At 38.4% G+C, this 565,881-nt stretch overlaps 6 protein-coding genes across 10 annotated transcripts; 4 read left to right on the top strand and 2 right to left on the bottom strand.

Annotated features, from left to right (window-relative positions):
• Positions 1-7,638: 7,638 nt before the first annotated feature.
• Positions 7,639-48,706, top strand: LOC106864348 (protein ELYS). The gene is made up of 36 exons (XM_088161344.1): positions 7,639-7,676; positions 12,509-12,635; positions 13,803-14,056; positions 17,335-17,515; positions 18,290-18,497; positions 19,329-19,445; positions 20,169-20,253; positions 24,551-24,701; positions 25,395-25,527; positions 25,614-25,795; positions 26,241-26,302; positions 27,133-27,261; positions 29,287-29,377; positions 29,466-29,555; positions 29,750-29,890; positions 30,637-30,741; positions 30,862-30,955; positions 31,256-31,379; positions 31,487-31,543; positions 32,571-32,717; positions 33,452-33,639; positions 33,809-33,953; positions 34,051-34,182; positions 34,724-34,871; positions 34,957-35,107; positions 35,653-35,760; positions 36,231-36,426; positions 37,305-37,499; positions 38,704-39,133; positions 39,637-39,736; positions 40,640-40,746; positions 41,910-42,070; positions 43,103-44,894; positions 45,524-45,657; positions 46,095-46,201; positions 46,692-48,706. The coding sequence occupies exons 2-36, from the start codon at positions 12,515-12,517 to the stop codon at positions 46,879-46,881; spliced, it is 6,756 nt and encodes a 2,251-aa protein (XP_088017470.1). The 5' UTR covers positions 7,639-7,676; positions 12,509-12,514; the 3' UTR covers positions 46,882-48,706.
• Positions 48,707-52,687: 3,981 nt separating this feature from the next.
• Positions 52,688-71,571, top strand: LOC106864347 (protein ELYS-like). Its single transcript, XM_088161345.1, has 24 exons — positions 52,688-52,810; positions 53,870-54,123; positions 55,619-55,799; positions 56,590-56,797; positions 57,916-58,029; positions 58,702-58,786; positions 60,210-60,360; positions 62,026-62,158; positions 62,245-62,426; positions 62,874-62,935; positions 63,662-63,790; positions 65,099-65,189; positions 65,278-65,367; positions 65,562-65,702; positions 66,466-66,570; positions 66,691-66,784; positions 67,084-67,207; positions 67,315-67,371; positions 68,399-68,545; positions 69,289-69,476; positions 69,646-69,790; positions 69,888-70,019; positions 71,187-71,334; positions 71,420-71,571. Exons 1-24 carry the CDS (start codon positions 52,690-52,692, stop codon positions 71,569-71,571), a joined length of 3,234 nt encoding a protein of 1,077 aa, XP_088017471.1. The 5' UTR covers positions 52,688-52,689.
• Positions 71,572-73,926: 2,355 nt separating this feature from the next.
• On the bottom strand, positions 73,927-84,489 carry SCCPDH (saccharopine dehydrogenase (putative)). The gene is made up of 12 exons (XM_014878123.2): positions 84,216-84,489; positions 83,945-84,057; positions 83,055-83,135; positions 82,483-82,612; positions 80,824-80,873; positions 79,255-79,385; positions 78,568-78,685; positions 77,398-77,517; positions 77,230-77,286; positions 76,181-76,292; positions 75,314-75,395; positions 73,927-74,870 (listed from the first exon to the last, which is right to left on the bottom strand). The coding sequence occupies exons 1-12, from the start codon at positions 84,427-84,429 to the stop codon at positions 74,765-74,767; spliced, it is 1,314 nt and encodes a 437-aa protein (XP_014733609.2). The 5' UTR covers positions 84,430-84,489; the 3' UTR covers positions 73,927-74,764.
• Positions 84,490-108,509: 24,020 nt separating this feature from the next.
• CNST (consortin, connexin sorting protein) lies at positions 108,510-157,608 on the bottom strand. Of its 5 annotated transcripts, XM_088161343.1 has the most exons (14): positions 157,453-157,564; positions 155,662-155,758; positions 153,383-153,404; positions 143,306-143,740; positions 136,582-136,787; positions 133,659-133,689; positions 131,057-131,143; positions 130,497-130,611; positions 128,025-128,046; positions 127,755-127,851; positions 122,540-122,776; positions 121,908-122,413; positions 114,341-114,476; positions 108,510-112,834 (listed from the first exon to the last, which is right to left on the bottom strand). In XM_088161343.1, the coding sequence occupies exons 2-14, from the start codon at positions 155,662-155,664 to the stop codon at positions 112,629-112,631; spliced, it is 2,103 nt and encodes a 700-aa protein (XP_088017469.1). In that variant the 5' UTR covers positions 155,665-155,758; positions 157,453-157,564; the 3' UTR covers positions 108,510-112,628. The 5 variants fall into 5 exon arrangements, with proteins under 5 accessions (XP_088017469.1, XP_088017466.1, XP_014733599.2 ...); XM_088161340.1 differs by having other exon boundaries at positions 121,908-122,776; positions 157,453-157,568; XM_014878113.2 differs by lacking the exon at positions 153,383-153,404 and having other exon boundaries at positions 121,908-122,776; positions 157,453-157,608.
• Positions 157,609-157,637: 29 nt separating this feature from the next.
• On the top strand, positions 157,638-167,897 carry TFB2M (transcription factor B2, mitochondrial). Its single transcript, XM_014878114.2, has 8 exons — positions 157,638-158,003; positions 158,837-158,925; positions 159,609-159,762; positions 160,169-160,317; positions 161,900-161,989; positions 164,223-164,285; positions 165,509-165,660; positions 166,975-167,897. Exons 1-8 carry the CDS (start codon positions 157,703-157,705, stop codon positions 167,159-167,161), a joined length of 1,185 nt encoding a protein of 394 aa, XP_014733600.1. The 5' UTR covers positions 157,638-157,702; the 3' UTR covers positions 167,162-167,897.
• A 5,156-nt stretch (positions 167,898-173,053) lies between these two features.
• On the top strand, positions 173,054-561,619 carry SMYD3 (SET and MYND domain containing 3). Its single transcript, XM_014878069.2, has 12 exons — positions 173,054-173,449; positions 217,484-217,547; positions 224,388-224,495; positions 225,586-225,643; positions 229,880-230,016; positions 478,482-478,549; positions 480,979-481,081; positions 487,567-487,677; positions 507,284-507,371; positions 510,611-510,785; positions 549,649-549,757; positions 555,170-561,619. The coding sequence occupies exons 1-12, from the start codon at positions 173,286-173,288 to the stop codon at positions 555,269-555,271; spliced, it is 1,287 nt and encodes a 428-aa protein (XP_014733555.2). The 5' UTR covers positions 173,054-173,285; the 3' UTR covers positions 555,272-561,619.
• Positions 561,620-565,881: the final 4,262 nt, after the last annotated feature.

Genomic DNA, 565,881 nt, shown 5'->3' with positions numbered 1-565,881 from the left:
CCCTAACCATAACCCTAACCCAACTAACCATAACCCTAACCCTAACCCTAACCCTAACCCTAGCCCAAATAACCCTAACCCTAACCCTAACCCTGACCCTAAACCTAACCCTAAACCAAATAACCCTAACCCTAACCCTAAACCAACTAGCCATAACACTAACCATAAGCCTAACCTTTACCAAAATAACCCTAACCATAACCCTAACCCAACTAACCATAACCCTAACCCTAACCCTAACCCTAACCCTAGCCCAAATAACCCTAACCCTAACCCTGACCCTAAACCTAACCCTAAACCAAATAACCCTAACCATAACCCTAAACCAACTAGCCCTAACACTAACCATAAGCCTAACCTTTACCAAAATAACCCTAACCATAACCCTAACCCAACTAACCATAACCCTAACCCTAACCCTAACCCTAACCCTAACCCTAACCCTAACCCTAGCCCAAATAACCCTAACCCTAACCCTAACCCTGACCCTAAACCTAACCCTAAACCAAATAACCCTAACCATAACCCTAAACCAACTAGCCCTAACACTAACCATAAGCCTAACCTTTACCAAAATAACCCTAACCATAACCCTAACCCAACTAACCCTAACCCTAACCCTAACCCTAACCCTAACCCTAACCCTAACCCTAGCCCAAATAACCCTAACCCTAACCCTGACCCTAAACCTAACCCTAAACCAAATAACCATAACCCTAACCCTAAACCAACTAGCCCTAACACTAACCATAAGCCTAACCTTTACCAAAATAACCCTAACCATAACCCAAACCCAACTAACCATAACCCTAACCCTAACCCTAACTCTAACCATAACCCTAACCCTAGCCCAAATAACCCTAACCCTAACCCTAACCCTGACCCTAAACCTAACCCTAAACCAAATAACCCTACCCCTAACCCTAAACCAACTAGCCATAACACTAACCATAAGCCTAACCTTTACCAAAATAACCCTAACCATAACCCTAACCCAACTAACCATAACCCTAACCCTAACCCTAACCCTAACCCTAGCCCAAATAACCCTAACACTAACCCTAACCCTGACCCTAAACCTAACCCTAAACCAAATAACCCTAACCCTAACCCTAAACCAACTAGCCCTAACACTAACCCTAAGCCTAACCTTTACCAAAATAACCCTAACCATAACCCAAACCCAACTAACCATAACCCTAACCCTAACCCTAACCCTAACCATAACCCTAACCCTAACCCTAACCCTAGCCCAAATAACCCTAACCCTAACCCTAACCCTGACCCTAAACCTAACCCTAAACCAAATAACCATAACCCTAACCCTAAACCAACTAGCCCTAACACTAACCATAAGCCTAACCTTTACCAAAATAACCCTAACCATAACCCAAACCCAAATAACCCTAAACCTAACCCTAACCCTAACCCTAACCTTAACCCTAACCCTAACCCTAAAACTAGCCCAAATAACCCTAACACTAACCCTAACCCAAATAACCCTAACGCAAATAAACCCAACCCTAACCATAACGCAACTAAAAATAACCCTAACAGAAATAGCACTAACACTAACCCAAATAACTATAAACCTAACCCTAACCCCAGCCCAAATAACCCTAACCCTAACGCAAATAATCCTAACCCTAACCATAACGCAACTAAACATAACCCTAACAGGAATAGCCCTAACTCTAACCCAAATAACCATAACCCTAAACCTAACCGAACTAACTCTAACTCTAACCCTAACCCTAACCCTAACCCTAGCCCAAATAACTCTAATCCTAATCCAAATAACCCTAACGCAAATAAACCTAACCCTAACCATAACGCAACTAACCATAACCCTAACAGGAATAGCCCAAACTCTAACCCAAATAACCATAACCCTAACCCTAACCGAAATAACTCTAACCCTAACACAAACCCTAACCCTAACCCTAACCCTAACCCTAACCCTAACCCTAACCCTAGCCCAAATAACCCTAACCTTAACCCTAACCCTAACCCTAGCACTAATAACCCTAACCCAAATCCAAATAACCCTAACCCTAACGCAAATAAACCTAACCCTAACCATAACGCAACTAACCATAACCCTAACAGGAATAGCCCTAACTCTAACCCAAATAACCATAACCCTAAACCTAACCGAACTAACTCTAACTCTAACCCTAACCCTAACCCTAACCCTAGCCCAAATAACCCTAACCCAAACCCTAACCTAAATAACCCTAGCCCTATAGCAAATAAACCCAACACTAACCATAACGCAAGTAACCATAAGCCTAACAGAAATAGCACAAGCACTAACCCAAATAACCCAAACCCTAACCCTAACCATAGCCCAAATAAGCCTAACCCTAACCCAAATCCAAATAACCCTAACCTTAACCATAACGCAATTAACTTAACCCTAACAGGAATAGCCCTAACACTAACCCAAATAACCATAACCCTAACCCTAACCGAAATAACTATAACCCTAACGAAAACCCTAACCCTAACCCTAACCCTAACCCTAGCCCAAATAACCCTAACCCTTAACCCTAACCCTAACCCTAGTACTAATAACCCTAACCCAAATCCAAATAACCCTAACCCTAATGCAAATAAACCTAACCCTAACCATAACGCAACTAACCATAACCCTAACAGGAATAGCCCAAACTCTAACCCAAATAACCATAACCCTAAACCTAACCGAACTAACTCTAACCCTAACACAAACCCTAACCCTCACCCTAACCCTAACCCTAACCCTCACCCTAACCCTAACCCTAGCCCAAATAACCCTAACCCAAACCCTAACCTAAATAACCCTAGCCCTATAGCAAATAAACCCAACACTAACCAAATCGCAACTAACCATAAGCCTAACAGAAATAGCACAAACACTAACCCAAATAACCATATCCCTAACCCTAACCATAGCCCAAATAAGCCTAACCCTAACCCAAGTCCAAATAACCCTAACCTTAACCATAACGCAATTAACTTAACCCTAACAGGAATAGCCCTAACACTAACCCAAATAACCATAACCCTAAGCCTAACCGAACTAACTCTAACCCTAACAAAACCCTAACCCTAACCCTGAACTTAACCCTAACCCTAACCCTAACCCTAGCCCAAATAACCCAAACCCTAACCCAAATCCAAATAACCCTAACCCTAACCCTAACCCTAACCCTAGCCCAAATAACCCTAACCCTAACCCAAATAACCCTAACCATAATGCAACTAACCATAACCCTAACAGAAATACACTAACCCAAATAACCATAAACCCTAACCCTAACCATAGCCCAAATAAGCCGAACCCTAACCCAAATCCAAATAACCCTAACCTTAACCATAACGCAATTAACTTAACCATAACAGGAATAGCCCTAACAGCAACCCAAATAACCATAAACCTCACCCTAACCCTAGCCCAAATAATCCTAACCCTAACCCTAACCTAAATAACCCTAGCCCTAACGCAAATAAACCCAACCCTAACCATAACGCAACTAACCATAAGCCTAACATAAATAGCACAAACACTAACCCAAATAACCATATCCCTAACCCTAACCATAGCCCAAATAAGCCTAACCCTAACCCAAATCCAAATAACCCTAACCTTAACCATAACGCAACTAACCATAACCCTAACAGGAATTGCCCTAACACTAACCCAAATAACCATAACCCGAACCCTAACCGAACTAATCCTAACCCTAACACTAACCCTAACCCTAACCCTAAACCTAACCCTAACCCTAGCCCAAATAACCCTAACCCTAGCCCAAATAACCGTAACCCTACCGCAAATAAACCCAACCGTAACCATAACGCAACTAACCATAACCCTAACAGGAATAGCCCTAACACTAACCCAAATAACCATACCCCTAACCCTAACCGAACTAACTCTGACCCTAATACAAACCCTAACCCTAACCCTAACCCTAGCCCAAATAACCCTAACCCTAACCCAAATAACCCTAACCCTAACGCAAATAAACCCAACCCTAACCATAACGCACTAACCATAACCCTAACATAAATAGCAATAACACTAACCCAAATAACCATAACCCTAACCCTAACCCTAGCCCAAATAACATTAAGAACATTAGCTTTCTAATACAGCTTGTTCATCAGGTTTTCAACAGTCTTAACTGCATGAAACCTGATGACATCTGGTACAAGAAGCAGCCTAATTTTTCCAGCTCAGTTGAACACTTTTCATTTGCATACACTTTGCATACATTTTCAGCTGCAGCACCCTCCCTCTTCGATGCATTTTCCTTCCTGCTTCCTTCTCTATTTGCACAACATCTCACTGCTTTCTTCCTGTGCTTTGACTTTGCAATCCCCTCATCTCAAACCCATTTCCACTTATCTCTCTCCCAGTCTTTGCTGGTGCCACAGGCACAGAGTTCTCTTCTTTGGTTTTGTCATCCTGCTCCTTTTCTTGTTGCTGGTTCCACTTTCTCTCATCTCCTTAATTGCCTTACGCTCATTTTACCTTGTTAATTGCTCACTATTCTCTGGCTCTTTATCATTTCAATAAATGCACCTATTAATGCTCTTACTGTTTACCAGCCACCAACTGCTCCATCATTCCCCTCCTCAGCTGCACATGGGAGAGAAAATACAATGAAAGCTCGTGGGTCGAGATAAGGACAGGGAGAGATCACTCACCAGTCACTGTCATGGGCAAAACAGACTCAATTCAGCGAAAAGACGTTTAATTTATTTAAAATTATATCAGAGTGAGACAATGAGAAATAAAAGCTAAATATTAAAGCACCTTGCCCTCACCCCTCCAATCTTCCTGGGTTCAATTTCAGTCCTGATTTTCTCTGCCTTCTCCCCTTTCTGCAGCACAGAGGGATGAGGAACGGGGCTTGCAGCCACTTAATCACATTGTCTCTGCTGCTCCTTCCTCCTCAAGGGAAGGACATTTCATTGCTCCCCCACTCCAGTGTGGATTCTCTCCCAGAGGAAATAGTCCTCCACAAGCTTCTCCAATGTGAATCCTTCCCATTGGCTGCAGTGCTTCATGAACTGCTCCAGCGTGGGTCCCTTTCCAAGGGAAAGTCCTTCAGGAACAGGCTGCTCCAGCTCTCTCCTTCATCTCCCATCACTGTCAGGCACTTGCCACAAGTCAGCTCTCCCTGAGAGGTTATTCTCTCTGTCGTTCGAAGCTCTACCCTCCCCTTTCCCTTCCCTCCTTCGACCACCATGTCTTTTGGAGACTCCTCTTTATCTCACTCTCCAGACCTTAGAATGAGTAGTATAAAATTGTGTTCTTGTCCTCTTTCTCTTCTATTCCTTACCTCCATGTAATCCCTATCACAAACATAAATTCACATGCCAAGCAACTTAAAAATCCAGTGCTCTATTCAGATGAATCTCTAAAGGAGAGATCAACCCAATCAAAAGTAAAAGAGCACAACATAGATGTCTCTACCTACAATGCCATCTAGGCTCCCATTACAGCTAATCCTATAGGAGGTATCTAAAGCCAGTCAGGACAGGAACTCAGGAAAAAGCAGTTTCCTTTCCCCACGTAAAAATGGAGTCCAGCTGAATGGACTGGTGACTGTACCATAGACACTTAAAACTGGGCAAGATGAGTCATAGACCCTTTTTTCTAAACACATCCTTGCCCAGCTCCCTTGATGCCTGCTCACATAAGCCTTGCTGTCGTTCGAAGCTCAAGCTTGGCTAAACCAGCCCATCTCATCCCATGGCTCCTCAGCTGCTGTTTAGGCCAATGTTCACATATGCACAGAGGGGACAGCTTTGGTCCAGACTGCTCCTTGTGTCCTTATTCAGATCACACCCAAACCTAGCAAGCATTGTTCTACAAATAATTCCTGACATTAAGCCCTTCTGTCTCCATGCATGGAGCTAAGGCTCCTATCCACTTTGAATTGTGCTTACTGCTAAAGCACTTGTCCTTCTCTTAATAAATGCAGCCCTGTTCTGCACATAATCACTTGACATGTCTTTGAAAAGGATATGCTCGTCCTCTGGCGCTGCCATGCCTATCTTTGCATTCCTCCCTTAGCTCCCTACTCTCTGTCACATCAGATGAGAGCTGTTTGTCCTCACTTTCAAGCCCTTCCGTAGTCCACCCCAGATCTGTCTCTCTCACACACAGCCTCTCACACGTGAGAGTCAGCTCTGCCATCACCCATCAGCTGGTGACCAGGGCCAGGCTTCCTTCTTTGCAGGCAAATACTGTCTCACTGACACCCCGTGACTTGTGCACAGCCTCCCCCTAAGGTCAGGGGCTGAGCTGGCCTGTGCAATCTTCTTGCTTGCCATGGCTGGCTCCTTCTCCATGACCTGTGCTCTTGTTTGATGCAAATTAATACTTCTAAAATGGCAACAGCAGCCACCAAGTCACAAAAACGATTTGTGTGATAATATAAAGAATGACGAATCAACATTAAGTGGCATAGCTGTAATTTAGAGATAATGTATGCTGGGAGAAATTAAATGTCTTCGTTACCCCTTTGATGATTCTGCCACTTCTTAGAAGCATTGCAAATTTCATAGAATCATAGAATGGCATGTGTTGGAAGGAACTTACTATTTGTTTATTAATACCTGAAAATATTTTTTTAAAGTCAAAGAATGTTTTGACCACATTACAATATATACACTGAAAAGAGTAGCATTAGACTTGCCCTTTTGACTTCATGCTTACTTTTCCTCCTTTCAGTGACTAACAGTGTAACATCAAATTTATATTAATTTGTTGGGCTTTTACATATAATTTCTTATTAAAAATAAAAAGAAATCTGTAGCTAAATAGCCTACCCCTTTAAATCCTTTTAGATGGGTGATCTAATGACTGGCATTCCCGTACCTGAAGGGAACCTACAAGAAAGATGGACAGGGACTTTTTACAAGAGCATGTAGTGACAGGAGAAGGAGGAATGGATTCAAACTAAAAGAGTGTAGGTTTAGATTAGATAGTCTTTTACTGTGAGGGCGATGAGGCCCTGAAACAGGTTGCCCAGAGAAGCTGTGGATGCTCCATTCCTGGAAGAGTTCAAGGCCAGGCTGAAAAGGGCTTTAAGCAACCTGTTGAAGGTGTCCCTGCCCGTGGCCGGGGGTTGGAACTCGATGATCTTTACGGTCCCTTCCAACCCAAGCCATTCTGTGATTCCATGAAATCCAGACAGAGGCGGGGGGAGGGAGAAGTGGGTGAGCGGCTCCAGCGATGAGACGGACACAGGTAGGCAGAGCCAGCTTTCTCCCTGCCGGGGTTCCCCCTTGGCGGGGCAGGGGAGCAGAGACATCCCCACGAGGGGCAGGGTGGTGGCCAGGAACGGGCTCTGCACGGTGCTGCTCCTGCTGGCCCAGGAACTACAGCTCCCGGCGTGCCCCGCGAGAGATGGGGGGGGGGGGGGGGGGGGGGGGAAGAGGGAGCGAGAGAGAGAGAGAGAGAGAGGGAGAGAGCGCGCGGGGGAGGGGGCGGGAGCGGAAGCGACTGCCGCGCGGCATGCCGGGATCCGTAGTCCGAAGGCCGCCACCGCCAGCGCCCGGGGCCGTGTCCCGCGCATTTGAAAATTCCCGCGGAGGTTCGCTGCGGGTCTCGCGAGAACTCCACCCGCCCCCCCATCCCGTCCCGCCCCCCGCGCGGCGGGTGAGCGAGCGAGGTGGGTGCGCGGGCGCGCGGGGCCAGGCTGGGCCGGGCTGGGCCGTGCCGTTGTCGCCGCTGCGGGAGGGAGATGCCACCGGCACCGGCACGTACCGGGAGCGCGGGGTCGGCTGGGCTGGGGGCAGCGGCGCGGACAGGAGGAGGCGGCCGAGGTGGCGGCAACGGCGACCCTCGCCCGCCCATCTACCTTCGTTCCTCCCTTTCTTCCTTTGCCCCTGTACCAGCGGGTACCGGGCGCTCCCGAACCGCGTAGGCCGGCACCGCCGCTGGCGCAGCGCGGGCCCGCGGGGGCCTCGGGCGGGCCCGGCTGCCCGTCCCTTATGTAAGTGACCCCCCGGCTGCGGCGCCGTGTCCGCCACACGTGCCCCGGCCCCCGGCGGCGGGAGAGGCCCGGGCGGCGCGGCCTGGGCAGCGCACATGGGAGGCTCCGCAGCCGGGAGGCTCCGTCAGGCTGGGGGGCGTGGGAGATGCGGCTGCTGCAGCCAGGAGCTTTCCCTCCTGCCCGGCCACCCGCGCACGCCCTCTGTTCTCGCCCCTTCGGTCGTGTTTTTGGAAGGTTTTTCTTTACTTTTTTGTAATTCCGCCTCCCCCTCCCCCGCCGTGCTTCGGGGTTGTATTCCATGAGGAGGCGGGAAATGCGCTCCGTGCGTAGAGCGGCGATTGCGGGATGAGGGATGGGTGCAGTGGGGAGGCCCCAGCTTTAGAGGAATCCAGTGCGATTTGTGGCCGTCTCTGGGTCTTTGCACGAAGCAAAACATCGCGAAGCAAAGTTGCTGCTGGCTTAAACAAAAGTGCTCGGTGTCTTAATAAACTGCGAGTCCAGGTCTGGAGCTTCTACCAAAGAATGGTTGGTGTCAATCTTTCAGGTCCAGTGATTACTTCCTGATCGTGTCTGGGGAAATTGGAGAAAATTGAGGGACGTGATTGTGTCGGGATAGCTGCATCCCGTTTGGGATGTAGGGCTGAGCGTGGCCATGCAGGTGCCTTTGCAGGGCCCGTTGGTCTGGCTGGTTGTGTCAGCCTTGACTGGCAGCTGCCCCATGTGTTTGGACACTCAGCTCTGGATCCTGGGTAGGACAGCTCCTCATTCACGTGCTGCCTCAGCTCTCCTTCCTGCATCGATTTGCCTGGGATTAGCTTTTTCAAGCTTAATCAAGCTTCTATTAATTTTACGTCTTCTGCCTAGTATGGTGTCAGATACAGTTTTGGATAAACAGTGGTGACAGGCCTTTCCTGGTGTGATGCTGTTTTACTGGTGTGGTGGAGAGAACAGAATCCTTAAACTGGCAAGAGAGAGTCACCCTGTTGTATGGGTTGCAGGTGTTTCTGCAGTTCTTGTCAGGTTGCTGGTTGTAGAAGCCTGTTGGAGAATTAAATGTTCCAAATCTGTCTGGGCAGCCTCCTTTAGGTGATGGCTTCAGCAATGCGTTTAGAAGAGGTGACTGCTTGTGATTCTGGCAGGTCTTTCTCTTCGATATGATTCTGGAATTTGTGCTGGGAAGGGCCAGTGGTGGTTTGGCATACCACTGTGGTATGCTGGAAATGTCTTCCAAAATGGAGTAGTAGAACAAAGGAACAAATACGGAGATGAGAGATGGCTGCAAGGTCCTTCTTTTGATGTCAGGGAAGTCAGCATGTCCTGTGAAATCTAGTCTTCAGCTGTGACTGACCATATTTTTGGCTTTTTCTTCAGTGAGCCCATTACGTTGTTGGCCTTTTTAACTGATTTTTATGTAATACCATCAGTCAAAACTGACATCTCAGAACTCTGACTTGGCTGTATGTAATTCTTCTTGAACATGAAATGTCTCTTTCTTTTCCCTCCTTCCCTCTCCTCCCTCCCAAGCTTTTTAATCCAAAAATCCATGACATTTCTGTCTTTGGAAATAGTTCATGGTGTTTAAAAGTTTAAGTTCCTAGGGTGAAGAAGAATGGTCATTTTGACAACTTGCACACACTGCATTGCTATAGGATACAGCTGGGAGGTTGAATTCTGGTTTATTCCTGAAAATGGAGTAAGCATGTGACATTTTACCCTAATCTGATTTCTAACAAGCAGAAATAAGAATGTGATTGTAGTTACTGTTTCAAAGAGAGCAGAAGTGCAGTTGCTGTTGGATAGATCTCTTAAAGGAGAGGCTTCATGCCTTTAATGTAGATCTAAGTATTTTCCCTCTGTTTTGACTTCCTAGCAATTCTTGTTTTAAATTAGCAAAATGATGCAAGGAGAACATCCTTATAGAGAGGTCGCTATGTATTGTTCATACTTTGTTATAAAGTTTATCAACCTTATTCCATGCCTGATTTCTAAAAAAAATTAAAATAGGTGTTTAAAATGGTCATTGCCTTTCTGGAGGAAACTTGAACATGCCTGATGCTCTAGTATTTTCATTTTCTACAAAAATGGTTCAGTTCTTGGAATTCTACTTACTTGATGGTTCCTACTGGTGTCTGTGGACTGATAAGCACGTTTTTAAACTCAAATCTTCCCAGTAGAGGATGCTTACATTTGATTTCCAGTTTGGCCACACAAGTTCTGTGCTCTTGGCCCAGCAGGTAGGTAGTGTCCCAGGCAGGGTCGGTCAGGGTGACTCATGGAGGGCATGCAGCTGAGAAGTTTCCTTGCATGCTCTTACCTGCCCTACTGCAATATATTTGTTCACTCTTTTCTTAAAACTGTCTTGCTATTATTGTGGTGTATGATATTAATGATCATATACTTACCACACAGACATCTCCATGCTTATTTACAAAAAAATACCGGTTTTAATTCACTACAGTAATTCGAATTTTGTGCTCTTTTCTAAAATTCCTTAATATATGTTGTCAGTCAGTGCTTTGTCAGGCTGGAGAAATGGACTGACAGAAACTTTGCGTAGTTTAATAAGGGGAAGTGCCAAGTCCTGCACTGAGGAGGAGCCACCCCAGGCACCAGTGTGTGCAGAGGCCTGCCCAGCTGGAAAGCAGCTTGACAGAAAAGTCGGCATGAGCCATCACTGTGCCCCTGCAGCAAAGAAGGCTGATGGCATCCTGCCTGGGCTGCATGAGGAAGAACCTTTGCTAGCAGGTGAAGTGAGGTGATCCTTCCCCTCGTACAGCAGCTGGAATGCTGTGTCAGGTCCAGGCTCACCAGACTCTCAAGATGAGAGATGGAGGTACTGGAGAGAGTGCAGCGACGTGCCACAAAGATGGTTGGTTAGAGGAGATTGGAGCTGCTCTTCTCTGAGAAAAGGCTGGGAGACTGGGTCTGTTCAGCCTGGAGAAGAGAAGGCTCAGGGATTCTCATCAATGCACATAAATACCTGAAAGGAGGGTGGAAAGCAGATGGAGCCAGGAACATTCCAGTGGTGCCAAGTTACAGGAGCACAAGCACACACTGGAACATATCAAAGATGCTATTCATCAATCAGGTGTGTCTGAATTAGTATTTGGTGTTAAGTATTCCTCCTAAAATGTATCCACTAAATTGCAATTAAATTAAGCAAGAATGCTGGTCAAATTGTGGGGCCTTTTACTCTCTGAAGCCCCTGGATACAGTGCAGAAGTTGTCACTTGAAACTGATGTCAGGTACCAAAAGAGAAGCTCAGCACAACTACTGCAAATAAGTTGTCCCACTTGGAACCTGATCTGTGCTTGTAGTAAATGCTGGCAGCGTGGTCAGGCTGGCAGGCTGCAGTACTGGCTTTGCCATCAGCAACATTTTGGTCAAAATGTTGACTTGTGCTTAGTGCAGGACCCTGACTTAGCCTTCCTGTGCTTTGTGCGCTCATTGTTGTCCTGCTGGCATCAGATAAAGGAACACAACCCTGCACTAGTGACCTAGTGTATAGTATCTTGAGATTTCATGAAGAAAGCAGTTCTGTTTGAGCAAGACAATTGAATTTATCTTGTCTGTCAGAGGCCTTTTCTATAAGGCAGATGATTTGCAAAACATAGATACTTAAAGTAATTTGTATTTCCATGCATATGGATTATCTCATATTTAGCCATGTGTTTAATCCTCTAAATAAGTCCAGCTCTTCAATTTTTTTCACCAAAAAAACAACCAAAAAAACCTGAAATGTGAAGTCTTGTGGAGCACCTGTATGAGCATGAAACTGCCTGAGAGTTAAGAAATTTTTTTTCTCTAATACTGCAGGGATGAGATTAAAAAAGCAGTAGGAAGGAAGGGATTGGAATTAGAAATATAAGGATTTCTGCAGAGAAAAAAACCTGCATTTTGAAGTGCTGTGTTACATTCTCCTTTTAAGTGTGTGGAAAAATACTTCTAATTGATGAGCTGTGAAAGTCAGAATTGCTTGAAAGTATTAACAGTATGTTTTCTGGAATAATTTGAGGTTGAATTTGTCAAGAACTTTGTATTCCTGAATGTCAAAAATAAGCATGCAAAAAAGAAACAAGACACGGCTGATCTGTGACATCTACTAGAAGACAACTTAGATCAAATAATGTATTAAATCAAAGGAAAGGACAGAGTTATACCTCCTACTGAGAAGCTTTTTAAAATATGATTTTTTTGAGATCACATCTTGCGTACTTGTATGAATAATCTTGAACTTGGTGTGTTTTTCTCTTCCCTGTTATTTATCTTGTCCATCCATCTGTGTCACTTTTTGTTGGGGATCTTGTTGGCATCAGAAAATCTCAAGATTCTCCTTTTGCTCTGCTGTGAGATGAAGAACTGTCCCAGGTGCCATTTCTTTTAAGCAAAAAAGAAAGCTACAAATGATGTATGGGAGATTGGCCACCACATACTGAAGAAGCTTGCATCAGTCTCAAAGATTTTTATGGCTGACATGAGTCTTTTTGCCTTTTGTTTTTATTTACAGTGAAGAATGCGAGACCTAACAGCTCAGGTAACGAGCAGTCTGCTGCAGTTTCCAGAGGTGACTGTTGAGGCACTTGGGGAAGATGAGATCACCCTAGACTCTGTGTTGTGTGGAAAGTTTTCTGGAGGTGAGCATTTTCCTTTAAATTTGGATTTGGTGTAAAGTTGTTATCGCCTGAAGCACAGGGTCATATCATCAGGTTGGTTCTATTAGGTAAAATGTATCAGCTTCTGATAGTGCTAACAGGTTAATTTAATAATCAGAAATGCTAAGTATTGGAAGTGCAACAGCCTGCTCCAGTCCTGTGCTGTTTAAATAATATAGCTGACCATGCTCCATCCAGTTTTGAATGAAATAGAAAGCAATTTTTAAAGAAGAAATAGTGTTGTTTCAGTATATATTTCTTTTTACCAGCTCAAGCTCTATGTCCATCATAACATCCCATGCAGGAATAGCTACAGAGACACAATATGCTCCTTTTTCTTCCCTAGTCTAAATAAAAAAGGGAAAGAGGACAGCTCTGTTAAGCACTGCCCATATATTTCCAAGGTATTTAATAGGATGCAGATGAGGACTCAGTGAGAGTCGCTGACAGCAGCTAAGCAAATTAGGCAGTTGGCTTTCTAGGTGATCTGCAGGTAGAGCTGGACACCTGTCTGCATGTCTGGGCTTCTGTTAAGACTTGCTAGAATCTTATCTACCTGACTTTACGTGCAGAAATGGAGCTAATCCTTCCTTTGAGCTTGAAGGAACGAGTGTTAAATTCTTCAGTGAAACAACACTTGTTAAATTCTTTCTGGGATCAGCAGGTGTCACAATTGAAATTTATGCATGCAGTGCCCATTTTAAGATAATTTCCTGTCCAAATCTCTGCCCAGAGTAGCCATGTGTCAAGCAAAATTCTTAACAGGAAATGAATTGGTTTAGATGGTCAGTGTTTGAAGTATGCTCTGAGGCTTGTATTCCTGCACGTATTCAGGTGTTTTCTAGCAAAAGCAAGCCAAGTCTGGTGTACAGGCTAGAGCTCAGTCTATCGTAACCTTTTTGCCAATCAGTCAACGTTCCTGAGTGCAGGAATGACAAGTACAAATGCAAAAGAATGGGGTTATTAATTTTCAGATGTATTGGTTGAGGATGTCAATGGGTGATGTAAAGCAGTTGTCCAGATGTGGGTAGGTTTGCCTTCCTCCATCCCTTTGGTGCATTTGAGGGAAAGGCACAGTGCCAGTTGCATTGCTGCTGTTTGAGTTCTTGTGCTGGGGATGTGCTCAGTGCTGTTTCTTTCCCCTCGCAGGCAGAAGTGGCCTGGCGTGGCTGGCGTGTGGCCCCCAGCTGGAGGTGGTGAACTCGGTGACAGGAGAGCGGCTCTCTGCCTATCGCTTCAGCGGAGTGAACGAGCAGCCTCCCACTGTTCGTGTGGTGAAGGAGTTCTCTTGGCAGAAGAGGACTGGACTCCTGGTTGGGTTGGAGGAGGCAGAGGGAAGTGTTCTCTGTCTGTACGATCTTGGGACCTCAAGAGTGGTTAAAGCAGTTGTTCTTCCAGGAAGGGTATGTATCTTTTTGGGGAAATGAAGATTTGGGGGTGTTTGGTGCTCCATATTCCTGTTTCAAGAAAAGTTCTTGTGCCTCTCTTTGTACGAATTACCCTTTTTATATTGTATTAACATATTGTCAGTTCAGATTATCCAGTCAAGAGAGCCTTGATGTAAAATCTTGGACTTAGCAGTAGCATTATATTTTGAGTTTACTGAAAGTAAAAAAAATATTGTAGACCACATAGTGGTATAATTCTTCACTTTGAACAAAAAATGGCATTGAAAACCTTTTATTTTTTCAGAGCAAAAAAGAAAACTACTTAAGGTGTCTCTATTATACTTTTTCTAAATGGCTAATTTCTGTCAGAAATACTGACCTTAAAGTATCTCAGACTCTCATCGTTGTGCTGTTAATGATTTTGACACGTTCCCAATCAATCTCAGACTATGAAGCAGGTGACTTGGGAACAGAACAGATTTTTCTGTTAACTTAGAATTGGAAAAAAGATTTTAGTAGGTTATCTGTCAGATTGTTGGCAGATTTACTTTCAGTCTGCAGTCCTTTCCTTGTTGAATATAGTTTGTGTAGATGGGATACAGTGGTGTAATGTCGATAATTTTTTCTGCCTTCTGTAACCCTTGAACTCAAATGATTTAGTGTCCTTGTGTCTCGTTTATGTAATGGAAACAAGAATCACATTAAGTTAGCAGAACATCAAGATTGACTGTGTTTTTATTGTCTTAGAATGTGCAACAAATAAATACTTGCTTATGTCAACTTTCCCTTTATTTGGTTTGACTTGCTAGAGTACTGGTGGAAGTGTTGTTAGTAGTAGTATTAAGCATTTGTGTTGTGATAAGTTCTAAAGATACGAGTCTGAATCAGTGTTCCAGTGTGTTGTTTTGCTATCTGCTCGAGTTGTAGATGGAAAGTCAGGCTTTGTGCTAGCATGAGCATATAATCAATAAGTGAATTATGTTTTGGTAAGAGCTGTTGGTGTGTTACATTTTATTTCTTCTATCTAAGTAAGCTTGGAAAAGCTAAGGTTAAGAAGTAAGGATTATGTTTCATGTCGAATCTGTAGTTGCGGAAGTGTTTTGAAATAGAAGCTAGTTCCAACAATCAGACGCATTAGAGAGTTGTCCTATACCACAAAAACTGGTTCAGGAGCAAAGATGATGAAGCCCTGCAGGAAAGAGTTGGCTATTGTGGGATGAAGGGTAGGAATTTTGAAATAAAGCCAAAGCTGCTCTGAAAGTTTTGCTCTTAGGTCCTGAAAGCTCTTGATTACAAGTATGTTTGGTCTGTTGCTTTCGTTTTGCTTTCTATGTCTTTGGTGTTGCTTTACTTAAGTCAGCATAGTCAGGACACAGGTATTGCTAATTGGACTGTTAACTTTCAGGCTGTGAGTGGGAGTAAGGGTAAGCAAAAACACGTAGATAAAACTTGCACTTGGCTGCTGTCCATGTTTTGAATTCTTTAGGAAACTTATTTGCTTATCATGTAATGTATAGTTTAGGGGGGGTTGATCTGCATTAATGTTACTCTGATTTTCAGATTGATTATTTTTAAAGATAAAATGTGGATCTTTTCTTAACATCACTTTCTGCAGTTTTGTCATTACTCTTTATTCTTTAATGAGCACAGTGTTTTCAGGACTATTTTCTCAATGGGTATAACTTCTGTGGACAGCTAAGTTGTACAGTTTAACTTGGAGCAGCTCTGCTCCAAGGTGTCAAGTTGCTAGTGTATTAATACAGGGTGTTTATTGTGACTGTGTGACTGCTTTTTAGTGTAACAGTGGATGTTGAGTCATTCAGAGAATAAAGAAATTAGTGAAAAAACCCAAACTCGGGAGCTTAGAAATAATTTTGGCATAGTGTCCTTGCATATGTCTGTGATTGTCTCTCAATGCCCTCTTGATATATGTGTGAAATGCAGCAGGAGACTTGAAGTGTTTATGAGTACGGTTTGAATTGGATTTTGAATTAAAAAAACCTGAATTACAGTGAATTGGTTTAAAACAGTTGCTTGTTTCAGAACTGTTGCCTGGTATTTTCCCAAATTTTCCTGGTTTGTATGAGGCAGGAGGGCAGCATTCAGATTCAGTGAGCTGAGAAAAGTTTTCTTTGTTCTTTCCCAGAATGAGTTGGCAAAGCAGTGGGAAAATAGGAAAAAGCAGTGCATAGCATAGTGGAAAAACATGTAATTTCAGGAGCTTCTACATGGAAAATTGAAGTAACCAGGCAATATTTTTGGAAGACTAGTAAAGATTCATTTGGAGCCAGTTGTTCAATGAAAAACATACCGTGAAAAGAAGTTAGAAGCAGCACTTGAGCCTTGGCTAATTGCAGAGCAAGATATCTTCTGTACTTCCTCGTCACAGTCACCAACACTTGGAATGCAAGAATCTGAGTAATCAAAATACTTTTATTAGTCTTCTGAGCAATAGAGAAGATTAAAAATTTAATTTGAATCATAGGAATTCTGAAAGAGAATCCAGTTTCCCAAATAACTATAAATACTTCTAAGCTTGGAGTTCTTGTGACCAAGGCAAAAGGTGGATTGTATAGCAGGTGGCCAAGCAGTGCAATCATAAGCAAGTGCTTGATACAGGAGAGGAGAAAACTTCAGGAGGTCTATGAGTTTGGATATTTCCCCCACTTCTAGGGGTAAATAACTTACATAAAAAGATGGAGTGCCTTGTGACACTCGCTTCTTTGCTTTGTTTTCAGACAAACTTTTGTTGTTGATGTAAAGCTGTCTGTTTTCATGGTGCTGCATTTGTAAGAGGCCAGAAGATCGCCCCTGTTCTTGTGTTATCCAGCTTCAGTGCAGGAGCCGTGGTGTGCTTGTGTCTCTGCTAGAGCAGGCAGTCTTGTCCTGGGTGTACTGTGGGTGCTGAAGGGTCTGTCTTCACCTGGGCCTGAGATCGCGGGGACTGCTTGGCCTGTCAGGGAGCAGGGAGAGCTCCTGCCTCAGGCTGAGCAAGTTCTTGTTTGGTCTCTTGCTGTTGCTTTAGGCTGCCTTTTACAGTTTACTTTTCCATGTGTAACAGTGGTGGTGTGCATTTAAAATTTTTGTTGGATATTATCAGTCAAAGCGAGGACCAGTGTAGATTTTAGTAAGCCAGCGTCTCCCTCCAGCCCTTTGTAGGAATGTTTCATGCCCATGGGAATCTTACCCTGTATTTCCTTTCCTGTTTCTGACGTGCTAATGCTGGTTTCCCTTCTGAGGATTACTCTTGAGCCTGTCAAAGAGCTGTGATGTTAACCTGCAGCTCCCTGCAGGTGACTGCCATCGAACCCATCAGCAATGACGGCGGAGCCAGCGTGAGCACCCGGCACCTGCATCAGAGTCTGCGATGGCTCTTTGGAGTGGCAGCAGTGGCCACAGATGTTGGCCACGTCCTTCTGGTTGACCTTTGTTTGGATGATTTGTCTTGCAGTCAGAATGAAGTAGAAGCATCGGGTAAGCTGCAGTTTTTAAACTCAAATTTAGAAGTAAGGGAATGTATTTCTTTCCAAAAACCGTCTTGTATCCCAGCGAGGACCCCAGTGTGCTGACGGGCCACTGACATTTCTGACGTTGCTGATTGCAGATGACATCGTATGGTCCTGAACTGATCCAAAAATGGGAGTGGCTTAGTACTCCTCCTGATGTTAAGAAGGTGTCTTAACTGCCAATGTCTCTTTGTCCCTGTGATTCTTAGAGCGGGATGAAGGAATTTTTCAATTTGAGTCAGAGCAGCTGTGTGATAGGAAGTTGTGTCAGAGGTACCGTAATTCTTGGGAGTGATCTCCTGTTTCCATTAGTGACTTGGGGCAAGTTTTAGGCTTGTGTTTTAAAATAAATCTGGCTTATCAAAAGTCCTGCATTTGGGTGAATGAATACTGCAATTTGTATTTTCAGGTTGCATACACTGTTGTGGGTGTTGTAAGAGTGGCTTCAGGAGTTTGTGTCCCTTCAAGTAGCTTCATCACGAAGCCCAATAAAGGAATTTAACTACAGTGGTTACAGTTGTACCCTGTTTTGAAATAGGAGTGAGAATACCTGTCCCATTGGGGAATCCTTTTGTTCTCTGAATGGGTGCAGAAACAGAAATAGCAAAGAAGGTGTTGCAGAAATGGGTGTTTTGCCTGGCACAGTAGAATTAGATTATACATGCTGTATAATCACATCAATTTAAAATGGAACTGAAGTGGCATAATACATTAATTTCTTGCCTGCTTTTTTTGTGTGTAGATCTAGAAGTTGTCACTAGAATTCCTGCTGAAGTTCCACAAAGAAGAGAAGCTGTGATGAGGGAAGGGAGGCATCTCTGTTTTCAATTACGAAGTCCTTCAGGAACAGCAGTATCAACCCTGTGCTACATAAGCAGAAGCAACCAGCTCGTTGTGGGTTTTTCTGATGGCTACCTGTCACTATGGAATATGAAAACTTTGAAGAGGGAGTAAGTAGTCACTTCCACTTGGTTGCACTTGGAGGTACAGAGCTCTCAGTATTTTGCTACAGGAAGTCACGCAGTAGGGATGTGGTAGAGCTGATTTTTATAAGTCAGTTTATTCTGTCCAGTAGTATTTTGTGAACCCAGGCAATGTGTGTGTTTCCTTGAAAGATTTTAGAAAGGTTCAGAACCAGTTACTGCAATTATGGAATCCATTGGAAGGCTTCACTGTGTGAATAATATGATTTTGGTGATAATACTCTTTAAAGTGTCCATGATGGATCTAGTGAGACATGATAATTCAGTAGCTAATCTGTGCCTGCCAACATATTCTTCCCTACATTTCAGCCTTGATGGAAATAGGTGGCTGACTCATTCCCAGATAAGGATGCATGTGTGAATGAAAGTTTATGTGGAAGACTTGGTGATCAGAGCAAGGGATACATAAATTTATAAGCAATAGTGAAATTTAGAGGTGATTTGAAATCTGCCTCGTGAAACATATGACCACATTCAGATAGGTGTTACTTAAGGAACTCTACAGTGCTTCACCAGAAACTACATGTGTTATGGATGCATAAATAGACAGTGGGTGCATAATTAGATGTCAAGAAAAGATTGGGAAGGTGCAACTCAAGTTCAGAAGTTGGGAAGACAAATACTTAAGAAGTATTGGCTTGTCAGTCATCAGTTGTATTAGATGAAGCTATTAACATCGCTACTTCGAGGATAAGCATGCAAGCTGCTTTTTTTCCCAGAAGGTGCTTCTACCCTTCTACAAACAGCCAGAGCCAGCAGGCTCTCCTTTTTTTCTATATTTTTCTTTTAAACCTGTAGGCATCACTCCCAGCTTGAAGGAGGAAGGATTCCTGTCTATGCAGTTACTTTTCAAGAGCCTGAGAATGATCCCCGCAATTGTTGCTATTTGTGGGCTGTTCAGTCTACACAACAAAGGTGAGTAAAATCTTGCCATCCTGTCACTGGTTTCTTTTTTTAAATATTCACATTTGGTTGATATCTATGTATTTATTTTGTTTATTTAATTGTACAAGAGATGAAAAGTGTTAAGCTCTTAAGCTTACAGTGCATTTTTTTTCAGGATTTTACACTTGCCAGAAGGGGTTGACTCTTTCCTACCTTATGAAAGAAGGGAAAGGAAACAGTGGCTATATTTTTGTGCTTGCAGTTGTCAATGCTTTCCCTTGTTTCTTGATGACTGCTTCAAGATTTGTTTGGTATTCCCACCGTGATATTCAGTACCATTTCAAGTGGTTTAGGCTGCAGATGCAGAACGGTAAACATTATCAGCAAGCTGCTTAATCAGCCCAGCTGTTCGTAGAGTGGCAGTTTTCTTAAGTTTGACTTAAAAACAGTTTTCATGGAGAACGCTTTACTGTTGTGAGCTATTTCTAGAAATTCAGGAAGTTTTTCTCCATGTTGCATATTAAAGCTTTCCAATGGTACAGTCAGTATTTGCCCCTGAAGCTGTTCGTGTCAAAATTTCCTCCTTTCTGTTTTAGTTGCTAAATGTGACCAATTATCATGTTTTGGGAAGCAGTGTTTTTCTTTTCAGGAAGAGCATGCTCTTAAGTAAGTTTCAGCCTAGATCTAATAAAATGATAATGAGGATTGTAATGCAGCTTTGTAATCAAATTTCCTCATCTATACCTTTTTCAGTGAAGGTGATGTTGTAAGTTTACATCTGTTGCAGTTAGCATTTGGTGACAGGAAACGCCTGGCATCAGGACAAGTCATGTACGAGGTAAGACAGGCCTATATGTGAGAAGATGAAAATAGTAATTTTGTCTTAAGTAAGGATCAGTTAAGTTGACCAAGAAAGATGAGTGAGACATAAGAAAAAAGTCTTTTGATGAGTCTTTTTAGGCTTTCTTTTGTCCATCATACTTTTCAAAACAAGTCACAGAATCATAGAATGGTTTTGTTTGGAAGACCTTAAATATCATCTAATTGCAATCCCCTGCCATAGGTATGGATGGCACCCACTAGATCAGTTTGCTGAGGGCCCTCTCCACCCTAGCCTTGAACACTTCCAGGGATGGGGCATCTTTAGCATCTCTGGGCAGCCTGTCCTCCAGATCCTCACCACTCTCACAGTAAAAATTTTTTTCCTAGTATCTAATCTAAATCTCATTTTAGTTGAAAACCCCTTCTCCTTTGTCCTATCACTATCTGCCATTGTAAAATGTAAATCTCCCTCTTTTTTATGAGCTCCCTTTACATGCTGAAAGGCTGCACTGGGATGAGGTTGGACTTCTGGGCTGTGAGTGCGTATTGCTTTTTGTCCACCAGAACCCCCATGTCCTTGGCAGGGCTGCTCTCAGTCATTTCTCCCAGTCTCTAGTCATGTCTAGGATTGCCCCATTCCAGGTGTAGCACCCTGTGCTTGGACTTGCTGACCTTCATGTCATGAGATTCCCATTGGTCCACCTCTCAGGCTTCTCCACATCCCTCTGGGTGACATCCCAGCCTTTTGTTTTGTCACCTTTATCTTTCAGCCTTGTGTCATCTGCAAACGTGGTTAAGGTGCACTTGATCTCACTTATTTGTGTCATTGATGAAGATATTGAAGAGCACTGGTCCCCATACATGTTTCTGAGGCACACTGCTCAACATCAGCCTATGCCTGGAGATAGAGCTGTTTCCCACAACTCGCTGGCTTGGTCTTTCCAACCAATTCCTTATCCACTGAGTAGTCCACCTTTCAAATCTGCCTGTCTTCGATTTAGAGATGGTGATGTCATGAGGAATTGTGTCAAAGACCTTTTAGAAGTCTAGGTAGATGACATTGGTCACTTTTCCCTTTTCAAGTGTTTCAGTTACTCCATCGTAGAAGATGACCAGATCGGTCAGACACAATCTGTCCATGCTGCAGCCATATAATTTTATACTTTAATGTCATGTGTTCCAGCTAGATTCATCTGCAAAGAGCCCTTATGCATGAGTCCTCAAGAGGAAATGGCTGTTACAAATGAAATTACTCTTAATTTAAACATCATGTTAATGGCACGTAGGAACAGAAGACAAGGCTTTGAATAGCTTTGTGTTACCAAACTGTAGATATGAGGAAGCTTCTGTCTCCCTCTTACAATATGGTCATATATATCTCTTTATGAATTTCTGATCTCTCTTTTATAATCCTGTTTTTCTTCTAAACTCTGTCAGCCTGACTTCAAATACACCTACAAAAATACCAACAATGTTCCTTCAGTGTTGATTCTGAAACTCAGTAGCTGTAAAAATGACTGTTCTTTAAAGTTTTGGGTGGGTTGTCTCTGAAATCTGCTTTTAAAGCCAGCAGAAGATGTACATGCAATGTACAGTGGCATGATTTGGTCAGAAGGGTCTCCATAATTTTTTAGAGCTGGTTCCAGAGATGCCGTGGTATAGAATAGAAAAAATATAGAAGAGTAATCATTAGGTCTCAGATAATCTAACAGACAGGAGGTACCTGTATAATGTTTAAATCTGTTCAGCAGTATGCATGAAACCCTACCAAGATCTTTTTGATAGGAAAGTAATCTTAAGATTAAAGAATTCTTAATTGTTTCCTCCTGTTTGACACTTCCTCTTATATTTTCTTAGGAGTACAAAATGAAATTGAGGTAAACCTTGGACTGTGGTTCAAAGACTTTTTTTATAGAGACTTTGAGTTCTGAATTTTTTGAGTGAGTTTAAATTTTGTTCTTTTTTCCTTTTGTCTATAGGAAAGGGCTTTCCTGATTTGGAAGTGTTACTTTTTGAACAGATAAAGATTAAGTGTTTGGAGAAGGTGGTGTTTCTTTAAAATAAATCATCTGTCATGATGATGAAGTAGAAATACCTTCAAGTGGTTCAATATGCCTAAATATGCATGCCATATCTTCATGCCCAATTTTTAAATGACAAAAATATACAGTGCTCTAGAGAAGCAGAACACCTTGTTTGTTTGGGTTTTTTTGTGGTTTGTTTTGTTTTTTTTTAAAGGGCTTTCATTGCAGCTCACTCATGCATGTTGTAGTGCTCTAAGCACTTTGGTAGGTTGATAGGAGAAAGTTTCTTTAATCTTCTCAAGATTCGCTTTTGAATTTCAGTTTTGTTTTATCCTCTTTAAAAAGTTATTTTTAGCTACAGTCTTAGCAGTGACAAAGACAATACTTTTTACTGTGTGCTGCATTGGGGAAAAGGCAATTGACTCTATTTCTTTTGTGGCTACAACTTTTTTTCCATCTGAACAGTTTAATGCTAAAATGTGAGACCTTTAAGTATTTGGCAGTTATTTGTCTTGGTTGTCTTTCCTGAACAGGATGTGACAGATGTCAGTTTATAGCTCAGAGGGTTGAAATGTTTCATCAGTCTTTAAAAATAGATTTCCTCGAAATTCCAGTTGACACTCCTTAAAAAAAACCAAAAGCACACAAAGTGTAAAAAATGTTACTGTGTTTGTTGACCTGGAAAACCTGTGGTGTAGTTAAAGTAAGAGTTGGAACCCTCTACAGACCATACAACCAGTAGTACATTCACAGGCATTTGTTGAAAGATTGTAACAGGAACCAATCTTAGAAGGCTGTTGGAGAGAGCTGAACATCTGCACCCTCTGAGGAGGAAAGACAGGTTCTTCAGCTGGCTTGCAGATAAACCACTTAATTGTGTAGTTTCATGCTGAGACCTGATAGCATCTCCTGCCAAAAAACCCCCCAAACCAATTCTTAATCCTTCCCCAAAGGATGCATCATAAAAGCATCTGTGCTCACCAGTGTCGGAATACTTCTTGTGCTCACAGATGGGTCAGCATGACATGATGGCTCTCTGCCTACCTGACTGAATCAAGCTTCTTGTCGGTCTTGAGTGACACAGCATTTAAGAGTTGTTCCCATTGGTCAGGCCAAGCTTGAGTAAACAAGGAGAAATTAATCTGCTGCTGCTCCTTGTTCACTGAGTAGAAGTCACAGGAGCTTCAAACACTGGTCTGATTACATCAGTGCTGTACGTCCCAGGAGTCAGACTTGAGGTTATGAAACCATGCATCTTTCACTTCACATCATGATAAAAGTCACGAATGGAACTTTGGGAGCATGTGGCACTGTGTTTTTATAAACACGTGCCAAACTTGAGTCTCTGCTGCCTTCAAGGCTGGTTTAAATCTGCTCAAGTAAGAAAACTGAAAGATAGGCTTAAATTACACTTTCAAAGACCTCTTTTAGATCATCTCAGCAGCTGCTGTATCTTACGGATCAGTTCATGGAGCATATCCTTACCTTTGTTCACACAAGGCTTGTGTACAGTCTCTACATTCATATCAGAGTCTGACCAGTGCAACTCCTTTGAAAACTATCCTGTTTAACTGGTCTTGGAACATCATTGCTTACTATCTTCCATGCACTAGAGCTCCTTAACTTAGATTCTTGCCCCAATGTGGAAAACTTAAAATATGCAGCTTGGGTTAGGAAGTTACCTTTGGCAGGAACTATTTGGTATTACTTTCTCCTTCGCATTCACACTGAATTTATGTGAGAGTGGCTCTTCGTATATGAATGAAAGCTGGTATTTCTATTCATTAAAATAAGTGCTGGCCAGGTTTATGGAATTTTAGTGCTTTGTCTTGTGGAACTGTCTTTTGGAATGGTGAACTTCTTGTTCATCTTTAACATGATCTGTTAAAATTTATTTTAGTGTTGAGTTATGCTACAGTGCAGATGAGGTTCTTTGCTTAGGCTTCATGTTAGTTTTTCAAAGAGATGGTTTTGATTTTTCTTGTCTACCCTGCATGTATCTGTTACTTCCAAAGTTCTTTAATAAAATAGTGTGAATTGTGCATGCTTCGGAGTAAAGTTTTGCTAAGGAAATGCTAAGACTTGAAAATGTATAAAGCCTTTTTAGCCAATATCTGTTAAAATTTCACACTTAATTCTCTTGAATGTCAGATGTAGTTTTTATTTGCTATCAGAAATAAGTTCACTAGAAAAAAAAAATACGATATGCATGTTTTATTAGATATATACATTCTTAGTAGATCTAATGCAAATTACCTTTAATTATCTTTTTTTTTTCCCCCCTCCCAGGGTTTGGAATACTGTGATGAAAGGTACAGTTTAGACCTCACTGGTGGAATCTTTCCCTTGAGAGGGCAGACCAGCAATACTAAATTACTCAGCTGTCAGACCGTAGAAAAATTTCGCAACCATGCTGACAGAGAGGATAGCGTTAATGAAGGTTTGTTCTGATGTCTCTGTTTGGTTATTCTAATGAATACTGTTCTATACCCACAGTCTTAAAGTCTTAAATATTCATCTAGCTGACCTTGTTGGGCTTATTAAAAAGAACCCGTGTGTTTAAGTTACGTGATACTTCTTATCCCTCTGAACACCATTCTTTAAGGGGAAAAGTAGGTTTTATTTAATATTTGCTGGGATGCTAGAGCAGTGTATGGGGTCATCTGTATAGGGCTGGTCAGTCAGTTTGTTCTGCCAGTTGTCTTCATTGAACAGTAATACCATTCTTTCTATTGCTGAGGAATGTTACCTGATTTATTTTTTCTTTTTCACTCAAACTTCTGGCTGCATCCATATGGCACCAGGTCACTAGTGGTGTTCCCCAGGGCTCAGTATTGGAGCCAGTTCTATTTGATATCTTCTTTTGATGATCTGGATGAACAACTTGATGAGCTAATAATTGTGTATTTGGTTTGTTTTGGAACAGATACAATTTGAACAAGAAAAAGAGGCAATACAACTAAAAGCTATCACAGGAAGTTTGCCACTCTATATATTGTTTTTATCATTATTAATGAAGTGGTGTGTTTTGTGAGTGAAGTTACAGAATGAAGCCAAAATAGAAAGTGATGTTTTAAAAACAGCAGGTATCTCAAATTTTCTACAGTAAGAAACAATGTCTTGTTTTTGACAGTAATCTCTCCTGACACCAGTGTATCAATCTTCAGTTGGCAAGTGAATACCTATGGTCAGGGAAAGCCATCCACTTATTTGGGTGTGTTTGACATCAATCGCTGGTATCATGCTCAAATGCCAGACTCACTGAGGTAGGTTTTAATTAAGTGATTTCAATATCCCTACATAGGCTTAATTTGAAAATTGCTGTTGAGCTTATGCACTTGTTTTCTTTCAGGCCAGAAGAATTCCTTCATGATTGCCCCTATTTTGCACTGTGGTCACTGGATCCTGTAATAAGCATGACTTCTCCAAACCTCATTTTGGATATTCTGGTACACGAGCGTAGTCTAAGTCGGGGGGTGCCTCCTTCTTATCCACCACCTGAACAGTTTTTTAATCCAAGCACCTATAATTTTGGTAGGTATTTCACTGCTTTTCATTTGAATTGTGACAAGCTCTAGTGGAGTTCAAATGCCATTTAGTGGTTCTCTTTCTTGTTTGTTGTTTTTTGCACAAAAACCAAAACAAATAAAGCCCCACAAACCTTCTCAAACCTGATTACCTTGTCCTAACAAAGGTCTTCCTCTTGTGAAACATATCTGACAAGCTACTGTGTTTTGAGGCTTCTGTAACATAGCCTGGGAAGGGGTGATGGTCATAAAATGAAATGCCTTTGAGCTGAGGCCCAAAGCACAGCACCTGGGTGCCACTACAGACAGAGTAACTGCTTTTCATGGCAAGTTTGTAAGTGATGTGATGAAGGAACGGGGTGCTAGAGGTTTGTCTTTCCAGACTGCACTATTGAAAAAGCATAAAGTGGTGATAAGGTAACAGGGTCTGTCAAATATTCTTGTTTCTGCAGATGTGACGTGCTTGCTCAACTCGGGAGTTGTTCACATGACTTGCACCGGCTTCCAGAAGGAGGTGACTTTTATTGCTGTCAAGAGATGAACCTTTTCTAACTTTTCCCTTGCAGTGCTTTGAGTGTCAGAGGCCACTTGATACTCACACTGCCCATCCACATGTATAACTGCAGTCACGTCCTGTCAGTTTCATGCAAATGGTACTGTTTTAGGGAGGCATGAGCAGGGATTGAATGGCTAGAAAGGAATGCAGCATTGCTGTAGAAGGAAGAAAGAAAGAGTGTGCTGGAAGTTGGGAAAAGTCTTTACTTCTTTGTATGGTGTGGAGTTAGGGTTTTGACCCCTGATGAACTTGAGAAAGGAGGTCAGCATGGAGAAAGGGAAAAGTGATTTAACAATTTAAGAAGAAATGCATGTTTTTTCTCTCAACCTTGGCCAAGTTATAACTTCTGAGCCACTGCACAGCTTGTGACAAATCCTTTCAAATTAAGTTCCAGCTCACTAAATACACCCATATAAATCAACTTCTGCACAAATGAGCAGATAATCTTTCAAAGAGTGATTTGTATTTGTATTAGTTTTAGGATTTGACAAATTACAGGATGTAATTTGTCAATGTTCACGGAAAAGCAAGGCCTGTGTATTGACAGAGAGGCTGGAAAATAATTTCTTTTCTTCAGCACTGCAGGGGTTTTTTCTTCTATATGATGTTTTTTTAGAAACTGGAGCTGTTAGTGTGCTGCTGTCTTTTAAGACTCTACATAGCAATGCTTACCAAAATTGCTAACCTAAAGCCTGCTGCTACTAATGCAGCTTTCTGACAGTCTAAGTGATCCAAAACCTTTGTGATTGAATGTTGTCTTAATCTGTGTGTTTTGATTGATGTTTCAGACCCTGAAGTTTTTGAAGAAATCTGGTCCTTTAATAAGTGAAGCCATTCGTGACAGCTACACTCGGTGTCTTGTAGCTGGCTTGCTGTCTCCAAGACTGGTTGATGTCCAGCCATCCAGTCTGACTCAGGTGAGTGTATGTTGGGGAATCCAGAGGGAAATAGATCCATCTTGTCTGAAGGCTATAGAGGCTATAAGACCATGATTTTTGGTTGCAAGCTGCTCTGACAGGCAGGTTTTGACATATAGTTAGCAAAAGTAATAATATTCTTAGATCCAGTCTTCTGACTGGGAACAGCCCTGAGAGGTCTGTCTTCAGTGACTCGCCTGTCAATGCCATGCCCCAGGTCCGTATGCAGAAACATTCAGTCAGTGCTGGGCATGTCCATCAGAAAGCAACTTTTCCTGAGAACAGGTTTCATCCTCTTCATGCCCTCAGTGTTGCAGAGCCTTGGCTGCAGAGCAGTAGGTGGCAGTGAAGGTGCCTTCCTCATGTGCACTACTACAAACACCAGCTTGCTGCACTTTACATTATTTGCTTCCAAGGAAGTGCTAACCAGTTAAAATTGTCCGCTGCATCTGGCAATTTCATCACCACTTCTGCTCATATACCTTTCATCAGTAGGCTTTTCTGTACCCTCTCAAAACTGATCTTTGCCTCTCTAGCCTTTACCTTGAGCTGTGGTAGCTTGATTTCCTCCTCTTAGACTGCCCTCTTGCTGCAACACGTGCATCACCTGTATCTCTCACCACTGCTACATTCTGTCTGTCACCACAGTGGCTTCACACCCATCTCTCATGCGTTTTCCATTTTCGGTGCAGCAAACTTTGGCTCTTATCTGAAGAGTTTCATGAAAGAAGAAGCCTTTGTGATGAACAGCCCATCTTTGTCCAGGCAGGGTCAAAGCTGAAGGGTTAGATGGTTATCATGGAGTGGAGCAGCAAGAACTAGGAAGGGGAGAGCAGTCTTCCCCTGCCTTCATCTTTCTGTCTGTGGGATTCTTTGCCAGACTTTGGAAATGTGTCAGGAAAAATAACTTTTCTGCACAATGTGGTAGCTAAACAAATTTGGCAAGCAGACATAGCACATTGAATGCTTATTTTGCAAGCCAGAAGTAGGCTCTTACATTCTGATTTGATTTTCTGATGTCAGCTCTTGTTGGGAAGTAACTTGGGAAAGCAAGAAATTTTATTATACTTTGCTGGATTGTGACTCTGTTGTTCAGACACTGCATAAAGCGGGGATTGCTTTTGAATACTAGAAAGAAAAGATTCAGAATTAGGTTAAGTAGCTTGAAATTTTGTTTGGTACACTAAATAGTATTTGGCATGTTTCCTTGTCTAAAATGCATTTTCAGAAAATAATGGAAATATCCCATATATCTTCTGATGTAGAAATCGCTCTTAAATGTTACGATTTTGCTTAGAACGCAAGCATTTAAAATTTATTTGTAAAAAAAATAGAGATGAAGAAAAGAAATTCTATGCCGGATCGTTTCACCTGAAAGAAATGTCTGAACACCAGCTGGAATAAGCTACTATATCGTTTCCCATGTGTGTGCATGCCTGTGCATTATCCTTCTCAAGGATTGCCATGGCATTAGAATACAGTATTTGAATAGGCTGGAATTTCAGCCTATTAGAACTGAAATATTTCACTTCTTTATGGTACTTTAACAAATTGTAACTGAATGTTTTGGCTGTCAAAGCTGCTTCATGTCTTGCTGGACTGGGGAGGTACTTGGCCTCAGCTTCACTGTTGCCATGCAAACACAGTTGTGTTTGCTCTGGCCCCTTCACATATTGCTGATGGCAAAAGGGCGTGCCCAAAGTGCATAATGTGTATTAGCAGAGGATGTTACTGAAAATAGTTAATTGTGACTCAGTAAATGAAGACTGAAACCCGAGGCACAGAACTAGAGATTAGAAGTAGCCTGTGTGAAGTTGAAATGTCAAGAGAAAAACTTTCTTGTGTTCCTCAAACCAGCAAGCAGTGGAGCCTGTGGCTAGAATTAAGAAAGAATCAAGAATATGGAATTAGTTGCATTTGCAACTAATGTCTGAATGAGTATCCAGTTAGAAACAAACACTTGTGGTGAGGCCTGGGTATGAAAAGTGTGTGAGGTTGTGATTTGCTTTTGTCTGTTCTGTTCAGGAGGAGCAGTTAGAAGCAGTGTTGTCAGCTGCTGTGCAGACAGGTTCTTTAGAACTTCTGACGGGATGCATTAAACACTGGACTTCTGAAGGTAATGCTCCCTGCATTTATGTTTTTATATTGTGTCTGTTTTGGTTGGGAATTGTGGCTTCATGTCTTTCTGTTTTCTCTTTTTAAAGAGCAGCCAAGTTCTGCTGTAAATTTACGGTTTGTTCTTGAGTGGACGTGGAACAAAGTGATCTGTACAAAGGATGAACTGGACCAAATCTGTGAGTACTGGTCCAGTCATTTTTGAAATCTGGAGTGATTCTTTGTAAAGGATCTTCTTCAGTAATCTGTATGTAGGCAGTGTATTCTCCTGGTTCTTTAAGTGGTTCTTCAAATCTCCTGTGGTTGTTTGAGTGTGCTTTGGAAGTCTGCAGTTGCTCTGCTGCTTGACGATTGAATATTTCTCCTTGACAAGGTGTTCCGCTGTTTGATGGCTCCTGCAACTTCATTGACCCACAGACATTACAGTCCCTTCAGCACTGCCAGCTGCTTCTGAGCAACCTCAGCACAGTCCTGAACTGTTTTCTAACAGAAGCCCGAGAGCTTACTGAGAGAGGTTGGTGCAAGCCCTGCTAGGTCTTGGTTCTAGTTGCTAAGATTTGGAAGGTTGTAACTGTGGAGACAGGAGCTGCTGTTTTGGATGGTTGGGAGAGAGTCAGATTGAGCAGGAAGAAGTTTAAATCTGAGCAGTTGGGACTTAGATTTAAGACGCTTTGAGTTCAGGGGAGCAGCTTGCTGTGGAGTTGATGGGGCTGGGTAGGGGAGGCTACACTGGGTCAGCAATGAGCTGAGTAAGCACCTGGTTGGCAATTACAGCAACTGAGCGTGATAATGCTGAGAAATGTTCCTAATTGTTAACTAGCAATTGATAGTTGTGTGCAAACTGCTGGGAAATATAAAGAAAGCCGAAATGTGTAATGTAAAGCAAGTTTCCTGGAGTATTTTTAGCTTCTGATTTTATAAATTGTTATGGCATATTGATGGAAAAAGAGGACCATAATCTGTTTTGCTCAAGTAAAAATCCCTGCTGCATGGAAAACAAGCGTCGTCTTCCTGGGTAAATCTAGTAGATAAGGCTTTAGTTTTTCATTTTAATTTTTAGTGATTCTGTTTCTCTGTAATGATTGGTTTTTGTTCTGAGGGTAAATGGTATTTTTTTCCTTCAAATTCATACGTGATCCAGAGGGACATCTACAATTAAGGATAATTGCACCGTGATTTTTTGTACTTTGTTCTGTTAAGGGAGCTTTTGTAAAAAGGAGAAGAATTACAATATCTAAATCATGTTTTGCCTTTTTTCAGGTTTTGCAGACTTGACAAATAAGCAGGTGGTAACCAGCCTCATTTCTTTGTATGCACAAGTGGTGATCTGGTTCTGTCGATCCAGTCTCCTTCCCGAGGGTTTAGGTAAGCAGAACTTGTAGTACCAAAACACTTGAGGCTGTTTGACTTCCGTTGTTCTAGTCCTAAGTTTGATTTGAAAAAAACGTGGTTTTCTTTAACTTGCTTTTACTTTATCACCTCTAGATGATCACATGCATTTGTCTAGACCTTTCTACAATTACCCTCTGATTCAGAGCTACTACACAGGTCATCGAGAGAAACTCGAGCGTTTATCAAGGTAAGACTTAGATGAAATCTCTAGAAAGCTGCCACTGTTAGCCTCTGTGAGAGTGGTTATTTTTGCAGCGAAAACCCTTTGTCTGCACTTCCTTGGCATTACATGTAACAGAGGAAGAAAGCAAACCTGGAACCCAAAAGGTCATTGCAACTCTTCTCTTGGATTTGTGCTTTGGACTCCTTAATTCATGAGTTCATTGTGACCTAAGGACTGTCTTTCCTCTGACTCAGAAATCTGTGACACTGAGAGGCTGGAATGAGTGTTTTACTCTGTCCAAGCCCTTGTTCTCTGTTTTTGCAGAGGAAAATGGGATTCTGACTGCTTGATGATTGATGGAATGGTTTCCCAGTTGGGAGAGCAAGTGGAGAAGTTGTGGCGGAGAGATGAAGGCGGTACTGGGAAATACCCACCTGTTAGTTTACATGTGAGTGTTGTGTTCACTGAAAACTCCGGCAGCTGCAGTAGTGGTCCCCTAAAGGCAATGGTTCTGAAAGACAGGAGCATTGAAAACCTTTTCATCTTTCTTTTCAGGCACTGCTGGATCTCTATTTGCTAGAAAGCATTGAAGAAAGTGACAAACATGCAATTGTATCCTTTCCTAAAGGCTTTGGTATTACCCCTTCAGTGTGTGCACATAAATGTTTTTCTTTAAGTGTTTTGTTGCAAAGTCTCTTCTCATATGAGAAAACATGATCCCTAAGTTATAATCAAGATTAAAACCTTGCTTAGTTCTTCTCAAAATTTAACACAGTTACTAATTTTTTAAGGCACCCCTGTCTGTAGTTATGGCTGCTTGTTAGAATGATGCCCTAAAATGTACTTTTAGAGAACGAAAGGGTTTGTAATAGTGATTTTCCAGTTGCTGATTTTTGTCAAAATCATTTGTTTCCCAGCCCAGCTGACAGTGGTTGCCCTTTTTTGTGCAAAAAGTGTAGAATATTAATAGAGCAGAATAACAGAATATTAATTGAGCAGAAGCCTAATTTTTAGGCTGCTGGAATATGCAGAATTACCTCTGGTGTTTGTTGGCTAAAGAGGGAGGCTGGAGAGCAATGGGATTAAAAATGGTTGTAGTCCCAAGCTATCTTACTCAGACAGGACCCTGACATTAGATGTCAGGTGAGGAAGATGACACTTGGAGGGAGGGATGCACATGCAGTTCTAAACACAGTTGCAATCAGTCAGTGCTAAGTTGCATTGTAAGGGCACCATAATTTGTGTTTTGTGAAGTCAGGAAATGGGGAGAACAAAACAGCTGTAGAATTTGTTTTCTTTAATAATTAAGCATTGGATGTTCAAGTGTGCTCGGTATCCAACTTTGTTTTGTAGCTGCACTGTTGTAAGCAGATGTAACAGTTCCCAGTATACCCACTATCTGCCTTTTTGATTTCCTTAGAGAAATCCACAAGTGTTTCTTTCTGGAAGTTTTTTCAGAATGCAGTTTTGTGATTAGGACCTGAGTTGATATAATGGGTTGTAATCGCTGAAAATGGCAAGATCAATACATTAGGATTTTCTGCTTCCTGTGATTTTATTATTAATATGTTTTGCTACATGTTACGTGATACAAGTTTATGGTCCTAGCAATTTATTCACCTTAATGAGATACTCTCAGACAATTTACTTGCTGCTGGACATCATGCATTCCTTTCCAAATAAAACAGAAACTTCAATCGACTCCTTTCCAACTGCCTTTGCTATCCCTTGGGGTCTTGTTAAACTGATCCAAGGGTTTTGGCTTCTAGATCACAATGATTATGAAGTAAGTATTGAGTTAAACACACATTGCACTGCAGAGCTGTAAACAGTAAAATAAGTTTTAAGAATTGGTACTTAGGTATTAGGAGCTGTTGAAGCATAAGAAGCTTTTTTGTAATACTGCTCTGACATCTTCAGCAATAAGTTAGGATTTGAAATTTTGCTTTTAACTACTTTGACAGGAAATAGATTAAAACAAAGGTGTAATCAACTTTAATAATGCTTCATATTTGAATTTTCAAAGCTGTCTATGGTTAGGTTTTCAGCAGACTGGTTGGGCACTGTTTCTGAAAGAGTGTTTTGGGTACTTGGAGCATGGAAACTGTGATGGTAGCAGGAAGATCTGAGACAAAAGATGGCAGAAGTGACTTTTCAACCTCTTCTTCCTAGTGCCTTAGTGTTATGTCACCATAACAATAGAATCAATTTGTTTGTCTAGTAACTTCTTATTTAGTAATGTACTTATAAAAAGGGATGTTCATACAAAGAATTTTGTAAACTTAGAAAAATCTGATTTGCTCCTCTTAAAACATTCACTTAGTTCTGTATGGTTGATTTTTTTTTTTTTTCCTGCAAGTACTGAAGAATTTTTACTGGTATGTCCTGGGTCAAGTATTTTGTTAGTTAGACATCTAAGTTTGTCTAACCCACATCCAGCCTTGCTGCAGACACTTTTGACTGTGTTTGTTGCCTGGCTGTGTGTATCTGTGGTAATGAAGCTGCTCTCAACTTGTCCAGAATGCCCTGGCCCTGCTCTTCCATCCAGCTACAATCAAGACTGTGTCATGGCAGCACATGAGGATAATTCAGTCCCTCATGTGCCAGGGAGAGCACAGGAGAGCCCTCAGGTACATCCAGATGATGAAGCCGTCGATGTCCAGCAGCAGCGAAGTGCGGCTGTTCCTCACCGTGTTGTTGTCCAATAGGTAAGGAAATCTCCCACTCTTGGCATTCAGATCCTGGGAAATGTGGAGAACTGATGGTACAGATGGGGCTCCCCGTTTCCTTTGATCTTTGAATGAATACCATCAGTGTGGGGCATCTTTTTGGCTCCAGTGTTGCCATTCCTTTGCATGTCCAAAACCTTTCCTGCAGGTGCATGGTGGAGGCTTGGGGTCTGTTGCAGCAACACACCACAAAGTTAAACATAGAAGAGCTGCTAAAGCACATGTATGAAATCTGTCAGGAGATGGGGCTCATGGAGGATTTGCTGAAGCTGCCTTTCACAGACACGGAAAAAGTGAGTTTGGAGAAGAAACAAAAAAATCTTAATTCTCTCACTGGCAAGAGAAGAGGCAGAATTGTAACTGATGTTTGAAATGTGTTATTTCTCACAGGAGTGTTTGGAGAAGTTTTTACAGACCAAATCTGGTGTTCAGAACCATGAATTTCTCTTAGTCCACCATCTTCAGCGTGCCAACTACATCCCAGCACTCCAGCTGAATCAGTCCATGAAGGCCAGTCTGACGGTAAGGGTAACAGTCCTGCTGTGTGAAATTATGAAGTAAATGTTACAGACCATAGTTGACCGAAGTTAAAAAAGTTTGTTCACGTCTGTGGAGTATATATGTATCTTGTCTTTTCTTTCAGTTCCTCAGATCCCTCTGTTTTGTCTTGTTTAGGTTATGGAAGTTTTTGTGTTACTTGTTTCTGTGGAATGAAGTGTATGTTGTATGTCGTGTCTTGTATCTTACTTTTACTTGAGAGCACTCTAGATACTCCACAGGTAAAATTTCCGTTATGGTTTTAGTTGTGAGTTTTGGATTTGTTTGGAGTTTTGACGTTTTCGTTTTTTCGACTAGTATTCCTTGCACTTGTCCAAAACTACCAGGTGAAAGTGTTGTGTACTCCCGTGTGGAAGTTGGAGCTTGCTGTGGCTCTGTGCAGTGGATTTGTTCTCCTTTGTCTGTAGAGCAAATTTAGGCCTGAGTTAGAAAGAGCAGAGATAGTTCTCTGCAATGAACTTCTGGAAAATTTTTAACTTCTTGTTCTACACATTTCCTTTGTCAGAATGATCGTGATCCTCGCTTGAGAGAGAGAGCAGTTGCCAGAAATTCTCTATTAGACCAGTATGGCAAGATCCTTCCCACAGTTCAAAGGAAGCTGGCAATAGAGAGAGCCAAGCCGTACCGTTTGCCTTCATCAGTCTTAAGAGAAGGTAATTTTAGGGAAGGGAAATACATTGTGCAGCTGGCCATCACTTTGATTACACAAGGCTGATACTTTTCCTTCTTGCTTTACAGTCCCAAGGCCAAAGCCTTTATCAACAGCAACAAGGCAGGCTAATGCAGGAAATGTACATACAAGAGCAACTTTCATCAGTAAGGTGTTGTCCAAAATTGGAGAAGTATGGTTGGGAAATGAGCAGAAAACACATACGTCACAATATGACAGGTAAGCAGCCTTTTATAAAAGTCTTGAGCTATGTGTTTGGAGAGGAACGTGGAGAGAGAGTGAGTGGTAGACAGAGAGAAAGAATTCAATTTGAATTGTGTTAGCTTTTTGGTGGGAAGATGCACATGAATCAAACTTTGTTTTGCTTTTTTGCACATATAGGATATAACATTGAAGAATCAATTCATCCTAAGTAGTGTTTGGAGAGTTTTTCTGCTATGATAATCTTCTCTATACAAATACATTTATTTACATTAAGGCAAATGTGCTTACAGAGTTTAAGACAGCTGAAACTCAATCTGTTTTTAACTACTATGAAGCTGTTGGTGTACTGACTTCTATAGACTTGTTTATGTGATCACATAGTAATCTTTTACCAGTTCCTGCTCGGTTATTTAAAAATAAGCAGAATTACAAAGAGTGGGGAAAAGGCTCATAATTGTCATGTGATTGTCCTACATGGGCTGTGGTTAAATAAACTTTAATTCTGGTATGCTTGGACTTTGAGGAAATGAAATTCAGTTATATTTTTGTTTTCCTTCTAGTCCTAGAACTACCGAGTCAGCAGTCAGTACACATCTTCTCCCTAGTACAGAGTTGCCTGATGCATTTCTTGGGACACCTATTACAAAACTTTCTCAAAAGTGTTCAAGGTATAGTAGATCAGACTTTATATTTCAAAATGGTATTGTTTATCATGTACATACATGTGCATGTGTGTATGCTTTTTTAGTTTACCTAGGATTCTGTTGCATTTAGTTTTATATCTTAAAGTATCTCTTTAGGGACAAAATTAGGTGGACAATTTGAAATGGTCCCTGCACTGAAATGCAGATGAGTTTTCTCCACTGCTGAGAATTAGGTCACTTGTGCTACTTAAAATTGGGGTATTCTTATGTCAGAGGCAGGGATTTAGGAAATCAGGTATGAAATGTAAAGAAATAATGAAAAAATGCCCCAAAGTGCGTGTCACTTGTTTATGGGACTGATAGATATCCCCACCAGTGAGGTTGTATTTCTTGTTCGTCCAGTGCTTTTGTTCTGCATCATCTGAGATGATCACAGCATGCTTTTTTTTCATTTATTTATTGCTGTTCCTAGTTTAAATTGTGTGTTTTAACAGGTTGCTGGATTTGGTGGTTCGTCCTGTTCCTTCCCGCTCTGTGGCACAGGATGAGAGCCAGCAGTCCCCATGCAGGGCTTCTACTTCTTTTGTGGCATCCAGCCCCCTGAGATCAAATACACATCGCTCCAGCTCCCAAAAGAATCTGCCAAGAGCATCAGAGCTGAATTTACTGGAAACTCCTCTTGTGGTCAAGGTTTGTATTTTAAAAAGTCAGTAGCAAACAACCAAATGAAAAACTTCTGAGGTTTTGTTTTATTTAAATCACCAAAGTATTTAGTAGAAATGCTTCTGGATTAAAATTTTCAGTATGCATGTAGTTATTGTATACGCAGCCCTTTTGGAAGCAGTAAGTTGGGAACAGTTTTTAAGAAAGGAGCTTCACTTCTCAGCTGATTGCAGTGGACAGCTTGTCCCGTAGCTTTGTGAACTAAATTTACTTTCATTGTATGGAGCAATTCCATTTTTCCACTTTCGTATGACATACCATCTATATCAATGAACTAGTTTCATCTTCCTCTCTTGAAACCCTTTCATTATTGTAAAATAATCTGAGATAAGAACAGCTGAATGCTTCTACATGAAGATACGTAGGTAGTTTTGTAGCAGTGTCACTTCATCTTGTGTGCAGCTGATTAATTAGTGGAAAAAAAGCTGTGACTGTTGCTTTGCAGAATTGCTGTCAGATGCAGCAACTGAAAACACTATTATGCAGAGTAAAGTTGAAACTGTGTGCCTTTTATAAGAGCAGTGTAAGAATTGCAAAAATTAGTGGGATAGGAGATAACCTTGCAGAAAACAAGGTGTCGTATGTTTATTTCCTGAAGAAGTAATTTTGAAAAGTAATGTCTGTTTTATTGGCATCATAAAGACAAACCAAGGGAAGTATAAAAAGCATGCATTTTTATCTTTAAAATGTTGGTATTTTTGGAAGAACAGTGCAGAGGCAAAACTTTCTGCTGCTCTAAACCCAGTTCATAATTTAAGCTAATATAATTTTTGCAATTTAAGTACATTCTTCTGTTTTGAAGATTTAACTGGTCTTAAATTAAGTGTTTTTATTTCTTTTCCTAGAGAGCTAAAGTTTTGGCCACATCCTCTGGTTTTCCTGGGTTTACTCCTCAGTCTATTCTCAGGTCCAGCCTTCGCACTACACCCCTAGCAACTCCCTCTGCATCCCCAGGACGATCAGTTACTCCTCCTCTACGAGCCAAGGAACTTAGAATATCTTTCAGGGAAGAGAACTCGCATGCAAAATGGACTGTTGGGGTAAGCTGAGCTGCAGTTAATGAGTTTTGCAGATAATGCTGTGATTTAATTTAGACTTGAAAGTTTGCCTGAACTCCTTATACTGAGAATATGGATTGTGAATCAGAATGGCAGAATTTGGTCCAAAAAAAGATTGTGTTGTGCTAGACATTCTGTAACATCATGTTTTTGCAGGAACATATTCATAACAAATATCAGGGACCTTGATGAGTTTTATTCAGATGTTGTTAGGACCTCTGGTTATTCAGAATGTTAGTTCACCTTTCAGCTGTACCTTTTCAAATGGTAATGTTGCAGGAAAGTGAGGAATACAGATGGAGCCTCTTGTTTGGGTTTGTTAAATTTTGTAAATTTGAACATCTGGGAAAGCAAAAAGAGTCATAAAGATGCATTGACATTCAACCTGTCATTTTGCAATGTTGGGTTTACTTAAGTGATGGTAAAAAGAGACTCCTGATGAAGAGAACTGTAGTGTTTTGTTCTCTCAGCCCTAAAGTTCTTGGGTTTGCTTCTTACCTTGCACCAGGGATAGCATCCATGTAGTTTTCAAATGCAGTGGGTCCATCTGACCAGCTGTGATCTGTTCTGCAGCTGCATAACTGGATTCTGTGGTTCAGCCCATCGTGCAGTTGTCAGCATCATGTACCTAAATCAGGGGCACAACAGGGGCATGTGGTGCTATGCCATGTGTGAGTAGCTCATGTGTATTCCAAGGAGCTACTCAGTTGTAACAAGATGTGCTCTCTCCTGTATGAAATTCTTATTAATAGTGGCACTATGGCCAGATTAACTTACTTGTTCCATGCCACAGGCGGAGTTGAACAACCAGCATATTTTAGCAGTGTGTATGTGTTGAGAGGGCAAACATAAAATAGAAAAATCTTGAGTTAGGATTTTATTAGGCAAAGCTTTGTCTTCCTGAAAACACACTAGTAAACTCAGTTAAGAGCCTTGAGATGACATTGTGAGCAAGACCGATTTAATCTTAGTTCTTCAATGTCGTGGAAGCTCAGTAAGCAATCTAAAGTGTGATTAATTTTTACACTTGGCCTTAAATCTAAGATAGTGCTAGAATGTGAATTAATTTTTCATTGCCTCACTAAGGGGATATGTGTAACTTAGAAATATCAGTACTTGTTGGGTTTTTTTGGTTTTCCTTTGACAAAAAGCAGATTCATGTTGCTGATCTGAACTCTTTTTTTAGGTGACAGAAGATGATAAAGCACTATTTGGAGCTTCATCTGAGCATCATCATGGTTTGGTGGAGGATGCTTGGTCTGAAAATAGAGCTAAACCAGCTCTGTTTACTCTGAGCAATCCTGGGGATGATCATGCTGAATTACAGGAGTCTTTAGAAAGCATACCTGGGGATGATTTGGAGAAGATGGATGTCAGCAAGGAAAATAGTAACTTCTCTGTCAGATCAGACCAGACTACTTTGGAGTATCACGATGCAAAATCACCTAGTGATTTTGAAGATGATGTCATCTTTGTAGCTGCTAAACCAGCTAATTCTTCCACTGAAGAAACTGTTGATGTTCAAGAATTGGAGAAGGAGGAAGAAAATGAAATGGTTGAAGATAAACCTTTGCAGATGAAACAACCAGACCCTTCAGGACGAAGAAAAGAAGCAGGTGTGTTTTGTCCTATAATAACCTAAGTTTCTGAATTTTTCAAATGTCTTCAAAAGATTGAATTACTGATGAGTGCAGCAGATAAGGATGAGTTTTCACAGGTGCCCTAGGCTTGTAAAATTGCCTCTGTGTTTTAAGTCCTTTAGGTATCCTGGCCCTTATGAATGTTTGCTTTCCTTGGCTGACATTTTTTATATGCAGTTGCAGCTGAAAGGCGACCATATGGGAGTTTTGACAAGGGATACATGTTTAAAACTGGCTTCTGGTTGTGCTTTAGGGGTACTTCTATAATTTGCAGGAGTTTTTACATGGTTTGACTGAAATTATGCATCGGGCTTTTTGAGCACAGGCCATCTGTGCATTTGAGGTCTTGGTAGCATTATTTTGTTAAGTCCCTGTCCTAGATGAAATGCATAAAATATCACTTTAAACTCATATGAGCAGTTTAAAAGAAGTGATGTTGAGTGCAACAGGGAAGTTATCTCATTTCTTCATTTTTGTAGGATTTGTGGAAGAATCAAATGCTGAATGTCATACTCTTCCTGAGCATAAGTTGGTGTTTAAAGCTGCTGAAGCTGCAACTTCTGGGGCTGGAAATGAAGGGTGAGCTTATGAAGTGGATATGTCATTGGGTTCACACAACATATAGCTGCTGTCTTTTCTGTGTTCTGTGACCTGGGATTAGTTCTTTCCTGCATTCTTATATGTAAGGGCATGTCCATTCCATTCTGTCTGTGAGCCAAAGTAATCTGGCATGAATGTAATGCACACTGACTAGCTGTCTGAGCCTTTTTTCTCAAATCATTGCAGAGCCCAGAGTATGATGATAAAGACTTCATTCAACAGTCCTATACAGGCCCTGTGAGAGTTACTAAGCAGATAGTGTAAACATAAGCCCTGTTTTTTTCTGAAAATGGTGTAGTTAAAAATGAATCTTGAGATTCCTGTAACTTCAGTGGGTTTATTATGGAGTTTGAATGCTTTCTGACAGTATTTTTTACATTTATTTTCTGTTTTCTGTGTGTGCTCAACTAGCATCTATTTGTTTATGGAAAAGGGAAGCTGGTTTCTCATCAGGTACATTAAAAGCCACAACTGTTGAGTGATAAAGACAGAATGTCAGCAATGAGAGAACTCTGAATTTTAAGTGGTAGCTTTCACCTCTACAGACTTTTGTTCGGTTGGTTCTGAACCTCTGTTATTGATATTGCCCTCTTTCTACAGAAGACACATACTGCATTATTCTGTGATACACCTCAGTTATGTAATTACCTAGTGTTGGATAGCCGGAAAGAATGCTAAGTAGTTGATATATTGCATAAAATGAGTTACAGAGAATTGCAAATTGAGTCACAAATTGAATATGTTGATAGAGAAATTTCTCATTTTTCTTGTATTTTTTATGTTTTGAAACATGAAGATTTTACAGTGAGAAAGTAACTTGTAAAGCTCTTAAAGGCTTGTTTTCAAGCTTCGTGATGAATTTCTCTCTTTCTTTTCACAAAGTGAAACAACCTACCTGAAGTCTGAAATGACCTCTTCATCAGAAGAAAAAGCTGTACTGGTTGCAACAAATCCGCAGCTCACTGAATCCCCGGAGGCAGACAGTGAATGTATGTTGGAAATGTTCTGTGTGTTAGGGTAACAGAGCTCCTCAAGTGAAATGTGTAGTTTGCCATACCACTGCAGGTGTCTCAGAGTGAAATAGTAGTAGCATGTTACTGCTAACTTTCATGAAACTACAGAGAGAGCACCCTCCTTAAAGAAAGTCCTTGTAGAAAGTGCACGGTGAATCTTTTCGTTCTTGATCAAAATATTGAGATGCTGGTAGAATTTAAAGTATTATAAGGAGAGATCAGTGTTTATTTTAATGTTGTACACCACTACCAATTTGTGTGCCCTGGGATCTGTTGCTTGAGTTACTGTTTTAAAAGATGATGCATCCTCAATATTCAGACCGAGGCAGCTGTCTACCAGTGTGCCTTTCTAGCCACATTTTCCTCTTTTTTCCCCCAGTATGGACTTGACAGCTGATTTTCTCCTGCTTCTTTCTTGCTATGGGGCTGCATCTGTAGTTGTCACAGTTTAAAACCTGTTGACACCTAAGCCCTACACAGCCACTCGCTCATTTCCCCTGGGTGAGTGGGGGAGAGAATCAGAGAGCTAAAGGTGAGGAAACTCATGGGTTGAGCAGAAAGGGAAAGCAGAAGTCTTGCTCACAAGTCAAGCAAAACAATTAATTCACCACTTCCCGTTGTCAGGCAGATGTTCAGCTATCTCCAGAAAAGCAGGAAGATGGGTTGTGGGAAGACAAACACCATAACTTCCAATGTCTCCTGATTCTTCTTTCTTTCATCTGCCTTTTATGCTGAACATGATGCCATATTTTGTAGGATGTCAGTTGGGATCAACTGTCCTCGGCTGTGTCCCCTCCCATCTCCTTGTGCACGCCCAGCCCACTCCCTGCTAGCATGATGTGAGAAGCAGAAAAGGACTTGTCTCTGTGTAGGTGCTGCTCAGCAATGGCTAAAACATCCCTGTGTTATCAACATTGCCTTCAGCACAAATCCAGAATAGAGCAGTACCAGCTACTATGAAGAAAATTAACTATCCCAGCCAAAACCAGCACGATAGTTCTAGCTTTTGGAGAAAGCCCAGTGTATGTGGCAGGATGGAGAACCATATTGTTGGCTATTGCTAGCTCTGTTACTTCTTTTTGCTTAGACTTATGTCATTTATATAAAGGTTAAGGTAAAATTACATCAATCTCTTCTAGCTGTGATAAGTATCCATGACAGTGAGGATATGGTCAGTACCCTGTCTGAAAATCGCCTTGAGGACAAGTGTGTGGATTTACCTCAAGAATATAACCCTGAAATTGCTGAAGTTGAAGAAGGCCCTGTTTCTAACAATCCTCCAAAAACTGAGGAAATTAATGTAAGTAAACTATTTTCCCATTTTCTACGAAATAGAAAACACATTGCAATATGAGGACAGACCTGTTCTACTGACAATTAGGAGACACTCAAAAATGTCCGTTTCTTGAGCTGCTTAACACAAGTTAAAAACCTCAGTGTAGTAAGGGCAAATAGGTTTTTCTCTTCTGCGTTTTCTGTTCCTGTAACATGAATGGAAGCTGTCAAGACTTAGGCCTTTGGGAGCAAACAAAACCAAATAAAAGCCTAAACTCTTTTTAAAACAGCTAGGCATTAATTTGATTTACTTGAATTCAAACTTTTTTATTTTTGATTAAAAAATGTAGTTTTAATGTTAAAGACAACCAGAAAGTTATAGGAGTGCGCCGTTGTAGTGGTAACCATTTACCAAATGACAAAAAGATGTGGGAAACCAAACTCAGAATTATTTAGGTGCTTAGGTCCTTTACTGTTTGTCCCTTCTTAACACAAATAGAAGTCCCAGTAATGAGCTCATTTTGGTGTCAAGATATTTCTTCAAGAGATGGAGGTATTTAGAAAGTGTGTCTCATGCAATCCAAGTGACTCCTCAAAGTGTAGTGTTGAGTTGTTGGATGTGATACCTGGCCAGTCCAAGTGCTGCAGTCAGAACTATCATGACTGAAGCTTTAAGCATTGGGGACCCAAAATTGTATTTTACCCTGTTGGAGGCAGAGTGAGTCACTCTGGCTGTGGAGCAGTGCAGAGGGCACTGTAATGGGATGGTCTCTGCTGGTTGTGTGCACACCTTGTGCTGGAAAACTGCTCCTGGCCATGGGCGGTGGCAAATGGTCAGTTCTGAACAGAAATACCAGAAACAGAGAATGTGAATTGCACACAGGGACTGCTCTGATCCCTGTGCCTCAAATACATAAACTCTCAGCTGTAGTACAAAAGCACATTGTTTCACATTCAAGGATGATCTTAAAGGAACTGTCCTCAGTTTCATCTAGCTCAGTGTAAAATAGTCTGTTTGGTATTGAATAAAGTATTAACAGATGTTTTTAAACTTTAGGTTATAGAAGATACCTCAGAACCAGCACCTGAAACATCACCATATACTGACCTAGATCCATCGAGCGATCTTCATTATAGCTATGAAAATATAGAGCAACAGTTTGCGTGTGATTTGCCTGATAATAAAGATAGTGAATGTGATGCATCTGAGGGAGATGGAGATGTTTTTCTAGCTCAGAGTAATTTTACCTTAGTTTTGGAAGGAGAAGAAGGGGAAGCAGAGATGGGAGACCCTACATCAATAGATGCTTCTAAACCAGATGACAGAACAACAGAAGAAAAGCCTGTGACCAATTTAGGAAATACTGAAAGCCAGGAACATGTTACAAACTCGGTGTCGACTGTAACTGGTGATCAGGAGTCTCAAAATATTGCAGAGTCACTCCCATATGTGCCTGAACCTATTAAGGTTGCCATTGCTGAGAACTTACTGGATGTAATCAAAGACACAAGAAGCAAAGAATTTACATCTGAAGTTGTAGAACAATCTATTCATGAAACCATAGGTAAAAAGGTAACTAGATTCCAGAAGGCAAAAGCTCCCTTAACACCTGTGCTAGAAGTAGTGGGAGAGGAAACCAGCAGACATCATTATGGCATTACTCCAAGAACACGCACAAGGGGACAGCTGGGTAGAAGTCCGGGTGTTCTGTCAGCAGGCACTCAGCAGCTGCTGAAGACAGAGAGCCCAGCTCTGCTTGGACTGTCTCCTCGGAGAAGTAGCAGGCGAACAAAAGAAGCATCTGAGACTCCCAGACTCCAAACAGAGGAAAGTGCTCAAGAGGAGCAAATACCTGTGACACCTGTTACTCCTAGGAGAGGTAGGAAACCTAAACTGTCTAATTTAGAAAAAACAGAAAGCAGCCATTCTGATGCACAAACCTTGTCTGACAGTACGCAGCCTGTTACTCCCAGAAGAGGATCAAGGAAAGCAAAGGAAGCTGCATCTGAACCCCAAGAAGAGATTAATGAGGAAAGGCCTCTTGCTGAAAGCAGCATTACTGCTTCTTTCACTTCCAGAAGGACTAAAGGAGGAAAAAGTTCAGCTGGAAATCCAGAAACTGGCAAGACTGACACTGATCATAAAGTAAAAACAGCAGTCAGCCCCAGTAGAAGTGCAAGAAAATTAAAAAGCTTTAATTTACAGTTTACTGAAGATACTGTCAAGGATCAACAGGTGCAGCTTAGTGACCAACTCCTTTTACCTGTGCCAAGTAAAAGAGGCAGAAGAAGAAAGTTGAGTTCATCAGAAGTTTCAGAACCTTCTGATCTTGATGTGTCTAAATCATCACTTCCTCAAACAGAATTTAAACTTCCCGTCACGCCTAGAAGAAGTGCTAGGAAGGCGGCACAAAACCTCTTGGCAGACTCAGAGCCTGCCTCTTCTCAGGAAGACATACATTCAGGCGTGAAAGTAGAAGTCCTTGATACTCCTAAGAGAAGAACTCGAAAAGTGCCACACGAGAATCCAGAAAAAGTGGATACTCATGAGCAAACTCCTGCAGAGCCAATCGAGGAGCCAACCACACCCAGGACTACAGTAAGGACAGGGCGTCGGGGCAGGAAGAGGAGATCAATGTCCGAGGAGACCTCCCAAGGGCCTGGTGGCAGTCCTTTGTTGCTTGAAGACATAAACCCCTCAGGACATGCTCAGACATCAAGAGCTCTGACAGATCGTGTTACAAGAACCAGATCCCGCAGGACTGCCATCCATGAGAAACTGTCTGTTGAGGAAAATGAGGCTTTCCTTTTCTCCCCTCCTCTCACAAAGCTGACAAAGAAATTTGAAGGTAGGTGCACTATGTTTATATGCAAAATGGGGCATATCCTCTTCTTTAAACCACAGAAAACAAACAAAAGCTGAGGATGGCTTTAAGTATCAAAAAGAATGTAAGCATGCAAAAAAAAAATTGCCAAGAGGCAGTTCATCTTTTGCCTTAAGTCTGTGTGACTGCCTGCTTAGTTCTGGTAGAAACAGATTATGAAGCTGATCTAAGCCATGAAATTAAATTTAAGCTATATTTCTGTAAGGGACTTAATTTCTGTCAGATTTCAAAAAACAGATATTATTTGTGAATATGTGATTGCAATCCCTTCCCCTCCAAGAGAGAAATAAAGGATGTGTGCTTCCAAATTCTGAGATGTGTAAAGACTGTTGATGCTGCTGGAGTATAAAATCTTTGATCATGTAGGTGCAGGTGAAATCACTACACTGGCTTAGTTTTGTTTGACTATGGTAAAAGAAAGAATCCCAAGAGGCGGTTACTAGGGGGAAAAATGCCTTTGCATGGAATGTTTATAAAGCTGATTGGACATTTATTTTGGGAAGCTATTATGTTCTTATTTGTCAGCTGTAATTTAATATTACTGTCCCTCATGTATAGCATATGTGCATACTAACAATGCATTGTCATTTTAGGTGGAAAAACAGACCATCCTGTGCAGTTGAAGGATTTAGACCCGGATTTGTCTTCTCAATTTGTCTTTTCACCTCCTCTTTTGAGGTCAAGGAGAAAAAATGTAGCTAGCATTTCTCGAATTGTGAAAGAAGCAGTAAGTAAAAACTCCAGTTGTTTCATGTTCTTGATTTTAATTCTGTACCTTTTTTGAAGTCATGCTTTGCAATGCTTTGCATTTTTCATTGGAACTATATCTAAAAACAGCTTTAAATCAATCAGCGAAAAATTTTATTGTTTTTCTTCATGCACGCTAGCTACAAAAGTCAGTTGAATCTATGTAAATCAAGAATTGAAAAATACTGTTTTACCTTTAACAAAAGGCACAGTGGCTCTCTTTAATATGTTATCTGTTAATTTTAGAATTTTAACTTTTGAGATGGTAAAATAATTTGATGTGGAAAAACTGTTTTTGCGAACAAAGAGTACTTTTTGGAAATAAATTTGGCATGATTTCTTAATGAAAAAAAAATTACTATTCCATAGACGTCTAAGAACTTGTTCATGAGTAACATTTTTGTTGTCTTAACATAGGAGCTTCCAGCTAAAGAGGAAGAGGATACCAAATCCATAGAGTCCGGGGGAAAGCAAAAATTGAAGAGAGGTAGAACTCCCAAGTCAAAACTGAAGAAAGCAAGCAAGTATGAAATACGTTTTGGACAAGTTATTTGCATTTCTTAATGTGATGATGATTGAACTGTTAAGTACCTAAGTGCTTCTTCCTCACTTGGCTGTGCAGCTCTTTTCTCACTCTATCAGCCTGTCTAGCTTGCTCGTCTAATTGGCACGTTTTTTCCATTTAAGGGTTTAGTTGGGTCATGGAAATGGAAGAGGGAGAGAATAGGAAAGGACAGGTGGATACTAATTGCAGTGGTGACATTGCAATGCTGTTACATTGTCTTATTCCACCTCATGAAACCACAGTCTTCCAGTTTAGTTTCTCATAAAAAGTAGGAAGTGGCCAGACAATGAGTAAAGGGAGTTAAACTAAACTTTTTCTGCCTTGTTTCTATCTACAAAGAAGCCTATGTATTTTTTTTTAATTGATTTTGGAATTCCATGTTGTTTTTTTTCCTTGATTAAATACTGTTAGTAATGAAAAATTGATTTGATGCCTGTCCTTCTTTTCAGAACCACAAAAGAAGTTTCTTGGTCACCTCCACCAGTCGAAATAAAATTCATCTCTCCTTTTGGAAGTCCAGTGGATGGAACAAAAACTAAACAGAAAGAAACTACAGATGCAGCAGGGAAGACCCTCAGAAAGAACAAAAAGAGACTGTCTAATTTTCCAAAGCCAGTTGTGCGCCGGAAGATGCTGTAACTGTTTTTTAAGTTTATAATGTACACCACTGTTTGTAAAGTCATCAAAATTGTGTGAATTAGTAAAAAGAAGAAAAATCATCTAATTTGGAAGAGATAATTTATATAAATTATTGTAAAATTTCATTAAAAAATGGTCTTCAGTAAGTAACTCCATATGGAGTGTGATTTCCTCAGTCAATGCAGTTTTCTATTTTATATTAAGACTTCATACATTTATATAATATGTAAATACAGCTTATTTTAGGAATGTTAAATAAAAGTGTATACTTCTCAATGTGCTCACTGTCTGTTAGCTTTTTGAGGGAATATTGGGTTGAATGACCTGTATTGCTCAGAACTTTTAATGTTGGTTTGTGAGAGTTACAGACTCTCAAAAGTGATTCCAAAAGCTTTTTAAAAGTTAGTTTAGAATTCCTATAACAAGTAAACATTTTAAATATACTAGTTTTAATTTTAAAATTATGTTTGACCTTCTGGCACAAATAATTGGATTTACAATACAAACTGGTAATTCCTTACATTCATGGTTAAGTTGTACTGTATTGAAGTCAGAATGTAAACAATTGTGTTTTAAGCTGTGCAATATTTTTTTTGTATTTGTCTTAAACTTTGAGAAAGCTGCTCTTTAGTTCATAAAACCAGATCACACCTCAGATGTGTCATGACTTCTTTAAATTTGTTGTCAGCAAAAAGTTAACTGTACAGATGGTGTGATGCTTACAATAGTGTATCAGATTTAAAGGGATACTACCCAGATACTTTGAAATTTGAACCAAAATTATTTTCATAATACAACTGCTACTATAATTGAAATACTTATTGTCTGTAAACATGCTTTGCAGTATTTTAAACCTGCATATCACAGCACTGAAAACCTGATGGTAAAGCCTATATAACAGTCTGAAAAAGGTACAAAAATGTACAGAAATATTAAGTTACAAACCGTATTTTTGAATAATTATTTCATTAGCAGTCTTGGGTCAAGGAGTATATGTCCCTATAAAGTTTCAATTTGTATAAATAAAGTCACAAACCTATTCTTTTAAAAGCAGACATGGAAGTACTATTTTGATGTGCAGTCTTTTAGACAATGGATTATTTTTCTGTATGTTAATTTATATATGGATGCAACTTTGAAGACTACATAATGGTGCAACCTGATATTAAACTTTTCAATTAGTAAAAACTACTACAGTTATTTTAAGACATAAGTTATTTATTAACTAATAGCTTGTGCATAATGAATGTATTAATAACAGGCTCAGCTTGTGAAAGAAGATTGTTCTGGGACTGATTTTTCTATCTCAGAACAGATCATTCTAGGGAAGCAATTGCATGCACTTGAATATTTTTCTCCTTGGGGAAGTATTCATGACTGAATGAAAGCTTAAAAAAAAAGTCAAATGTTTAAAATGTGAAAGTGGCAGTAAATTGAGACCTTTGAGTCAAGTTAGTAATTATTTTCTCTGTGTATTTTGTACTTGAATGACTATAAATATGGTCAAAGAGGGAAGGGAAGGGAAGTTTAGCAATATTTTTTTATATTCACATTGCAAAGAAGTGCAGTGAATAGCGCAGAAAATGGTAAAAGGTCAAATTTTCAAAATTGGAATAGAATACAGATGGCAAATCTGACTTTTATAGTGTACAAGAGTATTTGTAAAATACTCTGATTATTGTCAAATGGATTTGACTGTTGAAATGCTAGTGAATATTGCTTAATAGGGTTTTAACGCATTTCTGTCATTTATACTTATATATATGTATATTTTTGGTATGAAAATTAATTAGAACAAATGAAAATACAGCATTAGCTGATTTTATTAGTTTTTAGTGTCTATTTTGTCTACACCTCAGCTAAAATATACTCGTTTGTGCTTAGGAAGAAAGCAAGCAATAGTAAAAGACAATTGGCATTAAATTTAATAAATTCCTAAAGGTTTGCAATTTTCTAGTAACTTTTTACTTAAGAGGAGTTATAATTATGTGTTGAAATGTTTTATTCTTTTCTTTCCCCTTTCTTTGTAACATGGATTTGGTGCACAGTTCTCCAGTGCTGACCAGTTTCCCCAAAGAGCAGTCTAAAAAGGAGCATAAACATAGTGTGTGGGAGTGGGAGCTGAGAAATTTGAAGGACATAGAAGGAAATGGAAGCAAAACCAGACGCTGTGACTGTGTTTAGAGCCTGAGAAAAGGAAGAAGCTGGGGAGCAATGCTAAGGTGCCAGTTCATGAATGGGTTTATAACAAAGTGGAGAAAACAGATTTCATGTGTGTGCTTTCTAGGCTTACTACATGTGTGAAGGATGAGTGGAAAAGATTTGCAGCTGTTTGCACATGGATCTGAGAGGGAGAGAGTAGTAGTGCCAGAGAAGGGCAGGAGGGGCCTGTGGGAGGGTGAAATGCATTGTGATGGTGGATGCGTGCAGAAAGCTGTGGGGGCATAGAGCTGCAATTTACTTGCAAACAAGGTGGGAATTTCACAGGAACTACTGCTCATTGCTAAATAGAACATTCTGAAGGTTTTCTATAGGAAAGTAATTCATTGAAAGGTGTATGTTTTTATCCCCTAAAGAAGTGCTGGATGGCTAAAAGCTGGAGCCAGATTGTTCTGTACCTTTGGGGTGTAACCCCAAAAAAACCACTGGAAGGCTGACCACCTTGGGACAACAGAATCTTAGCTTTCAGGAAGAATAAAAGTGGGGAGCAGTGGCAGATTTTATTTCCAGGAAGCACACTGGAGGAGGTACTAGTGGTGGGAGTATGAATAACATTAAGGACTGTTGTTAGAAGGTATTTTGTAAAGAAAAGAAATGTTACAGTGGAAATGGTTCTCTTGAGTTACCTCAAAAACTTTTTTTCTTAAAATATTTATAAGCTAAGGCTGATGAAACTATTCATTCCAGGTTGTAACACAAAGGAGAGTTAAATCTATTTTATTTTCAATAGCCACTCAGTGCTTGAAGTGCTAATTGATTCATGTTGACTTTGTTTATTTGCCTTAATATTTCTACATGTCCAGCGTGCAAGTAAGGGCACAGATAATTATTTAATCCCCCATCAGAACTTCCTCTCATGGAAGACTACTCTCAGGGTTGTCAGTGCAATAAATTTGTTTGCTGCAATTCCATTACTTCCCATGTAACTAATATATAGCAAAGTTGTTGATTTCTGGTGGGGAAAAAAGAAGCTATAAGCAGAAAACAATCTACAGGTTCTCATGAATAGTTAGGCAATGCTTGCAACAAATTAGTCTAGGCCAGTCTGAAAATACTGAAATAATAGAATTTTAAGTAATAGGACAGTGTTTGCTTCTTTTGTTTGTACTTTTGTCTTCTGTGCAAACTTCTGGCTTTCCCTTCCAGGAATACTTTTTTTACCAAAGTAGTCAAGATAATGAGTCTCTTTGATATGCTTGAAGATAAATGTTCTGTGGTTCCTGTTGAATTAAAGCTATTCCTAAAATAAAATGCATTTTCCAGCACTGGGCTGTGTGGATGACCAATATGTGAGGTAGAGGGGAAAATGCAGGTTATGGTTACTGATGTATCCATTCAGGCCCGTTTCTCCTGGGCTGTGTCATGACTCAGAGCAGGCATTGATGTGCTGTGCATTGCTGCAGAACTTGGTTTAAACCTGAACTGAAACACGAATTATTAGTGAATGACTGATTGCTTGTATTTTGATATTACAACTGGGATTTTAGTAACAGTGAGAGAAGGATGCAGGAGGTGGATGTGTGATTTCTGTAAAAACCAACAGCGCAAGCATATGACCCGAGGAGTCCAGGGCACAGAAAAACCTTTGCTTTCCATCTGTTGTGGCTTCTGACCATGGTGTCTTTCTTAAAGGACAAGAACGGTGTGCTCATCTCAGCAGGACCCAACAGTTACATGGGCCAGGTAAGATCTTACTCAAAGAAACAACTAAAATCAGTTTTTGCTAATACACTGTTGTAGACTGGTCAGTCTTTTTATCTATCCTTATTAACATTCACCTGAGTGTGATGCACATGTCTGGTGTTCATTGGTTTGAAGTGTTACATGCTCTCACATAGAATCACAGGATAAACTGAGTTGGAAGGAGCCCACAAGGATCATCAAAGTCCAACTGGCCCTGCTCAGAACCATCCCCTAGAGTCACACCATGTGCCTCAGCATTGTCCAAACATTTCTTGAACTCTGTCAGGCTTGGTGCTGTGACCACTTCCCTGGGGGGGCCTGTTCCAGTGCCCAGCCACTCTCTGGGTGATGAACCTTTTTCTAATATGTAGGAGGCCTAAACTTCCCCTGACGTAACTTCAGGCCTTTCTCTCGGGTCCTGTCACTGATCAGCAGAGATCAGTGCCTGCCGCTCCTCTTGCCCTCATGACAGAGTTGTAACTTCAGTGAGGGCTCCCCTCAGTGTCCTCCCTGCTGAACAGACCCAGAGCCCTCAGCTTCCCCTCATACAGCCTCCCCACGAAGGCCTAGGCCCCCCTAGGCCCATCTTCATTGCCCTCCTCTGGATGCTCTCCCAGAGTTTAATATCTTTCTCTTTTGTATGCTGTCTCCCAGGCCTGCAGAGTACTGCTGCAGGTGCTGGCTACGTTGTTTCTGGGAGCAGCCGGCAGCGGCTCTGCCCTGGGCAGGCCGTGCCAGTAGAGGCTGGGCGTGTGCCCTGCGCCTGCCTGGCAACAACATGGCTGCTGCCTAGCCAGGCTGGAGCGCTTCTGCCAGAGGCCGTGCTGCCTGACAGCCCGACTTGCTGCTCTGGGATTGAGATGTCAGATACAGTTTTGGAGAAACAGTGGTGACAGGCCTTTCCTGGTGTGACACTGTTTTACTGGTGTGATAGAGAGTAGAATCCTTAAACTGGCAGGAGAGAGTCACCGAACACCAGGCCCTGTTGCACGGGTTGCAGCTGATCTTGTCAGGTTGCTGGTTGTAGAAGCCTGTTGGAGAATTAAATGTTCCAAATCTGTCTGGGTGCAGCCTTTGGCAGCCTGCTCTAGGTGATGGCTTGAGCAGCAGGGCAGTTGGATGAGATGACTGCCAGTGGTTCCAGAAGGCCATTTTAGAATTCTGTTATAAAGCCAAGATTCTGGAACTTGGGCTGGGAGGGACAAGCAGTGAGATACCACACTGCTGTGTTCTGTACTGAGCCCTTTGGCACCTATGTCTGCCTGTCCAGGTAAAGGAAGCAATGTAGAGACAAGCATTGACTCAGCACAGACTTCAGGAACTTTTGGTTGCTTAGTCATGTTAGACAGGCTGCAACTCTTGAATAAAATCAGTTGTGTGTCAGACAAGAACCACAGCAGATAGCTGGATAAATTTGCTGTAATGTCTAATTCTGGTTCTGTGTTGATTTTTTCTCACTTAAAGGAAAATGAAACCTTTGGTCTGCATCTAATACAGAATCTTAGCTGTTGGGGGCTGTTGGAAAAGAGTGTTGAAATCCTTTCTACTTCTTATCTTCTCCTGCAGGTTAATGCTTCCTGGAGAGCACAAACTTTTTAAAATACTATTTTTCTGAGATCAAATCTTACTAACCTATATGAGTAGACTTAAACTCAGTGTGTTGTTCTAGACCCTGTTGTTTATCATGTTCATCCCTCTGTGTCACTTTTGGTTGATCTCATAGGCATCAGAAAAGCACAAGATTCCCCTTTTGCTCTGCTGTGAGATGAAAAACTATCCTGAGTTCAATTTTTTTCAAGCAGAAAGAGCTACAGATGATGTATAAGAGATTTGTCACTGCATACTGATGAAGCTTGCATCAGTCTCAAAGATTTTTGCCCTTTTTTTCTTTATATTCAGTGAAGAATGCGAGACCTAACAGCTCAGGTAACAAGCAGTCTGCTGCAGTTTCCAGAGGTGACTGTTGAGGCACTTGGGGAAGCTGAGACAACACTAGACTCTGTGTTGTGTGGAAAGTTTTCTGGAGGTGAGCATTTTCCTTTAAATTTGGATTTGGTATAAAGTTGTTAGTGCCTGAAGCACAGGGTCATATCATCAGGTTGGTTCTGTTAAGTAAAATGTATCAGCTTCTGATAGTACTAACAGGTTAATTTAATAATCAGAAATGCTAAGTATTGGAAGTGCAACAGCCTGCTCCAGTAATGTGCTGTTTAAATAATATAGCTGACCATGCTCCATTCGGTTTTGAATGAAATAGAAGGTAATTTTCAAAGAAGAAATTGTGTTATTTCATGTTGTATTTCATTGTACCAGCTCAAGCACTGCCCACATACTTCCAAGGTATTTAATAGGATGCAGATGAGGACTCAGTGAGAGTTGCTGACAGCAGCTAAGCAGATTAGGCAGGTGACTTTCTAGGTGATCTGCAGGTAGAGCTGGACACCTGTCTGCATGTCTGGGCTTCTGTTAAGACTTGCTAGAATCTTATCTACCTGACTTTACGTGCAGAAATGGAGCTAATCCTTCCTTTGAGCTTGAAGGAACGAGTGTTAAATTCTTCAGTGAAACAACACTTGTTAAATTCTTTCTGGGATCAGCAGGTGTCACAGTTGAAATTTATGCATGCAGTGCCCATTTTAAGATAATTTCCTGTCCAAATCTCTGCCCAGAGTAGTCATGTGTCAAGCAAAATTCTTAACAGGAAATGAATTGGTTTAGATGGTCAGTGTTTGAAGTATGCTCTGAGGCTTGTATTCCTGCACGTATTCAGGTGTTTTCTAGCAAAAGCAAGCCAAGTCTGGTGTACAGGCTAGAGCTCAGTCTATCGTAACCTTTTTGCCAATCAGTCAACGTTCCTGAGTGCAGGAATGACAAGTACAAATGCAAAAGAATGGGGTTATTAATTTTCAGATGTATTGGTTGAGGATGTCAATGGGTGATGTAAAGCAGTTGTCCAGATGTGGGTAGGTTTGCCTTCCTCCATCCCTTTGGTGCATTTGAGGGAAAGGCACAGTGCCAGTTGCATTGCTGCTGTTTGAGTTCTTGTGCTGGGGATGTGCTCAGTGCTGTTTCTTTCCCCTCGCAGGCAGAAGTGGCCTGGCGTGGCTGGCGTGTGGCCCCCAGCTGGAGGTGGTGAACTCGGTGACAGGAGAGCGGCTCTCTGCCTATCGCTTCAGCGGAGTGAACGAGCAGCCTCCCACTGTTCGTGTGGTGAAGGAGTTCTCTTGGCAGAAGAGGACTGGACTCCTGGTTGGGTTGGAGGAGGCAGAGGGAAGTGTTCTCTGTCTGTACGATCTTGGGACCTCAAGAGTGGTTAAAGCAATTGCTCTTTCAGGGAGGGTATGTATCTTTTTGGTGTAATGAAGATTTGGTGGTGTTTGGTGCTGCATATTCCTGTTTCAAGAAAAGCTTTCAATGTCTCTTTGAAGTTTGTATGTTTTCTGTATTGTATTAACATATTGTCAGCCAAGAGAGCCTTTTTCTCAACACCCCTTTCTGCATTTTTGTCTTTTATTTTTTCCAAGGCCTTAAGGAGCACCATGCTTCCGATATTATTTTCCCTGTGAGTTTATAGTGATTGTATGTTTCAGGACTGTTGCATGTATTTTCCCAAATTCTACTCGTTTGTATGCAGCAGAAGGGTAGCATTCAGATTCAGTGAGCTGGGAAAAGTTCTCTTTGTTCTTCCTCAGAATGAGGCAGAACACGAGGAGAATAGGAAAAAACACTGCATAACATAATGGAAAAATATATCATTTCAGGAGCTTCCACATGGAACATTTTTGGAAGATTCTGCAAAACTGGTAAAATTCATTTGGAGCCGGTTGTACAATGAAAAAAAGTATCTTAAAACAAAAAAGTTAGAAGTAGCAAGCCTTGGACCTTGGCTAATTGCACAGCATGATGTGTTCTGTATTTCCTCATCACTGTCACTAAGACTTGAAGCACAAGGATTTAAATAATCAAAATACATTTGTTAGTCCTCTGAGCAGCAGAGAAGATTGGTAATTTAATTTGAATCATAGGAATTGTGAAAGAAAATAAAGTTGCCTGTATTTACTAGATATACCTCTAAGCTTGGAGTTCTTGTGACCAAGGCAAAAGGTGGATTGTATAGCAGGTGGCCAAGCAGTGCAATCATAAGCAAGTGCTTGATACAGGAGAGGAGAAAACTTCAGGAGGTCTATGAGTTTGGATATTTCCCCCACTTCTAGGGGTAAATAACTTACATAAAAAGATGGAGTGCCTTGTGACACTCGCTTCTTTGCTTTGTTTTCAGACAAACTTTTGTTGTTGATGTAAAGCTGTCTGTTTTCATGGTGCTGCATTTGTAAGAGGCCAGAAGATCGCCCCTGTTCTTGTGTTATCCAGCTTCAGTGCAGGAGCCGTGGTGTGCTTGCGTCTCTGCTAGAGCAGGCAGTCTTGTCCTGGGTGTGCTGTGGGTGCTGAAGGGTCTGTCTTCACCTGAGCCTGAGATCGCGGGGACTGCTTGGCCTGTCAGGGAGCAGGGAGAGCTCCTGCCTCAGGCTGAGCAAGTTCTTGTTTGGTCTCTTGCTGTTGCTTTAGGCTGCCTTTTACAGTTTACTTTTCCATGTGTAACAGTGGTGGTGTGCATTTAAAATTTTTGTTGGATATTATCAGTCAAAGCGAGGACCAGTGTAGATTTTAGTAAGCCAGCGTCTCCCTCCAGCCCTTTGTAGGAATGTTTCATGCCCATGGGAATCTTACCCTGTATTTCCTTTCCTGTTTCTGACGTGCTAATGCTGGTTTCCCTTCTGAGGATTACTCTTGAGCCTGTCAAAGAGCTGTGATGTTAACCTGCAGCTCCCTGCAGGTGACTGCCATCGAACCCATCAGCAATGACGGCGGAGCCAGCGTGAGCACCCGGCACCTGCATCAGAGTCTGCGATGGCTCTTTGGAGTGGCAGCAGTGGCCACAGATGTTGGCCACGTCCTTCTGGTTGACCTTTGTTTAGATGATTTGTCTTGCAGTCAGAATGAAGTAGAAGCATCGGGTAAGCTGCAGTTTTTAAACTCAAATTTAGAAGTAAGGGAATGTATTTCTTTCCAAAAACCGTCTTGTATCCCAGCGAGGACCCCAGTGTGCTGACGGGCCACTGACATTTCTGACGTTGCTGATTGCAGATGACATCGTATGGTCCTGAACTGATCCAAAAATGGGAGTGGCTTAGTACTCCTCCTGATGTTAAGAAGGTGTCTTAACTGCCAATGTCTCTTTGTCCCTGTGATTCTTAGTGCGGGATGAAGGAATTTTTCAATTTGAGTCAGAGCAGCTGTGTGATAGGAAGTTGTGTCAGAGGTACCCTAATTCTTGGGTGTGATCTCCTGTTTCCATTAGTGACTTGGGGCAAGTTTTAGGCTTGTGTTTTAAAATAAATCTGGCTTATCAAAAGTCCTGCATTGGGTGAATGAATACTGCAATTTGTGTTTTCAGGTTGCATACACTGTTGTGGGTGTTGTAAGAGTGGCTTCAGGAGTTCGTGTCCCTTCAAGTAGCTTCATCATGGGGCTCAAAATCCTGATTTATAGGGTCCAAGAAGAATTTGACTACAATGGTTACATTTTTACCCTGTTTTGAAATAGGAGTGAGAATACCTGTCCCATTGGAGAGTCCTTTTGTTCTCTGAATGGGTGCAGAAACAGAAATAGCAAAGGTGTTGCAGAAATGGGTGCTTTGCCTGGCACAGTAGAATTAGATTATACATGCTGTATAATCACATCAATTTAAAATGGAACTGAAGTGGCATAATACATTAATTTCTTGCCTGCTTTTTTTGTGTGTAGATCTAGAAGTTGTCACTAGAATTCCTGCTGAAGTTCCACAAAGAAGAGAAGCTGTGATGAGGGAAGGGAGGCATCTCTGTTTTCAATTACGAAGTCCTTCAGGAACAGCAGTATCAACCCTGTGCTACATAAGCAGAAGCAACCAGCTCGTTGTGGGTTTTTCTGATGGCTACTTGTCACTGGGGAACATGAAAACTTTGAAGAGGGCGTAAGTAGTCACTTCCACTTGGCCATGCTCAAAGGTACAGGGGTCTCAATTTTTCTCCTTCAGGAAATATATTAATTTCAAGCTCCCTTTTTCTGTGAGTGGGATGTTGGGTATAATCATGGAGTGTTCAGAAATCCTCTTCTGAAATAACTATTAACTCATACATGGATTAAGTCCAGTACTTTCTCTCCAGTGGATTGCAGTTAATTTCTTACCGTGCCTGTGGATAGAGGTCTTGTGGAAAGTACTGGGTCATGTCAGACAGTAGGGATGTGAGAGATCTTATTTTTATAAGTCAGTTTGTTCTCTCCAGTCATGTTCAGTGAAACAAGGCAATGTATATTTTTCTGTGAGACAGGTTTCAGGACAATAGGACATGCACTGACAGGCTTCCATGTATGAATAATGTGGTTTTGGTGATTATATTTTTTTAAGGGACCAGGATGAAACTAGTGAGACATAATTCAACAGCTGATCTGTGCTTGAAAGCATATCCTTTCCTACATTTCAGCCTTGATGCAAGTAGGGGGTTGACCCATTCCTAGGCATAGATCTACATGAACCAATTTTCCTTGGAAGCCTTGGAGATGAGAATAAGAAGCATGTAAATTTATGAAAAATAGAAAAATAAGGAAATTATTTAAAATCTGCTGAAGAACAATCTCACTTTAAATACTTGGCCAGATTCAGATAGGTGTTTACTTTAGCAAATCTACAGTTATTCACCAAAAATTACTGATACAAAAAAAGATAGAGAAGCCAAAACTAGGTGTCAGGAAAAGATTGTGAAGGTACAGCTAGGGTTCAGAAGTCTGAAAGAAAAAGTTTGTTACAATATCCAAGTAAAGAAATGAGAAGCTCTTTGTGTTTGGTTTTATTTTAAATATGTTCAGATTTAATGCATTTTAAGTTCAATATTGAAGTAGGCTTCAACAATAGGAACAGTGTTTTCCCCAGCAGCTGTACTAATCATTTCTGCTCCTCCTCCTCAGCAGAGGAGGACATAGAGGTTATTGCTTTGATGGACAGAAATTTCCTCACCTTGACTGTTGCATAAAAGGTACTCCCTTGCTTGATTCAATTATTTGTCTTTTCTATCTTTTTTTTCAAACCTGTAGGCACTACACTCAGCTTGGAGGAAGGATTCCTGTCTGTGCCCTTACTTTTCAAGAGCCTGAGGGTGATCTTCAAAATTGTTGCTACTTATGGGCTGTTCAGTCTACACAACAAAGGTGAATAAGAATTACCATAAGACGCTTATTTTGCTAATTTTTAAAAAATATTTGTTCACATAGAGCTGTCCCTAAAAGAGGACAATGGCAGTATTGTTGGTTGCTTCATGAGAGCTTCAGAAGTCTTCAGAGTCCTTGTGTGCCAGTTCAGCTTCCCTGGCAGAAAAGGAACAGTGTTCAGCAAACAAATCAATGGTTTCCAGCTGGGATAAGGAATAAGTCAGAGTGTGGAAAAGGGTGCTGCATGCAAGAGAGGGACTGGAATTTAGGTGGGAAGGGGACAAACATACCTCTCTCTCTCTCAGCATCAGTAAGCTGCTTAGTCAGCCCAGCTTTCATTGAGTGGCAGTCGTCTAGAGCTTGACTTCAAAGCAGTTTTCATGGAGAACGCTTTACTGTGAAAAGCTATTTCCAACAGTTTTAGGTCCATACTGCATATTAAAGCTTTCCAATGGTACAGTTAGCATCTTCCCCTGAAGCTGTTTGTGTCAAAATTTCCTCCTTTATATTTTACTGCCTAAGTATGGCCAATTATCGTGTTTTGGGAAGCAGTGTTTTTCTTTTCAGGAAGAGCACGCTCTTATGTAAGTTTCAGCCTAGATCTAATAAAACGATAATGAGGATTGAAATACAGCTTTGTAATCAAATTTCCTCATTTATACATTTTTTCAGTGAAGGGAATGCTGTGAATTTACATCTGTTGCAGTTAGCATTTGGTGACAGGAAATGTCTGGCATCAGGACAAGTCATGTACGAGGTAAGACAGGCCTATATGTGAGAAGATTAAAAGATAAAGTTTCCCTTGAGTATCATTTAAGTTGGTTCTTTCTATATGGATGAAAGCTGAAATTTCTAGTCATTAAAATGAATGCCTGATGAGTTTATGGAGTTATCGTGCTTTATCTTAAGGAACTGTCCTTTGGTATGGTGGACATCTTGTTCAGGTCAACATTTTTGATTAAAATTGATTTTATCTTTAGTTCAGTTCATAAGAAAGATGAGATTTTTTGCTTAGGCTTCATGTTAGATTTTTAAAGAGATGGTTTTGATTTTTCTTAGCTTTTCTTTTTCTAGTGCATGCAATCTGTTATTTCCAAAATTCCTGAATAAAATATAATGGAATGTGCATGCTTCAGGACAAATTTTACCATTTTTTCTTTTCAGTAATGAAAGACTTTTTAATCTATTCATTTATTTTAGACACCTTTGATATTTATTTGTAGCATTTCCTGGAACCATTAAGAGAAAGCTTGTGTCTTCTCAGATTAGATTAATGAAATGTATAGAATGAGAATATGTTGTTTCATGCCAGTTCATTTTAGATATCTAAAAGTTTAGGAAACCTGTTTTTTGATTGGAAGTGGTTTTGCTGTTTTTTCAGTTTGGTGCTTTGTTGGGGTTTTTTTATTGTAGAGCTGCTATTTGTCCACAATGCACACACATTCACATGTTTAATGGTAGACAGGTTAAATGAAGGCTGTACTGGAAAGAAAATATTTCAGTTAATGCTTCCTTAGAAAATGGTGGTGGCAGAGGTTCAGGGCCATCCTTTCTGTATATCTGTGTATCTCAAAGCAGTTTGCTTACTCTGTAGTAATTTGGGATCCTAAACACATTGTCCACGTTCATCCCATGTCCTCTCCATAAGAAATTGAGGGATATTTCCCTGATAAGAGCTCATGTGGTTTGAAAGAAGGTTTTAAATCTCTAGGAAGTTCTCATTGTTACTAGAGAGATGAGTGTTCACTACTAATGTGTCTATCCATAACATCTAGTGACAGACCTTTAGCTGCCGTAATGTCAGGCTCTGTAATCAAAATATGAAGCAAAGGCTTTGTGTGAAGATGTGTTGCATTGTTTCAGATGTCTCTTTGTAAGTACATATTCAGGTTTGTAAAGACACCTTCATGGTGCAAAGAACTCTGCAAAACATGTATAGATCTAGACTAATGTTAGGAAAATGCTAAATTTTGAAAGTATGTAAAAGCCTTTAGAGCTAAACTTGCCCATTACGACTTAACACTTAATTCTCTTGCATGTCAGGTGTAGTTCCTATTGATGGGAAACATACAGTAAGAGAGGCATATTATGTCAGAAACTTGTATTAATTCATATTTAGGTATAATGTATGTTGTTATTTCAAAATTGCCTTTCCCCTCTTCTTCATTTTTTCCCCCCAGGGTTTTACATACTGTGTCAAACTCTTCAGTTTGGATGTCTCAGGTGGAATCTTTCCCTGGAGAGGGCAGACCAGCAATACTAAATTCCTCAGCTTTCAGATCATAGAAAAAATTCGCAACCATGCTGACAGAGAGGATAGTGTTAATGAAGGTTTGTTCTGATGTCTCTGATTGGTTATTCTAAACTACATGCTTTGGAAATCTAAGCAATGAATACTGTTCTATACCCACAGTCTTAAAGTCTTAAATATTCATCTAGCTGACCTGGTTGGGCTTATTTAAAAAAACCTGTGTGTTTAAGTTATGTGAGACTTCCTATCCCTCTGAACACCATTCTTTAAGGGGAAAAGTAGGTTTTATCTGACGTTTGCTGGGATGCTAGAGCAGTGTATGGGGTCATCTGTATAGGGCTGGTCAGTTTGTTCTGCCAGTTGTCTTCATTGAACAGTAATACCATTCTTTCTATTGCTGAGGAATGTTACCTGAATTTTTTTTTTATCCTGCTCAAATCTCTGGCTGCATCCAGTGTGCATCCAGTGAATCTAGTTCCCCAGGGCTCAGTACTGGTGCCTGTGAAATATCTTCATCAATGACCTGAATGAGGGGATCGAGTGCACCCTCAGTGAGTTTGGGACAACACCATCTTGGACAAGAGTCTTGATCTGCTGGAGGGTAGGAAGGCTCTGCAGAGGGATCAGCACAGGCTGGATCAATGGACCAAGGCCAACTGTAGGAAGTTCAAACACCTCTTGCAATACTACAGACTCGGGGAAAAGTGGCTGGAAATGTGCTTGGTGGAAAAGTACCAAGGTGTCCTACATGACAGCTGGCTGAATATGAGACACCACACCACATAAAAAAAACCAAATCCCCAAAATAACAGCAAGAAGAAAAACCTTTTCTGTCTCATTATTATCAAGGATGAGGCATGACGAATACTTGTTAGTTTTTTTATAGTTTCTAATTAGATTTTATTCAGAACCTGTTCAAGTTAAGTTCTTAGCACACATGAGCTTCTTCTAGATGTATGTTGAGGTTAGCAGTGAAGTTGTCTTCTGAGTTGTGAAGGTAATTGTTATACTCTAAGGCAGTTTCAGCAGCTGACAAAATTGAAATGGCACAGAAGTTCACAATGAGGCATAGTAAAGTGTGTGAGGATCCCTAGTGATGAATTGAAGAGAGAACAGAGAAGCATATTGCAAAATATGCTATCTTCTTTTGTTTCTTTCTCTATTAGAGTAAATGATATTCACACACTTTGTTTTACACCTAGAGAATGCATTCTCCCCAGAGAACACAAAACATTCCACTTACTCAGGAAACTGAAATAGAACATTGGGAATGTTTTATGTTAAAATCTTTATTCTTATGTCCTGTTTGTATTTTTAAGTATTATATTATTTATTTAGTCTGAAATTTTTATTATTTTACTTTGACTCTTTAAACTTCCTCTTTAGTCACATATGGAAATCAAATCATGCTAGCTGAGTGACACAACTATATAAGAAAAATACAAGTATGCTTTTTAAAAATAGCGATCTATGAGTTCCTAGCATATCTTTCCCCCAAATTATTCATTCAGCAAACTTATTTAATAACATGCAAAGCTTAATTAATAACTGTGCACTTGATTTTGTTTAAAATAAAAGTAATTTGGATAAGAAAAAGAGGCAGTATGACTGAAGCCTGTTGCAAAAATGATTGCTATTTCATATATGTTTTTATCATTCCTAGTAAAGTGTTGTGGTTCATAAGTGAAATAACAGCAAATATCTCATATTTTCTACACTAAGAAACAATGTCTTGTTTTTGACAGTAATCTCTCCTGACACCAGTGTATCAATCTTCAGTTGGCAAGTGAATACCTATGGTCAGGGAAAGCCATCCACTTATTTGGGTGTGTTTGACATCAATCGCTGGTATCATGCTCAAATGCCAGACTCACTGAGGTAGGTTTTAATTAAGTGATTTCAATATCCCTACATAGGCTTAATTTGAAAATTGCTGTTGAGCTTATGCACTTGTTTTCTTTCAGGCCAGAAGAATTCCTTCATGATTGCCCCTATTTTGCACTGTGGTCACTGGATCCTGTAATAAGCATGACTTCTCCAAACCTCATTTTGGATATTCTGGTACACGAGCGTAGTCTAAGTCGGGGGGTGCCTCCTTCTTATCCACCACCTGAACAGTTTTTTAATCCAAGCACCTATAATTTTGGTAGGTATTTCACTGCTTTTCATTTGAATTGTGACGAGCTTTAGTGGAGGTCAAATGCCACTTAGTGGTTCTCTTTCTTGTTTGTTGTTTTTTGCACAAAAACCAAAACAAAAAAAGTCCCCCACAAACCTTCTCAAACCTGGTTACCTTGTCCTGACAAGGTACTTCCTCTTGTGAAACATATCTGACAAGCTACTGTGTTTTGAGCCTTCTGTAACATAGCCTGGGAAGGGGTGATGGTCATAAAATGAAATGCCTTTGAGCTGAGGCCCAAAGCACAGCACCTGGGTGCCACTACAGACAGAGTAACTGCTTTTCATGGCAAGTTTGTAAGTGATGTGATGAAGGAACGGGGTGCTAGAGGTTTGTCTTTCCAGACTGCACTATTGAAAAAGCATAAAGTGGTGATAAGGTAACAGGGTCTGTCAAATATTCTTGTTTCTGCAGATGTGACGTGCTTGCTCAACTCGGGAGTTGTTCACATGACTTGCACCGGCTTCCAGAAGGAGGTGACTTTTATTGCTGTCAAGAGATGAACCTTTTCTAACTTTTCCCTTGCAGTGCTTTGAGTGTCAGAGGCCACTTGATACTCACACTGCCCATCCACATGTATAACTGCAGTCACGTCCTGTCAGTTTCATGCAAATGGTACTGTTTTAGGGAGGCATGAGCAGGGATTGAATGGCTAGAAAGGAATGCAGCATTGCTGTAGAAGGAAGAAAGAAAGAGTGTGCTGGAAGTTGGGAAAAGTCTTTACTTCTTTGTATGGTGTGGAGTTAGGGTTTTGACCCCTGATGAACTTGAGAAAGGAGGTCAGCATGGAGAAAGGGAAAAGTGATTTAACAATTTAAGAAGAAATGCATGTTTTTTCTCTCAACCTTGGCCAAGTTATAACTTCTGAGCCACTGCACAGCTTGTGACAAATCCTTTCATATTAAGTTCCGGCTCACTGACTATTGCCACATGAATCAGCTTCTGCACAAACAAGCACAGAAATGTGATTTAAAGTTGTTAGGTTTAAATTCTACAGAATATAATTTGTGTCAGGGAAAATACCAGGGCTTGTGTATTGACAGACAGGCTGGAAAATACTTCCTTTAGCATTGCAGGAGTTGGTATTTTCTTCTACAGGGTATTTTTTTTAAATGGATACCATTCATTTGGCTGTTGTTTTTAAGACAGAACCTTTGTCATTGAACGTTGTCTTAATCTGTGTGTTTTGATTGATGTTTCAGACCCTGAAGTTTTTGAAGAAATCTGGTCCTTTAATAAGTGAAGCCATTCGTGACAGCTACACTCGGTGTCTTGTAGCTGGCTTGCTGTCTCCAAGACTGGTTGATGTCCAGCCATCCAGTCTGACTCAGGTGAGTGTATGTTGGGGAATCCAGAGGGAAATAGATCCATCTTGTCTGAAGGCTGTAGAGGCTACAAGACATGACCATCTGGGTTTTCTGTGATTTGCAAGCTGCTCTGAGAGGAAGGTGTTGACATTATTAAGCAGAAATAATAATATTCTTAGATCCATACTCCAAGTTTGACTGGGAAGAGCCCTTTTGGCAAGACCCAGCCACAAAATGCTTATTTTACAAGCTTGATTTAGGCTCTTACATTCTGATTAGAGGTTCTGATGTCAACTCAGGCTGGGAATTAACTTGGGAAAGCAAAAAATTTTATGATGACCTTTGCTGGATTGTAACACTATTGTTCAGAGTCTTCTTATGCATTTGAGCAGGGATTGCTTTTGGATGCTAGAAAGAGAAATTTCAGAATTATGTCAAGAAACTTGGTTTGGAATTTCATTGGCCACCCTAAGCAGTATTTGGCATGTTTCCTTGTCTGCAACCAGATTTCAGAAAAAGATAGACATATAACACACGCTTTCAAATGACAGAATGTGTAGAAATGTCTATGAATGTAATAATTTTACTTCTAATGCAAATGTATATTTTAATATGTTTTTAAAATATAGTCAAGGGAAAAAAAATAAAAATGTAAAACTGTATGCGGGATCGTTTCACCTGAAAGAAATGTCTGAACACCAGCTGGAATAAGCTACTATATCGTTTCCCATGTGTGTGCATGCCTGTGCATTATCCTTCTCAAGGATTGCCATGGCATTAGAATACAGTATTTGAATAGGCTGGAATTCCAGCCTATTAGAACTGAAATATTTCACTTCTTTATGGTACTTTAACAAATTGTAACTGAATGTTTTGGCTGTCAAAGCTGCTTCATGTCTTGCTGGACCGGGGAGGTACTTGGCCTCAGCTTCACTGTTGCCATGCAAACACAGTTGTGTTTGCTCTGGCCCCTTCACATGTTGCTGATGGCAAAAGGGCGTGCCCAAAGTGCATAATGTGTATTAGCAGAGGATGTTACTGAAAATAGTTAATTGTGACTCAGTAAATGAAGACTGAAACCAGAGGCACAGAACTAGAGATTAGAAGTAGCCTGTGTGAAGTTGAAATGTCAAGAGAAAAACTTTCTTGTGTTCCTCAAACCAGCAAGCAGTGGAGCCTGTGGCTAGAATTAAGAAAGAATCAAGAATATGGAATTAGTTGCATTTGCAACTAATGTCTGAATGAGTATCCAGTTAGAAACAAACACTTGTGGTGAGGCCTGGGTATGAAAAGTGTGTGAGGTTATAATTTGCTTTTGTCTGTTCTGTTCAGGAGGAGCAGTTAGAAGCAGTGTTGTCAGCTGCTGTGCAGACAGGTTCTTTAGAACTTCTGACGGGATGCATTAAACACTGGACTTCTGAAGGTAATGCTCCCTGCATTTATGTTTTTATATTGTGTCTGTTTTGGTTGGGAATAGTGGCTTCATGTCTTTCTGTTTTCTCTTTTTAAAGAGCAGCCAAGTTCTGCTGTAAATTTACGGTTTGTTCTTGAGTGGACGTGGAACAAAGTGATCTGTACAAAGGATGAACTGGACCAAATCTGTGAGTACTGGTCCAGTCATTTTTGAAATCTGGAGTGATTCTTTGTAAAGGATCTTCTTCAGTAATCTGTATGTAGGCAGTGTATTCTCCTGGTTCTTTAAGTGGTTCTTCAAATCTCCTGTGGTTGTTTGAGTGTGCTTTGGAAGTCTGCAGTTGCTCTGCTGCTTGACGATTGAATATTTCTCCTTGACAAGGTGTTCCGCTGTTTGACGGCTCCTGCAACTTCATTGACCCACAGACATTACAGTCCCTTCAGCACTGCCAGCTGCTTCTGAGCAACCTCAGCACAGTCCTGAACTGTTTTCTAACAGAAGCCCGAGAGCTTACTGAGAGAGGTTGGTGCAAGCACTGCTAGGTCTTGGTTCTAGTTGCTAAGATTTGGAAGGTTGTAACTGTGGAGACAGGAGCTGCTGTTTTGGATGGTTGGGAGAGAGTCAGATTGAGCAGGAAGAAGTTTAAATCTGAGCAGTTGGGACTTAGATTTAAGACGCTTTGAGTTCAGGGGAGCAGCTTGCTGTGGAGTTGATGGGGCTGGGTAGGGGAGGCTACACTGGGTCAGCAATGAGCTGAGTAAGCACCTGGTTGGCAATTACAGCAACTGAGCGTGGTAGTGCTGAGAAATGTTCCTAATTGTTAACTAGCAATTGATAGTTATGTGCAAATTGCTGGGAAATATAAAGAAAGCCAAAATGTGTAATGTGTAAAGCAATTTTCTGGAGTTTTTTAGCTGTTGATTTTATAAAAAATTTTGATTTTTAAAAAGTATTGAGGGCAAAAGACGACTCTCACTTTGCAGAATTAAAAATGTAGTTTTCTGCTACATGGAAAAGAAACATCTTCTTCCTGAGTATATCTAATAGTTTAGGCTTTTTTTTTTCAATTTTAATCTTTAATGATTTTGTTTCTTTGCAGTGATTGAGGGGGTTTTCCTTTGGGAGGGAAATGCTTTTTTCTTTCAAACTCATAATTGATCCAGACCGACAGCTACAAAGACAGATTTCTAATGTGTTTGTTTATATTTTCTCTTAGTCCAGCAAAGGGAGTTTTGTGAAATGAAAAGAATTGCAATACTCAAATCATGTTTTGCCTTTTTTTCAGGTTTTGCAGACTTGACAAATAAGCAGGTGGTAACCAGCCTCATTTCTTTGTATGCACAAGTGGTGATCTGGTTCTGTCGATCCAGTCTCCTTCCCGAGGGTTTAGGTAAGCAGAACTTGTAGTACCAAAACACTTGAGGCTGTTTGACTTCTGTTGTTCTAGTCCTAAGTTTGATTTGAAAAAAACGTGGTCTTCTTTAACTTGCTTTTACTTTATCACCTCTAGATGATCACATGCATTTGTCTAGACCTTTCTACAATTACCCTCTGATTCAGAGCTACTACACAGGTCATCGAGAGAAACTCGAGCGTTTATCAAGGTAAGATTAGATGAAATCTCTAGAAAGCTGCCACTGTTAGCCTCTGTGAGAGTGGTTATTTTTGCAGCGAAAACCCTTTGTCTGCACTTCCTTGGCATTACATGTAACAGAGGAAGAAAGCAAACCTGGAACCCAAAAGGTCATTGCAACTCTTCTCTTGGATTTGTGCTTTGGACTCCTTAATTCATGAGTTCATTGTGACCTAAGGACTGTCTTTCCTCTGACTCAGAAATCTGTGACACTGAGAGGCTGGAATGAGTGTTTTACTCTGTCCAAGCCCTTGTTCTCTGTTTTTGCAGAGGAAAATGGGATTCTGACTGCTTGATGATTGATGGAATGGTTTCCCAGTTGGGAGAGCAAGTGGAGAAGTTGTGGCGGAGAGATGAAGGCGGTACTGGGAAATACCCACCTGTTAGTTTACATGTGAGTGTTGTGTTCACTGAAAACTCCGGCAGCTGCAGTAGTGGTCCCCTAAAGGCAATGGTTCTGAAAGACAGGAGCATTGAAAACCTTTTCATCTTTCTTTTCAGGCACTGCTGGATCTCTATTTGCTAGAAAGCATTGAAGAAAGTGACAAACATGCAATTGTATCCTTTCCTAAAGGCTTTGGTATTACCCCTTCAGTGTGTGCACATAAATGTTCTTACGTATTTGTCATCTGTGTGTTTTTTGCTAAGTCTTTTCTGATACAAGAAAACAGGTTCCCTAAAATATTCAAGATAAAAACCTTGCTTAGTTTTTCTCAAAATATAATAGTTTTTAATTTTTTAAAGCACTCCTTTCTGTAGCAAAACACTGTGTGTTAGAACAGTGCCTGAAATGTGCTGCTTCAGAATAAAACGGTTTGTAACTGTGGTTTTCCAGACGCTGATTTTTGCCAAAATCATTCGTTTCCCAGCCCAGCTAATAATGTTTGCTTTTTTTGTTTTGTGTTAAAAGTGCAAGCACACAGAATAATAAAGAGAGAGTTCAGAACACTCATTGGGCAGAAGCCTAATTTTTAAGCTGTTGGAACATGCAGATTTGCCTTTTTTGTTTGTTGACTAAACTGAGAAGGGAGCCTGGAAGACAAGGGGTTAATAATGGTTGTAGTCCCAAGCTGTCTTACTCAGACAGGACCCTAACATTAGATGTCAGATGAGGAAGATGACACTTGGAGTGAGGGATGCACATGCAGTTCTAAACACAGTTGTAATCAGTCAGTGCTAAGTTGCATTGTAAGGGCACCATAATTTGTGTTTTGTGAAGTCAGGAAATGGGGAGAACAAAGCAGCTGTAGAATTTGTTTTCTTTAATAATTAAGCATTGGATGTTCAAGTGTGTTGATTGTCTAACTGGTAGCTTCACTGATGGAAGCAGAAGCCTGAGTTTATAATAGCAGTATATAAATACGCAGTATCTGCCTTTTTAATGTCCTTACAGAAATCCACAGGTATTTCTTTCTATATTCAGAATGTTGATTTGTGGTTAGGACGTGATTATTGATACAAGAGGTTTTAATATCCTAAAATGGCATTTCTACCATTTTAATATTCTTGTTTCATTGTTTTGCTAAATATAATGTGATAAATTTTTGGTCTTAGCAATTTATTCACCTTAATGAGATATTCTCAGACAATTTACTTGCTGCTGGACATCATGCATTCCTTTCCCAATAAAACAGAAACTTTACTTGTTTCCTTTCCAACTGCCTTTGCTATCCCTTGGGGTCTTGTTAAACTGATTCGAGGGTTTTGGCTTCTAGATCATGATAATTATGAAGTAAGTATGAAACAGTTGAGTTATACACAGATTGCACTGCAGAGCTGTAAACAGTAAAATAATTTTTAAGAATTGGTACTTAGGTATTAGGAGCTGTTGAAGCATAAGAAGCTTTTTTGTAATACTGCTCTGACATCTTCAGCAATAAGTTAGGATTTGAAATTTTGCTTTTAACTACTTTGACAGGAAATAGATTAAAACAAAGGTGTAATCAACTTTAATAATGCTTCATATTTGAATTTTCAAAGCTGTCTATGGTTAGGTTTTCAGCAGACTGGTTGGGCACTGTTTCTGAAAGAGTGTTTTGGGTACTTGGAGCATGGAAACTGTGATGGTAGCAGGAAGATCTGAGACAAAAGATGGCAGAAGTGACTTTTCAACCTCTTCTTCCTAGTGCCTTAGTGTTATGTCACCATACCAATAGAATCAATTTGTTTGTCTAGTAACTTCTTATTTAGTAATGTACTTATAAAAAGGGATGCTCATACAAAGAATTTTGTAAACTTAGAAAAATCTGATTTGCTCCTCTTAAAACATTCACTTAGTTCTGTATGGTTGATTTTTTTTTTTTTTTCCTGCAAGTACTGAAGAATTTTTACTGGTATGTCCTGGGTCAAGTATTTTGTTAGTTAGACATCTAAGTTTGTCTAACCCACATCCAGCCTTGCTGCAGACACTTTTGACTGTGTTTGTTGCCTGGCTGTGTGTATCTGTGGTAATGAAGCTGCTCTCAACTTGTCCAGAATGCCCTGGCCCTGCTCTTCCATCCGGCTACAATCAAGACTGTGTCATGGCAGCACATGAGGATAATTCAGTCCCTCATGTGCCAGGGAGAGCACAGGAGAGCCCTCAGGTACATCCAGATGATGAAGCCGTCGATGTCCAGCAGCAGCGAAGTGCGGCTGTTCCTCACCGTGTTGTTGTCCAATAGGTAAGGAAATCTCCCACTCTTGGCATTCAGACCCTGGGAAATGTGGAGAACTGATGGTACAGATGGGGCTCCCCGTTTCCTTTGATCTTTGAATGAATACCATCAGTGTGGGGCATCTTTTTGGCTCCAGTGTTGCCATTCCTTTGCATGTCCAAAACCTTTCCTGCAGGTGCATGGTGGAGGCTTGGGGTCTGTTGCAGCAACACACCACAAAGTTAAACATAGAAGAGCTGCTAAAGCACATGTATGAAATCTGTCAGGAGATGGGGCTCATGGAGGATTTGCTGAAGCTGCCTTTCACAGACACGGAAAAAGTGAGTTTGGAGAAGAAACAAAAAAATCTTAATTCTCTCACTGGCAAGAGAAGAGGCAGAATTGTAACTGATGTTTGAAATGTGTTATTTCTCACAGGAGTGTTTGGAGAAGTTTTTACAGACCAAATCTGGTGTTCAGAACCGTGAATTCCTCTTAGTCCACCATCTTCAGCGTGCCAACTACATCCCAGCACTCCAGCTGAATCAGTCCATGAAGGCCAGTCTGACGGTAAGGGTAACAGTCCTGCTAAGTGTGGAAGTTTCTCTTGATGTGATTGACCACTTTTGATAGTCCTCAAGAAAAATCCTGCTATTATACTATTCTTTGAAAGACTAGAAATAAGTTCCTACATGTCAAGTTGTAGCTGTCAGCTGAACGTAAAGGTTGGCTGAAATAATTTTACTATTGCAAACTGCTGTGTGAAGTTATTAATTAAACATTGCAGACCATGGTTGACTCTGCAGAAAGTTTGTTTGCAACTGAAGAAAAAATAGGTATCTTTTCTACCATCCCATCTTTTCATTCAGATCCTCAGATCCCTCTGTTATGTGTGGTTTAGTCTATGAAAGTAATTTGCGCCAATTTTTTCTGTGGAATGAAGAGTATGTTGTATGTCATGTCTTCTATCTTGCTTTTACCTGAGAGCAGTCTGGACGCTCAACAGGTAAAGTATGTCTAGTGAGGTTCAGTTGTGATTTTGGGCTTTTTATTTTCTCAAATTATAGCACAAGATCTCTGATTGCAGTAGTTTCATGCTACCAATTTTATGACATGAATTCTAACCTATGTTTCTCAAAATATCCAGATTAAACTTCGTGTTATGTGAACTTTTATTAGGGATCCTCTGATGCATGTGTTGTTTTTTGAAAGTGTATTTTTCCAGTAAAACAAACTTAAAAGGTAGTCTTGGAAGTTTTAAGTCCCTTATGTATGTGAAATCTGTGCTCCACACAGGTGTGTGTAGGTAGATTTTCTTAGCTTATTTTCGCATCATTTTGTCCAACATAATTTGCAGTTGCCCTTTGTATTCAGTAATCTCAGACATCGGTATTTAATGATAACTAGGGGAAAGCCTGCTCTTCCATAAGCCATTTGAAAACTGTAGATATTAAGAAGTATGTAAGAATAAGGCTCTGCAAAGTGTCAGTGCTTTTAACTAGTAGTTTTATATTCTACTTTTATTCTTGGCTTCCTTGCCCTTATCCAAAACTACTAGGTGAAATTGGTGTGTATTCCTGGGTGGAACTTGGAGCTTGCTGTGGCTCTGTGCAGTGGATTTGTTCTCCTTTGTCTGTAGAGCAAATTTAGGCCTGAGTTAGAAAGAGCAGAGATAGTTCTCTGCAATGAACTTCTGGAAAATTGTTAACTTCTTATTCTACACATTTCCTTTGTCAGAATGATCGTGATCCTCGCTTGAGAGAGAGAGCAGTTGCCAGAAATTCTCTATTAGACCAATATATCAAGATCCTTCCCACAGTTCAAAGGAAGCTGGCAGTAGAGAGAGCCAAGCCGTACCGTTTGCCTTCATCAGTCTTAAGAGAAGGTAATTTTAGGGAAGGGAAATACATTGTGCAGCTGGCCATCACTTTGATTACACAAAGCTGATACTTTTCCTTCTTGCTTTACAGTCCCAAGGCCAAAGCCTTTATCAACAGCAACAAGGCAGGCTAATGCAGGAAATGTACATGTAAGAACAAGTTTCATCAATAAAGTGCTGTCCAGATTTAAAGAAGCATGGCTAGGAAACAAGAAAACCAATTTCTCAGAATATAATAAGTAAGCAGCTTTTCCACAAAGTTTGCCTTGTTCTATGTGTTTGAGTGAAAAGAGAAAAAGGAGGAGAGAAATCTGTTTGAATTATGTTAGTGTCTTGTTGGGAAGGTATATGTGAATACAGCTTTGTTTTGCTTTTTGCACATAAAATATATAACATTTGAGACAGTTCATAAGTGATATTTGGAAAAACATATTTTTCTACTATGATAATCTTTGTTATACAAATACATGTATTTACATTGTGGGAAATGTGCTTACAGAGTTTAAGACAGCTGAAACTGAAGTTCTGACTGCCACCAAGCTGTTGGTGTACAGACTCTGAAAGACAAAAAGAAGTGCCTGTCACTTCCATGTGGGCCTAATATATCAGCCCAGCAGTGAGGGTTCACCTGTATTTCCTGTTCACTGAATGTTTGTGTTCTGCATCATCTGAGATGATCACAGCATGCTTTTTTTTCATTTATTTATTGCTGTTCCTAGTTTAAATTGTGTGTTTTAACAGGTTGCTGGATTTGGTGGTTCGTCCTGTTCCTTCCCGCTCTGTGGCACAGGATGAGAGCCAGCAGTCCCCATGCAGGGCTTCTACTTCTTTTGTGGCATCCAGCCCCCTGAGATCAAATACACATCGCTCCAGCTCCCAAAAGAATCTGCCAAGAGCATCAGAGTTGAATTTACTGGAAACTCCTCTTGTGGTCAAGGTTTGTATTTTAAAAAGTCAGTAGCAAACAACCAAACCAGTAGCAACAAACAAAGCTTGTTTGTTTAAACTGAAACCCCTGGATTCAAATTGTGAGGAATTTTTAGCATCCATGTAGTTATTGTATAGTCCTTTTCAAAGCAGTAAAATGGGAACAGAGGGAAAGTTTAGTTTTCAACTAAGTGCAGTGGTCACCTTGTCCCACAGCTTTGAGAAATACACTTGTTTTTATCGCATGGAACAAAGTAAGTCGAACCTGGACTTTTCAATCTATATGTAGCTGTTTAAAGATGCAACGTGTAGCTTAACCATGTCGGTATTTAAGTGCTGACTAGCTTTGTGTAGTTTGATGTGCATTTCTACAACCAAGAACTGCATGCTTCAGACTTTTAATCCAGTCACATGACATCAGTGACATCAGTCTCTGTCAGGATTCAGTGATGACTTTCTGCAGCAGTTTTGCTTATCAGTTGTTTGTATTAAACTGTATTTCCAGTCACTGCCATCAAACTGCTACATGCAAGGAAGCAACACCAGACATGGCCCCTTGGTTCTGACCTTTCTGCCTTTGCCTACTTGAATGAAACCATTGCTATCTCCCTAAATTATAACCTTTTTCTTGTTATAAAAGATCACTTATACTATTGAACTAGCTCTATCCTTCTCCTTTCTAACTCTCAATACTGTAAAACATTTGGACCCAGGAACACCTGAACACTGCTACATGAAGATATGTAGGTATTTTTACAGCACTGTGCCTTCATCTTGTGTGCATATTAATTAGTGAAGAAATAAGCTGTGGCTGCTGCTCTGTTGACTGGCACCTAGAATACAGTAATTGAAAATGTGGCCATGTGGAGTAAGGGTTGTGTGCCTTTTAAAAGAGCAGCATAGAAATTGCAAAAATTACTGTGATAGGAGAGAATACTGTAAACAACAAGATGCTTTATTCTTCTTTCTTCAGGAAATTTGAAAAAGAACCTCTCTGTTGTCATGACTGAAGCTTTAAGCATTGGGGACCCAAAATTGTATTTTACCCTGTTGGAGGCAGAGTGAGTCACTCTGGCTGTGGAGCAGTGCAGAGGGCACTGTAATGGGATGGTCTCTGCTGGTTGTGTGCACACCTTGTGCTGGAAAACTGCTCCTGGCCATGGGCGGTGGCAAATGGTCAGTTCTGAACAGAAATACCAGAAACAGAGCATGTGAATTGCACACAGGGACTGCTCTGATCCCTTAAATACATAAACTCTCAACTGTAAGGCAGTACAGAGTGTGTACTTATGTTTCATGTTCAGGAGTGATCAGAAGGGAAAAGGAGCTTTTCAGTGCCTTCAGTTTTATCTTCAGTGTGAAATCAGTCTGTTTGCTACTGAAGAAAACATTAACAGACATTTTTTAACTTTAGGTTATTGAAGACAGTGCAGTGACAGCATAAACTTAAGAAGCAGCACCTAAAATACCACCATATAGTGAACTACATCCATAAAGCAATCTTCAATACAGCTATGATAGTATAAAGCATCAATTTGTATGTGATTTGCCTCAGAATAATAAAGGTGAATGTGATGCAGCTGGGGGGATAGAAACTTTATGACCTTTATATATCTAAGAATAATTTTCATTAGTTTTTACAAGTTCTACTGATAAAACAGAAGAAACCTCTGCACAGAAACAGAATTTAATGTATTCACACTCCTGAAAATCATGAAGGCTACCTTTCAAATATTCTGCGACTCCAGTCTTCCATTGCCCACAAATACAAACCCAGAAATCAGACAGCAGGACAAGACACTTTCATAATTCTTATGCTAAAAGCAAAAAGCAGGCTCATCAGCCACAGTATCAAGCAGTGTGAAACTGTGAAACACAGTATCAAGGCCAGTGTACCCAGAACCTGGACCACATCAGGTCAGATTCCAAAAACAATCAACAGAACAAGCCTCTTTCTTTACAGAAGCAAAAGCACAATAAAGTTCATGACTACTTACCTAACTACAGAAACTACACATACATCTACACTAAGAACAATTATTAAATAAAAGAAAGATTAACTGAAGACGTTAATAAAGATATATACCAAATACACATGAGGAATAACTTGTAGCTTCATCTGCTAAGGCACTTGTGTTCCCAGGCTGCCTGCTTTACGTAGTTGCAGAATGGGGTGAAGCAAGGCAGCTATGGTTACCTGTGAAGCAGATACTATAGTGGGTTCATGAAGTAGGAATTTCAACTTAGATGAATGAGATTAAACTTCCAGAATTAGTATCCAAGAAGTTACCAATTTAATATGTCCGTGAATTAACACTCAATACCCACCCCTGTAGGCATCTGCGCACTATAGCAAATACTATTATAGCTTTTAACTCAAATTTTCTTCTATTTCTGCTGCAAACAATAGCATAGTGAAACTGTTTTATGATTAGGCTTTTGCAGCCAAATGGGTTTTATTAGAGTTAGACCCAGGAAAGGTGTTAGTTCATACAGTGATGTTTTGACTTCAGACTTCAGGCTTGCTAATAACAGAGAACTCAACACCACGCTTGTTGAGGCGATCAATCAGTTTTGTTTTGGAGAAGGCAGCTCCTGGAGAATATACACCACCCCTGTTAGTGAAAATCAAAAAGGACAAGAATTAGTGGCACAGTAATTGAGGGACACCTTTTTGTGAACCTAGAGAAGTGTTTCCCTAAGAAAGAAAAAGCCACTTTGTCCCAGAAGAGAGTGGGGGAGGAATTTGGCAGGGGGGTTATAATCGTAAGTTCTTTTATGCATCCAACAAGCTCTACAGAAACTACTCAATTAACTGAACATAAAGACATTGATGCAAAGGCCTGACTAAAAGCCTATGACTACATCCTTTTAAACTGGTTGGCTGGAGAGGAGCAAGTGGCTTTATATCAGCTTGTGGTGAAGCATGTCCCTTGCACAGCCAGTTGTGTGAGGTAACACAAAGCCATAGGGCTGATTAAGTGTATTTTCAAACAGAAATATTTGCACACAGTAGATTTAAGGGAGAGCAAGCTGCTCAGCATGGAAAGGCACTTACTTTTTAGGCAAAGAAGCTGCATCTTCCAGAAGAGATAGAGCTGCTTGAACCATTGCAATTGGTGTAGCAATATATCCAGGCTCTGGCAAAAAAATACCCAAAACAAAACCCCCCAGTGAAATACAGTGTGTTAAAATGTAGAATGTAATCTTGCTCTTCCCTACAGAATTCTGAAGAATAATGTCTTTGGCAATGAAACAGCCCTTCCTATTTAAGAACAGCTTTTTTTACCTAGTAATCAGACAAAGTACCTGGTGAAATCCTTAAGATCTAATCCAGACAAATACTGCTTCACAAAATGGCCTCTAACCACACAAGTAAGTGACCACATCATGGTGACAGAGGGGCTCTCTGACGCAACAAGAGCTTTCCCCATCTTGTGTTTAAATTCAGAATTTTACCATGAAACACTTGCATTTTGCCCCATCTCTATTTAAAGAAGCTATGCTACAGCAGCTCCTTTCTGAAACATTCTTCCTCTTTCCAAACTTCAGGTGTCATCTTCGTTCAGGGAATGACCTGAACAAATGTACATGATAGTTAGAGGTATTAACAATGAAAGTCCAGGCTGTAACAACTAAAAACTATCCTTAAAGCCCTCTTCCTTCAATATGTCTGCTCTGCAAAAACAAAAATTACACCAGGGAAAGTCAGAGGAAAGAGAATGACAAGAACACAAGTGAACTGGCTATTTCAAAAACCAGGTCACAATGAATTCTAGTATCCAAGTTAATGTACTGTAAAGGCTGTTAGCTTTGTTCATGTTGCAAGTGCTTCTCAAGGGTGAAAGGGACAGCAGTGCAATCATAAACGTATTTTAGAGTAGGGAATGCTAGGCAAAAACAGTCAGCTGCTACTAATACATACCTGGCCCTTTCACTTCAGTGCAGATCTTCACATTTGGTTTGCCAGTTTGGGGATCTTGTCCCTCACTGTAACCCTCACCAAAAAACGTCATTGTAAAAGAGGTTCCATCCATCTGTAATGGACAAGACAAGCTTGGGTACCAAAAGAGAAACTGATTGCTACCAGGAAAGCACAAGTAGTAAATATAAGTATCCAAATTCTATATACAAAATCCTGCCAAATACTATAATCCATTTAAACATGGGAAGAGTTATTTTGAATTACTGCTTAAAAGGTATAATCTAAATTTTTAATTGCTCCCACTTTGTTGGCACTGTCCTAAAGTCTGTTTATTCTCTCAGTACTTTCAGTCTCCCTTGGTCATCACCTTTGATAGAGTGCTCTGAGACATCCATGGGAATATATCAGGCCCAGCAACATTATCCATTTATTCCTCACAGGAGTTACACATACTTTGATGTCTAAAACCAGAAGGCATGATTATTTAAATACCCAATAACTATCTGAACAGGCACACACAGCATGCATTTGGGCCTAGGAGGGAAGCCGTATGAGCAATGGCTGAGGTCACTGGGTCTGTTCAGCCTGGAGGAGCCTGAGGGGAGCCCTCACTGCAGTTACACCTTCCTTGTGAGGGGAAGAGGAGGGGCAGGCACTGATCTCTGCTGTGTGCTGACCAGTGACAGGACCCGAGGGAAAGACCTGAAGCTGTGTCAGGGGAGGTTTAGGGTGGATATGAGGAAAAGGTTCTTCACCCAGAGGGTGATTAGGCACTGGAACAGGCTCCTCAGGGAAGTGGTCACAGCACCAGCCTGACAGAGTTCAAGAAGCTCTTGGACAATACTCTCAGACACATGGTGTGACTTGGGGTGTCCTGTGCAGGACCAGGAGTTCAGACTTCGATGATCCTTGTGGGTCTCTTCTAACTCAGAATATTCTGATTAATTTAGAAATTATTTCTTTGAGACTAAGGAGTTGAATCTAAACTACTATTCCATCATTACCACAATCAATGTATTCTGTAACTGTGGTAGAAAACAGTCAGTTACCTGCTTCTGGGTTGGTCCTTCCTTTGTGAAGTATCCAGCAGAGAAAAATTTCGGGTACTGTATGAATAGAGGAGAAAAAAAAGAACAAAAAGACAAAGACCAACAGTAAATCAGAGGGGGAAAAATATATCTCCAAACACTAAATTATTTTGTGTTTTGAAAACTTACTTTTGTCAGAAGTTTTCTTCCAAAGTTAAACTTCACCAGAAGAAGAAATAACATGCCCACAAACATCAGCTTAATAACAGAGCCAAGACCACCTAGAGTCACATAAGCACCATACTGCACCTGAAGCAAGAATGTATTTTCAGTGATAGGATTTACATTAATTTTTTCCATCAGTTGATTTTTATAAATCAATCTACCCCCTAAGTAAGATGCAGTTGTTTCATACAATATATATCAGTTTAAATAGGGCATTAAACAATTATCTTAGTTCTAAGGAACTGTTTGAAGAATGCTTCACTTCATCATTCATTCTGGGAAGACAATGTAACTATAGAGTGAAGAGGGAGCAGAAATGGTAAACAGAAAACTTTACAGAAAGATGTGTTTTAGTATCCAATTTCAGCCTTCTTTCCTTTTAGATCTTCCTTTTCTCCTCTTTGTGCTTTCTTTAAGAGAAACTGAAATAGCAATGGCCTTTCTCATTTGTAGGTTCCAAGTGTATTTTTAAAGCACCATCTCACCCTCATCGCTTAACTGATGCCTGTGATTCTGCACAGCAGTTATACAGATTGTTGGTGCTCATCTCCTATCAGAAAACCATGGAAAACAAAAATTAATTATCTTTTCCACCACCATTACCTCACATTGCCTTTACTCTGCACACTGGAGACCCAAGCATCAAAAAAATCTTAAAATATAAATCAGCAGCATATTGAATATTTACTACACTGTGCTGAGCTGGCTATAGCTACCATAGACTACAATGATGAAGCTTTTAGATGCTCTGCTGATACAACAAAAAAAGGCTCTGCACAGAAACAGAATTTAATATATTCATCATGAAGGCTATCCTTCAAATATTTCTGTGACTCAAGGTTTCTATTCCCTACATATACCCAGAAATCAGACAGCAGGGGAACCTGACAAGACACTTTCATAACTATCATGCTACCAGCCAAAGAAAGCAGGCTCATCAGCCACAGACTCAAGTAGCGTGAAACAGGCCAGTGCACCCAGAAGACAGTGTGTGTGTGTGTATATATATATATATATACACACGTCTATATACATTTATGTATACATATATATGTATCTATATACATATACATTTAAAAATAACAGTATACATATGTAAGAACACATACATATATAAAAATAACAGTAACTTACAGGTGTTTGCTGCAACTCGCTGTGCAAATAACGCTGAGTCCTTTTCACAACAGAACCATCAGATCCCATGAATGTAATGCAGTACTCCTTGAATTCCGGACTATAAAACAAAAATCCTCTGCAAACGAAAAAAAAAAATTAAGTCAGAAAACAAGTTCCAATCTTCACACAAACTGAAAGAAACTGACCATAATGGCCTTACCATTACCAGTTTTCTCTCAAGAATTTTTGTGACATTATCTCTTTTCACTGAAAGCAAGCAATTCCAAATACATTCCTGGCTCACTCAAAATTCACTACATATAGATCACTATATCTAATTCACTATATGCACTATATCAAGGATGAATTTGATAATCAATATACTAGTCTTTTCATTTTTTCCCTCCATTCTACTAATCACTTCTGAAATCAGAAGTTTCCCTTATCAATAAAAGTCCTTTAGAATGTGTTAACTTTGAGACCCAGTAAATGCTGGGACATGTTCTCATTTCAGTAGCATATGAACAAATCAGTAAAACTGAACTTCCCTTCAATTCTACTGGATGAGCATCTATGTGTTCATATAAAGTCCTAAATGCATCTTTTTAGTATTTAATACTGTAGCAATCTGTAGTATTTATGATACAGATATCATAAATACTGGAACTGTTAGGAGACTGCATATTCCACATCTTATGCTTATACCTTTTTTTAAGCTTTGCACCAACTACTGGAACAGGGGCATATCCTATCTGTTTTCGAAGCTTCTTCAGGTTATCTTCATCTGCAAGGCCATAGACAGCTGACTTCCAGGTCCCATCGTGCACACCAAGACCCTTGTGACATACCACGAAACAGTAACTAGTTCAGTATTTAAAGATTTCATGGATTATTTTAAAAATGATACTAGAATAACTACATGTATTACAATTATTACATATAAATGTTACGATGATGGTATATTAAAATGGTATGGGTTGATCTTGGCTGAATGCCAGGTGCTCACCAAGGCACTCTGTAACCCTGCTCCTAACTAAGACAGGGAGAGGAGAAAATAAGATGGAAAAATCCCTTGTGTGTCAAGATTAAGGCAATTTAATAAACCAAAAGCTGCACATGGAAGCAAAGGTGTAGTAGTAACAAATGCCTCCCCATCCCCCTGCCCCCACCCTTCTCATCCTTTCCCTTAGCCTTTATTGCTGAGCAGAACTCACAGAGGACAGAATATCCCTTTGGTCAGTCTGGGGCAGCTGTCTGGGCTATGTGCCCTCCCAGCAGCTTGCCAACCCCAGCCTAGGAGGTGAGGGAGGGAATGCTGCAGAGACAGCCTCAGTGCTGTGCCAGCCCTGCTCAGCAGTAGCCAGGACACTGCTGTGTTACTGACACCTCTGTAGCTGCCACATAAAGCACAGCACTGTGAGGGAATCAACTCCAGATCAGCCAGACCCGACACAATCTCCACCCCTCCTTCCACATCATCTGCAACGTACTCCGGACCCACCCACAGAATTTAATACATATCTGTGGCTCTTCTAATCATCTCAGTGTAACTAATTCTCATTATTGAAATTCTTCTTACTGACACTTTGAACTTTTGCTATATATTTAAATATATGTCTTTATACCCAAGATATAGATTTATATGCTCCCATTAACTACTATCCCCTGTTCCTTAACAGACAGATACTACTCTCCCATTCCATGGCCTTCTTCCACTCCTCCAGATGTTTTAAAGAACAAAAATGGTTTGTAAGGCAAGATGGGTGCTCATGCCAAGAGCAGTAGTGTTTGGTTGTTGGGCATCAAGACTGACTTGGATCACTGTTGCATTGTTTTAACCAAAACATTAGAATTATTACACATATTACACATTATTACAATTGCTACCTACAGGTATTATCATTACATGCATTAAAGTACATTGAAACAACTCTCCCCCCACCAACAAACAGCCTAACACTAGGATTACTGGCAATACATCGTGGACCTGCTACAGTTTCACTTGTGTAAGAATCCTTCCTACATGTCTGAAAAAGCAAAATAATTCTTGGAATAGCTTACCAGAGCAAAGTGTGGGTAGACAGCTCTGCAAACAGACCTTTACAAAAGGTGTTTGCTTAGGATACTTTCAGTAGTTCCTAAAGAATAAATTATCATCAAAGACCTGCCAGCTTGCCCCTTGGTCTGACTTAATGTAGCAACAGTTATTCTGACTGGCTACGGTGATGTTATCACAAATACTCCTGAGTTTCAGGAATGTAGAAACCAACTAACCTCAGGCCCAGATTTCACCGACAGGAAACTCTCAACAGCAGTTAAGGTACCTGTAAGGGAGGTGAAAACATTTCTTGGCACATGCAGTCATCAGTCTGCAAAGCCAGAGAACGCTTGAGTATACTCAAAACAGCAGGCCACTGACATTATCAGCTGAAAAAGCAGAGTTACATCTTTATCTCAAAGCAAAATAATGTAACATTAAGACACACAGCTATTTGAATTAGCAAGTATTAAATTTCTTGTGTAAATTACTTCAGTACAGGTCACTAGTATTACCTCTATTCATTAATTTTTTCATTTCTCTTACCTAGTTAATGAGCTAACGTAAAAAAAATTCATTGAAAAAAAGAGAGCCACATTTAGTTTTCCTCCAAATTTCAAAATAAAAGATGATATAGGCTGTGAAAGCAAACATGAACTTAAAAATTTTGGTACACTCAAACTACAAAAAACCCACCACCAAAACAAAACAACCCACAACCCCCCCAAAAACCCAAATGATATAATTTTAACATAGCTTAAAATAGTATTTTGCAAAGAATGCTTAGTTTGATGAACAGCAGAACAACACAATGTCTCCAAATTCTGATTTGTTTTGCTTAGTTCCTTCTGAGATTGGAAAACTATTTGTATGGATAAATTTCAATATAGCAAGCAACTGGATATACAGTGGTAACGCCATAAAGTCAAAATGCAAAGAGATAAAAGACATCTTTATTCAAAACAGGTATCAAACATCAAATTACAGCCTCATGAACATCCAGATACTCATTTCCATGCCTTGTTTTTCCTCCAGTCAGATCTGAATTGAGGTATCTTCAACTGAATGCTGACTCCAATGTAAACCAATCCCATTTAGCAGCCTTTTAAACAGTCCATAAAAGCAAAACATTTGGATACTCTTATGGGCCCTCCCAACTTAAAGTCAGACCTGATGAACAAAGTATCCTCATTTGGGATCAGGATCAAGTACTATTTACATAGAATTAAATCCTCTCATATATTTTCTTAAATATACTTCTCTTTCAGTTACCCTCCAGCTGCTATTAAAGTAAAAGGCACTGTATGGCACTGTCCTGCTACTTACACTCACACAACAGCCTCTCGGAGCTTGCAGTTGAAAAAGGAACTTGGGAAACCTGACTACTCCCCTGTCTGTGGACCCCTTCCCACTGTCTCTTCCCTACAAGATTCTCACAGCACAAGAGGCAATGTGCTGAGGCTGCCTAGGGACATCCACACGCTGGCTGAGCAGCCTTCCGCTCACAGCTGAACATTCTGTCCTCTCAGAGTCACAGAATATTCCGAGCTGAAGGGGACCCACAAGCATCATTGAGTCCAACACTTCAGCGAGTGGCCCACACAGGGATGGAACCCACAACCTGGGTGTTATTAGCACCATGCTCTGAGCAGCTGAGCTGATCACAGGGCCCTCTCGGTGAGCAACACGACCATGAATCCCTCCCCTACCCAATGACCATCCGATGGGAATATGACTTCAAATTTCTCTCTACCACATTTGGTTGAAACTGGCCACCTGGTAGGCAAAAAGAGACACTGAAAGAGTTTCCATGGGACCACTGCTGCCTTAGGAAACTGGATGAGAGCATAATCTGCATTCCTTTTTCACCACAAAAATACATTTATTCTAGTCACCTTTCAACTTGTCTCTGGTGTACAGTACTCCCATATCTGCTGGTATGGAGTCAAAGCCACAGCTTCCAACGACATATACTCCCTTTTCTGCAGCTTTTTCATTGTATTTCAGGTACATTCCTTCCAGAAACTGAAACACAGCCAGAACAAATATTTTAAGCTGAAATTCATTCTTGGCCATACCCAATATGTCAAAATCATAGGACCCTCCATGCTTCAAACCATTTACAAGTATATTTGACAAATATATATGATTCCTGGTCTGTAGTATGAAAGTTTCACAGCAGTGAAAAGTACAAAATTCCCAAGAAGAATCACAACAGAGGCTTAAGTAGAATTCAGCAGTTTGGGACTTCCACAGAGAACCAAAGAGGCTCTCGTCTTAAAAGCAAGAAAACTATACAACTAAATACAGTGTACTTTAAAATAATTACTGCATTTTAAAATTGCAGATCAGGAGGCAGAATTTGTCATAATGTTCAGAAACATCAACAGAAGCATGAAACATACTAAACAAACATGCCTTTTGCAGAGCCTTGATATAACGTAGCAGTTTTTTTACTATCACATACCTGGGGTTCTCCACTAATGTCAATGCAGCTTGCACCATTTTCAACACAAGCTTTTACCACAGGCTCTCCAAAGAATCTATACTATAGAAGGAAAGAACACGAGATGTAACAAAAAAACCCCACACACCACAACTCACCCAGTGTGCTTTTCCTAAAGTACATCTCTGCAATAAAAGTGAACCTGGTGGTTATCGATTTTTCTAAGTGGGGCTAAAATGCAACAGCACTTCTATTTCTTGGGAGTGTAGGAAGAAGAAAACAAACTTCACTGCTGATAATGGAGCTTGCTGCAGACTACTGCACCTGATTTCTCTCATAAAATCAGATCAGATCACCAAGACCAACTGAATACTGACACTAATTTCACTTGACACTTTCCACACTCTTATTATCAGCATATTCTCTACTTAAACACTCTGAATTTCAAAGACATGATCATGACCCAACTTCTACCTCGCACACTTTGATGCTGTCTGAATGCACTGGAAATAAATACTGCCACTGTAAGTTTCAATAGGGCCAAGTGCTTCTGGCAGCAAGCCTGTGGGCCTCTTTTCCAGCTCCATGTTTAATCCTATCACCACTGACATTTTAGTCCAAGTTTTACCATCAGTATCTTCGGCTGCTTCTGAAAGACTGAAAACCAACCGTGCTGTATTTCAGGCGGTGACCTGACCGCGAACCGCACCTGTCTGCCACCTGCGACTGCGGTGGGAAACCCTTCGGCCACTGCAGTACCCAGCTGTACTTGGAACTCCGGGGTCGAGTTCCAAGCGCTGCGCTGTTCCTGCGCGGCCGCGGGAGCTCTCCGTGCCCCGGCCAGGCGCAGGCAGCCCGGCCGCGGCCCCGGGGGAGAGGAGGAGGCGGCCCCGCCCGCATCCCGCACTCACCGGGCCCACGCAGTTGAGCACCACCCGGGTCTGCCTCGCCATGGTGGCCAGCGAGCCCGCGTCGCCCACATCGCAGAGCAGCACGCCGACCTCCTCCCCGGGCGCCGCCTTCCCTGCGCACCGGAGACCGCCGTCACCGACACGAGCCCCCTCCTGCCCGGCGCAGCGCCGGAGCTCGCCCCGCTTCGCTCCTCATCCCCTCCCGCACACCCGACCCGCTGCGCCTCCCGGGCAGCTGCGCTGCGGCCCCCGCCCCGGCCGCGGCCCGTACCCAGCCGCTCGGCCGCCCGCTCCAGCACCGCCCGCAGCTTCTCGCGGCTCCGCCCGGCCACGGCCCAGCGCAGGCGGCCGCCGCACAGCTGCCCCTCGCCGGCGGCCGCCCGCGCCACCTCCTCCACCACGAACTGGCCGGTGAAGCCCGAGGCGCCGAACACCACGATGTCGTAGAGCCGCCCGGCCGTCTTGGTGCCGCTGCTGGCCGCCATGGGGACAGCTGCCTTCGTACTGGCGGCGGCGGCAGCGGGCAGCGCGGGCACCTCAGCGCCGCTGCGCTCCGCCCCGCCGGTCCCCGCTGGTCCCCGCCCTGCGCCCGGCCCGGCCCGAGCGCGGTGGGCGCGGCCTTGGCTCGGCTGCGGCGGCCCGGGCCGAGCTGCGGCCTCTCGGGCTGTTAAAGGGCTGCCATGGAGCCGGGCTGTGCCAGGGCACGGCCCAGAGCGCCTGGAGCCCGGCGGCGTGAGCGATGTGAACAGACTTAAAGATCATCTGGTTTCAACCCCGCCGCCACAGGCAAGGGCACTTTTTACTCGACCAGGTTGCTCAAAGCCTCATCCAACCTGGCCTTGAATCCCTTCAGGGATGTGGCATCCACAACCCCTCTGAGCAACCTGTTCCAGAGCCTCACCTCTCTTAGGGTTTTCCCCTAATATCTAATTTAAACCTGCTTTCTTTCCATTTGCACCCATTCCCTCTTTCCCCATCACTACATGTTCTTGTCAATAGTCTGTCCCAGGCTGCAATTAGGTCATGCTGAAGTCTTCACTTTTCCAGGCTGAACAATCCCAATCCTCTCAGCCTTTCCTCGTAGAAGAGGTGCTCCATCCCTCTGATCAACTTGTTGGCCTTCCTCTGGGTCACCATTGTTTGGTCCCAGAGCAGACATCCTCTCTCATGATAGCACAGCTCTTTGTCATGAGCTACTGCTGTAGCCACTTCAGCACAGGTAATACAGCTGGTCAGAAAACTGTTACTAATAAAAAAGAGAAATTTAATGACCTAGAAGTAAAACGAAACACTGTTCCCCCACAACTGCAGCAAATATTTATGTTTTGCTCAACAACAGAAACAGAGCAACACAAAATGTGAAGCTCCTTTTGCTGCAGGGTGCATTTGCTTGTTGCAGACACACTTCAGTATGGAGCATCCATGACTGCTTGGAGTGGTGAGGCCACGTTTTCTGTGTTTTTCATGGCCAGGCTGCTCACCTGAATTCCAGAGGCTTGCAGTGAGTCACGCGAAGGGAAGCAGCCTTGTGAATCCTGCTCCCTGGCCCATTTTCCCAGGGAGCACCTGCCATATCACAATTGTTCCCAACAGAAGCCTGTCTAACCTGTTTGAAAACCTCCAGTGACAGATGCTTTCATAGCGTTCCTCAGGCAGTCTCCTCCAGTATTTTTTATAAATGTGGCTGGAGACAAGAAGTTAGATCTTCAGACCTTGTAGTTTTAGCCCCATACCATTTCTCCTGTTTCTTGAGGACATTGGCAAAAGATTAGTCCCTGAGGAGTATATGCAAAGGTGCTGCAGAGCTGGAAGCTTCCATGCATCTCCTTAGTCTTTATAACAAAATTCCTTTGATTTTTTCCTTACCGGCCACTTTGACCATATGTTTCTCCTGTTCTCTTCTGAACTATCTTCAGCTGGTTTTCATTTTCTTGGTGACATAATGTCCACTACTAGACCCCACATTCACCCTGTCAGTGCTAAATCGATTGAGGTGGTTATGTGATATGCTGGAATTTGCATCAGTTTCTACATGACTCAAACACTTGCCTTCTTTTTTTCTTTTGCAAGTGTGACATTGTTGCTGCACCTGCAGGTCATGATCTGTTCCACCTCAGAGTCTTTTTCAAATTACTCCTGCCTAGACAGTCTTTTCCCATCTCAGATTTGCACTGAAGAATAATGACCTGAATATATGCTAAACATCTCATCCCCAAGGCAGCAGATCTTCTCCTCCAAGCATCAGTATCAACTCCTTGAGTAGTGCTGAAGCAGTTGTTTGTAGGCCTACACCATCAGCTGTGTCAGTGAAACAACTCAGTCTAACAAAAAACAAAGAGTGGGGGAGGGAAGGACAAAGACTTTTTTGTGCTCCTTTTTAATTCAGATAATTTTGTTGATCTGATTTACAGAGCAACCCTGCAAAACCAGTTTCTTGTGTATGAGGTCACTGAACATCTCTTAGTCAAGCTGTCTCTACTACCTTCTTCCTACACACCAGGATAATTTCCATCTGTGCTCACAATACTGTGGAATTCCTCTGAGCTACTTTGCTCTTACACTCAGTTTTTTCTTCTGCCACCAAATGTCAAAGCAAAGTCTTCTTTGAGGCCACTGGTTTTGGTCTTCTCTTTTCTCTCTTGCAAAAGTTTCAGAAAAACATTGCAACAATAAACATTAGATATTTTCCCTGTAATTTGAAGTTTAAAAAATATTTTTTCCCCAGACTCTTAAAATTATTCAGTGACAGGAGGCTGTAATAAGTCTGCAGATTTGCAGAGGGATCCTGACATAGCTTGCAGGGCTGGCTGGGATCCTCAGTCTGATTTCTTCATCCCTTTGCTTCAGATGTTTCTCTCTCTTGCCCACTCTCCCTCTCTACATCATCTCCCAGAAAACAAGGCAATTTTAAACCTATGATTCTGACTCAACCGTTTGTTAAGAATTGGGACTGCACAAGGCTCCTTGGACCATATGTATTTGATGAGACCTTCATTGTGTAATTAGGCAGAGGCAAGCACAAGCCTGCATGCCGTGCTGAGTGCCCTGTCTCCTCTTGATGAGTGAAACATGACACCAAATCGGGCAGGACCTACCTTGTTTATCAATCCACAACTCTCAAGATTTCACCTGCTCTTTCAATGTCAGCTGTGTTTCTTTAAAACACACTGCTGGTGCAAGATAACTCATGTAAGTTGCAACTTACTCAAGAAAGAAATCAGGATTTAAGAATTGCAGAAGTACAAAGAAACAAGCAGAGGGCTACCAAAACACGTGGCAAACCTAGGGTTTTTTTTTCTCTCTGTTTGCGTAAAATATCACTATGGTAGCTCCAAGTCATTTTTTCTTGGGAGAGCTCTGTTTGGCAACTTGAAGAATTCTGTATACAGTTTCACTCCAGCTATCTGAATAAAAAGAGAACAAAATTCGAAGTCTCTAGGCCTGTTTCCATTCCTTCCTTTGAACTAACAAGTAGGCAGGTAGGTTTCAAAATAGCAAACATCAAGGTGATGTCAAGGCTCTGATTTTAAATGGGAGTCTTACAGCAGGCTTGACTAAAAGCAAATGTTAACCTGTCTCCATAGCTGGTATCACCAATGCAGGATTGCAAAAAAATATTCTGTGGGAAAGCAGTGGGATGATTTACAGTTTTTCCTTGTCCAATAAGAGGACAAGAAATGCCAGATCTGCTGCCAAGAGCAGTTCTGCAAAGGAGGTTCCAACCTGAATCAGCTTCAGAAACTCATCAAATAAAAAGATACTGCTGTTTCTTTTAAATTTTTGTTTCTCAGATTTGGAGGTATGGAATTTTTCCTCGTGTATCCACATACAGATATTTCAGGACTTTAAAGCCTCCTTTAGCTGGATGGATTCAGTCTAAAACAACTTTAACTACTATAGGTCCCTGCTGGTTTCTTTGGGATAGAGAAGCATGCAAGTGAAACACACAACACTTCCATGTGTGCTTTACTGTATCTTTTCAAATTCCTGAAATTAAGTGGGCTTGCCTCCCTTTGCTAGCTTCTCCTGTTCCATCTGGAGCATCTGACAGGATCTGAGGAATCTGTGCAGGCATTTATAAAAACACTCATATGCCCCTTCATTTCATGCAGCAGTTGTTTATTAGAACAACTTTATATCAATATTTATGAATTTCGTGGGTACCAATAGTTGTGGAAAAGTTTTTTATACTCATTTATAACTTTAGGACACTTTTTGTTTACTAAAGTGGAAATGCAGATTTTCTATTACTACTATTTTTAATTAAAATTATACCAAGGTAGCAGAAGAGTACAGTATTATGTCATTTACACAATGCTTTATGAAGGCAATTTTTAAATTGTCATGTACCTCCAAGGATGAAATAAGATAGTTGACTTGCATAATTGCAAAAGTTACGATGGAGCGTAAGTAAAATAGACCATAAGAGTAGGCAGAGGTGTTGGGAAATAAGGTTGATTAACAATGCATGGATAAATCACTACAGAGTATGAAGAGTTATGTGGGTGAGTATAAAAGGGATTTAGAAAAAGAAAAAGCAAAAAGGCAATCATCTCTGTACCTGTGACAGTTGCTACAGTTACTCACTACTTCAGATCGTGAGAACAAGTGTTTCTGGAACAAAGCCCACAGTTTTTGGTGCCATCTTATCCTTGATTTGTGCAGATTATTACTTTATAATCAAGAGGCAATTGGCTCCAAAATGCCAACCCATACAGAACTTAAAAATTTGTAATAAACTGAACTATCTGGGCTGGGACAAAAAAGAGGAGCTCAAACTAAAAAACTGCTGAGAAGCCAAGAGGTTTGCCACATGTGGCAATTCAGTAATGCTTAATTTTATTTTAAAATTAAAATGTCATCTAACTTAAAAAAAAGAAGTCTCAACCTTGAATCATAAAATCACTTAGGTTGGAGGAGAACTTTAAGTTTACTGAGTCCAAATCTAAGTCTAACATTGCCAAGTCCATCACTAAGCCATGTGCCCAAGCACCACATCTACATGTTTTTTAAATATCTCCCGGGATGGTGACTCCACCACTTCCCCCTCTAGCCTGTTCCAATGCTTGGCCACTATTTCCATGAATACATTTTTCCTAATATCCAGTGTAAACCTCTCATCCTGCAACTTGAAGCCATTTCCTTTCATCCAGTCACTTGTTCCCTGGGAGAAGGGAGAAGCCAATCCCCACCTGGCTACACCCTCCTCTCAGGGAGCTGTAGAGAGTGACAAGAGCCTGGGCCTTCTTTTCTCCAGGCTAGACCATTTATATATATTCAACCAAATATATACTTAGATAAGTAATAATAATTTACTAACCAAGTTATTGCCACCTGTTTTGCTTATTTCTAAATTGGAGATAACAAAACAACAGATGGCAGCCTATAATACCTGCAGATCCTATCCTTTCATTTTTTAATAAGCTCTGTGCACATTTCCATTTATCCACAGCTCTAAACAATCTCTTGAAGAAGGGAAATGAAGACACCATTGACACATAGAAGTTCAGCAGAGATCAAAGCTTTTGATTTTCACCGGAGTTCAGGCTCTTCCTTCTGTATTTACTGCAATTACCACTTCTCACACTGAACTTGAAACATAGGTATGAAAAGACCAATAAATACATCGTTTTGGCACTTCAGGGAGACCAAACAAGACAATGTAGAGGAAGAGCACATTTTCTCTGGTGACGCTAAGTAATAACCAATGCTGCATTAGAATGCTCTACAATAAAAGTGGCCACACAGTAAATTAAGACTTAAGGAGTTCAATGTCTGAGTTCTCTTGCTGAGGACTCTGCAGTACCTCTCAGCACAGTATTCATTTTGATGACAACAATTAAAGATTTAAAACTTTCTCCCATAGCTGCAAAAAATAACTTAAAGTCTGGTAAGAAATTGAAAGTGAAAATATTCTGAAAATGCAAGCTAATCTATACTAGAGAAATTAAAACTTGGAATGCAGCTATGCTAAAAGAAACAAGGATAAATGTTTTGCCCAGAGGATGATAAATGTGGGAGACATTAGCAATGTAGAGCATCAGATTGCAGAGAAAGAAATAAAAACCTGTCTGCATTTGAAACTGTTGTTTAAAACATTGCATTTCAGTTCAGCCACTTTGTTACAAATTGAAGACAGTTGCATGAAAATCACCCAGGAAAAAATGAATGGAGACATCTTCCAGAAAAAAAAAATCCCAAGTTCAAGGTATATATTATTAAGCTAGAAATAGCTAGAGAGGCATGATAACGCTTTGGAAATGTCTGAGGATGTAACTTTTAGGGGTGGAAGGTGAAGGACTTGGAGTGCAAGAAGAGGAGCCACCTGAGCAAACGTGGCTGGCAGAGTGACCAGCACAACCCATCCCTCACAGCAAGGCAGGTGTCGATAGGAGAACTAGTCCTGTGATTTCACAGGTGCCAATGGACAAGGACATCTGAAACTCACTGTAATTTTTGACAAAGCACCAGAATGTTAACTGCAAGGAAGCCTTATGATGCAACAGGATGAAGTGGATGGCTGGATATATCCCCTGTTCTTTTCTGTCTGCAGTCTTCAGTGCTAGACTGAATTGTAAAATTCTCTAACCACCTTTCCCTCAAGTATGTTATGAATATAAAACCAGAGTCTAATAGTCCTTGAAATACTCCTTGCATTTTACTTAACCAAGGTCATTATAAAGGGAAAATATCTGTATGCTCTAATTAGCTGAAACTGCTCTCAGGCAAAAGCCTTCAGTTCCTTGATGTTATTCTCTGTACTCTACTGTCTTTAGCTGCCTACAGGACTCCTTGGGGGCCAGTTCAATGCCACACCCAGATGCTTCTGTTCAGTGCATTTGAATGCTCTGTCAGTGCTCATGCAGAGTGTCCACAAGTACTTTTCTTCTCTCAGCTTAAATACTGTCTGTTCACAGCCAAATGACTGTCAGATTATCCAGTTTACACACATTGGCAAAAACATAACTTCTCATTTTTTGTTACATCTACAAATCATAGCTCAACTACACACTTATAACTGTTTGCAAAAGCCTTATAGATATTTTTAAAGTGGTAATATATTCCATCTTTTGACCTCCAGAGACTTCTTTTTTCTCAGTACTCTCTTGAACTGCTCTGGTGGGGGACTAGCTATCCACAGTTAAGGGTTAGGAAAGATGGTCCTTCATAAAACTCTGACCTTCATCCCAGAAACTACAGCATCTCAGTGCAAACCTCCCTCTCATTCTGCAAGCAGAGCACATAGTTATTTCTTCTGTCCCTATAGCAGTTTTAAAATCTTTGTGCCACCATAACTTCCCTGGAAGCCACCCTCTCTCACTGAAATTTGTTGCAAATGAGTGGTCTGGGCTGCTTATGGAATTACTGGCAAAGGTATCAAAAAAAGCAAGATAAATATACATCTTATAAATGTTTATGTATCATATAAATTTGCAAAAGCACAATGAAGTTTGATGGCAAGATTCCCTCTACCACTGTTACTCAGATAAAGCACACAAAGGAAAATCAGATTAGAACCAATCCAGAATTATTTTTTCGTAGACTGGGGATCCAAAAGTGTAAAGCTGGAGAAAGGCAAGGATGCCAAATGGCAGAGGCCCCATTTGTTGACTCATGAGGCTCAGAGTAGATCTCCTTGCCAAACTTAGTGTCAGACTTGATCAATGGTTTATGTCCAAGCAATGTAACACAACTTAATCATTGACTAATTTAACACTTACAAAATGATCCAGTAGGATTTGCTATAAACACAACAATAATTTAATTACAAATCTAATTTAACTATGAATGTGGGATGGGAGCACTCTGTATGTTTGCTGTACAGCATGCAAATCAATTCACACGTGCACACACACAGCCATACACAAAGAACTATGTACAAAGGTGTACCAGCGAAAACATCCCCGAGTTCAGTGAAGTACTCACAGCAGATGCCTTTGCATCTCTCAGCAGCTGAGCCTTGAGGAGTGGGGCAGTGTCAGCCCAGGCCCTGTCGTCAGTGCTCCTCTGAGTTGTTGAGCTCTAGAGATGTCCCGCTCAGAGGGAGATGTGCTGCAGCCCAGGGGATTCAAAGGGTCTCACTTAGGGCCACTCTTTATAGGCTTGCAAGATGATTGACTCTGATCATCAGTAAATTTCCACTGTGGCCACAATCCAGGCTGGTAGTTACTGAGAAGTAGTAGTTTCCTTGAGAAGTCTAATAATAATATTATTCCACTTAGGCTGTTACTCAGACAAAAATAAATTTTCAAGGCTATTTGCTAGAAAACAGGAGCTTGTTAGGCAACAGAAGTTCCTGAGAGCAGACAGTTTTTCTGATAAGCTCTGGGGGAGCTGACTGCCCACTAGCCAATAATCAAGGCTGAGGCCTTAGGAGTGTCCCGTGAAGAAGCCAGAGAGGGGTAAAGGGCCAGACCTTGCATCACCACAATGCTACATCCTCGGGAATTATCAGAGATTGAAGGGCAGAGAGTTCTTGATAAGGTGAGAAGAAATGGTGCAGTGGTGGAGCTTTTTTTTTCTCCCTCCTCTTCCTGTGAAAGAAAGTGGAAGAAAAGAGCACACCATTCAGTTTTGTGCAGCTGTCTTTGCTCTATGTGGATGTTTTGTGCAGCAGAATTGCTGCAGAATTTTGTGGGTGAGAGCAGAGTTTCAAATGGTGCTCTCAGCCACCATACCTGATGAGGTATTCCTATGCTGAAATAAGGGGAATGAGCAACACTTCAAAGCTGATCCCTCTGTGTGCCCCATGTAATTACTATTCAATAGCCCCTAACTGACCTTGGCACACAGCACACACCTGCAATTGAATCTAGATCTATCTGTAATAAGGACAAAGGCAAGGTGTCTTCCTTCTCCTCATAGCAAAGATCCTAACAGATCCCTATTATCTATAATGTTGGAATGGGGCACATTTTTCAAAATCTGCTCACAAATACATCTCATCAAGGAGGTTTTCTGAGAATTGCCACAAGATGAACCAACTATTAAATTTTGTTCATTCTGTAGAAAGCAGAAGTTTAACTTTCAGTCCGCTGCCTTGCCTCACTACTGAGTTTAGTCCTAAACTGAGCAGACAGTGCATGGAGCATTTACTGTGAGGATGGAAAGAAAAAAACCACAGAATGTAATGCAGAGACAGCGAATTCCCCTTGTTTTGTAGAATTGGCTGCTCAGCATTATGAAAGGCCAGTACCTGAAATTTGAGAAATCCTAAAGAACTAAATGGTCCTGTAACATGAGGAATATCTGCAGTGCGGCACTTTTGGCCATGTTCTTGAGAGACCTGCAACACACCACATAACTCTGCAAGGCCTGTGTAGAGCCCTGCATAGGTTTGTGCCAAGACAGAGTCTTGCTTACCAACACAGAAAAAATTCTCTTCTGCTTTTGTGAATTTCTGAGTTATCATCAAGGTGTTTAACCTGGACTGAGAACCAGTTATTTAACACTTTACGTGAATAAGAACTTCTTATTTGTCATCTACTGAAGCTGGTTCAACTCATATGGAATAAGGAATTGACCTTATTAACCATTTTTGCTATGACCTGAACACATGCAGGGTGATAAGGGTAAAAGTCCACTGCCTGATCTTCTCTGACCTCCTCCTGTAGCACTTCCCCTCTAGCAGAGTGCCTAGGACTCTCCTAAGTGCTTTGCATGGTTTTTCCAACTCCTATCAGTATTTTAGTCTTCTCCGGCAAAAAAAGGCTTCCAAGGTGTGCCAGCCAAATTTTTTACAGGTGTTTTTAAAATAAAAATGCAGCTAACATGGCACAGCCGCAGATCCCAAGTCTGCTGTGTGCTGGCTCTTGCCTGAACAAGAACAAAGGCCTCCACGTGAGCAGCGACTGCATGACATGGGGAGGATGGCAGATAATACCTGACCGCATTGTTAAAGGGCTTTATTCCTTAATCACCTGTGGAACAGCCGATAAACACTTTCCCAAGAGCAGTCAGGGCGAGCCAGCAGAGCCGTGCTGCTGTGCAGGGTGCAGCGGCTGCTCCTCTCTGAGCGCCTCCAGCAGCTGCACAAAGGGGTGCCCAAAGCTGCACTCGCAGCTCGCAGTGGTGGGGCCAGGAAAAACGAGGGCAAAGCATAAGATAAAGCACATTGGTGAAACTCAGTGTGCTGTGGGTGAGGTCGGGAGCAGAGGGCAAAGGTTGGGCTCTGGCTGAGGAGTGTTACTCTGGAGGAGGGTGGCTGAGGCAGGTACACTGGTTTGGAGGAACAGGAAGAGCAGAAGGGGATCAGGACATGGACCTGAGGTTCCAGTGAAGGGGAAGGAAAGCACTAGCAGACAATAGGCAGGCAGGAAGTGAAACAAAACTCTTCTGACCCGTTTTTATGGTTTCAAAATAGGTATTCTGGTAATATTTACCATTGCTAACAAACAAATTAAATTTTTCCCTGCCAAGCTCGGTATTGATTTGCAAATTATCTGCAATTGAAATCTCGGTGTACTTTTCATAATGCAGGCGATGTAGCTGCTCACATGGGGACTGTAAATCAATCAACTGGAGAGATTTACCAACAAAACACGACAAGTGACAGGGTGAGGTGTAATAGCGCCTTGCTAAACTCAGAAATTGTGTCTGTGCTCCCTCTAGTGAGATGTATTGGTTTTCTATGCTCAGACATAGCTGCCAGCTACTGTATACTTATTGACTACAAAACTAAATTCAAACACAAATGCTTTCAAAACAAATAAACAGGCAAAGGATCTTTGTACCTGTACCTGTTCACACCACTTCTGCTTCACAAAGCCAAGTTCTTCTTTTCAGAAGTTTCTGGAAAATGCCGTTTTAATGGTGATGGACTGAAACTAAACTGTTTCCAAACCACTTGCAAAACCAAATCAGTATGGTTGTATAAATTCCTTCTGCAGGTAAGATGAATATTTTCTAGAATATTCATTCTAGGGAGTGTGATAGAGGGTTTTGCCACAATGAATGCAAAACAGCTGTCAGAAATAAGGCTGGCATAAAGATCAGTTCACTTGATAGCTTATGGAATAAGCAAATGGGTGCATGACTTTTAAAAATTCAGACTGCTCAATTTTCTACATGACATATGAAATCTAAGACATGGCCACTGTAAGCCTAAAGAGGAGATTTTTCAATTCATTAAATCCCTCCATGATTTGGTGTCACAGTAACATCCCATTTGCAAAGTTTGGAAAATATATTAATTTGTTCAAATTTTACAGTAATTAAAAAAAAATAAAACAACTAAAACAGGAAAAAAATTCTCATGGAACATTCAGCTTGAGACATGCTTGTTTTTCCTAATACCATTTCTCTACCTGACAGTTTAATTATTTCCTCCTGGAATGAGGAATGGAAGGGACCTTTTTGTATGCCATGGGCTTAAGCTACAGAGGAATAGGGAGCCCCTTTTCTTCATTATACCCTCTTGTCTAGGCACTACTGGCTGCTACAGCAAACTATGGGCACCAGCAATGCTGTTTCCAGCTGCTGATATTCTCTGTCTTGTTATCATTTTTGCTATGCTCATGAGACTGCATTTTACTGCATTCAGCCACAACCACAGATTATCTTCTCTTATATATATTTTTCCTTTTTCAAGGTTCCCGTTTCACCAAAAAAATTTCTTGTCTCCTAGATATGTGCCATTAACAACCTTTTACATTCCTACCCTCTTCTGGGTGCAGCAGAGAAATAGCTCCCTCATAGGTCCTGTCTTCACACTGCCTCACCGAGAGCTCATTTCTGGAGTTCTCAAATCCAGATACACATTTAGGAGTGGGCAAGAGAACAGCCATGAAGTTAATCAGAGCAGGATTCACTCACTAGGATGAGTGAAAGGTGTAAAGTTAATTTGCCCAAGTGAGGAAAAGGAAGAAGAACTGGAGCTTTGCATTTGGCATTACCAGGCATTTCCCTGCCCATCACATCAGGCTCATCACAGGCTCACCAACAGGAGTATTGTTTGCTTGTTTTTGCAAAAAGATGTCAGAAGGAGGGGAAACACCTAAATGCTGTGGTAGTAGAAACCCCTGCACTGTCTCCACACACCTCCCAGGCTAGTTCATCATTTAATCATGCACTAAACGTTGAAATGGGATTTTTCAAAGCAATTGCTGTACCCTGTCCTACAAATCCAGTGGCAGTAGAGGCTTCCCAAAAGAGAAACAGCCCCACTGACAGCTGTGCTTGGTCACCAGCTCTACCTGCTGCCTAATTCCAAAATGCAAAATTTCCTAGGTTTAGTTTAAGCTGAAAAGACTAATGCTGAATGCAAAGTGATACACAACAGAATATATAGCATGTGGAATGAAGGTAATTTGGAGCACTGTGATCAGCTTTCATATTAGAGGAAGAATATGATGCTGAAACCATCTGGCCTGCAGTTATGAAAACACCAAAGAGACATAAAACCCAGTTAATGGCAGCATGCCAAGGCCTTGTTAAAAAACAGCACATCACTAAAACAAAGCAAGTGCTGATGTAGCACCAGCAAAGGCTCATTAATGGGCCTGGAGTCAGAGTGCTCTTATATTTCATTGTGTGCTTAACAGCCATACCTGCCTCTGCAGAAGAAAGGTAATTTCTAATGAACACTTTCTCATGTCCTATAATGATCCTATACCAGTGGTAAATACTAAGAGATCTGGTTGTCCTGCTTACTCTGTATTTTGTTTTTCACAGCACTCTGTAATTTTATTTTATTTTTTAAATTATTAATCATCTTTAGAAGAATAAATAACAAGATGTATCAGGTGAAGCTGAAACTAAAACTAGGACATTTTAGCTTAAAGATAACAGGCCATGGATACTAAAGTACTGTGGTCTGGGTGCTGGTATATAAGATACAAAGTTATTAGGGAGCATCTACATGGCTGTGAAGATGAGGATGGGCTCAGAGGCGAATCCATGAGAGGAGTGGCCGAGGTCACTTGGTCTGATCAGCCTGGAGGAGAATAAGGACAGACCTCACTGCAGTTACACCTTCCTTGTGAGGGGAAGAGGAGGGGCAGGCACTGATCTCTGCTGTGTGTGACAGTGACAGGAGCTGAGGGAAAGACCTGAAGCTGTGTCAGTGTGGGTTTAGGTTGGATATTAGGGAAAGGTTCTTCATCTAGAGAGTGGCTGGGCACTGGAACAGCTCCCCAGGGAAGTGGTCACAGCACCAGCCTGACAGAGCTCAAGACATGTTTGGACAGTGCTCTCAGGCACATGGTGTGACTCTTGGGGCGTCCTGTGCAGGGCCAGCAGCTGGACTCGATGACCCCTGGAGGTCCCTTCCAGTCCGGGACATCCCACGGTTCTGCGCTCCCAGCTCCGCGGCAGGACCAGCAGGAGGCACCGGCCCCTCTGCTCCGGCTCCGGACCGGCACCGCAGGGAGGGGCTCGATCTGGGGGAGGCAAGCAGGGATGGGAAAAACACAGAGAAGGGCTGAGAGTGTAAAAGGTTCTATTTTTGAAGCAGCAGCCTGCAAAGTGCTTGCTGCACAGAGGTCAACATTCGTTTCGAAATAAAAATCTGGATGCTTGTTGAGTTTGAGGTTTCTCCTTAACAGCATTCCCAGAGATTGTGACTAATTTCCTTTTTGTGGGAGTTCTCAATAATATCTTCTCTCAAATCATCAGGCCACACACCTTGTTTTCTCTCTCTTGCAGGGACCGAGGAGAGGAGTGAAGGGATGAAAGTGAAAATAATAATTTCTGCCAAAAGCAAGACTGGGCATGGACACACAGATTAAACACAGCGAGGGGCACTGTTGTATCTGGCCTCTTACTTGAACATGATTGTCTCTAGATTTCCCTCTGTCCTTCCTTCCAGTTTTTGGAAGCCATCAAGCTGTGCCCAGAGCTCGTTCCTTGTGTGTCCATCCTCCACTTGTGTTCTTTTCTAATTTATGTCCTCCTTGCATTACCTCTGATGTACCTGAAAGTGCCAAATGTGCAGACAGAACACAGACCACACGACCTCACACTTACCTGCATTTTACTGACAGGCAGGAAGGGAGAGGACATCTCCTCAGTTTGATGTTACCAAGAACTCATATTGGTTCTGCACAGATGTCCTTCAAAAATTGGAAGAGCAGTTTCTTGTGCATAAAGAACTAAGAAATCTTCCTTCATGCATGGCATCTATCTTTCTCAGATCCTCCAAGTGGAGGATCTTTCAAGGACTTTGGGGTTAGAGCTGGTTGCAAAACATCTTAATAACCTTTTAATTGTTGAAATATCTGTTTTTCTGGATAAGAGATTGATTTAACACTGGTCTATGGATATAAACAAGTAGTATCTGTGTGCACTGTGATGGACAATGAATATTGACCCTGAAATATTTGAATACAGTCTAGTTAAATTAAAGCTTTTTATATTTAAGTTATAATTTCTAAGGCTTCAATATTCTTAAAATAATTGTTTCTCCATGGACAGAAGGGACAAAAGTTTTAAATTAAAAAATTCAGATTCTAGTAAGAATACACATTATTTAGCTGAGACTACAAAAATACTGTTGGAGCTGGGATACCACACCAAGGGTTGAAAATACAACACACAGAGGAAACTTTTATCTCTGATTATCAGTCTCCTAGAAACAACTGGTTGCATAAAATTTCTGAAATTTCATTAACATATTGTGTAATCACTTAGCATCAGGTAAGGATTCTAGACTGCAGAGAGGTTACTCCTAAACAAACCTTACAAATTAGGCCCGTGAGGAGTTTCTCTCTCATTCAAATCCAAAAACCGTGGCTGCAATGTTTTCAGTTTTATTCCCTCCTATTCCCCTGCGCCCTTTTGCTTTCTCCCAGGCTGAGCTAGCATCACTATTAAATGCAGCTGCATCTCTCTCTCACCTACATAATTCCCTATGGCAGCTGGGAACACAAGGGCAAAAGACTCTGGTGGGTTTGGAGGGCACAAAAGTCTCCATGGACTCTTTCTACATCCATACTTAGAAGGGAAAACAGCACAAACATTAATAGTGAACATGTTATTACAGACTTCAGCTCTAATCATGGAGCAGGTCCAGGAATGTTGCTCTGCACATCCTGCCACCCTAAAAACCTCCCGGAGGCACTTTGGCAATTTGTCCAGGATTCCACCAAACTCCTAGCCAAGCAGCAATACCTTAGATCTGCATCCAAATTTAAAGCATAGTAAAAAAAAAATAAAATAATTTGAACTTACCTTAAGTCCACTGGAAGTTGTAATTACTAACAACTTAATTTTCCTTATGGACAACAGAGATTTATGTTGACTTACATGTCCAGGAAATGAGTCATTCATTGACGGAACTGGGACAAATTCCCATTCTAGGTGGAACCAAAAAAAGTCATAGCCATCACCCTCACAGCTGTAACCTTTTGTCCAAGGTCAACTGGTTCCATCTCCTCCCCAAAACCTGTTAGAAGTGGGACAAAGTGCCAAAAAGCTTTGAGAGAAGTGATTTCTCCTCCCAGGACTACCAAAGTGAGAGCAAGAAAGCAAGAATAATTAACCTGGAGGGGATGGCAAGAATCACCCAGATAACCTGCTTTTTAACCTGCTTTTCTGTCTTCTTCCACTTTTTAACAGGGTCACTCATTCTGCGCAGTGCAGCAGAACCAATTACACAACGTGGGTTTCAAACCTCTAATTACTGTGGCTGCTTCTGCCTCGATATTGCTGGAGGGAAACATCCATGCAACGAAGCCGTGGTGCCCGTGACAGCTACATCATGTGCCATGCTGGTCAAATACAGGTCCGTGACTCAATTTCAGTGTCACCCTTCCTGGCAGTAATTACACCTCACAGTTAAAAAGGAATCGTTGTCAAGGCTGCGTACAAAGAAATTGTTTCCGTATGAAACAAGGGACTCAATAAGAAGAATATTGTAACATAAAATAATCGATAGCATGTATTTTTTAAAAGTCTCAGAGGATGACGCTTTTGTGATAATGAATAGTCTAATTTTTCATAACTGGAACTAGGTCAACAACAAATTAAATTACCCAGCCAGCATGAAAAAGATGAATTGCAGGGAAATAAAAACCTGCCATTAAAATAGACTTCCAGCCTCTCTTGTTAACCTGGAAGGAAAAAAACAGTAATTTCAAGATGTCAGTGTCATGAAAAGGAATTAGGCAGTGTCACGCTGCTTTTCCCCATATGAAGTGCAGTGTTACAAGAACCAAAGGGATAAAATTTATAGCAGGGTAGTAACATATAGAAACAACAGAAAAGTGATAGCAGTCAGTTGTAGGGCTCTTTCATTACGTCATTTATTGAAAAAATATGAGATGGATAGCTTGTGATTAAACCATGGTGTCAAATCATAACAATGAGGTATTTTTCTCTTCTTCAGCATTAAAACAAAAAAAGCCAAGAGTGTCTCAAAGCATTTTACTAGTTTTAGGTACTTGTCAAATGTACCTGAAGTCGAATTCCTCAGTGGGGCTCACAGCAATGGCGAGAGGGAAGCTGAGCACTCCTCCAGCCCAGCCATGGTGCAGCAGAGTCTGGGGCAGACGTGTGCTGGAGCCTGGCGAGCTGGGCTGCTCCTGCACTGCTGCTCCCTGTGGGTCAGCACCATCATCTGGGGAGATGGAATAAGGCAAAGCAAGGTCTGCCTCTGTTCCAGTGGCTCTTGTCTGGGGACATGCAGGCCCATACCAGAAGTGAAGAAGGACCTGTGCACTGCCAAGCAGTATGACACATAATGTGCTTTAAAGGCTAATTATAATAGCAATAAAATACTTGTCTCCAAGATTGAAAGGTCAATGACAAACCTATACAAGAATATCTGTGTAAGAATGGTTGTGAGCATATAAATATCTGGCTTTGCTCTAGCTAGAGATGATGTTGCAAGACTATCATAATGACATTTTCAATTTAACTGTGATTTTGTTTTGGAAGAAAATAGCCTGACACTCAGAAGCGTTCTGATTTTGATTGAGCTGAATATTTTAAAGCAATGCAGCTCTGATGCTGCTTCTCTAAAGAGCACTGTCTATTAGGATTGTAAAGCCAATGCCTCAAATCTCAGAAATAAGACTGCTTGAACTTTGTGATTTGGGCTCTTGGTACCTGTGTGTTATGATGTTGTCTCTAATTACATTAGCATATCCTGTTGTTTCAAGGATTCCTGTTCATGTATTCACTGGGAAGCTGTTCAGTGTTCTTTTTGTCTACCTTACCCAATGAGTGGTTTCATGTCTTAGTTAAAATGCCTCCTCCACATGAGGTTCTGCTTATGGAACTATTCACTTGAAATGATGGATTAGCACTAATTTAACTACAGTGTTTGAAGGCTTTCCTGTAAATATTGAGGTATTTAAATATTTAAATATTGAGGCCTTAAAAAGAGAGAAGACTCGATCTCTGCCAACTATTTTGCATAATTTGAGAGAGGCTGCTCAGCAACACACATTAAACCAGTGCAAACTGGGCCAAGTACAGAGACCATGCATGGGTTATGTGCTGGCTTGAAGTGAATTTGAAATTCAGAGGTAGTTACACTTGAAATTTGAAGCACACCTAAGTGAAATTGTTCTTCCAAAGGAGGAAAACTCAGAAAGAAGCAAATAACTTCTGATAATATACATTGCTGGTGACATGCCCAGCATAGTCTATCAGTAATTTACTTTAAGGAAGCAGTGCTCCTCACAGTAATGGAAGCAGCAGCAGGAGTCCGAATTTTTCTTCTTGTAGAATGAGATATTTGAGGTCAAGAGACAATGAGAAACAAGAAATAGCCTGAAGAAAGGACAATAGAGTTATATCCCCTGCCCCTCTGTCTCTCTCCAATTTGAATAGCTTGGCAGCAATGAGTATTTCATCACAAGGAAAATCTCATTCATACGACCTGTTTTCATCTAATTACATGATCTACCCTTTCCCTCCCCCTGCTAAAGGTTTTTTTACCGTTTACTCAAACATGCCCTGGAAATCACGAGGTGCTGAAAAGCAGCTCCTCAGTGAGATGTGCTAAGTACCTCAGATCACAAAGATCTAACAATGAATTTTAATAGAGGCTGATAGGATTATTCATCTAACATTCATTTCTGGTTTTCCTGTGTGACATAGGCAGAGACAGCATTAAATGGTGGCTTCTCTGTATTTAGTACTCCCAGCATCAACTGAATAGGATATGCATGGATTTGAGAAATGGGTCCACAGAAATGTAACAATAGCACAAAAAATGCGTGCTACTTGCTGCGACCATAATATTTTTCTATTTCGCTAAGAGATTATGATACCATCACTTCACTCTGCCACCACCTGTGTACATATTGGAAGAAAATGGGCAAAACCTCTACCTTCTGCACAAAAACCTACAAGAAAGTGACTTACAAAAAGGGGAAAAAAACACAGAACCAACAAGATGCCCAAATTTCTCTGCAGCCAAGGGCAGTTTCCATAGCTAATACCTGTGACAGAAGGGTGCTTCTGGAGGCAGCTGCACTAGAGAATTTCTAGGCTGTGTTTGAACTGGAAGGTGTAACTTAATTTGGCTCATTTCTTCCTTTATATCAGTCTCCCACATTATTTTCAAGATTACCAATGAATATCTTATGATAGGCAATTTCTCAGTGAACTTGAGACTCTAAATCACTAAATATATCTAAATCACTAAATCCCAACCAATCCTGTCACTACAGTGAGTCACACGTAGCAAAAAGCTTAATTGGTATATATGTGAAAAGGATGGGAGACAGACTTTCACATTCCCTTTCAAAGCTTTTAGTTTTGACGCTTTAAAAAACAACCTGGCTGTATTTTCCACAGTTTATTTCTGCCAACTCCCCCTCTCCTTTCCCCACCCTTTGCAGAGACCACCAGCAACATTAAGCCCATTAAAAGCTCTGCTTCTGTGCAGGTGGTATAAAGTGGGAAGTCTGTGCACTGCAGATTTCAGAAACTGAAATTCATCAAGTAACTGGCTTTACCCCTCACTCCCACAGGGAAATGCAGGGAGGCAAAAGCAGTTTTTATTTCTACAGGGATCTTAAAACAGCTGTTAAAATCTCACAGAATAGTCATTATGATGCTAAAACAACTCACAAAAAAACCCCTAAAACTGAATGCAATTTATTCACCTGATGGCACAGCACAAAACCTGGCAGAAATATTAAAGTGTATCTCCTTATTTTTCCATACTTCTTTCCTACAGCCCCTCTAAAACAGTTTTCATATTCACAGAAAATTAAAAAAACAAAGTGAATAACAAGAAGGATTTTCTTCTTTTCTCAGATGCAGGGTTCATTGCAATTACTTGTGACAATGCGGGGTAACCATTTTAGACAAAGCGTGACTAACAAGTTGCTGATATCGCTTAAAACGTTTTACTTCTGAAATTATCATGACTCCACTCACTCTAAGGATCATTAGAATGAGTACTGCCACAGGGAGCTTCAGAGAATTGTCCCTGTTACATGTGCAGCATACTGAAACACGGGAGAATTATGTAATGTGCTTAAGACCACACAGGAAATTTGTGGAAGAGCAGACAATTAAAGTAAACCCTCCCAAGTTTCAGTTTTGTGTTCTTATCACTTCATCAACTCTTCCTCCCAACTACTTCAAACTGTGTCACAGCACAGCCTTTTTCTTCTCTGGCCATATTAAAAAAAAAAAAAACAAACAAAAAACTGAGCCAATTAGTTAATAAGGATTTTGTTCAGAGGCAGGGATGAAGATTTGAGGAAAATAAAATGGAAAAGAATATAAAGACTAGGAAAAAACAAAACAAAACAAAACAAAACAAAACAACCTGGAAAGAAAGTGGTTTTCTATTTAACAGTGCAGTCCAGAACAATAGCCAGAAAAAAAAAAAATTCAACTTGTCCTGCCTCTGATCTGGCTGTTAAGCCATATTTAAATACATGATTGTGATGGTGTTCTGTGATGTAAGTGCCACAGAGCGTGGCCTTTTTACCTGAAGAAACTTGTTCATATTTGAATCATACTGAAATCATGAGGCAGTCTCAGCAGCACTGCTTTCAATCAAAACTTTCTATAATTCTTTTTATGGTTTCAACAATACTTTTGTTCAGGGATCCCCAAGTCTTCAATCCCTCATACTAAATATATCCACTTAATGAATAAGCTTAAGCAAGTTTAGTACCACAGAGGACACTGTGCACTCTTGTCTGTGCTGGACTGTAGGCAAAACAATTTCAGGCTCAGTACTAAAGGACATTGCTGGATCTCCTTGGGAGCAGAACATTTGATTCACAGTTTTGGGGTTTCCTTACTGAAACTGCAGGTGTCTTTTAAAGACTATTCTTGGCTGTTCTGTTCAGCTTTGAGAGACCTGGTCATCTCTGTGGTGAAAGGAGCAAAGGGAAGAATACTTGCCTCCCTGGCTCTGGACGGGGAAATTTTAGCCACGCAAGATCCCAGCACAAATTCCAACAAAGTGCCAGACTGAGCTGGCAGTGTGGGTGGGCTGTGCAAGGCTTGCTACACATTGCAAAATTCAGCTAATTCACTGAAAATATTGTTTCATCATCCTACTGCATGACTTGATAGGGATGGCTCCTTTTAATGGGCTGTTTTATAATACATGAGTCACTTATTGCTAATGGCCATCTATTTTGCCTTTGTAGGTAAATCATGGGCTATTACCCAGTGAATTGACTCAGAAAAGTAATGCCCTATTTATAGAAAAATACAAGAGACCATACACACCAAAAAAGCCCTCAAAAAAAGTTGCATAATTTTCTTTGCCTTCAAGCAAGGGAAAGCTTTCAGTAACACAAAAATTGACATGAAAATAGGGTTATTAAAGTCATTTTAGGGATGCCAAAGAACATTTGAAATGATTTTCATCTTTCACATTTGCAGACAGTGATGACAACATCCACTCTATGGTCAAAACATTTCTGTGCCTCACAAGAACTTAATTTCTGCCCAGAGGCATAATCTGGTGACTGTGGCTTCTTTCCTCATCGCTTTGTTTCCTCTCTCTTGGCAGAGCAATAGGTATTGTGTGAAGCTCAGCAGAGCTGTGAGATCGTGCCTCGATTAGGATTCTCAGCAGGGCCCCTTCTGCTGAGAATTGTTATTTTCCTGGTAGTTAACAGAGCATGAGTAGTAAGGGTTAGATGGTGAAACACAAAGTTACTGCAGACAGCCTGGACCTCATTTTCTGATGATAGAAATTCCCATTATACTTCGTGTTCCCACAAGTTTGTGGTCTGTTGATACCATTTGTTTTAATACATGTAAATAACAACCAGATACCATGGCTATGATGATATCAAGTACTAAAAATATGCTAAAAGGGCATTTGTAGTCTGTCCTGCATACTAGAAAGGAAATTAATCCTTTGAATAAAATTGACTCCTTAAGATCACCACAAAATTTATAAGAATATAAAAGTATCTTCGAAGAAAGTCTTCAAAGCTGTGTGAAGTCAAAGAGACTATGAACAAAAGGGTACTCATTTATCTTCCCTAATTTGTGTTGTCTTAATGGGAGCTGGAAACAGACAAAAGATAATAAAATAGGATTTATAAGCTCTGATCTTGCTCTTCTTTCTTCCTGCTACATGACCTTGTACAAACCACTTGCTCCTAAGGAACTGTACAAAGAATTCAACAATATTTTAATCTTTAGTCCCTTTTCCTCCCTGATGTCATTAAACTATTGTGCATCTTTTTTCTGTTTCGGTAAAATCTAATTAAAAATCCCCATCACTGACAGGTATCTTTATCAGAAATACTTTTATTCTTTCTAGTAAAAAATTACCACAGTTGATCTAAGGCCTTAGCTACACTTACTGCAGTCCTTTTGCCCACAAGATACTTCATCTTTACCTTTGTGTATCACTGAGAAGTTGTTCCCCTTTATTTATCAATTTCTACATAAATCTTCAGATTTTTGAAAAGTCACTAGAAACCTCAGAATATTTTTTTGCTTCAGAATTCTTTTCAAACGTACTCTTCTCTATTATTTATGGTGGGTCTTTTGAAGCAACCTTGCTGTTTCTATGATGGTAGATATTGACATTTTGTCTAAAATTGACTATAGGGATCCTTAGTGATTCAAATGTTCCACTCCCTTCTTTTTCCTGCACTTCCATAGTGCACTGAATTCAGCTGGCTCAGAAAAAGTAGTGTGAAAATATTCTTGCTACTCTGATAGTCTCTGAGGCTATCTATCAATTTCATAAGAAATTCTGGCAGAAAAGCTGTACAAGCACGAAGATTCTCAGTCAGCATCATGTGGCAAGATGCATGTTTGCCCTGGCAAAAAGCATTAATTCCTATTTCTGGGGAAAAAAACAGAGGAATTGCCTTAATGCTGTATTTCTCTAATAAAAAGAAAGAAAACTTATTAATGGTTCCTAGATGAAAGTTTAACAAAAAAGAAAAAAAATACCTGTATTTTTTGGGCGTAAGGTTTACGTGGAAGGAACATCTCTCATTTCACGTTGCTCAACTCCTAGTGCATGGATGCTTTCAGCACTTCTGATGTAACCACCACCTTTTCATGCAAGGCTGCCAGCTCAGGAGAACAGAAGGAATCCTGGCCAGCTTAAGGGCTGCACTGTTGGAAACACAGCACGGGCACTGCTTCCGTGCATTGCAAACAGCAACTGTGGAATCCGGACGTGTTATGGCAAAAGCAGTCAAGTTTTCTCACTGCAGTACTTGGCACAGGGCACTTTCTGAAAAACATTTAGCTCTCACTCTGAAGGTTGTTTTTGGTAACAGCTTTAAAGCTGATCAGTCTATGAAAGCACAATAGTGGGGCTTAAACTCATTTTCAGTGCCAGGCAATGAAATGGGACACGATCATTAACTGGCACTTGACAGAAGTGTTACTGGAAACTTCCCAGCAGCCTAACAAATGAGTGCTACACCAGGGGCCCAACTTGGCTAAAAGATGACACTTTGCTAGACAGCTCCTTGGCAAAAAACAGAGGGAAAGAGCTGACGGATCTGATGTCATGTGAAGATGGATTCAAGCTTGTTTTCAAAAGAAAAAAATAACAATTTTAGATTAATGGACGACTCTGGTCTAGTATTGGACATATCTTAGAAATTTTGGGTGTGCCTCAGTGCTTTCTCTATTTTTTTCTATTTTAGCCTGTTTGCATATTAAAAAAAAAAAAAAATCAGGATGAACCCAAGTGCATGATTTTGGCTGAAATTCACTGGTATCAATTCAGTAACAGCTGTGACAGAGCAATTGTAAAACAGCATGTATCTACTCCCCACCATCATTTCCTTCAAGAGATGACCACAATATTTGGACATTACTGAAATCAGTAAACCCTAGGCTCATGTTATGACAACATCAATTACCACAACGTTTAATTCAAAGTAATACAAATCACAAATGATATAAAGGAGCCTTAAAACACTAAATTTTAAACTATTCATTTTTAAAAAAGGACATTATAGTTAAGTATTTTGGGCTTCCTTGTGTAGCTATTTTAGAGAAAAATATTTCAACTATTTCATTAAGACACGAAGATGTCAGCATGCAGTCCTCTAAACATCAACTGTTTAAGAGCAGTACAAGAATCAGTGTAAGTTCTGCCATCACTGCTATACACTGCTGAGCCAGTGAGAGTCATCAGGAGTTTTTACTGCAATAGTAGTTGTAATTGCTATTTTGGTTTTGCCTGTGGTCTCATTGCTGATTTCTAAATCTTACTATTGAACTTCAGAGTGTAAGGTGGAAGAGGAAAGGGATGCAGGATCCCTATTTTAATAGAAAAATTCTGGATCCCTGTCAGGGAAGAAGATACCGTGGACAAAAAAAGTGGGAAGAATCAGAAGGACAGTGGCAGAAGATACTCTATAGCCTGGAGAAAAGGTGATTTCTCTGAGGAGGTTCCTAAGAAGCCCCTTGCAGCACTATCGGGAGGATGAGAGACAACAAATGGAGGATGTGCAGTCTTCATCCTTGGAGGGTTTCAAGACCTGACTGGATAAAGCCCTGAGCAATTTGGTCTGATCTCAGCTGACCTTGCCTTGAGCAGGAGGTTGGACTAGAGACTTTCTGAGGTCCCTTGCTAACTCAATTCCCTTATGGTCCTGTGAATGATGGAACACGTGCTATTTCATACTGGGAAAGAAGTGGCAAAGTGGAAAGGAGACAGAAGGAATAGAAACGGGTGGAAAAGTGTTGCAAAATATAACATTGATATACTCCAGATCAGAGGCTAATAGGCTGGATTTACTTGCAACTGTTTGTGGTTTTATTTATTTGAGTTCAGAAAGCAGAATGTCTTATGAACACTATCCAGGTCACCCACCAATTACTAGGAATTCTGAAACCATCTGTCAATTTGCTTTCACAACAATGCAGTAAGGCAACATTTTAGGACTTGAAACCCACCTGTCTGGTGGCACCAGGCTCTGTGAGGAAGCTAGGTTTTTATTTAACTATTGAAACAAAGACAAATCATCCAGGAAAACTACACCAAAAACCAGACCACACCTTACACATTTTATCCTCATTTTCTATTCTGGTTTGGGCTTGATTATTAAATTCTTATTGGAGGTACTGTTCATTTACTTGAATTTCACAGAAAATCTCAGTCTTTTCAGACATTTAGAAATCACAGTATCCAAAAAGATTCATGTATTTTCTTTGGGACAGTTTTTATTTTTTTTTGCTACAGTATGTAAATTACAAGCTTGGGTGACTTTCAAAGACAGATATTTACTCCTTTTGCTAAAGGAAGCTTAAGATAAATTTGTTACAAATAACTTTAATTCCTTTCAGATGTTCTTGGTTTTACATTACAGTACAAAGTAGGCAAACACGTTTCCTTAGGAGGGTAACATCCCTTTAGGTTATTGAGTGGAACAGTACCCAGTCACACAAGAATCTCAACTTCCAATGTACTCTGTTTATTTGATGGTTCAAACTTGCCCTTTACTACCAAGAACCCGAAATGAGAGTTTCCCTTTTTGTTACAATACTTCCTACTGCTTGTCACCAGGGCTACTATGCACTTTCCAGGTATGAAAGCAAAGATAATAGGGAAAAAAAAATTAAAACACAGCCTGTGTCTAGATCACAAACTTCTGCTGGCATATCTGGGCTGGGAATGTCTGCTTCCTTATACTGCCTTGAGAAGAAGCCTATAGTACAGTGTGGCTACACTACAGCACAGTGCCTTTCTTGGTCTAGTCTAGGCTGTTTGGGGTGACAGTGTTAAGTATGTGGTCAAATTTTCTGTCAGCATAATGCTGAATCTACATAAAAAGTCTTGCTGGATTTTTCTTTATCACAAGAATCTCTTTGAAATAATTATGCTCAAAGAATAAACAGGAAGGTGAGGGTTTCTAGCAGAGTGCTGCAGGTGATTAAGTGGCACAACTTCTCTGAAGGTACACTAGCAGCCTGAAATCCAGTCATATTTTATGAAAAGTTTTTTAAACTACTGTCAAGTATGGAACCATTTCCTGAATTTTCTTACCAATTACAAATGTTTTCAACTCAGCACAGCATGGTCCCCCTATTGTCAAGCAGAACAGCCATAAAGACAGTGACAGGGAAGGAAACAGAGTAAATAAAAAGTTATACACAAAAGGCTTTAAAATGCACCAAGCGTGTGTGTGAAGGGGAAGCCTTTTCCCACTGTTTTCTTCCTCCTGAAACAATCTTAGCTGTTGCTTGGTATTATTTTACCTCAAACACTCAGACGAGTAATAACTGTGCAAATCCACTATTTCTTTTTGCTTGGATTTACCTGTCTGTGAGATCCTAATCCCTCAGGTCACCCAGCTGGAAGCAATGTCACCAGTATTCCAAAGTAAACAGAACATATAGGAAGGCCAACATCAGGCCCACCTGCACAGTCTTTGGAGTTCCAACACAAAGCAGATTTTGTTCTGTTGATAGCTGCAAGCTTGCTAATGTACTACAGACCATGCAAACCACTTGCACTGACAGAATAGTCACACGAAGCAAGAATTTTCATAAAGGAATGCCAACAGAAATTAGATCCAGATTTGAACCCCTGGCTGCAACTGAGGAGTGAGCAGCTCAGACCAGGAGCTGGACAGCCTGTGCACATGTGCCTGCTCTGCTCCCTCAAATCCTGAGAGACTTGGCAAGGTACCAACCTTGGCATGGCTTGGGAAGGGTGAAGAGATGCTCCAAGTCACGAGTGTAGGTTACACAGAACATCTGGCTGCTCACTTTTCAGTGGGTTCGTGCTGGGGAAGCGCTGCCCAAGCTCCTCGTGGCCTCGCAGGCAGTTCTGCTGCTGATACCCGTGAGTCTTTGCACCAGGAACACAGCACAAAGAGAACATTTGGACCAGCATTTGGACCACTGATTTGAAACTGAAATACTTATTAAAAATTGCTTTGACTTTAAATAGCTTTATAGTTTTAAATAAAATAATTGTTTTAAAATAGTTTTAATTAAATGAACCTAGAAGTTGTGGATCTTTGATATCCATGTCTGATATACTTTTTGAATAAATAAATCTATAAATACATCTTGATCTTTTTGGTGATGAAATGCACAAAAAGTTAATTTTTTTTTTTTAAGCTGAAATGAACAGTTGTCTCTTTAGGAATAAACTTAATATCCAGAAACAAGCAATGCAAAGTTACAGAAACCCAAAATATATTCTAACTACATAGTCACTATAAATACATAATTTAACTGAAAGCATGCTTTTTAATTACTCTGCGAGTAAATTGCCAAAAAAGAAAATCAAGCTTCTCTTTAAAATAAAAACTAAATAAATAAACAAACCCAGAATTCAAATAATAAACTGAACCAGCCAGTAACACTTTAAAATATAGAAGTGTCTTTCCCTTTCTCCTTTAAAGTAGCCCAGCATTATGATACTCTTGAGGAAAACAAGCAAACAACGAACCCTCCAACTATCATTCTCAAGTTTCATTCTAAAAGTAAAAGTTTTCATTAATTTGGGCATTTGAAATTTGCTAGTTTAGCATAAAGCTGCACATGAGGCTCCCTAGGGTATAAATAAACTAAGCCTCCACAGTGAAAACCAAAAGAGAAATCATACATGCAGTTTATTCTAGAAAAAACATGATTTTAACTTTTACTTTAAAAACCTGTTAAGTGTAACAGTGCATTAGGAACAATCAAGCTCACTAGAGGGACAATTTGCTTGCAAATGTCAGAAAGCATGATCTTTAATGTTATAATTCTGAGCAGTATCTCAAAGATTTCACTTCATAGCATTTTACAGAATAATATCCTAAACCTGAACACACTGCATCATACAAGGTTAGTAAGCAGAAAATCACAGAGTGGAGTGAAGTGGACCCCTCAAAAATGCTGTTTCCTGAGGTGTAAAGGAATTGTTTCACACTCACACCATCAGCAGGGCTGGACCATTGTGCTCTGTGCAAGAACAGCTGCCACACCTCGGCCAGAGCGTGGCCCAAAGGCCTGTGTTTGTAATTCTCACCTTCACTGTCCTGTCAGCGTTCCTCACCACCACACAGAGAGGGCTGAGCACCAAGTGATAGAAATATCCATTGAAAATGACTCTTTGTACTGATCTAAATTTGTTTGTAAAGCTGATAGAGAAAGAACAGATTTTACAATACAGGTCTCAGAACTGCAGGGCAAATAAATGCAAATGTGCTTTATCAGCTGGAACAAGTGCCCTGGAATACTGTCAGGCTGTGGATCTGCAGTGAATCTCTGAGCCTCTTCTGTAGGATCAGTCCCACTTTACATAACTTTCACTCACTGAGAGGCTGCAGCCACAGAGTTCCCTGATCCTGTGCGCTCATTTGGGATGAATCAGACACGAGCCCTAATTCCAATAAATATTCATAGACAAAGGCAAGGATCATTATTCCCCATTTATGGAGGAGAAACTGAGGCACAAAGTGATTACTCCAAGTCAGTGACATAGCTGGAGGAAAACCCAGTCAGCCCCACACCTGCTACCAGGTGCTTTAAAATGGGCCAAAGCCACTCGATTATTTAATATGAATAATTTACTAAACATCTTTTGTTTCTGTGTTTAGTGAGACCAGTGATTTTTTTTTTAACCTTCCATTTTTAAAACAACCCACATGATACTGAGAGTAAAGGTCCAAGAAATTTAGTGAAATCTGCCAGCAGATTTAACCCATTCATGATATTCACTGCAAGCTATAAGATACAGGGTCAGCCTGGTAATCACCAAATGAGGGCTCCATGAATGCCACCACACTCTTCTCACTCCACCCAAATAATTACATGGCTCACCAGGAGAAATAAAATGGATAAAAACATTAAGACTTAGAAAAAAAAAATAATGTTTCCATAAAACATAGACTTATTGCATGATAGCTGGAGGCAACACCTTTGCACAAACAGCTGTAAATTAAAGCTGTCGTTTTACTAAGCTTCCAGGGATTGCTTACACAATGTGTGGCAATGGGAGAGAATATAGAAGACAGTTAATTTTCTTCCTTCTTCTTCACTTGTCCAAGTGGATGAAAAGCTACTTGCCTACTCTCAAAAGGATGAAGATAGTAACTTTTTATGCTCCCATACCACGCTGCTACAGTTGTGAACAGATGTGAACATTTTGCCACCTGATCGCTAAACTAAAATTTTCTTGGTTTCTAAGTAAATGTGAAAATATATCATCAAATACACATCACCTGCAGGTGGCAAGTGTTAGAGAACTTGAAATCACAATTGTGTTCTACTCTCTCCAGTAACCACTGGTGAGCTCTCAACGTGCTGTGTCCACTCCTTTCAGCTATGAGAAGGCTATCCAGTGTTTGAGTTCTTCCACATGCTGCAGTATCTGTGTATAATAGAAATCCATGTTGGCTGCAAATTCAGTACACACAGGGGATTCCATGTCACCAAAGGTGCAGTACAGTGCAGTTCCTCCAATGCTAAGGAAAACAGTTGCTATGCACAGCAGAATCAGCAAAATACAGGAGCCACCAGACACTTCATCTGTAAGTAAGAGCAGAAAAGGTGAAAAAAGATGTTATACAAAGCAATACAAATGCACGTGAGAAAACCTGAGATAGGTTTTTATCATGGGTCAGGAGGTAAACACACTTAATAACGCTCACCATGTCAAAGCGACCACAATACATACAAGGAACTTTATGTTTTTCAGTCTTTTCAGAAACCTAAATAATTATACTGCTTCATTCCTGCAGTCTGTGTACCTGTCCTTGCTGAGATCACTTATGGAGTCATTCCACATGAAGCAGAACACACTTACCTGTGAGAATGCCCCACAACCAAAGCTGTCCTTCATGGAATATTTGAAATGAAACGAAGGCTTTGAAACTGAACCAAATGGAAACATTCTTGCTTCATTTGTAATGACACTGACTGCACTACAATGAACTGCTTGTGATTACTTTCACATTTTGATTACAGACACAAAACCTTCACTGTAGGCTAATGTGAGGGGTTATTTTACTTCCCAGTTATTCTCTGCTAATTCTTTGCATGATTGTTTATTCCAGAGTAGGAGCAATGCAGAGGTTGCAGAGGTGCTGCTACATCCTCACAACCTCACTTGTCCTTGCTAATCTGCATGCACGAACAACATCTGCATCTTCTGTCAGACTGACATGACTCTTAAGAAAATTTCTGTACTCCCTTCACTCTACACCAGGGAGAAGAAATGGGGTAAAAAACCCCCCAAAACATTAAATGTTTTTTTTTGAGGTGTGTGTTTGAAATCAAATTTAAAGTCATAATAACAATATAAAACAACTTTCCTTTTGAATCCCTAAATCCTTGGGGGAAAAGAATAGAAAAAACTCTAATTGGAATTTTAAATAAAACATAAACACTTTCAAAATAATTTCAAGAAAAAGATGGGTTAGGGTCTCTTTTTAGGCTGTGAATGATTGAGACATGCTAACACACTTTTAAGAACTAATTTATACCATTTAGTGGCTGGCATAAACAGTAGATAGCACTTGCTATATCATTAGCAATCAAAAGTATTTTTCTTCATATCTCTTCAGTTAGAATAAGAGAGACTCTAAACTCCAAAAAAAAGCACCCAATTCCATGGTCTACTAGAAAGGGTTGGAAATGTACCCATGGACAAAGCACAACAGACTCATTTCTTTTGCATCCCTCTACCTACACAGTAAATGGATTTAGGGAGAAAGCCCACACCTCTCAGCAATGAACTTTAATGAAAGGACTTCAGTTATCTGTCACTTGTAAATAATTCGGCCAGAGGAAAAAAGCATTGACTTAATTCTCAACCAAGCTTTAAAACAGAAGTGTGCTCATTGTATCCTTCTGTAGTCTTGTTACCCAAACCTGGTATGGATTAGCAATCTTTGATCAATCACCTTTACATACTAAGTTTTAAAAAACCAAAAGAGTATGTTCAGTAAATGCCTGCTCTGATGTTGTGAACAAAAACATTGACAGTATTTGCACCCCAAGAGGACAACCCATGAATTAATAGCTTTAAACTACCTTGATCCAATGTGTCTTCCATTTCTTGGAATCTCACTCTTCTTTTTGTTTGCCTTTGCTGGACTTGAGCAATTGTTTTTCCATCCCTGTCATCTCTCTTCTTTAGTATAGACACCAATCCTTCCACTGGGGTAATCTATCACAAAAGTCAGCGAATGGCACAAGAGATGTTAAATAGAGCTCATGCTTTGATTTCTCACAATGACTCAGGGAGAAAACAAGCTAAACACTTAATAAATAGTTTCCAGTCTACTTTTCTTAAACAATGCAGAACTTATGAAACCTCCTTCTTGAAGACATCAAGTCCTGAACAGACAGGACAGCTGCAGTATCATTCTGCTGCTTGCTGACACTGCTTGCCCTTGATTGTTACAAAAGTTAAATACACACGGGTTTTCTGCTTGGATCGTACTTTGTGTTCCTTTGTAAGCTCACATGGGCAGGGGCAGTGGTGAGGCGGATTTGTGTCAAAATCACTATCATCAGAGGGCAATAAGAAGTCAATGACACACTGCTGCTGCCTCTCCAAAGATATAATCCTGCAGAGACCATCAAATACTTATTGTGGGATTAATTTTCCAGCACTGCAATTGGTTCCCCAGGGGGGACAAGCAGCTCCAACAGGGCTACAAAACCAAAGAGAGGGAACACCAGGGAAAAAGAAAGCTTCAGTGCTCTGGATAGATTCCAGCTCCACATTGTAATAAGCTCTCTGGATACAGCAGCAACTCAAAAATCCTTCCCTATAGACTGGTCACCCACACAGCTTGCACAAACAGCAATATGGTCAACAAGTCAATAAATCACAACTCTCTTTTCTTTGGTAAAGCATTTGGATTAGTTGCAAGAATATATGCTAAGCCATACTGAGTTGGCTGAGCAGTCTGTAACTTCCTAGCTATTAATGAAATGAAAGTAGGTGAAGTATCAGGAGAAAAATGCTTTCCTAAGCAAGTAGTTCCTGGTGTGCTAGAAATAAACAGAAATTAAAGTAGAAAGTATGTTTAGAATTGCCCTTTTTTAACCTTGTGAGCACCCTTGCCTCAAAAAGCTAGTAATTATTTCTTCCTAGATCTTAGTAGAACTTTGAAAAACTTAATTCTGTAGATGAGCATTTAACATTTGTTAAGTTGAAAAGCAATAAGTATACATTTGTGCTACAGCTAAAACATATCACATTTACAACTGAATTTGCAGCTCCTCTATTAGAAAGCCTCAAAGGCCTCTAATTTTCACAAAAAACTCAAAACCCCCCAACTTTCCAAGAAACACTGCAGCTGCAGACAACAGACTGCTTAAGCCTATCTATACCATAAGTTAGAAGTGCAACACAAAAACTTGTTTGCATTGCATTTCCAAGAGCTGTAGAGAAACAGAAAACAAACAACTTCACAACTTATGTCCTTAAGCTTGCCTCATGCCATGAGCTTATATAATGCATCGATGCACGCTGTAGTCAGAGAGATGGGGCACTGCACACAGCGAGACACAGGCAAATCCAATAGGCACTGGAGCAGCTTTGGCCTTTGCAACATTTCACTGATAAATGTGGCAATTACACTCGTGGGTCTCTGGTCTGGCAGTATTTTATAGCTCTCAAATGGATAAATAACTATCCAGAACAACTTAGGGGATAAAACTGATCTCTGCCACACTTTTGACACTCACTTTCCCTTTTGTTTATTTGATCAAGAGCTTGAGTGCATTACGTAATGAAACAATGCAAGGAAGTACTTGGAAAATAGTGAAAGCGTGGAGGCAGAGGAAATAAATTGTTTAAGTCAACATGCAGAAGACCAAGTAGTTGGCACAAATGACCCAGAAACAATAGTCTGCAAGTGTCTCATCACAACAAATGAGTGCACTGAGGTGCAGCTTCTACTGGTAATGTTAAATTAGCCTTGCAAAACGGCCACGGAAATCTAACAGGCCAGCAGAAAAATCTACACTTAAGTTTCTTTCTTGTGACAAGGAAGGAGGATTATGTAGGAGTGCTTTAATTTGACTTATTTATTTGGAAGGGTGGAGATGAAATGATATCCTTTAGTAGAGTAGATTATTTTAAGCCTGTGCTTACAGCATTGCTTTCATAAAGAGGATCAATGGCTCCTCCCACACCACCCACACAGCAGGCTGGCTGTTGCCTGGCATGATTATTCCCAAGTGGCTTGGACTGCACAAGGTGGGAATGTCACCCAGAGATGCCAGGGCATTCCTACCAGTCTGCCCTTAGATTAGAAGTGGTGGTCTGTTCTGCAAGTCATCATTGCAACCTGAGCCACTTCATTCTGTCTGCTGGCTCTCGGTACTTTCTGAATGACTGTGTCACAAAGTCGCTTCTTCTCCAAGCTTAAAACCAGAGGGCTACCCTTGAAAGGATTATGTGGAAATGTGTTTCAGTAATTACAGTTACATAAAAGGCTTTCTGGAGGAAAGTCTTGCTACAATGAGCTTCATTTACTTCCCCTGTCAGCCTACATGGCTACATTTCACGATTTACTTTAAATGTATAAAGAACTAATTTGACACAGCACAGGTTTCTCTATTCTGAATATCTTCTTTTTCTTAAAAAGAAGGAGCAAGTGCTTTTGATTTTTGAATAAAAATCAGAGTGGCTAGTGTTACTTCCCTATCCTAACAAAAGCCATAAACTGTATTTTGAAAAATGGCCCCTTTACATGATATGAAATTCATACCTAGAATAGAATCATAGAATATGTTGAATTGGAAAGGACTCACAAAGATCATCGAGTCCAGCTCCTGGTCCTGCACAGGATACCCCAAGGATCACACCATGTGCCTGACAGCATTGTCCAAGAGCTTCTTGAACTCTGTCAGGCTGGTGCTGTGACCACTTCCCTGGAGAGCCTGTTCCAGTGCCCCATCATCCTCTGGGTGAAGAACCTTTTCCTAATATCCAACCCAAACCTCTCCTGACTCTGCTCCATGGCATGACTATACTTCATCTGCCATACTTCATTTGCCTTTGAATTTTACGAGTTATGCACTTAAGGTTTTTTGTCTTTGTCTGCAATACACAAAGTGATTATATTAGATCCATCTCCCACTAATTAAACATCCAAGGAGAAGGACTTAGCTGCCACACAAGATGAAGTTTTACATCCCACTCTTTAGGAGGCAGGAGGAATTAAAAAAGGCAGAATATATTATTTAAATTGGAAGTTAACGAGGGAGCTGTGGTTAATACAGTTGACCACAAGTCAAACAGAGGCTTGACTTGAACCACAGGCAGAAAAATACAGGCTTGCACCAGACTGCCCTGCAAACAGCTCTTACATGAAACAGCTGCATAAAGGACCCTATTGAAACATCAGATATTTTCTTAATTCTAAGCTGCATAATTAACAAAAGATGGTCTTGGAGCATCTATGTGACTGAGCTTACTCAGTTCTGCTGGCCTTCTCAAATCTTTCGACTGGAGCTTTTATAGTCACCCTACAGGAACTGAAAGTGGCATGCAGGTGTGTGGTGGCATTTTCACCAAAAGTCAAAAATGAAAGCAGCAATGACTGTTGGTTAATTGAAACTCTGTTAAATAAAGCTTTTCTCTTTCCCCCACCATTAATAGAAAGTGAATCTACTTCAATCAAAAGTTTCACACTTTTCAGATAAATTTTAATAGCCAGGTTGCAAAATTAGAAGAAATAAACTCTAATTAAATCACCTCTTTTCTGTTTAAAACAGCATTTGGTAATAAAATATCAAAAAGCTTCTTACATTACGCTTATTTTCAACAAATATGACGTGTGTATGTTATATTTATAAACACACTGGACAAAATTATGAAAATAAAGCCTTGTGATTCAAGTTCTTAGAGAAAACATATTGAACTTGACAATTAGAATTAGTTGTAGCATATAGACATAAATAAAAACCCCCAAATGGAGGCACTACAAACTGAGAACTAGGAAGAAAAGCTCATTATATGAAATACTTTGGTCTGAATGCAGAAAACTAGTCAAGAAGGTTTGTGTATTCTTCTGTGGGCTGTATTCCTTATTCAGTTACTTGGCAGAGAACTGTAGTTTTATTACAAGCAATACCAGATTATTTTAAAGCAGTAGTCTCTGAAATGACAAAACCCAAGACTGCCTTGTTTTAACATAAAAGCAGCAGACAAACCCCTTTGCTAATAAAATACATTATATAAGTGGGTAATTTGACTTTGAAGTAGAGCTAACTCAGCAGATTCAGTATTCATACCATAGCTACAGACAGTAACTATTTTTCCTGCTGATAAACTTGCCATGCAAGTACCTACAGCAACAAATAGCTCAGATACCCTGAAAGCACTTCACATGGAAGTGTAGTTCTTACAAACTCAGAGCTATGGGACCCAAGCTATACAAGAGAACAGAGGATCCAAAACATTGCCTCCAAACCTAGTGGAGACTTCATTTCTTGGTATACAAAATGCCATCCAAAAGCTTTATGTTTTGTTAGACAGTCTCATTATCTATGCTTTCTAAAAAGAATGTCCCAATTATAATTTTCTAATAAGGAGAAACTTTAAGATTTTATTCACTTCCCTGTCTCTCACATAAAAAGTTTATGCTACAACCTTTTATTTTATATAGCAAAATGCAACTTTATTGAGGTTACAGTTTGTTTTGCCACTGGTGTGTCATTTCATTCTCACAGAAATGGTAGCAAAGATACCTAAGAAGAGCTATATACTTTTAGTATCTGTTATTGCCAGTTTCTGACTGTGCTACAAAGCTCTTTGTATAAATCCTGTTTCTATAAAATGACTGTAGTTTTCCATCATTTGCATGTTGTTGTACATGGTTTGTACTAGTGAAGAAATATCCAATATAAAGGCCCGTACAATAGGAAAACTACTATTTCAGTTTTGCAACTGTTGAAATCCAGAGTCAGAATTTGGTGAATTTTCACTCTTGTAATTAGTTATTGTAAATGATAAACTAAAAGCAAGTGAAAAAATATCTAAATTAGAAAACTGCACGAGATGATTCTTGGATCTCAAGAATGGAGCCAAGCAAAACTTCCTAACTGTAAATACATACACAAGTACTTACCCTTCCCCATTTTCAATAAATTATTATTACATGATAATTGCAATTGTCAATTGAAGAACATTAATGAAATTTTATCTTACTTATATGGATTTTGTCCCCAAGTTATTTCAAAATTATCTTTACTCCCACCTCCCATTCTAATTTGTTTGTGGCAATCTCATAAACACTTACTTCATGACAAGTTTTATCACAGTCAAATTGATTATTCTTTTCTTTTTTACTGCCACATTGGTACATTTCGTGGGATTCATTTCATTTCACTCACGTGGCTACCTATGCATTTTCTAGATACCTTCTGTTCTGTTAACAACCAGTATATGAAAACACTGTTATCTTCTTAGGTTGCCATAGCCTGAACAATGCAGTTTCAAATCCTTCAAGAGGACAAGAAAGGAAGAAGTGTCACAGCTGGGTACTAGGATCGGTCTGCTCATCAAACTTCAGTGCCATCTTATTTTAGCATTAAAACAGAATCAATGAACCCAAGTTAACTATGCTGCTTTCTCAGAGATGCCAAACTCTTTCAAATGTGTCTTCCAAGAAGGTTGTGGGTGCTCACCACTTCTGAAAAACAACCCCTAGGCTACTGATGGGTGGTAAGATTAACTGGAACAACATCCTATAAGTGTATAATGAAACAATACAAGCTGGTGTGCTGTCCTTAACTCACCCTGCCGCACCTAGAAATCTCAAATATTGCGAAACAACCCCAGATGCTGCATATTAAAAATTTTAATTGCTACCGACTTTAATCCTTCTTCCCTTCTCCCATTTAAGCCCCCTGCCTCACACAAAACTCAGGCCTCTTGCTAAGAATGATTCAAGTGAACTCTCACCAATGCAGCCAACATGATGCCTTATATGGGCAGAAAAAGTACTATGGAAAAACTCAAGGTACTTTTTCCTCCACAGAGACTCAACTCTGCCATCACAGCGCTGGCAGCCCCAGCATCAGGAGAGCAAACTAGAATTGAAATTAGATGCCCTGTAAAGCATCATCATCGGTCACAGGGACAATCAATACAAACATATTTTTTCTAACAGTATCAGTATGCTGCTTCCTATCCCATCCTCTGAAACACAAATGGCACAAACAGAGCTACTTAAAAATAGATGCTCTTGGATTAATTTAGGCTTTGTCTATGTGAAACAGAACAGTACTCCTCTGCTAAAATGCAGAACTTTCAGTGGGCTCAAAAGAAATTTAATGCTGAGGGATGATACTTAAATTACTCTTTCGTTATACAATATACGGGCTTAGCACAGACTGTCAACAAAATGCTCTTTTTCAAAACCACTCTCTAAGTGAACACAAGCCAACGGACTTAGTTGAAAATTCGGGATACATGTATTAACACGTATGTGTGTTTCCACATCTGCTTGTTTACAGCTTTGTGCACATGGCTGTCGGTCCTGGCATAGTTCCTGCGAGCCTACAAAAATATGAGAGGCATGATCTTGGAAAGGATGTAAGGAACTGTTAAGGTGAGGAGAAAAACAAAAATGCCCTCTTTTCAGTTCTGGAGACTTTACCAAACATGTAGTAACATCAGCAGTGATCTCCACTATTTAGCTCCCTACTTGGCCACTGTCCTTGAGCACTTGTGGGGGTTCTTGGACTCTGTGCATTAGCTTGATCTATAGAGAAGTACTGTAACTTTATTGCCAAGGGGATAGTCTATTGTCAAAGATCTTAAAAATAGAGATGAACTAAGAAGATACCTTCATACAAGTCTTCCCCCTCCAGCATCTGAAATAACATCATTTCACAATGCACTCATTTTTTCATTAAAAGAAAAAAAAAGCTCTTAAGGTCCCATGGATGCAAATGCAGCAAAACCAGAAGACAAATAAAGCAAAGATGTCGTCATTACACTCTCCAAAAAAGTCCCAAAGCAATAAATCTTCTCTATTTTCAGAAGAACAATTTAGCTTATGAAGCACTCACCCTTCTTACAGGCCTATCAGCAGTGCATAAGGAAGGTGGGTTCAGGGTTAATTCTTTCTTAGCTTGGGCTGAACAAATCTGCCTAAACTTGACAAAATCAGAAGCCCATTCATTCATATACAGAATTTATATATTTAGTTCTCACCTTTTTGGAATAAGCACAAAAAGCAAACTTTGTTCTATGCATAGAAATGAACAGTGGTACATCACAGGCATTATGTAGATTTCTGACACAAAATTTGATTTAACAGGAAATGTGAGAACATCTCTCAATAGCCTCGGTCAGAATTTAAAAAAAAAAATTAACCCCCTCCAGGGTATCACACTCATATATAAGATCAATCTTATTTTTGAAACACACACTGCTGGTAAAGAAGGAGACAGAGAGGCAAAATGAAACTTTTTTTTCTGAGTAACTCAGAACGATTAAATAGGTATACATTTCAGATTTGAAAAAGTGATACATAAAAGAATATTTAACACTTTTTGAAATTGGCAATATCTAAAATATTTTAACTGAGATAAACATGAAGTATTTTATAGGATTCATAATATTTACCTCAGTAATCTCTATCCTTCTTGTAAGTTCATCAAGAGAAGAAAAGCTGTCATCCAGTGATAAAGCTTCCAGGGAGTTATAAGATGCTCGTTCGGGTGAAATATCTGGAACAGTGTCAAAGTCCTCTTGGTTTGCTAAGTTTGCAGATTCTTCAGTATCTATTATGTTACCATTTAAAAATCTCAGAAATAAATCTTCTTGTTCATTATTGACCTTCTCCTCCTGTCCTGCTGCTCTCTCTATTTCCTTGGACACCTGTGAACGGGCAGTACTCTCATGCTCAGACACTTTATTACACCCAGAGCATTCATCTGATGCAGTTCTGTCCCATGAAGACTGCTCATCATTATCATCAGGCTGTATCTCTTGCTGCTTTAAATCAATATTTCCAAGCTGGCCACAAGCAACTTCTGAAGACCCAGCAGCATGTTTTGATCTGAGCAGATTTCTATCAGCTGGCACATCTTCATCAGAAGGAACCAAATCAGCAGGCATATAATCAGCATCTATTAAAGACAAAGCATCTACCATTGGCTCAAGAGGGAGTTTCACTCCAGGCTCCCCAGCCCCTTCTATTTTTACTGCATCCTTGGAGAGCTGTCTTTCCCTCAGCTGCAGACTGTTATCCTTACCAGCATCCCCAGATGATAAACAGCCCGAGGAAGGCCTGCCCACTGTCCCTGTGGACTGGGTGTGTGGCTCCAGTGTTGATCCAGCACTGCAGTGCTGCTCCTCCATGTGGTCCTTTCCTGCAGCTACCCGAAGCCTTGCTGCCTCTGTCTGTCTCTCAGTTTTGTTTTCACCTGGGCAAACAGCGCTCGGCTGTTTATCTTCTTTCTTTGGTCCAGCGCCAGGACAAGTTTCAGTACCTAAGTGCAATAGGAAAAACAGTTCCAGAGTTTTTAAATGATTCAAAGCATCAGCCCAGGGGGGAAAGAGTATACTGTGATTTGATAACATTGTAACCTAATGCTTCAAAATGCTCTCCCATAAAGGGCAGGCATTTTATGCTCCTGTCAGGAAAACTTTTGTTAGTAGTCTCTGACTCCTGATTCAGGGGGAAAAAAAAAAGTATTTGCTCACATCTTGCAGGTGAAGCACATGATTTAGTGTCCTTCTGAAAAAACTACTCCCAATATGTAAGCAGATATCTTTCTGAACAGTCACTTTTCTTCTAATGGGTATTTCACGTGAGTCATCTCACGGAAGCCTGGAGTTCAAGCAAATGCACTTAATTACAGAAAACTGTATCATGATGCCAGTGCATCTACCACCTAGGGAGAGATATGCACTTCCTTTAAAGAACCTGAAATCATCCTAATTTAATAAATTTTAAATCTGTAGATCATTAGCTCCTTTGGTTAACATTAAACTAAATAGAAATTACATTTCCCATAAATGGACAGCATAAAAAGATGCTGCTTTTTGAATCAGTAAATTAGTTTATATATTAAAAATATAATTTGATGCAATTAATTTCTGTATACATATTTATAATACATATAAAATTATTTTTTTATATGAAATTTCAGAGACACACAAGTTCTACATAGGCTGTGAATTCACCTACTGTTGGCATGATCTACTGATGGAGGAGTAGATGGTTAGCCCAAGTTATCTATGAATTACTAGATATTTACCAATATGAGAAAGCCAAAACTCTGTTTTTAGGCTTAAAAAGAGAGAAAGGGGCTGTTAAGAATTAAAATACCCAAGTAAGCTAGCTATGACAGAAATTGCATTTTATTCCATACTTTTTAAAAACTAAGTTAAGACTATGCTATAATAGAACTACCATTGCAGTAATAGTAATAACCTCAATCAACAAATTAATAACTTTAGAAAACACTTACTTGTATTTTTTGGTCACAGTAAAGTCTTACAAACAGATTAAAAAAGATATCAAACAATGCCTTTCTTAACTGAGTTCTCTATGCCAATTTTATTCTTCCTCACCTATTAAAATATCTCTTAAAATGTGAGCAATTTCCTGAACTTGTTACAATAGTCACATTTATTAAAATAAATGTTTGCATTAATTCATCATACTGAATAATTTTATTAAATTCCAAAATTATCCCCCTTTTAATGGACAATGAAATGCACGGTAGCACAGAAAAGACAGACTTGAAAATTAACAAAGATAATATCCAAGCAAATCAAAATGTGGAAAAAAAATATCAGAATGACATTGATAGAAAGAAAGAGTACAAGGAACCTAACTTCTGTAAAACACTGAAAGAATAGGTGTGAGACAGGGACTTTTTAAAAATTAGACACAGATGAGTAGATAGCTCAAAGGATTTGTAATGGGATACTGAGCCCTTCACATACAGGTCATGAGTTCAAACACAGCCTGGATTATTGGTACAAGATTTTATTACCATCTGTCAATTTTTCCTAGTGGATATATCCACATCACAACAGGCATCTTTGTTGGCAGCCCCAACTGCAACAAAGATTAAATGGAATCGGAAATTAAATCAGATTCTTTACTGTGAAAGGTGTCCCTTGAGCTCAGGGCACTGTTCCTAAGAAAGTAATAAATGATCCCAGCACTGTTATCTAACCACAGATGTACAAGAACTGGGATGCAATGATCATTCACATCAGGTTTTCAGCAGTGTTCAATATTTACAACTACTTCAGGGAACCCTCACCCCCTATAGACTGAAGGCAAGTTAAGACAAATACTTGAAGACTTAATTAGAAAAGATGCCTTTGCCTACACTAAGTTAAATGAAGACACTGGGCACTAATTTTTACCTGACTGACAGAGGTACAACCGAGTGTCTACTGAAAGTTTTTAGCAACAAAAACACTTTTGGTAATTTAAAAAAGGGTTTATTTTCTGCCTAACAGAGTTGAATTAGGATCCACACTTGGTTTGCTCATCACAGAAACCTGTAGGCACTACTTGGTCCTGTTAATCCAAGACAGCCTAGCAGACAGAGTAATCTACAGTAATCTACCAATGGAGAATTCACACTTCTCCATCCTTGTCCTTCTTCCCAATTAAAAAATCCCACAGGGCCCAAAAGAAAATAGGGTATAAAGACTTCCTCCCTCTCCTGGAAACGAGTCTAAACTATATGTACACACTGCAAACTTATGCTAAGGGTTTTGCTAAATTCAGTATTTCATTAGGAAGGTTTTCATGAAACACATATATTTATCTTTAGTTAACACTAAGGCTATTAGGTTTCTGCTTTCAGTCAGAAACTGAAGAAATTCATGGGTAAAGGATGTATCAATTCTCATCTTTTAATATACGCACACAGTATTACGGACCAAATTCTCTGTTGGTAAATTCAGAGTGAAAATCTGCCAGTAAGTAAAATTGAATAGAACAGACCATTCACAACCCTTGCTCAGAAGGGCAGAAAACTAATTAGGTACTGTCTCAGGAATCCTGACTGGATGACTTCTTATAAAACTGTTTGTTGGTCACTGTAGGCCCAGCAGAGAGGAATCACGAATTCTCAGGATCAACTGCCTACAGAGGTTCAAAGTGTGTTTCCATATACCTTAGCAGATCAATGGAATAATTTTTGCTTCAGATTACAGGGAAGTTTGATTTTACTTCAAAGATACTACTATAGTGCAGTGCAACTATCTCTACAATGTAATATAGATACTGCCACAATGCATTTTATGTTTTCTTACTAGTAATTGCTACGTAAATTCTTATTAAATATGAATCCATATGAAGGCCAGTTCTCAAAACACTTGAGAGTTTCCTTTTCCTGTCTTACTGTAAGTCAGACTTCTACAAGCAGCTAAATGAGATAAGTAGCTCTTCCTGTGGTTTGGCGGATACACGTATAAGGAAAGTAAAACTCCACATGTTTACTTCTCATATTTCATTTCATTTTTCTTTTCTTTTGAGAAAAGAACCACCTAAAAAGCAGAAGTCAAGCATTCTAAGTTTTCAGTGAGAAGGCCTGTGCATTTGGGCTACTGCTGAAAAGCTTAATATTAGGAACTGTATGTTTATTACAGTACAGGATTCTTCAAATATACGGGTTCAGGCAAAATCAAGAACCAGTCCCAAATGGTCATGTTGCTTCTAGTCCTGAGTTGGATCACTCAGGCACAGCTTGTTATGTGAATGTTATTTCAGATAACAATCACCTTTGTCAAATTTCTGTCCTGGTTCATACTGATGCCTTCCCTACCCAAATCCTCCTAACTGCAACCAAACCCATTCATCCCCATGCTAGTGATGCATTGACACTGAAGGGCAGCAGCAGCTAATGACCACACGCTGCCTCAACAGCTGCTCACACTCGGCAGGGGGAGAATTCACTGCTTCCTCAAAACGCACTTACATTGTGAAAAGCATCTTTAGCAAATCTCAACCATTTAAACTCGAGTTAGGGTGGAAATATTCCAATCTTTGTATTGAAAGTACTTAGCACTGCTGAAGAATTCTCAGCAGAATGCTTTTATTGGATGACACGGCTTTATTAATTTACCAACATTTCACAGGAACCCAAAGATATTGATGATATTTTGACAAGATTTACATTAGGAGAAAGGCATGAAAAGATCCATTTGCACCATTAATTCCTTCCACATAAAGTCAAGGTGTTATACTAGAGTATTACAAAATTGAAACAAAATGCTCCTGAATTCAGAACGTTCAAATGTTCAGAAATTATGCTCTCCAGAAAGCTTTTGTTCCCACTTGGAATAAAATCAGAGGAAAAACTCTAATAGTCTATTTTTTTTCCATGGGAATTTCCAACTATCCAAAAATAAAAATCCCTGCATTCTTTTGATCTGCTTTCTGAGCTGTAGAACATGTTTGTTTCATGTTTCTAATGCTTTGTGTTTAGTTAGGTTACAAGAATAAAAGTGGGGAAAAGGCAGCACAGGGGTCACAGTAAAAGAGCATGGAGATTAGGAGGATCCACACGTAGAGAACTATGACTCTGTGTCTTCATTAATTTCTGATTCTCCTGAACATCCTGGCTGATACACACTTGTAGGCTGGTTTAGGTTGAAAAGGACCTCCTAGGATCACTTAGGCCAGTTCTCATCTTCTGAGGAATTCTAGCAGGTTTTGAGGAAAGGTACTTAGCTTAAGCCAATTTTGGCAACAGGAATATGGCAAAATACCAGAAACTTTTTACTCAGAGAGAGGAGAGACAAAGCACAGCCTGGTTGTCTACCAATATTCTTTCCCACTCTGTCCCCATTTTAACAATTCATTAATTTGTAAATGTTTCATAAGAACCCAAAGATTCTAACAAATTACTCAAAGAAAATGGCCACTGCCCCAAGGCAGAAAAAGGAAAATGAGGCTGACATAAAAGTATATACTGAAAACAATTAAGTGAATGTTTTTCTCTTCAAGACCCCCCCCAAAGGCTTCATCATTTTCTGTGTTGCTTCAGAAAAACGCATCTCAAAATCAGTACACTGCATGTAACTCAAAACAGTTACTAATACTGTTAACTGTACTCCATTGACACACCTCAGAATGTCTGCCATCAGGTTGATTACCTAGTATATATCTGTATACATACAAATTAGGCATTTTATCTTTGGTTTTATACAACTTTGTAGCTTAAATAAGCTACTACAAATGCATGCCCATTTAAGACTTTTTTAAATGGAGGTCAGAATCACTTTACAATTATAATATCAATGACTAATTAAAATCGCATTATTTATCCATTGTGCTGAGAAAAAAAAAAAAATCATCCATTTGTGCATCTGTAGAGACCCAACAAGTCCTGTAGCTTCAAATGAAATCGTTTCATTGTATTTATAGGAATATGTCATTACAGTGTAATATTTAAAACAAATGTATGCACATGTACATACATACACACATACCTGATTTAAAAGCTGTAGCTTCTCTTTCCTTTAAAGATCTGGATTCCATTAACTGAGGCAAACAACTGCTTTCCCATATATTTTCTGCAGCTACTAGCTGTAAAATATGATAGTATTACCTGTAATTTTTGAAATTAAACAGGAATGCTGTGACTTTTTGAGACATTCAAACTTCAAAAAGCTCCTAAACTTGAAAGACTTTAACTAATATTTAAAATATATTTATTACCAATTGTTGACAAAGCAGAATTCAATTAAACATCTGCTTACCTTATTTTTGGATGCCTGTGGCCTGCAGCAACAAAGGAAAAAAGAAAAGATTAAACAACCTAGTGACAACATTCTTCATAGTAAATATAAGTGAAATCTTAGAAACCTTTGCTCTGCTCTAAAATTAGCACAGAACTTTTCTTCCATTGTCAGCCTGCTAGCATACTTTCAAGCACAGATCTGTACTTGCATGAATATCATCAGAAGACCAATCAGCAGAAGACCAATCAGCCCTAACATACTTCCATCTAATTGAGAAAGTAGTCAAAAGAAAATTTACTGCAACATATCAAGCAACGTGCATGCCTATGAAAGGTTATGCTCTGAAGAAACTCTACCAACTTTAAAAATCATATAAGAACTTGATATCTACTACTATTAAAATAGTGATCACTATAGAAGAGATTGAGGAATTAAATGCCCTCCCCAAAAATATTTCCCTCTCCACAGATGGGACATTTTATGGGTTCTGTAAGGTACAGCAGCTCCCACTGACTCCATTCAGATTCACAGGTGAATCAATGCTGCTCATAGCCAGTGTGGACTTTGCCAGCTGGATAGAGATTCATGTACCATGTGATTTATCACAGACAATCTGTCTTGCAGTCTTCCAGCAATGAAGATAAAATGTGGAGCATTTTATTTAAAGCTACTGAAAAAAAAATTGGAGAGACATGGGAAGAGTACTGATGTTCACGTTCTCCAACAAAAAATTCAAAAAGTTACACTGACTTTTAAATTTTACTACTTAAACTTCAAATAAAGGACACTCAAAGCTATTTTTAAAGAGCAAACATGTCCAGTATGTAGATGTAAACCTTGAGTATTAGAAAAAGTTACATTACTTTCAATTACAAAAGCAAAATGCTCACGTTTTCCAAGACCTGCATGTCATTTATTAAAGATTAAAGTGTAATTTAAATCAAAATGTAAAATGAGTTTAAAGCTTAGGAAAAAACCCTATATGAAACAATAAAAGCAAATAGGCTTTTGCATAGAGAGTTTGAAAGAGTAATAATATTAAATACAGAGCACTGATCACGGCAAATGAACACAAGCCTTAATTTTTATCAAATTGCAGGGTTTCTCAGAACAGGGAATGGTATTTCAAAACTGAAAAGAAGGAGAAAGCAGAGTTATTCTCAACAAGGTGACAAGCCAGGTGACAACAGGGAGGAGCTGCTTGTTGCAGTATATAAATCCCAGCAGACCTGAGCCTCAGCCTTTCTGCGGGTTGTGTGCAGGGAAGTGCAGGTTTGAGGCAGCTGCAGGCGCTCAGTGCAACTCCTCAGCAGCAGCAACCTGCAGCTCCAGTGCTACTCCTGCCCCCTCTTCCTCTGGGAATGCACGAATGCCTGTCCAAGGGCTCCCTCCCAAAGGCATTCAGAATACACATAAAAAATCCCTGCACAGAATCCCTGATTCTGGCAAGAAGCCGGGGTGTTTTCAAACTTTGGTACCATCACTCAGAAGAAAACATTTGATAGCCAAATCATACTCTTTATGAGTAACAGGAGCATTTTGGCTTTTGTTATATCCAGACCGACTAAGCCAATGCAAGTGTACTAGAGAAAGTTCTCTCTCCTATCTAATTGAGAGCATCTTCCCTGCCACAGGCAGGCCTTTTCAGTTTCCTTAGTTTCCTTATTGCTGTTGGCTGATCATTTTTCAGTGGCAGCTTGTATGATTTTTTCCCATCTGTTCCTTAAAATCAAGGTCTGGACAGGAGGACATTCACCCATGAAAGAACAGATCTCCTCCTTCCTGATGGGTACAATCCATCCGTGTTGCTACCCAGAAAAGCACCCTAGGCAGTGCCCACAGGTTTGTTATATTGTGACATACTGACTCAGGAGGCTGATGGATCAGGCTAAGCTGCTATGAACTGAGATTTCACTGTTCAAAACACTGTCATGCTGGGAAAGTATGGAATCACTGCTTCATGTAAATGCAACCTCTATGAAATTAACAGAAGGTAACAAGAACTACTTTTAAGCATTTTGTCCTAAAATGTGGAAATATGGGAATAAAATCCTATAGGGTAGGTATGGGTGCTGAAGTCTGAGATGCTGGACACTTGCATTTTGAAACGATGATTAAATCAATAGATATTAAGACATGAACAGCATCATTAGTTCTACAGTCCCTCTCTTCCTGAATTAACACTATTCAGTTTTCCCTTTGGTGGAAATAATAAAACTCAAAAATCCAGTTCTGGAAAACTATGATTTGCTAAAACAAGGTCAGATTTAGTCTTCAAACATTCCTCAAACAATATTAAAACAATGTGAAAACTGATGGTAAAAATATTTTAGTTACACATCAGAGGAACCACTACTTTATAACCAAATTCAAGTCAGTGATGCAACTTTTATTTTGACACTGATTATTTTAAAACACCCATGATGGCAAGGAGACAACAGCTGCAGAAACATACTCGTTTGAGAAGTAATAATACTTTCTTATACTTACTGTTGATGTGAGGAGCAAACTCGAATAAGCTTTTCCAGTTCTTGGCCACTCAGCTCTTTATCTGAATTCCTCGGTGCTGTAACTGGACTGGGAACTGCTGTTTTCCATTTTCTTTCTAAATTAAATCAAAATAACTTTTACTCAGGATACTATAAAAGTAGTTTAATATAAAACAAATAGGTGAAACTAATTAATGGAGAAATATTGACAACTTTTTTGTGTATGCTCTAGTCCCATTTCAGACTATGTAGAACAGCACCTTATTCTTTTATTTTCATCACATCACACTCACCGACCGTAACCCAAAAATAAGCTTGAAACAACTGTGGGTCAAAATCCTGATTAACAGAATAAAGAATTACAAACTATCTGCACCTTTACAATTAAATGTGTGCAAACAAATCCAAAGCAGGAATACTCTTCTTGTAACAAGCTCAGAGCAATTCTGATACAAATGCTGCTTCTGCTATGTAACTTTTTTAGCCTGGAAATATAATTCTATTATTTAGAAGTATAAACTAAAGTCTTTCTTCTACCACATTAGTTTAGCTGGTACTCACCCCACTGTTCCTGTATGGAGGAAAGATTTGCAAGCAGCTGCTCATGATAAAGTCGTTCAAGCTGAATGAACTTCATGGCCTTCTCATCTGAATGGAAGGTTAAAGGCAAATGCATACATGGACATGGTATGACTTACTTATAATTGGCATCATGTTTGAAAGGGAAGTAATTATACACTTGAAATCTGAAATAAGTGAATCAAAATGAATAATGTCTAGCATCCTGATTTCTGTGCAAGAAAGAAAAAATAATAGCAGACATGAAAATGGCAGGAAAGAAGTAAAATAAGTTGAGAAAAATTCAAAAAATGAAACTCCTATTCTTTATGGCAGGTACCTCTTCCCATGTGCCTGAAGCACAACAAAAGATTTTTCTGGAAAAGAAATGACTGAAATGTTATTATGCTGATAACTTTACCAAAAAAGTGAAATCTCTAGGAAATGAAAAGCAAAACAATGACACAAATATCAGTACCTCTCTCTCAAGAAATACAAATATATGCCAATAATCATAACTAACTGAAAATATGGGTCCTATCTACTGACCAGCTAGAGACAGTATTAAAACAATTGATCCAACTTCAAGTTTTGAAAAATACCTGCGTCCTTTTCAGCCATTGTATTCAACACAGTTTGACTGCTGAGTTTACCTTCTGTCTTCCTGAAGATTCTGCTCACTTTTCTTCTATATGAAGAACTCTTTCCCCTTGCTTAGGGTTGTCAATATATTCACAAAGGTATACTGATAATCACATATTTTACAATAGTCAGGATAATTCCAGTTCCACCAAGACTGAGTTGTTAGTTGTGCTGTTTAAAGCTGTTTTACCAGCTATTTGAAATGTAATTCCACAATGAGGATGGTAGTGCAGTGAATGAGGTTCTTAGTAATACAAAAACCCATTATTCATGCTAATTAAAATACTGGAGTAATTATTACAAAAACACAACCAATACTTGTTATTCTGGTTAGCCTCATGCAACAGCATGGCTTATGAACAACAATATTAATGGAAAGAATATTCCCTGTCTTCAGGAAATCTTATTAGAAACAGAATTACAGATCACAGAGAGAGCCTTAGAGGACCACAGCAACAAGCCCTGAATTATTGTTAATATGAGGTTCCACATTGGATGAATTAAAATGTCTGTCATGGATAATTAATACAGTGCAACATGATCAAGTAAGTTCTTTATTAACCTCAGGAAACTGATGGCTGGAGGTACAGTGGAGATATCCTTCATAAATATGTATTATATAGTGGTGTTGAATTCCACACATCAGGTGTCTATTGCATTAAAAAATATTTCCTTTGATCAGCTTTAAATAGAATGCCTTTCAATTAAAGCAACTTTGATGAAAGAGGAACTGTTTCTACCATGCTGTTTATATTTTAAATTTATTGTATTTTCTCCTGCACCTTAATTTACTACAGATTTTTTCCATGCCTTTCCTTTGTGCTGTACAATTCACATTTTCTGAGAGACACTTTTGAATTAGGATGACCAAGACAAAAGTGCAGCCTTCTAAAACTGTGATGGGTATTTTATTTTATGTGTTGCTTTTCTAATATTGCAACTGTTAGCTCTCTGGTTTTATCTACAGGCTAATATAATTTGTCTAGGTTACTTATGCCTTGTTACTTAGCCTGCTAAATAATTGCTTATTACTGTATTTTGTTTGTACAAATTACATAATAAAGAAATAATTTGTATGCACAAATTCTGTAATATATGATGCATCTTAGTGAATCACATATACCTTCAGGGCTTAACACTGGCCTCTTCTTTTTAAAATTTGATCATTTTCCCTTTAGGCAAAGAGGAAATCCCAGTCTACCTTTTCTAAAATTCTAACTTAGCTTTGAGGTTTCATACTATTATTCTCTCACACAACTACTGAAATATATGAGAGTAATTATCAGCAGTTCAACTATTACAATTTTTTTAACAAACTTACCTGCATTATCTAGGAACAAATCAAAATAAACTGGACTATTAAACTGTTCCCAGAAGCAATTACCCATATTTTCCTACAATAATTTCTCAGACTACATTGATATGATTTTGACTAGTTAGCATTCGTCAAACACCATTTTGCTATTGTTTGCAGGTTGCTGATCTCAGCTCCATGTGTTTGGTATTTTTATTCCAATCTAGACATTTTTAGTACATATTCTAATCAACTGTTGTGACAATTTTATTATTGCTTTTTAAGTACCCTATTTGATGTAATACATATCCTATCTCTAAACTGGACATCTTCCCAGTTACTAATACTTAGATTAGAAGGTCTTATTAAAAAAAAAGTTATTTGAAAATGTTTTCTTACTTCCTTGCTTATGTCCATCTACTAATGATTGCGACAGTACTGCTGTTAGGAGTGAATTTATCCTCTAACTCACAGTCCAAATCCTCCTTGTTTGATTAAGGAGGATTTGCTAGCATATTGTGTATTCACTCACGGGTAAATTATGGTTGTTCACTTCTTCCTAACCCTGACCCACAAGATGTGAGTTAACAGCAAAGCAGTTGACTATCATGTTTTAACATACCATGTTATTTTAATACTGTACAACAATTTCTGCAAGCAAAAGGATACATTCTTCCTCTTGAAAATAGGTCTCAGCTATCTGCAAAAGTGAAAAAAAAATTAAGAATCTATAATTTTCATGGCAGTGGTAAGGACAAAATTGAATCTTTTTATTATAGTTCTAAATATCTGGTTTGCAGATTCCTATTTAGTGTGGGTAAAATAAGTAAGTTCAGACAAAATACATATATTCCCATTCTAGGAAAAATGTTTTAAGAGAGTATCAAACACCAAAGAAATATTAAGTGCTCTCACGCAAAACAGATTTACCCAAATCTTACAGTATTTTATGTTGCTTCAACAATAAAAATTATTTCAGAAACATTTTTAGTTATCTTAATAGAAAGCTTTAAAATGGCCTACAAGAGAAATACTCTTTCTACTGATACAAGTTCAAAAGTTTGAATTCTGTGCCTGACCAACGTTTCCTTGATCAAATTTAAATCATTGCTGTGCTCTCCTGAGCATTACACTGCAATGTGTTAGAACAGAAATGGAGGTTTCCTGACTGATGAGAAAAGAACAGTCTTTTGTCTCTCTGTATACAAAAAATATTTGAGAATTGCAACAATAACTTATTTGTGCTTGTTACAAAACTGTGCAGGCTTTCCTAGAAAGCTGAGGAATACTGACATCTTTGTTTGTAAATGCAATGAAATACAAAAAATATAAACCTCAGAAGTGTTCCACAGAGCTCTGCACTATCAGTGACCTTTACAAGCAGCAACTAATCAGTCCCCAGGGACAGCGAATTTTGGCAGCCTTCCTATTTGCCGTGCATGGTGATGTAATGCCAGAGCTTGCAAAATGTGTCCAGGACATGCAGGTACCCAGATACCAGAAAATTCAGGTTGAGGCTCCTCATAGATGATTCCCCAATGACTTCTGTGGGAGCACTCAAAGATTCAGTCTCAAAATCTTTTGGGCAGATCGATTTAAGTGGTCATAATATAGAGAGCTTAAAGAAGCACTTTGGTAGAACTCTGGAGATGATTGCTCAAAAAAACCCCAGCAACTTGATAGAGGAGTCTAGATTACAAATTGTACTTCCTGGCTCTGTGCCTCACTACTAACTACTAGACCATTCTGAGCCCAGTACCTTCAAAAGAGAATAGGTAAGTGACTTTTAATGTTCTTTATCTGCACATTTTGTCTGTTGTTCACAATAGTCTCCTAAGAATTTCTGGAGCTGTCAAAGCTCTACCTGTGTTTCATATAAAAATACCTCTTAGATTCTGTAACAAATCCTAAACAAATCAAATGAATCCCATTCAAGACAGGAAAAAAATTGCATCCTATTTTAACTGGAAGTTTACTCTTAGAACAGCCCCTATTATCCAACAGCCTTTAAATATTCAATATAGGCTTCCCACAAACACCATGGATTGTTAATACTCCAGACCATCTGACTCAGCTCTTGATTTTACACTGAATTTTGGCATAGAGAATAAAAAAAGAATATGATAGAAGAGTATTTTCTAGACTTGGTTTAATGTTACTGTCAGGCTGTATTAGCAATCTGAAAAAAAAAAAAAAAAGATTGAAGATGACAGATGAATTCACTAGAAAGGGAGAAAAATTCTTAATAGACTCACTTTACAGGAATGCTGCACTTAAAATCCTTCCCCCTCCCATCCTCTATTAAAAAACAGGTTACGAGCCTTGTAAGTTCCATTAGCTTTCTTTCAAACACTCCATTCAAAATGCTTGATAATTTTTAGGAAAAAGAGATAGTGTTTGAATACATATTTCAATCTGAATATGCAGATTTTGTTCTCAGTTCTGTCAGATTCTGTATGACTTTCAAAAAGTTCTTCCCCTTAGGGTTTGGCTTCCTCATCTAAAAAGCAACAGATTTCACCTCCATCATGTGCAATTGATCCCCTTGATGTTTGTAAAGCATTTTAAGTTTTTGCCCTATCTTGTTTTCCAAAAATGACCTTTGTACTGACTCATGAAAAACCACCAAATTTGATGAGGCTAAAAGTACAAATCGTTAACCCTAAAGCTAAGCTTCTCCTAAGTTAAGGAACAGCATCAAATATCTTTGCTCAAGCATGGATTAGAAAACATAATTTAAAATTCTATGTCAAATGTAGATTATCTATAATATGCAATCCTATATTTCTCCCATATAATTGCTTATTTGTAGCAAAGAAGAATGCAGGAATGTCATTGCAGTTTAGAAATTTAAAATATCTTCCAAAATAAAGACAATGCAGCTAAGTCAAATCAGACAGGTATAGTATCTCCACATGGCCCATATGAGACATCACAGCCAAGCAAAAGGTCTCCTAGTCTGCTGTTAGTCTGACACAACTGAACTGTAAATTAATACTGCATTAAGTTCTTGCCACATATTCGTTCTGCATCATAATCTCCAGGAAAAAAAAGCAACATACTGGCCAGTGTGTGAGAAAGATTGCTTTTCAAACCACAGTTTTTCCTTTGGTCTTGCAGGTGTGGCAACTGTGCTTATATAAAGGCATACACTAAGAAACCTTGAATCCTAATATTCATGCATAAAATTTATGCTAGAAAGACATCTGTAGTAGTAAAAACAGTTCCAGATTTAAAATTTTATTTAGGTATCTGCTGTCCTGTAATTATACCAATGTCTTACAAACCTTATTCAAGGTATATTAAAGAGTGATTTTTCTAAATCTTCCTGCTGAACTAATTTTACCATTTGGGGAATTAGAAACCCATCCTTACCAGTTTCCTTTAACTACGGAATACACTCACAAGGCAATTTATAATATAACAAATATTAGAAGATCTTAGAGGGGATATTTGCCTTGGCCATCTGTTATGCATCAAAACATCCTGTCTAGTATTGGCATAAATTGCATTTATCCATATTTTTCCTAAAGAAAAAACGTCTCAAATAAAAATAAAATTGGGTGCAGCACTCCAAAATCATAGAAAGTACCTGATGGAGACACAGGGGCAGTATCTTTGAATCCATCTGCTCAACCTCTTCACGGAGCAAAGAGAAAAGAGACTGCAACGTTTGCTTTTGGTCTTTTGGATGAAAGTTTTCCTTTGCTTCAACAGTATCTTCAGCCTGCACAAAATCTGTATCTGTAATAAGAGTATTTTCCTCCTGGATTGCTGTGGTTCCCACTGTAGAAACACCTTTGAAAAGGACAAGGACTTAGGTTAGGATTCAAAAAAAATACATCGAGTTTCTTTTTTTAGGAAATTTCAATATGAATGTTATGAATAAAAAGTATGTTAAATAACATCTCTGGCTAAACTAAATACTGGCATTGTCAAAATTAGTTGTGACAGGTCTGTCTCACTGTCAGGTCACCTACCTGTCAGAACACAGTAACATACATCAGATATGTTTGTACACTTCTAACTGGGACCCTGCTTTCACTCACGGGAGAAAAAAAATCAGAACACTTAGAAAGTGTTATACTGTTATTAATAAGAGACCATGATGACCTAAAAGTGCTTAGAATGCAGTTTTGCTCAAAAAGGGCAAATAGCAGGCAGGTGAGCACAGTATGAATGAGGCTCTCAGTCCCTTTGCTCCTGCCAAAGACCTCATACAGGGGGGTGTCCTGGGGAGGGACAGACACAGGGAAGGAAGGACAATTCAATGGGTTCCTGCTTTTTAGATGGCAACACAGTGGCTCCTCACAGTGACAGCAGGATCTTAAAGGATAGAAAGAAGCAGATGATGCCAGTGTGGGATTCTGTTGTAGGAGAGAGATGTCTAAGGGGACTGTCCTGCTGGGTGAAAAGAAAGACTCCTCTACACGGTTGGATAGTTTGAGCATCCAGAGAAACAGGCAATAGTGCTGATATTGGTAATAATGACACAAGGCTGTGTAAACTGAATTTACATCCCAGAATTTCTTGCTTGACAGAAACTAGGTTCTCCATGGTACATTTCCAGGCAGTTCACTGTTGCCTGTTTCTAGTTTTATAGAAATCAAAAAAAGTCAGGTATTCAGGTAAAGATACAAAGAATAATGTGCAGCATTACATTATAAGAATATTACAGGAAAAAAACCCTTTCTGGGTGCAAATCCCACATTTTATTGTTAGAAATGCAAAACTTGTGTATTTTGATCATGAATATGATAGTTAGGAGAAAATGTTAAACGAGATTAAGAAAGAAGTGTAGAGTAGTAGTGGTGACAGCAGTAGTGGGAGAAATCAACTACCCATGTACTTACTGGGTCAGTTTTTCACAGATATCAGAGAATAAAAGCAATAAATGACAGCTTCCTGTAAAACACAGTCTTAGGAGCAACCAGAAAACTACAGCTGATTCCAACAGCTAATAAACTCCTTTTTATTTCTCCATAAAACATTAAATTTCACTCACTTGCATAAGACTAAACTTTAAAAAATCATAACATTATTTAAAATTATTTAGAGAATTAGGTCACAGAAATGAGGACAATAAACTTTTAACGAACTCAAATTATGATGAGCATTGTTCCCCACCCATTTTCTGAAATCATGTTATCATTTGAAAGATGGACAGCTGAGGGCACTGTTTCAAGTATCTCTGTGTCCTCAGCCTGGGCACGCTGTTTCAGACCCTTTTGTTTTCATTGCCACTGAAACCCAATAATGATAATTCGGCTTGAAGATTTAGGACCTAAGAAAGGCATTAGCTTGTCCATGGAAGGCTCCACCATTCTACTTTTGATTATTTTAAACTCTTTATTTAGTAAACTATCCAGGTTAGGAGTACTAATAATCTCTGTGGGTGGCTATTTTCATAGGGCTTACTGCCAGAAAAAATATGGGTGTAACTTAGCATTGCTTTCCCAAAATTAATGCACATCTCTGATTTTCCGGTGTTTATTTGGGCTTCCTGTGGGCCAAAAGCAACAAGAGACAGAACTGGATGCAAGATACAAACCAGGAAATACTTCTAGAGATGGAATTAAGGCTGTCTTTAAAAATACAGCTTCCTGTTTAGCACATTATCGTGAAGCCAAAAAAGAGGGTCCTCATGTTCTGGCAAACATTTTCTCCCAGAAAAACAAAGAAACCAAACTCCACTTCAAGCTGCACTTTATTAAGCAGTTCATAATCACCTGTCATATCAAAACATGAACATTGACTGCAACATGCTCAATAGCAACTATCATGAAAAACCTTGATTTTAATGTTTTCATGATACTGTAGCTACACATAGTTTATAAACTGCATTATTATTTGTACATAAGGTTGAGCTGTCACTTGGAATCAAATTCTGCCCTCAAATTTCTTCCCTGATTTTGAAAGTGAGGCCTTAAAGTTATATGGGTTAATTCTAACCTGTTTGATTTTCAACACAAGACAGTATTTGTGCCTTAGTAGCACTACAACAAAGAACTTTTTTGTAAACCTTAGTAATGCTATTGCATCATGAAGATGTGATGGGCTAAGACGCCTATTTCTTTCTTTTCTCCCTGTTCTTGAAAACAGCACACACTTTTTCCAGGAATCAATCAATCCATCCTGCTGTCCAAAGCAGATACATTTATTTTTTTTTCCACTAGGTATCTTACATATATTTCTGTTTTTTCTAATAAGAAAGCACTAAGCTTTTCACTTTATAAAGCACTGATATTTACTTCCACCCCAGAATAGAACCAAAGCCTTTATAAAAATTTATGTGAAAAGACACAGAAGACATCAGTGGCCAGAGCACTCAGCAGGTCCATGGCAAAAGGCGGGGTTCAAGTTTTTGCTCTGCCAGGCTCACAAATGTTTAACTGACCCCTTCCATGCCCAGTTGGGTGTGCCAATGTTTCCTAAAACATGGGGGGAAGCAAACTTTCTCTCAATTTCCCCAACAGCTCACAGAAGCAGCCCCACGTTTGCCTAAAATAGATTAAATTCTGACACACTTTTTGAATAAAAACTCACATTTTTCAGTATGCCTCAAGTTTTTCTATGTCAGTACTGCAAGTATATGAAATTAAGATGCTCTTTGTTACCTTCATGAGAGTGAATCCGAGGTGCAAGTATGAGGGATTTGCTATCAAAATAAAATTATGGATGTTGCCCTCTGGTTTTTATGTGAAATTGAATTTTCATATTCAGTAGCACTAGCTTAAGTCACCAGTAGCAGAAGTTTCTAGTACAGAACACATATGGCAATCTCTTTTTTTAAACATTCTTTGGTGCCCAATACAGAAAGCTGTTTCAGACTGATTCATTCAAGAATTATTGAGGAAAAAAGAAAAAAGACCAGCTAGTATTTAAAAACTATTCATTTTTAAAAGAAGAGATTTTGAGACTAAAGAGTTGGTCGTAAAGATACAACTTTAACTGAGCAAGCCCAGAATTTTGTTTAGTTTGGCACAGAACCCTAAATAAAATAACATCACTTGAATTTTCATGTAATTTGACTATGTTATATTAATATATTTTATTTGCTTCTACACCAATTCCATCCCAAACACTTTCTCCCTTCCTTCATCTTCAAACTGCTTTAAGAAATAAGTGGAATAATTTACAGAAAAAGCATATGTTGCAGAATTTAAGTTGGGGAAAAAAGATTGAGTGCAGATTACCATGCTATATTATGTTAAGGAATCATATAATGATTTTACAATATTAAGCTATGCCAGGACTGACCTTTTGAAAAAAGATGAACTTATTTTCAGAGAACACAGATAATTTGAAGTCCATATTTACAAAAAATATATCAAAACAGATTAAACTCGATGAATCACTATCTCTACCACACTAAAGTTAGTACAACTCTTTACAGGGAATAACATTATGAATAATCACCAAAGTTTAAATCCTTCAGTTAAAATGTACATAAATTCTTTGGTCACAAGTTCTCCCTAACCAGATATAAACAATCATCATTCAAAACTTTGATAAGGATGCAAAAAGAATGTGAGAAAAAATTGGGATCTAGAAGCTATAGATTTGTCAATCCACTCTCAATCTCCTACAGCATCAAGAGGGCTAAAAGGAGGTGCTTCCTCAAACAATAAATAGATGAAACCTGGAACTGCTTACACCAGGACACTGAACTGGATGCAAAAAACAAGGCAGGTGACAAATTCACTCTAAAGTATTACAGTCTATCAATTTCCCCTTGGGGAAGTCCTGAGATTACTGCAGATGGGGAGCAGAACATGCCAACAAATCACTTCATGTTTGCCTTGTCCTTGTACTGTCACCTAGAAATCCTCTGTTGGCCTCTGTCAGGGGAAGAATATTGAGCCAGAAGGATCTTCAACCAGATACAGTGACTGTTAATCCTGCATTCCAGTTTACTAATAGGAAGCTAGGATAATTTTAGCTTCACCACATCTCAAGCATATACAGACAGATAATAATCCAACTTATAACTGTTTATTCTTCACAAACAACTATTTAGAGGGTTTCAAACACATTGCAAGTGCGAGTACTTGCCCTCTCTTCTAAAGTAAAAACATGTCAAGAGTGAAAGATTGGCTTCTCTAATGATCACCAACATTTTGCTGAGAAAGTCACAAGTAAACAAAAATGACTAAAATGTAATTTTCCATATCCCACATAAAGTGCTTTAGTCACGGGAAAGAAGAGAAATATGAACAACATTCTTTTTAAGTCAAATGTCATATTTTCTAGAATGGCAACATTTAACAGCAATCCTAACAGGTGTGCCTATAGGAAAAAAGATTCATAAATCTCTTCTTAGTTATGAGTCAAAGTAACTCATCCATGATTTCTCAACAGTTTAAAATATTTTTTTAATAAAAATTGCAACGATACATGCCATGCAATTATTTAGTTAGATATTCCAGCTTGCTTGTGTGGTGCTCTGCTGTTACTCACTCAAAAATCTTCCACTCTAGTTTGATTATTCTCTCCTTTAACTCTGAGTTGGTATACAGAGAAGAAAGCTAGTTTGGACCTTTATGCAGAGGGTGTAGTGAAATACTCAGGAATCATTCAAAATAGCTGGTTCTGGAAATTAAATGGAAGATTGCCACTAAAATAATGACATTTGCAACATCAAGAAATTGTGACACAGTCAACCGCATTTTTTGAAAACAGAAGAAACATCACATGAGAGTATTGAAAAAATGACTAAATGTATATTAGCCCATAAATAATGGGAGATATAATGTAATTTTATATTTTGATCTTCCTCTATAACAATCAAGGTTCTTTACTAATACAGTAACAAGAGTTTATTTGTAAGAATTCAACAAAATTCTTCAGAGTTTTGCAGACAGGATGTTCTCTTGTGTGGTTTTCTACATTGCCAGGCTTTCCCATGAAATTTTCTATATTTTTAGGATTCTACTTTTTGTCCTAAAACTTCAATCTACTTTGGACAGCTCATTTTATGGTACTTCTGCATCAGTTCATTCAACAAGAATACAAACTAATGGAGAAAGAATACGAGCCAAGTTGAACTTCCAGTGTTTAGGTGAGTTTTTTCCTCTTCCTCCTCTTATTGTGCTTCAGATACCTATGTCAACACATACTTGTAACTTTTCATCAACTTGTTTTTTGTTATTCCCATCATACAGATGACTGGTTCTGAATTACTTCTGCCAATCTCATTTTAATTATTTTGTTATTAAAACTTAAATCTACGGATGAAATATATCTACTTATTAAGTGCTGAAGAAAGTTATTGAGAAATCATTCTCCCTGTAGCAACAGATTTCAGAATGTTCTTATGTCTATTAGAAAATATAATTTTTCTTTTCAGATTTTGCCTATTTGTACAAGATATGGAATGCAAGGCCTCCTTCCTTTCCTGTCTTTACCTATTCTATAATCCCTTAAAATAATAATCAGTTTTCTGATTAGGTCACAGAAGACTTGCCATTTATGAGGAAAACTGTATTTTAAAATTATTTAGTTTAAAATGCACGGAAATAAGCACACATAAATCAGCTGTTCTTTCAAAGAAACCTATGAGTGAAACATACTGATTTTAATTAATATATACAGCACTATGACACATAAGCTTTAGGATGTATGGCAAAAACCTAATACAACACATAATGTTACACTAAATCCTACTCCCTCAAAAAGGGAAGAATGATTTCAAATAAGAACATGCAATAAACATTACATTTTCCTTATCCAATTCACATCCAAAATATCGAAAGAAAAAGTAACATCAAAAATTGGTAGGAACACATTTTTTAACAGTTTGTTACCCAAAGCACATAACCTTGGCCTATCTGGTAAGCTTTGAAAAATACAAGTAAATTTTACAACAGCAGGGCAAGATTAAGCTGTTTGGTACTCATAACAAGATTTCTAATCTTGACATGGGATCAAGACACCAAAATCTTGCACTCGACCATGATATTCAAATGAGCAAAACCACAATGCCAGAATTTCTGTCTATTTGGATTTGGACACCAGCCCAGTTTCCATACTGACACTGTACCTCCCTCTACTCCTGTTTACTTGGTGTGTTACATTTGCTACATAGCCACTGTTTAAATTCACAAGGTGAAAACATGTAGAGTTGAATCTGATTGAAGACTAATAGCAGTTCTGGGGAAAAAAAAAAAGTAAAACAAACCAAAAACCACCAAGCCTTTAGTGAAATGCTAAAAATAATTAGTACAACAACTAAAATGTATTTCTTATTAGCTCAAAGATTTACACTATAGTGTTACTTCTGAAGTAAACAGAACAAAAAATTTTAAATGAAGTACCTTTAGATTTTTTACTAGAGCTTCTTTTGCTTCTTGGACTTCTTTTTCCACCTGGCTGTTTCTCAGTAATAGGTTTTTCCTCCAGCTGAGGGTCCATATGGACATTTACAGATCTCACAGTCTCACTTTCCTTACAGCTTGGGATCCAGTCTCCACTGTCCATATTCTCATTATTATTAATGTTATCCTGTTCACCTTTATCCTGTCGTCCCATAGCAATGCTGCTACTGGTCAGAACTTCATTCCCATCACTGTCAAGTTGATTTTCATTTTCATCAGCTGAAGGAATCAAATGAGATGCCAAACTTTCTATCCTATAGTTAGCAGGAAGACTGTCATTTGAGTCTATTTGCAGATCATTTGGTGGAAAGTCTCTGTCATCCATTAGAGCGTTACTTGTTGAACCACTTAATCTCCCTCCAGATATTTTTAGACCTAAAATATAAAATGGAATGAAGCATTTATAATATGTATACTATAACAGATAAACCATGTCAGCCAGTGCCAGCCAATAAAGATTCATCAAAGCCAATAAAGATTAGCCAAGTGATACAGCAAATCAGGGAATTTCTTTCATTCACTGACCCATTTAAAGTCTTAACATGGGGGATATTTACAGTCAAAAAACCTATAGCTATATTTTTATCCAATTATAATTGTTCTACTTACCTTAGCAAAAGCACAGCTGATCTTTACAGCAGTGCTGCTGTTGTTACAGCTGAAGTAATGAGAAAAACAAAAAGATAAACAGAAGCCACCTCATGTCCCCCTCCTCCCCCCCCTTTAAATCCATGGCTAAAACAAAAGCATTCTTGTCACATAAGATCATAGTTTGTCTGAAATAAAAATAAACCAGGGGAGAATAAAAGTAGAACAACTTTTAATTCTGTCAGTGATGGTATCAGATCAAACTTGCAGATAGATTAACTGTTATCCGAATTAGATGGAAGTAGAACCTGTTTATTGCTTCAATTGTCATATTATTTTCAAGAAAACATTCAACATGTCTTCAGGATACACAGAAGCAGATGGTTTGTTGATAAAAAACCAAAACCCCCACCTACTCTCAGCAGGAGTCAATTTTCCCTTTTTGTGAAGATGCAACTCCAGTCAATGCTGCAATTAGACACATTCACAGGAACAAAAAAAGAGTAACTTATGAGAAGACCTACATGTTAAAGGACCACTTTTGTATCAGTTCCTATCTTTAGCCTTTAGAAGCATGGCAATACTGCTGTTTGAAATATACCTGAAATACAGTTCCATTATGTACATCTCACTAGCTCACATTTTAAATAATGAAGCCAAGAATCGGCAAGCACTCTTGTATTATAGAGGAGCTTAGGTTAAACCTTCTATACTTTCCTTTAAATGAAAATACATTTTAGGATACCTGTTTTCACCAGGCTTTCTTAACTCTTGGTATACACAACTGGAGTAAATGAAATGCACACTTGCTAAATATGCAAGATAATATTTCCTTTTACTTGCTAGAAGAATTAAATTTAGTAACTGGAAAAAAAATTCAAAATACTAAGTAGCCTTTCCTGCATACACAGAAACATAATTCGGACAAAGATTATTAAAGAGATTTTCCCCAAATTATTCTTTCATAAACTTCATAGTTGCCAAAAGGACTGAGAAAAAAAAGAAAATTAAAAAAAAAAAGCATCGCTCCTATCCTAGGCACAAGAAGGAGGATTTAGGGAGCTACAAGCTGCTCTGCCTCACCTCAGTCCTTGGAAGGTATTACAGCAAGTTAACCCAGAAAGCATTTTCAAACATCTGAAGGTAAGGAGGTCATCAAGCACAGTCAGCATGGATTTATGATGGGTAAGTTGTGCTTCTACAAAACACTGACTTGCTTAGCAGAAGCAGGAATAATGGATGCCACTTACTGTGACTCTGGTAAAGTTTTTGACACTGTCTCCAACAACATGCTCACAGAAAAGCACACAAAGTACAGGCCTGATTAAACAGATGGTGAGGAGTTCCAGAGAAGCACAGAGAGGGCAACAAGCCACCACCACTGGGCAATACAAAAGCAAAAGCCAGCACCACCCAGGACAACTCCATCTCTGCTTCCAACCTGAAGAACTGGCTCACCACTTCCAGCCATTCTAGTCTAACAAAAGTTACTGCCTACCCTAAAACATATAAGCAGCACCAAGAAAGGTAAGACTGGACACTAGGAAGAATTTCTTTACTAAGGGTGTGGTCAAACACTGGATCAGGCTTCCTAGAGAGCTGGTCAATGTCCCAAGCCTGTGTAAGAGGCATTTGGGCAATGCTGTTTACAACACACTTTAACTTTTAGTCAGCCCTGACTTGCCCAGGCAGTTTGACAAGGTGATAACTCCAGGTCCCTTCCAATGGAAACATTCTATCCTAGTCTAGAAGAATTATGTATTAGAGACGGAAGTTGCATTTTCCTTTGGTAGTCACATTAGATGATAATTGGTCTTCCTTGAGCACCAGAAAGACAAAGGGAACTCTAGAGATACCTGGAAAAGGCATCTGTTCATTAGAAGGGTGCTCCTTAATCAAGCAATTTTCTCTCAAAGAGAATTAAACACAAAATGAAAGGTTAAGAGGAGGACAGAACTTTAATCAGACCAGAAAGAATCAGAAGCAGATATAGTTAGACACCCACACTACAGTTATGTTGATTTATTGATACCTGTTCTAAAGCACCAAAAAAATAATCCCAAACACAAAACTATATTTGAAAGGTTCACTTTTTAGTCTTTCTGCCACATGAAATAATAACTACTGCTGCTTTCCTCAGCTCATAGATCAAATGATGCATCAAAAGAGGTTGAAGTAAATTGCCCAAACTCAATGAGGAATTAGTTTTAACAGCAAAAATTAAAAATCAGGATGTCCTACCACCACTGTCTTGCTTCTGTCCGTAGAAAACAGTTTATACTTCCAACAGCCAGCAAAGGGAAAGAGAAATACAGATGCATTTGAACAAGGTGTTTCCTATTTGATTGTGAAAAATGAGAAAAGATGCTTTTGACAACTGATATTTGCTGTAGAGGAAGCTAACATTCTGATGGAAAATGTTAACTCACTTCCTTTGAACATTTGGCTAGAACGATAGTCCCTCTGCAGCTGAGAAGCTGAAAAACACAACATTTCTTGGTTTATTGCTTGAAACTCAGTATTTCTCCAAGTAAAAGTAGCCCTGAAAATCTATTCCTTTCTACAACCCTTAGGACTCCTTAGAGAATGAAAACCCAAAAAGAGCTAGTTCAAAGAATTTAGAACAGTCTTGCCCTTGATCTTTTAAAAGAATTTCCCCTCCTGCCCAGATGAAACTTTTTACCTTCTTGATTTTCACTGCCGTTATTTGCAATTCCTTTTGAATTCACCAAGGCACTAGGCAGATAACAAAGTGAATCTAAATCCTGTGAGAATGAATTTTAGCTCTGTCTAAAAACATAAGTAGAAACACTTATTTCTAAACAAAAATGAAATTAAAATAATTTAAACTATAATTATTTGAACTCTATTTAAACTTTTTTATTTAATTTAAACTATATTTAAAAGATCATTAACATGCAGGTCTTGTATTTACTGTTTTGCCACTGAAATGAATTGTAAACACAAACAACATGCCAATAAAAAAATGTTTGTTTTTTCACAGGCCCATCTTTCCTCCCTTCACTGGTTGCCCAAAATTGAAATAAAAGCTAACACTTAGTAGGACTGTGCTGACCTTTGTTAAAAGGTACTGATGAATAAAAGTGCTTGAGTTGCCACACAGATTCATACAGTTGGCACATGCAATCATGGTGATTATAACACAAAGTAAAATAAAATGGAAAATATTTGTCAAATGGCTAAAAGACAAAGTCTGTATTGAAGAAATTACTTATGTGTATGTTTGCTTCAGGACAAACTGTATGTACATTAGAGAAATGGTCCTCACTTGCATTTTAAAACTTCAGTTTAAAAGGCTCATGCTCATCAGTGTTCTCTTTCATGTACTTCATGAAACTTAATATAATTTTGACAACTTTTTCAGTTGCTCACTTTTTCCCATCTATCCTTACTATGAAAATATAACCTTAAATATAGCTGTTTGGGAAAAAAAAATGGTAGTAAGAAGTAGGATCATTCCTGACCTGGCATGGGTAAAATTTGAAGAGGGAACTGAAAACAAAACAAAATGACAAACACCACCAGGCCCCTTAAACTTTCATACTAACTCAGCTCCTCTATCCTGGACAGCTGGTGGGCTCTGTGAATATTTACTGAACATACAGTGTAGAAATATTTCATTTACTGATCTCAAATATATCTTACAGAGCAATCCAGATCATAACATTGTTTATTCTAACTTCCAAAAAGTTTACATCAAGCTGTTTGTTTATTCCATTTGATTGCCTTCATACAGCTCCTCTGCCAAAGACACTGTTTTCCCTCTCTCATTCTCATGCCATTAAATTTTTCTGTGTTAATTAAAGAAGTTTAAGTCTTCTAATTCTTCGAAAGTCAGCTTCCCCACTATATCACCAACATTGCTCTATTAAAAATGAATGGGCATTTCAGACTGGTTCCCAGTGTTGCTTCCATGCAACATTTTCATTAACGTTTATGATAAACCACAATAGCAGAATATAGTCTGGAGTTATAAGCAGTTATAAGCATTTTTGAGGATTTAATTCAAAATTATTTGTAGCAATAGGTGCTCCAGTAGGAATAATATAAAATTCACTAAGACAAACAGAATATCCCCAACCTTTTGGAATAAATAAGGCACATCTATGTCAAATAGGGATTAACCAGTCATTTTGTTAAGATGAAAAGCATCTCAAAGAGATATCAAACAGAAAACTGCCCATGAGTCCAAGCTTTCTTTTTCTCCTGAGATACAACACAGCAAGTGTTACATGCACAAGAGAATTCACTATGTCCTACCAAGCACTAATCAATTACAATCGTGGGGATTTTTTCTGTGCACAATACACAGAATAAGATGTACACAAGGGAACCTGGATCCCAGCAAGGTAAGAGTTTTAAGAATGGAAGAGTCAGCACTACATCTGGCAGTAGAATTCAGTCTAAAAAAGTTTGCTATGTAAACAACCAAACAGGTTGTCTAGAGATTTTGTGTCATTCCCATTGTTTTAAATAAGAAATTTAGCAAGTCTCAGGTTTAAGGACAGTTAAAAACTAGGCATTTACTAGTATTAAAGGAATTTATCTCTCTTTATTGTTGCAGGGGTTTTAATATCATCCCCCTCCCCTCTTTTGCTAAAATACAAGCAGCTTTACAAGTTCTAGAGAAAAAAAAAAAACCAAACCAAAACCGATTCCATGAAAATGAAACAAGTATTTTTAAATACCATTATGTTTACAGAGTTGGTGCTTCTACCATTAGAACAAAAAGAGGAAAACTGTAGAAACACTAAAATTTAAAGAATGACTAAACCTAACCCACATATTTCTTAAGAATAAATCTGTTGATCTTTCTGATAGCTGGTGTGAAGATAGTATAATTTAAATATTCTCTTGTGATATATCTCTTTTCATATTGATAAATAATTTACAAATTAATAAAAGCCAATGTGAAAACTATCATGACCATATAGAATCAAAACATTCATTGCAAATTCTTCTCATTGCCCATTACCATCCATGTAGAAGGAAAAAGGTTGATCTCATTTTATGAACATTTATATTTAATATCAAAATGAAGATTCAGCCATGGGGGGGAAACTTTAAATGACACAGTATCTACATGACACTATGTAAAAACTGCATATAACATAGCATTAGCAGTTTATAAGCTTGCAAGAAAAAGGACAATGTCTACTATGCTGTTACAGGAGCTAATGAACAAAGAGTACATATTTTCTTTAGAGAAGCGCAAATGTAACTTCTCTACAACAGTTTGCCTCTTCATCTAATGTGGAAGCCAAGATAAAGAAGCCTGGAATATTATCACCAGAGTGCCCTTGCCTTGCCACAACCAAGGAAAGTACTAGCTGCTGAAGATGTGCTTGACCATCACAGAATTTGCTACAGAAAGAGAGACAGCAGACAAAGGTGACAGGCAATTCATGTAGCTGTAATCATCTCACAAAGCCAGACCAATTCCAGCTAACAGAATTCTGCTCTGCATTTTGTTTATGTGAAACACAATGGTTGGAACACTGCTGTTTCTAAAGGAAGGGAAATAAAGATATTCATATGTATGCTTCCATTATCCAACCTGACACCTCTGCAGGAAAAAAAACCCCATGCTGTTGTGCTGTCTTACAGCATGGACTCACTGGTAGTTTATCACTTCAAAAGATAGACTAATGTACAATCCCTTTACTGGACAGCCTCATCATGAGAGAAGCTCATTAATATCCCCCTGACTGTTCAGTTTACCCTGTTTGGCTCTGAAAAAAAATGTACTAGGGGTAAAAATATATTTCTACAGGATTTCTGCTTCTGTGTCAGACACACAAATTAAGAAGTCTGTTTTTTCAAATGTGTTAAGTCCGCTGTCCTTCAAGAAGTATTCAGGTACAGGAGTGGTTTATCCAATTTTATTGAATTTACAAAAATGTCTGAACATGAACACTTTGGTGGTTTTGTACTTTCTGACATTGAAGCGACATTTCTCATGTGGCAGTGGCATTTAAAGGCACAATGATCTTCACATCTATAAACAGCAGAAATAGTGAGGTTTAAAGAGGAAGTTCAACATGCTATTTTCAACTTCTAAGCTTCCTAGTCATACTGCTTATTCACAGTTTTAATAAACAATGATAAACACACTGCCAGGCATAATCTACTATTCCACATTTAACATTACTTTAAAAATATGTTTCAGTCATGTAGCCAAATACAGGAGGTTTGTCTGGGAACAAATAGTAGTTGCTTTTAGTAGAACATATGACAGTTCTGTCAAAAATTTAACACAACCTCTTTGTCAGCATCAGCACTCAAAATACACAATGATGAGTCCCCCAACTGTCTGAAAAGTTTTGGGTTTCAAGCTTCACTAGAACAAATCTGACTGAATGTTACAAGAACAAAAAGCACCCTCACCATTTGATGTGTTCAATTTTTTTTTCTTGTCTGTAACAAAATACCAGAACATATCTTGGGTAGAGATATAGTAGAAAAGGCAGTAGACCAGACTGCTTTAGTAGAATGGACAACTCTCATCATTGCAGCTCTTTCATAACCAGTCTAGACTAATGTTGGTCAGGAAAAACCTATGAGTAACTTGCCTTGCCTTGGGATTCATGAACCTCCTTTGAAGTCTTCTGAAATGTAGTAATTTACCTTTTTTGATTTTTAAATTTCCTTCTAATTGAAGAACTCTCAGATTTTTCTTACACTTCAGAACATGTGCACAAGTTTGATTACAAAGCGTGACAAAAATTAAAAGCTTCCTACTAGACAAATTTATGCATCTTTTCTAGGATTGTTACTTTTTCCTTACAGGGAAAAAAAAAAAGTCCTGCAAATCAAATTAATCAGCTCAACTCACTCTTATCCAAATCTTTACTTTCCAAGGACCTGAGAAAGCTGTTGGATCCTACCATCTCATAACAGGTTGCCAAAAAACATACAATATAAAATCTTTCATGATCTCAGGTAGCAATTTTCAACATAGATGAAAAACCAGAAATGACAGAACAGATCCCTTGAAATGGAGATGCAAGAAGAATGAGGCAATTATCTAAAAGTTGCTCAACTGAAGAAAGAAGAGTGCTCAAGACTTTCTGAGAATTAAATTTCATAGTGAGACTGAATTCCATAATTTTTTAATATTGTTAAGGGACAAGCAAGTTTTATAGCCCTCATCAACACATAGAAAATTAGTATTATAAAAATATTCAGTAAGGTCCTAAATCATATCAACGCCAGAAAAAAACACAAGTAGACTGGAAAGCTGTCCATAAAAGTCGTGAAACAATTCTTGTCTGTAAGTATTAGATACTTGTGGTCCCTCTATTATCAAGCCTGCAGGTTCAACCAGAAGGTTAATTAAGAACAGAGCTAACTGTTAGAGTTACAATAATTGCCATCATTAGAAAAATCAGGATATCCAGTATCTCTACTAAAATCTTGCATCTATTTGCTTTATGTTTCCGAAAGGAAGGATGATCTACACTAGTGTGTGCCTACACTATCCAGTGTCAGATACAAATTAATGAGATGAAATCCCTTCTTTGCTCTGAACATCCTCCATGAAGTCTGTCACACTGTTACATGATCTGTATTGCATTTCTTAACCACAAAGTACTGATACGTTTCACAGGGACATAGCAAATATTAATACAATACGAGATTATGAAATAAATATTTTGGTAAAGGGAACCATACAAGGACTATAAGGAGGTACAATACATTTAATCTGTTTTTTTTCTTCTTTTTTTTTGGCCCTTAAATGCATGAGCAAGAAGTTAATCATGTATGAACTGTAAGAAGCCTATGTTAAGCAAATCACAACCCCCAAAAAATTAATCACTGGTGTAACTTGACTGAAGTTAATGACGCTGCAACCACTTAAACCCAGTGGTGAATTTAGCCTTGAGTGCTGTTGCAAATCTCCCCCTTCCAACAGGAAGTTATTATGGTAAATTCATTCCAGCTCAAATTGCGTAAACAGATATTGGTTATATGAGCTGTGTCTAACAATTTGCACTTACTTTTGACAAATAGATCTTAGAGAGGTTTTCTGAAACACACAGTTACCAATTTCTCCTTATGGAATTTGAATGCTTGCAATAACTGAGCTTGCAAACAGATACGTAATTTGTTTCATATCAGCTTTTCAAAAAACTAGTATCAAGATCACTTTAAGTAGTTTCCATTTTAAAAAGATATTTCCATTACAAAATCCCAACTACCACAAACATGAACAAAAACTCAGTACTGTAAGGTGGCAAAACCTACTTTCACTTAAAACCCAAAGTGAGATTGTTTCAATGATTCCATGACAGAAGAAGTTTAACAGCCCATAAAGAAACTGAATGACTATTATTTCTTCTTGCATTAATGATGTTATATTTCAGTATTAACATAGTAGACTTCAACAGTCTTCCAGGAGAAAAAGAGAAATCCAGGTAAGAAATTGAGCAGCTCCCAAAACAACATTGGATAAAGAGTAATTTTATATGCCAACCCTCGTTAAGATCAAATCTTCCTAGGATTAAATACGTTAAGTTCTGCATGGTATACAGCACTTTATAAAATAAAGACATGAGTCAGTGAAAATGCCAAAATATTACTGAACAACTGACAAACTTGTAATTTCAGGACAAGATGCACCACAATTTGTTTATCTTGCCAAACTGGGTCACATGCAAAACTGTAAAAACAGAATGAACAAGACCTTAACTGTGATGCAGGTCCAGATGAAATGTTGGTCTGAAGTGCTAAGATCATATTGCCCCCACTTAGAGGCTAAAAGCACACAAAATTCCAAGTTTTAACCATTAAGAAAGAACCTCCAAAATGTACATTATGAATTTCCATGTTATTTCAGTAACATATTCCACAGATGAACCTAAAAATCTTCCTAACACGCTCATTTTACCAAGAAAACCACGACTAGTTTTAGGTTCTTTCTTTTTTACAAGTTATTCTGAATTAATCTGAGCTTGCCCTACAGTGTAATATTAATGTTCCAAAAAAAGACATTGGCATGGACAGAGAAAAGCAGTGCTAAAGCTCACATTCTAATGCCACACATGAAGCAATTCACTTGGGACAGGCGGAGCAGCATATTGGAACAACAGTGGAAAAAGCTTCACACTCTTAAGCAACTCTGTTCCTAAAAAGCAAGCACACAACACGGCAAAATTTGTCTACAGGAATCTCTGGCACTAACAGCATTTCACCTCTACACTTTCCTTATCAGTTAGCCAGACAGTTTCGAAGACATCACAGTTATATTGTAGGTAGAGTAATAAGAAAAAAACAAGTTAAAAAAATCTTTAGAGCGACAAGCTCTTGAGCAAGAAAACATTTCAAAAGCCTTTTGGATAAGGACTTATGATGAGACAGACACACAAACACATGCTGAGTGAATTTAAGTCAGCAAAACATGCTTACCAGTATTCAGTGAAGAGAAATTCTGAGAGAAATAAACAGAAAAATCATCTATTTGAATGTTTTCACTCCTGCCCACAAAGGTTTAATAGCACTTTTTTTTTGCATGCACACGAAAAATATTTGCAGTAAATTTAGTGCTGATGAAAGATGCCAGATTGATAGCCCTAGGGACTGAGATTCTCTGAACACGGAGATAAAGCACAGTGAGAAAGTTTGTAACCCTGCCAAAATGCCTCATAATACGCAGCTTAAGCAACTACTTCACACTACAAAGCCCTTCACCTCCCCACTGAAAACATCAAAAATATTGCTTAGTGTTCATCAGAAGAGAAATAAAACATGGCCATTGTTGTTAGCATCAACAGGGACAGAATTCAAGGCATCAGATCATGTTAAAAATGTTTATTTTTGTTCTGAATGGTTCTTTTGTCAGCTGTGAAGTTTGCTGCAGTGTTTGTAAGGCTGCAAAGTCAATCTCCACCTGGTATGAAAAAGCTTTCCTATTAAACAGCATGGTATTACATAAGAAAAACAGCAAAGGAGTAGTTCAACTTTTTTATTCAAATAAGCTTATTCTAGCATACATGACCACACATGTAGTGCTCAGAAACTATCTCAAAGGAGAACTGACTTGATAGTTTCACTTAATTGGTACCTAGGCAGCCACTCTGCAGTGATCTGCACAATTTACCTAACAGACTTTTAATGGACAGTAATTCCCTATTAATCAGGTTTCAGTGCTAGGCTGGAATCTACATTGTCACATGGAGCAGGCGAGCGTCCAAGGAGCCTTGGATTCTAATTTCCCTTGCTACTAATAGCTTGGCCAAACAGCAAAACTCCCCCCACTCCCTAGCCACTGTCCCCCATCCAAATGTCAAGCCATTTTTAATTGTCAAGGAAAGCAGTAAGTGAAGGTTTATAGACCATAACAGCTCTAAATAAAAAATTGCTGAGCTCCTTATAAAGGCAGACTTTCACTTCAAAGGAAGATGTCCAACACAACCCACAGACTGCAAACTCACTAGATCTCAAACCAGATCCTGGCATAAGACTAAATGTTACTTCAGTTCTTGGGAGAATTCCTTTGTGCATATATGTGCTTGGAGTGGGGGACAGCGATGGCTAGAAAATATGGCAAAAGAATCAGTCTACTCTGATAGATTTATCAAAATAATTCTGCCTAGAGACTCTTTTCCTGAGTGTGCAGTGCTTAGAGCACTTTTGAAGAAATTTCTTACCACTCCTTCTACTATTTTCCTTTGTCACCAACCAAACCATTACAAAAATTATTCAAGTATGCTTAATAAAATATATGAAAACAATAATTCTGTAGATCCTGCATCTCAGCAGAGACATTTCTGCCAACTCAAGCATGTAGCAAGTTATTTTACTTTCACATTACTGAAGCAAATAGGCTTAAGTGATTCTTTTAGCTCTATTGTAAGACCTTCCTTCATTTCTGTTGAAAGCTTTTTCTAAAATTCACATTAGAGGTGATATTTGGTAACATGTAAACCTTTCAAACTTAATCTGTATTCTGAGTCTTGAGAGGAGACTCTAACAATAAGTATCCACTAGGAGGAAAAGGAAAAAATACCATCATGCAAATTTCCATTCACATACTCATCGGGTTCTTTTTTGTGGAAGATAGAAATTCTGCAAATTTGTATGAAAAATGAAGTATGGGCATAAGAGTTTGGAAAATCGAGATCAAGATCCAGGTACTTCTGCAATTTTCACCCTTACTTAGAAATGATTGCCAATATTTACTATGGCTAAGTGATTAATACGTAGCAAAATAATACCAAAAGACTAATGCTTCAATATTAACTTGAAAAATAAGCTTTAAATTAAGCCAAATAAAGGTAAATGCAAAAGGTATTTAGAACCATTGAAAAAAAAAAATCAAATCTCTTTACTATCTTTTTGACCCATACAACTAATGAACTCTTTTGGTTCAAGCATAGACTGGAATCCAATCAAACAGGTAACCCTTTTGATTCCCTCTGATTTATTTCAGGAAACAGTGATTAGGAGGAAACAATTTCAGAGCACTCAACAAGGCACATAAATTACAAAGACATAAGGCTGTATGAGGTAAGATTGTAAATTCAAATATTTGCATGTGGTGATAGCAGGATTAAACTAGAAAACATGTACCACAATCAACCATTAATGTAAAAATAACTGTCCAAATGTCCCTGTGATACACTTTTAATGTATTAAACAATTTTCTAAATTGATATTTCTAAATAAAAAGAACGTAAAAAACTTACCATTTTCCTATGGTTTCAACAGTTTGTCAAAGATAATGACCAGGCCATAAAGAGGTAGTCCTTTATGCATGAAAGATTCACCATATATCTGGCAGTTCTAGTAGGGGGAAAAAGCCAAACCATGAGTTTAGCCCATAGAGACCTGTGGTTCAATCCAGGCAAGCACTAAGCTAAAATAAATAAAATCATGAAGAAAAGTGTATAATTTCTAGTGGATGAAGACTTGTCAGAGCATTTGAATAATCTCAATTGCTCTGAAAAGCCCATTCAAAGATGACCCTGAGTCCTCCAACGAACAACAAAAATTTCCAAAACTCATTAATTAAGCTTAAAACTATACCTAACCTTTCTGTGGCCATTAAACTGTGGTAAGGAATGCTGAATTAGGACGTTACTAACCACTTGTTCTAAGAAAACCAAGTTCTGCTTGATGTTCTAAAAGTCCTACAAATTACTGAATTATCAGACTAATTAGTAAGAGAGGGAAAAAGCTATTAAAACATAAAGTCCAGTTTAAAAATGGATTGAGGTCTATCCCATCATCCAGCTGAACAATCTGTCCATTTCCCTTAAGGCACAGGGAGAACTATTACAGCACTTAGTGTAAAAAAAGCTGAGTATTTAAAAATAAATTGCAGATATGAAGGACTGCTGCATTTGGTAAGGCATTTTTCTAAATTCAGCCCAGCTGCTCTTCATGCCACACGTAGGTCCCCCAAAAAGAGAACAACAAAGCCACAATTTTCTATGCCAATTTCTGTTTTTGAGCGATATACCAAACAAAACGACTTTGTTTACTTAAGTAGGGAAGTGTTAATTTCTCAAGCAGAGAAACAAGACACAAGAAATTGAGCAATTTGCAGAAAAGCGTACAGAAAGTCTGCTTCTGAACCATTAATTTGAAGACCAGTTGTACCCTGTGATTGCCAGATCTCTCTTGTCTTCTGCACAAACGAGAGCAGGGAAACACGTTTGGGAGGAATCCCTCTCCCTTCCCCCATACACTGCGGCCACTCGCCTGCCACTGACAGGTTTTCACAGCATCCCTGAAAGATCAACTCCCGTTTGGCAGAACTTGAAAACGCTCTGAAGATGGTCCTAAAGTTATTTCTCGTTCAGGCATTGGGGACGTTGCCGAAGGTCACTGCTATCGAAAATTAAAGGTTTCGCCTAAACCATAATCGCAACAACGTATGGAGCAGAGGGAAGCCGGCAAGGAGCGATGCCGGAGATCCGCCGGAGCAGAATCCTGCACCTGCTGGCAGGGCGGCAGGGCGATCCGAACAGCCGAGTCCCGAAGTGACTATTTAGCTGCAGACGCGGAGATTAAAGACTCCCGCGAAACACCCAGGCAAACCTCAAACTAAATACGTAGCTCCTGGGACTTCACCGACACACGGAGCGCACATCGCTCCACGGGCGCCCGGCAGAGCGCTGCCCGCCGCCCGAGAACCCCTCCCGAGCCGCCTCTGGCTCAGCCCTGCCTGCGCTCCGCTCCGCTCCGGGGGCACGGCCGGGGGCAGGAGCCGCGGCACCGGCACTGCCCACCCGGCCCAGGCGAGCAGCGCGCCCGGTCCGCCCGGCACCGGCTCCTGCCCGGCACCGGCTCCTGCCCGGCACCGGCTCCTGCCCGCCGCCCGCCCGGCGGCCCTAACCCGCCCCTGGAGCGCCCGGTGGCGGCCGACACAAGCAGAAGGCGGCGGCGGTGCGCGGCACCGGGGGAAGCATCTCATCTCCCTCTCCTCCTCCTCCTCCTCTCCCTGCGGATAAGTCGCTGTCAGCTCAGCTCACCTCAGCTCCGCGGCGGCTCGGGCGGCCGGGACCCGCCAGCCGGCATGGCGTGGAGGCGCGGGGGCTGGTGCTGCCGCAGGCTGCCGGCGGTGCGGGGCGGGCACCATAGAGAGGGCGGGCGGCGGGAGGAGAGCCCTCCGACGGCGGAGCGGAAGCGCGCTGGAGGGGCCGGGCAAAGCAGGAAGTGACGCCCCGGTTGCCGCGGCGATCAGGCGCCCGGAGCTGGGAGCGCGGCGCGGGCGGCGCGGCGATGCTGGCGGGCCGGGCCCCGCTGGGCGCCGCGGGCTGCGGCCGCCTCCTGGCAGCGGGGCTGCGGCCGCTGCTCTGCGGGCTGCCGCCGTGCTGGGTGACGGCGGGGCGGCAGTACCCGGCCCTGCGGGTAGCGGAGCCCGCGAAGGAGAAGCGGCCGGTGCGTAAGGAGCAGCGGAGCAGCCTCGTGGTCCGCCGCTTCATCGCCTGCCCGCAGCTGGCTCGCACCGTGCGGCGCTGCCTGCGGCGCGGAGCCGGCGCCGGCCCCGGCCCGCAGCCCCTCCTGCTCGAGTTCGCTCCTGGTGAGCTGCCCCGAGGCTCCGGCGCGCCCCAGTGACCTTGGGGGGGTCAGTGCGAGCTGCCGCCCTCGCACCGGCCATGCTGGCACCCCGGGCCCGCCAAGGGCTGGGGCTGGGCCCGGGGCACTGCCTCTCCCGGGATTTCGGGCGGGGATGGCAGCTGCATTGCGGGGATGGCAGCTGCATTGCGTTCCGGCGCTGCCCCGGCCGGAATCCCGGCTGGGGGCTGTCCCGGACCCCTGGCCCGGCACCTTCCCGGGACATCTGGGTGTGCCTGGGGGGGTCCATTTATGCAGAGCAGCCTGGAGTCACTCCTGTTAAAACTTTGCTGTAGAGTGACCAGAGGTGAAATTTTCTGTCAGGGAATGCTGTGGTTTTGTAGGCGAGCTTTATCAGTAAAAGCACACCCGGGATTATGAGCCATGGCAAAATCACTACAGTTACCTAATGGTCGTTTTTTTTTTTTTGTTTTGTTTTTTGTTTTTTTTTTAACATTTCTGCAGAATGTGTTCTAAGGATAATATGGGTAAGGTTTCACAGTATATTACAGTTGGCAGAAGAAAAAATAATAGAAACGTTGTCTCCAGTGCTGCTCAGTATGTAATTATAACGCTGTGATTAATGTAATACAGTGAGCAATCTCGGGCATGCTGCCTATAAATCATTTCTCTAACTCTTGTTTTGGAGCGTGTTTAACAAACATAAGCTATCTCCTGTTGAAGGTGATATGTCCCAAGTGTTGTGTTGGGAAAACTACTAAAGGCAATCACTTAGAAATAAAAACGCACCTCTAAAAATAATTTTTTTAAAAGTTTTTCTTTATTTTCCTACCTAAGGTCCTGGAATTTTGACTCGATCTCTGCTTGATGAAGGTTTTAGAGTGGTGGCTCTGGAAAGTAACTCAGATTTTCTTACAGACCTAAAGGTATGCTTTTGATTCTGTTGCACGTTTCTAAAACATAATTAAAGGGAAAATGAGACATTAGCTTCAATTGTTGTATAATTGTTGGAGCCAAAAGGAATTAGGCAGTGATTGTTACTTGCAACATCTGACATAATGCCTAATAACAGTATGTAGCTTTGGTATTGTACATCACAAATGCAGATTATTTTTAAATTAATTTGGCATTTTGTGTATGTAGGAATTAAAGTTCATACGTAGTCTTTCTATGCATAAATTGTATATGTAAATTTCTATGGATAAATTTGAAACTAATCAGAGTCATTGTAGATGTTTATGTTTAAGCAAGAGTTCTGTATGAAGCTGTAAGAAATCTGCAAAAATACTCTTAGTTATTTTGATTATTTCACAGATTTTTTTAATCTGTTTTCCTATAATTGACACGTATGTTGTCCTCTCCTGCTTACCTGGGCTTTGCATGGATTCACAGCAGGTCAGACACAGAGCTGCAGAAAGTTGCTCTAGAAGCTTTGCATTACAGTGCTGATTTGAAACCAATGACTTTCACCTGACTTAATGTTGACCTGACTCTTGTTGACCAGACAACAATTTTAGGTAGTACTTGAATGCATTTTTTGTTTGGGTTGCATGTTTTGCAAAACTAGTTACGTATCCAGATTTCTTCAACTAAAGTTATTTTTATTCAGTCCCTAGAGAATAGCCTGGATGGGCAGTTAAAGGTGATTCATGGTGACTTCTTCAGACTGGATCCTTTGACAAAGGGAGCTTTGAAACCACCTGCTGTGTCTTCTGACAAACTTTTTGAAACCATGGGTGTAACAGCAGTTCCTTGGAGGGCAGGTATATATTTACAATCCCACATGTTACAAACATGTTTTTGAAGGATGCATAGGCAGTTTGGCAAAACCTTTGGGATTTGCTTGATGTATATGTTCTATTTAACACATGTGCTGGATTAATGCATAATGCTTTCTACATTTCAGCTTTACTTAAGACTAATGATAGCTTTAGAACTCTCCACCCCCTCATGGCAATATCAGATAATTAGGTATTTTCTTGTCAAAGTTTTAGTCTAATGCAAACTGGGCTTAGCTTTGGCTAAGGCTTGAATTGTATTCGTTCTTGAACAACATGAACTCACAGACTTTATTTTCTTAATTGTTTATGGTTTAGACATTAGAATTAATGAGATGGTCTAAGACATGCTGCAAAATTTTAAAGACACTTCTGCTATTGTGTTAAACAGATATTCCTTTGAAAATTGTTGGAATTGTACCACAACACCTGGAAAGAAACAGACTTTGGAGACTTATTTTTGCCATGTATGAATGCAGTTCCATATACAGATATGGAAGAGTGGAACTCAACCTCTTTATAAGTGAAAAAGAGTATACGGTATGTGCAAGGCATTTTACAGGTAATGAAGGGTTAGTGCTTCACAGAACAGAAACCCATTTATATTGTATATTTAATGTTTTTGCTAGTGAATTCTTTTTCTACCAGAATTTTTAAGTGTTTTCAGTTTCCTACTTGTTTGCTTTATGCAGTGATAGTACTATTAAGAAACATTCTGTTGTCATATAACCACAGATCTTACGAATGTGAAGACTGGTCCTTGAGAAGTTTATGCAGCAGCAGACTAGCTGCTTTCCATTATAAATTGTGAGGTGATTAAATTCTGTGCCATACTTTTTGCAACAAGTTTGTTTACTAGTTGCAGGTTAGTTAATGAAGACTGAATTCAAAACACAAGTGAAGAGGATTCCAAGTCATAAATACCAATACAGTGAGATGCACTTGTCCTCTTGAGTTGTTTTGTGTGCAGTACTGAAAAGACAAAGGCAAAATATGATTTACACTCGTTTTTATTAATGATCTGTATGCTAATGTGCAGAGCCTTTTCTGGATTACATATTCCTAATTTATGCTGTCCCAAAGCTCTAGAACTGTACTTACACTTCAAGGATGCCTTTTGTTTCTCTCTCTCCATGAACCTGGGAGGTTTATACAGAATCATAAACCTGTAATTACTTGAAGTAGACAAGGACTTCTAGGTCTGCTTAGACAACCAGTGTTGTGTCTAATATCCAAGTGAAAAAAATTAAACGTTTTAAGAATATTCTTCTGTGAAATGACAGGTTGGACACTACTTAAATACCCACTTGTATGGTATGTTTAAATGGTCAGATTTTTTACTAAATACAGGGCAGCCTATTCATTTAAGGCAGTTCCGGTTTCATATTTTGTTTTTTTTTTTAATTAACTTTTCTCGTTATAAAGTGAACTCTGTTACATAAGAGTTGTGTAGTAAAAGCTATTGGAACCTTCTTTAACTAGGCATTTGTTGATTCCTTTCTGTTGGTTTTTTTGGCTTTTTGTCATTTGACGAGGCTGTGTAAATCTATTATACGAAGTTAAATCTCTCTGCTACAATTTGCTTCTTTCCTTGCCCTTTTTGAGAATAAATACAAACTTTTCTTTTTTTCTTGCCCTAAGAGTTGTTTGATTTGTAATGCTGATCGCGATGATGACTGTGCAAGTTGCTTAATGTTCAGTGTGGTCACTTGATGTACTTTGCTTTGAGTGTCTTCTTGAGAATATTATCTTATCAGTACAAGCTGATAACTCTGCCAAAGTTATGGTTTTTGTATGAAATCTGATCCTTATTTATTTTCTGAGTGAAACTTTTCTGCCTTAAAAGGGACCAGAAAGCATATACTGGAGATTCATACATAGTTTGGTTATCCAAATAACTGCTGTGAAGAAATACTTCAAATATTATAATGTCTTCTAGCCCTGTTTTCTGACAAGATATACTAAAATAGCACAAAGCACGTGTTGAGGCCTAGTGTAACTTTACGTTGGAATTTTAGACTTAACTGAATTTCATACTGTTTTATATATACATGTGGATTTTGCTTAGATAAAGACACAGACTTGGTTTTCACAACAAAAATGCTCTTTGCCATTGTTTTAGGTATTAACAGCAAAGCCTGGGAGGTCGAAGATTTATCAAGCACTTACTGTACTTGCACAACTAGGGTATGATATTGAATTACTGCATAAGGTAAGAGTTTTGTACCAGCTGATACGGCCTAATGCTGTGGACATGAATTTAGAAAAGGGTTTATAGTGGTTTACCACTGTAAACTAATTGGAAGCTAATTTGATGTTTAAATCAGTTCTCCAACTGTTGAAAACTTCTGTAAAAAGCTGAAACATAAAGCTTTATGTTTTGTGTAAAACTCTTCCAATTAAGCAACATTGTTATTCACTGTGATGTCAGTGTGTTCACTGCAAGCCATTGTACTAAAAAACGTTTATTCTCAGATTCTGGTAGATTAAAAAAAAGATGTTTACACACCAGATAAACATTTTCCATTTTACCAATGGTTGTGTGAAACTAGAAGTCTGCTTTTCCAATCTGTCATAGACTGTGCTTTGTTATATCCTCTGAATTTTGCCATCATGTATGCTTTTGACTTCCTAAGGTGTGTTCAGTACAAATTTTTTTGAGTCTTGGTGCTTTAATGTTCCAAGCAGACCTGCTTCTCCTACTAGTCAGTATCTTCTTACTTTGTGAAATGTGCTATGGTTTAGTTTTAAAAGTTTTTTTTATGTTGTCCACCCAGTTCCCCATGAGCACCAGGCCATCAACTTTTAGTTAGTTTATGCTTTTCAGATTCATCTTTGTGCTCTGCTTTTCTAGGAACTTACCTTCATAGTTTAAATGTTTTGCTAATCTGAAATTAGGTTTCACTGTATTGTCTTCTAAATACCTTATACTACAAGGTATACATTAAGGTAAATATTAAGAAGTTGAAGAATAGTACTTTTTGAAGGTGGTCACCTGACTAACAGGGAAAAAGTGGAAGTGGACGCATTTGATCTCTTTTGCCTCAGTCTTTAATAATACTGATAAGCCTTAGGCTGCCTGGCCGCCTGAGCAAAAGAACCATGAGTGTGGGAACAGTGACTTTCCATTTATGGAGGCTGAAGCTGTAAGGGACCAGCTGTATCAGCTGAATGTTCTCAGGTCCTTGGGGCCTGATGGAATTCATCCCAGAGTCCTGAGGAGCTACTGAAGGTATGGCAGGACTTCTCTCAGTCAGGTACCAAAGGTCTTGGGAGGCTGAGGAGGTCCCTGCTGACTGAAGCTGCCCAAAGTTATTCCCCATCCTCCTACAAAGAAGAAAGTGAGGGGAGACCCAGTGAACTCCAGACTTGTTAGTCTAACCTCAGTACCTGCAACCATTACAGAGTACCAGATCCTACTGGGTACTATGGAAAGGCATTTGAAGAATAATCAGGCACTCATCAGGCACAGTTAGCAGGGGTTCACAAAGCAAAGTCTGGTTTAACCCATTAGACACCCTCCTATGATAAGATCACCTGCCCTATGGATGAAAGGAAAATGGTGGATGCAATTTTTCTGGATTCTAGGGAGGCTTTTGATACTACCCCTCACAGCATCTTTCTGGAAAAGCTGTCCAGCTATGGGATGAGCTAGTTCAGGGTGTGTTGGGGGAAGAACTGGCTGAAGGACAGCGCTCAGAGGGCTGTACTGATTTGGGCTACACCTGGCTGGCCACTGGTCACCTGGGGCTGCTGGTTGGCAGCAGCTCAGTCTGAGTCAGCAGGGTGTGCCCTGGCAGCCAGGAGGGCAAACTGCACCCTGGGGAGCCTCAAACAGCATCATCAGTAAAGAAAGGTGGTGGTTGTCCCACTGAATTCAGTTTTGGTGCAGCCTCACCTTGAATACTTGGGCAATTCTGGGCCCCACAATTTAAGAAGGATGTGAAGGTCTTTGAGTGCATCCAGAGGACAGCAACAAAACCAGTGAAAGGACCAGAAGGAATGTCCCATGAGGAGCAGCTGAGGGCTTTGGGCTTGTCTTGTTTGGAGCAAAGGAGGCTGAGGGATGACCTCACTGCTCTCCACAGCTTCCTGAGGAGGGGAAGGTGAGAGGGAGGTCCTGAGTTCTTCTCCCTGGTATCCACTGACAGCATATATGGAAATGGTTCAAAGGTGTGCCAGGGGAGGTTCAAACTGCACATTAGCAAGCACTTCTTTACGGAGAGGGGGTCAAACTCTGTGAGAGGTGGTCGATGCCCCAAGCCTGTCAGCATTTAAGAGAACATTTGGACAGTGCCCTTTTTATAATATGCCTTAGATTGGCCAGCCTTGAATTGCTCAGGCAGTTGGACTAGATGATCACTGTAGGTACCTTCCAACTAAAATAGTCTATTCTATTCTAACAAAACACTTGAATTCCATAATACATTTGCTTCCTCCCATAGGAACCTTGGTCTTCATTTGCAACTAGTTTGAAAAATGGGGGACTGGCAATACCAAAAACTGGGGTAAGATTGTTGTGGACACTTTTCTTATGAAGATACAGTTAAACTACTTTTAATTAAAGGTTAAAGAACTTCATAGCAGCATTTATAGATGAATTTTTTAAGAACTATTCTAATTAAAATTTAAGGCAGTATAGAGAATCATCAAAAGTGGAGTGAAGAATTGTTGTTATTATAGAAACTGAAATAAAAGAATATCTTTATTGTCTGTGATGGAAAAAATATAGTGAATAAACAGCATAAGGGAATATGAATAGGTAAAGTATTTCTCAGAGAAAGTTACTGATGGTCACATCTACCTGCTTGAACAAAATAAGCGTTATCACGGTTAATAACACAATCAGTATGCTGCTGGTTTTGATTAAAATAGTTATTCACATGTCTATTATAGATTTCATGTGCAAGTTAATTGTGGGAAAGCATGAGTCTCCAAACTTAAATCTGAGAAGTGCAAAAATACCTTGTGTAAAGTTATTTACTTCTCTCCTTTGGAGAAGTAATGATGTTCCTTTGTAAAATAAAGGAATATTCCTGTTTAATTTTGGTAATATAAAAGCATGTTTACTTCAAAATATTATGTTTCACACTCCCCAGAAAACTGCTGTGGTGCTGTATTAAGTGTGGTTTACAATATTTCTGTAATAGGTAAATGACTGGGTGTGTCTGATATGCTTAGTTGTGCTGCTGAAAAGCCATGTAGAGGGGCCCATCAGGTGGGCTGTGCAAGATGTACTAGGACAGCTTTAGAAGTACAAATGTCAGATCTAATATATCCATTGCTGCCAATACAGAAGTACATTTATTTCAGTTGAAGACTCCACTTTGTCCCAGTTTAATAACATCCTCATGTTGCAGTAGTGTCTTAGTATTACACTCACATAATTGTCTTTATATATAAAAGGCAGGTCTGATACCTCGCATAGTATAGGAATACAATAGACCATGTAATGTCTTGAAAACTCACATCAAGCCTGTATTGTCGATTTCAACTAAGTAAGTCCAGTTTTAAAATATAGAAATAAACTCCAAGTGACAGAATGTTTCTTTGTTTTCTATTTCCTTTTCTGTTTGAGGCACAGGGAGGTGAAGCCTCATCTTCCAAAGAAATCATCTTGTTAAGACTTTTAATAAGAAATGTTACTGGTGGCAAAGATGAAACTTAGTTTAAGATAGATACTGTCTTAAAAAGTGATTTTTTTCAGTGACTTATTCTGTTTTTCTTGCAGCGGCTACCAAATGACCATTTGTGTTTGGTACGACTGACTCCTCAGCAAAATCTATTTACAGGAGGCTTGAAGCCCTCAAATGCATCTACCTTTATTTTCATGGTGAAACAGTCTTTTGCTAAGCCTAAGTCTAGACTTACTGATAGATTATAGTAAGTAAGAAAGTATTATAGTTTTTATACTTAAGAGAAATATATGAAAATATTAAAATATATTCCCAAAGCAGTATTTATTTACAGATTAAATACCGTCTTTTAAAAAAACTAATTAATTAATTAATTTTTAATTAATCATCATGTAGAATAGAAGATTTCATTTGTGCGACCTACTATGCAGTATTTTGGGGACTGTTCCTGTCAGGAAGGTTGACAATTATTTAGAATGTATATGTGCAGTAATTCCTGTACCTCCAGCAGCTTAGGTCTTGTATCTGCCAGAAGTTTTCACTTATTTTGCTGATAGAATGATAAAGCCACCAAGAGTTTTGCAGTTACAGAAATTAAAAGCTGAAAGAGATACAGCTTATAAGAGACATCAAAATACCACTAATGAAAACAGCTGAAGGTTATAGAAGGTGGAATGGAGATGTCCTCAAATGGCTGTTATCTAATTAAAAAATTAGGCTTTAGACTTTACCAATTACACAAACTATTCCTTATTCCTTATGATCAGTACATTTCTATTTCCCAGAAATGGAAGATGTTCACAGTTTGAAAAGCATTGACTTCTTGCTGATGAAAATAATGAACGTACTTCTCATTTGCTGATAATAGGTTATAAAAGTTAATTTCTAGAAAGGGGGAAAAAAATAAGCTACTAAATTTCAGTAACTCTCTTAGCAAAGACAAGTGCAAAGAGCTTTAATGGATTTCTTTCTTAAAGCTCAGTGGTATACCTCATCTCCACTTGATGCTTCAGTCAGGAAGTTGAAAGCTTCTAATATGCATCTTCTGTGTATTTATACACTTTTCCTGTTTGGGAAATAGTTAATGTATGTGCACATTTATAAAAGTACAGCTTTCATAGCAAAGATGTAGATGAAGGGAGGGTGGATACATCTGTTTATGTACAGAAGAAAATAGCTGGGAGGTGTAAGTCACTAGTTCTTGCTATACTGAGTCATCCTTAGCTTTAAATTCTCCAGCACTGAGACACCCTTTCTAGGCTGTAATGCCTGTTACTGACTTATGCATTTAGGGCGGATGAGAGAGAGCACCTATCCTGTAATGAGGAGGTTTGGTGGTTTGGTATTGCCTGTGTGTGCTGGGGGCTTTATTTACTATTTATGTGTTTTAATAGCAGAGGTTTCTTCTTGTATGCAGTATGGATTGAAAGTAACTTGTGTTGCAAGAAGAGGTTAGCTTCTTCTAGAGGATGTGAAAGAGTGGACCTTCAGATAATGTTTCTTGCTTTTTAATTTTTCACAGAAAGAAATGCTCCATTATGATTTTGTTTGTTTGTTTCAGTTCATGGAGCTTGGACAATAGTGACAAATTACTGAAAGCACTAGAAATTCCCAAAAATGCTGCAATGTATAACTTGTATCCAGAAGACTACAAGCGTCTTTTCGAGGCTTTGCAAAACTCCGATATGTTTGCTGAAACTTTCTTCCATGATGAAGTTTTGACAAGTACAAGGATCACGAACTTTTAAATCTAAAGCTTTTGGAAGATCACCTTTGCTTCTGGAAGATTACTTTGATAAAAAGTGATTTAAATAAAATCGAAGATACTGTTAGCTAGATGATTTCCTGTCCAAACAGGAAAAATTCAGCAAGTAACAAGAGCCCTTCTACATAGGATGAAAGCAATGAATTCACAGTTATCTTTCACAGTCCTATCTGGAATGGACAATCTTTGCAACTTTTGCAAGAGCTTGTTAGCTCGTGCTACTTTTGGATGTACCACTTAAATGCAACTTTTTGTTACACTGTTGCTGTATATGTACAACATTCGAAAAAAATTAACAGACCAAATTATTAGTTGTCTGGTTTTAATTTTAGTGCTTAATGATGTGAATGCCCTTTTGACAGATTCACAAAATACAAAGGTCTTCACAACCACTGAATCTACTACATTGTCTGTTTTTCTGAATTTGCAGCCTAAAGTCAACATAATGCTAATAAGTTAATAGTGGTGTGTTAATAGAAGACAAGGTAATGACAGGGTGATAAAACATTAACTGAGAGCTGCTTAAAATAAAGATTGTGATATCACTGAGGAAAAGTTGCAACAGTTATTTCTTTTGAAAAAACGGGAAACCTGTACAAGTTTATAATACAATACCCAAACACTTACATGTATATAAGGATTATTTTAGGTCTGAAAGTCACCAGACTATTGAGTGCTGTATAAATGATTTAAAAAAAATAAAATAATCTTACTTGAAACCTTTGCCAGTATCTTCCTTTAATGTGTAATATACGTACCAAAGATGCAAGACTACCACTGCATAAATAAATTTCTTCAAATGTGTGCTGATAACATTTCAAATATGAACAGAAAAAAAAGAAAATAGTTTTATTCTCATGCTGTTGGAAAGCAGCACTTAATGAACCAATGTAGCGACTAACACCGGGAGTCTGTAAGTGGAAGAAATGTTGCATAACTGGGAATTTGAAATGAGATTTAATGCTCAACAGAAATGCACCATTAGGGCTAAGTGTAAGCAATGTTTAGCCCTGATCACAAATTTGAAATGGAGAGAGAAGTGCCTGCCATTATAAAAATTACTTCAGTATTCATGGAAAAGATGGAAAAAGTGAAAATTACTATTGCATATAAATAAATACACAGGGAGTGAAAATTAACTAGGTCTATATATTTGATTAATTTATACTATCCACTCAGTAATTCCTACTGTTGCAGGATTATAGCTTTTTGTAGGATAATGTTGAACTTTCACTTCACTTTCAAATTTTAAATGGTATATAAAGGCTCGTCATACATTTCTGTTATGATTTTCAACCAACGCTGTACTATTTATGTTCCTTTCCTTTGCATAACTGCCTTTTTCTCCCTCAAGACTGATTTAATACCTCTGAAACATGAACCACATGTGATGGACTATCCAGTAGAACACTTTATGTGTTGCTCTTACTCTTACAATTTTTTTATGAGCTGCCCAAGAATGGTTTGGCATTCCATATTAAAGCACCAGTATATCATAGCTGGTATATTGATTGTAGCTTTTAGAGATGCTAAGTCTTTTCTAGTGGCCCTCATAATTTGTGCCATCTATCTGGGAAAGAAAATTATGACTGTGCTAGCAATTGCCCAAGCTTTTCCTACGTACCTATATTTAAATCAAAACAAACAGAAATAGAGACAGAAACAAACTTGGCCCAGTTAATGAGAAATGTTGCCACTTTAGGAGGTCAGTTAAGTTGAACTCTACAGTCAATTCACTTTTGATCTAGAAGGAGGATTTTCGACCTTGCAGTAATTAACACAGTAGACGTTGTGATAAGGGGTTGTTAAGGTGGAATGTGTCTGGACTGGCTACTAAACCTGTTCAGCATCGGATATGAGAGCTCAGCTTTGCAGGTTAATGATAATGTTGACAGAAATATCAGCATAAAACTTGAGAAACAGATTGTGTGGTATAGTTTAAGATGTGCAAATGTGATAGGAAGGAACTGAGGCTTCCTGAGAAGCATGTTGAATTAATTGTTTTGTCAGGCTGAACACAGTCTGTGGGGCTGCAGATTGAAAACTCCAACCTGAGCTTTGTATGATTTTAATTAGCAAAGCCATACCTTTCTTCTGTAAACATTGAGAAAATGGAAATACCAAGTAGCTTTTCTGGAAAGGACAAATCAGTGGGAGATGTTTATTCACTCACATAATATCCTTGTTTAACAGCTATTGCATCTTTCCTTGTGTGGGCTGCTTAACTTGTCACTGCTAAAAATAGGCACACGGACTCTTCCAGCTGATAGAACCCAACATGCAGCAAGCACATGGAGCCCAAGGGAAATTAGGGGTAGTTAAGATACACCAAATGAAACAGTCGATTACTCATAATGAAAGTCTTTAACCACTGATGCGGTTGATCCTATTGATACGACCCCAAATAAACAAATATCTCAGAACTTCAGAACTTCAACTTGCTTCTCTTGCTTGAAGGAAATGGATGTGTTTGAGACAGGGAAGATACAAAGTATCTAAAGTAGAATGGTTTGGTAAATTTCCCAGTAAAAAATCAACAGATAAAATCTATGTGAAATTTATTATGAATTTGTGCTTAAAATGCTTCTGCAATGATCTTTAATTTAACATTCTAGAATCAATTTTTCACTAGCACACCAACACAGAAAGTGAAGAGATACGTGTTCAAAAAAGATTTGTCTGTACTTACAACCTTTTAACTAATTAATTGATAGCTATTTTATACTGTTAGTGACACAGATTTTGTACAATCCAAAATTTAACATTTTGTGTTTTGAGCCATATTTTGATCCCAGAAAAAAAAAAATCCATTTTGTGCCGTGTTGTTTGGAATGGCTATTGCGCATTTATGAGTAAGGAGCAGAATTTGAATTATTTCATTACTGCAGCTGTTTCTCTAAATTCATGTAGTAAAACATGCTGTCCTGAGATAGAAGAGCTAAAGCTCCACCACAGTGTCTCCTGGCAGTAAGGACATATGACTAATTCAGCAGCATCAGCCACAATTAAGTGATATTTCCTACAAAACTGCCCTCATTACACTCCTTGATAGCTGCTTCCGTCCAGAATGTGTCATGTACTTCAAACAGCTGCTGAGAAGTCTGACCTGTTTATCAGTGTATGACTTGGTCATATAATAACACCATGCTGATAAGAGGGATTAAATTAAACTAAATATATTCCTGGGCTAAATAACTACTTACTGGGATATATAGCCCTAGTATCATTATGCTTTTGAGAAAATTCAGATTGATGATTCCAAAAGCATCAAAGTTGGGCATTCCATTGATCACCATTGCTCAAAGATTGCTGAATCTGCCCAGGCCCTTCTAGGCACATTCACCACTAACCTGCAGGTGTAGATATCCAGAAAGAGTTCTTCAGGCCCTGCATACAGATATCCAAATATCCAACACTGCCTTAAAATGTTTAATGCTGTGTTTGAAAGCTTATCTATACAGAAAATCTCTATTAATGCAATTATGTTTTCATATGACTTGAAATGCAATTTAAGCTAAAAGCTGTTTCGAAGCTTCTGTGGCTTATTTCCTGCACAACTTAAGCCAATCTGATGGAAATCCCTTTCTATGGGTATTCATACTTCAGATTTTCCTAGAGTAGCTGGGTTCTTTAAGGTTGTGATTTTTATTTTGTGTGTCAGTGAGACAGAAGACTGGCATTCCCTCTGACGTGTTTTTGTACTTTGCAAGGTTTTTTTATGTTACTGGACATACAAGTGAGAAAACTTGTCAAGAAAAACTGAGAAAATAATGAAAACCATATCTGGTATTATATATTCATATTAGCTCTTCCCCGAGTGCACTTTTTGCAGTTCATGGGTAGGCCTTTAGGTTCATGCTTTTTGTTTGACCATAAATTTCTTAAATTTATCCACTAATAGAGATAGATGTTAACTTCTGTTGTTTTTGGTACAGGTTTTGGGTGATGCCTGCTTAGAAACTGAAGCAGCACAGACAGGAAAATGCAGAATATTTAATAGGTGAAGAAGTAAAGCATACAGGCCAAATACAGAGCTAATTGCCTAATATTTTAATAACTACTAAGGTTAATTGTTGAGAAACTCACAGTATCACTGTAAACTAACACATTTTAAAAATCTGCTAGAAGAGCTAAAAATAAGCATAGTAATATGCATAATGATTTCACTAACAGCAAGACTGCTGTCAGTTCTTTTGGTAATGAATTACATCATTGCAGCATTAAGCAAATGTCAAAATACATTTTTCTGTGAGAATCCTCTGGCTTTAGGTACCTTGGTTCTTCCTAATAGCAGTGTTTTAATATGCATATTACCATTCCTTATTACCTTGTTGCAACTTGGATGAAAACAATTGCAGTCTGAAATAATAGTCACTGAGGACAAAACGGAGTGGTTTTTAGCACTGTGCAACTGCTTGGTAGAACTGTTAGGTCTATGTCTCAGTGCTCTTTTATAGCACGAATCGACACTCCTTTCCAAAACACAAGCCCTACCTCCCTCTATAGGCGTGATAAGGAAAACCAGAGTCGATCTGCAGTTTAGCACATTTAGCCTGTGTCATGTGTGTAGTCTTCATAAAGGAATGCAAGTTACGCAGACCCGTAGAGAACGCACTTATTTCACAGGCTTTGAACACCAACATCTCAGACTAATGGCCTTAGTTAATTCTGCAAGTGTTTTGCTTTTTCCATTGTCACTTATCTGGTCCCTCTAACTCATGGTTCTGACAAAAAGTAAAAAAACTTGTGGTGTATGGAGTGCATTCTCAGTGAGAACCACCACCAGAGCTTAAAGTGCCTAGCAGCTACTGGCCCAGTCATATTTCTTTGCATTCAGATCACAGTGAGATACAGAAATACATCCAGATGCCATAATACAATGACTTTTTTGGGGATGTCTTTTGACTGAATCATTATCATACCACATCCTTTGTAAACCGAACTGTTTAATATTTTGTGTATAAGTATGGAAAGTGAGAGTGCCAGGTGGATGGAACCAGGCTGTGCTCAGTGGTGCCAAGCAATAGGACAGGAGGCAATGGCAGAAACTGATGGACAGGAAACTCCACCTGAATATGAATGTTATAAATGAGACAAAAGTCTCGATATTCAACAAAATTTAGATTGCTTTATTTGATATAGAAAGAGCAAGAAGTGCGCTGGGGAACATGAGGGCTCACCACCCACTCCACGCTCCACCGAACTTTGGTTTGCAGCCTCTTCTTATACTGTCGTTTCTCGTTGTAATCAATAATTTTTGGGCTTTTTGTTGTCATAAGCAGTGGTGGTTGACTAAACATCCTTACACAAATTCACAAAGCCTCTGGGCGATAATCAGTCACAGATAGCCATCGGGTCCTTGTAGATAACCACCAGAGAAGTTCTGGAAGTCTGGTCCTTGAGATAAGCAGTATTGATCAGACAAAGGCAGGAAGGGCTATTGGGAAGGCTGATTTTGCAATCTGGTAGCTGATACAACTTATTTGGAAAACATAACATAATATAACGTTACATAACATAATGAACCATAACAAGGTGATTTTAAACAGAATAATTTTATTATATAATTTCCTTTATCTAGTGTCCATGCTTCACTTCAGAGCTTAGTATTCTGGTTTATACAAACCCCAATGCTTTTGTGATTAACACGAATCTTTTATCAATTATCACATGAAGAAAAGCTTCATTACTGCGTAGGCGGCTGAGCACTGGAGCAGATTGTCCAGAGAGGCTGTGGAACGCCCCTGACTGGAAATATTCAAGATCCCACTGGATGCAGACCTGTGCCCTGGGCAGGGCCACTCCGCCAGGTGACGCACTGTAGTCCCTTCCAGCCTGACCCACTGTGGGTTTCAGTGATAAGGACTATTAACTGCCTCTTCTAGCATGCCCTGCACCTCTCAGTACGGCTGCGCTGTGCTGGCCCAGGACACAAACCCGGTGTTCCGTAAACCCCGGGCTCCACGCCCGCGGGTCCAGCTCCTGCCCGCCGCAGAGCCCGCCCGGGCCTTGCCCTGACCTAAGATGGCGGCGGCAGCGCCCGGTCACGTGCGGGCGGGCGGGGCGGCCCGCGCCCTCCTCTCCGGTGGCGGCGGCGGCGCGGCAGGATGGAGCCGGCGGCGCTGGAACGCTTCCATAGCCCGGGCAAGGGCAGCGGTCTCCGCTCCCGCAGGAGGGTGCGGCCCGGAGAGCTGCTCTACCGCGACGTGCCCTTCGCCTACGTCCTCACCAAGGAGCAGCTGGGCAGCGTGTGCGAGCGCTGCCTGCGCAGGTAGCGGCGGGAACGCGCCGCATTGCCGCCAGCCCCGCCCCTTCCGCCGGGGCGGGGCCGCGCTGTGCCTGCGGGGCCGGAGTGCGGGGAGGGACGGGACGGGATGGGATGGGATGGGATGGGGAGACGAGACGAGACGTGCTCCGGGGAGGAGTTCGCTGTGCAAGGCTCTGCAGCTATGTGCTGCCAGGGCTGAGCTGCGAGGCTTGCCGCTCTCTTTAACTGGGGGCTTTTTATTTTAAAGCGGCTTTTTTGAAGATGTCGCCTCTTCCCGGGCGCGGGCAGTTCCTGGGCAGGGTTCCCGGGCTGGCAGGAGGCGGCAGTGCCGGCGTGGCCCGGGGTTTTCCCGTCGGGCCGGCGGCGGTGGGAGGGTCCCGGCTCCGCTCAGGTGCTCCCTGGCCGTGAGGCGGGGAGAAGGGAGCCGTGCCCTGGGCGCGTATGGAGCTGGGAGTGCTCCAGCCTCCATGAAATAGGCAGCGGGCGGTGTTGCAGTTTGGTGTTAGCTGCCCGGGTTTATCCTGGCTTTGAGACGTGCCGTCAATGAGTTCCTGCCTTCCTCCCGCAAATCCTTGCAAGTGGAAACTGACAAACGTACAGTAACTTTCTGTGTTTAGAAGGAAACAAACAAAACTGCTTTTCTAATCTGGAGCAGTTTCCCAGCACACTGGATTGTGGTAGAGCTGTTAAAGGAACACCTGTATATTAATACCTATCTGTATATTAATTCCTGAAACATACTGCTAGAGAGAAGCTAAACCCCTGTATAGTTGCCAAGACGTGAAGAAGAGAGATAGGAGAAAATTCGACACTGCTAACTTTTTTTTAGGTTTTTGCTCTGGTGGTTTGTTTTTTGTTTTTTGGTTTTTTTTGTTTTTTTTTTTTTAATTTGGGCTGTAGGTTTTGTTTGTTGAAACAGTCCACGTGATTTGCTTCATATCCATTACGGGGCATCTCGGCTTCTATTTAAAGATACGAGATTTCTCATTTAATCAAAGAAAAAGTTGCCAATGTATTCCAGGTGATGCTTTCCTCTTGTAAGATGCATCTTGTTATCTTCAGCATATTGAAAAATAACCCCAACCAAAGCAAAAACTCCTCCAAAAAAAACCCTAAATAAATACCAAACTCTAAAGATTTTTAGCTATTATATCTGTGAAGTCTGACTTGTGACATCAGGGTCCTTTGGGGTGGTGACTGAACATTTCCCACTTGAATTTGGGAGAGACTTCAGACTTCAGAAGACAGGCTGAGGTCAGCAACAGGTGGAATAAAAGTGAATCTGAGGTGTTTGGATGTAGACGTGCAACCAGGGCATGTTTTATAGGGAGAAATAATGGTATTACCAACTTGTTATATCACGAGAGGTTATTAATTTGTGGTTTCTTTTTTTTTTTCCTATATAATGATAGGAGTTAAATTTTAAAAAGTAAATAGGGAAGTCAAAAGTATATTTCCACTAATCTCTCTTCCTTTGCAAAATATGCTGTGGCTAGACAAAGTTTATGGATAAAGATTGTCCAATTAGACCTCTATCTAATTAAAGGAGCTATATACATCTATACAGAGATTTCAAAATTTTTTTTTTTTTTTTGTAATGTATAGAAATTAGGCAAATGGTGAAGCACCACTAAACTGTAATATGAAATAGAACTGTTTCATCGATCTGGATGAATCTGGTGTGGTCTTAGCTCAAAGTGAGGCATCAGAAAAATGTTACTTCTCTCTTCCAGGACTAGAGACAAAAATCACGCCATCCGCTACTGTTCCTGTTTTTCACTCTGATCGTTAGGTGGCAGTACAGGAACACACAAAAAAAAATCTAGTTATTAACGTTGATTTAGTGTTTTAGCAATCCTTTTATATATGCAATTAATGTTTGAGATTTTACATTGTGATATGTAATTCTATGCTTGCATTTGTGTCTCGGCTTGTAGTAGAGGATGTTTGGTGCAGTTTTAGGCTGTATGAGAATTGCTGGGTGAGCCACAAGATGGGTGGTGAAGAGCAGAATATCTTCCTTTTGGACTGAGAGGCAGCATGGTCTTGCCAGGATTTGGGCTCACAGGCTTGTGATGCTGCTGACTTATTCTGTGATCTTGGCCTAGTTCCTACAGCAAGGGTGTGATGTACCAAAGCAGGGTAAGATTGGCTGTTGGGGGCAGTTTGCTGCTCTGTTTTAGAAAGGAAAGCTCAGATAGTGACGTAGTTCTGCTTAGTCTTAACTCAATTAAAGTGAATAGTATTGTGGATTTCAAGTGCTGAAGTGTTTATATACAAGGACGTATTTAAATACACAATGCATCTAATGGTAGAAAGATTAACAACCCTTCCTTATCTTACTGGGCTGTTGGTACTGTTTTTATACTGACAGTAAGTTTTTGGGTTATTGTTGTTAGGTCTACATTTTATGTAGAGCAGATGGCAGATTTTTGTCACTGTCTCCTCTTTTATGTTTTCTTCTTATTTCAAATAGAGCACTGTATTTTCTAATGAAGAGGTTCATGGTTTTTTCCTATAAGGCTGGGCTAAAATGCTCTGCTGTAGATGGTTTAATATGATAGCATAGCTGTTTGAATGGTATTCTGTTAGCAATTATAAAAAATACTATCTGGAAATAGGATACATGATAAATACTTGCTCTGAAATACAAATTTTGATTGAGTATTTTTTGAGTGACAGTGTGTATTTCTATGGAAGCAATGTCTTGGGAAAACATGATGTATTGCATTATGGTATGTTTTTTGCAAGAGTATCTGTAGTGTGATAAAATTTGAATGGCCAGCATTTTTTCCAACAATCTCCTGAGGAAAGCAAGAGAAAATATTTTTTTCTCTTACTAATTAAAAGTTTTCTTTATGGTTTCTTCCATGCTTTAATGCCTCTTTAATGTTGGTCTGATTCTCAGATTTTGAATTCAAAATATACCCAGCCTCTTATAGATTGGAATCAAAATGAAGTGGAAGTCAATGATACCTCTGGTGTTTGTTTTTCACAAAACATTTCTGTGATGCCTTGTAGTTAAAAGAATCTGCTGCAAGAAAATGTAAGTCCTAGTTGATACTGAGGAATGAAGAAAAAATCTTTATAGAATCCTAGTCTCAGAAAAAGTCGGAAAAAAAGGTAACACCATCCTGTTTCAAAATGCTATATCATTTATGCCTTTGAGGGAAATGAATATGTGAGAATAAGTAATGAACAACATTATGTATAGACTATGAAATAAAAGGCATTAGTGTTTCTTGTTTGGTAAAGTCAGAGGTTCAGACTCTGGAAGTGGGTTAAGAGGAAGTATGTGTTTTTGAATGACTACAAGTTTTCTAAACATATTTTGAAAGAGAAAAAACATTAAAGCTAGGAGTGGTAATAAGCTAGATGTGATAGCAAACATTATTGCAGTATGGGAAATATAACCAAGCCTGAACAGTTGGGTGATTACAGGGTACTAAACACAGGCCAGCAATTATCTGCTCCTTGCTTGATTTCACCTTATTTAAAAATAGCCAGATGGAAACATCTTTGCATTCAGTCCTGTGTCTTCAGCATTGACACGCTCTTAAGTTGGCTGCTTTGTTATTATTATTATTGTTATTATTATTATTGCTATTATGACAACATTATTGCTGCTAATACAACATTGTGTTTCTTCATCACCATGAAAGCTGGCATACAGTTGTTAAAGTATAGTGTCAGAGTTAATGGCAGCCCTAAGGTACAGAAATACCGTTAGTTCAACCATGGTATGGAATTTTTTAAGTAGAGAGAAGCAGGGTTTGACTCGGAAAGAGAGTGACAGGGGGGATGGTTGTGATTGCATGGTCCTTCCTACCACTGTGCCTGTGGCTTCGAGTGGTGTGGTTCTGCTGAGGACACCTCGTTGTTAACTGTTCGAGTGAACCCCTTTCACACTGCAGCAGCGAGGTCAAGAGAGGAGAGGAGCTCATTATTTTGGCTCTTTAGCAATGAGAGTTCCTCCGTGAAGTTCTGTCATTCACTGATAAAGCTGAGATGCTTCCTTTAAGCACCAAAGAGAGTATCCCTTTTAGCACAGCACCTGAGTTCTGCTGCTTCCAGCTTTGCTGGGTGATTAGGTGCAAGCTAATGGATCCTCTTATTATGTGATGTTTAGCGTGTATGAGACTTCCAGTAATGCACAAGCCTATGAAAGCTACACTGCCTCCTTTTTTATATCTTTTGTTGCTGATTAATACAGAAATAGCTCTAAATTGAAACTAATTTCTTGAAAGCATCCTGTTTTGTTGCTCTAGGTGTTCCTACTATCCGTATATTTTGTTCTACAGGGATTCTAAAGTGTGGAAAATGAATATTTGATGATACATCCTCTGACTTTTAACTTTTCATCAGTTCTCATCAAATGAAAATAGTTAAATATTATAGTTCTTTAGATATAAAACAATATCCATATTTCATCGTTTGCTTGTATAAAAAGATGTTTTTCCCTCCTGTGGAATATTGTATTTCCATAGTTGGTTGTAGAATGGAACAACAATGTTTTTAAAATTCCTTAAACATATGTAAGAACATAATTCTTAGACTTACCACATAAATGAATAAAGTTGGTCATCATGACCTTGGTGCCATGTCAATATGTCAATAAAGTTTCTTAAATGTGAGACGTATGGTGTATTTGGTGTCCCTTCAGTGCCAGTCAAAATTCTAGACAGAGTTCTAGTAGTTTTCAAGATGTGAGTAACTTCTTACGGAGTAGAGGAATATAAAAAAAATCGTAGTAATCACAGTATGAGTATTAGGAGCAGGTATGTTTTTATGCTTCCAGGATAGGATAATCCTGGGAATAATATGCTGTAGTTTGATGGAGCATCCTGACAGTTAGGAGTGAGATTGCAGCACTGACCCTTGATGTACCTGAAGTGTGAAGTAAGAGCAAAGCATGTGAAACAAAATTGTATGTGGGATAGAAGCTATACAAAGTATTGTAATTTCAGGTTCTATGTACATTTGTAAGAATGTTTCCCAAGACCTGAGAAGCTGAACACCACCACCAATAATGTTTGTCTCTGTAGCTGAATGATAGCCTGAAAAAAGGCAGCATTTTCCTTAAAAGAGACTCTCCCGCCCCCATCTCAACTTGCTTCCATAGTATTGAAGCACTTTTTTATGAAAAGCAGCATAGGAAATGCTTTTTTTTCCTGCCCTCATGCCAGTTGGAGCCATAGAAGTGGCTTTCAGGCTGTTGTCCCATGCTGCCAGGAAAATCCTTTGTGAGAGAGAATGAAGATATAGACTGTGCTTTCCTTCATCCAGAGAAGGTCTGTAGCAGAAATTACACTTACAATCTCCATCTCCCATTCCTTCTATTTGGAGTCAGGTTGAAGCAGGGGGAAGAAGGAAGCTCTGGCATTCAGGATTGCATTCATAAGAAGTTGTCCTGGCTTGCCTGTTGAATTGGTTTACTTCCCTCACAGCACCCTTTTTAGTGTGGTCAGGAGTTTCATGTGTTACTGTTAGCAATATCCCTTGGTGGGTGTTTTTATCTGACTGTTCATTGATCCTAGAGGCTTGTTTTGAGAATGTAATTCATGTTCTGTTAGCTGTACCCCTTCTTCTCATTATACTGTATTTTGGTCTTCAGTTGGTGTCTCCTCACTGCTTTGGATGCTCTGAGTTTGCTTTAGGTAATATATGGGTCATGCTAGTCTCCTTCCTCCCCTATTTTGTGGTCTCAAGGCTGTTGTTCGTGTCTGCTGCTGCCAGTCTGGCTCTGCTCCTGTTAATAATAGGAGAAACAGAAAAGGGAGAGGCATTGTTAAAAATAAATTCTCTCAGGTCAAGAGTTTTTATTGCTGTGCCTGTCATTTATGGAAAATGAAAATTTTAGACATACTTTAAAGGGCCCTAAAGCTATAACTGTGTTGGGATTTTGTGTATACAATTTCATGCTTATAGTGCTCTGTAATTTGAAAGGTATTGTATCAAAATTGTCCTGTCAAGCTGTGACTGACCATTTAAGTTGTAGTCATCTTGTAGATTTTACTCAATTTACGTTTTACTGTGTGTCTGCAAGCCACGCCTGATACTGTATTTCTGTTCTGCATGGTGGAGTCCCTAATATTAATGTTTTAAAATATTAATATGCTCTGTATAAATACTTTTTGCTTGTGGTTATTGATAAAATGATGCAAATAAGTTTATGGAGTGGATTGTCTTTAGTATGCATTTCCTTAGGTTGAACTGTAATTGTGCAAGTACAAAATTATAATAAGCACTGGAAGGGAAAACATAAGTGATTAAAATATGGTAACCTCTAGCTAATGTAACGGCACAATTAGTTCCAGATATTTCCCAAAGAAAGTTTTTAATTGTGTGTGAGTTGCTCAAAGTTTTGTACTGCATTAGGAATTTATTGTTTGAATTCTTTAAGAACTGCTACTGATATCTTGTGCACAGGTATTGGAATTAATGAATTGTTAGTGGTTACTTCCATTGTGGCTGTCCTCAAAAGCCACTGTGTGCTTTTGCCTGTATCCTGTATGGGATGATGCTGATTTTCCTTGAAGAACCTTGTTGTCTTCAGTTACAACAACTGTTTTAAATTATCCAAAATTAGATAGATGAGGCTGATAGAATGTTCTGCATGTCTCTCTGCCCCAGTCATTCATGTTTTGAAGTGGGTTATGGATCTGCATGAGAAGTTACCTGTTGTGCTGGCTGGGAGCTGCTGAAAGGGCAGGCATTCTTACTGCTCTCCCGAGTCCTTGCTCTCCTTCCTGCGTGCACCTTCTGCTTCTCGTTTGGCACTTTGCTGCTCATATGACCTATGATACACTAGTGCAGAGAGATAAACTGGCAGAAAGCATACTTCACCAAAACAGAAAAGTCTTAGTGCTCTTGAATCAGCTTACTGCGGGGGAACAGAGCTGAAGTGGCCACTGAATGGAAGTCAAGGTCTGATGGTCGGGGCTGTGCTGTCTGGTAGTAGCTGGCCTTTAGTCTGCTGTAGCTAAAGAGGAAACTCTAAGAAGAACAGTTAGAGGAATTTCAGAGCTCTTATGGATGTCTTTTGGGGAAGTAGGGCTTCCAGGCATGCAGGATTGAGTGGCTTGTTAGTGCTGAGGACATTTTTTTCTGCCTTGTATCCCAGCCTAGTCCTGGACCGTGGGACTCCACTCTCATTTCTTTATGAACGCATGTTTTAGTCATATTTTACTTCCTCAGACGCATATCCTTGCTTCACTTTAGCAGAAGAAACACTGCAGACACTTGCAGTTGTTTCTTACCACAAAAAAAATACTTTCTCTTTGACTTAAGTCTTGGTTCCCTGGGAGTTTATCAACCTTTCTGACTTCATTTTTGAAACTGATTTTACTCATTTTGGGATCTGTGCTTAATTCCATCAATCACAATTCTCACAGCACCTCTGTGGCTGACTGGGAGATTTATTTTTGGAGGCCAAGGGAAAGTTTTGAATCATTCCTAAGGATGTCCTGATAACTCTAGGGTTGTTGTCAAGTGGCACAATTGGTTGAACACCAGTAATTCCTATTCATGCAATATTTAGCTTTCCTGTTTATCATCATAACTGCTAGCTGCCTTCAGCTCAGGGCTTGCTTTGCTATTGATTTCATTGTTCAATCTTAAATTAAAGGCTGAATATTTTTTTGAAGTATCTTCTTGGCCTCTGAGTTCTTCATCCTGCAGTCAATAGGTAGGAAATTTTGGCTTCACTCAGGGTGGGATTGCCCTGGCTGTTCACTTAGTGTTTGTGTGCTGACTGTGCCATCAGGTTTATGCATTCAAAGCAAAAAAAGCCAGCAAGTATCTTGAGCACTGCTTATGAGGGTGTGATTAGGAGTGGTTATGATCTCAGAATCACAGAAGATGTGGAAGTGCAGAAAAGGAGTAAAAGATCTAAGTAAAGATCACTAAGTAAAAAGAGGAAATGAAAACGTCTTATCAACTGTAAGCCTCTTCTTACAGTTCACCCAATTATCTCTCATTCATACAATCCAATTCAAATGTCTCATTCTAATTCCAATGCTGGGAGTGTGCACTGGTGAACCTGAAAATACAGCTTCTTTGGTGATGGCATTCTTGGTTAGTGGGAAGGAGCTTGGTAGAATAGGGAAAAAGAAGTTGAGATGTTTGGTGAGGCATGGTCCTCAGGGAGGAGGGATTTGGACCAGGATATACTGAGCATGTAATCAACTGTCTATATTTCTTAGGGTAAAATACTTGTTCAGTGTATTTTGTGCTTCTCAGGCAAAAACTTGTTTTTATTTATTAGTCAAGAGGAACTTGAAAGCAGCTCACTTTAACATAAAGGTTCAAACTGGAGTGCTGACTTGGTGTTTTTTGTTTTTTTTTTTCTCCTGTTGTGTTAAGTGCTACTCCTCCTTGGTAAGATAAAATATTACACCTCTTCTTCTTTCTGTGGCCTGGCTGCTGTTTTCCATCAGAGAAACAGAGCCTGCTTCTCCTTCTGAGATAAGTGGTGTACCAAGGAAGACTTGCTGTGTATAAAAGTAGATATCATAAGTTTTCTCTCCTCCATTTCTATGCACCTTGTGTGTAAGAAATAAATTCCACTTTGCAGATAATTGTGTTTAAAATATTTACTGAATATTGTATGGGATCAGAAAGTTTATGCCGGGCTAGTACACTACAGTTTAATTTCCTTTGGAAAAAAAAAATTAAGTTTTTTTTGATCAAATTCTGGGTACACATATTTTAAGCATTGAGTGAATGTTGGCATGGTTTTGTACTTTGTGTAGCTGGCTTTGATTTCTGTGGTGTATTGACTCCAAGTCCTCCAGCTGTTGAAAGTATCTTAGTCCAGATTCCTGAAAAAGCAAAAACAGATTGACAGATTTGAGAGAAAAAATGAAGCGGGACAGAAAACCACTTCAGAGATTTATGGTCAGAAGCATCTATGTTGGTTTAGCAAATGAGATTGGCTACTCAGCTATTTATGAATTTTATCCACTTGTCATATTAAAACAGTTGCAGTAGTTGATATTCCTGCACAAAAGATGGAATAGCCATGGAAACAATTTCCTGAAATATTGTTTGAAACTCAACATGTGATGATTGATTTATCTTTTTCCTTTGCCCCAGGAAAAAGAGGCTATGCAGTAATCCACACAAGATATATATAATATCAGGTATAAAACAGATATAGTTATGAAATGTATTTTATCATCAGTAAGATCTTTGCAGTATTATGTTGGGTCTTCTTTCTGCTTTAGTTTTGGTCCACAAAATAAGCACATCATACGTATGTAAGTAAATAAGTATCTCTTACTATTAAATGTTCCTTTTCGGCTAAGAAAGATGAATTGTGCTGATGAGCACTAAAAGGAGTGACAGGTATAAAAATAGCAGGAAAGTTATAGAGTCTCTTAGTTAGCAACCCAGTTGCTGACAGAAGTTATTCTTGCCACTTCCAATGGATACCTATTATTTTATTAGACACGTAGTCAGTGTATTGCTTATATGTGGGTTTTGCTGCCAATAAATAACCATTGCTGCTTTGGCAGTCATTTTGATTGAATTACATTCACTGTTTTATGTGATTACTGCTTTATTCTATGTTCTGGTAAGTCAAAACTACTTAAATTCAGTTTTAAGTGACATTCCATAAGGAGTGCAGACTTGCTGAGCATTGTATGCAAAAGAATTAGATGCCTCTAAAGACTTTGTGAAAATTTGGCATGGGGTTGTTTTACTGGGTTCACCTTTCTACTAAAAAGTGTACTGACAGGAGAATTGTGTTGCATGTATATAAAATATGACACAGGTTGAATTCAATAATGCTGAGGTAATGCCCCTTATGGAATTTAGGATAAAGTATGAATGAATGTGTGGAATTTGGTATGTGTGTGCCAAATTCTATATTTAACTAATTTTGCTTTGATTAGGAAGTTACTGGATTTTTATTTTGATAGTGTTTGTTTTATTTGGTATTTCAGGGAGCATTTATCACTTTCTGGTGCTGTTCACCACATTTTTAGAAATTCCCTTTGCAATAAGACATGTCACATTATTTGTGTCCACAACTCCCTTGTAAGGACTGGTTGTCATTTTTCTCCATTCTCCTCCATGGGCAGTGTTTGAACACAGCTTGGGAGAGGTAGGGGTCAATAAAATCAAAGAATGGCTGTGCTCACCTCTTTTTTTTAAATGTCTTGCTCATGAGTAAAACTGAAGATACTGTCAGCTGATTTGTATATTTTAATGCATGTATGAGGAGCACGACAGATGAGGGATAACCTTGTAGTTCATATACATAATTGGAGAATTAGAGACCTTCTTTTGTCTGTTAAATTTAAGGTCTTTCCTAGATTATCTGTTTGAGAGAGGTTTGAGGTTTATTGCATTCACTCATATATTTAGAAGCTGTTGATAGAGTGTAAAATAAAAATGTTTAAATTATATGTTTGTATATCACCTTAAGGGCAATATTTGACCTTAAACCACTTGAAAAATCTTAAAAAGTGATTATAGGCAACAGAAAGCATATCTGCTATAAATTTAATGGTACCACTAGGAAACAGTCCAACACCAACAGGTTTATATGTATGCTTGGAATTAACATGGCTTTTAAAAATTGGTGAATATATCCTAATTGTGCCAGAGCTGAAAGCTTTGCCATGCAAAACTTTATGGCCCATGCAGTTTGCTGGATGTTATGGTTGTTCCTTTCAGTTTCAAAAGCTGTGAAACTTGCTTGTCCTTGGCAAAAAAAAAGGTGTGTGGAAAAAAAAATTCAGCTTAACTGATACTGTAGATGGAACAGTAAAGAGGCCAGTGGAATGTGAATTACAACAGACTAAAGAAAATGTCTGTGTGAAAAATTGTTTACGTGAAATGGACTCAAGAGACATAACCTGCTCATAGAGAGCTGCTCATAGCAGAAAAGATATTAAATATTTCTGGGAAAACTGATCATAAGGGAAAAACATGTCAGTTTTTTAAAGTACTTGTCTGCTATGGATGATACTGTGGTATAAATCAATTATCAAATCAAAGAAAAAATATAGCGGATGGAAGCTGAAGTTAACAATGTATTTATGGTATGAAAAGTTTGAAAAGTGCTTTCCAATTTTTGTGTAAAAATCTCAGATTTTTACAGATTTTTAATGAAGTCCTAGTTTTCCCTGGAAAGTTACATGGCTATGACCCTCTGTGTGACTCATGGCAATATTTAAAAAAATGACAAGGAAAATGCAAGACTGGGAAGAGATTAATAATTTCTGTACAAGATTTGAATTTCCAGAAGTTGCAAAGCATCTTATGGAGAGTGTAGAAATGGTTTAAATAGACAAGATTTTTTTTTTTTTTAATTGAAAAGATCTCTATGAACTTGTAGGCAAACTGGTGTGGAGGGAACTGGATTTTGAGCTGGGCAGTAGAAAGTTGTGACTTTGCATTTGGTCACAGGGGCTGTGAGATGAAAGCACCAATGCAAGGCATGCAGCTGGAGAGCCTGAGGCTGTTTGCATGGTGCCATTGGGGTGGTTGTGCTGCCTGAAAAAAAATCACATTTTCTGCCTGGCAGAAAATGACATAAGGTATCACAGTCTGTACCAATGAACGTGGATGTTACCTGCAGCTCTGAATATCCTGTTCCAAAGTTGGTTTTAGCCTCTTATCTTGTTCCTGAGTCTCAGGGGGAGTTGAATTATTAAAGGACATATTTTGTCTTTGAATAAGTAGCTCTCAGCAATGTCAGCGTTTGGCGTGCACAGAATGCAGTGATGTTTGGCTTTTTCTTGTGGGGAGCTGACATAGGGCTCTGGTCACTGCTGCAGCTTTCCTTCCCCTAATCTGCTTTGAGGCAGATGAAATAATTTACAGCACTCCCAAGTGGGTTAGAAATGATAATGGAGCCAAAGATATTGTCCTTAGAGATTGCCTTGGAAGTTGTGACTTTGGGAATATGTCTGTTCACAACTACTGTGCTGTAGACTTATTAATTTTTAATTTTCATATCTTCTTTTCAACCTCCCTCCGTGGAGTCTTACAGGCTGTGTCTGTCAGTACACATACTATTTTGTGACCCTTGTAGTTAGGGTTGCTTTTGAAGCACGTATTTGGTACTTGTTCATATAGGCCTTAATATTAAAATTAATTTTCACCAAAAAGTGCTTTACTAATAGCTGATTGTTATTAATTGAAAGACTATTCTTACTTTTCTGCTTATAGCACATAAGGATTCAGAATCAGTTTTAAAAACTGCATTTGTTGGAACATCTCCATGTCGATCCATTTTATAGCTGGAAGGTAATGGCATTTTTAAATATTCATTTTATTTTCCCAATACAAAGTCACCTGCACTGTGTGCTTGCCTCCCTTTTGTTGTAAATTCTTTGAGGCATGAAATAGCTTGCCAGTTGTCTCCTATGCTCAGAAGTTAATGAATGGTTATCAGTTTATTGCAGATAATAACTTAGCTACAAACTGTAATGCATGCTTAAGCTCATTGTGTAGAATTTTTGCCTTAAGACAATGTTTAATCAATGGTTGTGGGTTTAAGAATGTCATTCCAGGCTGTGCTTTCTCCCAGGACTACACAACAAAAACCTTCTCTTCCCCTGCCATCCTGCCCCATTCTGCAAGCAAAACTTTGAAATGCCTCCAATTTTCCCACAAATTCCTAGTAGCTTTTAAAAAAATACCGTTTTGTATTTATCTTGTGGTGAGTCCTTAGTATTCATTCTGACTGGTGAAAATGAATGACCTCCGGTTTTTCCTAGGCAGGTACCTATGAAATAAAGTCTGTCCTTGACATCTGCATCTCTTGTTTACTGCTGATGGGGATGTGAGTTCACAATAAGGAAGAATAAAATCTCTGTGGACTCACCCCTGCAGTTATCTCCTGTTAGAATAACGACAGAAAAAGGTTTTAGTTTTGTTCAGCTTGTATGACTCCTAGAATTGGTAATTTCTGAAAGTGCATCTTTTTTTGGTTGGGTGTGTTTTCTTTTTGTGCATATGTATGCTTCTTACACAGTAAAAAAAATCTAGATTACTTTTATTGGGAGAATGATGTTTTCTTAAACTTACCTCATAGCTGAAATAAATAAAAAATTATGTTTGAACAGTCCTAAAAATTTAGTTCTTAATTTCGCAAAGTTATTTCCCAATATTATTTAAGTTATTCCCAATTTTAGATAAAACTTATTACAAAAATCCATTAATTCCTTCTTCTTGATTTTTATTTTAAAGTTACTGAGGTTCTATTTATCATATAAATATGATGTGCATTTGAGGAAGCAAGTTTCTACTAAAGCAATGCAGTTACTGCTGGCACTCTGTGCAAAGTAATTATGGTGATGGTAGGCCATCAAATAGACCTGTTACTTAATGAGATTTACCACAAAGCTTTGTACAGTATTGGCTTCAATATCAGGCTTTTGGAGGAACCCTTCAAATAAAAGTTATATCTTTTTCTATTTTAAGAATATCATAGCACTTACTGGAAAAACATTAAAAGCATTTGGACTCTCTTCCTGCTTTGTACTAGTTTTTGATCTGTTGCTCTGTTGCATAATTGTGTATTGACAAAGCCTCACTGGCAGGAAATTGACTCTGAAATGTGTACAGCATCAACACTGCATGTCGATGTGACTGTGGTTCCTATAGAACTGTCCACCAGGAGCGATGTTTTCCAGTTACTCAGTCTAGTTCCTTAGTCTGTTTCAGCAGTGGACTTTGAAGCAAATCAAAGATATTCTTCTCCTCACGCTGAAAGACTGAAAACTGCTTAATTATGCTGTGGGGTTGGGGGATGTCAGTGCAGCAGCATCCTTGTGCTTTGCTTTAATTAAACCCCCGAAGTGCTATTTAGGTCGTGCTGTGAGAGGTGCTGCTGGGTGTGGAGGTCAGGTGCTCCATGCTGTTTCTGGAATACCTGCTCCAAGCTGAGCCTGGCCCTCTCTTCAGGAGCTGTGCTTTCCTTTCACCACGTGAATTCACCTGTTGGGGTTTCACCAATGACCAAGGTCCTCTGTGGCTTGTTTTCTTTTGAGGCCTCCACAGCCAAAATGTTTCCAAAGGGAGGACAGATGTGTCCTGGTTTGTTGTGTAAACAAAGCTGTTTCACAATAAGATGAAGAATTTTTCCAGGATTTTGTTGTGAATGGAAGCTGTTTCCAGTGAACACAGGTAGTAGCAACCCAGGGAATGAACAATCAAGAGGTTAAGTAGAGTTTGAAGAAGTGAATGGACATGATTGGGACTTAAAAATATGCCTGGAGAATAATTTGCAATAACCTTAATTGTAGAAAAAAAGCCCCAGCCTAAACCAAAAAATACCCAGAATTAAATTGCTTTTCTATGTCATGCAAAAACACTATTCTGCTTTGCTGGGTTTTTTTTAAACTAATCAATAATTTAAAGTTGCATTTGACTAACATTCTTCCTAGCCTCACTTTAAATACTCAACATTAGTAAAGATAATTTGTCTAAAAAGTCTTAGTAGTATGATTAGGTTTTTTAATTGCATGCTCAGTTTCACTGAAAAGATGATGATTAAAAAAATCGGTGCCAGACACAGAAACAATGTTTAGTTAGGCTGTAAGACTTAGACAACTTCATCTTTCTTGACAAATGTTGAATTTCTCTGTGTAGACAAGTTTAAAATTAAAAAAAGGAGAAATTACAAGTGAAGCTCGTCTACCCACTTGCAAAATGGCTGGTAGCAAGAAAAGCAAGTGAAACCCACCAAAATTTAACTGAGGCTTCATGATACTTTGGTTTTGTTTTCTCAGTGGCCAAAGTACACTTGTGTATCCCTTTCCAATAGAATAGGAGCTGATGTTCTTTAACACTAATTTTGGTTGATGCCTTCCACATGCTTCAGCTAATCTGAAATTTGAAATTGTGCTCTATTTTAAATGTATTTTTGCAGTTGCAATCAGATTTCTCAGCAAGAATTAGGTTTGTTGCTTTCTGTTCTCTGAACACGAGGTCTGACCTTAGGAGGTGTTTGGGTGTGCCCACTCCTGTTGAAGGGATTAGACATTGGACATAAGGTACAGGAGATGGGTTATCTTGTAGGAGTGAGCCATTTCACTTCATTTCTGACCTAATCAGTATTCGAACTCAAGTTTCAGGAAATGAATGCTTACTCTTGCTATTTCATTTCTGTAAGATGCTGCAATGAATTGGGAAATTATACTTCAAGAATACATGAGAACTCGGAACATCTGTTACAGTACTAGGGAAATGTGCATTTCACATGCCTGGCACAAGAAAAAGAAATCCTTTAGATCTCGATATATTTTGGAGTTGCTTTTTTATTTAAGCCCTTCAACATTTTTCTTTTCCCTTTTAAATTCTTACCCTCTTATTTGCAGAAGACCTAAAAGGAAGCCTGCAGCATTTTTCAGGACTGTAGGATCTTTAAACGGTTAATTTGCTAAAGTGACTTTTGATTAAATTTGGACTGTGGATTTGGATTTTGATTAGAAAATTGAGTTTGAATTTTAAAGCCTGATTTATGTACAGGAAGATCTCTTAGTTAGGGTTATTTTTTCCTCCTGCTTTGTGAACTATTCTGTTATAACATTTTTGATACAAAATGTGGATTCCTTTTGCTACCAAAAGATATTAGACTGTTTCTCTGAATGTTGGTATATTAAATATCCTACTAATGCTGAGAAGTTTTCAGTAATAGAAGAGATGATTTATATCTTCAAATGTGCCCGTATTTTTTTTCATTTCTAATAGCAAGTGAAGATTTTGATAAATTGTCTTTGTTACTATTGATGCAGTTGTACTTAAGTCTTTGTTCCTTCCTCACAGTTGATCCCATCCTATGAGATTGCATGGCTGACATTGTTCTGGAGATTAGCTCTGCAGACCCACTCAAAAAACTCAACTCCACTGGGAAAGGAGAAGAACGTTCAGAACAGAAAGATGAGGAGGGTTCCAGTCACACTGATCATATGAGATGAGATAATTTCCTTGTGTTCAGACACACTGGCTTTAATCTGCAGGTTCTAGCCCAGATGTAAACATGCTCATGGTTATCTTTCTGGTGAATGAGGAAGTATGGTCAACACTGAAATGAAAAATTATCTTCCAGTGATACATCTGTTTTATTGAAAATTGTTTAACAGAATGTGAACAATGACCACAAGCCACTCTGTGACTAGAAGGTGCTCTTAAACCGGGAACTTCTTATGCTGAAGTGTTTAAAACTACTGTAGATATGGACTATCATCTAAAGCTCTGTGCCTACCTGAGAAATAAGTATTTCCTTGGCCTGGCTATTGATGCTTGATGTATTTGTCAATTACTCTGCCAGCAAAGAAATGAATTTGCTAATGAGAAACAAAATGACTACAAAGAACTGGAATTATGAAGGATGTTAGGCTCTGAAAAAGGTGTGCAGATTTGACTTAAAACCCCTTCTGCTTTGGAATATATGATATAGGTTATAAAATTGACATACTCTGTCGCTATATGAAATAAATAACAAGTAAACTGTGAGTAGAAAAAAACTAAATTGTGGATTTTATTAAGTAAAAACTAGGTGGTATTATAGTCTTGCATGTTCAATTGTAACAGGCTGTGTACAAAATCTCTCTATATCAGCTGTGGTTGCTTTGAATAACTGAGTATTTTCACATCATTTGTCTCTATGTGATCACTTTGGTGATCATAGAATTTTCTGTGAAATGGTTTTGGTGGCTCAGAATTAATTTAAAGCATATAGAGTAGAGTGGAATAGTTATATGATCATGTGACACACTTGTGTGAGGAAAGATTGATTTGATAAAAAAAGACTTTGCCAGCTGTTTTTCTTTCTGCTCACAGATCTCTTATATGTGTATGGATTTTAAAGGAGTTGAATGCTGCAGGAGTTTTGTCTTACCTTCTGCCAGAAGTAGTTTTCAGAAGTAGAATTCAGTGCCAGTTCTAGTTAAAAGATGTTCTTTCTTCATCGTTGTCATATATACCAGAGGGAAAAAAAAGTTGATATGCCATAGAGAAGGACAGAACTTTTATTTAGCTTTAACTTTGCAATTCAGAACTATTTTCCTTAGACTAATTTGCATCATGAAATAACATCATGTATTCTTCAGCTGTTCTGTGGTAACATGTAGCATCCTACTCTGTGAAAAAACAAATGAAAAAGGTAACAATTCTGGTGAAGGACATCTGTTGCTGACTAGTAGGGGACAGTGTTTTTCAGCTGTAAAGGCTGCAAAGTGTAGGGGAACCTAGGCCAAAATAATGCAAGAACAATCACGTTTGTGAACAAAATAAAATACGTTTTTAAAAGAGAATGTGCCTGGCATTTTATGGAAAAGTTTGTGGGGCACAGGAGTCCACAGAAGAGTAGGCTCAAGAACTGAAAGCTGAGGGGAGCCACATGATGGGTACTTCTGCTGTTGATAGTTGAACTTTTTTTTATTATTGAGAGAATAGACCAATTTTAGTAAACAATGGGATGTTACCTCATCTGGAGCTGTCATAATGTCCCCTCTTATATGATATCTTGTAGCATCCCAGATTACATGCTATTTTAAAAAAACAAACAAAATTTACCACAATGAAGAACGCATTACCTCCTGCTGTACTATCCTATTACTATCCTGATGTACATCCTTCTATTTCCTGTGTCCTTTAAACGTGTGCCTTAAAGATGAACAAACCTCTCTTCCACCCCACTAATATCTTGATTGGAAGTAGCAGGACTGCAGTGTACCCTTCAGCCGTGTGCCATTCCACTATGCTGTTTTATTTCAGGATTGACAGGGGAAATCTTATTCTGCTGCTTGTCTTTCAGAATAGTGTGAACATTTCATCTGTCTTGGCTCACTGCACTGATTTCCAGTTGCCTGTAATTGCATCCAGAAATGTTTGTGAGTTAGAGCACTCGATGAAGTAAAGGTAAACTGCATACCAAACCTTTCCCTCCACAGCCTGGCTGGAGTATCTTGAAATAATTGGAAATTTCAGCTGGCCTTCTGGAGCAACACTGGGAAAAAATGCATTGCAGTAGATTTTTGCAGAAATGACCCAGAGGAAATGGTTGCAGGGAGGTCTAAGAAACCCTGTTTTGTTGGAACTAAGTGGAGCTAAAAAACTGGATATATGCATCACGGCTAGGACTTTGCAGCCTGGCACTAACTGGTGGCCCAAGGGTAGGCTAAGATCGATGGCTTGCTCATTCTATTGCCTGTTCCCATCAGGTGCAAAGTGGTTAAACGCCTCAAGCGTCCCCCTTTTATCCAGAAACTTTGTCTTGCTAATACTTAAAAAGTAACAGAGCAAACTGTATACTTTGTTTCTTCTTAATTAGTATATGAACATTGGTGTTTACTTCCATTAGGTGTTGGATCTGGGCTTCATCATATGCAAATTATCCTGGGTCTGTTTGTTAAATTATGTTTATTTTACAACTTCCTTAGCTGTTTCTGATGTTGCATGGATCACATTTTCCCAAAAGTCAGTTATGAATTTTAATGGTAATTTTTTACATGAATTTTTGCGGTAGTTCATGCATGTCTGATTTTAGATACACTAGAATTATTATCTAAGCTGATGCTGTGGTTGTCCTCTCATACAGAACAATCCAAATCAATGACAATAAATGCAAATTTATTCAAAGATTATGAGGAGTACTCCAAGATGTGTTTATAGCTGCAAGTCATCTGTATTCATAGTCCATCACATGCAGTGTGTCTGCTGATCTGAACGATGGGAATGGTCCCATTAGAGGAGACAGTTTTGATTTCTTCAAAACCCCGTGGGAAGTGAACTCTGTTTCTTGTGTACCTGTTATGAAAGATTAAGGGCTTCCTGAGGAGAAGCCAGCAGGGTGTTGTTTTGATAAGAGGTCAGCCATGAGGCTGTGCCATTTGCTGGGTGCCAGCAGCACAGCACTTAACCCAGCTTTGGGGTGCTCTGCAGGGCACAGAGTAGTGACAAGTATCTGGACTATGGTTTCCAGTTACTCTTTGGCATGGGGTTTATGAGACAAACAATAAAAAGTAAAGGTTGGGTTTCAAACTCTGTTACTTTTGTTGAGTTAGGTATTTGTTACCATTCTACTTCTGAGCAAAACCAGTAACTTTTAAATGCATACAAATATCTGTGTGCATTTCCAGATTTGTTCAAAATTCAGAATGTTTTGGAAACTAATAAAAATAACTGGTAGAAATAAATTTTAGCTCTATGCCTAAGGTATGGATCTTGAGCCTGAAAATTGGATTGGTTTGGTTCCAAAAGACAAAGGGTAAAGTAGTTTTGGTAGAATAAAACTCAGCTTTCAACTAGGGCAGACTGACCAAAATTGTGTGCTATGCTAAGAATAACATTTCTTTTGATGTCCTAAGTAGTCTTTTGGTGATTTTAGGAGTTTTGCTTCTAATTGTTAAACTGTAGGATTTTCATTCTTCGGATGCCGAGTTATTTGTTATTGTTATTTGTTCACACAGTGATGCAGCCTCTATGGTGCTATCACCAGGTTGGGTATTGGTGGCCCTTACAGCACTGCATGGTGGCTGACAAGATTTGGAGTCCCACAAGTATTTCCTGGTTTAGAAAGGGCAGCATTTCTTTTGTTGTGCAACTGATATTTCAAATACAGTACTGCATTAAAAAAAAACAGACTTGAGACTGTTTGTCTGTGAAAAGTCATCTGTGATTACAAAATGAAGACATTTTCAAGAGTGTACTTATGACAGTAGAAAAAAAAAGATAATTCTGTTTCAAGTTAAGTACATTAATCCTGCATAATATATTTAGTCTTGGGCAATAAATTTATTCATATTGAGTATTCTTAATTTCTTTCATTAAGAAAACTGTATTTGTGAGAACATAATGATTGGCTTTGATGTGGTCATTCTTACACTGAAGCAGGATTTTTTTCCTTAAAAAGCAGATTTAAACTTGTAATCAGTCTTTAGAGTGGAAAGTGCAATAGTGACTATAAATGGAAAATTTTGACATTCTAGGCATCCCACGACTGCTGCCATCATTGTGTTAGCTCTTTTAAATAAATGGATAAAATTCTAAGATTCATAGGCAGTCTGAAGTATTTATATATTCTTTTAGAGGTTTTAATGTTTGTCATATGCAAATACTGTAGTTTTTGTCATATGGTTTTAGTGTATTTTTAGGTGGTATATTTTATTTTTTATTTTGATGAAAGTAGTAAGTTTGGCATGGATATTAAATACTTTGTGTGACAGACGCTTGTTAGCAGTATATTTTATAAGTGCAATTAATAAATATTCTCCGTGAGACAAAGTTAAAATGAGAATCAAAGGTGTACTTTTTCTTTGCTTTTAATTTATGGCAGATGTCTGTTGCAGGTATTTTTAAAAGAATGGCCTATTCATGATACTTAAAAGAATTTTAAGATATGCAAATACACATTTTTTTCCCACTGTTACTGTTTTGCTCTTGCTCCCAGTCTTGGTCTCACTCATTTACTTTGTCTCAATAACTGTACCTTACATGAATTGAAATCATACCAGTGTAGGGGCTTTAATAAATAGTTCCCAACTTAAGGCCTTCATACTTTTATTTAGACTTGGAAAGGTTTTTTTGCTTGGTATTTTTCTTATTAGAATATGGCTTGGTTTGTTAATTAAGTTTGTGGAAGGAAATACAATGATATCACATGAAAATGAATTCCATCAGGGTCAGGGTGGGCTGGGTCCCTCTGTTCAGGGTTTTGCAGAGCTGTTAGATACAAAATTTGAAGTAGCTGAGATGGAGCATTAAGTGGAGAAGTTTGCCTGGGGGGATGTGTGTGCTTTAGTTTGAGTGGGGTGGCACAGCACGCTGGCCAGCAGTGTAATGGACCGTGTGTGCTGCAATTTGCTGGGATGGAGGGGTGAGATGGGAGAGAGAGCAAGGGTAGAGGAGTTTGTTGTGCAAAAAAGTATTTCAAGAAGACCACTTTCTATGTATGTGGCTGAGGAATGGTTACCAGCTGATCTGGTCACATCCAAGAGTTTTTTTGGTATTTAAACACCTGCACGCCACTGGAGGAAGATGAAATGTTGAATTCTTTGGAGGGGGAGGCTTATGGTCATATAGGCACTGCACATTTTGGCTAAAAATTGTAAGATTTGTTCTTGAAGAAAAACTTGCTGTAAATATGTAGTTTTCTGACAACCAGTATGTATTTATCTGAATTTAACTTTTCCTGTCTTTTGTCCAAATTTTAGATGAATTTGATTTAGACAGACATGTTCCATATTCATGAAGCAACAGTGAAAAAAGATTGGTTGAGAGATGCATCTTGACTTCTAGTGGTCTGGATTATGGCAGTAAAAATAGTTACATAGTTATTGAGCTATGTGGATTTTTCTCCAATCTCAGGGAGATATTAGTTGCTCTCTGGTTAAAATTAGGATGTAGATAATATATTTAATGTAAGGATTTGTCCATTTAAAACAAACCAGCAAAGGGGTTCTGCTGTTGGGATAGTGAAGTCGAGCTATGCAAGGCTCTGTTCTCAGTATCAGTTCTGCTGTATTTGCAGGTTTTCTAATCGCTGCTTTGTAGGTACATAATTCCCGTGGTTGGGACTGATCAAATCCTTCCCTTCACTTTCCACATTGGCTGCTTAACTCTTCTGGAGCTTCTATGTTGGTATCTTGTTCAAGTGTTTCAATTATCTTACTCTTTGAAATCTGACTATCTTTGCATGGCTTCAAATGGCTTCCAAAGTGCATTTAAACTAGCAGTGGTTAAATGTTTTTGGGTTTGATGTAGTCTGTTTATCTCTTGCATTTTGTGTTATATTGCCCTCCCATTTTCCATACATGTAAACATTCCTGAGAATGGTCCCTTCCTAATTTCCATAACCTTCATTATAACCTCCTGAACTTTTAGTGTGGTTATGTGCAATCATTCTCTGATTTCCATGAAACTGATAGCTGGTGTTTCTTGCTTTCATTGTCCTGTGTATTAGAGTATGATAATTTGGCTAATTAAATTTATCTGCTTTACTTCTCTAAGTATGTACTTCTCATCATATGAGAATTATTTTCATAAGATTTTATTAGAAGTTTCATAATGATGAGGGCAACTTCCATACATAAAGCTACTTGGATCCTTGTAGGATGATTTAAACTGTTGAAATTCAGGAGGAAAATGAAAAAGAAATACCTAAACTTCTGTTAATGCCTTTGTTGTACCAGTGTTCCATGTTATGAAGACTTTATGTTGCTGGTCAGTTTTAATGTCTTAAAAATATAAGCTGAGCTGAGAAGTTGAACAGTGCTAGATATTTATAGCAGAGGAAAGTCAATAACTTCAGGAAAATGAAGGGTTTTGGGCTGTTTGAGGTTTCCAAGCCCTGAAAAAGGGTTAATGCAGATACTTAAACTTCCTAATAAGTAGCATATGCTTTCTCAATAAATTATTCACTTTTGCTCCGACTAGGAACTTTTAAAATCTGTAAGAGTAATGCTTCTTGCTGTAACTAAAATTCGGAGCAGTTACATTTGCATACTATATTAGTTGTTTATGATTTTTTTGGTGAATTATGGTACTTTTTGAAGAAGCAATATTTAGACAAAAATATTTTTCCTTTCCCCTCCTCTTTGTTTCTGAAGTTTTTCCAGCTTTTAAGCTAAAGATTTAAAATATCTTTTTATTTGTCGTACAAAATGGAATGCAGTTGACTATTTTTTTTTAAAAACAGCCATCTTGCAACCTCATCTATTTTATATTCTATTGACTCAAACAGAATGCTTATACATAAATCAGTCTCTCTGCTCTTGATTATTGTGGGTAGTGATGCAGGGACCAACTCTAATGGAATTTGCAGGGAAGAAGTCAATTGGGCTCCGACAGGGGTCATGTAGGATCCATAAACTCCCATGGGGCAGTTACCAAAGATGTAACTCTGTGCAATGGAGCATAACAGAGCTAATGCCTTTTACTTACTGATTCTTGATTGAACAATTAGTTTGACAGCGGCCACCATGCACTTTGCCCTTATTAGATAGGTTTGATAGTACAAACAATCTTACAAGACATTTATAAGCTTCAAGGTGATTCTAAGTTCACAGGTAATTCTCCAAAAGCAGTGCTTAGGTATCAATTATCAGAGATTTTACTTTTGGCTTCTTAGGTTTAACTCGTGCTCAATGTGTTTGTTCTTGATACTATCAGTCCTTTATAAAACACAAAAGTTATGGGTTTGCCAACTCCCATTTTAAATCTTTGTTTTAATTGGTTAGTTGGGCTGCTGCCACATGGCCCCTAGAAAAAGGAGAAAGAATAAACTTACTGTACGTATTGATATCTGTGTGTGTGTTTATTTTTGAACAAAGATTACCCTATGACTGACTCATTTTTGTTAAATAGAGGAAAAAAGAAATGCAATTTATAATTAACAGGCATAGCCCTTAAAAAAATACAGGAGCTATTACTTTAAATCGTTAAAAATAATTGGCAATTTATTCTGGGGGCATTTGCCTTAGCTATTTATGCCTGCAATTAATGTTTACTAATTATACTACTTTCATAGTGAGAACATTACTGTAGTAATAATCCTTATGGCAGAAATAGCATATAACACATAGCTTTTGTTGTGTCCAATATACATATTGCTGAACTTGTTCACTGTAAATTTACAGGTGATATAATAATCTGTCATCTCATTCAGTGCTTGTGCTTTGAACCAATATTATATTGTCTATCTCATGTTCAGATAGGGAAACAGGCAGGAAAGCTAAAAGTTGTGCACCATTTTCAATGCAAACTTTAACAGATTGCCTTTTAAATTGGTTTATAGCTTTTACATATATAAAGTATTTCTGGCCAAGTGTGGTTAGATGGTAAATATTTGAGAGATTTCAGTATGCACATATGTTACAATCTTGAATATTTAAGAGTATTCAGTGAAACAAAGTAACTTTAGTCAGATCCACATCTGGATATATGTTCAAATAATTTCCTTCTTTTTGGAGTAGGAATGTAATTATTTTGATGCAGTTCTTACATAGCAGATGATTTCTTAATTTAGATGCATTTGAAACTCAGTTTAGTTGCAAATCATTCCTGTCTTCTGCAAAATAGTCAAGTTATTAACATTTTTTCTTCTGGCAGAAGTATGGACTTTTATCACCTGCAGCTGTTGACTCATCATCAGCTTTTTGTGAAATCCGAATCTACATATACATTTGAAGAAAACTGTACTTTAAAAAAAATAAATAAAAAGACATTCTGAGTGAAACCAAACCCTTGCAGAATAAAAATAGGCTGTCAAGACAGCCTGTTTCACAGTTAAGGCATCTGAACCATAATTCTCCCACCTCGGGAGCAGCACTTTTGAATCCTGCCTGTGAGGAGGACCTTGCCCATGAACACCGAGGTGTGTGTGACCACACAGACAGAAGGGAAAGATGTTGGAATTGTGGGCACAGTAAAAAGCCAAGCACCATTTCAAAACCACGGGGTGAAGGTCAGTGCTTCTGCCCAGGACCAATTTCTGTTTGTTCACCAGGCAGCCACAGAAGGGCTAGCCGTATTTTGCTGCACCAGCATGGTGCTGCTCCCTTCCTTTTCTTCTCCTTTCTGTGTGCCCACCCTCTTTATCTGGTGGTGCCCTTATATCTCATCTGTGCCCTCTGTGCAAGCTGGTGCCCTTCACATCAGTCTCTTTTGCACTGTGGAACATCCCATTTCATGGCACCTTTTGGAAAGCTTTTACGCACCCAGTGCTACATAAATGGTGTTTTCAGACATGGTAACAATCACACCCTTGAAATAAGCAGTGTAGGCAGCAATAAAAGTTATGTTTATATATACCAGGGGTTTTTGAAGATATGATTTTTTTTTTCTCCCAAAATTTTAAGGTAAGAGTGGCAGAGTGTCTGAAAAATTAGAGAAAGTGTAGTGAAACTGTGTGAAATTAATTCTTCTCTATTATTGCAGCTTTGTCTGTTATAAGGGACAGTTTTGGCTCCCGAGTTATTGTAAATCATTGGATGCAAATGGAATAATGTGAAAATAGCAGTGATATGTGCAACAGTTCTCTGTCCTTGTTATCTTAAATTCATTGTCTTTATTTTTTTATTAGTAATCGTCTTGCTGCTAGATGAAGGTTGTCTTTGAGAACTCTTGCATTCAACCCTCCGTACATAAGCAGTAAATACCCAGTTTTCTCTTCTACCTGACTGGAGAGAGCAAAGAAATTTTACTGTAGATTAATTCTTGTTATCATTGATAGCAAACGGTTGAATGCAGACCCAGAATCTATGATAATAAGATAATCTGTTTCCATTTGCAATAGGCTTTTATTATTCCTTCTTTGTAAACCATTTAGGAAGGAGTATGGGCTACCATTGATTAGTCTGTAATTAGTGCTCACAGGCAGTATGGTTGGAGCTATGTTGGAGGGGAAAATTTATCACTTTTTAAAAGCTGCATGACTTGTGTGGAGGAAGTAAAGTGCAGACTCCAAAGCGTACTAAATTGCCATGTTTATCATCTACCTAAATGCTACTGTGAGTTCTGCTTTATGTGCCACCGTTCCTCAAAGTGAGGCAGGAGTATCATGCATTATATCAGTAACAGATTGAACATGAGGCAATTATCAGTGAGCCATTTGGTGCTGAAGCTTATTCCCTAAGTCAGGAAGCTAGAAACAGGTATTCTGTAACAGATTGGCAAAAGGCTTTTCAAAATGACCACATCATCTATGCAGATGCACAGTGGAGCATCTGTGCAACCTTCAGGCAGTCATTTATATACATTAGTGAGAGCATCAGTTTTTCTGTGACTCCTGTGGGGCATGCAAACACAGCTCAACTGTTATTTTGCTGAAAGATTTTCTTGCCAAGTTGTATTAAAGTACATCATGGGGTAACACACAAATGGAGCTGAGATGAAATGCCTAAAATGCTTATCTGCGAGTCTGTCTAACTGCTCTCACTTGTGTTTATTCTTGAGTTCGTCTTCCAGTAAGTATCCAGCCTTCACAGGTTAGCTACATTTGTCTTTCTTTAAAGCTTTCCCCGTGTAGCACTAAATGTAGACAAGCTGCCTAATGTGTAATGCCAGTGCCACTGACAGGGCTTGGTGATACAGTTGGTGTTTGAGCTCATTGAAGCCTCCAGCACATAAGAGGATTTTGTGGCAGCTGTGACTGGTTGCAAGAGATATTTGGGGTGCTCCAAATTACACCTGTGAAAGGGAGAGACAGCATGTCCTTGGCAAGCAGGGTCGTGTGTCCACCTGTGCAGTTGTGTGCCTTTCTTGTGGTATTTGCTCACTAAACAGTGGTGGAAAGGCAGAGGGCTGAAGGTGGTGGAGCTCTGAGTCTGGCCACATTGCCTTTCTCTGCAAATATTGGTCTGCTGCCAGGATGAGTGATCAACATCTGTGGCTCTTCCTCTAAATCACTGCCCTGGGCTCTTTTGAACTTGGTTTTCTTGTCTGCATGGGTTTCTTGTCTCCCTCCTTATTCCTTGCATTTGCTTGATGCTTTTACCTTGTTTCCCATTTCATTCTCTATTTTGTAGCTCTCCAAACAAACAAATAAAAATTCCTCCTGTAATGTGCATTCAGAATTGAAACTGATGCTACAGTACTTAAAAGTTTTCAAGAATTTATGACAATGATCCATTGCCTCTTCCTTCATTGTGGAAAATAATCAGTTGAATAGAACTCAAAGCAATGAAGTGAGTGAAATTCATTGATACCTGTTCATTTAGAGGTTCTGTTGAATCTACAAGTGGTCAGCTGCAGGGGAGAAAATAAAGAATTCCCCCTCAGCCCCTACAAAGTGAGGGACAGAGGAGGATTTGTAGAAAGCTGACTTTCATAATTGCCAATATTGTATCAGAAAATATAATCTTCAATGTGAGAATGTAGGCGTTGAGGTTGCATCTTATATTTAAGCTGCACTGATGCTTGAACATCTACAGTTAAGGATATATTTGTCCTCTTCTTGTTACTGTGAATAGATAGCTGTCTTAAAATTATGTATTGTAGTAAAGAGTTGTATAATTATAGTTTGCCTTCATAGTTTTGTATCTTGAGCATGGAAAAAACTTTGATTCATACAAATTTTCCAACAAGTCAGTGACTGTTGGAAGGTGTTGTGTATGTAGAGGAATATCAAAATCAATTATGGATGTTCAAAATCTGTTAACAAGTATAACATTTCCTTTCCTTTTTTTGGTATGATGAATGGAGGAATCTCTGTTACGAACCCACAAAGTTATTGTATATGGATGTCCCATCCTTTTTCAGATGGATTTGCTAAATTGTTTCCCCAGAAGAACCACTTTATTTTTTAAAAATTATTTCTATAGTTATTGAATTAGTAGGTAACTGCAAGCACTTTGAGTTTTTATTCCAAATATAGTAAGTTTCCTGGTAATAGGAATTACAAAAAAATTATGTAATTTCTGCCATTTATAGATACTGATTTGTTTTGATTAAATATGTATATTAATTTTTCTTTTTTTATAATGAGGTTTAATTTTACTTTTGGTTGCTACTTTCTCTATCCATCTGCCCCCAACAATACAATTCTTAAATGTGTAGATATATAAAGCAATCTTTTTCTTCTGCTTCTTTTGATTTTTTTGGTGGTAGTTTGTGTGTGGGTTTTTTTCCCTCAATTTTTATGGGGTTTATTTTTTTTGCTTTTTTTGTGTTTTTGGGGTTTTTTTCTTTTGTTGTATGGAAAAAGACTGTTAAAATGTGTCATATGTACTTGATAGTGTTCCTTTAGAGTCTTCAGACATTTTGAAAGAACTGGATTTTCAGGTAGTGTATATATGATCTATGCTTATTGATGCTAAATAATGATCTCTTCCAGTAGTTCTCACAAAGAGAGATCTGCTCTGTCCCTCTCTACTCACTCTTGATTCTCTGTACTTGCTTTTGGATCCCAGGGTGGCAATTTGTGTGTCAGTGTCTCCTGGATGTCGCCAAGAGGAATTGGTGACCCAACTCATGTTGGTAGCTGCTCACCAGTACAAATGGTTCAGACTCATTACAGAGAGATGAATATGTAGATGTATAGCAAGACCAGTGGAGTTGATGATTGTGGGATTTTCAATGGCACTTATATTTAAGCAGAACAGATCGTGCAGCACCTTTTCAGCCTCTGAAGTCAGCCCTGCTTTGGGCAGGAGGTGGAACATGGTGACTTTCAGAGATTTCACAAAACTGCTTTTATGGTTCTGTGGTTTCCATGCTGAGTTGTGGTGTAAGCATCTCTCCACAGCTGCATGCTGCTTTCTCCTTGGAGTAATGAGGGGTCCTGAGAATGGTCCCCACAAAACATGATTTGAATTGAAAATCTTTAGACCAGCTGAAGGGAAGATCGCAAATCTATACCTGCTTTTTCCTCTTCCCTTTGTTTTCCTAGTTCCTGAACCAGACATGCCTGTAGCTTTGGTGTTTGTTGACAAATGTCAGTGAGTCCAACATTTGGAGAATGGACTAATTCCTGCCTATTGTTATGAGGTTGTGAATAGCAATCACTTAAACAGCTTTCCGGTGGTGCTGAAGTTCTTGTAAAAGACTTTTTTTTCCAAGGTCAGGTTTTGGGTTGTTTTAATTACAAAATGTATGACTGAATGTGTCTCTGTGCTGCAGAGTGACTGACTGGAGAGTACTGAGGTGCCTGAAGCTTTAGACATGCTGGGCTGGCTGCAGGTTTCAGCTGGATCATAGCACAAGGGCTGCAGCTCGTACCTTCCCTGTTTTCTGCAGCTAACACCATCAGAAAATGTTGGGGTTTTTTTTTTCATTTTATTAGTGTGCAGTCAGTCTACCTAGAGGTTGTGCTTCCAGTGTCAATTCTAATTTACTTTTTCACTGGTCAGAGGAGAGCAATCTTTGCTGGAAGAGACTGACCCAGCTGTGTGTCTTGTTTTTCTACTATTGCATTCATCCAGCAGTAGTGAAGTGGGTGAAAGCTTTGTTGAAGACTTCAGTGGCACAATAGAACTCCATTGTGGAGCAAGGTCATGGCATACTACTATGGAGGTTGGGGCTTTTGGACTTGGAAATCAGCAGTGGAGAAAATACCAGTTCTCATCCCCAGAGTAGGTAGTTTTTATCCTTCCATTTACCTGGTTGTCTTTATCCAGTATTTTTTTCTGCAGCTCTCCACCCATCCAGCAAACATGCATTCCACTAGAAAATGCTAATGTGTAAATTCTTTTGATGTTTACATCCTAAGTCTGCTTTCATAAACAAAATTTTTCTTATCTTAGAAAATGTGCTTGAACAGTTTAAATCCAGTATTTGGGAAATTAATTGGTTTCTTCAAGTCATAACTAGGAGGGTTGTTGTATTTTTTGGTAATTACACAGAATGAGAAAATTTTAAGAGCAGGAGAGATCCTAGAACAAGTAATTCCTTTTGCAAAACACATGACATGAATTCATTACAAAAATGGTCATAAACTGATTTCTGGTTTATGTTTTTATAAGAATTCTGGTTAAAAGTTATAGGGATTATAGGATGGTAGGATGCTTTATTCTGCCAATTTCTCTGTTTGCAATTAATTTAGGGTATACTGAATATGTTATTTTAATATTTCAGAAATTAAATATAATGTACTTAATTTAGGATTTCATTTTTCTTGCCAGCATTCTAAAATGGCTGCACTGTAAAAAAAATGTTTCTAATTTTCTTTTCAAAGTCAATATCCCTGTGAAAATAAAAGCGCCTTCTAAGCCATGTACAAGTGTTAATAAATTGATAGTCTGTTTTTATGCTTAGCTAACAGAGTCCAGATCTCAATGACTTTTTTTGTTTCTCCCAAATGTATTTTTTTGTATGTGGTAGCACCACTAAGTATCTAATCATTTCACTATAAAAGAGAGTTGTACCATGTTCTTCTGGTGTCCTAAAACAACTGTTTCAGCACTGCCTAGTTTGTTAATCTGTCTGATATTTTCATAGGGTTTATACTTTGGTTTGGGGTTATGTGTCTATATATATTTAGTTTTAGCAGATGACCACATATTTATTTATTTTGGGAATATCATTAATCGTTCAGAAGACTTTTATCCCCAAATCCCTTAGTTTTCCAGACAGACCTAAAACATCTGTTTTTAATTCTGTCTGGGACATTGCAACACAAATTAGTCTTGGAAACTCAATTCACAGCTTAAAATGTTCACAGGCATTTTCAAGGTTCATGAGTTTTACAAGAACAATTGATACCAAATATGCTCTTATCCAGATTTCCACCCAAGTTTCTTAAAAGTCATTACGAATATGAACCTGGCAGTTCCCCTTTCCACTCAGGTAGGTTAAGGAATTTCTGCTGTCTCTTACTGGTTGAGACACTGTTGCTGTTTACCTTATCCATAGTTTAGGATGAAGAAGGTAGAAAAATAGTATAAGATGGCTGTGTGTGTGATTCATCCATCAGTCCTTGCCTTACCATGTTTGTTTTTTACCTTTTTTTGGGGTTTTTTGCGAAAAAAATTGTGGATTTTTTTTGTTTGTTTTTAAATGAAGGCAGTGGTCACAAAGCCTTATTTTTTATCTCTTGGAGAAGGGCTCCTCTTCAACAGTGCAAATACCTAGTATCATGCTGGGATCTTTTTATCAAGTTAGGTGAAAAAGTAGCATTCTATGAAGTACAAAAATGTGGCCCTGATTCAAGAAATTATTCTGTGCCAAGGTCCTCCATAATATGCTCCCAATTTAAAACTGGGAGACACCTGGCATATATATATCCATATGTTTATATATAATAGCATTAAGGAAAGCTTTTCAGTTCTGCGAATGTTTCTATTGTGAAGAAATTTTACAGAATGCAGAGGTTACTGATGTGAAGCTAACACATTTTATTAATTACATGAAGCCAGCATGCACTTAGCCTGACTTCAGAAACACTGGTGCACAGCAGAGGGGATGCCACAACTCAGCCCTGCTGAGTAAGGAGGTTCCAGAACATCAGAAATACCTATGTAACAGCAGACTGAAAATTTAATCTGCTTTAAGGAAGAAATCAAGAATTATTTTCAAGTAAGAACACAGCTTGATTAAAGTATGTAATTTCTCTAATTGACTGTCCTGAACAAACATTTATTCTTTAAGCATAGCCTGTTCAGTGTGAAAGCCATCATACCAGTAGAACATGCACTACGTGCCCTTTTCAAAATATCGTTTACTTTTAAATGAAATAACCCAAATCAGTGTGGATCATGTATGGGTTAGATTTTGGACTTGAAATCTGAGTGGTTCCTTAACTGAATGGAATTTTGTTCCATAGTTTAGAGCTGTGAAGAAATCTCATTGTCCTCAAAGGTGAATTTTCCATGGTAACAGGAACTGCTTTGTGCTGGATTGAAGGTATTCTTTACCTTTTTGTCATTAGTTTTATCCTTCCGGTATTGGGATGTTCTTACCATTTTTATTTTGTATTAGCAGAGTACTGCATATACATACAGCACTTAAAAATGCATTAAAAGTGCTGGTATTCCTCAGACAAGTATTTTAGTAGTGGGACTTGTTTTTGTGTTTGACTGAGCTGTGTTCCCTTTGCTTCCCTTCTTCGTGAACCCAGTTGATCTCTTTTTGAGATGGTGTATTCAGGTTTTGAGAACTCCACTAAAAGGAGAAGTCAAGTAATTTCATGTGGAATTCTTATATTCAACTAAAACTGTAGGTGTAATTTGCATTCTTTTAGCTGTTTTAATAATCTGTGTGACATTAATCAGAGGCATTAGTCCACTTGCTAGCTGAGAGATACCCCCAGCTATTAACAGCCAGTGTCTTGATTTAATGAAGCAAACCAAAAATCCCAAACGCCCAACCTACACCTGCATCTCCTACTGTTTACACCGACAATTCGACTTTGCTGGTTTTGATCAGACATTAAAAAGGGACCTTCTTGAGCAAGTTTCCTGCACAGCCTAAGGAACCAGAGTGACAGAGGTCAGGTGTTTGCCTCTCAGTCTGCAAGTCACTTGCTCTTGTGCCTGTCCTGTGGAGGAACGTTTCCTCTGCATCTCTCATGTACAGCTAACACATATCGATGCTTTCATAAAAAATACTCAGATCAGTTTTAACTTAAGTACCTTTTGCAGTCATATAACAGCAGTGGAGACTCAACATAAGCTACTTAGAGGTGTTGGCATGCTGCAGTGTGTTTGAGTGAAGCATGCACAGGAGAACATCTGGCTCTCCCTCCATTCATGATGACAAAGTAACCAATTTGGATGTAAAGTTTGACTGGAGAATTCAAGCAGTAAAGTAAGCTAAATGTGGGGTTTATGTAGGTCCCTCTGATACTGCACAGCCTCTCTAATGTGCACAAGTCACTTGTGTGCACCGACAGAGCTGTTGGAGGGGGCTGGTGCCCAAGGTGCTGAGGAACCTCTTCTGAGTTTCACTGTGTTACTGCAGGAGTGGTGGTGGGTGTTCAGAAAAGGTGATGAGTTAGAGTGGAACATTTTCAGGAGATAGAGCAGGAAATAACAGATATGAGATGAAAAGTCAAAATAGGAATAAAATGCCAATAGAGGTAGTATATGTATGGATAAGAATATATTCATGTATATGCATGCACTTAAAAAACTTATTATTTTGCAATCTTGATGAAAGTGAAATTTTTATAAAACACCGTGGTTGCGATGGATCATTTCTTCCCGCAAGGTTTTTCAGCTCATTGATTTGAGGCATGGTTGACTTTAGAAATTACCAGAGGCACATTTTTCTCAAACATGTACTGCAGGCATTTCTTTTATTCTGCAAAGCAGAGCATTGCTTTTGATTATTTAACTTTTACTGATACCTATAAGCCGTATCAGCAGTGACATACATTACCAAAATCTCCATCTGTCTCTCAGCAATTGCCTATCACAATAAACCTTTGCTTTCTTCCTTTGCAAATAAGGATAACATATTTCTCATTTTCCTGTACTGTGCTCTGCAGAGTCTCATTCCATGGTTGTTGAACTGAAACAAATAATCTGATTTCACTCATGACCCGTTGCTAAAGCTATGGTATAATGATTAAAGGCTCATATTTCTTGGCTATGGAGAAAATGAAATTTAACTGAAGACTTATAATGATGTAAAAGTAGTACCTTCTGGAACATAAAACCCAATTTTAACTAGGTAATCGTGCAAAATCCATGGCCAATGTATATCAATTTGTGATTTTCCTTATTAGTTTAAATCTCCTTGCTGTGTCTATGCCCATTTGAAGCTTCTTTAATACTACTGGCAATTTTTGAAATGGAAATGTGTGCACTGATGTACTGTCATTGGGACAAATCAGCAAGAAGGCAAAATGCAATCTCTTACCTTATGACAGATATTATGGCTTGGCAGCTCCTCTTCTTTTAACATTTGCTATGGAATGTTGTAAGAGAAACATGAGAACTGGTTGTTAAGTGTGGGGAAGCATGCTTTATGTTGAAATTCCCATGACTTAATTAAGAAATAGGTTTTTAAATTCAAATAATAGCTTCAGATTTTTAAAATTACTTGGTTGTTTCTTATGTTGATGCACCATCATTATTCTATTGCCTGATAAAATGAGCTAGAAATGGAGATGCTTTCACTTAAAAATGCATGGGAAATTTATTAAAAATTCAAGATGGAACAAAAGTAGTTCAAGTTTTATCTCAATTTCTACAGTTCCACAAGAATTTATGAAAACTTTTTGGCAAGTATTATCTGTGTTTCCTCTCTAAAATAGTTTCTGTGAGACACCAAATTATTTTGACATTTCTGTAGTTTGAATAGGTCTTCTTTGTGAAGTTATTAGCTGTAGTTAGAAATGTAGCAATACTAATTACAGAACCAGTTTGTGAGAGAGTGCTGCCATTTACAGGCACGCCTGAGCATGTGCATATCTTCAAGCACATCAGTTAGTGAGATGGATATTTTCAGGATTAGTCCTGGGGTTTCATGCCTTCCTGATCAAACTGTCAGTCCTTCGGCAGGAAAAATTGTGCTGAAGGTAGTGATGACATGCTGCTCTAAAATACATTTTGGATTTGGGCCAGTCTCTTTAAAAAGACGATTTTGCTGGAAATGGGAAAATTTTAAAACTTTGAAGGTTAAGCAAAACCTAGGGCTCACAGCTGTTAAATTATAATATTATCTATAAATTATATATTACTTTTTCCCCCCCCGAAAATATATGGGTGATATATAGTTAGAGGATTTCTTTTGACTGTTTTTTTGCTTCTCTGCTGAAAAAAAGGGAAAGGGAAACTTGGATAACTGCTCTTTGAAACTGAAGAAACATCTATTACGCTCTTGGCCATCGGATGTCACCAGAGTACAGAGAGTAAATATTAGATGATGTATGGAACTGATTTATGACTTCCCTTGGCTGTTTATTTTGGGACTCCAGCCCTGGAGAGACTTTGTCAGATCAGTAGTCTCAGCATCTTGGCCAGTTTAATCATATCTGTGACTCTCTTAAATTCAGAATATTGAGCACAAAATGGGTTCAGCACCCTATCCTGCATCCGTAGAGGCATTGACACCAGTGAAACAGGAGAGGAAGCAAACAGGAGGTGAACAAATAATCACCATACACTTCAGCCTTGGTATTTCCCTGCCTGTTGCAGTGGCATAATTGGTAGAGGCCTTGAAAGCAACTTGTGTCCCTGCTGCACACATTGTGCTGGGATTGCTAATTAGCTCACATACCTCATTTACTCCCTGCTGTTGGGTGGTGGTGCCCAAGGCATCACTGACAGGTGTGTGAGCCATGGGCTCTGCTCTCTCAGGTGCTTTTGGGCAGCCCTGGCACTGCCTGGGCTGTGCTGCAAACACTGAACCTGCAGTGGCTCTGCTGAGTCTGGGGGCGTCTGCAGGAGTCTTGGTACAAACAAGTTAATTAAAGCACAGGACACCCTTACAAAGACCTTTGAGAACTGATGAGGCTCCAGCGAGTCTTTAAGGACTTTATGCTTTGAGATGTAAAACGTTTAGTGAGTATGTTTTTTAACAGTGGGATTTCTTGCAGGCAATGTGGCATTATGAATGGAATTCAGGACATTTTAGTTGTAAAGCTTAACTTTAAGTTTTAGCTATTATATGTATAGTCCTGGCTGAAGGTCTTGCTTTCCATCAATAACATTGCAACACAGGTTCAGTGAAAATAACAATTTGGTTTTAACTGCGTTATAGGAGTCAATAGTAAATATATATATATATATGTTCTGCATTTTCTGAATAATTTCTGTGTAGCATTCCAGTTCCTCTGCTAATATGAAATACCTTCATTCTTACTGATAAACATTTCCAAAATTAAGCATTAGTGTGGGACCTATGGAATCCACTTTTCAGTGATACATAAAGGAGGGACACAGAAGGGAAGACATCCCTTCTCTATTGGCATCCAAAATCTGTTGGAGAAACAAGTGAGAGATACGACATAAGAGATTTTATTTAAGCACTTGATAGGAAGAAGCTTTGTAAAATGTTTTCAGATCAATGCTTGGAAGTGCCACTCTCATGTGAAATGAAAATTGCTGGAAGGAGTGTAAAGTGAAAAAGGATTTAAGCCTGGTGGGGAAAAAATAAGACTTCTTGGAGATAAAAAACAATGCCATTGTTATCTAGAAAAGGAGAAGGGGATTCTAAAATGGGAAAGGTGTTGAAATAGAGTAAATTAAAGAAAAAATATGAACAGTGACAAGCAGACTAAAATGCCGGCAAAGCTGGAGATAATGAAACAACAGGAAAAGAACTGATAAAATACAAAGATTTGAAGGAGAATATGATGGAATGTGTCAGTTAATGGTAATTTAAAAGACTATCCATCCAACTAGACTGAGAGAACTGGCTAGGCAGCTGTTTGTAAATTCATTACAGGTGTTTATAGATTTGCTAAAAGTGATCTTTCTTCACGTTTCCCCAGTGTCTCACAGTTGTGTAGAGTATATTTTGAGATTAAACAGTGGTACTCTCAGGTATAGTCTGCATTTCTAAAAGGTGAAGATGGACTCGATATGAGAAGTGCTTTTGTCTGAAGGAAACTTATGTGCATTTAAAGTGCATCCCAAGAGAAACAGGTACAGCAGAAAACCATCCTGTGCTGGAGGGCTGTATCAAGCTGGGAAGCAGAATTACAGATGTCAAGAACATTTTCACGTTCTTCTAATGCCAAAGTCTTCATTGGGATTTTATGAGTTCATGACAAGACCACTTCAGATGTCTTGTGAGACCTCACAATGTCAGCTATCAGATTGCACCTGAGCTGGAAACAAGCTGTTTCTCTGCCCTTTCTGCTATTTGATAGAAGCACATTTTTCCTGCTTTTTACTCACATTTTCTATCTTTGTAGTTTCTTCAACTTATAAGCAAGCAGAACTGACTATTCTGTTCCAGTCACCTATATTTGAATCTTAACTTGGATATGATCTGACCTTCAGGGCTAAGCAGGTTGAAAATGAAAAGTTCACTTTATGTATATCCTTTCCCAATTCTAAATCTACAGGGCAAAAAGCACTGGAATTTATTTTGAGCCTATCTGTATTACTATGCCTGTCAAAGATTTTTGCCTGAAATATTTTATTTTTTTGTTCATTGCTTTCAAATTGTGTTCCATAGGGAATGAAAGATCTTTTGGGCATAGATGTTCACATTTGGAAAAAAAGGCAAGTAAATAGGCATTGTAGGACATCTATAAAATGTTTATGCTAAAGATATAAGTATGGTCAAGAAAGGAAAGGAGCTAAAAGAGAAAAAAAGCTCATGAACATACTCTTCTCTGAGAGGGTCAGAGAGGTTTGTATTTAATTGAAAATTATACGTCCATATGATCCCGGGAGGTAATACTAGCAGGATGTAAATATTTACATGAGTATGATATTTTAGAGTAACAGCTTTGTTTTGGTGGAACGTTGACCTATGGGTTGAAGAAAAAACTACTTAGATATACAGCAGATTAATGAACAAATTAATCATTTTTATAGGGAGAAGTGAAAGATGGGATGTTTTATTATACTCGGCTTCATTGGATTTTAACCACATGTTCCAGAGATGAGCATATAAAAATATTGCATGTAGCTCTTTTTCCAGGTTTCTAAGTTATAGATATGACCTTTTCATATTTTGAAATATTATCTTAGTCTTCCACAGTATTTGGCTTTCTGCTTTGATTGAAATCCCAAGGTGGAAGGAATGTACTGTGTGACTGAAAATAATCTGTTTAAGCCTGAAATTGCTGGAGGCATGTTGGCATGCCCACTGCAGGGAGACCCTGGAGATGGCCTTGATTTGAGGGCAGCTGTGTCAGAGTAGCTTTGCAGGGCAAGGAGGTGGCACAGACAGTTTGTAGGAGTTACCTGATGCTCTTGGAGCCAACCTCTGCTGTGATGCTGTTTCAGTGCTCTCAGTGGGGGACTACTGTGAGTTTTGCTGGGGGAATAATTGCAGTATTTTCACACAGCCACTGATTTCAGTTGTGATGGTGTTTCTTTTATTCATCGTGAACGTGGATAAAGTGTGTGTGTTTGTTCATATACAATGTGTGTTCTTCTATAAATGTAAAAGGTATTATATTCCAAAGCCAGTCTTCTCTTCTAGAACAAAAAACTCACCGTTTTGGGATATGCTGAGTGCTCCTCCTGAAAAAGGTTAAGGGCCTTATACTATTGAAATTCCTTCTAAGGTAAACCTTGGGTTTTCAGTACAGAGATTTTCTTGTATTTTCATGTGTAGGTTAGGATGAGAGGTAAATGTTGAATGGAGAAGTAGAATTCAAAGGTAAGATTAAATTTCATGCCAATTTGAGGGCCATATTTTTTGGTATTTCTTCTTATAAGTTCCTTCACTAATTTTAGTGGAAAATACCACACCTGAAGCTTTTCACCATTTGCCAACTTAGTGGAGTGGAATATAATTCTGTTCTTGGTTGTACCAGAATAAATACTGCACTTCTAGCATCTCTATTTTCAAAAAATCAATGTGGTTTTTATTCAGTTTAACCACAGGGGCAACATCTCTTTGTGGCTAGAGATAACGTCACAATTTCAGCAAAGAATGTCTCACCATTCTTTTTCAAAATCTGCAAAGAGGTTTTGAAAAATAAACACTTTCTTATCCAAATTTGGCAATACTTCAATCACTGGGTGAACATAAAAACCAGTTTCTATGTATAAGTAAATGAAATCTAGTATTTGGATGTCTTTTTATTGCCTTTTTTTTCCCCAGCCTTGACTTTGGCTCCTGCAACCTCCAAAAGAAGAAAAACTAAAATTCCAATGTAGATTGGCAGGAAAGGTTATGCTGCAATGAAGAAATGACTGTAGACCCTTACAAATTTTATTTAGAATATGTTTTTCACAGTTTGCAGACCAGGTATCCTTTGGAAGAAAAAATAAGATGCAGAAAAGAATGACAGGAGATATACCTAATACACAAAACCAGAGAGAAAATAAGATTCAGAAGCTCTTGTCAGCTAAAGTCGTATGACCCATACATCTGTTAAGTATGTATTTTAAAACCAAATACAGACAGTACATATGTAAAAAATGTTTGTAAGATTTGAACAGAACTGACACCCATTCTAAGCAGAAGCATCATCTTTCTCCTCAGCCATTTGAATTCTGATTTTTTCTTGTAGAATATATGCAGAAATGTTTCAGGGTGTTAAGTAGATGTCTGGGTATAAGAAAAATTACAGAAAATAGCAAAAAAATGGGCATTCAGGGTCACATGTAAGACTTCAGAAAGCAAGATTTAAGTTATGGGAAGTCATTCTGGGTGCCAAATTTTTTTTCTTTTAGTAAGTAGTGTCCTTTAGAGTGCAAATTATCTTAACTAACTTTTCGTCAACAGGGTACGTGCTTTGGTTGTTCATGTGTTCTCTCTTTTTTTTTTTTAACCTGGACAATGTAATACCACTTCTGTAGAAGGTTCAGGTATGAAGTAGGCAATCATTTTCTTTGGAAATAAAGTAGATGTGTTTTTCCTTATATAAAAGCTCTTAGTTCTCACATGAATAATGACTCTAGTCATTGATGGCTAGCTGTAGTTGCTACCTTTTAACTCTAATTCTACCTCCCAGAAAGCTACTTCCCAGTGCTGCTCTGAGGTAAAAAAATATTTTGTATACTTAACACAATGAAATGTGCAAGTGGAGAATATGGGGATTTTTTCATTACTTTTAGGAGCAGGGAATTCAAAGGCTCCTTACCTGGTGTACTCTTGTTTGCCCAGATCCAGTTTGGGACCTGGGAGCAGTGCACAGAGTAACCTTGGGGCAGAAAAGCCTGGCAGCCTTATTTCAGAGGCTGTGACCTTGGGGCTTATGGAAGGTGTCTTCTCTGCCAACTCCTCTGAGACTGCACAGCAGGTCCAGGCTCCTGGCAAAGGGAAAGCCATGAGCCAAGTCAGCACTCAGGGCACCAGAGGGCTGGGAACCCTTGCTGTGGGCACAGCTCACTGGCGGCAGAGTTGTTGCTTGCCCAGGGCTTGGATTTGGGATGTTGTAGATGTATATGCCCCAGGGTTGTGCTGCCTGGTCCTCAGCACTGTTCATCTTGTCCCCAGAGCCATCTTCCCCACAGTGCCTGGTGCCCAGGTGAGTCAGCAGTGGGGTAACAGCTGGGGACCAGCTGTGTTGCTACACCTCATCACTGGGAGAGAGGTGTGGAGAGAAAGCTGTAATTGCATTTAACATAACCCCTGGTGCTCTCAAATCTACCAAATGTAAGATGGCTGTTCGCTCTTCACAACTTTATTTTTATTATTAGAAGACAGAGGCATATTAGTTAAAATGATGAATGACTTCTTTGCTTACTGTAGGTATTGATTGCTTTCACTTTGTGACAGGTCTGAAATGCACATACTTGAGAAAATCCAAGTAGACTTTATGCATTTGACAGGCTTGACTGAATTGCAAAGGTCTAAGAATTTGTTCAGGAAATTAGTTCAACTTGACACGCATTGGAAAGAGCTGCTCTTTTCACTCACATATACAGGGCAGGATAATTAACTGGAAAACAATATCAACAACAAAAATGCAGGAGGGGATTTGTGTGAGATAGTCCTGTTTTCCTGCAAGATATGGCAGAAGTAGAAGTGTGAATAAACTACATAGAAAGGCATGTTGAATGCTTTCTGGTAATCAGTTCTATTATACCTGACACTTATCTTGTGAGGAGGGCTGAAAGTCAAGTGCCTGCAATCAGCAGAGAAATGTAGATGCATTTCCATTATAAATTAAGTAGTCTAATTGTATTTGGTTGACTTTTGTTGTGTTATATGAAATTTTATTAGGCCATTTCCTGGCAAGAAGTTATCATGTGATATATTTAAAAGTACATGTTTTTTTTAAGTTACGAGAGTGCAGGTGTGGCTCTGATAGGACCTGATAGTCCAGGCAAACCCTTGTTAATGTCTTCACCTTCTTCTTAAGATTTTAAACATGTGTTAAAAAACAACAACAAAAAAACCCAAAACAAAACAAAAAAAATTTCTGGGTAGGGTATGCCCACTGGGGCAGTTCCAGTCGAGCTGTCTGTCTTGTTTTTTCCCTGTTTCATAAGTTTTTTTTTTTTGTTTCCTGTTCATATCAATCTCTTTGAAATTCTTATACCCACCTCTACATTTGGGATTGGGTTTTTGCCTTCTCAGTACACATTGGAGGAGCTAATTCTATGAACCGTGTTTGCAGACCACAATGATGACAAGATTTGGCAATAACCAAATTCCTTAGAGGGAAGATTCTTAACCTGACCATAATACTATGCTAGAGGTCAACTGACAACCCCTGCTTACCTTATGGATGTGCATTTTGGTTTTTGTTGTTGTTTTTTGCTATTTATTTTAGTACAGGCTAAGATGCTCACTTGTGCTTGTTGTTTCATAAGGCGTTGTGGTCATTTGCAAAATATTGTTTATACTATGTTGGAAAATGAATAATTTATTTGTAATTACTGCATCTTTCCTTTTTTTTTTTTTTTTGTTGCAGCAGAAACCTTTTTAGAGATTAAAGTATAACTGAATCCATTAGAACAAGTTTTGTGCGTTTTCTCGTCCATGAAATCAGTCACATTAGGTGAGATGCAGTAGGTACCTTGTAAGGGACCTGCTACTATCTCCAGGTAAAGTTTAAAGGTAATAAGAAATGCATGGGAGTATCTGACAGTGACTTTAAAATTCCTTGAATAAAGCCTATGACATCAATAAAATATTGAGAGGAACTGAAATAAACCAGGGAAATTTCCTTACTTCTTAAAATGTTCTAAAATACACAAATCATCTATATATGAATATGTGAATCTGACTATAAAGGATTTAAGAGTTAGTGCTTTAGATCATGCTGTTTTACACTTAGTATGCCATGTAGCACAATCCAGAGTTGTTATAAATACAATGGAGTTTTTTTTTAGTCCAGGAGGGGGAAGAAGGATTGGAAGAGAAAGCAATGATTTCCTTAGCAGCTTTACTATTCAGCTCTCTGAAAAGCATTTTACATCTCCTTATCATTCAAAGAAACCTCTGAGATGAATGGATAATTCATTCATTAAATGGCACCAGAAGGGAGTCACCTTATTCAAATAATCTGACTGATAGTGTCAGTTTGACAAAAATTCCAGTTTTGAGTGATGATCCTTAGATTTTTGTGTATGTGTTTGTTACTGCAGCATCATTAACCCTTGGGGACAAAGGATACAAAGGAAATATTAATGTAACGTTTTGAAACTTCTGAGGTTGCTGAGGGAATCTGGTGCTTTGTGGCAACACGTCTGCTAGCTGTGTTACAAAAGAAAGATGGAATACATGTTGGCGACTTGACACTAATGATTCCAGTAAATCCTGGCATCTCTTGGAAAATTGCCAACAGATATACCAAGGCCAGGTATGCTTGCAGTGTATTAAGGTTATTGCATCTAGCCTTCTCATGGAAGAATGTAAAAACTGTAGGAAAGACTTCTCTGACTGTTGTGGGTATTGATTAATTTAAATTCAGCTTCCAGAAAGTTTTAATTAACTCTGCTTTGGAAATCTGCATCTTAGCTGTTGCTTCTGGGACTATGTGGTACTTTACTGTGTTTGGGACTAAAATTGCATGTGCTCCGTTATCCAACTCTGAACTCATTATTGTGTTTTGATGAATAACCTGTAGAACAAACAAAGTCGCCTTCAAAGTGTTTTTGCTCAGTCATTCAGTAGAAGAGTGAGCACTCAGACATTCAGCTAATGCTGTGTAACAATAAAGAGGTTTCATAGAGGCTGCTGGTAAGAGTGTAGAATATTGAATACAAAGGAGGTATTTAGAGACAGAGGCCAGAAGGTTCTTTTGAGAGTCTACAGCCAGGTAAAACAGATTTGTTAAAGGCAACAGGGACATGCCACAGAGTGTCTATATCGAGAGCTGTGGCCGTGCATATGGGGAGCTGAAGATCAAACCAAGTTCTACCTGCTTGGCTGTCTCTTTTTGTTCTAGGTTACTCTGACATGAGCTTCTAATCTAAATTGAGAAATATATCCTCGTCTATCAGAACGTGGTTAAGGTTGTGTCATTGCTCAGCCTTAAAGACGAAGCAGCTCTGCCCAGCTGACAAAATGAAGATTTCACACTTGTTTCTAGCTCTGAATCATCCTCAGGCATTGCACCTTAAAATCAAACACCTATTGTGCATGGACAAGATTTTAGATTCTGTTTATAGAAATCCAACAGTTGCTGTTTTTTTCTGCCTCCAGGGCTGGCTTTTCAAGTAGAAAGGTAAAGAATGCTGCAGGAAAACATCTACTTATATCTGAAATATTTATAAATTACTTTTCTCCTGATGATTACTATGAATACCTACAAAATATTGTATGACAAAATAGGCATTTTCATGCACTACAAATGAAAAGATTTTTACTTGAATGTAATGATCTATTCATAATGCTCTTCTCAATCTTTGACCAGTGCAGCTGTCTAAACTCCCCAAATGCCTGTAAGAGCCCTAAGATCAGCTCTTATTTTTAATAATTCAAACATAGTAAAACGTTGATATATCAGCAAAATACTTTCTCACTTGTGGGACTTGAGGGAAAGGAGAGGTTGGTTTTTGCTAGAGGATGCTCCATGGTATTTCTGGTGTGCCCTTACTTTTCAGTTTTGGCATCATAGCTGATATAAGTGGGCTACATTGTTTATCCAGAAGTTCTAGATTGAAGTTTGTGGGCCTGTTGGTTGTCTGTTTTGCATGTGGCCTTTGGATAGTGTCCTATCTTTTTGAAGTTACCCAAAGAAATTAGGATTTGGGAACAACTGAATGGTGTAAGTAAAAGAAGGTCATGTTGTAAAGCAGCTGATCTGGGAATCTGACTACATGGTATACAGTCTCTAGATGACTGACAGCATCAGAGGAGTTTTCTTTTGGTGACAGCAGAGACAGAATATTGCATCTTTTCATCCCATCAGATGGGAGTATTTTCTTAAGTCATATAACTGAATTAAGACAGTATCAGACAGAAAACAGTACTAAAGTCAGGAGGTGCTTTTAGCCTTCAGATTGTAATGTATAGGTCTGGTAGTTCTCCTTCTAGTTTTCATTGGATTTTTATACTTCCCCCATGAATTTTTATTTTGTTCTCATTGTCTACTGATCAAAAGTGTTTTCTTAGAATAGAAATTTCTGCCGGCATGTCAACTTCGGACTGTGTTATAAAGATAAAATTTGATATCACAGCCATAGTTTCACAGCAAGGTCTTGTTTAAGACAGATAGTGATGCTTGCTTGCTTAAGACAAGACTCAGAGAGTAAATAGATTAGCTAGCTGTATTGCACAGCTCTAATTATGATGTTATCTACAAAATCAAACTCCTCAGAATTACAGCTACATCACAAAAGCACATTTGATAATTTTCCTGTTGATCCAAAGTGGCCCCAGAGGTGCTGAGTGACACAAGTAAAGTATTGTGACTATAGCATTGACATAACTATGTACAATTTTTTCTTGTATTACAGGGCATTTTAGACTATTTTTGTTTTTAAGATTTTTTTGTGACTTGGACTATTTGGAAATTTCTAGTTAGATAAGAAGGATAAATACAAAATTCAATCTGTATTTATAACTCTTTCTTTTTTGTTTTTTTTTCTTTCTAAACAGGAATGGAAAACTGCACAGGTGCTCTCAGTGCAAGGTTGCTAAATACTGTGGTAGATCTTGTCAGGTAAGATAAAAATAACAGCTATAAAGGGTTTGAATAATTTTAATAGTTTTTATAAAGGGTTGAATAGTTTTTTCCACGGGGTCTCCATACATTTTGCATGTTGTCATACCTCCACACTGCAATTAATTTGTAGTTTTGGACAGGGTCGGTAAACATGCTTCCTTGTTTTATTTCAGTATTTTTATAGCTCCAAATATGATATTCTGATCAGTACAAAACTAAGTTGAAATGTTTGGTGTTTGACTGTACTTGGTGAGAGGGGGAGGAGAATTCTTAAGCTTGTCTTTAGACTGAAAGCTCTAAGTCAGTTTTGCAGTAAACCATTTTATATTTCAAGAGTACTTTTTAGAATGGTAAATTTTATATTACATTTTTTAAAGGGAAAATAAGGGTCAAGAATGCACTGAGAAGAGAATGCCTTAAGGAAAATTGCATCTCTGAGGAGATTTTTCAAGAAGAAAGGTGGTGCGTGGCAGGGGGACAAGGGACAACAGGCTTAAATTGAAAGACCAGAGGTTCACATGGGATACAAGGAAAAGCTCTTGACAGCCAAGAAGTGGGACAGGCTGGCCAGGGTGTTTGTGTGATCTCTGTGTTTGAGGGTTTGGAGACCCTACTGGATAAAGCTCTGAGCTGGGTCTGACCCTGGAGCTGGACCCTGCTTTGCAACTAGAGATCTCCATAGATCCATTCAGCCTGACTTATCCTGTGATTCTATCCTATGAAATATTTCTCAAAGGTGAAAAGTTCTCAAAGGCCTAAAATCTTAACTTTTATATTTTACTAGATCTATAGGATTGCCTTATAGAACAATTGAAGTTTTTAATGGTTGCTCATAGTTTTGCTCTGTGATTTTTTTTTTTTTTGTGTGTGTGGTTTTTTTGTTGTTGTTGGGAGGGTGAGGGTTGGTATTGGTTGGTTTTTTTGGGAGGGGTGTGAGTTACTTCTTTGTGTTCCTAAATAGAGAAAAATTATGAAAAGCAACTACTGGTCAAAGTAGTACTAGTAGTAATGCTCTATTACTTTTTAAGTTAAGTCTTCGGCATTCCAGTGATCATTGAATGAAAGCACTGTAGAATGGTTTATGTTGGAAGGGACCTTAGAGATGGTCTAGTTCCATGGGCAGACACCTTCCACTAGATCAGGTTGCTCAAAGCATTGCTCAAAGTATGCCATTCAACCTGGTATTGAACACTTCCAGGGATGGAGCATCCACAGCTTCTTTGGACAGCCTGTTCTAGTACCTCATCACCCTCACAGTAAAGAAGTTCTTCCTGATGTCTAAGCTAAATATACTCCCAATTTGAAGCCATTCCCCCTTGTCCTACCACTACATGCCCTTGTAAACAGTTCCTCTCCAGCTCTTTTGTAGGCCCCCCTTAGGTACTGGAAGGCTGCTGCAAGGTCTCTCAGCCTGTCTCCATAGGAGAGGTGGTCCAGTTCTTTGGGAATCTTTGTGGCCCTCCTCTGGACTTGCTCCATGTCCTTATGTTGGGGATGCAACACTGCAGGTGGGGTCTCACCAGAGCAGAGGGGCAGAATCCCCTCCCTTGGCCTGTTGGCCACTCTGCTTTGGATGCAGCCCAGGACACGTTTGGCTCTCTGGGCTGTGAGTGCCCATGGCTGGGTCATGTTGAGCTTCTTGTCAGCCAACACCCCCAAGTCTTTCTCCTCAGGGCTGATCTTGTCACATATCGTGTGCTCCTATAAACTATTCTGCTTTAATATCCTCTGTAGTGTTCTCAAGATGCCACAAATCCCTCCTTTTGGGGATTAAAACATATGGAGAGGGAAAAGAGGAAGATCTGTCATTTTGATTCATCGTATGGCAAATGTGTGCAGCGTACATTAGGTGCTTACTGTGGCATCAATACTGATGCCACAGGTAGATTTATTATGGGACATCATAAGGAAAACATGGTCTTAAAAGCTATAAAAGACCGGATATATTTGCAAAGTAAATTTAAAACAAATATCTTCTAGGAGGGTCATTGGTAAAGCTTGCCAGGTCTCTAATGTGAAATGAGACTGCTGGCATTGTCATGCAAAAGCAAATCTGCAAGGTGTAATGCAATAACCTGTTCCAGCTTATGTGTAGAGGCAATGGAGGTAGGAACTGGAACTTCCTCTCTGAGAAGCACAACTGTGTGAACATTCTTCAAGGATTCATAAGGGATAACCTGAAGCGATCTTGAGTATCTTTGCTTTGTTCTTCCAGCTCTGGGGTTTGCATGCTTGAAGCCATCCATAGTTGTAGGAAGGGATTTCAGTGAGACAGGCTACTGGTGCTAAAAGTAATCTGCACTTAACATGCTGTGTATTTGCAGTTACATAATTATTTGAACTGTTTATATAAATAAATTACGATTGAATTAATATGTGTAATATCCTGTGATATTAGGTAGCAATAGAGAATGATGGGGGAAAAAAAGACATCTTTTGTAGTCAAAGCAGTGAATTGATTGGGATTGATGACTTGAAAGAGGTGATACAGATAAAACTGAGACCAGTCAGATCTCTTTGCTCATGAGAACTGTCCTCTGATTCATATTTCTTCTAATAAGCAGGCTAAACCACTGTGCTGCTCTGGTTTTATACCAGCTGTTAGGAAAGCTAAACCAAATGCTTTGTGCCCTACTTAGCCTCTGTAATTTAAGTGCAATTCATGAATATGTGCACTTCTAATTTAACTAATTGGTCAACAAATAAACAGCAGGGCATTGATGAAACTGCATATTGCACATTTTAAAAGGTGAATATTGGCAAAACAGGGCTTTATTTTAGTTTTATAAATACAGATAACTTTGGACTGCAAATTATGCAGCTGAATTTGCAATTCACACTTGCAGAATGATTTGATTATTTTTGAATGTGTGATACTGCAACTCAAAACACGTAGGCTTAAAACCTGTTATTTTTCTGGAGTTTTGTAATGGATACATTAAATGAAATCAGAATTTTAATATAAAAATATGATTTAAAACAATTTAATCTCAGTAGGTGTACTGGGTCTAGAATAAAGGTGGATTTTGTGAAAGAAACTTCAATGTAAATGTAACAGGGGATTTATATTTCAGAGTGTACCAAAAATAGCCATTTTTAAAGCTGCAAATATCTTGCAAACATCTTGATTTGTTTTAAAATGTCAAGTGGTACAAAAAGCTATCTTCAGGCTAACCTTAAGGAGAAAAATAGTCCTTGCAAATGTCTCTCTTTTCTCTCTTTTTTGGATCTTGCAGTGAGAATAGTTATCCTTTGAGGGAATATGTATGCAGAGCCAGCAAAAAACCTATATACAAACCAGAACATCCAGTTTTTACAAATCTCCATAATGTCTATTTAAAGATTATGAGTGAGTTCCAAATTTCAAAAATTCCCATTATTTTTCTTTTTCAGGCCAGTTGAAGTAAGTTGTTTTCACTTTTACCACTTTAATTTAAAAAATATTAGAAATGTGGAACTGGAACTTATCACAAGAGTTCCTTTAGGATGACCTTTTGCAACTAAATTCTGATTTCAGGATCAAGTACATACAGAGTTTTTGCTTTTAATTTTTTTTTCTTTCAGTCAGACCTCATTGGTTTTTTTGCCTCTATTTGGCATTTCTCTGCTGTAGCCCCTTTTCCACTTGTTGATGCCTCTTTTCAAGGGCTACCTGCCTCCTAGCAATGTTATGTTGGCTGGGTGTCTCTCCAAAGGTAGGGTTATCACATCTGCTGCTCCTCATAATCACTGTTGAGATCACCACTGGCAACGTTTATTAATATGGTGCATCCCATAGATTGGGGACCAATGATATGTATGATAACCCCTGAAAAATGGAAGAGCAATTTCAGGCAGAATTCAGAATGTGATATTATCAAACATTATTGAAATAATGTAATAAAAGTAAATGTCATAATTTTAATAAAAAGACATTATGTGAAAATTCAAACAATCTCTTGGAAATTACAGATTATTTGCTTTTAACCGATCAAAACCTTCCAATGGAAAAATATCCTGCTTTGATTTCTTTTTTTTTTGGTTAATCAGCTCTAGTCTTTAACAGCTTTTTATTAGCACATTAATCTGCAGGAAGTGTTCATTTTTTTGATCTTGCATAGAAGACAAAGGGAAACCTTTGTTTCACTAGCATTGCTTTAGGATCTTTTGCAGGTTCAGGCTCCAAGGGGAGACAGCAATAGCATATGTCTGTGAAAGGATGGATGTGCATTGGCAAAGTCGCTCAGCTGAAAATATTGCAAGACATTGCAGGCATTTGTGAGGGGTGTTTGCCTGTGACCTGAGCCAGCAGGAGCAATCCTGGGCTGGGTCGTGCAGGGAGGTGTTGGAGCTGGTCTGGTGCTGGTTCAGTGGGCAGACTCCCAGTGTGCCCCTGGCACAGAGCTCAGTGCTGGACCAGCTCTGTAGCCATGTGGGTGCTGGCCTGATGATTTGCCCTTGGGGTGCATTGAGGTTGAAGGAGAGACAATGCTTTGGAAGGAGATAGACAGAAGGATACTCTTTCCAAATTCCTAAATGTAGTGAAGCCTTGAAGAAGAGTGTTTTGTGTTGCCCTGTACTGTTCGCTTGCCCTTCTTTGCCTCCTTCTATTAGTGTTCATTTCCAACAGGGGAAAAAGAAATCTTTGCAAAATTGGAAGACCTTCCCTGGCATGGAGAGGAGGGGTCATACCAGGTGCCTGTGCCTCTGCACTACAGTGTTTATACTCATGCTGGATATAGGATATAAAAACCTTTACTGAAAGCCAGGAAACACAGAATTAAGAAAACCCTCCCACCAAGAAATGTGGGACTAACATTAGTCCAACCAATAAGTATTGTTAGAGACTCTCTTTAAAAGTAGGTTTCTCCAGGTTCACAAATCCTTGTTTTCACATTGTCCTGTAATTTGTATCCATGTTGTATGGATAGCAAGAAAAAATATTGTTGAATTTTATTATATTTAATGCATTTGGAGCTTTGCTCTCTCTCCCTGACCATTTGAGAATAAGTGACTGGCAATCCCCATTCCAGCTCCTTCTGCAGAGGAATCAGAGCGATTCCTTTTTGGCATCAGTTTTGGCCAAAGTGCTGTTTCATGAAAAGCATGTGTTTGAACTATTCTTATCACATGGGAATGCTCTCAAAGAAACATGGTATATGATGCTATGTGGTACAGCATATTTCATCTCATAATAGCTATGTTCGTTGGGTAGTTATTAATCATTTTGATGTCACCTCTAGCATGTTTAAAATTCTGTGCAACATTTATGTAGAGGAAAAAATTTGACAGATAAAGGCTTACTCCTAGGAACATTTTTAGTTTAAGTTGGATAAAAATGCCAATATAATTATATTGCACAGAATGATGCCTGGACATTTACAAGCATGACCTTGTTTTTTCTAGACAAGGATAATTCTATTCAGCACTAAATACTTAACTTTTATTTGTCAGACAGCATGTGACACTAACTGTATTTGGATTAATGCCTTCTTGGTGTCATTTTTTCCTCTTGTAGAGTTATGGGTAAAAGAAATGAAATCACAAATCTCTCATCTATCTGAAAGAAATAAAAAATTCCATTTATTTATTACTTGTAAGTCACAGGGGAAAAAATCCTGAATTAAATATAATAAATGCTACTGATGCTGAAACCTAGTTACCTGAAACAATTCCTTCACTTAAATGCAGCTTAAGAAAAAACTGTGTGATTGCCTTTGGAATCTTTATAACTCACATGTCAGCATTTCCAGGTCTGATGTGCCCTTACACATAGCTCTGCCATTTTCTATTTTTTTTAATTGCTGAACATGTACTTAGACAATCATTTTCTCTGTGGCACTCATCTAACAGAAACTGTTTTCCTGGGTTCTCCTTTTTTTCCCTTACTACATGTTTGTGAGAAAATGTCACCTTCAGAACCCCTTGGCTCTGAGTACTTGTCATTGTAGCAAATTTTTGTTGTGCCCTGATCTTTTAATTTGCTTTTAAAACTATTTGAAACAGCTGTGTGACTTCAAACATAAACTGTGAATATGCAAATAAAATGTGTAAATATGTAGTATGTTAATGAATGGACTTGGAGTTTGTGTGTATTATAAACAGAATTTTCTGCTTGTGGAGACAGAAGGCAGGAAAAAAAAGTGATCAGAAATTTTCTTCCATCATGTTTCTTTAGCTGAAGACTCATTCTTGCTGCTCTTCTGCACTAATCTTGGGGCAACAATGAATGGTAGAGAAAAAAAGACATATTTCAATGTTTGCTTTATCTTGTCATCCTGACTTTTCTCTGCTATGGAAGTGTTAGTCTGTCTCTGCCATTCTAATAAAAGTGGCCCATGAAACAAAATTTCAGGTTTGGGTAGTACATGCAACTGAAATATTTTTGGTTCTGTCTTCTGTTTTGGAATCAGTGACCATTCCTGGTCTGAACTGTGAAAAATATCACTACCAGTTGTCCCAGCTGTGGACATTGATTCCTCATCAGCTCAGGGATATTTGGGGACGGTTTTTGCAGCACTGAAAACTTGGCCATTGCATTAGAGCAGCTGCATTTAGTGCAGTGAATGGACTCTGAAGGCCTCTGCAGTCTTGGTTGCTGAGTGAACACGTGCCTAGAGTTTTGTGTGTAGCATCCTTTTTAGTTCTCTCCAGTCTTGGGAAGTAAGCAGCTACATACTCTTGCTGCTTCATGCCACAAATGAGAATCAGGGTGTATTGTTTTTGAGCGTGTTTGTGTGCATATATAACTGTAGATAAATATAAAATATGTATGTACATATAAAAAGTAGGATACGGATTATGTAAAATAAAATGGACTTGATTTTCTTTTTCTTCCTTTTTAAAATATCCTGATAGAAAGAAGCTTGGCTGGACCACAAGCAGGAATGCAGGTGTCTTAAGAGCATCGAGCCCAATTTTCCTCCAGACTCCGTCAGACTTGCTGGCAGGATTGTTTTTAAACTAGTAAGTGATGTTCTTTTAGATTGATTCAGTGCATCAAATTCTGATAAATGCTTTCTTACTCTACAGTTTTAATGTAATTATGAGCTACAAGGCTGAAGTGACTGGGAATGCGGAAAAAAATTAGACTGCAAATTGCATTACAAGTTGACTGATTAATTTACAGAAATGCTGAGAGGATCAAGAGATTCCAAAATGGCCATAACTAAGCTCAAGGGACGTGTTTATTGACTTTATTTTCCTATGGCTATGTGCTAGCATTCTAAGCTTATTCCTGCCTGGAAGGAAAACAGGGAGACACTGTTTTCCCTTCAATACTAATGATATTATTGGTGCTTTTCTATTAACCTAATGTAAGCCTCATTTGGTGATATTTGAATGAGTGGTAAGGACAGAAGCACTGGTAGCTAGCCCTTTCTTTAAAGGGCATAATGCCATGCTTTCCATGTTGGGTTCTCTTAATTTCAATTACCTTTTAAAATATTTTTCTAAGCTCTCTTGGAAGTCCTGGGTGTTTTGACATTCCCACGGTTTGATTATATGGACTAAATTTTTTGTTAGTTTAAACAGCTTATAATTGTGTGGGATTATAAATCAAAAGGGATTTGCTCATTTTTTTGCTGAACCTGCTATGATGATATCTGTGTTGGGTAAATGTGTGGGCCTTGGTTGTGGTCTGAGGTGATAAAATATGATTTCACATTTATTTTATACATTGTTGTGAAGAGCTTGTGCATGATAGCTTTTAAAGGGCAAATATGTACCTAGTAATACTGTGCATTAATTATAGTCACATGAACTCTGAAACTACAAACCTCATAAACTGATTTCAATTATGCTCTGAAGGGCTAAAGTAAATTACTAAAGGTAAGCTGCCAAAGTGTAAAAAAAAGGAAATTAGTATAAAGTCTTATAACAACAACAACAAATTATTTTTTTAGGATAGATTATGCAATGTCCTGGAATTTATTTTTATACTGTTGGCCTTACCTAATTATCTTACACGTTTATCACATGGAATAATCAGTCTTGTAGAGTGTTTTCAAGATAATTAACACTTACATAGCATGTTTTATCTGTTTTTCCTCTACAGCTCAGACAATCAGTGTGCCCTTCTGAGAGACTCTACTCTTTTTCCGATCTTCAGTCAAGTAAGTAATTGCCAGCCAGATTTCAGGAAGTACTTCCAAGGTCTGCTTTACGAAAGGGCCATCTGATTTTCTTGCAGCTCCCTTCTGAAGGTTTGCTCTGTAGAGGAACAGAATCAAAGACAAAAGCCTTTATATGAAAGAACGGTTATTTCAAAGATAAAAGGAAACATGTCTGTTGTCCTGAAGCAAAACCTTCACCTGATTTTTTGCTTTAGTATTTTCAGTTTTGCATTTTACAATTAACATCTTGCCTGCTCATTTTCTAATTTACCCAATGTTTATCTTACTACATACAGTGTCAATATTTCTACATACATATACAATAGTACATATATTTTTACATTGAGGTTTTACTTTTTTAATACTTATGTGCCATTGCATAAAGCTTTAAAATATCTTCGAGAAATAGGAACGTTAAATGTAAAAGGGATATGTGTATATTTTTCTTCTACATGACCTTTCAATAGGGAAAAAAGATGAAGTTGTGCAGTTATTACTTTTGTGGCTTCACAAGATTCAACTGCTTGGGTAGAAAAAGAAGCTCATTACAATCTCTCAGCAGAGGAAATGTTGAAATAGGAAACTTTTTTTTTCATGTTTTTTGGCATCTTGAAGACTTAGGATGAAATACATCCTTGGTTCATTTTTGCATCTTGTTTAGAGGGATTTTCTGGAGAGTAATGTGAATATTTTGATTACCTCAATATTTTTTAGTATTATTCAGACTTGTGGCTATGAACCAGCTTGATCAATTGGTATAGTTAAAAATAAAATATGTATAAACATAGCATTTGCAATACATAGTATTAATTTTACTTCTGAACACCCTGACACTCTGTTTCCTTCTCCCAAATTATAAGGGCAAAAGACCTTAATAAGGCAGCAAATTAAAATGGATAGATTTCAGTTATTTCAAATATAGTGGTTTTCTACAATAGATATTCTCAATTCGTGTAACAAAGGTTTATGGAAAACAGATTCTTCAAATTAAGATGATGTAGAGTATGGACTTTTATGCTTCATTACACTGCTGGGATCCAAGGAAAGAGTCTTTATTGTACCAATGGCTGATTGCAGAGTGGCACAGGATGAACTGGATGGAAGAGTCTCCCTTTAAAAATTAAATATTGATCACTTGTACAGAAGTTGTCTCTAGTGTAGGCAAAGATTTTTATGCAACTGATCGTTCCATACAAACTAAGGTTTCTCAGTACCCTTCAGGAGATGATCTCAGCTTTCCTGGACTTGGCTGGAGACAAGGGGAATGGTGTGATAAGTTGTCTGGAGAGAAGCTTGGTGTTGAACAGGCCTGAACTGCTAAGGGTAAATGGTACAAAAGTCTGTAGAGTGGCCAGAAGCTCCTGCTGAAATTCTCACTCTGAAGGAAATTATGATATGTCCTGTGCTACAGATGGGATGACTGTCCTCTCACTGATACAGAAACAGCTGGTACATAGCCAGTCAGTTTAGGAGAAGAAAAATGAGACATCCATATGTAGTGTTTCATCTGTACTTGCTCTGAGTCTTAGTAACAATTCTTGTGGAATCTTCTTAGCTCCACAGCACCAGTGTTTAGGACATTAACACAAGTTGATATTTCAGACTACAGTACAAATGGCCTATGCATAATTTTATGTAAAGGTTTTGACAGAGTCTTTACTTGTGCTGTTTTCCTGGCTCCTTCATTAGAGTGAATAGGTGGTCTCTATGGTTTTGAAATTAAAATAATCCAAAAGTGTTTTGGGTTGGCATGAGAACTTGTAGTAGCTGTGATGGTTTTTGCTGCCTCTGTATGCTCCAGAAGCTCCTGTTATTTCATAACAATTTCCCCATTTGCTGCATAATTTATGAATGGTATTGATAAAGCTTTTGTTTCTTTGTGTACTATAGGAAAATCAGAAATGCATTTTCATTAGAGGCCTAAGTATATAGGAGAAAAGATTTCTTTGAACAGAATCACATGAACTATGAATACAGACTACAATCTGAAACAAAAATATTCTCAGGAAGCATCTTTTTAATAGAAGATAATGTTTCAACACTGATCAGAAATGTGACAGAATTCTCATTGATACTCTTTTTATCTTTTTTTGTTTTTTTTCCCGCCACTTGTAATTCCAAAATATTTCATTTTTGAAAATTGTTATTGACACTGTGCTGTCTCATTTTGCTTTACACTATTAATTTTTAACATTACTTTATGCTGTTGGTTGATTTTTAGTGTGGGAGACATATAAACTGAATAGAAGCATATAAAGTTTTATACACTTATTGAATAATTTTCTGCTAAAACGTATAATACATGAAAAACTACAAAGCATGTGGAGGCATCCAGCCCTTTATGAAGTTCTTTTCCAACGTCCATAGTTCCTTGAAATTCCTTTATATGCCCTGAAACTCAGGTTAAGTAGGAAGAGTCTCTCTAAGCATTGTTACTTTTGCTAGTTCTCATTTATCGTAAGACTATTCCTCCCTTCCTTAGTTCTCTGGGCTTTCTGTATGTTACAGTAATTCAGAAATAATTTGTTTTTACTTACCAAGACTCAGTATTCAGAAAATAGTTTGTGTGCTGTATTATGGGGAAGATGTTTTGCTGCTTGTATAAGTATCAGAGTTACATAATTAACCCCCCCTGCTTTATTTAGAATTTTTTTCATAGGCCTTTTATAGCATTTTGTCTCTCACACCAAGTTTCTTAAACAATTGAAAAGTTTCTTAAAAACAAAAATTGAAAGCATTCACAAATTTCATTTCATTTTGCTTTTGGCCTTGTTTTCTTATGTGCTTGGAAAACTGTGTCTTGATCATTTTCTATTAAGGTTCCCATGGGATCTTTTTCTGAATCATTAGCTCTGATGTCCTGGACAGATTCCAGTGTGGATAATTGCATTCTGCTTCCATCTCTATCAGTTCTCCCTGAAGTTCCAGTTGGTTTTGGTATTCATGTTCACATCTGTCCTAAGCTACAGTGTCCATTTGTAAAATGCTTCTTATGTGATATCTCTTCTTTAGTCTAGGGTTGTTTTATTTCCAATAGTGAAACAAACCATGCCTTCCTCTCTTTGTTATAATACATTTTTGCAATGTATTATAGATAGTGTAAGTTAATCACATGTTGTCTTGAATAATTACATTTGAAGTAAAAGCATTTTTGTTCTCAAAGGAATGTAATATAAGAAATGCAAGTGTGTGTTTATAATTTTTCTTCATTTTTAAAATTGATTGCTTCAGTCATCTAAAAGTTTGCTGCTTCTCTTGAAGACACAGTCCTCATAGATACTATGCTTTTCTGTACCAGAGATTTTCTGTATTTTGTGAAAAACGTCTGGATTTCTAACATTTACATTCACTCATGCCTGCAAAATCACCTGCAGACATCCACACTGTTAGTTGCACTTGGGTAGTGCTGTGAGCATCTATAGATGTTTATAATAAAATAAAAATTCACCATTATGCAGTGATAAAATGGATTCATAGTGCATCATAAATCTCTGCCTTTTGTTACAGACTGGAGCTTGAATACGTTCAGCTTCACCTTCTCCATTCTGTACTAGCTAGTAGGAGAAACAAAGTGTGAAGCAGGTAGGTAGGCAGTGAACTTGCTAGAGCAGCAGCAGTTTCACTTTCTGTGTTATCAGAGACCTGATGCATGCATAATCACTGAATTAGAAAATGAGGCACTGTGATTCTATGTGTAAAACATGAATAATGGTGCTTTATAATAAAGTGATATTTACTTCATATTCTTTCATATTCATTGTTTACCAGTTGCTCTTTATGAAACTCTTTTTGTTCAAAAATACTTTTCTGTTTCATCTGCTAGCATAAAGTGTTTCTGACACATGTATGGAGAATACCAGTATAAAAGTATGTACTGCTGCATAAAGTTCCAAGCATTTTTCTAATGTGGTTAATGTTACAAACCCAGATGCCTAATTTTTGTATGTAATGTCTTACATCTGCTTACACATCTGCTTTATCTATTGGCTTTTGATCTTTAACTTGCTGTCGTATCATATTATTTGGCAGTAGCAACCTGATAAACTCTACTGTGTGTTGATAGGTAACTGTCACAAAAAATGAGAAATGTCTGCCCTCTGTCAAAATTGCCCTCTATCAAGATTAATTCCTGGACTGGAAATGTCTAGACTGTGTGGCTGCCGTTGGATGTTTTCAAAATGTTGGTGAAATGTTCTGTTTGTGACCTGGTCTACTTTTTTTCCCTTTCCCCATAAGATGCTGAACGGTTAAGTGAAGAAATGAAAGATGGCCTCAGGCACCTTGCACAGACTTTGCAACTGTATTTGAAAACTGAGATCCGGGATGAGTCTCAATTGCCACCTGCAATTGACTTTTTTCAGATCTTCACAAAAGTAAGTGTTAAAAATCTGTTGCTTGACAACTCATAAATTATCTTTTTCTTGTGCTCACGATTTATTTCTGAGTGGGAGTTCAGTAGATGCATTTAGAATGTGATATATGACAAAGTGAATTCAAACTATTTTTTTTATTCAGTCAGTATTTAAGCAGAAGTATAACTTTAATATAATTGCAGCACTTCAAAATTAAAGCACTAGCCAGAGGTTATTTTTTTCTTTTCCTTTTTAAAAATTATCATGTTAAAGTTGTTGAGTGAGAAAAAAAACAAGAAAGTTCAAATATAATTGAGTCCATCAACCTGAGTAATTTTTTCACAGTGATAAGAAGCATATAATATCATTCTTCAGCCTAGAATTTTTCTGCAAAGTGTAATATATTTGCAGATACACTCCCATCCCATTTTGTCATTTAGAGGTATATGCTGTTTATGATAGTAATGTATCCTACAAGCTGCTTTTTCCAGAGACCTGTGGATTATTTATTCTGAAAGACTGCATATAAAGTATTTAAAATTAGATTCTACACTATGTAAAATGTTATTGTGTTACTAACTAAATATTGTTGGCTTTTGGTGTATATATTTTCTCATTTTTAATTCAGGAAACTAAATTCAAACAATGCTAGCAGAAATATTTTATATGAAGAGCAGAAATATTTTTTACGAAGAATACTCATAGTTTTAAATCAATTTAATTTTTTTGTTTTGGATTTCGAATTGATTGATAAATTCTACCATAAGAGTTATTTCAACTTATTTGTGTTTTGGTTGTTTTAGTAAGTATGTCCTTACGAAGTAAGACAAAGGATAACATTTTTTTTCTTCTGATATAACTAAAAGAAAGACCCTCTTTGAGGGAAGTGAAATTAAAAATTTTATTTTTTTTAACATTTAAGACAAATCTGTTTGCAGATTTCACTTACAGAGCCTTTTTTTTTCCCGGTAAACAGGAGTAGGAGCAATGTAATCAACTGTTTTGTTTTTCTGGGCTTTTTTTTCCATTGGTGATTATACTGCTAGGATGTAAAGTTGCAATTTTACCTGAAAAATCACATAGTCTGAAATAGACCCAGTCCAAGGGTGCACAGATAAAACCCCTTGAGTACTCCCTCGTCTCCACTCAAGCTGTCTTATTGTCTGGTGTTGGCATGCTGGTTTGGCCTGAACTTTGTCATTTCACGTGAAACATGCACACTGTGTTATCTGGGATAGAGCATTTGTGCAGCTGAAGATAAAACTGATTATCAGAGGATGATCACTACCTACTCAGTTTGAACTGAGTTGCAGTTTGTAAGAAATTCTTTCTGAATGTTGTTGCCTTGTACGTAATAATAAGCTTAAGATGGAAAATGGCCATGTGGCTTTACAGAAACAGTGTGATGTTTACTAAACACATTGAAACACTGGTGATGAAAATGCAGAAGGTTTTTAAAGAAGGTTTTTAATTTTTTTATGTACACACATGCACAAGCATGTGCACATATGTGCACCTCCACTCCTCTCCCATGTATTTTACCAAGGTGATGTAAGTGACCATCAAGGGCAGAGGGAAAGCCAAAATTTCCCATCTCCATATCTTGTTAATGGGAGAACTGGGAATGCTCCTGTTAATAACATTTGCCTCACTGTAGCTTTGGTATCACAAAGATATTTTTAACTCAGTGTATTCCATATGTTGACTGTGAATTTTTCCCCACCCTAGTCAATATAGTGCAAAGTGCTGAGTTTTAAAATTGTTGTTTTCGTTTTGGGGTTTTTTTTGTCCATTCAACTAGGGCTCATTTCCTTCTTTTGCTGGTTTTGCTTAGTCTGTGTGATAATCTGCTCTGAGAAAATGGAGAGCAAGTGACATAGACCTGTCATGTACACGTACTTGATATCATTAATGCTAAAAAGAACTGGCAGAAGGGATAGGAGAATCTGACTGGACAGGTGAGTGGTTGGGAAAAAAGAGCAGTCAACAGCCATGTGCTTTACATGAGTAAAGTTAGTATCTTGTTCACAGTTCAGTCAAGCACAACTGTCAAGCTTGTTGTCACTGTCTAATTTTCCATGTGGCATTTTGCAGCTTTCCCAATTTGGTTGTCAAACAAGTTTGTTATGAGTGTGATATTGTATTAAAATATTAATTTAGTATTCCTCCATCCCTAGGGAGGTAGCAGCAGACATTTTCTGCCATTCCCATGGAATATTCTTTGGAAGCTAAGCTGCATGTCCATGCAAATTCTTTCTTTTTAAAGCTGAATAGGGATGCTTATTCTCAGCAGGTAAAATTTAAGACTTTGGAACTGTAAAGTCTCTGATAAGGCTTTTGCAGTCTCTTCTCTGTAGTATAACTCGAAAGAAGACCAGCTGTGATGACTTGCCTGTGTGGTCATAGAATAAAGAAATACTACAGATACATAACTTCAAGATGTAATCTTGTTTTCCCAACTACTTCCAACATTCCTTTCAAGTTCAGTAGGTGCTTATTCGAACATTGAACTTTTTTGGATCAGTTCTTTCATTGCATGCCACAAGATCCAGTCAAAGGTCATTTTTTATTCTGTTTGATGCTGGATCCTCAAGAAGGAAAATAAACAGACTGCCAGACAAAAGAGAAAAATTATCCTGTGGTGAGGTGACTAAATTCCAGATGGTTCTTGGAAAATCTCCAACCTGATTTAGGTCAAAAGAGCTTCTTGGAAGCTGTTTTAAAGAGTCCTCCTTCTCTGCTGTCCACTGCTCTTGTCTTAGTGAAAATTAATTATAGTTTTATTCACTTGCTTGTGATCTTATTAGGCAAAGAATCCCCCTGAGTGCACGCTTGTAGAAACTGCCATTGAAAATCAAAGAAAATTTTGCCATTTCTTTTCATGGGGCCAGAATTTCACCCCAGTGTGTTTTTAGTTTGCATGAGGTCTGTGGAAAATACCAGTTGAGGAGGTGTTTCAGAAGGGTTATGTACCTTTCTTTCTGACAGTGTTTCCCTGTCCTTACTAGACAATTTGCTTTTGTATCAACTGTCCTTTGAGCTGGTGTTGAATTTTCTCATTTTTGTTATCTGATCACTTTTTGCAAGCTTCAGTTTATTTAACGTGCCATTTATCAAGGTTGTGACTGTTTTAAAATTCTGATCCTCAGAATTAAATAGAATTATCTGCAGCTAATTATGTGGTAAGGCTTTAACTCCACTGAGACATTTTCTAATGTCAAGATAAATTTTTGACAGCGTGGTTTTATGGTTTAATGATGTTTCCATAACCTTGAGATAAAATCAGTCCTTGCTTTTTATTCTTTAGCTTTTACTTACATATGTGAGGAGGTGGCCTGGAGTCCTTTGAGACATTTAATGGATGTGGGGTAAAGAATTAAATTTTTTGTGTACATTTATGGTCCTGTTAATACTGGCAGAAGAACAATGTGAACCTCTTGAAGAAACTGAATAAACTCTGTACCTACCATGTTGACTAAACCTGTGAGGGACTCTACTGGTGGGAATCAGGCCTAAGATGACTTATTTTAGACCCAATATAGGCTTCGTGTTTTACATAGAATTGCAACTACTCATACTGTGTCAGAATTGTCTTTTTGCACATTTTTAAATAGTTGGAAAATTTCTTTTCCAATTAATGAGAAATAAAAGAGTTTCTGACATTTGATAGAATGATAGCCATTTTAAAGATCTCCTAATCTGAGATCCTCACATTTATAAGGATAGTGAGGTATATGCCACCTCTGTCATTAACTAGCAGTAAGATAAAATCCAGTAACAGTTAATGAACTGTTACAAGCAGACTTCTAGGGCAGTTTAGTAAACTTGAAACAGAATTTTTCAAGAATTGTATTGGAAAGAAGTTTTCTAAAGGATGTTTTGATGAAACTGTTGATAAACTTTTTGGGAAAGGATGCTGGATTGAAGATTTTAGGGAACCCCATACAATGCCATTTTGGGTTTTACCTGTCTCTTTGTTCTCTGTATTCTTTGCAAGTTTGTAGGTCTGTAGCATATTTTATTAGTGACTAGTTTTCCCAGTAATTTTCCATGGTCTTTCCCTAAGCAGAAAGGGAAAACAAATTCCAGAGCTCCAAGCCCCTGGGGGTATAAGGGCCCATGTTATCTTGGCTCTTCCTGGGTGCCAAGGCTGAGAACAACTCTTGGAGGTACATTCCATAGACAGAGTCCAGCCAGTGCTGACAGGGGACTCCAGAGAAGGGGCTTGACCTGGGGGGGAAATTGACTCATCACTTGTCCTCCTAATTGGTGCTTTTTATCAATTATGCTAATTTCCTAAAACCTGTTAAAATGTACTCATCCCTGTAGAGGTGAGTTTTTGTGCACATCTTTCCATAACTGTCCCTGAAGGCCTTCAAATAAAGATTCTCTTTTATATTACCTCCTTACTAAAATTATCTTGAGTTTCATTTCTAACTTGGGAAAAAGGCAACACATAAAGCAGAGATGATACTTACCTCCTGAAATAGCAGTCTTCCTAATTCTTCTGTTGTCCAAAATTTCACTTCTGGACAGTATTTTAACCACATTGGGATGATAGGGAGCAGACAAAGAATTTTTTGCTTTCTGAAATTTTCATTCTTTCCTGCAGTTCCAATCTTGACACCTTTCTGTTATGAAGAGATTCTACTTTGAAAGTAGGTGTGTTGCTTTCTTTCAGTTCACTGCAGAGGTCACACACCTGTATATGTGGGAGGTGAGGTCCTTTTATGCAGGTGGTGGATGTGCTGCTCACCTCTGTCTTCTCAGGTGCTGTTCTGATCTTTCCTTTTCAGGTCAGTTTAGAATTGACACAGATCAAAGAGTAAGAACAGGTCTGAATGACTGTAGAGTTGTAAGTTTAGGATAGTACAAAAAGACGTATCTGTGTGTATTAGGAACATGTGTGCAATTTCAATATGTCAGATTGATTTGTCTTTTTTGAGATTTGTGAAATTGACATTAGGGTAAAGAAGGGATACAAGTTTGATGCTGTAGGCCAGTTTCTATGCCCACAAAAAGTTTTAACCAAAAGACCAGTTTTCTGTTGGTCTAGTTGGTTTTGTTTTAAACTTGAGAAGTAGCAAAGAGGCTCTATAAAGTGCAGAGGTACATCCCTCAAGAGGCAATTTGTCCTAGTGTCTTAAAAGCCTTTGTTTATGTATCCTATCAAAATGTAGATATATTTTACTTGTTCTTCTAACTTTTCTGTACATGCTTTTTTATTCCACTAAATGCTTTGAAAGAAGCTCTTTTCAACATAAAAGGTATTAGTAATAATTAAAAAGAAATCTCATTGTTAAAAGGATTTTGATATGTATCTGCATAGGCAGAAGAGAACTAGGAGCTAAGCAGTGTCACTTGGCCTTTGTAAAGTCTGAATACTACATTATGGTAATTTATTTGTGTGCAAGTTGAAGGAGATACTTAATGATATGACTGATAAAGTATATTTCATCTTCTTGTTTCTCCTTCAGATCTTATAGGCTCAGTGTTCTCTGAGAAGACCTTGGAATACAAAATAGATCTGCCTGGTCAAGATATTCTTCAGTAATGTTTTCAGTAGATTACTCTTACTTAAGAATTGCTGGTTAATGCAATAATTAATGTAATCAAGGAAATGAAAATTAATTTATATCAAGAAAGTCAAAAGAAATATTAGGATAAAGTTATAAGCAGGTTAAGAGTTGTTTAAGACATACAGATGAAGGTTGCTTTCTGATGCTAGGCTTGCTAATCTAATTAACTCTGGATGCACTTGTTCAGTTTCCCTGTGATTGGGAGGCTGTGAAGTTTTTTTTCCAGGAGACAGGAAAAAAATGCAAGTGCATGTTTAATCCGTCATTGTTCTTTGTGTAATTCGAAGCTAATGTACCTTGCTACCCTGTCTCATGGTAAATTGAAGACCAGTACTAACAAATTTATTTTTAGTCATGGTCCAGGAAGCTATTTTGCAAAAACCTTTTAATTTTGATAGTTTTTTAAATTATAAGTGCCAAAGTCTTATAATTTCCAGGAATTATTATACTTATAACAACATTGGTTAAACTTAGGTGCTCAACATACATTTGTGTTTGTTAATCTTCTTGACTCTTTATTTTAGAGTTGTATGAATATATTCCTGCTCATGAAACGATATCAGAACCTTTTTCTCTGACTATTGCCATCTTTAACTCTGCTGCATGAGATTTGTGATTATCTTTTTACCTATAGTGCTATTGATTTAATTGATAAGGTTTTGTTTGGTGGGAATCTGGACATGGGAATATGGGCTCTTCAGTTCTCTGTGTGTGTGGTTTTAAGCTATAGAAAGCTTCACACAGCTGTGAAGAACTGACTTGCAATCATTAAAAATACTGTGTTAGTTACTGCCAAAATAATTTCAGAAGTATTCCAATGTATTCCACAAGAATTTAACAGAAGTTAAGTTCTCTATCATTCTGATAGACTGAGAAAACATGAATGATCACTTGCCTAACATGTATTGTTGTTTCTGACTTACTGTCTTACCTGGCAAGAAGGGAATAAACTAAGATTAGCCTCTGCAGTACACAAACCCAATGAGAAAAGCTAAATTTATTAGGAAAAAACTAAGCACTAGCTTGTGCAGCACAGAAAACAACCAGAATTTATTTGAATGTTTTATTTTATAGTTTACATTCTGAACATGAATGTTCATGAATGAACTTCAGCATTTTATGCTCCTTTTTTGATATGGTCCAATAACTGAGACAGAAAGTTTCAGGTGCTTGCACATGCTTCCTGACAAAACGACTCCCTCAGATTTGTTAAGACAAAATCTATTAGCCTTGCAGAAGCTTGGATGAAGCAGAGTAACTTAATGAGCAGAGCTGTTTGACCCCTGGACTTGTGAACAGTACTAGAAAAAGTGCCTGATACAGACTAATCTGTGCCATAACTTCATTCTGGGTCTTAGCTCTTTTGAAGAAGGGTGATTTTTTTCTAAGTGCAGGGAGGTATAAAAAAGTAAGGAGCTGGTATTTTAGCAAAGAATGGTGAGGAAAGACTTGGGGCTATTTAGTAATTTGTTCCCTTCGTCTGGAATCACAGAGTTTTCAGCCTGGTATCCCTTATTTCCCCTTCAATTCTGCTGCTCTTGAAAGCATAAGAGTATGTAGAAAATCTGAAGTTGATCTTATTTTTAATTTAAATTGGCCTGTGATTTCAGCATGTCCGTTAAATGGCAATAATGCTTTTCACTTGTGTAGTGCTTCCAATAAGCCTCAATAAGAAGTTGAATAAGATTTAACAACAATTCTTTATAGCTTTCTTGTGTATCAGACAAGTATTTATATGAAAATTAAGGCTAATAGGAAGTGTTCCTATGGCTGCCTTTTCATAAGAGTTCTGTAGGGCAGTCAGAACCAAACCACATCAGCCCTACCACGCTGGGTAGCAGTCACAGTCTGCTGCTTGTTTCTACAGTGCAACAATGAGCAAGTATAAAGATGACTGGAATATACACAATTGTCTTTAAGAGCCTACATCTTAAATTGAATCTTAAATTTTAAAGAAATATTCTATACTGCCGCTAGGATTTGCATTGTATTTCTCATGACATTTTTTTAGCTCAATGTCGTTGAAGTCAAGATTGCAGAGGAAGTAGCAACTACTGTGCCTCACCTTTAGAAGCAATAGTGTAAATAGAGATTAGAGAAAAATTAGGAAACATTTTAATAAAATAGGAAGAAATATTGCAGCAATACTCTAGAATAAGGGTGATATGCAGTCTGATAAGACGTTTCTCTCTTTAATTTGCCAAATGAAAGCTGAGTCATCATAGGAAGTTATTTTTATCCAAGGTGATTTTTCAGGTTTAGTGATTTTCTGTTATTTCCCCATTGAATTATAATTTGTGCAGCTAATTTTCCATAGGAATTACCTAATTTTCCGTCACAGTAGTTACCTTCAAAAGCAAAAGGATATTATACCACACTGTGAAAAAAGGCTTCAACCATCCTATCGGATTTTAAATTAAAGTTCATGATCACAATTAAAATACAAGCTTTTGCTAACAAAGCTTGTTGCAGTGTAAGTAAGACTGTGAGATTTAAATCAAATTGAACTTATGGTATAATTGGCGTCCCCTCATTTAGTTGTATGTACCATCTGTTTTACAAACTTCCTCTAGTATAACAAGCACCAGGTGTACAAAATGAGGTAGAAGTGTTTTAAAGCAAGAATATATTACAAGGAGTGGTTGGGTAGAATTTGTAATAATTTGGTTTTGTGTGGTAGGGAATGAAGGGAAGCAAAAAGACTAATTTTTAAGGAAGTTAAGTCAGCACAGCTTGAAAAGCATAAACTGATAAAAGTTACTGACTGGAGTGGGCCAGCATGGGGGGGTGTGAAAGGAAAGTTGTATACTTCTTGTTCACTTGGCACTTCTTCTGTTGTGCTAAGTTGAAAGTAATAAGATGGCAGAAAACAGTTTAGAGAAATAAATGGCAGGGTAGCGTAGGCTATTTTGCAACAGTGGGATTTAAAAAAAAAAGTCTTTAATTATTTACTTTCTAATTTTTTTAAAGTTTTTTTAGTGTAGAACTGAAAAGGTGTCCGGGACATTAATTACCATTACTTTGCCTAATCCTGCACAGAGGGTATCCACAAAATGCTTTTTAAAAACCCAATGGTCTCTGACATGTGATACACATCAGTCTATTGTCTGTTTTCTGACACCCTTATGGAAGGGAACTGGAAGCAGTAATGATAAAAAGCTTTAGTGGTTGTAGCAATTGGAGTGCATGCAAAAAAATGTGTGGGGTGAGGTACCTTTTATGTTTAGGAAAAGCCAGCATGAATCAAGGTCATGGAGATGTTTAGTAAAGATCTGAGTAGTAAATGAAAGCCATTTATATCCTCTATCAGCAATTTTAAAAGCCTCTAATTGAGGAGGATAAGCCCGATACCTGCTTGTAATGCTGTTGGCAGAAAAGCGTTCTATCCTTGTCTTTAGGATGACCTGCAGTGGGGTTGCTTAAAGCATTTTTTGTTTATTTGTTTTGGCTGTGGCAGAGCTAGGATTTTGTGTGGAAGGATTATTAATCAGCTCTGAGACTTGTTACACATGTTTAATGGATGAAAAGGCAAAAAACTCTTTTTCTTCAGAATGACATTGCAATAGATTGATAGTTGAAAAATACCAGGCTCTTGGAATATAGCATGCTCTTTGAATATAGGATGGGGAACCATGTATTTGTGGTGCTATTTGTTGACTTGCCATGTTCTGAGCTGCTTCAGAGTCTCTTTAAAAATGAGGATAATATCTGTCTAAGGTATGCTGTAGAGCTAAATAGCTGTTACACTTGAAGTATCAACCGAGGGTGCAACAAGTTCTGTCTCATGTAGGCATTTCGGTAGATGTGAATTAACTTATACCTACCTACATGAAATTTAGTCCTCAAAAGTGTGTTCTCTTCCTATTTCCCAATATATAAGTATATATTTTTGCTTTAACTGTAACTATGGTGTGTCATGTTCTATTTCATTAAAACTACTCCTAAGTTTGTTGTAGAAATAAGATGGAAAAAGAAACAATTAGACCATGATAGTTGTTCAATATCATAATTGAATTGATCCTGTATTTTAGTATGGGTGAGCAGCTGTCACAACGTGGTTGTAGCAGTGATGTGCTGTCGGCTGGTGTGAGATCACTTAGTTTGTGCCACAGCTACCTGGAGCTGACAAAGGCTGTCTCAAATAGTTTCGTGACAGCACATGACAGTGCTTATGGATATTCTGCAATAGTGGCTGGCAGCAGATTGTGCAAGCAGGGTGCAAGAACTCTGCCATTGACAGCCAGGATGGTTTGCCATGGCTTTCTTGCTTGCCTCTCCTTACACACCTACACCAGCAGTTCCCATGCTGTCCCCAGAGACTGACTGGCACAGTCAGATTGAGCAATATTCCCTTTAGGAAATCATCTAGTTTGCCTTAGTGATTTAATTTTTTTCCTCCCCCTTTCCTCCTGATTATAGAAATATTGACTAGACTTTTTCCATGCCTGTAAACACCAATAAATTTTATTAATCTTACAGATCCTTTGAAACTTCCTCTGCTGGTTTATGGGCATTTTGAAATTTTAAATGTGTTCATTGAAATGTGTCCCTAATGTCATAGATGCTGCAGATAATGGATTTGAACTTATATCCTGTCTGAATTTAAAGTAATTGTGGGCTGTTATTAAAGTTTTTATAATCCGTTTTGGAAATCTGGCAGTATTTTCCTAGTTTAAAATAGAAATCTGCAGTATTAAAGCTTTCTTCCTTCACACATGCTACAAGAATATTCTTCAGTCTGTCAACAAACTTTGTGCTTTGCCTGTATTCACAAATACAAAATTCATCTTCTTTCTTCTTCTATTACCATCAAGGCCAAGATTTCATACAACTTTTAGAGCAAAGTGGATTGGATGTTCACTCTTTGATGGGTATTTTTATGCATCACAAAGTCATTGAAGTCAGAGTTTCATCATGTAAATAGATAGGATGTGGTGATGTGTTGCTCCTAATCAAGATGGAAACAGTGAAGTGCTAACCTGCATTTTGTCAACATCCATTCAGTGTTGTAGGTGAAAATTACTGTCCTTGTTTGGGTCTTTAGTCTGGGAAGATAGTAAAGAAGGGTACATACCTTGTCTGTGACATCAATGTTTTCTGGTATGCAGAAATTATATAGACTAAGTAATGCTGACATATTTCTCATTTTGTAGTAATTTCAGCCTTGAAGCTTGTTCTCAAATTAAAAAAAATCAGTATTTTAAACAGCAGTTTGCATGGTGTGTATTTGTGTGTCTAATCTTCTGAAAGAGTCATGTTTGCTTTTATACTTTATGAGTAGAATTCTGTGAGCTGGCTGATAGTGAGAAGCTGTTGCAACAGCATAGAATTGCTTGTCTTGCTTTTTAACTTCCAACTTTTTTGGGGTTTTTTTGGCTTTTTAAAAATATTTTTGGGGTTTCTTTTTACCTGAGACAATATCCATTATCCTGGTGATAATTTAAATGACATAAATCTGAACCAAGTATCTCTCTAAACGAGAGATTTCATTTGCCTAGGTTTTATAATCAGTGTTGCATGTATTGACTATTTTTTTTGCCAATTAAAAAGTGAAGTACAGTCTATAGTTTTATAAAAAAATTCATATAGTAGCTGAAGAAGCAGCTTGTGAGAATATAATGATAGTTTTGGAATTTTCCTTGTGGATTTGGACCAATGACAGATATGAGTCCAACATAATTTGCTGCCTTAATGATACAAGATCATTGTTTCTCATTCCATAGCATTTTTTTTCCATTAAGCTATCCTTTTAGATATATCAGACAGTCAGATGGTAATTTTTAATGTAAGTTCCAGTTAATTTTATTAGAAAGCCATAGTTCTGAAAAACTCCAGTGATAAAGATTAGTGCAGTACTTCACCAGTTTGCCCCCATTCTGTGAGTTTACTCAGGACCACAATTTGTCCAGTTGCCTGAATGATGTACCTAGGCTGACTCCAGAGCTGAGTGATGGCAGGAATGACCAGGAAGAGAATTCAGCTTATTGCCTTAACATCTTTGTACCTGATAGTTAAATCAAGAATAAGTGCATTTAACCATCTCCTATAAAAAGAATATACTTGAAATGAATTAGCAGTGGCTGCTGAGAATCACAGCAAGATTTGCACCATCATCTTCAGCATGACTAAGCCACAAGGTATAAAAAATAGAAGCAATTTGGGTTAACTGTGGTTTTGAAAAATACCTTTTCCTGGTTAACTTTAACTTTACACAGATACCAAAAAAACTTCTTGACTTAATGATGATGTTAATGGATGTGCTTCCTATATATTAAACTGTCTTTGTAATATCTTGTCATGGCAGAAATTAGAGAATATAGGAACACGTAAACAAAAAGGACTGAGTAGGATGTTGTACAACATTAATGGTTCTTATCTGCAAGCTTGCATCACCTTGGAAGCAGCTGAATTTGGGTAGAGTTCTGATGTCTCACAATGGCCCTGGATGTTGCTGTAGTATCAGTAGGTAATAAATCATAGTGCATGCTCTTGGGTCAGGGCTAAAAGCAGATCTGTATCTGGGTACAAGACCAGAGAGATCTTAAACCTCCATAACCACACAAATTGTGTAAATACAGAAAAACACTGCCAAATAAATAGAGATGTGTCTGGTAGCTTTGCATTCTGGAAGAAAGTGATCCATTGGTAGAGATCTGCTGGAAAAGGAAACAGAAAGAGCTGGAGTTTCCACAGCAGTAAAAGATTTTTGACCATGAAGTAGCCGATTGTTTGGGAGAAGAGTGAGCATATACACATCTACTTTCCAAGCATAGGGCTGCCAGTTGTATTTCTTTGAAGCTTTTATCTTCAGATCAAGGAATTGCACTACAGACAACAGAATAAATAAAATTTATGCTGGCAACCCTGTCCATGATATAAGCAAACCGACCAGCCCAGTTTAGTAGATCCAAAATTATATGATTTCTAGTAACTCTTTTTACTACTATCTAAGTGTTGTAGATTCACAAGAAATTACATTTGCAAATTAAATTTTCTGTTCATTCAATTTCTAGATGTGATAGATGAGAGGAATGTGAAGATTCATAAGAAAGGCACAGAAAGAGAAAAACAAGCCTGCTTATAAAGGAGCATGTTGTTTTCCAGTTAGGTCTGAGACAACCTTTGAGCACCACTGTTTTTTTGTCAGAGCATCTCTTGGGTTTTTTTTTTTGGGATGAGCATACAGATATTTGTAGAAATTTAAGTGAATGTGCCAAAGTGTGAGAAATGGAGATGATGAGAGGCTGGTGAGTTCCTACTAATCTGTGTAGTTCATCATATTCTATATAAATTATTATTATTAATAATTAATTATTTAATTATACACAAAGGGGAAGTGGGAAGTTGTGAATATATGTTGCTATATGGTTTTAATCACGCTGTCTTGCTGACACCCCCTTGATTGGAGTTGTGTTTTCAGTGTGCAATTTGAGGAGATTTCTCTGGACTGCATTTTTGCATTGCTGTGGTGGAAGGGAGGAATGGTGCATAGGCAGAAATAAGATGAAGCTTGTTGCATCCCACTTTTTGTATCAAACAAGTACATAATAACAGTAATTTGTATTAATCTGCTGCCTTTTCCTGAACTGTTTTACTCCAGAGATCTCACAGTCAGCTTTTCAAGATGTGAAGCTAGGAGTGTGTTACATGCTGTCATTCAATGGCAATTGATTTTTACTTGAGCTAGGATTAAGTAGGGAATGCTTGATTGTCTGATGATAATTCTGTAATAATTAGTATTCTTAGTGATTAGAAGTCTCACTGGGTCTCCTGAAATGATTTATTTACATCTAGCAATATGAATTAAGGTGTGTATTTGCAGCTTGGCAAGTTTTCTCCTAGTGTCTCATCTTTGCAGTGGGCAGCTGTTGTACATCTTCTGCCATTTCAGTGGGGAGATGTTAGTTGTCTTAGTTCTTTATGGCAGAAAAAGAAACAACTCCTTTAGACCAGCAAAATTTGCTTACTTGTTACGGTGCTACTACTAGCAAATGAGAATCTCTGAGTCCCACTTTTTAGAATCAAAATTGCACAGAGAACTTGGAGGATCTTCAAGAGGGAGGGCAGGTGACTATTCTAGCTCATCAAAGCAAATTATATTGATTAAATACAGGTAACGACCAATTGTGGAATTTAGAATAATGAGGCAAAGTGACTTTGATTTATTGTTCCGGGTAAAGCTGAGTTCTCAGGAAAAAAGATGCATTAAAAGATCTGGCCATGGGATCCTACAGTATTCACTTGGTCTTTTTAGAAACTAACTAGCCTTTTTTAAATAGTCAATTTTGCTCTTCTCTCACTAGCACTGATTTTATAACTGGATCTCTGTGAAAGAAAACCAACAGATTTTATATCCAGAATGCCTGAAAGATTTTTAAGGCTGAAAGATAATTTTACATAGTGATGGTGATCTACTGTTCTGGTCCAGATTGCAGATCTGTTTGGGGATCGTGTGCCCAAGCATATGTGTGCTGCTTGACTTGGGTATCCATTCTGACCCTGTGACCTCGTGTTCAACCTTGTATGTTGAGATTCTAGTAGACTGAGAGCCCCATCATTGATTTAATGGAATTTGGAACAAGATGTGAATGTACTCATTGCTTCTTAAGAGCAAACAGGGAACAAAACTTGAATTTTCCCCGCACTGATTTGTTGCCAGAAGCTGTGGCATGCACTCACACGTCATTCTGTCTTGGTAAATCAATCTGCCTCCACATATTTGTCTTAGCTCTTCTGTGTTCTGGGAGATGTTATGTTGGAATTATGATCAGCACAATGTATGTTCAATGTGAAAAGTACACCATGGAATGTTAACACTAGCAGCATTGCACATGCTGTTTTGCTATATCTTAGGAAGAATTAATTAACACTGCTATTATTAAAGTGTTACTAATTAATGTTACACTGTAGTCATATGCTGTTAAAAGTTTTCAATAATCTGTTCAATAAGCTGTTTCACATATGTAACAGACATATGTTGTTATGCAAAAGAAAGGTAACTGAAATCAGAATTGCCTGGGGTTTTATTGATGTAGATGCATTTTCTAGGGAAAATGAAACTGAAGTCTTATAGACAACACAAGACTTCTGTACATGTACATTCTACAGAAGGGGGCATGTTAGTCTATGATGTTTGAAACCCTGAGAGAAGACCTTTAATGAGGCTTGACTTTATGCCAGAATACTCCGAAACCAGTTTGAAAATATTATTGATGTGATTATTAGAAGTTAAAGCACTCAGCATCATAAGGGAATGTTAGAGTACTTTGGAAGTTAGGATGAAAACTACTTTAGAAGTATTTCCCATGAAAACAGTCTTGCTCTTTGATGCTTCCATATGGCTGTGGCAAATGTGTCTGCTCCTTTATTTAAACTGGCAGGGAACCTGTAATTAAAGTATAGAAAGATGGACTGGAAAAAAATCTTGTCTTTACTTTGAGAATTCAGCTGGATTTCCTAGCTATAGGGATATTTTTATTTGTAGAAAAGTAAGACATGCTTGGAAATGCAGAAAGCTCCTTTGATGCTCTCTTGAGACATCTGTCCTTGATTAGCTGCTTGAACCAGTGATGTTGTGTGTTTGTGCCTTGTTGCCAGGGAAGCTGTCATTGATAGCTTCTTTTGAGAAAGGAAAAGCAGCAGATGAAAATGAACTCATTTGCTGCTTCATTCTGAGGTTGAAACATTCCCCAAATTAACTCTAGCACATTTCAGTTTTTGAGGGCTTTGTGGTTCTGTGACTGACTAATTGGGAAATAAGTTTGAATACTTACGTGCAAAAGCATAAGGGATAGAAAATATACTGTAAATTAAAAATATTGAGCTACAGTTCATCTATTCATAACTACCATGTGATTTAAAAGATACCCTGTAAACAGCATTTGATTATGCAGTTATTTGTATTAATGGACTGCACCCAGGAAAACTTACTTCAGATGTATTCCTAGTAGCTGGTGAGTTAAAAGAAGCAATTACCTTTTATATCTTCCAATGTGAGACAGATTCCTTGTCTGAAGTCTAGTAATTTAAGCTTCAACAACTTTTGCCAACAGCCTACCTGTCTAACCTAAATAGCTTTTGGATTGTGCCAAAATATTTTGAATAAAAATCTTTTAATAAATTAGTGCTTTGGGGAATTTCTGAAACTCCCTTAGTTATAAGGAACTGTTAGTGCCTAAACTGAAAAAGATTGTTAGATTAAATACAAATAAGAATCTTTATTTTTTACTTATTTCCAAGCAAATGGCAAATTGAAATTTTAATAAGTCAGTGACAGTGAAATAAATAATTAAGTATTTTGAAGTAATTTTGATAGTTTTCCAGCAATTGTGTCTTATACACATGTAGAGATGAGGCCAGGATAACAATACTGAGTTGAGTGGTGTGTTTATTACAAAAGAATTCCTAAGGACTTCAAATCAGTGTTGTTCTTTTTCCTAACTGAAATGCACCATCTTCACAGAAAAGGAGGAGAGCCATTGTGATACTTAAAACTTCATAAACAGCTTTAGTATTGCTGTTCTTTTATGAAAGGTCTGTCCAAATGAGCCTGGCAATGCCACACTTGCAGAATTTCCTGTGGAAGTTTCTGGCTGCAGGAAAGCATTGTTGCAAGCAAAACATGTGTGTAGGCAGGGGCATCTCCTACAGGCTAGGGAGGCTTGAAGGGAGCAGAAGAGACAATCCCAAGGTCATTTGAACATGGGTTTTTTAATATGATGCAAAACAAAATAAAGAAGACATTTCACCACAGTGTTTATTTTCTCTTCTTGCAGTATTACTGGATTAACAGATAATCCATAATGTAAACAATATTAGTGTTATTTGTAACTGCTTTCTACATTTTGGATAATGCTACTCTATGTGTGTCAAGAAACCAGTACATGGAGATTAAACAAGAATATAAGAAATAATCAGTTTATTTTGAGCATGATTTGCTATCACCCTGCTGCTTTTGTGAAGACAGGAGTTATATTTGGACATGACATGATGTAGAAATTTTCAGCAAAATCCCTCATGAATTTTATGGTTGCAGTGGAGTTATTTCTGCCCTTTAAAAAGTATGCTACAGAAGTGATGTAAGATTTAATGGGACTCTTTTTTCTTATAATTGAAAAAGTATAATTGCCTTTGGTGGAAGCTGAGCTAGAAAACAGGAAATGCTGATCATGTGTGACATGATCTAGGATTGAATTGCTTGTGCTTTTATTCCTTTTGGCATTTATCTGAGATTTCCTTTTTTTAGCATTGGAAAACACAGGGAAGAGGAATAATCTCAATGCATCTTTATTATAACTGGTATTTCTGTGTAGGCTCAGCTTTGTTAGGAAAACTAGTTGTGACTGCTGGGTAATTATAGGGTTGGGCTTGTCCTTGGAAAGCCAGATGCAGTAGGTTACTGTGCATGAATTAAAAGCTGGCAGACTTTTTAGCTTTCTTTAAAAGGATGTTGTTGTTGACAGTGGCTTTTTGTTTTTTGACTAAACACAGTCCATTTTGATAGATTAGTTTTCAAACTCATTTGTCTTTATCAAAAGGGGCTATATCAAGCTTTTGCAGGCCAATTTGGACTGTTTAGAATAACATGACTGGTGTTTAAATGTGGTCTTCAGAAACTGCTTTGTTAACAAAGGCTCTATTTGTTCCTTTTCTCTTACTAAACCGTTTGTAAAGGGTAGAACTAGTTCACATCAAAGCTCTGGTTTGTCCAACAGCCTGTTAACATCAAATAAATGAAGCTGAACTAGGTCAGTATATTGTGAAATAATAATATTAATACAATCATTTGCTCTTTTTTAAACACTATTATAATTTAAAAGATTGGTGTTTCCTGAAGCTTAAAAAATAAGCTCTTGTATGTTTGACTCGACTCCCTTTTTTTCTTTCTATTTAAATACAGAAAATAATAACTGTTAGGGTGAGAGTAGAAAACCAAGAAACTGCTTGACATGCCTAGAAAAAAGAAGCAAGAAAAGCAGAGATAAAGGGTTGGGTGGACTTTTCCTGTTCTCCCAATTAGTTTCTGGTAGGGAGACATCAGATCAATGAGAAAAGGGCCAGCGTTCCAGTTCCAGTTGCATTTTATATGGCATTTCACAGTAAACAAGCTTTGGATCTTATGGCAAATGGTTTTAATGAAGCCCTTTAAAAAAGGAGTAAAACACCTAGTGTTTTAAATTTGGGGATTTTCACTGATTTTGTTGCTATACCAAACAGACCAAGAGATTCATGAGATTCTGAAATGCTCTAGAATATTTTTACTAACTTAAAAATATTTTGGATTGGCATGGTACAGAAAAAATGGCAACTCATTCTTGTGGCTGAGCCCTAATATTCACTTTCCCTGTTGTAGATAAGAAGATAGAGGAAAAGAGGGGGTGGGGCAGAGGGAGAAGGAGTAGAAAAGGACAAGTAAAAGTTTTCATTTGGTGATTTTTATTTATTTTTGGTCCATATGCATTGGATCCAAGATGCTGGATAGCTACAGACCAGTTACAAGTTGGCAGGTTTGCCTTGACAGCTGTTACCTTGGATTTTGGAATATTTTCCCTCATCAGTGGTACCATCTGGCTGCTCTGATATGATATTTCTACTTCATTGGTCTTTGGTAAGTTGGGTGGAGCAGTGGGAGCTGTTTCATCCTGTGTTTCTAATGCTGTGTTGCTGTAGTACTGTTATCTGTAAGAAGTCAGAGATCAAAAGGTAAGGCCTGAGGGGAGAAGGTAACATCAGATTTGTCATGTCTTATACTAGTGTGACTGCTGGTCTGCTGATTTGAAAAAAAAGTCACTGTCAGTTTTAAAATGAATACAGCCTTTGGCTCAGGAAATTCCTAAGGCAGAGGTTGGTGGGTATTGGGATGGATATATTGGTGGAAAGATCTCTCTCTCTGTGTATTTACTGCCTGTTTTCACAAATAATCTGGTGTGGGCTGGTCAGAAACATGTTACTGTGCTTGCAATTCACATTTGTTTAGACCTGGAATAGCTGTCCTTTAATGATGGTTTGTTAATCCTGTTTTTATCAAGAGTAACCTGATGATCTGTGAGCCTACTGCTGGGATTCCCCATGTCAACTCACGCTAATAAAAATAAGAATTAAAACTCCCTTAACAGAGTGAAATTAAATCTTACATGTTTCAAATGCCTAGAAATCTTTCAAATAGATGATGTTATTAAACAGGATGGATATTAAATGGTGTATGAAATTGTAGCAATCACTGTCAATCTTAAACCTTATAATGCATACTGCTCTTTTTTGTTTGTTCATATGCTCTCTCCATACCATGTGAAAATAATTTAACTGGTCTAAAATTACTCAGATAGCTTTGCTGATATCGATGGAGAGCATTGGGAACTGCAGCTCTATACTTTCCAGAAACAAAGTCTAATGGTTGCTAGCAAGGAGGCGGCTGATTATTGATGTGGATTTTATGGTCAATAGATGGAAATTATCTGCATTTGATTTTTATGTGGGAAAGTGAACAAATAAATTATTTTTGTCCTTTCAGAGGAATCGTGTATATGCCTGCTACACAAAGCAGATCTGTAGATGAGAATATAGAGCTGTTGGTTAAAATATTAGCAGTTATATTTATAAAAAAGTGAATAATACATAACACCAGTCTGTATTTTTGCTGTTGTTTTTTAGTGTGTTTAATATAAAAAATGTATGATGGGAGTTTGTTTGGTCTTGCTTTAGTTATTTTTAATATTTTCTTTATTTTAATGCCACAGTATCTTTTTCTCACCATAAAGATGATCAATCGATAATTAAAAATAAAAGTTTCAGTGTGCATCAGTCATTTTCCACTTTGTCCTGATGATAATGTCACTGTCAAGTACAAAATATTCTCCATAAAGACAATATATGGGTGACTTACCAAATCAGTTTTAACTGATCTAGTCTGTAGAAAAGGTGGCAGAGGGAAGATCTGAGTGATGACTTCCAAGTGACAATTGGTAGGACAAGAGGAAACAGCCTCCAGTCTCGAGTGTTAAGGAAGGGTTAGGTTGGATATTAAGAATTTTTTTTTCATGGAAAGAGTTGTCAAGCAAGAACAGCACCTGCCCAGTACTGGAGTCCCCATCCCTGGAGCTGTTTAAACTGTGTGTAAATGTGGCACTTAGGGACTTGGCAGTGTTAGGTTTATGGTTGGACTTGATTTTCAGTGTCTTTTCCAGCCTAAATGATTCTGTGATTCCATGACCTTATGGAAAATAAATCCCTGCTAAAGTATTCATAGGGTTTTATTGATGAGTTTATGTGTTTAGTGGAGAAAGATAATATTGCTACTAAACTGAGTTTTATCTTTTTGGTCATGTAAATTAAGAAAAAAAGTATATAATATGCTAACTAAAAGCCTTGCAGAATTTTAGTTATCATAGCATTCATTGAAAATGAGAATATTTCCTGTACATGCTTTTTGATGTTTGATTCACAGTGAAGATTCTTGACCTTGTGCTATTCAATACTTTAGTGAGAGTCTTTGCAGGCAATGATGACTTTATTCATGTGCCCAAGCACTAACAAAAGACTAGGCTGAACTACAGCTGTTTATAAGATGTTGGGATGTCCCAAAACTTTTTATTTCAATACAGTCAATATTTATTCCATTGTATTGTTACCCTGTGAATTGCATCTTCACTTGGCCAAAGCCACGTATTCTTGCTGTAAGAGAAATTGTTTATGGGTGTAGAGTGACAAACTTCTGGGGATTTTTAAAGAGTCAGTTCTAAAGTCTTCATTATTCTATTTTCATTTATTTAAAAGTTGAAGAAAACAAAAGGAATTATTTAAACCAGTCAGTGTGTAGAAAGCACTGTCTTCTGTTTTAAAAGCTTAGTATGACAGACAGTATTTTTCTCCCTCCATCCAACAGATTACAACAGTATTGTGTTTTACTACAGATGATTGTTTTCATTATGCTTGGATGACATTTCATGTGACTCTATTTGAGTTTGACAATGCTTTTGTTACTTTCTCTGTAAAAAACACATAGAGGTCAGAAGCTGTATGCTACTCACTCTGAAGCTGAAGTTTTAACTTACTAGCTTCTTCAGAAAGATTTGGTAATGTTGTGCTCTCTTGATAATTCTTTATCAAAATGTCACATGTGCCACAGTAGAAGTAGCTGGAAAACACTCCTCAAGTTGTTCTCTAGGATTTAAAGATTTTAGTTTAGGTACTAGTGAAAGGAGAGGCTAATGATGAGAAGCAAAGGTGAGGTGTGTGTGTATTTTTTTCCAGCTTTTACCCCATCATGGCATATATTCCTGGAGGAAGAGCAGGAAATGGTGGTTTCATACAGTGTAGAATTGCCAACAAATATTCCTGTGGGGTTTATAGTCATAGAAATACTATGGATGGTCTTGATCTAGACATTGGTTTTGCAATGACAAAATATTTTAATAATAACATTTTCCCCCCATGCACAATTTCATTGTACCCCTTCAGATAGGACTAGCTTGTTACTTACTTGCATGACTAGATAAGGATGTTGTCCCTACAATGTTTCATTTGGAATTAAGTCCAATGTTCACTTCCAGTAAGTGAAAACAGCTAAAATGTTTCAAAATATTTAAGTAACTTATTTTCCAGTTATTGTGGTAGCAAACCTTGGATTTGTGCAAATGTAAGCCTTTTGTATTAGGAAGTCACAAAACTGATTGATAAATGGATATTCAATAATTGCACAAAAGCTTATTTAAAACTTGTAAATCTTGGCTTCATAGGAGGAAATAAATATGCAGAATTGCTTGGTAGAGTTGTGACTGTCAGAGGGAGATACAGCAAGTTCAAAAACACAGTAACCTCATTTTTTTATGGCTTACTGACAAAATTAATGCTGATATTAATGCTCATATTTGGAGATAAGTAATTTTTTGATGTTCTTCCTGATAATCAAAATATTCCGAGAAAATTCTTTGTGTTATCATAAATCTATGTCTGTGCAGTCATTTTATGCAGGTGATTTTTAGAAGTAGATTTTTGACCTGATAGAAATGGAAATGTTTCTTAGAAGTGAGAAGGAAACTTCAATGAAGAATATAGGAGATTATGCTCTTTAAAATCTAGCAGGCAAAAGTTGTGGACACTTTTGAAAAATATGCTACAACTTCACATCACATCCCAAGGAAAATCTTGACATTCTCACTCAATGATGCTTAACCAATTTTCATAGTAAGCCCTGCAGCCAGTATTCCCTCCCATGTGAGGAGAAAAAATGCAAGCTTGGTCTGGTAAAATTGGCAGGCTTTGCCTTCTGCTGAGGAATGAGCTCTGGAATCAAGGATTTTTTATAGAAAACACTTGATCATTTATGGTTTTTCTTCAAAGATTATTAAGTATAGTGTTAGCTGGGTGTTTGGTGGTAGACAAATGGTACCCTGTGTAGGGTTTTAAACAGTACCTGCCCTCTGAGAAACAATATAGAGCTAGAAGCCGACCTACAGGCAAGCTGTATTGTATTGCCAGCATATAACAAAGTTAAACAAGCAGCTGTTTTCTGCAGTGCCTTCAGCTTTTAGCTGGCCTTGTGTGGTCTGGCTGGATTATGTTAGAGTAATCTGGTCCTGATTTGACAGTCTTTGGTAAATATAGCAATGAACATAACTAGAACTGTCTTTTCTTACATATTTCTTTGTATGAACAGAAGAGACTAAAAAGTAGTGCTTACTTACTCCATTTGGAGTTTCTCAAGAATTAGTGAGACCCTTAGGTGTGATCTTGTATGAAAAGAAATGCAGTTTATTTCTTCCCCAGAACAGTTGTGCACACTTTAATCACTTGATTGAAACATAGACTTTTTCTGGGGATTTCTCTTTAAAATTTACTTTAAAGTTTTTGTAAAAGACCAACCATGTATTTACTCTAAGAAGAGGAAAGGTTTCCTTCTGTCCTGTTAGAAATCTGTTTCACCAGCTCAGTAACAATATTTTCTGCATTGATTTCACCTGGCCACTGCTCCTACCAATTTTGCCTTCTTAGAAGCCATGCCACTGTGTCTTGATTGCTCTACCTCAGAGCAAGGCTCCATACTCTTATTACAATAATTTTGTTAGTACTGGCAAGCACAAGTATTGAAGTAATCCCCTATTGTTCTGATTGATTTCCATAATTTTCTGGCATTAGCTCAGTTTTGCCTCAGCAGCTTTGGCCATCTGCATCTGGTCCAGCTTCTGGCTGCATTCATGCAGGGGGTCAGTAGCTCCAGTGAAGGATGTAGGTCTGATTCATGAGGTTCAAGACCGAAGAAATGATTGCAACCCTCAGTTCTTCCACAAGTCAGTGTGATAGAACAAAGGATATCAGTGTAATTAAACTGTGCCTGACCAAAATTCCCTTCAAACATACCAGGTATGTCTTTTTATTGAACAGAAGAGGGGCCATAAAATCTTTGCACTGTCCTCATGGGGATGAGGGCTCCAATTGTCTGTAGCTAGATTGTGGGAATTTTGAAGAGCAAATAGAGCAAATAGTTGCCACTATTTAATGTTTATTTTAAAGTGTTGGTGTGCTGTGTGGATGCAGGCCAATTCAGCTTGTCTTTCTGAATCAGTGATTGCAAATGCTCCCATTTTGGTATTCTTCCTTATGTTTGTCAGATCTCCATAAGACATAACTGGTTTGGTGTGTATTATAAATGTATGTTTTGTGCATTTTTTGGTGACATAGTATAGTTTTTTGCCTTTTTTTTCCCCTTAAACTACAGAGGGTAACCTTTCCCTGCCTTAGATTTGCTGGTGAAAGAATGCTCTAATAAATTATGTTTTAGGAGGTAGGGTGTGAAGAATTGTGGGTACTTAAAACATGGTCAGAAGTCACAAAAAAAGAGCTGGAGGACAAAAATGCTTAATATGCCAATTTATATTTGCTGTGAGATTTAGCCAAATATTTCGAGTTTTGAGTTATGACAAGGTTCTGCTGTGCTGATGACATGCTTACTAATGGTTTTTCATGCACTGCTTGATTAGAGATTATAGAGATGAAATCTGGTGCTGAAAATGGGAAATACTGAGCTAGCCTTACTACTGTGGAATACTATTCCTTTAGACCAAGGCAGAGTGCTGGCTGAATATCATATGCAGACCCAGGTATCTCAGGCATTTTATGAAAGAACAATTCCAGTTATTTCTTATCCTTTAACTACTAGTTTCAACACTACTAAATGAGGAACTAACAGTTTGCTATTTGTAGTCACTTAAAATGAACTTGTGAACTTCCTTAATGAAACATGAAGCTATTTCATTTAAAAAAAGGTCAAATCAAATTATAATATTGTAACTGTTGGAAATATAGGCCTTACAGTTATGGTTTTACAACTTGTCTAAACCATAACATTTCTGCTTAATAGTTCTTGTCACATAGGAATGCTGCATAATTTTTTTTGTTATGTTTGAGGAAAATCCTGTAAAACAGCTTCCTATAAAACATATGATGAAATGACTTCATAACCTTATCCTAGCCCCTGTACATCTGTAAAGGTACTACCTGTAAAGGAGGCACAGTTTTTGTCCAAATACTCTGTGTATCTTAGTATATGTACCTCCCTCCTCAAATAGTTGCAAATGAGAAACAATAGACAAAGGAAATAGTGTGATGTTAAAATGACATTTCTTAACTTTTCTAGAAGAGAGTATTTACCATTGGGAACTTTTATTGTAGTATAAGCAACTTCCCCCTCCACTAAGAAATCTGAACATGGTATAAATGTGACCAGAAAAAAAAAAAGCATACCCTAAGATTGAAAAAAACAGCAAAAATACCTTTCTCCCAACATTTGTAATTCTCATGAGATATTTCCTCATTAAATACTTTCCATTTCTTCATTTATTCCTCTGTGTATATTTGTTTATGAAGGAAGGCAATATGTATTTAACCACAGATCACATATTGCATCAGGAAATAATATAGTCATAAATAAAATGCAGGACTGTCTTTTAGTACTTGTGTGTACTATCAGTCAACATCACTTAGTAACATTTAAATGATTTTTTTTTTTAGTGTGTGAGTCAAATTAAATGCATTTGGTGAGAAGACACATAGGAAAATATGGTATAATTGAGAAGCAACATACAATGGATGTCAAGAAAATAATTAGAATTATAATAGCTTGAATTTTTACCTCCACAAAATAAGTTAGTTCTGTAACTTTCTGAGTTCCTTGGTGGTATATTTAAATTAAACAATTGAAGAAAGAAAAATAAAATTTTTAAGTGAAGTAGATACCACACTGATGCTGTATGTGAATACCTTACAGGTTTCTTAAAGGAAATTATATTTGTGATGAGGGTGAGTGAGCTTTTTTGCTTAAAAAAGGAGAACCTTAAGGTTCTATAAATTTTTCAAACTATTCAAATCTCACTAAAATGCTGAAATAACTCCTTTGTCTTTACCACTTCCTCCTTTTGGACAGAGACCTCTTTCATGTGCATTTGACTCCTTAAAGAGAGAAACAGGTAAAATAAGACCCTTTCCTCCCAAGGTGTTTCTTCAGTCTTCTTTAGCATTTTTGATCCATTCTCCATAAGAAGCTCCAGACCTATGCCAACTTCTTTACAGATTTTATTTTATTTCTATTTATTTATTTTCCCATATTCTCATTTATTTTCTTGTTGGTGCTTCAGAAAAATGTGTTGTTGCCAAAATCTAGTATTCTGAAGCATGAAATACAGTCTGCTGTGTAAAAACAGCAGAAAAGTGATATTTCTGTGGGAAAAATAGTCTATGAAGTCAGTCCTTGATAAACAATGGAAAGAATGTGTTCTCCCTGCCATTAAAATTATTTCTATCACAAAAAAAGTAATCCTTGAGCTATCTGAATTTGCTTATTTCCTCTCATGAATCAAATGTATATGTCTATATTTTCTATTACAATCTATACTTGCTGTATTGATTTGTGTGTTTCTAGCAAACAAGATCAATGATTTTTATATAGCAGAGACAGCATGTTTTAGTCCACACAATCTTATTTCTAATCTCAAACAATGAAGTGAAACTCTGTTTAAAAGCACATTTTTCAATAAGATTTCTAATGCATTCACATAAGAATCTCAAGAGGTTTCAGGTGAAGGCAGGTATAATAAAAAGTGCCAGTCAACTACCAAATGAATATAATTAAACATTAGATCACTATCCAAAAATAAAATCAGAACAAAATTGACAGTTTTCAATTATCTTGTTATAGGACTAAGCCCGCTTTTGCTCACAAGGGATTAATTATCACTGTATGTTTCCATATGAACCTGTATCACCATTGTAGCTGTCACTTCGACTTTGGTTTTAAGTCTTTTTTTAATAGGTGACTGTACAACCATGAAGTGCTGAAAGTTTGCTAAACATTTTGGACTGTTGCCCTGTACTGTGTTCTGTGTAAACGAGCATCTGGCCTGGCTGTTGAGGTTGTGTACCTGGCCCTAAATTAGCAGAACAGTATATTTGTATCTGAGTTCTTATTATACTTTGAATTTTTGAATCATAGATTTAGTATGGCCAGGCTGATGAGAGCAAAGGTGTTAACTGGTGAATTTCATGTGCCTTGGCCTCAGGTACCTATGGCAGAAATGGAAATGAATAGAATAGTGTTGGTGCTACACTAAACTAAACTGAGCTAGCTGTGAAACATTGCTGATAGAGAAACCTAGTTCTCCAAAGGGTAGTGTGTGTGTGTGTGTTGCTAGTGTCAGCCAGTGGAATTGTCTCATCCTCCACTTGCAGGGCTGCAGGAGCCTAGAGAGAGTAAAGAGGGAGATGGGACACAGCCAGGACTGGGCTAGAGGACTGAGCTGGAGGCATTCACCTTTTCTGATAGTAAAGCTGTAGGGGCAAACCGTATCTGAATGCATGAGTCCATGACTGTGGGAGTTAAACTGAAATGGGGATGCTGTTGATTTCCTTTTCTTGCCTTTGTTAATCACATGGTTGCTTTTTCCTTGCCACAGCATTAGCATTCAACTGACCAAAAAGAGAAGGATGAGTCAGGGTCTGAACCAGTTGCAGCCAATCCCAGAGAAAGTGAGTCTCATCTCTGTGAGATGGAAAAGCAGGTCATAGAATTTCGAAGTCTCCAGGTCTGTGAAAGTAATAAATAAAATAGTAGGCTTGAAGGTGGCATCAATAAATTATTAGTCCAGGCATAGCTGGACTTGGTGGTTCAGAACTCCTGTTGTGTTTGTTTTTAGCATGTTTGTTTTTCAGTTCTTTCTGCTATTACTAATTTGTGACTGACCTTTCAGTAAATTAACTGATCTCGCACATTTGCCCTTGATATAATAGAGCATTCCTTTTGGTTTTAAAATAATTAATCAGGAATCCTGTAATATGAAAAGCAAAGTATTTCAAGATCTGATTCTAAATGTCTCTTGGTAAAAGTCTTACTGACCATATTGATATTTCTGAATGAAGTATAGTGACCCAGTTGAGAATTCATTCTTACTACAACAGATTCCTTTAAATGAAACCTACTTATCAGCAATTCTGAAGTGGTAGGAAAAAGCTGATACTTGCTATAGAGTAACTCGTATTTGAATTGGTTTTTGGCTGGAGAAAGCCAAGGGAATTATTTGAAAGTAAGTGAAAAGATGTTAAGATTTATTGTGCTTTATTGCACGTTATATTCATGGAGAAATTTAAGGTAAGACAGATGAAGTAGAAGGTTGTTTAAGCAAGACTTTTTGGTCCTATTCAGAATGTGCTTTAGGGAGTATTTGAACTGCAGATACTTGCACTTACAACAAGAAAGTAAATTTAGATTTAGACATACTAAAATTAGTAGTAAATATTATTTAGGCCAACATTTCTCATTAGGTGTCAAGAACTGTAGGTAAGTTTATTTTTCTCTTCCCCATCCTCTTTTTTTGTCAGTAACCAAAAATTGTAAGGAAACAAAGTCTTTTAATCTATGTCATGTGTGGTAATGATTATAAACAATACATGTGGAGATCCTGTAGTTTGTGTGTTTGCCTAGGGCCTTTGTTGTTAGAGCATAATCAAATGCCAGCTATAGTAACGAGTGCTAGCAAACATTTATGTTGATAGTTTGTTCTGAATTTTTTTTTTAGATGTTGTTTCAGTATGATGTAGGTAAAAGAAAATGAGTAATGCTGGCTACCTTCCTTGTTGAGTAAAGCAGTTTGTCAGCTGAATACATCTGGCCTTTGACAGGCATGCTTGCATTTGATTACCTACTGAAGATGTAGTGCAGGCACACACAAGTTGGGTAAACATGCTGAGGGGGCAGCTTCCTTACCTCCCATGAAGAATATTCATCTTAACTTGTTTTATGCAGAATTAAACTCATGCAGTTTCTGTTAGAAGGAAATTTTACTTAGTCATTCATTGTTTATGTGAATTTACATCCTATACTTTTGTCAAGAAATGATTTTATGATTTAATATGTTTTGTTAATGAATATGCACTATTAAGCAGTGTTCTTTAAGGTTCTGGATCTTAAAAGAAAAAAAGTGGCTTATTCTTTTTGTATGTGTTTTACCTGCAATTACAATCTGTGTAAGTCTACTCAGAGAGGAGAGCTAGAGAGCATGAAGTGTTTAGTGAAAGATTCATTGACCTTCACCCCCAGACTGCTTACATGAGCAATGCCTACAATGGGACACAAGAAAGTCTTTGCTTAACCAATAAACATCAGCAAAATATATCTGCAATATTTTTTTTTAACATTCTCTATTATGGCAGTCATGAAAGTAATATATTGCTGCATTAGTTGTTTCCCTAGTCTTCTTTTAGTTGCCATGATTTGGGTTGTTTTTTTCTTTTTAAAGGCAAAAAGATGCATAACTAAAACATAATGATTTACCTGCTGAATATTTTAAATGTAGCAAAGAAATTGAAATAAGATTTGACAATTTGACTTATGATGTATGGTAGAGAGAAGGGAAAAAATGTTTTAAGGGGACTGAACTGCTCAGAGACATTCAGAGAGCTCTGCAAATCAATGCTGAGAGTGACGGACTCATATATCAACCATGACTCTGCACCAGCTAGAAAGTAATGAGAACTTCAGTAATTTGGCTCTGCTATGGTTGAATGCTGCTTCTGGGTGAAATTTCATGAGCAGATTAGAAGTGAGACCAGGTCACTTCTGTCTTAGCAGACAGAGGTAATTTAAAAAATAGTGGTACTTGCCCTGGAAATAAAACTTGGGTGAACAGCAAACTATAGCTGTAGAAGTATATAGAAGTATATGTAATATATGTAGAAGTATATATAATGCATAAGTGTATGCATTACACCTCAGCCATTTATTTCCCCCCTTTCTGTAGTGTTTTTAAGTTGTTGTTTCCTCATAAGTAGATTTGAGGGGAAATCTGTAAATAAAGAGGTTAATATATTCACAGGTAAATTATGAGGAACTGTTGCAGTTTATATAACAGGATATTGGGATATCCACTCTGTGGGAGATGTTAAAAAAGAAAGAATTAAAAAGAAAACCAACCCCTTAATACTTTAACCTTTTCTGCTACTACTCTTCTCATACCTCTCTTACATTAAAAAGTGGTGTGTTTGCTTGCTCTTCTTTTAGCTGGAATGGGAAACTGCTGTCACCTGAGATATTGTAAAGTAAAGAAGGGCTGTTCTTTTGATACCAAAAGGGAAAAGACTTCAGATTTGGACTGGGAAGCCTTTTTTTGGAAACTAGTTTTAGATTTTCTTTGCTCTAGGAAATCTTCTAGTGTAGTAGTACATTACCACTATATTCTGATAAGGTTAGAAGGACTTTCAAGAAAGGATTTTAATTGTCTACCAAAATAGATCAGAATCAAATGAAATTTGGATGGTGATGACAGTCCATCAGGGAGCCTCTGGAAGCCTTATGAAGAAAGAGGATTGACTACTGTTAATACACAAACAATGTTTAACTCATAATTTCCTAGCTTTTATGTTGCTTTCCAAATCATGCTATTGCTTACAGAAGTCAGAGGTTTGTCCAAAGACAAGCTCTGTTTTTTAAAACTGGCAGGATTTCCCATTGGGATGGAAAATCACTTGGATGAATAATAGGAGGTATGTTGTTTTTCCCCTCTGTCCTGTGTTTAAAGCATCTTTTCTCTGGTTGCCAAGCTATATATTATTCTTTTGGGTTGCAGTTACTGCTATCAGATATTCAGATGGCTGTAAGAAGTCACAGAGTGGGTTTTTTCCACTTCTTCCCAGGCTAAAAAAAGTGTTATGGCTTCTATCCATACTCTTCTATATGTGTTTATTTAAAGTTTAGAGTAATCCATGTCTGTCCCTTCCATGGCTTGCCACTGCATGCTGGGACTATCTTGAGCATGGTGGGAAGCTGAATTTTGTCCCTCAAGTTTGGAAACAGTCAAATTTCTGAATTTAAAAAATCCCAAATAAACAACATTTTTCAATCCAATTTAAAAGTCGTTTACATTTTTCTATAAAACAGCACCTTATAGTTATTTTTGAAAAATTATCTCAACATTTAAAATTTGTGTTTTCAACTGTTATTAATTAGTTGTTTTTCCCAGGGTAACATTAATTTTAAAATATGCAATGATTAAAAAAAAAGTTTCTATACAGCATGAACAGATGGCACTTCAGTATTGAAATGACCTTTGGACTGAAAAATAAATTTTTATACAAGAACTTTCTGACTTTCTCGTAGCTTTGAAAATAGTTAATGTAAGAGAGTCTGTTACAGCAGTTTGCACTGGTCCATGAAAAGATCTGATTTATGGCTGTAATCCTCAACTAAAAATGTGTAGCAGGGTGAAATCACATTTCTTGAAGTCTTATCTTCCTTGCTGCTTACCTGTGTGATACACATGGAAAATATGGGCAGGATCTAGCCTGAAAACCTCCCAGTACCAGGAGGGTAAGTAGGAGAATCCTAAAACATTGAGCTCAAGAATGACTGAAGTTCCATTGTTTCCAGGATCATCACAGCCTCTTGTCTAACTGATAAGCTCTTCCAGTCAAAGAATTGCAGAGCAGTGGTTGTCATTCCTGGAAAATTCCTGATTAGATGCTCTCTCCCATAGAGTAGAACAAATCAATGACAGGGAGGGAGGAGATGTTTTGCCTTTGTTGTTCAGTCATGTTGATTTTCAGTATGCAGGTGGCATCTTCACGCTAGAGTGATAGACATATTAGAAAAATACACCAGTGGGACTTTGCCCCATTTCAGTCAAAATGCAGAGGTAATTAACGGTGTAAGGAGAAAATGCCACTCTGTTAGACACCTGTTCAGCACATTAGATTAAAATGTGAGTCACTTCTTTGGACAGGAATAGCCATTGCAGAGAAAGCTCTTGGGCTTTTGACAGCTTGGATGAAGAAGGTTGTTAAAAGTCCTGAACAAGAATTTGAAATGAGGAATACTGAATATATTACCAAAATTATTCTTTCCAGGAAGCAGTACTTCACATTCCATCTTATAATTAATTTTAAAATTAGGAAATCTTAGGTACAAGAAATGTACTTTATTGTTTGCTTTTCAGAATCAATCTTCTTAAATTAATTATTTTTTCATATGTTGTCCCTAGGGCATCATTTTGTGATAACTGTATGCACTATTTGTAATATTTGTTAGTCATTCTTGAGGGGCACATGAGCTTGTTAGTGCCCAAAACAGTAAATGCAGTTACCTGAATGGTGGGGCTTGTCTAGAGAGAGCTGGGTTTCATATATCAGGGTTTTCTGCCTTGTGGGCTTTTTTTCTTTCTAATTAGATACTGCTCTACAGATTTTGTCAGCTGAGAAGTATAATAAGAGATATTTGGACCAGGCCTTCTACAATAATCAGAATCATCAAGGTTGGAAGAGCATTTAAGCATTAAGTCAATTTTTTCATAGAAGGTGATCAGGTTAGTCAAAGATGACCTTCCATTTGTAAATCCATGTTGGCTGGACTTGATTCCCTGGTTGTCCTGCATGGGTAAGGGTACTCAGGACAATCTCTTCCATCACCTTGCCTGGAACTGAGGTTAGGCTGATGGCCCTGTAGTGCCCTGGATTGTAGGGTTAATTTCTGATGCTCTAGGCACTATTTGTTGGGTTGTTTTCTTTTAAAAAGCAGGCAGCTAATAGTTGCTATAAAGTTGTTTATTGCAAAAGCACATCAGTCTTAAAAGGCAAAGAGTAACAAGTGTTCAAGTCCATGCTAAGTTTTGGTACAGAGTTTCAAATAGAAGCAGGAGCTGCTCCTGAAGGCCCCAGCAGGGCTGATGTTGCTGCAGCTCCTGCCTTCTTTGGGTGATGATGATGGCAGCGAGAGAGCAGGAACAAAAGCAAGGCAAAAGGCAAAAAGCACCAGCTCTGCCCAATGTATGTTCTTATATAGAAGCTTCTTAACAAGCTAAAGACACAAACTCGAACCATTACTTCTTAACCTATTAGAATTCTAATTTATTAGCACGCTAGGTTATGTATAAACTACTCATATGATCTATCTTGTTCTATCTGAAAAATGTAAGCAATATTCTTACTAGAGCTTTATTATGTCTGAAACTGTGTTCCTGCAGCCTCCATGGAAACACTAGTATCTAGGACTATGTTTTTCAACCTTCACTAGAACTCGCACTTCTACTCTGGCATCTGAGACCTTTTACTTACTAAAAGCACTTAAAACTCATTCTACTTACTAACTTATGTGCTTGCTTATTCTAAAACTTAAACTTACACCTCTACTTTATGTGTGAGTGGCTTAACATACTTCAATCCATCTAAAGGTTTTAATTCAATCCCTGCACTTTGATTTCTCTCTGAAGAATTCAGAGACTCCTGACTTACTGATTCCAACACTGGATCATCCTTCTGAGCCTAGCAAGGCTATATTAATAATTTGTTTAACCTTATTACTACTCTGACACTCCTATTGCCAACAGAAATTGCCTGGATAAGTTAAAAACTGGTGAGGGCTTTCATCCATCCTGGTATCAAGCTTATTTTTAACCTATAAGTGCCCAGTCTTGAAAATTAAAGGGTCATATTGCATGCCTCTTCACTGCTTTCTGTGGAAGAAGCTGTACCATCCAACTCTTGCTCATTACATATGGAAGCCTGTGCTGGTGCTGTACTGCAGATTTTCTGTGGGTTTGAGTGGGAGGTGTGATGGCCAGCTCAGAGAAGCACTCCTTGTCCTTCATACTGTTAGTACACTTTCCTGTGGTTAGTTTATCCTGAACCAGTGCCTTGCTGACCTCTGCAGAGAGCTAATATAATGTACTTTTTAGGTTTTCCTGAGAGATGGATGCCACTTCCCACAATCCAGTTCAGTCACCTTTGATCAAACTAAGTGTGTCAAGCCAAAACTAAATGTGAATGAGGCTGTGCTAAAGTGCAGGGAGGAAAGAGCAGACCTATTCCCATTTGTTTTCTTTCAACAAACACTGGTAAGGTCTGAAATATTGCTACTTCTCAGGAATCTATCTTCTGTTTCATCATTGTGCAGCAGCTTGATTTCCAGTCCCTCATTTTTTGTGACAGCCTTGGAAGAAACTAATGCTGCTGCTGCTATGACTGCTCAGAAAGGAAAAGGGATGTTATCTAGAATTGTATTACAAACCCACTTGCATGTAAGGACCCCTTTACATTGCTTACAGCTTTTATATTCCACCATGTGCTTTGCTTTTTTAATCAGACCGTACCTAATTCAGTTTTGGGGGTTTGTTTATCTTATTTAGCTTCTACTGCAGAAGATGATTAATGAACAATATTTTTTCTTTTAACCTACTGTGTATGCAGCACTGCGTGCCACTGCAGTTTGTCTCTTCTTTTGTATCCACTGGATGCCTGCTTTTTATTTTTATTTTATTTTTGGTTTTATTTTTCTTCCAGTATAAACTTATTTGGCTTGCTGATACCTCCCAGGAATATTTAGCCTATCAAAAAGTTGGTGCATAAAATACATATGCAGATGTTTGTGTATGTTTTAAATTAGATGTCTAGAGTATTTAGTATTCAGATACAATAGTTTGTTTTGGGCACATGAAATTTAATTATAAGGCAGATTGTACTTGTCTTCAAAAATAGGGTACAAGACAAAAATCTAATCCACTTCTTTTCTTCTATAAGAGCTGTTGCAGTAAAAATTCAAATTCATAGAATATTTGTCATACAAACAACTGTTCTTGAAGTTATAATTCATAAATAAGGACAAGAATTAAATTCCAAACAGCCTCCTGGCAAATGTAACAAAAGGCAAAATGATCTAGCTCTGTAATGGGGAGTCTGTTGCCCTCTGAGACAAGCCTGAGAAGAGATAACGTGCATATGGGACTGATATGGAGGTCACGTAAGGAGGAATCTTTTAATTTAATTAAAAGCATAATTAATCCTAGAGAGATTGTGTTACCCTCAGTGGTTGGATTTTATGTGTCTGCAGTGTTTGCAAGCCAAGAAGTAAATGTATTTTTGACATTTAAAGATGAGAAAGTATCACTTTTTTTTTGCCAAGAAACTTATCTGATGGAGGAAGAATTAGTGAAATATTAAATGTCAATTTGCTGGCAAACATAAAATCGGCAATGCGAACCTTTGCCTCTTGCAGAACAGATAATGATAAAACCAGATTTTTTCCACACTGACTTGTTCTGATAAGTTCTGCCTGTAGGAATTTTCGTAGTAGACTGTTACATGCCATTGTACTTGTATGTAGTGCTGTTCAGTGGCCAGAAAAGCTAAGGCATTAAGCATGCATTTTAGAGCAAAATGATACATTAAGAATTCAACAAAATAATGTTTGCATTATGATGCTGCCTTCCATTTTCTGAGAACCAGCTGAACAATAAAATACACTTAACTCCATTTTAACAGAAACAGTTGCCTATGATGAAGTGAGATTCCTTTTGCTTGATGAATCTTCATTTTATCAACAGCTAATGAGCCTGGGCTGCAGTCCTCCAGCTGAGAAGAGACAAGGGATTTGTTGGTTTCACATGGCTGGAACACCTTAGCTCCTGTTGTGCTACTGGTTCAGCATTTCTTGTAATTGGTCTGATAGCAAAGGGTCATCCATTATGAAGCTGCTGTTCATCACATCTGCCCTGCCAGAATGACATCAATTTATCTATCTATCATAAAGTTACTGGACCAGCAGTCTGAGACATTAATGGTTTATTTCAATATACAGTCATCCTGAGATACAATGCATTTTACTTCCTGAATTTTTCAGATGCAGGAATACTGAAATAATTATTAGCAAAATTGGGATTTTGCACACATTTTGTAGTCTGTAACTTTTTAGAGATGGCATCTACATCCTTTGGTATAATGAATGGGATTAAGTATTTTTTTTCCAAATTCTAGCATTGCACTCTGATTCCTCAGAAAAGCATCAATTTTCTGGCAGCTAACTGGGAGAAATTGATAGTTACCAAGACTGTTCAGAGAAATTTGCCAAGACTATAAGAAAGGCTGGATTCCTGAGTCTTTCTAGCACAGCATCCTTAACATGTTAGTGTGACTCTGCAGTAACATTAGCCTTTTGGCAAGTCATAAATGTTAAGCCTCATTTCCTGGTATGGGGTGAATGTACTAAAGGAAGTAAAAAGTTCCTCTTGGTTCCTGAACTGCTGTAACTGGGTGGCCTCTTGTCTTCCCCCACATTGTGTGATGTGCTCTTCTAACTCAAAGAAATTATTCTGAGGTTCTTAGGTCAACATAAACATGTGTTTCTCTTCTGCATTCCCTCTTTTCAGAATTTCCTGACTGGTTGTTCTGAGTTTTTTGCATTTAAAACTTTCATTCTGTGTCCAAGTATAATCTGGTATTGAAAATCATGGACACTCTCCATGGATTACAATAACCAGAGCTATTGCACACTCCTCAACTGTTATTTACACCATGTAACAATTTACAAGAAATGAAGTATAGTGTAGTTAAGTCAGATCATTGTTTTGTTTTGAGCAGTGTTGAAAGTGTATGTAAGAGGTTGAATAGCTGAAGTAAACCACTGGATTCCTAAAAATTGACATATAAACTTGCATAATCCTGTATATAAAACATGTTGTAAAGAGAAAGATGTCCAGAACACAGCAGAACCAGAAGTATAATGATTTCCTTCCAAGTATCAAGAAGTGTGTTGCTAAAGAAGGGCTGCTCAGTGATGACAATACTTCTCTTTCTCTGTAGGTTCAGTTGACATGTGCTCCTGCAGGCCTACTGGTTATAATCCATTTAATCACTCCTTTCTTCACTAATTAAGCAGGAAGAACTCTCTCAGGTGTAGAAAGAGAAAGCAATCAGGAGCTGTGCTTGGCTTTGCTTTTAAGAGAGGTAGGAGCATGGCCTCATCTGATAGCTGCTAATTTCACAACTGTTTTCACACAGAAGAAATGCAGATTAGTTACTCCAACATAACACTAATTTCTTCTCATTCAAAGGAGTCCACAGTGGCACAGAACTAGATCCTCCCCTGTATATTTTGCCAAACCCAAGTATGAAGTATTATGGCGCAGAAGTGAGATAATTGCAACTTGGGAAAGAAGTGCAAAAAAATGGTTTTCATTTTTAACTTGCCTTTTGCTTTTCTGATGTGTTTTTGGAATCTGCCTGTAGTGGACTTTAGCTGACCTTCCTCACTCACTTTTCCCACTTTTTCTTCATTCCCACCCCGTATCTTGGGAATTGAAAATGAATCTGTGTATTTAACATGCCACAAGGGTAATATGTGCATTTCTGTGTCAGGGAAGAGTTTGGAAGAAAATAAGGAATGACTGTTGTGTTATAAAGTGGAACCGGGAATTTTGCAGAGCAAAGCAATTTCAGAACAAAGGTAGATTGCAGGCGTCACATTTGCTGAGGTGCTGCAGCCCTGACTGGTCTTTGAACAGACTGTATGAGCTACAATATTTCAGGTACATTTAGTGTTTTGCTGCAAGAATGTTTTTTTTTTTTAAGGTCAGGTAGCAAAGCAGGAGGAGAGCATACTGAAGTGAAGACCAGTAACAGAGAGCCAGACAAAGAGAGAAGGATTTGAGTAAGTATTTGAAAAGGTTGCTTCCCAGGTAGAAAGGAGACCATTTAAAATACAGGTGACTGTTGTAGGGGAAGCATAAACTAGCAAGTGGGCCAAGGAGAGAAAATAAAAAGCAGAGCATAAGAGTGCAAAAAATGGGTAGTATTTTTTGCACTCTATGGGTATAGGAACTACCTACATTATGATTGAGTGTTAGAAAATAAAAGACAGGAAATAAGAAAAGCTGGGGAGAAAATAAGAAAAACTATGAAGGTGGCAAGAGCTGAGGTGATATATGATGTGGCTCCAACAAGAGAGGTGGTGAATATAGGAGATATGTTTCCTGCTGGTTTCACATGGAAGTGGTAGCATTGCTTAGTGCATTTCTGTTAGGCCATCCTTCTCCAAAACACTTACTCAGCTTACTTCCTATGTAGTGTGTGTTCAGTCAGCATGGTTTGAGTTATACAAACTCAATGCCTTGATGCATTTAGAAATGACATTTCAAATCTTAAAAAAATCAATTTGAAAGCTGAGAAGAGCTTAAAGTTAAAAAGTACATCTTTGAGTGCAAAAATTAACTTTGCTTGTCAAATACATTAGGAAAGCCATTTTAAAAATCTCTGTGCTCTCTTTGAACTTCGTCTTTGTTCTGCCTTTATGAATTCAGATCCCTCGTGTCCTTTCCTCCTTCCCGTTTGGCACACCTCTTGATTGTTTCACAATTTATCTTTGCTGCCCAGGGAATCCAACCGTCTGGGGCTAGTGGCTTTATCCTGCCTTTGTGTCAAGGTCAAAATCCTTTAATTTTACAGGTAGAGCGAGTATCATGACCCCAGGGTCTGCTGCTGTATATTTCAATGCTGTCAAGTGTTCTCAGAATGACGATGTCTGAGGTTTATATATGTCAGCTCCTTTATTGGGCTCTTTGATGATATTTTGTCTAATTTCTCTTAGCAAGCATATAGGTATTTTCTTGTTAACATTAAAAGCCTGTGGCAGTAAAAACTCTCAGATAATTTTTTTAAATGGCTTAACAACATTCTTATGATAATTAAATTGAAAAGTATATTTATGGAAGGTAAAAACAATTTTGGCAACATAATAGAGATAAGTTTGCCTTACTAGAGTTTCTGCATCACATCTTTAATCAGTAGTTAAGCTAAGGATGTCTTTCATATATTTCCATTATTGGACAAGCCATTGCAATAGGGAAGAATTTGAATTACAGTTTGCATCTACAGGGTTTGGGATTCTTAACAAGAGATCGAGTTTCCTTTAGTCCGTTTTTTTCTGCTGGTAGAAAGTACTTAGACTTTCTGATTTAATCTGCCTGTCTTTCAGCAATGAGGTGTAGTAGGAATATAAACTGAAACATGGGATCTGTTGTGCATTTTCAGTATTACTTGGATCTTAAAAATGGTTCTGATCAGTACGGATTCACTGAAACAGTTGCAGTAGCTTCTTTGCCCAAATATATCAACATATTTCTATTTTAGTGCCAAAAACTACAAGGCAAATAAATTGAAGAAGGTAACATGAAAAGCCACTTACTCCAATAGTGGCAAATACCATTTCAGTTGCACATAGGAGTCAAGAGACTAATGTGTATTTGGAGAAAAACTAGAAGATAGTTCAGCTCTAACAAATTGGTACTGAAATCTTTTATTCTGATATTTCTTCTGAGTCTTATAAATTTGGTTTCTGGTGAATAACTTTAGACACATCTAACAAATTGCTTTAAGGTGTAGAAGTGTTACAGTAACACAACAAAATAATTAGAAGGCTTCTTTTCCCTTATGAGCAAAAGAAAATATGTCTGTCAGCCCCCAGATTTTTTGAGATATTATTGTCTAAATATTTTACTTCTCTCCCCTTCCAGTTTCCTGATCTTTAAAAAAGAAAAAAAAACAAACAAAAACCCACAAAACAAAACAAAAAAAAAAAAAAACAAAACAAACCAAACTAAATCTGGCAATCTGCTTTGAAAATGTCAGCTAAAACTGATATGGAAGAATAATGAGCCTCTGAGAACAGCTAATAACTTCAAGGGTCTAAGATCTAGAGTTGCTGAGAACCTTTTCCTTTATCCATTACCAAACTATTCTCTTTCTGTTAAGCAAAACAAAAGAAAAAACCACCTACAGTTTTCTTAAAATTTAGTCATCTTCTTGATACACTGTTTTGAACTGCAAGAAAGCACTTACTTATCCATTACGTACAGTTAAAAATTCTATGTTAGCTATTTATACGTGCCAGTTGACTGACTATTTTGAAAGACTGCCCCTAAATTTGCATTCTTTCTGCTGGTAGTCCTGTGACTAACACACTGATGTATTTGTGGAAGCAAAACAAATTTCGACAGGCAGAAATTATGAATTCACAGATCAGCCTCTTCCATTGGAAAGAAAACAAGAGGAACCTTACCCAAAACATGATTCTCTTATTGGATTTGGTCTGCTGAAGACTTAATCTTTGTGGCAGTCATCATGCCAGATCAACACTGGAAGGTGTAATTCTGAGAAAGGTGAAAAAGACTTTATGAAACTTTATGAAGCAGAATCTGTCAGCATCCATAAAACCCCCAAATCCGGATACCTCATTCAGTTGATTAGCTGTGTTGAACTTTTTTATAAAGAGTGTGGTGTATTGTTTCTTGTCAGAAATGTTTTGTCTGCTCAGTTTGCAGTAAGATAGATTGCCCATGCTGTATGTGCAAATTGTGGTTGTACTCAGTGGTCCAGGCATACGGACATTTGTGCCAACTAAGCTATTTTAACAACTCTTATCTGTCAGCAAAATATTTGCATATTTTTAATGTGGTAGTATTGCAACTTTCTCAGCATTCATCTACCTTTCTTATCATCTCTAAAGAAGACTGCTGCAGTTTTTGAAGAATCTATATTTATTCATCTTAATTTAGGAAATTACCTTATCTGAAATTGAGCTGAAGTCCACATATAAATAAGGAGGACCCAGATCATAAAGACACCCAGATGCCATGGGCCTCCTACACTCTTAGTGGCCTCCAAACATGTGATTGAGTACTTCTGGCTAAATACAAATTGCAAAGTAGGCTTTCAGCATGCTGTGAACAAGTAAATACCGTTAACAGAATAAAACATTGAATTTCAGTTACCAATTCAGTATCATCCTGTATTTTATATATATTCAGAAGCAGAGACAGAGGCATAGTTTAAGAAACTGTGTTTAACACAGTGTGCAGGTAGTGATCATCTAAAAGTACAGTGAAGAATGCTCTACTTTTTTTGTCTTTGTTTAAAATAACCTTATTCGACTAAAGTTTCCTTGATGCCCTTAGCAAAATTACCCTTACTGAAGAGATGACTGAGCATTTTGGTCCAGTGTTTTGCAGACAGCTTTGAATGTGCTCCTGTAAAGCTGCCAGGAGCCACATGAGAGGTTCTGAGACCAGCACTGTCAGCGTGGAAGTTCCTGGAAGGAACCCTGAGCTAAGGGGAGAACGCTGAGCTGGGTGAGGGTGTTAAGCTGGGACTCAGTGCTAAGGCAGCCCTGGCTTCTGAGTCAGAATATGGACAACCTAAGCTTGTGTTTGCTTTCAGAACAGTTCATCCTTCTGGGGAATAAGGCTGATCTATTCCAGCTAGGTGCTTAAGCTCAGATGCAACTGAGTGAATAGAGGAGAGGACTTGTCTTCTCAGCTAACCAGCTGAAATAGCATTTTCTTCTCATAAGCAGAATTATTGTGCTTATCTAACTCAGCTCAGTGCCCTTCTATATGGGCCTATGTTCTTATGTATGTATTTAGTCTTTAACTTTAAAATTTGTGAATGATGCAAGATGACAAAACAGAGAGGAAATATATTATACTGTTTTTACTGTTGAATTATTTGAGATATTTTTTGTGCCTTTAAAATGTTCCTGTTTAATTTGTTATTATTATTGACTCCTTCAGTATTTTGCATATATTGCTCAGATGAAAAAACCGAGGCAGAAATTTATTTGTTGAGTATATTGAAAAAATCAATAATACATGCTGGAATTCTTGCTGACTAGTCTCTTGTTGGGTTACTCTGTCTTTAATTTTTTGCTTGTTCAAGATTTTAACCTGGAATTGAGTTTTAGTGCGGGAGACTTTTTTTTATCAGTGTATTTTGCATTATGCATTCTCTCTGATATGTTTTTTTTTTCTTTAGCTGCAGTAGTTTACTTTAGAGTGTTCTTAACTCGTTTTCTTGTCTCATACTACATACAGTTCCACTCTAATGCTTAGAAATATATTATATTTGCCTTGTTGAAATGAGGTTGACACATGGCCGGAAGAAATTTACAGCTGGGAAGTGACAGCAGCAAGTTTATATTATGCAATTTTAAAAGGTCATAGGTTTTGTCACTATTATCCATTAATTTGGATTATGATATTATGGAAAACAACCCCCTAGCATATGCATGAAAGGCATGTGGTTCTTTGTATAATCCCTAGAATAATTTTTTCAGGCAGCCTAGTCTAGTCAAGGGGCAGTTCTTAGGTACTGTCCCTTCATCAAAACTAAATGTAAATCTGAACCTCTTTGATGTTCTCAGAACTCCTGCACACTTTGCAAACAAATGACAGATTTTGTCTGGTGCAGCTTGCAAAGTGGTGGATGGGAATAGATGTGTAGCCAGAAAAAATTATTAGGTTTTTTTTCCTTTTCTTTAAATAGTTATATTTGAAGCTTTGTTTTGATTTCAGTTCAGTAGAAAGGAAGTGAATGCATGTACATAATCATTGCCAACTAAATGGGGAGATATGCTCAGTGAACATAGGGAGCACTTCAATTCCATACCTGAAGTAATATTTTTGTCACTTTATGTAATATTTCTCTTCTGACCAAAAAAACAGTTTTTTTTCCCTGTGTGTAGACTAATACACAGCCTTGATAGCATTTTTATCCATATTGAAAATGAAAATTTAAAAAAATCCTCATTTAAGGTAAGATTTTTAGATCATACTAATAATTTAATAATATAATTTCCTTGTATAAGTATTAACTCACTGATGTCAATCTTAATATTTTTGAATGCTAAATAAAAGCAGATATTATTTCAGAATGTCCAAATCTACATCATTACCTAAAGATAACAACAAAAGTATGATGAGTTTTTTAAAAAATAGAGTGTTGTGATCATATTTTGTAGGCTCTGTCTGAGAGTGTTATAAATGCTTGGGCAATTGTTGCTTATCAGGACTGCTGATCTTGCTTTATTTAAAATATGTGCATGTTCATAAATGACACTTCATCAATTCGAACTCTCCAGATATTTCAGATATATTCTTGAAGTTTTTTATAATTATATTTTCTATACATGTGTATGTGACACTCAAACATGTGAAGAGCAGTTTGCTTATCACTTACTGGGGGCATGTGTGCACATGTGTCTAGAATAATGTACCCTGAGCCTGGTGGGTAAAACTTCTCCTGTTTCTAGTTTTCCCAAAAATGTCTTTGGAGAATTTTAGCTCGTATTGTCTATTAAATTAAACTTCATCCTCCATCTTGGTGTTTTCAATATTTTCTTTCCAAGCATATATATTTATATACTCCTCATACTTGCATTCTCTGGGAAAAAAATAACCTAATAGGGAGAAAAAAAATCTCTAAGGAAAACCATCAGTTTCAACACTTGCTGTTAACATTATACTGCAGCCCAAAAAAGTCAAGTATCTTAGCCCTCAATTAATGCAGCTTCAAAAATGTGTGACTATATTAATATTATAAAGTATTTTTATTGTGGCATAATATTCTTAGGAAAAGTTTTTATGGTTTTAAGGCGGGGGAGAAAATGTTACCTCATGCAGAGACTTGCTGAATACCCACATAATCTTATGTATCTGCTTTCTTCTTTCCTCCCCATACTCTCATTTCTTCTTTCTGGGTCAATTCAGAAACTATTTTTTTGAGTTCCTTGTGTTACAAAGACTTGTACAAGGAAATGTATTAGCACACTTTTGGGTACCATTAAAAAACTGTTTTCATCTTCAGAAATCTTTTTAAATATCCAGGTGTTTTTAACAACATCAAATTATGCCAGCAGGGGTCAGTTTAACACCAATGGAAATTGAAATGGCAGTACTGTACACTTGAGGAGCTAGAACAAATGTGAAGCTTGTATAATCAGACTGCAAATAAACTGTCTATAACTTGGAAGAGAGTGACTAAAACTAAAGTTTTGTTATTTCTACTGGATTTGGATTTGAGTCCTTTTATACAAGTCAATGAATGAATAATCTTTTCTGAAGTTTTGCTGATTTCCCACAATATTTCCAGTATTTTGTCCTTTAAGAGTATGTGAATGGTGTATTTGACACTTTGCAAAAAAAAGTGTATCTTCATTACAAAAAAAAAAAGTATAGAAACAATAGGATATGAAAAAATGACTGATTTTTGTGATGAATCATATTTAAACTGAAAAATTTGAACCTTAGGTAGGTACATGAAAGTCTTCAGGTCAAGGTCTTCAAAGACAGGAGTACTGGACAGAGCTTATCCATCACCTGAACCTTCACATCCCTTCCACCTTCTTTCCTCTCATAAAGAAACCTGCATTGATTTCTTTAGAACTATTGGTGTGCTTTTGTGCTTTTGAATTTCTAGTGTTTGCCTGAGATCACCTATGGCCATAACTATTAATTAAGGTAAACACGTCTAACATACAAAATAGAGAGTGGAAGGAGGATAAAACAGGGAAAAACAGTAAAAAAGTGTCTGATACAGAGAGTTACTGTGGGCTTTATGTTTTTTTGTGCAGTTGGTTTTTTTCTGCAGTTATCTGACTTTGACTTCTGTTTGCAGTTTTTGCCACTTGGATGTTGTATGACTACCTGGGTGCATCCATTTTTAGATTCTTGCATTCTAGGAAAAATTAAATGACAGCATATATCTTTTAACTTTCCTGTTAGTTCAGTAGTGACACCTGTAGAAATTCTTAGTTTGTATTTGATCACTCTTTCACAAGTAGAGTTCAAATTAAGTCAAAGACTAATTTTAATGACATATTTGATACAACATAAGGAGGTAACTGAGGGTAGGGTTACAAGGAGCTGTTTTTAAGTAAAGTATAAATATAAACTGCAAGAGGAAACATACATTGAGAACATTCAAAAATTTCATTTTTTCATTCAAACTTGTTGCCCAGTCAAGACTGAAATAACATAATATATTTCAAGATTGAAAGACTGGAATAACATCATGTTATTGGAAAAATTTATTACTATTTGTAGGAGCAGAAGCAAATATAACAGTTTCAATTTGTCTTGATTTATTTTTAATCTCCTTTTCTTTGAAAACTGTATCCTCCTCCTGCTGTTTTCTGTTCTTCCAATTCCACTCTAGCACATTCTGCATACTGTGTAACTGAAGTGGGTATGACTTTAGGGATTACTAGAATATATGTAATTAGATTACATGGCAATTCAGGGCAAGGACATATCTTCTGTTTCTATTTGTCATTATTTCTCAGAGATTTTCTGTGGTAATTTTGACTTTGGTATCTAAAGCTGGTTCAAAATTCTCCAAACTTTGGGACTTCAGGTACTTCTTTAGGTACTTCTGCCCATGTTTATGTTTCTCAAAGGTCTTAGTGACTTGGCCATGTTTTCTCCGGAGGGAGGTCGAGTTAGAATTCACTGAGCTCTTAAATACTTCAAAAGGAAACATTTTCCCATTAGAATATAATACTCTTTTAAATGATCCTGTGTGAAGTTTGATACAGCAAGGAATAAATTAATTTTGAACATTTGGGGACAAACAGTATTCCTTTTAAAACCTACACTGTCAATTATGCAGCTGTTGGCTGGCTTTCCATTACAAAGTCAGCTTTGGGCAATTTGTGAAAAACTGCTGGTTGCAAGATTGCTAATGCTTACAGAAAGCTACAAGTGTTGAGTGCCATTTTCCTTCCTCAATAAGAGAGTAGTGTGGTGATAAATCTTAGTCCAAAAGTAGCTGGGAGCTGTCCTTCTCAGTTGTCCCTTTTGAGCTGTCACAATTCAAAGTTCTTTGCCTCATATGTGATTCCATGTGTTTACCTGTCTGCGTTGCCACCTGTGGTTTTTTTTCCCCCAGACAGACAACAAAAGAATACTTTTCTTGCCAATCTAGTTTCCCTGAGGTGAATCTGTGAGTCTTGGACACAGCCTTTGAGTCATTATTCTTTCTAGTCAGTTGAAGCCTTGAACACAAAAAATTGAGCTGACTTCTCCTCTTTCAAAGTATTTTATCACTTCTTTCCTCAGTTATGCTTCTGCACTCAAATATACTGGGCACCAGCCTTTCTGTCCTCACATACTGTGTCTTCATCTTTGCTTAAGTCTTAGAAACAAGACTGCTGCTCAGAACTATTCGTGGCTCTCCATTTTGTAAAAGTAGATGGTCTGAGAAACCAGACACCTGCAGAACTCTGATGCTCAGAGGATTCTCTGGAGTTTGGTGTTTCAGTGCAAACCTTGGCAAGGAAACATTTCTATGTGAAGGTACCTACGATAGCTGGACTAGACGATCTTTGTGGGTCCCTTCTGAGTCAGCTTATTCAGTCAGAGAAGCACAGATTTTCACTAAGGTCAAGCCAAAGGTAGGCAAAAACAGGTTCTCAGGAAGTTTGTCTAATGGCTGAAGAAATTCAGCATGCATTTCCTACACTATATTTAGGATGTTTTTCAACATAATGGTTTAAGCAGCTATGTTTTGTCACTTGCTCTGCAAAACCATATCTATTTATCTGTATTGTCTGTAGTACAGTCTTTTATTGTGACTTCTGATGCTCATTAAGCAACAGCAGTAAAATATATAGAAGTCAAATGATTAGACTTGGCTTTCCTCTCCAGTTTAAGATGATGCCTAAATTCGTGATTTAAATTTGGCTCTTTTAAAATGAAATAAAGTTTACTATCTAGGCATTCTGCATGCCAGTCATAGCATACATAAGTGTAGTAGAAGTGAGATAGAAATAATAGTATTCAAAACTACCTGGTGCAGCAGCTACAGAAGAGATGCTGACATACTATACAAGCTTTGGGATAAAGTCTTTATTGAAAGAAAAAGCATTTATAGAAATCTGTGCTTTGAATAGATTTTGCCCTCTGAAGAGTATATTTATTTCCCTCCCTGCTAAACTGGTAAGAAGAAGGACTTCATTAATATGAAGCTGTATGTGTGATGTGTTCTTCTTAGCTTTAGTTTCTCATTTGGCCCTTAATGTTGTTAAACATTTGGTTTTATAGTAGTTTTATTTCTAAGACAAGAACAAAGTGTCCGTTTTTCTGTGTATGTAAAATGTGCAATGGTGAAGAAGTATAGACATTTGGGAAAGGATGACATTTCTTTGTGCTGGAGGAATATTCTAAATTGCATTAGAGGAGGTCTTCAGAAGAAAATCAATAGGACAGTGTTTTCTTGCTAGCAATAATTTGGATGACCTTATGTTTTTCAGCATTTGCCCATATTTCCTACAAAGAGAAACAAAGCAAAGTCACATCTGTCTTAGGCCAGTGTCACTACACTGATTATATCAAATCGTTCACTATGCTGATAATATAAATTTGTTATTTCTAATATTAGATTAAATTAATAGGAGAAATCCACTGGCTTGCTCTGTTCTTTACCCAGCTATATGAACAGATGAAGAGAGAAGAGAAAAATGCTCCTAAAAATGAATATAAATATAACTCATAATAATAATAATAGTAATAGTAATATAATCTAGTATTTTCTATGCAGCAGCATTTGCAGACCAGAGACAGATCAAAGGGATTGCTAGAAAGAATGACCTGTATGCTAGTTAATAAGAAAACAGACGAAAGCATTATTGATCCAGTACACTGAAGGCATTTTAGTTCATTCTTATCTCTCTCTGCTTTATGCCTGTTCATAAGTTTTCCAAATATATTCCACTAGAGAATATTGAACTTCTTTTCCTTTTGAATTCTATTAGAACTATTACATTAAGATCATCATTGTTATTCTGAAAAGTCTGAGGGTGCCAGCTTTTCATTCTCTAGTAATTTTTTTTTAAAAAAGAAAAAGCACAGAATTTGTTCAATTTAGCTAAAAATTGCTTTAGGTAAACTAGTGAAAAATCTTGAACACATCTGGACTTGTTTAAGGTTGACATGACCTAAATCAATGTGAATTGTGCTGCTTTTATTGAATTGTACTGCTTTTATTCATATCCAGTTATTTTTCCTATTATTAACAAATAATTTTAGTACTAATTTCAAACTGGTGCATTTGAATGCTTATGATGTACAGTAGCCTGGATTAAACTCTTCTATTGAAGTTTAATTCACTAGAGAGGTATGTCAACTAATGAAACTATCTTCATTTTCTCATGATGTATTTGAAGCTGAAATATCAAATTGAGTTTCATCTAACAAAGGAAGGAAAAGAAAAAAACTCAACCAACAAGGAATGTCAAACCTCAGTGAGTTGTTTCAAGCTGAGAGAGTGTAAGGATTTAGACACGTGAACAAAGCAGGTGTTGTTAGCTGCTCCGTGGTAGCTGTCCATAAACATACTCCAGCACTTCAAGGTAAAACACTCTTAATGAGCTCCTGTTCCTTAACTGCAGTAAGGGTGTGCAGAATTTTTTATCCAGAATGAACTGGTGCCCTTTCAACTTCTTCTCTGATCACTTATTTTTGTTATGCCATCTCTAATAAAGATTTTAGAAAGTTTGTGCTTTGAAAGAATGAAACACGTAAAATATCTAGCTGTTCTGAAATTTGTGAAAGCATTTTGAAGAAACTGTTACCTCTGCTAAAGGTAGGAAGTCAGATTTTTTGGCATCTCTTCCTTTGCTTTCTACCTCTAACCTGTTGGAGGTCCTGCAGGAAGCATGGAAATGAGTGTCTGAATCATAGCAAGAGCCAATTAATTTAGATATGGAAACCATTTACAGCAGTCACTAAATTTCAAAGGTAATCAACTCTAGCCACATTGTTAGAAGAATAGATAAGGGTTTAATAGGCTGATATTTGAACTTATTTTCACAAGCAATTGATTTGAGGAAGATTAACATGTCTCCTATAAATTAATTTGATATCTTAATGGTATTACTGACAAATGCCAGAGTATCCATTCCTGCTTTGAAGTATGTTAAGATTTTTTCATTTACCTTTTGGTGGAAGTGAGTTTTAAACTCATAACTTGGGAAGAGTATTTGATTTATCCATTTTGAATGGACTGTCTTTTGAGTGTTCTCTACAATTTTTAAATTCTTACATTATGAGCAGTTCACGACTGCTTTCTAGACTATTCACAATGTTATGTGCTTTTAGGTTTTCTTTACAAAGGTAAGAGCCATGATTTGTTTTTCATTCATATGATTTAATGATTTTCTTCACTCTCCTCTTTAATGGAATAATTCAGTGATATCCTTCATATTTTAATCCACATGCATTGCCATACTATTCCTTATTAATCTTTGTTGTTTTTTTCACTACAACTGCTGATGAGCTGATTTTTTTTTTCTCTGCCATTTCTCTCTGAATTTCTTGAGTTGATAATTTGGATGGTCATCTTTCTCACTTATTTTGCATTCATCAACATAGATCATATTTTGCTTTTTCTTTAGTAGTTCATTTAGTATGCTCTGAAGTGCCTTTTTGTATTCTCTGTTCTGCAAGCTGTAATAAGTTCTGTCTTCAAGTATTACTGCCATTTTTGTTTTATCCATTTCCACTTTTTCCCCCTCTTCTAGATTACTAATAAAGGGAAATATAAAGCATGTGTGGTGTGAGTTGAAAAGGTACTGCTGTGCCTCCTTCTGCAGCCAATCAAAGGAAAATTGAAAAACCAACAGAATTCACTGTGCACCAAATCTGTTGGCTAGTTTCAGTGGTAAAAGGTGTGTGAGGGCTAAAAAATATGAAAGATAATGAAGCTGCCACCTTCCTCCTCCTCAATTTTAAAGTTTGAAGTAGGTAAATAAAATGGAAAAAAATTAGCCTCCCAACTAGAATTCCCCACCTATAGTTACTGTGTTGCATATTAATTTTTAAAACTTAGAAAACAGGAGAAAGAGAATTGCTTTAAACAATGTCAGTTAATGAATTTGGACTTGAGGAATTGCTGTTTCCCATGCTTAATTTCCTTCATCAGTTCAAAACCACCTACTTTTTGACATTTCATGGTCTCTGAAGCAATTAACAGTGATACCCCAATCTACAGTTGTGAATTTAGATGAAGAATAAGCTGCAGGGAGAGAAGAACTGTGAAAAAGCAGAAAAAGATTAAAGGATCTCCTAGCAAAACTGTCTAAAAGTGGAATATCTTTCTGAATTTTCTGAGTGGCATTAATAGCCATGTTATAGTTTAATTTGCATGTTTCACCTCCTTTTTCTACTATTTAGTGAACCCAGAAAATACTCTTTGCAAATGATAGATCAGTTTATTTCCAAGGAAAAAGCAGATAAGCACAAATGCAGAGGTATCCTTGCAGTGATTCAAAGCACAGCTCAATGCTATAAATGTGCAGTGCCCCATTAACCTTTTAGATTGGAGGCATGTATCCACATTCAGTAAGTTTCCTTTTAAGTGACAGCTGCAAAAAATATTGCTGCTGTTTGTGTCATTAATTAGGTTCATTTATAGATTTAATCTCTGCTGCAGTTTCTGGAGAAGAAAACTAGTATATAATCTGTGAAGAAGAAAAGGGATCATTTACTTGTATTTTCAAAGGTCAATTCATATGTTACTAACTCATTCTTTAACTATTGTTTCTCCTCAGTATTATGAAGTTTTCCTGATTTTTTTAAAATTTTCATAGCTTCTTAGATTGTTAAGATTTATTAAAAATTTATTAAAATGCAGATTGATGACCTTCCTCAATTTAGCGAATGTCTTTGTTTGAAGATTATATAGCTTTCATGGGAGAAAATGGAAACTCTTTCTGTAAGCAGATTTATTTGCTATATCAAGATGAAATGATGGATTACTAACAGAATGTGGTTTAAAACATTATATTTGAGATACTGCTTTAGTCCATGCATTTTAGAATCATTTATAAATTAGAACATTAATGCTGAGATACACAGAAGATGAAAATATTATCCATTTGCTCCAAAGAGAGAAATTATTTTCAATATTAAAAAAGAATTGATTTGTGTCAAATTGATTTAGTATTTTTAAATTATATTGTTTATGATTTTTGCTTTTTTTTAATGTGATATTATTGACTGTGTGTTAGCTATTTCAGGGTAGTTATCACATAATTGCTTTTTGATGTGACTGATTGAAACTTCATCAGTATATCACTTCAGACCCTTTTTCTATAGATCAAGTATAGCAGATCTCCAACTCCAGTTATAATCAATGGTGTAGTTTCTACTGAAGTTTTTACTGTTGATGTTAAAGGGAAAGTCATCCTAAACCTTTTGTTAGTCCTGCTGCTTTCCCTGATGCCTTGGTTATGCTCCTGTTTTTTCTTTGCCATCCAACTGACTACAGTGAATCATGCTGTGATATGAAAAGACAGCCACCTTCTAGAGGGGTGATGCAAATATTTGGCTTCTCTTGATACCACCACACCCTGTAGAGTTTCTGTAAGTTATTATGTAAGTCTTACATGAGTACTATAAAACTACAAAATTACTTTTTAAAAATGTGGTTTCTGTTCTTTATGTGCGACTTAAGTATTTGAAAAGTTGTGTCAGTAAAAATTATAATTCGTAAATGTAATCTGAAGGATACCTTAAAAGGTGGTTACACTTGAACTAAGCATTTGTGTAATCAGGAGAATGAGAGCATTGTCCAGAGTGGCAATGAGGTAAACTTGGTTAGAAACAAGAGGCAGAGAGCTTGGGCATGCATGGTAGACAGAGCCTACCGTAAGATACTGCAGAGAGCTTTTCTGCTCTCACATCTGCTTCTGTCACTTTGTGCCTGGCTTCTTCTTCAGTAGATGATATGGTAAAGCACCTACCTTCCTCATGCATAAATTATAGAAAATGCAGGCAAATATGTGGAGTTTCTTATTGTTTTTATTTTGTAGCCTTTCTTTTACATTTTTTGGCTTTGTTTTGTGTGCCAGCTCTGCAATAGAAATGCTATCTATGTATGCTACTGATAACGGTGGAACTGGACTAATTCTCAAGTATCCTGTCATTTTACAGCTACTTTACTTTTATCAAAGAGGAGTTGGTATCCGATGATTTGACTGAAAAATTTTAAACCACACTGATACACAAAAATGAGGTGAGAGAGGTGCAGCTTTCATTGAGAGAATCAGTCCTCCAACATCCAGCATAGTTGTGTCTCTGAGCTCTTGATGTTTGGAGAGAGATGAGCACAGTTTTCTGAATTTCTTCATGGAGACTGCCATTTGTGGCCATGAATTGTGGGTCCTGTCTGCAAGTGTCAGCAAAGGTGGTAGTTAATGCCAGTAGTGATGGCAGTTGTATTATAAAGTAAACTAAGAGCAGCAGCTTAGAGATACATGAAAGAGGTCAGAGGATAGTGTGGGGATTCATTCATCTTCCTTAGGGTTCATCTCTGTGATTTACAGAGGGATTTTCCTGTGCCCTTTTGGAAACCACTGGTGAGTTGAAAGAGTAGAGGTCAAGACAAGAAAGCTGATAAGCTCTCTCTTTCTCTGCCCTGAAGTAGGATATCAGCAGGGTGGGATTCCCTGGGACAAGGGTGGGACAATCAGAACAAAACAACAGCTGTGCTAGGTCAAGCCAAAATCCACCGAGCCCACTCATTTGTCTGATAGTGACCAGAAATAAATAATTAAGTACAAACAGAAAATTGCCTTCCTTCTAAGGTAGCTTTCCAAGTTGCAGTATGCTGTAGTTTAAGTCTTTCCAAAAGGTTGAATCTGGATTTACTTGAGGTCTAAACTGACTTTTTTCCACTTAAAAAAATTGGTTTCCATTTTTATTTTCTACAGCATCCTACAGAAATACAATCTGTAATGTGATTATACTTTATATGGAGTTTATTGTCAAAACTCTGTTGTTATCAAGTATAGAGTAGAATAGAATATGCTGAGTTAGAAGGGATCCACAAGGATCATTGACTCAAACTCGTTGCCCTGCACAGGACACCCCAAGGATCACACCATGTCCCTGAGTGCATTGTCCAAATGCTTCTTGTCAGGCTTGGTGCTGTGACCACTTCCCTGGGGAGCCTGTTCCTATGCCCAACCACCCTGTGGGTGAAAAAACTTTTTCCTTATATCCAACCTAAACCTCTTCTAACTCATCTTCATGTTGTTTCCTTGAGTCCTGTGGCAGGAATGAAGAGATCTGTTCCTGAACCTCTGCTTCCTCTCATGAGAAAATTGTCAATTGCCCTGAGGTCTCCCCTCAGTCTCCAGACTGAGCAGACCAAGTGACTTCAGCCACTCCTCATACAGCTTCTCCTCAAGGCCAAGATGTTGTCTAGTTGCTTAGTGTCTTTCTTATATTGTGGTACCCAAAACTGCCCCCAGCACTCGAGGTGAGGCCACCCCAGTGCAGAGCAGAGCAGGACAATCCCCTCTCTTGACCAGCTGGTCATGCTGTGCCTGATGTCCCCCAGGACACAGAGGCCAGGGCACACTGTTGTCTCACAGTCAACTTGCCATCAACCAGGACACCAAGGTCCCTTTTCCAAGAGGCTGCTTTCCAGCCTCTCATTCTGTCTATACACACAACCAAGGTTGTCCCATCCCAGGTACAGAGTCTGGCATTTCTCCCCTGTTAAATTTCATACCGTTTGTGATTTCCCATCTGTCTAATTTATCAAGGTCTCTCTCGAGGACCTCTTTGCTCTTGAGGAAGTTGACAGCTGCTCCCAATTTAGTGTCATCATTAAATTTAGTACCCTCAGAGTGCTGCATCCAAGCTGTCAGTGAAGGTGTTGAAGAGCACAGGACCAAGGATCGAGCCCTGTGGAACCCCACTAGTGACAGGTCACTGGTCTGATGTCACCCCATTTCCTGTAGCCCTTTGTCCCTGACCTGTGAGCCAGTTGCTTGTGGCAAGATGGTTTGTAAAGATAGTGCAGAAGGCAATTTTCCTCAATGAATTACAGCTGTACTGATTACTGAGGAGTGGAAACAGCCTTGCCTGGCCTATGAGGACGGGTGTTATAAAAGAGTGGGTCAGCTGGCTATTAGGTAGTTGGAGTCTGCTGCAGTTCGGGGTGGAGTCTGCTGGCTGTGCAGAGGAAGGTACCTGCAGTCGTCCAAGGGACTGATGAGGTAAGAAGATGCTGTGTGGGGGACAGATGGGGTTAGGTGGCTGGCTGAGGGACAGCTTGGGGTTAGCCAGTCACGCAGAAGGAAGAAGGAAACTTGCAGGGGGAAGGAGTCAGTGCTGTGTGGAGCTGCCTGCAAGGAAAGGGTCAGTATTGTGTGGAGTTGCTTGAGAGAAGTCCACTGAGAGAAGGCATGAATAGTTTTTAATAAGGGACTGGTGATGGTGCCAGTCCTGTCTGTCCTGACAACTGCAACAGTTGCTCACCCATTGCATGATGTGTTTATCCAGCTGTGTGCTGGACATTTTGCCCAGGAGGATACTGTGAGAGACAGTGTCCAAAGCTTTGCTGAAGTCCAAAAACATTGCATCTACTGGCTTTCCTTGATCAGTTGGTTGTGTTGCCCTGTTGTAGAAGGAAGTCAGGTTCAACAAGCAGGACTTTCCTCTCATGAAGCCATGTTGGCTGTGACTGATGACTGCATTATCTTCTAGGTGTTTTTCAATACCTCCCAGAATAATCTTTTCCATTATTTTACTTGGCACTGAAGTGAGACTGGCAGGCCTATTTCTGTTTTGCTTCTTATCTCTCATATGTGAGAAAATTAGTATTTGTTCATGATCTCTACTCCATGTAAAATTTTTCTCATATCTAAGATGGCTTTTCCAATGTGAGTCTGTTGAGCTTGTCTCAATAGAGATATAGCTACATAACTTCTATGCAAGGCATTGCTCCTTTCTGTAATGTTTCCAGTTCTGTTACATTCCCTTTGAAATCAGGTGGCCACAGCTGCATGCTGTGCTTGAGAACTGGATGCTTTATGAAGTTAGTTGTCATATTGGTATTTTTCAGATTTTCTCTGTTCTATTTTTTTATAGCACTTACCATTTAATTTGCCATTTTCACTGCTGCTTGGCTTTCAGCTGATGATATTTTAAGAGAACTTTAAACAAAGACATGAAAATTTCTGTTCCTAAGAATGTCCAGATTTGGACTCTGAAGCACTGAATGGTGTTTATGTTGCTGAAGTTACTTTTTTATAAATGTGTTGCTCTGTGTTTATCAGAGTTGAATGTCATCTGCTAGTTTATTTTTCAGTTGCTTATTGTAGAACTTTCAGAGGTCTTTGGGATCAGCATAGGACTTAATTATTCTGACTAATTTTATATTGTCATTAGACTTTGTGAGCTCGCCTCCATTTGCACAATGGAGTTTTAAGTACAGATGGATGTGAGACTCCACAGGACCTTTCCCCATCTGAAAAGCAAACATTTTTACAGTAATTTTCTATCTTTTAACTACTTAATAACTTGAAACAGGGTTTTTCCTCTTACTTGATGAAGTCTCAGGTTCTTGAAGGGAGAGATTTTGGTGAAGAGTTTTGTAAAAACCTTTCTTGGAAATTCAGGTAGGCTGAAAGCTAAATTATAGTCATCCAGTCCATAGGTTAGCTGATTTCTTTGAAGAAGTCTGGTAGATTTGTGAGGTGTCAGTTCTTCTAAAAGAACTATATAGATTCATCATATTAATCTCTGCCTATATTAATTCTGTTCCCTTTTTTGTTTTCCTTATTGCTACCATTTTGCATAGTATAGAGGTTGAAACTGGAGGTTTTAGTTTCAGTGGTGCCCTCTGAAACTAGTTTGAGAAACTGGTTTAATATTTTTCACCATTAATTTAATTTTTCAGTTTTCTGGTATTAAAAATGGGTTTGTCACTTTGATGCATTTGACACATTTTCTTTTGATGTGACAGATCACTCTTATTCTGAGAGGCTGTGCTGATTGTAGCTCAGTGGTACAATGGTTTTGCCAACACAAAATTGTTTGCTCCTTTTTTCTTCTGTCCATACCTTTGGTTGGAAAAGGAGTTAGCTTATGATAGAACATAGTGATAAACAAAACTTTTTACACCTAACCAAAATACATTATTAAAAGCCACAGTGGCTAGTAAATGATAGTTACCAATAAATTAGCTATCTTGTAATTAATGATCTATTTTGCTGTAACAATAGCCTGAATATGCAGTACCAGGATTATCAAAGTTATGAGTATCTCAGAATGCCATAAAAGACTCTGCTGAGCTCTAGTATCTGGCAAACTCCAGAAAATCGTGTTGATGTGAGATCTATCTCTAAGGCAAATTCTAAGGTGTTTTTGGGCATGGTGACTGTCTGCTTTGTTGTCAGTAAGAGCTTCCTGATGGATGTTGGTCATTCAAGAGTTGAGCACTAAGTTGACTAAGGATCGATGTTGCTTACTTTCATATTCCCTGGGTGGTGATAGATTTCCCATAGCTACAGGGTGGTATTTGTGCAGAGCTAGATGCTCTAAAGCCAGTTGTTATTGTACTGGACAGGCCCTGAAGTTTGGGCTGCAGATCAGCCACACGCACAGCCTGCAGCCCGCTGTGAAACACAGAGCAGTTTCTAGGAGAGTCAACAGGTGTGATTGACAGCTAAAAGATAAACACTCCTCACATATATCAGCTCCCTCTATGGTGGTATTTGATTAGACTTAAGAGAATAGCTGTTCTAAGAAACCAGACTAGCTGACTGAAAGGTCTGCAGGTTTGGTACTGAGCAGCGTGCTTCCAAAGTGTGTGGTCAGCTCTGCCTGCAGAGGCTGGCTTGGCTGTGGTACATCTGCAGTGGTTGTAGCAGTTAATAAATCTCTTACTGCAGTTTCTAAGTGTATATTTGAGTTACAACTCCATTTGTGTGTTCTTGTGTGTGGTACTCTTTGTGGCTGCTGCTACTTATTCAGAGTAGGAAACAAGTGGAAGGAGCAGAGATTTGGGGTTTCACTTCTGGTGGTATTACATTTTGGCTTTGAAATGAAGGGAAAGATTTGCTTTCAGGTGTGAAAGGAACACTTGGATTAGATGTACAGTGTGTCACATCACCCTATTTAGTTATTTGTTATTAATGTCACTGTATGATGTAGCTCATTTGGGAAAGAGGTCCCCCAAGGATGGCTTTAGGAGCACTGTGGGGCTGGCTGGCCTGAGGGGCTGTGGCTAGGGGCTCACAGCCACTTTGGAGATGGGAAACTGCACATGCTATCAGTAGGTAGGAGCTGTGAAGGACTGATTTAGAGAGAAAACTCCATCCAAGTTTTGAAGTTATATCCTTCTTCATCTTCTTTTTCTGGTGGGGCATTGACTTCTGACTTTCTGTGCTCAGTTCATTTAAGAGCTCTCGCACATGGTAATTTCTCTGCTTTTAGATGGATATTCAGAATAGAAGATATGTGCAAGAGACATGGGGGTCACATTTAGCTTCAGAAAGTGTTGAGAAGCCTTAGACTGCAAAGATAATTTTCTTGACAAGCAGAAACTCCGAGCATTGCAGCTCAAATGGGATTCTCTGTCACTCTGCATCAGCAGCAAAAATCTATTGATCACCTGGTCAATGATGTTGTGTCTCTGCATGAAATACAAGCAGTTAAGTCAGAAACAGTATTTAGTTTTCTTCTTTCCACTCAATGGGCAACTTTTCATGCACAAGATTTGTTAAGATCTTGTAGCCCCCACCAGGAAATTTGTGCTTAGGCTATAGAGTTTAGAGGAGGTGAGCAATTCTTATGAGACTGCTGTTGTTTAGAGCAAGTACAAGAGGGTGAAGGAGAGAGATAATCCAAATGAGACATTTCATGTTTTATGGCAGAGTATATTCACTAGTACCTTATGCTGTTAGAGTCCTCTTTTTTCTTTGCTGTGTTGTAACAAGATCTCTGTCCCCTGTTATTTGTTCTAGGCTGTTGACAAAGTAGCATTGCTAACGTGTATGAATGACATTTGAAATTTTAGTCATCTCCTTGACAGCATTGAGATTTGATTGCTACTGTAGTATTGTATGGATCCTACTAAAATTGGCAAGGTCTGGGTGCACTATTTTATAACATCTCTTGGTGGTGGTACTCAATGAGAGGACAAGGAGCAATGGCCATCAACTAGAACACAAGAATTTTCTCATCAACATGAGGATAACTTTAGAGTGAGGGTGGCAAAGGCTGGGAACAGGCTGCCCAGTTGTGGAATCTCCCTGTCTGGAGACATTCAAAACTCACCTGGATATGTGTAACCTGCTCTAGATAACCCTGCCTTGGCAGGGAGGCTGGACTGGATGATCTCCAGAGGTTCCTTCTGACACTAACTATTCTGTGATCTGAAAAGCTTTGTCTTTGATGTAGTAAAAAGTGCAGTGACGTGGACATCAGCACCGTGATAGAAAAGTGTCATCTTGGGTTTGAGATCAACAGGGACCTGCTTTGCTTGAAAAAGATAGTGTAACCATACCAGTGTATTCCAGCCATTCTATGTGGATGATTTTGTTATTCACTTCTATTTATTTGTTTCAGGAAAGACTTTTTTCCTTCTGGACTGCTGTGCAGTTGTGCAGATTCAAGGACAGTCGTTCATAAGCATATATAAGTCTATATAGAAACCTTTTGGTGTTTTGTAGTTGAAGAACTTGCTTAAAGAAATATTCTGCTTGTATCATAGAAAATCTTATTTATTCATTAACAACAAATGTCATACCATCATCCCAGATAAACTGGAAAAGATAAAACAGCGTCACAGGATGACTTGTGCTCACCATGGTGCTGAAAGCTGTGTCTGCTCTGAGGTCACACCAGGAAGCCCAGACCCTCTCGGGATGGTGAGACTGGGCGGCCTGATCTGTAATCCTGAGGGAGGCTGCCATTGCAAACGTTTCAGCAACTCTTATATTTCCTCTTTTATTTCTGGACTGCTCTTTCCATTCAGATACTGTTATGCTGCAACAGTTGCTGTGCATTTGTGAATTGCTCTGTGTTATAATAAAGCTCTATTAACACCATCCTTTCTTATGGCTGGACAATACAAGGCAGGAGGGAAGAAAGCTTGACATGAAAAGACATTACATTCATCAGCTGTTGTGGGTTGTGTTTCTAGCCCTCACTATATTGATGGCAAAGAGATACTATCTTGTGTAATTCTATTGCAAGCTTGAACTCTACTCCTTTACAAAGTTAAATTGAAATGAAGGATTGATCCACTGTAGAGTAGCCAAACAAGATTAATCTTAATTGACAATTTCAGACAAACATCAGTGCTAAATAATATAGCTATGTTTAATATGATTTAAGCTTAAAGATATGGATGAGTCAAAAAAAGGAACCCGAGTACTTGCCTGTTAAAAGTTCCTAGTTTTATTTAAATTTTAAGAGAAGATGCTTTTATGTGGATTGTTTATTCAAAGAAAAAAAAAAATCTTTAGTCTCCTAGAAAAAAATTCACCTTAGACTGTCATTGAAGTGAAGGGTAAATACTAAGGACAAAAAATGGTGCTAGTGTGGTTGCTCTGTGAGAATTATAACTGGAAATTGCAAAATGAGGAATTTTGGAGTCAGTTGCAGAAAATATTAAATTAGAAAAACTAGGAAAATATAAAGCACCTGAATATCTTCAATTTAATTTCCAATGGATATTATGCAATAAAAACTTTACTGTGAGAAAGTAAGTTTTTGTTGAATTTAGGTTAAATGACAATGACTTTTTAAACAGTGTTATAAATATTTTTTTATTCTATTTGTTGCCTTATAGCCTCACTTCCAGTCAGAGTCTGTGGTTCTTAAATACCATATATAAATATTTAAAATATAACTGTAACCATAAGTCTGATTTTTCCAGCAATTGCAATTCCCTGAGCTTTTAATAGTTATAATTTCTTATATTAGTTAACACTGCTAAGATTTGATTTATAAATTTGGCTTCTGCATGTAGCATAACTTATTGAAATGGGCACAGTAACCCTAAGCCAGAAACTGTAAAGCATGCTGCTTTATGGTCTGTTTAATGACTAGAAGGTATTCTAAAATTATTTGTCTCAGTGTGGCAGAAATTGTGTTAAATGCTGCACTGTCTTAGTGCAGTATTAACCCCTGGCCCCATCCACAGCAGAGTCAGGAGTAGGATGGACCAGCCCAGCCACATTAAGAAAGTTCATTCTCTGCACATAAATGTGCTGTCTGCTAAGTGTGAAATGCCAGAGCAAAACTGCAGCCCACCCGGAGTTCCTTTTCCTGATTTATAGCTGGTCAGTCCTTCAGATGCTTTTCCTGTTTCAGACATTGGGTGCCTTCATTCCTACCCAACTGCCAGAATCTTGGAATGAAAAGACTGATTTATATTTTCTGTATTAAGCAAATATTTCTTTCTATAAGAAAATGCAGTGGAGGAAAGGAAAACTGAGAAAAAAAAAAAAAGATAAAAAAGATTTATTCAAAGGTAGTTACAGAGGACTACTTTTCTACAACGCTGAACTTGAATATACCCAGTATCGAGATTTTTTAGGGTGAAATACGTATATTTTGCTTTTAATGGCAACAACTTTCTTCTAATCAGAAGTGTAGTGTCCAAGGTGTTGGAGCACAAACATCAGCTGCTGCTGCTTGCTGGTGCCACAGAATGTTTGCCACCCTGCCATCCCTGCCAGTTCCTGTGCTTGCAGAAGGCAGCTCCTTTAGCTGACTGCTGGGTTTCTTCAGCTTTTCTAATTGAGTTGTTGTTTGTGGGGGTGCTAGGTTCACGCTTTCAGAAACTTGTGTTTCCTGGCTTCCAGGTGCCAGTTGGAGCTCTGCAGGACCAGGGAGCTGTTACAGGTTTTTAGAAATCCAGGACAAAAAGGTTTTTATTCTCTGGATTCAGGAAGGAAACTGCCGAATCTGCCTCTCATTTTTAATGCTACCAGGCATGCCACAAACATTTGTGAGACTTATCCAAGCCTATTTCTATGTTTCATATAACACATATGTGTCTTTAAGAATCAAACTCAAGTTCAGAAAGGTTCTTGTGTGATACTGTAGCTTATTTTTATGAACAGGTAGGTTTAAATCATGTTACTGCCTAACTGCTTTCAGCACGCAAAGCAAAAAGGTTTTGGTGCCTCAGTATTTGATTTAAAGGAGAGAATTTCTCAGTCTTGCTACCTGTGACCATTATAATCTGTTGCTTTTGGGTTTTTCTCACTGCTGCTGTGCTTTTCCCTCTCCTCCATTGTTCTTTTACTCTACGTCATCATGTCTCCTATTTTGTGCTGTCCCATTTCCCTTTTCACGTGCAAATGCCACATTAAAATATTGAAGGCTGTGTGTTCTTTCTCTTCTCATTCTCTGTTTTCAGGCATCTGATAATTTTTTGTTCCTCTAATTCTATCTTTGGAATTTTAATAATTTTTTTCTGCTTGTACCTTTCTGTTTCTCTCATATTTTCTGTCATTCATGTCCTGTCAAAGCTCATCCTGTAATGCTGGCTGTCCTTGTTATCCTTTTATCCCATCCCACACAACTTCTCCATGTTTTTCTAGCTGTGTTCTGATATGCCACTCCTATGTGAGCTGTTGGTGCTGTGCTCCTTTGCCCGTGTAGTTGTGCCTTCTGGGTATGAGTGTATAGAGAGAAAAGCCTTCAGCAGTACCTGGATCTAGTGGATTTGGACAAATCTAGCATTTAGTCATGGGATGTAACACATGGGCAAGAGAAAAGGATAGCCATCTGCCCCTTATCTTTAAAGAGAGGATGTTGTGGGAATTTGGGTGTAATAAATCTGAGTGGAGGATTCACTTTGCAGTTTACTTGCTGGAGTACCAAAACCATATTGCTTTTCTTGGTTTTCTGTTTGTTTGTTTGGTTTTTTTTTTATTTTTGCAAATTTTTTTTATTTTTGGTTGTTTGCTTATTGTGGTTTTTTTTTTTTTGTTTTGTATGGGGCTTTTTGTTTGTGTGTCTGTTGGTTTTTTTATTTTGTTTGAAGAACTACAGCTGGGAGTTGGTTAGACAAAATAAGACTGTGAATTTATGATTAATCTCCCCATTAACACGTGGCATGCATTTGCATAATCAGGAAGACTTCAGCCTTTCATTTATGCTTGAATGCCAGCTCTGGTTTTTTATCCTTCAAGTTTCAGAGGCACTAAAATCAAATTTTAAATGAGAGTGGAAGGGACCTTAAAAATCATCTAACTCCAACCCCCTGCTATAGTCAGGGACAACTACACCAGGTTGCTTAAAGTCCTATCCGACCTGGCCTTGAACACATCATTGGGTGGGACATTGACAACTTCTCTGGGAAACCTGTTCTGGTGTCTCACATTTCTCATAGTGAAGGATTTCTTCCTAATACCTAATCTAAACCAACCTTCTTTCTCTGTAAAGATGTTACTCCTTGTTCTGTCACTACATGCCCATGCAAGAAGTCCCTCTCCAGCTTTCTATAGCCCCTCTCCTTTAGGTCTTTAGGTACTGGAAAGTGCTGTAAGGTCTCCCTGGATTTTTTCTTCTCCAGGCTGAAAAACCCCAATTCTCTCAGCTTTTCTTCATAGGAGAGGTGCTTCAGCCCTCTGATATCTTGGTGTCCTCCCTCCTGGACCCACCCCAATAGGTCTATGTCCTCTCTGTGCTGCAGCACTCTGGGTGGGATCTCGCAGAGCAGAGGGGCAGAATCTCCTCCCTTGCCCTGCTGGCCACTCTCTGGCCACTGCTTTGGATGCAGCCCAGGTTGCTGTTGCTTTCTGGGCAGCAATCACACATTGCCGTGTTAAGCTTCTTGTCAACCAATGTTCTCAAATCTTTTTCCTCAGGAGTGCTCTCAATCCATTCTCTGCCTGTCCTAAAATAGAAATGTCTGGGAACAATTTTTAATTTTTTTTTTCTAGTAGAGAAAAACTTTGGAAATCTTTTACAGTCGCTTTTATAGTGTCTCAGACACAAAATGCTTCTAGGCTGCTGTATGTTCTGAGATAAGTGAGGACTGAATGTCAAACTGCCAGAAGTCATAGTAATGAACAAAAGTATCATTGATGCTATGAAGATTATAGTTAATTTTGCACTTTTTTATGGAACCAAGAATAAGTACTTACAAATGCATGCATAGATCCTAAGAATATTTATGAAGAAAAGGGTTACAGGTAATGAAGGATTATGGCTGGAATATGAATATCCAGTACAATGAATATGGGACAAAAGCACACCAGTTTGGGGAATATTTTCCCTTGCAAACTAAAGAGTCTGGTGAATGCATAGAAAGGGATGCACTGCGATTTGTTCCTCCCTCTTTAGTCTCTTCCCTGGGAGAGGATTTCAAACTCAACTGATCTGAAGCAAAGCAGACAGAAAGGTGCTATTAATAGCAGTCATAATAAAAGTGATATACAGCCAATAATAGTTGTTTACAAGGGAAGAAGCTTAAAGGGATTAAGTTTATTTAGCCTTTGTTGACAGCTACAGGTTGCTATCCATGGGAGAGAGGCAGGCAGCAGAAGGGAGCATGTGCTTTCACCCTTGGACCTGGGTGTGTCCCAGGAAGGCCCAGACTCTCCTGCAGCTATGGGTAGCTCTTTGGAAGGCTCTCCTTCCCATCCCCTTGCTGCAGGCAGCTCATGGTCAGCCTGCTCTGCTGTTCCCTGGCACTTTGATGCATCCCCCAAGGGAAGCTTGCCCTAGCTGCTCTTCTGGCCTCTCTGGTGCATGCCACAAAATATGTAGTAAACAAAACTTTAAAACTCAATTGCTTCTTAGATCTTAAGTAGTTCTATTATTTTGCAAAGTAAGAGAGTAAATCTGAATTATTTACAAATGCTATCATGGAATCCAGAGAGAAAAATCAGGCGCTTCAGAATCTCATTCTTTTTCCTCCCTCCTCTCCTCCTTTCATATTCTGTAAGTGCACCTTGAAATGCCATTACCTGCTGTAGCTGAAAACAAGATAATTTGTAATGTGGAGCAGCTAATTTTTCATTGTGATTCCACTGGGGCATAATGCAAAACAATCCGGTGTAGCTACATTGGCAATACAATAACCTGCATTCTGAGCAGGGCTGCTGTATCCTGTCACCTTTGGCCAATAATGAAGCTCTTTGCAAAATTGCTCTAGGCTTTTTAAATATATTTGACATATTCTACTTTTTTTCAAAGCATAGAAGCCTATGCAGAAGGAAATAATTGAGTTTGGGTTGTTATTAAAGAGTAAATAAAAAATGCAAACTATATTTAGCTGAGGTCTTCCCCAAATCTAGGAGTCTTACTTATGTTAGTGAGCTAATTCAGTGAACTTTCTATTTACATAGAATAAGAAGCATTCTCAGATCCTGCTTAGGCAATTTTCTGAGGGTTTTTTGGTTTGTTTGAGGGTTTTTTTGTTTTGTTTTTTTTTGTTGTTGTTGTTGTTTGTTTTATTTTATGTGGTTTTTTGGGTATTTCTTGTTTTTGGGGGGCTTGGGGATTTTTTTTTTTTTTTTGCTTGTGTTGTTGTGGTTGTTTTTTCCTAAATGTTAGAGCATGTAAAGGATCTGGGAAATGGCAACTGTTTTAGGCTGACATCACCCTGTGATATATTGGCTTGGAGAATAATGAAGTTTAGAAAAACTTTCAATAGGACAGTGGGCTGCTGTATTTCAGAAGTGTCAGTGCACAGCTGCAGAATTAAGCTGTCCCATAAATTTTGCTGTGTTGTCTAGAAGCTCAGCTTTCATCTGCAAAAAAGGCTTAAAATTTTTTTTAATTTTTTTGAAGTTTATGTCCTAAATGGCTTTTTTGTTTCATTTATTGCATTCTGTGTGTCTTTCAGATCACCTAAGAGGCAACATGCTCTGTGTCCAGCCAGAGCATTGGATCAGTGTGCTGATGTTCCCTCAGAGGGGACAATTTTTATATTCACCTTGTTTTACGTAGCCTCTAATTTTCCTGTAACTTGCTAAAATGTGATCTCTTCCAGACCACTCTTCTGTTGTCAAATAAAACTAGAATAGACTGGAAACTTTGATAGAAAGTTGAAGATCTCATAGGATTGTGCAAACCTACTTTTGCATATCCTGTGACTAAAAACTCACCCCTGCCCTCAAAAAAGACCACCTTAATTTTGCTACAGAGGCAGTATCCAAATGTCCCAGTGTATTTGGATACTGCCTGTTTGGATTCAGCAATTGAGTTGCATTACTGTACATGGATCATTAATACACTACTCTTCCTCAGTGGATTTTTTGTCTCAGCAGAGCAAATTGTCCTGCATTATATAGAGTTCCTGGAGGAACCCTGAAAGGTGACTGAAATTTGAAATCTTGAATTGCATCGTAATTCCTTCCTTATGAGACAGTCAGAAAACCCCTTCTGCAAAGCTAGATTCCATCTTCTTGCTGCAGATAAGAGGAAAAATAATTTTTTACTATGTAATCTCAATCCTCTTACAAGGCTGCCTGAATTAGGAATTCTGATAATCATAAGTAGTATGCTTCCTCAACCTCTGTATTTACAAGTCACAAGGCTTGTCTACCTGAGTCAAAACCAACTCATCTGTTGACAAAGACAAAAGGATTACAGACTTGGAAATCTCCTTCTAATATAAATTCTGATATTCTGATTACTATTTTCCTGGCTTTAATCAAGGTTGAATTATTTCTGACATTATTTGAAATGAGAAAGAACCCGAAAGCTCTTAAAAAAATAATAGTAATAAAGGTAAATTCTCACAATAAGTTGCACTCAAAAATTTATATTAAAGTCATGTAAGTTAGTGTGCCTCCAGTGAGACTCTGTCTCATTAATATTAATTTCCAGACTCTAATGAGAACACTAGGCTAGTATGTAATGCTAAAAGGGCATAGGTGTGACAGTTTTAGAGAAGGTGGAAGCCCTAAATCCCACAGGCTGTTTAACAGAAATTGTGCTACCTAATTATTAGGCAATTTCTTGCCAGGTTTTTGAAAGGGATAAAGTTTTTTAGTATTTATCTCTGAAAACTAAATGCCCACAGAAGACAATTTATCATACCTGGAAAAACATATCCAACATATCCTTGAGTTTCCCTGTAAAAAAAAAAATATGATGGAGAGGAATCTCTGACCCGACTGCTTTATCAATATGCTAATTTATACTCTGTGCAGAGGAATTCCATGGAAAGTCATCTTTTCTTTTTTTCCTCAATGGATTTATGATCTCCTGGGCTGCTGTGTTTGTGTCACAGTGATGCTGGGTTGGCAGCATTGAAACTGCACTGTTGAACCTCAGACCATTAAAATGAAATGCATCAATTACAAGTGCTTTGGTAGAGGGCATACATGCCAAGGAAATTACAGGAGAAAGCAGATGTTTATATTTGGGGAAAAACCCAGCTATATGTTTGTAGTTTACAAACAGTAAACTGTTTTTAGCTAAAATTTTCTTTTCAAAGCACATTTTTGGGGGCTTTCTGTCTTTCCAGCACTGTGTGTCAAGGTGTTAAGAAAATTAAAGGTTTGAAGCTTTGCTGTGTTCTCCACAGCTTAAGCATCCGTCAATTGGTCTGTGATGGATGCTCAGTAAATAGAGTGGTTTAGTCTCGGGAAGGAAATCTCACTTCACACCTTCCCTGCTGTGCTCAGGTTTGAGGGGATAAAAAAAAATACAACCTAGACTTTCTTTCTTGGGCAATGTCAGCGACAGCAGCCTTGGTGCACACAGGGAGTGTATTTAATCTGTTTGTGCTCCTAGACTTTGCAGTGATGGATTCAATATAAATAAATAAAGACTCAGGAGATTTTGTGAGGTGCCATTGCAAGGTGATCACAATTTGTCTTTACAAGAAACCTTGTGGTAGAAACATCCATAAGTTTTGTACAAATACATTGTCCCCTCCTCCCTGAAAATGGGTAAAAATAGAGGAAAGAAAAAAACCTTTTAAGGTAAAAATATCCTTTCATTACTGTGCCTGCTAGTGTAGTGTTGTGTTAATTGGCAATTCTTAATGAGTCCTCTGGTGGTGGAACATAATAGAGGAGGGACTGCTGTGTATGTTAAACCCACAAGTAAAATATGATTTTGTTATCTTGAACAGAAAATTATTTACATGGTGAACTGTACAGATGGCTTGTAAAGGAAAATTACTTTTCCTTCTTAAAGAAACCACTTGATAAATCACAGACTTCTCTTTCTGTTTTCTTCTCTTTTAATGTCTAGAAAATCCAAAAGTTATGCAAATATGTAATACTCCAATCACACTAAACACCTGGAAAAGCATAAGTACTCTTAACAGATTACCTTAATATGCACTTTTTTGTCTAATATTTGTCGAAAAACACCTGAAGTCCTAGGCAATGATTTTTAATTGGAAATGAGAAGTTTTTGGTGTTAAATGCAGGAAATGAATGTTGCATCTTTTGTAATTGACAGAACCAAGCTTTTTGAGTGGTTTGCTAAATGCAACATATTGTTTTTGCTTATTACATTTTTTTCTGTAATAGGCAATGATAACACAAAAGAGTCAATTCATAGGTTTATTGCCACTTAAGAGTGGACTTGAGTTTGATTTGCAAAATGGTGATTTGATTGGGCTTTCAGGTGGGACAAAGATAGGGATCCTGGCTCCTGATTTATTAATGATCACAAATAATGTTGTGGGCTGCCTTGCTGTGTGGAGGTGTTGCTGTTGAGGACATGCTGCACAGCTGGTACCTGTATTTCTGTGATGTTGGGCTCAGATGGACAGCAGGTGCCCACCAAAGTTGGTCTGTCACTCCCCTCCTCAGCTGGCAGGGGAGAGAAGATACATCAAAAGGCTCATGGGTTGAGGTAAGGGCGGGGGGAATGACAGTGATTACTATAACTGGCAAAAGAGACACCACTTAGTTAGAAATTAGTTTATTGCCAATTAAATCGGCGAAGAGTAATTAAAAATAAAACAAATTCTTAAAAACATATTACCCCCAACCTTGCCTTCTTCCTAGGCTCAACTTCACTCCTGCTGTTTTCTACCTACCCCCCTCCCTGCCCTGTAGCAGCACAGGGGACAGGGAACGAGGATTGCAGTCAATTCATCACAAGTTGTCTCTTCTGCCCCTTCATCCTTCCAGTCATCCCCTGAAACTTGTAAACATGCATTTGAAACCTGACAGCTGTGACACTGCTGTGTGTCTACTCTGCAGTCTTCAGGTCTTTCAAGAAAAAAAGTGATGCTTTCTTAGCCTTTTTTTCTGGAGTTCTGTGGTGCTTACACACTGCCTTACTTCCATGCAGGGAGTTCTAGGCTAACATCTTAAAATTGTTTTTCTGAGGTGTGGAGAGAAATTGAAGTTAAAATACGGTGCATTGTTAGTTCTTCAGGATTGCTTTCTTTTGTTTGCTGAATATCTGGATTTTCAAAGAGAATTTTTATTAGCATGCTAGCCATGGCAACCTCCTCTGTCCTTATTTTGTTGTAATTTGGCTGATTTTATCCAGATCTGTTAGGAAAACAAAGGTTTTCAGTCTCTCCCTGTTACTGTCTCCTTATTCAGGAGTGTTTTAAAACCATCACTGATGTTGGCAAGAAGATGAAAGTGTCACAGCTATGATATTTGCCTGAGCTTCCTCACCAGTGACAGGTTGGTTTGGAAGTGCTCAATGCAGGAAAAGGTTGGGTGTGGGCTGCCTTTAGCACCAGAGATGCCAGTGAATCCATGAGAGCCAAGGTCCCAGAAGCCAGCCTTTGTACTGTCAGCTGTCCAGGGAGTGCCTTGGGCTTTCCAGCATCTGGGAAGTGTGACAAACCTCACACAGAGGGGTCATGTCCTCCTTGGTCAGACCAGACAATCTGGACAGGAGCAACTGCTTCATTCATATGAATCTTCCTCATGAAATAAAGATCTGCTGTAGTAAACCCAGTGATTGAGCTGCATCAGATCTGTATTTCATGATGCAGTGAAACTTTATTGGTGATGTGATAATTTTTATGTCATGATATGAAGCCACCATTGATTTAACTGGTGGCCTTCTCCTTTGCTATCCTATAAGGGGAGTAAATGGTATCAGGTATAACATGACTGATCATATTGTATCCATTCCCTGCCTTGCTTGTCTCTTATTCAAAAGGATTGTATGACTTTGGTTATCCCTCTGAAAACACAGCAAATGCCCTACTCATTGCATTCCCAAATTGCATTTCATTGCCACCGAAGTCCAACAAAATTCTGGTATCTAAAGATCAGTGTTCTAAAACAGAAAACAGCACCAAATCTGATTATTACTTATAGAAGTTTATTTACTTTCCTTCAGTAAATATTTAATAGTAATGATTTTGTAAACAGCTTGCTGTTTGCATTTGGGGGATGAAAAGAAGAAAGAATACTCAAGAGAACAATATCAGATTATTTGTTAAGGAAAAAAGCTTTAATACTTGTTAATTGCATGATTTAGAGCCTTCTGTTATTAGCATAGTTGTTTAAAGACGAGTCTTTCCCTTTAAGTAGTGAAAAAAATACAATTTTTTTAAATCTTAAAAAGCAAACAAAAAAACCACCTCACTTTTCCTGAGGGAAAGGCAGTGCCACATCAAAAGAAGCTGGATAATGAGACAATGTCGGACATAGTGTTAAAATTTGAAAAGAACAATCCAAAAAATGTTGTGCTGACTGAGCTGATGATGTTGAGCCTGGAGGTGGGAAGGCTCAGGGACAATTTTATCACTGTGTGTAAATACCAAATTGGAGAGAATGAGGATGGTGAAGAACTTCCCACTGATGCTACAAGAGGCAATAAAGGGCAGAAATAAAAACCACACAAAATTCTATTGGGACAAAAGAAAAAGTTTTTTCTCTCTTAGAGTGATCAGGTACTGGAAAAGATTTTGTTAGGTCTCCATCTGTGGAGATGCTCAAAATCTGATGGGGAGGAGCATATTGTGATACAGAGCATATTGCAGGCTCTGTACAGTTTTGTCTAGGCTGGTTGGGTTCTTCAGACTAAGAAGCTCTGGTTTTCCAGTGCTTGTGCAGGTTGTTCTGGGCTTGGTCTTCTAGGTAATCTCATGCAGCTGAGACAGGGAATTGAAAACTAAGGAACAGTTCATTAAAAAACTTAGGATAATGAGGAATGCTTGACATTTATTATGTTTGTAAAAATCAGAAAACAGAGATCTGTGCTCAGCAAATGGTCAGAGAGGACATATTCTTTGGAGGTTTTTTTTGACCCATACTTACAGATTCCCCAAATAAGTATTTGGAAGGTTCAAGGTAAGGCCTGAATGAGCTCAAATCTTCCTTTAAATACAAATCATATGCTTAATTTTTAAAGAGCTATGTAAGTAGTGGTTTCAGAGAAATTGGTAGTTCTGTACATATAAGCTTGTTTGCCTCTTTTCCAAGATAATTGGTGGTATTTTAATACTGTACTGGTTTGGACTGGGCCAGGATTAAACCACATCAAATACTTGCTCTATTTGCCCAAATTAAATTAATCCTGGGGCTTTTTTTTGGTTATTTGTTTTGGTTGGGTTTTTCCTCCCCCCTTTTTTTTTTTATTTTTTTTTTTTCTTCTGATGAATAGTTAGCTACTAACAAAACAACGTTCTGTAGTAGAATTTCTATTAACCTCAATTTTTTTTGCTTTTGAGTTTTGGCTTTTAGTCATCTTCATGTTATTTTCTGCAGTTTTAATGAAAACACAGCACATCCTGTCCAGACCGAAAAAAACCATCCTCTCAATGAAAAATTTGGTGCAGAATGCTCTTTCTACAGATTTTTATCACTGTTTATACTTCTAAACAAATATTTACCTTACGGTGAGATTTATTTTGAGAGCTTCTAAACATGTATTGTTTTTCAGCCTATATGCAGAATCCCCTGCAATGGAGAGAGATATAATTTCTAAGTGCTAAAATGCATACCAGCATATACAAACCAATAACCAGCACAGTATGATCTGAAGAAATGACTTCCCCCTATATAGTGCATGCTCTTTAAAGAGAGCAACCATTGCTTTCCTGCTCATTGTAATTCACACTGCGTCCAGCACTACTGGAAAACTAATGAAAATGCTGGGAGTATAAGGCTTTATTTTACTGTTGAGATTTCTCAGTGGTTACAATATTATGTTGTGCCTAATTCTCCTGGTACCACGTTTTTTTAAGAGTGATTTCTATTTTCAACCCAGTGATCCATTTCATGCATTAACCCCCTAAGTACTGAATGTACAGTGTAGCACAAAGGTGCTTTCAGAGCAAAATGCTTTTACTTGATTAATTGTAAATAGGAAAAATCTGCTTAATCTGTTAGAAATCTTATAAGCACAGGCTCAATGACATAGAAATCTGGGAAGCAGCTCTTTTTAAGTTCACCTCCAAGAAGATCAAAGCACAGGAATAAAAGGAGGAGGTGCTGGTTTAATTTTTTCATCTGAGACTGCATGATATGAAGTGATGCAACTGTTGCCATAGTAAAGTTATATTGAATTAACTACAAGCCAGTCAACACCACTGAGTAATATTCCCCCCCCACCCCCACAAGCAAAGCAGAAGGATAAACACTTCTTGATTGATTTTGTTTTCCCCCACATAATAAGGAATTATAGGAACTGATTTTAATATTCTCTTAAATTATAATTGCTAGGAGTGAAAAGTCAGCTGATATTTTTTGGGTTTGGGGCATACTGTGTTTCAGATATAATTCATGTTTTTCTCAAAATTCTCATTCATGAAACACCTTCAGTTGTCAACTGTGAGATAAAGGAGTCATCTGCTCAGTTAACTGGGGGAGTATTAAAATGTAGACGATAACATTTTAAATATTCTAGTAGTATTATCTTTACCTATCTAAGTTCTGGCAGAATTTACTTTCATCCTTGTCTCATTACTTAAGTGTAGTTTACAATACACCTGAAGAATTCCCTTATCTCCCTCACCTTCACCCAACAAATGCAATGATTGAGAGTCCAGGTAATATCATATCATGGTTGCTGCTCCTCAGGGTCTAATTTTATGAGACATCTATAGAGGAGTGGCAATAAAATTTGGTTGTTGTGAAATAAAAAATAACTTCTGGTGATGTTCGTGCTTATATTTCAGGTTCATGAGTTCTGTTAAGATTACACAGTGGGGTCAGTGTCTGAAGTGTTGCTACATTGTTGAAGCCATTAAAACATCAAACAAATCTGAATTCCTGTGACCAGAGCAGCCAGATACAGAGTACAGAGGCTCATTGATATTAAGCTCTATTTCTAACAGTGCCCTCCTGCTGTGTAGGAGGTGAGGGATGACAGCCTTGTTCAGAGGCCTTATTTTATTTCAGAGGTTCTTAATTTCTTCCTTATTGCAGCACTTGAAAACTTTTGAGTAACACCTTAGGGGCCAGCTGCTGCAGTGTGAGCCTAAACCTCCACCTTCACTTGAGAGAGTCCTGAGTGCCCCAGCTGCCCTCCAGGTGCTGGTTTCTGTCAGCTCCTGTGTCTGTGCCATGTCTGCTGGTCTCCAGGGCTGTTTAAGGTGCACAGTGCATCTTGCATGGCTCTCAGTTCTGTTAATCGTGCTTCAGGCAACTGATACCCTCGCTAATGCAATTTGCTCTCTCAACTTGTCCAGAGAGGCAGGTGTACTTTAAGGGACTTTATTTCATTTGAAAAGGGCTTCATGTGCTTATTTTGTGCTGTTGCTTTAGGGAGGAAAGGCAAATTGGGTAAGTGTTTCTTGCCCACTGAAGGCAGAGATGCTGATGTTGCTCATAAACTTGTGGAAAAACTATCTCCCTCGTGGCTGCATTGCACAGACAGGCTTCTCCCTCAGTACTGAAGGCTTGGCCATGTCAGGAGGGTTGACCATGGCCATTATTTTGGAAAATAGGTGGTGCCTTCTATGCCTACAACCTGTGTCCTTGTTTGTCCGGAATATTCAGGTTGAAAATAGGTGACTGATAAAATTTTTGAAAATTAACACCCCAGTAAATACCTTCTTAATTTATTGGAGTCTGAGAAGTCATGAGTATTCTCTGTTTTTGCAGTGAAGTTATGCAGGTGTTAAAAGTTGCCTGGTTTTGGGACAGAAATAAGTATCTTAAATCAGAAACAACAAGCTGAAAACCCTGCCTGCAACTGGTCCCAAGGCCTTAAATTTGATTGGAGACTTGGGAGTGGCCTTTAAAAACAGCTTTCTTAGTGTTAGAAGCATAGAATTCACTTAAAAGATGAGGAAAAAAAGAAATAAAGGAAATAAAAATGTAATTTGTAGTGTGAGTCTGGGAGAAGAACAGTTGTAGATACTTGTGGCTCATCCCATTATTCAGAGTGCAGTGTGACACAGCAATAGCAGGTTACACTGGTCAGCAGGTTACACAGCAATAGCAAAGCCCTAGGAAAGTGAAATGCTGCTCCCTGACGTGTACAGGAAAGTGCAGATTTGAAAATTTAACAAATAGGCAGTGGACCTTGCTATTCCTGGCAAACTGGGAAGCAAAATTTCAGGGATATAGAGAGGGATGAGTAGGCTAGAGAGCAGCTTGATGGTCAGAGTGTGTGTCTGAGTGGAGAGAACAGGAGGAACCAAGGTGAGCCCAGAGAAGGGGCCACAGTGATGGGGCTAAGACCCCCTCCAGCACCATGTGGAAATGGATAGGACTAATGAACAACTACGTTTGTCAAAAGGTAAGGATTAGTCTTGTAGCCTGTTACATCCAAAGAAGTTTTGTTTATTGCTGAACTCTGCCCACACACAGATAAGGTTTCTGCTGTGCAAGTATATGAATACGTTTGAAAAAATGGTCAACAACAACGTGTGCCATTTCTGCTCAATTCACTTCAAGCACGTCTAGGAGATAAGTTTTCCTTATTTGTTGTTTACTCTTTATTAGAGGCACCAAAGCTATGGTTACTTGGATGTTCCTTTTATGCAGTAGCTGATGTTTTTCTGCATTCTCTGAAAGCACTTTGGAGTTCTGCAGCATTCAGCTGCTTTTGCCAAGGAGTGTCAATTCTCCTTATGTCCTTCCCTCTCGTGTAAAAATAAGGCTTTGGTGGTCAGCAGTGTCCCTGGGGAGTCCTTGTCCTGCAAAATTCAGAAAAGATTGAGGTGATTGGTATGGGTATGGTACTGTCTTCATCCTGCTGCCCTGTTATCTACTGAAGGGACTTCTCATTAAAGCATTGGCCTGATATGTTTATACTAGTGTGTTAGGTGTTAGAAAAACTGTTGTTGAGGAAGTATCTGTCAGCTAAGTTACGCTGACTTATCACTATTGATTAGCAAGTGCTTATCATTATGTCTATTGACTAGTTTTGTGGACTGACATTTTTAAGAGATTTTTTTTGTTTTATGGCATCCTCTGGCTATTACCAGTAAGACAAAGCCTCCTGTATTTCCAATGAGCTCATTAATTATTTTTCATTGTCTTTTCTATTACAGCCATTATCTTAGATCATGTAGCTATAGTAGAAGCAATATTTATAGGACACAGTTCAATCTCTATGAAAAGGAAACCTTTCCAGATTCTACCCTATAAGAAGGAAAGATTGCTGTGCTTTCAAGGAGATAAAGAAGGAAAAAAACATGCCACAAGGAAATCATAAGTGTTACAAAAACAACATCGTATCTAGTACTTCTTTAAGGCAAAATTTGCACCCTTAATTTACATAATAAAAACGTGATCAGAGTAGAACCATCAACATCCAGTGTTATGTTGGGCAGACTGTGGATCAGAACTGTGTATGAAACTTTAGCCTTCATGTGAGTAAGTGGTGAAGGTGGTGATGTTGAATATGTTTATTATTCATGGGCTCTATTTGTCTTCATTGTAAAGATTATATTTTAAGCACTGTGGAAAAGCCCCTGTGTAAAGAGCCTACTCTCCCACCACTGCCAAGAATTTTCTCAGCACTTTTTCCTTGTATTTCACTAACTTTTACAAAGATGGAATATATGTATTGCCATTTTCACTATTAACGGATTCAATCCTTATATTCTAGCCTTGTGTTTGGGGGAAAAACCCTAACACTAAAAAGAAAGTTAGATGTGTCTTTTCTGTGATTATTGATGAGAGCTGTATTTCGGTTAATAGAAAACAGAAGAGATGCAAAAGGTTGCTTCATCAGAAGAAACCAGCAGAAGCAAGTCTCTTGGAATTGCCCCCATTTGTAGCTGCTGCAGAGAAAGAAGACCTTGATAAACCCTGTACTCAGGTTAGAGCTTTCTCCAAGCCTGAGAATTACTAATGGGAATCCATTTTGCTCTCTAGAGACAGCTAAAGGTGGAGTGGGCTGACTGGCTATTAAAGGAACGTGGCCTTAAATGTAGATAGGCATTTAAAGCCTTGTGCCTTATAAATTAGAATTTCAGCTTACAGGATCACATTTTTATGTAATATTTTTCATATTAAAAATACAAGCCTAAACCTTCCCTTTTTAGATATTTAGAAAGAAGTGTTATGCTGCTGGAAATGAAAAGAAATGCTGGTTTTTTTCATATATGCACTTTAGCTTTCCTGTGTCTTTATGCATTCACTCTTTCACTGGTTATTGCAGGTTCGTATGACTTTTTTTTTTTTTTTTTGCTTTTAAATGGCCTGGAGAAGGAATATGCATTGGTGGGAACTTCAGACAGTAATGGTAAATGTTGAGATACTTGTGTCTCTGATCTGTCTGTACTCACATGAAACTTGGCTAATGGCAATGTAGTCCCCGATCACTGAATGAAAGACTTTGAAACTAGAAATTAGGAAAGAGCTTTTGTCAGGAAAGATAGAAAATGAAAAGGATTTTGTCTCCTTTATAAAATGTTGTAGTGTCATTAATTCAAAACTTCCATGTGATGGATGAGCCCACATAATATTATATGGGAGAAGCTTGCCAAAGCTTACTGTAAAGTCTCATAAACTCTCCATATAATGGTAGCTTTCTCAGACCAAAGGGTTTAGAATTATATGCTGTGTCTAAGACTGCTGATCAGTTCTAAAATTTTCTCTTGGATTTTACAGATGCTGAGATTTGGCAGATTTTTTTTTTTTTCCAGTCAAATCCCAGCACAGTAGGCTAAAGGCTTCTTGCCACCAAGGGAGGTGAAATAGGGGCAGCAAAATTTTGGTAAGCAAGAAGTTCTTCACCTTGTCTTTCAGGTTTTGTTGTCCTGTGATTATTTCAGATGTTTTAGGCTGCATAGTAATAATAACAGTACTGAAATATATCTGAATGAAATGAGATTTTTTTTCTTCATATTAATTTATTTTCTGTGAGTTTTAATTTTCTTCTTTCCATCTATATTTTCTTTTAGTAATATTCATTTTTCTTTAGTACTAGTAGTGTTACAATTCCTGGAATATATTTTAGAGATTGTGAAGTCTCAGAAGATTTCTGAGCTTTGAATGACACCAAAATGTCCAGTAGACCAGAGATGCTTATAAAAAATTTCCTATAAAATATTATCATAGCTTATTCTCCTCTCTCCAGCAGACTGTCCAAGAGGACTTTCATGGCTGCATGCTATTTGTCACTGAAACTATGTGGTAAAATAATTGTGCTGTTGTGTTGGAGAATGCTACCAAGCAAGGGCTTAAGTTACTTCCACATTTGCCTTGTGCATCTGTTCCATAGAAGCAGATGATAATTCTCGAATGTAGGTCCTTGTCTCGAGAGAGAGAACAGTTGCTGTGGGACTGGTGTTTGGGTTTTCCACAGGGGTAGACAGACCAATGTGAGATGGGAAAAGCTCCTGGTGGAGACATGGAGGGTTTGGCTCCGGTGAATAAGAGAAGCTGAAGCAGCATAACAAGAGGAGAGGGAGAAAGCACTTTACACTGAGTTCATGTTTACAAAACCAAAATATTTCCAAAACCTACTGTAAAATGGAGATAAAATAATATGTAAGATTTAACTAAAGAAAATATTATTTTTTCTTCTACACGAAATTAATTTTGACTTCTACTCAATTTTTGGATTATTAGCAGCATGACAGTATTAGTAGTTAATGACATCCTTGACGTTTTTGTTCAGCCTAAATATTCAATTGTAATTCTAAATCAAGTGACTGTGGTATCTTGCCATTCTGGGCTATCAGTGGAAATCTACTGTCAGTCATGGTATGAGTTAATATGGGGAACACTCATGAGTGAATGAAGTAAAATATGTTTTACAACAGATGTTGTTGTGAAATAACGTATTTTGATTTAAGAAAAAACACTCCAGGTGTTATATTAAATTAGTTAATAATATTTAGCCACAACAGAGTGTCTTCAAAGACATACTGTCATTGAAAATTGTTTTGATGATAGTTTTCTGGTCAGCTGTAGTAGCAGTTTTCTTTTAAAGGAACACTGTAATGGCAATTTATATATGTATTTAAATATAATGAATCTCTCTGACAGAAATGTGAAAGTCAATGAGATAGGATAGGTTGACATAAGAAAAACAGTGCTAATGAATAATATATGCATTATGCTATTAATGAGAACTCATCCCTTACGGTGCAAGAAAACAAAGGGGAGGTCACCAGAGAGAAAAAGTATGAACAAAAATGTGTTTATAAACATGTGGCTCTCCTCTTTCCCTACTCCTCAGGCATCCTACATCTGAAATCCTTTTTCTTGTTAGGAAACTAATTATACAGAGGTTGCCAACCCAGATCTCTTTCAAGTATTAAAACAGTGGAGCATCTTTCTCAGTCCAGGTAGTAATTAGCAGTCATCTAGTTGCAAGGCCAGCACAATCGTGTAGGTATTCTGCTCAGGGAGCATTGATTTGAATGAGAGCAGTAGAAGAGTTCATATTAATTCCTGATGAAATTTTTTAAGTTCATCATGTGCCTGGTTTCCCCTGTAGTACATTGCTTTTTCTTGTGCTCCCTGTCTCTACGCTAACTGCTGCTTATTTTGTTATGTGCTGTGTAAAGTCACTCACTGAGCTCATGGTTCTGTGGGATGTGCAGTCTTCCCTCCCTTTGGCTGATGGATTACCCCCATTAATACCTCTGCTCAGGTCTGGGGACTGTTTTGGGTGAAGTAGCTGTGAGCTAGAGGAACAGTCAGTCCTTCCTCTATGGAGAGTTGAGCATGCATTTGGTAGTCCATGTGATGGTAAATAGATAAGCTGCTTTAGTAAGCCAGTTCTGGCCAAATTACCACAGTCTAGATTGCTGCTTCTTGTTTTTAAAGCCTTTGGAAAGCCAGAAGTTAATTAACTTCACGCCTCTTGAAAATAGAAAATGTCTGCAGCAGCTACTGACTATATCTTTAATTATTGCATGCTCTGGAATGAGAACTGTATGTGGTTTATGAAGTCAGCTCTGTTTCAGCAGTATAATGAATTTATTGAAATGAAATTTTAAAACTTAGCACTGGAGTGTATTGTTGGCCTTCCTAATCATAAATGACTAACATGTTCTGGTGTGTTCCCTTCACTTTCTCAATCCTTATTTACTCATGGACTGTAATTGGTTAATAAAATGCTCATGCCAAGAGGGATCTTTATTGCTCTCAAGGCTTGGTCATGTGTTCATGTATGAACGTATAATTTCATGCACCTGAAATCAATGGCAGGAAATCCTCAACATTCTGTAAAAGACAAACATAACCATTCTCTTAATTTGGAGAAAAGGAAAGAGAATCTTATGTGAAAAAACCTCCCATGGAACAAAATTATTATAAAATCAGGGAAATAAAATAATAATAAACGTTTGTCCTTACAGTTTGAATGCTCTTTCCCTTTTTTCCTAATAGTATATATTGTATGGAAATGGAATTTCTAGTATTGTCTACTAAAGTACTGAACAAAGCCCTGGTAAAATGAGCACTCGTAGAAATCTGTGGTTCTGCACCCAGCCCATTCTGAGTCTGCTTAGGAAACATCACATGTTCCATTGCTCACTGTTGAGAGAAGTCTGTACTGTGCTTGAGAAAGTCGAGGTCATTGAAGAAGTGCTTGTAACAGTTTTTGAATTTTCTTTTCAAACAAGACTGGGTCGTATATTTAGCTATTAATTTCTTTAATTTTTTAATATTAAATTTGGAAATAGTAAAATCTAATATGAAATTATATTAGCTTTGGAACCAAATACTCATGTCTCTCTGTAAATGATTTTTCAGGATATCAAAGATTTTTCCCCGTGCACCTTGAAGTGTGGGCAGCTTCATGGCAATGCTGTCTCTTGAAAGTCTGCTTTAGATGGCTGTCTTGTTTAATCTGTATTATCACTGTTTTGTTTCATTTTGTTGAAAACAGGAAGTCATAATTCTCAATGCACATCATTTCAGAGCCTCTAGTGGATTCTTTCAGAGTTTTAGAAAATTGATAAAAATTTTGGAGGGCTTTTAGGAGAGAGGTAAAGGCAGCAGGTGTTTTACATGAGTGCCTGTATTGGCTGGGTGCTGTTTGACTTTGTATTTAGATAAACCCTTTCCTGTGTACTGTTATGTGTATGTTATTGTTCATGATGAATGTGGAAGTAAGTCTGGTGATGTCTTTTGATCTCAGTTGTGCCCTGGGCTATTCTGTAAGTGGGACAACATTGAAGCAGTAGCAGTGTCAGGATGCAGAATCAATGTATGCCAGTAGCAGGAGACAGGCACAATGCAGGGATAGTTTTCAGGAGGTTATTTGAGTGACTCTGTATTTCTTGTCCCAGTTTCAGGGGATAAATAACAGATAGTTAAAAGGGGATTTATTGGTCACTGGCCATTCTGCTGTCAGGCTAGAAGACATGGAAAGTGACCCACTTCCCACTTTTCTAGGTAACACTTCTTTTTCAGGAGTGGTGCTTATATTTTGTTCATTTTTACAGATAAGTACTTGAAACTTAAAGGATGGTTACCCCACTTCTCCCCTGAGCAATGTGCTTGTTTTAAAATACACAAATAAATGAAACACTGTTATTCTATTACTTGGTTGGTTCTCTCTTGTTATTCTTTGGGATTTAAAATGTGCAGTTCTTGAAAGCTTTGTTAATGGTGTGGAAAAATTTTCTTTAAACTTTGCTACCCATAAAAATTGGTATAGTTTACATTCAGAGTTGTCTTCTGTTTTTTTGGTGTTCTCTGTGGTGGTGTGGGCTTTGGAGATCAGATTCATGCCACTAAAATTGTTGGCAGGTATTCAAGCCTTAAAATAATTGCCCATCTGTGTAACTCTCAGTGAAAAATTAACCATTCAGAAAGAGTAGCTGTGACATAATTTGAAGTCTGATTTGACAACAGTAAGATAACAGAGGAAAGTGAGGGGTAACATAATACACAGTCTATCAAATAAGATTGTTCATGCATCTCTGAATTAATGATTCACAGAAATGGCAACTTCAAGAATAAAGAGCCAAAAAAAATCTAAGTAGAATTTAAAGAAAAGTCTGAACATGAAATAAGATGTAATCAAATTATTCCTAGCAGAAAGAGCTGTACAGAGAGGAATGCAAAATTTGTGTGCCTTGGGGTGAGTAGGGGGTTGGGAAGGGCTGGAGGGGAAAGAAAAAATAGTATTTGAGAGAAATAATGGAGAGAAAAAGTGTTCTTGCTATCTATGGGTAGCCAAAGTTTGTGAGAATCAGTTTTCTCATAAACTGCTGGTTTTGATCAATGATTAAAGAAAGGTAATACCAGGAAATGTTCTTCTCTGTACCTGTAACTCATAATTTTGATGAATGTCAGAATGCTGATATAGATTTCTTCTGCAGCTATTTGTCTGAATGTTACCTGTTTGCTCCAGTCCATTCAGGGTCAACTGAAGAAAGTCACCTCTGGTAGGGTGGTCAGGGCTGTGTGGGGCTGGACAGGAATTTCTGCCTCTTCAGATACCAAAATTGCTAACCAACATTTCTGGCCCCACACCTGTATTACAACCTCATGTTTCCTCAAGATCTGAGGTTGGGTCTCCCACTGGAGAAACTGGGATGATGGTTAAAGACAGAGAAGTAGGATTCAATGTGATGGATTGTATGTCCCTGAATCAAGCATGATTTGGTCTTTGAAGCCCCAGCTCTACATCCTCCTTCCCGGTTATGGAGTCCTTTGAGGCATTTGAAAGACCTTTGGCTGAATTGGAAACTCCAGTTATGTCAAAATTGAATACTTTTGTTTCCTCTGTGTTTGAAAAAGATATCATCCCAGTTAGCTCTGCTGTTTTCATGGCTTAGCCCCAGCCAGCAGCCAAGCCCAAGGCAGGCACTCACTCCCTCTCCCACCACTGGGATCAGGGAGAGAATTGGAAAAGAAAAAGTGAGAAAACTCATGGGTTGAGATTAAAAAAACCAAAAAAAAACCAAACCAAAAAACCACACGTTTAATAGAGAAAGCAGAAAGCATGCACAATAGCAAAGCAAAATAAAGAATACATTCATTGCTTCCCTTGGGCAGGCAGGTGTTCAGTGACTTGGGAAGACAAACACCATCACTCTGTGAATGTCCCCCTTTCTTCCCCCAGCTTTACATAGTGAGTATGAGCTGCATGGTATGGAGTATCCCTTGGGTCAGCTGTGTCATCTCCCCACTTGTGCACTCCCAGCCCATTCACTGGTGGAGTGGGGTGAGCAGCAGAAAAGGCCTTAGCTCTGTGTAAACAGTGCTCAGTATTAACTAAAACATCTCTGTTCTATCAACACTGTCTTCAGCTCAAATCCAAAACACAGCCCCTTACAAGTTACTGTGAAAAAAATTAATTCTATCCCATCCAAAACCAGCACAGCTACACATCTCCAGAGTGGAAGGTGGGGCTTAAACTGCTGGGGCAAAGTCATGTCTTTGGCCATCTGACTGTTTAGCCTGACTGTCCTTCTCATTTCTTAGTCTTGACAGGAAATTCATTTGAAATATGAGTAATATTTTTCTGTCCATTTAGCAAATAACCCAAGATAATTTGGGAAAGTATCTTGGGACCGAGGCATCTTCTACTCTGTTAAATTGTCTCTGCAATGAACTTTGCTGTAGTACTAAAGGTTTGGATTCAGTCATGTTCCAGAAATGCTTAGATGTGAAATGTCTGTAATTTGTAAATGATGTGTTATTTTATACTTGTGTGTAATATAGTCTGACATATGACTCACATCTAAGAGCACATGTTCACAAACTGCCATAGAAAAAGCATTTCTTTGTCAGGCCAGTGGCTGATCTTCAGATCTACCAATTCATATATATTCTGTTTCCTCTCATGCTTTGCCTAAATGCTCTAGTGCATTTGGGTCTCAGAAAGGTTATCTGTGTATATAGGAATGTGTGCATATATGCATGTGTAAATAGGTATATATGTATATATAGGTCTTAAATGTATAGAAGTATAAATGCATAAATGTATTTATGCATGCTAGTTCCAATATGCAGCCTTCAAGGGTGGAATCATTGCTAGTAAAATTGTCATCTGGAAAACTTAAAATACACAAGGAAAATAAAAAATCCCAAAGAACTACACTTGTTAACAAAAAAGAAAACATATCCATTTACTGATTAATGGATTTGCATATTTTTGTTAAATACCAAATTTGTGAATTTTGAAACAGTTTTCAATTATTTTCTTCATTGCACATTTTGTCAAGGTTAACCTGTTGCATTAAGTAAAGAGAGTAAATCGTTGAAAAGAGTAAATGATGGAGAAATGCATGAATAGTTTTACAGATTAGTCACCAGAGCTGCAGTAAGGCAGAAGGAAAAAGCACAGCTCCACTTCAAAACATGGTTGCTTTCCAGGTGCTTTGATCAGTGTGTCAGTTCTAATGACAGCTTAAATAGTTTCACTGTGTGCAGGATTTTGTAAGAGCAGCACATAGTGAATATGCGTTTTAATTTTTTATATACATGTAACTAATTATATAATATAGTAATTTAATTATCACCACTTTATTTTCTCATTTCCATGTCCAGGAAGTGATGTTGTAGACAGCAGAGATTACAGTGGAACAGTAATGATTGGTTACTGGTTAATGTTTAAGATTGTAGATTCCTAAATTTTTTTCCCCTTTAATTCATTGTACATGCTAAACTATTAGAGACATGGCACAAGGTGGAGTGTAAAGGCCAAGCCAGCTTTTATGCTTTATGTATGAGCTGTTCTGTCATTAACTAGAAATGTTTGACTGAGCAACTTGCACATGCTCTGTGTGGCTGGAATAGGCATCCACACAGTGATTATAACCAAATAAGAGGCTTAGCTTGACATCAAATTTGCTTGTGCTCACTTAGGAAAATTATTTTCAGAGTGCATGGCTGTGTTTCATTACTTATCTCTGGGAACAAGAGTGATGCTTATCAGAAATGATGTTTTGTTTTAGCATCTACACAAACTACAAAAAATGGGCTACTCTTGGAGATCTGCAGTAGCAAAGGTGTCACTGCTGTGTTAATTGTGTGAACTTGGTCCACTGTTATTTGAGGTATATTGAATGTATGTGCACAGCAAACAATGATTTTTTTTTTTTAACTTCTGGAATATGCAAATATTTTAACAAAATAAGCCACATTCCAATTTAATGTCCCACCACCAAAAATTACACATGAACTTCCTTCCCCTTGTACAAACAAAATCAATAAGTCACTGAGAAATCTTCATTTGAGAACAAAGGGGGGGTAATGTCAGTCCATGGCTGTTGTATTTATTATATAATTATATAAGGCCAAATGAAACCCATTTTTAAGAATGGGTTATGCTCTGAACAATGGAACCTGCTAATTTAGCTGTAAATCTGTTTATTTTCTTGATATACTTAATAGAGAATCATAGAATTAAGGTTGGGTGAGCTCAGATTAGGTGAGGAAAATGTTCTGTTTCATCTCTAAAACGGTCCACATCAGCATATTTCTCTCTGCCTTATGACCTTCAGGTGGAGACTGTTGCCAGGCGATGCCTCTAAGGAGAAATTTCTGTTTTAGGAAGGTTAAGGTGGTGCCTCCATTGCTCACAGGTCACTAACCCAGTTGGTGTCAGATTGCTCATGTGGCTGCAGGTAAACACAAACCATCTCTGGCCTCTCATTGTTATTGCCTCCTCTTCAGCCCCCAGCCACCAGATGGTTTGGGCAGTGTGTACTGTGAAAGCAAAGTGGATGTGCCACCATTTCCCATCTCTGCAGGAGAAGAGGCTGCTCCTGGGACTGGGACTCAGTGCCAATATCCAGCAAGCCCAGGGTCACCTCCTGACCCCAGGCTGTAGGCCACCGAGTTGCTCTTACCATAGAGCAGAAATGCTGTTGTCTTTCAAGAGTTTGTGCAGCTCTCCTATCACCTAGAATTCAACACAGATAAATTTTTACTTTTCATTGTCTTTCATGGGCATGTGAAGTCATAGTTTAATTATCAAAGATATCAGGTACAGTGGACATGAACTGTGTGAAAGGTATTGATTAAAAAATTAAAAGGCAACTTATAAAGAACTTAATGTAAATATTATAATGAAAGAATAAAAGAATGCCATTGGAGAATCTCAGTAGCGTAATTCCTACATAAAATATTCCACGATGGCAAAATAAAATCATACCATACAGAAAAGATATGGGAGACTCCACAGGGAGTAGGAATAGAGACTGTGGAAGTATTTAGATGACTTTTCAGAGGAAATTGCAAGAGAAACTGTTGAGAGAGTAAACTAATTTTGTGAAATTATAATCCAATACACCATCTGGGAATGTGCACAGTTCCAGCTGAGCAAGATGTCTTAGTGGTTTGGTGTGATAAATGCTAACTCATTGTAAAATCTCATTTTCCTGATGCTGTTAATTTATTTCTTCTGTTGAGAGAGAGAAATAGACATAAATATACATAGCTTTATGTCTGAAAAAGAGAGTAGTCAGAGTAGAGAATAAATGAAAATATTTTCAGTACCTTGAATTGCTGAAAATTCACCATTTGTCAGAAAAGCTAATTAGTGTCTTCACTACATTGCACTACATGAATTACATTGATTTAAATGTTGGACACAAAATGCATATTTTCATTTATGTATTTTAAAAGAAGCTGATGAAATTTGTTGTGATATAGGATGTCTATAACATGCCCTTTGTAAAATTGTGATTTTCAATAGACTTGTAGTCCAGCATGCACCAGAGAGCCTGAATCAAGTCTTTAAAAACAAAGAGATTAGGTTTAAATTAACAGCAAGTGAGAAATAAGAGGTTTGCAGATTCTGGCTTTTGGATGCACTTCAACCCCAAGTAAGTTACCATTGCCAAGGCAATTCCTTTTTCTCATGGGTTAGCAAAATGGGAAAAGCTGACTTTCTGGATAACAAAAGCTTTAGAAATCAAATGTGACTATGTTAGTGTGCACTAATAGTTATGCAGCATGCAATTTATTTTTCATTACTACATTGTGCATGTAATTTCAAGCTGTATTGTTTATAATGAAAGAAAATACTTATTGATGGTTACAGGTGCTTTGCATGTGGAGCCTCTAAAGAGTGTTGTTAATCTAGATACTTATGTCTTTTTAAACTTGGTTTGTTACATCAGCAAATAATTTTGGGGAAGAACAGCTGCTGCTTTGTGTCCTCACGCATACCTGAAACCATCTCAGAATTTAGCTTGAGGTTTGATCTGTTCCTTGCCAAGGACATGTGGGGACTGGGCACTTTGTGTCAGCCCCTGCTGCCCCAGGGCTGTGAGCACCGTGCAGCACATGGGGGGCTTTGTAATCATCTTCTCATGCTCGTACACAATTTCCTTTTAGCAGATGCTTTTATTCATCAGTGATATTTTAAGCAAAACACTGAACAAAATGGATCCCCTCTCAGCTCTGCCTGCTCTTCCTGTTCCCATGCCCTGTGGACTCTGTCTCTCACCCATTCCCTCTGTGTCTGTCCCACTCTCCCCAGGGCTCGGAGCTCTGCTGTCCTTCCTGCCTGACAAGTGCCAGAGGGGCTTGCCTGATCCTTGGCTCCTGAGCTCACAAAGGTGCAGGCAGCCCCTCTTGCCCCCAGTGCTCTTTGGGGGAAGAGGGAAGGGAGATAGGGGATGTTAACTATGGAGCAAGAATCAAAATGGGAAGCTGACTGGCTTAAGGTTGTTAAGTGTGGCAGGCTAGGATTGTAGTTGAAAGGTTTTTAATTACCAGCTTTGAAGCACAGTGAGTTGAGTCTGAGAGTGAAATCCTTTATCTTCTGGGTCAAATTCTCAGTTAGTACCAAGTCTCAGTAGTTTTCAAGGGTTGCACTGAATGTTGCTGTAGTATTGGTATAGATGAGAATATAGAGAAGAAAGGTAAGGAAAAACCCAACCTTGAAGTTTAGGAAGAATTATATGGGCAGTTAGGTTTATATAACTAATATCTGAAATATGGCATTCCTCTTTTGTTTGATCTTGATTTTCCTTCTAGTGCAACAGGTCCTACTTATCTTTGAAGCTAGTCTTGGGAGGAAAGATGTGGCTTGATTTTTTTTTTTTTTTTTTTTTTTTTTAATGAGCAAAAAATTAATAAAATAACATTATACCTATTCTCTTTTTTCTCTGTTTCACTCTTTGGTAGTTTTGTAATGGTCAAATGAGATTAGTTATAAATTTCACTCATTATTTTATATTTCCTCCTTGACTGCTTAAGATCTTTGTGAACACAGACTGCAAGGTGGTAGATAAAGCACAAATTAAAAAAAAAACAAAACACCGCCAAAAAAACCCACCCCTTATTCCCTGCAGAAGCAGCCCAGCCCTGTGTCTCACTCACATCAAACAAACTCTTAGGATATTAATATTGTTAATAACAGTTTTTAAATTGCCCGCTAATATGTGGAGATATATAAACACCAGGAGAGCTGAAGGTGACAAATAATAAATAATGTGCCGTCAGAAAATAGTTAATTACTGTACAAAATTGAGATAGCAAGCCTTGTGTGCAGGGAGGAGTGAATCAGTAGCAGCAGCTATAATTCATGATAGGTCAAGCCATATATGAAGGAAAAGCTTTCATTTGTAAACATTGTCAAGCCCAGGGGGAAGCAATTACTGATGAGAAACAAGTTTCTTTCGTGTCAATCTCATCATGAGGGGTTTTTTTGTTTGTTTTTAAATAATGGCTGCTGCTGCTTTTTTCCCCTCAGAAACCAACAAAAGGAACATGCAATATAATGTAGATTGAAGAGGAAATTCACCTGTCAGCTTCATGAACAGATTAATAGTCATTGAACAGACTTAAGTCTCTGAATGTGTTTCTTGTGAAGGGAAGGCTGGATTTAGTTTCTGAGTGCAGCTCCAAGTCAGAACAAGCTGCCAGGAGCTGTTAGGTGTCACCAGAGCAGTAAAAGCCTTCAGAAGCCATGCTGCCACCAAGGCACCCTCCCAGGCATGACTTTGTCCCCTTTTCTTTTGCTGTGCCCATGTTGCAGTTTGCCCTTGGCCCATCCCAATCTCACACTGGGATCTCTCTGACCATCCCAGCTGCATCCACTCTTTTGGTGGAGTAAAACCCAGCACCTGTCTGTCCTCACCTGCCTGGTCACTTATTCCTTGTGCTCCTGAGGGAATTCACATCACAGTTCTGCCTCGGGGAAGGACATAGAGTCTGGTAGGGCTGCTTACAGAGACAAGTAAATAATTGCTGAATTTTTTGGTTTTTTTTAGTACTTGTAGAATTCTGTTTTGTTTGGAATGAATGTGTTTCTGATAGTCTTTTATATGAGATCAAAGAACAAAAAGCACCTTTTAAAGATATTAGTGCTACCTTGTGTCTTTGCCATAATTAATTTTTTATTAGTTTTTTATCTCAGTAGAAGACTCCCCACCAGTTCTGTGCTTTTATGAAACTTGTGTTTTTGTATATGTCTTTGTAAAAAGAACTACATGAATAAGATAAATTTAGCTGCTGTGGGACTGTTCTATGCAGAATTTTCTTTATAATTTTTGACAACATACTAGGAGGCACCAGGTACAACTAATTCTCCTTTACAGGAAAGATCAGTTTCAATTTGAACAGGGTGTGGATCTAATGAGAGAAATTAAGCAGGCATTATTATCAGGAATGTGAAGAAGTAGCCAAATGATTTCGTGTGCAACCGACTGTTAAGCCACTTTGTTACCTTGTGACTTCAAGAGGCTAATGACATCCTAGTTAAAAAAAGAAGCTCCAAGGTAAATCACAAAGCAGTACTTCAGAGGAATTGAATAGGAACTGTTGTAAAGATTGAAAATTATGGCTATGTGGCCCTTAATTTATGTGAGTTTAAAAGCTGTATGGAGAAGAGCCAGCACAGCAGTTGTACAGAGAAGATATTCTTCAGAACTCGGTGAATCAGTCTAATTCCCTGATGGTCTCTGCAAGTGTATGTAAGGGAAGTCTCTCATTAGATGCTCTCAGAGACATTAAATTCTCATGGAGTAAGAGAATGATCCATTGATTGAAAGATAGACCAGAAAACATGTATTGGTGAGCTCAGCTGGAGAAGAGAGGGCAGCAGTGAAGTCCAGTACAGGTGCAAGGAGCACAGCATACTCACACATGGTACAGGAAAGAGCTTACACACTGTGGTGATTAATATTTGATCCTATTACAGTGTAGAGAAATCTTAAATGATGTACAAGAGAGGGTGATACATGAAAACCTCAAAAGTAGAAATAGAAATTATTGCTAAAGGAATTAGAAAACAGAGCAGGGAATATCAACACCAGTTTGTAAGTCAGTGGTGCTCTCACATTTAGAGCCTTCCTCCTTTGCCATTCGTAAAGGTGTGGTAGATCTGAATTAGGTATCTAGAAGGATTGAGATTATGGAGCAGTTTACATTCTAGAGAATCCCCACTTTAGGACTCTTCAGGCTGGATAAATCAAGTGTGAAGAAATGTATTTTTCATCTGAGTTTTGTCAACCTTTACCACAGATATTTTTCCTAGACTGAAAAAACAATAGTTTAACGTGTGCCTTTACACAAGCAAACAGGCCCCTATCTCTAAAGAGTTTAGATATGATTTTAAAGTAAATTTTCAAGAGAATTGTGAAATTATTAAGCCATCTTGCATCAGACTTCTGGATCTTTAGTTGCTATTCTCACAGGATATGTCACAGCTCTTCTGCTGAGGGAACTGCACAAATATAGTGCATCTTTTAAGATTATGAAAACTGATACATGCACAGATGCTGCTAAACTGCAGTCACTGCATACATGGCTCAAGCCTCCAGTAGTAGTTTCTGGAAGTATTAAAAATCCACCCTGCATCCTACCATTTTGTTGGTTTTGTGTGAATCCCTGACCTTGGATAAAGTGCTGTTTACATTAAAGTTCACCCTTTAATCAGAGATGGGCATAGCAGAAAAATCAAGGAGCTGTTTTTGCTAGCATTGCTTTTGATGTTGGATTGCACAGAGTATGGGGCATTGATATGACGGAGAAGAAATGGGGAGAAACAAAATCTTCAAAGCAAAGCCCTTTCCACTTCCTCACCTTTATTATAGTTATGGACACAACAAATGAAATCTTGCTCATTTTATTGATTCCTGGCTTTAGTTGGACTCTTATAGGAGATTGGTGCTTGAGTACAAGTATATTCTTCTCTCTGTTGCTGCTTCATGCTTGCCTTTGTTCCATCAGGGTGTTTGAATAACAACCTGCTCCACTGGCTGCTATCCAGGTAAATGCTTACACCTAGCAAATAGCAAAGCCATTTTCCCTTTAACAATTAATACGTGGAAGGTTGTGGGGAGACAGATGAAGGAATTTAAATAATTGTATACCATTTAAATACACATGGACCATGTGTGTGGTGTGGAAGATGGAGAGCAAAGGACAGCTGCATCAAAGGGAGGAGATTCTGAGGGCTGGCTGTAGACCAGGACATTCTCTGGCTCAAATACAGACCTGGTGAAAGTATACCTTGAGAATAGTGGAAGAAAGGAGGTAAACAGGCACATCTGGGTTCTACCAGCCTCTTTGAGCCTTCCTGCTAGCAAAGATAGCTATTTTGTGATGAGGAGAGTGTGAGACCTTTAAAGTTCATCAGTAAGTCCCAGCTTTTTTGCTTCAGTGTCTTCAGTAAAAGCCTTTTAAGTCAAAATTCTTCTCCTATTTCAGCATGGTTGGAAATGAAACTTGCTAAAACCTGATGAATAGGCTCTACCAGCTTCTTTGCTCTGTGTTTGATTGATTTGGTTCCTTGCTTGCATAGCCTGTTTAACATCTCAGATACTAATTTCTTTTCTGTGTGTTGACATGCACTCTGCAGCACATCTTCTGGTATTCAGCTATTACACATATGATAAATGAACACTGTGATGTCAGGTATACTGAAAATCAATGCTGTTAATATGCAAACAAATAGCAGACCTGTAACCTCTCTAAAGGGAAAGCATCTCGGTAAATACAGGAACCAAAACCTTCATGATTTGGTGTTACCTTGTGAAATTTGCATTCAGAATGATAATTCAGGCTAATGGCTTCATGCTCCCGTGGGGCATCTGAAATAGATTCTGAAATGACAGAAGAAAAGGGTATAGTAAATAAATGCAATGAGCTGTCAAAGAATATTTCTACATCAAACAAGTCTCTGAACCTTTTTGTGCTTCATAATCTGACCTCTTCTAGCTGCTCTGTTTTGTGCCCAAATCAGATCATGAAATGTAGCACATTAGCTGCAAAATAAAAATAATAACAATAATAATAAACCATTTATACATCCACTAAAAGTGTCAGAATATTGCAGAGAGAATTCTATTAATTTGCAGTAGATTGGTGAAGGTAGAACACCCTTTGATTGCAGTTGCTAGGCAACCCTTTTCTGAGCAGATGTAGGTACCATTCCTGTTTGTTTAACACCAGCCGTACTGGAGTCTGGCCGCAAAATATGTTACAGCAGCAGCAGGGAATAGCAAAGGAGAACAATTTTAGCACTGAGGTGCTGAAGTATCTTTCTCTTGCATCCTTCATGCATGAATAATACAAACGAGATTGCATGGAGAAAGCTTGACAGATTGGACAAAATAAGCTTGTTTTCACCTGTTGATCGTAAAATGCTTTGTTAAAAAAAAAAAAAAGTCATTATTCCCATTCTGCATGTGTGGAAACGGGACACAGAAATGTTAGGCTTCCCTATGAAAAGCTGCTGTAACTGCACATTAGGCAGCAACAGAACTAAAAGCAGACCCCAGGTCTTCTCAGTCCCACATTCAGTGGTCTGTGTAGAATTCTTCCTCAGAGCAGTACACTCCAGCCAGCTATGTGAGATGATTTTGTGGTATTTCTTTTACAGGAACCATCATTTGTATTCACGGGATTGTAGCAGTGCTTAGAAAGACAATAACCAGAGTGTTTCAAGAAATGTGATCTATGCTTCTATATAAACACTGGTGTAACGTATGTTTTTGCCATTTACACCTAACTCCCAGAATGTGCTTACTTATGTTATTTACTTTTGCAGTTGAAAATTAAGTATATTTTATTCCAGACAAAAAGTGAGAGAGCAGTCTGTTTGGATGTCAATTGAAAATTCACGTTCAGGATGTTAAAGTGTGGTGATTTCTTTCCAGAAGACCTCAGACTTAGAAGGCCAAATGTATGCAAAAACAGTTTTTTCAGAAGATCTTTGCCATTGAGAGTGGTGAAAATAACATTCTTTTGCTACTCTGTGTGCCATATATTGTGGTGGCTTTTGGCACAGGCATGTGAATGAGGCAAAGATGGAAAGGGTTCATCATCCCATCCGATTTTTAAACTACAAATAGTTCAACTGTAATTTAGAGAATATGAGATTAAATTACTGCAGTTGGTACTGAGTAACAGGTAATACCTGTGATAGTGATCAGTTTGTCTTTTTAGTTTTCCAGCTTGTGAGTCAGCTTTTTGTTTTTAAACCCTGGACATAGGAGGGAGGATCTGCCTTTTGGGGAAAGAGAGATTGGAGACAGGAGGATTCTTTTAGATTAAAAGAAATCACGATCTCTTTAGAAGAAATGCATCTGGGTGAGATGGTTTGGGCTTATGGTCTGTACCACATTGTGTGTATGCAGCTGTGGCTGCTTGTAGGAAAGCTGGGGTGTCCCCAGAGTGACACAGGCAGGGCACCCTTAGTTATTGTGAAAAGTGCTTGTTTCCACAGCCTGGCAGGGAACAGGGTGACTGGTACTGGAGGACAACTGGAGCCAGGAAGAAATCCCCAAAGAGTTTAAGCCACAGGTATTTCGGTTTTGTTTTTTTAATTAATCAGTGCATGACAAACTTCCTTCTCAACTTTGCTGTCATTTCAGTAATTCTATGTAATGTAGCTGAGGGTCCCTGAGGAGATAAATGTTTTGAGTACCATACAGACAAGCTGTATGGTGAGAGCTCTGTGGACAGCCCCATAAACAGGTCTGGGCTGCTGCAGGGTGAAAGAATGGGGGACTTCTCAGGGCTGAAGTCTAACAAGCAGAGAAAACACACATGCCCAGAATTATTATTTGAGTTTATTATAATATGTTTATTATAATGCTAGCAGGTTGGTTTGTTTGTTTGCTTATTTTTTAGAAAAGATAAACTAAACAAAATGGCTTTTCCTGGGAATTCAGATGTTTTAAAGCAGAAATTTTGTGTTATGATAGGTATTTCTAACACTTATACAGCTCCAGAGGAATGGATTTGACCTCTTAAATAAGTTTACACAATGATACCATCTGCTCAGAAGTTAAATGCATGTCCTAAGAAGGAATGAGGTTTCAGTACAGCTGCAGCTTTCACAAAAGAAAATGTGATTTTATAAGGACCCATATAAGAGTGAAAGAATGCTGATTATAAACCTGCCCATCAAGTCATAATTATGCTTTCCTCAGAACTAACAGTGCAGATGTTTAATAAACGTAAATACACAAATATTTATGAAACAGACTCGCAATATATTTCTGTTCATAGCAATCTTGACCTCACTGTTTAACCCTTACAAGTGTTCTTGTGGCTTTTGTGGTGTAGACTAATACCTGTTGTTTGTTTTTTTTTTTCCAGTTAATCAGTTCATCAGGTAGGGTTTAAGTGTTGTACTAGTAACAAACAATGTTAGTGAAGATGAATTACATTCTTTTTACATGTTGTGAATTTTCTTTTTCCTCCCCAGAAGAAAGATAAGAAGGACCCTTTGAGGTTGGAGAAATTAATGTGTATTTTTAAAAAAAATAATAAAAATACACATTTATATTTATGAGCAGTCTTTTCTTTAAATTGTCTTCGAATATATTTCAGTCATTAAGTTTAAGGGAATAACTTCATTATTTCTGAGAGGTCCTTCTAAAAGCTCAGTTTCTCTCATCCCAGCTATTAAAATCTCATGAAATGAACAGATGTGGTGCCATCAAGAAAACCATCAGCTGTGGAGCACACTTTTACACCATACCAAAACTGTATCAAAGAAATGTTTGTATTTCATTTGCTTGTTATGAGTGGCAGTACCTTTCTTTCAGTTTCATGGAGCAGTGCAATACTTGGTCTCAGGGTGTGTAGTCTCCTTTCCTCTATACATGCACGTTGCATTAATAATAATGAGTATTACACATGTGGGTTACGATTGGACTGTTTTTGAAATGACTTTCAGTAATTTCTTAGATGAATTCTTGTTTAGTGCTTCAAGTGTGTTGAAAGGTACAGATGACTTGAAGCGTGAGAAAAGGAAAGGAATTCTGCAGAAACAGGCCATTTTCAGTATTTTACTCCAGCTGAGAATTAGATATTATATTAAAAAAACAGAAGCTAATCTTTCTCAGTCTGTAAAAGTCATTACCACTTGACAACTGTTGGAGGACTTGTATGAAATGCATCAGAGGTCTCAATTCAGTTTCTAGACCATGGATGTCTTTAAAGTACCATAAATATCCTAGAAATAATGGTATTTTAGCTCTTTTCTTGTGTTTTGAGCAGATGATCTGTTTGTTATTGGATGTGGAGAGTGAAGCTGTATAATTTTGCTAAACCGAAAAACCATTTTTGTCCAATAAGTAGCACACTTTATATTCTGGGATTCGAAAGAGCAGTGAAGTGCTGAGGCAGCAATTGCAATCATCCAGTTTAATACTGGAGGGAGTGTGACTGTGGTTTAGGAGTAAAAAAAGGTGATATGTAAGTTTTGAACGTTAGCTGGTCTGCTAATTTACTGTTTTATATGACAGGAGTGGATACATATATCTATGTCCCTGAAATTGTTAATTTTTTGCTTCACTGAATGAAAGTTGTTGAAATAATAACTTTTGTCACTGTAAGCTTACTTTCATTAACCTTATTCATAATGCAAAATCTCCTCAGTATGTGGTATTTTATTTTTAAAAGATCTGTGGACATTTTCAAATTGCTTTTATTAATTTTTGTTTTCCTGGTTCCTGAATGTGTGACTATAAAGCATCTCTTATATAACTTCCTTCTGATTTTAACTTTTCACTGATTCTGATGCATGGTCCACCTTTTTGTTGGCTCCCATCTGAATCAGTATGTGAAAACACACTAAGCTGATGCTGCAGTCCATCTAGTCATGTGTTTCAACTTGCTATTTATTCCCAGGCAATTTGTGTATTTGCCCTTACCCTTCAATAGGGGGTCCTTCTCCTGGAGCTGTGGCTCATTTTCTTTTCACTGTGCTGCAATTTCAGGAGATTCTGAAAAACAGGCAGTAATACATGAACTTGATACACATCCTACTGAATACTGAAAAGAGAGGAGGGCAGGAATATATCCATGCAGGACATGGCTGAAAAATCAGAGTCAAAAGGCAAATGTTGGTTATTTTGATATAACATGGACAATTGGTGTAGTCCACATTGTGCAAAACATAGAAGGAAAACACAGATTAAAGTGAACAAAATTTTAAAAATCTTTATTAGGGAATAAGTACTCTTAGTTGACCTAAATCCTGGTTAGATACCTAGAATATAATTTTATAAAGTTAATGTTAAAATTAGACGGTATACTCAACTGCAGCCAAATTTCAGCATCCAAACTGTCTCATCCTGTGAGGTTACCAGAGTCCTTTGATGTACTTTGTGGTTAAAACTAATTTTCATTTCTCTTCTGTAGACCAGAATAAAACTCTGGGTTTTTTCTTGTTTCTATACCTTTAGTCTGCAAGCCAGTCAATGTTGCTGTGAGAGAATGATGCTCTTCATACAGTGTGGTCTTGAACACAGAGTGTTTATTCAAATATGTGGAACAGTCAGCTAATCCTAACACCAGCCTTTCTTCCTCAGTTTCTAGTGGAGACAATTTAGAAAGCCTGTGGACTCGTGGAATACAAGTTGTTGTGGTCACAGTTAAAAATGGCTGATGCTTTTTCTCACTCTTGCCTCTCTTAGCATCAGAAACTAAATATATTTCTTTAAATAAAGTTTTCTGTTTTGCTTGCATTAAAAAGATATACTAAATATAAAACTGTCTTGATTTGCCACCTGTTATCTACTGTTTGTCAGAAGGAATGATGAATATACTCATCTAATAAATGCTGAAGTAAGGTTCCAATGTAGCCAGGACCTAAATTACTTTTGTGTGCTACAGTGGATAGAAATCTGGAAAAGGAATTAAGTATTGATTTTCCTAATCTGTTTTGGTTTTGTATCAACAGACAATGCATACACATGCAGTACTCATACCAAAAATACTCATACCTTCTTTTTAGGTATGAACTTTCTAATATTCTTACATATGTGTGCATGAAATATGTAAAGATCTCACTTCTCTCTTTTGCATAGAGTGCACGTTTATTTTGACATAAGAACCCCTCAAGCATTCCCTTTAAGTCATTACCACTCTTGTTACCATCACCAGGTTATAAAAATTGTTCCTTAGATTTTGCTAAGTCCCTTACTTAAGTAATATTCTTTTGGTTTATACCTCAACTTCTGCTTTTATTTGTGCTTGATTTGCTTTCTTCATGCAGTCTGGAGTGGTATATGCATCTGCAAATGATCTAGGTTTGCTAATGCAGAGACTTGGAGGTATCTTCTTTTCCCTTCAACAAAATACCAGAAATTAATGTAAAATTTCTGTTTACCTGCACTTTGAAGTATTTTCTGAACACCTGTGAAGAAACTAACCAGAAAGCAGGTGTTCTGGTCAGAAGTTAATATGTTTCCATATTCCCCTAGTATATAGACTTGCTATAACCCAAGCTGTAGTCATGTGTAACCCTGCCTTTTGGGGAAATTAATTTAGAAACTCCTTATTTTGATTTTTCTTTTACAATGGGACCTGTCAGCTCCAGTCAGGTTAGATGTTTTGCTGTGCTTAACCTCCTGATGGTGGCAACTTAAGTTTTAATCGATTTCAAAACCACTTCTGCTTGATCTGGTAACGAAAGCTGGTGGCAAGTCTGCAAGATGAAAATGGTGTATTGAGAACAGTAGGTCAGCAGGTCTTTGCAGAGATAGGCTGGCAGTGAGGTCGTGTTGGCAAAGTTAAAGAGACTCCAGGGACTCCTCTGCCTGAAATCTAAAGATCCCAAGCTGAGAATAAGCTTCAAGTTCGAGGAACTTTGGATTTGCCTTTAAGTTTGGAAACACAAGCTTATCTTTAATTTTTTATACCACTTCATTGTACTAAGCAAATGAGATAAAGCGAGATGCTTGCAGCTGGGTATGATTAGCATATATTTATGCCACTAATTTAACATTATGCAAATTGTATTTTATCCTGGTTAGCTCATTGAGCACTGGATGTGAGGTGTCTCAGCAGAGTGTGTGTCCTCCTGTAATTGTTTTATACTTTTCCCTTGCAGAAATTAAAATTGCTCTGACTTGTCACACTTTTTACCATGTTTCTTTTAATATTGTAATTACATGGAAAGAAATGAGAAACACAACTCCAACTGGTAATTATTGGGGAAAAAAAAATCTGTGAAGGTTTCAGATTTATTGCCTCCCTGCAAAGGCTCAGGGACTTTGATTTTTGGGCCAGTCAGACTTGCAAGAATTTTTTTGGTTTACAATGAGCTGAAGATGGTGGGGGGCTTATTTTGATCTCATATATGTGTAAATCAAGAAAACTTAGAAGTTTGTCTCCAGTTAAAACCAGTGTGACTCTGATGGGACCCAGACTGCTGATGTTTCTGTAAGAGATGTGTGAGGAGCATACACTGGTGCTGCTGGACCTGTGATGTGGCCATGGCTGGTGCCAGAACCACCTCCTGCAGATCACTGCATCCCCCTTTTCCTTTTCAGCATGTGATTATGTACACATCCACTTACCAAATGTCCAAAAGGAGCTGAAGCAGCTGCTGAAGCACTGCTGACATTCTCTTTTCCTTGTATTCTAAATGGACAAAAAGTGACTTTAGTGGAGTGGCTTGTTATGAATTAATGGGTTGATGAGAGCTCTCATTATAGTCCTGCTCACAACTCAACCGGCACAATGGCCAAAATCACAGGTTTCCAAGATGGATTGTACAGCTCTGCACTCACAGAAAGTCTGGGGGTCTAAGGGATGGCAGTGCTTTGCGGGGGTAAAAAAAGCACTTTGCGGCTGTTAGAACAAAACAAAATAACAATCCCTTCTATTTAATGGAAAAAAGCCTGGGAGAAAATGCCCCCATGCTGAGCCCAGCTGTGATTTTTGGGAGGGGGGTGTGTGCAGGAGGGCAGGCGCTGTTTTTCTGCCAAGACCTTGACTGTGGGAGTTGCTCCACCTTCCCAGCTTTTGTTGGTCACAAATGAGACCAGCAGGGGATTTTGTGAAGTCTGCACGACTGTGCTGTGGGGGCTTTCTCAGCTAAAGATGCTCTTGCTGGGAGTGGTTTTACTTCAGCTAATGCAGTTGAGCTGAGTGGTTACTGCTGTTTTGTCAACAGGTGGTACCCAGACACAGGCTATCCGTGGTGTCTTGGCTGGGAGAGCTGGTTTTAATCCTTCAGTGACAGCGTGGCAATAGTGGTTCACTTTGTGTGATCGGCTTGTGGGGAGAGCAGGGCCACAACCATAAGGAATAGTGGCATGTGGCCTTTGGTTTTGACTGATGTCCTCAAAGGCAGCTGTGATTAACTGTGCAGTGTGAGTGTCTTCACCTGTGACAGGGATTTTAATGTGTAACTGTAAACACCAGGAGCTGCTCTCAGAAGGAGTTTAGGAGGTGTATCTGAGTTGATGCTATTGCATTTAGGGTACTGTAGGTTTGCCTGTTTTCCTTTTTCAACCAGATTTCATTGGATCAGGCCAGTTTCTTTGACGTGAATGTATTATTCCTATGCTTTCTGTGTTAAAGAAATTCATTGAGTATAGTGTCTCTGTGTGTGAGGCAAACACCTTTGAAGTCGGTCAGACTTTGCACGTCCTGTGAGCAAAAATGACATGATGGGGAGGCAACAGTTGTGAGCAGAGCCCACTGTTTAGTGAAGCACCCTGGGAGATGAAAGGCAGTGCATAAATGTAAAATATTGTAATTAGTGAGCAGGATCATTGCCAAAAACCTCTTATTGTTCTCGTTTGCAGGAATGTGTGCTGCTCTCTTAATTTAAAAAGTAATTCAGATGGTTTAATGAAGGCTTATTGGCTCACTGAGGGAGAACCTGAGCTAAGGGGGATGTTAGAAGTACCTTTTGCTCGTTCTTAGAAGAAGGTCATATATGGGGGAAACACTGTCTTCTAAGGGTCAGATGGCCTTCAATGTTTTTTTCCTATCTTTACTGAGCCCACTCTGCTAAATACCCTTTTATGGTGTGGTGTGCCCTCATGCAAAGATGCCCAACTAACTTGCAATGCTCAAATATTTTTAAGATGATAGTTTTTATGAGACATGTATGTTTTTATGTTTGCAAGCCATAAATCAAGGGTCTGTGCAGGTAGCTGACAATCCAAAATGGAAGTAGTTCACCCCTTGCAGTGAAGCAGGAGTGAGCTGTGCATGCTAAAGTCAGTCTGAAGTAGCAAAATGTCATGAGATATGCATAAGAAATGTAGACTGAAATAACTTCTCCCACATCTTGGGTTAATTTAATTCTTAGTTTTGCCTTATTTTGTAGTTTTGTAGTGGGTTTTGATCTGTTAATGCTGATGAACCTTTGTTGTTTCTGACTTTGACTTTGTTTTACTTTCTAAAAGCTCAGATATTAGGAAAAATTTATGTGTCTGGGACAAGGACAAAATCAAGAGCCGTATAGTATTTGGAATTTCCCTACTTTTGTACATCATCATCTGCAGTGTGGGTTTGGCTGGAAAAACTGGCCCAAGGATACCATCTGCTCCTGGCCTCTCTTTGTCCAGCAAGAAATGCCTACAGGTGATGAAGCATGTATCTTACCAATCCTTATTCAGGAGCTACACTTGGGCTTTAGAGGTGACACATAAGGAAGGTGAGGTAGATATCCTCTTCTACTATTCCATCACCCATAGTTCATCTGAGGAGAAGCATTTTTGCTAAATTTTTTTGTAGTTTCAGCTTATACAATCACCTAAAGCCAAATCCTGGTTGTAATTAATGTGCTGTACAGATATTTGGCTATAGAGCTGGGAAAGATAATAAGGCTATGGAGGCAGCACTTTTACAGGTTGCATTATTTTTCTATCTTTATACTAAATGAGCAAGGAAAATGTGTAGAATTCTTCTTGCATTTAAAGCATCTAAGTCTGAATTCCTAGTTTTAGTTTCTCTTTTGTAGAAGTGACACCAAAAGAGGACTCGGGAGGGGAAAAAAGAGAATAAAATGGCATGCATCTTTCTTTCAGTGTTACCTAAACTACAGCAAGGTCAGCAGGCCAGAACAGCTGGTATTACTGTACCTTTCCTGGCATTATTAAATGTTCTGCATACTGCTCATGTACCATCTGTTTAGTTGTTCAGTGATACAATGACCAAAATGAAAAGTAAAGACATTTGCACCGGCATCATGTATAATAGACTGCTGGAAATTCAGAGCAGTTCCTCGTTGCCTGCTTTGAGTAAGATCCCATGTTTATTCTGGTAAATTACTTACTTGGATAGTTACTGCCAGCTTTTTGGAAGATTGCATGCCCAGGTTTTTAGGTGCTGAATGTTCAGCACATGTATATACAACATGTTGTATATCTGGCACTGGCTTGCATGAGGGCCAGATTTTTGAAGGTCCTTGGACTTCACACAAGTGTTACACTAAGGCTGCATTCCCAAAAAACTGAATATCAACAAGAACTCATATTTTGAAAAACTTGACTGCTTGGAAGGAATTTTGTTGCCTAAAATAAAATGAAACAAGAATTTGCTTCCTGGCAGTGTTTGCAGAGGACGGGAAAGCTCTGGCTAGGGAGTAGTGACAGATAACTGTGTTTCTCCTGGCTGCTCCTTTAAAGTGTGAGCACTCGGAGAAAGCCTCAATCTTTTCAGGAGCAACGACCTCCCAAAGTGAACTCTGATACATAGACTGAAGGGAATCTGGCATATATGGAAAAAAAAAGAAGAGTCCTTTTTAAGGCTGTGGCAAATAAAATGTATTATTTGTATTGTTTAGCCAAATGCAGGGATTGTTGTCCAAGGGAGCTGGTGGATGCCCTGGACACAATTAAGGTCAGGTGGGGTGAGGCTTACCCCAAATGCTGTGGGTGTAGAATGGCAGCACCTTTTCATTCCACATGCTCTTAGGGTGTGTTACCCTTTACACTGATTATACAAGGACAAACCCAACACACCTCCTAATTAGTTGTTGGTTCTCAATGTCTCACACACAAACTGGTGTTTGATTGGCCTTTGCACTGAGAAAATTTCCACAAAGGAAAAGGCATCAGAGCTTTTATTTCACACACAGGTTCTGCATGTACCTAGCTTGAACAGGTTGAGAACAGCCCTGGGGAGAAGGACTTGGGGGTGCTGGTGGGTGAGAGGCTGGACATGACCCAGCCATGGGCACTCCCAGCCCAGAGAGCCAAACGTGTCCTGGGCTGCATCCAAAGCAGGGTGGGCAGCAGGGGAGGGAGGGGATTCTGCCCCTCTGCTCTGTGAGACCCCAGCTGGAATCCTGCATCCAGCACTGGGCTCCCAGCACAGGAAGGACACGGACCTGCTGGATTGAGTCCAGAGGAGGGACACAGAGATGGTTAAGAGGGATGGAGCATTTGTGTGCAGAAATGCAAAGAGAACCGGGATTGTTCAGCCTAGGGAAGAGTGGCCTTGAGGAAATCTCATTGCAGCATTCCAGCGCCTAAAGGGAGCCTAAGGAAGTTAGACAGGGATTTCTACGGGCAGGTAGTGACAGGACAAGGGAGAGTGGCTTTAAACTGACAGGGAGTAGATTTAGATTCCATATTAAGAAGAGGGTGCTGTGAGGATGGTGAGGAACAGGTTTCCCAGAGAAGCTGTAAATCCCATCCCTGGAAGTGTTCAAGGCCAGGTTAGATGAGGCTTTGAACAAGCAGGTCTAGTGGAAGATGTCCCTGCCCATGTCAGGATGGTTGGAATTAGATGATCTTTAAGGTCCCTTCCAATACAAACCATTTTAGGATTCTGTGATTTAAGATAATAAATGGTAATATTTCTGTAATTAATAAAAGTATTTCCTTTTGGATAATGGCAATTTCATGAAATCTAGACACAAAATTTATAATATGTTATAAATGGTTTTTCTGTATGTTTGGATCAGTCAAGGGTAATTTTTAATGATTTGTGATAAAGGGAAGTGCATGCTGGAGGTACTATAAAAATCCCAATTTGCTAGTGAAACTGATAAACTTTGATAATTGATGCCAATATTTTATTTTTCTTTTTTATACTGAGATTAGCACTTGCAGACAGAGAGTTAAAGTTCATCATTTACGAGTGCTAGAGGCACTGGTGGGCTGTGTTTACAAGCCTTTTAATGACTCTGGTAGGTGATGCCACATAAATATTCATTTTAAGGACATATATTGGTAGGCGAAAAATTGCAACTTTCATTATATAGCTGTCTCTTAAAAATTAAATGAGCATATGGTAAATGATAGGCATTTTAAAGAAGCTCCAAATAGTTCCATTACAGTTAGCTGGCGGTGATGGAATTGCAGAATAATAATGAGGAAAGAAAAAGCTTTCCTTCTGTGTGCCGACTGAAATTGTGAATACATTGGGGTCACGTGTGTAGGATAAGTGGGAAGGGACAGCTCATACCATCTGAAATTGCTGACAAATGTTAAAATCAGTCCTGTATCATGTGCAAAGGCTTTAATCATGTTGCTGACTACATCTCTTTTTGTGAAAGGGGACATGTCTTGCCTTTGAGGACATTTACCTGTCTGGAAAAGGCTTGTTTCCAATTGTTATGCAGAACTGTGTGTCATCCCATTGCCACAGACTGTGAGCTCCTGATAAGAGCTAATTGACTCGCAATTCCTTATTTGCATCGCATTTTTGATTCCTGTAAATCAATGAGTAACCTGAAAGTCATGACATTGTAGAGGTCAGTGTGTGCACACATATGCCAGCAACCACAAAATTTGATTAGCTGAAATGATGACAGGGGTTTTTGTACATTTTTTAGCTTTGATATGAAACAGAGTTGGACAAGGTAGGTCTGGCTGAGAAGTGTTCACTTATAATCTTTTTTTCTCTCTCATAAAACTGCCTGCAATCTACTCAGGTGCCTTTAAAGCTTGTGCTGCTGACATCAGTTGGAGTTTCTGGGGAGGTGATATGATGCTGAGGAAGCAAGTTTAATTATTTCTGGCATTGGTCCTATGCTGGTTAAAGAATGTAGGATTTTCAGGACAAGCCTGGAAAAAGAAGATGGGCCACTGAGGAAGATGCTCTTAATACCAAAAAGATGTGTACTGAAAACCTGAGGAATAACTTTTTGTTCCTCCAGAACAGCAACTATTGTTTCATAGTAAGCAGAATTTCTAATGACAGCTAATCTAGATTTTCAGGTTCTGCAAAGCAGTGTGAGATATTCTGTATGAATAAAAATCAGCCACTCTGAAAAAAAGGCTGTTCTGCATTAAGTTTAAAATTTCGAAGTGTGAATTAAAAAATAATGCACAGTATGTACATCATCATAAATGGTCTTGATACCCCAGGAAAGGTTTCTCTACACACAGATCATTTTCATTAACAGGTTGCATGTGAGAAAGGTCAGTAATTCTTGCTCATACAGTGTCTCTAAATTGACCATGAAAATGCACATTAACAGTGGCATGTTTTTTGAGAGGGAAACGCCACTTGTTTATGTCTTCTGTTGCTAATATGCTGAATGAGGTATTGAATTGAATGGAATGAGGTGGTGTCAGATGACAATGATGAGATAGAAAAAGAATAGACAGTAGAGAAAGAAATGATACAGAGAATGTGGAAATAAGTACAAAGCAGAAATCTCTGCAGAAATGGAAAGTGATCAAGATGTCTACAATTAATTCAGGCTAGGTGACACTGGGAAAAGAAGGCTTCAGAAATTCAGCCAAAAATCTGATTTTTTGTTTCTGCTTTCTTTAAACATGTACAGTAGAAGAGAAATATTGTCAAATACAAGAAAGACTGAAGAGAAAGTAAATCAAGGAAAAGAAAGGAAGAAAGAGAAAGAAACAAAGTACCACTCTGGAAGTGGGTACATCTGTGTCTTAAACAACAAAAAAATCCCACTTTTCCTGACTCCACTTCCCTGCCACCTGCAGTCAAATGAAATATGTACTAAAATGTCCATTTATATGAAAATTAGTTCAGAAAGAGCAGCTAGAGTAAAATCTAAAATGAAGGCAGCAAAGTAACAGAAATGATAAATAACAGGAAGTCATGACAGGGGCATAGTCTTTTCCGACCTTAATGATTTTATTATTTTACAAGATATGGTAATACTATGTAAAAGTCAAGGTCTCTGTAGAGTTGTCAAAAAAAAAAAAAAAAAAGCTAGTAATTATCTGAGACATCCTGTGTGGGATGGGTTGGTAAGTTCCAAGCCTTATGGTAGTGCTGTAGGCTCAGGAGTGCTGGACTTGAGGTGGAATAAGTGCAGGCAAAGCACATTGGATGCCTGTGGGCAGTAGAAACAAATGCTTCTTAGAGGTCACAAAGCCTCACCAAGGATCAGTAACTCTATGGATACACGTGTGCATGGTGAGTGATAACTGCATACTGCAGGGCAGCAATGATGGGCAGCACTTTAGAATTTCATTTGTTATTGTTTTACAAGAAAGTTAGAAGTGGATATATACTTGAATTTCTTAGGATCTGGAAGATTCTTCAGCCTGTGTAACCACATAATGAGCAGCTGTTTCCTCTGCCAGGCAGGGCAGGTCTGGCTTCAGACATCCCAGAACATCCTGGTCTGGTCTCCTGGCTACTTCTGTCTCCTTCTACTCTGTCTTCCACAACGCATGTGCTGCACTATATCCTTTTGAGGAGTTAAAGCATGGACATTAAACATCCATTGGGCATTTCCTGTTTGTCAAATGTTTGATTCTGTGAATCAAATACCTGGTCTTACAGTTAGCTTGGAAGAGGAGGTGGTAGCCACAGGGGCTTTCTATACATGGCCTGATTGAATGAGGCTTTTCCCTTAGTTTTTCAGATGTTGTTGTATCATGTCATGCTGCTTCTTTTCCAAAGTTAAGCAGTATTTTAAGAAAAGAAAGGAAAAGAGGCTTCCAGAAGAGTTTGATTTAAAAATACTTCATGAACCCTGAACTATTTGCCCTTTCATGTGGAGCTATGCTTATGTTGTGCAATATGCAAGAAAGGGAAGAATGAAATGCTTTGCAGCTTTCAGACAAATGACTAATGTGCACATTAGGACAAGTCTTCCTGCATCATAGGTATTTTAACTTGTTACGTTAATATTACTAGGAGCTATACATTTATTTACCACTTAAAATATTCCTCTTTAGAAAATGAAAGATTTCCATATTAGCACAACAGAAATTTCCTCAAAACTATTATATTTGTACTTACTAATTAGGAAAATCTTTTTGATCCTATGAACTGAAGAGAGACCAGGAGCTTTTCCATCTAACTAAGCAGGTATAATGCAACGTGTGTTAACAAAATATAGTCTTCATACCTCTCTTGTAATTTATGGGTTTGATACACAAATGTGAGTGTTCTCACCTTCTGATCCATTACCTTATGTGCATGTAGCAAAGAATGTCTCATGTTTTCTTGAATTTTACATGTCCATGAAGTAGAGATGCCTTTTTAATACAGCTACTGATTTTTATCACCTCTCTATAACAAAAATAAAAAATACTATACAATTCTGATTTTCTTTTTAATATGGAATACTGATCTTTCAGGATTTTTAAAAATTTTTTAAAATTGATTTTAAACAAGCAGGATTTTCCCTGCTCTGAACAGTAAAAAACCAAAATCTGAAAACTCATTTAATAGGAGGCATTCTCAAACTGGTAGGTATGAATGATAAAATGATGTTTTAAAAGAGTTTGTAAGAAGTTGTGAAATTATATTAACAAATAGAATATCATGGCAGCAAAGAGGAACAATTTATTCTATAGTTTCTGCTTTGTTGAAACAGTAGCATGTTATTTTTAGTCATTGAAAAATGACAAGCCCACTCCCTGAGACAGAAATCCTTTTGCGGTTTCTGTATGTGTTAAAGAATATGTTGTTAACAGCAGTGAGCCTCTGCAGAGCTGAAGGTGTTAGTGCCACGTGGATCATCCTGAGCTCTTCCAGGGGATGCCCAGCTCCAGCATGAAAACAGGGTCCCTGTCCTTGCATGTGTTCAGCTGAAGAGCTTCACAGCACCAAAGCTCCTCAGAGTCACTTATGGCTGCTTTCAAGGCACATGGAGAATCCTCCCGACCCTGTTATGTAGCCCTGGGGAGAAAGAGAGGGAAGGTGGTGTCTTGGGACTACTCCCTTGCACTGCACTCCTTCCAGCTCTCTGCTGCTCAGCGCTTCCCCATGGTGCCTCCAGAGGTTCTGTGTACTGGTGAAGAGGGTCAGCAGTGTTATTTGTTGTAATCCCTGCAGTATTTGGGGTTTTTTTGAAGAGTAAATAATGTACAGCATCATTAACAAAAGCTAGAACTCTGGTAATCTCTGTACTTTATCTTCACAAGGTTGGGACATTTTGTGAGGAGGCAGAGAAATACACAAAAATCTTCCAGCAGCAGAAGGGGATGAGCGAACTGTAGCATGAAGCCATCTGTAGCTTCTCTCTTGTGGTGGCACGATGGATCTGTTAAGGATACTTTTGGAGGACTGAGAAGCTAGAATGGATTTTAATTATTTACTTTCTTTGAACTGAGGTACGTGGTATTTGATGGTATATGCAATAACGAACAAAATTTTCCTATGTTGCAGGTTCTTGTCTGACACTTTCACAGGATAGATTGCATGTCAGGCCTTTTATACTACAAGCATTTATGAATAGCAGTGTTAGAAACTAGAGACTCGTATTCTACTATCTTTTCAGAAGTATTTCTTGCTTAAAGGAAGCATATCAAAGGATGATAATTAGCGCAGCAAAAAAAGAGAGTAAACAATTTGGTGTTAGCTGTTCAAATGCTGTTGTTTTGCATTGGTCTTGTTTGAAAAAAAGCTTCATTTGGTGAAATTTGGAGGAGAAATCGCAGAGGGCAGCGAGTTGAGTGCTTTGCAGGGTACATCACTCAGCAGAGGGAAGAGGGCACCTGGGCTGCCTCAAAAGCTGGAGGAGACAGGTGCTGACCTGTTGGTGTTTCCTTCTCGGTGTTCTTGGTTTGTTTCTGGTTTTCCTGGTGTGCTGCTAGGAAGACTCAAGAAAGTGCTTTTCATTGTCTCCATAAGAGAAACTCTGTGCCTCTCTCCCCTCTTAGTGATATTATCATTTTTAGCAGCTTACTAAAGCAAAGGTTTGGCCTCACCCTGAGGTGCCCAAGACCCCTTCTGCTCTGTGGCTTCTGTAAGACAGAGCTGGTGAAATATTTTGAGTGACTGAAACAATTCTCCTGTGCTGCAACAACACAACAGGTCAAACTCCGTGTGTGGAAACTCTGATTCTCTCCTGTCCACTGCAGAGTTCATGTGGTTTTGAGAGTGCCTACTCAGAGACCAATGTGACAGGTTCAAATCTCATAAACCAGGGTGGTCTTTTTCACGAGATATTAGTCGTTTTTGGTAATTTTTCATTACATATTTTTCTAACTGGTTTTAGAAGCAAAAGAATTTGAATCTGCAAGCCTTTGCTCATTTCTTCAATCCTATTAATTTAAGGCGATTTCCCCCCTATTCCAGCACTATTAAAGATAAAATTGAAAAGATGTTTTTGGCTACTGTTCATAAATGTATGGCAATCTACAGTGTTTCTTACTGAATAGAATTTGAATTCAAAATTCCTGAAAGATTAGTATTGGAGTCATGTAATCATATCTCAAATATCCCTTTCTTTAATACAGAAGCTTGTTTCAGTTTTTTTAATACTTAACCCTTTTGCCTTGTAAATAATGCATATGTGCTATGCCACTATTAAGTATTCACTCTATTGTCCTCTATTATAATAATTTATATGGTTTTCCTGATGTGAAATGAAGAAGATTCTGGACATATTCCCTCAGGACAGGAAAACTGTTAGTAGAATTCAATACTCTCTCTTACAGAAATTTGAATATAATTTGAATGCATTAAAATTAATCTTAAAAGGCAGCATTCTTTGTGGCAAGGTATGAATAGGCATTGCAACAAGTTAGCAGAGGTTTTTTGGTTTTTTTTTTTTTATGTCCTAGAAGTTTTCTGTTAGCTTTCAATGGTCATAAAAAACCTCAGAAAATGACTTTCAGAAGTCATTTTGCAGTGTATTAGAATATCAATATAGCTCAAGCCTTACTTGTTGCCAACATGATTCTTGAGATCACTTTGCAAGCAAATGCACTACGTCCTGTGCTACAGCATATACTGAAAAATGCCCTCCTGGCAACGAGACAGCTTCAGTTTGGGCTGATTTCCAGTGTGCTGCTGTATCTGAAAATTCACTACATCACCCCTGCTGGCTCCTCCATTTTCCAAAGGGATGAGCTGAGGGACACTGCATCCCACAGTTGTGGATGGTGTTCCACAGGTAGTTTTCCTGAAACCATAAAATTTTTGAAGTAAGATATCCTCTCTTGAGGCTCAGGCTGGCATACCATATGTGTGCAAGTAAATCTTGTGCAGCCTTTTCAAAGGCAACACAAATTGTGAGTAAAAATTGCCTGTCTGTATGAAGATTGATAGAGTAGGCATCAAGTTTTGTTCTGTAAAAATGCCAGTGAAAATGGAAAGTGAGTCAAGCTGCTTTATACACTTAAGAAAAGAAAAAAATCAGTGAAATAGACCTGCATGAATCCCTAAACTGCTCTATATGTGGTCATACAAAATGGTAAAGGCATAGAACTGGGGCAACATAACTGAGACAAGGCTATGTATAATAGTAGTTTCCTGAATAAAACAGCAATAGTGCCAGATTCTTATAGGCCATTATTCACAATCTAGCAGATAACTTTCTAAATATTTTTAGTTTACAGCATATAAATAAATCATAGAGTAAAATAATTATATGTCAGACCATATGCTATCAAAGTATTTTACTGCTTAAGGGGCCTTAGAGATCCTGTATCACTTAATCATTTCATAAATATGGGTTTTCACTGAATATGAAATGTATACACAGTAAAGGCAAGTAATATGAATAGTACCAAAGTGACACATCCTACAGCAGTAAATAATCCAGATAACAGAATTTATATACTCAGGTATACTTAACTGGCACATTTTGAGTTGTATCGAGCAGTTACATTTATAGCAGTGTAGTATGTCTCTTATTAGAGGTGGACTTGAACTCAGTTTCTACCAGTCACAATTTATTAAGTTGAAGAGTGACTCCTTTTAAACTTAGCTAATTAATTATTAGCTTAATATTTGGCAGTCTTGTTACTTTGCAACAGGGTCTAAATCCAAATTATTTATGATGGTAGTTCAGAAACTGCAAGGGATCAGATTTCATGAGCTCTGAGGTGCTGGGGTTTGTGGATCAGCACACACTCAGTCATGTACTTAGTAAGAAGAGAGGAAAGTGGAGCAGTGACAAGGAAATAACTGTGGAGGAATGTGGCTCCCACCGTGGTGCAATGGCAGCAGGAATTGTATCAGACACAGAAAAAGAAATGAACTAGCATCTTCATTTTATAGAGGCAAAATCCTATTTTACAGTGATAGTTACTTTCAGTAGGGGTGTGACTGAGTACACGTGTTGCACCACATGCCATGTAATCTCAGTCCCAGTTAGCTTAGGCTCTTCAACTGGGACTTCCACAGAGAAATCAGAGCATCTGTGTTAGATACCTGCCTCGTTTTACTGACTCCATGGTGTCAGGAAACCCAAGTGTCTAATTTAGTGGCATAACATTAGATACTGAACCCCTCCTTCCTAAATATGGCCTAAGATCCAAACAGATAATCTACACATACAGTGCCATGTCTTGATCTGCCTTGATTTAATGAAAAGAATGTATTTAGGATTAAGAGATGGCAGAGTTTGGCCCATCATTTATGCAGCATGGTTATGAGTAGTGCAAGGTGGGAATTAACAAAAGCCTGTCCTGAAGGGGAACGCTGGTTTTGGTGTTAAAGATGCTGGGAGGGGCAGTGGGAGGGCACAGAGGCTGCTCCCAGGTGGCCTAAAGGGGGTGACATGGTGTGTGTTCATGGCCCCTTGGTTTTGTCACAACCAGTATCTTGTTCAAATAGGTTTTCAAAGAAAACCAGGAAATGGGTCTATCTTAAGCTCCAGTGTTTCTAACCTCTGAAACTCTCTTTTTCATCACCTTCCCTCAGAGGTGAGCTATAATTAAGCTAAAAATAACAAAGCTACTTCAGATTTTATCTTCTCTGGTGTATCACTGCATCTGAGAGGCTGAAGCATTGCTTTTACAAAAGAAACTCACATATGGAAAATTTGGGTTTTCTTTTGACATTGTTTACTTAGATCCTGGATAAACATATTTTGTGAGTATTACACATTGCAGTCTAGGTCCAACCATAGTAATTGGAAAGTTTCCTGGAATTGCATGAATATAGAATGAATTTTTATTACGCATGATGAAAAAAACTGAGGGAAATTTTATGTGTAGGTATGTATCTAGAACTGTATTAAAATATAAATGCATTATAAAGTGGTAAAAGGCAATAATGTCTACCAAAAATATATTACAATATTTTGTTTTGGTTAGTGTTAATTGGTGTCAGATTCAAGCAATTGGTAATTCTGGCTTTTTCTTTTGTTTTTGAGGAGCTGATTGTGGGCTAAGTTGGGACATGAGTACCTGTCCAGGAGAATTCTGGGGGACATTTCTGTATAAAATCCCTCAGCTGTGTTCTTAAATTCTGGTGAAGATGCATCTGTCTTCTCTCTTATCTTTCCCTTTAGGCTTATGCAAGTCTTGCTGCAAGTGAATGTGTTAAAATAGAGTGAAAGAGGAGGACTGAAACTAATTTTTATCTACAGGCTGTAGTTACATGTCACAGGTCAATGTTATAAGAGATCATAGGCTGCAATATGGCAGGGAGCATATGCTGCTGACTGCTGTGCCTCCTGTAGGTGCTATTCCTATGGGGAAAACGATCAGGTTTGGTCCTTCAGTCTGTCTCAAAGATGAATTGTGTATGCCATTGTGCCTATGCATTTTCTCCTTAGATCAGGGACATCATTTTAACGTAAACACTTAGATTTCTTCCACAGAAAACTTAAGAGTGGTGCTATTGGTATTTACAGAATCTAGGTTTTATATTTCAAATAAAAAATACAAGATGGATGTGATCAAAGAGCATTTTTAGCTGGTTTTGCCATCTGAGCACCCCTCAGCTCCAGCTCTGTTTGGCTGCAGAACAGATGCCACAGAGCATGGCTGAGCCCATGCCCTGAGCTCCTCCAGAACTGGAGAACAGAAACAGATTCCTGTTTGGGCCAGGCCCAGTTTGGTTTTTGCACCCAACCAAGTATGTAGCAGACACAGAATATTCCTGTCATATGTCCTCTTCCTTCTATTCCCCCTCCAGGTATCTTTTCCCAAGACCCAGGAGCAGAATAGGAAATGTATTGATTCTTGCTCTGTAAAAGAAGTAAGGTCCAGCAGCTTAACAGGTCTCATGTCTGGAATTACTGCACACATCTTTAGTGTCAGCACACTTTATTTTTGCAGACAAAAAGTCTAAAAATAAAAATTGGTGTTATTTTGAAGCACTAGAAAAGCTTCTTTCTTTCACACTTTTAAATAAAGCATAAAATAAAATAAAAATACTCCAAACTGAAATGCCCTGCTGCTTTTAGAGAATTCATATCAAAACTTCTTTGAGCATGACAAGTTAGTGGAGCATAGAGCTGTTTAAACTTAAGGTGTGGATACAGATGCTTTAAATCACAGAAACTAAAGACAGAGCAGACTTTAGAGTATTTAAACTTCTGCATGTAAAATGATGCCATTGTTGCTTGTAAATATGCTAAAAGCCTCCTGCAGTGTCTTGTAAATATGCTAAGAATCTCCTGTAGTGAATTCTCCCACTATTGTTATAAATGAGAGCAAAGAAAATTTATTTCTTACTTTATAGCCTCAGTTCCCAGGTATAATTCTACTGTTTTGTTTGGCATTAGCATCTCTGTTCCTTGACTGACAGGTTTCAAAGTTTGCCATAATTGTGAGCTGTGCTCGCATTCACTGTGCTTTAGAGTCAGCAGGGAATGGTACTGTGTACTGTTTTTTCAAAGAAAGGGGCATTACAGTGGCAACATCTAATAAATCCTGAAAGCAGCCCACCTTCTATTGGTATCTTTCAAATTCCTGTAATAGCACAGTTTCCTTTCCATTTCAACATCATAGTCTGAGCTGCTGTAGTTATAATTGTCTTAAAACTCCCATTATAAACCTGAGTTTCTCTGTGTTATGGAAAGAAGTGGTGTAAGTAGGCCTGACAGACTGTCTATCAAATGCTACTCTGTGCTTGCTTCTTAATCATTCCAGGAGCAAAACAGTGTAGGCAGAAAAAGAAAAAAAAAATCCAGGAGATCCTAGTTAGCAGCAGTTAAAGAGAGGCTGATATATAAGTGCTGCAGATTTGGGAGGGGGCAGAAGTACTTGGGGTCAGTTTGGGGATCAGGGAAAAGAAGAAAATAGTGTATTTTCATTGTGCAAATCTGATTTTCCCATTGATTGCAGAGGCCAGCTGTAAGGTACCTTGTTAAAATACTAATTCAGAAATCATTTATGATGTACTAAAACAGCAATACCCCTATTGAGTAATGTACTGTGATCAGTAAAATTTGTCTGAAATGATGCCACCTTAATGAGGAAGGACATTGTTTGGTCATTTCTCTGTCTTTAAGCAACCTGCTTTTCTTGAAAAAACTGCTTACAGCTGTTGGGATTCGGTTTCTGATATTTTCCTGGCTGCTGTCTGTTTGTTTCACTGTATGGTTGAAATTTTATTATTTTGGACAAAATGCTATATTTTCTTGTATTGTTTGGTCAATGTAAGAGCCTAAGTTTCTGGACAGACCGCAGTACTACCATTCTGTAGGTTCTGCTAAAATATTTCTCTTCTTTAATGTAAATAGCATACTTTGCATGCCTATTTAAATACCCTCTTTCTGCTATTTATTATTTTCTGTGCTGTTTTTCTGCTTTCAGCACGAACCATTATAATTGCCTTTATGTACTTTCAGGTGAAGAATAATTTACTCACGAGACTGAAAAAAAAAAAAAAAGATATTGGGCATAAAGAACTTCTGAGTGTGTCCCAATACATTCTTATATTTATTACGTGTTCGAGGGAGTGCTACCTAGTTTGAGAGCAATTCTTTGCTGAAAATAGATTACAAAAAGTGCAGCATGTGTCTAGAGAGTTTTCAAAAGCACTTCTATTTGTGGTGCAAGGAACAAAGAACTGTGAAATACGTGGTAAAACATAATGCACAGTGATTTTTATGTACCAAAGGTGCTGACATATACTAAACGACATATGTGCTAACAAAGACCTTAATGTTAAAGGTCTGTTTTAAAGCTGAATTCAATTCTGAATAGACTGGAAATACCCATATATGTATTTTAAGGGTTTAGGATATTGTCTTTCTGCTTCTTTGTTTTTGCATGTCAGCTGCATGTTGCCTTTATTTGGGGTGTTTTTTTAACAGTGTATTGGGTTCTGTCAGTTTTCTAGAAAGTACTTCTATAATGAGATGTGTGTAGAAATGTGCTAGATTTATTTAACTCTTGTAACTGACTACCCATACCCTGGTATAGTACATTATTTCACCATAGGTTAAGCTGGTTATTATCTAACAGTCTCCAATCATACTTCTTCCTGCTTCTGTATAACATTTCTGTCAAATATTCTGTTTAATGTTTAGTGCAGTATGTTTATGGCTTTGTAGTGTTTTCTCTCCAGAGCCTTAAACTTATCACTAGAGAGGTGTTACTGTTGCAAAAATGAAATTTTGAATAGTTCATCTCATTTGGTCTGGAGGTTTGTTACAGCTTTAATTCAGTCAGAATCAAAGGTTGAAGTTAAGAAAATGAATGAACAATATTCCTTCCTTTTTATCATATAATTTCTGTTCATCTTATTGTCACTTTCAAGGTTATTACTGATGCTTGTTTAAAACTTTGCAGTTGCATGATGGTCTAAAAGATGTGAATTATAAGGTAAAAATTGGAAAGACATTAAAGTCTCACCTTGGCCCCTCCACTGTATAAAGATACTTTTTAGTATCCTCAAAAAATTAACTTAGTAATTGCTTGCAATAATGTGTTATGCTTCAATGAATCTCCATCTTTTTGCTGGGGTATTTTTACTGGTTGTTAATTTCAATGCTGGATATTTTGTTTGGGTACCATTGAACTTGCAAATCTGTGCATTTGTATACTGGAAAACTGCTTCCTCCTGAACTTTGTATTTCCACTCATTCTGAATCCATCCACATATTTTTTCCTTCCTTCTGGATATCTCCATATTGTTGTTAATCCCTAATGCAGTACCTTCCAGTACCACTCTGAAGTGCATAAACATGCTATTATACTAATAGCCTTTGCTGTTGTGTTGGCACAGATCTGTTCAGCTGATAGTGCTGGTGAAAAGCAATTTAAACGAGCCTGTGAGTGCTGCCAGTTTCTGTCCTCCACTTACCAAATGTAAACACTCAACACCATTCATTTCCTACCTTCAGGAAGCTTATAGCTTCTGTATCCTGCAATGCTGCTACATGTACCTGGGGGGCAAGGACCCAGGAGACACAGTTTTGACAATGATTTCATCTTCTCCACTTGTACCCTCTTTGCTTTCATTGCTTGCAGGTATCACACCAGTGTTTGTACCCTTCTTGAGTCCAATGCGGAGTCAAGAACCACAGCCCACCCTTAATTATCCAAAGCTGTTTTTGAAAGTTCCCTGTCCTACCTGGGGGAAAAAAATGCCTTGGTCAGTTGCCTTTGCCTGCTCAGGGTTAGTCCTGCCCACATCCAGAGACCAGGAATGGTGACTCTCTGCTGCTTTGGCCTTGGGAGGCTTGTCTGTGCTTGCTGAGCCTGACCTTGCTGGTATTGCTGCCTCTGGGCGACATCCTTTTCAGGGTAGCCTTACATTTTAGGAACAGCCTTTTCTTTTCTCAGCCACTGGGTCCTGAGGTCATCCCCTGTGCTTCTGTACCTGTGGGGAGCTGGGCATCAGGCTTTGAGGTCTGATCCAGGGATGATGAGTATAGAGTTCAAAGTCTTGGCCTATCCACTTACTGCTCCTCAAAGGGAACTACTACTACTAATTATTATTTACATTAATCAGCTCCCAAAATGTCTAAGATATAGTATCAGCATACAAGAACAGCTCACAGAAATATTTTCATATGATAGTACATGATATATATTTTCAAATCCAGAAAAAGCACTGAGCAAGTTAAAGTTGAATAGGGCTTTTTCCATCCCTTTTTCTCCCCCAGTTTTCTGTTTGAAGGCTTTAATAAATCTTTTATAAGCAGTATCTCTCTGTTATTTCAGAATAATTAAAACCATTTTTTCAGTCTTAAATGTATGGATATCGATTCTGGCCTGCTGCTATGATGATAGAAAATGTGATATAAAAATTTTAATTGACAGTCTGTGCTGAATCACTATGCCTGGTAACTGTCAGGGACAACCTGTCCTGGTGATATTCCTGCAGGTTTGCCAGGTCCCTCAGCGATCCTGAGAAAACCATAGTAGCTCTGTCTGCCAAGTTTTTCTATGTACATCAATGTAAAAGCTGCCAGGGTACTGAAGTCTGATTCTATTTTTGGTTTGTTTTGTTGGTTATTTTCTCCCCTCTCACAAATTAATTAGCCTTCTTTTTAATGTAGATTTCTTTGCTTTATGTGTCTCTGCATCCACAGAAGAAGAAAAAGTAGTAAATAATTTTTCTTTCATTGCATTATTTGATTTTCCATTTTTGGTGCTCTGGTTCATGAACTTCTTCTGGTCTTGGTTGTGCAGACACTTTGGGCTTTTGACTTAACATCTCTCCATAGTTTCCCCATGCTTTCTCCCTTCTCTGGGAATTCCACCAAAAGAGTATTTAGATGTGAAGTGGGTCATTCTTTACCTTCCCTTCATTCTCTGTTAGAATAACAGAATCATCAAGATTGGAAGAGACCTCCAAGATATTGAGTCTAACTTTTGATTGAACACCACCATATCAACTAAACCGTAGCACAACAGAATGGATCCCGTGAGCAAAGTGGAGATTGGTGGCTGTCTTGGCCACAGCAACCATGAAGCAATTGAGTTGAACATCTCTGTTGACAGGAGGAAAAGTGACAGCAAAACCTATACTCTGGACTTGAGGAGAGCAGATTCCAGGATGCTCAGGGAATTAGTGAGTAAGGTCACCTGGGAAAATATTTTTGTGGGTGCTGGGGTCCATCAGTACCGATCACTTTTCAAACATTACCTCTGAAAGGGACAGGAACATGCAATTTCCAAATTTCAGAAGTCATGGAGGTGAAGAAGAAGCTGGCTCAGCTGAACAGGAATCTTCTCTTGGAAATAAGGCAAAAGAGGAAGGTCTATGGCCTGAAGTTGTGTTGGGGAGATTTAGGTTGGATATTAGAAAAAGCTTCTTCACCCAGAGATATTTGGGCCCTGGAACAGGCTCCCCAGAGAAGTGGTCACAGCACCAAGCCTGACAGTTCAAGGAGTATTTGGACAATGCTCCAAGGCACATGATGTGATCCTTGAGGTGTCTATGCAGGGCTAAGAGTTGGACTGGATGATTCTTGTGGATTCGTTCCAACTTAGTGTAGTCTATGGTTTTGTGAAGTTCCATGTCAAGTTGTTTCTTGAACACTGCCAGGGATGGTGGCTCCACCACCTCTTCGGGCAGCCCATTGCAATGTTTAACTACCCTTTCAGTGAAAAAATTCTTCCTGATTTCCAGCCTAGCTTGAGGCTGCATCCTCTTGTCCTGTCACTTGTTACCTGGAACAAGAGGCCAATCCCCACTTGGCTACAGATCCCTTTCAGGAAGTTGTAAGAGAGTGATAAAGTCTCCCCTTTTCTTCAGGCTAAACACTCCCAGCTCCCTTAGCTGCTCCTCTTATGACTTATTTCCTTCAGCAGCTCTGTTGCCCTTCTCTGGACACTCTCCAGCACCTCAATGTCCTTCTTGAATTGAGAAGCCCAGAACTGAGCACTGGATTCAAGGTGCAGCCTCACCTGTGCCGAGTTCAGGGGGACAATCCCTGCCCTGGTCCTGCTGGCCACACAATTGCTGACACAGGCCAGGATGCCATCAGCCTGCTTGGCCACCTGGGTACTGCTGGCTCAGGTTCAGCTGCTGCAAACCAGCACCCCCAGGTCCTTTTCTGCTGGGCAGCTTTCCATTCACTCTGCCCTCAGACTGTGGCACTGCCTGGTGGTGTTGTGACCCTAGTGCAGGACCTGACACTTTGCCTTATTGACCATCATACCACTGTCCTTGGCCCTTGGTCCCTCTGCAGAGCCCTCCTACTCTCCAGTGGATCAACAATCCCCCCCAGCTTAGTGTCATCTGCAGAATTATTGAGGGTGCACTCAATCCCCTCGTCCAGATCATTTGATAAAAATACTAAACAGGACTGGCCTTTGCTATTTACTTGTGCAGTTTGTCTATCGATTAAATGGGTGCTTCTTTAATTTATGAAAAATATGTATAGGTCTATGTGTAGTTTCAGGATTTGTATGTGCCACCCTTCTCAGTGGCACCGATCTGCAGAGTGGATGCCATCCCAGGGTCCCTGAGCTGGCCATGTGCAGGCTGTGCTTGCATGAGAGGCAAACAAGTCACAGTTTTCTTGAGTTGTAGGATCACATAAAATGTTAGTACCAGTCTGCTCAGTTGTAAAATGGGAATAATAAACTTCCCCACATGGTTAGTGTTTGAGAAACTTTGGTGAAAACGTCCATAGGAACTGTTCATCTAACACAAGAGAACAATGAATGGAGACTAATATAAAAGTAGGCATTGTGCTGTGTACCTCTGATTTTGAAAGCAATGGTAGCACAGGCAGGCCATTAGAATGAGAAATTGTGTCTTGGTGGAAGTGTTCTTTTATTTCTTTAATTTTGTAAATACCTTGTCACTTGTCCAGGGCAAAACCAGCTTTAAATTTCTATCCCATTTGGCAAATGAAAACGTTGCTGCCAGTCTCTGGACCTCTGAATTTATATGATATCTCAGTAACTAATTCTGTTTCACAAAAAGATATGCAGAGATTGTAGCGTTTGGCTCATAGGGCAAAATTTTGGAATCTCTTCCTGCTTGTAGATTTACAGGAGCATGTTATACTGCCATGTTCCATCAGTCACAGAATTGGAACTATAAGAGTTCTGCTGAGTTAATGTCCTAAAAAAATCAGACCAAAGTTTCACCTGATGGATTCAATAATCTCTTTATTAAAATAATTAGATTTTCTTGTTACATAAGCAGCAATAAATTCTTCAATATCACTGTCAGATAATTAATAATGTGGGATTATGATCTCTCTGTGGCAAAGTAGATAAAGAAGGGAACTAGAGGCAGAAAATGAAAGTTTGATGATAATATTGGAGATAAAAAAAAATTAGTGGAAGAACTATCAGATTTAAAGAGATATTATGGAAATAGAAATGTGATAGAAGTGTATAAAGAACTGGTAATATAGAAAAAAGGAAAAGGGACATAAGTAATGCAAATATGTCTCATTTCAAGGAAGTATTTCAAAGAAATATCTTGTAATAAAAATTTAATAAAACAGTCTTTAAAAGTCACAAGCACTGTTTTGCTGAACATACAGTTTCCTCATGGGTATGTACTGCTGCTGGAGGACTGGAGTTTATTCTATTTCAATTAACCTATATATACACAGTTATAAATCTGCATTATAGGACGTGTGCCCATGTGGTCCTTGCACATCAAGCTTCATATAAACATTCTGTGAGATCCTGTGGGAGGACAGAACAAATACTGTCAGTGCACAGAAAAATAGCAAAAGGAGATGCCTTTGTAGCATGTAACAAAGAAAATTTTGAGTTAAGGAATAAATTCTGCCCTTTTGACTTCAGAGTTTTTGGACCTTTGTACTGTGGATCTGATTCTGACCAACAAAGAAGAAGAGTTCAGTGTGAAGCAGGGTAGATGGGCTTTGATAGACTGGACTCATGCCAGGCCTTCATGCATTGCCTGATCATTTCTTGTGAGATGCGTTACTCCGTTTTTCAACTTGGGAGAAATATTTTGTTTGCGAAACACGTAGCTGCATATTCACTTATGCTTCCCAAGCATGTGAATGCATGGGGTGAGATGGATGGCAGTAATTTTCGCAGCTTAAGTTGCCACTTTATCATGGGGGAGCAAATAGGATCCATACGAGGTACATGTTATTGCAGAGTATGTTCCTTGTGTATCGTTTGGCTGCAGTTAAAGCCCATCAAATCTCCTTTATGACTCCTTATATCTCAAGATTCTATTTGCGTCAGATTTCATGTGTGTATTTCACTAGAGGCTGCATTCAAAGCAACATATTCCAGACAGGAGAGCAGCTGCTGGCTGCTGCCATGCTAGGATGGAAATTCAGGAGAAAAACATCTGCGTAATCAGGGAAAATTAGAATTCCTCATGCTATAGGAGATGTCGAATTTCAAGAAAATGTTTTTCTATAATAATTCTTACACAGTATACTGGAGTTTACTGCCCATTGATTTCACTAGGTCACACAAAATACTTTGTCTTAGGATGATACATACTAGGAAAAAAACACGTTTAGCTATAAAAGACAAAGCAAAATGCATATAACTGACTAAAAACACACTTCTTTATCAGTTGAAAGAGCTATTGCATCCTGGTATTCTTTGTACTCTGTTTCTCATAATGAAACAGATAGGGACACTCATGCAATGTTTTAAATGCACCAAAAATTATTAAAGATTGCCTGAAACACTGACCTGAAATTTCAGTTCTGAAAGCATTTGGTAGTGGCTGCCATTTTCATGTACTAAGAAAGCAAGGATATTATTAATTATTGGGAAACTATGTTATCAGAGCTGCCATTTTGGAAGTCTGTTGTCCATGAGGGTTCTTCTGGAAAGATGCATCCTTTAAAGAAATGCTAATTTCTTTAGTGAGCTTTCTTGGGCCTTTTCAGTTCTCCTTTGGTTCTCATACTCTGTTCATCTGTGCCATGGTTTGAATGATGAAGCTGTTGGATGTGCAGGTGGGTGTTCCCTGTTTGGTGTGTCCTGCATTGCCCCTGGGCATGAGGGATACGAGTCTGCTGCAGCTGCCCTCTCAGAACCTCTGCCAGGGCTCTGTAAGTAATTAGGTGGAATTATTGTATATTAAAATATTCGATGCACTTGAAAAGATGTTACTGTAGCAATGGGATTTTTAGAAATGAAAGCTCTTTACTGTGTTTCAAATCTGCTGTGGCCAGAAGCTAGCCTAGTAGGAAACACAGCCAGCAATGACAAGCTTTTTTGAGGATTTAGTAACTGGAATTTCTGCTACAAAAAGACTTTACAGCTCTCATATATATTGATGAGGATAATCTAAAGAGAGTTTATCTCTGTAATCTAATTTGGAAGATTAATTACTGAGCTGGTTTATATGTATTTTATCCTTACATGCACAGTATTGTCATTCCAATGTACAATTAATATTTTTTTTTAAATCAATACAGAAATTGAATTTATGCTTTTGAATGCCATGCTAACCCCTGGTTTGGGCAACAAAATGGCATGGTCCCTTCAGATGAGGCACTGTCCAATGCTTTTCTCCTGTAGTGCCTGAGAACAGCAGCCCTAGTTTTGCAGTCATGACATTAGCACTATCCTAAAAATGCACATCAGGAAACATTGCTTGCCTGGCATGGCAACATACTCTGCTTGCTATATATAGGAATACATAACAATATCTATCATTTACTGGAGATACTCTTTCAACTTACATTATTTTCTCCCCAGCAGAGTTTCTCTTCTGCTACCACTGGAGAACATTTCAAGTGGTTAATAGAAAATCCAGTCCCTTATCTATGAGCTTGTTACATGTGCCTGTCATTTGCTCATATTATCACAACAGCTTGTAGAATATTGTCATTCGTTTCCAAATATATAAAAAAGGCACTGATCTACCTCAATTCCCCTCCCTGTGCCTTCACAGACAGATGCTCCCCACAGCCTTGCAGCTGCACAGCGTGGGAGGTGTGTGGTTTTGGACTGCCTGTGTGGTGCTGACAGGTCAGGAATGTGATGGAGCACTGGCACCGATTTCTGAGAAATCACAAAACAGTGATTTTTAGCTGAAAAGAGAGTCTAGATGAGGTGTTGTGATAGTCTCCACTTGAAAGATGATTGCTCAGGAAGTGTAGGAGGAGGAAAGTGAAAGGGGGTGGCAGAAAGGTAGGGGGGACCTTTGGATATACTTAGGCTATCAGGTTGTAGACTGCATTGTGGAAGAGGAGACATATAATAAAACATTTCTGCAAGTGAATAAAGCATCTTTGCTGCCCACCTGATCTTTTGTGCTGAATACTGAAGGAAATTGTGCATCAGCTGACAACAGGGCTTTTCAGATGCCTCTGGCAGTTTGCATGCTACATCACACCTTAATCAGTGATAATTCATTCAGAAAATCTTGTAGACATGGGACTCGTGTAATGAGATCACATACTCTTATGGGGAGCATAGTCCTCATCTAGGAAAAGATAACAGTGAGCTAATTTTGCATCATTCTGATTTGACATTTCAATGGAAGGCATGTGGTAGCTCTGAATTGCAGGTGAGTCAGAGTGTGGGAAAGCTTTCTGCACAAGAGCAGCTATAGCTTTTAGCATTGAAATTTCAATTCTCATGGAAAAAAAGCAAAGCTGTAACAGTGAGCTTGTGCAAACATCCAGATGCAGAAAATACAAATTTAGAGTTCAGCCAGACTCCTCTCTAATTAGTGTTCTTACAGGGTGGCAATGACCATGCTAGATGCTCTTGAAGATTGTCACTTTCTGAGACTAGAGATGAACCATTAACTTCATTGAAGCAGTCAGCATTTCCTTTCATGTGTGCATGTTCTTGGCAGCTGAAAAATTGTTGCTCTCTTAAATGAGTACGTTCCTATCAGGTAATGTCTGATCATAAAATGAACAATTGCAGTATGTTATATTTCACTGTCAATCTCTTTATTTAATTGTTTTTTTCTTTTTTCTTTTTTTAAAGCAAAGACTATGATAGAAAGTTTAGTCTGAACTCACTTTCCTTTTCTAATACATACTGTTCAATGTACTGGAAATCTGTGGGTAACTAAGGAATTTTTTAATTTAAAGTATAAGTACAACTGTGGATCTATTAATTTTGTGGCAGGCATACCTAATACAGTCTCGTAATTTTGAGGAATTATTTAAAGTAGCATATAGCCTTCTGCTTTTTTAGGTTCTCTATTAAGCTAATGTTTAAAATACCTTAGAACCAAAGGTTTCTGTAAGGAATTTTTGCAATGTAGAAGTGCTTTAAAACATGTATCAATCACACATAGGAACTCATGGCATTCTAAGTTGCTTGTTTCTTTGAGGACCAGCCAAAATTTCAATACAAAGTCTTGATATCCATGCGTGCCAGAGTTGACTTATGACTTATCCAGAACAAAATTTGGCACACATGACTGCTGAACTCCAGCCCAGCTTAAAGCACAAGACTCTTGCAATGTGCACAGCAAGTGGAGCCAGCTGCGTGTCCAACAGGGAAGGGGAGGTGGCTCTTGCATGTGGGTGTCCCTGTGCCCTATCTCTTCCATCCTGCCAGCTCATGGCAAGCAGAATGGATCTTCTGGTGTGACCTCAAGTCCAGCAAGTTGATTCAGCCAGCACTTACTTTAAAAGTTGTTCTGAAAAGTGGCAGGAAAACTTCATCCATGGGTTGAGAGCTGGATCAGCTTTGCTGATAGAAGGAAAATGTTTGGTTTGCTCTTCAACCAGCAGATCTGACTGTGTACAGGCAGCAAGCAGATTTGTTGTGAGATTTTATTCTGTTTCATTTTAAAATTTTCATTAAAATTTATTTTAAAATGTTGCTGTAGCACTATATTTAAAGAGAATTTTGGGCATTGTTTTTAGTGAATGTAATTTAGGGAATGCCATGGTGTCAGTACTGTTGCAGTGAATATTTAATTACAGCAGTTGAAATCTTGTATTTTGATAAGGGAGAGAGCACCTTCATTTCAGTTCTGTGAAATCTTTCTGAAGGTCATTACCTTATTTGCTTATTTTGTTTTTGACACAGGCAGAACATTAATGAATGTCAGGAAGAAAACATGATCTGATACCATTTTAAGCACTTTGCCAGAACAGTAAGGAAATGTTTCCAGTCTGTCTGATGATTTCTGTGATTATGCAATAAAGCTAGCCTAGCTTTTGGACTGGTTCAGGGCCAAGGGGTAACTTGTCATCTTTTCATTTATCAATTTATTTTTTTGCCCTTCCACAGAGACTGGCCAAATAAAATGCTTTCTTTGTGCCCTGTTTGCCACTCTGGTGTTTTCATCAATTTCTGTCTCTGGGGCCACAAGTGTCAGTCAGCTGCAATAAAATGTCATTTTTGCCACTTCGGTGTTTATTGAGAGCTCTCTGATATTTAGTGCCCAGTTTCCTGGACTGTGCCTTGGGAAAGCCACGTGGGATATGTTTTCAAGGGCTGTGGTACAAATGTGTGTGGCTGATCTGGACACAGCAGAAATAAAATACATTGCCAAGAGTCATCTCCTGCCTGATAGGCAAGTTCAGCAAACTCTACTTATGCTTCTTGCTTGATATAAATTTTTGACCTTTATGATTCAGAGGACAGTTTGAAAATGTCCAAGTGAACGGATAAGAACCAGTAGCCAAAACACCAGGAATCTTGGCTTTGTTACTGATAGAAAAATAGCTTTCTTCACTTCCTTCCTTTATCATAGAAAATGGCAAAAATCGGATTTTTTTTTTTTTTAATTCCTTGAGCATGATGTTACTGCATCTGCTGCTTCTCCAGAACCTTTGTGAACCAGGTAGGTTTGATCCTGCTCCTGCCTCACAAGTGCAGACACAAACATGCAACAGCTGAGAAGTCTTGCAATGGGGCAGTCCTACAACATGCTGGTGAAGCTGAATTGCCTCAGTCCTCCCTTTTGGGTTCTGAAGCAGGCAGTGTGTTGCAGTCTGGGAAGTTAGGCAGCCAATAAACAATAGTAGTTTAAATAGAAATGGGGTGCAGAGGATTTTGAGATTGTGTTCTTTACCTTAACTATTTTGCCATGTTAGGAATTAATGAATTTGTTACCATTCTTCAGTGAGCCTCAAGCCATTAACTCTGTGAGCTTAGATACCCTCAAGGTAATTTTTTCCTTCCTTTTAAATCAGGCCAATGTTGTAAATGTCAAGCAGTTTGGACTAAGAAATTACTCGTTTGGTGTCATTTGAAATCTTTTGGTAGCTATGATTGTATCTTTCCTGAGTGTGATCAGTTTGGAAACTTGAAAAATTTTAATGCACTCTTCAATCTGGGCAAGGTAGTACTATAGCAGCATTTAGCAAACCTGTAAGATCTCTGGAGCCAGAATGTTGTGAGGATCCCATGAAGTTTAAAGGTGCATAGTGTAGTGAAAATAAGGTAATAGAACAAAATTAAACAGCATACTTCATTTGCAGATTGGAAATTAGAGATGCATCTGGCTTTTATCCCTGGTTGTGTGGGAGTGTTGCAATGTAGCTCTGTTTTGGGCACTGCCTGCAATTGCCTTTGCAGGATGTGTGTGCAAAACTCATCTGAAACTGCAGAGTCACCTGTGTAGTACCACAGGGGCATTAAGCTCTGAAAAAGCAAGACCAGGGAATTATAGAGCAGCTAAAATGTTGCCTGTGGTAGAGAGAACGTGATGTACAATTTCATCATCAATAGGAGTTGATGCAAAATACAGGAAACACCTACAATCTGTTTTAGACTTGTGTCTGTAGCTTGGATAAGGTAACAGGAGAAACGTTTGCAAAAAAAGTTTTGTGGGGCACACTGGACAGTCTGGCTTTAGTTCTAAAAATGGCTTAAAAGTTCAGTTATCAAAATTAGTTCTCTTAGCACAGTTTAGACATTTTGGTGTGTAAAAGGGGAAAAGATGGGAAAGAAGGAAATGGCCAGGTGGGTGTGCAGCACTGCTTCAGACTGGTGGGCAAAGGGAGATTTGTGGAATAGGTCTGCCTGGTTAGAAGACAGGTCCCTGCCCCATGGACTCCAAAATGGCCATCAATATAGGGAGGATTTAAAGAATTACACTGAAATTAATTGTGCTAGCTGAAAAGAAGGTCAGGGAATTTGAAATTTACTATTACCACCTGTAGCAAAAAATCTACTATCTGCTGATGGGGTGGGAGTGAAATACCTACAAAGAACAGACTAAAGTGGACTCCCACAGTAATTCTACCACTCTGAATTACAGCTGATTTTTTCAGAATCCCAAAATATTCACTCTGCAGCATCCCTGAGGTATGGACAGAGCAGTGTTCCATAGAAATTATGTCCTAATCTCACCCTGACCTTATGGCAGAAGAGAAAGGATCAGTAAAAAAGACAAGTGGAACTCAACTGAAACCAGCTAACAAGCATTACTAGCTAACACTTTAACATTCAGAGCAGTTGTTAGGCACCAAAATCATGTTCTATCTTTGAGATACTGAATTATTTAAATAATTTTCTCAAATGAATAATAAGATCTTTGTCATGCTTCTGATCTTCACTCTCATTCTCAGACTACACTCAAGTTTGAGACTAAATAACTGATCAACCATGCTCATGTTCAGAGTTTGACACTGCTGATGTGCTTTGCAGGATGGAAGAGAATTTTCACCAGCTTCAGGGCATGGGACACCTGCTGCCATCCCTTAAGCAATAAACTGAAGATTCATAACAGATGTTTTATAAGGCATTTTCATTATGTGTTGTTCTACGTTTCCTTTTGCTCTTCTTATTAAATCAAGATTTTTAAGCTGTTTTCTTTAAAGACAAGTGACAAGTGAATCAGTAAGTAAAGGTACAGAGACAGTTTGACAGCCTATTAAAACAACAATCCAGGGTATGAATGGCAAAGCTGATTTGTAATTCTGGTTTATATGTTGCAAAATAGTGAAAATTTCTAGGAAAAATTGCATAGTTTTGGAAGGTTTCTTCTTTAAAAATAACCTTTCTCTGGGTTGTGAGCATCAGTAGCTGTGGCTCAAACTATGGCCAAGTATGAGGATGGGAATTTGAATTTTGTTTTTCACTTTGAGTTTTCATTGTCCGTCAGCACTGCAATTCTCATGGCTTTCTGCCTTCTGTTTCCTATGATTTCTAGATGGCTCCTGACCCTTCACTGGCTTCCTTCCCCTGTAATTCCTATCCCTGCTTTGATAATATTTTGGTGAAGGCTTGCTTGAATTGTTTGTGGCTTTGCCACGATAAGGGTTATTTAATCCATGATGCTCTAGTACAGGGTTTCTTTCCCCGTTCTTTCTGAATGTTTGTGCACCCATTGACACAGCTGGTGCTCAACACTCACTATAAATTTCTGTGCAGTCCCCGTGAGGATTGCTGGTGGTTTGGCTTGGTGGTGGCAAAGCAGGTGCTGCCTGGTGTGCCTGAGCCCTCCCTTGGTGGCACATTGGTGCTGGGGTTCCCTTTGAGCTCACTGCTGCGTGTGCTCTCCGGGCTGCAGAACTGACATCTTCATCACCCCAACTGTTGTCAAACAAGCTGATTAATCAGTGTGTCTGTATTAATTTCTGTATCTCCTTACTGTGTTCTAGCACAGTAAAAGCCCTTTAGGAGCTCATCAGAGTGTAAGAGTTGTCGTAGCTGTTCACACAAAAGTGTGAACTTCAAAGCTACTTTCACTTGTTTAGGGTTCTGTGAGGTTTTGAGTGTCCTGAAGAAGTTATTAAAATGTCATCTGTCTGGAATCAGTTAAGAGCTCAAAGATATGCTATAAATTCTCTTAATGTGATCAGGAGGATTAGATCAGACTGCTTTCCCAGCTGCATGCTGGTAACAGTTCTACCGAAAGGACAGATGATCCCAAACTAGCTGATATTCTGAAATGCAGAGGTACAAAAAAAATCTTCTTGCAGAGGTTTTCATTCTGAATACTTTTAATTTTTTGTTTGGCACTCAGCCCAGTTACTTTTCTTTTTTTAGGTCTTTCTGTGAAAAGCTGTTCCTTCTTCAGAGTCTTTTGCAGTTTGCCATAATGGCTGTGGCTTGATGCCAGCTGGGTACACAACCTGACTTGCTGTGAGACAAGACTGGGGACTCTTCCAAATAGCTGGCAACTACAAATACCTGCAAAACAGAGACAACTTTGCTGCCAGCTGCCTCTGTCTTACAAAAATGCCATCTTGGGTTATATGCACAGAAGAGAATTAATAATGAAAAAAAATTTATTTTTTTTTTGTTGTTGTTTGTTGGGGTTTGTTTGTTGGGGTTTTTTGTTGTTTCTTTGTTTGTTTTACTGGGTTTTTTGTTATGTTAGCCGAACTAAAGGATCAAAATTTTCACAGCTTATATAGTACTTAGGAGGAATAAATATTCTGGCTTCAGCTTTCAACAATTTCAAGACATTTGTACCAATCTTTACAAAAACAAGCTTATTTGTCTCATTTATGTTTTGAAAAAAAAATTTACGTGTAGATGTGCCATAATTTAGATAGATGTTGACATAACGAAAATTCAGTCATTGAAAGAGAGGGAGGAGTTTAAGATGAGTATGCATAAGTATAAATCAACACTAATAAAAGGGAAATTTTGCTTATCACTGTTTGATGGGGTGTATTAAGACAAAGAAATGTTTTCTAAGCACTGGATTGAATGAAATTCAGTTGCATTTAAAAGTTAATTAGAGTGTTATAAAAACTATAAAGCAAATCTGTTTATCATTTAATTATGTTTAAAAAATATTTTAAACACTTCAAACAGTCTTTCCAGAGTGGCTGATGTTTTCTCATCATCTAATTGTCTGCTTCCTACTCCTCTGAAATCTAATCAGAGGGGAATCTCCCATCCTCTGGGAGGAATGAGTTTAACCTTATTGCCTAAGCCACTTGTATTAACAGAAAACATTTCACTGCTACTTCTTCTTCCTTTTTGTTGTTTTGTTTTGTCTACAAGTATTATTTACAGGTAAGTCTAGGAAAGGTCCTACACCTACAATAGGAATCAAGGAGATAGATAAAGGCAAATATAAAGCTATATATGGAGTACTCTGAAAATTATCAGGAGATTCAGGGTAATAATAAGCAAACTCTACGGACAACAGTATTTAATGCTGGTTATTGTACAAGGCTGATGCAGTTCTGAAACAGCAGCCCCACTTTATATTCTGGCAAAAAGATTTAAAAGAAATATTGACTGAAATGAAGATGAGAAAATCTTCAGTTTCTGTAGGACTGCATCGAATGAAGAGATCACATTTTCTAAGGCTTATGTGTCTGTCGTCAACAGTATCACAATTAGGAAGTTTTAGGATGTCTTGCACACTGAACTCCAAGGATCCCGAGGTTTTTTGCACCTTTACTCTGGGCTTGGACTTTGGATTCAGATCTGTTTCTTGAACTGGTCAACCCAAAGTTTCCTGAAGTCTAACATGCAGAACCAAAGTGGCATTAGGAGTGCTTAATTTCAGCCATTCTCTGTTGGCTGCTGTAGGTCTCTCTCAGAGGACTGTAGGAGGTGATCTTCCCTGTGGGTAAGAGTACAGGAATTGACAAAAGGCTATCACATCAATTTCAGTCACGTGAAGTAACTTCATCTTTAAAAATCTTCTCTTTCACCCGGAAGTATTACATTTCTATTTACCCAGAAACTCACTATGATTGCTTTAAAGAGCAGAAGTGTATAATCCTCTGAGGTGCTGGTGTCTGAGGGGCCAGGAAGACAATGAAAACTCCAATCAGCCCATGTAGTACAAAATTAAGGGATTGATTAATCCCTTAGATTAAGGGATGGCACTGCACTGCTGGTGCAGTGGGATGAGGATGAGAACTGGTGCTGCAGAGGAGAGCCCTACTGAGCTGAGTGAGGGGTATGAGTGTCCAAGGGGAGGGTCTTTGCCAGACTGGCTCATGTGTGCTGTTCCCTCCGTGGGGAAGTGTGGCAGACCTCAATCAACAGGAGCAGTGAAATGGCACAAGCCAGAAGAGAGAGAGAAGTGTACAGTCCGAATAAAAATATTAACAAGTAATATTTTTTTACCTCTGACTTCCTTTCTCCTGGGAGGAAAAATAAAATAATCTCCCAAAATCCTTTTCTGTGCTGTGTAATTTTTGTTCCACTGCAGAGGTCAGAGAAGCCGTGGTGGTTTAACTGGGTGAGAAGTGGGAGTTACAGGTCATCCTATTTGCACTCACTCTCCAGAGGATTTAACTTTCCAGGTTAGTCTGAGGTCTGCAGTTTAAAAGTGATCCTGTAGGACAGCAGCACTGAAAGGAATGGTGCAGTAGGTGGAGGGGTGCTGGGCTGTGGTGAGCCACTGCTGTGCAGTGGCACTAAGACACACAGAGACCCAGGAAGCTGCTGTCCTCCCTGGCACTGGGATGTAAATGTACAGCCCACTGGGTGGTGCACACCCTCTTTGGGGACATCAGTGTCAAAGTGATATCCTGGTGGCTTTTCCATGCCCTCAGTGTGTGCCTTTGCTTGAGGTCTGTTGAGGATCCTTCAAATGATGCTGTAAGAGCAAGTGCCACTTCTTCCAGATTCCTGTGTTGTCAGAGCAGGTGATGTGTGGTAGAGGGGCTTGTCTTCTCAAATGAAATGCAGCCTGTTTTTAATGAAAGGCCAGATACGGTTCTTCTCAGCCAAACCCTTCTTGTCAGTCCTATAAAGAATATCAAAAGCAGGCTCCAGAAATGTGAAATCACTCTATGATGTATTTTTATTTGGCTACTTCTGAACTCACTCTAAAACTAGAGAAGGCCATTTTCTGACATTTTCAGCCAAGCAAAGCTGAAGGTCCCTGTTAATTGTTCCTCTGGAAGGGTGCATAAAAACCTTGTTCCCCTTGGTGCTAGAAGCCATGAATGATTCCTTTTCAGGAGCAGAGTATCTCTCTTCCCAGCACAGTTGGCTCAGCTGAATAGTGAATCCATAAACTACATGGTTTAATTTGTTGTTGTTGTCTTTTTTTTTTATTTTATTTATTTTATTTTTTTTTTTTCAGAAAACCGCACTTTATTTTACAGCAGGCATGAAGAAGATGTCGAGGGATAATCTCTATCTGCTACCTTTTCAGCTCTGACAAGTAGTGTCATTCAGGATGAGATTCTCTACTTGGGAATCCTTCTTAGAGTTGCTTATGGATGCTGGCTTTTCTAATTCATCCAAGGATTATACACAACTTGTCACTTTTCACTGAGCTCTTTTTGCTCTTGGTATAAACGTACAATTCCTATTCATAAGGAAAAAGACAAGCAGCTTCAGTTGTGCCTATCCACAGCAAAACCTAATTTGATTATGTGGCATAATTTAACCTTTTAAGGGCATAACCTGACCTTTTATCAACAGGACCTGCTTTAATTAAGCTAAACAGTGTCTTCTGTGCAGTTTAAAAGACACAAGGTTTTGGAAGTGCTTTACACTGCTTGCAAGACAGGAGACAGCCAAGAGCCTGTGCTAACAGATCTTGCTGAAAGAGGCATTTGTAGGAGCAAGTGAGGCTTGGATACCTCCAGCCCCACCACAGCCCTAAATATGCCAGCAGTGTTGGCATGGAAGCACTTTTCCACGTTGCTTTGGTAAGGGAGAAGATGATGCTTTCTAACCATTCTACACTTAATGAGCTTAATGTGCTGCCGAGGTTTTGTTTCCAAGCCTCCTGTAGATCTCAAAGCACAGGGAGTTGTCCAGCTACATCATAGCAACTTATTTGTAGCTGAATGAGAAATACTGTCCAAAAATCTTATTCTTGGTAGTTATTCAGAGGATCTTGGTATTTTCTGTGGGAGAAAAAGAGGTTTCTGTAAGCCTTTAAAGTTTTCTTCTTTTACTATTGGAGACAGTTCCACAGATAAAAACTTTTATGTATATTTTTCACAAATCTTTATGTGAGAGATAAATCAAGATAGTATCAAGATTATATAGAATGTTTTAGTAACACTAGTTACACATATTTCATTACTCAACTTTGTGTGTAAAAAGCAATCAGAAGTTTTAGAGTAAAGGTAAAATAATAAAACAGGTGTTGTTTTGCATTAATGATTTACATCAAATAAGTGATCTGGCAGTTAAGGCTGAAGTGGTGCTTGAATTTAAATCTTGAATTCTGGCATACATAACTTTTCTTTATATTTCATAGGGTCAAAGATTCACTTATATAGTCTCAACCTTTAATTTTATTGAAAGTAGTGATTGAAGAATAACTGTTCATCCATAATTTTTTCTTCTAAAGTTGGAAGAAGCTGTTTAGAAATTATTCATAGTCTTTTGACTTTAAAACACAATTTCCAGTAGAATTTTCTGAGCATGTGAAAAATGGCATAGAAATTGTAGCTTTTATCCATCTGAATGTTTTGCTGTTGTTGGCTAGACAACACACAAATCACAAAATGGATGTCAGAGCCTGCTGTCTGCTTCTGATACATGTATGCCTCTTCACAACTCTTCCTAGTGAAAAATTAATAGTTTGATGAGCTCCCTGCCTGTAAATGTCAAGGTGTCATTTGCGTAGGTTTCAAAATTTTAATCTGTCTGAATGTAAACTTGCACAGGACCTAACAGGTTTTCAGCCTGGAACTCAAAATCCAATTTCTTTGGCCGATTTTTATTTCACAAGGAAGGTGATCATGATATGTATGTCATTATCAGATCCTCTTATGTCCTTTGCTAAATGATGCTACAGAATTATGTATTGCATTATGGCACAGTCCTAACCCAATGCAACAGAAAAAATTTCTAGAAAATTCAGTGGAGCCTGATTTTTCGTACACTGTTCTTTGAGGGCTGTGTAAGAAAGAGCCCAAAAACATTATAGCTGATGCAAAATTAGAGAAATAGCCTTGCATTTGTTTTCCTGATTAAGTTTTCACTAATTTAGTTGCCAGTCTTTCATTTCCTAAATTGTCAGGAATATGTTGATAACTCCTTTTAATAAGACATGAGCAGAAGAAAAGTCTGGGTTTACGTCACTAAATATTTTCTCATTTCTGGTTTTGGACTTGCATAAGGCAAACATGGTGTTTTCCTCTTTGTCATCTTCAGTGCAGCAAACACAAGAGCTGAGATTAGGAAACTTATTATGTGATAAGAACTCCAGCAATTATCATTGGGTTTTCACTTCTTAGTGCTCCCTTCTAGTTCCCATGAACATTAACATGCTCAACAATTTGTGCCCCATTGAAAGTCTAGTATTTGATTGTTTAGACAGAGACTTTCTTTTTCTGCAGTGTGCTGTTTCTTTTCCTATACTAGAATCTTTAAATACTCAGTTGGTGATTCCTATTATAGTTGATTATTTGGACCAGGCAAATTGCCGAATAAAAGGTTCGTAAATTATCTGCTTTATATTTGTGCAGTCCTCAAAGGACTGAAATTTGCATTGGGGAAAAGCAAAGGACCAAGTAATAACATTCTTTTTTTTAAAGCAGTGCCAGAAACTTAATTTCAGAGAGCTTTTTATTATTAAATTTCCCAGCCTTCCTTTCAAGCACTTTATTAGGAACACGGCTCATTTATTTGGGAGGGGGAGGAAAGCATTGAAGAAAGGGGAGATAAAGGTGAAAAGCAAGCTCATTAATTAATGTTGTGATCTAAGTGTAGTTTTCATGTTGGCAACAATTTCAGTTTTCTAATATGTAGTCATTGTGAAAGACTGATGCTAACATAGAAAGTGAGAAAATTGTTTCTCTTGAACTTTTTTTGGAGCTCATTTATATTGAAAATTTTGAGGCCTTTGGAATTTTAAAGTGGTTCTCCTAGAGCAGGTGAAAAAGACCTTTGCTCTTTAAGAGAAGGAGCCAGATAAGTCAAGCTTTTTCTTGTTTTAATTACAAACTACATGCAGCTTTTGAGCACTGGGCTTGAGTCTGAGGCTGTTGGAAAAGTGAAGTCTTGATATAGGTGTAGTGTCAGGAGGAACTGATCATGCTTCTGGGTTGTGGGCTGTAAATGTCTTTTTGTTTATTTAAATTCATGGCGTAGCAGTTGACACCTAACTTTTAAGAAAGGACCATTTGTCTCTAGCCTACAAAATAAAGCTGGCCAGGAAAGGTGCAACAGGAGAGGTCAGTGCTGCTATTAGTTACATAATAAATGTTTGGGTTTTTTTCCCCCCCAGTGAAAGGGAGAAATACTGTGAGCCCACTTAAAGCATGGGGACAATCCAAAGCCTGCTTTTGTCAGTGACACCTGAGAAAGCTGACTGGAAACTGGAATTTCCATTCTCCAGGAGAGCTGAACATTTTTGAATTTTCTCTCATCTCACTTGGAAAATTAGCATTCTGTAATACTCTGGTTTAGTGGCATAGAAATATTTCAAGTTCAGTATTGTTCAAATTGACAAAAATGATTTTGTTTTTTCTATTTAAATATTTACCAAACCTAATCTGCTGAAATTAATATTTTTAACAGCAAACATCTCACTCAAGAAATGTCTTTGCTGTTTATTATCAGGGGATTGCAGACACATCCTCTGAGGGAAGGCCTTATTTTTCAGCCCATTCAATTTAACTGCTTTTCTGCTCACTATCCTTTTCCAGCAGCTCTTTCTGTAGTGCGTGGATCTAGTCAGGGAAAACACAGAATTCATTTCCATTTTTCTTAGCACCATTGATGAGATGTTTCTGGCTTCCTGAAATCACTCTCAGGCACAGGGAGAGCTCTGAGGAGCCATGTGTGTCTCTCGTGCTTTTAGAATTTGAGATCAGGAAAACTCTTCTATTCCACTTTTTCTTTAATTCCTTTAACACATTCCTCAAAATACTTGCTGCTGCCTTATTTATATAACTGTTTCAGGTCTCCTTGTCACAGATTTTGTTTTTCACAAGGTTTAGTCTTTCTGGCAGCCTGATTTGTATTTTGCATTCTTTTTCTGAGGATGACCCATGGGCAGTTACTGTGGTGCAAGGCTAAGGACAAGGCTGCTCTACAACAAATGGTCTTGTTTAATGGGAAGGGATGGATCTGCAATGGCATTTGGGTGGAGAAAGCAGTGCAGATGATGTATTTCTTACAGGTGACTCGTTGTAGGCTATGGGAAGTTCTTCATTCTACTTCCCTGTGCTGCAGAGAGGTTCTGTGGGGTACAGCAGGTAGAAGATGTCAGGTGTACCTTCAGGTTTGTGGGAGATGAAGTATTACAGCATTAGTGTGAAAAGTAAAAGAGCTATTGGCACTTTTGCAAGAAATGGAGGGGGAAAATATTGCCACTGCTATTCAGCAATGCTAAAAACAAACAATTTTTGTGAAGTGTGTTGCAGAGAAACACAGAGGAAAGTTTTAGAAAACAATTTGGTGCCTATATGTATCCCATAGGAAGTAAATTTTCTACTATAAATGAGGTCCTGTTTCATCGTTTGTTCCTCTGACCTTCACTTTTCTATGAATTTTTCAAACCCTATCTAAGATGAGGCACTTCCAAAAATCTCTGCTAGGCTAATTTTTTCTTATTTCCTTCTAAAAGCTATACCTGTGTGTCTTTTAGCTTAGTGTCCCTTTTGCACTCTTTAATTTGCCTGGTAAATGACCAGACAGGAATACTATCCTTCCTGTCCTGGTCCTGCTAGAGTTAGAAGTGATGTTATTCAGTCCTGCTGCATCAGAAAATGTTCTTGCTGGTTTTGAAGCCCATATCTGGGGCTATTCTGGTTGGAAGGACTCTTTCCAACATGGTTGGTATTGTGTCCTTAGTATTTCAAAGGAAGAGCTCTCAAAGGGATATTTAGCAGGAAAATTAATCTTCCTTTACTCTTCTGAGTATACATCACCTGATGTGTTTACTCTTTTCATGGCTGATGATTTGCAGACATCCCATATTCTACAAATATACTTCTCCCTACATAGTTCCTTCCATCTGACAACCTCACAGTTTATAGCAGAAAGTCTTGTTATTAGTCCCGAAGCTTCTGACCTTGCACACGCCTATTAAATTTTATCCCAATTCTATTACCCTTCCAGATAATCCAGCCCCTGCTATGTGAACCCCCAATCCCCCCTCCAGATATTTAGGTCTCAGGGAATTTATTTGTTCACTTTTATATTTTTGTGCCAGTCATTAATGCTAGTATTAAGTGAGATTGGCCTCAACCCCAGTCTTCAAGGGGTTTTTCATTATTAACCTGCTTGAAGTTTAACAGTTCCCTTCCTGCCACATGCTCCTCTAACAGGCTGTAGCTAAGGGGAGGGGGAGCCTGCCCTGGCCCCTGTGACCCCAAAAGCAGATGCCTTTGGGGCACAGGGCAGGCTGCTCTTTCCCTGAGTGCCACTGGGGAAGCCGTGGAGGAGAGGCTGCTGGAGCAGAGCTGGCAAGTTCACATGCTGAGTTCTGCCTCTGCAGCAGAGGCAGAGAGCACAGACAGCCTTTGGGGATGGCAGAGATGTATGTGAAAGGGCACCAAGAAAGGCCTTGTAGAATTTGCTTTAATCCAGGAAATGAGCAGGTATTGCTCAGCTGAAAGCCTGTCTGGAGGAAAGGGCTGCCCTGCAAGGGCACAGAGGTTGGGGGAAGGGAATCATTTGTCCCTCTTGCTTTCACTCTTTTACCCAGCAGAGAGAACAGATATTTTCTTCTGTTAATAGTGTTTACTGCTCTAGCTGGCATCCTAACAAAACCGACTTTCTGAGATGCTGAGGTACTCGACTCAGATCTCAGCACTTAATCTTAAAACCTCATGTTGATTTGAGGTCTGCTAGAGTTACAAAAGAATTAAAAAATAAAGAAAAAAGAGAAAGCTGAGAAATAACCTTCCTTTCACCAGACACTACAGCATAAGGCATTGTACTAAATCTGACTAAAGGTGTTTTAACAACACACAACTTACAACGCCTTGCAGTGCCAAATGTGTGAGTTAATGGGTTGATTTTGTTAATTCATTGATGACTGCACACATTTTCTCATTTGGAGGAATAAATTACTCAGTATAACATTACACACTAATGATACTCTTTTCTGTGTGGTCAGAAATGATGTAGAGAGAGACAATATGCTAAACACCGTGTTTCATGGGCAATACTTGTTATGAGTAAAGTGTATTTTCTTTTGTTATAACACTCATGAACTTGTCAAAGTTGAGGCACCATGCTGATGCCTGTGCTGATACTTACCACTTTGCATGTTCACAGTCTTGTACAAACATTAATGAACCAAGGTAAACAGTCATTTTCATAATGTGCCTTAATATAATAAGGCATTGTGAACCTTGCTTTGCCTCTGTATGCACAAGGGATTGTAATTTATACCTCTTTCCATGTGCAGTGAAGGCTATACCAGTCATCTACCCTCTCACAATCATCTTTTTCCTGTGCAGTTCCCACTGAAGGGGGAAACAGGGCTCCAAAGAGCCTGGGCCATAATTTGTTTGGCTGTCTTCCAGCTTTCTAGGTGCCAGTTTGCTCCAGGCTTCCTCTGTGCTATATCATTGCAAATCCCTTTTTGAGGGGTGTTGTTTTCCCCACATCTGGAACTACCTCTCTCATTGCAGTGCCAGGAATAAAAGCCCACCTGCATTTCAAAAGTGCATGTCTGCTACACCGTCTTACACATTTGTCAGCAGGAAAGCTCTGCCTGCCTTGTGCTTTTTTTTTTTTTTTAATTTTACAGTGTTAGTTACCCTTTTGCTTCAAGCTGGAAGGAAGTGCATCTATTTTGGCAGCATGATCTCAAAGAGCTCTATTTGAGATATTGAGAAGTGTGCACTCTCAGGACTTGAAAGAGCCAAGGCAAGTAAATTAGCAGAATAGAATAAAGTCAAGTGAAGTACTGAAGGGTTCCAGATCGTTTAGGATTACAGCAGAAAGCATAATATGAGAGCCAGCTCTCCCAGTTGTTGAAAGTGTACTTGCAGAGAGCTGAGAAGATACCAGCCTCCTACCAGCTGGTGCTGACTGCCACAGCACTGACTACAAGCTGAAGTAATCTTTATTGGTGGTATCTCTGTATGATACCCACCTGTGAGCAGGGAATTACCTTTGTGGCCAAGCTGGCCACGTCCTGTGAAACCAGAGGGTTTAAAGACCAGGCTCTTTTGCCTCCAGGAATGGTTAGCTTCTTGACCTGAAAGGTGTGTGTGGGTGTTGATGGTATTATACTGTTAGTGGGCTACAGAGTTCCATGCTGGCTAAAATGTGATTAATTGAGCAGAAATTATTCAACTCTGTATCCTGCAGATTTTTGAGGGGAGACATGCACCTGACAGCTGATACAGCTAAGAATTTGCAGCTTAAAGGTGCATATTCTCTGTGCTTCTTGAGGAGCAAAAGGAGTTGAATTATTCGTGTTACTCAGTGTGGATGTCTGGCTTTTAGTGTCACCATTCATCGTTGCTCAGCAGACACTGGTCTTCATACATTGCATCATAAATACTGCAAAATGAATTGTGATTTTTGTATTCTTTGAGTATGACACAATAAGATGCACAACAGCCATGCTGTATTACTTGTTAATTTTATATTGGGGAATGATGGTTGAACCCAGTTATATCAGGATATATAAGAGATCTCTTTACTCAAAAGCTCCTGTACCAGCAGGGAATTGGGCTCTGTTGGGCTAGACTTAGGCAGGCCAAAATATTGTCTGTGGAGACACTCCCTGTAATGCTACTTAAATTTATTGATTGAATGGACAAAAGTTGTCTTTAATTTGTTTTATCTTCTAACTCAAAGCATCAACTTTAAGGAGTCTCGTTCATATTGACAGCTACAGTGATGAGCTCAGAAACTCAAAAACTGAATATAGGGTCAGACAAGAACTTCATAGAAGTACAAAACCTGTAGAAAAACCTAAATTATTCTTGTCTTTCTTGGGAAGAAGGGTAAAGAAAGATTCCAGATCAACTGGGATGAACAACCACTTTCAAAACAAATCTTAAGTGAACAAAAAACCTACAGCAAATGAAAACAACATCTTTATTGTTACAGTTAGGAAAAATGAGGATATAATTAAATTGTGGCACTGACTTAAATCTTGCAAAGTAGGTGAAATGAGTAGTTCCTTATGTATAATAACTGCTGGTCAGTCTTGAGAAACTGGCTGGTCAAGTCACTAGAATAAAAAGACTCTAGAATAACTTAAGTTGAAAGATACCTCCAGGAATTTATCTAGTACAGTTCAAAGCAGATGTGATTAGATCAGGTTTCTGTGTCAGGGTTGTGTCCACTCACATCTTGACTACCTCAGGGAGGGACATCTGCAACTCCTCTGTGCAAGCTGTTTCAATATTTGACCACCTTGTCTTAAAAAAAGCTTGATAAACAGAACTGTGTTGCAGTGGCTGGAGACAGATAACAAGAACTGCTTATGGAGTGTGAGCCACCATTCCCAGAGATTTCCACCAGCCTGGAAATGACTGGCCAGTATGTACAGCTGTGTTCTGCTAAGCCATACCATGAACCACCACCAGCCTCTAGTGACATGCTGACAAAAAAAAAAGGCCAAAAGCGTTCTTGAAAGTTATTGGCTCAGGAATTTCCAGGGATGGTTTTTAAATGTAGCACAACTCCTGCTGGAAATGAAATTGCAGTGGAGCAGGTACAAAGCAGGGCCATGAAAATGATTGATTATGGAGAATAGGGAGGAGTAAAAGAGTTTGGTTGTTCAAAGAAGTCAAATGAAGATTTTTTTACTGCTCTCTGTAACTTCATCACCACTAATAGGTATAATGGGAAAGACTAAATGAAGACTGTTAATTAGAAAAATGTTTTAAACAAGAACGTGGTGAAGCCTTGGAGCAGCTTTCAGAAGGAGCAGTTGTAAAAATACATGAAACAGCAACAAAACCAAACTGACTTTGACATGAGGGTCTGCAGGGGCAGCCTTGGGCTCAATATGCCGTTTGTGTTTTTCAGGGTTGACACTGCTCTGGAGTAATTTGCCTGGAGTTTCGGTACATCTGGCAGCAGTTTGGTTGCCCCTGTCGTGCCCTGTTATTTCCTGAGCCCATGGACAGGAGTAACAGCGTGTCTGGAATTTTGCTTGGCAAAGCCCAGGTGCTCCCCAGTGCCTGCACCTTGCATTCATGTGGGCAGGCTTGGCACATCATGGAAAGGTCACGGTGCAGGGAGCCCACGTTAGGCCAGGGGCTTTGCTGATGTTTCAGTTGACTGGGCATCACCTTTGTATGCCCATTTCTGATCAGGAAGTCTGAGATAAAAACATGTCAGCCCATGAGAGAGACATTTGTGAAAGAGAGTGAATGATGCATACTCAGTGTGTGTGCTGGGTCCATGTGCATTCCAACTCAGAGTATTTTTCCTTGGCTAAACAAAAACAGCCATTTCCTTAGAATAGTAGCTGATTATTTTTCAATTGTATGTTTTATTTGGGGTAATTTTATGCCCTTACAAGCAATTTAAGCTAAATTATGCAATTGAAAGTTTAGCTAGTGCTTTTTAATCCACTTAAGAGTTTTGTTTTGGATTGCCTGTTGGTGAAGCAAACTAAATTAAAGTGAATTCCATCTGAAAGCTGGTTCTCTTATTGTGATTATGAAATCATGACTCGAAATTCTCCATAGTTGCTGTATTTCTATCTTTTATATTTAAGACTGTTATGTATTTAGTGACCATAAATGGAAGAGTAATATGATGATATGAATTGATGGAACAGGTATTTCACTGGAAAATAACAGATTAGTGTTAAATGTATGTGTAACAGTGAGAGGGCTTCAGCAGAATGCAGAAATATCAATAAACAAATATTAAGAGGCAAGGAATGACATTTGAGTTAAAAAAAAAGGAAAAGAATGTAAATATTAAAAGATATTTAAGAGAAAAGTATTAAGGAAGTTACCAAAAGAATAATTTCTATTCTAGTATTTAAAATTCAAAAAGAGAGAGCAGAAGATAGCCCTGCTGATGAGAGATGGAATGATCAATGGTTTGGAAAGGTATATGCAGCTAAAAAAGAAACAGAAGCTGCCTGTCGAAAAGGGGATGTCTGCCAAATAATCAGCTGATGTTTGCATCAAGGTCAGTCACTGGCAGTGTCTGCACTGTCTCTAAGTTGTTAGACCAAAAAAGTCTTTGAACTAGAGTGATCCATGGGAGTATTTACACTGAATTCATGGAACTGCAGACTAAGTTGTATGAACCCCTGCTGTGCTGGTTTAGATGATGTTTTGCCTAGCAAAGCTCAGCATTCCTGTATTTTGTGTCACCAGGAGTCTTTATTAATGCCCAAAGCTAAAAATAATTGTATATGTACTGCATTTCAAATGTCACCTTTTAGCACAAGAACAGACTTTCACCACTGCTGACCTCTGAGCTTCTGAGATTATTTGTCAGGATGAAGGACTTTATCCAAAGCACAGATTCGATAAATCCATGCAAATTTTCCAGCTTCTGGAACAAAATTTTAATCAGTTTCTTGTAGTGCATAATTGCATTTATGATCACAGCTATTATTGTGGCTGTTTCTTAGTAGTTTTTGTGCTGATAACGTGAATGAGTGTTTGATGTTTGAAGAAAGGAGTGTTTTTGAAAATCAAATCTGGAGCTTTTGCTTCACTATACTGGGAAAAGCTGAAAGCAAGGTGCTCAACCATGCTGCAGCTTTTATGTACCAGCTTTCACCCTGATACCAACACCTTTCAACATGAGGGAGAGAACTTGTTTATAGGCACGAGAAGCAGATTATTTAAAGCTAGCCAACTGAGTTTGTATATTCAGTAATAATTGTTGCAACCCACCTGAGAATTTACCCAGACTAAGTCAGATCTATAAGAGAAATCAATGTATTACATAAAGACCTGTTGACAGGAGAAATTTTCCTGTCCAGGTTTTTGAATCTAGAAAATCTACAGTCCTTGGTCCAGCAAAACCTAATGATTGTGTTCGAGTAAGAATTTCAGGATTTTGCCCCATATCTTCAAGATGTGTTAGGGCTTTTAGAAAAGAAATGAAGTGGATTGTCATGCTAAGTGTTGGAGTATAATGAAAGTACACAAAAATCTACATTTAATTTAAAAACAAGTTTTTATTTTTAATACTGCTGATTCCAAAAGTTGTTAAGTTTGATATAAGCCTTTTTTTACCCATTACCAATACTTGAATAACAGTTGCTGTTCACATTTTATGGATTTTGTGAATTTTTATGGTTGGAGAGAATTATGTGATTGTTTTTCTTTGATAAGAAACAAAGTTCCAATTCATACCAGAACACTAACTTTGTGAATGCATATTCATTAAAATTTCTTTTTCAGAAACTACTTAATTCCCAATTTTGTAACTATTATTTCTGAAAAATTATTTTTAAGATATAGCTCCAGAATTGAATTAAATGTCTTTGATTTCAAAGAACTATGCCAAAAAAAAAAGCTTTTTTTGAGCACCAAAAACTTGATCCCAATTTTGGGTTCAACATGCTTTTGATTAGGTCAGTGTGTAACGTCTCTGAAGTTACACCTTAAATGCCTTTGAAAGCTGGAGCATTATTTTTAGAAAGTGAATAAAACTTTTTAGGCAGTAGATTTTATTAATGTATATTAAACTTAGATATAGCCAAGTAGATTAGTTATAGCACATATATAGTGTGGGGGGACAGGGTGTGTGTGGGAAGCTGAAATACATTGCTATCAGAGAAATAACATTTGCATTACAGAAATATATACTAAAACAGAATTTAACATTGAAGTATTTTTATTTGTTCTCCAAAGAAATAAATCCTTTTATCTGAGCATAGGTAGAAGAAGCCAGCTCATGGAATCTCTCCTGGGCTCAAAGGAGAATGTTAGTTTTAATAAGAAATTTTTGGTAAAGCCTAAATATTGCAGATTTCTATTGGGATTACAGTAGAAGACAGTAGGAATTTTGAAGGAGAGCTATAGGGATGGTCCTTACCCTTTTTAGGGAAAGTTTTTTCTAGAGCTATAGATTATCATGCAAAAAGAAATTGCTCTCTTCCTTTTTGCCCCAGTGGACATTGACATTGTTGGTGTGAATAACATATATGTGTAAAAACTTGAAAGCTGGAGACCTTCCTTGGTGAGTTTAGAAGTCTGTAGCTGTGCAGGTTTGCCATACCTGTGCAAAATGAGAGTAAAGTAATTTACTGAGTAACAAATGGATCACAGCCTGTTCACTGCAAACAAATCCTTGTATCTTGTAACCTCTCTCAGCTCTGCCAGATATTTATATGATGACTTAGCTATTTGATCAATTAATGGCTTCAAAAAACAAACCAAGAAGAACAGCTACAGTTTTTGTGTTGTTTTCCCCTTCATTCCAAACCCAGTAAAACCAGCTTTTCCTGAGGTTGGCAAAGGCTTTTCAGCAGCTCTCTCTAAAATTTTGAGACTGTTGTATTTCTCCTTCCTGGAGAAAAATATGCATGGTAGGATTCAAGCCATTAGTTTTAAGTGATCCTCAGGGGCATGCCTTCAGATTGCACTGTGGGTGCAAATTACTGTCATCATATGAAGGCAGCAACTGTTGCATCAATGGCATTTTTGGAATGGGAAATTCTCGAGGCCAAATCCTGGCCTTGTCTCTGTGGCCAGCTTGAAGCAGGACTTGTCCAGTGTGCAGGAGTGAAGAACAGGGCATGAGGTGCTATGAAAATGCAGCTCTGGGAAGGTTGCAGAGCCAATCCACGTGTACTTAATTGCTTGTCCAGAGTAGGAGCAAATGCAGAAATGCCAGTCAGCTTTTTGCTGGAGATGTGTAAAATTTGAAGAGTTAGTTCTTCCTTAAAGCAGTGGCACTGTGGGTGAGAATTATTATTGCAAGCAGCATGTAAGTAACAGACCTGTGCAAACACTGGAGCTGGATCTCCTGGGAAATTGCATTTATTCCCAGAGCTCACTTTAGCTGGGGAAGTTTTTCTTAGCCGCTTTTTCTCCAGCTGGTTTGCAAGTTCAGATTTTTCCAGGTTCTTAGAGAGTCAAGCAGTGCTTATCAGTCCCTGTCACCAGGGTGGCAGACCTGTGTGTCTGTGCCACCCAGAGCCTTCGCTGTCCCTTGCTGGCATTTTCCTTGGGCTTTCCCAGGGCTCGCTCAGGCAGCACATTGTGTCACATTGTGCCCCTGGAGCCTGGGCAGTGCAAGGCTTTGGGAAGCTGTTTGCCCAGGTTTGGTGCTGGGGACAGACTTGTCCCGGGGCAGCAAGGCTGAGCTCCTCAGGGCACGTTGCTATTTCTTGTGCTAAAATGTGTTTCTGAATACTAATTACTATTTACAAATATTTTAATGTCTGCTTAGGAACTTTGCTCAAGGGGAGAAAAAAAAATTATGGTAATAGTTTCAAAAGACCACAAAGGCCACATTTTTTAGCAAAGCATTTGGCTTGCTTTACATTAAACATGCCCTCAAGTTTCATATTTATTTTTAATATGTTACTCCTACATCATCTCTTCCTCCACAGTGATTTTCCCTTGCTGAATAACATCCACTCAGCTTTCCTCATCCTCAACAGAGCTGTCAATCTTAAAGTTTAAATTGGCATCATCCTTTCCCAGCCTCAGCTGCCCTTGGCTTTCTTTAAGTTTTTTCCAGTGATCAAAGTGTAGTGCACTTCCACCTATATATTTTAAAATCTGTACTGGGTTTGTTTCTTTTGGATAATACCCAGTCTATCACAATGGTCAAAATTGTTTCTGGCATCCATGGAGATAATTATAGCATGTCTTAATGTTGTGAATATTGTATTAATATCCTTGCATATCATGGGGAATTCAACGTATGAGAAGTATTCCTGATAGTCAGGAATCTAAAGATTATTTTTCTATACTCTCTAGCATGATTGTTTAGCAAAGTTGGCTAAAAAGAAGAACATACCTATGAAAATTTTCTGGATTCATTTTGACTGCACATAATACATGTTTCAAATTTTGAGCTGAGATTAAATGCATTTAACAAAGGTTTTGGTATGATCAGTGGCAAAATTATTAGAGAGAATTTCTTGCTTTTTTAAGGTTGCACTGTTTCTTCTGCCTTCATCTCTATTTATTTATTATTCTTCTCAAAACAAATATTTTGGTTTTGACAAGTTTTATTGTTCGAATTTTTATTTTATTTTAAGTCTTCAAAGCAAAAGACATCATTGCCATGGTGGATTATAATAGATGATACTTTTAAATGAACTTGTCAGACTTCTGTTATGGAAGCTGCCAGGACCCCAATATGAATGCAGGATAGGTCTATGAATTTAGAATTTTGACATCATATATATGTAGTAAAAGCATGCATTTGATATGGTATAGATTATGTATTTTTGAAAATGTCATATTCATATAAAATTTATGATTTAAGGGATAAATAACACGTATTTGGTATAATAGTGTCAAAGACATGGCATACCAAAAAGTATTCAATTTTCTGCAAAATTGGGGTTTGAATGAGCAAATTGTTAATTTTATTAACTTCAAACCTTTGTATCTCCAAGTATCACAATAACAATGTTTCTGCTATAAAAATATGCAGTGTCTGACTGTAATACATACTCAGAACTGTTTAATCATATTTTGTCAATTAAACATTGATTATTCCTTTATTGAACTTCTTGTTTGAAATTTCTATTTCAAAGAACCCGAAAATCAAGAATTGATCTAATTTTATGCACTCTCAATAAAGGAAGTTGGAGTAGATGATGTCCAGAGGCTCTTTCTAACCAGTATTTCTATTGTTTGGTTAAAAGTACTGCTACTAATAACTTGCAACCTTGCCATTGTGTCCCCTTTGATAGAGAGATAGTAACAGATGCTTATAGTTTAATAGAAGAAGAAAAGATCTTTAGAAGAAAAATGAGGCCAAGACACAGCAATAGCAAATGCAGTAATAGGCTTATTCAACTCTCAGTGAGTGAGTACAGGCCTTGGTGGAGTTTGCTAATAAGTTCATGTAAATTATGAAATTCTGTGTAAGATAAACAAATACTGGTTCATGGTTCCTGTGGGGTTAGTCTGGAAAACAAATATGCTGGAGACAGTACCCCATAAAGAGCTTGTATCCAATGTTACAGATGTGCATCTTAGGTGGGACAGGAGCAATTCTGAGAGTCAGAGCAAACAAGTTTTAGTTTTGGCTGTTTTCCCTTCGCCTTGGGGACAGTAATGTTCAAGTCATAAAGTGCTTTTGCTGAGACTGAGCTTTCCTCTTACATCATCAGTATTTCAGCTGGAGTTCTTAATTATTTTTTTCCTGAATCCTTGGGTTCACTCCATTCTTTCATGCAACTCTGCTATTCAAAAAAGGGATGATCATCAAGCCACCTAAATTATATCCACTCTCCTATGTAGTTCATTGTGCTGTGAAATAATTCTATTTGTTTGATTTGTTTTGCAGGTAAGTAGCACTTAGCACCCAGTTGTCATCAGTTTATGGTAAGTATATTTTGTAATCAGGAAAACTAAAATCGAATTCCTAATTTTTTTTTCTTTTATGGGAATAAACAAAGTAGGGGTTTAATCATACAATAACATTTGTTTCAGATGCTAGTCACAATGTTTGCAGATGTCATTGTGTTTACATTTTTCTCCTCAAAGTGTTATTCATCTGTTGCAGGAAGAAATAAATATAAATACTCAAGGCAGTATTTCAAGGAAATGGAGCAAACGATATTTACTTTAAACACAATAAACGAATGAGGGTTTCTTTATTATGATCAACTCCTTTCAGCTATAGCAATCTTGGAAGTTGTTTTAACTAAATTAAAATCACATACAAATCTTGTGTGTAAATGTTAGTGTCCCTATAACTTTTTTACTACAGGATAACTAAGACTCTTCTGCTTATCCAGTCTTTGGCTTAATGAAAATATTATTAACACTGAGTTATTATCTATCTAGTATAATTAATAGATCTCAGTGTGCTTCCTAAAATATGTCAATGTCATCTTTCTTCCCCTTCAACTGGGGAAATAATCATAGAATGGTTGCAAGGGACCTCTGGAGATCATATAGTCCAAGCCAAGAGTGGTGAAGAGACCCTACTAGAAGCATATGGTGAAAAGATATATCCTGGGTCACTATCAGGACTCTGACAGGGCTTGCCATCTTCTGTGGGTGCACAGTTGTTATAAAATAAATCTGAGGTTTTTTAGTACATATCACTGCTCCCATTAATTTAAAGTCTTAATATGGTACTCGGTTGCTGCCCAAGCAAACTTTAAAATTCAAGTGTTAATTTTTAGCTTTTTTAACTTCCCAGCCTCTCCAGACGCAGTTGTTATACTGTTAATATACTGTGAAAGGTGTTACAGCTTTGCACTGCAGTGTTGGGAATTTAATAAGTGTACATGGCACATTTTTTTTCTTGTGGTAAGACTGATGACTCTCAGTACTTGACACTGATGCTGTTTGAACATTTGATCCTCTTAGAAAGTGACTGTGTTTTCCTCCCTGTAGTTTTAACTTTGTAGAACATTTTTTCTCATTAGTGCTCAACTCCATAGAATTCTTATTTAGTGGGGTTTTTTTTGTTTGTTTGTTTCTTTTCTATTTTTGTTTGCTTTTTTGCTTGTTCTTTTTTAGTTTTTGGTTGTGCTTTTTTTTTTTTAAATAGCATTTTTTCCTTTCTTCCCTTCACAGGTACCATTTTTTATCTTGGGGACATTTTTATTTTGAATTCAGATTGTTCTCTTTAACTGATCCCACAAGTCACTCATCCTTAGCCACAGAGGATTTTTCTTTCAACTTTACGTTGACAACAGCTGTAAGTTTATGATCTAGTCTAAGTTTATTTTAAAATCTGGTAATTCAGTTGTGTTTGTTATACCTGTGCCCTAATTATCTGATCTTCTTTGACTATATATTCTCATTTTCCCATGGCATCTTCTCCAGAAGTTTACTTGTGCTGCCTGCTTTCTGTCTTCTTTTGTAAACTGTTCTGCCAGAGCATTATTGCTGTATATCAACTATCACTCTTTTCCCCGAGTTTTTTTTAATGCAAATTTGTACAAGCACATACAAAAATGTGGTAGCTGTGAAGTCACGTTTAAACACTGGCTTACAGACAAATAAAATATGCCCACTAAAAGTGTCTAAGACCTAAATCTGAACATGGAGTTATAAACCTTTGCAGAAGTCAACTCTGAGTTTCTTCTCTCTTTGAGACACCTTTATCACCTTGCATCACCATTTTATCTCCTTCAGGCTAAGTTGGTTACATTGTTATGTTTCCATAATTTTTTTTTTTAAGGTGGGTTACAGGGCTGGTATATATAAATAGGAAGGATGAATGGATGCTTTTCATTTGTGTTTTAATTTATTCTGCCTGCTCAGAAGTGAGGAGGTCAGTCTTACAGTTCTTCCTGGCAGACTCAGCTCATGGTTCCACCTCAGGAAAGGATTTCAAGAGGTGCCTCATGTTAGGCCTGGAATTGAGAAAATCTAAAAGGACCTGCTGAGTAGGACTTGGCTACCCCAATTCAAAATACTAGCAGGGCTTTTTTTGCTGAAAAAGTTACCTCTGAACAGCAGAAGTAAAAAAACCAACCCTAGTCCTGGTGCTAATTGACTGTTTATATTGTGGAATTTTTAAATATACTTTTTACATAACTTTTAATGTGTTCTCATAAGATTGTACATATATCCTAGCATATTTTTAACATTCCAGCAGAAATGGAGTATATCACATTTTGCAGTATGCTGCTCATACTGCAAAAACAATGAGTCTTCTGGGTAAAGTGAAGACTGAAATGTATCACAAGATTGTCTGAAAAAATATGATGCATGTCTTCAAAATAATATCCCTTATTCTTGAAGCATCAAATGTATTTTGTGCCATTTTTCCACAGACTGGTTATTTAGACTGAGATAAAAATAATATTTTAAAATTTTCTCACATGTGAGAAATTTCTTGTATCTTCAGCCGTGTTTAATTTTGTTGTGGCAAATGTTCTCAAAGGCAATGCCTTACATGCATGAAAAGTGAGCAGTGAGTACACCTATGTAGTTTATGACAGTATTTCTAGAGGTAGTTATTCTTACTTGCTTTTACCTGGGGTCTTCTATGCTGAAGGAGTTGAAAATAATTTATTTCTTCAAAGCAATTGGTGAAGATTTCTGCTCAAATTTTTTTTTAACCTCTTATTCTGGATGAGCCTGTTTAACTAAAAAGAGCCTTAACAGAAAAATCATTTTATATTAATATGTGATTATTAATGACTGTGATTTTGGCTGGGCACTGCTGAGCATCTTCCCCAGACAGGCTTTCTGACAGTATTGTTAAGGGAAGTCTGTCCACATTTCCCCTGGCAGCAAGCTGATCATTTATTGTTTCACCATAGCATTTCAGGCATTGTTTCTTTGCTGTTTTTCCTTTGGTACCTCTTTTGCTCTTTTAGTCTTAATTTTGAAACAACACACAAAAAAAAATCTGGTTAGAAAATAGGCCTCATGTTTTCCTAAGAATATCCTCAGCGCTGTAAAATGTTTTTTAATATCCCAAACATCACTTGAAGAAATGGTACTCTTCCCTTTGTCTCAGCAGTTGTACAGAACTTCTCTTTTATAGGCAGTCAAAATTAGCTCTTCTATTGGCTTTAGATGATAGGGATTTACTCCCACAGAGCATCAAAACCCATGAGCAATAGAAATAATTACACTGGAACTAGTGCATCTATCTTAGAAAAGCAGTTAGATTATATATTTATTAAAATAATAATAAAATATCAGTTCATCTCAGTTTGTCTTAACCTGCACCTGTCACATTCCCCATTTTGTAACTCTTTCCTTACTGTAATTCCATCAGTGAAGGAAAGAATAAGAACAGTGGCTGTCTGAGAGATGTATCTGAGACTTGCAGTTCTCAGGGGGTTACCCTGATACATTTGTGTCTTGTGGTGCTTCTAAATATTTTATGCTAACTGCCTTATTGAAATATGTCAGATGAAAATTTAGATGCTGTCTTGAAAATGTGAAAGGTATGCTTCCACTTTCCCTAGGCTTTCTAAAAGCTTTGGAAAAGGGGTGATAGCAAAAGGGATGTTTCATATAGCAAGAAGATAAGGCACTAATTTCTTCCACTCAAAAATGTAAAATATTTATTTTGTGTCAGAGGATAACAACCTCAGTGTTTGATTTACCAAAAAATGGAAGGAATTGACTGAAGATTTTGTAGTTCACTAGCTGTTGAAATGTAACAGGTAATTAATGCTGTTTTGGTTGTTTCCTACTATTTCTTTAACATCCTTTAAAACTTTTTTAAACGTTAAAACCTGCATCAAGCAGAAAATAGGTTGATTGTTTTCTTGAGAGTGAAAGTGTCTCAATCTGATATTGTTTAAATTTCCCAATTTCCAGGGTGAAGGAGTGTTTATGGAACAGCACAAGTGGCAATTTCAGTGCTCTGTTTTGTCAGTGTGCCTCAGGAAGAAGATCTGAGGGACCACATCTGGGTTTACAAGAGGATGTCCCCCTTTTTGTGCTTTTCATCCTTTTTCTGTCTGCAGGCCCTTTCCACAGTGTTACAAATTAACACTAACTTCTCTGGTGGCTTTGATGATGTTGGGCGCTCACAGGCAGTCTGGGTTGACACTGCCAAGATAATTTCCCTGAGCAATCAGGTGCTGATAAACCGTAGTGATGATAAAAATGTTTTTTGGGGACAAATTCACGATAGTAGCTTATGGAGGAATTTCTGTTCTCTGTTACCATTTTTCCCCTAAGCTTTTATTTTCTTCTGTGTAATGCTTGCAAGAACAACACCCATTTTGCTAACTTGGCTTTGAGGCTGAAAAGCTACAATATAGAAACAACTTAAGTGATGTTTATGCCCAACTTAGAGCAAGGAGGTTGCCTGAGCCCTGGTACTGCTACTGTGTGGGTCCCCTCCTCTACATCCAGATGGTCCTGAATGTGGGCAAGAGCAGGATCTCATCCTCCAGCTGGGCAGGGCAATCTGGTTGTGAGCAGGGATGCTGTTGTCCCTGGTATGCTGGCCATGCCCAGGGTCCCTGGCCCTGTAATTCAGTGAGTGACTAATATGGAAATTTGGCATATTCTTCAACAATAAAAATCACAGGATCTTGTAAAGAGGATAACAAGCCAGTTTCAGTGGAAGTGTGCCTGCTGAGATGGTAAACTGTGATTAAGCTCAGTCTGAAAATAATTCAGCTGGTTTTGGAAGGAAACAATTCAGTGTATATATGCTTAAAGTCCTTGGGGGGTTCTGTCACTGTCTAATATAACTACAGCAAAAATTCAAATCCTATTCCTGTGATGAGCTTCCATGTGATTATTACTGAGATATGGTCATTTGTCAAAACTTAATGGACCACAAAAATAAGTGTCTCAATAAATGCATCTATATTCATATTTTAATTCAGCTCAGGGTGTTCCTCTGAAGTGAATTTCCCAGTCAGTCCCCTTGGGTTGGTTTTGGTTGTACAGCAGAACATGAACAGGAAATTTATGCTTTTTGTTTATGAGACTAAACTAGAGGATGTGCTCAGTCTTGAATGCACACCAGCTGCAAGTGAGTTTCAGGACAAGGCATCAAAACAGAGCTGGTCTGAAGTTTAAACAGAGAAACAGAAAAAATATGAAATACATACAGTAGGGATGACAGATCCTCAGAATTAAATTTTGATTTATAGACCAGTTTCTCTGTGTCTATAATACCTGCTAATATATACGTAGCCAGTGCTACCATAAGGCTTTTGGGTGCTTACTGCCTCATGAAGTTAAACCACCTCCATTTTGGACAAAGATGTTGTGTCCACTTTTGTAATTTATACTCGCATTGTTCCTGAAAAAAAATGTTACCCTGCAGTGCTTAGTACTGGTAAAAAAAACACAGAAATGTGTGTCATTCTGCAGGTTGGAAAGTGAGTGAGGAGTTATCAAAGCTGGGAATTATGGAAGGGGTTCTGCCCAGTTTTTAAAAGCATTTATGAATATTTAGCATTTTCCTCCAGTTGCAGGCTGAGTGCAGCTTGCTCTGGGGAGCTGTGTACTGACGGGCTGTGCCTTTTCCAGACACCCTGAAAAACAAGTCCAAAGTAAAAATGACTCTTTGGGGTCAATGGCAAATAAACCTTCCCTCGTCTTCTTACAGGTGGTCCTTAATCCTCAGAAAAATCAGAGCAGCTGGTTGTGTTGGAGCGTTGTTGCTGTGTCTTAGCCTCCTGTATACTTTGGAGAATGAAGGTTTCTGTTAGTTTTAGCAATATTCTGTTCCAGGCACTGTGCAAAGCTTCAGCACCTCTCCACCTACCAGCTGAGCGTGTCTGAGTAACAACACCGTGACTGAGCTCATGAAGTTGCTGAATGAAGTTCAGTGTTACTGGAGGCTGAGGTGAGAGGTCGTGAAGTGGCTGGTGAGACAAGCAGAAACCAGTGTGGAAGTGTTAGGGGGCTGTGGTGAATGAGAGAGGAAAACTGACTGGAAAGACAAGGGTAAAGAAGCAGAGAGGAGTGCCCTGGAGAAAACATTCATAGTCCATATCAGAGTCCAACAACTTTTTTTTGTTTTTTTTTTTTTAATTAGTAACACTGAAAATGGATTAGAAAATTGCTGCTGGACTACTATTAGTCACATATGTGGCAAAGTTTGTAAAGATTTCATTTCAGCAGTAATAGTTTCCTCTTATAAATAACAATCTCAAGCTGCTGTACAAAGGTTACTGTTATTACCCTATTTCTGTGGGGGGAAGAGAGGTGCTGGAGGGGTGGCAAGAAATGACTTGTTTGAAGACACTCAGCTGACCCAAACAGATTGAGCAGCAATTCCTTCCCAGTGTCCCTAAAGTATCAGAGCAGTGCTCAGTGTGTGCAGTGCATATAAACCAACAAACACCAGTTTGTGACTCTCTGGCACAGGATGGGGGTGCTCACCCAGCCTCTGGGAGCTGCCTCCTCAGCCTGGAGAGTACCTGGATCTGGGATAGGGAGGGAGAAAACCGGGGGTAGACTTGTCCTTCCCCCAGTAGTGCCCAAGGTTATCCAGTTGCTACCAAAATCCACGTGCAGTCATGCAAAATTCATATATAATCTAAGTCTGTGGGTTGAATGGTTTATGTGAGCTACTGTGGTGGCCAAATTTTGTTGAGTGGCAATACTGTCAGCAAGTTGTGCCTCATTATTTTGTGGGAATTAGTAAGTTCATTTTGTGTTCTTTGATAGTGCTTATTATCTAAATTATTTTAAATGGTTTGTGTCAGTTCAGTAAATACTGGTTATGATTTAAAAAGCATTTTCACAGGTGCTTTACTACATTTGTATTCAAGAGGCATATGCTCTTTTTGCATACATCATATGGATATGCACTTTCGGAAGCAGATGTTTCACCCACATACGGGTGGATTTCTGTAAGATGAAGTAGAGACTTCTCTGTCGAGAGAAAACCATTGTCACTCCCAGATTCTTTGGTCTTGTCGTTAGGTTCCGAAGAGTGCAAATTACTTCCAGGCATAAAACATCTCCAGAAAGCGTTTGTAACTTTGCATGAGGAACCTGATCCAAGGGTTTCCTTCTGTCGGAGCTGCTGGAAGCTGGGTACCGTGCGTGTCCCTTGCCAGAGAAGCCTCGTGTTGGAGCTCAGGTGGTGGCGGCACAGCTCCGACTCGCACTCGGGGCTGTGTTCATGGCGCGGTGCCGGGCTGTGCATCGCTCACCACATTCCACACCTTCGCACCGCTTCTCTTCCAGACTTCCGAGGGAGGTGCCGCCGCCTCGGGGCGGGCGTGGGAAGGGTGAAAGTGAAGCAAGGACGTAGGGAAGGCGGCATTCCAGGGCTCGGCTGTGCCTCGGCCGGGTCCCGCTGCATTCTCGCCCTGCGCGGCAGATGGCAATGATGTGCCAGAAACGCTGCCCCGGCCCCCGGTCCGCGAGGATGGATTGCATCCCAATTAGTGCCACGGTTCATTTTCACTACCTTCTTTTTATTATTATTTTTCCTTTTCAGATTAATTTCTTCTCGTTCCCCGTGGAAAGCTATTTATGCTGCTGTGGTTGCACAGTCCTGCTCCGTGTTGCCGACGTGTGATGCTATTGTTAACCACTTCCACAGATGTCACCATGCTGTGTGATCTATATTTATGAAATGTATGCCATGATAAAGGCTACATGATTTAATGGCACCTTCCAGACCTTAAATATTATGAATCTCACTTCTGTGGTAGAGTGAAAAGATGATTAGGACTTCATACAATACGAAGGAGGAAAAGGAGGTGAAATTTTTAACTGAAACTTCCAAATGTGTTTCTCCTACTTCCACAGCCTCTGGGTCAACTGCTTTAGGTAACAGGAATTTTGCCAGGGACAAGCGATATTTATGTGCAGTATCTACTACCTTAGTGATACCATTATCAAGCTACTCTTGGAAATGGTTTCTAACGCCTAGTTTCTATGTACATATCCAAAAATACCTGAATTTTGGAGATGCTGCGGTTTTCTGGCTGCCACTTAACTATGTGAAAACTGGACTACATTTGGTAAGAATTGTCTATGAACCAAAGTGTCCATTCTTTGAAGAGTAACCAGTAAAAAACCTACCATAAAATAATAATAATAATAATGAAAACAACAAATAATAATAAATAGATAAATAGCTAACATTTCATACAGTGACAGGAACTTTTGTAGATGAAAGTATTGCTCCCTTCCATTGCTATCCATCCGGTTTTTTTGGCTTTTCTATACATTCTATCAACATAATCCCTAAGTGAATAATTTAATGTAAAATCAGCATTAGAGATTTTCTGGATTCTGATACCCCATTTAAAAGTCATGTGGTTATCCTGCAAAAGATATTTATGAGCACAATGTGTGTATGCAGTGCTGCATGGGGAAAGATTTTTATGTTTTACTCCATTGACTGTTAGGATATTTTTCAAGGCTGTTGATTTTTTTTTTTTTTTGGTAATGCAGCTCTTTTAAAGCTATTCTGAAAGGAGGTCCAGTCACTACTAATTCCTGTGTAAATTAAGCATAATCACTCAGAGAAGAGACCCTTTATTTAGTGAGTTTAAAGCTCGTTATACAATTTTGTACGGGGGAAATTACCATGCTTGTAAATTAGATGCATTTCCTAATGAAATAACTTGGCAATTTTTTTCAGCCTCCTTTGATAGGAATAAGAATTATAGTGGCATTGGAAAGTAAAATCATGCTATTCCTACTGGCAGTTTTTTCAATTGTGCAAGAAATTATAACTGTGAACGCATCTTGATTCAGATTAATCTCAACAAGTAACAAAAGCATCTTTTGTCGTGGTGTTTTTTTCATCTCTTTCCCACCTCTTTTATTAGAGCTTAAAGTCAGCTCCATCAGCCTTACTCCTGGTGTATGATGACACAAATTCTCTTGGGATATGTGGCTTTCTCAAGCAATAAAGTATCATTATGCTGTTCATTTCTGAGGACACACGATTTCACGTGTGAGTTGTGTTTCAAGGGACAAACCAGCAGAACTCATCATGTTAATTTTCCCAAAAAATGAGGCTTTCATCCTCCCATCAGGCTTGCAGAGGCGAGTGTATTTACCATAGGTGTCTGTGCTTGTCTAACTCTACCCTGACACTTGTAGATGGCAGCGAGTAGATGGCATTTTAAATGCTTTGGCTGCAGCTACCAGCAACGGGAGTGGTAAAAGACAAAATAATTGTTTTTGAGCTGGCTGTCCTCTTGGAGCAGCAGCAGCCTCAGTGCACATTAGCAAGCTGAGCTGGTGTCTGTGGCTCTGCAGTGCGTGCTCAGCCGTCTGCTGAGCCAGGTGTTGTGACTCCCCTTCAGCAGCTGAAAGCAGAGGTACATGGACCTGCTGTAGAATTGAAAATCATTTTAAAAATGCCTGAGATAACTGCTTTTTCCTGAAATTGGTTATGTTTTGTAACTTAGATATTAATCATAGGTACTTACAGGGTGTGGCTGGTTTTCTTTCATTCGGGAAAGGTACCAATTTAGGGGTGTATGGATTAGTATCCTCAGTTTCTTTTTTCTGTTCGAGCTTTGGCCACTTTTCAGCTGTATAAAATAAAGAATTAGGATTAAGAATAGTTTGGCTTTGAAAGATAACATTCAGATCGCCCATAAAGAAGTATTCAGAAAGGTCATCTCAGTGCGTGGGTGCTTTCTTCATTTCTTCACACAACAACTCCGTGTGTTTTTTGATAACAGCAAGCAGCAAGTTCTTTGAAGTCTTTTTCAGTGTAATTAAAGTGAGTGAAAGATTAAATGGGGTTTGTTACATTTGATCAGTATGACACTTCCAATCGGTGTGAACAATATTCTGCCAACAGTTAGGACCTTGTACTGAAATTCTGCTGTTGGACAGTGGTTTTGGGTCAGGCTGCTGAAGAAGGTCAATAACTGGTTTCAGAGTTGCTTGCAGTCCAGCACAGAAAAGCAAAGCCATTTCCCAGATACTGGTTCCTCTGATTTCTTTGTAGGTTCCTCTTTAAAACATAGGTCTGTGTGTTCTTGTCAAACAGGACAGAGTGGTGAAAAATTGTATTTCCATTTTGGATAGAATCAGAATGTAGCTTCCACAAGTTAGTGTACATAGGTCTGAATTGTCAATACTTTTGGGTTTGCACACTACTACCAATTTTCAGTGTTTAACAGTAGATGCTCATCACTTCTTAAAGGTGCCAATTTTCTGCTTAGCATTTTCAGTATCTGAAGGCAGACCCCTGAGAGAGTCACAATACTAAAATTCTCTTTGCAAATGTGAATACAATATAGTGTGAATTTCCTAGGGCAGACATTTCTGTGAAATAATATATTTATTTCTGATGAAATTAAGGTTTTTTGTTTGATTTCATCCTTGATGTATTTTATAGCTATAAATTGAAAAGAGAAATAAGATTGGTTGTTGCACAGAGCCAATAGCTACCATAAACAAAGCTGTAGGATAACAGAAATGAAAAACAAGCAAATTTGAGGTGAAAGGTGCATTACTCTATTGTTATTCTGATAATTAGAGAGAAAAAATTAGTAGTTGCCATAGAGTATTTTAAATATGAGAGTCTTGTATTAGGTTCTTCAAGACTGTAATTAATCACTCACGGCCACATATGTTCTTTGCATAGTGGTGTGCAGCACTGGCATTTCATTAAAACCCAGTTCAATAATAACAGGTCACTCAGGATGTCATTTCCTCTGGAGAAGGTTGAGAAGCTGAATGCTGGCTGCTTCACCCCTCATGTGCTGTGCCAGCACACTGAGTTGAGTAGAGAGAAATGCAAGTTGAGCACACCAGGGCTGCATTCCAGAAACCCCCTTGGTCTGGGTGAAAATGCTCATGTGAGCACTGGGAGCAGAGGCATGGGCACAGGGCTGGCAGACACACAACAGGGCAGCAGATGGACAGTGTGCCAGCAGAGCACAGGCACAGAGTTCTGATAAAGATATGACAAGTCACAGTCAAATTCCCACCCAAAGGAAGTACCACGGTTAAGAAAAAATAATCCATTATAATATAAAATAAATGCAAGTGATATATTGTCCTAGTGACAGAGTTTTTTACTCTAACAATTTATATTTTTTTTTAGCAATGGTCATGGATTAAATACTCACAACTCCTGTGCTGCCCTAGTGCCTTAGATAGTTTGCACTGGCAGTGAAGCTAAGAGAAATATGGGTGGCCAAGGGGTCGCTTAGTTTTATTAATCCCTTAAGGAGCAAAGATATCAGAGGGACAGATTTTGTCTAGTACATTCCATGTTAATTTTGAGAGATAGGATGAAACATAAGCAAGAGTAAGAAGGTGCCTTTGGTGCCCAGTGGTATTTGGGAATTGAGGAACATTTTGGAAAGAGCCAGTTCCCTGGAGGGATCACTGCTTTCCTGAGCGAGTCCTTACAGACTGATGGGAACCGTGTTGCCAGTTCCTCCATCCTCACAGCATGTGGGGTGATCCCTCATGAAGTATGCAGTAAATATAAAACATTTTCCCATGCAGCTGAAAGAACCTGGAGCCCTGTCCTGTACCATCTTCTGCTTGTGACTTACCTTCCTTTTGAAATATATCTCACTGGCATTACAAGAAAACACATTAGGCTCCTGGAATTGTGCTTGGTGTCAATGAAGAGCAACATAAGTTGTGTAGTTGCACCCTATTGTTTTAGATTTTACTTCAAGAATATTTTTTTTGCAATTAGATTTTAGTTGAAGTCAACAAAATACAAACATAAGGAGCAGGGTGGTGTTGAAAGGGAGGGCACCTGCCAGTAGCTGCTTGAGGATTCTTTCTAATCTTAAATATGATTTAGTGCTCTGTGAAAAGAATTAAGAATCCCATTTTACACTGAAGCATGCTGTTAATGTGCATAATAAAACCTCAGCAATTTTATTGACAGTTATGAATTTACAGCTGCTGGTGGTGAATTTTTTTAAAAGACTGCTTTCCTTTACCCAATTCTTTGCAGACCATTGTCATAGTTTGCTATTAGCTAAGGCAGAACCTCATTTAGCAGAAATGCATAGGTCTTCAATTTCACTGTATACATCAGGAAAAAAGAAAATCGATGTGAAGCCTGGACTTAGTCTGCTGATGCCTGAGATGACTATCTGTAGCATACAGAAAGAAACTCTGGCTCAGTTTTTCTTTGCCCTTTGGATGCTAAAAATGACAGATAGAGGCTACAGCTGGTGAGAGTTCTGATGACTATTATCCTCTAGTCAAATTTGGTGTTAATCCTAGAGACTGTCAGTGTGTGTACCAAATATTTCAAGTACTCAGTATTAATTTACATTTATTATTGTCATTTATATTAACTGATGGGAGGATGAGTACTAAGAAACAATTTGTGCATTTGAAGTTTCATGCTTGCATTGAATATCTATTGTGTGTGTGCAGATGATTGCCACACACGTGCGACTATGTGTATATTTATATATATAAACACAAAATATAAAAATATAATATAAAATATATATTAAAATATAAATACACATAAATATTCATTTTTGTCTGTGTACATGTACCTCACCTTATAGTCTATTTATATATGAGAATATGGGTCTGAATGACTCTTTATATTGAATATTCATGATTCTTTTTTTGATGTTTTTACAACATCTAAACATAAAGAATATAAAGGGGTGAAGATAAGTTGTATTTCTCAAACAAAAATATGGAAAAAAAACAGCCATTGCTCAGCTTGCAGGGGTTGGGCCAAACTTCACAGTAGGGGTCTCTGTGTGTGGAACTTCTGTTAAATTGACTGCCACTGAGAAGATTGCTTATGAATTATATTCTTTAGGCTTGCTAAAAACCCCACAAGGAATAGATTTTCATGAATTTTTTGAAAATTTGAAAGTTGTTGTTCAGCTGGATCTAAAATAGACCTGGTTTCCCCTTTTTTATTACACTTCCCATGACGTCCTTTACGGAAATGTCTTTGAAATAATGTCTCAGATCTGCATGTTGGCCAATAATATATTTATTAGTAAGAATTCATGCTTGATGATAAATTAGATTTTTTAGTAAAACATTAAGAAAAAATAGGAAACGTTTGAGAAAATGGGAAGGTATGATTGTAGCAACTCTGCTTTTGAAACTGGAAAGGCTTCCTTAAATGATATTTTCCTGCCTCTACTGAAGCTGTTCTTCTGGCCTGCAGAAAACGACACTGACTGGTCTTGACATGATAGGATGGAGATATTCCTTATGACTCTGCACTTAGAAGAAGCTGGAGCTTCCCAATTATTTCTATCAACTGTTATATTTTTATCATTATTTGCAGCAGTTATATATCATGATGTGTTTGAGAAGTCAGAGTCTGTAAATCTCCTGTTTCTACTATATCTCTTTTATATCTACTATTTCTATTTCTACTATATATTCTTCTATATCTACTATTCTTTTCTGAATTATTTTATTTATAATTGTTACTTTTTAATTCTGAAACATTGCCAACATCTGCCAGTAGACTCTGCAAAGTAACTGAATTCAGTAATTAATTTCAAGGGAATATTGAGCTATTCCTTGCCCAAACTCACTTTGTGGTTCTGGCTTTCCAGAGATATGAATTCAGTATATTTGAGCAGTGAATTTGCCTTAATTTCCAGATATACATAAATGTGTATAAATCAGTTTGGAAACTCCAAGCTCTGACTTGGAGCTTGAGAGATGCTGGTTCTGGATTTTTCCTGACTGCTGACCCTGATTCATTCATCTGATCTCTTTGAAGTGCCTTGGGATGCCTGGAAAATGTGAATGTTGTTGTTTGCTTCCTATGTAAAATTATCCCCTGAAGATGCTGTAGTTTGACATAGTGCTTTAGATTTTAACATGTTTGAGATATATTCCCCATTTTAACTTACTCCTTTGCTCGTGTTTCTTTTGAAAAAGGAAAAATTTGATTTTGGAAGGGAATCAACTTTCAAACTTCTTTTAGAAATGTTATTGTCTTCTCTTTTTTATTATTTTTTTCTTAAAGGTCACTTTTCTAAGGACCTTCTTAGAGATTCTAAGACTTTTTCACATTCTTTCAAAAATACGGGATCTGTATGAAATTAACCCCATGATAAACCAGAGTATTACTTTATATTAAATAAACAGGGTATGTATGATGGACAAAAGAAATTGAAAGACCTGTGGCTTATGCTGTCTCAGGTATCTTTCTGTACTTAATAATCTATGGTCTTTTCCCAAAGACTATTATACCTTATATAGGTGAGCTAGATCTAAATTCTAAATTTAATCTAATTCTAAAATTCGTGCTAAAGATGAGCTACTCTTAATTTAAATATAGTGGTTTACATTTACATAGCAAATATTTTTCCAATTTTAATTAATTAATCAGCCTTAGAATTGGAGGAGTTGCTTCTTTATTTTTGTGAGCTAATCTCACGTTATCTCTGTTGCCTTTAATCAGCTTTCTATGGCCAGATAGCACTCTTAATTCAGTTATTTCACTTCCAAACTGTAATTGTGTTTATATATTGTAGGCATTTATAGTAATGCTTGGTCTTGCTTGTTTGCATGAGCCCCAGCATTTCCCTATAACCCTCCAAATGGATTTTGATTCCTATGGTGATAATAAGAGTGAGGGAAACTACTGCAGTATTGTAAACAGCAGTTTTATAATATTGTACAAAATGTATTGTGGAATAGGCTGCTGCTGCTGGGGACCTGCTCTGTTGTCAGCCACCTGAGAGGTGTTTGTAGCCAGGTGGAGTTGGTCTCTTTCACCAGCCAGCAACTGACAGAACCAGAGGACACAGTCTCAAGCTGCATCAAGGGAAAATTAGGTTGGATATTAGGAAAGCTTTTTACAGAAAGAGTGATAAAGTACTGGAATGGTTTGCCCAGGGAGGTGGTGGAGTCACCATCCCTGGATGTGGCATTTGGTGCCGTGGTCTAGTTGAGGTGTTAGGGCATGGGCTGGACTTGATGATCTTGAAGGCTTCTTCCAACGTAGTCATTCTGTGAATCTGTTGGAAGGACTTGTTTCATGACCACGTTTTCATTCTCTATTTCTGAGCTGACAGTTTGGGGTGGCATTTATAGGATTCCTGTCTCACCTCTCTACCTGTTTGGTAGAAGTAGTTCCATACCTGGAAGATGAGTTATACCTGTATCAGCTAGGAAATTAATGAAGCCTTGGTCTAACCTGCTCCCTCTGCACTCCTAACAAATCTTCCATATCAACTTTAATGAACAAAAAAAAGTATGTTTTGGAAAACTAGTGCCATAATGTGTTTCTGTCCCCTGCTCAAGCCACAGGGGCTGTCTGGGGTGCTGTGGAAATGAACCTCTCCATTTTCCTCTGTTCTGCACTGGCAGCAAGTTGCCCCAGAAAAAAGTTTCTCCTACTGAAGGGTCTCCACTGGCATGAACACCAAGGAGCTGGCACGTGTGCTCCACGATGCATCTGAACACAAATGTTGGGGGCCTAGAAATTAGTGAGTGCTGTTCTGGGTATTTAAAGTGGTGTGAATCATGCTAACCCTGAGCAATATTTCAAGTATTTCGATAGACAAATGGTAAATGATTTTTGAATATTTTCCATTAGTAATTTTAGATAAGCAGTAGTAATTTAATTTAAATTACCCATTATGCTTATAGTATATAAAAATAATTACAGTATGTGTTGCATGTGAAATTGGATGTTTTTTCTGATCTCAATTTATTTGGATTGCATCATGCTAAGAGTTCAAAATGTAAAAGTATTGAAAGTGGTGAAAGGATATCTATTTGTGTAAGACATACAATCTGCTGAAGAGACATTCTCTTTGCTGCTGTAAGATACTTTTTACTTTCACTAACTAAAGATCAGAGCAAACTATTTACATCAAAACTTCTTATTTAAAACAGTTTATTGATGGCAACACACTTGCTGAATTTGCAAGCAAGCACCTTTACATAGCTATAGCAGCATGAAGTGTGCCTGCCTGTTATTGGAAAGTATCCAAGGACATCCTCAGCCTTTCAACTTTCCTCTGTGGGGTGGAGTTTTTGTTGCTGTTGCTGCTTTTCTTAATTTCCCGTACTGCAGCGATTTCTAAATAAGTTCTGGTTGATTTCTCCATTTGTTATTTTTCTCTTCAAAGTTAGAATACTTAGTGAGCCACTGAACTAATACAGACTTTCTTTCCTGGACAGCTTAAAGTAGGATCTCTTCCCTTTCCGTGGCAGTACGAGCTGCCAGCAGGCTTGAGTGGCCTCTGGAAGAGCCCTGATAGATTTGTCATGGCCAGGGTACCAAAGGCTGCATCTTTAAACAATGCCTTGCACTTCTTTGCAAACGAAACCAGGTTGTTATTCAGAAAGAGGCTGACAAGGCAGCAGTGATTCCTGCCTCCAGAGGAATGCATGAGGAGTTTTGTGGGGAGGAAAGGGCTGGGCTGGGCCCCACTGGGGCTGGGGAATGGGCACTGTTGGAGCAGGGCAGTGGGCACCAGCAGAGGTGATCAGTGACTCAGCAGTGTGGGGTGAGTGTTCATTCCTCTGCCTCCTCCCAGCCTCGAGTCCATGAGGATTTCAGTAAGTCATTATGCCTTTCTGCTGCTTTTCCCCAAGCTTCTCCCTTTCATATTTACAAAGCCATTCAAAAATTGCCTGTAACTGGCACATATGCTCTCTTTTAGAGATGAAGGAAGCCATTTGTGTCTAGTTTGAATACTGACACATCATTACCTAATTAGCAATTTAAGGAAGAAACGACCTTATAAGAAAGAAACTTTGTCATTGATTAAAACATTTGAATTTCATTGAACAAAGTTGGTTTCAGTGACTTCCATTTCCCAGATTATATGCCCCCTTTTTGCATGCAACACTTCGGTGCAAATTCATCCGTGCATTCTAAGCAAGTTCAGAGATGATGATGAGGATTAGGACATTATTTTAGGAGATGATGGTATATCTGGCTGATGTATTTTCAGCACTCTTTCAAATCTCCCTTAGTTGTGCTTAATGCCCAGTTTGTGATGCCAGTGAATTTATAGCAATATATCTCTCTTATAAAATTAAAATCTTTGTTGAGGGGAAAAAACCACTACTTAATTAAGGAAGAAATAAAAAAATTAACATTGGGACATAAGTCTTGTAAATGATCGCCAGATTAGGCAGATGCATGTGTGGTCATGTTTAAAAACAGCTTTTTGAAATAGTGTAAAGAAGCACTGAGATGTTGTGTGAATACATCTATTGAATTGAAATATCTAGTAGAAATAAAGGAAAAACAATCAACATTTACTATACTTGATCATTAAAATAGATTGAGAATGAATGGGGGGATAGTTTTTAACTCTATTATTTTGGGGAATGATAAAAATGCCATCTTCAAGGCCCTTGAAGGGTAATTAGTTCTAGTCCTCCAATAATCCAAGGCTCTACTACTTGGAAGAGGGTTGTTGCAACAAAGGATCAGATCAGCCATTGCTTTGTCTGGATGAACCTTTCCAAGGACAGAATCTATCAACCTGTTTGACAAGATATTCCAGTTCTGCTAGCAAAAATATTTTTCCAGCTGGCCAAATTTAATCTCTGAAACTGTTTTGTGTGATTTTTTTCTTTGTTATGCTGTCTGACACTACCAAGAGGTTTTTGGTGGTGATGCCCAGAGAACTGCCCTTCAAATAGTTGTAAGCAGATATTAAATACTTCAGTGGTTTTTCCTTTACCAAAACTGTCAGGCCCAGCTCCTTCAGCCTCTCTACATATGGTGTGTGTGTTAGACACCTTTGTTGGACCTGTCCCATTTTCTCTGCATCCCTCTGACTCAGCACTAGCTTCCCTTTTTCTGCTGCCACGCTCCTCTGGACACAGTTGAGCATGGAATTCCTTCTGTTCACAGGATGTTCTGTGAGTGGTGTCCACTGTAACACCACAGCCATATTCTTTAGGGCTGCTGCTTCAATGCAGTCAATGCATGGGGTTATTCCACTCTGCTTGCAGAATCCTGTGCTTTTCTCTATTGAAGATCATGACATTGCTGTTGCTTAACCCCCAAATTTATTGAAGTTTCCTGGACTGAGGCTCTGGCACTTCTCCTGTCAGCCACTCTGCCTAGCTCAGAGCTGCCTGAGAGTTTGCTGAGTCTGTTAACTTCCCGTCTGAGTGGAGGTCAGTCTACCAAAGCCTACTGATAAAGTCCATCCTGTTATTTTTATTTTGATAACCTCCTAAGATACTTAGCAATGCTTTATGGAAAAAACTCTCCATGATATGTCACATTAAACTCTTACACTTCTGAAGAGAAGGAAAGACTCAATAGTAAAGCATAGTAAAGTTGCTATTTTATTCTTATGCAGAGATGATGTAAATATATTTTTAATTTAGTTTATTTTTTAGTATACTTAGTGTATTTTTCGTGATACCTCTTTTTTTCTTCTGAGTGCACCATTTTCTGTTCTCTTTATCTCACTGATATGAACACTCTACCATCTCTAGTTTTAGATCCAATTTATTGCCCTTTTGAACAAGAAGTTCTTGGTTTGTGAAAGCAATGGGATATATGTTAAGAATGTCTTTTCAGGTTAGACTCTGAGTCTCTTCTAAGTGGAGAAATCATCATAATTGGTCTGCTAAAATCTTCATTAGACACCTTAAATAGTTTCCACATATTTGAAAGTTTCTTTTACTTCAGGTACTATTTAACAATTTTATTGCAAATAAGGGACACTGGCTGGAACTTCTGTACCATGATAAAAATATGGTCTAGTAGGCTTTGATACTGGGAAAAAGGAACGCATCTTCGATTTTTTAAATTTTTCTTTTTTTTTTAAGACACTGTATGTCTTGAATGCTAGCCCCAAGCCAGACTCTTTATATTTGCAAATTTTCATTTAAGTCAGGGAGCAAAACTCTGGCAAAACATGAAAAGTTACTTTAATCTAATGTATTTGGGTTTTTTTGTGGTGTGGTTTTTTGTTGTTCAACTCTCATTATTTGAACCCATTAACTAAATGACCAAGTGGCTCCAGCTCTCAGTTTATGAGCTAGATGATGGATGCTGCAATTATTCTGAAATAAAGTGTTATTTTTTATAAGTTAAGAACTAGTGCTTTGTAAGTGAAAAAATGGTTACTAAACATTAGGAGCATGTTAATGGAACCAGAAGGAAGATCTGCAGAAAGTCAGAGAAGGACTTTTGAGGCTTTCTGAAAAACCTTATAGAATGGAGCCCATTGACAGTCCCATGTTCATTTTCCCCAGTGATCACTGGGTCCACTTGGACATTTAAGGCGACTTTTACTCTTCTGGAAAAGACCTGATTTGACTCAGGTTATTATCTCAGTCCAGTAAACTTAGCTGAAGAAAAGCTTCTATGCAGGGGTGGATTTTGTGGTACGAGTCTGCTTTTATTTAATTTAAAGATCATGGTCGTCCTTTAACCTCATCAGAAGAATGAACAAATCTGTTTCTGGGGGATGGGTTTTTCCCTTTTCCTCTCTATGAAATTTTCCCCATTCACATGCTAAGAAAGTCAGGACATCTGGCTAGGTTCACTTCCCCCTTGAATTTCTCTAGATTTCTTCATGTGTTTAATGTGTAAATTAACATGAATGCAGACTAAGCAAGAAAAGCATTTTTAAAATACTCTCCCAGAAGTACAGCATACTGTGTAAGCACTTGTTTGCTGCCAATACATTAAGGAGCAATAATGGAGACCACTTACAAAACCCTAGAATAATGTTAAAGAACATAAAGAAAATGACAACCCAGGTTCCCTCATATGGTAGTCCTACAGGACCATGTTAAAAATTAAATTATAATTTATATCTACATACTTTGAATAGTCAGTATGGTTGTCATCCAGTACTTTATTAATTTTTTGGTGTGTTTTTTAAAGAAAATTCTAATGTTTTCATAGTCACAGCCTTGTGACACTGCTGTCAGTATCACAGCAGTTTCTCTTTATTTTAGGCTGCTGAAAGGGCTTACTTTGTGGGTATCCTAAAATTGAAACCATATAAAGTTATGTCATGTTAATATCTGGTTTGGTAATTTCTGTTTTGCTTTATACACTTCTAATTCAACACAGGAATACTGCATTCAGCTAAAAGTTTGTTGTTTCCTGATGAGCCAAAAAATGCAAACCAAACTAACTTCTTTTGAGGGTTGCTCTCATGTATTCCAAATACCAGTATTTGAAATCACTAACTACTTGTGGTAAGCCTCTGAAAATAGATGCATATAATGGAAGTCATGTTTTTTAAGTAAAGAGCAGATCTGTGATCTCTGTTATAGACTCTCCACAAATTATCAGGGACTAGTTTAGCTTTTATGTTTGTGTAAATGGGACAAGACCTTGGCCTTAAAAAGAGACAACTTGATACTTCATTGAAAATATTGAGATAACTTTAGAGTGAACCATTTTTATCACATAGATAAATCACATAGAATTATAGAATGTGCCAAGCTGGAAGGAACCCACAGGGATCATCAAATACAACTCTTGACCCTGCAGAGGACACCCCAAGAGTCACACCATGTGCCTGAGAGCATTGTCCAAGCTCCTCTTGAGCTCTGTCAGGCTGGTGCTGTGACCACTTCCCTGGGGAGCTGTTCCAGTGCCCAGTCACTCTGTGGATGAAGGACCTTTCCCTAATATCCTGCCTAAACTTCCCCTGACAGAACTTCAGGCCTTTCCCTCTGGTTCTGTCACCGAGCACCACAGAGCAGAGATCAGTGCCTGCCCCTCCTCTTCCTCTCATGAGGAAGCTGTACATTGTGATGTGGTCTCCCCTCAGTCTTCTCTTCTCCAGGCTGAACAGAGCAAGTGACCTCAGCCACTGCTCATAGGCTTCCCAACAAGGCCCTTCACAGTCTTTGTAGCTGTTCTTTGGGATACTCTCTAATAGCTGAACACCTTTCATCTCATTCCCCAGCCTGTCTGTACATCCAGGATTGCCCCATTGCAGGTGCAGAATCTGGTACTTTCCCTTGTTGAGCTTCATACAGATGGTGATTGCCCAGCTCTCTGATTTATTGAGGTCTCTCTGCCCTCGAGGGACTCAACAGCTCCTCCCAGTTTTGTATCCTCCGTGAACCTGCTTTGTATCCTTCCAGTCCTGCATCCAAGTCGTTTATGAAGATGCTGCTGAGCACAGGGTCTAAGATGGACACTGGTGACAGGTCTCCAGTCTGATGTCACCCTTTGTGCCCAGCCTGTGAGCCAGTTGCTCATCCATCTCATGATGTGTTTATCCAGCTGAATATTGGACATTTTTTCTACAAGAATACTATGAGAGGCAGTATGCAAAGCTTTACTGAAATCCAAAAAGATTACATCAGCTAGGTTCCCTTGATCAGCTAGGTGGGGTACTTTGTCATAAAAGGGAATCAGGTTTGACAAGCAGGACTTTCCTCTCCTGAAGATATGCTGGCTGTGACTGATGACTCTTGTCTTTCAATTTTGTATTTTCTTTGTATTTTCAATACCTCCCAGAATAATCTCCATAACTTTACCAGGCACTTAAGTGAGACTGACAGATTTTAGTAGTTTCTAGGTTCCTCTTTCTTGAAAATCAGGACAATGTTTGCCAGCTTCCAGTCAGCTGGACCTCTCTGTATTCCCAAGACTACTCAAAAATCATTGAGACAGATTTTGTGATGATATCAACTAGCTCTTTGAGAATTCTTGGATGAATCCCATCAGGCTGAATAGTTTTGTAGGGATCCAGCTAGAGCAGCAGAAAATTTATCTGCTGGTGAACTTGGTCAATGACAATAGCCCTAGAGTCATCTTGACATCATGGAAACAAGTCCTCCTGAAATCAAAATTAAATCTTGCTGTCTTTCCACCAGAATAAATTTGACCTCGTTAATATTTTTACTTTGGCAGTCTAAGCGTGGTGGGGTTGTAACCCGACTTAGAGATGCTAGGTGCTGGACCTTAAAGGGAAATCTCTGATCCTCTGAGCCTTCTAGATTTGCCAGAAAAACTCTTTCTGAGTAAAAGTGTGTGTCATAGGGATTACAGAGCAAGTGTCACTGAGCTTCACTGTGGATTCTGCCAGTATTCCAGCAGCAGGACACCACGGTGATCTTTGTCACAGCTGCAGGGATTCTTGTCACAGCTACAGTAGTTATCCTTGTCACATCCAGCACTTTTTGTCACAGTGCTGTGAAATAACCACGGCAGCTGCAGCATCAGCCAGCTCCATCCAGGCCAAGCCTGCATTTGGACAGGGAGCACAAACTCTGCTCCTGCTGGCAACCCAGATGTAGTGTGAGGTCTAAAGTCATCACCTGCTGCATCACTGTTGGTTTGAGCATAGCACCAGTACTGAGACCCTTTGGCAGGAGGGAGGAAGCTCTGCCTCTCTGGGCACTGTGAGTCTGACCTGTGAGGAGAGGTTCAATGACCTGGAGATTCAAAACTTGTTACTAGGGGACATGATAGCAGCGTAATGGATTTGAAACATGGAAAAAAAAATTGCCCTGCTGTTTTGTTCCCTCATGTGTATATATTACTTTTCAATCCAAAGCTTGCCCTAGCTTACCTCTTGCATTACTGGAGCACCTTTGTGCTTCTTAATATTTCTACAATCTCTGTGCTTCATACTTCCCAACCCTCTTTTGGCTCTGGCTAGGTAAAGGGATATTAAGGGACAGATATTAGACTTCCTAATATTATACAGCTACACTGCTTTTGATTCTGAATCCAACTCTTGATTTATTTCAATCCTGAGAAACTGAAGGATGCAAAATTGGGTAAAACACATTTATGAATTCATGTGCCCACTGCTATATGCTCTTTACAATTTACATCTTTCCTACTCCCACAGGGCTGATTATAAAGACCATTAAAAAGGCACTTGAAGGTATGTTAAAATCTTAGGGCTTTAGGTCATAACTTAAATCATAGAAAGTATTACTAAGTACAAAAGACAGTTAATTTCTAATGTCATTGGTAGGCATTTCCTTTACTGACTATGGTGTACTACATACAGTACAAGCAAGTTTTATTAACCTCAAAAGTAAATGTCCTCAGTGTGTGCCTGCACTGGATATTTTATGGGGGCTGTGCAGCTAAATGTGTTTGCCTGGCAGTGTCCTGCTTTTACCTGTACTGCTCTTAGTATTGCTGCTTAGTAGTGCTGGAAACCAGAATATCAAAAAGCATCTCTAGAGTATTAGCAGCTGTTGTGGGGCAGCCACATTAGCCACAGATTTCTCTGCCTGGAAATGAACAATAAAAAGCAATCCTCTTGATAACAGCCACTCTAGTGGCTTCTTTATCTAACTGGAAAAGATTTTTCTGCTTGAATCTGAGCTAGTATTTCTACATTTCTTTATAAAAAAGATTTAAAGTACTTCTATTTCACCCTTGAAAGTGTTTTTTTAGAAAATTATGTTGAATACTACTAGCAAGGGATAGATGTATATTACTGTAATTACTATGGGGAAGTGAATAAATTTTTCCCCGGTATATGTTAAAATCTCATTTACTGGGGAATTCTTCTGATTCTTCTTTCAAAGAATATTTTCAGGTTGAACCTCCTCTTTTTCCTTATGTGAGAGATAGCCAATACTGCTATGTAAGTGTATGTTCAAGCTGCTCTGAATAAATCCTGTGTTCCCTGGCAACAACTTCCCATTTCTTTCCTTATCTTTTTGAGGTGCTACGAGGGTTTGATCTGAGGCACCATGATTGTATCAGCTGATTAGAGGCATCTAATGTAGTTTCTAGACATCAGTTACTGCTCAGTGATGGGAATAGTCCAAGGGAATAGTTCACGAGGCTTAGAGTTGACTAAGAAGCTGGAAATCTGTCATTTTGCTTACAGCACGTGGACAATTCTTCCATGTCCTCACTGTAGTGTGAAGGGTCCCTGGTGGAAAGGTGGCTCATCTTCCAGTTTGGGTTTACCCATGTCTTTGGTGCAAGTTACACAACTTCCAAGGTATTGGGTACTCTGTGGGCAGTTACTTTGCCCCAGGCTCAAACTGGGATTCTCCCTGCTCACATCACATTTTTCTTCCTTTGCCAGAGCTGTGAGCTGGTGGCTGTTGCCATGACTTAAGGATAATATTGTACATAGATGTGGTTATTGGAACTGTGTATCAGTGTGGCAAGTTCAGCACATGGTGGTTCTTCACAGCTGTACTAGGATTTTTCCCCACTTTCCTTTGCTTTTTTTTTTTTCTTTCTGTGGAGCTACATTAATTACCAAGTTATTATTATTATTTTTAAATTTGATTATGCTACTTTATTTTATTGCATCTATTTGACTCCTGTCAGAACCACTTGTGAATAACAACAACATAATTTAGTAGAGGATATCAGCTCAGCTGCTCTAAAGCTTTATTTAAAGGGCTGCTTTTGGCATGCAGTGAATATTTAATCATTGCTTTTATTTTCTGCTCTCATTTTCAATTCCGTTTTCAATTTATAGGTTTTAATTATGTAAAAACAAAGATATACTCTTTTCTTCTTTCTATTTAGTTTTCCTAAGACAGTCTGATTTGAATTTGTCACTGAAACCTGCCTTTTACCATTATCAAGTTGGTTTTAGAGCCTTTCCAAGGCCTCAGAATTTATATTATATTTAGTATTTTTTGGATCTAGAAAGTACTGGGTCAAACCTTGATGCTGTTAAATTCGATAAACCTTTTGCCATTAACATTTGCAATGCTAGGATTTGCACATTTGTTTTTAGATAGGTTAGTAAGTTCACAGTAATGCAGGATTTTTATTGCAAATGATGTCATGTCAATAATTGTGATTACTTAAGGCAGCCTTTGTAAAGCCATGGTTAATTTATTGATTACTAGCAAATAAAATTACTTCATTTAACAACTTGGAAATTTCAAATTCTGTTTGAAACAATATAGGTTTAAAAAGCATTTTTAATACCTGTCATCTCCTGCAAGTAGTTGGTAAAATGTATATATAACCTTAGTAGTAAAAGGATACTTCAGAATTTTGCTATTAACTATTTTATGAGCTGTCTTTTCTCTCTTGTTTCATTTCAGGATCAAATTTTAGTTCCAATTATGATTTTCCTGAGAACTCTCTAAGTTGTTAAATCAATAACATACATAGGTTTGAGGTTTCTTTTTCAGAAGTTAGAAGATTAAGCTAAGTCCTTCTGGAAGGAGATAAGACATCTAAGTTCAACTAATCTTTTGTTCTGCAGTATGCTGGATCCTAAGAGCATCAGGTTCACAGTGGCCTTTAGCCCTTTCATGGCCTGGTTAAATGTACAGGTAACAAATCAATAGCCTGAGATAGTAACATTTTCTATCTAATGCCTACTACTTCAACAGTGAAATTCTACAGTCATGTCAATTATGTTTTGGAAATAGAATTCAGCTTTGGTTTTTTTTAACCTACAGTAATGTGCTGAGACAATGATGGGTTTCCTTCAGTCATTATACAGCCTGTAACACAGTCCCTGACTCCTGGGTTTTTATTAACTGCTCTTGTGGTCTGATGGGAGCAGTTTGGTTTCTATCATGCAGCTGCCATTAAGCCCTTGTTCTTGAGAAAGTTTTCTCCCAGACTTTTTTGTTATGCAAAAACCCAGGAGAGGAATTGGGGTATCCTTTCTGAGACTCTGAAGTAAACACAAGCGTGCAGTCTTGAGTGAATAAAGTCCCAAAGAATTCGGATGGTACCTCTGCAGTCCAATTAATTTAATTTTACCTGGTTTAGCAAGGTTTAACGTGGTGAATTCTCCAGCTCATGATTGGGCTGTGTGAAAAGTAACGTTCTCATTTGTTTGACTGCAGCTTGAACTTTGGAAGATGGACAGTTGTCTTGCCAAGTGTGAGCTTTTCCTTTTTCCATGGACCCTAGTGCGATTTTGCCTGGCCCTTTGAGTTAATTCATAGTACACTACTCTCCCTGTTCCTGTATGTAGGTGTGAAGCCGTGACTTTATGCTACCTTCACATCCAAGGCACTAATGAAGCACAGCACTGCTTACTATTTTTTCGGTATAAAAGGAGAACTTAGAATGAGCAGAAATGATAATTTAACTTGTATTAGGTTTCTACATGCATTTTTCATCACCTGAAAAAATTGTCTTTGCAAACTAACTTTTTAATGAGAAAGCTTCTAGTGTTGCTGGTAGCAATGATTAAGTGTCTAACTACCTATAGCACTTCTTGTTAGTTCATTAAAAGACTAGCCCTCCTAATTACATCTGCATGTCTTTCCATAATTTGTACAGACCTCAATAATTAAATGGGTGATAATCTGTCAGCAGAATTGCAAAAGACTTTGATCCTTACATATGCAAGCCCTCGGGCAGTATTTACAGTTATCTAATAGTATGTTGCCTTTCTTACTTGATTTTTAACAGAATAGAAGACACTGTTGATGATATTAGTGTCACAAATAGTCCATTGTGGAATGGATGAAGACACCTTGAGATGGATATAGGCAATCTTAGTTATTTGAAACTGCCTCTGTCTTTATTTCACTGATAAGTCATTTTAAAATCTGAAGTGAATGCTATTTTTTCTACTCTTTGAAGGCCAGATCTCCTTGTGGTGCTTGGATGGCCAAAAGATGGTGACTAAAACACATATTAGGTAGCTGCAGCATAACTTCTAATGGTTCAGAGCTGAAGCTGGGAATTGGTGCTCACCCTCTGAATGTCAGAGCACAGATTGAGTTGCATGCTTGGAAGTATTCAGCACCTACAGTGCTGCTTTACATATATTTATCTATTTTCTCTTTTATAAATTCTTCTCTTAAGACAGCTGATAAATAATCCATCCTAATTTATTTTTTTCATTTTTTTTTTTAACCTGGTCTTCAGGTTTAGTGTAATTTTACCTCTTTTGTACTTATGTGAGTTAAATGCTTTAAGCCTCTCTTTCATCTGGGAAATGCCACCAAAGGCATCCATTTAAATATAGCAATTTTGGTGCACTGGTCTCCAAATAATTTGGAGAGAAACTATTCATCATTAGATGAAATTTTGCACTCTTGTCAATGCAGTGCCCACTTTCTGATCATCTGAAAAGCTTTCAGACTCTCACTCATGAGTTATGCAGTTGTCTCTGCTCATTTTCTAGCAGAATCCCTGTGTCTACATCTGCTCCTGGCTCACCAGGTCCTCTCAGTCTTCCCTCAGAGCAATACAGGGTGATTATCTTTCTAGCTCATTTGGCTTATCACATTTAAGACTGCACTTGAAGAGCAAGGTCTCAGCTTTACATCTGCATCATTATCTTCTGAAATATTTTTTAGATGTGCCATTTTAGCACTACGTTATACATTCTATCCTCAGAACGAGGGAGCAAAACTGGAACAGGGAGGAAGGAAAATGCCTGCTGTGTTTTGAGTCAGTGTTCCTACTGGGACATATCTTTGAGACAGGGTCAGGTGAAGGCAGTGCAAATGGTGCAGGAAGGCACTTTGCTGAGTTGGAATGAAATATCATAAGCTGAAAGAGTGGTTTCTGACCACCTGCCTGGACAAAGTGATTTCATCTGGGCTGCTATTGGAATTGTCCTTGCATGGTTTGGCAACTGTTTGCAGCATCCTCATTATATTATTTCAGTTCGTTCACATGTTGTGAATAAAAAGAAACTAGGAGAAAATAACAAGGATATCTTCTCTTCTAAAAAAGCGTGTTACCTATGGCAGATTCCTCCAAATTGTCACTATTTTACAAAGGGGCAAACATGTTGTCTATAACAAACAGTGATGGTAAAAAAACTGAGAAAACTTAGATAAGAACGTGTATTGAAAAAATAAAATTTTTATAGTGGGCAAAACCATGTACCTTGTAAGTTCTGCTATTCCATTTTTAAATCAAATTTCTTTAAAAGCTTATTTATTCTGATGAAGGGGGATAGATGTTTGCTTATTTCACATATTTGTCTATTTTGTGAACTTTAGTGTTGCCCTGAGTTTCATGTTAATAGTGTAGGACCATCACTATATTAAAAAAAATCTCCATTAAAAAAACCCCAAACCATGAATATATCAGCTGTTAATTGCACTTAACAGATGTCTTCTGTCTTTCACAGGCTTTTTATGAATTGTTAGGCTTGCAGTCCTTTCTGCTATTTATTTATGTGTATTGAAGCAACAATATAATTTATCTAGTTTGGAGCTCCATACTTCCAGCATATTCAGGGCTTACTGGTATCACTAATAGAAAAGCAGAAAGAGATTCATCCCTTAACTCCTAAACATCTTGATAAATGAGCAGCACAACCTGCCAACAAGCTAATATAACATGGTATACAGACTGTGATATTAGGAGTAAGAGATTGGTTTGGCAGGACTTTTGAGTATAAGTCAAGTGACTTGTAAGGAGATGATACATAAAATATACAGCCTGCCTCAGTATTTAATCCAATACTCACATGGAAGTGACAATAGAGTTCCTGCTCTTCAGTTCAGCTGTTGCATAAACTTGCCTACCTTCTGGATATTGAAACATTGATGTGAAGAATTAAGATCGGGTGCCCGGATGATGAGAGAATGAAAAAGATTGCTCTTCAAATGATACTGAGATGATGTGCAATGGAGCAGAACACTTGTTAAATGACTGGTTCAAAGCAAAACACAAGCTCAAAAACATTAACTTTTAAAAATCTGTTTCACTGCTTGTGACTCCTTGCTGTGCTTCAGATATAATTCATATCAAAGTTTTAGGATTTATCATTATCTGGATTACCCTGGCTTCCATTAGTGTCATGACTCCAATATTGATAGTCTGTATAAAATGCCTTCATCCCCTCGAAGTTAAACTTCCAGAAATCACAATAACATTAAGTAAATAATATTAAAGGCAAAAATTTCTGGGATTACCTAACATTTTCCCTATGACTATCAACAGGAAGAAATTTGTGCTTTGGCTTCCTTAATGCAGTATGTGTTGGATAAGATGGATTTAGCTACTTGACTGTGATAGATAAAGATTAGAACTGTATAAATTAAATACTAGGCACACGATTAATATTTTTCTAACTAGAAGGAACAGCTAAGAAGTTGAGGTTTGTACATCCAGTTGACAAAATACTGGATTTTGAAAATTCCCCTATTTTCAATTATTTTTTCTTGTTACTTTCTGCTTGTTTGGTGAGACTTGCTTTATTTTTTCCAGGGATCAGCTGAGTAACACAGGTGCAGTATTCCTCCCTGGCACTGCTGTCCCTTGTTCAGTGACACTGTGTGTCCCATGTGGTCAGTCCCACAAAGGGTGTTATTGTAAAAATTGCTTCAAATGTACATTAGATTTTTTTTTCCTTCCTAAAATTAGTCTAAGGCATTTCAAATACTTGGTCTTAACAGCACAGCTGATTCATATGGCAGCTTTTCAAGGGAGAAATGGCAGTAATGTGCCTAAATTCTGTTTTCCTGATGTGGAAAAAGGGTACTGGAAGGACTCTATGCCTTTGACAATGCCTTTTCTTTTAGATTCAATTTATTTTGTTTTTTATTGCTTAACTACTGCCCATGAAATATTAGCTAGTTGTAGTGCTTGACTATAAGTAAGATGAGCTAAAAAAACATTGTTCTTCCATGTTTCTTTGTGTCATTCAATAGCTCTGATCTGACTTCTAAAATATATTTACACATTTTTGTTGGAGTTTCATGACATCATCACATTTGTAGATTTAGGGGTCTGATGCAAATGATGATCTGATTCTGTTAAAATGGTTAGTCTGCCAAAATATGAACAACATTTTATATTCTCTCCATCTCTTACACAGCTGAATAGATTCCAATTTTTTGTTTATGTTACAGACTTTGTTTTGAATCACATTCTTTTGTTGCATTCATGAAGGTTTTATGAAACTTTCTTCCAATGTATTAGTATTGGGAACAGCTAGTCCTCCCTTCCTCAAGCACCCAATACCTTTCACAAACTTTTGGCTACGTGAAAGAGTAGTACTTCTGGGTTTGGGCATCACTCTAGCATCATGTTTGTAGTTAATTGCCTGCACTGATAGAAGTGAAAGGAATCTTAGGGTGAGATAAAGTTACTTGGATTAATTAATCCCCATCAAAACTTCATTGAGCTATTTACATATATAATTTATGTCAATATAGACTTTCATTTTAATTCATGCCTTTATGTAACAACTTAGTTACAGCCTGGATATTTACTTCCATGTGCTTCACATGTGAGCTCTAAAAAGTATGACTCAGAGATGTTGCTTGGACTTTCATTTTAATTTTAAGTGGAAAGGCTATTGTAGTCCCTAGAGATTATTGCCTAACAGTTGTTTTCAAAATACTGAATAGATAGAAATATAAGAAAACTACTTTATAATGCAGCCAAATATTTCATAAAATATACATGTATGGTTTTTACTCTTACTTCAGCACAGAATGTAAGAAATCATCTTAATTTGCTACCAGCATGCTGTGTTTAAAAAAAGTTGTGCTTTGTGGTCTGATAAAAAATCTGAAATTATGAGGATGAGGGTCTTTATGGATTGCTGTATGGACAGAAGACATTTTTTCTTCTGTAATATAAACAAAATCATCCAGTGATTCCATTGAAAATATTTAATTAGAACTCTGATACAGAAATACTGCACTTAAATGTAAACAGATGACGTCAGAATGATAGTAAATGCAATTATGCTTCAACCCACTATAATCTTAAATAAGATATTTTATTGAATGTCAATTACTTTGGGGACTAGACTGGTTTCTTCTTAGGTCTCCAGTAGGAGTTATTCTGTGCAACAAGATGCCTGCAATATAAAGAAGCTGGAATGTGTACCAAGGGATGTTTCTGAGGGCTTAAAACCATTTGAGATTTATTAATTTTCTGGAGTTGGGTTAACATGGTTCCATGAATAGGCACAAGGCCTGGAGAGTGGGATTAGGAAAGTTTCCAGAGGCTCTGAACTCATGTCAAGCAAAACTGTCATGCCAAGCAGCTAAGTCAACTGAATAGGGAAAAGCCTTGGAAGTGCTTTATCAGTGCATAATGTTTGTAAATTTAATTCAATTAATTTACAGCTGCAGGGCTCATGAGGCTGAAATTAAAGTTTTGTAAAGTTTTGATAAGGAAGCAGCCAAAAACCAACAAAAAAGTTTGATTAGCTGTGGATGGTTTTAAACAAGTTGGCAGGGGAACAAAATTGCAAGCAAATATTGCAGAGGAAGGTGTACCTAGTCTTGGGAGTTATTGTAGTCAGCTGGAGTGGTAGCAGAACGCCTGCCAGCACCCTGCCCGAAGAGTCTGCAGGTATTCGTGACATTTGCTTTCCCTTCTGCCAATAGGTGCCTCAAGGAAAAGCCATGTCCCAGAGAAAAAGCTTCTGGAGTTCTGTGCTATCAAAAGTACTTACAAATAAACATTATGTTTTAAATTCCTGTTATTTTTATGAAGAGATTAAATAGAATTAACTTCAAACAAAACATGAGTGAAAAAGAAGATATGCCAGAAGATGCTCAAGGTGCTAACATACAAGCTTTACACAAAATATCTGTATCTCTGTTGCAGGCTTGAAAATTACTGTCTTGAGTTGATGTTACCTGTGCCACTTCTTTTTTTTTTTTTTTTTTTTTTTTTGGTGTTGTTTGTTCTGGTTTTTGGTTTGTTTTCTTTTTTAATTGCTGTAATTTGTTCATGTGGGTTCTGTGCAGTCAGTCCATTTTTGAGTCCATATCATCATTCCCTATATTGCAAAATGCCCATATGCTGTTAGCTTCTATTTTGAGAGAGTAAAGTAGAAGCCGTTTCTGTAAAGCCTAGCCTAGGGACTTGGGAGGCATTTCTGAGCATTGAAATTGATTGTATTTGTCCATAGCATTCAGCATGGCCTAGAAAATAAAAGTTGGGAGGAGTGGGAGCGGGTTCCTTCACAACTTATCCTGAGGTCTGTGTCCTGGAGAATTTCAATTCAGTTGGAAGAAACTGATTGCATGACTGAGTGCTCTGAAGCTTTCTGATATGCAGTTCCTCTCAGTCTTAGGAGCAGCAAGTATTTGAGAAATACTCTCTCTTTAAATGTTCAAGTCTGAGGGATGCAGATATGTTCAAGCAGGTACTATCTTTGTGCAGTTGCATTTATCCTTTTGTTGTATTCCCAGTTCCTGTAGCCTCTGCACTGCTCTTAGGCACTGCTTTTTGCCTGGCTCTGTCTCTCCAACCATCTGAACACCTGGGGGTGTAAAAAAAGCCACCATTAGTTCCACTCCACTGTTTGTGTCCATGGTGTGTTTGACAGTGGAGCCAGTGCCACATCCACTGGCAGCCACACTTGGAAGAGTTACTGACTGTCAGAGGTGTGCTCTGACAAGGCTTTGTTTGTAAAAAGATTGTGGACACAGCCACTGTTGACATCTTCATTTAGACATAAGAGGTTCAAGAACATTATTTGATAGAAGCTGACTTTGGAAACAAACTTGCTTGGTGAGGAGGGGCTCAGTGAGGCTTCCCATACGAGAAATGTCCATCTTGGGGGTAAACAAGAACATAAAATAATCAGTTAGAGTGCTGTTTCCGGAAGCTGCTTGATTGATTGATTAATTATGGTAATAATACTCTAAATGCAGTAAAACTCTGGTGGGCCAAAAACAATATTTGAGAAAGCTGATCTTCCCAGGATTCACTGACACATGGGGTTGAAGCTTAATGCTTGTTTCTGGTTAACTTACAGCTAAGACTTCACCCTGTTTTGTAGCTTGTTTAAAAGATGTTGATTTTTTAAAATGAGATTTCAGGAAATTACAGTGTTTTTCAGTCATCCCTTTCACTTTCTTTGGTTTTGTAACCTACTAATAATACTCTCTTACAAAAAATAGCTGTTCTGAATGGGAGATATCTGAAGGGAGATATAGTGGCCTGTAAACTTTCTTCTAGAGAAACTTAACCTTCAGTTCAAGGAAGTCTGAACGACAAGATAAGCTATGGCCAGGGGTGTGTTTATGAGTACAGAGATCTTCCTGCTATGGGAGCACTTGACAAGAAACAGAGAAAGCATGTGAAGAGCTAAACAGGCAGCAAGATTGTTTATATCTCCCTGACTACTTCTCTCCCCTGCCTATGCAGAGATTTCTGAATTTTCAGTCTTTATTCTTCTCCTTGATTTTATGTAGCTTAATCCAGGATTGCTTATGGCAATTTGTTCTTTATAGTGCCAACGTTCTAGTCACTGTCTGTTATGAGACAAGTTTCCTTTACTCGATTATTTTCTTATGTCTGTGCAATTTTTGCCCTGCCTCAAGTGGGGATTAAAGGAGCAAATATACTGCATATAATTTTCATGTCTGCTGCAATATTCTTTGTTGTTTTGCAAAAAAAAAAGACAGTGTTGTGGAGTAGTAGTTTAAAATTGTAGTAGTTTATCTTGGAAAGAAGAAAACAAATATTAACAAATGGTTTATTCTTGTTATTCTGTAAGCGACCTAGATTTGCTGACTTCTCTCTCAACATTACTAGTTTTATCCTAACTACCATGAAATCTTTGGCTCCTTTTTAAAATACATCTTGTGTCCCCACTATGGAATAATTTGTACTACTTCCTCAGCAATATTGGTCAAAAGGCAGTTTGGGATAAAAGTCATCTTCTGTAGTGGCCAGAGGCTGCAGAAATGACCAGCATTCAGTCAATCAGACAGCACTTCCAGTTCTTTGTCGGAAAGAGAAGCCCGCGATCTTTGGTGAATCTTCCTGTTACTGGCTGATTTCCAAAATAAGTTAATTAATGTGCTGCATTGTTACTCTTTCCATTTAGTAGCTCAGTCACAAAGGTCTGGTAGCAGACAGGAGGCTGCCCTGTGCAGGTGCCTGCCCCGTGCCAGCTGCAGGGCGTTTGTCGGAGGGATGACGCGCAGTGCGGGCGGTGGCTGCTGCGCCTCCGGCTGCTGCTGTGAGCAGCTGGATCACACTTAACAGGCACAGTAATGGGCGTGCCAGAAGGAAAGCTAGATTGGCATTCAAGAGGTTAATTAGAATGGGAAAGAGCAATTAAAGGGACGTGAGGAAGTCTTCATAAAACTGTAATTGAGCGCTCTTCATTAAATGATCTCATTAAATGAGGCAGAGGATTTTTTGTTGTTGCTGAAATTCTAAACTTCCTATTAAGATTGTGTAATCAGCTTTCTGAAAGGGGAGTTATTACAATACCATAACTTTTGAAACCTTTTGTTGTTTTCAAGATACTGTGAGGTATGTTTTATGTGGATGTATTTTCCTTGGCATCAAAATGGAGAGATGGAAGTAATAATATTGAGTGTGTATGAATGTCACGAGTCCAGTATTTTTATTTGCCTCACCTATGAGACAAATGAAGGTTTTGCTCTTAGTTTCAGTAATTGCATTTTTGTATTATGTATAGTGTGTGGTAATGTGGCTACACATACAGAATACAAATCAATACCTTAACAGCAAGTAACAGATGGATGGCTCCTGCAAAAGAACTTTGTTGTCCATTTATTGATTGCAGTTATGTTAACAAACACATACCATAACTACCAGTGCCAAAATAAACATCAGTTTAAATAGTGGTCCAGTGAGAACAGGATTCTTGCTGGTTTACTTAGTGAGTAAAGTCTTGTTAACTGCTAGGCTGATTCTTAAATTCTCTGAATTTAAACAAAGAGCAGGGACTCAGACATTAGTGTTGTATAAAATATCTTAAATATTGTAAATAATTAAAGCATTTAAATCACAACAAATAAAACCTGTTTTGGAAAATATATTAATTAAAAAGTGGTACAGTGAAATGCTGCTGATTTAAAACCAAAAAAGAAGTAACAGGTTTGCTTAATGTGATGCTGTTCATATTCCTGCTGTACATCATTGTCTCAATGTTTTCTGTTGGTTTTCTTTTCTACCTCTGTATTTAAGACCTATAGAACTGCAGGGGCATATGGAGAGAGGACAGAAAAACTTAATGTGCACCAAACATTGCTGTTGTGGAAAGTAAGCAAAATTAAAGCAGATGGAAAATCTTCATATCCCTCTAATTCTCTTACCATGACCCTAGGTACTGTGTGCTGTGGTGGCAGATGCCCACATAGTGATTAGGTTACAAATTATTTTTGATGTTATTGATGTCCTTCCAAAATCTTCTAAAGTGCTTTACACGTGTGAGTGTGTGACACACATTTTGTGGATATGTTTATGCTCTCATTTTGGCTCGATCTCTGTTTTGTACCGTGGCCCCAGCTCTGTGATTGTCCAGTGTCAGTCTGGCCTCCTCTTGGCACAAAACCAACTTGTTCTCTTGTAGAGGAAACCCTGGCTGCTGAACACAGATATATTGACATATTTTCCACATATCCACTGGGGCCTGCTTTCTACAGAGCAGTGTAAATATAACCAACCTGGAACAGCATGGATGCAAGCCAATATATGCCTTTTGCTGCCAATTTTTCTTCTATATTACAAAAGCAGTTTAGAGACATCCACAATATACCCTTACTGTAAACAGCATTGCTCTGATTAGTCACAGTAATAAAAGTCCATTTTTCTTAGATGGCCCTTCAGTAAAATACTAATTAATTCCAAGGATTTAGGAATCCACATTGTGTAGTTTGTGTTTTCTATTACCAACATATGTAATTTATTGAAAATTAAAAAAAAAAAAAATAAGAATACATGGAAGAAGAGGAAGACACATAACATTTTAAAAGTGACAGGGAAGGTAGTAGCCTTTAGTCTCAGACAACCTCCTAGACATAAACAAGGAAGGACCCTGTAGGAAATGTGGCTTTTTGTCTCCTGCCAGTAGGAGATTTTGAGACTTCATTGCCTGTGTTTGTTCTTGCCTTTTGCTCTTGAAGTTCAGCAGATACCATTACCCCTCAGCTATGTCCTGGCAGCTGCACTGGCTGCGTTTGTACCCTCAGAGTTTTGGGAATATTAGATTATAGGGGGAAGGAAGTGGCCCAGAAGCAGAGCAAGAGTTTTCTTTCCTCTTTTAGCATTTATACCAATTACTATTTTAAGTAAATTACTTAAGAAATTATCCATATATTTGCCCAGCTCTTCCACATGTGCTGCAAAGCAGCTGTGGCAAATTCAACCCAAAGGTGTGGCACATCAGTTCATACCCCTTCCCCCGAACCTGGCTGTTTGTTTGGGGTTTTTTTGTTTGTTTTTTTTTTTGTTTGTCTGTTTTTGGTTTTTTTGTTTTGTTTGTTTTTTGTTTTTTTAATATGGTTGAACCCTGTAGTTCCTTTAAGGATTAGAAAGGTCTGAGAAACCTTCGAACGACTCTGTTGCTTTTGTTCCCTTCCTTGTAGGGGTAGCACAGAACATCCCCCTGCCATGTTGGCTGCTGTCCCTTAGATCATGCATGGAAATAATGACAGCCACTGTTCCTGACAGCTTTTCTTTTTTTTTTTTTTTTTTGGGGGGGGGGGTGGTGGGAGAGAGGGAGAGACCAGCATTTTTTTTCTGTGGATGCAAAGGTATGTCAGGAAGCCCAAAGAAAATGCAATGATTTGCATAATTTAGCATATGGGGAAGATACCCAGAATTCAGCCTGATGTATAGGTCACATGTGTGAGAAGAAAAAGAAACAAAACCCAGACTATGATTTGCATCATCGCTACTTTATATTGTGAATTATGCTCATATCTGAATTTGACTTAGAAATGAGACTGACATTGCATGTACTCTTTGGCCCTCCTTTATCTTCTGCTGAGGAGGAGAGAAACATCCACTCTGTCCTTACACAGAGATATTGTCTAGGGGAGCACGAAGCTTGCAGCACATAAAAATTGGATGATTGTACAAAAAGAACTTGGTACTTTTTTTTTTCCTGAATGCCCTTGTCAGACAGTCTTTCCTTATATTTGCCAACTAATTAGCATCTAGTGATAGTTATTTCCATTTCAGAGTGATAGCTAAACTTAATTTGTGCCGTTAATTACTTTTCATCAATTTTCCCATCTTTGAATGGACAGTATATGTATATATATGAAAAAAACCCTCGTAGATGAAGTGAAAAAAAAACAGTAGCTTGTCTTCCCTCAATAATTTTAATGATTTTTAAGAGATTGAGGTTGGATTATGATACATTACATTTTATGTGTAAATGCTGATTAAAATTGACTGTAAATTCTAGCAACATCATAAAGCCAGCAAGCAACTCAGAGAATTGTTTTCAAATTAATTTCTGGAATCTTTCTAGATGCAAACAAAATGTTTTTAAACATGAATATGTTGGGTTACATGAAGAATTTTTACTTAGCCAGAAAAACAAATGGGATCTTTATAATATGACCTATTAATGCTATCTAATGGAAATAATTGAGGAGACAGCACAATGTAACTATGCGGTGAATTCTCTGAAATATATGTTCTGAAAGCTGATGAGGTGACAAGCTGGATAAAACTGCTGTGTAAACACAAATTGGCTATGGGCTGCAGACAACAGCTTGTTTAATTGTAGGTCTTGATTTAGTGGGACTCATACCTTATCTGTGCTTTTTCTTTCTGATGGATGGAAATGTAGCACTTTGTGAACATTTCTGTTTTGTTAAGGTCTGTCTCACTTCTTTGCTGACAGAAAATGAGGAGTTGGTTTTAAGTGGGGAATGGAGGAAGTTTGCCAAAGTGACTTTAGTTAATGGAATAATTAAAAAAAAACTTAGAGTCTTCTGCTGAAGTGTTACCAGGGCAGTTAAGTCTGTTTGTTTTGGGCTGTGTAGCTGTGGAAGTTTCCTGTGTGGAAGGGTCATATCCCTCAAAAGTTGGGCAGCCACTTCTGCTTTCTTCTCACTGCATTTGCAAAATAATTCTCCAGTTCCACACCTGCAGGGATGTTGATTTCTGTGAAGAGTCCTGTCTATGGTTTACACTTGCACAACTCGTAGCATGCTCCCTCCTGAAGAACACAACCTGCTCAGGTGTGGGCGTGCCCCTGCTCTTCCTGCCTGCCATTACTGCAAGTGCACAGGACACATCACCCAGGAGAGTGCACCAGGCCATTCACCCATGGCTGGATGCTTTGGACATTGTCACCAAGAGCTCACAGCATGGTGTGCTACCCCTTCAGACTCCTGGTGAAAGCTCCTTTCAGTTTCAGAAAGCTCTGAACCAGACCCTTAGAAGAGTGTTGGTTTTTAACAGGTATACTTAGTATTGCTACCATCTGCTTCTAATTTTCCCTAACCCAGTAAAAGATATGTGTAACCAGAGTTGTCCATCTGTTTGATTTGCAAGGACCAAAGTTAAATAAATAACAGCACAGCATTCAAACTTGGCAAAAGGCAAAGCAGGATCTGTCACTGGGTACAGATTTCGTCTTCCAGATCCACATGGCAGTAAAGGAAGCCACCACTCTTCATTGTACTTATGGTATAACTGTTTTATTAGAGCAAGGCAAGCTATTCCTAACACTCATTCACTGGATTTGTCTCTGAGAAAGAGATTATAATTGTCACAGGAAGAGTGCCACTTCCTTGATAGGCGACAGAAGTGTCCCTAAAAGAGCTGTCTGGGTCCTGGTGTGCTGCCTGGAGCTGGTGGAGCTCATAATACCTGTTCTAGAGGAAGGTGGGAAACCCTAGGAAAGGGGATGATGCCTCAGGAATCCTGCAGAAAGCATTTTGGATGAGCAACACAGATTGTTTTGCTATTATTTGTCTTATTCGGCCAAAACTAGTTGAGGACAGAGTAGGACATTAGACTTTAGTGGTGTTTATCCTTCCTCAGAGTGTTCCAGCTATTGAATGTTGGTAAAGGATTCATGCTTAAATTTGTGGGTGATAAATGCAAAGCAAAATGGAGCAGCCAGTTCTCTGGGTCATGTGTTGTTAATCAGTGGAAATCCTTGCCACAGGCCATTGTGTGTATTAAAACATCACACAAATTCCTGGCAGTGTTCTCTGGGGAATTAGTAAAGGAGTGAAAGCATGATTGGCTTAAGAAAAGCTGTGGCTGTAAATGTTTGGAGTACAGGAGAGTACTTGAAGGAAGAGTAGTTCCTTCCCTTCATTTGCCCATTCCTGAGGCTTTCACTGGCCACTGCCATGGTTTAGCCAAGCCCCAGGCAGCTGCTCCCTCCCTTCCCCACCAGTGGGAGTGGGGAGAGAATGGGAAGGGTAAAAATGAGAAAACTCATGGGTTGAGATAAAGACAGGTTAGTAGGAAAAGCAAAAGCTGCACACACAAGCAAATCAAAACAAGGAATTAATTCACCACTTCTCATGGGCAGGCAGGTGTTCAGCCATCTCCAGGAGAGCAGGGCCCCATCACACCTAACAGTGGCTTGGGAAGACAAATGGCATCACTGCAAACATCCACCCCCACTTCCTCCTCCTTTCCCCCAGTTTATATCCTGAGGAGGATGTCATATGGGATAGAATATCCCTTTGGTCACTTGGAGTCACCAGTCCCAGCTGTGTCTCCTCCTAACTTCCCATGCACTCCCAGCCTCGTCACCAGTGTGGGTGGCTGTAGGAAAAGTAGCAAAGGCCTTGGTTCTGTATAAGCCCTGCTCAGCAATAACAAAAGCATCTCTATACCATCACCATGTTCAGCACAAATCCAAAACGCAGCCCCGTACGAGCCACTGTGAAGAAAACCAACTGTACTCTAGCCAAAACCAGCACAGTAACATTTCTCATGGCTCTATTCTTGTGGTTTTGTTGAATGCTTTTCCTGATGGATTGCTTGCAGTCTTTTTCCTATATATCTTTGCTTACAGTGTCATGTGTCTGTGTATCCAGTGATTTCTAGTCTTGAGAAGATGGCTGGTTTTTATTTGTTTAAGTAGGATAATTTCAGAAAGTCATTTCCAGAAAAACTGATGGAGAGAATAAAGAGTTTGGAAGATTGCTATCAGCAAATACATTAGACAAGAAAAGTACTATTAGGAGAACACAAAAGCACCAATATTTTATTTTTCAAGTTGGAATAGGAAAGCTGGGCCAGAGAGCACTCAAGGGCTCTCTCATGACACTCCTTTCCTTTTACAAATGCTCTTATGCTATTCTTGCTTTTACTCTTGCCATGATCTTACCCTCAATATAAAACTGAACAAAGAGAATTTTCAAATTAATCCAGCTAGAAAACCTGTTTGAACTATTTTCCAAGATATCTTTGCCATGCCCTATCACTTAAAAATAAGCCTTAATTTCACCCTATATTATAATAGAACTATGTCAGAAATAGTTGTAGGAAGGAAACAGAAATTGTCTCCACCTGGATCCAGGTAACTATTATTTCATATTCCTCAAGTCTATGGGGAATTTATTGAAATTTTTTGGTATTATTTATCTATAGTTTCCATCAATTTCGTTTGTGTTTATTAGTCTATATTAAATGCTTTTGAGGAAGAAGATCTCTTTGCTTTCTATGCACATCTTGTGAAGGGAGTCATCCAAAAGGACACAGCCATTTTCCTCTTAAAAAAGCAACCTACTCACATCGTAAAACAGCCTTAAAACTATCCTAGCAAAATATCTTAAAATGAAGAGTTTCTGTCTCTTAACCCTCCTTATATATTTAGGCTGGTCACTTGAGTTCACATCCAGACTTATTTATTTTACCATTTTTTATGGCAAAGTGAAGGTAAAATGAATAGCACCATAGATTTAAGTGCTCTGTGGCCAGAGGTAGAGCCAAAATCTTCAGTGATAACCTTTATAATACAGGGCAACAAACCACAACAATATTTGCTATGTCAGGCCCATGAATATGTGTCTCAGTTATGGCACATCCTTAACAATTAGCTAGCTTTGATTTCAAGGTCTTAGGCAATGGTAAAGCCTCTGCATTTCAGTGTGGTGTTGCAGTGATTAAATTCCTAGTCTGAAATTTGTTAGCTTCAGCTTCCACTGATGTGAAGTGTTGTGAGTTTTTGTCTGAGGAAAAAGCGAAGAATGTCTCCCACACTGAGACTATACACTAACTGCCTCCTTATCACATCTTAAATAAACTAAACAGATTATTTAATGTAGATGTTTCCAACATGACTGGTCAGGTTAAGATAATTGAAGCTTTCAGTGGGGAGAAGATACACACCTTGCTTGTGCATAAATCACTGCTTGCCTGCTGCTGACTGGAAAATGTGCATAACATGTGTCCCATTTTCTTAGAAATTTCCCTGGATAAAGAATGCTCTCAAAGTTGCAAGTGTGACTTAATGGTGTCCAAGACCTGTAGAGATGAAAGGAGCTTCCCAAGAAAACAATTTTCCTCTAGATTTTCTGGTGCTGGGCCATTAGCAGCTGTTTTCAGTAAGGTAGGAGATTCTCACACTGCAGAACTCAGTCTTTTGTTGCTGTGAAGGTGTGAGACTGAAAGATGTGTGAAAATTTTCCTCCTGGATGTTAGTCATAGTCAGTATGTTGACATCCTGTGTGTTCTGCTTAATTTTCAGTTTCTTATCTGTTTCCTTAGAAGTTTCCTAATTACTTTTGCAATATTCATCAGACCTTATTGACTGTGCTCAGAGATGATCCTGTGACAATGCAGCTGAGCAGAAAAGGTAAAAAATACTCCATTTGCTATTCATATCCTCATAACCATCTTGTCCTAGGAACAAACTGGAAAAGTTACCTATCAGGCTTTCTTCAAGTCAGGTGCAAGTTCTGCAGCAAATGTGATTTTTCCTTATGCAGTCCTTATCCTACTCCTTCACTGCTGTGCGTTTCTAAAGAAAAGTGGGCAATGCCCCTTCTGTGTCCTAGCTTACATCCTAGTGAGTTGCACTTGCTCTCATAAGCGTATCTAGTGAAGTCAGTGAGAATATGTTGCAAAAAGCAAATGTCTATTTAGCTACTGTTATCTGGTAGTTTATAGTCATTATCTAATACATCTGACTTTGAGAGATGGCTCCTGACATCAGTTTTACATTTGATCTGTGTCTAAGAAGCAGTTCAGACAGTTTTGGTTTAAGCTTGGTCTTGATATAAGCAAAGAGATTCTTAGGTTTCTATTTGTTATTTGGAAAAAACAATGCCAATTTGTCAGAAAATACTACAGTTCATATTGAAAGGACAGTTAGTCACAGTCAGATTTTTGAATCTGTTAAACAAAATGTGCCACTTTTGAACATTCAGTGTAACTGATTTGGGGGTCACAGTGATTTGATCTCAGTCATCTTTCATGTTGTACCATGGAATTGCTGATAAATTTGTTTAGTCTATACTGGCTTGAGAAAGACTAGAAAATGGTCTGCTGAAGCTGATGTGAGGGGTGTAAATTTTGGGAGTGAATGATGCTCCCTCTCACTAACCAGTCAGCTTGAGGGAAGACAAGTAACTGTCCCCGTTTCTTGCAGGCCCTTTGAATGACCCAAGTACCTGTCTTTGGATAGGTGTCCCTGTGCTTTAGGGCTTTATCACTTCTCTGTACCCAGTTTTCTGGAAGGGAAGTGGTTCTCCAGCATTGTAACACCCACATAGACTGTCACTGCTCACCACTTCAGCAAAAATCGGCATTGACCTGTGCCTTCATCTAAGTTTTCACTCAGTTCACTGTACAAAGTGTAGCATAATGTGTGTGGCTTGGAAACTGGGACACATCTGGTGCAATCAGGGTGTCTGCAGACACTGCTGCAGTGTCAGGAGGGTCTGTAACTTTGTATGATTTTACTCAGCTTGTTTTGCACTTACTCAGATCAGCTCTAAGTTTGTGCAACATCTTTGTTTATTGTTTTTCCAAATTAAATATATAATTTATATATACTCAGTGGAGTCTTGCATGAATGTTTATCCCACAGGCAGTGTTAAGTTTCTTGCAAGCAGATCTATCTGTGCTTTTCATGGTGTTCATTTATCTACAAAGCCCTCTCAAGGCTGAGTTTCAGCACAGGAAATACTGAAAACTCACACTGCTTCAGCAGTATGAGCTGTTTATCTTCAGATGTACCTTTCAGGGCCTGGTTTGTGTGGTACACTGGAGAGAACAGATCAAAGTGACATATCCTGTAATTTCATTACCTTACCAATTTTGTTTGGGCCTGTTGTCAATAGAATAGCACTGGGACCAAAACAGATATTTGGAAAATCTTTAAAGTTTGGAACATATGGGAGGTAGAACAGACTTGTGACAGTAGACTCTGCTTGAAAGCTAAACTGGTAATTTAATATACTGAATGTGTTATGGAAACTGTTCATGTTTAAAAGCATTGACAAAGCATCAGTTCCTAAAGAAAACCAAACTCCAGCTTAGATTTGCACAAACACTCAGTTCCTGTGTTGGCAGTGAAACATATTTATCCCAGAACCACTTTTTGATGTTCCTTAGTGCTTTACATCCTATCTAGTTATTTGCAGCAAACTTCATGTAAAGCAGTTGAAAAAATGAAATAAGTTGCCAGGGCAGAAGCTAAATTCTGTGTTACATCCCTTTAAAAATGTTCAAATAATAAACAAATAAGATAGCTTCCAGCTAAGGGAGATAATGCCTTATCTTTCTAAGTTGAAAATTATTAATTTCATTGCGTTCTCACAAAGCACATCTGAGCACACAGTGTAATAATGAATCTTGTAAAGAAGCTTTCTTTGCTTTTAATTCTCCTTGAAATCAGGAATGGGCATTAATGATCAAATTTTCATCTGAGTCTGAGTTGTCTTGAAAGATCAGATCCTTAATTTTGATGGGATTGTTATTCACAATTTTTTGAATTTTTTTCTTCGGTTTCTTTGAAAAACAAGTTAAGTATAAATCATAAAATAGCTTTTTTTTTTTTTTTTTGGTAAGTATTGAGATGGTTATTTTTAGTTTAAAAGTGCAGATTTATACTTTAAAATTCTTAAAGCAAGGTAATTTTTGTGTGCTTCTCCTGAATATTTTTTGAAAGTGTAGACCAAACCGTAAAAATCATAAATGAGACTTCAATTTGTCTAGGAATAGATGAATGAGTTACAAAAAAGAACAAGTGGAAATTTTCCATTTCTAATAGTCTTCAGAAATAACTCTTCATCGATCAATATTTGGTCTGATGCAAAATGTGTGGTGCTGTTGATTTATCCAGCCAGTTTTGCTTAAACTGAATAGCCTACATTTATTCTTAAAGCTCAGGGAAAATGTGACTGAAGATGAGAAATGAGTTAAAAGAAGAATTTGAAAGTAATCTTTCACTAGCAACTATTAAGTCCTCTGTTTAGTTCAAGGTAAAAATTTATATTCAGCTCTGCCTGAATCATTGCAGTGAGAGCTCTGTATGTCCAGGAAAACCCTGAAATGTTTGATTGATGAGCAGTGTTGGCCAGAATATAATTTGCCATGCATGTTGCTTTTAAATTTAGAAAAAGTAAACATTTTAGTTTTGAGTATTTTAAACCTGAAAATATATGTAACATGGGAAATGTGATCCTTATTCTGATCCTATTTCAGATTATGTTAAAATTGACTTTAATACCTTGCTTTAGCTGGTGGTATGTTTTGAAAAGAACAGTTTATGACAGGTATGCTTTCCTATTTTGGTGTTTCTGAACATAGTTATATGACATGTGGCAATCAGGAAATTAGATGTTATATGCATTCAAATAAGGAAACTAAATTTTATATAGTCTTCCTAATTGTGGGAAATTCCCTCTCCATGTGCCATAGGAAAATCTGGTTCTGTTGACGATTGTGGCTGTGGAAAGAAATATTCATGGAAATTTTGATTAAAAAATATGGAAAGGTGGTGCTCCACTTAGGATTTAGAGTGATCAACAGTCCTTTCCCTTGGTGCTATCAGGCCTGAACTTGCAAGTCTTGCTTGACTGAGCCCCTGGTTCTGCCTTCAGGAGCAGAATGAGGAGACCTGCTCTGGCTCCTCCCTTGTCATCTCAGGTTGGTCAGCTGGCCAAACCCTCAGTGCCATCTTCCAGGCTCCATCAGACTCCCTCCTCCCAATTTTTGTCCTTTTTTACCTCCAGTCCTGCTGTGTAGCAAGGGGAGTACTTCTCGCCCATGTGGGGTTGCTGTGAAGGTTGATGTTTTGCAAGTCTGTGATGCTTTCAACTATCAGAAGAACCAAGGAAGTAAAAAAGCCTGGGCAGTAATCTTTTATTACATAGATGTTAGTGTCCATTCTTGTGATTTTTCTTTTCTCTACACATCTTGCCTGTATTTTTGATATGTTCCCTGTGCCTGCTCCCAGAGATGGTGTTCTGGAAAGAAGTGACACTGATGCTTGTTGTCAGGGCCCTGCCTTTTCCTGCACAACAGTATGGATGCCCAGGATGATGCTATGATCAACATGACAGCATCAGCTTCCTTTCTCAACTCTTTAATTGCTTCAGAAATGTATAAAATGCAGGAATCCACCTTAAAGTCATAAATACATATGCAGTGACACTGTTCTCATGTCACTGAATATGTTTTTGAGGGCACTTGAGTGGGTGAATATGGTCAATACCCACACACACATCTTAATTTTTAGTGGCATACATACACATAATGTCCAACAGTATGGACTTCTGTATAATAGCCCATAAAGTTCTGTGCTTGTCACCTGCACAACGAAAAATGTGCATATGGTTTTTTCCCAGACGCTCAGATTTTAGTTTACTTTGTAAATTCTTATATCTAAGCTTTTAATTATAGTTTGATTTTGATCTCCTAGGCCGCTCCATAGCAGTGAGATTTTGATGTATGGAATGTGACATTTCCATGCATCTGAATTTCAGAATTACTAAATGTATACACTCTGGAAGTATGAGGACTTTTTAAAGATTCCTTAAGTCTTCTGGGGTCTGAGTTTTGGCAGCATTTTTGTCCTCTGACGGTAAAGCCTGAAAAAAGAAAAATAGAGGTGATCAGATAAACCTGGAGGAGCTCTTTGTGAATGCTGGTGTTAGCTCAGTAAGGATGATCTCCATCAGCTCCATCTGTACTCAGTCGGGGAGGGCATTTGTCCTTCACACAGGGACTCAGCAGTCAGATTAGGCTTTGCTGGGGAATATTTTTCTCTCCATTGACTGGAGACTGTTTAGACACACCTGATTAAATTAGCCTTGATGAGTATTCTTTCTGATGGACTAATCTAAGAACTGAGTTCCAGTCATTAGGAAAGCTGATGTGTGAATGGTATCTCTATATCTTGGGCAACTTACCCTAAAGATGGGAAAATTAAGCAGCATTATGAAGACCTTTGTAGCTCATTTTGCATTAGGGTTGTGTAATTCTGAGTGGACTTTGATCCATATTACTGTAGACAGGACAGTTTAATGAACACAGGGGAAAAGAGGAGTAAGCATTAAGAGCAGGGAGATGGAAGGAAAAAGTCTTATTTGAACCACTGGATTTCTGACATGAGGCCTTCAATTTGTATTTTTTCCTCATGAAAACAGAGATGCGTGTAATTTTCATTTACTGAATGAAAATGGAAATGTGGAAAAAGCAATCTAGTAACTGAAGATGTTCATGGTAGGAAAACTACCTACCTCTCACAGCTGAAAAATCTTCAGATGGCAGTGGTTCAATATCTGAAATTTCTGACCTTGTGTGGCCTTGTGGATTACAAAAGAGTTTTTAGGAAATAAACTGAGCAAGAGTGCTGGGTGCTAAGGGCACATTAAATGCAAAATGTTGGCTCAGGTCATGTGATTGCAAGCAGAAAAACAAAATGGAAAATGCATTCCAAACGCATTTACAATATACCTGTTACACTCTAAATACACAACTGCTGCTGCTGGGGTTTTTTTTCTAATTATTTGAGTGGGTGGCTCCATGCAGAAGAAATATTTGTATCTATCTATATTTTCTTCTTGTGCAAATTTATCAGTTACCTGTAGCATTGTAGGAAAATGAAAGTGCAACTGACTCGCCATCTTTCATTTTTCTATTAAAAACCTGAAGTTCTGTTCTTTTACTTGATGCAGTGTTGTTCCTTCTTTCATGCAGAGACCAACTTCTGTTATGCAAGATGGCATACCTACCTGAGGTATATTCCTAGGGTACTCCCTAGAGGCACCCTGTTGTTAAAAATGCCTAGTCTTGTTGAGAAGCCCATCTCTTTTGGAAAAATGGGAGCACCACATTCGCAGGCTGTCACTGCTCTGGAGCTGGTGCATCACAATGGGAAAGAGCAGTTTGATACTTGTGCGGTAGCAAAATTTGTGTTAGCTCCTCTAATATAAAACATAAACTAGTGTATTTGGTTTGTGTTATGGTAGCAGGTGGGCTACAAGAAGTTGCCAGAAGCTTGTCCCATGTCCAACAGAGTCAGTGCCAGCTCGCTCCAAGATGAAGCCAAGGCCATCAGTGACAGTGGTAGCTCCTCTGGAATAACAGAGTCAAGAAGCAGGGAATAAAAATCTGTGCAACTTCAACCAGAGAGAGGTATAAGAATAGTTCAATTTCTCATTGTTCCTTGTTTGAGGTGACTGGTAATAAAATAAACTAATTTCCCTATGTCTCACCTCTTTTGCCCATGACAGTAACTGGTCAGTGATTGACTCACGAGCCTTTCATTGTATTTCCTCTTCCCAGCTAAGGAGGGAAATGGTAGAGTGATGGGCACCAGGTGTACAGCCAATGTCAACACACCACAAGTATAAACCTGAGATCTTGTGAAAGCAAGACAGAGTGAAAGAGCACTGCCAGTTTTCCCTGGGAGTGCTTATGCAGGGCTGTCTCCTACAATAGGTAAAACTGCATTTGCCCTATGAGGATCATATATCTTTCCCATCCTCAAAGAGGCAGGGTAACAGGGAACATTAAATCTGACTTGAGATAAATTATTTAGATTGGTTAAAGAAATAAATATTAACTGTTGTCAGTTTGGGAGTTTCAATTTCTCAATATTAATTAGGAGTGTTCATATTTAAAAGTGCTTTGGAGTTTGTATGATACAAATATCAGAAATACATTTAACCAAAAGAGGGAAATCCTTTTCTTGCTCTTTGAGTGTGTGTGTATGTATTTATAGAAGGATGTTTGCAATTCTATGTCCTTTAGACGTAGTGAGGCTAATGCAAGAGGACTCTAATGCTGTTTCAGCTGCACCCTGAATTATGTGCTTGTATTTCTGCTGAAATTGTATGAGCATTCAGCACTTTGGAGAATAATTAGATACTTGTATAATAGGATATCAAGTTTGTACTACTGGGGAGCATATAGGGAGCTATACGTGTTTCATAGTCTTTATGTGAGATGCCTTGAGTATCATCTGAGTGTGATCCATTGGCTCTAATAAGGAAAGAGATCAGTGAGATTTAACCTCTGTCATGCTTCTCTTCTATTGCTAAACATATATATTCTATCAGTTCCATAATATTTATGTGACTGAGTGCCCATTTTAAGCAATGACTAAATATATTTTGATTAAAAACCAGAAAGACAGGAAATGAGATGAGAGACACAGATTTCAGCTCTCACTTGGAGGAGAATGTTTCTTGTTTGAGAAAGGACTGCTTTCTCATTTAAAATATTATGCCGAGACAACTGATTCAGAAGAGATAAACATATTAGCAGTTTTAGGTAAGCAAATGCAGTTCTCTCCCACCTTCCCTCAAAAAAATGTCTTATTAAGACATTTTTAGAAAAAAGCTTAAAGAAATCAGAAATGGTTTAAAACTTTTTTTAATATCAGTTCAGCTCACACCATTAATTTCTCATAAGAGTTCATAAGATTATGGTAAGTAAACAAGTAAATATTTAGTAAGTATTTAAAATTGCTTCCTGTGTAAATTTCATGTTAATAAATTGAAAAAATATTTTGATTAGGGATTAACAACATTTAGTCTTTGCAACAATGGTTTATTGGATAGTACACATCAAAGTACAAGACGCTTCAGGATGGAAACAGTGACATTCAGAAAACATCTTAAGCTTATATTTCCACTTTCTGATTAATGCTACAGTAGCATCTAAAGAATTGAATTTCGAGTAGTGTCACCCTGTAGAAGTGCCCAAACACATTACATTAAATGGTTTCTACCTCAAATATGTAATGGTAACAGCAAAAGCAACTGGGAAAAAAGTGAGGTGCAGGAAGGTGAAGAAACTTGCTGAAGGTAATCCAAGAGCACTGGGAAGTTGTTTCAGGTTTTAAAACACAGATTCAATGCTCAGTCCATTACCATATTCCAGCCACTCTCCTATTTCTTACAGGAGTTCGGTGTTTATGACAAGAAACTTGATGTCAGCTCAGAAAAAAATTAAGAACTTGGGATCTAATTGCAGAAAAGCTTCAAAATAATCTGATTGCTGCACTGTGGACAATTGAAAACTTAAGGCAGGCACAGCACTTCAGCTGAGGTGCTAACATTTCAGTTTAATGGTAATTTTCTCAAATGTACATCACATCAATATATATTAGGTTCTGTCAGAGACAGCTGCATATAAAAAGCATTATTGCAGTAAAATTTTCTGAAGTTATACAACTATATAAGTGTTTAAAGCCAAGATATACTGTTTGAATTATTTTGGTGAGTATGTGTAAGTTTTTACAAATCAGACCCCTGACTTTTTTTCAACCATGTCCAGTGCACTATGAAAGGAATACATGCATTTATTCCTTTTATGATCTGCGTGAATATCTGCAAAGTTTCTAGTTTTCATTTATCTCAGTTTGATTTATGTAAATGTAATTGGATGAATGATTTGAAAGCATTTATATTGCTCATGTCCTACTTCCAACAGTTCCCATTCAAAATCAGGTTTGTATTTCTTCCCATCAGCACACATTACACTGAGGTATGTAGATTCTTCAGAATCAGAATAGGATTTAATAGGAATGTGTGTATTTAATTTTTTCTTCTATTGAGAGAATTTCTTTCTGAATTTTGTATTATAATTTACATAATGCAAGAACAAAACGATACTGTTTCCACAGCATAATAGACCAATTAAAAGTTGAAACTAAAATGTTGGTAGTGCTAAAAATGAATCCATGAAAAACAGTGTTGAGATCTCCAACCTATCTTAATTGCTTGAGAAAGAACAAAAAGGAAGAATTGAAAAATAAATATTTCAAAATATTCAGTGTGTTTAGAAACAGTCCCGTTTTCACATTCCAGCACTTTCAGTGATGAATTCAGAATTTGTCTATGGTAAATGAGACCTCAAAGATTTAAATGCACGTTGTATTTTCTAGAATATTTGCAGATATAGATACATGATATTTGCACTTAGGATATATGAATAAAAGTATAACTGCGTATTTAGCACCAGTTTTATTTTTTATTTACTCTTTTGAATTTTAGGAAAAAATGTTGCAAGGCTTTAATAATTTTTTTCAACAAGGAGCACATAAAAGAAGCTAAATATGAATAATTATGCTATTATCCTTAGAGTTTCACAATTCTAATATTTAACTTCTTCAATAATGGCTAAAATAATCCCTTAATTCTGTATTTCTTAGACTTTTAGACAGTTCTGCTTATTATATGAGGCCACTGAGTACCCATTGCTGTGGCCCCTGGTGTCACTGTTAAAAGCCAGGTTATGTGAGGGCTACTGATAATCACGAGGCTTGCAAGCTGCTTATGAGTTCCATGCCACATGTGCAAGGAAAGGTTAAAAAATGAATCATGACCTGAATCTGTGCCCATTTTCCCAAACCAAGTTGTTGCAGCCCGTGGGAAGCCTCTTTGGGATGTAAAGTGACTTGTACATTGCAGAAATTTTCCAGGACATAACAGAAAAGAATTGGGTTACAGTGATGGACTCACAGAGTGGGTCTGGCTCCTGACCCACTGAAAAAAACAGGACCATAGCAAGGCTCATTTTCTCTTCTGCTCTACTTCATCATCCAGTCAAAGCCTATTCCTGGTGCTAAAAGTCTTCATCAGTTTTTTGTGCTAATCAGAGCAAAAATAGGGTTCTAGCACACATCTAAAGGTCCAGCATTATACCTAAATTATCTTTAATACCTTATTTTAAAATAATGTTGAATTTCTTCTTGCTATTGCAAATATTTGAAATATTTTTCTTAACTTAACTTTGCAGTATATGGTTTATTATGAAAAATATCGAAATTGCCTGCAATCTTAATTATCTTCCAAAAAAAACAACCTAAAACTAGATTGAACTTATTTTCCCAAATCTAAATAATAGAAAAACCCTTCTAAAACCCTCCAAAACATTGTATGCCATATATCAGAATCAGCTTATGGAACAACTCCTGTCTCTGCACTATTATAGTTGCTAACATGCTGCTCTTGAAGATGCAGCATAAAATTACATGTTAAGTACTGATTTAGGTTTCCTTGTTGTTATTCATGGATATGTGAGCCTGTAGTTGAAATGCATTATGGTTAATCTCTGAATTTAATCCTTTGCAGGAATAAAAAGTAGAAGGGACTCAGCATTATTTGACTTGCTTATGCCAGATGATAAGTACTTGAGTATTCCTGCACAGAAACAGGCTGCCAGATATGCTTTTAGATCTTTCTTTTCTAAAAAATTGAGTGGACAGTGAATAAATATTTGAAGCGGTTCCTCTTTTTGTGTTTCAAAACATTCAGCAGAATAAAAGCATAGTACTGGAAAATCTTTAGCCTCTTTAAATTCTAAATCAGATGCAACATTAGTAAAACTTTTTATTTAAACAAAGTAAGCCAGCTGCTATGATGTCTGCCAAGCAAGTTGCATAGGGCCTTCTCTTACTGTATATTTTTCCAATGAAGGATGGGTGTGGAATTCCCCTGCTTGTCCCTCCCTTGTTCCTCATGACTCCTTCCTCCCTCCAACAGTAATGTAATGACATGCACTGCTAAAGTTAGATAAAATCTCCCAAATACTGATCTTTAGTACTGGAAAAGGTAGGCTTATAACACATCAAGTGCTAGACCATCTTCAGGTACCAGGCACTGTATTTACCCAAGTGCACTTGAGATATTATTCATCTTTCTTTTAAATGCTTGTCTAATCTCTCTGCGTTTTGGAATCTTTTGCTTTTCTCTGTCAACTTAGAATTTGGAAGAAATCTTTTCGTTTCAGTATTGTTGTGTTATTTTTAATAATAGTTGTTCTTTCAACAAGAGTTTCAAGCTATCATACTGTCCTAATCTTTTGGCATATGTTATTGCTCTTCAAATTGAATGAATTGGAACTGCTCCAAATAAATCTTCTCCTCTCTTAGCTTCAACTGGGAAAAGAAAGCATGTTGTGTAGATGAGGAATTAACAATTTCAGAACTAAGCTACTCCAGAGTGTGAGGCAGAATCTGGAACATCATCTGGTCAAAAGATGTTCTCTTCTAGGGACAATTAATCTTTGTTACATGCAGGATGTAGTCAATACTGTTTGGGCAGTGTTTCATGGCATCTCTTCCTCCAGTTTTTGCTTTCTGAAACCTCATCTTAATTATGGTACATGTTCTGAGACTGCTGAATTGCAGTCACAAATTCACACTGAAGTCACAGAAGATCTGCTCTCATATCAGTTGGAAATTAACCCCATTTTGTCATTCAAAGAGCTTTTAGAATAATAGAGGGATTTTGATGCTGCTGGTCATACTACACAGGTAGCAAGTACAGAGTCCCCTGCACTACATTTGACTTTTTTAGGAAAGATGGGAAGAATTTGGCGTAAAATTTTGATAGGACCGATTTTCACAGTCTGTAGTTGAGCTTCCTTATTATTGGCATTGCTAATTGTACCTATAGGCATGCTGCAGATTCACTGCTTCAAAACTCTTCCCTTGAGTTTAGAATTATTAATTTAATAAAATTAGCATCCAAATATATTGTTTGGATATGTAGTCAAACATTTCGTTCACATTTCATCCAGACCTTTCTGACTATTATGTGTGATGAGGAGTATAAAACTACAGCTTAAAAAAAGATAAACTTCCAAATTTTGGACATACTGGGATACTCACCTCTGCTAAAAGAATAAGTAATGAGAAATTAGAGAGGAAAATATTTACCCACAATGCACATCATCAATTCTATCACTTCAAATCAGCGGGTGATGGATTTCTCAAAGATGTGGTGGATCTGCCTGTATAAGGCTAAACTGTGCCATAATACCCAAACTCTATTAGAGAAAAAAAACACTAAAAACTTTTTATGACTGTCATGGTCCTTATTTTTAAAGGGCTAAAGTCAAAAGCATTGTTGCATAACTGTTATAGAGCTTTTATAGGTTAAAAGACAATGTTACCAAACCAAGTGTTCAGAAATCCTGAATTTACTGACTCTGTGGTTCACATGAAAGTAAGAAAACATGAGCTCATTCCTACCTCAGTTTGCTTCCATTTGTTGTTTGTGTTACACTTTGTCTTCTCCCCACTGTTTAGATCCATCACAACTCTTTAAATTTTTATTTTCATTTGCTTTGCCTACTTTTTTAATGCTTATGAGTATTTGCACTATTTTTTTTTTTTAATTTTATAACTTTGGTCCTTAGTTTCCCTATCTCATTCCTAAAACTCACACTGTAGTGTCTGACACTGCTACAGAAAGTGTGTGGTTATGATCTCTCCTGGCATTAAGGGCTGACACAGAGAATTTTTGGTATCTAAGGGGCCTACCCAGTTGTCTTTCCTCTCTGGAAGAAAAAAACACCACAATTCAATATCCTGCATGATGCTTAAGCAAAGGGTTAAAAAGAAATTAAGTGAGATATCCTCAGGTACTCGATACATTTACATACAAAGGCCTGCACATTTTCCTTCTTCAACAGTACTAGAATCAGGTAGAAAGAGAGAAAAAAAAAATCTAATTAAAAACACCCTTGGTTCCAGGGCTGCTTTCTGGCACAAGTTCCTTGAGACACAGGAACGTGTGCTCACGTCAGCTGGGCTCCAAAACCAGAGGAGATGGGTCTTCAGGAGAACCCTGTCAGCACAAGAACTTCTGACATTTTCCTGTTTTTTGTCTTGGGTCTTTTAGAGCCCTAGTCACCTTCGTGTGACTACAGCAGAAATGTTAAACAGGCTCCTATTCTCCTCAAAAAAACCCAAAAAGCCAAAACACCCAACCAAACAAAAAAATCCCCAACAACAACAAACAAAAAAACACCACAGTGGAATTCTTACAAGGCAAAGGAACATTCTGAAATCTCATATTGGGATTCCCCACTTCCCTGAAGGCCAGACAGGCAAACACATGTTCTCTTCATTGCTCCACATTAGAGTATTTGTTAAGCAGCTGCCTGGAGCACCAGCTGGAGTTGTGCTGTGTCACTGTTGATGTTTTAGGAGCAATGCTGCACTTGGCAGGGGCTGTCCTTCTGTTTTGTTCATGCCATGACTTTGGACACTGCTGTGCCTTCCCTGTCTTTAAGTCACGGGGTCCTAGCTGAAGCTATCCACAGAGCAACTGCACATGCAGAGGAGAAGGGGATACTCACTTGGATATCACAAGGATAATCTCGTGTCTCCAGCTTTGAAATGTGCCACCAACATTCACAACCTTTTCTTCTGTTCCAGTTCCTCTGTTGAAGGGTTTGCTCTCATCTCTGAACTCTTTAGCTGAGGCATGGACCCCTCTCTGCCCCTTTCCTGGCTGCATGAAGGGAAGGGGGCTGGCAGCGTGCCCTCTGCATTCACTGCTAGGATAGAAACTCCCGTGGTGCCAGCACACACCCTGCCTCTGAGTTCCATATGGCACCACATCTCAAAGGAGCAGTGAAAGGCGGGCAGCAAGTCTTTTACCTTGGAACTTACCTCTACTGGTGCAGTCCCATCCTGACACCTTCTGGGCAGGAGCCTTTGTGTGGTATGAACTCAGCAGCCTGAGTTGGCAGTTCCCCTCTAAAATCCCTTAACTGTAGGAGGAGTAAGGGGGAATGTGTTTAGAGAATAAATTTGCTATATTTGCATGATATTAATAACCCAAACATCTGCCCAAGATTCATTCTACTTAATAAAAAAAAAAAAAATTCATCCTATGTGTCAACAAATATTTCACAGAAGTAGATAAAGAATAAGTTAGCAAAGAAGCACTGTCAACCCAGCTGAAATTTGAAACTCTGAACTGGTGAGATGTGGAGGTTCCTAACACTGTGGGCTTGCTCTCACAGATGTGCCCAGGTACACACACACATATACACATGTCCACGTGTACTTGCAGTTTCCCAGAACAGTACATATTTACAGAAAATGCTTGCCTGAAGGATTGTTGTGGTGGGATTCACATCCTATACTTTATAACTGAGAGGGGTGGCTTAAACCTTTGCTAAACATAACAGCATTTTAAGGAAGGAATACACAGGAACATTTGACTTTCCATCCTACAATATACTTTCACCCTTTTTTGAACATTTTTCATATATGGCACAATTGCTAAATTCCCAGCTGTTTCCTGTTTACTTTGTTGTAGAAGTTTGTTATGTACATATGTTTTTTGATTCAGATGGCATGATAAGGGCTGGTTTAAATAATGTTGGGTTTTTTATTTTCTTGTTAATGGAAATTATCTCCTTTAAGGAGTTTCATGGCCAACAGCAATGTCACCTTTGTTTAGTGTATTTGGGGGCTCATTCCTTGTTCAGATGCTTAGAAGTCTTCAGCACAGAAAAATGTTGCCTAATCTTTAACAGAACTCAGAAGTCTTGCTGAGAAGTTGAAACAGGATTAGAAAACTCAGTATCTGATCCTTTGTGGACAGCTGCTTCAAAGGAGCTATACAAAGCTGGAGAAAAAAAGTATGAATGAGCAAGCTTGAAGCCTTTGAAATATTTACTGTTCAATGAACCTCGAGTGGGGGTGGGGGGAGGGGAACATGATGAGGCATTCCCACCCCTAAAAGGTGATATTATCCTCTCGTTTTAATAGGAAAAATATTATATTACTACTTTAATATTTCTTTTGTTTGATAGAAGCTGGAGACACAGATTGAAGTATTATACCATATATATATATAAAAAAATATGTGTGTGTATATTTACACACATGTGTGAAAGTGACAGAAAAAAGCTTTAAAAGTTACATTTATTTTTCAATATTGTCTTTTTTTCTCAGGAATACATCAATTCTCTGTAAAACACATTAAATAATTGGATCAATAACCACTGTATACTAAATACTAATCATTAAGAATCATTCTTTTACACGGTTTACACTATCACTGAGTGTCCTGAGCAGTTCCTCTCAATTCCAAAGCAGTTGTGGAGCTTGCATTCTTGTTTTGGCTGTCTGGATCAGATGGAGATGTGTATGTCCTGATAAAAATTCAGACTTGGCAGGGAACTATTCCCTCATCACATAGTGTCTACCTGTCCTGTGCCTGAATTTATTTACCCAGCCACTGTTTGCAAACATCTGTGCAGTTCTCTTGTTTCCTCCAGTTCCTCCAGTTTCTTCAGACTTCAGATTTTTGTTGATAAACTTGAATGTTTTCATTATATGAAAACACATGCTCATCTTCTGAAGGCATCTTAAAGAATCACCTGATCCATGGAGTGAACTATAGTTTCATAAAAATTGGTGGGCTTGAGTCTCTCCAGGTGACCGTTTTCTCATGGAGACAATATGATCCAAAGGACAGAGCATAGCACACCTTAGAAACCCAGGGACTCAGCCAGTGTTATCCATGCAGTATTGTGTTTATATGAGCTCCTAAATTCAAGGGAAACTGTTCAAACATAAACCAAACACGACTTGTTAGTATTTTATTTGGCAACTTCATTGAGTTGCTGTATGGAGCCAGATAAACTCAATGTAGAGGAACAGCTCTTGAGAATGAGGATCCAGGCATATCCCTTCCTGTGTGCATGGTATTGGGTTTTTAATTGCATTTAGTGCAAAGGTAATAAGAGCTTGCTAATAGATTTAGGAAAAATAATTGTTGAAAACAAAACCTAGTCTTGAGTCAAAAGTTCATTGGTTTTGAGCGGATTGTAAAAATATTTCAGGGAAGGCCTTAAATTCTTCCGTGGATTGCTATTTATCTATGGTCATGCACATGCTAAATAATTATATTAAATAAATTACTCTCCTGTTGTGTTTTATAATGGAGCAAAGCCTTCCAGCTATATAAACAACACTTTATTTTTCCAGCATTATGGAATAAAATGGAGAGATGGCCTTGTGGATTGACTATTTGAGGTTCATGCCTGAACTGCAATTTCCAAAGTTGAGCCTAACTGTGATGATAAGTTATGCCTTTTGTAATGCTTACTCATGCAAATTAAGGCATCTTGAACAACCTGTGTACATTACATTTCATATTTGGTAAATCTTATGTATTTCCCATCATGTTGGATGGAGCTGCCAGTGTTTTAAAAAGCAATTTATTTTGTCATCTTTGAAGTAGCTGCTGCATTAGTAACCCTTCCACCTTTGAAATTAAACAGGATTTTGTCTGCAGTTTGAACACTCTGAAGTGTTCTTCTATTTTTAAATCTCATATGCGTATTTGAAATGCCTTCCACTCTCCTGCAAATGGGTTTTGTTTAATGATTGCTGTTGTCTCTAAATGGGTCTTGGCATTTTTATTCAGTTTGTGATGAAGCAATTATTTTTTGCTAATTGAATGTAGAGGGAATGACTTGAGACAGGGAGCAAACAACATCACATAGTCATGGGCACGTTAGGATTGAGAAGGTCATCCAAAATATGGCATAGCAGCCTTTGCATTTCATCTTGTAACTCTCCCAGTATGTGAGTAATTCTAATGTCTGTGACCCAAAGGCTTTATTACTTCCTCAAAGTAGAAGTGAGATATTCATTTTATATGTGTGCAGCTTGCAAAAGAGGTGTCCTAAGTAATGTTTGTCAAAGCACACTGGTTTTGGTACACTGCTTATTGTCATTAACTGCTCAAGTACTGCACTGGTGAGTACAAATAATAGAAAAATAGATGTGCTGTCAGATCCTTCTGGTTACCTGAGATATTTCACCACAGAATCAGAGCAATGGAAGGAAAGACAGCTTTGAGCCAGACCTGCAGGTCTCAAATAATTGCAAAAACAGTAGATGTTTGTGCACGCTGGAAAGAGAGAAATGTCCCCATCTTTTCTCTCCCCAAGTCCTTTGCTGACTTAGCTTAGAGCACTGTAAAAAGTACCTTACTGTCACTCCTTCTGTGTTGATCGTCACTCAACATGACATTAGATAAGTTTCAGGCTAAATCAGCCACTTAATTTCTTCAAAGAATCTGAAAAACATACTGATTTCTACTGAACTGTGCTGCTGAAAAAACTAAAGCAAGAAGGGAGCTTACTAATTGCATAGCAATTGAGCAGTGAGATAGGAAAGCTGTGGGAGAGGATAAAGTTAACAAGAGAAAACTGAGCTATATTTTAGAGAGCTCTTGCTCACTGAGAGTCCCGTTCAATGCACATCTGTTGCCAAGGAAGGAAACCAAACTAGGTTTACTGGGACTGCCAAAATAAGTGATACTTGAAAATACCATATGGATAACATTAGTCACTTGGTACTGGACAAGGTGAACTAAGAGGTTAATCTAGTATGGAAAATCTCATTGATAATGTTGGCATGTGCTCCTTAAAATTGGCTGCCCAGGGAACAAAGGAAATATTGTTTTTTTACTGTGTGACACAAGAGACCCAAAACAAAAATTTTGACCCAATTCAAAAATCAAGTTACTGATAGTACACACAAGATAGGAGGCATGTGCTGGCCATTGCTGCCCTATTTTCCCAGTATAATTGCTGGATTTGCATTGTGGTATTTACATCACTAAATTTCCTAAAACTGCAAAGAAATTTGATCAGCTTTGTTGAAGAGTTTTTTGTGTCAAACATTGTAAAGTACTGATTGTGAAAGAACCACAAAAGAAAAAGCCACAGAATCCCTTTAAAATATGTCAAACAAATCAAGCAAGGACAAAAATCAGGTGACAGAAATTGCATTTATTTTTCTGAACAGGCAAAACTGGAATTTTGCTATAATCTTAACCATGCTTTGCCATCACTTATTCACCATTATCACTGCACTAGGATAGCCTAACTCTTTTTGTCAATGTATTTCTGTTATTTTGATCACCTTTGGTAACATTCAGATCTCTCTTGGGATGTTGATATATCCTGGGCTGAAATGAATAGCGTGTGCAATCATGGTTTATAGCTAATTTTAAAATTGTTTTTTTCTTCAGAAGATTAAAGAAACCCACATGCATGGTTTGAATTCTCCCTTACCCATGTGATGGGGAATAGAATAAAAACAAGTAAAAACAGGTCAGCATCCTTGCAGTGTGCTGTTGCACTGTTTCTGGCCCTGGAGGGCAGCATTATTTTGACTGCCCTGTCAGAGGAGTAATCTTCCACTCAGAATCAGGTGAAGTGTCCCTAGAGCTGTGGCACAGTGTATCCTACCTGTGGATATTGATGAACCCCCAAATTCTTGGAGGTTGAGTGTGTGTGTCTAACAGCTGCTTTGAAAACATCAGGGCTAAATATTGGACAAGTCATTGTGCTCTTAAGTAAGATATTACGGTCAGTGTTTTTTTTCATCTTCCATGTGATAATCATGGTCTTGTTAGATTTTCACATTCCCATGGAAATGAAGTTAGGATGTGTACAGAAATAGTGCTGTTCATTTTATATTCTTTCCAGTGTACTTTTCATCTACACATCATGGAGCAGAAAATGAGAGCTTGCACTCCCCTAATTCTCACAGGGGATCATTAAGATTCCCCACTGTTGTTAAATCATGTGCTGTCCCATTGATGTGTAGTCAATTGATGACTAATTGTGTTTTGTGCAGTAGATCTCGCTTGAGTAAAGCAGTGTGTTGGCTTTAGTTATGAGAAACTGGTATGGATTTTAAGCTCTTAAATGAACAACAGATCATTCTGTGCCTCACAAAGTATAAGCATTAAGTATGGAGGAAATAAGGGCTGGAGAAAGGAACATTTAAAATTTATGTTTGCACACGGACTTTTGTATGGAAGAAGTATATCAGATGAATGGCAAATCAGCTTATTTTTCAATTTTTGAAATGCTGGAAGGAGTTTATAAATAAGACTGTAATGCCAGTGCATTAGAGAGGCTGCCTTAGCCTGTCATATAACACACTGGATTGAAGTTCCTGCTGTGAGCTGGGGAGCTGTAAGGCCTGAGCAACACTAGGGGGAACAAATGAGGGATGTGGAGGGAAAAAAGTTGTCTTCAGACTTTTTCTTTATTGTGTGTGCCTCATGCTCTGAGCTGCAGTCATTATCCCATTGTGGGTGAATGGAGTAGGGCTCTGGCTGGAGCCGTGCTGGGTATCCAGGCCTCTGGATAATACTGCTGAGTGTTTTCTGCAATGTGAGGGACTGCAGGACCCTGCAGCCTAATTTTCAGATATATATTAGGAAAAGAATCCCTCAGCACCAGGGTACTTATGGTGAGCCCCAAGATGTCTCATGGGCATAGACCATTATTTATAAAACAAAACCTTGCATATAAAACAAAACCTCTTTCCCACAAAGCTACAGACAGGCTGGGTGGAGGGAAAGCTGACTTCTTGCATAGAAGCAGCAAATTCACTGACCCCATCAGCTTCATTTCCTGCAGTCTAGCTGGTTGGCACTGAAAGTGCTTCTGTCTTTGCGGGTTTTTGCAGGAGGGGGTCTCAGTGGGGTCATCTGCCGGGGGAAGCACTTTGGGCTGTCTCACCTGGCTTGGCTTGGCTTGGCTTTTGCTTTCTTGCCACCTCTATGAGGTTTGCTGGGCTATTTTGGAGCTCGTGGTATTAGGCTGAATGACATTCAACCAGGAGCCTTCATGAGCGTGTGGAAATGCCTCTCTGGTGCTGCAGGGCTGTATTGATTGGCCTCAGTGTCAATCTGAGAGTGACAGCACAGGAAAGGTTACTTGATATTGTTTTGTGCACATATGTTTTGCAAATGGCTGTTTGGAAGGTCAGCTTTTCCCTGTTCTCTGCCTGCCTTCAGCTCACAGCCAGGCTGGTTATTACTTACAGCCATTTTTGTGGTTGTGTTTGAGATGAAGACAAGAGGTAGGGAGGATTATCAGTGATAGCTGACGAGGTGGTTATGATGAGACATTAGCCAGGGATAGGAGACAAGGGAGAAAAGAACACATTCACTTGTCTGTCTGATAATGGTGAGGCAGTTTCTGTTTGTGCACATACAATGCTGGTAACGCCTGCAGAGTTGTTCCATTCACTGTTTTATACAGATGCACCACAGTATGAAATTATGAAATTTGCTTCTAGCAAGTTTTGCTTCCTCTTATGTTAATAAACGTTGTATGAATGTACAACTAATGTCTTCTATTATAAAACTCAATTTTCAGTGACCCATAGATTTTTTTTTAATATGCACCAGCTCTCTCAGACAAGGCAGGCACAATTATTTTAAAGTATTTTTCAGCAAAATCAAGGAAAAAGGGTGTATTATGATGAATTTTGTGTATAAAGGTACATCAGAAAATAATCAGAATTAAGAAGACTTAATCCTTTGCTTTATACCTTTTGTTTCTCTTTCTTCTATAACTTCTATGTTCTTTTTTCCTTGTTCTTGTCTAAATATTGAAAAATTCATAGTAAAAAATATATTTGATCACAATCTGATCTTTACTGTGTAGGTAAAATATCCAGACCTTCAAACACAGAATTCCTTCGGTTTACTGACTCCATAGATTAAAAAACTCTTAGGAAAGATGAGATGGAACTGTAAACGTTCAGTAAGATTAAGAGGTTCCAAAAGGTTGAAGTGAAACCAAATCCTTAATTTGTCCACTAAAGTTGAATTTGTAATTCCTCAGTGAAGTTATTTTTGCTGCTGTAAGGTAAAGAAGTACTAAATATTACTGTAGCATCACTGATTACTAAAATGGGGGTAAAAGCTGAGTATGCATCCTTTATGAGAAGGCAGAGGAGCAGTTCAAGAGGTTGTAAATATTATGATATGTTTTTATTCCTTGACACACAGCTGCTAACACCTGGTAACAGAATTAGTTCCACTTTATTCATTGTGGCATTTTCAAGACATCCCCTCAATCTCTGTTCCACTAACCACTCTCTTATTGCCTACAGAGACCTTTGCCAATACTTGATGAGTCATCATCTGATTTCTGCATTTAAGGAAAGTAAATGCTCCTTTGTTGTGAACAGGGCTCTTGCCACCAAGACAACTTTGGGGTTTGCAGGTTTGTCACAGGTTGCACGGGTGTTACCTTCACAGTATGGCTTTAGATGTTACAAGGATGAAGAATGCAGTCTATTACTGCCTCCTAACAGATACCAGGACTATCCTGTTCACAGGGATGGATGTGTAGTTGAGCCAGCCACCATGCTAATGCTTCCTCAACTTGGGAATTCTATCTTACTCATCAAACATGAAATATCAAAGTCAACAACAGTCTGGAATTTAGTGTTTTCATATTACCATCTTCCCTGATACTGGTATGGTTTTTTAAGATGTATTTTACATGACATAAAACAAGAGTTGGTTTTCAGTGTAAGAACAGCTGGTAACAGCAGATTGGGAATGCAGGAAAGCAGAGATGAATTGCCCAGGCCTATCAGTTGTGTACCAGAGGGATGTAGGAATTGAAATGCCAGTGTTTTGGAGAGGGGATGATCAATGTGATTTTGAAGCTTCTCTGCCTCACTTCAAGTGACAAAATATTCCTGGCATCAGCTTTAGGAAAGACACTTATATTACCTGTGAATTCGTTAGGGACTGCCTTGTGAGGAGCACCTTTTGAAATATTATTGACTGAAATTTTCATTAGTTTCATAGGGGAATTGCAATATTTTTTGAAACAAACACAACCAAGACTCATCATTTCACAGCAAGGACAAGAAAATAGAAATCTCAGTGGTAAAGTCACATTGAAGGAAAGTAACTAAAAGGTACCAAGCCTACCTCACTCCAAAGATAAAGGTTATTAGAGCAGCTCTTATGCACCTCAGTGCAGAAGCTTGGTGGCCATCTGCTGAGTAGAAAAAATAAATGAAAGTGTGAAGTGTTTTGCTTGGCATACTGTAATTTCAGATACCCATATCTGTGATTTAAGATTATGCTACGCTGGGAAATAAAGCAGAAATAACCACAAAATATCTCCAGCCTTTTAAAACTAACTGTTGCCTAGGCTAATTCTATTACATATATATGTAGAATTAAGTATGTAAAAATTAATAATTACTATTTTTTAAATTATCCTAATTAAAAAGCAGAAATTCTTGTATTTCCCTGCTAAATGTTATAGTCAAGATTTTTACTTACAGTCCTTCTGTAAGTAAAATTAGAAATATATAAACTTGATCCTAGACTTGTGTCCTCTTGGATCTATATATTCACTAGAAGCAAAAAGGTTGGTTTGGGTAGGAATCACCAACCTATTCCATGCATATCATTAAATATTCCTTGTAGATGATAGCTGTGAGTCTTTTGTGAGTTGCTGTGTTCATCAGTACAACTGCCTTCTCTAGGAACCCCTAGGTTTGTTTAGGCTGGAGAGATGTCCTGAAACACCTCATGAACAACCATGGATAACTGACAGAATGTAGATTTGCACATATAATGCAAATCTGAAAATAAAATCTGGGCAGAAACATAAACCTGTATAAAGATTTGATTTTATCAGAAACCTGTATAAGCAGAGTCTAGAAAAAGAAAGGCTTTTCTGTTATGTCTTAAATTATTTGTTCCAGTAACATTTCTGAAGGTGTTGGTAGGAATTTCTGCATGAGCAAGGCTGCAAGATGTCAGTACCTTTTTTGAGGTGTATGGCTGCTTCATTCTGTGGGAATTTGTACTGATGGGTACCTCTCTAGAAGCCAGCTGAAATATGTAACCATTTGAATTTATGTTGGTTGTAAAATTACATGACAGAAATGCAGTATTTCCTGTGAATTATTATTGTAAGCCATCCTAAGTCTCTTGTCTTACATTACATTTCCTAAACTCATGGTAAAAATGCTGTCTTTTTAGGCATGTATTTCAAAGGTCAGCATGTAGTTATATCTCAATTCATATATAAGAAAGAAAAATAATAATTACAAGAAAGTGTTACTATTCATTGGCTTTTCAATAAATCTTCTTCTTGTTTTTACTCCATTTGCAGCATATGATTTCAGGGAATGAAACCAAAGTGGACTTTTGCACCAGCTACTCTCAGTGGCATATAGTAACTCCTTAATTATCACTTAGTTTCTGCTTTGTTATGCTCTGTGCTCCTTAGTTTATAAAGATTGTTTTCAGTAAGACAGTTAAACTCAATATAAATGTGCTTGGAGATTAATACCTTTCCTGTTAATTTGTTTCCAGCTTCTCATCTTTATTGTTAAAATGTACATCATGTAGGAATCTGAATACCCAGTTTTGACTTTTAGCTGATGGTTCTTGCTGCCTACCAAGAGTGCGAAGCCATAAAAGATATTTGGCAATGGGGAGGAAAAAATTGTAAATATTATTTGAATGCTAAATGTACTTCAGATTTTTTAAGACATCTCACTAGAAGCCTTATTAGACTTTTACATCTGGGCTGGTATGACCTGAACAGAGACAATGAGATTGTAATTTATTTTTCTTATTATTATTGGACTCTCTTAGCAGGAATTAAGACTCATTGCTTTAAAGACACATGCGTTTAATAACAGGGATTTGATGTGTGCTGATCTCAGTGCTCATATGTAGTCTCCTACAGATCAGAAGCAGTGCACAGCTGCAGATATTTGTGCACATGAAGAGCCTTACAGGACCTCTGCCTAACTGCGTGTATTTTACATGCTTTTCTTCTGATATGGATCTAAAGCTGCCAACAACAGCGTGGGAGCAGAAAAAAATTAAAAGGAAGGGAAGGAATGTTTCCAATAAAAGTTTTCCTCCCTTGCATAGTCTAAGTGACAGCAAGCATTCCAGCTTTGAGGGCTTTCAGTTGGCATTGTATGAAAATATATTTCAAAGTGGGGACAAAAAGATGATTATAAAGAGGGGGAGGAAAGGACTGTGGCACCACCGGGCTTCATTCAAATTTGCAGCCAAGGCTGTGGAGAGGGAAGTGATGACAACTGTGGAGTTATGTGTGCGTAAGAGCAAAGTTTCCCACACGTGTTCTCATCAGTGTCACAGTTTGGGGTGCTTGGTAATGGAGGTTTGGGCTTCAGCCAGTAGGGAGGCAAGGCCAACCACAAAGTTCAGATCTGGATCCAAATGCCTGCGTGTTTGGGAGTAGTTATCCCTCTGGTTTGAGATTTTACTCGTCTTAGCCATGCACAAGAATAAGTAAGAAACATGAACAAAGATGATTTTCAAGTTGCAGTTGTAATACTTTAAGTGTTTAAGCCCTTCAGCAGTTTTGATTAACCAGGGGATTACATGAGATTTTCTATGCCATTTCCTTTACTTTTTTTTAGCAAATTTATATATGACAAGTCCTCTGTAATTTGTACTGCAGATCAATCTTAAATGACCCTGAAATCAAGTTTGGAGTAAATACCTCTTGTTCCTCCATATTAGATCTTGTGCTTTAGGGAGCACCTGGTTATCTGCAGAGAGAGTGAGCTCCTATCCTATTCTAAAACCAGCTCTTCAACCATGCTAAGGGAGAAGAGATGGAAGCCACTGTGCTGGCAGTGATGTGGCAGCCACTGGCCAGTGTCACCAAACCGTGGGCAGAATTGGCCTTAGTGAGTTGCACTTGCTGTTGGACATCACTGCATTTTGCTAAGCAGCCCCATTTTCTCCTTGGAAGAGCTGATATCTACCCCACGTCTGGAGACTCTGCTGCTGCAAGCATAAAAATGGACATCCCGTGCTCATCTTCCTGACTTAATTGGATGGGTTAGAATATAGAGAAGATGCTGGAGACTGCTTAATTTATTTACTTGAGAAGACAGCCTTGGTTGCTGGAATTGGTGCAGCAGCAGCCTACAACCTTCTCCCTTTTCTCTTGCACTTCTGTTGTGGCAGGAGCTCCTTAATTCTCGGACATACTAGAGAATCCCTTCTTTTTGTAGAAGTCTTTGCTAGAGTCTCACTGCCTGAAATCCTAAAAGGCACTTCCTCTGCACACAGGAGTTCTGCCTGAGCTGTGGTCCAAACCAAGTCCAGAAGCTCCATTGAAATAAGAGAGACTGGAATTGTTTCAATTATTTTTTATTTTATTCAATTTCAACCATAAAGCCAACACCAATCTAATTAAACAATCTTGCATATATTTATCAGATTTTGAAATTTGCATTTAACATTATAGCTACAGTGGCTTGTGACATATTGTGTAGAATAGACAGGTTTTTAAGAGTTTATTTGCTTTGCTGGTAGTGGTTTTGTAAAAAAAGGAGCTAGTGGCCCTTTGTAAAATCTCAGTAATGCAGGGTCTCCTAAATAATAAATGTCTATCTTGAAAATAGGGCTGTCCCATGCTTCTTTATGTCCTGCGGGTTAGGTCACATGAAGCAGACAACTGAGCAAGCACACTGTGTAAATCAGACAACAGATAGGTCCTTGGGAGAAGTTGTCCATGCTTTAGCAGTTCTTTTAGAAGGGCATAATAATTCTAATGTAAACCAAAGATTTTTTTTTTTTTTTTCCCCTTGGTCATACAAAAATAATACATCTGAGTAGTCCTCATGCTCCTTCTAATTACGGATCTACTGATTCTGGATTAATGCAGTTCATTCCAATTCAGGCTGTTCCTGGTAAGGTGCAGTTGGCATCAAAATGATCGTATCTTATGACTACTACTGTATATGATATAATTAAGGACTAATCCCTTTCAAAACTGGTCATTAGCATTAGCTAGCAATTTGCTAAATGTGCTTCAAAAGGTTAATGCTACAACTATGGTAAACAATAACTAATTTCATGGGGATTTATTACTGTTAAAAAGTATAATCAGTTTCTAATAGCAATACTTAATTTAAAAAAAACCCTATAGATTGGTTGAGTGCACTCAGATTGCTTTACAATGGATATTTTCCTGGTAAATGAGTAATCCTCTGCTAGTAATTTCAGTTCTGAGTTCTCAGATTTAGCACTTCAATTATGCATTCTTCATTTGTTTTATTAATTGTTTGGTTATATTTGACGATGCTGAACTATACATGCATGCATAATATATGACATATTATTCATGAAATTTTTGCAATATGACAGGCTCTGGTTACTCATGAGTAATACAGCAACTGTCACATAACAAATAGAGTAAAGTGACTTTATGTAAGCTTGTTCTAAGTTCTTAAACATAATTATCTGAATTGTTGAAAGGAAATAAGTGTTGAAATTACCGTGATGCATGATGTAGTAATTCAAGAAAATAAATTTTTATGCAAAAGGTAGAATTCTTCTAAAGGTGTTTATGACAGGAACAAATGAGATAAATGGAGATATTCTGTACTTAATACCAAAGTTGAAGGTGGCTGAAATTGTCATGCTAAGCCTTGCTATAAATTTCTACTGCTTTGTTAACTGCAGAAGCAATGGATATAATTACTTAGGCTTAGAATTTAGCTGTGAAGAAGTATTGCTGCTGTGTAGAGCTAAAGCTCTTGCAGGATTGGCCCTGCAGGGTAGGAAACACACGACTGATGAATTCTGTTGAGTATGCTGCTTTCATGTCTCTTCTGGTCATAAGCACAAAAACTCAGCTCCCTCTCAGTGCTTTCAGATGCAAATATTCTGCCATGGAGTTCTAAGGAAACCTGCTGTCTTTGGTTTGAATCAAATGAAATGAAAACTGTTTGCTGACTTGCAAAGTCTTATTTCAGGTGGCGTTGAGATTTGTGTGGCAGGTGTGTGCTGCCCTGGTGGGAGCCACGCACAGGTGTGCTCTTCCCTCATCCTTCACTCCTCCCGTGCTACCCAGTCCCCAAATCCCTGTGCACAGAGATATTCCTGAATTTGGCAAAAGGCTGGGAGTCTGACCACAGACTTTGTAGGTGATGGAGAAAGTGAAGCGACAGCCGCTGGGGCTACAGCTCCCACGGTTCTCCAGTGCTTGGAGATTGTAAGTTTTGTACTGAAGTTGACTTTCTTAAAAAGTAACATTACATAGGGACTCAGGGAAATGTATAGTGCTTGCATTAAATGTTTTGAGGCTTTAGTTTGAAAGTACTTTTGTCTGTATTGAAAGTACCAGGAAAAAATACTGAAATTTTCAAAACAAAAAACCCCTCAACAAAGTCAGAACATTTCATTCTGTAAAGCATTTTGGTTTATAAAAACTTCACAATTTTTCCTGAGGCTGCATGCTGTTACACTGGTCTTGTTTTTAGACAGTAAAATATCTTCCAGTGATTTTTTACATTATATAGGAGTTCTGTATGCAAAAAAAAAAGAAAAATAATAGTTGCAGATAAATTTTGCAACTTACTGAATTCCATAAAATGCATACTGAAGTTCTTTTAACTCACAGAGTAAAATTATCTTCACAATTTCGAACTTTTTTTTTAAATCCTCCTTCTTGTTGCTTTGTTTCCCCCCTCTAAAGCCCATATTAGCTTTGATACTTTAGGACTTTTATCAATTGTTCAAATTACAAAACAATCCTTAAGTAGTGGAAAATAGTAGAAAATTATGACTTAAAGTAAAATCACAGAGATCACACAGTAATCCATTACACTCTGACTATCAGTTTCTTGTTGATTGTTATTCGCCTGCCACCAGTCAGTAACTTCACTGGAGAAAACCAGACCTGAGTAGAAAGAAAATTAACCAACCTGTCAAGAGTAATACTTTCAAGCTTTTATTATGTTTTATATTAATATTTTATTTATATGTTCTGGACAGTCCCTCCAGCTTCATTAAGACAGGGCTTATACTGGGTTTAGAGAGAGAACTAGAATGTAGTATCTGTTCATTTCCTTTCAAATCTCAAGATTTTTTCAAGAGAGGAATGCATAACTACAAAGAGTTCATTCGTGGAGTAGGTTCTACGAATTAGATTTAAAGATTTAAATAAGAATTTATTTTGTGATCATAATTTTGGTTCCTCTTGTGAATTGTTGTGTTTGAAGATAAACTGACAGTCTTGTAAATTAAATAGAAACTGTTATGGCTGAAATTCATGTGCAGTCATTAATATTGGAAGTTAGCTTTGAAAAAACTTCAGCCATATTATAATCTTTTGAAGTGCTATTAATGTATATTCATACTTTTCTCATATTGTCTTCTGCTAGTAAGAATTAGATTCTGCAGTTCATAGTTCTGTAGTTAATTTCCTAGTATGTAAAACTGAAATTAAGATTGTGGCATCTAGTTTTGCCCCCCTGGTGCAATACAAAAAGAACTTTCCCCAAAATTTCTTATATGCAAAAGGAACTTTGAGACATTCTAGGAGAGTGAATTCAGTGACATTTTATAATCTTTATTTCACACTCCATTACAGAATTACATGGAATAATAGCACTGTTTTTTAAAGCAGAACTAGGTTAAGCTTGAGAGCAGTGAGTCGCAATTCCATAGAAAAAGTTCTACGTGAAAATTCATTGCAAACATGAACAGGAACATCTCTGACTCCACTGGCCTTGTGCATTTCAGGAGACGGAGCAGTCTGAGGAGTCACTACCTCACCCAGCACAGATGGATGTATTTTACTCTCTTTTAGTTTCTTTCTATTAGCTTTGTGATTCAGCTGGCATCTGTGCTTTGGTTTTCACGCTGCAGATCTGGTTATATCAGTTCCAGTGACACATAAGTACTAATTCATCCCTATGCTGACTTTCCTGACACAGGTGTGCTTGAGATCATGGAGGTGTTATTTTAAAGAGCACATTGTTACACTGGTCATGAAGTCACACAGCAGTGTTTGTTTCACAGAGAAATGTGTGTGAATGAAATGCAGTTAGTATTGAATAAGTAAGCTTCACTGGGGCAATTTTTATGTATGACGAGTATGAGAGGAGATCTGTCAGTAACAGATCTGAATAATAAGCCTGAGAGGTACCAAAAGCCTAGTGGAAATGCAGTTCCTAGAGCTGTTCTCTCATACTGAATGCTAAATATAGGCTTTGAGATGAAAGAATAAAATCAGCATTCAAAGCATATTTGTGTTAGGGCTGTTAAAGGATTTACTTTCTATTCACTACCAGCATTTTTGCTCTCACATTTCTCATCTGTTTACCTACAGACTTACCACAGGGCTTCATTGTGTGCTCTCTTCTGTCACACAAATCTGCTGGCTAGGAGAAAACCAACAAGAACATTACTGTATTGATTTTCTCTCATGCCTGCAAGTCATGAAGGTTTCGTAATTAATATAAATCAATATTTGTGGTAGAGCAAGAGGTGATTTGCCTAACTGCTGATGAAAGAGAGAACACTGAAACTTGCATTCAAATGGTTTTTATTTGTAAGTATTTTCCTTAAGAGGACTTCCACTGTATCCAGCTTCATACTGTGGAGCTTGAAGATTTTGGTATGATATTGGCAGAATTTTAAAATTTTAGCATAAGTTAATTTCAAAAAGAGATAGAATCTAAGCCAGATCCTCTGCTTTCTTACTGCTTGTTAGAGGAGAGTTGCGATAGAATAAGAGAGAACATAAAAGATTATTTCAGTTGGAATGCAGTGAATAGCTAGTCCACCTGGCTGACCAAGGACCAACCCAGACAAAGCTTGCATTTAAGTGCATTGAACAAATGCCTCTTAAACCTTGGCAGGTTTTGGGGTATCAACCACCTCTCTAGGAAGCCTGTTTCAGCGTTTGACCACCCTCTCAGTTAGTTAAAAAATGCTTCCTACAATCCAGTGTAAGCCTCCAGATGAAGAGTATTAAATAGTTCCTTGAAAACTGAGAGAGTTGTATATGGTGTATAGGTCCAAGGTGAAGGAGTGTACATAGTGATAATGCTGGGCTTTCACAGGCTGGAAAATTGCAATCCTAGCAATACAGCTTATCAGCTCTCCTCTGTAATAACAGGAGGTCCTGTTCACCAGTGTTTCCTTTTTGCTTTCCTCATGTCCTCAGGATTCTTTTCAGTCTTTTTTACCAACCCTTTATGAAGAGATCAAAAAACAACAACTGTAAACTTTGAAATTGTGACTAATAAGTTAATGTGTTAAAGGTATGTATTCATATGTTAAATGCATACAAGTATAGTATTAGAGTGTTATGCAAGCAACGGGGAAATGATTTTCACATAAGTCTCTCTATATATTATAGATGTGATTCATAATTCAAGTTTCAGCTAGAAATTGTATTCCCTCTGTGCTCCTTCAGGAAAAAAAAGAACTATTGCTGTGAACTTGATGTAAAATCATTTTAAGGCATAAAAAGACATGTATGGACTTTGAGAACTTAGTTACTGATTTTCAAAATTGAAGAACTCCAGAGCACGATCCTCTTTCACACTTTTTTCAAATGCTTGTACAAATTCCGCTTAGAAAACTGGTCTGCCACGCATGTGACATAATTTACATTCAGCTTTGCAATACTTCACTTTGCTCACTGTTATGGCTGCGTTTCTATCAACAGATCCACCTTTTAAAAGCTTCACATAGTAAGCATGTAAGTAGCTCAGTGAAAACAGGTCTCTGATATGGGCTAGTAATTGAGCGTACTCAAAATAAGTTTCTTACATTTTCTGTATATTTATATATTTTAATATATATATTTATAGATGTATTTTTTTAATATTTATATATATTTTAATATATTTTCTATATTTCTTTAAAGTTTTACATTTCTTGAAGAAAAGTGTATTGCAGCTTAAGCAGCTACACTTTTGGGGAAACATGTTTTTTGTGTGTCTAAAGAACACGACATAGCAAATGGTCTAATCTGACTATCCCAGCCTGTCTTTGGACCTGGGTATGTGAAATGTCGATGAACACAATGATAGTCTTTGGTAGTTTGTTGTCTAGGAAAAATGTCACTCCTAAATAGACATCAGCAATGTAGAGAATCTCCATTTCACATTTAGATGTATAATTTTCAAAGTGAAGGAATGAAAAGGGGAAGTGGTTCCATCCGGCCTGTCTACAGTATGGACTAAGACAGGAAAAATATAAGTGATTATATTCATCAACTTTATGGAGATGTTTGTATAAAAGGACACTTTTGGTTCTTTATTTCTTGGTGCTAGAAATGAACGTTTGGCACAACTAGGATGCATTAATAGTAAAGTCAGACTGCTTATATTTTTTGATTGAATTAAGGATGAAAAATGCAGGTGAATCCTTGGAAGCTGATACTGCATTCATTGATGAGAATTGTAGAACGTGCAAATTATATGTTACACTAGGTAGTGATTTTCTTTTAATGCTGAAGATCTTTCTCTGGTAGTTCTTGTATTTATGTCATTTGTGTGAATGTTGTAACAACTGGTGTGGCAACAACTTCGTGCATGATTGTTGTAAAACTCAGTGTCTCAGAAACAAGGAATTTGCCTGATACTGATATGACTCCCTGGTTATCTGATGCAGGAACAAGGTTTGCATGAGTTCCAGCAGTTCACATCAGTAGTTTAACCAGTAAATCATGTGTAGTTTCATTGCTCTTGTTCTGTACTTGTCTTTTGATACGCTGGTATTTGTCCCTGCCAAATGCTTGTCAGTCCACTACTTTCTGAATGACTACCTTGTCTTCTGCTTTTGAATAACAGCAGGGGCAGGTGGCTATGTAGTTTCCAATCAAGAAAGAATGCTAATGAATTATAAAGAACTCCTGACTTGCATTTAATAGCACCATGACATGTTATAACAGCCTGCCAAACAAAGCATTTCTTATAAATCACACTTCAAGGGGCAAAAATATCCACCTGTCATATCTGAGGCCTCTGCAAAAGTAACTGTTTGAAGACTGTATGATTTACTTCATCTTGTAAAGTACCCTTTCATGATAAATGTTTCTTTTTTTAATGGACAAAATAGGAAAATTTAGTATTTTCTCCTTTCTGCCCAACCACAACAGCACTGTGCACTTTATTTCATTTTTGGAAACACTCTATTGTTCTCTTCCAAGAAGAAAATCCTTTTCAGGGATGGTATTTGAATAATAATTGGCAGCATGCCTGAAGTATTGACATTGTCTCATCAGGACTTTGTATACCTGCATGTCCATGCAATGCCTAATCTTTCTTAGCAAGTTATTGATGTTATGTAAGTTTGTTAAATACTGACAGTTTTTACATACTCATTTTTGTGGCCATACAGATGACCTGGAGCCATGACATACCATTATCTGAAGCACTATAAAGACCAATGATTTATGTCCTAACAAAAGGTGGCACAATTCATAGATGTAACGTAGGGAAATACATACTAGTTCTTCACTAGACAGTGATGTGTAAATCAAACGGGTAAAGGTGATTTTCTGGGCTAAAATAGGGAGTGTTTGTTTCAGAATTTATCCTCAGGCCTTTGGGCAAGGAATTATTAATCATTTTCAGTTTTCAAAGGATTGTAAATAAAATTAATTTGCTTCTGCAATTTGACCTGATTAGCAGATATCAGTACAGAAATTTTTCTTTTTAAGAGGTCAAGTCATCAGAGAGTTATTTTTGTCTTGCAAGTGAAATGAACAGGAAGGAAGTCTCAACACTCTGAGGGAATGTTCAGCCATCTTACAGCTTTCTACATTTTCTGTTACATACTTGTATAAGAGATCTGTACAGCTCTGTGAGATACTGTTTGGATTCATGGAAACAAGAAAGGCTAAATCCCCAGCTGGTATAAATCAGCCTTGTTTTACTGAAAGAGTCAGAGCTGTGCACTTGCTCTATACCAACAGACAAGCTGGGTGAAATTAGATATTACAAAAAGGAAGCTTAGGTGCATACAGGTATTATTTGCTATCTATTGGTGGTAATTACCAGTAATAGAATCCCAGTGGCTCCAGGGGATACATTAATATATGTTAAAATGAAATTAAATAATTTTTTTAAATGTAAGAGAAGTTTTAAAAATAGAAAATTACAATAAAAAAGTATTGCCATAGTTGTGCACAGCTGTCACTAAAAGCACAAACCTAGTCTTCTATTTTGTTTATATATTACTTCTTCCATAATTTAATTCAAACTTTGGTGTATGTTTATGTTAGGATTAATATATTTAAACATAAAATTGTACCACTGTTTTTTTTGGTTTTGTATTTTTTTATCATACTCCTGCTTTATGTGATCAAAAATCCTCTCTGGTCCTATTGCCTAATTTCTGTCATATTGCCTAGTATTATTTAAGCAATGTATACATTCTCCTGCGTTTGCACCAAAAAATCCCCAAACAAGCAAAAAACCTCCAACAAAACAAACAAACAAACAAACAAAAAACCCTTAGAGAAACAGAGAAAGAACTAAAATCAAAAGGAAGGAAAAGAGGAACTGTTGTGACATTCACTTGTTTTCCAGTGAGCTCTTCGGGATTAATCTCAATTCAGTCTTCATTCTTCCTAAATCAGGTGGGGATTCTTGAGGGTTTATTCAGGGAATATTGTGTAGTCATGCTTGCCTCTTTCCATGGTCTCATTACTCTGACCACTCTTGAGAAACATCCCTTCTCAACAAAGGATGTTTTCCAGCACAAAAAATATCATTAACTGTGAAAGCCAGTTACACCTGGCAAACAGTGTTTCCTGTTGCCCTCATCATTGCCCTACCTTTTGGACTGATGCAAGTGTTGGCTAAGTAGGGGTTTGATGTGGAGAAAAGGGAGGTGGCTGACACAGATACAGTAAGAAAGAACAGGACACAAAAATAAAAAAATGTGTGAGTGCACGCATCATGAGTTAATAGTAATAAATCTATGCAATGAACTCCATGTGTTCAAAGATGATGAAAAAATACTTTAAATATTTTTCAGCTTCCCTATAGAGTTATGCTTTTCTTATGTCAAACCTTGATCTATAGTTCTATGGAGGAAAGAAGCATTTGCAATGTTAAAACAACCCCTTTCACTTTAGATTTAAAACAGGATGACAGAAATATAAACATTGTATTAACCCATATTGATTTCTCTTTTCTTTTGGATCGAGAGGAACAAACGTAATAAGAAATCTTGAATTTCATTTCAAAGCCAGTCCCTTCATACTTATTCTGAAAGTTTAGTCTTTTATATGAAAAAGTGCCTGCTGACATTATTGAGTACATAAGTCAATGACAAATTTTCCACTGAATTAAATGAAGCCACAGTTTCATCTCAAGATATCAAACCAGATTTTTAAGTATGTGCTCATTTGCTTTTTGTTTAAATATAAATTGAAAGCTTAAGAACTGAATGGTAAACTATATATTTTCTAGATTATGTCAAGGAGCAGATTAGTGATTACAATTTGGCATTAGAATTAAGCAGGAAAAAACCAAGCTGTTTATCTCCTTCCTGAAATATTTTGGATCTTCTTCTGAAATTTATTTCCTCTGTGAGAGTTCAGTTACTCTGCTCCAGATTTAGACCTAGGTCTATTCTGCATCACTTCTCAGTCAATTTACAGAGAACGATTGTTTTTGTAAAAACACCACATAAGATGCAGATGGGACTGAATTCAGTGTGATGACTGTTTTTTGCAGCATTCTCAGCAGAGGGATGCGTTGGTGGAAAGTCAAAGAGCTGCAACTCGTTCACACCCAGTCTGGGAAAAAAATGAGCATGATTTGTCATTTGGGAGCTAGTATGCAAGCAAAAGAATGCTTTTATGTGACAGGCAGGTCTGCACAGGTGTTGGGATCCAACCAACAGCTACAATATAGGCTAGGCAGGCATTTCCTTTGGGGAAAGAGAAACATAAACATTTTCCCTGATCACATCTGTGTTCTGTCGGGGAGTCCTCCCACCTTGAGAGTCCTACCTGCCCCTTCCTGGCACCTGAGGGGGCTGGGTCAGCACCCTTCACCCACCCTGCACACGTGTAACATGAAGCTGGCTCAGCACTTAGCTGAGATGTGCATTGATTGCACCTGTAGACTTGCCCAAGTGGACTCCAGCAGCATGGCTGTCCTGTCACAGCATACACCCCAACAGAGAGTGTGCCAGCTCACCTGCACACAGTTAGCTCTTTAGGCTGATATTTGAATTGAATTCAGTATTAGTTGTTGGAATAACTTTGACTTGCTTAGAAGCACCTGTGTGAGCCAATCCAAAGGTTCTGTATATGTGCTGTGAAAGAACCTCAAGTAGCCTATGTCAGGCAACTTAGAAAGAATCTGCCTCCTTGCTTGCTTAGAACATTCTTGGGAGACAGTTCAATCAGAATTTTGGTCCAGAAATGCCATGATAATAATGAATACTACAGATTCACTAAAGCATCTTGTTAGCGTTGCCACAAAGATGAATTCTGTTATTGAAATTTAGATTCTGATCCAATTTTCTATCTTAGCCACAAACATTATAACTCACTGTTAAATGGTAATAATATAGTCATTACAATTGCTGTGTGTGTTAGAAGATGATAAGTGCTATGATAAAATAATGAGAAAATTCTACAAATTCGGGATTATGGAGATTGCATTATTGCTGTAGATGCAGAGATAGCTATTGTGAAAGAGAAGGATGAATCTCTGAGGGTATATTCTATCTAATTAAAACATTTCCCACATGAAAAAGTAACAAAAGCAATAAAATATAAAAGCAACATTAAGCTGTATAAAGATGTGATATGCAGACAAAGAATCTCTTTGCAAGGAAGGTTTCCAGTTCCAAAAGACAATTATGACTGTTTGGTCCCCTCAGAGTTCATTAACAAACACTTGGGAGCACTGATTAGGGGCTGTATCTTTGTTTTCCCACCGGCCTAACAGAAATAATTAATGGCACAAAATGTGAAAAGATGGACTAACAACTTGGTGTTAGTTTGTGGGACATATTCTTAGCTTTAAGCTAATTAAACTGAAACTCTGAAAAAAACCCTTTTGATCCTCAACAGTTGAATGTTTTTTATGTTATTTGGAGACTATTTAACAATATCCATACCAGAGGGGAATAGAAGAATGGTGATTTAATTTGTTTACTTCCTTTGCTGAAGAACTGGCTTTTAAGACCTTCAGAATTTAGATTTTTACAGAGCTTTAAGAAGCCAAAATATTTATTTATTTATATATATTTTTTCTGTCATTCTGTTCATGCTTCAGAGTTTGGACAAAATCAGGAAACAACTCTGATTTGGATTTTTTAAATAAATCAAACCCAGAAGGTTCTGCATTTTTAAAACACTGTGCTCTTGCCTGTTCCTTCCACTATCAGTAGTTTTTTCCCATGGTTCATGAATTTCCAGTAAACCTCAGAGAAATATTCCAAGACCACAGATAATGCTTGTTAAACTAAACCGAGCCCATAATGGTTATTAATTATTTTAAGTGCTTCCTCCTTGGGTTTCTTTTCCACTATTGGCACACTAAGTTTGAGAAAAGCCAGCTAGCTGAATACCAAGGAACATTTGCAACTTAAAACCAGGGAAAAAATTGAAGTTATTTCATATATGAATTGCACTGTCAATCTGTTTTGCTTCATGAATTTATCTGTGGCTTCCTACATGACATCTGATTTCATCTGACCTGATGCAAAGTCCCCTAAGTCAGCAAGTTCACCATGGACTTGGGGAGACTTTGGACTATGCCATCAAATTCTACACCTGTTCTTACATCTGTGGGTATTACAATGGGCAGAGGCTGTCTATTCAGACCTGGAAGCTCATGGAAAGCACGTGAAGTTTTGCTAAAGCCTTCTTTACATAACCACAGGCATACCTGTGGTTTAAATCTGGGTCTTTTTCAGGACATCTCACTCAAGTCCTGGAGCTGAGGGCACTGTCCTGACTCACACACTGCACTTGTGTCACACCTCGGCCCCTCTCTTGAAGAAGGGCTTGTATAGCCAAAACTTCTCCTTTTCTTCCCCCTCCACACTGTAATCTGTTGCTCTGATGAAAGGCATTAGCTTCACTTACACATTTTGCTTTTCCTAGTTACTTAACCCATCAGGAATCCAGTGATGCCACTACTCAGCTTCTGAAGTTGCCCTCTTCCTTAGTCACCGTGTCTTAGTTGTGACTGGAATGACTTTGGCTGTCCTTGGCTGGTATCTGCAGAGTGAGCTGCTGAGAAGCCGCCCTTTCCTAGGAGCAGCTTCTGCTCTGAGCTCCTCTCCAGCCCTTCTCTTTTGTTCCTTTTGTCGTCCTTCTTTTTAACTTCCTTCCTAGATCTTTTTCAATAGAAAAGCTGCCTGGGGGCCTGCACTAAATAGAGATGTGAAGGATCAGTGTTTCCCTCCCCTGCTAGCTGTGGCTGGGCCCTGGGATATGATATGCAAATCTAGCAAGGGGTACGTTCTCCCTCCTTCCTTCCTTCTTGTTTGGGGACAGGATTTTCCCTTCTCCTTATCTGGCTGCTTTTAACTTGCGTTTCACTTGTATCCTTTAATTAGTACATTCCTTCTAGCTTGGCTGACTTCTTCCTGTTTACAGCATCTCCACAATTGCTACCCAGCTTTACAAATCGTACACTGCATGAGAAGTACTCATTGTAAATAAGCTGTTACTAGGCTCATCAATTCTGGTTCACTGGGAGCTTGGAGTATGAATTCTGTATTACATATTAATAATGCAAAGAGTAACTTAGTAATGAAAGTGACTTCCTAAATGGCCTTCCTTTTTTCTGTATTTCATGGTACTGCCATACTTGTGTAGGTATTTCCAAGAAAGAAAGTCCAAATATATCGGATGAAAAGACAAAAATTAACTATATATAGAATATGAAATTAATAATTTTGTGAGGAACACTAAGCAACAGAGTGTGAGAAAACATCTTGTTAAAGGCATAATTTGGCTCATATTGCTTCTCATGAGGAAGAGGAAAAGGGTTGTGATGTAACCCGTGAAAAGTCTGCAGATAAGAGCATAACAGAGAGATGAAAGGAAGGAACAAGAATTAGGGTAACACTTTCTTTCCCCTTGAGAGCAGTGTGTCCACCTGGCCAGGCCAGATGTGCAGTGTGACAGCTTTTTGTGATAAAGGAGCATCTGCAACATCAGTTGATGTGGGGCTCAAACATTCTCATTTAGCAAGTTACAGTGTCAAGCAATGTGAAATACCTTGCATAGTGAATTTTAAAATACTTTTGGATTAAAGATTATGTACAAATGGTAGATGGTTTTATAATTCTTAAATGATACATCAAGATTTTGGAGAGGTCCTAATAAAGTGTCTATACTCTGTATGTATAAGCTAGCAAATCAAAAAAACTTAATTATGTCTCAGAAAAGCAGAATTCTTTTGAAAGTAAATTTGATCTGTGATTATGTAAGTTGATAAGTACTTTGCATACATAAAATTTCCAGAAATACATTCAAAATGTGAAGTGCCTTTCCACTCTGTAATACTATTGCACAGATCATAGTAAAGTAAATAAAAGATTGGTGTATTTACTAAAGAACACACAGAATGTAGCTCGTGTTACTTCTACAACTCAGTGTGAGTTGTATATATCAGTATCAGTGGGAAAATATGAAACTGTCTCTGCAGTGTTGAGGCTGTGGCTTCCATAGAGTGCTGTCATGGCTTAGGAATGGTATTCTCCAATTTAATGCTCCCACTAAAACCAACCCACCACTCTGTCCCCCTCGAATTGAAAGTACAAAAGGCAAAGATAATGGGTTGAAATAAAAACAATTGAACGGCAATGAAGTTAAAAAATTAACATTAATAGCAATGATATTAAGAACTAAAGGTATAAGACAAAGACACCATTTATATGTAAAATAAAACAGTACTGGATCGTTTTGCCCACCACTTTTTCCTGCTGGAAGGAATGCCCTTCTTCTTGGGAGGCAGAGAGTGTCCTTTCCACAGCCCTGGTAATGATGTCAGGTGGTATTGGACTACGTTAAGGTCCTGACCAAAACTAGAGCAAGTGCTAGGAGAGCTCCTGAGTTTAGGAACTGTGTTGTAGCCATGAATGTCAAAAGAAAGAATTGAGGCTTATAGACTGAGATAGGCTATTGTTAGACCGTCTGATGTAATTGGAAAAAAGATCAAAAGTTTACCTGTTATTTCCTCTGACATCAATCACTCTTATGAAAGATACTTCAAGATACTTTTATCATACAAACCTCTTCTGTTATATTTATCTTTCTAAGTGTAAAGGACATACCTTCTTATGTCAAATGTGCACTTTTTAATATTGGTTATTTGAGACATTGTATGTGACAAAGGTAAAGAAAATAAAGAAAGGAGCTTTGATGAGTGTAGAGTTTAACCCAGGCAGGCTTTGAAGGCAGGGCTTATTAGAAAGCACAGATCTCTGGTGAGCAGAGATTGTAATGGAGTGGCTAGAATTGTACTAGACAGTGACATGAAGAAACATGCTGAAAGGTTTAAACCAAAGTATGAAGATTTAATTTTGAGACAATAATCAAAACAAAGATGGAAAAGAAGTTAAGGTGAGTTTTTATCTCATTCTGAGGATCATAATGCTTCATGTGGTAATCCAGTCTTAATTTTTGTGAAACCCAGACTGCAACATTTCAATTTCTTTCATTGAGGCCAATTATTTAAGGCTGAATTAAAATGTTATCTTTTGGAAAGGTACATGCTCTGGATTTAAGAGTGAAAATACAGGAGAATTTATCCATGTGCCTCAAAACTTTTCCAGAACTGCCTCTGCTAACTTGATTATCCACTTGATAGATCCTTCTGCATCTTTTCCCCAAAGGTTGAGATCTTCGGCAAAATAGATTGCAACCAATTGCTTTAAACTTTCTGCTCTTTATGTGCTTAGAATTTCTTAGAACAATTACTTTTAATTGTTTTAACCTGCATTTGCAATTTCATTTCTAAACTCTGATGTTCTGTAACCCCAGATGTTAGTGCTGCTGTACTACACGTGCCTTGAGCAGCCCAGATCTTTGGGCAGTGCCAATTAAATGTGAGAGAAAAATTGGAAGATTTTGCTTTTCCAGCATGCTGTGGGTACTGTACTAGCTTGACACAGATACCAGCTGGACTTCTGTTCTTCTGGATTTTGAAAGTTGAGGACGTTTTCAATCTGCTAGGAGGAAAGATAGGAAGCAGTGGTGCAAAAATGTAAAAAGATCTTTTCAATGGTATAGTGTCAGCTCCCACAGACAGAGTGAAGATCATCTATAGCAGTGCAGTTATGAGGTGCATCTTATAAGGGAAGGGAAAATAGCAATGCCTGTGTCCTTGCTTTACTGAGCAGCCAGGAATGACATGGGAGAGCCACAGAGATGTCAGGTTTGTGGAATTTAGCTGTGATACGTTTTACTTTGAGTAAAGGTAACTGGGCAAGAGAAGAGCAGTGAGCACTAAGGAGCATAGAGGACAGTGATTTTTCTTTGTCAGCACACAGAATAGTTACAGATGTACTGGACTGTACCTGGTTTGACTAAGTGGAGTTCACTTTCTTCATAGCAGCCCCTATGGCACTCTTGGAATTGTGACTATAACAGTGTAGGAAACACCAATGTTTTGTCCATTAGAGTGAACCCATGGCACAGAGGTTACTGCACCAGTTAATGGAGCATCAGGTGCTGTGGCCCCTGGTCCCTCTGATCTAATTTTCTCAATAAGGAAATGGCCAATTGACAGTTCTGTGCCCTTAAACTCTGAGTCACTGAAGAACACTTTCAGGCAACCAGAGCATCAGGAAAAGTACTGTGCAGTTAAATGTCAGTGCCTAATGCTTTAGGATATATATTTGCATGTGGTAAGTCATCCAGTTATCATCCTTTATTCTTCTGACAGAGTTAAATGAAACATAGACATAATTTTTTCCAGAATGGGTTGCTTTTGTCAGACAGACTGATTTAATAATCATTCAATAAATAGGTGCATTCTTCATTTTAACTGCCTGCAGCACTTAGCACTTGACTCATGTCAAGGTGATGCCACAACTGAATGCCTGTCCCTCACATTATATCTCTCACTGTATCCATGCCACCAAAAAAATGTAATTTAATCTATGTGAATCTGTTTTTCACAAAAGGACACGTCTGACGTGAGGAAGAACAGGAATAGCAAGGGCATTTTGTGCCACTGCCACCTAGCTGAGGTGACTGGTGAAAAGCAGTCCACTAGCTGAAAGGGTTATTCCTAGTACATTGATGAGGCTGGGAAGTCCTGGCACAGTAGCTGATCACTTAAAATTCAGATGGCAAGTAAATAGAGAAATAAGAAAACTTTGCAGCACCATTCAGAAGATGAGCGTAATTTCATCTCCAATTTGCAAATTTTAAACTTTCCTTTATTGATTGAGTTTTCTTGTCTTTCCTTGGTGACTATCTTGTCATGTCCAATCAATTAAAAGATGTTTAAAACCTGGAATCAATACTGTAATATAGAAAGGTAGGTTTTCACTTTATCAGTCATGAATATTTCTAAAGCTTGTGTTTTCCTGTGATGCTGAGCAGGTAGCACCATCTGGCACTCAGCTTGAAACTTTTGTGGGGAGCAAAAGCAGGATGTATGGTTATGCTGTTTTCTGTAGCTGATACTGTGGTGAGTAGAAAGTGATGGCAGAGGTGGGCCTGTTGCATTACAACGATAGAAATTTGCATTCCAGCTGGTCCTCAGAGATCAGAGGGGTTGGCTGTGACTAGTTTCAATTTCTGATTATGAAAAATTAAGCTCTATTTGTGCCTATATAGCTTTTTGTCATTCCTATCAAAGCATAGACAGTTATCTTGGAAACACTTGTGATCATCCTACCATTGCTTTTTTGGGTAAATGCTTTTGAATACTTTACTGGACTAGCACAAATTGGTCTGAAATAAGGATGGTAATGATGAATACGTGGAAAATGAAACACTTTTTTTTTCTTAGTTCTGCAGGAAAATTTTCTACTGCTCTGGAGTACTGCTGAAGATGATTTTAACCCAGAATTCTTTGTTCCCAGGGATTTTTTGGTGTATATGTTCCACCAGAAGTAGTAGAAACGCTTTTTAGTACCAGAGCAAATATTGCACCAATTATAATATCTTTTTTTTTTTTTACAAAAGGGTTTCTATTTAAATAAAATGATTGTAAATAAAAGTTGGAGGAAAATTCCTTAGGAATAGAAGAGAAAAAAAATCCTTTTTTATAGGGCAGATGTTATTCTGCCAAAGGACCGATGAAATAATATTGTGAAAATAAACTCTATTTTCTCATTTTCATCAAATCATCTGCTCTCAGGTTTGTATAGAAAAACACTGGATCAAAACACTTTGAAGTCATTAAGAGTTTTTCCATTGAGTGTCATGAGCTCTGTGTCAGATGCACATGGCTTATCACTTGTTCTAACATGCTGGATATGGGGAATCTGTTTCTCCACTCTTCTAATACTGAAACTGGGAGATTAGTGTTGTTTTACTGCATCACAGTTTGCCAGACAGCCAATAGGTATTACCTCATCCTGTACTGATGAGCAAACTAACATCTTTTGGTGACTCTTTTCAGCCTGTGCAGAGACCAAGAATAATGTTTGCCCTTCTAATGCCAACACATGGTGGGTTTGAGTGTTATAGGATAGATGCTAAAGACAGAATGACCTTAGTCATGACAGTACTGGGCATCTGCCTATGATAGCAGGTGTGATAGCTGTCTTCTTCCTAATTTCTTCTGGTGGCCTTAAAGACCAAGGACAAAATGATCTTTAAAGAGAGAATTTGCTTCTCAATATATGAAATAATTTTGTTGGGGGATGTTAGAGACACATGAATAAGCAATTCCTTGCAAGAATATTCATCACTTCTTACCCACTTGTTACCATCTGTGGTAAAAAGAAAAAACTAGATCTGTTTGCTCAGTAATGACAAAGTTTCATTATTACATTTCTGTGATATTATTAAGGGCAAAGAAATTCCTCAACTAAGTTGGTTTTAAGCAAATAAAAATGCAGCAAGTAGTCAGGCCCTCTTTTGAGAAAACTTTTGCTTCCCATGAACCACTAAGATTTTCTTTAAGCACTTGTTATTTGTTATTTATACTTTTTCTCTTCCCCTTGGATGAAAGCATAATTGAGTTAAAACAATCTTTTGCTGAGAAGCACTTCATTTACAATAAGCATAACTATAATAATTTTATCTGTCACATAAGATTCTGCTACCTTGCAAAACTACATTTAAAGAAACTTACTGTTTTCTAGCCTGGAATAATTGAAAAACACAGTTAAGCAACATTGCAGAAGGTTATGTTTTTTATAAATAAAAAAAAATAGAAGTAGAAAAATAGTTCAAGAAAGACCTGGATTTTTTTTTTTCATGTAGAAGCACATTTTTACATAATAGTGTTTGAGAAATTGGCGTCTGTCTGTCACCATATGAGACAGTATAATCAAAGTCAGTTAATTCTGGTTAACAGTTCAGATATGTTTGAAAGAGTGATGTTTAGCTTATTTGGGTTCATGTCACATGAACAGATTTTACATTCCAAGGAGTTTGGCTGTAGCTTGACTCTGGGCGTATTCACTGAAAAAAACAGGGTGTGACATTAGGGCAAGTTGTAGGAAACAAGAACCAAGGGCCTGAGCTTTTTGTTGTTGTTGCATCACATTCTTATGAAATGGTATTGTAAGCCTCACAGGACAGGGAGAAAACAAAGAAAACTGGGATTCAGAGCTGTAGAGTTAGATAAAATAATTTCTATTAAAAGCAGAGCTCTGGGTCACATAGAGGGTAACTAATTTGACCAAAGCCACAGAGGAAGTATGTTGCAAATCAAAGGCTGGAAAATTTGTGTTCTCAGTTATTATTCTGCAGGAATTAGTGGTCGTTGCAGGGAAATAACACCTTTTTTTTTTTTTCCCTCACTCACTGTCTTTATCACTGTCTTCCTATACTTGCTAATTTTGTTTTACCTGTTCATGTGGCACTGCAAAAAAAAAATCCATGAATGCAGTAGCTGCTATATTTTTACTAATGTGCCACAGTTTCTGAAAACCCTATTAGTATGTTACATATTCTACATTTGGCACCACTAGAATAATGATTTTTGACCGGGTGTATAGGCAGGGGACTGTCCTGATTTGCATTGTTACGATTTTAACTAATACAATGATATCTCTGCAGGTCATTTGCAACCTGCGTAATCTATTTGCTGAAGCAATGGAATGTAAATTAGCATTTTGAGAAGATGATTGTAAATTATTAAGTTAGCATGTCTTTAGAAGTTACTGCCCTTGAGCTGAGATGCAGTAACTGATGCGAGCCTCTCTTCCATGACAGGTAAACTCGAATTTAATGCTAAGTTAAGTCACTATGCAGTGCCTGACTGTCTGACCATTCCTTAAAATCTAGTTTTCTAAAGACTTAGTTTTATTTTTTTTCACTATGAAGTCTGAAGTTGCACACAAGCTATCTAAAGCTTATTTATCTGACAGAGTCAATACAAGGATGACTTGGATGTTTCAGAAAATGACTTGACTTGCATGTTTCAGAAAATGAATTTTGTTCAGGGATGTGTGTGTGGCATTGGAGGCTGCTGCTGGTTTTGGATTCAGTGCAGGTGCATGACAGCCCACCAGCCAGAATGGTTGCTCTGGCACGGGAATTGAACACTCAGTCCTTGGGTACAGCGTGGCCTCTGTATCCTCTCTTTGAGTTCCCTGTGTTTACTGAAGTAAACGGTGTTAGATGTTGACATCTTTGTATTCAGTAACTAACATGGACTGTTCTTGGAAGTATCTTCAGTGTTGCCATTCCCTATGAAATGTCTCTACATAGATATAATTTTGGCACACTTTGGAAGGAAGGGCAAGGCATGAGGCAGAATGATCGCTTAGGATTCCTTTTTTCAGTCTAGTCTTACATAGTATTAGTACAGGCACAGTGTTTTTGTGGCTGTCAGTGAAGTTCTTCATAGCCATAGAGTTCTCTTCAGAAGAAGGAGATTTTCAGAATGAGACAATAAACAGATATGTGCTGTTGGGAGAGCTTTTGGGACAAGACAGGCTTCCAGAATACAGACTGATAGTCGGAAAGTGCTCAGATCCTACAATGAGTGCTGCCAAAGTAGGGCTCGAGCTAGACAGTTGAAAAACCTAGACAGAGATTGTATCAGGCGTATTTTTAGAAAATAATTATGCACATTCTTTTGAATATATAGAATGATGGTGAAAATTGTATCATTCATCAGGCATGTTGGTTTAAAAAACCAAGAGATGCTGTTAGAGCCTGAGAACAGAGACACCGTATATTTGTGAGAGATTCACAGACGCTTGATTTCATTCATCCACCCACACAGTCTGAGATAAGCATAAGAAAATTTTTCTTCTTCAAGAAGGGAAGTTAACTGGCTTGAAAAGCTGTCTTGGAGGTCAAGGACTTCTGTGATAAATCTTCTACATTTTTATTTTATCAATTTGCTGATGTTTCCACAAAAGAGTCAATTGGTTTTATGTTTTTGTGTTCTCAGAGCAGAGAATCCAAATTTTGATGAATATACTGCTGTACAGTGAAAAAGAGTGCTATCAATGAAACTTCTGTCAGTACCAATTAAAGCACTTATTGCCATTTTCTTTCTTGTGATAGTTTAATTCATTCTAACCTTAACAGAGATTTCTGTTAAAAAGAAATGAGAGTGGATCTCAGACAAAAAGAATTTAGCAAATTAGTTTGGCCTAGGTAGAATATTTAACATTACAAAGAAAGCAACCAACCTCCTCCCTAATTATCTTACATTTTTGTCACTGTCTGATGAATCCTTCATTGTTATAAATTATATCAGCACCGTGTGAAATCTGCTTGAACTGTGCTGATATGAATAACAGAGGAACTGGTCCAGTATTAAAAGCAACTGTTGGGTTTTGGAAGTTGGATGGTTCTGATAGTTACAAGCATGGTCACATTAACACAGGCATCTTTTAGTTGTTTCTTGACTTCAGAAATCAAATTAGCTCAATAGTATAATATGCAGACTGTTTAGCACCACTGTTAGAAACATTTATTGTCCTTTTAGAATAATGTCTTTATTTTTGTTGTTGGGTGTGCTTTGTAGAGATGTGGCTGGTTGAGCTCCAAGTGCCTGATTCATGCCAATTTAGAATGAGACTTCATTAAAAAAAAACTTGCAAATCGGAAATTCCTGGAAAATAATTCCAAAAACTCCCCATATCTCATAAAGGTTATTGCTTAAATTAAATGTAATTGAATTGGCATTTCTGTAAAACACTCAAGATTTTGCAAGATGACATATACTGACAAACCATCAGCTAAATCTAATTTACAGATTATTCTTAGTGTTCCTGTGAAGGCTCTTCTCCTCTCATTTGGCTGAGCCCCAGCTGCTTTCTATTATAATCTCCAGAAGAGATATTGTCTGGGTAAAACAAAGTTCAGGTACCCTGTCCTAGCTAACACCAACCACTGTACCTTGGTTAAAATCTTACTTGCTTGAGAACAAAGTGTCTGATCTGCTAATCTAAATGTTTTTGCACTCCTGTATTCTTGACGTCTCCAGAGTTGATTTCAGCTGTCTTGCAGGAAAACTGAAAAGGTTTTTGAAAGCAGCATGAATCATGCAAGAATTTGGATTATTCTTTCACTTGATGTTGTTATTGAGGCTTATGGACTGATCCTAGAAGGGAAAACTAGCATTTCCAGTGAGACTATGACTTATATGACAAGAATTGCCTTTTTTTCTGGAAAAAGCCTTGAATTTTTGGCATTATTCACAGAAGGCCATATGCAGCATGCCTACCTGTAAAAGCATATATGAGGTTTCAGAGAACCAGGAATTTGTTGAGGTTATTTTTGAGATATGATGTAAACTTGAGCAAACGGGTGTATGATCTGAAACCAAAATTTTTCTCACAGCTTTTAAAAAGTTCGATATTTATTTGAATTAAGACTCTAGCTGGGGTGTTCTGTGAAAACAGAAGGAAATAAGTTGCCATTCATCCCAGCCTGTTCCTCCTAAAGTGGAAAATAGCACAGATTTCATTGTGCACTTTCAATGACTCCAAGAAAAACAGTTCATAGTATTTATCTGCTGAAAATGAATATCAGTGAATGTTTTTCTAGATACTTACATTATTTTCCCACATGCATTATTTTCTGACACACGTTTATATGTGCCATTTATACATGTTTGGTTCTCTCAGGGAAAAATCCCCCTTTTTTCTTTCCTAAAATTCATTATAAATAATTTGTATTGGAGCCAGAATCTGCACATGCTTTCAGTATACGGACAAGAGTATAATTTTGGAAAATACACTATTGATGACAAATTGGTTTTCATGTGTATAGAAAACGTTTGACTACTGAGGGCTATTTCCTCATGAAAGAAGAGGAAGGGGCAAGACGGCCTTTTAAATATTTTCACATTTTGTTCTTTCATTGAAAGCAAATAATTTAAATTCTTCCAGAATCTGGTTTTCTTGTCACACCTGTTTTGAAGGCATCTGTTTACTAGTTTTCCACTAAAGCTGCTTGCTGTATTTTTTTTGAGCCATCATGTAGGGAGGGGTGGAGGAACAGAAAGTATTTGCTGTTGGGCGAATAATTATGTTTCTGTTGTGATTATGCCTTAAGTATCCTAGTGGTGCTTTGACCTGGTTCACTGAGGAAAGCAACTGATGTAAATTGTGCACAATCAGTGCAGGAGCTCAGGGGAGGGACAGGGCAGGGACAGGCTGGTGGCTATAGGCATGGACAAGAAACTCTGTCACGTTTGTGCTCTGACAGCCTCAGGGCTTCCTGGTGATGGATCTGGCAAGGGCCCTTCCCAGGAAACCACCATTTTGTGGGGCAAGAGACTTTCTCAGCTCACCAGGAGGCAGGAGCCAACTCAGACCTTCAGGTTGTGCAGGAACACATCTGGGTGGGTTTTGAATGTCTCCAGTAAGGGAGATTCCAGTGCCTCCCTGAACAGCTTGTTCCAGTGCTCTGCCACCCTCAGTGTAAAGAAGTGCTTCCTCACGTTGAGGTGAAACTTCTTGTGTTTTAGTTAACATTACTTTACATCCTCTCACTGGGCACCACTGAAGACAGTCTGGCACCATCCACTTGGCACCCACCTTTGAGATATTTATATGCATTAATGAGATGCCCTCTCAGATTTTCTTTCTCTAGCTCCTTCAGCTGGTCCAGTCTCCTCACCATCGTTGTGGCCATCCTCTGGACCCTCTCCAGTAGCTCGTTGGCTTGTGCTGGTTGGCTACCCAAGTCCCCAGTACTTCAGAGGTCTCCCTTCCTGGCTCGTGGTTGAAGTTTTAAAAGCACTCTGCAGCTTTATAGGTTTTGGATGCTGAGGAGATTTCTTTCCCTCCTCTTTGTGTTGCCCCTTTTGTGTTTTCTGTTGGATGAGTTTGCCATGTAATAGTCATGCAGTAATCTGCATAAGTGGAGAAAGGCAAGTGCAGGCTGAAAATGTTCCAGAGAAGTGCTTTGGAGCTGCTGTTCAATTTCACAGCATCATGCAGCCAAGACAGAAAACATGAAATAATACATGAATACATGGCCCCTTAACTGGCATAACATGAGGAACGCTGTGCCTGCAGCTGTATGACAGCACTGCACCATCAACATGTGCCACAGGGAAGTGTAAAGCCAGGAATCCTATTTCAGTTGTGGATTTTATGCTTCTGTTATTTTCCAAATAACATTAAGGTTTGTTTGGTTTTTTTTCCTTCTAACTGTAAACCTTTTGGATACAGTCAAAGACTTCAAGAAAATTCCTTTGTATGCCAAACTGCTTCTGAGGTGCTTTGTGTCCTTGGTGTTACATTCAACATCTTTATGATGCAGTTCTGCATTTCCATTCTTCACAGGGGTGTTGTAATGCTTAACTAATTAATGTCTACACATTGCTTGATGTCCTTGAGCAAATAGAAATATAAAGCTACACATATATAGACAAAAAGTAGTATTTCAGGCCTTCTGAACTCTGGTTTCAACCTGTAGTCACAAAAATGAATTGCCAAAGTGAGAAGCAGGAAAGAAGCTTTATGAGAAGTTGCAATGAGGAAATGATATCCAAAAGCATTACTCTTTTCTCCCTACTGATGAAATGCTCTGTTATTTTACTTCCCGGATTTGAGGCAAGAAAAATGACAGAAATAGTTACTCCAATAATGAGATGGCAGTGGGAGAAGAAAAGAAAATTTTATTCCCAAAATAAAAAGTCTCATCATGGTCTGGGTGACAATTTCTGTGTGGAGTAAAAAAATAAAGAATCAATATTTTCCGAGATTAATTTTTCCATTAATTGCTACTGTGTTAGGGGAGGACTTCTTCCATCTTGTCTTTGAGACTGTGATTTACGTTTAGCATCTATATTGCAATGTAATGTTACAAGCTAGAATAAGCTAAAAGCATTGTTTTTTAAGTCAGAATACATGTCTGCAGACTTAGCAACTATCACAATTTTGGTCTTTGTGTGTGAATTTTTACTACGTAGTTTATGGTTGGCTCATGGAATTCAAACATAGCACCAACAAGAATGAAAGGCTTGAGCTGATTTTTCATGACAGATTTATAATCTGCTATCAGGGATTCCAAAAGTAAAGAAAAAAGCTGCTTTTGGAGGGTAAATTATTTCTTGAAAATTATTTGCTTGTTAAAATGAAGGGAATGAACAGGCTCAGATGTTTATTGATTTAAATATGCAGCACTTTTATTTGTGAATGATTTGAAATTGATAATATCTAAGCTCAATTATTGTGCAGTTAGTTACTATGGATATTTGCTTTGCGAAATGTGTGGCTTTACAGCTAACTTCTGCCAAAGACCATATTGTTAAATAGCATCTCTTTTTTTAGACAAACACATGAAGTGGTATCAGAGTATGTTCACAGTCGTGCACACATCTCCAGAGAGATGTCTGAATAAGTAAATATCAGTGAGCTTTATTTTGCAATTGCCATTTTATATGTTTTGGAATAGATTAGTCAGATTTCTATAAATAAAGCTTTTTAAATATTAACTTTTATGTAGAAGTTCAGTCATTATTTTTTGTTTTGACTAAAACATCCCTGCTTCTATCTTCCCACATACTGGTAGTGATGCAGCTCTCCTAAAGCCTGATCAGCTTTCCTGACCTTTGCTGTTGTTATCCAATCTTAGGGAAGTATTGTGGAACAGATCATCTTTTAGTTATCGAGACCAAGTGTTCTTCACTTGATTTCCTACTTTACATGTTTCCTCTGGTAAAAGACTTCAGCATTAATTTTGTTAAGTATTGTCAAGTACTGTTCAGTGATATATTTATTAATAAGTAGCATGTACAAAAGTCACCCTGCACAGTTGTAAGTGTCTTCTGATCTCATGTTCAGATCCTGGGATTGGTGCTGGCTCTTCTGCCTTGGGAATCCTCCCAGTGGCTAGATTCTGCATAAAAATCATGTGTGTATTCAATAAAAAATAAATTTAAGGTTAGCATTTTCTTTCTTACAGTGGTCCCACTGAAGGGACTTAGACACAACCAGTTATAACTGGGATAGCAATATTCAAGTGAATGGATGAGCCTTTCATGGGGCTTGGGTAGCAAGGTGACTTATTGAGGGAGGTAAGAAATGGCAGCAGTAACCTGTGAGCCGCCCTTTTGAGGTTATTGAGAAAGCTGAGCTGAAAACAAAACTTCTCTCTAAGTGCTTGCATGAGCAGGCATTTTCTTTCTAAAACAAGAACAAAGCATGGAGGTTTATTTCTCCATCATCAAATGACCAAATCGTGTGTACAAAGTTAGGTGACCATCTGAACCTTTTTCCTTGCAAAGCAGCAGAAGAGAATAATTACGTGGTCGAGGTGTCAGGGCTTGTTTGTTCAGTCATTCTTATGACTGACAATTGGCAGTGCAATATCCATGTGACAGAAGCTGACCAGGTGCAAAGGTGTCAGTGGATGGAGTCCAGTATTTGTACAGCCCCCTTTCCAAGGCAAGGTATGTGGTTTACATGGCCCCTGTTGTCCCACTGACACTAACTCCTGAGTTAATAGGAGACAGATTTTGTGAATTAGCGAGCGTGGCTTGGAGCCAGGGAGCTTGAGATCCACGGGCAGGTGAAGCTTCAGCTTCAAAGGGTTGACTTCAGCCCTGCATTCATGTGCAGAGGCAAAGGCTACTGCTGGCCACTGATTGCCCCACTGACACCTTCGAGATCACACCAGCAGGCACTTACAGGTAAGTGCTCTGTCTGAGCTGCACTGCTGCTTAGAACTGCTGAGGGAATTAAGCTGTGCAATAACTTTAAAAACAAAACCCTACCTATATTCTTTTGCAGTCTGCTTATTGTAACACATTTGAGCTCCTGGTGGAAAAAATTAGCCTCGACTGGTGTTTTGCCAGATTCTCTCCTTCACACTTTATCCACAAATTTTTAATAAGTGCTAATTACGAATCCAGTTAGCGGTTTGAGCTCGATTTTGAATGCATCATCTCATCTAATTTTGGGTTCTATTTTATTTCTCTTTATTAATTCAGTCATTTTATAATGTTTGTTACTTTTTCTTCTCTTGCTTATCTTCTTTGTTAAAAATCACGAACATGTAACTCAAGATTTGGAGATTAGTTTGGAGAAAGAGATTTAGGAGTCTAAATTTCATCCTAAGGGATAATTTTCACATATTTGGTTTCAATAACTTACACAATCTGAACAACAGACATAGATGATCATCAAGTAGTAATACCTCAAAAGATACATCGACGTGGTGCTCTCTCACAGTGAGCATAAAATGTCAAAAAGGTAATAACAGTGAAATTTAAGTACTTCATTCATGTCAGAGCTTTGCCAATGAAAAGGGGCACCTGTTTCTGCTTCACCAAGGAGGTGATGTTACTGACTGTCCATTGAAAAACTGTCAGACTCAGTCAGGAAAGACTGGCTACAAAGGCTAGATTGTGATTCAAACTTTGAAAATGTTTTGGTTTTTTATCAGGATTAAAAACAAAAATCAAACCCCACAAAAACCACAAAAGACAAAACCAAACCAAAACCAGGGAAGTATTTGGTATTTGAAAGCTTGATATTTTCGATTCTTGTTATAAGACCTAAAGGTTAAAATTTTGCAATTTTACACAGCTGATTTCTGTTTTAGATGAATGACCAAATGTGGCAAAGCATGTAAAATACTTTAAAAGTACATTTTAACTAAAACAGAAATCGATGGAATGAATTACTCTTTTCTATTATAACATGTAAACAAGAGAATTATTTCCACATTGGTGAAAAAAAGGGATGACTGTACTTTGTTCTCATATGGCTCCCATAACAAAAACTAACCATGAAAACTTATCTAATGTGATTTTTAAATTTTTGTTTTGAAATCTTATTGTATCATGAAAGATTCCTTAGAGTGAAATGTCTTGGGTTTCAGAATCACTTTGTAGTTTTGTTTCATTCTATTCATGAATAGAATATTCATATAACAATTTAAAGGTAAAATTTCCATATACAGCCAAATCAGATGAGAGACAAGTCATAAATGAAAGGAAAATGTATTCTTAAATAATCATAACTGAATACTCAATTTTAAAGGTCTTAATTAGTGACAGAAGAATGTATTTTGACACGTGGGATTTTTGGCATGACGTTTGTGTAGAAAACAGTATGAACATAAGGAGAGGAGTCAGTATCATAAACTGTAGGAGAAATGCAACAGTAGATTTGAATAACCTTGTGCATTGTGGTTCTTATTTCTGATCCAATTTTGCAGTGTCTTTAGTTTTGTGATGATTTCAAGAGAGCTTTGTGGTGTAAATTTGGAGTTTTTATTTGCAGGTGGGGCATGGGATTTGCTAGGATCCAGGAGTGTTTTTGTGACCAAAAATGATTATGTTCTTTGCTGTCACCCTGCATCTTATCAGGTGTAATAGAAATGCTAGCTGCTCCTCGTTGCTTGCTAAAATCACTGTTTTCTTGTTTTGGGTACATGGAAATATGTGCACAAAAGGGAGAAAAAAGCTCAAAGTAAGGGGGATGAAAAATGTAGATAAGATTTGCTGAGAGTGAATCTGCAATTCAGAAAAAATAGCATGAAACACTAAGAGAGTGTTGTGATTCAAAGGGGTATTTTGTAAATATTTTGTTAGTTTTGTAAATCCATCACAGCTTTCTCAGCCATCTTTCTCCCTTGGAATGTATAACACATTGTAATTTTCTCAGTGAATAGACTGTATGTTGGGACTTTGAAATACAGAGGTCGTATTCTTAAAGTTTCTGATATCCTGAATCTAGGTTATGAAAACTATTGACTTAAGAATTGTAGAGAAAATTGAGTGAAAGCATCAGCTTTCCAGGGTGCACGCAGATAATTACTTGTCAGGTCTTGCATACATAAGTAAGATGATACAACTTTTTCTGTAAAGAAACTTGGATACTTGTTCATACACAAAAGTGTCACTTTCCCATGGAAAAATGTATTGTTATGGCAGTAAATGGCACTTTGTAAATGGCAATATATCATTTGGGTCCTAGGAAAACACAAGCATTTTTGATAAATGCAAAGTTTCTGTGCCTTTCAAGGTATCTCAAGCTAGTGGAAAAAAAATTGAAAAAAAATGGCATGTGATTTTAAAAAATGTTTGCTCAGCTTCCAAGTTTCCCTATTCAGGCTATCTAATGATATCACATCTGCTCTCTTGATTTTAAAAGAAAAAGTGGATTTTTATTTTATTACATAATGTTAACTTGGGATATTTGTAGTGAAGAGCTTAGGTAGGAATTAAGCAAAGCAAAATTTGCAGACTTTTAATGTCAGGGATTTGTTTTGTCTGAAATGTACAGAATTTAACCACGTGGAATTTGATCACCTAATTTCAGTTCTCAGAGAAATTTTATTTCAAGTTCAATTTATGAACTTTCTTCCTACCTGATTGCTGTTTTGTGTAACTCATATGGTGCCACTGAAGTCACTGTCAATTGGCATTAAAATAAGCCCAAATTTTGTCCTCTTACTAATGTTGCGTGCTTCAAAAGAAATTTAGACAAAGATAAATGAACAGGAAGTAGATTATTTTGTTTCAATTTGTATAAAAGTATGTCTTTTATCAATTAATAGTTGCTAAAATCGTGTTTCTGAGAAGTTGGCAGATTCTTTTCCTGACTGTTAGATTTACTTCATGTTGTAGAGGTGAGGAAAGCCCTGTTCATCACAGAAATGCTCTTAGGAGGTTTCTTTGCTGCTGAGTTTGTGGAAGGGCAAAGGTGGAGGAGCAGGGAGAAAATTCTTTTGCTAACACAAGTATTTCCTGTAGACAGCAATTACATACAGGTCTGTGAACTTTAGTTAGCTACCCACAAGCATTTGAACTGTGAGCTCAATGTAGTGTTTGTATAACCTTCCTTTATTTCCAAGATCTCTAGTAGAGACTTTTAAAAATTAAATACTTTTTTTTCCCCCGTTACAAGTGAAAGATCAAATAATGCAATTATTTGACCATTTTCTCACCAATTTACAGTATTTATACCCTAAGAGAGTTTATTAAGTATAAAGATTACATAGGAGTTCAGCTTTTTCGTGACTTTTTCTGCAAGCTATGACTGTAGCTGTGCTACTTTATATCTGGCTGTTTTACAGGGCTTTAGTCAACTTATTGGTAGATATTCTTTGACTCAGAGTTCTCTGTTTGAGCTTAATTTAGAGGAAATTGCTCCATTTTCTCTGTGGCTTTTACTCAAATGGAAACGTGGCTTAATGCTGCCTCTAAGTATTGTGTGTTTTTTTCCTAAATAGTAATAGTGTATAGTAACAATGCAGAAAATCTGTATAATGGCTACATCTGATCTGGTACAATAAAGAAAAATACTGTTTCAAAGGAAAATGTATTCTATTCAGTTGTAGGTAGAACAGTATGCTGGGAATTTTCTGTTTCATTGATGTAATGCCCTTCTGCTAAGGAATCCTGATGGATGGAGTGATGTTTCTGGATATTGGTTTATGGAGCACAGATATTGTGGGTTCTGAAGCCTTGTTCCCATGTAATCACCCAATACATGTACATGGTTCCTTCTCTTGGCATAAATAGCAGTTGTTTCCTACTAACACATTCAAAAGTAAAAAGGAATTCAAGCAAAATCTGAAAGGGGTTTCCAGTAACTTGGTACCAACTATTCAGTCATTTCTGATTGGAGCAGGTTGTAGCATGCAGAGCCTTTCAAGCAAAATCCCTTGACCTGCCCTGAGAAATACAGTTCTGCATAGTTCTGATTTAGGTCCTGGGTGCCACATGCACCCTGTGGTCCAAAGGAGACCAGGACCACAGAGCAGGATTGGGGATTTTTAGATTCACCTCATGTCAAATGTAGCACAAAATGCTAGCAAATTGTCTTTGGTATTGTTAGATGTTATTGACTGACTATGGTTTGTCATCAAATAGGATTGTCCAAGAATGTTGGACTAAAACTAGGGCAGTGAGAAAATGAGCAGCATCAGCACAAAAACTGTACCTCACTGTAACTGGACATGTATGTGCTGTGCTGAGACATGTCTGGTGTTGTGAAATTCCAAAAACTGAGTTGTATCAATTGTTTCCTGATCATCCCATTGAAAAAAATGGCCCCAAAATATGGAGATATAAAAGAAATGCTGGCTGGACATCAGTGGGGAGTTGATCAGAGGTATTAAGAATGCACACATCCTACAGAAATCCAAGAACTCATTGAATACTGAATACTTGAGTTTCACAGGCCTTAAATTTATTGCTTTAGCTTTAATTTGTTCCATGCATCACATGACATCTCTAAATTAAATACCATTCTACTTTGTACTTACATTGAGTTCATTTTATGTATTCTGGCTTATCATAGCCTGCTGTTTTCTGGTAGGGGCATATTCGCCTGTCTGTGCCAGTGCTCATGCATAGGGCAGAGTTTTCCCTTTCTGTCAGGAATAGGTCTTCAGCTGTGGTCTGGATTAAACAGTCTCTTCAATAGGCCACTACTCATTTCCCCCAAAAGACCTCTCATTAAGGCAATCAGCTAGGTATTTCAGTGTTTCAGAATTGAATACAGAGTGAGCTTTTTGTTTCACAGTTTTATTTGTTCCTGTTAAAATTCTAATTTCCTCCTGGGCTTCATATATTGGATGAATGCCAGGTGGTACTCCACTCCTTTTTGCTGCCTCAGACACATCACCTGCTATGGCACAGCAGCATCAGAAATTGTATCTGACAGCACTGTTTATACACTGCCTGTGGAAGGAAGGTCTGATTGAGAAGAAGTGCATTCTGCAGGCCTGTGCTAACCGAGTGTTCAAGAACTTTAAAAGGAGAATAGTCTATTTAGGATATTCTATATTGGCATCTTACAAACAGCTCATATGTTTGTGAAATCATGCTTTTACGTGTAATTTAAATTACCTGCTCTCAGAAGATGTTTGACTGCCAGCTATCTGGAAGAACATAGTGTGTGCTTCCCATTGTCTGAGGAATTGACTGATTTCCTTATGTCTTTCATGGGAAGAAAGGGGGTTATATCACTAAAGGTGATGAATTTACAAAAGGCCGTGTCTGAATCACTGAATTTTAGCACTAGCAACATCATCCAGTTTGAATTCTAGGAATAGGTTGTAAAATAAAAAAAAACTAACTTAAAACTTTTTTTTTTTTTTTTTTGCTTTATTGATATGATAAAAAGAACAATGCTTTTTCCTTTTGATAAAACTGTATGTCAAAAGAAAAACAATAGTAGTTTATCTATAGTGAAAAAAAGCATAAGAAGTGGAAGGGGAAGGAACTGGCAGCAGTATCAGTTTTCTTTTGGGCCTCAATGTGTAAACATTATAAAAGCCTGAAATTTATTTGGTTAATACAAAACAAAGCAGGTTTGGGCTAGCCTGGCTTGTCATTGATCATGGATGCAGGCAGGTTGTCAGTGTTACATGTTTCCATATGGGGTTTCTGTGGGGTTTTTTTCACCATACTAAGGAAAAAAAAAAGGCTCAGGTTCAGTTCTAAAACTCCACAGTCATCTCTGTTTTAGGTTGTAAGTCAAGTAGCAAAGTGAGACTAGTGCTGGTTCAAAAACCACATGCTGCATATAAAAAATTAAATTGAAAAATAAGTGGTTTTTTTAAATTAAAAAAATGGTCTCCATGCTTCTAAATTAATCAGGTCAAATGGGTTTTGTTGAGAGTTTCAGAAGAAATTTCAAAATTAAGACTTTTATTTACATTTGTTTTAGTTTTTAAGATTTAAAAGTACTCATTTCAAGCCATTAAATTTTGGAAGAGATATTTCCTCTTTTTTCTACCCTTTTTGAAATTTCATTCAAACATTCTCATCTTTTACACTTTTGGGAATTTCCTGGTGGAAACAATTTTAAAGCAATGGCATGAGAAAAGCTTTCCCCAGATTTTTATAGTCCTCATTCCCTATCCCTTCTCCTCAGTAGAAAAGAAATGGTTGCACAACAGTTAAAGAGTGAGGGAGAGGAGAGGAGAGGAGAGGAGAGAAGAGAAGAGAAGAGAAGAGAAGAGAAGAGAAGAGAAGAGAAGAGAAGAGAAGAGAAGAGAAGAGAAGAGAAGAGAAGAGAAGAGAAGAGAAGAGAAGAGAAGAGAAGAGAAGAGAAGAGAAGAGAAGAGAAGAGAAGAGAAGAGAAGAGAAGAGAAGAGAAGAGAAGAGAAGAGAAGAGAAGAGGCAAAAATTCCACTAAGCCAAATAGACCAAATCCAAAGACTTATGGTTGATGAGCTTCAAGAGGTAAATACAATTGAAGGTCTAGCTCAGCAAGCACCTCCAAAAGGAATAAAAAGTATATTGCTTCTGTGATAAAAAGTCATCAAACACTGAAATATTTAGGTTACAATTTCTCTGACCTATCTTGAACTGCCTAGCAGTTTGGTATGAGGACATTATCTGGGTAATGGAAAGAGGTGGCACATAGTACTTTATTCCACCCATATTATTAGCTGAAGTTATGTAAGACTAATTTATTACTGTTTACTTTTGCCTATGGAATTTTAATACAAGCATCCGTAGCTGAATCTCACCCTAATAATTCATATTAAATCTAATTATTTTTATTTTTAATGTACCATTACAAAGCATTTAAACATCTGTCTGTAACAAAATAGGCAAGACAAACACAACGTCAGTTAATGACTCCTGGATGCCCATGAAGTTTGATCCCATTCATAACCAAGCAGTGTGTTTTCAATAAGTGGGCATGCAGTGGCTGCTGAAATCAAATTAATAACTCTGTCCCTTTTCACAGGAGTGGAGCTGCCGGTAGGAAAATGAGGATGAAGAGGAGGATGTCATGCTCCTACTCCACTCCAATTAATAATGCCAAATGCTGCACACATACTGTAATATGATCCATTAGTGACTTTGCAGCTCCCACTCTCCAGTTCTGCTCCAGAAATAGATGCATTTCAATTCTGTTCCAAAAAGCAGGAATAATAATAACATATACAGAGCAGGGTAAAAGTTAAAATTTCACCAGGGGACCATGAGACTTGCTGACTGGTGTTAGTGGAAAACTTGTGAAAAGGCTAAGACAGGTTGCACAAAACTTTTAATGGGAGTCCTATAAAAGTTCAAGATATTTTGTTTTACTCTAGGAGTGCAATAATATTTCATATTTCAAGCTTTACCTTTTCAAGTCCAGGTTGGTAACTACATATTGCACTTGCATTAAAAAAAAAAAGAAAAAAGGTTGCTCATAGCAAAAAATAACATTTGTCCTAGTAATGATGGCTTTGAAATTCATAGTAATCAAATATATTTAGCTGCATAGCTAAATATTTTTATTTGAAAGATTGGAGAAGTATGTGTGGGATTAAGGAGAGAGGAGGTAATTTGCCATGACCTATTTTCATTCCATTTCAATCAAAATTGCACCACTTAGCCGAGTACTATAAAGGGATGCCTGAAGCACACTTGCACTAAATTATGTGTTAATGTCAGGCCAAATATCTGGTCTCCTGTCTTGTAGGTGGTGACAACCTATCTGCAAGGGATAGCTGTGTTCTGCACACTCATCAGAAAACTTCATGTGCTAGGATAGCAAAAAAAGGCCTGAAACGTTGTTAGTTGATGTGAAGAAAGATGTCCAAAGTATTAAGATGAAGAAAGCATCTGGATAGTTTAAGAAAACAATTTAAATACATATTTTTGTTGTAACTAGCTCTGAAGTAATGGTAGTCTTTAATTCAGCCAAAATGTTAATGCTTTGGCACAAGAGGTTAATAGGAAGTCTTTGAAGTAAAATTAAATACTTGTGAATTCAGTCAAGGTGTGAAACAAATTCTTCGAATTTCATGGTTTTCCAGCATACTTTGGCTTCTGAGCAAATATCATAAACAGTTAACTACTTGTGCCCTTTACTTAGTCTGAAAATCTAAATAAGAAAATTTTCCCTAAGTTCTTCTAATATGTTTTGATTTCTGTCTGGAAGCATTTGGACAACACTCTTGGGCCCATGGAGTGATTCTTGGGGATCATCCTGTGCAGGGCCAGGAGTGGGGAGTCAATGATCCTTGTGGGTTGCTTCCAGCTCAGCTTATTCTGTCATTCTGTCAAAACACTGAAGAAGCTTCTTTTTTCCTTTTTTTTTCCCACCTATTTTCTTCTGTCTGACATCTCTTTAATCTGATTTCGTTTCTATGGCTCCCATGGAAGCCAGTATGTGTGTCCTGAGTTGAATGCAATGTAGAATTGGATTCTAAGTTCCTGATGCAGTAAAAACATGGAAGCATGTATATATAAGGCACAAAGGTCTACTTTTCAAATGTGCCTCTTTACAGTGCTCCTTTCAGCACAGTGTTCAGGCAGCAGATGCCTTCCCACCATGGACAGAGCTGAGATTTCAGAGTGAAAAGCTCTTTCTGAGTAGAAAGCCTGGATGTGCTGGGCTGTGGCACAAGCAGTTGAGTGAAGTGCACTCAAAACAGGGGCTTGACAGGTCTGTCACTGCTGTGGCATACTGTGCATTACAGTTTAGCACTGTTGCTCTAGTGCTCTGTGTGCCAAATGAAGCCGTTAGCAGATTTGAGATCTATCAACCATCTGTGCCTGTTATCTGTTCATCCTCAAGTGGGAAAAAGCTATCAGTGCAGAGATGTAGTTGGATGTGGTGGTTCCAGAAGGTCTCTGGGATATGCCTTGGTCATTTGAGGTAATGTGCCCCTCACATAGCATTTACTGCTCAGTCCTTCCTCCTGGAAAAATGTTTGAGTCTTTTGAGAAGCCTATTAACATGAGAACTCATTGCAGTATCTTTTGCTGAATAGTTGGCCATGACCAGCGATATCCAGGCAACTTTGGTGTGAATGAGAAATGTAATAATCCATGAAAGGGCTTTTTTTATTGTATATATTTTAATTTATGTTACATCGGGTTAATAAATGAGGAGGGAAAAGGGTTTGTTATGGCTTTCTTCCTGGTGATGGATTAGAATACACCAGCTGTAACACACCATTTACAGAGATGTCTGGAGTCATTGTATATCAGAGCTGAAAATTATATTGTCCCTATCAGTGCAAAATACCTTTTGGTAGTCCTTGGGAGGGTTTCTTACATGCTGCTGCCTCACTGTGTTGCAGTAAAAGGGACACGTGGAGGCAAAATGATTGATTATTAGCCCTGGTGTTTGTAATTTGATCAGTGCAGCAAGTGTTAGCCAATAATGATTTGTTTTCTCTCCCTTACACCCTTATTGATGTGTTTCATTGTCTGAGTGTCTGAAGTTCCAAATCTGGAATGTCCTGCCACCAAGTCTAACTCTGTTTTGTTTAACCCAAAGGCAAATCCTTAGTGTGAAGCTGTAGGAATGAGGTCTGAACTGAGAGCAAATTCAACTCGTTATGTTGCAAAACTGAAACCTCTGTACTCTGTCAAATGCAAACACTGAAATAAATCATGACTGTCCACTTGACTGTGAGTCTGCTCAGATTGCTCAGACAGTAGCTTTAGACATCTTGAGAACAGTAAACTCTTTACAGGGTAAATTTACAGAGTTTTCATTAGTCACTCAGAGAGGAAATCAAATTTAACAGGTTGTAATAATTTTTGTTTGGTGATAAGGTATACCAGAGAGTACTGGCCAGTCAGTAAAGTTGTTTTACTCATTATGTGTTTACCAGTCTAGGGGAGATTGTCTTCTACTTGTGTTACCCTACTGGGTACAGGGTACTTTTCCAGAATATGTGCAGCCTCAAGAGAACAGATCTTTTTATTTAATTCAGTCAGTTTATATAGTATTGTTGGTCGTTTCAAATAGCAGCTCCTTTTAAATAAACTTGCAGGATTTATTGCCATGGAGCCAACTCAAACACTCTGAAATGATTCTATAAACTGTTAGTTCATAGACTAGGGCTCTATGGCCAAACAGGCTATGATGATAAACCTTGACAGCTCTAGAATATTTTGAAGTTTTGCATTTTGGAGGCTTGAAAAGCTGTGACTCCAGCCTGAGAATTTTCCCTTGGTTCTCATGCTGGGAGATGTGTTTTTTCAGAAATTTTAGAAATAGCAAGGAATTAGTCTTTGCACTTTGAAGTTCTGAAATATGTGGTAATTTTCTTTATTTGTGGGTGTACTTGGTTCTGTTTCTATATGTGGATATGCCGTCCTAGTGCTTTATAGGTGGATAGAGAGGAATTTTTAGAGGATTCAGAAGGGACAAGCACAAATTAAATTACTGAGATAAATGATTCTGCAGGAGTTAAGATGACAAGGGGCATACCTTTGTGTGGAAGAACACCATTATTGAAGCACTCAGTTGCTGAGAATTGTTTATTTTTCTTATTTTAAAATCTGTGATCACACAGAATCAGAACCTGGTTGTAGTAAAAGGAATAAGATGGGTCAGTTAAGGCAGAAAAGGAGCAGAATATAACCATGAAACTTGAAAGAAATGCTGTGATGCATGAGAAAATGTTTGTTTTGCCTTGGTTTTATGTGTTTGGAGTTTTTTTTCCCCTAGAAATGGAGTTAGCTAACTTCCAGTCCCAGTAGGCTTTGATCTGTAAACAGTTGCCTCAGGAACAAACTGCATACTCATGCTCTCCTGCAGAAATGTTGGATACTCAGATTTGGCTGTTATTTGAGCTACATCTGTGAATTTCGGGAAGCTGATTTTTCTTTGGGTGTTCTCTAAAAAAAACATGCCATCTTCATTTTGTTCCTTGGGAGTTGTGGTCTACAGCACCAATTCTTGTTTTGAAATCTCGTAACTCCTCTTGATAGAACAGATCTTTAACTCAGACTTAAAACATCCTAAAAGTTGATGTAAATAGAAATGTAGAGGTGATTCGGTAGATTTTTAGAAACTTTATAACAAATCTAAAAGAGAACAAAAAACCAACCATACAGGGACAGACTATGAATAGTTCATACTTTATATCATTGGAGGCTGCTGACTGTCTGTGGAGGATTGTCATTATGTCAGAATTTCTCACACTGTGAGTGGTGAGATCTTCCTCTTCTCTCCCCTATCTCAGTTCCTCTCTTCATTTGCTGAGCACAACTGAGGTTACTGTCTGATACACATCATATGTGTATCACTGTTGTTTTTTTCCATTGCTGAGTTTAAAGGAGGGGAAAGATTGTCTTCCAGGAGGTTAAACAAACCTCAGAGCACCTGACACTTCCTATGCCTCTGGAAGGATTGTGCACTGAATCATATAGCTCAGAATTCATGGGACCAGTTAGGCTTCTGCTGTGTTTGTGTATTAAATACCTTTTTAGATTTGGCCCTGTATACTTTGAATTCCCAGTATTATATTTGAAACTGTGAATAATTAGAACCTAGCATTTCACTACTGCACTGGATACTGAGATGCACCTGCATACTGTGAAAATATCTGAGAGGTTAAAAAGTTCCTTCCACTGAACTATTAAAAATAAGTCTTTTCTGAATCTCAGCATATTCATTCATCTCAAATTTTTCTTTGCATGTGTCCTGGTATAAAAAAACTAATGCATGTTTCAAAAGGAAGAAGTAAAACTATTGTGGCTTGTGTGTGTAAAACTTTTGACATAATATAATACATAACTAATAGAAAATGATGAAACAGTCTCTATAGCTCTTTGGTGACCAAAATTCAATATTATTAATATAAATATGTTATGGTAATAATAAGAGATTTGCAAGAAAGTGGAGTTCATTTGTTTCTAAGAGATGCTTGACCTCTGCTACTTTATGATCTGTTAGAGAGAGCTAAGGCTCACAAAAGCTGGCTTTCTTCCTATTTTACCTGGAAGGCATTATTTTTTTAATAAATACCAAAATCAAGTCAATATTTTTAGAACCAGGATAATTGCCACTTGAAATGGACTAATCTTTGCTCAGAAGTTGTCTGACACTTTATACCCAATGTCAGCAGGAAAGAAATAATTAAGACATATGATTTTGGTAATTGATAGGGAACATTTGAATGGGTTACATAAATAATAGACTAATCAAAGTATTGTATAACGGTTTACAAAAACACATGCCCTACTGCATGTGCATTTATTTAAATTAATGTTGCTGTCAGAATTTATGTGGAATTTTGAAAGAGGATTTCATTTTCACCTCATGGTTAATGCTCTCATAAATAATAATTTGTCAATTTATAGGATAAGCTATACTATTAAATTGTACAGCATACCTCTTTAAAACATAGGTGTGAATTTACTGTTCTGGACAATTACTCTGTGGATAAAACTGCAACTTTCAAATCTCATTTCTATGTCTGTCAAATCCTACTCTTAAGTCATTTTCTCTTCTAATGAGAATTAATGATATTAATAATCCAATGCTATGCAGAAGAGACCTGGGACTTACCTTGTGTATGCAGTATCATGCAGTATTTTTCTAAAGAAGATATTAATACGTCATTGATAACTGACCATCATATCTAAAAAATAAAAGTAAAAAAACTCCAAAATCAGCTCTTTCCCAAAAAGAAAATGCTTTAAAAATACATTCACAATTGACTTCTGTTTTTTTTTCATTAAAGCATGTGAAAGCTGTACTTGTTAATCATTTACTAAGTGTTGATATATTTTGAACACCAAAAAAGCTTAGTCTGATAGTTTGGGGTAAGGCTAAATCTGCTTACAGGAATCTTCCATTCTTCCCCATTCTTTTCTAAAACCACTTTACTTTTATATGATTGTATGAAGGAAGGATGCATTTACTATCTGAAATTAAAGAAAAGGTTGTATTTCTCTTGAAAGGCAATTTGAACATGCTTTGTGGTCAGATCTTCTACATGCAAACTACAATACCCATAGTATGAAAAAAACATTGTTGCAGTCTTTGCATTTATTTGTGCCCGTATCAGGTTTCCACAACCGAGTCTGCTATTTACTTCAAAACAGCCCCATGAATATTCTTTGGGTTCCACTGCTGCTCATTAGAAGGTGCTGTGGCAGCCTGGCATCAGCAGAGTCCCCACATGGAAACTCTTTTCATCAGTAGTCACTGTCATCTGTTAGGGTGTTTCTGGGCTGAGCTTCTCAAGCTCTGTGTAGGGTGGCTTTTTTTCCTTCTCTGGACAGGAAAGTAGGGCCCCTGCATGTGTTTAACCCCACTTTTTTTTCAGGATACTAATATTTCTGCTTTTAATTGACAGCAGTTTTATGGGAGAGTGTGTCCCAGATGTGGCTGCTCTAAAATGAAAGAGCACTAGTGTTGGGCTTGAATGTTTCCCATCTAATTACCATTTGCCCCTTCATTTTATTTTGGAAGGTTTTTTTTCAATTGAGTATGGGGTTTCCAAATCATTCTGGTAATCCTGGATTTTTTTCTCTTGTTTTTACAGGTGACCTGTAACTGTTTCACCATCAGTAATGGAGAGATGCAGGATGTTGGTGTTGGCCTGTATCCCAGGTACTGTGGACACTGTTTCATTCACAGGCAGAATCTATGTCAGTTTTTTCTCTTGTTTCCAAGGTAGCTGTAAGGACCATCAAAGCAGCAGGTAACATGTCTAAATGAGAAACTAGGAAATGGAAATAAATTAAAGGCGAGTAAAAAAATACAGTCTAGTTGAAAACATTCTTAATAGTCCTGATTAAAGCATTAAAACAGTTTAAATAGTATACATCTTTATATTTTAGTTTTGTAGAGATGGTAGTCTTTTCTAAGTAAGAATAAATGCTGACATCAAGAATGTGCAACTGGGACTAGTTAAGGGAAACCTGTTCAGTGATGCTTTGGAATATAGATATTTTACAGCTGAGAGCCTTCAGAATAAGTAATTAAAAGAAAAATATTGATATATTTGCAAGTAAATTACCATAACAAAGAAACCAGCAAGGTGAAAAGATAAGTCCCTTAAGAAATAGATGTTAATATTTTAATTTCTTTTTATTGTTTCTTATAACAGTAGTGTGTACCAATGATGGTTTTATCTTCATAGAATTAGTACCCTGTAATCATAAATATGGAACATTACTATGTAGTTGAAAAGGATGTTTTACTATCTAATTTTTTTTGTTAATGCATGGTTGAATTATGTTTGTCAGTACCTCAGTGGGCCTGTCACTTGTTTCTTTTCCTTCTAGTGTCATATGTAAATTAGACTAAGGACACTTAATATCTTGAGGTCTGCCTTGTAGTAAAGGTGAGGAAAAGGTGGTTAGGAGGACATGGGAATTAGTGTAATGAAAAGTGCATAACAGTAATTTGATTTCACAATGGAGTGAAACAATGCTTGAGAAAAATTAAATATTATTTTGGAGCATTATTATTAGGGAAATGTTTGGTTGAAAAAAAGCCCTTAAACAGTGAAGAAAGTATCTGTCTATGCTCTATGATAATGCACTGCCAAAGGATGCAAGAGACTCTTTCTCAGGTCACTTCAGAGCAGTTTGTTATAGCAGAAAAGCTGGGCAAATTGAGAACTTTAAATCTGTGGTTTACAAGTCCTGGGCAAATGCCCTTCCAGATGAATTCATATGCTTCCAGAGGAAATTGTCATCAAACTCACTAGTGTCTCCATGAGAGGAGATTTAACTAAAAGTTCTTTATTAAGCCTTATTAAGAGGCTGTATATTGTTGTATGGCTTGATAGCTTCAGCATCACAATACATTTTAAAATAGGTGAAATCCTCTGGTCCTGCTGTGCATCACATTATGAGCAGCTTTCAGAGTGTGCCAGTGATCTCACAATAAGTGTAATGGATACTCTCGCAGTGGGTTCTTAAGGAATTAACCACAGATATTTTATTAGGCAAGAAGGGATACCAAAAGAGTCAGGCCCCTGTTGATAACTCTTTTATGAGTCAAAATACTAAATAAACATGATTTGATGCAGGGCTCTGACCCTCAGCAGCGTCTTCTATTTTACCAACAACAGTTGGGATTTTAAGCTGCTGAATCAGACAAGGACAAGGACAGAATATAAACGCAGCCAGGAGCTGGATAAGCCAAAAATTCTTCTTCCAGGCTGATAATGCCAGAATTATTCTTTCAATGGGTCGTTCCCATAGGGAAAGAACCATCAACCCCATTTCTGCTACAGCAGAAGTGTTTGCCTAGGAAAGTCAGTTGTTTCTCAGCTAAGGAAACTCATGATTCAAAGTATATAGCAGATATTGCTAGCAGTCTCGTTCAGAGAGAGGGAAGGGTGTGTTTGTGCAGCATTTATGTCTCTTGAGGGTGTCAGCATGAGCTGTGCTGCTCCAGCTGTCACATGCCACAAGAACAGAAGTTGGGCCAAAATATGCATAAAGCAGAGGCAATGGCCATTTCTTCTCTCAACTCTATACACCAGCTTCTTTGGCTTTGGGACATAGTATACTTCATTTTCTCCTGATATGAAATACAGGTTGATAGTTGGCCCCTTTGAGCTGTGCTTGCAATGACAGGTAATCGATAAGGTTAGTGCCCTGGAACTGAGCAGAAGCAGCAGAAATCACTCAGTGCCTCCTGCTCTGACTGTCAAGATTTCCTTGTTCCCCATGCCCTGTCCCCTGAATCAGGGCTCTCGGAGAGGCATTGGGGGCCATTGCCTTCCTGCTGCCCTGAATAGACAAAAGGCAGAAACACTTGAAGAGATCCCGGCGTGGCTCCTATTACCAATGAATATAAATCTTCTAACCATTCATTTTCCTCTCCTAACCAAGAGCAGGTGATTTAACAGGGAATTTATTTGTTTCATGACTTAATTGCTTTATACTTCAGATGTAATCATGTTAGCTCCTTTCAAATGATAAAAGGGAAATGGCAGTGGAGACTCCTCTGTTAAGTTTCTTTTTTTTCTTTCTTTCTTTCTTTCTTTCTTTCTTTCCTTCCCCCTCTACCACCCCTCACAGCATGTCTCTACTGAACCACAGCTGTGACCCAAACTGCGTGATCGTTTTTGAAGGATACCAGCTTTTGCTTCACTCTGTCCGAGAGATCCAGATTGGTGAAGAGGTAATTAACTTGTCTTCCCTTCCATCACAGACACCTGCAACAATGACATCTCCCTAAATAAATTCCAGACTGCTGGGCCACCAGCTTAATATTTTGATGATATATTGATGCCACTTTCTAGCACATAGCTATCAGGGGGGAAATGATAAATAGAATCATCTCTTCACACTGCCTGGGCCCCATAATCATTACTTCTCATAAATCACTAGCAGTCTTGATAAATTCCTGTTCCTCCTTTCTTCCTCTAGGCACTTCATTTTGTTTGTATTTGAGTGTCTTTACCCTGACGGAAACATTTACAATATTTCTGAGTGGAATGCGGTGTTCCCTAAGTCATTGCAACAATAACATTTGTCAGGCGGCAGCCATGCAGTTGTAGTAAACCTTTCATTGGCAGTGAAAGCAGCAAAGCAAGGTTTGTTTTCTTGTCCATTTCACTAGGAAAGACTTCAAAATAGCCTTTTCAAGAGATTTCTAATTTGATCTAAGATATTCTCTATTTTTACAACGGCACTTGTATAAATTGAAAATAAGCATTTGTGGCTAGAAATCAAAATAAATGTGCTTTGCAGCAATGCAAAACTTACCTAATAAGACCTGAAAAGAAATGTGTGCATATATGTAACTTCAGATGCACCAATGACCTACACAGTCCTTAGATGTTGGCCATTTCAAAATCCAGACCTAATGTAATTATGGTTCACACCTGTTCTTAAAACTCTGGGAATATGAAGACCATAAATATTTTGATTTAGACACAGTATTTATTTACCTCCCTATGAAGTTTATTATTTTTTAATGTATTCTTTCTCAAAGATAGTAGGGCATCAAAGTAAGTAAATGGTAGAAAAATTTTTTAGGCCATCAAAATAAGTAAGTGGTAGAATATTTTTTTCAGCAAAAGATTGTTAAGAAACAACAGAAATGTTTTTGCATACTTACCTTTTTGCCAAGAGAAATATTTCAGGATGCAATATATGTTTGTGGAGCTATTAATTGTAGACATCTTTCAGTCCAGCATTCTTGTTTAAGTGTTATTATAAACACCTTCCTTCTATTTTAATCCATAAACCATAGTTTTCCTCTTTGCTTCCCAGTTCACAAAGATGGGTTGCTTATTTAAAAATACAGTAGATTTTAATGTCTTACCAGGAAGAAAACGGGCTTAAGGCTTAAGAGACAAAGTAAAGCTACAAAGTCAGTGTTAGGTTAGACTTGTTATGGGAAGAGGAATAAAATTTTTGTGAGGGTATGTACAAGTCAGCAGTTCAGTATTATTGTCAGTACTTATTTACTTTTCCTTGTATACAACTTCATTTTGTGCTCTGCATGATGGCTCTGGTGCAACTTTCCACACTGCCTTACTCCTTGCTGGCAGCAGGGTGAGCTCCATTTTAGTAATAACCAGGTATTGAATTTACACACATATGTATGTGGAACTGTATCATCTGCTGTGAGTTGAGTTTTAACTTCTATTACTGATGTCTAGATCTGAGCTAATGGGAGGGAAGATATATGTTAGGGAGGAAACTGATTGGGTGTTCTGTTTAAATTGGATGCTCTGAGATGATAAGATGAACATTATTTCAAGTCATGGTGCAACAAGAAAATTGTAATCACTAGAAATTTTCTCTTATGCTGTTCAAACTTACTCTAGATGCAGACAGTATGAGATCCTCTATAAAATTATTATCAGAAAATGAGCACTAAGATTTATCAGAAATAAGAAACTAAGTAGCAAGTCAAGTTCAGATTAGTAGAAGAGGACTATGGCTTTTCCATCCATGCAGGAACATATTTTTGCACATTTGTAGTGCTTTCTGTTGGAGCACACTACAGCAGGTTACTCATGCTAAGGAGTTGTTGACCACCTATAATTGCAGGGAAAACAGAGACATGGGGAGCTGTGATGACTGGCCACTGTGGTCATCTCAGCATTCTGAACTTTGCTTCCAGCATCTCAGAACTAATTATAACATCTTTATGCTTTTCAATATAATCACAGAATCACAGAATGTTTAGAGTTGGAAGGAATCTCTGAGATCATCTTGTCCCCTGCTGTGGGCAGAGACACCTTTCACTAGACCAGGTTGCTCAGAGTTCCATCCAACCCAACCTTGAACTCTACTAGGGATGGAGGCTCCACAACTTCTCTGTAATGCTGACAGTTTTTGTTACTTTAGGTGATGCTAATTTGACAGCATACAAAGATTTCCTTTACTTGCAGTTCTTTGCAAAAATGAAATTTAAGTGTTGCAAAGGAAGGTAGGCTATGGGGAAAGATTATAAAATAGCAAAAATTATTCATCTAGAGATCACAAGGGCTCCTTTACTGACAAGATAGCCTATCAGCTAGTTTTGTCTAAAAGATAAGCAGCATACTCTGAAGAGGTCTTCATCATTTCCCTACCCTTAAGTAACCACTTCAAACAGCATCAAGATGTGTGCTATAATTTCAATTGACTTTTTGTTAGTTGCTGAGTCTACCTGGTGTTTTGCAGGCGGACATGAAATGATTTCACCTCCTCTCCAATCAGAAGTTGTGGGGTTCGAATCAATTAATCTTGCTGAGAGACAGAATGGATTAGCTGAGGTTCAGTTCTGCTCCAAAATGGGTTCTTTGCTTCTCACCAGCTTCAGAGTTCAGTTAGAGCAAATCTGTATCTTTCTTCAGAATATCACATAACTGACTGTACCTTACAGAGCAACATTTTTTTAATTAATACTGAAAACAAATAATGATTTCAGATGATGAGCAAATAAATCTATTTTCATAATCCATTTCAACCAAGTTATATCATGTTTCTCTTGCTGTAATTCTGTGAGATGTTTTGTATCTGTGTATGCTTGGCACATAACATTTTGTCCCATTAAAGTTTTTAGAACCAAATTTTTCCTTGAATTAGAAGGCATTTTGATCTTACATGCCAAAACCTTAAGAGTGCACTGTTAAGCACTTCTATAACGCTGTCTCAGGAATAGATTTCTGTACACAATCCTCTGAGACCCATGATTGCAAAACCAAGAAGATTCTTTTTTTTTTCTCCCTTCCATTTGCATTGAAATAGTTGATTTTAATTTTTTACAGAATTTTCTGTCTAGAAAATTTGTGGCTTATATTCTGTTACCAAAAAAAAACGAACAAACACAACCCCCCCAATCCAAAATAACGAAAGCAAAAAACCAACAAAACTCTACATAAATTAAGTCCACTGCATTGTGGCAGTACTGGAAAATTGTGTCCACCTCAGCTGGCAGATGAGGAGCATGAGAAACCAACCACCATATCCAAGATTAAAGAATTTCTGTGTCAGAGCAAGAAGCAGGGCTCAGACAGTGCTATATTCCTAAGGAGAAAGTCTTAAGAGTCAGTGTTAAATTATTTCTTGCCTTCATAAATGTTTTTTAATATATATTCTCCAGTTCAGGGGGAAAAGATTTACTGCATTCTTTATAACCAATGCAATAAAGAGGCAAGCTGTGGTCAGTTAAGTAATGTTTCAATTAGTAGCATACATCCCACATGCAAATACCATTAAGACAACCTTTGATAAATGGGCATATTTCCTAAATATGTACAAATTAAATGAGCCTTGCATCTAATGAAATGATACAAAATTAAAGCAAGGATAGAAGAGAGACTTGAATACAGAAATTTTGTGTCTAAACAATTAAATGATTAGTATAGGCTGAGTCACTGTTAGCTGGATCATGTTTCTAAATATTCAAATTATATTTTTTACCGCTCAGTCGGCCAGCTACAAACATTTTTTTACTTATGGATTTCTGCTGGCAGGGCTGGGAACTTGAACTTGGGCAAGTTGTTAAAATGCTAAAAGGAGAGATCAATGTGATGAAGCCTCTTCTCCTCTTTCTATCCAGTCATATGTTTTAATCCAGAGCATATTGTTATGTGGTTGTTCATATCCACAACTGTTTGGTAACCTCTGAAAAATAAATGTCTCTTTTGAAACTTCTTCCTACCCCCAAGGTTTCTGCAACATAAATGAAAAGAGAGGGGGAAAAAAGCAAAAAATATATGGAGAGAAAGGGATGAAGCCTGTAGGCTGGATAGATAAGGTATATTTGACGTTGGCTCTGTGTTTGTTTTGCAGTATTAAAATTGAAACCTGCCTAATGATGGTTTCAATAGTAATGACAGGGTTTAAACCATTGTCTTAAATATTTTGGCAAAGAATAGACTAATCTCACATGAATTATTTTTCCCATAAGATTCCTACTGTCTTGCAGTATGTCTGAACTTGATTAAATCCTTTTTACTGCTGGATGCCACCTGAACCTAAAGCCCAGTAGGATATGAGTCAAAACCAGAGATGTTTATGCAGAAGACAAGAGACAGGGAACAGCCAGTGTGTGGAATGATTTTGACAGAAAACACTTGTGAATTGCAATGAGACATGAAGATCAGGAGGCTTTTGATGGGAGAGGGGAATTGGGTTTGGAATGTCTGGAGGATGAGGTTAGGACTGCAGCTTGGATGGAAAATGCTTTGTGGGAAGGGAGAGAGACAGATCTTTCTTACCACACCAAGGAGGATGCAGATTAGGACCAGCTGTGGAAAGAAGAGAGGACAAAGTTCTTGGGGTCACTGAAGATATTTGAGAAATCAGAGTAGGACAACAAGGAGTGTTAACTTGAGAAAGCCAGTGAACAGAGTGGGGAAGTGTAAGATAAGGCTGAAGGACAGATCTGAGACTGGCACAAGGATGAAATTGTCCCATTGTATGAAAAGGGGCTATGTAAGGAGATAGAATTCATGGCTAGAAAACAGGTTTAGATAATCAGGTGTTGAGAATAAAACTGGAAGATGATACTCACAGAGAGAAGAGAAGAGAAGAGAAGAGAAGAGAAGAGAAGAGAAGAGAAGAGAAGAGAAGAGAAGAGAAGAGAAGAGAAGAGAAGAGAAGAGAAGAGAAGAGAAGTCAAAGCTTGGAAGAAAAGGATGAAAAATAAGCAGGACAATTTCTATCCATTCACTGCAGAAAGATCAGAGGGAAGCCTATGGCTCCCATGTACAATATTTGTACAGACTGTCTGTAAGCCAGTATTGGTGAAACTAATCCTCTCTTGGCTCAGACATGCACAAGCTGGGACAGAACAACATTATATAAAATTCTAAACCTAACAAAGTTCTCACACTTTCTAACTTTTGATTAATTGTGGAATTTTAATTTGTCTCTTTCATTAATTATACTATTAATCTTCAATTATGAGGCCATATTTATCTTAAGTGCTTGACTTTGCCATCTCAGTAGACTTTTTTTAACATAGTCCTCCTTCAATATATAATCAAATTACACTTTAATAATAAATTTTAAAAATGCAGGCATTGTTTTAGTTGCTTGTTAATTGCTCATTCAATTATAATGCTCACTAATTTGCAAAATGCAGGTTCTGACAATGAATTTCATGGTCATTACTAAAATTGGTCAGGTTTTCCTGTAATTTCTTTGAATGGACTCTCATGATTTAACTGAAAACCATGTGAAAATTCTCCCAATTAGTTGAAGTGTCTAGGCTCAGGATGAAATAATGTGACCTGATTTTTTTCAGCTCTGACCTCTGTGGAGTGTTTCAAAGTGTGTTGGGCGTAGAGTGTAATCACTCAATACCATGTGTGACTGAATGCTGGTCTGAACTGAGCTGGTTTTTTGTTGTGTTCTTTTCCTTATCATTAGTTTGTGCCTGTGCAGCACTTTAAACATTTCAAGAACTCTACAAATGGTTAGTCCTGTAAAATTCTTTCTGTCAGGCGTCAAAGTGAACAAACTACAGACTTCACCCTCTACAGTGTAAGAAGTTGAAAATGGCACAAGTGTAGGCAGAAATTTTCTTTTATCATTTTAATAAATCTTCTTGTTAATAGTTTCAACAACTTAGACTGCAATGCTTTTGTGCTTCCTTGGTCACAAGGGAAACATCACAGACATACTGAAAAGGGGTATGGCATGAGAGGAATTATCCTCAGGCTCAAACATATATTTGCAAGAAAGTAGGGGCTTCCCTGAGAAAAAAAATTCGACGATAGTTGGATATTGTATAACAGTAATGGTAAATACACACTTAAGCTCTGGAGCTAGACAGAAAATGAGATTTCATGCACAAGGAATTCAGATACTTTATACAGCATTTCTTTGCTATCTTTTCTTACTCTTCTTTCTTCTTTTATATTTCTTCCAAATTGGGATTAAAAGTTGAAATAGTGATCATTTTGGGTGGAATTAATAATTTCAAACAATATTGATCTTGAAATGAGAAAAAGTGTTCTTCCATGGAAATTATTTTCCTCTTTTTTCACCTTCTGTAAAAGTAGTCAATTTCCTCTAGAAAATAATCTGTTATCATTTTATTTTATGCTGGGAAAAATGTTGTATCCAAAAAATGTTGGCTCTGCTAATACATACACAGAATATGGATTTTTTTTATAATACATACCAACTCTTTTCTTTATATGCTGCACACAGCTCACCATCAGCTACGTTGAATCACTGATGCCTACCAGGGAACGCCAAAAGCAACTGATGCGCCAGTATTGCTTTGAATGTGATTGTCCTCTCTGCCAGAATCAAGAGAAGGTAGGTTGAGAGAAGAAATTCCTTGCCAGTGAAACAGAATTTTCCAAGGCCCATCAGCAGCTTTCCTTTCTTATCGTGGTACTTACCTTTTGCTGCTAATTGAATGGCCAGGATAGGGAAGAAAATTGCCTCTGCCCTCCTTGTGGTTTTTGTTGCTGTGAAAGACAACTCTGAGTGAAAGAAAAGCAGGATATACTGACATTTTTCTATTCAAAAGAATAATCTTGGAACTTCAACTGAAGCCAGTTGTCTGATACTACAGGAACATTGTGCTTATCCTCAAAATAATGTTGAATTAATTTTACCAAACACCTGCATCAGTAATTTTCAAGAGCCACCAAGCTTGTTCAGCAGTTGTTAGAAGGAATGGTGAACATGCTTGAGTGACTGTAGCTTTTATACTCACATCACAAGTTCTTGGAGTGGCTGGTCAGTGGTTCTAGTAGATAAACTTTAGTTCAGTGTGATCTCTTGCTAAGGTTCAGCCTAGCCTGATTTGGTTATATTCTGGTTTGCTTCATATTTATACAACCTTGGCACAATAAATTTGTCTCAGAGCCTGATGAGAGATTAAATGGAACGGGCAAAATGAGGCTGGCTTCATAGCAGTTTATGCACTTAGTCTTTTTTGTTATATGTGCAGTTGTTCTTATTTTCACAAATGAATGTTTGGAGTAAGTCACCTGCCATAGCTAAATGTGTTCCTGAAAGATTAGAAATAGTAGGAAAAGTATTGATAAAAATGTAATTCCATGGAGCATAATATGATTAAATAATTGCTGCACAGGGAGAAAACAAAACAAAACAAACAAACATACAAATAAAAAGCAAACAAACAAAAAAAGAGAACAAGTTTAAACTGTAACAACTATAACTTATGCTCTGATTCATCACTAGGCAGTTAAAAAAAGAGAACATAGAAATTTTCAGACTTATGACATAATGCTAAATTACTTCCTGTCCATATTGGCATTCTGTGCCTGATAAAAGCTGCTGCAATTCTACTCAGAGGCAGTGAAGTGAAGACCTCTTTTTGTCTTTCTTTTAAAGATGGTCACGCAAGTGCCGTGAAATCTCGGATTAGTTTTGGGTAAATGTCATCCTCACAGATGCAATGATGATTAAGAAAAATAAGCAGGCTAAAGAGTCTTCAAGGATCACTTAACAGTTTGTGGAAGGGTAGACAAGTGATGTAAAGACCATTCAGAATGTGGAATGTTTTAGGAAATAATATCCCCAGGCTGGTGTACGTTTCATTGTAAGAATCAGCATATAACATGAAGAAATACTGTAGTGAAATTATATGTGCACATATTAATGAAAACAATACTCTCATATATAGGTTAAAATTAATTCAAGATTTTCTTTTTCTTTTTGAAAATATAATTGTCATTGGTGTTCATATTCTATAGATTTTTTTTTTTTTGCCCTTTCACAAAATTTCCCTGGGAATGATATTGTGAAATGTTTGGAAAACGCTTTGTGACTGCATTCTGAAATTCTGTGGTTGTCTGATTGTTACCATGTAGAGAGGTCTGTGAAGGTCTAGAAGCCTCGTGACAACTTGGTCTGTTAATGTCTGTGAAGAAGACATCTTTATCCCCAGCCTCAGTTTAGGGTGATTAAATGTTATCTGTAGCAGTCCTCACAGTATTGTATTTAATTTCTCTGTGAAATCTGAATTTTTTTAATTTCTACAAGACTAGCTTGTTTTTGGTTTTTTTTCCCCATTTATCTCAGTCACTGCTAGTAAGCTGAGTCATGTAACACTGCAGGTACAGCAGGAGATAGTATTTTTGGAAATTCTGGGGTTTTAAACTACAAAATGTCTAGATTTAGGTGTTTAAAGTTGATAAAATTATTCAAGACATCCCTGCTGAAATATCCCTAATACTGAAACAAATTTCCTAGTCATCTTAGAATTTTTTTTTAAAGCAAAATCTTTGTCTTATCTTAAATCAAAATCTTAATCTTCAATAGAGTAGGCAACAGCTGTAATTTTGGGTCGTCAAGAGTGGCAGAGTCAATATTGTGAATCCATATGGTCAGCTAATAGTAAACTCCCATATTGCAACATTGCTTTGCAGAAAAAAAAGAGAGTTTAGTCAACAGCAATTCATCTCGTATATCTCTCTTATAGGTAAAAATGCAAATTCCAGAAATGCTTTATCCATTCAAGTAAGTTCTTGTGTGTTGGGGATTTTTTTCAGTTGCATTCATCTCATCAAAAAAGCTAGAACCGTTTTTGAAATCACATTGGTAGGCACTTACACAAACACTTAGAGAGTTTGTGTGACTCCAGTCTTGCTGAGTGTGCTTGTGAGCTGCTGAACACATACTAGGGACCAGTGAAAGCTCTCAAGATGCACACATCAATTTATAGTAAAGTTTCTAGTCAGGTGATTTGCACTGTAGCTTTTATTCTACATTTTTGTAATGTTTTAAAAATGATCCTGCAAATCCTGTGAGAAATATACAAGTTTATATGAAGAACCCATAAACCTCTTGTTTATTTGTACTTAGCAACATGCATCCTTATTTATTCATATTTATAAAAATGCTTGGCAAGATAATTATCAATGAAATTTATGTTTCCTGCTGTATTTTTTAAAGGCTTGTTCATTTAGTGTTAAATGCCTGAGTGAAAAAGGAAGATGGTATCAAGTTTCTGTTCTCAAGTCAGTTACTGACTGCAAGTGACCTTGGAAAAATTGTTTTATTCTACAGCAACCTTTGTGTTTTCTAAGATCCAACCCTTATTTTTTAAAATTAGGATGCTACCATTTCATTTTTATATATAGGAAGCTACCATTTCAATTGGAGCTCAACAGGTTTTTGACTAGAAAACAGATCAGACTGTCTGTATTGGAGATCAGTTTTGTGAGTGTTCTGTGAAGGTCTGGTTTGTTCAGTCTCTACAAATGCAGTGTGAAGACAATTTATAGGTAATTTATACTTCTGCTGAGTATTCTGATGCCCAAAGGATAATAAAGATGCTATATTTTCTAAGGTCTTTTAGTTTTATATGATGGATTTGTTTAACTGAGAATAATTCCTTGAAGCAGAATGGTTTGGGATTTATTTGTGTGCCTCTCTCATACCGAGTGCAAAGACAAGCAGCTCATTTCATACTGTCTTCAGTAGAAATCCATGAAGATTGGAATGGATAAAAGATGTTAAAGGAATGCCTTCAAGTATATTGCCCACTCTTTAGACAGATAAAGTTTGTGGAAATAAATTATGCTGCTCCATGAAATATATATAAACACAAAATCAAGACATGATTACATTTCTGTGCTAGCTGACATGGGTAACCAGAGTTCACTTACAACACTTCCTAGACATACACAGCTCCCTTGCACAATTGTCAGGATCTGAGACTCTAACGTGGCAAAAACTATATTTTCAAGTGCCATGAAATGGGCTGCAGCTCAACCACAGGGAGCCTTGCTGAAGCCAAAGTTACTGAAGTTACAACTGGTGCACACTGGCACTCAGTGGGAGCAGACACAGCCCCTGACCAAGGGAAGAGTTCCATGGCTGAGCAGTCACAAAGGCACTACATGCAAAACGAGAGGAAATGTTCCTCTCCAGCTGTGAGCACGGCCATGGAATAATCTAGGAATATAGCTGCTATCAAGGATGAGAAAACATAGAAACAAACAGTGGCAATAGCTGAGCTGGGGATCTTAAATAATTTTTGGTGCCTGAGCCTCAATGTGAGCTGCATTTTAATTCTAAGGATGTACTATAATACTGGCCAGTGTCTTTTAGCAGCTGGTCAAGCAGCCTGGCAAGTACAAATATACCACTGTCAGTTGGTTAAGATAAAATTGAACCTTTTGGTGGTTCAGTTCCTGACAAATTAAATGGCACTAACTACAAATCTAGACAAGACTTTTGTTCAAAGTTAGAAAAAACAAATCAGGAACTAAAAGAGGGGGAAAAAAAACATGTCTTCCTAAAAGTCACTCACAGAATACTTCATGTCTGTCAATACTTTAAGTTATAGCTACTGTATTGTCTTCAGTTCATTGTATCTTTGACAGCTTTACACATTATTCTTTGCTCCATTTTAAGATCAATCTCCACTGTAATTCAGGAATGTGTGCCAAGCTGAACTCTTGGCAACGTATTACTGTTCCAGCACATAAAAGCCCCATACATTAATTATAATTAAAGATGGGTTTACATGGATGACAAACATTTTAAATGAAGAGCAGTTTTTTCCACAGTCATGAGCCAGAGAATTGTTCATGTTGTACATCTTCAGCCAAGGATTTCAGGGACATTTGTGCTTATAGAATGGCTTTGTTATGAGTCGTCTTTCTCCTTTGGAGCCGAGATTTAATATTTTAGTCTAGCTTGGTTTTTGGAAAGCTTTTATTTTTACAAGGTCAAAAGCAATGGACTTGACTCTGAATCATTTTTATATTTGGCCAGTGTTTGAGAGTTGCCAAAGTTAATAACAACATACTGCCAGTAAGTATGTTATTCCTTTAATAATTTTTTTTTTTTTGCTTTATGTAAAGTACTTACTTGCATTGCAGCCTGAATTTTGGTAGAGAACATCACAAGTCCGGTTTCCAACTCAAGGGCCCTCAAAATCAGGTCACCTGAACAGCAGCCAAACTATCAACTGCTACATAAAAACACCACCTGCAATTCTTTACCTGTTATTACATACATCCACCAGCTCTGTTACAACCACCCTCCCCACAAATAAGTTCCTGAACCTGAAGTTTTGACATTATTTTTCTAGCAGAAGGAACAACACAACTGTAGTTTAGAACTCCATCAAATATAAATAAATTGATCAATTTAGTTGCTGCAGCATATGTCTGTGGTTGATTTGCCTCATCAGATTTCCTGAAAGATGCTTGAATATGGCCAAAAATACATTATGCAACATCTTCACCTTTGATCTTCATGTTTGCTCTCAACAATACCTTTGAAGAATATGTGCTTAAATTACAGAGGCATTGTTACACGAAGAGTATTTTTATTGACTGTTTTTAATTAGGATGTAAAGGCTCCATGAGAGATCACTGTACTGGTGTACCCCTCCCTCAGGGATCATATATTTAGAATACAGGAAACACAAAATCATACGTTAAGAAGTGCCTTTTAAAATTGCTGTATTGTCAAATTCCATAAGTTTGTGTCCCAGTTTTCCTAATATTTATTTATTTATAGGCATTTATGTACTCACTATGTTTCCCAATATGAAAGATGAGACCTCCAAATTAATTCAAAAGATGAAGCCTGGGAAGCAAGGATTAAATAAGATCCTTGAAAACAAGCCACTTTATACAGCTAACTGAACGTAAAACCCTTTGATCAAAGCAAAGAAAAAACTAGGAGCATCTGTTTCTCTAGTTATGATTCTAAAAAACTTGCTAAGTACCAATGTACCAGTGTGTTAAAAAAAAGCAATTATCAGGATTGTGTTCGAACAGAATCCTGGTTTAATTCATTTCCTATCAAAATACAGAGTTTGCAATAGTTAATTGTAGAAATTGTTCATTCCTCATCTTTTTTACAGTTTTGTCACTAGAATTGCCTTTGAAGCAAACTCCATGAAGCCAGAGGTCAGTCATGTTTCACCCACCTACTCTTCCAGCCCAACATCAGTATAACCAGTGCCTACAAAAGTCAGTGGCAGTAACTGGAGCCCGCTAGGACACAATGCTGTTTCTCTCCATAGGTGGCTGGCTATTTCTTCCCTCTGGCAAGGCATTTGGTAGTGACATAAACCCTGGATTCATTCCTGAAATCCAGCAGACTAACACTCTTCTGTTCCTTTCAGAGGATCTTGCCCTCTTGGGATGGATTTCCAAGCAGCCAAGGACAGAGGGCTTTTATTTTTCTAGTGCCAAAAACGACAGTAAAAAACAAGGCAGATGCTTCTAATTTCTGGGATCTCTTGTTCATTAACAAAGGCATCATGTCTTCAGCCTCTTAGCATTTCTTACATGACTTCTGAGGCTCCTTCCATCTTTCAACACTGTAATTTTTTTCCACTAAAGTGCAGTTCCAAAGACAGTGATGAATGCACTGTGATCATTTTTCCATGACAACTTGCCTATCCCAGTTCCTTTGGGACTGCCTCAGTGTGTTCTGGTCACTACTTGGCAGCATCCAGCTGGAGCTCACTTGGGTTGTCAAGGTCATGGAAAAGATCTGGCTGTTCTTATAAATAGACATGAGTCGAAAGATGTATGTAAACTCTGCCTTTTCAGGAGATTCTTAATAGGGCAACCTGTATCAGTTTGGTCCATCGAGTTCATTTTTAAAGCAAACTCAGAAGCTGGGAGAGTGACACTCTCCTGGGAATCTGGATTTCTACTCATCTGAGGGCAGCAGAATCTCATCCCTCTCGGACCCAGCCATCTAATAGGAAACTTTAATCTTCTGGCAGATGTTTTAAGGATAAACTTCTTTTTGCCAAGGGAAGAGAGGGAATTCTCATCAATTTTTTAGGCTGTTGCAGGTACATGTAAGTGCCTGCATCCTTCTGGATCCATCCTTTCTGGATGTCCAACTTTGTTGGGAATGTTAGAACTAGCTATTGCTGGTAGGATTTCTTTTTCAGATGTTGTTATTCCTATAGCAGTCATTATTGGTCTGTGTTGAATGACAAACAGAAGTAAGAAAAGTCTCAGTCTAGATTAGCAATCTGAAGTAAACATAGAATTTTCAGAGAGAAACAGCAATAATTTAAATATAAGGCTAGATCAGAAAAATCACTTTCCAAACACCTTTTCCTGCAATGATTTTGGAGAGAATGTTTTTCCCTAAATATGTATAGAAGTCAGTCATTGCATTATCTGAGCTTGAATCTCTGAATTCTCTTTCACTGAGGTTCCTGTAAGGTCTTGTGTGTTTCAGCCTGTCAAGGTGGTTTCTAATAACAGTAATACCTTCAGGAATAATCTTGATCTTGGATGCCTTTTCTTGATCTGTTTATCAGTCACTTTTTTCTATTTTGCAGCATGTTTGATGTTTTAAGATCTCATTAATTATGTGAATTGATTGAAATGTGATAGGTTTCAATTCAGATCCCGTAAGTCATTCAAAAAAACCAAAAAGGATGTTGCAACTTTAAACGGCAGATTTCTAGACTGACTGAGTTTCAATTTTCTGGAAACAAAAATCTCTCTGGTTGAAAGTCCTCCACTTTGGACAGAGTAATATCGACATCAAAGCCAGAATGACATTTTTTTCCTAGGTGTTAGAGCAGACCCTATGGGGTAAGGGAACCCCAAAACTCTCTTAGTGCTTCAGGCAGTGGGTGGGATTCTGGTGAGTCCAGGATGAGCACTGTATCTTTCTTCTAGATTTCTATTCCAAATCTAGTTGAAATAGGAGCTTGGATCTTTTTCTTTACAGGTGTCTATTTTAATGAGCTCTGAATTTTAAAGAAAAAGAAGAAAGTGAGTGGAAATACCTTTTTCACATTGGTTCTCTGGATGTAAAAAATAAAAAATAAAATTCTTTTTGACATTAAAGCAGTTTAACATTTAATTTTAAAGACCCAAACCAGGACAGCAAAATTATATGGGCTGACCATAAAGTCAGCCTTTGCAGGCATGCTGTATATTTTGATCCCTCCATTTTATTGTTTTATCCGTTCTTAGACTCTCAGCTTTTGGGATAAATACTCTTTTTACTCTGTGCAGTCTAAAAACTACCAAAACTGTGTAGCTGAGATCCTGATACTGCCAGTTTTATAAATAATAGCAACACTAAAGTCAACAAACAATCTGAAATCACACTAACATGGAGGAAGAAAAGAAGGTGAAAAAGTACTCTACTGTTTATCAGCAAATTTGTGAGTTACTTAAAATAGGACACAATTTTAATAGCTCACTGAATTTTTTTGCAAGATGCCATCTTCATGTAATTTCAGCTGAAGTTTTTGTCATCTCTAACTCATTCCTTGTTGAAGGTATTGCCTTGAAGACATCACCCAATTGTACTCCATGGGAACATTTTTCATTCTGAATAAGTGTTATTATGATTTTCCTTCATATCAGTGCATTCTGTGCCTTCACATTCTGAATATGCTTTCTGCATACTCCAAATTTCTGGTTCTTAATGCCATCCTGATTGTATACTATATATTTTATGATGCTCAACAATTTGTCTTTTTTTTCATTTTTCTTAGCAAAAAAAAAAAAAATACTAATAAATCTGACCTTTCTTACAGTGTATTTTTTTTTCTGAGATCACTTACTGTCTATGCCCAGTAATCATTAGAAATAAATACTGCAAATACAGTAGGTGTAAAAGCTTGGTAAAAATTAGCTTTGTTGCAATGCCTGTTGTCCTAGTTTACTGAAAATTCCAATCAGAGGAGAGGAATAATGACTGGTTGTGTTAAGCAGGTTTGTGCACACTGAGCCCATAAGTATGATCATGATTTTACCTTATGTGGGTCAATAATGGCTTTAAAAAGTCTGGGAAAAGTTAAATCTAGTAGACCTGATTTTAATCTGGTAATCTAGCCATCATTAAATCTATGAACTAAACCATTCCCTCTCTTGGAAGAGCAGCATATTCTGTGAACCATTTCACTGTGATTGCCTTTTGGTGAAGTGGACATGTACCTACACTGGACAAACACAGCTCTGAATGGGAAAAGCAGTATTTTATGCATATATGTTCAAAGATACACACATGGAACATGCGAGGACAATTTGAAAGATTTTCCTATTTCATGATTCTTTTGCTGCTGTTTGTTTTGTGACCTTTGTTAAGTAATGTGAGGCTCTATTTCATATCTCCCTCCATAAATTAGAGATCCTGAAATGCCCATTATACAAGTAACATTAAAAAAAGGGAGTTATTCTCTAGTATATCTCGGTATGAAACTTACTAGAAAGACTTACATTGCTACTTCCCATGCTACATGGTGAAAGTGCATCTTTCAATTTAGACTTACTTAAATTGAGATGGCTTTCCTGCCAGCTACCTCTAAACTTTTAGACACTCCTTGCAAGCCAAATTTTATTTTTAAAAGATTGACTGACTGATTTAGAACCCTGTGGTAAGGTCATCAGGTATCATAACTTCAATCTAATTGTTTTTTGACAGTGTAATAATTCAAAGTTTGAGATTCTGGCTGAATTCATAGGAAGCACCATAGGTTGAGAAAGACAGAATCACACTCTTCAGTGCCTCAATCAGTTCCAGTCCTTAACTAATATTCTCTGAGGTGTATTAAAGCAAGAATGAGCTCATTTGAATAACAAGGAAGCCTATAACTTTTGAGACTGTAAAACTGCAGACTAAATGCTTTGGCTTGAAAAATTGCTGTGATAAGCAATGTGCCATATCAGCTTCTTGCCATAATTTAATGTCACAACAATGCAATAACTAAAGCTGTAGTTATAAATTTTGTGTTCATGAGCTCTATTGTAAGACATGAAGAGAAACTTTTTTGTGTGTGAAAGATGGCAGGCTTTAGGAGGCTGCATGTACTCCAGCCACAGGGGTTACAGCAGAGGATTGTGTAATTTTTCTGACCTGCTGCAGGATGTCCTGCTGTTTTCCATGGGGTTGCTCAGTGTATTGTAATGGAAGCTGTTGATTGTACCATAAGCAGTGATTTGAATTGAGGTCAGCAGTAAAACAGTGTCACAATTCTGCCCTAGATTTATCTGAGCACCATCATTAAGAAAAATATGTTGCTGCATCACGTTGATTGTGCTATGAATCTTTGTGTTGGATATAAACTAAAGCTCCTGCACTTCCTTTGACAATATTTAGACTACAAAATTTGTACTCTCGAAGTTTTTCTAGTATAAAGCTTTATGTGTAAAGAGTATAGCTTCTAGTGTAAAGCTTGCATCGTTACCATGAAGAAAAAGAAATCCTCCTGAGCTTTGAGAGCTTTAGATCTGATTCCAGCTACTGTCTAATAATATAGTAGTTTGAATCTACAGACATTTTGTGTAGTGAAGATACTGTGAGGTTCTGTAGCTCCTACTCTGTATTTGGTTAATAAAGGTGGGGGTCCATATGAAGTAAGCTGCTTCTCCCCTGCCCCAAACCCTGACCTGCAAAAGAAATGTTAAAAAGAAAGTGTTGTGGTAGCTTTATGGAAGGGCAGCACTCATCCATCTGGCTGGGAAAAATATTTTACAGTTTGTATGTTTCCAAGCAATGAGTGAAGTACTTAGAGAAGAGTACTTATCAAGACATAGATTACTGCTGCCGTGAACTGTTTTGGAAAATTGGAGCTCCAGTGCAGGTTGTGTAACACGAAATTATGTTGTTGCATCAGGTCCCATACACAGTTGCTTTGTGGTAAGTCAAGATGTCTAATTTTCAGTACACATTTTGTGATGTAGGCCAGCTCTCCTTGCTTTGAGTCACCTTGGCCCATGACCATTGATTGCTGAGGCATGTAAGTACTTCTCACACTGGCAGTCAGCAGGAGCCAGCTGCATGGTAGCTATCCAAACAGCAAATAAAGGCCCTGAGAAATATTCAAGGACCTTATAGTAGTTTCCATGATATTATGACATTTTAGAGAATGTCCTTTTCACTTTCTTTCCAATTTTTTGTGAAAATTACTAAAATGTTTGTATTATTGAATCAGAACAACAGAGTACTAGAAAGAGATTGGAAACTGTTTCAAGCACTCATTTGCCTTATGGAGTGTTTCTGGCTGCTTCCCTTAAATCCTGGAAGAACCTTTACTGTTTAAATTGGTGTTAGTTACGGGATAGTCAATGATACTCCAAATACGTTCTTGAAATTACTAAAACACTATACATCATCTTTTTAATGTATTTGCAAGCATCTTCTTTGATTATATTAAACTAATATTTATCTAGTCAGCAGTCAAATATGTTGGCAAAATTCTAGAGGAGGAAACTCCAAGTATTGTACTCGCTCAAGGAGCTGCAGTTGTAAAAATTGAATTCAGCCTCCTTTATTCATGACCTTATAAACTTGCAGACTAGAGAGTATTGATGAGACTAGATTTCAGTATTGATGCTAAATATTCAAGAAGTATACTGGCAAGTTAGACAACCAGTTTTTATCAGTGTTCTAGGATTTTTGAGATCCAGCAAATATTTTAAGGTGTAGAGTGTATTGATCAACTGTGTATGATCTTAATCATGTTGCATGCATAATCATGTTCTTTTCTAAACAATTAACTTCCTGTATTTCACACCCATTCATTGAGAAAGCATATGCTGGAGTAAATACTATTTTTTTACATTGCAGTATGCATTAAAAAACCAGAGTTACTATAGCTACAATTTTATCATGTGGTATCTCATGCATTAATATATTAAATTGTTTTGATATTAGTGTTCAAAAATAGTACCTAAATTAATGTCAGTGAGAAACAATAATTCAATGGGCACAAGTTCTTCAGATAACTGAAGCATATTTTGAACTTCACCAGTGACTGTGCTTCTACTTAGTCAAGTATTTAGTCATTTGCATAGATATTAAATTTAATGGGATTTATATATGCTTTTAAGGTGAAGTGCATATTTCAGTGAACTTATGAATGTGGATTGGATTATACATTGTGAATAACTGAAAACTCTGAGGATTTTGGACCTACAGATCTCTTCTGAGCCACTAAATGCACTCAGTGGCACTCCATATCTCCATAGGTTGCAGAATTAAGGAATAAAGAAGATTTGCCTTGTAGCTGTCTTGTGTGAAGAAAGACCTAGAGATTGTCTTAACAACTGTGTAATGTCTAAGTCTGTGAAATACCAGTCTCTGTTGCTAGGGATTAGGATGAACAGTATCCTTGCTCAGGTAAATGAACTACACACAGGGTTTATTTTTGTACTGATGGTGGAACTACAATGGAATCACGAATGTGACAAGAATTTGTGGATGATCTGGCATAAGGCCCTCTTTCACTCATGCTAAGCTGTAATTTCCTTTGCTTTTCCTCACTTCTGGTTTTCATGAGTTGATAAGTAGTGAACTTCTATTATTTGCTCTTCCCACTGTCCAATCAATTTTTATTTCTGCTTGTAACCTGTGCAGCTTGGATGGGAATTGTGCAGTCAGCCCTAAGCTCCTGACACAGAGAGGTTTATAAAGGCAGTGCTGTTACACACACAAAACTTGGTCCTGTTGCTCATCATCCTCACTGGGGGTAGGCACTGAGGTCCTGGGCCTGCAAAGTGTCAGTCACCCCAGGGACCTGAGCTGTGTGTGACACAAGGGTAGCCCCTGTGCATTTATGACTCCAAAAAGAGTAATGTAGTATGTAAGGGACCTAGTTTAAAAATAAATATGGTCAATGTTTTTGTCACCAACCAGAATGACCTACACTTAACTGAAATGACTTCAGAATGCATTAAATATGTGTGCCTTTCATTTGAGGAGTCTCCAGGTAGCAAGATGCTGTGATGTAGTTTAGCTGCTTAGCCCTGTGTATTGATAAATATATTTTGACACACCTGCCTTTAGATGCTTTCTTGCTAGGTAGTCTAGCATCCTTTTTATACTGCTTTTTAAGAGAGAAAATGCTGTCTGTAATATTATTTGTTGAGATTTTTATCACAAACAGTGGATGTAAAAAAGAAAAGCTCTAATAACAACACTTGATCTGTGAGCATTATTGGATTAAAGAAGTTCCGTTGGGCTCTGATGTTTGAAGCTCATGAAAACTTTGAGCTTCTTTTGGTGTATTTTCTCTTCCTACAGGAATTTATATGAATGCATACTCTAAATATATATTCACTCTAAAGGTTGTTCTGACAGCACACTTAAATATTAAATCACCATAATTATCAGTTATATATAATGCTTACCAAATAATTCTAAAGTGCGTCCATAATAACCCTGTTCGTACAATAATACAATATTTTCATGAATGATGTGGAAGTAATTGCAAACTCCTTGCCTGTAAAATTAATGGATGACAAAGACTGAGAGAATAAGAAACATTTCTGAGAACAGGTAAATACGACAAAGTAGAATTTCTGTTAAATTAGACCTACATAATGCACCATTACTGCAAAGGTGGAGCACATGTTCTACATCTGAAAGGGGGATCTACAGCTACGATTTATTTCACCACATCTCAGACTACTACAGGATAAATGTCATCATTTGAGCTATTTGGTCTAGACTTTCTTTATGGATAAAATGGAGAAGAAAGAACACACTTTGACTGCTATTCGTCTGACATATTTTAGAAGCCTACTTTAGGGTAATACAAATTGCACCCAGAGTTGTTCTTTGTCATATAGAAGGGTGACCCAAATATCTACATTTGATCAAATGAATCTCAGTGTGGGTGTCTGAACAGAAATGGAAAACACTGTGTTTTCCTCTGTCAAGGAAAGCTAATGTGACCCTTGAATCTATATAGCAGGGGAGTCAGCAGGAAGAATGATGTCAATTTTCTTCACTATAAAACATTTATGAGGTTGCCTGTGTACCATACAAAATATAGATGCAGTGATCTTTGAAAAGGCTGTTTAAAAATGTGTGTGTCTAAAAAAAATCACAGAAATTAATAGCTGATATGGGATTGCAGTAAATAAGAATGGAGTATGACTCTGACAGAAATGCAACTACTATTTTCTGCTTTGCAGAATTGTGAACCTGACAGATATCGGTCTTGCATCTGTAGAGGTTAAGAATCATTTGTCTGTTTGCTTTTCTTTCCTTATAGTTTGTCTTAGTTAAATCTAAAGGTAGACTTCTTTTAGTCCCATTTAATTTTACTAAATTAAACTGACTTCTTAAAATAGACTCACCAAACTTAATTTTCTCTTTATTGAAAGCTTCTCATTTTAACAAATTTACCACGGCTGTTTTTGATGTTACTTTTAAATTTCTGCGTAAATATAGTAATGTTGTAACTAAGTTGGATAATGTTAAGGCAAGGTTATTCATAGTGTCCTGTGAAGGTGTTTGTCTTTTTGCACTACTTGTATGCAGGGTCTGGGGAAACCTTCTTCTTCATCTCAATGCCTAAGTAGAGCACTTAAAGGTGTATGGTGTGAAGAACTGCTAAATTTTCCAATATCTACACGCTTTAGAGTGTTACTAGCCTGTGCACTTCCACACACCAGAGTCAGTAATCCATGAAGAGCTGGTATTGTCTGTGTGAGGGAATGCAGCCTGCCTAATACTGAGCAATGCACTGCACAGATTCAATATCCCATCCAGCTCTAATGTGTCTTATTTTACTCTGGGAATTCAAAAATAAAAAGTACAAATTTAATTTGTTCCGAAGTTGAGGTTCACCCCCTCCCAATAGCCTTACAGGGACCACAGCATTGTTTTTGTCTGCAAATAGAATACCTTTGGAGTTGCCATGTGTCCCAGCTACTCTCTTCAGAAAACACAAGGCTTCTGGTGAGGACAACCTTATGTGGGTTGCAAAGGATAGATAAACTGCTATTTGTGAACCTGGCATCATGGAGTGGGGCAAGGGAGCTTTTAAACCTTCATAAATCACATCCAAACCTTAAAGCATGACAGGGCTGTGTGCACTGATAATTGCACATACTCGTAGTTCTTAATGAAGTACATTCACAAGACTGAAGGTAAATGAATCCTCAAATGAATCTGTAGGCTTCTGTAAACCACAGCCCTCAGAATAAGAGAGGAGAAGTCTTTGATTCTGAGTTTAAACTTTATCCAGAAAATGTTTCACGGGAGATGACCCGAGCTATTTTGGGGAAGCACTCAAGTGTGATTTCTTTCACTGTCTGTAGCTGCCTGCACCTGTGATTGCCTGGCAGGCCCTCATGCCCTTTTTGCTCTGAAGAACTCATGTCAGAAATTTAGTATAGCTGCAATATCACAGCTTTTATATCACATTTTCTCACTGACACTTTTCTTCAACTTTCTGAAAGGGAAACTTCAGAAGATGTGCAGTGTCTTTACTCATTTAATGCTTTTCTTTGATGTCTAGCACTACACAATGAGTTACTGAGTTTACTAGAAACAAACATTCAGTAGTTCCTGCACTTTTAAATAGAATCAGAAATAGAAAACCATTATTAATGCTTTCAGAGTACTGTGTATCAGAGATCTGTTCTAAAATTTCATGCTCTGATTTGTTCTGTAATTGCTTAAATTTTTAGAAATTTGTAAAAATTAAGCAAATTTTAAGTAGTGGACAACAATTTCTGTGAAATGTTTAGGTATTTGAGGTATCCACAGCTTTTAAGACATTAAAGTATTACAGTTCAGAATACTTAAAGCTTCCACCAAAAAGAGACAATAAGGTTATCTACTGCTGTGTACACTTTATTATTATTATTATTATTATTATTATTATTATTATTATTATGTACTAGATTTTGTGTCCAGAAAAAACTATTATTATCTACTATGATTTTTCAGTCTTGAAAAACTATCAAAACTATCATATCCAATAATATATCTTGTTAGACCCCTAATTTCTGTTTTAAATATGGTTTATATGTTTTTATTCTTTGTAAAACTGACATTTGCTGGTGGTTACATTGCACTCTTTTAATCCATTTTTATCTTTAGAAGAGCAGATACTGGTCAGGAAATACTTTAGCCCTTCTTTTTCACTTGTCTCAGAGCAACCTGGAAGTCCAACACTTCCTACAAAGCTTTGCTTATTTTTTCCTATGTGGGACTGGATAGCTGAATACTGAGAACAGGCATACAATGAAGATACCCTTGGACATACTGCAAATAGGAGGAATACTGGGAAGGAGAAAAAAAGGTATAGGGGTTATTTACCATTTGGATTTTCCAGTCACTTCTCCCTTCCCTGAAGGGAGGTGAGGAGTGCTTCATGGTTTCCTCTCTGTGGACAATGTTGGGCTTGTATCTCTATCTTCACCTACGAGAAGAAGATGATCTTTGTAGAGAGGACTGAAAATCCATGTCTTATAAGTATAGTGTAACCTAAATGTGAAAGGAGAGCTAGTCCTTAATCTTTCTAAAGGTCAGGAGAGTTTTGGAGGTGCAGTGCATAATGGATGAGCAGTGGTGGGGCTGTGGGAGCACTTTTAGGGAGAGGGCAATGGTGCTTACTGGTTGGCATGTGCTTGTTTTGGTAAGAGAAATATCTTCTCTCAGAGGATATGCTGTCCACGTGGAAATCTTCTGGCAATCAGGATTTTTAATGCTAGGATCACAAAGAACAATGATTGCTAACACTGTGTGTGAAAGCAGTGGTGCCTGAAATCAATAGGCAGGGAGCACTTTTAGGAAGTGTAAAAAACAGATGAATAACCGGGGGGAGAGGAGTGGTGTGAAGGAACAGGAAGGAAAGAGAAGCCTTTATCTGTGCTTTGTAGATTGCACTCCTTTCTAAGGAGAGTTCCAATGTGGATGGAATATGTTCAGGACACTCAAATAGCAGAAAAGATAGGGTGAGAAGTAATTCTTAGATAGAAATACTAGAGAATGGAACAGGTGATTATTTTCAAATGCTTGTTTCTATGGTGTCTGATGTCTGTACTTGTTTCAGATTATGCTTTTATAATAAAACTTCCTATCACTTAAAGCTTGAACTGCAGATCATTTTATATTTGACCAGTCTTCAAACAAGTTACAGTCCTCATCAGATATCCTCCAGTTTTCTTATTTCTCTCTCATTTGTTATTGCTTTGTGACTAGATTATCTAATTATTTTTTGGACCAAGACAAAAATATTTTGTTGCTCTGAGAAGCAAACTCTTGTGTTTAGTGTCAGAGTTAGAAATAAGGAAAATAATTAGGCGGAAATTGACAGCTCTTCCTTCTTTTTCAAAAGCCTCTTTTTTTTCTTCAGCCTGTGTTCTTTTCTATAAATGAAAAAAGTCTGTCTTTATTGTTGGCAGCTCTGCACACCTGCAGCTTTGACTGGGAACATGTTCTCAAGAGAGATGCTCTGAAAGGGTGTTACTCCATGGAAAGCTCTATCTCCCATAGCTGTTATTGCCATGCTCTTAGATTGAATCAAACCATTCAGTATAACTTTTAATCATGTCAACTATTTTCATAATTCCAACTCCAAGGCAGCTTTCTGTTTTTAGCCAGCTTAATCATACCACATGGCCATGACTTTCAAGGCGTTTTCCAAGGGAGAGAAACAACTTACCTGGAGAAAGCTTATTATGCTGGAAGGCAGTGTTCTCAGTGACAACCTCTCCTGGCTGTTTTGCAGCCCCTGTTTGGAAACAGCCTCCATACCTTGAACCAGAGCATTTAGGAAAGGACAAGACTTCTTTCATGTATGGAAATCTTATGAAGAACAGTAGAAGTGTAAAATGCCAAGCTAGATGCTATATCTCTAAAATGCCAGTCCCTAAAATGCCTCATCTTGAGAACACAGAAAACATCTCATTGAAACCTGTGACTTAAATTCCCAGACTTAAGTTCCCAGAGCCGGGCATCCTGCCCAGCTCCCTCCATCCTAAACTCTCATACAAAAGGGATAAAGACCATGAATCCAGAGGGGGCTGGGAGATTGTTTGTCTAACAGACAGACAGTCTCTATTCTCTACCTGGATATGAAGCCATTGTTGACTTAACCCTATGCACTAGGGTGAAGGTTGGAAACCCCAACTTTGCCCTGCTTTATGCTGCTAATTAAATGCCAGAGACAGCAGTAACTCAAAAAGCTGCACTAGACAAAAAAGATTAATCCCATCTGAGTGAACATTTTAGTCATTCACCATCATTCTTACTTTGTGCAAATTGAGCCCTGAGTCTTTGGCCTTGCTGCATAGCTGTTTTCCTTTTTTCACTTATAAATCTCTCTCAATTCCCATGCTTCTGAGGTTTTAGTTGCTGGGCTTACAACATGTTAGAGAAACACTCTAGATGATACTTGGGCTAGTGAGAAAAAATAACTTAAAACAAATTTTCTGGTTTGGTAGGTCCTTAAATTGAAGATTTCACAGACATTCTTAGTATCTTATAGGTTGAGTTCATTTTTTAGATCAGTCAGTGAGCAGCACTCGATCCTTGATCCATGATCAAGCAGCACTTGATCCATTTTTAACAGATTGTTTCAGGTTAACGTGGAACAGGTGTTCAGAAGTAGATGTAGTCCCATAGAAATCAGTGGAGATTACATTGGCAGTAAGAGATTCAGTGTCCATCTACAGCAAAGCTGGAAGAGGGCTGGGCAGGTTCATTCACTGTGTCAATGAAATGTCTGTGCTATGAGCTGGTTTGTCCTAACATTCACCTTATGCCTTCTGGTAGCAAATTCAGCTCTGCACAAAATTATTTCCAGGTGATCATTTTGATCAGAAAACTGATTGTAAGGGAAGTTATGTTCAAAATGCAGTGGGGTCAGGCCACCCTCCATGCAAGGCTCTACCAAAGGGTGGGGCAGCTGAGAACAACCTTGATTTAATCTTGATTTAATCATCCCAGGAATCCACAGAGGTCTGCTGTTTCATGAAGCAGATTGAAAGGCAAAACTGCAAATTAGATGTGAAACTGAGTGCTGATTCTCAGTGTAAACTTCTTCTGAATTTATGGCAAATGGGGAACAGTGGAATAAGAAAATGATGCAATTCTAAACAGTTACAGATTATGGGCTTTTCAGTGGAGGTGAAAATACTTCTGTGATTCCTGGTGAGCATCTGTTGGTTACAAAGTGCTTGGTTAGTTTTTAACACACTTTTTTGGTTCCTCTGCAGGTCTCTACCCCAGCTGAAAGCTGATCTTTTTAGAACTGAATTTAAAATATTCCTGCAAGACTTTGCACTTAAAAAACCTCTTATGCAAAGTCGCAGGGCCTTTTATAAGGATAGTAATGAACTGCAGTATATTACAGGCCAGATGTTTAAAGGTATTTAAGTTCTATAGCAATGGAAATTGAAGAACTAGATGCTTTTGGAAATCCCACAAGATGCTTAACTGTCTGTAGATGCTTTAGTGCATTTGTTCCAAGGGGTTTGCCTAAGGTTCAGTTAGTCACCGCTAGAGAGTTGAAATGGGAAACTTTCTCTTTACTGCTGTAGCCATTAATCATTTTTGCTTTCTTTATGACAGTGATAGGAAAATGTAGCTGTTTGTAGAATTCAGTGGGCTAGGGAAGATATAGTAATGATTTCCTAAATGAAAGTTTATCTTTTTTCCGAGTCATAGACTTCTTCTGTAACCTCATGTTTATAACTCTAATGGATGAATTTAAATTCCCAATGTTTGTCTCTATAATCACCATGGGGTTGTATTTGCTAAAGTTATAAATTTTAAATCTGCAAAATTATTTGCTAAATCCTTCCTTCAGTGTGCTTAAGGGAAGTCTTAGGTAGCAGTCTTTGAAAGAATTTGATCGCCTCGATGCATTTTTATAGTAAAATCATGCTATTATTTCTTTTCTTCTGAAGGTTGATCATAGTTCTTGTTGCAAACTTGGTGTCTGATTTGAGTGTTTAATGTTTCCAAATTTGCATTCATTTTTCTTTATATCATCTCATTTGCTTACAAACATAGGGTGAGTATGAATTCCAGGTGAAATGGGGGTTTTTTGTGTCTACAAAAAAACCCAATACAGTCTCTACAAGGAGCTTTTAACAATGAAATCCTTTTACCCTGTTTTTCATTGTTACTGCATATTCTCATTTTACTGTTTTTCTCATTATATGCATTTATTTCCATTAACCAGGATGCTGAGAAATTGGCCGGTGAAGAGCATGCCTGGAAAGAAGTCAAAGATGCTGTAAATGAAGTGAGATATCCAAAATCAAAAGAAGGTATCCTTTCAGTGACAGGCTACAGTCTGTCATTCAGTTGTGAAAAGATCCCCTTAGTATGCAGTTCGTCCCTTGAGATTAGTTTCCTTACATTTACATCCTTTTTATTGTAATGTTTTTTAATTCATTTGGCGTTTAAAATGTGTAAAATTCTTAATTGTATTAATAAGAGAGTCTCTGATTACTTGGAATGGAGCTGCTTCGTGGGAGGGATAGTAACTACCAAGGACATGAAGGGATATTTTGGCTCTGATTTAGATTTCTGCTATCACAGCCTACCATTTCATATAAATACACTTCTAAATGAAAGAAGGCTTAATTTGGAATATTGTTAAATTCTTTGTTCCATTACTCTCAGTGTGAACATTTACAGGTTCTCATTCTTTGCACAGCAATGACAATAACAAGGAAATAATCACAGACAGGTTCACAGCAGACATTATAGCATCATTATAATAAGATATAATAATATATAATAGTAATTGATAATTAAGCAAATTGAATGAAATGATCTTGCACTAATAAACAGAACTGGAGTCTAATGGCTGTCATGTAGATATTCAATCCAATTAAAGAAATTAGTGAACAGCAGCAACCAGGAAAAGATGAGCAGAAGAGAGGTGGAGATTTTACTAGAATACTGTGAGTTTATTGATCCTTTTCTTATCTTGGTCTATTCAGGGGAATTTCCCTGACTGAGAATTTGGCCTATTGTGGCCAGATGACTTAGCATTTTCAGAAGCATGGGCTTTCTCTCAAGCTAGAAAGAATTTAATCTGCTCCTTTTTGGCAGCGTGAAAACCAAGTTTGCATAGTGATATTTCAGACTTGAAACAAATGATCACAATTTATACAGTAACAAATCCCAACCCATTACACTGAGTTTGTTTCTTTTAATCCAGAGAGATTAATTTTTTAGCAGAGGGGAAACAATCATCTCAGTGTTTTAATCACACATAGTTTCTAATTTGTTTTAAATTCCTCTGTAGTCACTGGTTTGAAACAGACAGTACTGAAATAGATCTTCAGAGCCCCCATTTCAACCTGCATGTTAAATTACAGATATGCAGCCTGAAGTTGCAATAGTTCTTAAACTATTCAGTCAGAATACTGGTCCTTTTTAATGTTCCTGTATTTAATTGCAGGAGAAACTGCATTTGAGTGTCTTTAATTAAGATTACTGATTTAACTGATAATTAATCAAACTCATGGTAATAAAAGGTATCAGGACTGGTTGGAAAAATCTATTCTTGCAGTCTGTTCAGCTTCTGTTCTCAGTCATGTGCTATTTGAAATGTGTCATCTTTCCTTCCACTGCACCACAATACCAGCATTAACTGACACACAGTGGCCAGTGCAGTATTGAAGAGGGAACTTGACTTTTGTCCACTTGCCAATAATGAATAGAAAACCTTCCTAGCAGACTGAGGCACATAGTTATTAATTCCTGCAAATATAATTTTTTTTTAACAAATTAAACCAATGGTTTCTACAGTTGAGAAAGCTGGTGACTCCCACGCTCTGACCTACTGATTGTAACTGATGTGGTGTTGTAATGCTAAATTTACAGTTAGAGCTGCTTGGGGCAATCCTCCTCCACTACTGGGCAGATGCAGGACAGGCAGCTCTTTGGTGCTGTTGCAGCTGATGGCAGGCTTTCTAGTTTGCATTTTACATACCTGCAAATTTGGTCCCAAGAGATTTTGTTATATAGCACATCTGCTATCAGATGCTAGTGAGTGAACAAAGCAGAATAATGAGAAGCAGAAGCAGACATACTGTGCATCAGCTAAAATGGTAATCTTTCAAGAATGTCAGTGGTTTGTACTTTCTACAAAAATTGTATCGAGTGGAAATAACATCCCTCATTCTTCTAGGTTTTTTTGTCCTTAATCAGTTGTAAAGAATACATGGATGTTTGCCAAAGATATAAAGGTTAAGGTGCAATTTTATAGTAACACATTCCTTCCCTTATATGGCTCTTTCAATCCAAGAGCAATTCACAAATAATTAGTTTAGCCTTGTAACAACCATGCTATAAATCCTGGCCCACGGTGGTCACATTCTTAAATTTAAGTATGTAAATATTCCCATGTTCAATACGGACTAATTACTGCATCACAGGTTTGTAATTGTACACTTTAAATTCACTGCTGGATTAGTGTGAATAGTACTTGCAATAATTCATGAAGATAACTGTTGGACTTCCTTGAGCTGGTTGTGTGGAAAGGGCTGTAATACAATCAATGTTATCACTTCTCTTGCTATAAGTCTCATTTTTTTCTTTATTTCGTTTCTTCTTACTTATGTGAGTGGTATCTTTTGGTTTAGACTGCTTGCATTCTGGGACTCCCATGGGTACAATCATAGGTGGTAATATTCATTTGAAAACTGCAATTTTTGGGGTTCAGATTAGGTGTGGTCAGAGAGAGAAGAATCCGGTCCACAGAGAAGTCAAATCAGTGTAGAATATAATGAAAAAAATTATTTGTGCTAAGGAATATCCAAATAAAGTGAGTGCAAGGTTATCTCTCCTCCAGTCCAAACTCACAAAAAATCTTCTCGTAGCTTTGGAGGTGAAAATCTCCTTTACTGCCAAGATCATTAGTCCTGAACTACAGTCAGACATCAAAACTGTGATGCTTCTCTTTGTCGTGCATAAAACGTGCATCTGTACATGAAAAAGAAAAATCTCAATGTTCTTTGTGACTGTTTCAAGGAGAAAATTAATTAATTCAAGAAAAGGTTCTAATTTCATGAGAATTCTAAAAAAAAAAAAAAATTTAGGAAGCATAAAAGAATGAGTCATTATATATATATATATTTTAAAATTCTTTTTTTAGCTGCTGGGACTTTTTAAAAGACATTTCCATGGCCTCTTGCCCTTGGCTTTAAGAACTGGAGTATCTTAAGTAAATAATGTTTCAGTACCTAAATAAAAGCTATTTGAATTTCTGTTATGTATTAAAATATCCTTGCAATTTGTCATCTTTCTATTACCATTTATTGCTAAAATACTGCCTTCTTTAGAAATTGTTTTGTTACATGTAAACAAAGCACAGTTACCTAAGCTACCACTTCAGCATTTAAGTATGTTTTCAAGAATTGTAGCAGAGTCTGGAATGATGGCAGCTTTTCTATTTTAATACTTTGACACTCTTACTCCTTGCTAAGCTGCATTTAGAAGTTTTGTATTTTTGTTCGATTAAATATATTTCTTTAACTAAGGCCAATAACAGAGTGGAAGCATGTTCTGGAAAGATGCCAGAATCTCTTGAGCATCCATGAGGGTCGTCTACCAGATACAAATATCTATCAGCTGAAAATGCTTGACTGTGCCATGGATGCCTGTATTAACCTTGAATCCTGGGAAGAAGCATTGTGTTATGGCAGCAGGACTCTGGAACCATACAGGTAAGGGATGTAATTGGTTCAGCTGGTTCCAAAGATGGGGGAGAGCTGGCTGTCTCGCTAAAAGTGAAGGCTGTGCTTCTTCTTGATACTTCTTACTGTTTTTATTTCTTGTGTATATCTTACATTGCTTTCTAGGTTAGTGAATGAGGTAGAATGTTCACTCTGCCTTCACAGTCAGGCTGAAAGCAAATAAAAGGATAACAAGAACTATAATAGACAGTTCCTGATTATTATCTCCTTGCTTTTTCACGTGCTCAGATGCTGCCCCATCCCTGATCAGAAACTGGCTGTCTGTTTCAGGCTCCAGTGACATCAGGGTATCAGTGTTTTATGCTGAGATAGGGCAAAAGTGAGGGACAGGTAGCTGGTTGAAATAATGTATATTCTCCATATGCTCTATACATAGATTTTACAGAAAGAATAAAAAAGTCTTGCAAAATACAATTTCAACTGGAAATTAAAAAGCTCCTGGTCCTTATTTTGGGAAGAGGTCAAGTTGGTGGAGTACTTGCTTTTCTTCTCTCCTGATCAGTACTTGTTCCTATGCTATGTGCTGAGAGAGTTTCTGAGTCTGATTGTCTTTTGCTGATAAGGAGGAATAGTCTAGGAGATCATACATCATGTGGTAAGGCTTGAAATTGATTGGAGCCTGGAGCTGTAATGCAACTTTGATCATCTAGTAGAGAAAGGGCAGGTTCTTCTGCTTTGTTCTGTGTTCTAAAAGCTTTAGAAGACTCACATCTTTGGGTTCTGAATAGTTTCATTGTTTGTAACTAAGTGTAAGCCTGTGCTGAGTGTCCAGGTACAACGTCATTCACATGTGAGTGCTCATTCCTGGTAAGGTATTTTTTACAGCATCCATTTCTTCTCTGTTGGTGCACCATGTGATGTTTCAATACAATGTGTGATGTTGAGAAGCGTGAGGGGCAGGCTAGAGCTGAACAACACGCTCTGCTGAGAATATGAACATTTCACATGTTACGTGTTTTCCCTCATCAAATGGAGATGCCATCAGCATTCAGCATTTTGCCTGAGGGAATTCCATATGGCAGCCTGTTTCTGAATACAACTCAGGGCTTTGCTTGAGGAACACAGTGTTTCAGAGCTTTCACTAAAAAGTGATGGTTGATAAAACCTGCGTAGGCTATGGTACAGCACAACTGTGGAGTAGCTCTGTGTTGATAATGACTATTCATTTTCAGAGAGGAGGACATAAGTGCCTAAAAATTTTCACATTTCTTCAGGGTGAAATTCATGTTGTGCACATCCCACTTAACCTTTTATAGAGGGCTTATGTAGTACTGCAGCAGTACATGCTTTCTGCCAGTGTTCTACCTTGTGACACACTTCAGATGAACAGAGAAGTCTGCACGTTTAAATGTTCCCTTATTAAATAAAAAACCCCAAACCTCAGTTGTTCTGGGTTGGGTGTTTTATAAGTTGTTAACTCAGTTCTTCACAACTGAAAACAGCATTTTTTTCTGCAGACATTTCTGAAAGCAGATTACAGTGAGACCAAGTGTAATCTTCCCAGATAATTTAATAAAGCTTTCTCTGTTTTGCTTGCTGAAGTGTACCGTAGTTTTCAAGCTGTTTAATGCAGCAGTTTGGAAAGGAAGGATTCGACTGAGCATCCAATTAGTATCTCTTAAGGTAATAATTATTTACATGAGATATTTGACCTTTTTTGCACCTTGGAGAGCTTGTTGTTTTTCTCTCCTTACCCAAAAGCATTATTTAAGAGAGATTTTCAGTTGTTTCTTTTTCTTTATACTCTCAAGTCATCACTACAAGCTTTGACACACCTGAAACAAAATCCTCAGTTTCTCATTACAACAAATTGTGCCCTAAGCAGCAGGAGAGCAAATCCTAGGAAATCCTTTGGGATACATTGAATTTCTCCTGTTGAATCAATCTACTGCTTGGCTGCTCCTGCAGTTCCATTATAGCTACCTATTTTCCTTTCCTCAGCTCTGGAAAAAGTATTCCTACAGATCTCCACAGGGAATCACCTGAGAATTCACGCAGTCCATATAAATAGGAAATCATTGCTACAACTTTAAGGGCTCTGGAGATTTGGTCAGAACCAGTTTTAATTTCAGGTAATGTGTTTATTGTGCATTTTCCATTTCTTTAGCAGCAGGATTAATTTTCAGTCCTGTGTGACATATTGTATCATAATGTATGTTTTCATTATCATTGTTGCTGACTTTTTCAGAATCATCCACTTCATGTAAGTGGCAGAGATAGATATCTGAATTACATAAAACTGATTTGTCATGCTGAATACCACGCCCTGTGTTTTAGGTAGCAATAATAACCTCTAAGGAGCATTGCTCAGAACCTCTGAAATGGTTTTAGCAAAAAGAAAGGAAGAAATAATATCTGCTAAGACAAAAGCTGCCTTCTCCTTTTGTGCCGAACTGTAGCCATCCATTTTTTGTTAAAATCTACAATATGTATTTTCACTGAATAGCCTAAGCCAAGTGTATCTACACGGCTTTCCTGGTAAATGCCACATTAATAGCCTTTACCAAAGTTAAGACATTTGCCTAAGTGAAAGCTGCTCCACGTCATAGTCAGCACTCAGCAGCTTGCAAAAATAAACTTCCTTTCAAAAATCCTCATGAGCCTTAACCACAGAATAACAGAATATCAGCAAGAGTTGCTACATGGGTTTGTCATGTCTCAGTTAGCACATTCACACTCTGGTCTGACTGCTGCTCGGAAGGATCAGATTCAGAGATACTGAGAAAGACAGATTTCCCTTAGGTTACCTCAGAGGAAGGACCCAGCATTTAGCCCTTAAATTACTGACAAGGCACATATGTTCTGGGGATTAGGTTTGGGGTATATTTTCCCCTTGTCTCAAGTATTCAGTGCTTTACACTGCTGCCAGAGAGTGGAAGCATGCATCTGTTATAAAACTCTGCTAGATGTCCTCAGCTATTGTGACAAGGGTAAGAAGAGGGAAAGAAATAACTATGTGACACCACAGGCCTGCTGGGCTCACCTGCTGGATGTCCCATGTCACCTCTGTGGGCTCATGGGACATCAGGTCTGGTGAGGTTCTGATACAGACACAACAAAAATGTTCATCGATTTCTGCTCTGCACTGCTTAAAATCCCCTGCTGAATTTCAAGCTAATGTAGAAATCCCACTAATTTTCAGATGGGTTGTTTTAATTAACAACCCTTCATCTCCAGTGCTGCAGCATTAGAAGTAACTGGACGTCTTCAATATTAACAAGAGAAAATTCCTTCTTTTCCTCTTGTACAGAAGTGTTGTGCAGAAGTGCTGCTCTGGCTCTTCACCCAGCATCCTTGCACATCCTCCCCCCTCCATCCCCTCTCCCCTGAGTCGGCACAAATACAGGGCTTGTGCAATGTGACTGCTCTGCTTCTGGGCTGGGAGGGAGCTGGGTGGGTGCAAGAACCCCGTATTTGTGTTATCTGTGCATCATTTGTCTGCCCTTCTACCTCCTCCTATTCTCTACCCCTTCCAGTAATATTTTGTAGTACTCCAATACCCTTTTGTCAATGACTGAGTTCATTTAGGGAACAGGGAAAGCAATCCCAGTGAACACGATTTTGGACTGTTCTGCAAATGGGCTGAGTTTAAGAACAGTGGCAGGTGTCTTCTTGGTTTTTTCTGAGAACATGGTGGAATTTTCATTGGGTTAATGAAATATCAACCAATATTTTTTGATTTAGAATTCTAATTCAATATATATGATGGTCTGTATTTTCTAAGTATGTGAACGTCAATCAAAAGGCAGATTAAAAATTGACAGTTGCTATAGTATCCTTTTCTTGAGTCATGATCTTGTAAAAAAAAGCCAAACAGAGCTGTAGAAATTCGTATTCTTGGAAAAAACTCTGTACTTATTTTCTGTTCTTCAAGAAAGATTTCCAGTAAAGAGTCTGACTTTCTTTTGGTCCGATTTTTCCCCCTTTTTGAATGCATTTAGGAAAAAAAAGTCCTGTTTTTACAGCTATGTGTTTTGCAATACACATGTGATATATGCAATGACTGGAAACAAATTTTTTGTCAAATATATATGGTTCTTTACAGAGCTCAGCAGACTTCTGAGTACTGGCTAGTTCTGAGGCACTTGAATTCACATTTACATTTACATTGACAGCTAGAGAGCCGAAAAATATCCCCAAAACGGCACTGCAGTGATAGCCAGGGCCACTGGGGGATGCTACTGCTTAAGGGTTACAGCCCGGATTCGTCGCCAGTCGGCACCCTGGTTATGGAGGGTCCCCCGGGGGTTCGTGCATGGCTGCAGGATTTCTGAACCTAGAGACAGTACTAATTCAGTGACCAAAGTTCAATGTCTTAATCATAAACCATCAGTTGTAAACATAAATCTTACCTCTGGGATCACCAGAGAAGGAGAGAAAAATGTCAAGGTGGAGAAAGCAATTTAAAGAAATAATGAAACAAAGAACAGAAAGAATTAAATCTTCCTTATTCACTTTGCTGGGGTTTTAGAAAATTCCCATGGCATTTAATATTTAGAGCAAAATGTGTCAAAAGAAGAGGAAAAACCAGTATAAATAAGAGAGTGTATTGTCTCTGGTTAATTATAAGTAATTCTTCCAAAAGACAGATGTTTGTAGCAAGATTTGCACCATTTTTGGCTTCAGTGTACCTTTTTTGTCGATACACAGGGACTTGTCACTGGGCTGATACGTTTAGGAATCTGTTAAAACACTTTGGCAGCCCACTTCTGTCTTCCATTCCTCCCGACTTCTTCCCCTCCAGTCCCAATAGCCTTTTCCAAAAAAATGAAAAAGAAAGGTTTTACACCTGAAGTCTGATGCCTAAGTTATCTGTGGCCTGATCAATCCCTTTCCCATGTAGGAGATGGATTTTCTGTTTTGCTGGTTGCTTGCTGTGTACATCTGCATAGCACCATCACCTTCAATTCATTGGTTTTTTCCTAGTTGTTTTTCTTGTATGTTTCCATTACAGCCATGAGTTGTTTCCCAAAGTGATACTGACCTGCATAATCCTCAATGACTCCATAAACTCACAGTCCCATAAGTGCTCCACCTTCTACATTTTAATGTATTGTGCATATGGGTAGAAATTCTTACTATTCTCTCTACAATGCCATTGTTTTTTGGGTAGAATTTTAATGTCACTGGCTTGTCCAATATACTCTGTCACACGTGAGTAGAAGTTCAGCAACAGCAGTGTTAATTTTACAGTACCTTATTCAGTGTATACCACATTTCTTTGGTTAAGATTTCCTTTAGTACCTTCATTGCTGCAGGATTTTTGGGTAAGTGAATGTCCAGGAGCTCTATATTTGTATTAATGGCACTTACTGTCTTCAGTTTTAGCTTCTAGTTTCAGGTTTAGTTTCCAGTTTCATCTTTCATTATGTCAAGAGCTATTTGAATTTGAATTTTACAGATAGTGATCTCCTAGTGATGTTAGTGAACTAAATCACTAAGTTTCCCAGAGTTGCATATTTCTCTGACACAACTACAACTGTTGATTTCTTCATTTCTCACATAGCGTTTCCAGGTGTTCTTTAGATTTCACAGATCTTGAAAGTTCTGTATTCTTTGCAATGATAACTTCATCTGCAGAAATTTCTTTTGGTTTTTTTTCACTGTGGGATCACTTTCAGATTAAGATGTTAGACGATTCAGAGGTTCATGCTTTATCTCAAATAAGGATTTCAGTCCCAATCTGTTTGCCTACCCTAAAGATTCAGTTTGGTTTTGGTGTTTCTCGATTTGTTTGCTTTTCTTTTTTATTTAAGCAGTAATAGTTGATATTTTTGTCTTGTAATCAGGAGATCCTTCCTTGTTTTTTTGTACATGCATGCTTGCAATTTACAAAGTAAGGACTTATGCAGCTGTTGCCTGAGCTTTTTCATTAGTCTGCTTACTATTACACACTAGTTAAAGGACACACATTAAAAAACAGAAGCAAGTATATGCATGAGCAGATATTAGAAAGACTTGTGTGCTGTGAAAAAAATGCAACATAGTTATTCAGCTGGAACAATTTTGAGAACAATTTTGGGGAATTTACAGTGTCTGTATGGATTTTGCTAAGAAGAAAAAGGTGGAATTGATGGCATACGGATTAAACAAAGGCTCGGTTAGAACGTAAACTTAAATGGGGTTGGGAAGTGATGTCAAGGGAGCAATTAATAGTTAAAAAATAGAGACATATGAAATATCTATCGAGTTTTGGATTCCTTTGACAGTAACTGAACATTGCTTTGCAAAAGCTATTTTAGAGGCAGAAATCATGGTGAAAGGGAGAAAAAAGGGAGGAGAATCACTTTAAAAGACAGATAAATTACAATTCTATCTCTGATGAATGAGAAAATTTTCTGATGAAAGAGAAAAAAAGAGGGCATGAAGGAAATAGGAGCAGAGAAGCTGTAAGGAACAATGCCTTCTCTGAGGGGAGCATTAGGAAGAGTCTGATTTTAGTCATAAAATACCTATTTCTCTTTTTTTTAATAAATTGTCAATTTGAGTTGAGGAAGCAGGGAGAGGAGATTTGGCAGTACTTCCAAGGAGGAAATCAATTAAGAGTTTCTCATGATGGAGATGCAAACAAAAAAAGTAAAAAAAAAAAAGTTTAAAAAAAGTAAAATCGTGGTATTTAAGCAAGAAAACAGAGATAATAAAGGCTGAAAAAGATGAAAAGGCAGTATTTTTCCCTATTGAAAAATCAGAAAAGTTACTGAAAAGGAAAGCCATAGCCATGAGGAAGAGAAGAGGAAAGGAGCCGCGGATAAGGAGAGCAAAGAAATTGAAGAAAGTAGCTTGTTTAAAGGGTGAATCGATGTGAATGGCCAGTGAGAGCAAGAGATGGAAAGATGGTGCTTTGAAGAGGGATGTGCAGAGCCTGAAAATCAAAGGAGGTATTGTCAAACAAGAACAGTGACAATGAATTACTAAGTTCCTAGTGAGATGATCCATTCAGCAGGGAATCCAATGAATGAAGATCACAGAGGTTCTGTAGGTGTATAGGTGATGCTGAGTAAAGCTGAAATTTCACAGACTGATATTGACAGGAAAAGGAAGAAAAAAAGAGAAGAGAGTGCAGATGAGAGGAAAATGTGAGCAAATCCCAGAGACCACACAGTTAGTGATGTGATGGTAGACTACAGACTCACCAGATCTTGAAATTGCCTGTTATTGGGTAACAGGGCTAAAAGGGCTATTTTTGGGTGCATAACGTTACCTTTGTTAACAGCTTCATGCATACTCTGGTCCACCATATCAATTCTCTGTGAACTATATTTCACTTGGCCTGGTCAAGGTCTGTTAATCAGTTTTCCTTAACCCCATAAAATCAGAAAATCCAGTCCTTCTATACAAAGAACATTGGAGGTATCAAAACTAATTCTAAATTATCTAATCCTGGTATGAGAACCAACACAGCCACATTAGGATAGTACTCTGTCTTATATAATTAGGCAGTGGAATTGTGCCACAGGGAAATGCTGAGAATACTGACTACTGTGCAAACACTACTTGTGCTACCTCATAAATACAACAGTTTGAGGACCTTCATAAATTTAGTCAATGCCTAATCTTTTTCTTACTTACCTGGACAGCATCTAATATTGAATTATGCAATTTCAAGTGAAAGAGTTGGTGTTATGTTGACCTTCCAGTCGCTGTAAAGCCCTTCTGCATGTACTTCCCTGGCTGCCACAAAAGGTGATTCCTTTCCACTCTGGTTTTCTGTTAGAAATTCTATCTGCTTTAGGCCAGAATCCCAACTACTGTCTGCTGGTATCCAGCCCAGAGATGTTTTTCAGCCTTCAGACAAACCAGTTCCATGGTTAAGGAGGTGATTGAGTGCTTCTCCTCTCTTCTTCTCCTCCCCTGAGTATACTGGGAAGAGTATACTCTTTTCTCAGGTTCAGTTTGTCATTTTATCATCAGGCAAGACACAGAAACCTGAATCAGCTTTCTTTATATGACTTTGAAGATGAAAGTAGGAAGGAAGAAACAAAAAGCAAATTATTTTGGGTAAAGAGCAGAACAAAGATGATAACTGATTACAAATGCTGGAAGGCTAAGAAAAGGCAGGCTATACTGCTGCTAAGGAAAAAGGTTCACAGAAACAGAAAGAGGCTGCCTAAAGGGCCATGAAAACTGATGAATGTGAGAGTAAGATAAATATATCAGAGGAAAGAATCACCCTCAGAAAATAGTGCAAGTCCACTGATTAATAATAAAAACTATGTATTTTACAACCAAAATAAAGTCATCTTTGAGGAATGCAATGCACACATGTCCAGTAAAAGAAGAGGCAACCAAAGAACGATGACAAGAGGCCTAGAAAGATCTAAATTAGGGTGAAAAAGCCTTTCTTTCAACTCCTCCCCATCATCACAAAAGATCAAAAAGGGAGACGGCAAAGAAAATGGATACTTGCCACAGTTACAAACACTCTCCTAATAGGAAAATCGGCCTTCTCTAGCCCTGCAGTGTGCTCTTGGAGGATACGGCTGGTGGGCTGCCAGAAGTGAAGATAAAGTTCTGGAATCAAAGTGTTTTCATTGTAGCAACATCATGAATTCATTTACAAATTAATTCAGGTATGTTGAATGATGCACACCAAGGATATATTGTTCTCTTAAGGCTGGCCAGCCTTTCAGAAACCTTCTGAAAACTGGCAAAAGTGACAGCCAACAAGTAGAAGCATCCTGAACCAGGTCTTTCTACTTGAATCACTGTTGATGAAATAGAAAAAAGAAAGAGAAAAGAAAATATTTTCATGCAATAGTGTGCTTGGCAGACTTTGAAAAATGGAATTAGATACTACTTTGCTACAAAACAAAAGTCTCAGTATATACAGTCATAACAAGGAAAAATATTTAGGAGATTCATTTTCTCAGCAGAAGGGGAATTTGCAAGATTTACCAAAGCATTTTGTGAAGTACTTCGCTTTAGACAGTGGCACAAATTATAAGTTGTAAAAATGTTCATGTAAATACGACTGGAGACCTTGCTTAAGAAGAACAGGAAATTGCTGCATGCTGAAGTTTGAGATGTTCTGAAACACAGATATTGTGTCCTATGAAATGCAACACAATTTTTCCAATCTTACCAAAAAATCAGAGTAACTTAGGACCAGGGGAATGCCCTACTAATTATTTGCATGGTCTCATGACCATAGCTAAAGATAAGTTATCTTAGATGTTTGTCTCAGTACTGCACCAGCATAAGGTCTTTTATTTTTGAAGGGATTTCAAAATGCCTAACCAAGTTGGGTAATATTACCTCTACCAATTCAACATTTCAGAATTTTGAGATGGAAAACAGGTTTACATGCTTACAGTAAGATAACATCCTGAATGCATACTCAAGCTTTATCTGTTGCTACCTGTCTGAATTCAGTTCATCTGTGTATTGTCTTGCTGGCAAGTTTGCAGTCCAAGTGAGCCCTACCAATGCTGGATGTTTATCAGGAAATGCTATTAAAGTGTGTTAGGTTGCTTGTGCCAGTTGAGAAAAAACAGAGGTGGAAGGGGTGGGAAGTGTGGGTGGCAATGTCTTTTCCATGTGAAAGAGCATCAACGTTAATCTGTGACACAAAAGTATATTGACTTAACTAAAATAGTTAATTTTATTAAGTACCCCATGCTTTCAACCCCCTGCCTTGCTCTGACAGCAGCTTTCTTCCAGGGAAGTACTCCTGACTTCTGATACCTTGAGGAGAACGAGAAAGTACAGTAGTTAACCCATGATGTGTTAAACTATGTCCATCAAAGAACAACCAACTCCAGATATTGCAGTGGGACAGAACTGTTCCCATCTTGTTTGCAGTGGTGAAGACTCTCACTGTTCTTGATCTTTGCATCTGAAAAACACCAGGGTAGAGCATTGACTGCATCCAGTGATGCTAAAAAAACCCACAGCAAGTTGCACTCAGACCCTGCCAAGCTACACAAGAGAAGAGTGACAACAGTCTCTCATAAATTGAAAGGACACATCTTCATGGAAATCAGGGTTGGCTTGTGGATCCCAATCTCACCACAGCACTCAGCAACATACAATGCACTGGCAAAAGCCCTTCACTGGGGGTCAGTCTCTTGTCCCAGGTAACAAGTGGCAGGATGAGAGGAACCAGCCACAAGGTGAACCAGGGGAGGCTTAGACTGGACACGGAAAAATTTCTTGACTGAAAAGATGGAATTGGAGGCATTGGAATAGGCTGCCCAGGGAAGTAGTGGAATCCCAATCTCTGATGAAGTATTCAAAAGCTGTGTAGATGTGGTACTTGTGGATATAGTTTATTGAACTCTGTAGTGCTGGGTTAAACAGTTGGACTCAATGATCTTAGAGGTCTTTTCCAACCTTCATGATTCTAAGATTCACTGTTGGTGATAATGGTATGGTGTACACAGTAGGGGATCAGTCTGCCTAGGGAGTGAATTACTGAGCTTTCTTCTATGGAATCTAATTCAGTGGTCAGAAATGGATAAATATTTACCAGGTTGAATGCGGAAAAGAATTTACTTACAGTTTTCCTACCATTAACACCAAAAAGCTATCCCTTCCTTTTTGTGTCCTTAATCATCAAACAAAATAAAGTTCTTGACTGCTCTGAACTAATAGAACTTGGTTTACATCAAGTAAAGATGCAAAGGATTTTCCATGACACTTCACCCTTCTCCCAAGCACCAATGCAGACATTGAAGGCGTGTGTTCACCTTTGCATGCACTCGTGTGCGTTCCTCTTGCTGTCACTGCTTCCTAACCAGGTAAATCCACGATTAATTGGGTTGCTGATATCTTTAGAAAGTCGTGTTGTATTTGACTTCAGTTTTTCAGTTAATAGTTTTTTATATATTAGTTCCTGTCTTTGCAGTCCTCTTACCAAGATTTCTCTGTAATAGGTTCAAGCAAATATACACATGCTTAAGCCAGACAAATTGCATTCCAGTAAACAGCAAGTTCTTTTGGCCTTTTTTGCACACTCCTCAGGTGGCTCATCCCTGGTTCTCAAGGCTACCCTTTGGCAAATTTCTGCTTACTTTTGTTTAACTGAGGTTGACAAAGGTAATTTGATTTCCAGGGTCTTTGGCAGTGCTAGTGACAGCGATGGCTTAAATAGAGATACCTTAGCCTGTTCCTGAAACAGAGTTAGTGTGTGTTGTATTTAAGGCCATAACAGTACCCCAACTTGTGATTAAGTGCTTAGTGAGTTCCATTTCCTTATAAGAACATGTGTAAGAACCCAAGAATGTATGCCACAAGTGAACTAAGCATTAATCTGTCAGCAGCTTAAGTGTGTTTGGGATAGTGCAATGGAAATATGTGGTATAGTGACACAGTGTTTGTTCTCTGGGAAGCATTTAAGAGCAGATGGAACCTGTAAAATAGATTGATTTGTGAAAATGTGCAGCTTCTATCAGATTTGCTTGATGCTTACTTGTTTTAACCCAAATAAACACAGGCCACATGTGTTTGAATTTTCAGTAAGGTGCTGGTAGCTACATGTGGGGAACCCAACATTAATAATACAATGCTAGAGTCTCATTACAGCTAACTGGAAAATTAAGTCCATAGCAGGCATGTCTTAAAATTCTAGTATAAATCAATAACATCTATAAAAATGAGGTACTGTTGTATGGAGATTACATAAAAACCTGTAGCATTTTATAATTAAAAGTTAAGCATTCTGCAGATCTGTTGAAGCACACTGTAAAACTCTGCAGACAATGGTTGTGGTTGTGAGTTGAATTCCCCTAGGGTGTGTATGTAAGGAAGACGTTGCATTTGCATCCTTAAAGGTGACTTTCTGATCTTTTCCACTTTCTTATCTGAAGAAATAATAAATCCTATATCAGGATCTGGATGACTCTTACATTTGCGAAAAGCTTCACAACTACTTTAAGGACATTGAGTTGTGTGCCACTATGGCAGCAACAATTTCGTTTTTCTGTTTCAGAAGTTGGATGAAGTTGAACCTTGGCATGGAATTTGCAGACAGCCTGCATTGATATTTATCCGATTGTTTTATACTGAACCAAATAAGTTTAATAAGTGAATCAAAAGAAAGGCTAGATTTTCAGAAGGTTGGGGTTTTTTTCATTTTTTGAAAGCAAGCCTATCAATGCATCTGCCAAAATTAAAAAGAGTATGTGGATTTCTGCCATCTTGCCTTCTGTGTAGTGCAGAATTTCTGTACCTGTAGCACAGAGCTGGTTTCAGCTGATTGCAAGAAATTTGCCTGGGGTAAACAGAGTAAGAAATAATATTAAAAATGTGTCTCTGGAAATATAATTCCACTCTTGTGAATTGTGTGTGCTGCAGTCTTCAGTTAACTTTAGAACTACATTTTATATGTTTTTCAGGGTACAGTATATAATATTCTATTAAGCTATTCTGCATGTGGTGTTGGTAGGACACATCCTTAGTATGATTTTGAAAGGCTCAATAAATATCATACCTCTTCTAAGCTAAGGGAATCTTGACTATGCAAAATATGGTAAAATGTGTATAGCTGCGCAGAAAAACACAGAATCAAGCCCTCAGTTATTCCCATAGCAATATTGTGTCATGAATATTCTTTATACCCAGAGCACTGGAGGACAGAATGGCAAGGTCCAGGGACATGCCATAAAAGGAAGATTGCCATACATTGTCCCAGTAAGAGCTTGGTCTTTCAGCAACCACTTAGAAATTAAAGACATTTCAGTGTCAGTGAGGCTTCTCTGATTGTGCTATCTGTGTGTGTACCTTTGCTTGTTAGTGCTACCTAGCAACTTGCATAAAGACAGGGATGTCAAGCACAGGAGGTTCCTTCAAGTCAGTAGAAGGTAAGAGGCCACATAGAGAGTGCCTATAAAGAGAGAAATTGTTCAAGCTCATGTCTGAATGTATTAGTAGACACCAAAATATCCACATAGCAAAAAGCAGTTTTAAGGTCCCAGTGGAGGGGAAAAGCTCCACACCTCTCTTAGCATGAAACAACCTGAAGTCACAAGTAAATTTAGGTGCTCTTACAACTAGTTGAAAGCTGTAATTCTGCTGCTCATCTCAGAGCCACAGCTATAGGCAGAAGCTAAAGCCCGGTCACCGTTATTGAGGAAAGGGAGAAAGTAAAAAGGACATGAAAGAGCCATAAAAAGCAGCCAATATATTTCTTTATTCTGAGGCCAGTATTTCTCTTAGAAATGATGTCATCAGAGCTCTACATCTGCATTTAACACACACAGTACTCCATGATATTGCATCTCAATGAATGCTTTAGATTAACAAAATTTACACAGTATCAGTCAAAATGCTTGCTTTCCTGCCTGTTTTTTGTGCTATGGAATTGTGGATTTGGTATGTTTTAATTACTTTTCTTATATTTTTAATGTGTGGAGAAAAAGAAATGCCATGCTAAAAATAGGTAAAAATTTTAAAACCAAGGAAAGTTTTAAATTGTGTCTGCCATTTCAGTGTTACTTGAAGATCATTTTTGGGAAGGATGAGAATTTAATGGAGGAGTTTTGTAGGTATAGAGAAGGTTCTATAGGAATGAGAGCAAATTTTGATATAGAAGAAAAGAATTGCAGAGCCAGTCTTACTGGGTAACTAGAAGGCAAAGAGCAAGTGAGTTGGAAGGGGCTTTTACAGCTTAGAGCAAAGGATAAATCCACCTCAAACAAAAGATATTTCTACCAAACAAAAGGATTTTCAAAGGCAAACAAGAAAGCCAATGTTGCAAGTAGAGAAAAGATCTTAGAAATTTCCACTGCAGAACAAGTCCCAAAATTTAACATGTAACTACTAACTCAGATGATTGGCTAGTCACTAACATAATATGGTAATTTCAGCAGTTTGGATAGGTTATATGTAAATGTAGAAGGTATTGTGTATGATGCTGATTGGTAGCCATGCATTAAGATGCTCTCTAATAAAGAGTATATAATGCATTGTAACCAGAACTAGAGAGGCTTCAGGACACACGGCTTGCCTACAGCCAGCAGCTCTAGGCTCACCCACGACCCTCAACTGCTGTAACCTCATCTATGCAATAAACAGCATTTTAAGAACTGTCTGAAGCCTCTGTCTCTCCGTCAAGCTCTTACAGATCATGTGGAAGAAAAAGTCATTGCATACACAGCAGTTCTTAGTACACTGTCTGGATGAGGTTGAGAGGTTTTGTTGAGTCTGCATTCTTTCATATATCAAAGTCAACACAGTCTTTGCCTGATGTTTTTGGAAAAAGTTCAAGGGCATCAGGTGGAATACTTGGCATTTTTGTAGTTTTTGGCAAAGTTCTCTTGGCTCCTTAAGGCTTGAGTTTCATCTCTTGTGCTGGTTCTAGATCAGTCAGCTGTAGATGGTTTATGGATGAGTCATAGGGAAATGTCCCCAGTATTCTCAGAGCTGTCAAGTCTCACATGCCAGGTAGGAAACTTGGTCTTATGACCTCTCCTTTGTACTCCCCACCCCTGGTAGAGAGGCTGTTGCTTGTCTTCTCTGTGTCTGTCACATCTGACAAAAAGGATCCCTGGGAAAAGCTAGCTGGAATAATTTACCTCTGGATAATTGGTTGTCCTGGAGCAATGCTGCAGTAGGTCCTCTTCTTTTATGTGCCTGGAAGTGCAGTCAGTCACATGCTCATGCACTTGTCATCCTATGCATGAATCTCATGTGTGTGGCTCCTGTAGTGCATTACTCTCCCTCAGATCTCTATGGGAAAGTGCACTTTCATAAATTCAAGACCTGACTCCTTTCGCACACATAATTTTTAAATTAGCTAACTTCTCTGTAAGTGAGCTACACTTACAGCTTTTGATCACTGCAGGAGTTTTGTTACAATATGTTGACAGATGTTTCTATTTCTCCCTGAGTTCAATGAATCTGCTCTGTAATTTTAGCATAGCCACGTATTACATTTTTACTTTATTCTCAATATTGAAGATACCTGCTTTTCACAGCCTGATGGAGATAACAAATTATTTTATCATGTAACCCGGAAAAGCACTTACTTAGAAAGCAGAAAAGAATTTGTGAGCCATCATTATAACACTCTTCAGTGTGTAATGCACCTCCTTATGCTAAGCAAAAGGATTTTGAATAATGAAAAAGAAAAAAGAACCTGACATTATCAAGCTGGATTTTTTTTAGTTATTAACCTGTAACTTGTCAACAGAGACAAAATATACTGAATGAGTTCATGGAAATAAAAATTGAATTTATAATTAAAATTTTTGAAGTTGTCCAACTACAATGCTTTCCTTTTGAAAAGCAAACTGTGCAGTGTAAGAGTTTGTCACAAACTATGACAATCCTTAATTAGCTAGTATTTGTTTACTTAACATTTCTCAGACACCTTTTTTTACATAAGGATTATATCAGGCCAGAAGCATCCTAAGATGGTGTATCCATTGGTGTGAAGATGGATACTTGCATGACTGCCACCTTCTTCTTTTCTCTTTCACAGCTCTTGGATTTCAGAGACTTCAGTACAGTGACTTTATTTCAAAATCTTTTTTTAAAGCAGACAAAGAGGTTGGTGGATCAGAGGGACCAGAGGTAATGATACTATTTAACTTGGAGTATTAGAAAAATGAAGCCAGTATATCCTTAGTAAGAATAAATCCAGCCTCTGACTGAAGGGCTGGTAATATGTTGTTTGTGGGAGTGTTATGGATGGCTCATCACAGTCTCAAGGAGCAAGCCCTGATTTCTTTCTGTACTGCTTTGTTTTTAATAGCTAACACCATTGCTCCTTTTCTAGAGTGAAAATATCTCCAGTTTTGTACATTGTCTGCCTTGTGTCACTGTATGTTGCCCTTTTTCATCCCCAATGCCAATCTCTGTGTGCCCTTTGTCCCAGCTGTCACTGACCTTTACGTTTCTGCTGATACAAATCATACCAGACCACAGTCAAGTGATACTTATGTAAGATGCATACAACATTCTGTGCCTAATAAGAATACTACATTATTTCAGAAAAAAAAAAATAAATGGGCATACTTTAAAGAATGTTGTCTGGTTTATTCTCCTCCTGAAGACAGCTTGCTAACAACAGTCACTCAGGAGATCTGTTTTCTTCTTTACATGTAAATATTTGCCTTTTGTAAGCCACAGATTTTCCTAAAGTGCTATCCATAAATGTACAAGCATACAGAAAAGTTGGCTGCAAACATGTGCAATGAGCATATTGGAAATTTGCATTTTGTGGACTCCTGAAATCTCAGGATTTTAGAGACCAACTCAGTATGCTCCTTGTAGCCTTTCACTGCTTGTTAATGCACAGGTACTTCATGATAGCTGTGATCAACACCGGGGTAGTTTCTGTCTGTAAAAAGCTCCAGGCATGTTACCTCTAAAGGAAAAAATACCACCATGCCAGTGCTCAGCCACTGAGTTTTTCACTGGCCTCCAGAGGTAAAGGAGCTATTTTTCCATTAGATTTTTGCCTCTGACTGACTGACTTTTTATGCTGGTTAACTGAATGATAACTATAGTGCAATGTTCATCCAGTGGCTGTTACACATCAGAGAATTTACTGGAACTCTCTGGAATTTTAGATGGGCATAATGAAATTTATAGTGCAGAAACAAGAGTTTCCCAGGAGCAGAGAATTTATAACATTTCTCCCGTGTGCATTCTATCATACCTATCTCAGGGCAAAGCTCACACAATGTTCTTTACCTTGGGGAATGTACTACTGGTATCTATCTTCTGTTATCGTGGTGTTTTAGATTACCAGAACATCTTTGAGATTTCTACTTCAGTGCCAAATTTAAGTAAAATTGAACCAATGGATTCAGAAATTACTAGAGAAGAACAGGCAGACAGATGATGGCCCCACAAATCTTGTTATCAGGCTGAAAAAGGGATTTTTTGTCCTTAGCTGTCACAGAAGATAAAGCCAGCAGGTCAGGGAAGGACAGGCTACCAGTAAGATAGAGTGTGACCAGGACATCAGTTCTTTCCAGCCTTAGACAGCCTGAGTCTGTGGACATGGGTGACAGGTCACCAATTCCTGCATGATCGAGGCATTATCCAGGAACTGTGACAAGGAGGAATTCTAATGAGGGATTTGTTGAAATCTAAAAAACCAGTTTTATGGACGTGTATAGGAAGCATTCCTTTTAGGTATGAAGGGCAGCTTGAGGTGCAGCAGGGAAAATTGAAAGTTTAAACTTGCTGAGGGGTTTTCCTTATTAGTGTGACTGAGCAATGACAACTGAACATCTCAGTTTGTTAGGTACCCTTGCACTGATCAGGCAGCTTTAGCTAATCAGTCTATTGACTGCAGTGGAGCATCAACTCCTTTTTTCAAAGGCACCCACCGAATCTCTGTGAGTTTCTCTCTTTTCCATATGGCATTGGTCTCACATAACACCAAACACTGTCTTCCTATTTCCCCACATTCCTGCCCCTCTCAGGACACCTTCCCAGCTATAGCATGTATTTTCTTTTCCAAATGCCGTCCTTTTTCTCTTAGAAGAAAAGGTACAAATGACAAGCAGCAGCACAGGATTTTCCTGACTGCCTGTGTTTACCCACAAATACTCTCACTACTTGCACTACCCAGATGTCTTGCTCTAGATAATACTCACCTCACCTTTGGATACTTTCCCAACATTTAAAATTGAGATATTTAAATCAAGGGGAGACTCTTGCATAACCCAAAGCAATCCTCAAGGGACCATATCCTGGGAATTGCTATATTAGGATAAATCACCATCTTGCATTTTGTAGTTCCCAGTAATGATTTTTCAGGAGCTGAATGTGCCACTCCCACACAACATGATTCAGCTCAGCCGGAGGTCACTGGCTTCCATCAGTGTTATTAAAATTGGGCCTGAACAGAGCAAATTATTAACAGAACTGAGAAAGGAATGAATAACAACAAATTTATTTCCCAAAATTACTTCCTTCTTTGCCTTCAGAACAGCCATGAGCATATGTGCAGCTTTCTCAGATTTCTTTTTAGTAGAGTGTTTTAAATGAGTGTATTTTAGAATAGTTTACTATGTGACTGCGTTGTGAACCTTTAAAACTCAAAGCTCAGTTTTTATCCCTCAGGTAAAAATGCTTTCTACCATACTAGCTGAGCACTGAGGCACTTCCAGTCGAATGCTGGTGTTAAAAAAATTGAGATAATTCTTTTGCAAGTTTCTGCACAAGCACAAAGTCATCTTGGAATCCTTACTAATGGCTTTAATTATGAAAACCAAGCTTTAACTTTACTAATTCACACATATGACTGGAATATGCATGCTATGAATATTTATTATAGTAGAATTCAAGTTGTCATTGACTGTGAAACAAAATCAAGGACCTGATAAATTCAGTTAAAATGCAGACAAGTGTGTTCTACTTCATTGCAAAGTACAGGATATTTTGTGCTGCTTCTAGCACTCTTCTGAAATAAGGAGAAACAAGAAGAAGCAATATATACATTTCCAGATGCTGTTTATATGGTCAAAGGCTTAAAATATTTGCAAAGGGTTCTTTTTTGCTATACATGGATATTTATTTTAACCATATGGTCTAACTTGCTGTATGGTCTAGTTTACAGATCTAGTTTACCTCTCTTCTGTGTTCTCGACCCTTCACACTTTCTGAGTGGTTTCTGACTTCCCAGAGGTACCCAAAATACTCTACCTAAGCTATTCATTCTGAAACAGAGAAAAAAAAGGAAAAGTGTAATGCGGTTGTGTGTGTACCACTAGCAACAGAGATTAATGTAAGTAACCCAGATGTTCAAAATCCCTTAGCTAACTTCAGGGTGAGATCAGGACAGTAAACTAATCTTCTGTTGAGGGTGAAAAACCTGGTGTTAGAGGTGACAAAATTGATTCAGTGGTTGCACATGCTGACATGCAAGATTGCTGACTCAGGTATATTTTCTTAGCCTGTCTGCCCAAGAAGACAGAAGTGGATGTGTGCAAATGAATTCATGATCCCATCGAAGAGACAATGGCCACTGAATGCTCAGTAAAAAAGGCAGGGGGATACAGTAAATGTTCCAGGAAAAGCCATGTTGCATTTTAATTCTGAGGTTTAAAGATCTGAGAATGTTTGGCGTTAGAGGCAGTATGGGTCCAAGAATCCCTAAGTTCGGATTCTTCTCTTTCCCCTTTGTCTTGGTACCTAACTCAGACATGGACACGTTTTGGATCATGTTCTTTTCTCTCCCAAATCCTTTTTATACTCCTCGCTGCTTCTTTGACTCTGAACTACTTATCTTCATTTCTTTGACTCCTCTCTCTGTTCCTTGGTGAATAATGAGTTACAGAGTGTGTGCGTGGGTGAATGGGGGATGTATTTCTGTAATTTCTTCTCCTTTATCCCCCATTTCCTCAGCAGCTTCAGAGTACAACTATGTGTCATCACCGATGGCCTCTCCTTTGACTACAGGAGACAGAAAGCCAGTCCTCCTTACAGTAGCTGCTGTGGGAAAAGGATGAAGACCCTAAAACTTAACTGTTCCTTTGTCCAATGAAAAGGTTGACCCTGCCACACAAAGTCCTCCCTCCATAAACTGTCATTCCTTTAACCAAGCTGTCTTTTTCATCTTTTTCATCTTTCAAGCATGGAGAGGGGAACTATGTGCCATGCTCAGGCAGTGCAGGCAAGACAAAAATAATCAGCTCACTAGAGCTTGGCTGCTCTCTTCCAAATGGGCAGATGAATACTTGGGCACCTGGTTAGAGGGAAATAAAACTGCAAGGGCATTCTGCAAATGCCATTAATTTCTATGGGTTTGAAAGTGGTTGTCAGAAGGCAGACATTCACTGTGGCCCAAGCATTCTCTACACAAAACATCTGCAGACTGTCATGAACTATAAGAGCTGTTTCAAAAAAGACTTTTTTTTTTTGAGAGTAGTTTTACCTACCTTTGTTACCCATCACAGCATTACCTTCCCTAGGTTTATCTGCTGTCTTGAAAAAAAGAACAAAAAAAGAATTAAAAATAAAAGCTGAGTGTAGAAAGGGATTTACATAATATAGCTAGTCTGTCAAGTCAATTTTTTACCTGTACTAAGATTCCTGTGGATTCTATATAACTTTCTCCTTTACCTACATTTAAAAGGACCAGCAGCTCCATGGAACTACAGTCTCTGGTTACCATTTATGCTACTGGGCAAACTCACCACGTGGATGGTACAACAAATGCTCCCCCAGTGCTGCTGTTGGGTTGGTGCAATTGTGTGGTTGAAGGAGGGTTAAATGCATTCCCTTGCAGTACGTGCTTTCTTATGAGTTTTCAGAGGTTTTTTATAGAGCTATTTTCTTTTCACCCCTTTCATCTATTTGTTGTGGATGCCCACATGACCCCGTGAAAATACAAACACACTCTTATTTGCAGAGCCTATTATCAGCCTTGTCTTTAGCCTCATGATAAAGGTCAAGTAGATTAGTTAGGGAGGCTCTTGCCTTTCTAAATCCACAATGGTTATCTCCTTTTAGATAATTACTATCCATGTATTTCTCTAATGTGCCCCAGGGTATAGTTTCCATTCCTTGAATACTGCAAGGTTAAATTCATCTACTTTTACACATTTTGCTGGGTTTCAGCTCTGCTAACTGGTTTAATATCAGTGCTTTTGTGATTAGTCATCCTGGTCAGTGGAAATAGAAGAAATGCTCCAGAAGAATATTATTTTCCAATGCAAATTCTCTAAGAAACACTTGTGTTCTAAGGAACACCAACTAATGTTTCTGACTTTTCATGTAACAGTTTTTCAGCTATCCATGCTCTAACCTCTTCCTTCGATCCTGTATTGCCTATGCAAATTCATGCTGTCCATGGAAAACCTGTGGGAATAAAGGAGCACAACTGTAAGAAAGCAATGACTAATATTAACCTCTCTGAAACCTCTAATCAGATTTTCAAATGCTACCAAAACATCAAGGCTTTCCAGGTGCTTGTTTTAAAAAATATTATTCTGATGTTTAAAAACTTACATTTCACAGTTGTCAGATAAAAAAATCGTAACAGATTTCTTTTATTTTGTACTCTTTCATCATGATAATAGTTGCAAGAGAAACTAGAGAGCTTTAAACATGTATATGCAAGCTGTCACTCAGAATTACTTATTTTCAGTGAATATTCCTTATCTATGCATTATCAATTTGGATAACTCTATTTTAATAGGTGCTTTATCCATAGCTATTATGTGCTATTTTCCAACTGCTCTCATCAAAACAGGATGTTTAAAATGCTGCATAGTATAATTTAGAATAAGGAATATGGAGACAAAAAAATTCATGTCCTCTGAAAGGATCCTTTTGAGCTCTTTAGTCTGAAATATGCTAATCAAAATACCTGGTTCTGCCTCATTTAGACTTCCAGTATAATAATAATTCCTGATGTGTCAACAAAGTGAGAGCATTTTGATATTTCAGTTTTGACAGTACTATATCTTTAGAGGCCAAATCTTTTATTGTGAGATGTATCTTTCCAGCAAAGCAGAGTAAGGATTTGTCACAGTAAGTAGCATGGGTTCTTCTTATAATTTGTATCACTATTTAATTACTTAAAAATAGAAATAATAATAATAACAGTAATAATAATAATATTCACATTTCTATGCTTGATGCACATTTGCCAAAGACAAAATTTCCTCATTCCCAGAGATATATTTATATCTGTAATGTTTATTTGTAGCTAATTCATGTGTCCTGTCATCAAAAGTGTTATCATGGCAAGGAGCACAGAGCTTTGCACGTACATTTTCTTCCATCCTCTTTCTAGGAGCATGGGTGGACAAAATAAATTCTCCCTATCACACACTTCCTATTCTTGCTATTTCCTCAGTGCTATGTACTAAATATAACTATATATTCAATTAAATAATTCAGCCCCACTTTGATACTTAGGAAAATTTTCTGCTCTTCGGATGACACTGTATGTATGTGGGGTGTGGTATAAAACCCAGCCAAAACTGCACTGTAGGCAGCTTAATATTTTCATTAGCTCTATGCCCGTTTAATGAAATTCTTCAAAATGCTGAAATGTTTTTATTCATAAGGGTTTTTCTTATATATGCAATTTGCTTTGCTGTTCCTGAATGATTGCAACATCTCTGGAGAAGGAAATAAGGTAAATATTGCAAAATACAAAATATTTTTCAAATGCTAGAGTGCTGACCTTTTAAAACAAAGATACAACCTTGAGTCAGACAGCCAAGAGCTTTTGAGCAGTTTAATGCAGCAGAACTCGACCAAAGGGGCAAATTTTTGCATTACTTTGCTATTGATGTGAATGCTGCAGCTGCGTTTATGCATCCATATTCATTATTGCTAGTGTTCCTCCTGGATTATGACTGATCCAAAGGAATCTGAATCTTCATTTTGAGGGTTTTTTCTGTTTTTTTTTTTTTTTATTATTTTATTTTAGCTGAAATAGACAGGAAGAATACTCAAGGCATCCATTATTTCTTTCCACAGTTTGCTGGAAATGGCAGAAGGTATTAAAAATGAAGGCAAGCATATCTTACGGTATTCAACTGACTGATAATTAAAGTACTATTAAATTTTTCATGGTAGATTGTGTTCGTTTTCCAAATAAGTTAGAAACTGTGACCCTTGGAGAATTGTGCTTTTAGTCTCTGGACATTTATTGCTACAGCATGTAGTAAATGTGATCATTGATGATGTTTTCATATCCAATGTACTTTATAGTGTAGGTGGCTTTTCTCTTTGGAAGTGTGTTGCTCCTATAGAAATGCACCATACTGAAGTTTTCCATATTCGACAAAGATTACTAAATGAAAAGCAAAATCAATCATTCTGTATCCTCATTTCAATTTGAAGAATCAAAGTGTGACACAATTTATGCCACAGTTAGGAGTCTGAGCCAACATGACAGGAAACTGAGCTCATAAGGTGATCATGAATTATTAATGCTGAGGAATATTCACCAGAGGGAGTTGGATATTCTGAATTTCTTTCTCAGTGAGTCCTTGACTGTGCACTGCATATACTGGGAAACTGGGAAGATAAAGCTTCCTGTCCTGGCATCTAAAGTTAGATGCCTGTGAGCTGTCAGCATGAATACACTGTTGGGATAAATCTTACACTTGCTGTCATGTAAGAGTTTTCTGAAGTCATGTTCAAGTATAGTTATTGATCGGATTATTTGCTAACACTTTAGGATCAAATGCAGGAAGCTCTGGAAAGGACTTGGACACACTATTAAAGGGTGGTAAAAGGTAAAAATCCTGCTTTCTTCAGGTGCTGCAGAATATGTTGTTTCTCAAGAGTTTAAAACGAGGCAATGGTGATACTTTGGCAATTTGACATGAAGTGAAAAAACAGGAGATCCAGAGATAAATGCACAGAAGTGAAATAGGAAAAAAGTTAAAAGTTTTCTCAGTTCTGGTATCCTTGATAGATCAGATAGGATCTTAAAGGAGAAATTTTCAACAGAATGCAAATCCTGAATTCTGTATGCTTTTGGAGCAAATTTCACATACGAAGTATCTGAATTTTCCCTAGGAATTATGAACACAATTTTTCCAGTAGTTTTTCTTCTATTTCATAATTTAGCATGGATCCAATTAGTTGAATACTTGTCAAAATATTTCATGTCTCAAATAAAAATGCTAAAATTCTGGAGGTAAGTAGCGATTCCAGATTTCAGGATTCTACCTTCCTTAGAAATGATGACTAATGCAGAAATGTAAAGGATGGAGAAACATGTCATTACTAAGAATCCATGAATCCTAAATAATTGCTCATCAGGGATTAACTTCCAAGTCCACATTTAATGAAATTTAATCATGCATCTTAAGTCTAATATTTATGTGAACAAAACAAGTAATTGAAGGCTTATGGACCCTGTGAGCTTAGTGCAGTATTTGTTATTCCCTGCATTTCCTGACATAGAAATGAATTTTATGGACTGCAGCTAAAAGCTCTTCCTTTAGAAGAGCAAGACAGAGAAACAATATTTTTCTTCAGAGAGTACCATCCATCTTCCTCTTAAGGACAGCTTAAATGAGAAAATTTAGTACTGTGGCCACTGTTTCTTGCACTTGCTTTGTGCTTGTGACCATTTTGTTTTAGTGTGAGAAAGGGAAGGGACAAATACAACTGAGGTGACAATGTCTGCAAATTTAGATTTTGATTTGCTAACAACCTCCTTAATGTTCAGATTTCAGCTATCTTGACAGGCATATTCATAGGGGATGCAATTCACATGCAGACAGCCCCAGGCTCATGCACCATATAAATCCTCTCTAAGCTTTTAAAATGTGCTTTAAGTGGGCTTAATTGATGTACAGGACCTGTACAGGCCCTTATACACATGGGAGAACTGCTTCCAGTTTTTAGGCTTGAAATAATTAACTATTGTACTTTCCTTTTTTCTTTTTGATCAGATTCCATTTTCCTAGTAAACTTCTTTCATGCTGCCTTCTGTTTGAAAAACAAGCAGAGTGGAATATTTGAGATCACAATATATATATTAGATGTAAACACAAATTAAATGTATATTGGAAAGGTCAGTGCTCAATTAAAATTCAAATCAGTCATTTGAATCTGATAAGGCACTGTGTGATCTGTGCAGTATGCACATGGGGATTCTGCAGAAAATCCACTAAACACGATTATGGGAAAGTGCACATTTTGTAAGGGACAGAATTCATCACATCCTGTAACAATTCTTGAGGCATAGGTGGAGATTAGAATTACTATAGCAACTGATTATGTGTTTGCTGGTGGGTTATTATTTGCTAGTACATTAAGCACAATATGCCTTTTCTAACTAACACTTCATAATTTGTAGTTATCGTAACATCAATTTTGGATCAAAATGTAGCACAACCAGTTTATTAACCTAATAACACGAAATATAGTCTTGTGTCTAGTTTGACTCTTGCCCATTTTGTTTAGTATCTTATAGAAAAATTTTTTCCCCCTTCCAGATTAGCCAGTTTCCTAGCTACCTCCTGTTTGTTTTGAACAAGTCATAAAAAACCATCCAATTGTGTTCTGAAGAGAGGACAATTACATGATATTCATCATAGGATTTTATCTTTACGTATGTTTTGGGCCAATGTTCACAAGAGTGAAGGGCTTTTCTTTTTTAAGCACACCATTTTTGTTTGACCAAAGTTTCTGCCTCAAGGGTAAATAACACAAATAGATTTTAAAGTGCTTTAATTAATCTTTTCAAATACCCAGGTTTTTCTCAATTTGCTGCAGTCTGGCCCAGTTTGTTTTGGAAATGAATCAACCTAAATATGAAATAATTCTGTGTTAGTTTTCAGTGACAGAATCTACAACATCTGAAGTGATTATTAAGTGATTAATTTTAAATTCACACCATTAATGAATTCAAATTAACCTTGAAAGTCTATAGGTAGACAAGCTGTCTCTCTGATATTACGCAGAAGAATTATGCCTACCAAGAATTGCAGTTATTTCCAAACTCCTCCTGAAAATCAGTCTGCCCCCATATTGTAAATGCTGAAAATTTGAAATTGTAATTTGAGAACTGTTTCATATTGCAATTACAATTTCTAATCAAGGGTGATAGTCTCATGTACACTGGCAAGTATAAATCTGAGCTTTGGCCAAGCACTCTTACTTCAAAGTGTGCATAAATTGTCTTTAACCTATTTTAGTTGTTCAATCTCTCTCTGTAAGGTAGAGAGAAATAGAAGAGGTGAGTGTATGTGCTCTGGCATGGAGACAAAACAAGACATTCCTGCACTCTAACCCAGTAATCTCTCAATTTATGGCTTCTCTGTCGAGGGGAAGATAGCCTCCTTCAGTGGTTCTTTTCTGATGAAAATATTTCCCCACAATGAAATTGGCTTAACTGTTATGTCTTGTGTGTTGTATAATATTGTATGACATACTGTATTAAATGAAGTGATCTGCATTTTATCATGCAGGAATCAAAAAATATGTGGCATGGGTATATTTAATCTGTCTGGGCTCATCTTTTAGGCAATCTGCATATCTGCATGCATTCATTTTAAATCTACTTATGTCATGATGGAAATACTTTTACTACACAGTAGTATTCATGCTGTCAGTGTACATCCATGCACAGCAAAATTACCCTCTTGGCTCGTCTCTATTCATAAACAAATGTCACAAAGAAGTTAATTTGCTGCAGTTTTATGGAAACTACTGTATCATGCCTCAAACCAGCATTGGCAAAAGGTACATATTTTGCAAAACCCATTTGCATTATTAGCATTATTTGTACTTTATATTAACTTTAAAAACTTGTAAGAACTTTTTATGTGAAGGTACAACTCTCGTCAGGTGTCCCTCATAAGGGACAATGTAAATAAATAAATAGCAAGGACTCTGATAAGGTATATAATTTTTTTTGCTCAAAATATCTGCTGAAAGCCAGTAAAAAATTAGTAGAGCTCTTTCAAAGAAGCGTCTTTCATGAAAAAGGGGAGGAAGTGGACCAAGAACATTACTTGATGTACCAGCATGAGCAGAGAAAGAAATACAGATAAGAGGGGCAGCATAAAATCCTTTTTATTACAAAAGCTTGCAGTGCCATGATGTGCATTTGCAGGGTAATTCCAGGAAAGATCTCCATTTTTCTGGGAAAGAAGCTGTCACCTAGCAGAGGCCTTTCCCTGCACTCTATTAAGATACATCTGGTCCAGCATGAAATACAAACTGGAAGTGATACAAAAATCCTCAGAACGGATGCCACGAAAGCCAAGAGATATCTAAGCCATATTTCAGACAAATCACGAATTGACAATCAAACTGTGGTACTTTGCAAAATCAGAAGGAGCCATGACATTTTATTTTTGCTTGAGGCAAGTAAATGCCATTTTAGAATTTGATGACTGCCTCATTCTATGGATCCACATTTAATAGCAAAGACTGAGTATGTGGTTTTTCCTGTGCCTCACAAAAGGGTATTGACAGACTTCTTCTCATGCCTGGCTCCTGTACGAATTTAGAAAGATGCCCTTTAGGCTGCAGAGATTAATGGACATATCATAGATCAATGAGTGGTTCCCTGAGGCTTTATGCACAGTACACCATTGCATGTCTTAACATGTAATTTGCAGTGCATAAAGGGAGTTTACTTTGAAACAGCTGTTAGTGGTCTAGCAGTTCCTTCAAAGATGGATATCTTGCATGTTGCACATCCAAATGAGCAGTTGGCCTATACAGGGCTTAGCACTTTGGTTATATGAAGGTAGAGAGGACCCTGAAGTGAAAAAATGCTAAAATCGTGAATAAAAATATAGTAAGAGTTGGCTAGAGAGGGAAAATCACAGCTTGGTAGGATAGAGACTACTGAAAGAAGAAAATATAAGGGTAAGGATAGAGAAACTATAAAAGAAAGATGCAAAAACTAGAAGAGGAAAACAGAAGAAACATATCTGGGAAGAGGGAGAAAAGGGAATTTCTTCTTACTGTTTGAATAATGAGTTGTGAGACAGACTGGAGTTCTGCCTCAAACACAGCTGGTATATGTAATGGGAAGCCAAAAGTAAATATTATGCCAGAGAGCTTCAGCCAACAACAGGGTATAACCTGGGACATGGGATGAAATAGTGGTCCAAGACCCACAAATTGATTACCCTGACAGTTTTGCTGCACTTGCACAGCAGCTTGCTGGAGCTCTCCCCCATGTGCTGGCCAGTATTTGAGCTAGAACTGTGAACCTGATCTCATTGCACAGAGATCCACTACTGGGAACTCTGGGCCAAGTGTTGCAGAGTCTTTCTTTAGCTCAGCGGGACCTGAATAATATCTGATAGAAAAAACCAGTACTTGACAGAGTCCACATGTGGTCTTTTTTTGCTCCTTTCCCCTCTTCCATCCCCACTCATCCATAAATCAGTGTGGTAATTGCCTCCATACAATCAGCTGAGAGAAAATGTGGTTGTTCACTGTTTCATTATTTTAGACTGTTACAAGACATTGACTCACATGCTTTAGGCATGATAGTGCAGTTGTAGCTCATCTTTTTTGCCTATACTGTCCTCAATGAGTGGGGTGCAGGGTAAACGTTTACCAGATTGTTTCAGGGAATTCTGGTCCAAGGCATGCTCCACCATGGGACACCTACCCATGGCCTTTAGGGAAAGGAGGTTGGACACAAAATGTTTGTGCCTCCACTGGTGCCTGGGCAAGCATCATTATAAGGGCTGGACTAATCAAGTCTCTGTCAAGTAACTCCAAAAGATTTCCTGTGCAGCTTCCAGAGCAGTTTTTTGGTTGGTTGGGGTTTTTTGTTTTGTTTGTTTGCTTGGTGTTTGGTTTGGTTTGGTTTTGTCCTTCTGGTGGGCTCAAGGCCATATGCTTCAGTGACATGTTCAGCCACTGCACTTGTGGTTCTGGCCCAGAGAGGTGGCCACCCTTCCATGGCTCTCCTTACAAAGGGCTGGAGTTCTCACTATTGGAGAAAACATCCTTCCAACAGATCCATTCTGTATTTTATGTAGTTAGCACTAAGTGGAAGAAAAAACAGCTAATTCTTTGGGAACTGGGTTCCTGTGCATTGTGCCCTTTATTTTCAGTCTGGGAACACTTTATTTCTGTTTTTATACAAGGGATTTATTCAGTGGGTCCCTGAATGCATTGCACTTTAGCTTAAATGAATTCTTCATCCCTTATCTTGCCTATAGAAATATATCCCCATCATGTCAAGACATGGACCTCTAATGGCCTAATCTAGAAATTCAATCTGAAACTTCATACTGAGGGAATTTGATGCAAAGTGCCTATTGGAAAGTATCTTTCATACTCTCTAAACAAGCCCTGAGTGGCTGGACTGCATAACTGTAGCTAGGTATAATTTTGAAAATCCTCATAATCTTTTGGGACAATAACATATAATTACAAAATGGTGGCTTGAGAGCTTCCCTTTAAAAATTTTTACCTCGTGCCTGTACTGCCAAGGTACAAACATATCCATTAATCAAGGTGTACCACAAACCTCTTTCCTTGAAAAATGCTTGCTCAGTGAACATGCTACTTTCAATTACAAACAGAATTCAAGCATTCCTTTGGTCATTTGAAGTATTGCACGCTGTTTGCCACGTTGTGAAGAGGCACTGTGATGTGTTACCTGAAAAAAATCTATCCTTTTTATTCAGCTAGCATTTCAGGCAGCACTTTGGAGCCTGGGAGAGATTATTGCTCATGATTGCTGTTCATAAAGTTCATAGCTGGTCTCCTTTTTTTCTGCAAAGAATGCTATTTTCCCCCTTACATTACTTCCAGATTGCTTTATTTCCTAGGAAGCTCTGGAGCAATTTACATGCCTTTTGAGCCATGAAAGAAATTTTGTAGCCAGCTGAGCAACTGGATGGAAGTTACGTGTTCTCCAGCTCAGACAGATGGTCTTGTTTAGCTGTCACGTTTTAACTCTGTAGCCTAACAAGGGTTTGTCATTCTTTTCAGAACTATTGCTAATATTTTGAACTCCTAGAATATAGATTCTGTGGAATCTTCCTATGGAACTCTCGAAGCTCTTCACAAACATGACAGTATTTAGCCCTCATATTAGTCTACTGAATAACGAGATCAGTATTCTCGTTTTACAGATGGAAAAGCTGAGACACGAGGAGGAGTTAGGCTAGTTGTCTAAAGGAGATATCTGACATCAGGTAATAGAGTTCTTGTTCAGACACACTGGTAACAAATTATCCATGAGAATGTCACTAAATTTTGCAAATGTTAATTCAGTTGTTATCGTTGCTATTATTTTTGACAACAAGAGTTGTGTCCAACACTACAGACAAACTGAAATGGCAGCAGGTAAAGCACAGGCCTGACAAATTTTGAAAGGTGACAACATGGTGGGAAAAACAAGGAAAAAAAAAGCACAAGAGAGGGGAGCCTGTAAGACACCTGTGTGGTCAAAAATGAGCATGTTATCACTTTTGTATTACAACAGATTTCTGAGTTGATCTGAGATGCTGGTAAGTACAGGGAAGACATTTGGCTGAAGATGTCAGTGCTAGCAGCTCTGTCCTTCCTTCTGCAGCTTGTCAACACCCATACACACTCATTTGACTTCTCCAAGCTTTGCTGACACCAGTAGTATTTAGATACTGTTGCTCAGATACTGGATGTCATAGCAGAGGGCATCAATTAGAGGAAAGTCCTACGTGCCTTGCACAGAGATCCATCAGTGCTTTATGTTTTCCTGTCACTCTCTGTGGATGAAGAGGAGAGATCATGCAAACCTGTAGGTCTCTGATTAAGACCAAAGTCTAAACTTGCATTTCTTGTACCTGCAATCTTGTATTCTCAGCTGCATGAGATAGGGAAAGTGAGTCATTTTTCATACCATCAATAGCTGGTCAGAGGTTCATTGCTGGAGGAGAAGGTGATGCCAAGATCTCTGTCACAAATTAGTGTCTCTAGTGTACAATTCCTTTCAGTTTCTTGCTTCTCTTCCCATGCATGTTCTCTTTAATTAGCTTTCTTTTTGTTCCTTTGCTGCATTTCTTACTCTTCTTGTGTTTTCTGGCATTCTCCCAATGTAATCTGTATGGCTTTTAAAATCTTTTTATAAATCCTTTGAACTAAACTGTTGATCTTAATCTCTTACTCTCCTGGTTATGCAAGGGTGGAGACAGTGTGTTCCTATCTGCAGTGACAGTCCACACTGCCATCTTTATCTGTAGAGGTGGTGAACTTAGGACAAAAAAACCCCTAAGAGCTACAAGATGTTTTGAAGCTCAGCCAGGACACAGAGACAATATGTATATATAAAATATTTTCCTACTTCAATTCCAGATTGGGCACTCTTTATTTCCTCATAATAACAGAAGAGGAGAGAACATTGAAGTGGACAGTTTGAACTGCAAGAGTTAGCATTTTAAGTGGATGAGTTAGATCAAGAACTAAGATGGAAATTGCAGTTTATCCCATTTTTTCGTTTTGTTGAAGTTATTTAAATCTTGTCAGAGACAACATCTGGAACAATATTCATTTTAATGTGACATAAATTATCATCATAAGGAATATGGCAGAATGATCAGCAGCCAGAAAAATAATTTCTGAGATGGATGGCTAGCATTTCTTGAGAATTCAGTCAATTAAGAAGTATGATTGCTTATTTGATCACATCAGCTAAATTGCTGAAACAAATAGTAATGGAATAGTATGAGATGCAGATGTGATGAAAAATATTTTGAGGCATTATTTCACGGATCTAAAACCCGAACTGTTTCAAGAGGCAGTTGTTCCACAAAAATAACAGGACATTTCTTGAGTGACAGCAGAATAGAAAAAAAAGAAACAGAAAAATAAGTTTTAAGCCTGTAAAACTATGTTTGCTTTCATTTGGATTATTAGAGACAGACAGGTAGGCAAAACAGCACAGACACAAGACCCAGACTCTGCATGAACCAAAAGCCATCCTAGAGCTACAAGGAAATCTAGGTTTAACTTTCCCAGGGATTTTATCTTGTAACATTGGACAAACAATGTCATTTTCCTGGCCCTCTGTATCTCATCTGTGCAGAATAGACTGTCAAGCCATGCATTTGCTGCTTAGTAGGATGAGGCTCACACATGAGTTGTGGGCACAGGTGAAAATACCTGGGAGATAACCAAGAGTTTTGCCAATGCAGAACAATCCAAAGAGAGAGAGAGAGAGAGAGAGAGAGAGCACATTTAAATTGGGCTGCAAAAATGTACAGCCAGGATATATTTATAAAAGTACAGAGTCTTCCAAATGAACTCTGATCACAAATGTTAGGTCTGCACATCTGTATTGATATCGCCACAGCTGGCTCAGAAAATGATGCCAGTTTTCTGCTGTTATTTGGTTAGACCAGAAGAAGACTTTTAGCAATAATTAGTAGTTTTGCATAGTAATCACGGAAAGTAATTTCTCCTGCTGTAGTTTGTAAGAGACTTCCTAGCATAAAATTTATTCTAATAATGTTTTCCCATTGCTGGCAAAACATTTTTATAATGCTGTAAGGATGTGCATTAGTGGTTTCCTCCAGGAAGACCTCCCTGCTAGTGCTGAGGAGTTGATCCCAAAATCCAAGTGAGAGAGGTCAAATCCAGGAAAAAGTAGAAAAGTCTGATGCCAGAATTAAATTGTTCATTGATGCTTTGATCATCTCCATGAGACACTGTGATTGGAGATAAGATGGACAATAAACATTCCAGGGCAGCTGGAGTATATCAGGTCTGGCACAGGTAAAGGATTTAGTCTTCTACTCAAAGAACAGCATGGCTGCAGAAAGTATAATGGGAGTTGAGAAGTACTGAAGTGATTTAAACTTACTTGGTCATCCATGATAGATAGGAAGTTGTTAAGGGAAAAAAAGAGAGGGGGAAAGAGAAAGAAAAAACAGAAGGAAAAACAGGTTAATATTATTATTATTATTAAAATTTTTAGAATGTAATATTAACATGAAAGCCAGGCCAGTATTTCTTTGAAGGTTTTAACAGGGACTCCTAAATATTTCACACAGGTTAATACAGATATATTGCTCTTTAAAATTTCAAAGTTCCAACCAGAGTTCTAATACTTAGCATTCAAAACAGTCACCTAGTCCACTTTTTTTTTTCCCCACTTTTTCCAAAAATAACCCCACAGCATTGTTCATTCCAGGCAAAACTCTGCACGGGGCTTGTGCTCATTAAAAAATAAAATATTGACCAAATTATGTATAAAGCTGCTTAAGATTATTTTCTATAAATAGAGCATTTCTTCTTAAGCACTAGTTTAGCCTCAAATTGCTATGCTTGGAGCAGGAATTCCTAGGTGAAATTCTGTGCAGGAGATCAGACTGAACAGTACCTTTGACTTTAAGATCTGTGAACTCCTAAATTATTATAGTTAGTTTACCTGTCTTATGTTCCTGATGCATGTGATTTCTTTGAGTATTTCATGCTGTTTAGCACAAATAAAAATTTGTCCTTAGGTTTTTCCTAAAAATATTTATTGTAGTTCTCATGTGTAGAACCCATTCAGCATCCCAGTCAAGGAGTAGAAATAATATGTGAAGTAGTTGACCAGTTTCACATCACTGACTAAAGAAAAAAATAAGTAACTGGACAACATAAAACCAATTGCTAGGCTTCAGTTCAGTGAACAGCTTTAATTAATGTACTCAAATACTGAGGAGTTCAGAAATCAAGAACAAGTCAGAGAAAGAAGAGAAGGTTGAACTTACTAGGTGCTGTATTTGTGGCATACATTTCTGTTGTGAGGCTGATACTGTCCTCTTTGCATTCCCCTCACCACCATTGCTGAAGTCCTGGAGCCTCTTTATCCTTTCTGTGTTGTTGGGGCTCCTGAAACTGCTTTATGTCTTTTATGCTGTCATATTTACTGGCACTGAAAGGTAATGCAAACTAGTTTACAGTTATGTATAGCATCACCCTTTACACGTTATCCTAGTAAAGAGACTTGTAACAGTTCAATTTCAAACCTTTATTTCAGGTTTTGTAAATCCTCCTGCTTCTAATTATGCCATGCTGAAGACAGAAGTGTAAATGTTAGCCCACAGATTGATCTGCAAGGAATGGTAGACATCTATTTTAAAATATGAGTCATCAGAAAAGGCAGTGATTTTTCATAGTCTCTTTTTTAATACTATGCTTTAATTCACAAGAGAACACAAAAGCTCTGACTCTTTACCTTGTAATTGGAGATAAGTTGAGTGGAATTAATGGAACTACATTATTAAGAAATAGATGGAATTGACTAAATTTTGTCAAGGATCATGGTTTTTACACTGTCCCTTAGATGAAACACAAGAGATTGCTTCAAGAGATTCAGAGCTAATACACAGAATGAAGACAAAAATACTTTTCTTTATAAAGTATTTGAATAGTGACTGCTCTGGGGTTTAATCAAGGCAAACCTTGAGGCTGAATTACCAAGAGGAGCAGTGGATTTCCTTAGAAACAGCTACTGTTTCACATAGTATGGGCCGTTTATTTGCTGAGTGAAAATTGGTATCCTTGTATTTTGTGAATGAAGTGCAGGAACTGCTGCTGCTTGGAGCAGTGAAGCACTGGTGCAAGCTACCTGAAGACTGGGAAATAGCTTTCATTTGTGGTTTTGAATAGTTAGCTAGGTGGTGCCTTCTTTTCCTCACTGGTCACTTATGGTGTCCTAGGCACATCCTAGGATAAGGGTTGAGCCAGGGATTATCTGAGAGTGTGTGACCCCTACAATTCCATCAGACTGGATGGTTACCTCCAGAAGAGGCACTGAGAGAGCTGGCCAGCATGTTCACTGGTCTTTGCAAGGCTGAGACGATCAGGGAGCCAGCAGCAGGGTGGGGTGTAATGGCCCAGGTGAGCAGAGAGCTCACAGGTAAAATCCTGGCTGGTGGCGTGGTGAGAGGACTTGGTTGTTGGGTTGTCCCCTGTTTGATGCCAGTAACAGCAGGGGTACCATGGGGTCTGTCCTGGAACTTGTCCTGTTTTACACCATTTTCAGTGACCTGGAGGAGGCAGCAGAAGGCACTCCTGTGGGGTTTGCAGATGACACCGTACTGGGGGGACCAGCTGACAGGCAGGAGGGCAGGCTGGAGGAACAGGCCAGCATGGATGCTGTTGGGCATAGATGGGAACAAAGCTGTGCTGCCTCATAAAAGCAGAGGATGTGATACAAAATGCACAGTTTTTTCTCAGCCTCCTCCAGCTGTCTTGTTTACAGTGCAGCTTTACTTGTTAGTTGTATTTTGTTTAATCTCTCTTTGCAAGTGATCTACTGGGTATTGACCAGTGCCAAGGGCAAGGAAGCATCACTCCAAAGAACTATGCTTACTTCAGCTTTCAGTATGTTACTGTTTCCCTTCTTGTCCCTCAGGCCCTCATAAATCGCATAAAACCCTTTTCAGATTGAAATCCTACTCTTCCCAAGCTGTAACGTGTTTTACAGCATGTATTTCTCTGCAGTTATCTTAGTCTCTTGTTGACAGTCTTTAGGTATCAGCTCCTTGGCTGGTAAATATCTTCCTTATTCTTAAATCTATCCGCTTGGTTTTGTTCAGAGCAATGCATGGGGATAATAATTTGGCCCACAAGTGTCTGACACTGCTTAGTTCTTTCTGTCACGCCAGTGTTTCGTTAATACTGAATCCTAGGAATGTCTCGAAGAAGCCAGCAGCATTTTCCCCACTTGCACGTCTCCCAGAAGAGCTGCAAGCTGCCTGGATTTCTCTAGCAAACTCACTCAATGGATGTCCTTCCATAAACAGTGTTCCAATAGTTTAATAGATTTATTCCAGAATATGAAAATAAACAGTTGTTTCAAATGCCAGTTTTAAGACTTGCAAAATGGAACTATGTACATGCATAAGATGAGAGCATAAATCAGCTCAATAAAACAGCTTTGTAAATATTTATGAGTACAGGGCTCCTCATTTCACACATTTTGCTCCTTCTCTGTCCTCATCTTAAATTTTCACTTGCTTTAGTTTATGGCTGGTAGTTTGGGCTGAGTACCTGACTTTGATACATTGCTGCTTGTTTTCCCTGGTATATACATATACTTGCATATACCACAATCCTAGACCTTTAGTTCCTGCAGGTGTATGATCTATAGAAAGAAACACGTTTGCGTGGAGGGGCACATTCTGAATTCTGATGGACCCACATTGTGTTGTGTGAAGTTCAGCAGGCACCACATTGGTGAACTAAAGCACAGCCCGGAGTTTGCTGCTTGAGCTGCCACCCCTCACTTGGCTGCAGGCAAGACAGGACCCACATCTCCTCTTCGTGTTGGTATCAGAATGGGGTTGGTTATTCAGAAAGGTGAGGAAAGGAAGATTAAAAAGATGGCTGATAGGATGAAAGAGAAAGGTGTGGAATGACAGAGATGTGAAGCATCTGTGAAGAACAGTGGCAAAAGAATCAGAGCTGCCAGGATACAACAGAAACATGGGGGCCTTCAGAGATGGGTTATAATTTCATGCAAAAATCTTTGTCTCCCTGGCACCTTCTTCTGTGGCCATGATCCTGGAATCTTGGTGGCACAGACGTTTTTACTCCTTCTTTTGCAGCAGTCACAGAGAGCAGAAGGATACAATCATGTAGACATTTTCTTTTCAATTTTTACAAAGGTGTGCATATGCTCATTATTTCCATTAGTGTCCATGTTAGTGCTGGAATTTCTATTACACTTCATTAATTCACATCAAAATCTCTGCATTTTCTCCCTATTTCGCTAGTATCAGATAGCACCATGTTGATATAATAACCAGAAACAAATTCTAAAAATAAACCTACTGATAATTTCCTAGTGTTTGTTCGACCAGACCCTTGAAGTTCCTGAGTGGTCAGTTTGGACTGAGATAAGTGCTATCATTTTTCTTCTCTCTTGTCTGCTGGCTTTTCAGCCTTTTTGAAATGCAACCCACAAGGGTGCTGAGCAGGAGGTGCTTGTGGCAATTCAGGATGGATTATTCTCATTGAGGAATTGGCTTCTGCTGTTTCATGAGATGCTTTGGCAGATCAAAAGCTGTTGCTGCTGAGATCCTGCCAGGCATGCTTTCCATGTATTTCTGTATGTCTTCACTGAAACTGCGTGGGATCGGTGGAATAGGGGAATTTGGGTATGAAAACATTTTTCATTATGTTTACACATCCTAATTAGAAATTTATAAGGACAGCCAGATATGCTGCCATTTAAACAATACTTGTATTTAATTGTGTTTGCATTTTCATTAGTGAAATATAACTGAGAAAGATAACTTATTAATTTGCATGCAGATTTATCAGAAGATTTCTGTACATTGTACAAATTTACATCATTTAATGTCTTAGCATGCATTTAATCATACTCATGCAGATTTAAGTATCTTCCTGACTGCAGTGGTATCCTTCATTAACAGTTACCCTGAACTCTGATAATCATAGGTTTGGCATAAACACAAAAAAAGGTTTTCTCCAAAAAGTAGATTTTGGAAAGCTTATTGGCAATTCTTCCTGAAGTTGTGACTCATTTTGTGTTTTTAGACACTGCTCAAGCAAACTGCTGGTGCACTTGAGGAAATAAAATGCTCTTTGATCAAGCAGGTTGTTTGTCTTTGGTGAGCTGTGCTTAAGGCTTTTATTCTTTCATTTGCAGTCTGGAGTCACTGGCATTCCCCAGGGATCAGTACTGGGTCCATTCTTATTCACCTTGTTTATCAGTGGCACAGGAGGCACCCTCAGCCAGTTTGCTGATGACACCAAACTGGGGAGTGGCTGATACACCTGAAGGCTCTGCTGCCACTCAGTGGGACCTGGATGGGCTGGAGAATTTGGCAGAGAGAAACATAATGGGGTACAACAAGGGCAAGTGCAGCATCCTGCACCTGGGGAGGAATAACCCCAAGTGCCTGCACAGACTGGGGAGTGACCTCCTGGAGAGCAGCTCTGCAGAGAAGGACCTGGGGGTCCTGGTGGGTCACAAGTTGTCCATGAGCCAGCAGTGCCCTTATGGCCAGGAGGGCCAGTGGTGTCCTGGGGTGCATCAGGAGCAGTGTGGCCAGCAGGTCAAGGGAGCTCATCCTGCCCCTCTACTCAGCCCTGGTGAGGCCACCTCTGGAATGCTGTGTCCACTTCTGGGCTCCTCAGCACATGAAACAAAAAAGGAGATATTGGAGAGGGTCCAATGGATGCCACAAGGAGGACGAGGGTTCTGGAGCATCTCTTATGAGGAGAGACTGCAGGAGCTGGGCCTGTTCAGCCTGGAGAAGACTCAGAAGGATCTCATTAATGCATTTAAACCTCTCAAAGGAGGGTGCCAGACTCTTTTCAGTGGTGCCCAGTGACAGGACAAGGAGCTCTGGCCATAAACTAAAACATGAGGAAGAACTTTTTTCCACTGAAATTGGCAGAGCATTGGAACAGGCCACCCAGGGAATTAATGGATTCTCTGTCTGGAGACATTCAAATCCCACCTGGATTTGTTACCTGCTCTAGGTGACCCTGCCTTGCTGGGAGGATTGGACTGGGTGATCTCCAGAGGTCTCTTCTAACCCTAACTATTTTGTGATTCTGGGATAGTTAGTAAAAAAATATATGAGGTCTTTTGTAAGTAACTTAACTCCCAAGTGTGTCCCTTCACCTCATGTTTCCCGATGGCCAGTTCCAGGCAAGTTACATCCATGGCTTTCTACAGCCCCCAAGATGCTTTTTTCAAGATATCATGATTTGCACATCCAGAATATGGGGCTGGGGTGCAATCCACATATGATGAGCCAAGGGCCAGTGGAATTTAAAAATGTGAAGCAGCCACTAGGAACATTTAAAGAGCTTCTTGAGAGAAATTAATGATGATACCACTCTCCATCTACTTCCTAGAATATAGAGAGCACCATTCTGATTTTTTTTAAAAGAACCTCTGCTTCTGTGAAATTAATCAAGAACAGGAATGTATCCTCATACTAGCAGATACCTTGTGTAGATGAACAAGCCAAGTGAGATGTTTCCTTGAATGTGCAGAACCAGTTCTTTTTATGCAACAGGGAGCAGCATACAAACCCTCAGAAGCGTGGTCATGATGCTACATACCTGCTTTCACTGCAGTCCCACTCCTTCATCTTGGACAATCCAGGACTGGGTTAAAATTATGCCTCTCCAGAGACCTGAGATTGTCAAGGACTTCTGTTAGCAATACTAAGTACAGTAAATGCTATTGTATTATCCAACAGTAGCAAATTAAATAATCCCACTCCTGTCACTTTCTAACAGGATAATGTTAAAGGCATTCCTCTGGGATGGAGAGTAATAATTTGCTAATTCCCCTCAGTATTTCATGCTTCTCGGTATTGCAGCTAATTTTCTCTGAGTACCTTATTAACATTCACAATGACTTTGCAGTCCCACCCTAATAGCTCTCTGCAGAGGCAGTGACTGTGAAGGTGAGAGCTGACAGTGACACGTTTTCCTCCTTTCCCTACAGACTGTATTATCCTGGTTTCCATCCACTGAGGGCTGTCCAGCTGATGAGAGTGGGCAAACTGCAGTACAGTCAAGGCATGTTTCCTCAGGCACTGGAGACCTTGAAACAGGTCAGTATGGTGAAGTATTTTTTCTCTATTTTCCTCCCTTGCTTCCCTCAAAACTGCTGTGTGACTCCCCCCTCATGACTTCAGATACTCCTCACCACTTCTTCCATCACTGGTGTTTCCCCAGGCTGCAGCTGAGTGTGGTGATGGGTCACTGTTGCTTCAGCACAGCATTTCAGGCACTGACATCCTCCAGCATCAGTCACAGCTAATTACTGTTTGATAGCTCAGAGGTGCCTGGATGAAAAATTACTATTAGATCTGAAGAGATAAAATTATCTCAGTGCTTCATATGATCCTTATTCCCATAGCAAAGTGATTCAGAGAGCACTGTAAGTACAGGAAGAGTAGGAGAGCTGCAGTTTCTACCTTCCTTATTCCCTATCAGATTCTGTGATTTCAGGCTGGAAAACTTTGTCTTTAATGTGTGTATTTTCTTGTGAGCCACACTGAAATCAACAGGCATGTTTCTTGATTCCTCATATTTCTTATCATTCATCATCTTTGATCTGGTTTTGCAGCTGTGCCTTGTTAGTTACATTTCAGCTTTAAGCCATCCCTCTTGTACCAGAGCTGACTTTTATATTCATTTCCTTATACCTCGGGCTCTTATTTGTCCTGCTGTTATATTGCTATTAGTATCATCTTAAATATATTAAATAATCCCTTTCTATGTGCAACATGTCCTCAGGATGTAGAATCTTGCCTCCCATCTTAAGCCCTCAGTCACTGCTGGGGTGCTTTGCTCCCCCTGGAAGATGTGCTGCCTCTAGTTTCCCTCAAAAAGATCTTATTCTCTTATGTTACTGATTGTCCAGTGGTCAGCTTGTCCTGAACACACCACATGCTCCATGTGGCTCCCTGTCCTGGCTCCCCACTCACCTCCAGTTCCTGACACAGTTCCTCACTGCCTTTGCTGGTGCTGCCAAAAGCCACCTGGCCCAGCTCCTTGCCTGTATCTGCTGGGCAGGAGCAGGCCCAGTTCTGGCACCCAGTGTTGGAAAGAAGTGAAGAATTAGGCTCTACATTCCCTCTGATTAATGGATCAGTGCCCATGCTATATGAAGCTCTTTGTGGCAAAGAGTTGGAGCAACTGCTTGGGATGGAAGGGGATGGTTGTCTCCACTGGAGCTGGGGGAGAGGTGCTTTTCCATTCCTGCCCGGGTCTCCTGTAAAGATAATATCAGTCATGACTCTCTAGGTATTAGTATTTTGTACTTACCTTTTCTTCAACCCCTATATCTCCTTGGTTTTAACATCTGATTAATGATGCAAGCTGAAAAAACTATAATTTTCATATGCTGAAGTAATAAATTAGTATTTAATATGATGCCACTCTTGCTAAGTCTTGGTATAATTTAAATCTTCACTTGATATATTTTACTTAAATTATAGCCAATTCTGATCATAATAAAGCAGACAGAAGAGTAATCAATTCTGTTTTTATGCATAATTCAGAAGTATGTAATATATCTGTCATGTGCCAGGTAATCCCTCTGCTCTTCCCCCCAAAATATTCATAATTTCCAAACATTCAGACTTTCCCTTTTAGCAGTGGAATGAGACTCCAGACAGAGGAGCTTCTGTTTTCATTGACACTGCTACAATTATGTCAACAGGCATTGTTCTAATTGCATTTCTAATGTGATACTGCATTAGATTAAACTGGAGTGAATTCCCCTAGAGACAAATGCTGAAGGTGGACATTGCAATGGAGATTTATATGTTTTTGGTGAAGAAGCTGCCCATTGCAAGGCAGATTGCTACTCTATGATCCTTTGGAAACTGAGCAATGCCTAGTACAGGAACCTTTTCTAGGCTGTGACCCCCCCTTTCTCTGCAAAGGGACATTAAGGTGCTGCTTGCCTTTCTGTGTCATACCTCAGTGAGCCTCTAATGGAGGCTCCAAGCCACTGGTGCTCCACAAGGACACACTAAGTGCTTTATAGCTGAGGTGTAGAATCTTGTCATGGCTTTGCCTATTCCCTATCAAGCCTCCCCTTCTTCACCCAAGTGTGAAACAAGGAGAGACCGAACTCCCACTCCCTGGGAGCACACCTGAGAGGAGAAAAGCTTCTTGTCATCCTGTTTCTCCGTGTAACTTCTTCAGATGAGCTCTGCAACTGATTCACTTCCTTGCTGTCTACACTGGAACAAATTAGAGGAAGATATAATTCCCAGTTTGTTGTGACTAAAGGATGTGATTCCTAATATTACTCAGATAATGTCCTAGAGTTATATGAGAACACAATTTGCCCCTTTGTGATTAGATGTGTCAACAGAGCATGCCACATGCTCAGAGCAGAAACTCGATTACCTTCTCTGCTTCATTACTCTTCTTAATACACTCTGACACTGAATAGCAGCACCCTGTTGGAACCCTCGTCAGACTAATTTCACTGTGGCATTAAGAAGGATATGGAAGGTGCAGAGGAATTGGGACCTGAGCAGAATTCACCTCATATATAAATCCTGTTTAATCAGGCACAGCCTCAGAGCTGCTGGGGATTGACAGCCTCTCTGCAGCAGATACATGGTATGTTAAGACCAGTAGATACTTCTCTGGAATAAAAACTGAAGGTAGCCCTTGGTTTATTTTACAACCAACATATTATTTTTTAAATTTATAGACGTATATATGAAAGATATAATAGAGGACAGATTGAATTGTAGATCTGGAAAGCTTTTGTCAGCAAAATACAGGAACTGGAGCCCAGTCTGGAAAACAGTTTGAAGAGCCTGGCATGGCATGGTCATGGAACTTCATGGGATAGCTGATGGGTATAGCTGTCTTGTGTCATGAACGTCTACACAGCTACTGCACAACTTCTCTTCTTATAGAAATCCCTGTTGTGGAGGCAGAAAGCACAGGAATTGGGGTAAAATCCTTCCCAGGTCTCACAGCAACACTGAAGAAATCCTTTCTCTAGGTGTTTGCTTCAAACACTGAACTGTTTACCAGCTGTCATTGATAGTATTCCTGTGCCTGCTTTAACAACTTGTTCCCTTCAATCAGGAGAGATGGAAAACCACAGATACTCCCTCTGAAATACTCGCCTATACTTCCTGCCCCTCTGTCACACAGCAATTTGCTTCCTGCTTTCCCTGTGACAGAGCTGTGCCATCCTGCATTGCCCACGCTTCCCCATGGCCATGAGCATCCTGTCCCATCCCAAACCAGGCACAAACACCTGCACTGCTGCTCATTTACATCCACGGAGCAGCAGCTCTGCCTCTGAGCTAATGGGGATTTTATTCTTCGGGGGGACATGGCGTAGCTGATGACACTGTGGCCTGTGTTGTACCTTTTCATAATTAGATTTTCTCTTTTAGCTGGCAGGGAGACCAGACCACATGAATCTGCTCAGCCTCAGCTCTGCTGGGGAGCTGTGGGATTGAGGAGAGCAGGGGAGTGGGCAGAGAGCCCACGAGTTCCTGCTTCTTTCCAGTAAGACAATTCCTTGCACTGGAACTGAAATTATCCCCAGTTCTGCACTGACCTTTGCTAGAACAGCTAGATAACCTAATACCAGTTGAATTTAGAGATTATACAAGTCATTGTTGTTCTCAGCTCGTTCTGACTCGTACAGCAGTGTGTGAGATGGTACATTGCATAAGAATTATTTCCTCCAAGGAAACAAAAGGATAAAGACTGAGTGCTTTTGTCTGCCATACTTAGGAAAGAAAAGGAGTGGAAAGAAAATGGAGGTGGGAGAAAGGCAGCAATGGTAGCGTTAACTCAAGATTAAGTTTGATATTAAGGTTTATTGTTTTTTAATGGAGGTGTATCTATACAGACGTCTCTGGCTGTGCATCTCAGGGTGTCAGGATCTAAGTCCATCACGATGAGCCTGACCTCTATCCTGCAGTGGGGCTGAAGATCCAGGTCAGCTGCCCCAGGAGCTGTCACTCAGATGTATCCAGATGCACAGTTCTTAGCATACATCATTCACAATAAATCCATCAGCTTTCTGGGACAGGGCATGCAAGCACTGTGCACCAATGTGTCAGGACCCAGTCCCAATTCACCTGGCCACTTTGCTCTAGGGTGATCTTGTCCCCTCCTAGTTAACCTGGGTGCAGCTACACGTTACAAAAATTTAGTATTTCTGATTAGTGCCACATATCTTTGCCATTTCTAAAAGTGATGAAAGTATTTCCATCATTCTTTTTAACCATATGTATTTTATCATTTAGTAGTAGGGCACTGTGGTAGCTTAAAACATATTTGACTCCTTTTAGAGCTCCTTGCTCACTATGATTCGTTTTAACTGATATTTCAACTTGTTCTTCCAATGTTGTGCTGCCTCCCTCTTTTAAGTATTAGCAAATTTGAAGGAAAAATAAACTGTGCTGGAATTTCCATATGCTTGCCAGTGTCTATAATTTGGAAGTAGGCTTTTATTCATTCCACAAAAATATATATTTACTTTAATTGATCCAATTTAAATGAGGCCCCTTCCTCAACATTTCTTCCCAAAACCTATTTTTTCTTCAATTCAAAGCCAATTTAGCTGAATTTTGTCAGCTGACTGGACAGGGAACCCTTTGAAACACAGTCTGCATTTATTTTTTTGCAATTCTTCAGTTTAGGATGATGAAAAATATGTGATCTTTTCTCCTGCCAGTACACTACTAGCTCCTTTGTTCTATCTTCAGAAGTGCTGAATCAGCTTCCATCTAGGACTACCCTCCTTACAGGAGGAATTTAATAGAAGGAAGAAGCAGAAATGCCATATGAAAAGTGATGATCTAAACATGAGCTGGGCAAAGAGCATTGCAGACATATCTGTGGCAGGAAATCAGCTACACTACAGGCAATATCAGCAAGCGTAAATTAGCACAGCAGTAGAAGATGGCAAACAGAGAGAGAAAATAATCCCTGGGAAAAGCAGCAGACCCATTCCCCTGCATGCCTTTTGACAGTGAAACTATTAATGCATTCATTTGTTTGATGCTATGTATAGTTGCTCCTGATAGGGCTAAGGTACTTTATTCCATGGGTTAAGCATTAATCCATTTCTATTTTTACAGGACTTCCAGGCTCCTAACATCATGAACATCACTGTCATCTTTTAAATAATGCATCAAAACCTTGTATGTTGTAATTGACCAATCTTGAAACGCCCTTCATGTCAGTGCAAAAGCATCTTTCTCTGCTATTCCAAATATCCAGTTGTGCAACATCTTTGTGGGTTTTAACACCTAAGAACCATGTGTCAATGCCTCCTCCTCTGTCAGGGACAAGTCATCATGCACTTTGGGATGCTTCACTCCTATTTCAGCCATGCCATGCATTCAAGTGGATGCCAGCCAGCTGAGGACCAGTACTTACATCCCACCCTGCTCCAGGATCCAGCCCCTTTGCATGGTCTGCACAATGACTAACATGTCCCTTTCTGTTCTTTCCTAAAGGCCTATAATATTATGAAGGTGACCCATGGGACAGATCACAGCCTGATGAAAGTCTTGATGGAGTTAAAGGAAGAGTGTGAGGCCATGATGAGATTACAGTGAAGATAATCTCTGGAAAACAAATTATTCAAGGACAAAGAAAATTTTTACAATTTCATTGCGAAGCTTCTCAATGGTTTTAGTGTCTTTTCTTTAGGTCCTATTTGCTTTACAAAAAGGTTTAATATTAGCTTTGCTGTATGGTCTGAATTGAGCTGGTGTTTGGCAGAATTCCTGTAATTTTCAGAGGATTTTCTTTTGTCATCAATCGTCAGTCTTATTGACATTAACTAACAACACCTAATTATTTGATTGTAAGTATTGGGAAATGCATACAGAGTCTTCATCAGTTACAAAGTGATCTAATTCCATTGATATCAGCAGTCAATTTTTATATCAGTTTATGCCAGCAATTAGGAATCTCTTGTCAGGCACATTAAGAGAATATACTATTTTCCCTTTGCCTTGTCCTTTAGTGTGGTTTCTAAAAGCCTGATCTGGTGCTTTTTGACATCAGATAAGTTTCCCAATGTTTTAAATGTTGTTTTCTTCCCTCTCAATAGATCTGCAGGGCTTTGTCCCTCTTCTTCTTCCATTTCATATCTTATAATATTGAATAGTAAAATGGATTAAATTTTAAAAATTATCAAAAGTGGAAATTGCTTACTCTGCTTTTTCCTCATTTTGCCAGTTTTAAGAGTTTTTCACTTCATAACAGTTTTAAAGACAGATATTTGGACCTGTGAGCTCAGTGCTATGGCTTCTAGACCTTTCTGAGTTTGTGGGGTTTGAATGTCACATCCTCAGATAGAGAAGCCCAGAGATCTACAGATGTGTCATCCCTGGGGAAGACAAGGATGTCTTGGAATGCACAGGCATGTTTTTCCCATGCTCATCAGCAAGAGACTTGTTCTTGCCAGAGCTGTTGACTTCCATTTTTAACGCAGAAACAAATATTAACAAAAGCCAATATTTATGAGGGACATTGAAACTTAAATAATTTAAGGCCTTTGAAAGTATTGCTTCAGGTGCATCACTCCTCTAACAATTTATTGCTGCTACTCCAGCCATGACTGTTCTTCATTAATCCATCGTTGTTGTAAAAGTCAGGCTTTTTTCACACCAGTAACCTGACACCATTAATTATTACAAGACGAGAACACATTTAAAAAGAAAATGAACACTCTGGGCATAATTTACAGCCATGGCACACGAATGCCAGTGCTGAGGAAGATATCTCCTTTCAAGACGTTTGAATTTGTTCCAGTGTTTGGAGCGTTCACTTGCCCGGCAGTAATGTGCAAGCAATAACCTCTGAAATGCAGAGCATTTCTGGAGTACGTAGCATGGCTTGCTGCCAGAGGCCAGGTCGTATCAGCCACCCAAGAAGTGCAGTAATCCTCACAGAAATTCACTGCTTGGTTAGGTCTTCCTGCTATTATAAAAAGGAAATTGTCTGGGGAAAAGGTCAGATCTTTGCATTTGTTGAGAGTTCTGACAAAGTACTGACGGACAACCAGTCTTCAAAACCTATTTTCTGAATCTAAAGGGGCTCATGCATATTAGAATTTACATGATTTTTTGTGTAAAGGTGATGCTTACGTTATCTCATGATTGCATATCTGGTATTAAGATTTGCAAATGGAGGGGACTTCAGGATATAAGGTCAGGTGATGCATTAGTTTGTGCAGCACATCCTAGGAGACAGCCCAGAAGCTCTCATGCATGCAGACACACCTGCAGGTATGAACTGCAGCACTGTTTGCTGGGGCTTCTGCTACAAGGACCCCTCAAGAGTCCAGGGTAGGAGCTGGGGGAAAGGCAGGGTCGCCTGCTGTCATATGAGAGCAGCCACTTCGCAGCAAGCTGAAGCACCTACCTGTGCTGGGGCCTTCTGTCCAGCAGTGGTCTTCTCTAAGACTGGAAGAAAAGGTACAAACAGTTCAGTGACAGCCTGATGGGAGGCAGAGAAGGGTTGTGCTGTCAGCTGTGGAGTGTCACAGCAGCAGCTGTGCTGCCATGAGTGCAGAGCTGTTGGAAATCCATCTCCACCCAGTGCCCAATGCAGGAAACTGAATCAGCACCAGGGGTGTGTGTGGCTCAGGGTCCTGGGAGCACCACTGCCTTGCCTGGCCTTCTCTGGGCTGGTCTGAGGAGGATCCTTAGTGTGGGGGCATAACCCGTGCTTTATATTCATTCCTGTTGATGCAGAACTTCTTTCAGCTTGGTCAAGGCAAGTGTCATGTTTTCTGGTTCTTTTCAGTCATTTACTGAGTAATTTCCCTTAGAGATTCCCATGCACTAACACCACCAGCAGCACTGACAGTGCTGCAGGGGAGGTTGTTGTGGGCAGATTTTTTCTCCTGGTGGTACTGCTCCAGTCTATTTTCTGCAGAGAATGCTGGTCTGTGATTGTGGAGGGATTTACCTGAATGCATAGTTTGAAAGTGTGGCAGCCAGCAAGGGTGCCAGGGAGGAGGCAACATTAGATAAGCATTCATTTCAAATCAAGTAATGTTATCTTTGCACAGACATCATGTTTCAGTTTTCATGAATAATATCTGTCACATTTTTCAGGTGCTGGTATTAGTGGTAAGATAAAGATGCTAAAGTCAGAAATAGGCAGACTGCAACATTATCTGTAATGCTTACAGGCTCACTGCTTGCTTACCACGGGTTGGAGACTTTTCTGGTGCCTTTTGGAAAGCAATGGTTACTTGAGTTCACCTCAGGTTTTAGGATTGCATTTTGAGTTACTTGTGTTTTGTCACACTCTCTTAAATTAGTCCAGGAAAAACAATGTTAGATTGCACTCAGAGGGAGCAGAATTGCACTATGTGTTTGGAAGAAAAGCAGTAGCAGGATCCAGGGAAAAACCCATGGGGCATGATGCAGTTTTGCTAAGAATAACAGAATACAATCGAACAGAACCTTTATCTTAAACAAAAAAATTGCTCCCTAAACTCTGTTATTTCTTTAAGCATGGCATAATTCCCTGTATCCATGTCCCTCAAGGGTGCTGACCTGATGTTGGAAGTAAAAACTCTCCAGGACCTTGGCAAACAGAATATTATGCAGTGCTTAGTAGAGGTAGTAGAAAGTAAAAGAAAAGCAGTGAGGGAAAATGCAGCAAACCAGGTTTTTAGAGCTTTGACCTCTTTGAGTCTGTGTGTGAAGTCTATCATGCATGGGTTTATGCCAAGAAAACTCGCCCACTACTCAGCCTTTTTTCTGCTTCTCATTGTAACTTTCTTGTCTGATTGCTAGGTTTTTACATGAGCTTTTCTTAGACTTGTTATTTTTTTACAGAGCATGTTTATGGAATACAGAGGCTATTTCCCCACACAGTATATTTCAAGTAGTCCCTGGCCACTGCAAAGCTCTTAATGAACAGAGTTTCATTTTTCACAGAGGTTGTGCCAATTGTGAGGATTTTTTCCTGAATCAGAATTAAACCTCCCATAAGACAAGAAGGAGGAGGAAGGTCTTACATTTTTATGGACATGGAGTTCTGGCGTGGCTTCTCTGCTGCACCAGAAATTGTGTCTGACCTTGGGCAAATCAGACAGGGTTAGATGTCCACACTTGAGTTTTCTTATTGCCTTGGAAAATAATATGGGAAAGGAAAGGAAAGGAAAGGAAAGGAAAGGAAAGGAAAGGAAAGGAAAGGAAAGGAAAGGAAAGGAAAGGAAAGGAAAGGAAAGGAAAGGAAAGGAAAGGAAAGGAAAGGAAAGGAAAGGAAAGGAAAGGAAAGGAAAGGAAAGGAAAGGAAAGGAAAGGAAAGGAAAGGAAAGGAAAGGAAAGGAAAGGAAAGGAAAGGAAAAAAAGATAAGGAACTGGCTATGACATTTTCCATAACTCTTGCCTCACATGAACATGTGCAGATTGGTGTCAGAACTGTAGCAACACAGCAGTGTCTGTGTTACAGCCCTGCCATCACTGGCTGTGGGTGGCACAGGTAGGAATGGGATCCATGTAGTTGTCATAACTGTCATTACTTTGTGAGACTTCCTCCACAACTGGGTGCCAAACATGGGCAGAGAGCTGTGAACTGCCCCTGCCTATGCTGCACCCCCTCCAAACAGACAGAGCTTTGTTTCCTTCCATGGAGCTTCAACAACATCTAAAGAACCATCAGAAAATCCAAAGCAAGTGCTTTTGTTCACTTCAGACCAAAGCCATGTTAGAATTCCTCTTTTCCTTTTCTCTTTTATTCTTATTCAGATTACTACTTTCTCTTTCCTTTGAATATACATTTTTCCAAACAAAACTCCTTTCCTTTATTAAAAATTTAATTAGCCTGAAAATACATTTGTTATGGCTGTTTTATAAAATGAATTTTCCCTGCCCTAAGCAAAAGGAGTGTACCTTACCTGGAAGTCTGTGGTCTGCAATTCTTGCCATTTAGCACAATGGTTTCTGTTTATGCCCACAACAGTGATGTGTAAGCCAGGCCTATGTGATCCCCATTAATATTTCCAGGGGAAAGCTCAATGTTTTTGTTTGCTCTGCACTTCTGATCAACATGGACAAATCAATTCTAACTCCACCATTTTTTAGACTTTTTGTAGGTTTTAATAAGAACCTTAGAGATTCCCTCCCCCCATATAAAAGAATAACTCAGGCTTAGTAATTAGGATTCATACAGTCACAGCTCACACTGAGGAACCTAGCAGGTTCTTTATAGTTCCCAGGAGACCAATTAACCTTCTTTTAAACATATCTCTGTATAGCCACTGAGACAGGCACACACAGAAATGCATACACACAACAAGCTTTTCAGCAGTCTCGCATGGTCCAGCTCCTTGTTAATCCAAATCTGATGGGATTTATGGCAGGAGGGCAGGGCTGAAGCATCCTGCCCAAGTTCATTTTAACTCTAAAGATGACTAAATCAGGACAGACCACAATCTCTTCTAATTTCCTTGGCCCCAGGACAGGAGGAAGAGAATATTCACGCAGCCTCTCCTATGCCTTAAGTTCCCCTCCACCTCTTGGGGTGGGGCAGACACCACTTGCTGGTCCCCTTACCTGCTCCTGAAGGCACCAGCTAAGGAGCCTGCTCTCCCATCTCTGTTTCAGTTAAGGGCTGGACTAGTAGGGCTAACAAGACAAGGAAAGAGCAGTGATTTCTTCCTCCGCCCCTCCAATTCAGCAGCTCTGATTCCCAGTCCCAGAGGCTCCAAATAGGAAGGTGGCAAATTTACATATGTCTTGAAGGAGAACTGCACTTTAAATCACAGGTGATCCCTCTTGACAATTCCACTTGACTTTCAGAGCAGGAGCCAGGAGACAGTAATAGAGAAGGGTGTCTGATGAGAAAATTAGCAGAGCACCACTCTTCCCCTCCCCCAGGCCTTGTGCTGTGCTCTTAGAAGTTCTTACCTATTTACTTTTAATGAAGTTCCTTTTAATGAAGTATTTCTTGTGCTGTCTTCCTGTTCCCATCTCCCCTTGTGGTGTTGAGAATCCCATGATAAAAGAGGTAGAGAAGAGGTCTGGCCTGATCCTCCCTGTTCTGTCCCTTGGGGACACCCGGGTGATGTGTTACAAATCTCTGGAGCTGCCATCCCTCCCACCAGCAGCAGCACACTGCAGGAGCCCACAGGGAGGGATGGAAAGGTTGTTGTAGTCCTTGGATGTAATTTCAGGCACCACACTGCTGTGGGGAGGAATTGCTCTCCATACCTATAGGGGCATACCTATAGAGCTGAGGGACAGCTGGTAGTTTGGGAACTGGAGGAGCAAAGATCACAGAAGCACAGAATAAGCTGAGCTGGAAGGGACCCTCAAGGATCATTGAGTACAACTGCTGGCCCTGCACAACACCATCCCCAAGAGTCACACCATGTCCCTGAGCATATCACTGCTGGGGGTTTGCCTCTGCTCTCCCCATTCCTCCTTGTACTTCAGTCTCCTTGTCAAAGTCATGCCAAGCTCTGCGGAGAGTCTTCAGTGAGGTACTGGTAATTCTGGATTTCTGTTCTCTCTGATGTCATTAACATTGTGTATCCAGCTTGTGCCATGTGTAAGACTGTGATCAGAATACAATTACTGGGGAGTGATGTTCCCCATCATGCTAACAGAAATTATGATTGAGGAAAATTCTTATCGTGACTGGGGAATGTTAATTTCTGAACATCTGTGGCTGAATGCACCAGTAAATAACCGTATTTTTAAAGGTCAGAGTAATGAGGATATACAAAGACTACTTATCATTACCAAATGTTTTCTGTGGGGACTGTTACATAATTTGTGAAAAATAAACAAAAATCTGATTTTGTGTTTTCTGCAAAGACCAGAGGAATGCTGATCCCAAGTCTGGGAAGGGGCAGCCTGCCAGCAGCCAGGCAAGGATGCTGCTTTATTTACAGCTGGCAAATGGGAAAATCAATAAAAATCCTTCAGATGGGCATTGTCCAAATTCGTGTCACTGGGGCCCCAAAGCAGTTTATGTAATCCATGTAAAGCGACTGATACACCCGGGCCACAAAACTGTTTTACCATTAAAATCCAAAGCCTTGGCAAAAGCACTTCCTTCCAAGATAGTGGAGAAGCTCCTCAGCAGACCAGGTTTGGAACTCTGCAGCCCTGCAGACTTGCTCCAGTCGAGCTCATGGCTTTAACCTCGGTGTCTTTCTCTTGACCAAGGCCCGTCAGGCAGGCACCGAGCTGGGCAGGTATCCCAGCTCAGGCCAGAGCCAAATGAGGAGCTGAGGGAGGCAAAGACAAGGGTTTTATTCCTGCCTGATGTGATGCCTTAAGCAGCACCATTCCTCTGCAGGTGGGGGAATGCAGCAATGTGCCAAAGCCAATTTCAGAGCTTATAGCTCTTTCCTCTGAACAGGACAAAGGTGCCTTGGGGTGTTGTTTGGGGCTCACACTGCAGTGAGCACTTCCTGAGCCTCAGGGAGCTTCCCTTTTCCCTGCTCCTCACTGCAGAGAAGGCAGCACCTTCCACTGCCCACTTGGTGTCCTGTTCTGTCAACATCAGCAACATTTACCCCTATAACAAGATATCAAGTGTCCAGCTCCTGTTGAAGGGAGAGGAGAGAGGGAACAGAGAGCAAAAAGCTCTCTAGGAAATACCAACCACGACATAATCATTTCTGAAGGGGCATGGAAATGTTAGCTTTCTGCTTCACTTTTGCCAAATACCAGAGAACAACAGCAAAGCAGGACAGGTCTTCACTCCTACGTTGTCTTTGGATCCCAGCAGCTGTTCCGTGCCTGCTGCTCTCTGGTACCAGCTGAGCTGGGAATGTTCTGGCACCACCCTGCAAGGGGAGGTTACAGGGGTTTGGGCTCAGCTCACCACCAGTTTGTGGTGCAGGGCTTTGCCACCTCGGGATACCCATGGAGGGGGTTTGTGAAAGGCAGCCAAGGAAAGACAATCCCGTTATGTTTGGGCTGGAATGCCCTCCATGACTGCCGTCTGCAACTCCCATGAAAAAGCTTGAGCTGTTTACCAGGTCGAAATGGTGAAACCCTGAGTTGCCTCAGGCCAGCAGATGGACCCAGGCAGAGGAAGCCAGGTTTGGCAGTGTCCCTGTGTCAGTCTTCACTCAGCCCTGCCGTAGACCTCAGGCACTGGATGAATTCTCTCACAGCCAGCAGCCCAGCTCCTGGCCAGCCAGCATGGTCCTGCAGCCAAGAACTTCCAGGATGTGGCCAGGTGTAGAATTCTTTAGTGAAATGGGCTTAACAGCTTTCCCATCTAAAACACAGGTTTAACTACAAGTCACCTTGCTGTGCACTGAAAAAAAAAAATAGAAAGTCCTATTCCATGTTGCCTAGGAAAGAATTTCTAGGGTCATAGAATTTAAGGCTCAAAGGTTTACAATCCCAACAAGATAAGGCAGTATAACAGCCTCCACACTTTATGGTGTAAGCTTATGAAGAGGTCAAAATGGCTTAGTATGAGGGTCAGTTTTACTCAAAGCCCCTGTTTGAGGAAGGGAAATAAGATCCTAAATCTTCACAGCTGGCTTCAACATAACTATTAGATTATAGAGGTTTGGATTGTTTGGTTTTCTCTCCTAGCCTCAGTGGGTTTTCTGCTTCCAGTGAGACAATAAAATGAATCCCAAAATGAAATGGTGCCTCTGAGCAGGCCTCTAGCCAGCTGGTGCCATTGCATGTCCTGTGCCTTTGTAGAGATAAGTGAGGAACTATCATTGCTTTGGGATGTGTCAAGGGCTGTGCACAGGCAGCATCACTGTCCTGGTGGCTGTGTGATGTATTGTGTCAAAATGGCCAGCTCACAACAGCCTTAAAACCACTATAATAAGAAACTATGGATAGCTTTGCAGCAACCTCCTAGAAGGCTTGCATGCTTTGACTGATGACTACACTAATTACCACAAAGAAATGGGAAACCTCCATCTTGACCTTCGCGCATTGCAAATATGCGGAAAACTTGGGAAAGCAAGCTATTAGCAATGACATAAAAGCAAGCAAGGATTTGTTCAGAGGAGCAATAAACAAATACTTCATAAAATGAATCATGGGTGTCCAGGTGATTTTACTGGGTAGAGATATTGGTCTCAGAACAATTTTTTCACCTTGGAAGTATTTCAGTGGCCTGGTACTCTCACATGAACTGCAACCTCCACCACAGATTTCAGGTACAAAGCCCTCTTGCTAGGCTACAGGTTTATTTAGTGTGCACATAGTGTTTGTGACTGAGCTGCTCTGTGGAAACCTCATGCCAGCACAATGCTGATTGTCAAGCAAACTGGAATGGGTACTCCCATTGTTTTGGCCTTGACAGGAGAAAAAAGGGCTCAATGGGTACAAAGTCTGCAATGCCCCAGCTTAGGGGCTGTCCAGAGGCTTTTCTGTGGATTTCACAGCATCTTAATGGCTTTACATATAACCTTCAGAAATGTTTTTTAAGCCTCTGGAAACTCAGGGCAGGCATGAGCCTGAGCTATGCCAGCCTCCAGGGCTGCATGGGTCACCAGTGGCAGGGCCATGAGCCAGCTGTCATCTTGCTTATTATTCCAGTAATTTCCATGCCTTCCGTTGTCCTCAGAAATTAGGAGAAAATGCTGTTTACAGTGTCTTACTTGGCTCCCTCAGTGCCCGTTACTAGGTACCGTGAGGTTTCCATCAAATATGGCTTAGCAGCAGGCAGCTTGCTCTTAAATAAAACCAGGCAGCTGCCCTGACTCTCCACAGTTGTGTCCCTGGGCATCCAGCTAAAGCACAGACAGGGAGCGAGCAGAGTCCCTCTGCACAGATGGGCACTGAAAGGCAGGGGGAGTGGGAGAGGAGCACTGCTGCTCCTTCAGTGCCACCAGGAGCGTGTTTCAATCCAGCTCCAAGGGGCAGTTTGCAAGGGGCTGGGCTGGGCTGGGTGTCACAGAGCATCCAAGGATGCTGGAGTGGAGGAGTCTGCGGAGCACAGCCCAGCAAGCTGGGTGGCTTTGTGCTCCCCTGCCTTCTATATTGTTACTACGAGCAATTCACCTTTTGACAAACTAAATATAGGAAAATGTCAAGGTTTTCTCCCACCTCCCTGGTTTTCTGTCGTTCAGAGAATGAAGATGAGCAAGGATGGGAAAGGGACAAAGACAGTCCCTGCTCCTTTTAAAGTGAGTGACAAAGGTCCCTCATTGCTGGAGGTGTGACCTCCTCTCCACAGCAAGCCTCGAGTCCTGCACATAATCCCGACACGTCTGGCAGCACTTGGGTTCCTAGGAAATAGAAATGGAAATATGGATATGTGCCAGACACACACAGCTGAATATGTTTGGCTGTCATTTGGTTGGCATGAAACTCACAATCTGACTCAAAGCATGGGTGCCAAACCTGTACTATAAGGGTCCACAGAAGAGACACATGTAAACATATATGAAAATGAATGCAGGTCTTTTCCCCAGACAAGCATCCATTGAGATGGACTGGGTTTTGGCTGTCTAGAAGCTTTTCCCAAGTCAGCACTTGCCAGGATAGTTCCTGAGAGTGGACAGGACCTCCAAGCTACCTACTTGTTCCTGGAGGTTATGAAAGTGGTCTTTGAGCAATGTAAAGCATTTGTGCGGTCACAGCCAGCAAAGCTTTGCTCAGTGGTTAAATAGCAGATGTCAGCCTCCAAAACTGCCAGATCGGCAACTGTCAAGACTACTAACTATCATAAACCGTAAAATCCACAGATGGCCTCTTCCAGAGCAACTAAATATTAACTTTGTGTTCATCTCAAAGACTGGAAACTGAATTTTCTATCCTTCATTCCTCTTCAGTGTCTTCCAGGCAGATACTGTCAGCCAAAATGAGGATGAGCTCCAGGAGCCTGGTTTGCAGATGGATATGGGAGAGGAGCATGCTTTAGCAACAACCTGACCTCCTTGTTTTCCAATAGCTAGAGAGTTTATTACGGGCCCATAAGGAGATGGGGTTGGTCAGGTTTCCATGCTAAACCTGATTTTTAGTCCAGTAAGTTACTGGTTTTAAAGTCATTGCTAGGGCATTACTTAACAAGACATATCAACAGTTTCAAGCAGGCCCGATAAGGACATCAGGCTTTTGACAGGCATGAGCCCCTGTTCCCACTCCATGAATGAAACCTTTCTTTGCTGTCTTGCCCCAAATCAGAAGTGGGATTGAGGTCTGTAAGCTCCAGATTTGACCAAGAGTGAATTGATTCTGTCTTCAGCTCATCTAGAGCT

Source organism: Sturnus vulgaris, chromosome 3, assembly GCF_052056855.1.
Source record: "Sturnus vulgaris isolate bStuVul1 chromosome 3, bStuVul1.hap1, whole genome shotgun sequence".
Taxonomy (NCBI): Eukaryota; Metazoa; Chordata; class Aves; order Passeriformes; family Sturnidae; genus Sturnus; species Sturnus vulgaris.
The sequence above is the reverse complement of the archived record's forward strand: the minus strand, read 5'-3'. Positions and strand labels throughout refer to the sequence as shown.

Coding starts and splice junctions, on each gene's coding strand:
- LOC106864348 (XM_088161344.1), top strand. CDS start 12,515: ATGCGAGACCTAACAGCTCAGGTAACGAGCAGTCTGCTGCAGTTTCCA. Junction 18,498..19,328: donor ATGAAAACTTTGAAGAGGGA/GTAAGTAGTCAC, acceptor TTAAACCTGTAG/GCATCACTCCCAGCTTGAAG. Junction 34,872..34,956: donor TTCATCAGTCTTAAGAGAAG/GTAATTTTAGGG, acceptor CTTGCTTTACAG/TCCCAAGGCCAAAGCCTTTA.
- LOC106864347 (XM_088161345.1), top strand. CDS start 52,690: ATGCGAGACCTAACAGCTCAGGTAACAAGCAGTCTGCTGCAGTTTCCA. Junction 58,030..58,701: donor GTTCAGTCTACACAACAAAG/GTGAATAAGAAT, acceptor ACATTTTTTCAG/TGAAGGGAATGCTGTGAATT. Junction 58,787..60,209: donor CAGGACAAGTCATGTACGAG/GTAAGACAGGCC, acceptor TTTTCCCCCCAG/GGTTTTACATACTGTGTCAA.
- SCCPDH (XM_014878123.2), bottom strand. CDS start 84,429: ATGGCGGCCAGCAGCGGCACCAAGACGGCCGGGCGGCTCTACGACATC. Junction 83,136..83,944: donor TGCTCAACTGCGTGGGCCCG/GTGAGTGCGGGA, acceptor TTCCTTCTATAG/TATAGATTCTTTGGAGAGCC. Junction 79,386..80,823: donor CGGTGAAATCTGGGCCTGAG/GTTAGTTGGTTT, acceptor GTATGTCACAAG/GGTCTTGGTGTGCACGATGG.
- CNST (XM_088161340.1), bottom strand. Junction 133,690..136,581: donor TGCCCCTGTGTCTCCATCAG/GTACTTTCTATG, acceptor TCACTTTTGCAG/ATAGCTGAGACCTATTTTCA. Junction 130,612..131,056: donor CTCCATACAGGAACAGTGGG/GTGAGTACCAGC, acceptor GATTTAATTTAG/AAAGAAAATGGAAAACAGCA.
- TFB2M (XM_014878114.2), top strand. CDS start 157,703: ATGCTGGCGGGCCGGGCCCCGCTGGGCGCCGCGGGCTGCGGCCGCCTC. Junction 158,926..159,608: donor ATTTTCTTACAGACCTAAAG/GTATGCTTTTGA, acceptor ATTTTTATTCAG/TCCCTAGAGAATAGCCTGGA. Junction 159,763..160,168: donor AGCAGTTCCTTGGAGGGCAG/GTATATATTTAC, acceptor TGTGTTAAACAG/ATATTCCTTTGAAAATTGTT.
- SMYD3 (XM_014878069.2), top strand. CDS start 173,286: ATGGAGCCGGCGGCGCTGGAACGCTTCCATAGCCCGGGCAAGGGCAGC. Junction 478,550..480,978: donor GGTGTTGGCCTGTATCCCAG/GTACTGTGGACA, acceptor CACCCCTCACAG/CATGTCTCTACTGAACCACA. Junction 481,082..487,566: donor AGATCCAGATTGGTGAAGAG/GTAATTAACTTG, acceptor TGCTGCACACAG/CTCACCATCAGCTACGTTGA.